General features: G+C 46.3%; 4 protein-coding genes across 5 annotated transcripts; 1 reads left to right on the top strand and 3 right to left on the bottom strand.

Moving 5' to 3' along the window:
* Positions 1-20,253: 20,253 nt before the first annotated feature.
* LOC115456753 (fibrinogen-like protein 1-like protein) lies at positions 20,254-31,590 on the bottom strand. Its single transcript, XM_030186026.1, has 5 exons — positions 31,518-31,590; positions 23,349-23,993; positions 20,637-20,688; positions 20,364-20,434; positions 20,254-20,258 (listed from the first exon to the last, which is right to left on the bottom strand). The coding sequence occupies exons 1-5, from the start codon at positions 31,552-31,554 to the stop codon at positions 20,254-20,256; spliced, it is 810 nt and encodes a 269-aa protein (XP_030041886.1). The 5' UTR covers positions 31,555-31,590.
* A 29,559-nt stretch (positions 31,591-61,149) lies between these two features.
* Positions 61,150-381,174, bottom strand: HIP1 (huntingtin interacting protein 1). 2 transcript variants are annotated; one of them, XM_030222554.1, is made up of 32 exons: positions 381,077-381,174; positions 321,182-321,245; positions 314,155-314,297; positions 293,065-293,121; positions 278,901-278,981; positions 276,942-277,018; positions 270,441-270,502; positions 226,042-226,182; positions 219,858-219,915; positions 202,836-202,911; positions 199,197-199,340; positions 195,255-195,352; positions 185,957-186,029; positions 176,382-176,565; positions 167,542-167,630; positions 163,678-163,794; positions 151,473-151,574; positions 150,533-150,727; positions 147,140-147,287; positions 142,932-143,018; positions 134,536-134,643; positions 125,561-125,697; positions 114,873-114,983; positions 112,484-112,542; positions 108,590-108,652; positions 90,296-90,389; positions 85,295-85,395; positions 83,957-84,062; positions 82,147-82,270; positions 77,406-77,467; positions 69,930-70,038; positions 61,150-62,826 (listed from the first exon to the last, which is right to left on the bottom strand). In XM_030222554.1, exons 1-32 carry the CDS (start codon positions 381,092-381,094, stop codon positions 62,816-62,818), a joined length of 3,099 nt encoding a protein of 1,032 aa, XP_030078414.1. In that variant the 5' UTR covers positions 381,095-381,174; the 3' UTR covers positions 61,150-62,815. The 2 variants fall into 2 exon arrangements, with proteins under 2 accessions (XP_030078414.1, XP_030078415.1); XM_030222555.1 differs by lacking the exon at positions 108,590-108,652.
* A 72,577-nt stretch (positions 381,175-453,751) lies between these two features.
* LOC115456478 (C-C motif chemokine 4-like) lies at positions 453,752-465,216 on the bottom strand. The gene is made up of 3 exons (XM_030185578.1): positions 464,953-465,216; positions 459,069-459,180; positions 453,752-454,278 (listed from the first exon to the last, which is right to left on the bottom strand). Exons 1-3 carry the CDS (start codon positions 465,023-465,025, stop codon positions 454,164-454,166), a joined length of 300 nt encoding a protein of 99 aa, XP_030041438.1. The 5' UTR covers positions 465,026-465,216; the 3' UTR covers positions 453,752-454,163.
* A 40,915-nt stretch (positions 465,217-506,131) lies between these two features.
* LOC115456577 (C-C motif chemokine 4-like) lies at positions 506,132-514,036 on the top strand. The gene is made up of 3 exons (XM_030185752.1): positions 506,132-506,254; positions 510,483-510,597; positions 513,474-514,036. The coding sequence occupies exons 1-3, from the start codon at positions 506,185-506,187 to the stop codon at positions 513,559-513,561; spliced, it is 273 nt and encodes a 90-aa protein (XP_030041612.1). The 5' UTR covers positions 506,132-506,184; the 3' UTR covers positions 513,562-514,036.
* The last annotated feature ends 32,393 nt before the right edge of the window (positions 514,037-546,429 follow it).

Below are 546,429 nucleotides of genomic sequence, written 5' to 3'. Positions count from 1 at the left end.
CTGTGTGCTGCGTTCCGGCGGTTTGAATAGTGAAGCCAGGTACCCGGGCCGGGTGGAAGGTGGGTGGCGGCGGCGACTCCGGGTGTGTGGGGGGAGCGGTAGCGGCAGCCCTGGGGTGGGGAGGGAGCGGTGGCGATGGCAGTTCCCTCACTCGCAGGTGCGCAGGTTCCCTCTCTGTCACGCCCCCGTCATCACATATTGACGCAGGGGCAGGACAGAGAGGGTCTCTACTGCGCATTTGCGAGTGAGTACGCCTCTTGCCATTTATATGTTTGATGTCTCATTTAGCAGCTCTTGAAGCTCAAAAACTAATAAGATTGGGTATAAGACTGCTTTTATTTCGCCAGCCAGAGGAAGAAAAACATGGTGTCATCATTTTATTATCTCTGTCCTTGCATTATTCTGTTGTCACGTTACTGAATCTGAAGGTTGTTGGTTTTAAAATATTGCTTGTCTATCTATGCACCTTATACAGCTGATCCAGACTTCTTCAATAGATTATCTAAGCAAATTGCATTGACTGCAGCTGAAGTTATTATAATGGGTGGGTGGAGGTATGGATCTGTCTCTTGACATAATCCTAGACACAAAATCATTATCCAAAGCTTGACCTTTAAAAGCTAATACAGCCCTACATCATATTTTCTCATCTTGGAATCTGTCTGACTCACCCTTCAAACTTGGATTTTACCTTCTATTCCACATCTCATCAGTCTCATTCTCGATTGGATTTTTTCTTTATTTCTAATTTGCTTATCTCTATTAGACTACTATTGAACCTATTCATAAATTGGAGATCATGCCCGTATAACTTTCTCTTGATATTCCCCCGTCTTCACCATCTCCTAGGAATTGGAGATTCAATTCTCAAACAGGAAAGACGGCAACCTTAGCACTCTCCTTTCATCCCACACCACACACTCCGATACCAACACATGCCACCTTATCCGAGAAAAAGAGTGGAATTTATTAAGGCCACAGCATTCTGCTATTTACATATGTAAAGACATTTATAGTATCATGTATTCCGTTTACAATATCAAACAAGTCAATACACGAATTGATCTAGAGCATTATTGGGGCAGGCACAGTGCCTAGCCTTTTGAGTCATACAGCACCAACTACTTCCGCCTTACTCGCGGAGCACATTTCCTGCTCTACCTGTAGAAATGCCGAAGCGCTACCATCACTTTCTTGAGCAAGGGTTGCCTTACAAGCATATCCCCTTACTTAACTATTGACTCTCTCTTTCAGCCTCCCCATTCCGTCCAAGTCTGAGGCAGGAACCGCATATTTTTCTGCTACTCTGGCACTGGCCCCGCCTCTGTACAAGAGGGGGACTGCCCCTCATATTGACATCACTTCTGGCCCTGTTAGCATGTGACGAAACACTTCACATTTCACTACTCTTGAACCTTAATTTGGTCTGCAACATACCGCTGTCTGCTCTATTAGGCTAGGATCCACCGCCACAGACCACGACAGTGACACCTTGCTTATTGCAGTCTCCCCATCTCCCTTACACCGAGGAAGCCCTAGTAGAGCATCATGCTTGCAAAGACCTAGGAGGCCATTGAATGGGGCCTTTCGTGCTTGGGCCGATGTCCAGGAGTGCATCGCTGAAGATACTTTCATGTCTGCAAAAACAACACTAAAGAAAAGATATTATTATAAGCATTGTAACTTGAAACTTATTTGGATCTTATATGTCAATATCATAGTAACATAGTAAGTGACAGCAGATAAAGACCTGAACGCTCTCTCCAGTCTGCCTAACATTTACACTCATTTTCAATTAATGATTAAATCAACCGTGAATGTGATATTGTATACATGATCATGGTCATGTATATTAATCATACTAGTAAAAAAAACCCCGTTTCTGACTTCCGGTGGAGCCGAGAGGGAAGATGGCCGCCGATTAGAGAGCTCCGCAACACCGCACGAGGGACTTCCATCTCCCCCCGCCTGCTGGGGCTCACCCGCGGTAAACAACGCTGCCTAAAGGCCCCGAGAACAAGAAGAAACACACGGGTCCTCGCCGACGTGCCCCACAGAGCCGTGGCCGAAGTTTAGTGCACCGCGTGCACCGCGATCCAAGATGGCGGCCGGAAGAATCCCGGAACGGGCAGAGGAATGGTCGGCAGCATGAATAAGCGGCAAGTGGCGGCATGGTAAGGAACTGGGCTCAGAAACAAGGAAGGGCGATAAAACAGGAGCGATTTAGCGATAGTTCCTCCCTGCTGCTCCCCCACCGCCTCGAAGAGGGTACTTGCCCGGTCTTTAATAATCCCCATAGCCGGGGGGAAAAACAAGTAAAACTCACTGTAGTAGAAAGGCAAGCGACGCAATGGTGACTCGTGTAACTTAAGAAGTCGGCTGCAGCAGTCCCTTGGAACTTCACAGATAAGATAACTGCAAATAAAGGAGAGGAATTGTGCCCAGATCGATATTATCATACATTCTGGACAAAGAAATGAATCAAGGAGAGCGTTGCCCTGCTCATAATAATTAAACTATCACAGAAAGCGAAGTAGCAGTGCACATTGGTTGTAGGATATTCTGTTCCTCCGACATTCTCAGATAAGGGTGCCAGCACCACTGCGTTGGTGCACAAAGCAAACGCAGGGCGATACACGGACTGTATGGAGCAATATTTGAGGCCTAAGTCTGCTGGTACAACTAGAAGCGGCACCAAATACGATAAGGGGAAGGGCACTCCTTCATCCACAGGGGCACAAATGGCGGAAGGCAAGCTTGAAAAGCTTGGGGACTTCTCTGAAAAGCAACTGGCTCAGATCACTATGGCAGTAAGTGCTGCACTCAACCCAAGATTTGACTTGCTAGAACGTCAAATGAGCAACATGGAAGCTAACATGGCAGATACAGTGAAGAGGCTGGGGGAAGCGGAAAGCAGAATCTCAGCTCTGGAGGACAACAGGGCACAGAACACCCAAGAGGTTACCCGGATGATGGAGCAACTCAAGGCACAACAAGATAAGCTCGAAGATATGGAGAACAGAGCAAGAAGATGCAACTTGAGAATTGTTGGCCTACCAGAGGCAATTCCAGAGAAATCCCTGGGACACGTGTTGGAGCAATGGCTTAAAAAAGAACTGGCTCTGTCTGATAGTTATGGAGAATTGTGCATAGAAAGGGCTCACAGGCTGGGCCGGTGGCAACAGGGACAGCAAAGACCCAGATTGGTGATAATTAAAGTCCACAACTACTTGCATAAAGAAGAAATTATGAGGGGCTTCCGTTTAAAAAGAGACACTCTGAGATATGACGGAACCCAGATAAAAATCTTCCAAGATTACTCAGCAGGAGTACAAGAACAAAGGCGCAGATTTCACCCGCTTTGCACAACACTGGTCAACAGAAAAACAAGATTCTTGCTGCTTTACCCAGCTGTTTTGAAGATCCAGCACGAAAATAGATGGCGCTCCTTCCAGTCAGTCCAAGAGGCCCAACAATTTATTGACGTTGAACTGCAGGCGCCAGACGCTGCACCAACCTGATTATAAGACCAGAGGACTCTTGTTGAAGGCTCATGCAACTTTTTCAAGCATATGAGAAAGAGACGATGGTGTGGCCTACTAAGGTTATGTAAGGCATTTGTTGGTGCAACATTGATAAAGTGATAATATGTTATATGTTTCATTGATAAGAATAATGGTGGAGGGAGTTTGCATATTTAAGGGTCATATTAGATCCGACCTGATCCAAAAGGGGGGGAGAGCTCCCGCTAGAGCCGGGGGGGAGAGCAGAGGAGGAGGGGGGAGAGGGGGAACCTCATAGCGGTAACATGTCACCTGGAAGGAGAGAAGTAATGGTTAGGGTTGGAAGGGAGGGGGGTCTAGGTAATGGGAAGGGTAAAGGGAGGGGAAGACGGAGACTTGGAAAGAATCAATGTCTCAGGGAGGGAGGGTGCTCCAGAGCTAAAAGAATAGGGTCTTACACACGGGCCAAGTATAAAGAAGGAACGCATTGGAATTGCATGCTCATGGTGGCGGGAACAGGACTACGTATACAGCTACTGGGGAAGGGCTGGGACCCAGGGGCTAAGTTCTCTGAGTTTATATACTGGAAGATAGCAAATCCACACTGTAAATTAGTCACTTGGAATGTGGGTGGCATCACGTCTCCCATTAAAAGGAAAAAGATACTGGCACATTTAAAACATCTCAATGTAGACATAGCGTGTTTGCAGGAAACAAAGCTGACGGCAGCAGAACATGAAAAACTAAAGCAGGGTGGGTAGGACAGGTGATACATGCATCCCCGGACGGGCGGAGGGGAGGAGTGGCAATATGTATTCATCGCCGATTGGCCTGTAAGGTAGAAACGATCCTCCATGATCCCAAAGGGTGATTCCTCTTGGTTAAATTATGGCTACAAGGGAGGGAATTATACTTGCTGAATATTTATGCGCCTACCCCTCCTGACAGCTCCTTCTTCCCAGGGTTGTTGAGACGGCTGCTACCATATGAAGACAAACATTTGATTGTAACAGGGGACATGAATATATCAATAGACCCCAAGATGGATTATTCAGGGGAGGGCGGCAGAGGAGTGGAGGGTCGGAGGGGGTCACAGATGCTAAGTGAGTTCGCCAACTCCCTCTCTGTAGTGGATGCATGGCGAAACTTACACCCTGATCAAAGAGATTATACACATCGGTCCAGGGCCCACGGGACATGGGGAAGATTAGACTACATATTTATTTCAGCGGCCTTGTTCCATTGTGTCCGGGACACGAAAATTGAGGAAGTTTTGATATCTGACCATAGCCCAGTCTGGTTGGAGCTGGAGGCCCCAGGTGGCTTCCAGCCGGCCAGACGGTGGAGGTTCCCTGGTCACCTGGTGAAGGATAAATCTTTTCAAAAATTCTTAGTAAAAAAGTGGGAAGAATATGAATTGTTTAATAAAGAACACAAATCGAACCCACAACTATTTTGGTGCGCTGGAAAGGCGGTATTGCGGGGGGATCTGATAGCATATGTAGCAAATAAACGGAAAAAGAATGCAGCTAGCCTTTTGCAGCTGAACAGACGGCTGCGGAATGCTCGACGTCAATATGTCGAGCGGCAGTCCGTGGCCGCCAGAGAGGCCTATCTGTCTATACAGGCCGCTGTAAATTCCCTATTGCATGAAAGAATACTACAGGATAGAACCTTTCAAAAATATAAGTTTCATCGCTTTGGAAACAGAGCAGGGGGTATGCTGGCCCGGCTAGTTCGGAAACGGGAAGGAAATAGAGCCATATCGGCCATGAAGGAAAAGACAGGCGGCCTTACTAATGACCCAGGTAGGATCCTTCAAATATTACAGGATCATTTCAGTTGCCTTTACAGGGCCAATCGGCCTGCCACGGTGGCCCACATGAGTGACTTTCTCGGTAGGGCGAAAATGCCAAAATTAGGAGAGTCAGAGATAGCACGCCTAGAGGCCCCTATTCAATTTAAGGAGCTATCTTAAGCAATAAAAGGACTAAAGTCTTTCTCAGCTCCCGGGGTGGATGGGTACAAATTGCTTCAGCCCCAGTTGCTATGCCCATTATTTGAATACCATCAGGCTGTAATACGGGAAGGGAGATTCCCACTGCATGAAAACACTGTTTGCATATCACTATTGTTGAAACCGGGGAAATGTGGGGAGGAGCCCGAATCCTATAGGCCTATCTCATTGATTAATGTCGATATTAAATTGCTAGCAAAGATCCTGGCCACTCGGCTCAACTCATGTTTGCCGAGTGTGATTGAGCCTACACAGGTGGGATTTATCCCCAAAAGGCACTCGGTATCACATATTCGGAGAGTCTTACTGACAATGGCAAAGTGCCGACATGAGGAAATCACTGGGATGTTGGTGAGCCTCGATGCCACAAAGGCTTTTGACAGGGTCGAGTGGACCTTCTTGTTTTACATGCTAGACTGGATAGGAATCCCTGCAGAAATGAGACAAGCAATTGGGGCTCTATATTCTGGTATGGAAGCTTATGTTACAGCAAATGGGGGGATCTCGGAAGGGTTTCAGATAGGCAGGGGAACGCGTCAAGGCTGCCCTTTATCCCCACTTTTGTTTGATCTTACACTAGAACCACTATTACGTCTCCTAAATTCACCCAAGCCCACCCTTGGCTACGCCACTGCCCCAATGCCAGACTCTGCATACAATGCAACACCACAGAAACAGAAACTGTCCCCTAGTACTGTGCAAAATATAAAAACAGCAGATGTAAATTTGAAAAAAACTAACAAGTACCAATCACCACTTTACAAATTAACAAATAGAAATAAAACAAATATAGAAAGTAAAATAATACCATTTTATTGGACTAATACATTTAGCTTTCAGAGGCCAAAACCTCCGTCCTCGGGTCAGTACAGTATAGTGCTGTTACAGTATCCTATCCTGACCTGAGGAAGGGGGTTTTGTTCTCCGAAAGTTAGTCAAAATGTATTAAAATTAGTCCAATAAAAAGATTACCTTGTTTACATGTTCTATTATAAACATTTATTAACACAGCTACAATACTACTTTATCCTAAAGCAAAAAACAAAAATATATATTTTATTTGCAGTTTGTTGTCTCTGGTTTCTGCTTTCCTCATCTTTTCACCATCTTCCTTCCATCCAGCATTTCCTCATCTTCTTTTCACCATCTTCCTTCCATCCAGCATCTGTCTTCGTTCTCTGCCATCCAGTGTCAGCCCTCTCTGCTGTCCCCTCCATCCAATGTCTGCCCTCTCACCCTGCTCCTTCCATCCACATCTGCCCTCTATCTCTGCCCCTTCCATTCACTGTCTGCCCTTTCCCTTCCATCCACTCCACTGTCTGCCCTTTCTCTCTGCCCCTTCAATCCACCATTTGCCCTCCCTCTCCCATCCATCCAGGGTCTGCCCTCCCTCTCGCTCCCCCTTCCATCTAGGATCTGTCCCCTCCCTAACTGCCCCTTTTTTCAGCCCCCAGTTCCAGTCCCCTTCCCCCACCCCAGTCCTCTTCTCCCCTCTGAACACCCCCACCCCAGTCACCTTCTCCCCTCCCCTTCTCCTGTCTGAGACCCCCACCCCAGTCCCCTTCTCCCCTCCCCCTCCCCTGTCTGAGACCCCCACCCCAGTCCCCTTCTCCCCTCCCCGTCTCCCATCTGAGATCCCCAACCCAGTCCCCTTCTCCCCTCCCCCTCCCCTGTCTGAGATCCCCACCCCAGTCCCCTTCGCCCTCCCCTTTGCCCCTCTGAACACCCCACCCCAGTCCCCTTCTCCCTCCCCTTCTCCTGTCTGAGACCACCACCCCAGTCCCTTTCTCCCCTCCCCTGTCTGACCCCCACCCCAGTCCCCTTCTCCCCTCCCCTTTTCCCCTCTGAACACCCCCACCCCAGTCCCCTTCTCCCCTCCCTTTCTCCTGTCTGAGACCCCCACCCCAGTCCCCTCCCCTCCCCCTCCCCTGTCTGAGACCCCCACCCCAGTCCTCTTCTCCCCTCCCCGTCTCCCATCTGGGATCCCCAACCCAGTCCCCTTCTCCCCTCCCCCTCCCCTGTCTGAGATCCCCACCCCAGTCCCCTTCTCCCCTCCCCGTCTCCCATCTGAGATCCCCAACCCAGTCCCCTTCTCCCCTCCCCCTCCCCTGTCTGAGATCCCCACCCCAGTCCCCTTCTCCCCTCCCCGTCTCCCATCTGAGATCCCCAACCCAGTCCCCTTCTCCCCTCCCCCTCCCCTGTCTGAGATCCCCACCCCAGTCCCCTTCTCCCCTCCCCTTTTCCCCTCTGAACACCCCCACCCCAGTCCCCTTCTCCCCTCCCCTTCTCCTGTCTGAGACCACCACCCCAGTCCCTTTCTTCCCTCCCCTGTCTGAGACCCCCACCCCAGTCCCCTTCTCCCCTCCCCTTTTCCCCTCTGAACACCCCCACCCCAGTCCCCTTCTCCCCTCCCCTTCCCTTCCGTCTGAGATCCCCACTCCAGTCCCCTTCTCCCCTCCCCTTCTCCTGTCTGTGACCCCCACCCCAGTCCTCTTCTCCCCTCTGAACATCCCCACCCCAGTCCCCTTCTCCCCTCCCCTTCTCCTGTCTGAGACCCTCATCCCAGTCCCCTTCTCCCCTCCCCCTCTCCTGTCTGAGACCACCACCCCAGTCCCCTTCTCCCCTCCCCTTTTCCTCTCTGAACACCCCCACCCCAGTCCCCTTCTCCCCTCCCCGTCTCCCATCTGAGATCCCCAACCCAGTCCCCTTCTCCCCTCCCCTGTCTGAGACCCCCACCCCAGTCCCCTTCTCCCCCCCTTTTCCCCTCTGAACACCCCCACCCCAGTCCCCTTCTCCCCTCCCCTTCCTTCTCCCATCTGAGATCCCCACTCCAGTCCCCTTCTCCCCTCCCCTGTCTGAGACCCCCACCCCAGTCCCCTTCTTCCCTCCCCGTCTCCCATCTGAGATCCCCAACCCAGTCCCCTTCTCCCCTCCCCCTGTCTGAGATCCCCACCCCAGTCTCCTTCTCCCCTCCCCTTTTCCCCTCTGAACACCCCCACCCCAGTCCCCTTCTCCCCTCCCCTTCCCTTCTCCCGTCTGAGACCCCCACCCCAGTCCCCTTCTCCCCTCCCCCTCCCCTGTCTGAGACCCCCACCCCAGTCCCCTTCTCCCCTCCCCTTTTCCCCTCTGAACACCCCCACCCTAGTCCCCTTCTCCCCTCCCCTTCTTCTGTCTGAGACCCCCACCCCAGTCCCCTTCTCCCCTCCCCCTCCCCTGTCTGAGACCCCCCCCCCCCAGTCCCCTTCTCCCCTCCCCCTCCCCTGTCTGAGATCCCACCCCAGTCCCCTTCTCCCCTCCCCTTTTCCCCTATGAACACCCCCACCCCAGTCCCCTTCTCCCCTCCCCTTCTCCCGTCTGAGACCACCACCCCAGTCCCCTTCTCCCCTCCCCTGTCTGAGACCCCCACCCCAGTCCCCTTCTCCCCTCCCCTTTTCCCCTCTGAACACCCCCACCCCAGTCCCCTTCTCCCCTCCCCTTCTTTCTCCCGTCTGAGATCCCCACTCCAGTCCCCTTCTCCCCTCCCCTGTCTGAGACCCCCACCCCAGTCCCCTTCTTCCCTCCCTGTCTCCCATCTGAGACCACCACCCCAGTCCCCTTCTCCCCTCCCCTGTCTGAGACCCCCACCCCAGTCCCCTTCTCCCCTCCCCTTTTCCCCTCTGAACACCCCACCCCAGTCCCCTTCTCCCCTCCCCTTCCTTCTCCCGTCTGAGATCCCCACTCCAGTCCCCTTCTCCCCTCCCCTGTCTGAGACCCCCACCCAGTCCCCTTCTCCCCTCCCCGTCTCCCATCTGAGATCCCCACCCCAGTCCCCTTCTCCCCTCCCCGTCTCCCATCTGAGATCCCCAACCCAGTCCTCTTCTCCCCTCCCGCTGTCTTAGATCCCCACCCCAGTCCCCTTCTCCCCTCCCCTTTTCCCCTCTGAACACCCCCACCCCAGTCCCCTTCTCCCCTCCCCTTCCCTTCTCCCGTCTGAGATCCCCACTCGTCCCCTTCTCCCCTCCCCTGTCTGAGATCCCCACCCCGTCCCCTTCTCCCCTCCCCTTTTCCCCTCTGAACACCCCCACCCCAGTCCCCTTCTCCCCTCCCCTTCCCTCCCGTCTGAGATCCCCACTCCAGTCCCCTTCTCCCCTCCCCTTCTCCTGTCTGTGACCCCCACCCCAGTCCTCTTCTCCCCTCTGAACACCCCCACCCATCCCCTTCTCCCCTCCCCTTCTCCCGTCTGAGACCACCACCCCAGTTCCCTTCTCCCCTCCCCATCTCCCATCTGAGATCCCCAACCCAGTCCCCTTCTCCCCTCCCCCTGTCTGAGATCCCCACCCCAGTCCCCTTCTCCCCTCCCCATCTGAACACCCCCACCCCAGTCCCCTTCTCCCCTCCCCTTCTCCCGAGACCCCCACCTGTCCCCTTCTCCCCTCCCCTTCTCCTGTCTGAGACCCCCACCCCAGTCCCCTTCTCCCCTCCCCCTCCCCTGTCTGAGACCCCCACCCCAGTCCCCTTCTCCCCGCTCCTTTTCCCCTCTGAACACCCTCACCCCAGTCCCCTTCTCCCCTCCCCATCTCCCATCTGAGATCCCCAACCCAGTCCCCTTCTCCCCTCCCCCTCCCCTGTCTGAGACCCCCACCCCAGTCCCCTTTGCCCCTCCCCGTCTCCCATCTGAGACCACCACCCCAGTCACCTTCTCCCCTCCCCTGTCTGAGACCCCCACCCCAGTCCCCTTCTCCCCTCCCCTTTTCCCCTCTGAACACCCCCACCCAGTCCCCTTCTCCCCTCCCCTTCCTTCTCCCGTCTGAGATCCCCACTCCAGTCCCCTTCTCCCCTCCCCTGTCTGAGACCCCCACCCCAGTCCCCTTCTCCCCTTCCCGTCTCCCATCTGAGATCCCCAACCCAGTCCCCTTCTCCCCTCCCCCTGTCTGAGATCCCCACCCCAGTCCCCTTCTCCCCTCCCCTTTTCCCCTCTGAACACCCCCACCCCAGTCCCTTTCGCCCCTCTCCTTCCCCACCTCAGTCCCGTTCTCACTACTGTCTGAATCGGTGAAGCAGCATCGCAGGCAGCGCCTTGTCTGCCCTGCTTGTAAAAATCAAATCTCCTTCTCCTTGACATCTTGACGTTGACTCGGGCCTTCCAATCAATCACTATGTCCCGCCCGCCCTCGCAGAATTTACCTTAGAGGAGGGCAGTACATAGTGATTGATTGGAAGGCCCGAGTCGACGTCTAGACGTCAAGACGAGGAGGAGGAGAGATTTGATTTTTTTCACAAGCAGGGCAGACTCGGGCCTTCCAATCAATCACTATGTCCCGCCCGCCCTCGCAGAATTTACCTTAGAGGAGGGCAGTACATAGTGATTGATTGGAAGGCCCGAGTCGACGTCTAGACGTCAAGACGAGGAGGAGGAGAGATTTGATTTTTTTCACAAGCAGGGCAGACGAGGCGCTGCCTGCGACGCTGCTTCACCGATTTTTGTTTAAAGGAGGCGGCGGGAGCGGAGCACCCCCCACCCACTGGCACCCAGGGCGGACCTCCCCCACCGCCCCCCCCCCCCCCCCCTTGGTACGCCACTGGTTTTTCATGGACAATGAAACAAGATAAAAATGTCCAGGGCAAAAATTGGGACATTTTATCTGGACCTGTTTCAATCACAACTAAGTCGCAAAAGGTGCCTTAACTGATCATTGGAGGGATTAAGGTAAGACCCCCCCTCCCCTTTAACTCCCCAGTTTTCACTGACCCCCCTCCCACCCCCCAGAGATGTGACAGCTTCAGATATTATAGCCATTCCTCTTAGAGCTGCAAACTCCATATCCCACTGTAACTAGTACACTTGTGGTGGAAGTTGTGAGCTTTCCAAAACCCACAAAATACCAACTGTACCTATTGATTGGAGACACCTGCAGATCTGAGCGATTTTGTAGTGGAGTACAGTAAGTTTTTTGGTGTTCCTGGAGGGCTCACAATACAAAATAAGAGTATTAAGATGGGATTTGTATCTGGGTCCCTTTATGTAAAGTCCACTGTACTGACCAATCAGCTGCCCCTCTGCTCTGCTGGGATGTCTGTGTTGCCAGTTTACCAGGAATGGTGCCACACAGCCATCCCTATGCCTTCTTTTAGTGCATTTTGTTCTATTGAAAATGGTACTTAAAGAAATACATACTGAGCACAAAAACATCTGGAAATTAGAGATTTTTCAAAACAAAAAAATAGATGTTTTTGCGATTCAAAAATTGTTATGTTCAGGTAGAGAATTTTAGATGTTTTCTCCAAAAATGTCTACAATTGGACTTGGACGTCATATCAAAAATGCCCTCTAAGTTGTCAGCTGAAAATTTATTTTAATTTCAGAGCTTAAAAGTTATGCTCATAAATTTAAGCCTGACAGTAATTTGACTAGCTTTTTGAGCCTAGTGCTGAAAAAGCGGCACTAAGCTTCTAACTTTTCCCCCACCTTAAATCTGCCCATTAGTACACCCAATTTTTACGCTCCTAAATTTAAGAGCTTAGTGAAATTTTGAGTGAAAATTTATGCCAGTCAGACTATTTCCAAGAAGCCAATTTATGACCATAATTGGGGCCCTTTTACAAAGTTGCGTAAGGGCCTATGTACATGCAGCATGCGTCAAATTGCCATTACCACCTGGCTAGCGTGAGCACCTGGTGATAATTCTGAGTTTGGCATGTGCCGAAAACCCATGGTTGAAAATAATTTTCTATCACGGGGCATTCCCGCCGGTAATCAGCAGTTGGTGTGAGCTGGATGGTTACTGCGTAACACGGGAGCCCTTTCTGCTGTCAATGGGTGGAGTTAAGGGCTCAGGCCATAAATAGACACGCGCTGGTTTTAATTTTGACGCACGTCTATTTCCTGTTCCAGACACGGTGGAGAAATGGTCCAGTGCATGTCCAAAACACGCATCCACACTACTGCAGGCCACTTTTTGGTGCGCCTTTATAAAGGGCTCCATCGTTACGAGCATAAGTCCTTTGAATATTGGGGCCATTAAGTTTAAAATGAATTATTTATTTATTTATTTTTATTTATTTGTAAAACTTGTATCCCACATTTTCCCACCTATTTGCAGGCTCAATGTGGCTTACATAGTACCGTAGAGGCGATCGCCAATATCGGTATGAAGAAATACAGAGTGAAGTTGTGGTAACGTTTGTGCGTGACAGACAGATTTAGGAATCATAAGGAGGAAGAAGTAATTGATGTCCAAACGAGTTTTGGTTTTGTTGTGTTGCTGAGTTGAGGCATTTAAGTTGGGTCGTTCGGGTATGCCTTTTTGAACAGGTAAGTTTTTAGTAGTTTCCGGAAGTTTAGGTGGTCATATGTTGTTTTCACGGCGTTTGGTGGTGCATTCCACAGTTGTGTGCTTATATAGGAGAAGCCGGATGCGTAGGTTGATTTGTATTTGAGTCCTTTGCAGCTTGGGTGGAGATTTAGGTATGATTGTGTTGATCTTGATGTGTTTCTGATTGGGAGGTCTATGAGGTCTGACATGTATCCCGGGGCTTCAGCGTTTATGATTTTGTAACAAGGGTGCAAATTTTGAACACAATACGTTCTTTGATTGGGAGCCAGTGGTTTTTCTCGTAAGGGTTTTGCGCTTTCAAATCTTGTTTTTCCATATATGAGTCTGGCTGCTGTGTTTTAGGCATTTTGGAGTTTCTTTATGATTTGTTCTTTGCATCCCGCATAAATTCCATTGCAGTAGTCTAGGTGGCTTAGTACCATTGATTGTACCAATTTGCAAAATATTTCCCTCGGGAAGAATGGTTTCACTCTTTTGAGTTTCCACATAGAGTGGAACATTTTCTTTGTTGTAGCTTTCGCTTGGCTCTCTAGTGTGAGATTTTGGTCGATTGTAACACTGAGTATTTTCAGGCTATCTGAGATAGGGAGGGTGTAGTCTGGGGTGGTTATGTTGGTGGGTTTAGACAGTGTGTTTTTTTCAGTGTTTAGTTTTAGTTGAAATGTGTTCGCCCATGTGTTCATGATGTTCAAGCTGAGTATGATTTCTTTGGTGATTTCTGTTAGGTCATGACTGTAAGGGATGTATAATGTGATATCGTCTGCGTATATGAAAGGGTTAAGGCCTTGATTGGATAAGGATTTGGCTAGTGGGATCATCATTAGGTTGAAAAGGAGCGGTGAAAGTGGTGATCCTTGAGGTACCCAAAAACCGCGAGGATTCTGAAGAAACATTGGACTAATTAATACACTGCCATGTTTTGAGAACATTAAATTGAGGCTAGCGTACAGTAGAAGTTTAAATCTGAAAGAGCATTTGTGTCCAGCAGTCTTACCTAGTTTGCCATCTACAAATATATCCTCTGATAATACGAATGGCCATTGGAAATGTGGTGACTGTAGTTTCTGTCCGATTATGGAGGAAACTCGTGTGTTCACTAATCCGTTTGATAATAAGGTATATATATTAGAACAGCACACCAACTGTAGATCAAGTGCTTTAGTTTACTGTCTATGATGTCCATGTAATAAGGTGAACGTGGGGCAAACTATGAGGATGTTAACAACAAGACTAAGGGAACATAAGAGCTCTATTCGTACTAATCGGATAGGGCTACCGCTAGCGACACACTATAATGTGCATCAACATTCTTTTGAAGAGTTGCGATGTGTGGTGCTTCAATCTATTCATCAAACCAAAAGAGGTGGAGATTATCAGAAGATCCTGTTACAATATGAGCAAAGATGGATGTTTAGATTACATTCTTTGCACCCGATAGGTTTGAATCACCGTGTTGAGTGGAGTCACTTTTTTTAGAGCTTGCCTATTGGTAGTTTGACCTGACAGCGTCTGATGTCATATTTTCTATAAAGCAGCCATATTGACCTGTCAGTGAGTCAATAGGAGAGCGTGACACATTGGGCTGACCTTTCTTCTAAGTAAGTGTGAGATTGTTTATGATATTATTGAGTTCCTGTGCTATCTTTGATGTTAATATTTTTTCTTCAGAGTGTGCGACAGAGGCCCTGAAGCAGCCTTGTGAAACGCTGGCCATCGTCGGCCCCGCACATGTACCTGAGAGAGAAGAATTCAGCAATATACACGATCCATGAAATGTGGTGTTTATTTAACATTGATAGTAACATTAGTAAAATAAAATCAATAAGTAAAACAATTGAAAACTAAGCAAAATAATTGAAATTAAAAACAGTCTAAGCAGCAGCGGTTTTTTGTGCCAATGATGAAAGCAGGGTCCTTTTGACCCGATATAGCGTCAACAGATCAATTCAAGACCTGGAAGCTCTTTGAGGCCTTTTCCGCTAGCGTGGCATACTATTTAGTTGTTCTTAGTCATTTTTTGACAGCAGTTCTTTTGTTTGTATATTAGTGAAGTCGATCTGCAACCGGACAAACATTTGGATATTAGTTGATCCTTGAGGTACTCCACAGTCTGTTTTCCATGGTGATGATATATTCGAGTTTGATTTCACTTGATATGTTCTAGTTGTTAGGAAACCCTTGATCCAGCTTAGTACACTTCCACCAATTCTGAAGTATTCTAGGATGCTTAGTAATATATCGTGGTTTACCATGTCGAACACACTAGACATGTTACATCAAAGACTGTTACATGAAGAAAGAAAAGTACAATAAAATGGAGAAAATAAGTCCAGGAAAAAAAAAAACTCTCATGAGGGTCAAGTCAGCCCATAGTTAAAGGGAGGCCCAATCCACAATTCACAGGAAAAATGCTCAAAAGAGAATAGGATAACTAGTGACTAAGGGGCCCTGTGGTAAAAGTGGTGGCAGCCATTTTTGTCAGGGTAAAAGCCCCCAAAAAGAAATGGCCATGCGATAAGTTCACACTTACCGTGTAGCCATTTCAGAGGGAGCACTTACGAAAGGGCTTCTGCACTAACCCAGTGGTAACCGTGCGGCATTTTTCAAATATTTACACTAGTGCCAGAAATGCCTCTTGCCCGGATTTCTGCGCAGCAACCCTTTAGTAAAAGGCCCCTAAATTATCTTCTTTCCAGTGGATACACTGAAAACCTCCCATCTCAACTCATAGGGCCCAATATTCAAAACAATTTCATTTAAATCACAGTCAGCTGGCCTCCCACCTACATCCAGCAGCTGCAGCACATAACTGAGCAGGGCCTCTAAATATCAGTTCTGACCAATCCAGCACAATCTGGGTAGTTCTGGACACTGTTCCCTGTGCAGAGCTCTCAACAGGGAACAGAGGGAACTCTGGGACTACAGCATACATAAGTATTGCCATAATGGGAAAGGACAAAGGCCCATCGAACCCAGCATCCTGTTTCCAACAGTGGCCAATCCAGGTCACAAAAATGTACAAAACATTTTATACTGCTTATCCCAGAAATAGTGGGGCAGGAGGGATTCTGGGGTATCAGCAAATTCCCAACATGAAACAGAAGATTCTGGTATAACATGGGCCACAGTGTACCTCTATAGCATGGGTTCTAGCATTTCATATAAAAGGTCATGTCTTATGCTATTTATAATACTGTAGCCGACTAACAGAGATTACGAGTCAAGCATCAACTGTTGGGGAAACTGTATTCGCCTTCCAGCAGAAAGAGAGAAAACCCTCCCTTAAAAAAAGAATCTTGGTAGGTTGGGATACTTCTATTGAACCAGAAAACAAGGGCCCAGTGTTCAAATGATTTATGCTTCTAACTTTGAGTTATGCCATTTTAGGTGGTATATGTGTTCTTGATCTCAGACGGTTGGCAGATTATTCATAATACTGCAGTAAATTTGGAACGTGTCACAAAAATCTGACCACATGTTTTCTTTGCTAAAGAATGAATATTGGTTGGCTACTAAAGCCAGGATTTGGTTCAAAATTGCCTTACTGTCTTTTTAAACTATTCAAACAAAACATCCCCTTTAAGTATTCTGCTTAATTGATTCACTATGCATCACAACATTCAGTTAGATCCTAAGGAGTCCTTTTACTAAGGCGCGCTGAAAAATGGGCTACGCATGGTTTGGGTGCGTGCAGGTCCATTTTTCAGCATGCCTGTAAAAATGGCCTTTTCAAAAATGTTCCCAAAAATGGAGGTGCGGGAAAATAAAAAATTGGTGCGCATCCATTTTGGGTCTGAGACCTTACCGCCACCCATTGACTTAGCAGTAAGGTAACCATGCGGTAATCGTCTCTGCACGCAGAATGAGGATTACCGCCCGGTTTCTGCCGCACGCAGAAAAATAAAAATTCTTTTCTGGTGCAAGTAAAAAATGAAATTACCACCCGGGCCACACGGTAGCCGGGCAGTAACTCTAAATTGACACACGTAGGATGCGTGAATGTGCCTAAGTAAAAGGGCCCTTAAATCTATTTATGGTGCCTTCTTTTAGACAGGTGTGTTTTGATACCATTAGGACTTTTTATTTTTTCTGTAACAACTGCAGGTTTCTGGAATATTCCCCTAGTAGTTATATCTTGAATCCTCATTGACTAAATTCAAGAAAAGTCTAAAGGAAATTCCTTTTTCAATCTGCTTTTGACTAAATAATGCTAATCAAACATATAAATGGCAAGAGGCGTACTCACTCGCAAATGCGCAGTAGAGACCCTCTCTGCCCCGCCCCCGCGTCAATACGTGATGACGGGGGCATGCCAGAGAGGGAACCTGCGCACCTGCGAGTGAGGGAACCGCCGTCGCCACCGCTCCCTCCCCAGGGTTGCCGCTACTGCTCCCCCCACCCACCCGGAGTCGCCACCGCCACCCACCCTCCACCCAGCCCGGGTACCTGGCTTCACTATTCAAACCGCCGGAACGCAGCACACAGCTCATCTGAGCTGCCGTTGGCCTTCCTTACCTGCCTGTGTCCCGCCCTCGCCGACGTTGCGTCCCACGAGGGCGGAACACACGCAGAGAAGAAGGAAGGCCGACGGCAGCTCAGATGAGCTGTGTGCTGCGTTCCGGCGGTTTGAAAAGTGAAGCCAGGTACCTGGCCCGGGTGGAGGGGTGGCGGAGGGGACTCGGGGGGGGGGGGGCGGCAGCGGCGACTCCAGGGGGGAGGGGCGGTGGCGACCCATCCAGGGGGGGCCTTTCAAACCCCCCTTCCTTTACTAGCCCGTTTTTACGGGCTCAACGGCTAGTATTCTATAAGCCATAAGCTGGAATGAAATAAAGGAAACACCAGCATTGTTTTAGTATTAACTTTTTTCTTTTTTTGTATTTTGTAACTCTTAAACATTGAGCCTGCAAATAGGTGGGGAAATGTGGGATATAAATGCAATAAATAATAATAATAATAAAAAGAAGAAAACCTATTTATTGTAAACCACTCAGATACAAAAGACGGGCAGTATATTAACTTCTTAATAAACTGTAAACTGTCTGAAATGTTCTAGGGCTGAGCGATTCAACTAATACTCAACATTTCACTAAACTAAATTTTGGAGCAGATTTACATAAGTACATAAGTAATGCCATACTGGGAAAAGACCAAGGGTCCATCAAGCCCAGCATCCTGTCCACGACAGCGGCCAATCCAGGCCAAGGGCACCTGGCAAGCTTCCCAAACGTACAAACATTCTATACATGTTATTCCTGGAATTTTGGAGTTTTCCAAGTCCGGTTAGTAGTGGTTTATGGACTTGTCCTTTAGGAATCCGTCCAACCCCTTTTTAAACTCTGCTAAGCTAACCGCCTTCACCACTTTGTCCGGCAACGAATTCCAGAGTTTAATTACACGTTGGGTGAAGAAAAATTTTCTCCGATTTGTTTTAAATTTACTACACTGTAGTTTCATCGCATGCCCCCTAGTCCTAGTATTTTTGGAAAGCGTGAACAGACGCTTCACATCCACCTGTTCCACTCCACTCGTTATTTTATATACCTCTATCATGTCTCCCCTCAGCCGTCTCTTCTCCAAGCTGAATAGCCCTAGCCTCCTTAGTCTTTCTTCATAGGGAAGTCGTCCCATCTCCGCTATCATTTTAGTCGCCCTTCGCTGCACCTTTTCCAGTTCTACTATATCTTTCTTGAGATGCGGCGACCAAAATTGAACACAATACTCAAGGTGCGGTCGCACCATGGAGCGATACAACGGCATTATAACATCCTCACACCTGTTTTCCATACCTTTCCTAATAATACCCAACATTCTATTCGCTTTCTTAGCCGCAGCAGCACACTGAGCAGAAGGTTTCAGTGTGTTATCGACGACGACACCCAGATCCCTTTCTTGGTCCGTAACTCCTAACGTGGAACCTTGCATGACGTAGCTATAATTCGGGTTCTTTTTTCCCACATGCATCACCTTGCACTTGCTCACATTAAACATCATCTGCCATTTAGCCGCCCAGTCTCCCAGTCTCGTAAGGTCCTCTTGTAATTTTTTAGGGCAGGGAAAAAGTTAGGCGCTTCACTGATTTTTAGCACTAGGCTCATAATTCTAAGCATATGAATGGCAGGTTTACATTTTGCAGGAGAGGCTCCTGTCTCCTTAAATTGCATTCAAGGGTCCTTTTACCAAGCTGTGGTAAAAAGGACCCTGCGCTAGCGGCAGGGACCCTTTTTGCCACGCGCTGTGGCCTTTTTCACCATAGCGTGTGTGAAGTCCCAAAAAAAATGGCATGGCCATGCAGTAAGATTTTTACTTACTGTGTGGCCATCCGTTGAAGTGGCATTAAGGGCTCCTGCGGTAACCAGGTAGTGCGCTTTGCTGCCTGATTACCGCAGGGTTAGCTCCGTGCTTCAATAATATCTAGCTGTTTTCTTTAGTGTGGCAAATAGCATGTGCCAGGGCTGCAGCTACTGCTGGTGCCTGCATTCAGTCGGTGGTAGTTCCAGGTTAGCGTGTGACGAGCACACGCTCTATAAAGGGGCTCCTCGCCTCAGTGGCATTAATGTACAGGAGGCGAGCCTTTTCCAAATGAAGGAAAACTCTGGAATAAGAGGACATAGGATGAAGGTAAGAGAAAATAGGCTTACATAAGAACAGAAGTTTTGCCATACTGGGACAGACCAAAGGTTCATCAAGCCCAGCATCCTGTTTCCAGCAGTGGCCAATCCAGGTCACAAGTACCTGGTAACAGTGGCATAGCTATATGGGGCTACAGGGGCCTGGGCCCCCCCAAAATTCACTCTGGCCGCTGGTTGGTTAAAAGACTTCAGCAGTGTTCTGCGGTGGCACCACGCATTGCCTGCCCTGCTTTCTTTTCCCCTCATGTCCAGCAAGCTCCTTTTTGTGAAATTGAACACAACGTCTTCAGCTGGCGAGGGTTGGGGACCCCCACCAGCCATGGTATTTGTGGCAGTGGTGCTTCAGTTGGTGGGGGTTGGGGACCCCCAACAGCCAAGATGTGCAGCGGGGCTGGGGGTGGGGAGTGGCAGGACAGCAGGGCAGTGACCAAAATGTGCCCCCCCCCACCTTGGGCTCAGGCCCCCTCCCACCTCAAGGTCTGGCTACTCCCCTGCCTGGCAAGATCCCAAAACAGTACAATACATTTTATGCTGCTTATCCTAGAACTAAGCAGTGGATTTTCCCCAAGTCCAGAAGCCGGATTTGAACCAGGCTTTCTTCCCATTGCTCTATTATGCTAGGCCATTCCTGTCAGACGCGAGCTTTCAAGGTCACGTCTGAGGAAGGGATCACTGTGATTCTGAAAGTTCAGGGACAAGCTAAACATGTTGGCGAGTTTTCAGCTTGAGAAGGGATATGATAAAAGTTTATAAAATTATGACTGGATTGCAATGGTAAAATAAATGGTTGTTTAATCTGTCAAGCAGTATCAAAACAAAAGGACACACTATGAAACTAATGACCGGCCGATTGAAAACAAATCGGAAATTTTTTTTTTAATCATGCAATGCATAATTTTACACTGTGGAATCTTACTGGAGAATGTGGTCAAGGTGACCAACATAGCGAAATTCAAAAGGGAATTGAAGTACCTTGAAGAAAAATCCATAAAGTTATTAGCCAGGCAGGGCCAGCTCAAGGGACTGTAGCACCCTAGGCCAATGCTTGGTTCAGCGCTCCCCCTCATTAGAGCACACCCCCATCTCTCAGGGCACCCTCCCCTCCCCTGTGTACCTTTAAAGGTGGTTTTCCCCTCCCAAGCACCGGCAGCATTTCACCTAATGCTACCCGTACCAGCCCGGCACCTTCCCTCTGCTGCATCCTACCCCCTTTGATGCAACTTCTGCTTCCACAGGGGCACAGCAGACAGAAGATGCCAGGGCTAGTACAGGGTCTCCATCATGTATCGTTTACCGTGGCTGAAAAGCTAAGTACTAATTTGGAGTTTAAAGACAACAATAAGTGTGGAAAAACTAAGATAAATGATATAACTGAATATTATAAAGAAACTGAACATTATAAAGAAAAAATAAATAAAAATCAAAAAATTTGGATTGATGAGGATTGCGTTACTGCCTCTTTAAATATGCTTGGCTCATAATAATCACTAGCCATTATAGAGGCAGGTACGCTGATCTGATGATCCTATTAAAGCCCTTTGATTATTTAGACTGTCGTGATATAACAAGGATGTGTTTCATGTGAAGCTGAGTATAGTGAGATTGAGGGCTAGTACAGGTAGCACTGGGTGAAACACTGTCAGTGCTTGGGAGGGGAAAACTGCCTTTCAAGGAAGACAGGGGAGGGGAGGGTGGCCTGAGAGAGAGACAGCTGCTGATGAACTTGGGAACGGAAAGAAATATACTGGAGGAGTGGGACACGCCGCCACTAGCCAGAGGAGCAGGCTTTGGCCACTGCAGGGGAGCAGATGAGGCAGGATTTTTGGCACGCTTGACGATTGACACCCTGTGCCTCACCTGGTCTATGCCTTGAGCTGGCTCTGTAGCCAAGTAGACTTGGGAGAGTCATTGCCTTTTCTTGAAATGATCTACGGGAACTGGATTGACTTTTGGGCATCCGCCGGGTACTTGTGATCAGACACAGGATGCCGGGCTCGATGGCCCATGGTCTGATTCAGCATGGCTTTTCTTCTGTTCTTATGGCAACATCTTTTTTTGTTGCTCCAATTCAAAGTATGACAACCAGCCAAGATTTCTGTTTTCTCCAGGAAAGTATGGCTACTGGGAATTTTCTCCAATGGACACCCAACTTCTAGCAGAAAGAGACTACATTCCTGGCTGGCATCAAGTAAACTTTATACCTACCCTCAAAAGAAGAGTGGTTGAATCCAGGATGCATCAAACATTATCTCTGGATCCTGGAATCAGGTTATGTTTGCACTCATAAAAGTCCTCACTGAAGAAATAATAATGTAATGGAGTGGTACGTAGACGAAAAATTAAAGGATTCAACTTCAGAGAGGCAAAAATAAGTCAGTGGTTACTTTTATTGCCATTTTTGCCTTTAGTACAATGTGTACAAAGCAGGGTTGACCCAACATCTTCCTCCCAATCGCTGTGAAATATCCCTTCTGTTAAACCACAAACAAGTATTATTATTCCACTTGATATATACTTGTAAAACACCATATATATTGCAAGCTGAATATTAAATGGTGTTGGGTAGAGCCTTGAAGAGGAGTATTGTGAGACTGATCAATTAGAAGAAAATTTTAAAAATATATATTTATTTTTGTTACATTTGTACCCTGTGCTTTCCCACTCATGGCAGGCTCAATGTGGCTTACATGGGGCAATGGAGGCTAGGGCTATACAGCTTGGAGAAGAGACGGCTGAGGGGAGACATGATAGAGGTATATAAAATAATGAGTGGAGTGGAACAGGTGGATGTGAAGCTTCTGTTCACGCTTTCCAAAAATACTAGGACTAGGGGGCATGCGATGAAACTACAGTGTAGTAAATTTAAAACAAATCGGAGAAAATTTTTCTTCACCCAACGTGTAATTAAACTCTGGAATTCGTTGCCGGAGAAAGTGGTGAAGGCGGTTAGCTTAGCAGAGTTTAAAAAGGGGTTGGACGGTTTCCTAAAGGACAAGTCCATAAACCGCTACTAAACGGACTTGGAAAGATCCAAGATTCCAGGAATAACATGTGTGGAATGTTTGTACGTTTGGGAAGCTTGCCAGGTGCCCTTGGCCTGGATTGGCCGCTGTCGTGGACAGGATGCTGGGCTCGATGGACCCTTGGTCTTTTCCCAGTGTGGCATTACTTATGTACTTATGTACTTATGCCCAGAATCACAAGGAGCTGCCTGTACCTGAGGTGGAAATTGAACTCAGTTCCTCAGGACCAAAGTCCACCACCCTAACAACTAGGCCACTCCTCCACTCCTAGCATTGAAAATTGCAACTAGATTGCAGTGTGATATAAAAGCTTACAGTATAAAGACATTGGTTAATTTGGAAGGTTTTTTATGACTTATGAAGTTGTACAAGAGAGCTATTATTATTCAATAGGCTCTCTATTTCCTGAGATCTTTTCCCTTTCATGTAGATTGACATAAGGACCACTGAAACTAGTAGTGCGTTTAGAATTCAATATAGATTAAGTGAAATAATATTTGTTTGTGGTTTAATTGTACAAAGCAGTTGAGGTTTCACTGTACTCCAGGGAACTGGAGGTGTGTTTGTGGTTTGGTTATTTGGTAGAAAATGAAAAACATGATTGATATAAAATGTTTATGGTGGACATGGAGTAGTATTCAAATCATCACTTCCTCCTCCTCCTCCTCCTCCTCCATCGCCTCCACCACCACCACCACCACCACCACTTCCTCCACCACCACCTCCTCCTCCATCACCTCCACCACCATCTCCTCCTCCTCCTCCTCCTCCATCGCCTCCACCACCACCACCACCACCTCCTCCACCTCCTCCTCCATCACCTCCACCACCATCTCCTCCGCCTCCTCCTCCTCCGTTATCACCTCCCCCATCTTCCTCACAGAAATTACTAGGTTTGATTAGGATCGCTGTGGACTTGCAGTTGCCAGGGCACAGACCTTGCCAATAAATTTCAGTCTTGGTGTTCAGATTAGCAAAACGGCAGTTGTCATACCACCAGCCCCCTCCAGCACGGGAAGCACAGTTCGCTATGGAACGGTCATTGTCCTTGTCATAGGTGGAGAATTTCATGTTATCATGCATGGCATGGCTCTCATCAGTGGTTAAAGCATCTCCAGCAGTACCACTGTATTGGCCAAGCCGCAGCCGAAAGCAACTTAACTCTCCCTCCAAACTGAATGAGTCATAGTCAGCAAATTTCTCTATACCAGATGCATCCTGTAGGACAAAACGAACCTTGTAATGTTTTTGACTGGTAAGGAGATGCACGGGTTGGTTACCCAGCCAATGGTCCTCCTGGGGGCTGCCAAAGCCTCGTTTGTAATTCTCCCAAGGGACATTCCAGTTGGTTCTGCTGTTGTAAGTGTTTCTCTGGATCACCGTCCAACCCCCACCTGATTTCTTCATGTCACAGTTTACCACCAGACGATGCCCCACTGCTGGCTGGATGATGTAGAGCCCACTTTGCTGACCCCAGGGAATTCCATCACAGTCTTCAGGATACACCACTATTGAGGAGAAAAACATCTTTTCAGACCCACTTCCTGATTGTAATCTCTCAGAAAATGCAGATGGCCACAGATGGGGATTCCTCTGAAGGTACAGCCAAATCCGAGGGATCACTAGATGGTTACTGCAAGAAACTGTGACTTATTGGGAAGGACATTAGAGAAGGTAAAGCCCTCAGATCAGATAGAATAACTTTCTCAGAGGGACGGATCAAAAATATTTCAACTCTAGAAAAGGTAGATCTTTCAGAAGGCTTGTGCTATGCTGACATTACGTATACAGGCACTTTCCCTGCCCCTAAGGGGCTCACAATCTATGTTTTTGCATCTGGGGCAATAGAGGGTTAAGTGACTTGCCCAAGGTCACAGCTGCAGTGGGAATCAAACCCAGGTTGCCAGGATCAAAGCCTGCTGCACTAACTATTAAGCTACTCCTCCACTCCTTTAGATGGGTATCTTCCACTCATAATGATGCAGATTACTCTGGAGGTATCATGCTTTCTTCTATCCTATATACCTGGATATCAGTGCCATCACTCTGATTAATGTAAAGAGATGATCAACACCTCAGAGAAGCTTTCATGACTGTGTGCAATTCTGGTCACCGCATCTCAAGAAAGATATAGTGGAATTAGAAAAGGTACAGAGAAGGGTGACGAAAATGGTAAAGGGGATGGGATTACTTCCTTATGAGGAAAGGCTAAAGTGGCTAGGGCTCTTCAGCTTGGAGAAAAGACGGCTGAGGGGAGATATGATAGAGGTCTATAAAATGATGAGAGGAGTGGAAAGAGTAGACATGAAGCGCCTGTTTACTTTTTCCAAAAATATTAGGACTAGGAGGCATGCAATGAAGCTACAAAGTAGTAAATTTAAAACAAATTGGAGAAAATATGTCTTTACTCAACGTGTAATTAAACTCTGGAATTCGTTGCCAGAGAATGTAATAAAAGCAGTTAGCTTAGCATGTTTAAAAAAAAAAGGTTTGGATAGCTTCCTAAAAGAAAAGTCCATAAGCCATTATTAAAATGGACTTGGGGAAAATCCACTATAAGCAGTATAAAATGTACTGTACTGGTTTGGGATCTTGCCAGGTACTTGTGACCTGGATTGGCCACTGTTGGAAACAAGATGCTGGGCTTGATGGACCATCGTTCTGTCCCAGTATGGCCACCCCCATGTGAATGGTTTTTCTGCTCTTTAGAGCCTTTTATCTGAGCCAGTCCATCCTTATGCCCTGCTTTTTTCTTGAGCAGTGTGTGTAGAAATCCATCTTTGTTTCCCTTGGATTACTGCCTTGAGTAATACAGTACACCTGAATTATAATTAGTGAAAATGCCTCAGCCCCTATTGATTTCGGATCTGTAGCTAAGCCAAGCTAAGCTGTGTTTGTTGAACAGAGGCTAGTGCTGGTAGGGTAGGGACATCTCTCCCATAAAAGGCGCAATCCCTTGGGTAACCCCTGCTACGCATACTGCATTCTCTGGCACTTAAAATAAAACAGGTATGTAATTCTTGAACTAAAGTAGTAAGGGTGGGATGAATGAAGTACTTGTGAAAACATTTTGCTAGAGGTGGAGTTTTAAGCTCATCAAACATATAAACGGCGAGTGACCGACTCACTCGCAAATGCGCAGTAGAGACTTCCCTCTCTGTCCCGCCCCTGCGTCAATACGTGATGACGAGGGCGGGACAGAGAGGGAAACTGTGCCGCGAGGTTGATACCGCTCCCCCCCCCACCCGCCCATCCGAGGTCGCCGCTACCGTTACCCCCGCCACACACACACACACACACACCCACACCCACACCCACACCCGGCCCGGGCCCTTTCTCTGCTACTAAACTTACACATCCATTCGCCGGAACGCAGCACGCACATCAGCTGAGCTGCCGTCGGCCTTCCTTCCCTGCCTGTGTCCCGCCCTCGCTGACGTTACGTCACAGGAGGGCGGGACACAGGCAGAGAAGGAAGAGCCGATGGCAGCTCAGCTGATGTGCGTGCTGCATTCCGGCGAATGGATGTGTAAGTTTAGTAGCGGAGAGAGAGAGAGAGGGCCCGGGCCGGGTGGAGGGATGGCGGCGGCGGCAACGACTCCGGGGGGGGGGGGGAACGGTAGCGGTGGCGACCTCAGGGGGGGGAGGGGGAAGGAAGGAAGGAAGGAAAACCCCAATACCAGCCCGTTTTTACGGCCTCAACAGCTAGTCTGATTATAAGACAGAAGCTTTAATGCTCAGCTGAGCCCCCATCATATCCTGCTTTAATGCATTCTGGCAGCTTTCTTTTGGGGGCAATGACTCAAAATACCGTGTTTCCCCGAAAATAAGACACTGTCTTATATTAATTTTTGCCCCCCAAAATGCGCTAGGTCTTATTTTCAGGGGCTGTCTTATTTTTCGGGGAAACATCGGGGTTGGCCCGCCTGCCCTCCGTCGCTCCCGGAACTAACCTTAAACGCCTCCTTTCACCTTTGCAGCAAGCAGCAGCAGGGCAGGCCACTCCTTCCTTCCGTGTCCCGCCCTCGCCTGACGTAACGTCCGCGAGGGCGGGGCACGTAAGGAAGGAGAGGCCTGCCCTGCTGCTGCTTGCTGCGAAGGTGAAAGGAGGCGTTTAAGGTTAGTTCCGGGAGCGACGGAGGGTGGGTGGAGGGGGGCCCGGTGACCTCGGGTGGGGGGGGGGGGGGGGAACGGCCCGGGGGCGGCCTTGTCCGGCTCTCAGCGGCCCTGCTTTCAAACAAAAATTTGCTAGGTCTTACTTTCGGGGGAGGCCTTATATCTACCAATTCAGGAAAACCTCTACTAGGTCTTATTTTCAGGGGATGTCTTACTTTCGGGGAAACAGGGTAGGTTAGTTTTGCACATACCATGAAAGTAATAAACCCCACTCCTAAGCCAGGGTATGTGGCTTCTTCTATATAAGAAACTAAATATACAAGTTCCAGAATTAAGGGCTGCCGTCTCATCCAGGCCAACCAGAACACGCGAATTCAGTTTTCCCCAGTGACTGCATAGAGATGTAGTTCAGCTTTTCATAGGATAAAGCAGTGTGGAAAAAAAGGTAATACCTCTTTATTGAATTAACTTATGTCCTGACCTGAGAAAGAAGGTCCTCTCCTGCCCAGTTAAATCACTTTGAATATCAGGCGGACCGATTTTAAATGCTCTACAGTTAGCCCATCTTTTACCACAAGTGAGATTAGAAGTAGCAATATAGTTGAGTTCCGGTCTCGTCCCCCCTCCCCCACCAGCACTCTATCCTCTGGCTCGACACCCTCAGCTCTTTATGCTCCTCTCTCCCTTCAGGTTATATTTTTCAAGAATTCACCAAATTTCCTATTTCTGTGTCTTCTGGCCACTACTCAAGTGGGATTTCCTGTTTTCATGAAATCTTTTACCTGATTTTGGTCGTTTCCTGGAAAGATTTTCAGAGAAAGGTGAATGGCCTAAGCTTCTTACAAAAATTTAGCAAAATAATGTTTTCATTCAGCACAACCTTAGAGGGGCTGACACAATGCTGGAATGATCTTTGCTGCACAAGACAGAGAATAGGTTACTTTTCTCCACAGAGGAAGTTTTGGGCTCGGCCATATCCTCCAATATCTCAGCCAGTAGAAGCTGCCACCTTGGTTACCATGTGGAGACAAGCAGAGGAGCAAACCTAGCACAGACAGATGCCTTCTGGACCAAAGGTCCAGTATGGTACCCAGTGGCGTAGCCAAGGGTGGGCTTGGGTGGACCCAGGCCCACCCACTTTGGGCTCAGGCCCACCCAGTACCAGCATAACTATAATGTGGCTAGCAGGGATCCCCAAGCCCCACCAGCCAAAAACTCCCAACAACTGACCCTCCTGCATACCTTGTAAATAGCAGATCTTTGCCTGCAGTGAGCAGTGACTGATGCATACTGCTCACACCGGCCCCATAGCCTTCGCTCTGATGTATTCTTGCCTAGGTGGAAACAGGAAGTTGCATCAGAGGGAAGGGTAGTTGCTGCCTGTTGCCTGTGAAAATCTGTTATTTAAAAGGTATGCGGGAGAGGGAGGATATTTGAGAGACGATATGGCATGCAGGTGAGAGGAGAGACCACATCATCTGTGGGATGAAGCGGGGTTCTTCTGCCCACCCATCTTGGGCCCAGGCCCACCCAAAATTGAGTGTCTGGCTACGCCCCTGATGGTACCAGCAAGGGAAGCCATGTCCTTTCTCCTTTTCCTCAAGCTAGTCTCTCCTTTGTTTGACTTCTGATAGTATATCTGAGTGTCCAGTAATATTTCTGGAATTCCCCTGTATAAATCTGGGAACAATGGAAGGTGGAAGAAATCACCAGTAGAAAGAGAACTCTGGATTAATGTTAAAATTCTCAGCATAGCTCCAGTAATTGATAGAAAAGTGTGAAAATTAGCTTGCAGAATTGAGAGAGCTCTGAAAACCTTAGCCTTGTGTTCCTCCCGCAAGTGACAAACAGACACCTAATCCCACCCTAGATTTTAATAATCAAGCCATCATCCCAGAACAATCCAGTACAAACACATAATTGGACGGAGTCAGCTACAAGTTAGAACCACAGTTGAAAGTATTGAATGTGATTCTGGATCATTCTGTCTTTTGAACCTCATCATGTACAAATGTCAACTAAGGTGTTCAGATTTCTTTGGAAACTGAGACGTATTAGATCACTAGGAAAAAATGCCCGTTTCTGAGCGGAATGAAACGGGCGCTAGCGAGGGGCCCCCTCCCTCCGTCCCTCGAAGCTACTTGCCTTGTTCGGTGTGGGCCGTTTCGGCCGTCGAGTGTCAATAGCTCCGCCCTCGACGTCATGACGTTTTGACGCGAGGGCGGTTCAGACACTCCAGGGCACACCGGATATCTCGGGCGCCTCAACTTCCGTGGAGGCTTCAGAACGTTGGGGTTGCCTTTTATATATATAGATGTTTTAAAACTGATGTATTTCGCCTGATTGCACAGACATTGCTGTTGGCACACCCAGGGCCGCCGAGAGACTGGGCCGGGCACCCCCTCCACAAGGTCACCGCCGCTCCCCCCCTCCATCCGCCACGGGCCAGGCCCCCTGTATTAAAATCACAGTACCTCTCACCTCCGTGTGAAAGCGCTGCAGGCAGCAGGGCGGCAGATTGCCTCCCTTCGGCCCTCCTTCCCTCCTTGTGTCCCGCCCTCGTGGAAGTTAAGTCAGATGAGGGCGGGACACAGGGAGGGAAGGAGGCCTGAAGGGAGATGATCTGCTGCCCTGCTGCCTGCAACGCTTTCACACAGAGGTGAGAGGTTTTGTGATTTCAATGCAGGGGGCCCGGCCCAGTGGCAGATGGTCGATGACGGAGGGCAGGTGGGACTGCGGCACCGGGCCCCCCCTGGAGGCCAAGGCCCGGGGAACCCTGTCCCCCCTGCCCCCCCTCTCGGCGGCTGTAGGTACACATAAACTATTGTAACATCATTTATGTGGGCAGCACCTGTAGCTATTTGGAGGCAACTGCAAATGTTACAAACTTTGGCAGCCCACCAGATTTATAAAGTCTCCAGATTTTAAAGTGCTTCAAAGCCTTCATTCCATTTTTAAACTATACTGTTTGGTTTTTAAATTCTCTATGGCTTGGCTCTGCAGTATCCTATATAATAATTCTCACCTCCAACAGGATGTGCTTGGGACCGTGCCTGCCGGAAGTGGTCTGCTAGGCAGGCATGCTCTGACCTCAGTGACATCAGTGACAGACAATTTGGCAAAGCAAAACAATCTGAGTGCTGGCCATTAGGACACAGGGTTGATAGGAGAGTTTTAAAAGACTGAAGGAACCGAAAGTGTTAAATGGGGGGAGGGGGGGGAGTTCTGAACCACTGAAAGACATGAACATTTGGGAACAATCTGAATGCTGGCCATTAGCACACAGGGTACATAGGAGAGTTTTAAAAGACTGAAGGAACCAAAAGTGTTCGGGGGGGGGGGGGGGGGGTCAAGTTCTGAATGAATGAAAGAAATGAAAATTTACGAGAGGAACACAATCTGAATGCCGGGCATTTGTACACAGGGTAGATAGGACACTTTTTTTAAAAAATGAAGGACGTGAAAGTATTACATCTTGGGGGAGGGGTGAGGAGGAAAGCGGTGGGGTATCCGGATACTGGGCGTTAGGGCCACGGGGGTACATAGACTTTTGAAAGCCTTAAGGAACCCAAAGTGTGGGAAGGAGGAGGAAAAGGAGGGGAGGGAACGGGGTGAGGGGCATTAGGAACAGGGGAGGGGGCCCTGTCACACACTCTCATTCTCACACACACACACTGTCACACAGACAGTCTCACTCTGTCACACACCCGCACATTCGCTCTGGCTCTCTCTCTCTCTCAAACATACACACTCCCAGGAAAACCTTGCTAGCGCCCGTTTCATTCGTTCCAGAAACGGGCCTTTTTTACTAGTATATAATATCTTTGCTTGTCTAACTTGACAGGAACTATGTAAACAGTAGGTCTAGAGACTGAAATTTCCTTCACCTCAAGGGGGTCATCTATATAACTGAGTTAGAAATAAACTTTTTCTAACAAGCAACTAAGTGGTGGAACAAGTTACTGATATGTATAAGTCACAAATTTAACTATCACGTGATGTTTTGGAAAATTTTAAAACCGTACCCCTCTGTTTACAAGGACAAGCGATATTGCCGACGCAGCCCATCCACAGTGAATGGGCTGTGTTGGCAGTACTGCACTGCCAGCCACTCGCATGGTTTTGTAAACAGAGGCCTTGGTTATTCTTAAATGTAGAACTTCTTATGGTACTTTATAAACTAGGTGTTATTATGCAGCATTGCTCTTCTGTATTGTTATAATTCTAGCATTATGTTGTACCTCTTTTCTGATTGTAAGCCACCTTGATCCATTTATTGGTGCATGAGGCAATATAAGTATTAAATATAATATAAATATTAAACTTTATTTTCTCTCTATATATGGATGATGAGGGCAAGGGTGGACCCCCCCCCCCCCACACACACATTTGACGTTAGGCCCATCTAGTCAGTGGAAGCAACACAGGCCAATGAGAGAAGAACTGAAGGTGTCCAGTGCCCACTTCAAGTTAACCTCTGGTACCAACCAAAAAAAAAAGTCCTGGCTCCTTGCTGTCCCACTGGATAAGGGCAATTTCCAAAATCTATTTAACCAGGTAAATCAACTGTTGGAATATTGTCCACCCTTTCTGCATCTATTGGCTTTCTTCTACTAGAGCCACTCATGGCCACTCCACCAGAAGCTAATACAGGAGTGGGCAACCTCAGTTGTCAAGGGCTACAACTCAGTCAGATTTCAGCATTTCCCCAACAAATATGCATGAGATCTGTTTGCTTTCACTGCCTCTGTTGTATGCAACTAGCTCTCGTGCATATTCATTGGCGAAATCCTGAAACCTCAACTGGGTTGCAGGTCTTGAGGACTGAGGTTGCCCACCCCTGATCTAATAGTTTGCCTCATGGCTAAGTTGGCCTTGGGTGGGGGAGGAATGGACTCTTTTCAAAGCACACTTACCACTGTCCAGGGGTGAATAGTTGAGAATCTCAGACATGGTAATCCCTCCAAGCACATGGCTGTTGTCAAACGTTTGCACTGTAGATCTCTTCAGCTTGACACTGTGTGCCATGCAGAGCCACATCCAAACTGTAATCAGTCCAAAGAGACTCCTCCTCACACGTAGAAGCCCTAAAAATAAGAAAGGTGTGAGAAAATAAAAGCAAAGAATAAAGAACCAGTTTCTAATCTCAGTCTTTTTGTTCTTCCTTCAGTTTCCTCATCCCTATTTCCATCTCCTTTGTCCCTCTGTCAGACCTCACTTTCCTTCACTTCCACGCTACAAAGTGCTACAAAGTGCTACAAAGTGCTACAAAGTGTATACAGTGCTTCACAGACTTGGAAGAGACGGTCCCTGCTCAGTTCAGTTTACAGTCTGGTCAACAAAGTGACACTAGGAATGGAGAAAGACTGATGACAAAGGGAGAGTAAGGAAGAAACATGGACCTCATTGTCAATGTGAGAGGCCAGTAGTTCTTTTCTCTCGTCTTCATTTTCTTGTCAATAACAGACAAACATCTCACTTTCTAAAGGTTTCTTTTATTCTACACAGTCATAGTAACAGCAGTAACACAGTAACATAGTAAATGACGGCAGATAAAACCTGTATGGTCTGTCCAGTCTGCCCAACAAGATAAACTCATTTTACATGATATGTGATATTTTATATGTATACCCAAGTTTGATTTGTCCTTGCCATTCTCAGGGCACAGATCGTAGAAGTTCTTGTACTAAAAGTTCTGAAGCTAATGTCGAAGCCTCTTAAAATTTACACTCCAGCCCATCCCTATCTATTCAGTCACCATCAGGGCGTAGACTGTAGAAGTCTGCCCAGCACCAGTTTTGCTTCACTATTCAGCACCCTTCTTACTGTAAAGTCAGAATTTGTCAATCTTATAAATAATGAACCTTTGTCTCATGCTTTTTAATTCCCTTATCTGTGTGTCTCTTCCTTTTTGCTCTATAAAGTTCACATCTCTTATTTTTAATTGCCCGACTGATTTGAATGAAAGAAGAGCTGCATGTCTTACCCATTCTGCTTCCCTCTGCGAGGGGTTCTGCTGTGTAGGAGGTCTCGGCCTCACTCCCTTTATGCCCTGGTTGCAGAGGGTGGACATGGCAGCTGGGCTCTACCTGCTCCCTGCAAACAGATGGCAAAGGGGATGTTCCCAGCCCAAGATAATGCATGTATGAGGAAGAGGTGTGGGACTTCATTCCTTGAATTTTATAGCTGGAACAGAGGACAGTAAAGACTGATAACCTGCTCCAGCTGAATGCTTCCAGCCCTGGTTTCTGTCTCTTCTGGCTGAGTCTGGCTCCAGCTCCACTTTACTTGGTTTGAATACAGTGTTGAAGTTTTTTCCGGAAGACCACATGTGCTTACCATATTGGCAAGGGAGGATCAGAACTGAGGATCCTGAACCATTTTCCAGCTTTTCCAGGAATTTCTCTTGTAATCTTTCCACTCTGTTCTGCATGCAGTGAGGGTAATGGCTGCAGACCCTTCCAGAGGGAGCTTACCATGCCATGCAGAGGCTGGCAGAAGGGTATTGTACACATTCATGGGGCAGGAGATGGCACATAGTAACATAGTAGATGACGGCAGAAAAAGACCTGCATGGTCCATCTAGTCTGCCCAAGATAAACTCATATCTTGAATTTCTACCTGTCTTTTTCAGGGCACAGACCGTATAAGTCTGCCCAGCAGTATTTCCCGCCTCCCAACCACCAGTCCCGCCTCCCATCACCGGCTCTGGTACAGACCGTATAAGCCTGCCCTCCCCTATCCTAGCCTCCCAACCACCAACCCCTCTTCCCCCCACCTGCTCCGCCACCCAATTTCAGCTAAGCTTCTGAGGATCCATTCCTTCTGCACAGGATTCCTTTATGCATATCCCACGCATGTTTGAATTCCGTTACCGTTTTCATCTCCACCACCTCCCGCGGGAGGGCATTCCAAGCGTCCACCACCCTCTCTGTGAAAAAATACTTCCTGACATCTTTCCTGAGTCTGCCCCCCTTCAATCTCATTTCATGTCCTCTCGTTCTACCGCCTTCCCATCTCCGGAAAAGATTCGTTTGTGGATTAATACCTTTCAAATATTTGAACGTCTGTATCATATTACCCCTGTTCCTCCTTTCCTCCAGGGTATACATGTTCAGGTCAGCAAGTCCCTCTTCATACGTCTTGGAACGCAAATCCCATACCATCCTCGTAGCTTTTCTTTGCACCGCTTCCATTTTTTTAACATCCTTCGCAAGGTACGGCTTCCAAAACTGAACACAATACTCTAGATGGGGCCTCACCAACGTCTTATACAGGGGCATTAAAACCTCCTTTCTTCTGCTGGTCACTCCTCTCTCTATACAGCCTAGCAATTTTCTAGCTACGGCCACCGCCTTGTCGAACTGTTTCGTCGCCTTCAGGTCCTCAGATACTATCACCCCAAGATCCCTCTCCCCGTCCGTGCCTATCAGACTCTCCCCGCCTAACACATACGTCTCCCTTGGATTTCTACTCCCTAAGTGCATCACTTTGCATTTCTTCGCATTGAATTTTAATTGCCAAACGTTAGACCATTCTTCTAGCTTCTTCAGATCTTTTTTCATGTTTTCCACTCCCTCCGGGGTGTCCACTCTGTTGCAAATCTTGGTGTCATCTGCAAAAAGGCAAACTTTACCTCGTAACCCTTCGGCAATGTCACTCACAAATATATTGAACAGAATCGGCCCCAGCACCGATCCCTGAGGCACTCCACTACTCACCTTTCCCTCCTCCGAGCGAACTCCATTCACCACCACCCTCTGGCGTCTGCCCGTCAACCAGTTCCTAATCCAGTTCACCACTTCGGGTCCTATCTTCAGCCCTTCTAGTTTATTCAAGAGCCTCCTGTGGGGAACCGTGTCAAAAGCTTTGCTGAAGTCTAAGTAGATGACGTCCATAGCACGTCCTTGATTTAATTCTCCTGTCACCCAGTCAAAGAATTCAATGAGATTGGCACGATTTCCCTTTGGTGAAACCATGTTGTCTTTTCATTTAATTTCTTTATTTTGTTTGCTTAAACTTACATGTTTCCAGGTGGCATACATCCAAAATATTAATCACAAACAAAATATTTAAAAAACAGTACAATAAAACTTATAATACCAGCTCAAACCATGCACATAGTAAAAACCTAATGTTAAGTCTTCTGTCACCAACCTAACTAAATAGCTGCATTTTGCAGTTTTCTGAAGATTTAATCATCTGTTATCAACTGCATTGCTTGATAATGGAATTTGTAGGGTGGAAAAGCCATTTTCCTTGTATCAGTGTGAGCACTGTTATTCATTGCATGGCCTCAGGCCAGTAGTGGCCCCTAGAGATCTCTGGGTGGCCCCCATCAACATTCTGTTGTGTCTTTACTACTCTCTGTCTCTCTTCCTAAGCTCAGACCAGCTTTGAATTTCTGGGTATAATACTGGCAGCCATCAGCAAAATACTGACTGCTGCCAGCTGAACATCGACCCCACGTTTTTCCCTAACGGGCAACCAATGAAGTTGTTTCCACAAAGGCCGTGTGCTTTCCTTCTTCTTTGTACCAGTGATAAGTCTTACAGCCATGTTTTGTACTATTTGCAACCTACTCAAATAGTTATCAGGGAGGCCAACATATAAAGCATTACAATAATCCTGGAATTCGTTCCCAGAGAATGTGGTAAAGGCGGTTAGCTTAGCGGAGTTAAAAAAAGGTTTGGACGGCTTCCTAAAGGAAAAGTCCATAGACCATTATTAAATTGGACTTGGGGAAAATCCACTATTTCTGGGATAAGCAGTATAAAATGTTTTGTACTTTTTTGGGGGTCTTGCCAGGTATTGTGACCTGGATTGGCCACTGTTGGAAACAGGATGCTGGGCTTGATGGACCTTTGGTCTTTCCCAGTATGGCAATACTTATGGACTTATGGCACTTATTACTAAAGCCTGAACCACTGTCTTCAATTCTTCATCCTGACCATAAGGATGTCATTTATTTACTAACCTTAACTTTCAATAAGCTTGCCTCAAAAACGTGTCCTATCTGCTTCTGTCCCGCATCCTCTTGTTCTAGTACCATGTCCAAACCTTTTTTAAACTCATCCTAAATAACACAGTTTAATTGTGTATTGGCTGAAAAGACGCTGCACAATGAGGACCAGGTACGCAGAGGCTGCAGTAGACAGGCTGTCTGATGTAGACCAGAGTTTCTTTTCAATATGTCATTGTGTTTAACACTTTAGAGCTGGGGTGGGATGAAGGATAAATAAAGGTTGACCCTCATCAGCTACTTCTGTAGCTTTTAGTTCAGAACTCGTTGAGTTATAAATTAGAATCTCTGGCCACTTGCAGCCTGTACTCCCGACTGACATATCTGAATAGGGTCCTTTATCTTATCAACCCTTGTGTATAAACACAGCTATGTGGCACAGGGCAGGTGCAGGGAGGGACATGCCTTTCTGTTTATGTTATCAGATTAGGGCTCCTAGTCTATTACTGGCACACTCAGCAGATGGTGTAGAAGTCACAGCATCTAAAAAAGCTCACAGACTCTTGCTACTTCTTGGCATTCTGTCAGATACTTGTGACCTGACTTAGAAGCAGGATACTGGACTAGATGGTACTACTACTACTACTAATCATTTCTATAGCACTACTAGACGTATGTAGTGCTGTACACCTGAACATGAAGAGACAGTCCCTGCTCGACAGAACTTACAATCTAACTAGGACAGACAAACAGGACAAATAAGGGATAAGGACAAAGAGTAGCAAGATTCCAGAATCCCAATGACTACTACTACTACTACTTATCATTTCTATAGCACTACTAGACGTATGTAGTGCTGTACACCTGAACATGAAGAGACAGTCCCTGCTCGACAGAGCTTACAATCTAATTAGGACAGACAAACAGGACAAACAAGAGATAAGGGAATATTAAAGTGAGGATGATAAAATAAGGGTTCTGAACAAGTGAATAAGGGTTAGGAGTTAAAAGCAGCATCAAAAAGGTGGGCTTTTAGCTTAGATTTGAAGACGGCCAGAGACGGAGCTTGACGTACCGGCTCAGGAAGTCTATTCCAGGCATATGGTGCAGCAAGATAAAAGGAACAGTACCCAGACCCTGCAAACACACAATACATTTTGTACCATCAGCCTGCCATAGAACCAGCAAAGTTATCGTCTACTGTGCTACTCTAGGATGACCCCCCCCCCCCCCAATGCCCAGCAAGAGAGCCCAACAACAGTCACAGAAAACCCAGCTTGTGCTATGCAGTTTATCATCTGGACCCTCCCATAGCCAATGCCAGCCATAGGGGCAACTCTGCTCTGATCCTATCAAGTTCAAATGTCACAACATTATGCTTCCTGCTCTTGTACCACAACCATCAGCCTGGGATCGATATTCCGCTGGCACCAATCAGCATTTTCCTGACTGCTGCCAGCATTAAACCAATTCCTGGCCACGTCTGGGCTTTGGCATGAATTTCTGGGTTTCCATAGCTGGTTAAATGCAATATCAAGCACTTAGTCAGCTATTGGTTACGGCATTTAGATAGGATTGAATTTATGCGGTTAACCTGGCCGGTTAAATGCTGAATATCATTTAACCAGCCGAGTGCTGACTCCACCCCTGGAACATCTCCAAAATAGCTGGGTTTCAGTTTGGCACTAACCGGTTATTTTCAGCAGTACTAATGGGGTTATGTGGTTAGCCTCAAACAAGCAATTTAACTAGTCAGGAGCTGTTTCTGGTCTGTTAAATCACTTTGACTATTAACCCATAGGAACTTGGCAATGATTTTCAGTGCTAGGTTCCATAGGCGGTCGGTGACTTGGATGTTTGGGAAGGCTAAAGTGGAGTGGTGCTGGGGTGTGGCTAGGGCATGGTCCAAGTGAAAATCCTTAGGGTGTGACACATAGGGTTACCATTTTGTGTCCTCTGAAAAAGAGGACACATGTCACGCCCCCTACCCCGCCCCCCCACGCCTCATGCCCCTGCCACGCCCCCTTCAGGTCCAGGTTCCGCCCCTATTCACTGCCCCGCCCCCCCGTCACATAGTCCCCTCCCCCCCATCACATACCCCTCCTCACTTACTATCTAGCCCTAGTAGCGTCTTCTCTTCGGGGCAGGAAAGAGCCCCCTCTTTCCTGCCCGGAGCGCTGCCTGCCCTTGCCTGCTCAATCCTCCTCGGTATGGCTGGGGATTCAAAATGGCCACCGAGAGTTGAAGCGGCCTCGCGAGAGTTCAACTCTCGGTGGCCATTTTGAATCCCCAGCCAGACCGAGAAGGATGATAGACAGGGGAGGCAGCGCTCCGGGCAGGAAAGAGGGGGCTCTTTCCTGCCCCGAAGACGTCACTAGACCACCAGGGAACATGGTAAGGAAGGGGAGGGGACGGGAGACCAGGTCACCAGACCCACGGCGCCGATCGCCCGCCCACACGCCCACCGCACGCACGCGCCTGCCCGCACCCGCGCCCACGTTTGTCCAGAAATCCGGACAAACGTGGGCGCGGGCAAAATCCGCTGGACGCCCCAGACATGCCCTCAAAAAGAGGACATGTCCGGAGAAATCCAGACGTATGGTAACCCTAGTGACACATTCATCCCTGTGTCAGCAGTAAAGGGACAGTGGGGGCACTTTTGAACACAGTTACCCCCCCCCCCCCCCACACACACAGTCAGAGCCGCTGAGAGACAGAGTCAGGCCTGGGGTAGGGCCACTGCCAGCGCCTCCGCCCCGCCACTTGGGCCTCTGCCACTCCCCGCTCCCCCCCCCTCACTTGGGCAGCTGCCACTCCCACCTCCTTACCTTCCTGCATCTTCTTTTCTCCTCCCTTGGTCTGTCACTCTCACTGCTCTTGTGTGCCAGGACCCAGGTTAGTGCAATCACCCGGGTCCCAATACACATGAGCAGGAGAGAGACAAACCCCAGCACTGAGCCCCCCTGGGAGGCTGGGCCTGGGGAATCTTGCCCCCCTGCCCCCCTCTCATTGGTCCTGCCTCCAGTAGCTCTGTTACTAATGGTATTAAGCACACTGAACACACTCTAGGGAGTTATGTGCCAAACAATGTCTAAGCAATGCACCAAAATAATACAACATAACAAAACAATATTTGCAGCATTCTGGATACCAGTGGCGTAGCCAGACTGCCAATTTTGGATGGGCCTGAACCCAAAGTGGGTGGGCACAAAATTTTCTCTCTACCCCCCTCCCCCAGCAAAATTTAGTCACGCTAATCAGATGCATTTGTCACACAGGGTAAAGTGCTGCTTTTCAGTGCATCAGATTTCAGAAAATGTATTTAATAGCCTAAAACCCTTTTCAATGAGCTTTCAGAGGCCAAAACCTCCTGCCTCAGGTCAGTATAATGCTGTTACGGTATCCTCTCCTGACCTAAGGAAGGAAGTATTGGTCTCTGAAACTTCATTAACACAGGTACCATATTACTTTATCCTAAATTAAAAATAAAATTATTTTCTTTACCTTTGTTGTATGGCCATTTACTTTTTCTCATTGTGTCGCTCCCAGTCTCTAGATTCTGCTTTCCTTCGTTTTCGCTTAACTCTTCTGCCACGGTTTCCTGGCCATTTCTCATTTTTCTCTCCTTTTTCTTTGCTTTCTTCAATATTTTTCTGCCTCTCTCTCTCTGTCCTGATTTAATTCATTCTTACTATCCATTCTTTAATTTCCTTCATCTACTTATGGCTTTTCATCTTTTTCTCACCCTTGTTCTCCCCATGCCCCTTCCTCTTATTCTCCAGTCTTTCACTACTCTCCTTTTCCATCCAGCAGCTCTCTTCTTTCTCTCCCCATCCTTCCAGTAGTCTCCCCTCTTTCTTTCTGCATCCTTCCGTCCAGTGTCACCTCTTTCTCCCTACCCTTCCATCCAGCGTCTTCCCTCTTTCTCTCCCCATCCTTCCATCCATCTATCCTCTCTCCTGATCCTTCCATCTAATGTCTCTCTCCCTCTTTCTAACCAGTGTCTCTGTATCACTCTACCCTTTTCTGTTCAGTGTCCCTTCTCTCTCCACATCCTTCCAGTCTCTCACCTTTCTCTCTGCATCCTTCCAGTCTCTCCCCTTTCTCTCCCCATCCTTCCATCCAGAGTCTCTCTCCCCATCCATCCATTTTCCCTCTTTCTCTCCCCATCCTTCCATCTGTTTTCTATCTTTTCTCCCCATCCTTCCATGTTTTCCCTCTTTCTCCCCATCCTTCCATGTTTTCCCTCATTCTCTGCCATCCTTCCATCTGTTTTCCCTCTTTTCTCCCCATCCTTCCATGTTTCCCTCCCCATCCTTCCATGTTTTCCCTCATTCTCTGCCATCCTTCCATCTGTTTTCCCTCTTTCTCCCCATCCTTCCATGTTTCCCTCTTTCTCCCCATCCTTCCATGTTTTCCCTCATTCTCTGCCATCCTTCCATCTGTTTTCCCTCTTTCTCCCCATCCTTCCATGTTTTCCCTCATTCTCTGCCATCCTTCCATCTGTTTTCCCTCTTTCTCCCCATCCTTCCATCTGCTTTCCCTCTTTTCTCCCCATCCTTCCATGTTTTCCCTCTTTTCTTCGACGAGGCCCGCCCTGCATGCCAGCGCCAGCCCCAGCTCCCATTGCCGGCCACTGCTGCTTTTCCTGTTGAGCAGCAGGGCCGGCGCTACAAAAAGAAGAAGCGCTAACGGCGCTAAGGACCGTAGGACGAGAAATGTTAAAAAAAAAAAAAAGCGCGGCACTGGCAGGCACTGTCTCGGCAGCCTTGAGGCATTGGCTGCTGAGGCATTGGCTGCGGGCTCGCAGGCTCCTCCCGCAGACGGGAGGAGCCTGCGAGCCAGCAGCCAATGCCTCAGCAGCCAATGCCTCAAGGCTGCCGAGACAGTGCCTGCCGGTGCCGCGCTTTTTTTTTTTTTTTTTTTAAACATTTCTCGTCCTTAGCGCCGTTAGCGCTTCTTCTTTTTGTAGCGCCGGCCCTGCTGCTCAACAGGAAAAGCAGCAGTGGCCGGCAATGGGTGCTGGGGCTGGCGCTGGGCAGGCCTGGGCTGAAATTGGGTGGGCCTGGGCCCACCCAGGCCCACCCGTAGCTACGCCCCTGCTGGATACACAAAGGAAATCCAATATGTTAGCATAAAGGAGACTATGATAAAATGAGAACGGTGAAAAACAAAACTTAAGAGGAGCAGCTGTGAAGATAAAAAATTTACATTAGGCGTGGATGCTTTTCAAAAATACCATCTTCAATGTCGCCTTCGGCACCTAACCACTATACCTCTATTCAGGAAATCTAGACTGCCCCAACTTGACATTTTGTCCTTTAGATTGTAAGCTCCTTTGAGCAGGGACTGTCCTTCTTTGTTAAACTGTACAGCGCTGCGTAATCCTAGTAGCGCTCTAGAAATGTTAAGTAGTAGTAGTAAAATAAGGCCATAGCGGAGAGATTAAATGAATTCTTTGCTTTGGTCTTCATCGAGGAAGATGTGGGAGAGATACCGGTGCCAGCAAAGGTATTCAATACTGACGAGTCAGAGAAACTGAATCAAATCTCTGTAAACCTGGACAAATTGAAGAGTAGCAAATCACCAGGACTGGATGGTATACATCCCAGAGTACTGATAAAATTGAAAAATTAACTTGCAGAACTATTGTTAGTAATATGTAATTTTTCTTTAAAATCAAGCAAGGTACCAGAAGATTGGAGGGTGGTGTGAGAGGGTAGGTGAAAGGGGATCCAGGAAGGCACGCAGAAGGGGGGTGCAGGCAGCCGGGGAACCCCAACAGGGCAGACTTCATGTGCACAACACCCACATTCAGAAAGCTGCGCTACCGGAGGCAGAGAGGTTGGCCGGGTTAAGGAAGAAGAGGAGGAACTACCTGTCCCAGAATCCCTCTCTTCCCCACCCGGCTGTGCAAGAATTAGGGGAGGAGATAGAAGATTGGGAAATGGTCTCTGAGGGAGGTGATGAGGGCCAGCTGGAGAGGTTGGGGGCGGGGGAAGTTGAAGAGGAGGATAAAATGGAGGTTACTGAAGGACTAGAGGAGGAACAGATGGAGATTGGAGCTCTGGCTCAAACCCGAAAAGCTGCCGTAAGAGGGTAGCTAGCTGTGCCTTGGAGAGACCGTGGAAGACCAGAGGAGAGAGACTGAGGCGCTGGGGGAGATCTCTACTAAAGAGGAAACAGGTGCAGCCCCTGGGAGAGAAAGAGGGCTGGGCACAATTGAAACCCCAGTCTGAACCAGGTGGGACCAAAGCTGTGTAGCTGTGCTGTAAGAAAGACTGTGTAAACTGTTTCATACTGGAAAGGTCTGGGCCTGCAACCTACCAAGCTATGGTGTTTTCTTGCTGATAATGTACTGTTCCCTAAAAGAAGTAATTTTGGCTAAAGTGAAGTTATATGGACTGTTTAAACCCTGAATGAGACTTTGGCAGCAAACCTTAACAACCTGGGAGTAAGGTGTTTTCCTTTTGTGTCTATGCTGAATGGAAGCAAGAAAATAAAGTTTTTTTTTTCTATAAACGTTTTGCCTTGATTGAGCCTCTGTGGAAACAATAGAGAGAGGAGGAAGTCCTGCAAGCTCTCAGGGGGTCTGGCGCTGAGTTCCCAGAGCAGGCCAAGGTGGTGTGGAGCGAGGCAACAGTCAGGTGAAGAAGGAAGCTAAGCAGGGTTGAGCCTGGCTTGGTCCTGGAAGGGAGACCTAGCTACAGTGGCCAATGTAACACCAATTTTTAAAAAAGGTTCCAGAGGTGATTCGAGAAATTACAGACTGGTGAGCCTCACCTTGTCAGTGCTGGGCAAAATGGTAGAGACTACTATAAAGAACAAAATTACAGAGTATATTCATAAGTATGGATTAATGAGACAAAACCAACATGGATTTAGTGAAGGGAAATCTTGCCTCACCAATCTAATACATTTCTTTGAAAGGGTGAACAAACATGTGGATAGAGGTGAGCCGGTTGATATTATGTATCTGGATTGACAAAGTATCTCATGAAAGACTCCAGAGGAAATTGGAAAGTCATGGGATAGGAGGTAGTATTCTATTGTGGATTAAAAACTGGTTAAAGGATAGAAAACAAAGAGTAGGGTTAAGTGTCTGAGTTCACCGGGTTTGAGATGGCCGGCATCGGTTTTCGGCCATAATGGAAAATAATGCCGGCCATCTCAAACCCGGCCAAATCCAAGGCATTTGGTCGTGGGAGGCGCCAGCATTTGTAGTGCACTGGCCCCCCTGACATGCCAGGACACCAACCGTGCACCCTAGGGGGCACTTCAAAACATTTAAAAAAATAGCTCCCAGGTGCATAGCTCCCTTACCTTGGGTGCTGAGCCCCCCAAATCCCCCTTAAAACCCACGCCCCACAACTCTACACCATTACCATAGCCCTTGGAGGGGGGCACCTACATGTGGGTACAGTGGGTTTTGGGGGGGTGGAGGGCTCCCATTTACCACCACAAGTGTAACAGGTAGGGGGGGATGGGCCTGGGTCCACCTGTCTGAAGTGCATTGCACCCACTAAAAACTGCTCCAGGGACCTGCGTACTGCTGTCATGGAGCTGGGTATGACATTTCAGGCTGGCATAGAGGCTGGCAAAAAATGTTTTTTAAATTTTTTTTGGGTGGAAGGGGGTTGGTGACCACTGGGGGAGTAAGGAGAAAACGAGAGACTAGTTGGAAAATCCCCCCCGGTCGCCCCATAGTATCGGGTATAGGATCTTTGTTTGAGCCCCTATCCCAATTTCTTGACCACCATTTGCATTTAGAGGGACATAAGACTCCCTCTTATGTGCGAGACTCCAGTGACTTATTGAAGTTTTTGAATACTGTTCAGATCCCCCCACACCAACGGATTGTTATGATGACACTTGATGTCACAGCGCTATATACGAGTATACCACAGAGGGATTGCTTTCAGATTCTTGGGCGGACGTTGCAAAGTTTAGATCTACCCTGCAGGAAAATTGATTTGTTGAAGCAGATGGCGAGCTTAGTTATTGAAAAGAACTATTTCTAATTTGAGGAACAATTTTATTTGCAGATTAGGGGGGGTCACCATGGGGGCTATGGTTGCCCCCACGGCGGCCTGCCTTTATATGGCAGATTTTGAAACTAAATTTGTGTATCCTTCCGCCTATGTGACGAGTAATCTCATAGCCTGGAAGAGATACATTGACGATGTGTTTGTTATATGGTCTGGGTCTGAACAAGAACTGCATAACTTTGTACGGTATCTAAATAACTGTGACGTCAACATTCAGTTCGTTGGGCAAACGGTGGGGTTAACGGTTCAATTTTTGGACATAGACATTGCTTATAGTGGTGATCGATTTGTCACTGGGGTCTATCGCAAACCCATTGATAGGAATACAGTTTTACACTTCGATAGTCATCATCCACAGAAATTGAAAGAGAGTATTCCTATGGGACAATTTTTAAGAATTAAGAGGTTAAGATCAGATCAAACTAGATACACACAACAAGCTCATTTATTAACAGGGAGATTTCAAGATCGGGGCTATCCCCGTTATGCCATTAAAGCTGCCTATAAGCTGTTATGATTGGGGTCAGAATCCCTCTCAAACTTGCCTCTTTCCTGGGGGTCAGCTTCTTAGCTGGCTTCTGTTTCTTTTGTCTGTCCTTTCTGAGCTGGCTCTGTGTCTCTGTGCTGGCAGCTTCCAGCAGCATGGCTCTAATTGTTTCACTATACTGCACCTGTGTGTGTGTTGCCTGAGTTGCTCTACCTCTCTTTGGGTGTACTGGCTTCAAGTGCTTCACGGTGTTGCATTGGTGTGGGTTGGGCCTCTGTGGGTCAGTGTGCTTTTGCCTAGGTCTAGGGAGTGTGACATCATCAGGGAGGGCCTTGATAAGGAAGTGGTGTTGTTTCCTTCAGGGCCTTTGCAACAGTGGTGTTTGCTTTAGGTACGTGGTGCAGTGTGCACTTCTGACTTTGTGTCTAGTTTCCCTGCTTGCTTTTGCTAAGGTCCAGGTTAGTGTTAGTGCAGTGTGCACTAGTGTCTGTGTGTTTAGCTTTCCTGCTTTTCCCTCTTGGTTTTGGAAGCATTGGTGTGTGTAGGGCTTTGGAAGCTCTGTTGTTGATAGAAGTACTTCAGGGTTTGGTGGTGTTAGGAACACTGCAGAGTTTGCTGTTAGAAGTACTTCTGGTGTTTGTGCTATTGGGAGCATTGCAGTCTTTGCTGTTGGTGTTTGGTGATTTAGAATCACTTTTGGCTTATGTGTTAGCTCCCCTGTCTTCCCTTTTAGTGCTAGGAGCTCTTCTGGTTGCTTGCCAGAGTAGTGCTTAGGAAGCACCTTGTTAGTTGTATCTAGCTTGCTAGAGCAGTGCTTAGGTAGCTTGGTAGTTTTGTGTTTAGCTTATTAGTGTAGAGCTCTGCTTGTAGCTTGGTGCTTAGTAGCACCTGTGTTACCTTTGTGTTTAGTTCCCTGCTCTGTTAGTTTAGGGCTTAGGAAGTCCCTTTCTTGAGCAGGGCTTAGGAGCTCCTGTTTAGTATAGGGCTTGGAAGTCCTTTTGTCAGTTTACTGTTAGGAACACTCCTGCTGGTTTAGGGCTTGGGAGCACGTAGATCAGTTTAGGTTTAGGAGCACTTCTGTTTCCAGTCCTGGTCCCTGTGTCATCCGGTATCCAGTAAGTCCTGCCGGCTACTCGAACCCAGGAGCTCAACTCCTGGGGGGCTTAGTAGCTAAGTGCAGGTGAAGCTGTGTGGACCAGTCCGGTGTTCCAGACCTGTGTCCTCCAGTCCGGGGGATTCCAGTCCAGTGTTCCAGTCCATGTGTTCCGGCTCACTGGGCGGTGCCTGCAGTCCCTGCCGGTGTCGGTGTGCTTGCCCAGCGTTGGTTGGTGGGTTTTGCCTGCTGCTGTCGCTCCTCGTCAGCAGCCCAAGGGCTCACGTTTGCTCGAGCCCAGCCCGCGGGCTCTGAACCTGAGAACCTGACATAAGCGGGCTAAATATGCACATCAATGTTGGCTGAATGAGACACAGAGGGTAGAACAGAATGTTGATGATGATCGTATTAACTGTGTACTACCGTTTTACAAGCAGACTAGCACTATCCAGCAGATCTTGTTGAGACATTGGTCAACGTTGTCTTTACACCCATCATTGTGCATGAAACCACGGTTCTCCTATACCCGAGACAGAAATATAGGGAGATTCTTTCGAGGAAGAGATTAACAATGCAAACGGGGTAGGGTGGACCATGGGGGCATGCACAGTGTGGGCCTTGTGTATATTGTAAATATGCTTTATGCACAGATAGAGTGTGGGTTCAGGCATTGGGGAAAGAGTTTCATTTGAGAGCTACATCTGATTGTAATACAGTTAATGTCGTATATGGGATACGGTGCCCGTGTTCTCTTTGGTACATCGGAGAAACGACCCAAAAAATTAAGATGCGTATTGCACAACATTTGAGTAATATCAGGTTGCAAAAAATTGATACGCCGTTGGTCTCCCATTGGGTACAATTAGGACATACTGTTGAGGACCTGCAGTTTGTGGTTCTGGTTTTTTGGAAAGGAGGGGGGAGGAATTGTGAGTGGGAGCTCATCAAGAGAAAACAAAGGATGATATATAATTGGGACACAGTGGAGCCCAACGGTTTAAATAAAGAAGTAGATTGGCCATTATTGATGACGTTATAAAAGGTCACTGTGAGGGAATGCGAATCGCCACATATTGAGGGAACTCTTGGTGTTCCAGGCAATTTTGAAAGGCTGTATAAGGTATGGTTAATATGGTTTCTGATATAATAAGATTATATGTACTAAGATATGATGTGTAATTGTTAATGTTTTGTGAAGGGTCTCCTGATGAAGAGAATGAAACATGGCCAGTGTTGAGACCGAATGAAAGTTTGAAGAATGTATGTGAAGACCACTTCTTGTCTGGTCAAGCCTTCAGTTACACAGTGGAAGTGGAGATCTGTTTAAGTATCAGTGTTCTTGTGAAGAGCAACGGATTAAGTATCAAGTGGATTGGATTACAATTGAGAAAAATAGAGAGTGTGGATTTTGGACACGTTGAAGATCAATGGTGAAGGAAGGTTATACCTAAAAGAAACTGTATGAAGTTGGGAATATTTTGTGGACTTTATTTCTTGTATAATGGATTATCTAACGGGACCTGATGTGAGAAGTGTGAGATTTAGTGGTGATGTGTGGTATCATTAATAAAAAGGACAAATAGTTTGACTTATATATAAGATTTGTAGTAGTCTAATTGAAGAAGGGACAATGAATATGTATGAGCGATTTGCATTCCAAGGAGGCAGTGTATGCAAATAGATCTCAATTAAAATTAATTGTGGATATTGGGGTTCCTCCAGGACAGGTTTGGGAATCATTGCCTTACACAGATGTTTTTTTTTTTTTTTTAACGTTTGTACCCCACACTTTCCCACTCATGGCAGGCTCAATGCGGCTTTCATGGGGCAATGGAGGGTTAAGTGACTTGCCCAGAGTCACAAGGAACTGCCTGTGCCTGAAGTGGGAATCGAACTCAGTTCCCCAGGACCAAAGTCCACCACCCTAACCACTAGGCCACTCCTCCACTGTTGCTACTATTGGAGATTCTACATGGAATGTTGCTATTCCACTAGCAACATTCCATGTAGAAGTCGGCCCTTGCAGATCACCAATGTGGCCGCGCAGGCTTCTGCTTCTGTGAGTCTGACGTCCTGTGCAGGACGTCAGACTCACAGAAACAGAAGCCTGCGCAGCCTTCTACATGGAATGTTGCTAGTGGAATAGCAACATTCCATGTAGAATCTCCAATAGTAGCAACATTCCATGTAGAATCTCCAATAGTATCTATTTTATTTTTGTTACATTTGTACCCTGCGCTTTCCCACTCATGGCAGGCTCAATGCGGCTTACATGGGGCAATGGAGGATTAAGTGACTTGCCCAGAGTCACAAGGAACTGCCTGTGCCTGAAGTGGGAATCGAACTCAGTTCCCCAGGACCAAAGTCCACCACTCTAACCACTAGGCCACTCCTCCACTCACAACAAGATTAGTTCCCCTTGACTAGTTTAAAGAAAGAAAATTGATACTTTATTAGACAGTGAATATGTTTTACTGTTAGTTATTACATTGTAACCACTGCCTCCCCCCCCTCAACAAAGTGATTACAAGGTGGCAAGTCCTTGGAAAAAAAACGTTGAATACAAAATAACAAAGCTAAGCTTATCTGTTTGCAGGCTTGAATGTTCTATTGTCTTTGCTGCAAAATATTGGAAAGAAAATAAGTCAGCTTGCTTTTTCATTTTAAAAATTATACAGAAGAATTAATTGTTACTTTTTGCCTTTCTGTGATAAGAACATAATATGGTTCTTGCAATCTGAACTCTATTTACTGTACCATTCCTCTCACCTCAGCCTGCAGAGCAGTAATTAGTACTATTGAAACTGAACCCAGTACAGAGGGAATGTAGTTAAAAATAAAGTCGTGCTCCTTTCTGAGGTGTGCATAAGTAAAGCTGGATTCATTTCCTTCACCATGACAGCAGAGGAAAATACTCACTTGCCGTTTCCAGGTATAGGGTTTCCCACATCTACTCCTGCCTTATAAGGAACCTATTGTTGACATTTCTCCACATTTTTCTGCTGGTCCTAAGCCGTCGTGGATTCGGGAATCAATGCTCCGCACTTAAAACACTCTGTTCTGTCACACCAACATTTGATCACATATGTCAGAACTTACAGGCCTCCTGTTTCTCAGACCCACATCCAAGGTGGTTATTGACTGGGGAAGCACTGGCCTAGGCTTTACCACTCCAGAAGAGAAAAAAACCCAGTTGTTGAATGTTATGATGGGTTTCTCCATGTCTTCGCGAGTTTTTAAAGATCTGGCCTGCCTAGTCTGTGCTCCTCTGGATAAAACAGGAGAACCATAGGGTTGGTCAGTACAAGATGGAGTTCACCCCATTTCTGGGCTTAAATAATGAGGCCAGAAGTGGCTTTTCGTTCCTCTGTGTTCATTATATTTGTGACCCACTGAGCAAACAGTTACCAAAACTATAAAAATTTGGAGGGGTACATTTGGGCAACTTTAATTTTTTTGAAAGTTGGGTGTGGTATAGGGTCAAAGTTGGATTAGACAGACATAGAAGATGTAAGTTTGCAATTTTTCAAATGCATTATTCCAAAAAACATATTTTTATTAATAAACATTTCTCATTTTGTAAAGATGTAATTAGTCCATTCCTGAGACTGAAATTGTGCAGGATTATGCACTTGATATCCCACTATCTTGTCACACAGGTCACATAACCCCCTTTTGATACTTTTTCTCTCAGCGGGTCGCATTCTACAACTAAGCAACAGGGAATGAGAGGGTTATATACGTCTGCCCACATTGACCCCCCCCCACGCTAGACCACAATGGAGACAGCTAGGCCTGGGGGAGGTCCTACATAACATTTGGGGGGAAGGGAAGGGTGTTGATGGTCATAACTGCCTTATGTGGGCTCAACTGAATATTGGCCAGGCTGCTCAAAATTATCCCGATATTCAGAGATGGTATCTTGACATGGCCTGGCACTGAATATCTGGGGATAATTTAGTCGGCGATGATCAGCACTTTCAGGGGGAGGGGACAGAGACATTCAGGGGGAGGGGACAGTTGATAGTCACAGGCTGGGAAAGGGGGGCAGGGAAGGAGGGGGCTTGAGGGACCACAGTTTGAAACACAAGAGTTATGAGAATGCTGGTCTGATATTCAGTGTCAACACCCATATCACTCAACGGCTTAATTTAGGACACTTCCTAAATTAAACCACCAATAGGCAGATGATCAGAAACCCCACGCTGTTCCAAACGGTGCTCTAGAAATAGCGCCAGAACAGCGTGGGGCTATACTGCCCCTATGCTCAGAGCTAATAGCTTGCAAATATAGGCGCACTTTTAGCTCTGATCATAGGGGAAAATCTTCCCACACTAGTTTAACAGGTTCGGGTTGTCAAAGGCCCGAATATGTCAAACGAGGAGATGGAGGTCTGTGGGAGCCCATACCTCTGCCATCCGCCACTCCATGCCCCCCCCCCCCACACACAGCGACACAGAGGGCAGGAGGGCCAGCAGACCTTCAGCCTCCCCGACACCCTCCTTCCCAACAACCCAAACATAATGGTGGAGGAGTGGCCTAGTGGTTAGAGCACCGGTCTTGCAATCCAGAGGTGGCCAGTTCAAATCCCACTGCTGTTCCTTGTGATCTTGGGCAAGTCACTTAACCCTCCATTGCCTCAGGTACAAACTTAGATTGTGAGCCCTCCTGGGACAGAGAAATATCCAGAGTACCTGAATGCAACTCATCTTGAGCTACTACTGAAAAAGATGTGAGCAAAATCTAAATAAATAAATAAATCCCCCCAACCCTGATTCTCCCTGGTGGCCTAGTGGAATGTTGCTACTATTTGAGATTCTACATGGAATGTTGCTATTCCACTAGGAACATTCCATGTAGAAGCCTGCCCTTGCAGATCAGCAATGGCCGTGCAGGCTTGTTTCTGTGAGTCTGACGTCCTGCATGTACGTGCAGGACATTAGACTCACAGAAGCCTGCGTGGGCGCATTGCTGATCTGCAAGGGCAGGCTTCTGCAAGAGTGGCCAATCCAGGTCACAAGTACCTGGCAGAATTCCAAACAGTAGCAACAATCCATTCTACCGACCTGCTTTTCCCCATGTCTATCTCAGTAGCACACTATAGACTTTTCCTCCAGGAACTTGCCCAACCTTTTTTAAATCCAGATATGCTAATTGCTGTAACCACATCCTTTTGTAATGAGTTCCAGAGCTTAACTTGTTGTTGAGTGAAAAAATATTTCCCTCCTATCTGTTTTAAAATTATTACTATGTAACTCCATTGTGTCCCATAGTCTTTGTACTTTTTGAAAAAGTAAAATATTGATACACTTTTACCCGTTCTACACCACTCTGGATTTTGTAGATCTCTATCATATCCACTTCAGTCATCTCTTTTCCAAGCGGAAGAGCCCTAACCTCTTTAGCCTTTCCTCACATGAGAGGCGTTCCATCCCTTTATCATTTTGGTCACCCTTCTTTGAACCTTTTCTAATTCCACTATATCTTTTTTGAGATATAGCAATCAGAATTGCACACAATACTGAAGGTGAAGTTGCAGCATGGAGTGATACAGAGGCATTATAATATTTTTTGTCTTAATTTCTATTCCTTTCCAAATAATTCTTAGCATTGTTTGATTTTTCAGGCTACCGCCACACACTGGGCAGATTTCAGTGTGTGGTGGCACCTAGATCTTTTCCTTGGATGACTCCTATTCGTGGAACCTAGCATCAAGTAACTATGATTTGGGTTATTTTTCCCAATGTGCATCACTTTGCATTTTTCCACATTAAATTTCATTAGCCATTTGGATACCCAGTTTTCCAATTTCCTAAGGTTTTCCTGAAATGTTTCACAGTCTGCATGTGTTTTAACAACTTTGGATAGTTTTGCGTCATCTACAAATGTAGTTCTGATTTCCAGACCATTTTTAACTTTGTTAAATAGCACTGGTCCCAGTACAGATCCCTGAGGCACTTCACTATTCACCCTCCTCAAATGAGAAAAATGGTCATTTAACCTTACCCTCTGTTTTCTATCCATTAACCAGTTCCTAATCCACAAGAGAGCATTGTCTCTTATCCCATGGCTTTTGAATTTTCTCAGGAGTCTCTCAAGAGGGATTTTGTCAAATGCTTTCTGAAAATCTAGATACACTACATCAATCGACTCGCCTTTATTCACACCTTCAAAGAAGTGAAGCAAACTGGTGAGGCAAGACTTCAGTTGGCTGAATCCATGTTGACTCTATCCCACTAACTCATGTTTGTCTTTGTGTTCAGTAATTTTAGTCTTTATAATAGTTTCCACTATACCGTATCCTATACCAAGGTCAGCCATTCCAGCCAGAATAAGGTTAGATCAACAAGGTCTAAGGATATTATTAGCGCTGACTCATTGGTTTCCAGATGGCAAATTCATTCATTAAACAAAGGAGGAGTGTCATAGTACCTCATAAACACAGTGCACTCAAATGTTTGTTTAGATGATGTCAAAAGTGACAGAACATATGTCATTGGTCCAATACACACATTTTTATGGATTTGTGTATATATCCTCTTAAAATCAGAAGAGGAATACCCTTGACTTTAAATGATCCATACTTTCTTTAAATATATCAGGAATGCCAATATGTCTAGTGGTGCCAGGCTGACCTAGTATGAACCAGAAACATACAATCCATGAACACCTATGGTGACATAGAAGGGTTGGATGGAATGCTGCATCTAGGCAAAAAGGAAAATGATGGCAGATGGAGTGGCCTAGTGGTTAGGGTGGTGGACTTTGGTCCTGGGGAATTGAGTTCAATTCCCACTTCAGGCACAGGCAGCTCCTTGTGACTCTGGGCAAGTCACTTAACCCTCCATTGCCCCATGTAAGCCGCATTGAGCCTGCCATGAGTGGGAAAGCGCAGGGTACAAATGTAACAAAAATAAAATAGATACTATTGGAGATTCTACATGGAATGTTGCTACTATTGGAGATTCTACTTGGAACGTTGCTACTATTGGAGATTCTACATGGAATGTTGCTATTCCACTAGCAACATTCCATGTAGAAGGCTGCGCAGGCTTCTGTTTCTGTGAGTCTGACGTCCTGCACGTACGTGCAGGACGTCAGACTCACAGAAGCAGAAGCCTGCGCGGCCACATTGGTGATCTGCAAGGGCCGACTTCTACATGGAATGTTGCTAGTGGAACTCTGGGCAAGTCACTTAACCCTCCATTGCCCCATGTAAGCCACATTGAGCCTACCATGAGTGGGAAAGCGCAGGGTACAAATGTAACAAAAATAAATAAAGATGATGTGGTCTATCCCATCCATATCAATTACTAAGTTCTACGACCCCTTCCTGTGAAACTCCACCAGTTTGAAGGGTGCTCAACTCTTGGGAAAGTTTTGCTGGTGTCAGTTTGCCTCACCAGGTAGCAATGTTTGTTCACACCATGGCTGCAGATTTCTGCGTCTTTCTGTCTGGACTCATATGTAAACTAGTCACTGTTTGGTTTCCTTGCCATTACTTGGTGTTTTCTTGTGCTTTGGCTGCCTGCTGAATATAATTGATCTTATTAGATGCTTCTTGATCCTGTTCCAGTGCCTGTTGAAGTACAGCCTTTCTGCTGTACTTTTCTTCTTTGGGATTCCTCCATTTTCAGGTCCCCTCTTTGGGTTTGGGGTTCAGGTAGCAAAGACCTGGTGACCCCCAGTACTGGATGATTCAACTCAAAGGGAAAGTGGTCAACATAGGCATGCCCTATCTTTCCCTGGACCCAGAGAGCATCCCTGTTGGGAACCTGGCCATTGGCCTATCCCACACCATTCCTGCCTCTCCTGTACTTTTGAGAACCGCCACAGTTCGTCGCCTTCAGAAATCCTTTCAGTTTGACCCATGTGCTCTTGACATTTGTTGTGGGCAGGTGCGGGGTGATGCATGTGGGAAGGGAGAACCCGAATTATAGCTACGTCATGCAAGGTTCCACGTTAGGAGTTACGGACCAAGAAAGGGATCTGGGTGTCTTCGTCGATAACACACTGAAACCTTCTGCTCAGTGTGCTGCTGCGGCTAGGAAAGCGAATAGAATGTTGGGTATTATTAGGAAAGGTATGGAAAACAGGTGTGAGGATGTTATAATGCCGTTGTATCGCTCCATGGTGCGACCGCACCTTGAGTATTGTGTTCAATTCTGGTCGCCGCATCTCAAGAAAGATATAGTAGAATTGGAAAAGGTGCAGCGAAGGGCGACTAAAATGATAGCGGGGATGAGACAACTTCCCTTTGAAGAAAGACTAAGGAGGCTAGGGCTATTCAGCTTGGAGAAGAGACGGCTGAGGGGAGACATGATAGAGGTATATAAAATAATGAGTGGAGTGGAACAGGTGGATCTGAAGCGTCTGTTCACGCTTTCCAAAAATACTAGGACTAGGGGGCATGCGATTAAACTACAGTGTAGTAAATTTAAAACAAATCGGAGAAAATTTTTCTTCACCCAACGTGTAATTACACTCTGGAATTCATTGCCGGAAAATGTGGTGAAGGCGGTTAGCTTAGCAGAGTTTAAAAAGGGGTTGGACGGTTTCCTAAAGGACAAGTCCATAAACCGCTACTAAACGGACTTGGAAAACTCCAAAATCCCAGGAATAACATGCATAGAATGTTTGTACGTTTGGGAAGCTTGCCAGGTGCCCTTGGCCTGGATTGGCCGCTGTCGTGGACAAGATGCTGGGCTCGATGGACCCTTGGTCTTTTCCCAGTATGGCATTACTTATGTACTTATGAATTCAGATTATTATCCTCATCTTAAACAATTCCATTGGGAATATTCATACATATCACCCTTTCTATCAAGCACTATATAAAGTTCTACTCTTTTCATCTTTAGGCTAAGATCCCTTTCCTTTCAATCGAAAGAGCCTAAGCATTTATACCATGCATATATTTAAATATATTTCTATCATATCTCTTCTGTTCCACCTTTCTTCCAAAGTATACGTATTTAGCTTTCCTTTGTTCATTTAATTTTCCAAATATATGATGTTTTTGTTTAGGCTCTGATACTTTCTTCTTGAAGTGGACTGGGACGCAATTTTGTTTGTATTAACTAAACGTTTTTGTGACTTTTGGTTTTTCCTGAGAATGTGATGTATTCTCAATGACTGAACCCCCCCCCCCCCATACATATTTAGATTTTTGTCCCCATATGTTTTAAGACCAAAACCAGTGGTGGCTTAATTACCATCTTCTGGCTTAACTCCATCCAGTTTATATTGTTTTGAAGGTCAGCTTCAAGAATTACACACAGCACTTAAAAAGAGATCTCACCAGAGACTTCTACAGAAACATTATCACCTCCGCTTCCTGCTGACCATTCCTCTCCCTAAGCATCCTTCTGGCTTTTGCTGTGCCTTATTACCCGTTTGGCCACCTTAAGATCTTCGGATACAATCACCCCTAGATTGTGCTGTTCTTCTATTAACAGAATAAATTCACTCCCTCTGCTATATTGCTAGAGGAGTGGCCTAACGGTTTGTGCAAGTGGCCTGTGGAGTTTGATTGCCACTGCAGCTCCTTGTGACTCTGGGTAAGTCACTTAACCCTCCATTGCCCCATGTAAGCCGCATTGAGCCTGCCATGAGTGGGAAAGCGTGGGGTACAAATGTAACAAAAAAAAATAGATACTATTGAAGATTCTACATGGAATGTTGCTACTATTGGAGATTCTACATGGAATGTTGATATTGGAGATTCTACACGCAAACTATTGGAGATTCTACGTGGAATGTTGCTACTACTGGAGATTCTACGTGGAATGTTGCTACTATTGGAGATTCTACATGGAATGTTGATATTGGAGATTCTACACGCAAACTATTGGAGATTCTACGTGGAATGTTGCTACTACTGGAGATTCTACGTGGAATGTTGCTACTATTGGAGATTCTACATGGAATGTTGCTATTCCACTAGCAACATTCCATGTAGAAGGCTGCGCAGGCTTCTGTTTCTGTGAGTCTGACGTCCTGTGAGTCTGACGTATGTGCAGGACGTCAGACTCACAGAAGCAGAAGCCTGCGCGGCCACATTGGTGATCTGCAAGGGCCGACTTCTACATGGAATGTTGCTAGTGGAATAGCAACATTCCATGTAGAATCTCCAATAGTAGCAACAGTGGAGGAGTGGCCTAGTGGTTAGGGTGGTGGACTTTGGTCCTGAGGAACTGAGTTCGATTCCCGGCACAGGCAGCTCCTTGTGACTCTGGGCAAGTCACTTAACCCTCCATTGCCCCATGTAAGCCGCATTGAGCCTGCCATGAGTGGGAAAGCGCAGGGTACAAATGTAACAAAAATAAAATAGATACTATTGGAGATGCTACATGGAATGTTGCTACTATTGGAGATTCTACATGGAATGTTGATATTGGAGATTCTACACGCAAACTATTGGAGATTCTACATGGAATGCTGCTACTATTGGAGATTCTACATGGAATGTTGCTAGTGGAATAGCAACATTCCATATACAATCTCAACTAGTAGCAACAGTGGAGGAGTGGCCTAGTGGTTAGTGCAGTGGACTTTGATCCTGAGGAACTGGGTTCAATTCCCACTGCAGCTCCTTGTGACTCTGGGTAAGTCACTTAACCCTCCATTGCCCCAGGTACAAATGAAATGCCTGTAAAGAAAATGTAACCACAGAATTGCAGTATATCAAATCCTTCCCCCTTTTCTTCTTTGGGATTTTGAAAATCAAAAGGCATGATCCTGCATGCATGAACCTAGCACATCGGCCAAAGCTTAGGTGGGAGGGCTGATTATTTGAGATGGCAACAAAAGATAAAGGAAGACTAATGCCCATATATAGTAGCAAAGCCATACACACACATTTTTGAATTATTGCCGAAGTAGAGGACTTTTATGAAATAGAAAAACTTAAATTGGTCAGCTAGATTTGCATTATCCAGTACATATGGAGGGGCATTTTCGATATGATGTCTGAGTCCAACTTTGGACGTGTTGCAAAAAAACATCCAAAATCTGAATCGCAAAAAAGGTCATTTAAAAAAAAAAGAAAAACGTCTATCTTGTTTTCGAAAATAGAAGGTTTTGTGATTTGGACGTTTTATTTTTTGGTCCACTGAAAAAAAAAAACCTTCCAAGTGCAAAACGCACAAAATCAAGCCATTGGGATGTAGGAGGAGCCAGCATTTTTAGTAGACTGGTCCCTCTGACATCCCAGGAAAGAAACAGGGCAGTGGACTTCATAAAATGCTCCCAGGTACACATCTGATCATTGCTCCCTTACCTTGTCTGCTGAGCCCTCCAAAACCCACTACCCTCAACTGTAAACCACTACCATAGCCCTTACGGGTGAAGGGGACACCTATATATGGGTACAGTGGGTTTCTGGTGAGTTTTGGAGAGCTCACAGTTTCCTCCACATGTGTAACAGCCTGGGTCCACCTGTCTGCAGTGCTCGGCACCCACCACTAGACTACTCCAGGGACCTGCATGATGTTCTAATGGACCTGACTGAGTAATACATCTGAGGCTGGAAAGTAATGTTTTTCATCACATTGTTGGGGGGGGGGGGGGGGGGGTGGGAGGTTAGTGACCACTGGGGGAATAAGGGGAGGTCATCCCTGATTCCCTCCAGTGCTCATTTGGTTATTTAGGGCACCTTTTTTGTGCCTTATTCGTTGTAAAAACAGGTCTAGCTCAAAACGTCTTAGTTTTAGTCCTGGATGGTTTTGTTTTCTTCCATTATGGCTGAAAAACGCCCAAGTCTCAGGAACCCCCAACTCCCGCCCTGCACACGCCCCTGATACGCTCCCTTGAGATTTGGATGCACTTGTGAGAAAAATGTCCAAATGCTGCTTTATGCCACTTTTTAGACATTTTTCTGTTTTGAAAATGAGGCCAGTGGCCTCTCTGTGTAACAAAAGAGCGGACTCACAGTTCCAGGGCTTACCAATGAGCCCAGGGCAAGGTATAGTACTGCCACTGAAGCTCTGGGGTACATCTTGAAATCTTCATGCTCTTTAGCATACCTGACTGAATTTGGGTAAAAAGAATACCATCCTCTTGTACTAGAGAATTTGCTGCTGGAAAGGCTGAATGCTTTTCAGGCGTGCAATGACTTTTAAAGCCCTTTATCACTTTAGTTGGATGGAAATGGCTGTACTCAAAAACCAGATTATTATTATTATTAATAATTTATTTCTCCTTCAGTGCGGTTAGGCAGAAGGCTTATAGTGTACAAAGCAATTGAAAGGCAGTGGTAGCCAAGTGATAGTTTCAGCTAAATTGGGATCCTCTAAAAGCATTTCAAAAGACAACTTGCCAAAAGGACAATCTCCCAGGTTCTCCACGGACACCAGCATAAGAAGACATAGCCAAGAGGCAGCCAGTGCAAGATCCTAGTATCATAGTAGACCTGCATGGTCCATCCAGTCTGCCCAACTCGATTTCTCCTTTTGCCTCATTGGTTTATTCAGTTAGCGCGCTGAATCACAAAGGCCTTTCTTCTATTCTGTATACGTGGATAAAAGGGGTTCATCTTCAAATGACTACCTGAGGTTGAGTAGCAAAATTTAGATATTGAAAAAGTGGGCAGCCCTGAAAACATTCCAGGGCTCAGAGGTGGGAAATTAGTTAATTACTGCTGATTTTCAGTTCTACATGACAAACGTGTAGCTTCCTTGAGTAGAAAGCGTTGATGGCTCTGCTTTAAGCGGTTAATCAAATAAATGCAACCTTGAACTTTAGAAGACTAAAGACCACCAAAAACAGATGTTAAGAACCTCCATTTAGGAACAAAAGTTTCATTGCTATGGCAAGTGTGGAGCCCTCAGAGTCCCCCTAAAGCCTTAAACCCCAAATAAGATATACCACAAGAAGCATCTTAGAAAGGGGGCTTCCTTTCAGGTGGATATATATCTTTTGCCTGCAGAAATTATTCACAGTGATCAACAGATGGCAGGAACCTGAACAGAAGCCACCTCACTCGGGTCAACCCAAAGAGGCTGTTCTAGTCCTGGGTTTGCCTCAGTGAATGCAAGGAGAAGCCAAAACTTGTGGAAATCATGCATGTAATGGGGAAAACCCAGAACTGTTATCAGTCTCTTTGACCCGATGTGGAAAATATGCTTGGAACCCATATGAGCAACTTCAGAGAGCAGCGATACTAATTCCATCAAATGAAAGGTAACTTGTTCAACGCAACAGATTCAAGCTTGTCCCCTTCCTATAGTCCACTGATCTGCTGCTAGTGCTCTAGGTTATCAATGTCCACAGTGTGATGAATAGAAGACACGGCCAGCTGCTGCAGGAATGAAGCCCATGCACTTGATGTGCTGTCTTATTGCAGGTGATAAAATATTTGCACAGCACAGGCAGGATGCTCTGGGGGATTAATATTAAAGATGTGTTATTTCCTAGGTAGTAAGCAATATCAGCATACAGACACCTCACATGCACTCTCAGCGGTTGGTGTACAAAGACCCTGAGTGCATTCCTTTACAGCTCATGATACATTGAGACCCAGGTGTGCATTCTGTCTCAGCTTCTGGTAGAAATAAAGTGTGTGCTATGCACCCACTGCAGCTGCTATATTGAAATCCTGTACCCATACCCTGTCAAAATCCTAAAGTCCACAAATCCTACATGCATGCACACCCACTCACTTACTCACTGAGAGGCTAAACACACATTTGCTCAATGGGGAGGGGGGGGGGGGGCATGGGTCTTCACCTTGACCCTCTGTCCGAAGCAGGTACTGTACTAATTCCATGGCCCCAGGATGATGCAAGAAGTGTGTCATTAGGGAGAAAATTCTAGTTTGGTGTTGGTGAACAAAATGGCATACCTCTCACCAAGGAGCTGGTACTCTGACATACACCCTAATAAATCAGCTGGAAATGATTTTCTTTCCGTTTTTCCAAAAATCACAGTGAACAGTTGGCCTCTCACCTATCCCTTCTGGTTGTAATGCTATTTCCATGCAGCTCCTGCCTCCTATCCACTTGCTGTAGCTTAAGGTATCAACAGAGGGGTCTACTGGGAAGATCAATTACTCTCCACAAACAAGAAAAAACAAATAAATATACATCTAAGAATGGACTGAATGGCAAGGCTGAATACTTGTTACTGCAAAAGATGCCCAAGTTTCATGCAAGCCACAATTTTCAGAATTTCTCAGTGAATGCTTACTTTGAAGTATAAACATGGCTGTTGTGTGTGCAGACCAATTAGAATATTAAAAAAAACCCTCACCATCATTGCATCACGAGATTTTACAGTGAAAGCAAATCTCATGGCATTTTCAGAAAAGGCCAAAAATACCCAGACTTACAAATATACAATCAACACAATCAGTTATTTTTGTACAGGACTTTGAGGTAGGAACTGGGACATCCAGGTCAGGACATCCACAATTCCCCAGAATTTTGCAAAAGGCTCTGCCCAGTGGGGAGCCTTTTATAAAACCGCTCTAAGGATGTCAGCCCATGCACATTGGGTGTGGCAGCAACTACATCGGGAGCATCAATTTCAAGAACCTTTACGTGCAGAAAAAGAGCGGCTCACTCGGAAACTTGGTGATTAGAGGTGGAAGTGCCAATTTTCACTACTCCTAGATATAAATTTATGAAATTAGACATATTGAGTTGTATTCTAGGCACTCAAATGAATAGCTGTCGCTAATTAAGCAGCAAGGCCCTGAAAAAAAGAGCAGCATGGGATTAAGCAGTTACCCCCTCAATCGCTCATTTCATGCTTTAGCCCAAACAAGAACTTTGCAGAACGTTTTGCATGCCCTGCAGAAGGTGCAAAAGGCAGTGGGGAAATGTTTGGAACGATGAGCCCAACAGTCAAAGGATTCATGCTCATGAATTGGCCTCTTGGAAATTTTACTAGGGCTGAGTGCATAAAGGTTTACTCAAGATGTCACTAAACTCTTAAATTTAGGAGCATAAAAAGCGGGTGGTAACAGGGGAGGATTTAGGGCATGGAAATGAAATTAGGAGCGTAGCGCTGATTTTCGGCTCTAGGCTCATAAGTCTAGGTAAATGAATGGAAGGCTTCAATTTATCAACATAACTTTTATGCTCCTAACTTTAGATGAATTTTCAGCTGAAAATCTAGGCTCCTAACTTTCAGCTGAAAATAGGGCACAGGTTTAGAAGCCTAACTTAGCAGCATACGTTTAGGAGCTCAGTTCTTTTTTGAATATCGGGCCCTATATGTACATCTCCCATTGCACAATGGGAAATACACATATCATTTTTTGGTCTGCTCAAACCTACCCCCTTTAAATTTGTGCACCTGGACCAGGCATTCTCAACCCTGTCCTTGGGACACCCCTAGCCAGTCAGGTTCTCAGGATACCCACAATGAATATGCATCAGAGAGATTTGCATACAATGGAAGTAGTGTATGGAAATTTATCTCATGTGTATTCATTGTGGGTTATCTTGAAAACCTTATTGGCTAGGTGTGTCCCAAGGACTTGGATTGAGAATAGAGAGCTGCACGGTGACAGATATTTCACTCATCCCTGCCCGTCCTTGCAAGTAATCTCCTCCAACCCCTGTGCTAAAATAATCTGACTTGTGGTAAAATAACTCAACAGTAGCCCATCTTGATAACTTCCACTCTAAGTGCTTATGGGGATTTCAATGCTATCAACTATATCCATTAAATCTTTAGTGCTATTATAATTGCCATGGCACTAGGAAAGGACAGATGGGCTGGCACTAGCCCTGTGAACCTGGAGGGGATCCTTGCGGGATTCCCACTGACCCTGTTCCCATGTAGCTCTCTAGTTGAGAACCCATGGTCTGCACCATCTTCACATGAAAATAGTGACATTCCAAACTCACCATTTGTGCGTGTATATATACCATTACATGCGTAAATAGATATGATGCACAAGGGCTTCTAAAATGAGCTCCCTTATTGGCCACCAACTTTCTATAAATGAACAATAATTTAGTTTCAATTAAAAGACTTGGTGACAAACGAATGGAAAAGGGAACTGACAGCTCAGTTTAGTGTGAATCTGCCAAGGCCTAATACTGGTTTCTTCATTTTTGTAAGCAAAGTTTAGGTGGCATCTGTGAGTATAGAACTGCAGCTAAACCTGTGCCCTGAATAATGGAAGGAAATTCAGCTTCTCCTGTTTATCAATAAATGGATGTTCTCACCCTGGCTGGAGTCCACAAAGAGGCTGCACAGATCCGCAACAGTGCGGACGTAAAAAAAAAGGAGATCCAAATCCAATAAATAAAATGGTGCCTTTATTTAAAAAATACCCGACATAGTCCATGTTTCGCCCGTGCAAGGGCTGCATCAGGGGTTACAATACACCAGTGGTTAGAGCAGAAACTGGTATGTGTCCTGCTGCAGCTGTGAAAGAAACAGCCTGTGCTTAGTTGTGTTTCAACTAAGCTGTTGTGCTGAGCACTTAACACATTTAGATTAGGAGTGTGCATCCCAGGCACGTCTCCCTGGTGCATTGTAACCCCTGATGCAACCCATGCACGGGTGAAACATGGACCACGTCGGGTATTTTTAAATAAAGGCATCGTTTTATATATTGGATTTGGATCTGCTCTCTTTTTGTGTCTATTCAGAAATTGGTTATCATATTGCAAATACATTTTTGGGTATATGCAGTATATTGTAATGTTGATCATGTCCACTAGGAAATGACAAGATCGTACTGTGGATGTGATCTCATTGTCTTCACCTGCCTTTCCATCGGCTCTCTTCTAAACTCAGTTAAGATGCTCCTAATTCCTTTGTAATAGCACTCAGCAGCAGTTGAAGGCACTCTGTTTCCCAATACACCCTCCCCCCACTGCAGCATAATTAGTGCATTCCCCCCCCCCCTCTCTTCCCCAATGCTGCTCAACTCAGCACCAAAGACGGCTTAAAAACACAGTGGAATGGGAAAGGCAAGAGGCAGGAGGGGCCTGCTCAGCACCAACAGACATCTTTCCTGAGCGGCTGTTGAGTACTGTAGCACACTGTGACTTGATGGAGCGCTCAAGGCGTCCTTTTCTTCGTTTGCTCTAAGAGGTTTCTGTTTCATCTGGGTTACATGGTGTACAAACCAAACAAACTCAGTATCCAAGTTCTTCAAGGTGAAGGCGGCTCTGTCCACTTTATCAGAACCAAAAACAACTGCCGACTCTGTTCTTCAGTCTCTAAACGGTTGTAGAGGACTATCCCAAGGGAAACTTCCAGCCTGGAGGAACGGCGAACACAAAACAATCGACACAGAGCTTGTGCAAAACAGTGAAGCGAAAGGATTTTAAAAATACAACATATATACCCCCAATTAAAAGATGACCAGCCGGCGTGTGAAGCTTGTATTTCTTGGCTGAAAGGTGCGGAGTTGTCATCACAGTTGCAGCGTAGCACCGAGAGTGGCCACCTAGACCTGCAGGTATATATGTACAGCCCATCCACTACCCCCTTTGCTTTGTGGGCTGGGAAGAGACTGTCCTGTCCAGTCTGTGAAGGTACAGTGCGTGTGCTTCGGTTAGAGGTTTGCACCAGGTTATCTTCGGAAAAAGAGGCAAAGGCTGGAAATCTGCTATTGTAAGCAGTAGTCATCCGTTTCTGCATTTCATGATGGGAAGTTAGTCTGCATCTGCAAAATTAAGAACAAAGAGGATGATGGTGAGCTGGGTGCTTTAAAACATCCTCTTCTTAATGAAAGAATGCACTTTCATCTGCAATGCTACAGTCCTGGGGAGGGCAATTTTAAGGCTGTGCTTTATTTACTTTAGTTTAATTTGTGCTCTTTGGCACAATCAGAGCGGTGTACAATAACTTAGTCAAAGCAAAGAGGAGAGAGCAAGTACAGTAGAATTACATCTTCCAGGGCAGACGGCAGCACAAACCCCTCCTTAGGGGCAGGGAAAGGAAGGGAATTCTTGGGTAAGCAGGTAGGCTTTTAAGAGGGACCTAAAGAGAGGGTAGGATTGCTCAGATTGAAGGTCTGTTTGGAGGGCATTTCATAGAGCAGGGGTGGCACAGAAGGAAGTTGAGTGGCAGGTCAATTCAAGGGGGGTGGGGGCTGTGCACTGGTGGTAGCACCAGTTGGGATGAGAGGGTTGATTGAAGGACTCTAGGTGGAGGAGTGACCTAGTGGTTAGAGCACCCACCTTGACATCCAGAGGTGGCTGGTTCAAATCCCACTGCTGGCTCCTTATGATCTTGGGCAAGTCAATTAACCCTCTATTGCCAGGGCCGTGCGGTAAGCGGGGTAAGCACCGCAGGAGGGCGCCGCCGCGGTGCTTACCCTCGCCCCGCGCCGCCGAGGCCTTTAAATCTTTTACTTGCAGTCGCAGCAGCGTCTGTGAAAGCGGAGCGCTGCCGACGTCTCCCTTCCCTTCGCGCTGTTGGTTCCCTCAGTGTCCCGCCTTCTTCTGACGTCAGAAGAAGGCGGGACACTGAGGGAACCAACAGCGCGAAGGGAAGGGAGACGTCGGCAGCGCTCCGCTTTCACAGACGCTGCTGCGACTGCAAGTAAAAGATTTAAAGGCCCCCAGGGCGCGCCGCGATCATCTTCACGGGGGGGGGGGGGGGCGCGCGCCAACTGTTCATCTGAGGGGGGGGGGGGCGCCAACTGTTCGTTTGCGGGGGGGCGGCACAGACCCTTGGCACAGGCCTGTCTATTGCCTCAGGTGCAATAGATTGTGAGGGAAATATCCAGAGTACCTGAATGTAACTCATCTTGAGCTACTACTGAAAAGGTGTGAGCAAAATCTAAATAAATAAACAGCTGGGGTATAGGGGGAGAGGAGGGCTGAAAGATACAAAGGAACACCTAAGTGTAGTCCTTTATGAGCTAGAGTGAGAATCTTGAATCTGGTAAGGAAGTCAGCACAGGAGTGACATGGTCCGATCTGTGCACACGTGAAAGTAAATAGATAGTGGTATTTTGTACTAGAGTTACGGCAAGATATTTAAGGGATTGTACTAGTTGAAGTGGGGTACCCTGTAGGATGATGGAATCTGTGGAGTTGTCCTGAAATGGTTTTCTGGCTTCTTAAGATCTAGGTCATATCACCCTGAAAGATGACAATCGACCTGTGATCCAAAGGGCGGTAGATTTAGAAGGGTTGAGAACTAGGCGGTCAACCATCGATCAATTTTATCTAGGCAGGACTGAAGAGGGGAGAGGTCAATGTTGAACGGATTCTGGGGGAAGACGAGTAAGATATCGTTGGTGTAAATGTAGAATTTTATAGCAGTAGATTGGATCAAGGTTGCTAAAGGGCTTAAGAAAATGTTGAAAAGGACAGGGAAAAAAAAAAGAGAGCCCTGGGGTACTCCACAACGCAGAGGCAAAACATGCCACTGGGCTGGTACTGCAAAGAATGCTTTTCTCCACAAATTTGAGACAAAAGCAGGCAAAAGAATTTTATAAACAAATTCTCACACATATGTCCAACGGTTTGGCTCATTTCCATCCTCAGTGCTGCCACTTTGTATCTCTGGGGAAAAGTATGCATGTTGGCTATAGGTCTATTTTTATGCAAGCTGGTTGTTGGCATTTCCAAATGGAGGGGAGCCTTCAGCACACAAACATTTACCCAATCCTTTTGAAAAATGCCCTCATTGATTCCTGCTGGGATGCAGGAGCTAAGATCCCATACTCTACGCCACAGTGACCCCTACTGGGAGACGCTGTTACTGCTGGACTATGAGCATACAATCAGCACTACTCCATTATTCCTTAAAAGATTCATGTGCTGTGAAAGAAGGAGCTGCAGGCTTCCTGTCAATCCATGCTCCTAAATCACTCTATAGTGACTGTCTCTAGAATCACAGAGAGTTCTCTCACAGTCAGCATTTGTTTTTAAATAGCGACATCTGTTAGCAAAAGCTGGAAATACCAGAGCAAGTACTAAGAGATTCTGTTTACTACTACTACTACTATTTAGCATTTCTATAGCGCTACAAGGCGTACGCAGCGCTGCACAAACATAGAAGAAAGACAGTCCCTGCTCAAAGAGCTTACAATCTAATAGACAAAAAATAAAGTAATCAAATCAATTAATGTGTACAGGAAGGAGGAGAGGAGGGTAGGTGGAGGCGAGTGGTTACAAGTGGTTACGAGTCAAAAGCAATGTTAAAGAGGTGGGCTTTCAGTCTAGATTTAAAGGTGGCCAAGGATGGGGCAAGACGTAGGGGCTCAGGAAGTTTATTCCAGGCGTAGGGTGCGAAGTCTGGAGTTGGCAGTAGTGGAGAAGGGAACAGATAAGAAGGATTTATCCATGGAGCGGAGTGCACGGGAAGGGGTGTAGGGAAGGACGAGTGTGGAGAGATACTGGGGAGCAGCAGAGTGAGTACATTTATAGGTTAGTAGAAGAAGTTTGAACAGGATGCGAAAACGGATAGGGAGCCAGTGAAGCGACTTGAGGAGAGGGGTAGTATGAGTAAAGCGACTCTGGCAGAAGACGAGACAGGCTGTTTATGGACTTATGGATTCAAATCTCACTGTGGGTCTCTCCCACTGCTGTAGGTATGAACTTAGATCATAAATCCTCCAGAATAGGAAAATACCTAGTGCACTGCTTCTCAACTCAGTCCTTGGGGTACACCCAGACAGTCAGATTTTCAGGATATCCACAATGAATATGCATGCTAGAGGTGGACCAAAGCTGCTTTTTTTTTCAGTTTCAGCTGAAACCGAAACTGCCACTGCTATCGTCTGAAAGCTTTCTGCTGAACCGAAACTGCAGCCGAAACTCTTTTTTCAAATGAAACCAAACAAAATAAAACATGAAAAAGAAAATAAGACGATACCTTTTTTATTGGACATAACTTAATATATTTCTTGATTAGCTTTCGAAGGTTGCCCTTCTTCGTCAGATCGGAAATAAGCAAATGTGCTAGCTGACAGTGTATATAAGTGAAAACATTCAAGCATTACTATGACAGTCTGACAGGGTGGGAGGATGGGGGTGGGTCGGAGGTATGCATGGGGACATCAAAGCATATCATTGATATTCTAACAGGATGGGTGTGGATAGGTGAGGGGTGGAGAGAAATACAGCTTTATGGTTTATAATGGGCTAGGAACCCCAGATCCTTGTTAAGTCCTTTCTGTTGGGTGTTAAAATATTCAATCATTCTGACTTCAAAGGTCTTACGTTCTTGTATGGTTTTAAAGTTACCTTTCAGGATTCTCACTGTGAAGTCACTGGTACAGTGTCCTGGTCCTGTAAAATGTTGACCAACAGGCGTGGGAACCCTGCTGGCACCAGTATTGTTCATATGATGTCTATGTAAATTGAATCTTGTCTTAAGCATCTGGCCTGTTTCTCCAATATAGCATCCTTCGTTACATTTTTTACACTGAATGATATATACCACATTGGAAGATGAGCAAGTGAAAGATCCCTTTATGTTGAATATCTTTCCTTTGTGGATGACTTTGGGGTCCTGTGAAATATTTTGGCATAGTTTGCAACTGCATACTTCCTACCCACCCCCCTCCTCCCACCCTGTCAGACTGTCATAGTAATGCTTGAATGTTTTCACTTATATACACTGTCAGCTAGCACATTTGCTTATTTCCGATCTGACGAAGAAGGGCAACCTTCGAAAGCTAATCAAGAAATGTATTAAGTTATGTCCAATAAAAAAGGTATCGTCTTATTTTCTTTTCCATGTTTTATTTGGTTTGATTTCTATAGATTCTACATGGAATGTTGCTATTCCTCTAGCAACATTCCATGTAGAAGTCGGCCCTTGCAGATCACCAATGTGGCCGCGCAGGCTTCTACATGGAATGTTGCTAGTGGAATAGCAACATTCCACGTAGAATCTCCAATAGTATCTATTTTACTGTCATAGTAATGCTTGAATGTTTTCACTTATATACACTGTCAGCTAGCACATTTGCTTATTTCCGATCTGACGAAGAAGGGCAACCTTCGAAAGCTAATCAAGAAATGTATTAAGTTATGTCCAATAAAAAAGGTATCATCTTATTTTCTTTTCCATGTTTTATTTTGTTTGATTTCTATTGATAATCTTAAGAGTGGACTAACACAGCTACCACACTCCTCTACTTCAAATGAAACCAAAGCCAAAAACTCAAGTTTGGTTGTGTGAATGTGAACCGGTCTGCATCCTTCTGTTAAACCTACAGTATCCAAGCCAGAATATAATAATTTTTTTAATTATTTATTAGTTTTAATCAAATTAAACATTTAAGCTGAAACTGAAAAAAGCAGTTTTGGTCCACCTCTTGCATGCATATTCATTGTGGATATCCTGAAAATCTGACTGTCTGGGTGTACCCCAAGGACTGAGTTGAGAAGCAGTGCACTTAACCCAGACTGAAGAAATGTGCTTTCAGAAGACTTCTAAAAGTTAGGTAATCATCTGTAAACTTGACTGATTCAGGAAGAGAATTCCAAATTTTGGTGACTTGATAGGAGAAATTAGCAGAGTGAATTGTCACATTCTTACAGATAGGGAAATATAAGACAAGATATTCTCTAGATGACGAAACAGCATTACAAGGGAGTAATTCAATAAGATTATTCATATATGATGGGGCTTGACCAAACAGAATTTGGAGAATGAAATTTGAAAGATATTCTCTCTCCTACTGGTAACCAATATAGCTCACGTAAAAGCCGAGTAGCTTTGGCGAAGCGAGGAGATCAGTTTGTAATTTTTTTGAGAAGACCACCCTTAAGTCCAGCATAGATGGAATTGAAATAGTCAAATTTGATGAGGAAAAGGGATTGAAACAAAGTACGAAAGACAGATTTAGAGAAAAATGGCCTCAATCTCTCTAGCTTCCAAAGTGAGTGAAAGACAAGTGAGGTCAACTTAGAGACTTGGTTTTCAAGGGTGAGGAAACAATCTATTGTGACTCCCAAGATTTTCATCGATGACTCAAGGGAATAGGTTTTGTTCTTAATAGTAAAGTTATTACGATTCACAGATGGTGAGGGTTAGTTATAATTAGAAACTTATAAACTGTGTTAAGTTTTAATTTGAAATTAGAAGCCCATGATTCGATAAGTTTTATCCCTAGACTGATCATGTGAGTTATGTAAAGTAATTCCTTAGAGAATGGGATATAAATGGTGACATCATCAGCATATATGTATGTCGAAAGACCATGATTTTCTAAAATTTGACCAAGAGGTATCATCGTAATGTTAAACAAGATGGGGGAAAGAGGGGAACCCTGAGGGACTCCACAGCCAGGAGACCAAGTGGAAGAAAGTACACCTGATTGATTTGATATGACCTAGATCTTAAGAAGCCAGAAAACTATTTCAGGACAGCTCCACAGATTCCATAATAGTCAAGAATATTATGATCAACAGTATCAAAGGCACTGGATAGATCAAACACTCTCCCACAAACACTACGGGAAGTTCAGTCTTTGGTATGCTTTAAGCCTTGTCACAGGCACGTTCAGAATGTGGCAAGGGTCCTTGTTTTTCAACATGAGTAAACCCAATCCCCCCGATGTTCAGCGTGGTTAGCTGCTGCTGCTGGTGGCTTCGACCCTGGATTTTCAATGCTGGGCTATTTCTGGTGACGGGCACTGAATATCCAGGTTTTTTTTTTTTTTTTTTTGCCGGCTCTAACTTAACTGGCTATTTAACTGTCCAGGAGCCTTTCCTTGCTGTGATTTTTGCAACTACATAGTATATACAGGTACTTATTTGTACCTGGGGTAACGGAGGGTTAAAGTGACTTGCCCAGAGTCACAAGGAGCTGCAGTGGGAACTGAACCCATTTCCCCAGGATCAAAGTCCAGTGCACTAACCACTAAAAACTTTTGTTCAGTATTGTGTATTTAGTTGTTTGACTTAAAATCATTTTCGTGAGAGTATACAGGTATTCAGAAAATGGTTTACAGTTCGGTCAATATTCACTCGGGGTGGTCAGTGTTTTCTTTTAAACACCAGCCGCCCTTGAGATGCTGTAGAGATTGATGTAATGGGGTAGTGTTGAATATATATTCTGGGGTTTATTTGGGGGGGAGGGGGGCACGTAATGGAAAATGTGAAGCGTTGTATCTGTTATTCCCTTTTGAGTAGGTAAGATTAAGTAGTTTTGGGTGGGGGGGGGGTGGTTAGGGAAGGGACACAAGGGGGAGAGGGAATGGGAGGAGGGGGGACAAGTTTTGTTGGGACATGTAGACTCATGATTACTCGTGAGTGTTCGGAGGTACATGCAGTGTTTATATTACTATTGGAATGTCACTTCGTTGGTTCCTTCAATAAAACGGTTACAAAAAATTTGATGACTGAATGGTTGCAGTTTTATTCTGTGTGTTTTGATATTGAATTTCTGTATATTCATATTGATGGATCTGTTTAATTCGAATTGTCATCAATAAAAATTGTTGAAACTAAACACCAGCCTCCGCAGCTGAACTAAATCCATGTATTTAGTGCTGGAGTCTAGATAATCTTGATTCGGCTCTAACTGTCAGCACTATCCGCATATCAGTGATATTCAGGCCAAAGTCTGGAGAGGCAGCTTTTTGGCCATTCTTACTTTATACAGAGAAAACTGACTATCACTGCTAATCAGATAACTTACAGACTGCCCCTGAGGCAGTGTGAATAATTTCCAGTGGCATTATCCACATAATTGTCCCTAAAAACCCAGGGATGGCCCCACTCAGCTCTACTTATTCAGCTAGCAGCATCTGGTACCTGGAAAAATAGCGTGTAGTTCCTTCCACAGAGAGCTTACCTTCATCCCACCCCTCAGCGACACCAGCCAGTTCATAATGCTTCTTCCGCAAGTCTCCAAGCTTCTGGCGTTCCTTCTGTAACTGGCTTTCCAGCTCTAACACTCTCACCTGCAGGGAAGAGACCACTGTCAATTCATTAACTGTACTGTAATATCATCACCAGTATATTACTATCACCTCCCATACGTCACACCACCACCTTATATTTCTCCTGTGTATTATCACCATCTCCCAAATCTCTCAGCACCTCAGCCATTCTCCTGTGAATCATAAAAGAGGTAAACAAGAGAAATGCAGATTCTGTAGCAGAGAACTGGGAATTGTTATATTATTGAGTGAGACATAAATACAGATAAGCATGATGAGCTTGACGTTCAGTGTTTTGCTGACTGCTGCCAACGTCATACCCAGAAATTGAATTCTGGGCCATGTCCGACCATCCACTCCGACATTTCCAGGTATACGGAGCTGGTGAAAACATAGCTGGTTAAGTACGCTACGAAGAACCGCATAACGGGTGCCTTTTACGAAGTGGCAGTAAGCCCAACACTGGCTTAACAACTTGCTAATCCAGAAGTACAGCCCGGCAGTAGTTCCCACCCCCAGCGTGTGCCACTTCCAGGGGTACAAAAATATTTTTATTTCTGTAGCGCCGGTGTTTTCCCGGAAGTAATTGGGCAGTGCCACGTGCTGGCCGGTTAGTGCAGGAGCCCTTACCACCACCTCAATGGGTGGCGAGAAGTGCTCCCCCCCCCCGAAATGGCCACTTGGCAAGTGATTCACTTGCCGCATAGCCATTTCTTAAAAAAAAAAAAGAGCATTTTACCCACTGCAGTAAAAGGGGGCCTCAGTGCGCTTCAAAAACAGCCCCCTTTTACCGTAGCTTGGAAAAAGGACCCCAAAGTTAGGACTGCATTTTATGTGGTTTTCCTTGCCAGTTAAGTGCTGAAAATTGGCATTTAATCGGCTAAGTGCCGACTCTGCCCCTGGAAGGTTCACAGAATAGCCAGTTTTGGCGCTAACCAGGCATTTTCAGTGTAAGTGGTGCTAAAACAAATGCCCAGAACGCACCAGACCAGGCGATTTCAATCACTTTGAATATCCAGCCCATGAAAAGAAAATCTTTCCGAAAGATGCGTAAGTAGTCCCAACCGTACTGAGCGCCACCGGCTCGATTTCAAAAGTGCTGCTTGTGGGAGCCTGTCTAATGCCTGTGAACTCCAGAATTGGGAGGACAACTATCAGCAAAACTGCGAGATTGCGATCCTGCTCAATATATCCTGGCTTACTAGTAAGGTTCATGTCTGCTATGGGATGCACAAAACTGACCCAATGGAGAAGTGAAATTGCACTGAGGTTTGAGAGCTGATGGTTATACAAAGGAGATGGGGTTAAAGGTGTGGGCTTTGAGAAGTGATTTAATACCTTGTCACTTCTCTATATAACTGCCACATCCCAAATCTACAACTACTACTACTACTACTACTACTACTTAACATTTCTAGAGCGCTACTAGGGTTACGCAGCGCTGTACAATTTAACAAAGAGAGACAGTCCCTGCTCAAAGAGCTTACAATCTAATAGACAAGTGAACGGTCGGTCCGATAGGGGCAGTCAAATTGGGGCAGTCTGGATTCACTGAACGGTAAGGGTTAGGTGCCGAACGCAGCATTGAAGAGGTGGGCTTTAAGCAAAGACTTGAAGACGGGCAGGGAGGGGGCTTGGCGTAAGGGTTCAGGAAGGTTGTTCCAAGCATAGGGTGAGGCAAGGCAGAATGAGCGGAGCCTGGAGTTGGCGGTGGTGGAGAAGGGTACTGAGAGGAGGGATTTATCCTGTGAACGGAGGTTACGGGCGGGAACGTAAGGGGAGATGAGGGTAGAGAGGTAGTGAGGGGCAGCAGACTGAGTGCATTTGTAGGTAAGAAGGAGAAGCTTGAATTGAATGCGGTATCTGATTGGAAGCCAGTGAAGTGACCTGAGGAGAGGGGTGATATGAGTATATCGGTTCTGGCGGAATATGAGACGTGCAGCAGAGTTCTGAACAGACTGAAGGGGGGATAGATGGCTAAGTGGGAGGCCGGTGAGGAGTAAGTTGCAGTAGTCCAGGCGAGAGGTAATGAGAGCGTGGACGAGAGTTCGGGTGGTGTGTTCAGAGAGGAAAGGGCGAATTTTGCTGATGTTAAAGAGGAAGAAGCGACAGGTCTTGGCTATCTGCTGGATATGCGCAGAGAAGGAGAGAGAGGAGTCAAAGATGACTCCGAGGTTGCGGGCAGATGAGACGGGGAGGATGAGGGTGTTATCAACTGAGATAGAAAGTGGAGGAAGAGGAGAAGTGGGTTTTGGTGGAAAGACGATAAGCTCGGTCTTGGACATGTTCAGTTTCAGGTGGCGGTTGGACATCCAGGCAGCAATGTCGGATAAGCAGGCCGATACCTTTGCCTGGGTCTCCGCGGTGATGTCTGGTGTGGAGAGATACAGTTGGGTGTCATCAGCATAGAGATGATACTGGAAACCATGAGATGAGATCAGGGAGCCCAGGGAAGAGGTGTAGATTGAGAAGAGAAGGGGTCCAAGGACCGATCCCTGGGGAACACCAACAGATAAGGGGATGGGGGTGGAGGAAGATCCATGAGAGTGAACTTTGAAGGTGCGGTGGGAGAGATAGGAGGAGAACCAGGAGAGGACAGAGCCCTGGAACCCAAATGAGGACAGTGTGGCAAGAAGTAAGTCATGATTGACAGTGTCAAAAGCGGCGGATAGATCCAGGAGGATGAGGATGGAGTAGTGGCCTCTGGATTTGGCAAGGAACAGGTCATTACAGACTTTAGAAAGTGCTGTTTCTGTCGAGTGAAGAGGGCGAAAACCGGATTGAAGCGGATCAAGGATGGCATGAGAGGAGAGAAAATCAAGGCAGCGGCTGTGGACTGCACGCTCAAGTGTCTTGGAGAGGAAGGGTAGGAGGGAGATGGGGCGGTAGTTGGAGGGACAGGTAGGGTCTAGTGATGGTTTTTTGAGTTCTCTGAATCATTCCCTCTATTCTCCATCACTTCCAAAACTTCACAGTTCTATCATTCCCTCTATCCCCCATCACTCAGCTCTGTTCCTCTGAATCATTCCCTCCATCACCTCTGAAACCTGACAGCTCTGCATCATTCTATCACTTCATTACATATTAATTTTAAGATGTTTAATTTTTAAATCAGTAGAAAATTGGGCTTTGTGAGAATTTGGAAATTAGGTTTTCCTTCTTTAAAAAATATTTGATTTAAGCTATTATTGAGAATTTCTTTCCTTTTGGGGGGACAAGATTATGGAATACTAGTAAAAAAAGGCCCGTTTCTGATGCAAATGAAACGGGGGCTAGCAATGTTTTCTTCTGTGTGCATGTGGGAGTGTGTGTGTCCCCTGCCCTCTCTCCCCTCCCCCCTCTGAGTCCTTCACTGTTACAGAGCCAGCGATTTGATTTCGTGCTCTGCTGTTTTCCTTCACTGACTGTGTTACAGAGAGGGCGGGGCAGACACTCATAGGGAAACCGGATATCTCGCCCCCTTCACACTTCCGGCTGGAGGCTTCATAGAACGTTGGTGTTGCTTTTTATATAGAGAGATAGTAAAAAAGCCCCGTTTCTGATGCAAATGAAACGGGGGCTAGCAATGTTTTCTTCTGTGTGCATGTGGGAGTGTGTGTGTCCCTGCCCTCTGGCCTCTCTCCCCCTCCCCCCTCTGAGTCCTTCACTGTTACAGAGCCAGCGATTTGATTTCGTGCTCTGCTGTTTTCCTTCACTGACTGTGTTACAGAGAGGGCGGGGCAGACACTCATAGGGAAACCGGATATCTCGCCCCCTTCACACTTCCGGCTGGAGGCTTCATAGAACGTTGGTGTTGCCTTTTATATAGAGAGATAGTAAAAAAGCCCCGTTTCTGATGCAAATGAAACGGGGGCTAGCAATGTTTTCTTCTGTGTGCATGTGGGAGTGTGTGTGTCCCTGCCCTCTGGCCTCTCTCCCCTCCCCCCTCTGAGTCCTTCACTGTTACAGAGCCAGCGATTTGATTTCGTGCTCTGCTGTTTTCCTTCACTGACTGTGTTACAGAGAGGGCGGGGCAGACACTCATAGGGAAACCGGATATCTCGCCCCCTTCACACTTCCGGCTGGAGGCTTCATAGAACGTTGGTGTTGCCTTTTATATAGAGAGATTGGTGTTGCCTTTTATATAGAGAGATAGTAAAAAAGCCCCGTTTCTGATGCAAATGAAACGGGGGCTAGCAATGTTTTCTTCTGTGTGCATGTGGGAGTGTGTGTGTCCTTGCCCTCTGGCCTCTCTCCCCTCCCCCCTCTGAGTCCTTCACTGTTACAGAGCCAGCGATTTGATTTCGTGCTCTGCTGTTTTCCTTCACTGACTGTGTTACAGAGAGGGCGGGGCAGACACTCATAGGGAAACCGGATATCTCGCCCCCTTCACACTTCCGGCTGGAGGCTTCATAGAACGTTGGTGTTGCCTTTTATATAGAGAGATGATACCATCAGTTTTAAGACAAATACCATCTTATTTTCTTAGGAAATGTTTAAAGAACTATCTTTTAGATCAATAACTGGAATATGATATTTGCTGTTTGTTTATTGTGAAGCTTTTTTCTGCGATGCTTTCTCTCTCTATTGTAAACTTCTCCTCAAATGTAAACCACTGTGAATCTTTTTTTTGGAAAACAAGTGGTATATAAGACTCCAATAGAATAGAATCACCTCCCAGCTAAGAATCACTTCCTCTATCACCCCCTCGCCTCCCAAACCTGACAGCTCTATTCCTCTGTATCATTTCCTCTCTCACATCATCACCTCCGAAACCTGACAGCAGTGGCATAGGAAGGGCGGGGCAGTGGGGGCGGTCCGCCCCGGGTGTCAGCGGGTGGTGGGGTGCTCCGGACAGCCCTCATCTCCTGCCCCCTTCATTTTTTTTTAAATCCATTGCAGCGACGCAGGCAGCGCTTCATGTCTGCCCTGCGTGTGCTGTGAAGATAAAAAATCACCTCGTTAGCGTCGGGCCTTCCCCCGTTGTGTCCCGCCCTCTTCTGAGGTAACTTCCTATTTCCTCGAGGGCGGGATACAACGGGGGGAAAGCCTGACGCTAACGAGGTGATTTTCTATCTTCATAGCACACGCAGGGCAGACGTGAAGCGCTGCCTGCGTCGCTGCAATGGATTAAAAAAAAAACGAAGGGTGATGGCAGGAGACAGGGCTCTGTCGGCTCTCCATGAGGGGGGACGGGGAGCTCAGAGAGGAGAAGGGGAGTGCTCAGATGGGAGAAGGGGTGGGGGAGCTCAGATGGGAGAAGGGGTGGGGGTGTTCAGAGGGGAGAAGGGGTGGGGGAGCCCAGAGGGGTGTTCAGAGGGGGGAAGGGGATTGGGAAGGGGTGGGGGAGCCCAGAGGGGTGCTCAGAGGGGAGAAGTTGATTGGGGAGGGTGGGGGAGTCCAGAGGAGAGCTCAGAGGGGAGAAGGGGAAGGTGGGGGAGCCCAGAGGGGAGAAGGGGATTGGGGAGGGAGGGTGGGTGAGCCCAGCGGGGTTCTCAGATGGGTTCTCAGATGGGTGCTCGGAGGGGAGAAGGGGATTGGGGAGGGTGGGGGAGCCCAGATGGGCGCTTGGAGGGGAGAAGGGGATTGGGGAGGGGTGGGGGTACTCAGAGGGGAGTGCTCAGATGGGAAGAAGGGGATTGGGGATTGGGTGGGGTGGGGGTGCTCAGAGGGGAGTGCTCAGATGGGAGAAGGGGTCTGAAGCTGGAACTGGGGTCTGACAAGGGGCAGGAGTGTAAATGGGTCCATGCCTGGGGCAGGTGGGAGAATGGTCTGGGGCTGAAAAAGGGGGATGAAAGGCATGTGGTGGATGAAGGGGGCTGGAACTGGGGGCTGAAAAGGGGACAGGGAGAAGTGGCTGGGGGCTGAAGCTCGGGACTAATGGAAGAAAAGGGCTGGGGACTGGTGGGATAGTGGGGCTGAAAAGGGGGGCAGGTGGGAGATGTGGGCTGGGGCTGGAACCAGGGGCAGGTGGAATAAGGGGGCTGGAACTGGGGGCTGAAAAGAGGAGGCAGAGAGAGAGGGGACATACCCTGGATGGAAGGGGGGAGTGTGAGGGAGGGCAGACCCTGGATGGATGGATGGGAGAGGGAGGGCAGACGGTTTGAAGGGGCAGAGAGAAAGGGCAGATGGTGGGTGGAAGGGGGAGAGAGAAAGAGGGCAGACGGGGGCAAATGGTGGATGGAAGGAAGAGAGAGAGGGCAGATGTTGATGGAAGGAGGAAGAGAGAGATGGCAGACTGGGGCAGATGGTGGATGGAAGGGGCAGAAATAGAGGGCAGACAGTGGATGGAAGGGAGAGAGAGAGCAGACACTGGAGGACAGAGAGAGAGAGAGCGAAGACAGATGCTGGATGGAAAGAAGACTGTGAAAAGAAGATGAGGAAAGCAGAAACCAGAGACAACAAACTGTAAATAAAATACATATTTTTATTTTTTTGCTTTAACATGTAAATAAGGTAATCTTTTTATTGGACTAATTTTGATACATTTTGACTTAACTTTCAGAGAACAAACCCCCCTTCCTCAGGTCAGGATAGGATACTGTAACAGCACTATACTGTATTCACCTGAGGAAGGAGATTTTGGCCTCTGGAAGCTAAATGTAGTAATCCAATAAAATGGTATTTTATTTTCTGTATTTGTTTTATTTCTACTTGTTAATTTGTAGTGGTGATTGGTATGTGTTAGTTTTTTTCAAATTTACATCTGCTGTCTTTATATTTTGCACAGTACTAGGGGACATTTTCTGTTTCTGTGGTGTTGCATTGTATGCAGAGTCTGGCATCGGGGGTTCAGTTTAATTTTTGTCTAAATAGAAAGTTTATTATTACTTAATCTATAGTGGATTAGGGTGTATCTGTGTTTGTGAAAAAGACGGCTTTCGGTTGGCATTGACTGTGCAGGATTGACGATCTGTACTATTCTGTCTGTTTTCGTTTTACAATAGGTGAATTGATGTTCTAGTGTTCACTGTAGTGTTTAAGATGCTTTCCTTTTCCTTGTGTGACTCGTACAAAATACTGCTTATGGTATGGTATAATTGCTCTATATATAGGTCCTGAGTGTTTTGTATTCTCGGTATACCTTGTACTGGATTTGGGGGGGGGGGGGTGTTAAAAAATGACCGGCCCCGGGTGTCAACTACCCTAGCTATGCCACTGCCTGACAGCTCTGTAAAAGTTCTCCTCTTTATCTAAAAACCTTATTGCCACCTTCTCTTCTACCTTCTCCAGACTCACATCAGCACGTTTCTTCCTACACATGTCCTCTGTGACTTTTTTGCCCCTTGTCAATGCTGCTCCATTAAAAAGATATAAATTCTTGCCAAGGGCATTTGTTACTCCTTAGGGTGACAGGAACAGAAAGACTAGAGACCAGATGAGAACAAACCTTAGCGTAGTGTCCCTACCTGAGAATCCATTTCTTGACGTTTGATCTGGGTTAGAGTGATAGTAGAGAAGTCCATAGTGTCTGTCGGATGAAATACAGAAATATACCTGTTACACATTCTTGTATATTTTTGATCAGACAAAATCAGCTACTACTACTACTTCTCATTTCTATAGCGCTACAAGACGTACGCAGCACTGTACGCTTGAACATGAACAGACAGTCCCTGCTCGAAGGAGCTTCCAATCTAATCAATACAGACAAACAGGACAATAAGGGACAAAGACAAAGAGTAGCAGGATTCCAGAATCCCAAAGACGACTACTACTAATCATTTCTATACTAATCATACTCCAGACATACGCAGCGCTGTACACTTAAAACATGAAGAGACAGTCCCTGCTCTACAGAGCTTCCAATCTAATTAGGACAAACAGGACAGCTCTGACAAGGAATCAGCGAATTGACAGGCCTTCCAGGTATACGTGTAATACATGTTTTAGAACTACAATATGCATAGACCTTGAAAGTTTTAACCATCAGCATTCACGCTTGCTCAAAGTGAGGAATAGTAACATAGATGACGGCAGAAAAAGACCTGCACGGTCCATCCAGTCTGCCCAACAAGACAAACTCATATGTGCTGCTTTTTGTGTATACCTTACCTTGATTTGTACCTGTCCTTTTCAGGGCACAGACCGTCTAAGTCTGCCCAGCACTATCCCCACCTCCCAACCACCAACCCCGCCTCCCAACCACCAGCTCTGGCACAGACCGTACAAGTCTGCCCAGCACTATCCCCACCTTCCAACCACCAACCCCGCCTCCCAACCACCAGCTCTGGCACAGACCGTACAAGTCTGCCCAGCACTATCCCCGCCTCCCACCACCGGCTCTGGCACAGACCGTATAAGTCTGCCCGGCACTATCCCCGCCTCCCAATCACCAGCCCCGCCTCCCACCACCGGCTCTGGCACAGACCGTCTAAGTCTGCCCAGCACTATCCCCGCCTCCCAACCACCAGCCCCGCTTCCCACCACCGGTTCTGGCACAGACCGTCTAAGTCTGCCCAGCACTATCCCCGCCTCCCAACCACCAGCTCTGGCACAGACCGTACAAGTCTGCCCAGCACTATCCCCGCTTCCCGCCACCAGCTCTGCCACCCAATCTCAGCTAAGCTCCTTAGGATCCATTCCTTAGCAGCTTAGCCGTTGAGAAATTTACATTGGTTGCTGATTTGTACACGAGTAGAACTTAAGGTTGCTTGTTTAGTATTTAAAATCCTGTATGGTTTTTGTCCCTATTTGCGTACTCAATTAATAACTTTTTTGGTTTTTCAGAGAAATTCTCATTTTCATTCTAAGTTGTTACTTGGATTTCCAACTATTAAGAAGGTTCAATATAGAAGAGTCTTAGACAGCTCATTCATGTATCAAATCTAGTAAAATTTGGCACTCTACTCCTGAACAAATTTGCACTCTTCAGAATATATCTCATTTCGTAAAGCTATGTATATGATCTGATAATTTACCAAAAGGTCTCATTGTAACCCACTTAGATTCCTTGTTGACGTAAGCAGCATATAGATCCAAGGAACAGAATAGAGTGTTTTACCCATCATAAATTTCTGGAATAAGAAAGCTTTCAACAATCTGCTAAATAATTGAAATTGAAAAATCTATCATAAATCCACAGGTAAATTCCATTTTGGAGGCTTGATAGGCAAAAGATACTGGCATCATAGACTTATAGACTATTTTCTTAGGGTTTGGAAAATGAAATTCAAGTACAGTCTAGACAGCCATGCTCTATTATGCTCCGGTAATAATTTTAAAAAATGTTATGTGTTTACTCAGGTTCCCTTTGTCTAATACAGTATAGGCGATAATAGGGGAAATCAAGAGGGGAGAAAAATCACTCACATCACTGTAAATCCCAGGAGCCAGATTTTGTCTGGAATGTGTGGGAGGACTTCTTCAGTAAGATACTGTTTATTATATCAATCAGAATGTCTACAGTGTGTTCTTGCTCTCTGCAGTAATTTCAGGCTAAGCCATTCCTACATTCATACCCTGCAAACGCCAACTCCATCCTCATCTTGTCCACGCAACAGTACAAAATCTTATTCATACAAAAAGCGAGCAATTGCCTTATCGAAAATGATGGAACTATTTTGGTGGAGTTTGAGTTTGCGGGGGCGGGGTCAGGACGGGACAAAATTTATCCCCATGTCATTCTCTATTGTGCACCACTCTGACTCCAGATGGTTTCTGAAGAGTGGTCAGCATTTCTAAGTGCACATTTACATGTACAAGTGATGATTCGTACATGCATATGTTACGATTTAATAAGCAGTAGTGATACATACATGTATACAGAATCGATAAGCATATGTTAACTATGACACGGACTGTGAACATTTCTACAATGGCACTTAAGAAGAAAGAAGTATTATTGGTTAATTGTTGAATCTGAAGTTTGCAGACATTTGGTTGCTGGTATGTAGGTGTCTGAGCTTATGAATTCCTTTATACCTCATGTATCAGTGAGGACGTAAGGGTCATTTTGCTGATAGTCTTGCCTTGTGTGTCATTGCTGTACTGCTCCCTGCCTTCTTTCTATCCCCATAGTTGAATCTGTATGCAATTTGTTGCCTCAAAGGGAACTAAGTTGGTCAGGTCCATAGTGGGTTTTATGACTGGTGTCCACCCATGACAGAACTGTGCTTATGTTGGTATCTTGTGCGTTGTGTGCCAAAGCTTCCATCAGGGCAGTGTTTTGGGAGGAGGTGACACTATGCTTGGCTGCAGGAGCAGTAATGGTGCTGCGGGCAGTGTTGGAAGCTGTGTGAATACTATTCCCCTGATATTCAAAACCATTTAACCGGCAGTGCTGCACTCAGGCTGTCTCTGGATGACCCACGGAGCCTTTCTTCTGCCAGATCCCGCCCTTGTGATGCAACTTCCTGTTTTTGGCAGGTGGGATCTGGCAGAGGGAAGACCCGCAGTGCAGGTCAGCCAGAGACAGCACGAGTGCAGCTCTGCCTGGTCCGAGTGGTGAGAGGACTCAAAAAGTGTGTATCAAGTCAAGGAGGTGTATCAGATACAGCTTATTTTTCAATTTGATGTCAAATTCAAGGGAGCAAAAGGATTGTTGGAAAAAGGGGAAGCAATGGAGATGAACCCTCCTGGATTAATTATAATAACTTTGTTACTATAGTTAATTAGTAGTTAAATGCTCATTTAATTACTGTAAAGCATTACTTGTAACGTGACATCGCACAACACTGTTATTTTCACTTTGAAAAATGGGGCAAATTTCATGGCTAGAATGTACCTGATTTTGCTGTAATGTGAGCAGTTACAAAATCCCCTCAGTCCCTATCAGGCTCATTTTCGAAAGAGAACGACGTCCATCTTACGACATAAATCGGAACATGGACGTCCATCTCCCGAGACGTCCAAATCGGTATAATCGAAACCCGATTTTGGACGTCTTCAACTGAAGTCCGTTGCAAGGACATCCAAATTTCAAAGGGGCGTGTCAGAGGCGTAGTGAAGGCAGGACTTGGGCATACCTAACACTTGGATGTCTTTGAGCCATAATGGAAAAAAGCAAGGACATCTGTGACGACCACGGACGTTTTCACCCGGATGTCTTTGAGCCATAATGGAAAAAAGCAAGGACATCTGTGACGACCACTTGGACGTTTTCACCCGGATGTGTTTTTTTCACAAATAAGGCACAAAAAGGTGCCCAAAATGACCAGATGACCACCGGAAGGAATCAGGGATGACCTCCTGTTACTCCCCAACTGGTCACTAACCCCTCCCACCCTCAAAAAACATCCTGAAAAATATTTCGTGCCAGCCTCAGATGTCATACTCAGGTCCATGACAGCGCTTTTAGTGGGTACTACAGTGCACTTCAGACAGGCGGACCCAGGCCCATAACCCCCTGTTACATTTATGGAGGAAACAGCGAGCTCTCCAAAACCCACCCAAACCCACTGTACCCACATATAGGTGCCCCCCTTCACCCATAATGGCTATGGTAGTGGTATACAGTTGTGGGTAGTGGGTTTTGGGGGGGTGTTGAGGGGCTTAGCACACAAGGTAAGGGAGCTATGTTCCTGTCCACTGCAGTGCCCCCTAGGGTGCCCGGTTGGTGTCCTGGCATGTTAGGGGGACCAGTGAACTAGAAATGCTGGCTCCTCCCATGTCCAAATGGCTTGCATTTGGACGTTTAGACTTGGACGTCTTTGGTTTCGAAAACTGCCGAAAGTCAAAGATGTCCAAATCCAAGGACGTCCAAATTTAAGGATGTCCTTGACGGTATTTTCGAAACAAAAGATGGACGTCCATCTTTTTTCGAAAACACGTTTTTCCCTGCCCCCGGATTTGGACATTTTACAAAGACGTCCAAATCGCAACTTGGACGTTTCTTTCGAAAATGCCCCTCTATGTGAGATACAGTGGATCGAACTGGATTGGTTCCTTTGAAAACTGATCTCCCTGATTCTTAGGGCGAGAAGCACCTTCGGTTTGGCAGTTCTATGACTTTTCTTTATTCTCACCAATACCAGTTTCTGAACATATTGGTATATTCACAAGAGAGCCCCTTGCACTACCTCTGCTCTTGTGCACCTGCGTCTACTTTGTAAATTGCACTGTATTCACCTTATATAAAAATAAAAAGAATATGTGGAAATGTCACAAACTGGGAAAGCTAAATCTATCTTTGAATGGCTGAGAACTCACCTTTCTCTTCAATCTGACACTTCCCTGATTTTGTGGAGGCCACGACGCTGGCCGTGGCTTGGTTAACAGTGCGTGAGGCCTGCTGCAGCTTTGTTAGGTTAGCACTGTCCTTATCGGCTTTCACCTAGAGAAAAGAGGGAAAGTCACCAAACAGAAATAAGGCCACAAAAAGGAAAGCAATTTTTAGAAAATGTACAATTTAAGATGGGTTCGGAAGGGGGGGGGAGGATAGCGTGCATACTTTACACTAGCCAGATAATCTCAGTTTCAAAATTTTGCACGTGTTGTGTGTGGTAAAAGTACCTGCAATATTTTAGGGCTGGTAGTAAGCAGCGTGAGATTTACTTAAGAATTAACTTGATCAGATATCCTATTCATCATAAATGAATTTCAACCAATATATCTGGTTAGGTTGAATATTCAGCCCTAAACTTCCCCAGATACAGTCGCTGGATAAATTAGCTGATTATACGGTTCTGCTTAACTGGATAATGTTAACCCATTAACTGAAGGTCCCTCCCCTTAGACTATTTCTTGTAAACTTAAGCAGACACATTTTAACCAGACAACGAGAACTTACCACTTGCTGGCCTCAACATTTCAGCCATTATGCAATACGTTCACCATCCGATCAATAAAAGCTTTGGCTGCATAGATGCTTTTGGACATTGACAACTAAGATCAATGAAGCAATTCACTGACCTGCCTTACTAAACTGTTAAAGGAATGAGTCAGGAGCGGATCCTGGGATCATACTGCAGTACAGAACATCTATGAGCCAACCCATAAGAGCCTGCTCTGTGGGTGCTTGAGTACTCCCGATATTGAGAAAATTCTTTTCATGCATCCAGGGAGGGGTTATTTCCATTGGGCTTAGCACCCCCAATAATGTTGAAAAGTTGGCTCCTATGGCTCCAACGGTCTTATAATCTCACGTATTCAAGGAACTCTGAAGACTCCAGATTCTTTGGTGGCTAAAGTTATCGTGCCCTCAGAACTTATCCTGAGCCAGAAGTTCCTGAGGTAATACTGGTCAGAGGTTACGTCAGCTAAGTGGGCCACAAATGGTTTCTTGCTAAGGAGTAAATTCAGGCTAAAGTTCACTCTGCTCTAAGGCACAGTCTGAAGAATAAACTGTAGGAGGTAGAGTCAAGCTCTGTATTACGGCTGTATAGGCAGTGGTCTAACCCCAACAGTCTTTGACCTATTGTTCATGCATCAAAGTTTCCTTCTGCAACTTCACAACTACGAACCTTGAATCCAGCCACCACCATCTTGAGCAATGACTCCCCCATCCTTCCCCCCCCCCCCAAGGGGACATGATTATTGCTTCCACAGCATATTCAGTTCCTGATGACCCAGGAAGCTGAAGACTCTCTTTAGAGACTAAAGTGGGGTGCTTGCGTAGCGCTGTCACTGAGCCAGGCCAACCATAAACTGCATACCATCCTGCCATATGTATAGCTATTAGGTACAAATGAATCCTCCTCTTACCTTGTTATTCAGTCATGGATTTATATTACAAAAATAAGTCACAATTGCTTCCTTCCCTTCCTTGAAACTCTGAGCTTCTAAAAGCATTGGCATTCCTTGGTCGGATGCCACCCGGGGCGGATCGCCGCTGCACCCCCCCCCCCCCCGCGTGCATTCTTCTTGCCTGCTGGGGTGCTGGGAGCAGGGAACCAGCTGAGCCGACAGCCACGCGGCTGCACCCTTCCTGCAGCGTGCACCCGTGGCGGACCGCCCCCCCCCCCCCTTGGTACGCCACTATCTAAAAGGGAAGTTGGCAGTCACAGTTAAAGGCACTTACCTTGGAAGCTGCTACCAGCTGAGCGGTACTTGCAGCAATTTCATGAGAACACACCATCAGCTCCTCAAACTTGCCTTTTCCTTGTACCACAAGATCAGCAGCATCCCTAAGAAAAGGAAGAAGCAAGCAGCAGACAGGAGAAAGAAATGCAAAAACAGAGAAAGCAAGAGAAACAGAAAGAGGGGAAGAAAGATAGAAAGATGTGAGAAGAAAAGAAAAAAGGCAGAGAGAGAAAGAGAAAGAATGAGAGAGAGAGAGAGAGAGAGAGAGAGAGAGAGACAGGAGGAAGGAGTGAGGGGGAGACAAAGGAAAAAGAAAGCCAGAAAGATAAAACAGAAGGTACAAGGAAAAGGGTGATATGACGTAGGAAAAGAACATTAGGAAAGGTGGTAGAGACATAAAGAGAAAGAGGAAGGAGGAAAAAGGAAAGCCGTAAGGAAAAAAAATAAGGCAGGCAGCAAAAAGACAAGAAGAAAATGTGAGGGAAAAATGAGGCGACAGGAAGGAGAAAAATACTACAACAAACATAATTATTGGTGTGCTTCATGATACAAACTACTGTTCTGAATAAGGGGCAATACTTGCAAAAAAACTTCAACATGAAAGCCAGGACCAGTGCTGGTTGACATGGATGTTACTCAAAGCCTTGGGTGATAAGGGGGGGGGGGGGGGGGTCCTCTCTACTGATGTAGCCAGTCTGGCTGCTCAGGTACACTCAGAGCAAAATGTGTAAATTAAATGAAGTTTGATTCTCCAGGCTCCCTCTCTCTTTCCCTCAGCCCATCTTGTCTCCCCCACTTCCTGTTTCCCCTACAACTCTCTTCCCCAATGCACACTGTCCCCCCCCCCAGCCATCAGTCTTCTCCCAGAATCCTCTCCTCCCAGTCAGCTGCCATCATCCCCTCCAAGCTCAATCTTCCCCTGGTTTGTTAATGCCTCCAACCGTCCCCAAGCCTTGCCACAAGCCCCGTCTCTAAGATAGCTGTTTTTTTTGTTTTCTCCCAGCATCATGTGGGTCTCAGCGGGCTCAATGCATGTGGTGTCCAAACTCTCACACGAATAGAGTGTGAGTTTGTACGTTGTAGAACTCAAGCTCACCAACAGCAGCACAAGTTTCATCAAGCCTCTGGACAGTGTGTGTGTGTGTGTGTGTGTGGGGGGGGGGGGGGGGGTAAGTACGTAGTGAGAGAAGAGAGTTAGGGAGTCACACCTGGGGTCAATTAGTGTCACCACTGGACCTTGCAATGAAGAACTGTAAAATATAAAAAGAGCTGCATGGTCCTAATTTCTCTCTACGCCCTTCATTACATGCAGGTAGACTTCTGAAAGCAGACTTACACCATGACTGTTGCACCCCAGCCCACAGCCTTGGCAGCAGAGATAAGGCCTTCTGTCCACCGGGAGTTCTTAGCATAGAACTCTTTGGGTGAGGCGGCTCCCTAGAAAGAAGGAAAGACCAGAGTTGCAAAGGAAATCCAGCTTGGACTCAACCTCATTTACCAGGTCACTGTTGAAACAAATTATACACACTGTCCTTGGAGTATTTCTATTTGACATGGTGTACAAATATAAAAGTCATTACAATATTAAATATAAAATAAAACAAGCCCAATGTACATAGTTAAAAGTGGTTAGGGTGCTGGACTTTGGTCCTGGGGAACTGAGGAACTGAGTTCAATTCCCACTTCAGGCACAGGCAGCTCCTTGTGACTCTGGGCAAGTCACTTAACCTTCCATTGCCCCATGTAAGCCGCATTGAGCCTGCCATGAGTGGGAAAGTGCGGGGTACAAATGTAACAAAAAACAAAACAAAACAAAAAAAATAAAAAGAAAAAGAAAGTTAAAAAAAAAATCAATAAACAATAACCAGGACAAATCTCTTAGAGGAGTAGCCTAGTGGTTAGTGCAGCGAACTTTGATTCTGGGGAACTGAGTTTGATTCCCACTGCAGCTCCTTGTGACTCTGGGCAAGTCACTTAACCCTACATTGCCCCAGGTAATAAATAAGTACCTGTATATACTATGTAAAACACTTTTGAATGTAGTTGCAAAAACCACAGAAAGATGGTATATCAAATCCCTTTCACAGTTATCTAGTATCTTTTGCCCCTGAGACAGTCATGGGAAGGGTGAAACTTGGCCAATTTGTTTTAACCCCTTCCTGTGTTGTTGCTATATTTGAATAAATTTTACTTTTGGACCATCGTGGATCCATTAGGTCAGTTTTGTACATCTCATGGCAGACGTGAACCTTACTAGTAAGCCAGGGTATATTGAGCAGGATCTCAATCTCTCAGTGAAAGAGTAGGTCTCACTTGGCCTGCACTCTACCACTCTCTGATTATGATGTATGGAGGAGAATATTCCCAGAACAATTATATTATAAGGACATTTTTCAAAGGGATCTAGTCACATAACAAGAATTTAACCAGCTAGATTCCCAGGGCTGAAAAATGCACCTTTAGAGCAACCAAATTTAGTGAGACTAGATAGCTAGATTTAACCACAGAAAGATGGCCGCAGAGATTGTTCAGGGGTGGGAAACTACAGGTATACAGTTGATTTTCAGATTTACACACATATGTATAAGTACATAATCCACCTGAAAGTTTGGATAACTTCCTAAAAGAAAAGTCCATAAGTCATTAGTAAGATGGACGGGGAAAATCCACTGCTTATTTCTAGGATAAGCAGCATAAAATGTATTCTACTGTTTTGGGATCTTGCCAAGTACTTGCGACCTGGGTTGGCCACTATTGGAAACAGGATGCTGGGCTTGATGGACATTCGGTCTGTCCCAGTATGGCAACGCTTCTGTTCTTATGAGGAAACAATAGGTGCAAGACCCTTTTGTATACTCGTATATTTTTCCCTTTGAGAATGAGTTCCAAGATACTTGAGTACGAAAGTGCCCCTTGCAGTAGCTCGTGTGGGTATTGCTGAAAGTTGCTTCTTGTGGGGTTGTATGGGATTAAAACAAGGGCATTCAATTTTCAGAAATCCAACATGCACAGACTTGCGTGAGAATTTTAGCTTGTTATAGCATATAGTTTATATCATAAATCTCTTCTGAAACTGTAATTTCACATCCACCAAATAACTGTAATGCTTCAAAATCACGTATACTACCTAATTAAATAAAAAAATTTGCTTGCTAAAATCCCAAGCAGTTGCAGCCCAAGGGACAGACGGAGCGCATTTCACCCAGGGCTTACAGGTTGGAAATGCCTGGATTAAAATGCTAGTCATTTTGGGGCAAGGAAATTGTGCCCGAGAGGAGTGTGGCTTGCCAAGGAGTGGGTGCAACTGGAAAGGAGTTTCAAAAGGCTAAGGTCCGCGTACTGTATTCCCCCAGCCCTTCCTCCGTTTATGAGTCTTGAGTCTGTATCTCCCACTAAGGAGGGTCCTGAGAAGGGAAATGCTGGGCCAGTTAATGATGCTTTTAAGTTTCCATCTGGTTCCCAAGAGGTGGTACTTCCTTCTGACTCTACGGTCTTCTCTACAATGCTAACTCCTCAGAATGTATCTTTAAAAGGTGTTTGGGAAGTCGTTAGTAGAACCGAAGATCTTTTATGGGGGACTGTGATCCAGTTGTGTTCTTTTGCTGGTAAAGTAGTGAAGTTTGCTGAACCTTCTGAAAATATCGATTCGCTAAATAAGTCTCTTTCCAATTGTAAGCTCGAACCTCCCTCTTTCCAGTCAATTGGCACCATTAAGGATTGCTTCAATTTGTACTATGAAAGAATAATTTCCATTTGTTACATTTTCCATGATCACTTCTACAAGAGACTTTACTTAGGAACTGTATCAAAGATGTTCTGCAGGTTTCACAATCCGAACAAATTATTGTTTTGACTCAGACCTTAGGTCTGAATACGGCTGAAGGGGGGAGGGGGGAGAATGGATGTTTAGCACCTACTAGGAAAGAGTGTTTAATTGTCTTCCTTGAAGATTCATTTGATAAAATAATGAGTGGAGTGGAACAGGTGGATGTGAAGCGTCTGTTCACGCTTTCCAAAAATACTAGGACTAGGGGGCATGCGATGAAACTACAGTGTAGTAAATTTAAAACAAATCGGAGAAAATTTTTCTTCACCCAACGTGTAATTAAACTCTGGAATTCGTTGCCGGAGAAAGTGGTGAAGGCGGTTAGCTTAGCAGAGTTTAAAAAGGGGTTGGACGGTTTCCTAAAGGACAAGTCCATAAACCGCTACTAAACGGACTTGGAAAAATCCACAGTTTCGGGAATAACATGTATAGAATGTTTGTACGTTTGGGAAGCTTGCCAGGTGCCCTTGGCCTGGATTGGCCGCTGTCGTGGACAGGATGCTGGGCTCGATGGACCCTTGGTCTTTTCCCAGTATGGCATTACTTATGTACTTATGATACTATTTCCTGTACAGCTACCCTCTTGGTCATTTTCTCTTCTGAGGCTGATAAAACATTGGTTTTGAAGCATTTACTTGAAAATTAAAGGATTTCCCCCTTCTGTAGGCAGAAGATCCAATTTTTCCTGATGTCTTCTGTAGTATGCAAGCATGTTGGAAGTAATTTCTATTACTATAATCTAAGTCGGGGGCTACATTTGTTTATATTTCCCTTGTAAATGTTTTATTTTCTTTAAGAATGAGAATTACACCTTTTTTGATCCAGCACATCTTGAGAAATGTATATAAGATATTTTATTTACTTTGGATTTTGCTCACACCCTTTTCAGTAGTAGCAGATCAAGGTGAGTTCCATTCAGGTACTCTGGATATTTCTCTGTCCCAGGAGGGCTCACAATCTAAGCTTGTAGCTGAGGCAATGGAGGGTTAAGTGACTTGCCCAAGATCACAAGGAGCAGCAGTGGGATTTGAACGGGCCACCTCTGGATATCAAGACCAGTGCTCTAACCACTAGGCCACTCCTATTCTTCTGTTTAACTGTAGTGTAGTAGGAGTCACTATTTAATCAAGGCCACTGTTATAATTAATGAAATATCATCATTATTTTTTCCTCCTAAATTGTTTTTCTTTGTGCTTTCTTTGCTCCTGAGATGTAGACTATAACCGATCGATATCCTGCCCGCAGCCATGAGCGTTTTGCTGACTGCTCAATGCTGGGCCCTGTCCGGGGCTGTGGAACTGAATATCCATTTTTTTTAAAGCCAGCTAACAGATAGCTGGTTATGTCAATATTCAGCCTCTCACTGCATAAGCAAACTCGCTTAAAGATAGGACTGCTACCTACGTGGCCCAATTTAAGTGGTTTACTTATGCGGTGAGGGGCCTCTGCCTCTGGAATGTCCCGAGTTAGCTGCTTTTAAATGCGGCGCTAAGATTTTCTATTTACCTAGTAGCCCCAGGGGGGAAGAAGGAGAAATAAGGGGCACAGAAAATGTGAACTTTGATGTGAATAATATATCTGCCATACTGGAACAATCTTTGGAAAATGTAACCGAGAGGGCTACTCTCTTAGTTTCCTTTATTTTTGAACAGGATCTTAATTCTGTCTTGAGACTTTACTTTAAGAACACCAATTCTCATTTTGGAGGTGGGAAAATATGGACATACCCTGACGTAACAAAGTTGACCCAGCAGAAGAGGAAAGCCTTCTTGGCTATGAAACCGAGGACGGTGGAAGTGGGGGGGGAATCCTTTTTTTTTTTTCGCCTACCCTTGTAAATGTATCGTTCGGTTGGGTCAGATGAAATATGTTTTCTTTTCTCCTGATCAACTGAAATCCTTTCTAGACTTAAAACGACTAAAATAACGTCTGTTTAAATTGTGCTGGAGGATTGCACGTAGCCTTAATTAAGTTATAATTATTTTTTCTTTGTAGTCTTCTCTAATTCATTAACACCCTCACTCAGAGTGTGGTCTAAGAAAGCGGAATAATTGTGGTTTAAAAGTGAACTAAAATTCTTTGATTTTTTTCTTTTCTACTCATCTTCATTTGACTTTTCTTGTATCTTAATATTACCTTGCTGTATTTCAGTTGACAAGTGTACTCTTGTTAAAAGAATTGAAACTCAATACAGTAAATATAAAATAAATTTGGCACTGAGAGAGTCAAGTGCCATTAAAAATGACTGGACAGCCACGAGCAAGCGATTTCAACTGGTTGGCGACGTTTCCGGCCATTAAATTGTTTTGAATATCCGCTGAAAAATGTTTTAGTTGATTTTATTTCTTTATTTATTTTTTCTTTTGCTTCTTGTTTAAGTATTTCTTCTTATGTTTGTTAAGAATGTATGTCATTTTTCAAAATCTTTGTAATACCAAACATATCAAGCTGCGTATAGAATCACTCTGTGCACTTTGCCATGTACCAGCATTCCCAGACCCCCATGCTTACCCTTCCACTCTCCACAATCTCCTTCTGCAGGTCTTTTGATGCCAGGACCAGCATTTGAATTGCCTGCATGAGACTTGTACAAGACCCCAAGATCCTGCAAAGGCATGAACAATTATTCTTTTTTACAATATTCTTTTCAGTGAAAAATAAACCGATTTGCTTTTTGTCAAGTGGCTTAGTTTCTAAAATGCCATGGAATTCTTTATAATCAATGAAGCACCAATATATTTATCTTGAAGGGAGCTCACCATATAACCAGAAAAAGGGTGCTCTACTTCAGTCCATTTCCAACATACCTTTATCATAGCTTACTGAGTTCAAAACCACAGTATTTATCTATATAGATATTTTTTATATAGATATTTTTGTAAATGGATCTCTCAGATCAGCGCACCTTCCCCTAATAAGGCTAAATGAGCCTAGCATATGTCTAGAAGGGGCGTAGCGCATTTATCTCTATTTTCAGTTAATGTATCCAAAAGTTTCACTAGGTTAAACAATATATTCAAGTACTTAGCTTATCCGATTTTCCCATATCCGGTATTCACTTATTTTTATTTTCAAAGACTGGAGACCAGATGTCACACCGACACAGATCCATGTTTCGCGTTATAAAATGCTGTTTCAAGGTAGTCTCCTATACAGGGGTGTATCTGGACTCCGGCGGTAGGGGGGGCCAGAGCCAGAGGGAGGGGGCACATTTTAGCCCCCCCCCCCGCCGCCACCGACCCCCCCCCGCCATTGTCAGAGCCCCCACCGCCACCAATGACTCTCTCCACCCCCCTCCCGCCGCCAACCCTCCCGCGCTGCTGTTGCTTACTTTTGCTGGCGGGGGACCCCAACCCCCGCCAGCCGAGGTCTGCTTCCACCTGCCGCTGCCTTAAAAACTTCTTCTTCAGCCGGCGGGGGACCCCAAACCCCCGCCAGCCGCCCCGAGGTGTTTAAAATTCATCTTCGGCCTCCGTGGCCGTGCTGCTGTTGATAGGCGCTGTTGAAATCCACTTCGGAGTCTGACGTCGTTGTACGTTGTACGTGCTGCGACGTCAGACTCCGAAGTGGATTCAACAGTGCCTATCAACAGCAGCACGGCCACGGAGGCCGAAGATGAATTTTAAACACCTCGGGGTGGCTGGCGGGGGTTTGGGGTCCCCCGCCAGCAAAAGTAAGCAACGGCAGCGGGGGAGGGTTGATGGCGGTAGGGGGGTCCAGGGCAAAATCTGCGGGGGCCCAGGCCCCTGAGGCCCCACGCAGATACGCCCCTGCTCCTATATATAAAGAAAATTTATAATCAATATATATATAGCACTATGTTTTGACCTGCAGTTAAGCTTTACTCACCACGCTATTGTCAAACTGTCTCCATCAGGGATGGCCGACATAAGCTTTCTACGGATTATATATCCGGTGACGTGGTGAGTAAAGCTTAACTGCAGGTCAAAACATAGTGCTATATATATATATTGATTATAAATTTTCTTTATATATAGGAGACTACCTTGAAACAGCGTTTTATAACGCGAAACATGGATCTGTGTCGGTGTGACATCTGGTCTCCAGTCTTTGAAAATAAAAATAAGTGAATACCGGATATGGGAAAATCAGATAAGCTAAGTACTTGAATATATTGCTTAACCTAGTGAAACTTTTGGATACATTAACTGAAAATAGAGAGAAATGCGCTACGCCCCTTCTAGACATATGCTAGGCTCATTTAGCCTTATTAGGGGAAGGTGCGCTGATCTGAGAGATCCATTTACAAAAATATCTATATAAAAAATATCTATATAGATAAATACTGTGGTTTTGAACTCAGTAAGCTATGATAAAGGTATGGAATTCTTTATGGCACTCCAACATAATAGCCCGGACAAAATAGCCCTATCCACTGAGAAAGCAGAACAAAAGGAATTGCTACAGATCCGTACACAGAAACTACAAACATGAAACAAGGAATCACAGACCAGTAATATAAAGGCAAAAAAAACTGAACTGGAAAATTGGAATCGGATTTAGAAGTCATATCAAAAATGCCCCTCCGCACTAACTCATATTATCATATACTCACACTCATTCCTACACTGGAATCAAACTCAACCCCAAATCTTGATAAAATTGTTATTTACCATAAATGTTCCTTCATTTCCTAGAGGCTTACACGGAATTGAGTGGCAGAGTGCTATTTTTAAAAAATGTCTTCCCCATTTTAGTAATAAATTCAACCTTCACAACACACTATACCACATTCAAAATATGTTATTTTACCCATATAATTCACAAATAAATTCAGGAGCAGAACAGGTAAAATATGCGGGGATAGGCCTTGTTTGTAAGAATACAATGTACAAACATTTACACAAACCGAAAATGTCCGGATAAGGTTATATATATGACAGAGTTACTCCCACTGTCTACGGATATGACTCAAACTGGTATCGTTCTGTACACCTCATGAATTTTCCACAAGGAAGAACCTAATGACAGAAGTGTAGCACCCAACCATTCTAACGAGAGAAGGTACTGTAACTTCCATTTCATATATACTTTTTACCTCCCTCCCCCTATTCCCAGTGAGTAAAGGTTTTCCCAAGAACGGAGCTTCGACTTAAACATATATCTTCAGATTTGTAAGCAAACAAATGTTCTCAAAAAATGTTGAGCGTGTTAAAAGTAGTTGTGAATGTGTACTGGTACTTTTGGTGGGATAATTTTCAAAGGAAAACTAAGCACATATTTCCCTTTGAAAATTGATCTGACTTACAGGCATTCTGGATGCACATATTAGGTGGACTGTTACAAATTACCCTCTATGGTAGACTTGTCCAACTTACGGCCTGCAGGTCAAACCCTGGCCCCAAGTGCTTTTTCTGGCCCTCAGAAACTTGACAATTCTTGTCCTGCTTCCCCACTGCAACTCAGCTCTCCGTAAGCAGGAGCTGCGTGGTGCCAGAAGTTTAGATTGATCTCACAATTTCAAGTATTGTGAAAGCCAAGTCGTGATGAGGAAGCAGGACTCCTACTGTTTATTCTGCAGCCAAAGCCAGATGAGGGAAAAGAAACTGTGAGAAAGCTGAGGGGGTTACACGAATGAGGGAGAGACTGAGTGAAAGTTTGGGAGGGGACAATGCACAATCATATTTTGCCATTATATACTGAAACATATGTATGTAGTGGGGTAATTTTATTAAACAATTTTTTTGGATGTAAAGGTAAAATTATGTATAATCATACCTGATAATTTTCTTTCCATTAATCATAGCTGATCAATCCATAGACTGGTGGGTTGTGTCCATCTACCAGCAGGTGGAGATAGAGAGCAAACTTTTGCCTCCCTATATGTGGTCATGTGCTGCCGGAAACTCCTCAGTATGTCGATATCAAAGCTCCATCCGCAGGACTCAGCACTTAGAGAATTACACCCACGAAGGGACACTCTGCCCAGCTCACCACCGCCGAAACAGGGGAGGGGAATTAACCCAGCTCATCCCCACACAAGTGGGGGAGGGGAATCCGTCCAGCTCATCCCCGCGGAGCGGGGGAGGGACACCACACCCGCCGATGCGGGGGGATCTGGCTTATCCTGCAACCGCAACCGCGGGAGGAGCTGACTGACCCTAACACCGCCGAAGCGGGAGGGGTACAAAGCTGCCCTACAGCCGCACGAAGCGGGAGGGAGTGCCGGCAGAATTTATGTCTCAATCCAGCCCCGTAAAACGGGGGGGAGAGGAATGCAGCAGCTCACTGTAACACAAACTCGTCTCAACTCTTGAAGAATCCAAGTGAAAGAAGAACTTGAACACGAAGTCCTCCTGAAGTAACTGAAGGCTAAACTTGAACCTAAAATTCAACCAGAATATAAACAGTACAGATATCTGGGAGGGGCTATGGATTGATCAGCTATGATTAATGGAAAGAAAATTATCAGGTATGATTATACATAATTTTACCTTCCATATCATCAAGCTGATCAATCCATAGACTGGTGGGATGTACCGAAGCAGTACTCACCCAGGGCGGGACATAGAAATCCCTGACCTCAACACTGAAGCTCCAAACCGGGCCTCCGCCCGTGCAGCCACAGTCAAACGGTAATGCTTGGAGAATGTATGAGCCGAAGCCCACGTTGCCGCCTTGCATATCTCTTCCAAGGAGACGGATCCGGCCTCTGCCATCGAGGCCGCCTGAGCTCTCGTGGAGTGAGCCTTCAGCTGGATAGGCGGCACCTTCCCCGCGGCCACATAAGCCGCTGCAATGGCTTCCTTGACCCATCTTGCCACTGTAGGCTTAGCAGCCTGCAGACCCTTACGAGGACCTGCAAACAGGACAAACAGATGATCCGATTTCCGGAAATCATTGGTCACTTCCAAGTATCTGATGATGACTCGTCTCACATCCAGATATTCAAGAGCGGAGTACTCCTCTGGGTAGTCCTCCCTACGAAAGGAAGGGAGACAGAGCTGCTGATTCACATGGAAGCGAGAACCAATCTTGGGCAGGAAGGAAGGCACTGTGCGAATAGTCACTCCTGCCTCAGTGAACTGCAGAAAAGGCTCTCGACATGAGAGCGCCTGGAGCTCGGAAACTCTTCTGGCTGAAGTGATAGCCACCAAAAAGACTGCTTTCAACGTCAGGTCTTTCAGAGATGCCCTCGACAAGGGTTCCAAAGGCGGCTTCTGCAATGCTCTTAGCACCAGGTTGAGATTCCACGCAGGCACCACTGAGTGCAGAGGAGGGCGCAGGTGATTAACTCCCTTGAGAAAGCGCACCACATCTGGCTGCGAAGCCAGGGAAGCACCCTTCAGGCGGCCCCTGAAGCAAGCCAGAGCCGCTACCTGGACTTTAAGGGAACTGAGCGACAGGCCTTTCTCCAGACCTTCTTGCAGGAACGCCAACACTGAAGAAATTGGAGCAGTGAAGGGAGAAAGTGAGCCTGCTTCACACCATGCTGCAAAGATACGCCAAACCCTGGCGTAAGCAGTAGAAGTAGAGCGCTTCCTCGCTCTCAGCATAGTGGCGATGACCTTGTCTGAGAAGCCCTTCTTCCTCAGACGCTGCCGCTCAATAGCCAGGCCGCAAGACCAAAGGGAGAGGGATCCTCCATCACCACGGGACCCTGATGTAACAGGCCCTGCTCCACTGACAGCCGCAGAGGATCGTCGACTGAGAGCCTGAACAAGTCCGCATACCAGGGACGTCTGGGCCAATCCGGACCCACCAGGATTACCCTGCCGGGATGCTTTGCCACCCGGTCTAGCACCCTGCCCAACATGGGCCAGGGCGGGAACACATAGAGGAGCTCTTGTGTCGGCCACTGTTGGAGAAGAGCATCTACTCCCAGGGATCGAGGGTCCCGTCCTCTGCTGAAAAAGCGCGGCACTTGGCCATTGGCCGATGACGCCATCAGATCTAGGCTCGGCTGGCCCCAGCGCTTCGTGATGTCCAAGAACGCCTGAGCAGATAGTTGCCACTCTCCGGGCTCCAAGGTATGGCGACTGAGAAAGTCCGCCTTGACATTCATGACTCCGGCAATGTGGGCCGCTAAAAGCTGCTCCAGGTTCGCTTCCGCCCACTGGCAAAGACTCATAGCCTCCTTGGCTAGAGGGGCGCTCTTGGTACCTCCCTGGCGGTTGATATAGGCCACAGCCGTGGCATTGTCCGACAGGACCCGTACAGGCTTCAACACCAGTACCGGGATGAACTCCAATAACACCAACCGAATGGCTCTGAGTTCCAGGAGGTTGATAGACCACTTGCCTCTGCAGGAGACTAGAGCCCCTGCGCTGTCCTTCCCAAGCAGTGGGCTCCCCAGCCCATCAAAGAGGCGTCTGTCGTGACGACAATCCACTCCGGGGTCACCAGAGGCAATCCTGCAGACAACTTGTCTGTCTGCGTCCACCAGCTCAGCGCCTTGCGCACTGCTGGGTCCACGGGAAGGCGCACAGCATAATCCTCCGACATCGGAGTCCAGCGCAGCAGCAGAGATAGCTGTAGTGGTCTCATATGAGCCCTGGCCCAGGGCACTACTTCCATCGTGGCCGTCATAGAGCCCAACAGCTGCACGTAGTCCCAAGCCCGAATAGGAGAGGCTACTAGGAACTAGTCCACCTGAGCCTGAAGCTTGACAATCCGATTGTCTGGCAGGAACACTCTGCCCACTTGGGTGTCGAATCGAACTCCCAGATACACCAGGGACTGAGTCGGGCGCAGCTGGCTCTTCTTCCAGTTGATGATCCATCCCAGGGAGCTCAAAAGAGCAACTACCCGGTCCATAGCTTTGCCGCACTCTGCATAAGAGGGGGCTCGGATCAACCAGTCGTCCAGATAAGGATGGACTTGTACTCCTTCCTTTAGCAGGAAGGCCGCTATGACCCCCATTACTTTGGAAAAGGTCCGCGGAGCAGTAGCCAACCCGAAAGGGAGGGCTCTGAACTGGAAGTGTCGTCTCAGGACTGTAAAACGCAGAAGGCGTTGGAGAGGAGGCCAGATGGGAATATGCAGGTACGCTTCCTTGATGTCCAAGGAAGCCAAGAACTCTCCTGCCTTCACTGCCGCTATAACAGAGCGGAGAGTCTCCATGCGAAAGTGCCTCACTTTCCAGGCCCGATTGACCCCTTTGAGGTCGAGGATAGGCCGGACAGAACCTCCTTTCTTTGGAACCACAAAGTAAATGGAGTAACGTCCCTTGCCAATCTGATTTTTTGGCACCGGAACGACCGCACCCAGGCGGATCAGGTTGTCCAAGGTCTGCTGCACTACCACAGCTTGACCGGAGACTTGCAGGGAGAGAGTACAAACCCGTCTCTTAAGGGTTGGCAGAACTCTAGCTTGTAGCCGTCTCTGATGACTTCCAGCACCCACGCGTCTGAAGTTATAGTGGTCCACTCGCTCAGAAACGAGGACAGCCGTCCTCCAATCTGCACTGGGGCGTGGACCAAGGCCCCGTCATTGGGTACGAGACCCTGGGGGAGGACCGGAGGGAGCACCTCCGGGACGGCGGTCTCTGCGAAAGGAATGCTGCTTGGGGGAGAAATTCCTCTTGAAGGAAGAGGGGGCAGAGGAACCCGACTTGCCCGGGCGGGTACCGAGGGGCTTCCTGCAACCGTCCTCTGGAGGTATCGGGACGAGTACTAACCCGAGCCCTGACCTCTGGTAATTTCTTGCCCTTAGACGTGCCGAGATCGGTCACGATTTTGTCCAGCTCGACCCCAAAGAGCAGCTTGCCTTTAAAAGGCAATCTAGCCAGGCGGGATTTAGAGGCGTGGTCAGCAGACCAATGTTTCAGCCAAAGCCACCGCCGCGCAGAGACTGTCTGAGCCATGCCTTTAGCTGAGGCTCTCCAGACATCATACAGCAAGTCTGCCAAATAGGCTAAGCCCGATTCCAGGGCCGGCCAATCAGCCCTCAAGGAATGATCCGAGGGGGAAGCCCGCTGCACCATAGTCCGGCACGCCCTGGCCACATAGGAGCCGCAAACTGAGGCCTGCAAACTTAAAGCAGCTGCCTCAAAGGACGACCTTAAGGCCGCCTCCAATCTTCTGTCTTGGGCGTCCTTTAGGGCCGTGCCACCTTCCACCGGCAACGCCGTTTTCTTAGTCACCGCAGTGATTAAAGAATCCACGGTAGGCCACAGATAGGCCTCACGTTCACTCACAGCCAAAGGATAGAGGCGGGACATAGCCCTAGCCACTTTAAGGCTCGTTTCCGGGACATCCCATTGAGCCGCAATTAAGGTGTGCATGGCATCATGCACGTGGAAGGTTCTAGGCGGGCGCTTCGTCCCCAGCATAATGGCAGAGCCAACAGGGGCTGAGGGAGAGACGTCCTCCGGAGAGGAAATCTTCAAAGTGTCCATGGCCTGTAACAACAGGTTGGGCAAATCCTCTGGGCTAAAAAGCCGCGCTGCAGAGGGGTCATCCGCTCCATCCGAGCGGGGATCTATCTCCTCCAAGGAATCCGCAAAGGATCGTTGGGAGACCTCAGACACGCTGCCCTCATCTACATCGGAGGAGACAAAAGTCCTCCAAGGCCTGGAAATCAACCCGAGGGCGTTTACCTCTGGGAACCTCAACCTCTTTATCAGAAGAGGGAGCAGGGGCAGCGTTTTGCATGAGGAAAGCCTGATGCAGCAGCAAAACAAACTCGGGGGAGAAACCCCCCAGACTGTGCACTTCCGCAGCCTGGGCAACAGCCCTAGACGCACTCTCAACCGGCGCTCGCAATAGCGGGGGAGAGACATGCTGCGCATCCAAAATGGCGTCCGGCGCGAAACTCCGTGAAGGAGCCGCGCGGGAAGAACGGCGCTTAACTTTAGCCGCTTTTGTGCCGTCGCCCAAATTAAGGGCGTTCATGGCATTAATGTCTCCAACCTCAAGGGCGGCCCACGAAGAAGCCGTCCGAGCCGCGTGGCCGGCCAAGATGGCGGAGGCGAGGAGCGGGGGATGGGCGTTTATGGCGGGAAAAAACCGCCACGCCGGAGGAACGACCGGGACATCATCGGTCACTAAACTATCACCCATCAAGGGCGAATCAGGTTGTAAAACCCCCGCATCCCCTCTAGAAGCGCTCCAGCGATCCGGGGAGCGACCCTATGCGCCCTCGCCCTCCGACGCCATTGCCACGAGGAGAAGAATCGGGGAACCCCCTGCCCGCTATAAAAAGGTAAAATTACCTGCTTGCCGCTCCGAGCTGTAACGAACTGGTGTCCCAGTGAGTAGCTGCAATGAACGTTTAAAGAAACGTCGAATTAAACGCCTTTAAAGACGTTTAAAAATTTTTTTTTTTTTTTTTTTTTTAAACGGAGCCAGCGGGAGGGGGGAGAAAAGGAGGGACCTGGCGCCACCAGGTTTGCACTTGCTCAAGAAGAGCCCTCAACCCCAGGCACTCAACAAAACCTAAAAATTAGGCTTGGAGGCCTAGCCAGAGCTGCTGCTGTGTGTGACCACCACCTGCTGAGATAGAGAACATACTGAGGAGTTTCCGGCAGCACATGACCACATATAGGGAGGCAAAAGTTTGCTCTCTATCTCCACCTGCTGGTAGATGGACACAACCCACCAGTCTATGGATTGATCAGCTTGATGATATGGAACCTTGTTTTATCCCAGAAGTTACCCATGTATTAAGCAGGCACATAGAACACTTCTGTCTACTTTTCCTCGACTCGTGTGTAGGCATTGTTTGGGTGAAGTTTGGGCACAGTTATGGAGTTCACATGCATTTTATAAAAACACACACATACACGTTTACTTCATGCACATAAATTTATACCAGTTCCTGAGCAGGTGTAAATGATTTAGAGATGGGAGTACCTAGTGAGATAATTAAATTTGACAACACAAAGTTATTCAAATTTGTTAAATCGCGAGAGGACTGTGAAAACTTAAAAGAGGACCTTACGAGACTGGTAGACTGGGCATCTAAATGGCAGATGACGTTAAATATGAGCAAGTGCAAACTGATGCATGTGGGAAAGAGGAACCCGAACTATCTCTCTATATAAAAGGCAAAACCAACGTTCTATGAAGCCTCCAGCCGGAAGTGTGAAGGGGGCGAGATATCCGGTTTCCCTATGAGTGTCTGCCCCGCCCTCTCTGTAACACAGTCAGTGAAGGAAAACAGCTGAGCACGAAATCAAATCGCTGGCTCTGTAACAGTGAAGGACTCAGAGGGGGGAGGGGAGAGAGGCCAGAGGGCAGGGACACACACACTCCCACATGCACACAGAAGAAAACATTGCTAGCCCCCGTTTCATTTGCATCAGAAACGGGGCTTTTTTACTATCTCTCTATATAAAAGGCAACACCAACGTTCTATGAAGCCTCCAGCCGGAAGTGTGAAGGGGGCGAGATATCCGGTTTCCCTATGAGTGTCTGCCCCGCCCTCTCTGTAACACAGTCAGTGAAGGAAAACAGCAGAGCACGAAATCAAATCGCTGGCTCTGTAACAGTGAAGGACTCAGAGGGGGGAGGGGAGAGAGGGGAGAGAGGCCAGAGGGCAGGGACACACACACTCCCACATGCACACAGAAGAAAACATTGCTAGCCCCCGTTTCATTTGCATCAGAAACGGGGCTTTTTTACTAGTAGCTACATAATGCAAGGTTCCACGTTAGGAGTCACCGACCAAGAAAGGGATCGCGGCATCATTGTTGATGATACGTGGAAATGCTCTGCTCAGTGTGCTGTGGCAGCTAAGAAAGCAAATAGAATGTTAGGTATTATTAGGAAAGGAATGGAAAACAAAAATGAGGACGTTATAATGCCTTTGTATCGGTCCATGGTGCGACCACATCTTGAATATTGTGTTCAATTCTGGTTGCCGCATCTCAAAAAAGATATAGTGGAATTAGAAAAGGTACAGAGAAGGGCGACGAAAATGATAAAGGGGATGGGACAACTTCCCTATGAGGAAAGGCTGAAGCGTCTAGGGCTCTTCAGCTTGGAGAAGAGACGGCTGAGGGGAGATATGATAGAGGTCTATAAAATAATGAGGGGAGTGGAAAGGATAGATGTGAAGCATCTTAATACTAATCAGAGGAAATGTTTCTTCACTCAACGTGTAATTAAACTCTGGAATTCGTTGCCAGAAAATGTGGTAAAGGCGGTTAGCTTAGTGGGGTTTAAAAAGGGTCTGGACGGCTTCCTAAAGGAAAAGTCCATAGACCATTATTAAATTGACTTGGGAAAACCCACTGCTTATTTCTGGGATAAGCATCATAAAATGTATTTAGCTTTTCAGTGATTTTGCCAGGTATTTGTGACCTGGATTGACCACTGTTGGAAACAGGATACTGGGCTTGATGGACCTTTGGTCTGCCCCAGTGTGGCAATACTAATGTACTTATGTAAGCTCTGTTGAGCAGGGAATGTCTCTTACACGTTCAGTGTACATTGCTACATGCGTCTAGTAGCACTATAGAAATGATTAGTAGTAGTACTAGTAATTGAATGGGACTTTTTGAGTCAAGTATTGAGGCAGTCTGGGATAAGGGATAAATCTGTTACCTACTTAAGGAAATTATATAGCAAACTGGAAGCATGCTTTAATGGAGGATACTCTAACTGCTTTGAACTGGGTAGGTTCCCTGTCTCTGCTGCTCTTTGCTCACTCCTAGGAACCTCTAGCTCAGACAGTCAGATGAAATCCAGATATTGTGGGCAATGCTAAAGGCTATAAAATAATGCTGTTCACAAAAGATATTTTGCTGACACTCACTAGACCCACAATTGTGTTACCTACACCAACAGAAGAGTTAAGCAGGATTTAAAGCAAAGAACAATTAAGTTCTGGAACTCATTGCCGGAGGATGTGGTAACGGTGGTTAGTGTATCTGGGTTTCAAAAAGGGTTGGACGAGTTCTTGGAGGAAAAGTCCATACCCTGTTATTGAGATGGACATGGGGGAAGGCACTGTTTGCTTTGGGATTGGTAGCATGGAATGTTGCTACTAATTGGGATTCCGGAATCTTGTTACTCTTTGGGATTCTGGAATGTTGCTACTCTTTGGGTTTCTGCCAGGTACTTGTGACCCTGATTGGCCACTGCTGGAAGCAGGATACTGGGCTGAATGGACCACTGATTTGACCCAGTATGGCTGTTCTTATGGATAAGACTGGAGCACACAGTACACCATTTTCCCTTCAGATGGGTACAAGATCAAATAAAGTATTTAGGAGTAAAGATCACTAAAGACCTGAAAAATTTAGCAGAAATGAACTATCAAACCCATGATGATAACACTTTTCAAAATCTAGGAGCACGGCAAGATGATTACCTGCCTTGGTGGAACTGCCTGTATTAACATGAGCTTCCTTCCAAAATTACTGTACCTGTTCCAAACTTCAATGGTGCCTGTCCCACACGTGTTAAAATTGCAAAGGTTATTTTCCACTTAATCTGGAAGACTAGACCTCTTAGGGTGGTGTATACTATGTAGAAGAAAAGAATGGGGTGGTTCAGCCGGCCCTAATTTGTGTCAATGCCATTTTGAAAACTTTGGGCCTCTTTTACTAAACCGCTCTACTACTACTACTATTTAGCATTTCTATAGCGCTACAAGGCATACGCAGCGCTGCACAAACATAGAAGAAAGACAGTCCCTGCTCAAAGAGCGTACAATCTAATAGACAAAAAATAAAGTAAGCAAATCAAATCAATTAATGTGAACGAGAAGGAAGAGAGGAGGGTAGGTGGAGGCGAGTGGTTACGAGTCAAAAGCAATGTTAAAGAGGTGGGCTTTCAGTCTAGATTTAAAGGTGGCCAAGGATGGGGCAAGACGTAGGGGCTCAGGAAGTTTATTCCAGGCGTAGGGTGCAGCGAGACAGAAGGCGCGAAGTCTGGAGTTGGCAGTAGTGGAGAAGGGTACAGATAAGAAGGATTTATCCATGGAGCGGAGTGCACGGGAAGGGGTGTAGGGAAGGACGAGTGTGGAGAGATACTGGGGAGCAGCAGAGTAGAAGAAGTTTGAACAGGATGCGAAAACGGATAGGGAGCCAGTGAAGGGTCTTGAGGAGAGGGGTAGTATGAGTAACGCTCTAGATATTCTTGGATGGCAAGCTGGGAATTGCTAGTGCGATTTAGTAAAAGAGGCTCTTTTGAGTGGAGGAATGGTTCCTAAGAAAAGAGATGGATAAAGCTGGAGCAATTCTATGTGATATACAACCCTCTAACATGTCTACCTTGGAATCCCAAAACAGGACAAGAGGAAAGACTTGAACAACCACTTTGTGACACATGTCTTGTAGGTATGGAAAACTGTACGGGGGTGGGGGGAGGACACACAATTCTTCATCTGTGATCCAATGGTTCTGATCTGTCAGGTACAATGTCCTCCATCCCGCCCAATTTGAGATATAGTTTGGACTGCCTAATTCTGATTTCTATGACTTTTACAGATGAGACATTTTATGAGGCAATCAAAGTCTGCAGCTACAGTGCAAAAGAATCTATAGTCATGGAAAAATGATTTCTATCACAAAGAGGGACAAAGGATACGATATCAAATCTCTATAGGATAATACGAGGACGTGCATATTTTGTGATGATAAATGTATGAAAGCCTTGGAGCAAGACTTGAAAGAGGAGTTAGAGAATACAATGTGGGAAGAATATTCTGTCAGGTGGAATACCTTTTATTTCTACCCTTAGTCAAAAAAAAAACAAAAACAAAAACACAGCAACAGGATATTATATAGATGGTACCTAATCCCTGGAGAGGCTAAAGAAAATATATCCAGGGTGCACAGAAACTGTGATGGACAAGGCTCCCTTTTGCCATATTTGGTGAGAAAGCCTAAAGATGGAGGGAAGTTCAGTGAGAGCTGCTTCTGTAAGTGAAAAGAGCTGTGGAGGAAAAGGAAGGAACTTTGGTAGGTCTTTTTCTCTCAACAGGTACTACAACTGAAGTATGATCAGGAAACCTTGGGTCACCTTAGCTTTAAGAGATAAATCATTAGATACTTGAAGGGATTCAGGAATAACACTTCCCTTGGTTCCGCGGAATCTTAGCGGAGATTGGGTGGCGATGCTGGTAATTGGGAAACAAAATGGGAGCTGGGCAGACTTCTACAGTCTATGCCCTGATTGTGACTGAATAGCTAGGGATGGGCTGGAATGTAAATTTTAAAGGGCTTCGACGTTAGCTCCAGAACTTAGTAGAAGAAGAGTTCTGGGCAGACTTCTACATTCTGTGCCCTGAGTATGACCAGGACAAATCAAACTCGGGTATAGAGTATCACATACCATGTAAAATGAGTTTATCTTGTTGGGCAGACTGGATGGACCGTATAGGTCTTTATCTGCCGTCATATACTGTTACTATGTAAAGCTGTTGTCCTTGTTACAGCTTCTACCTCTGTCTAAATGGAAAGTTGATCCAAAGCGAGGCATTGATTCCATGTGCAAAATATCTGCAGGTTAAATCCATCATGAAAGAAGAGGAAGAACTGATGAGATGCTTCAGCACAAAACACAGCTGCAAGACTAATATTCAGAAGAAATAGATTCGAAAGCGCAAAACAGTTGCTCCAAAACCTACACTGGCTACCCAATAAATCATGTATTTCCTTCAAGATATGCTCACTGGCCTACAGAATAATTTTCGGCCTAGCACTGGAATACATTCCAAACCTAATAGAATTACCTATACACAACGCACTCAAGGGAGCAAGAACCTACCTCACACTACACTTTCTCAAATGTCAAGGACATTAGGACAAAAGTTCTAAAGTGCAGGTAATTGGGTGTTTCGAGGGTTTTCAGAAATTTAAGTGTATAGTTATAGAATATGGCCCTGTGCGTATAAATCTACTCACCGGGATTTATGCCATGTTTTCGTGCTGCGTAGTTTTGGGCGCTGAGATATCAAATAAACGTATTCTATAATCGGTGCCTAAATCTAGGTGCTCAATATAGAATATGCTTAGTCGGCACTGATGTCAGCACCAATTTTTTAGGCATGATATATAGATTCTCCCCCTTAATCTGTACTTGCAGTTTGCTTAGTTCAAATTTAATGCCAAGAAGTCCAGAGTGAGGCACTTGGGGAGCAGAAACTCAAAGGAGATGTACCTTGGGAGAGATTGATAAAACTCAACTCAGGAGAGGGACCTTGGGGTGATTGTGCTGCCCCCATATTCATGGGGGCAGAGGGCATTATTGTGTATAATTAATAGGAATATTATTTGTCTAGACAGCACAGTTTACTGGGGTAGTCCCCCCCCCCCCCCGACCATCTACAGTTGCAGTGTCCTGTGATTGGCTCCTTGTGAACTTGTTTCTATTGGTTGTTAGCTCTGAGTTAAGGCCTGCCCTCTTTCCTTGCCCCCGCAGGCTAGGTGTGAGAGGCACAGTGTTGCCAGAGCTGCGGGTTTCTTACCCAATTGGGCTCCTTTCCGCAAGCTGCTATGGCTTTTTCACACCGCATGCGGGTTGCGGGATTTTGGGCGGCTTTTTTAAGCCCCGCTGGCGTTTTTTTCGCCCACTGTGGTTTTTTTCCCCGTGGCCGCTGGCTGGCTGGTTTTCCCGCAGCCAGTAGAAGCCCCACCAAGGCGGGCTTAATGATGTCATTTGTATGCAAATGGACTGATTAATATTTATTAATGATGTCAATCGTATGCAAATTGACTTTGTGCGGTTTTGGGCTGGCTTTGGGCGTGACAAACTTTTTCCATCTGGCAACACTGGGCTCAGTCTGTGCTTTGCACGTCACATGCTAGCAGCTTTCCTGAGAGCTGACCTTTCTTGGTTCCACTGTGGTTTCCTCAAGGTTTTTTTTTTACCTTCTCTTTCTCCTCACTCACTCTCTCTCTCTTAGGTTGCTGTAAAAGGCATTTTCCCTGTGCTTCTCCCTGTTTGAGTTTACAGCTTTGCCTCTCAGCAGTGCTGATATCTGGCCTCTCTTTGCCTCTGAGGTGGCAGGGTATGGACTCCATGTTGCAAAAGGCACAGTTCTTACAGGCAGCCGAGTTGTAGATGGGATTCTCTTTGTGTATTGGGAGAATTGCAATAAAGATTTGCCTAAGAACTGACAGTCTAGTGGTATAGATTTCTACTCGGGGAGGTGGAGGTTTAACTGACTGTGAGGTCATACTGGTCAGTAACACTGGACACTGAACTGGACAGTAACAGTGATGGTGTCTGAGGATCTCAAGGTGACGAAACAATGTGACAAGGCGGTGGCTGAGGCCAGAAAGATGCTAGAGAAGGGTATAACCATCAAAACAAAGGAGGTGTTGATGTCCCTGTACAAGTTGTTGGTGAGGCCCCATCTGGAGTATTGTGTTCAGTTTTGGAGGCCGTATCTTGTTAAGGATGTAAAAAGAATTGAAGCAGTTCAGAGAAAAGCAACAAAATTGGTATGGTGTTTGCGTCTCAAATCGTGCGAGGATAGACTTGATGACCTGAACATGCATACCTGGAGGAAAAGGAGAAACAGGGTTGATATGATACAGACCTTTCAAATATTTGAAAGGTATTAATCTACAAACACACCTTTTCCAGAGATGGGAAGACATGAATTGAGGTTGCAGGGGGACTGAACCAGGGATAATGTCAGGAAGTATTTTTTCACAGAGGGGGTGGTAGAAACCTGGAATGCCCTCTCGTGGGAGGTGGTGGAGATGAAAACGGTAACAGAATGCAAAAATGCGTGGGATAAACACAAATGAATCCTGTTTAGAAGGAATGGATCCACAGAAGCTTAGCGGTGATTAAGTGGCAACACCAGTAATTGGGAAGCAAAGCCAGTGCTGGGCAGACTTCTATGGTCTGGGCAGACTTCTATGGCTGGACAGATTTGGATGGGCTGGAGTGGGACTTCAACAACTTCAGAAGTTTTAGAACAAGGACAGTGCCAGGCAGACTTCTAGTCATACCTTATGCTATGAGTTTATCTTGTTGGGCAGACTGGATGGACCATACAGGTCTTTATTTGCCATCATCTACTATGTTACTATGCTAAACCATCTTGCCCCACATACTCTATTCCCTACAGCTTGGCCCCCCAAACCTCTCCCTCTCTACCCACTCATCTCCCCAACAAACCTTCTCCTCACCAACACTCTCTCTGCTCAGCCTTCCTCCCCACCCCTACTGTTTTTCAAGTAAGCTCTTCCCCCAGTCTGTTAAACCCCTTCTCTGGAGCCTTGCTGCTAGCTGTTCTGTTTTTTTCTCGCACCACGCAGCTCTCAGGAACTTTGAGCCATACAGTGCCTGAACTCCTGCACTGTCTTGAGAGAAGATTATTGGAACTGAGGCACCACATGGCTCAAACTCACTGAGGCCCAGATGCATCAACCATACGTAAAAAAATTACAAACGTTAAAGTCCGAACCGAATTTAAAAAAATGAACAATGCTCAAAAAAAACAATTTGCACAAGTTCGGTGCGGATTTAAAAAGTACAATGTATCAATGCTGTTCGGTAATCGGCCCTTAAATCATGCGCAGAGCAGCCAAGCGTTATGCTGGCTGCTCTGAGCAATGCCAGAACCGTCAGAACAACAACAACAAAACCCCCACAAACACGTGGCTCCCCGCTCCCCGCTGCATCCCTGAAAAATAAACATACCTTAAAAAAGGATCGGGAGATAGTTGGAAACATGTTAGTTGAAAGAGAAGTTCTAATCTCTGTACAAGGATATAGTGTGGCTACTGTTATGTTTCTAATGGACAATAATAAAACAAATTTGAGAAAAAAAAAAAAGGATCGGGAGGGGGCAAAGGTGCTCTTCAGAAGCGTCCTGTATGGACGGCCTTGCCCCCCCCCCCAGATCGCCGCTGTTCCACGCTTCCGCCCTTCACTAAATTAAAAACTGAAAATAAAAAGTTAAACTTTAGCAGCGCCGGGCCCCCCGCCCTTCCTGTGTTCATCTTCTTCTTTTCCCAACACTGCTCCACCTCCCGCCATCCTCCGCCCCCCCGAGTTCGTCGCCGCCGTTCCCCCCTCCAAAGGACCCCCCTCCGCCTTACCGGCCGTGCAGCGCCTCTCACCTTTGTGTGAAGGCGCTGCACGAGATGAAACAACGGATTGTCGCTCCCTTCTACCTCCACCGATGTCTCTCTCCTTCTTCCTGTGCACGCCCTCCTCTGACGTAGGAAACTTACGTCAGAGGAAGGCGTGCACATGAGAGCTTTAAGGTGATAGAACCAAATAGCTGTTCCAGAAGCAGCGAAAACAGCAGGTCTCTAAAGAAGGTGTGTGTATTCAGGCCCGTGCCAAGGGTCTATGCCGCCCCCCCGCAGACGAACTGTTGGCGCCCCCCCGCAGAAGAACAGCTGGCGCGCGTGCGCCCCTCTCCCCCCCCCCCCCGTGAAGATGATCGCTGCGCGCCCTGGGGGCCTTTAAATCTTTTACTTGCAGTCGCAGCATCGTCTGTGAAAGCGGAGCGCTGCCGACGTCTCCCTTCCCTTCGCGCTCTTGGTTCCCTCAGTGTCCGCCTTCTTCTGACGGGACGGGAGACGGGAGACGTCGGCAGCGCTCCGTTTTCACAGACGCTGCTGCGACTGCAAGTAAAAGATTTAAAGGCCTCGGCGGCGCGGGGCGAGGGTAAGCACTGCGGCGGCGCCCTCCAGAGGTGGGCGCCCTCCTGCGGTGCTTACCCCGCTTACCGCATCGGCACGGCCTTGTGTGTATGTGAGAAGTATTGGGGGAAAGAGTGTCAGGGAGCCACCCTTGTCCCTGAGCTTTCAATGAAGATAATCGCCTACGTCCCTGTCTCTCCAGAATTAGTGAGGGCACACTCCATGCAATCAAGAGCTTTCACGGCAGGTTGACGTACAGCACACACATCAGCACTTACTCTCTGACCACATGCTCGGAGGCTCCCGTGCTAAGGAGAATTCTCAGCTTTTCTAAATTCAGGCTGTGCCATTCACCCCACCCCACATGAGTGGAAGGGGAATAATGAAGAAGAGAAAAAAGGGTCAAGATCACGAGGCAACTGTTACCAGCTCTCTATGAACCAGTGGCGTAGTAAGGGGGGGGGGGGGGGGGGGGGGGGGGGGGGGCGGTCCGCTCCGGGTGTCAGCTCAGGGGGGGGGGTGCTCCCTGCCAGCTCCCCCCCCTCGGCGCATCGACACCCCCCGACCAGCTCCCGCACCCTACCTTTAAAAAGAATATTGGAATCCGAGGCGAGGCGCAGCGCCTCGCGCCTGCCCTGCACGTAAAGAAATGTGGACCGTCGGGCCTTCCCTCGCTCTATCTGTCCCGCCCTCCGCGGACGCAACTTCCTATTTCCGCAAGGGCGGGACAGACAGAGCGAGAGAAGGCCCGACGGTCCGCATTTCTTTTACGTGCAGGGCAGGCGCGAGGGGCTGCGCCTCGGATTCCAACATTCTTTTTAAAGGTAGGGTGCGGGAGCTGGTGGGGGGGGGGTGTCGATGCGCCGAGGGGGGGGGGGGATGTCATCGTGCTGCACCCGGGGGGGGGGGGGGGGTGCAACGGCGAACCGCCCCGGGTGGCAGCCCCCCTGCTACGCCACTGCTATGAACAGACATTTCATGAATCTGTAGTTCCGACAAGCAAACCTATAATAATCTCTATTTAAATATGTTCTTACATGCCCATGATTGTCCATAGCATCCAAAGGATGGATTCATATTTTACTTACGAGATATTTCACAAGTGGGGATTTTACGAATATCAGCACAGAAGTGACTTGTGAACTGGATGCTCTCACATAAATTCTCAAGTGAAAATGCCAACATAACTCTACAGAGTTCAATGCATAAGTTTAACAGATGAGCATTGCTGCTATCTACATAATCTTTTGCCCCACCCCCTGGTCCACCTATACATGTCCAAAATAAATCATACATATGTGGCCAGCACCTGCTGGAAATCTCATAAGAGCTTCTGAATTTTGCCTCTTCTGTAGCTAATTGCCAAAAACGTGTTGACTGAGCTGGAGGACCGAGGACACTAGATAAGATTTGTAAATATTTGGCAGTGGAATTATTTTGACTGGTGCTGCAGTCTTTGATTCTTAGCAAACTGGATTATTGCAACATTGTCTACTTGGGGTTGCCAAAATACTTGCTGAAGAAAATCCAGACTATCCAGAATGTTGCAGGTCATTTAATTTTCTCGCTTAAGAAATCAAATAAAATTATGGATTATTTATTAAGCTTCATTGGCTTAATGTAGAGGCGAGGATCATTTTCAAATTAGGATGTCTTTTGTGGAAGATAACCCAGGGTATAGTACCACAATATATGATTTCTCTGATGCATTAGTCTCTTACAGGGTAATATTATGATACTCAATGGCAGCTCTTATTTATTTTCCAAGTCTCCGAGGTAACACTTCCAAGAAACTTTTATCAGGTCTATTTGCATATCAGGCGGCTAAATTCTAGGAATTTTTACCTAGTTATGGCCTGCTTAAAAAGAACCTTAAAACTTTACTTTTTAATAGATATGTGATCAACAAATAATTTTAGACAGTTGGAAATTTTAAGAATGACTTGATCTTCTTTCTTTGCCAAATTGTGACATCCTAGGCGAATTGTGTCCTATAGTCTTGCTGTAACCCGCTGTGAACTATTTAATACTAGTAAAAAAGGCCCGTTTCTGACACAAATGAAACGGGCGCTAGCAAGGTTTTCCTCGGAGTGTGTATGTTTGGGAGAGTGTATGTGAGAGTGACTGTGTGAGAGACAGAGTGAAAGTGTGAGTGTGTGTGTGTGAGAGAGAGAGTGAGTCTGGGTGTGAGTGTGTTTGTGAGAGAGTGTGTCTGTGAGAATGAGAGTGTGTGCAAGTGTGTATGTGAGACACAGTGTGAGAGAGAGTGTGTGTGTGTGTGCGTGCGAGAGAGTGTGTGTGAGTGACTGTGTGGCACATAGAGAGTGAATGTGATACAGTGTGAGACAGAGTGTGTGAGAGTGAGAGTCAGAAAGACATTGTATATGAGAGAGAGTGTGAGCCCTGCCCTCCCAATCCATGCCCATCTGTCCCCTGCCCCCTCCATTCATCCTTTTCCAGCAATTCCCCTCTCTCCCTGAGCCCTGCCCTCCCAATCCATGCCCATCCATGCTCCTCTGTCACCTGCCCCCTCCATTCATCCCTATCCAGCAATTCCCCTCTCTCCCTGAGCCCTGTCCTGCAATCCATATCCATCCATGCCCATCTGTCCCCTCCATTCATCCCTATGCAGCAATTCCCCTCTCTCCCTGAGCCCTGCCCTCCTAATCCATGCCCATCCATGCTCCTCTGTCACCTGCCCCCTCAATTCATCCCTATCCAGCAATTTCCCTCTCTCCCTGAGCCCTGCCCTGCAATCCATATTCATCCATGCCCATCTGTCCCCTCCATTCATCCCTATCCAGCAATTCCCCTCTCTCCCTGAGCCCTGCCATCCCAATCCATGCCCATCCATGCTCCTCGGTCCCCTGCCCCCTCCATTCATCCCTATCCAGCAATTTCCCTCTCTCCCTGAGCCCTGCCGTGCAATCCATATCCATCCATGCCCATCTGTCCCCTCCATTCATCCCTATCCAGCAATTCCCCTCTCTCCCTGAGGCCTGCCCTCCCAATCCATGCCCATCCATGCTCCTCTGTCCCCTGCCCCCTCCATTCATCCCTTTCCAGCAATTCCCCTCTCTCCCTGAGCCCTGCCCTGCAATCCATATCCATCCATGCTCCTCTTTCCCCTGCCCCCTCCATTCATCCTTTTCCAGCAATTCCCCTCTCTCCCTTCCATGACCCCCCCTTGCATCCATGCTCCTCTCTCTCCCATGTCCCAGCCTGGCCCGCCCTCTTCCCCCCCCCCCCTTCGCATCCATGCCTCCCCCCTTCGCATCCATGCTGTGGTTTCTCCCCTGCCCTCCCGCTCCCATTGTTCAACTTTACTGCCCACCCTCTTCTCTCCCCCCAACATCCCTTTTTTTTTTTTTTTTTAAATTTACCTCCGTGGCGGTTCCGGCAGCGCAGCGTCAGGGAAGGAGGCGGCGCTCCCGACGTCTAGCCTTCCCCTTCGCTGTGTTCCGCCTTCTTCTGACGTCATCCTTGACGTCAGAAGAAGGCGGAACACAGCGAAGGGAAGGCTAGAAACGTCGGGAGCGCCGCCTCCTTCCCTGACGCTGCCGGAACCGCCACCACGTAGGTAAATCCGTTTGTTTGGTTTTTTTTTCCGCCCTCGACGTCATGACGTTTGACACGAGGGCGGGGCAGAGACGGCTGGGTGGCTTCACACCATGAATCCACAAACCCTTCAGGGAGTGTTTGAGTGACTTCAGAACGTTGTCTTCATCAGAACGTTCACGGTGCGTTTTATTATATTAGATGGTATTAGCAGGCTATAAGTGACTTAACTGTAAATGTAACTTTAAGAGTACTCTCCACACAAGCCTACCTCAGCTCCACTGTTCCCTCCCAGCTGAGCGGAAGTCCCCATCTATAGTCCTGCTGGGGTGGGGTGGGGGCAATGCTGTTTCACTATCACATTTTCAATAGCAAGCTCAGATTTCAGGGAACCTGTCTGTCCCTAGGGATTGAAAACACAATACTGAAGCACTGCCCCCTGCTGGCAGCAAGCATGTTGGAGGACTCTCACTCAGCTTGGAGAGAACAGCGCTTACCTCTCATTGAAATCTGAACCTGTACCAGAAATTGTATGATAACTGAGTCAGACAATGGATGAAATCTCAGGAACCAAAGATGCATCAATATAACAGGAAGCAAGTGCAGAAACTGACCTCTCGTTCACTTCCAGTTTGACCCCGGTATCACCAGCACGAGATTTGCTGAGCATTTCCTGTTCATGAGTAAAAGAAGTGAGAAAAGAGAGAGCATGAGAGAAACAAAGAAACAGAAGAAGAATTTGGAAGAACAAGTACAAAGACCAGGGGACACTCAATGAATAATTACATGGAAATAAAAGGAAATATGTTTTCACTCAAAGAATAGTTGAACTCTGGAACTTTTGTAATTCTGTTACCTGGTAATGGCAACCGCCATTACGGCAAATTAAGCCACATTGAAACTGCAAATTGGTGGGAAAATGTGGGATACAAATGCTACAAAAAAAAACAACAACTAGCAGCTGGAGGATTAACAGTGGTTAGCATATCTAGGTTTAAAAAAGGGTTGAATGCCCTGGAGTGAAGGCTTTCTGGGGGGGAGATTACTAAGTTCTTAACTCAAATGTTGGGGACCCCTGTGATAGGATCCTGGGACCACTTTGTGCTGAATACGCAAGGGGCATTTCGTAGGCAAACTAAGACAGCTCGACTCCTGGTGGCCCAGAAAAGCATCTTACAATACTGGACTGTACCGGAGGCGCCAGCCTACTGGCACTGGACAAATCAAATACATTTGCTGGCTACTTGGGAGGCTAGGGGGTCCCCGAAGTGTTTAGCGCGTTTTACACAGATTTGGGGCCCTTATTTACAGACATTGAGTCCAAAAGGGCGAAGCTTGCTTCTGAATAAGGGGTAGGATGACATGGTCAGGAGCCCCAGAGAGCGTCCATACGATAAATATGGCTCCACTAGGGGAGAGGGGGGGGGTGCCCTAGGACTATCAGAGTCCAAGCCCTAGGACATGCGAGGGAGGGGAGAGGGGCAAGGAGGGGGGGGGGGGTGAAAAGGTGAAAGCAAAAATTGATGACGGACTCACTCACTGGCTTTTTGTTATGTATGTTATGATGTTGCTATGTTATTTAGGCCAGATGTGGAATATATCTAATTTTGATTGTCATCAAGAAAAATGTTGAAAACTAAAAAAAGGGTTGAACGTGTTCCTGGAGAAAAAGTCTATGTTATTGAGATGGACATGGGGGAAGCCTCTGCTTGCCCCAGGATTGGTAGCATGGAATGCTGCTACTATTTTGGTTCTGCCGGGTACTTGTGACCTGGATTAGCCATTGTTGGAAGCAGGATACTGGGCTAGATGGACCACTGGTCAGACCCAGTATGGCTATTCTTATCTTCTTATGTGATGGTGGTTAAAACATTCAAGAACCATAATGCAGTTCTTTTCTTCCCACCTTCCCTCCCTGAATCCCGAAGATTATTCAGAAGCTGGTCGGCCATGTGGCCAGTGCTGGGGATATACTGTGAGGCCAGCTGCAGGGCGTAGATTACAGCAGTAAGCAGTAGTCATTCGAGCTGTGAGTTTATAATAATAGCACATGCTTACTCTCTCAAATCCCCTTCTGTGTGGCACAGGTTTGGTCTCTCAGGGATTGATATTCAGCCAGCGATGCTCAGTGTTTTGTTGACCGCTGCCAGCATTATGGCTGGAAATTCAATGCCAGACCATGTCTGCGCCCTGGCATTGAATTTCCAGGTTTACGGAGCAAACTAAACTATAGCTGGTTAAGTGCGATATTCAGCACTGACTTTTATCTGGTCACCTTGGCCAGTGTTAAGGGGCGCTTTTAGTAAGGCGCACAGGCAGCTACGCACGTCCAACACTCATCAAATTGGAACTACCACCTGGCCCTGGGCGGTAATTCCATTTTTGACGCATGCCCAAAACACATGGCAGAAAATTTTTTTCCATTTTCTACTGCGTGGCGCTTACCCGGCGGTAATCGGCAGTTTGCACACTTGATGATTACCGCCTGGTTAGCACGCGAGACCTTAGTGCTAACTCAACGCGCGCTGGTTTTAATTTTCCCACACGTCCATTTGCAGCCACAAAAAAAAAAAAGGCCTTTTTCCCAGGTTCGCTGAAAACTGGACCTGCATGCGTCCAAAACATGCGCCTACGCCAGCGCAGGCAATTGTTTTCAGCGCGTCTTACTAAAAGGGCCCCTAAGTGCTGAATATCGGCATGTAACTAGCCAAGTGCTGACTCCACCCCTAAAATAACCCGTTTTGACTTAGGCGCTAATTGGACATTTTCAGCTGCACTAACCGGTTAAGTGCCGCTGATAATGAGTGGTTAGCCCCAAACAAGTGATCTGACCCGCCAGGGGCCATTTCTGGCCGGTTAAAACCCTTTAGTGTCCAAGTTTCCCATCAATCTGTTCCCATACGGCTTATTACGGGAACATTGGACACTAAAGGGTTAAATCGCTTTGAAATATTGACCCCCTCAGTGTTAAACGTCAGACCCCTTTACAATCTTCCAAATTACCTCTATCCTCAGGGCAGCAGTTTCTACTGCTGCGGAGGTTGCTGCCATCTCCTTGTCCACCAATTCTCCCAGCTCGTCCTGTCTGATATCCAAACCTTTGGGTCGCAGTTCCTGTAGGAAGGTCAGAGCAGCGAGGGTGTTTAATATCTCTGTTTAGTTGCACTGCTTTCTGCTTTAAGTTAATCTATTAATTAAGGGGTTCATTTTCAAAGGCATTTATCTTGACAGAACTGACTCAGTATTGGGGGGGGGGGGGGGGAGGGGGAGGGTACTTCCAGTGGTTACTGTAAGCAAAGACAATCATGGGGAGATTCTATACATAGAACCTTAAAAGCAAAAAGATCGGCTCTGAAGTGCCGACTAACCGTATTCTATAATTGGTCCCTAGATTTAGGAACAGTATATAGAATACATTTAGTTGCTATATCAGTGCATAAATCTACGCTCATCTATTTACACCAATGAAAACTTGGCGTAAATCCCTGCTTGTAGATTTAGGTGCACTGGGCCGTATTCTATAACTAGCAGTGCAAATTTCAGAACGGATATTTCCCTGCACATAACCACGCCTCTTTTTGCCTGCATGCGTTAGAAGCTCGGCGTACTTCATTACAAAATACACTTAGTGATTTGTGATCCTAAATTCTAATCAGTGCCAATTAGTGCTCATTATTGGTTGTGCTGTTATCAGAACTCATTAGCTTGTTAAATGCAATCGGTAATAGCATCGGTTCATCCGGGGGAGCTTCTAACTTCACCGGATCTCAAGGAAGCATACTTTCACATTTCCATTTGGCCTTCTCACAGATGATTTCTGTGAATTGCAGTCCTTGGGGAACGTTATCAATTTGTGGTCATGAAGTTTGCCCTTTCCACAGCACTGAGTGCTGCTTTTTTGCATAAGGATAGAATTTAAGTTCATCCTTACTTGGATGATTGACTGAACCATGCCTCTTCCTTTCAAGAGAATTTACAGGTGTCATCCAACAGAGTTACTCTTCTTCAATCCTTAGAATAGGCAATCAATTTTTCCAAGAGTCAGTTGTATCCAGCACGAAAATTGGAGTATCTAGGGGTGACATTCAACACAAGTCTAGGGAAGTCCTTTCTTCCCATTGCTTGCCAGTTGAATATTCAGAATCAAATAAAAAAAATCTTCTCTTCCTATCAATTCCCAGAGTTTGGGATTATGTACAAGTATTAGGCACAATGGCCTCTACCTTGGATATGTTCCCTTGGGCCAGATTTCACATGAAACTGATTTAGCTGTCTCTTCTCAGTCATTGGTCTCCAACATCTCAGGACTACAATCTTCTCCTCCCTTGGACCCTCCAAGCAAAGCTCAGCTTGAACCAGTGCATTCATCCACCAAATCATCAGAGGGGCCTTCCTCTGGTGATACAGGATTGGTTTGTAGTTATAATGGATGCCAGCTTATTGGGTTGGGGAGCTGATGGTCTCCTTCAGTTAGCAACGCCGCTGGTCTCTGATCAAAGCCTCATGATCGATCAATCAACCACAGTTCAGAGCAATTCGAAAAGCTCTCCTTAACTTTGCTACCTATCTTCAAGGAAAGCCAGTGAGAATTTTCTCAGACAAAAAGACAGCAGTTTCTTATATCAACAGGCAAGGAAGAAAGCGAATGATACATACCTGTAGCCGGTGTTCTCCGAGGACAGCAGGTTGATTGTTCTCACGACTGGGTTGATGTCCACGGCAGCCCCCACCAACCGGAACAAAACTTCGCGGGCGGTCCCGCACACGGGGCACGCCCACCGCGCATGCGCGGCTGTCTTCCCGCCCATGTGCGACCGTTCCCGCTCAGTTGAATGACAAGCAAAGGAATGAGTAAAACGCAACTCCAAAGGGTAGGAGGGAGGGTAGGTGAGAACAATCAGCCTGCTGTCCTCGGAGAACACCTGCTACAGGTATGTATCATTCGCTTTCTCCGAGGACAAGCAGGCTGCTTGTTCTCACGACTGGGGTATCCCTAGCTCTCAGGCTCACTCAAAACAAGAACCCAGGTCAATTGAACCTCGCAACAGCGAGGGCATAACAGAAATTGACCTACGAAGAACAACTAACTGAGAGTGCAGCCTGAACAGAATAAAATTGGGTCCTGGAGGGTGGAGTTGGATTCAAACCCCAAACAGATTCTGCAGCACTGACTGCCCGAACCGACTGTCGCGTCGGGTATCCTGCTGGAGGCAGTAATGTGATGTGAATGTGTGGATCGAAGACCATGTCGCAGCCTTGCAAATCTCTTCAATAGTGGCTGACTTCAAGTGGGCCACTGACGCTGCCATGGCTCTAACACTATGAGCCGTGACATGACCCTCAAGAGTCAGCCCAGCCTGGGCGTAAGTGAAGAAAATGCAATCTGCTAGCCAATTGGAGATGGTGCGTTTCCCGACAATGACCCCCTTCCTATTGCGGTCGAAAGAAATAAACAATTGGGCGGACTATCTGTGGGGCTGTGTCCGCTCCAGATAGAAGGCCAAAGCTCGCTTGCAGTCCAATGTGTGCAACTGACGTTCAACAGGGCGGGTATGCGGTCTGGGAAAGAATGTTGGCAAGACGATTGACTGGTTAAGATGGAACTCCGACACCACCTTTGGCAGGAACTTAGGGTGAGTGCGGAGTACTACTCTGTTATGATGAAATTTAGTATAAGGAGCATGAGCTACCAGGGCTTGAAGCTCACTGACTCTACGAGCTGAAGTAACGGCCACCAAAAAAATGACCTTCCAGGTCAAGTACTTCAGATGGCAAGAATTCAGTGGCTCAAAAGGAGGCTTCATCAGCTGGGTGAGGACGACGTTGAGATCCCATGACACTGTAGGAGGCTTGACAGGGGGCCTTGACAAAAGCAAGCCTCTCATGAATCGAATGACTAAAGGCTCTCCAGAGATGGCTTTACCCTCTACACGATAATGGTAAGCACTAATCGCACTAAGGTGATTCCTTACTGAGTTGGTCTTGAGACCAGACTCTGATAAGTGCAGAAGGTATTCAAGCAGGTTCTGTGCAGGACAAGAACGAGGTTCTGGGGCCTTGCTCTCACACCAAACGACAAACCTCCTCCACTTGAAAAAGTAACTCTTCTTAGTGGAATCCTTTCTAGAGGCAAGCAAGACACGGGAGACACCCTCAGACAGACCCAACGAAGCAAAATCTACGCCCTCAACATCCAGGCCGTGAGAGCCACAGACTGAAGGTTGGGGTGCAGAAGGGCTCCGTCGTTCTGCGATATGAGAGTCGGAAAACACTCCAATCTCCACGGTTCTTCGGAGGACAACTCCAGAAGTAGAGGGAACCAGATCTGACGGGGCCAAAAAGGCGCTATCAAAATCATGGTGCCGTGGTCTTGCTTGAGCTTCAGCAAGGTCTTCCCCACCAAAGGTATGGGAGGATTAGCATACAGGAGGCCGTTCCCCCAATGGAGGAGAAAGGCATCCGACGCCAGTCTGCCGTGTGCCTGTAGTCTGGAACAGAACAGAGGCAGCTTGTGGTTGGTCTGAGAGGCGAAAAGGTCCACCGAGGGGGTGCCCCACTCTCGGATGACCTTGCGTACCACTCTGGAATGGAGCGACCATTCGTGCGGTTGCATGACTCTGCTCAGCCTGTCGGCCAGACTGTTGTTTACACCTGCCAGGTATGTGGCTTGGAGAAGCATGCCAAACTGGCAAGCCCACCGCCACATCCTGACGGCTTCCTGACACAGGGGGCGAGATCCGGTGCCCCCCTGCTTGTTGATGTAATACATTGCAACCTGATTGTCTGTCCGAATTTGGATGATTTGGTAGGACAGCCGATCCCTGAAGGCCTTCAGTGCATTCCAGACCGCTCGGAGCTCCAGGAGGTTGATCTGAAGATCTTGTTCCCTGGGGGGACCACACCCCCTGGGTGTGGAGCCCATCGACATGAGCTCCCCACTCCAGGCGAGATGCATCCGTCATCAGCACCTTCGTGGGCTGCGGAATTTGGAATGGACGCCCCAGGGTCAAATTGGTCTGAATTGTCCACCAGTGCAGCGAATTGCGGCAACTGACGGACAGGCGGATGACATCTTCTAGATTCCCGGTGGCTTGACACCACTGGGAAGCTAGGGTCCATTGAGCAGATCTCACGTGAAGACGAGCCATTGGAGTCACATGGACCGTAGAGGCCATATGGCCCAGGAGTCTCAACATCTGCTGAGCTGTGATCTGCTGAGACGCTCTGGTCTGGGAAGCGAGGGACAGGAGATTCAAGAAAGGCCTGAGCCGTCTGAGAATTCAGCAGAGCTCCTATGAATTCCAGAGATTGGACTGGCTGGAGATGGGACTTCGGGTAATTTATCACAAACCCTAGCAGCTCCAGAAGTTGAATAGTGCACTGCATGGACCGAAGAGCTCCTGCCTCTGAGGTGCTCTTCACCAGCCAATCGTCGAGATATGGGAACACGTGCACCCCCAGCTTGCGTAGGTACGCCGCAAACACCACGAGACACTTCGTGAACACCCGTGGTGCAGAGGCGAGCCCAAAGGGCAGCACACAATACTGAAAGTGACGTGTCCCCAGACGGAATCGGAGATAGTCTGTGGGCTGGCAATATCGGGATGTGAGTATAAGCATCCTTTAAATCCAGGGAACAAAGCCAATCGTCTTTCTGAATCATGGGGAGAAGGGTGCCCAAGGAAAGCATCCTGAACTTTTCTCGCACCAGATACCTGTTCAGGCCTCTCAGGTCTAGGATGGGGTGCATCCCCCCTGTTTTCTTTTCCACAAGGAAGTACCTGGAATAGAATCCCTGCCCTTCCTGCCCGGGTGGCACGGGCTCGACCGCATTGGCGCTGAGAAGGGCGGAGAGTTCCTCTGCAAGTACCTGCTTGTGATGGGAGCTGAAGGATTGGGCTCCCGGTGGGCAATTTGGTGGAGTGGAGACCAAATTCAGGCTGTATCCGCACCGCACTATTTGGAGAACCCACTGGTCGGAGGTTATAAGAGGCCACCTTTGGTGAAAAACTTTCAACCTCCCCCCGACCGGCAGGTCGTCCGGCACAGATACTTTGATGGTGGCTATGTTCCCATGGATCCAGTCAAAAGCCCGTCCCCTGCTTTTGCTGTGGAGGTGCAGGGGGCTACTTAGGCGCATGCTGTTGACGGGAACGAGCGCGCTGGGACTGTCCCTGTGCCTGAGGAGGCCTTCGGGCCGGCTGAGTGTACCTAAGCTTGCTGTAGGCGTAGGGTGCAGCCTGCCGGGCCCGGGAAAAACGTCCACCTGCAGAGGTGGATGCTGAAGGCGCCCGGTGGGAGAGCTTGTCGAGAGCGGTTTCCCGCTGGTGTAGTTGGTCCACCAACTGCTCGACCTTCTCGCCGAAAATGTTATCCCCCCGGCAAGGGACATCCGCCAGCCGCTGCTGGCTGCGGTTGTCCAGGTCAGAGGCACGCAGCCAGGAGAGTCTGCGCATCACTATACCTTGGGCCGCAGCTCGAGATGCCACATCACAGGTGTCATAGATACCCCTGGACAGGAACTTTCTGCATGCCTTTAGCTGCCTGACCACCTCCTAAAAAGGCCTGGACTGCTCCGGAGGGAGCTTGTCGACCAGGTCCGCCAGTTGCCGCACATTATTCCGCATGTGGATGCTCGTGTAGAGCTGGTATGATTGGATGCGGGTCATGAGCATGGAAGATTGGTAGGCCTTCCTCCCAAACGAGTCCAGAGTGCGAGACTCCCGCCCAGGGGGCGCCGAGGCGGTATCCCTCGAACTCTGTGCCCTCTTGAGAGCAGAGTCCACGACCGCCGAGTCATGAGGCAATTGAGGCTGCATCAACTCTGGGTCTGAGTGGATCCTGTATTGGGACTCCGCTTTCTTGGGGATGGTGGGATTAGATAGTGGCTTCAACCAGTTCCGAAGCAGTGTCTCCTTAAGGACATTGTGCAATGGCACCGTGGAAGACTCTCTAGGTGGGGATGGATAGTCGAGGACTTTGAGCATCTCTGCCCTCGGCTCATCCACAGTAACCACGGGGAAGGGAATGCTGATGGACATATCCCTGACAAAAGAGGCAAAGGAGAGGCTCTCAGGAGGCGAGAGCTTCCTCTCCGGTGAAGGAGTGGGGTCGGAGGGAAGGCCCACAGACTCCTCTGAGGAGAAATATCTGGGGTCCTCCTCCTCCCCCCCACGAGGCCTCCTCCTCGGTGTCGGACATGAGCTCTCTCAGCTCAGACCTCAACTGGGCCTGTCTCGACTGCGAGGAACCACGTCCTCGATGATGGCGTCGAGCGTTGGACTTCCGCGCCGGCGGGGACGAAGCTCCCTCCATCGACGTCGACTCCACCTGCGTGGCGGTCGACACTGGTGCCGCAAGCGGCGTCTGAGGCCTCAGCATCGGGCCAGAGCCCACCGGCGCCTCCATCAACGGCGCTGGGGGCGCAAGCACCCCTGGTGCCGGCAGAGCCTGGCGCATCAGCCCGATGGCTCGGAGGCACTCGTCAAGGCCCGCTGTCGGGAAAGGCAGGGGGGCCGGTGTGGGTGCCGGAAGCTGCTCGGGTCCAGGAGACGGTACCGAGATACCCGCGGACCCACGCAGCGACACCTCTTCGACCGAGGGGGAATGCTCCTCCCGGCACTGCCGCTTCCTGGGTGTCGAGTCGTCTCTTGATGTCCCAGAGCTGCCAGTCCCGTGCGCCGTGGGCGACCGATGACGGTGCTTCTTGGCTTTCTTGCGATGTCCGTCATCGGCGCTCCGCAGAAGAGACGAGGAGGAGGTGGAGCCCCCCCGGCCTCGAGGTATCGGATCAGACAGGGTTCGGTCCCGACGGCCCTGAGCAGCGGGAGTGGCCGGGGCAGGCCGGTGGGCCAAAGGTACCTGTGCTCCTGGGGTCGGTGCCGACGTCATCGACATCGGTACCGGCACCAAAGACCCGGCCGTCGACACCGATGCCGCCGAGGTCGACGTCGAAGGGCTGGCGCAAGTTCCAAAAAGACGATCCTGCAGAACTTGCCTCGCCACCTGTGTCCGCTTCCTTAAGCCGAGACACAAGGTGACGTCTTGGAATTATGCTCCGGGCCGAGGCACTGGAGGCACCAAGCGCGAGTATTGGTCTGTGAGATCTGCCGGCCGCACCGACCACACTTCTTGAATCCGCTCGGGACCTTCGAGGACATCGACGGAAAAATTGCATCGGCGAAGTCAAAATCGTCGACGGTGGCTGTGAAAAGCACACTCGAAAAAGAATCGACCGCGGCCGCGACGACGCGCCCTCGCGACTATGAACGACAAGGAAAACTCTTTTTCGCTTTTTTTTTTTTAAAGAAAAATAAACGCGAACGCGTACAGAACAAAGAAAAAAAACCGCGGGCTAGGCCGCAATCCGGTTTCCGGGGCTGACTAAGAGAGAGACGAGAACACGTCTCTCTCCAGCGCGGAACGGAAAAAAAACTGAGCGGGAATGGTCGTGCACGGGCGGGAAAACGGCCGCGCATGAGCGGTGGGCATGCCCTGCGTGCGGGACCGCCCGCGAAGTTTTCTTCCGGTTGGTGGGGGCTGCCGTGGACGTCAACCCAGTCTTGAGAACAAGCAGCCTGCTTGTCCTCGGAGAACAAAGAGGGCTCACCTTGCCAGAGAAGCAAAGATTCTTTTTGGCTGGGTAGAAAGCCACATTCCCTCTCATTTCTATGTCTCATAGAACGCTCAACACTCAGGAAGATTATCTCAGCAGAGGTTCTCTGAATCCGGGAGAGTGGAAAGTGTCAATGCCAGCCTTTTGTCTGATCACCTCACATTGTGGAATTCTGGACATAGATCTGATGGCATCCAGTAAGAATGTTCAAGTTCCCAGATTATCAGCCATTGGAAGGATCCCAATTGGGAGGGACTGGATGCTCTTCTTTAACAGTGACTTACACCCAAATTACTATATGTTTTCCCTCCTTGACCAATGATAGATAGAATCTTTTCCACATTGCTTGACATCCAAGGAAAGTGATCCTTCTGGCTCCAGACTGGTCAAGGCTTCCTTGGAATGCAGTTGTGATGCAACTACAGATTGCTCCTCCCTTGTGTCTGCCTCGATACAACGGCCTTCTGGTCCAGGGCCCAATTCCAATGGACAACTAATGCTCAGATACGGAGGAACCTTTGAATTCTGGTGTTCAGGTAGAAATCTTATCCAAAGCATCACTGCTGCACTTTCTAGCCTTCCTTCAAGAAGGACTTAACAAAGGTCTCTCTCTTAATTCACCTAAGGTTCAAGTACGGCTCCAGCTTGTTTTCATGGTTGTATTCAGCGAGCATCATTGGCAGAGCATCCAGATATGGAGAGTTTCTTAAAGAGTGTTAATCACCTTAGACCTCCATCAAGACCAGGGGTTCTCAACCCAATCCTCAGGACATACCAACCCAGTCTGGTTTTCAAGATACTTATAATGAATATGCATGAGATAAATTTGCATGCAGTGCCTCCATTGTATGCATATCTCTCTCATGCATATTCATTGTGAGTATCCCAAAAACCTGTCTGCGTGTGTGCCAAGGACTGAGTTCAGAATCCCTGAGCTAGACTAATCTGTCCTGAATGAAGCCTTAAACTCATTCTAAAGCAGCCCCTTCAAAAAGCAACTCTGAAAACTGTTTTCTTAGTGGATATGTCTTCGGCCAGAAAGATTTGGGAGCTTCAAGCTTTACCTTGCAGGATCCCTTTCTACATTTTACTGAGGCAGGGGTGACTATTCGTGTGTTGCCTTCCTTTCTACCTAAGGTAGTTTCTGCTTTTCAAGTTAAATCAATCCCTCCATTTGCCCTCTTTTTGTAAGGAGAATTGCGGCTCAGAAGTTTCTTAATTGTGTCTCCCTGATGTCAAAACTCCTGCTCTGATGCACAAAGCTCAAGTGGGGTTTGTGTAAGGGAGAACTGTAGCAAAAAAATGTGTAAGATCCTGATATCCTTGCCAAGAGAAGGGAGTTCCTTCTCTCTTGATAAACTTCAATGCTGAGAAAGCATTTCATTGAGTTCAAAGGGTATTTTATATGTGACTTTTGATATGGCTTTCATGGGCGCTTTGTTTCAGCAATTAGAGCCCTTTATTCCTCTCCTTGTGCTAAGATGTGTAGGTAATGGTTGGGATTCGGACATAGGCGTAGTTTGACTGTTTCATTTGGGGGGGGCAAAGAATGGGTGGAGCATATTAGCATATCATTTGCATATATACATATGCAAATGATTATGCTAATATGGAGGAAGGAATTGAAATTTACAGGCAAAATATCACAGATGCACATTTCAAAAGCTGACACATTTCAATTAATAAATTATGAATAAAATACTTTTATTTACCTTTGTTGTCTGATCATTTAGTTTTTCTATTCGCTTTGATCCCAGTGTCTTCTGTTTTATGCAGTGTCTTCTTTCCAGTAGGCTTCCCTCTGCTCCCCACCCTCCCAGTCCCATCCATCTCTTGCTCCTTCCCTCTGCTCCCCACCCCTCCCAGTCCCATCCATCTTCTGTTCCTTCCCTCTGCTCACCATCCCTCCATCCCATCCATCTTCTGCTCCTTCCCTCTGCTGTGCCTGACCTCTCCCAATCCCATCCATCTCCTGGTCCATCCCTCTGCTCCCCACCCTTCCCAGTCCCATCCATCTTCTGTTCCTTCCCTCTGCTCACCATCCCTCCGTCCCATCCATCTTCTGCTCCTTCCCTCTGCTGTGCCTGACCTCTCCCAATCCCATCCATCTCCTGGTCCATCCCTCTGCTCCCCACCCCTCCCAGTCCCATCCATCTCTTGCTCCTTCCCTCTGCTCCCCACCCCTCCCAGTACCATCCATCTTCCCTCTGCTCCCCACCCACCCCCCCGCGAGGTCCAAGATGGTGACTCCGTTTACCCCCTCTCTTCCTCCCTCCCTCCGGCGCAGGCAACAGTCTTCAGCTTTTTCAGCGTTTCTGGCAGCGGTAGCGATGTACACGCTGCCTTCGGTCTGCCCCGGAAGCCTTCTCTTCAAGTTCCTGTTCCCACCTATGCGGGAACAGGAACTTGAAGAGAAGGCTTTGGGGAAGAGCCGAAGGCAGCGTGTACATCGCTACCGCTGCCAGGAACGCTGAAAAAGACTGCTGCCTGCGCCGGAGGGAGGGAGGAAGAGAGAGGGGTAGACGGACACGCTCCTCTCCATCCGCTTGGCTTCCCTGCCCTCTCTGTCTGCGTCCCGCCTTCCTCTGGAAGGCGGGACGCAGACAGAGAGGGCAGGGAAGCCAAGCGGATGGAGAGGAGCGCGTGCCTGCATGTGTTTTTTTTTTTAAACTAATGGCGCGGCGGCGCCTCGTCGTCGTCTCGCCCCCCCCCCCCCCCCCCCAGTCTACGTCTATGGATTCGGATATCATACCAATTCACAGGGGTACGAGACAAGGCTGTTCTTTATGGCCTTTACCACCTCTGTAAGGCTGGAGATTTTGGGACAGTCCTGGATTTCTGTTCAGCCCATGCCAGTGCATTACGGGACTTGCAACACTGATTTCAATGGAAAGGATCAGACACTAAAAATCTCACACCGCTTTGGGACGCAAATTCAAAAACCAGACTGGCCAAACAGTCTTCAGCCTGAAACTGGGTAACTTGGCATCTTTGCTTATCTGAGAGGATTACATGTCATCCTACCCTGTTTAGCATAACAGCATCATATTTCCAGGTACGAGTTTTAGAATCTTACCTCTCCAATGGCTGCCATTCTGCTAAGACAGTCTCGAAGAGCCGTAAATTCTAATCTTACGAGGGATGCCTCAGTCTTCAGGAAGGAGAGGCAGGAGAGCGCTTCGGCCCCACACTGCTTACAGGTCTCGAACAACACTACGAAGCAAAAAACACAAAGTTAAAAACATATCAGCTTGTGCAGTACCAGCAGCGACATCACACCGTGTGTGGACTCAAATGCATGAGCTTCTTTCTTTGTCTCTAAAATAGACAATCTACGAACAGTTTCCCTCTGTTGTGAATACATCATATGGCACTTCTATTTCCAATCTACTGGGCTCTTGGCACTCTTTTGAACCCCCTGTTGTCCTCTTGATCCTATACCCTCGAACTGGTTAAAGATGCCTTCTTTGGGGCTGTTACCTTGTCTCTGTTCTCTAGTGGTAAACAGTCTTAAAGAGGGCATTGCTCCCATGGCCTTGAAGGAGGCCCTGATTAGACCAATCCTAAAGAAAAGCACACTTGATTCCTTCTTTAAAAAGAATTATCGTCCAGTCTCAAATCTCCCATTTAAGGCTAAGATAGTAGACACAATTGTATTTTCACAGTTTCAATCTTTTTCAGAATCCATTAATGCACTTTGTCCGTGACAGTCTGGTTTCAGGCAGGATTACAGTACAGGACCAGTTGTAACTGCTCTTCTCAGTGAACTACATTCATGATTAGAAACAGGGCAAGATTGCACTGGTCATTTCTCTAGACTTGTCCGCAGCGTTCGATCTAATTGACCACAATTTACTCTTACAGCGTTTGCACTCAATGGGTATTTCTGGAACGGTTCACAATTGGCTTTCTTCTTTCTTGGACGATCGTTCTTTTAGAGTATTACAATGTGGCTCCATTTCAAAATTTCACTCCACTTCATGTGGAGTTCCCAAAGGCTCAGTTCTATCACCTCTCTTGTTTAATTTATTTGTGAGTCCATTGGCACTACTTATTCAGTCACTTGGAATTAGCTCATATTCTTACCCTGATGATTTCCTGCTTATTCATTATACAGATCCGTCAGCCATTGACTTAAAACCGATTCAGAACTGTCTCCAAGAGGTAGCTAGTTGGCTCACTGAACATCACTTGGTACTAAATCCACATAAGACGACATACTCACGGATAACAGGTCACAGCCCAATTCCCTCACTAATTCCGATATTGTTCGACAGACAAGTTACTCCCGTACCTTTAAACATTTAGAGTTGACCGTCAAGTCTGCCCTTTCCTTTAGTAAACAGATCTCAGGTGTGGTGAAGAAATCATTCTGTTTTCTACGACAGTTTTCTTCGGTTAGAAACTCACTAGATCAAAACTCATTATGTACTTTATCATATGCATATGTCACTACATGTTACAATTACTGCAATATTACATAGTAACATAGTAGATGACGGCAGAAAAATATCTGCATGGTCCATCTAGTCTGCCCAAGATAAACTCATATCTTGAATTTGTACCTGTCTTTTTCAGGGCACAGACCGTATAAGTCTGCCCAGCAGTATTTCCCGCCTCCCAACCACCAGTCCTGTCTCCCATCACCGGCTCTGGTACAGACCGTATAAGTCTGCCCTCCCCTATCCTAGCCTCCCAACCACCAACCCCTCTTCCCCCCACCTGCTCCGCCACCCAATTTCAGCTAAGCTTCTGAGGATCCATTCCTGCTGCACAGGATTCCTTTATGCATATCCCACACATGTTTGAATTCCGTTACCGTTTTCATCTCCACCACCTCCCGCGGGAGGGCATTCCAAGCATCCACCACCCTCTCCGTGAAAAAATACTTCCTGACATCTTTTTTGAGTCTGCCCCCCTTCAATCTCATTTCATGTCCTCTCGTTCTACCACCTTCCCATCTCCGGAAAAGATTTTTTTGCGGATTAATACCTTTCAAGTATTTGAACGTCTGTATCATATCACCCCTGTTCCTCCTTTCCTCCAGGGTATACATGTTCAGGTCAGCAAGTCTTTGGTCATACGTCTTGGAACGCAAATCCCATACCATTCTCGTAGCTTTTCTTTGCACCGCTTCCATTTTTTTAACATCCTTCGCAAGGTACAGCCTCCAAAACTGAACACAATACTCCAGGTGGGGCCTCACCAACGACTTGTACAGGGGCATCAACACTTCCTTTCTTCTGCTGATCACACCTCTCTCTATACAGCCTAGCAACCTTCTCGCTACGGCCGTCGCCTTCAGATCCTCGGATACTATCACCCCAAGATCCCTCTCCCCCTCAGTACCTCTCAGACTCTCCCTGCCTAACACATACGTCTCTCGTGGGTTTCTACTCCCTAAATGCATCACTTTGCATTTCTTCACATTGAAAATTGCCAAACCTCAGACCATTCTTCTAGCTTCCTCAGATCCCTTTTCATGCTTTCCACTCCCCTCCCGGGCGTCCACTCTGTTGCAAATCGGCAAACTTTACCTTCTAACCCTTCGGCAATGTCACTCACAAATATATTGAACAGAATCGGCCCCAGCACCGATCCCTGAGGCACTCCGCTACTCACCTTTCCCTCCTCCGAGCGAACTCCATTTACCACCACCCTCTGTCGTCTGTCCGTCAACCAGTTCCTAATCCAGTTCACCATTTCGGGACCTATCTTCAGCCCATCTAATTTATTTAAGAGCCTCCTGTGAGGAACCGTGTCAAAAGCTTTGCTAAAATCTAAGTAGATTACGTCTATAGCGCGTCGATGATTCAATTCTCCAGTTGCCCAATCAAAGAATTCAATGAGATTATTTATGCTAGTATTACCAAATTCAATCTGAAAGGTTTACAAACTATTCAGAATACTGCACCCCGCGTCATACGTCAGGCTTCTAAATACAATAGGGCCTCCCCTCTTTTGGAATGGTTCAATGGAGTCCCATTGAATTTAGCATAAAATTTTAAATCCTTACACTAACCCATAAAGCACTTCATACTGCCACCCCATCCTATCTTGCAGCCTTGACCATCCCCTACACACCTGCTCATACTCTCCATTTATTAACCGATAATAGACTGGTTCTGCCCCCGCCTTCGAAGGCAAGGTGGAAATCCACTTGTTCATTAGCTTTCCATTGTTATCCCCAGCTTTACGGAATTTGCTGCCTCAGTCTATCAGACTGGAGAACTCATATTCTCGTTTTTGGGTAGCGCTTAAAACACACTACTACCAATCAATCTTCATCACTGGCTGAGCTTTGCTGACTGGACGACTACACAGGTCTCCAGAAGTTTTTTTTTTTTTGAATTGTTGGTCTTTGAAATTTGACTGCTGTTTAAGCGGATTGATTTTATCTTTTAGTGTGAAAGTTTTATCTGTTTTCTATCCTATTTTAGATGGAGTTGTAAAAAGTTTTAATGTATGTTTATTTTATTGTATTGCATGTTATGCGAACCGTTCTGATTTGCCACGCAATATCATTTCTACTGTACTGACGTTTATCATATTTCTGTTATATGATTGTTCTATAGTGCTGTTACACGTGTATATTTTCTGACAGTGTATCATGTTAGTTCTATTACTAGGTTTCAGTTTACCATTTCCAAATTTACCTCATTCATTGTATTTAGGTTTTTATTTGGTCATTTACAATTGTTATGCTGTTAACAAAACTGTACGTTTTACGTTACATTTAAATAGTAACATAGTAGATGACTGCAGAAAAAGACACGCATGGTCCATCCAGTCTGCCCAACAAGATAAACTCATATGTGCTACTTTTTGTGTATACCTTGATTTGTACCTGTCCTCTTCAGGGCACAGACCGTATAAGTCTGCCCAGCACTATCCCCTCCTCCCAACCACCAGCCCCGCCTCTGCCACCCAATCTCGGCTAAGCTCCTGAGGATCCATTCCTTCTGAACAGGATTCCGTTATGTTTATCCCACGCATGTTTGAATTCCGTTACCGTTTTCTTTTCCACCACCTCCCGCGGGAGGGCATGCCAAGCATCCACTACTCTCTCCGTGAAAAAAAATACTTCCCGACATTTTTCTTGAGTCTGCCCCCCTTCAATCTCATTTCATGTCCTCTCGTTCTACCGCCTTCCCATCTCCGGAAAAGGTTCGTTTGCAGATTAATGCCTTTCAAATATTTGAACGTCTGTATCATATCACCCCTGTTCCTCCTTTCCTCCAAGGTATACATGTTCAGATCAGCAAGTCTCTCCTCATACGTCTTGTAACACAAATCCCATACCATTCTCGTAGCTTTTCTTTGTACTGTTTCTCTTTATTGATGAAAGTGCAATCAACCAATTTATCACACATATATATATAAACTAACCAACAGCATCAGAAAAACAGCAGACATAAAATAACTTTGATCATTTTCAACACCTTCCTGGAAGTAGCAAGTAGTCTCCATCTTCCCCTCTGCAAATTTGATGTTAAACTGCTGTATATTGCCTTGGGTGAATCTCTTCATAAAGGCAGTTAATAAATCCCAATAAATAAATAAATAAATATGGTAATTGAGTGCTCTGCTGTGCCTATTCAAGTATATCATTTCTATTGTGCTTCCACTGGGAACAGCATTACCTGTGTTATACGAATGCACTTTCCATGCTGGTTTCATTTCTACTCTGAGAGAAGATCCACCAGCAAGCGGAAAACTCAAGCACCCCACGGTAAAAACAATAATGTGTAAAAAGTGGGAGTACGACCAAGGATACCAGAAACTGGAAGATGTTCTTAAATAAAAAACTTTATTAAAGGTTTGAAGATTCATTAAAGGTTTGAAGACTCGACACGTCGTGTTTCGGCCGTCAGGCCTGCATCAGGAGTCTGCTGTGCAGAGTGCTGCAGAGCAATGACGATGGAAATCCTCTGAAGATTTTACAGCAGTCTCTTGCACGGAGAATTGCTAAATGGTAATAAGGTTGATTCTTCAAAAATAACGTGGTAGTCTTTAGAAAGACTATTTAAAATGTCCGTGCAGACTCCTGATGCAGGCCTGACGGCCGAAACACGACGTGTCGAGTCTTCAAACCTTTAATGAATCTTCAAACCTTTAATAAAGTTTTTTATTTAAGAACATCTTCCAGTTTCTGGTATCCTTGGTCGTACTCCCACTTTTTACACATTTTCATTTCTACTCTGTCATTTATCATTTTTACTGTACGAGCGTTTTACTTTCTGATACTGTATCATGTTACTCCTATTTCTAGGATTCAATTTTACCATCTCCAAGTTTACCTCAGTAATTGTATTTATGTTCATGTTTGTCTGTTTATTTATCACTCGAGGCGGTGTTAACAAAATAAGCTGTTCCTGCTTTCACCTCCTTCATCGCTTTATAAAGGCAGTTAATAAATCCCTAGAAATCAGTAAACAAATAAACTAAAAACGTTACGAGTCTGCCTTGCTGTAGAGCAGTGATGGGCAACCTTTTGAGCTTGGTGTGTCAAAATTCGCCAAAAACCGAGCATAACTCGGGTGGTGTGTCACTTCGAGAAAAAAAACATACTTTCGCGATATTTATAGTTTAAATAACAAAAATGTATAATTGTAATATATAACTGTATTTAATAAACCAAAAACTAATTATTTAACTTACTACTACTACTATTACTACTATTTAGCATTTCTATAGCGCTACAAGGCATACGCAGCGCTGCACAAACATAGAAGAAAGACAGTCCCTGCTCAAAGAGCTTACAATCTAATAGACAAAAAATAAATAAAGTAAACAAATCAAATCAATTAATGTGGACGGGAAGGAAGAGAGGAGGGTAGGTGGAGGCGAGTGGTTACGAGTCAAAAGCAATGTTAAAGAGGTGGGCTTTCAGTCTAGATTTAAAGGTGGCCAAGGATGGGGCAAGACGTAGGGGCTCAGGAAGTTTATTCCAGGCGTAGGGTGCAGCGAGACAGAAGGCGCGAAGTCTGGAGTTGGCAGTAGTGGAGAAGGGAACAGATAAGAAGGATTTATCCATGGAGCGGAGTGCACGGGAAGGGGTGTAGGCCTGGAACAGAACAAAAAAAAAAAGTGTCTAGGGGGCTGCAGTTGGATTCTAAACCCTGAACTTACCTGCCGCTATTTCTAATGGCGGGAAATGGCACCCATAATTTATTTTCCCTTTTTGTTTTCCCTCTCTCATAACGAATTGCTACAAACAAGTAGTGAAAGGAGCATTATAAAAGCAATGACAAGTGATTTCTTAGCTGGACCGGTATTTTTAGGAACTTCCCAAACAAGTGTGGAGCAGGAGCAGCAGTCAGTGTCCAAGTACAGCTGAGCTAAGGCTGCAACAGGATCACCGAGAGAAAGAAAGCGGCTGACCCGACTTTATTTGTCTGAAGAGAGCAGCAGTTGCCTGGGTTACTCGCACTCAGCACTCAGGTTCAACATTTAATCACAATTGCCTCGAGCCTCAGGCAGTTTTTTTCACCTGGCTGAGCTACAACTGCAGTGAGCTGTGATTGGTTGTAGGGAGCCTGTCTGGCGCCTAAAAGGGCACTCCTAATTGGATGATTCTGACGAAGAGGACTGCTGGTTACCAAGGCTGCGAGGTGGGGCGGAGCAGGGGGGTTCCGACTCGGAGGGGGGTTCTGAAGCTGCGCGATAAGACCACCAACGCCCGTCGCCCCTGCCTAAGACCGGCCCTGGCAGTAAGAGCAGGCAGGCTGGGTTCTATTTGCTGCCTGCTTTCAACCCGCGTGTCATCCAAAATGGCTACGCGTGTCAATGCTGACACGCGTGTCATAGGTTCGCCATCATGGCTGTAGAGTGTTACGAGGGTGCTGTTATTTATTTATTAGGATTTATTTACCACCTTTTTGAAGGAATTCACTCAAGGCGGTGTACAGTAAGAATAGATCAAACATGAGCAGTAGGCAAGTACGGATACTTTTATTCTAATCTTGAAAGAGTATCACAAGTGTGCACACTTTCCATTTCTCATTTGTGCAGGTGGCTGGGAAGGGAAAAGAGTGCACATATATTTGCAAATGGAAGGTATACAAATGCATTGCTCCCCTCACATAAGCATGCTCACAAGGAATGCCTCTTTTTCCTATGGCTACAAGTCTATCCACTGTGGGAGTCCGCATATACTTTGAGCTGCTCACAGAAGAGCCGGATTATTGAAGTAAATTGCTATTTGCTCTGGTAAACAGCTGTGATATTTTTTTCTAGAGCTGCATGCTGTTTCCTGGTCACATCATGGGTACGTTGGTAGGCAGAAGACCCCATTGTTCTTCCCCCCAGGCTCTGAGTCTGTCACTCTGGGACAGTGACTGAACTCCCCACCCCCTCACAAGCCTGGCACTCAGTGTGCCCCCCCCCCAAAGTCTAGCACTTCCAGTGACACTGATCCCCTATGCATGTCACTCCCTGAGACATTCAAACTTCTCCTCTCAGCCTAGCAATCTCTCACACATTGATTTTCTGAGCATGTCACTGTCTTAAGATACTATATACTCCCACGTCCCACAAGGTGCTCACTTCCTGGACCACTGACCCCACCAAGTCCATCACTCTCAGAGCCAGTCACTCCCTTGAGACACACACTTCCTGAGCCAACTTCTCCTCTCAGCCTAGCAATCTCTCACACATTGATTTTCTGAGCATGTCACTGTCTTAAGATACTATATACTCCCACGTCCCACAAGGTGCTCACTTCCTGGACCACTGACCCCACCAAGTCCATCACTCTCAGAGCCAGTCACTCCCTTGAGACACACACTTCCCGAGCCAACTTCTCCTCTCAGCCTAGCAATCTCTCACACATTGATTTTCTGAGCATGTCACTGTCTTAAGATACTATATACTCCCACGTCCCACAAGGTGCTCACTTCCTGGACCACTGACCCCACCAAGTCCATCACTCTCAGAGCCAGTCACTCCCTTGAGACACACACTTCCTGAGCCAACTTCTCCTCTCAGCCTAGCAATCTCTCACACATTGATTTTCTGAGCATGTCACTGTCTTAAGATACTATATACTCCCACGTCCCACAAGGTGCTCACTTCCTGGACCACTGACCCCACCAAGTCCATCACTCTCAGAGCCAGTCACTCCCTTGAGACACACACATCCTGAGCCAACTTCTCCTCTCAGCCTAGCAATCTCTCACACATTGATTTTCTGAGCATGTCACTGTCTTAAGATACTATATGCTCCCACACCCAACAAGGTGCTCACTTCCTGCACTGACCCCACCAAGTCCATCACTCTCAGAGAAGGTGCTCACTTCCTGGACCACTGACCCCACCAAGTCCATCACTCTCAGAGATGCTGACCCCACCCTCCCAAGACAGTCACTCCCTTGAGACACACACTTCCTGAGCCCATTACTCCCAGACTCCTTCTCCCAATCCCTAAGAAGCCTACCTCTCCCCCTAGAGACACTACCCCCCTCCCACACCTTTCTTTTCTTGAGACACTGACGCCCTCCTCTGATTCCACTGCTTCCTAAGACACTAATATGGAGCCCGTCAGTCCCTCCTTGAGCCTGTCAGTTCCTGGGACCCTAGCTCCACCCCCCCTCCCCTGGATTTTTAGACACTGATACACTCTGATTTTGTCACTCCCTGGGACATTCACTCCACTCCGAGACTGTCATTCACTAAAATATTGACCCATCCTGAGCCCATCACACCCTGAGGCACTGACCATCCCCCCTCCCTGAGCCTGTTACTCCCTGAGATACTGATCTCGCCTCCTGACTCCATTACTTCTAAACAGGCTGACCCACCAACACCTCCCCCCAAATTATTCCTTGAGGCACTGACCTCCCTCTGATTCTGCTGCTCCCTGAGACAGTGTTTCCCCCATCATTCCTTGGAACAATGATTCCTACCACCCCAAAACCTTCTGTTACATATTTCCCACTGAACCTTTTCTTTTCATAAGACAGTGACTCGTCATTTCTTGAGTCACAAACTCCTCATGATGTGCAAAATGACTGCAGTGATGACATTTCAGCAATGGAAAAGAATACATACAGTCCGCTGACTCCATAGGGGCTGTGTGTGAGGTGGCACTGCCCTGAAGGATGATATCTCCCAACAGGTGGGCAAAGAGGGGGATGGCACCAAACAGCCCTCCAATATCTTCGAGAATTCAGGGAGGAAAGAAGATGATATATTCAGAATTTTATATACTAACAATAGACTTACAACTTCAAAGGAATATGCTACACAAAAGGACACATCATATCACTTATACTCTTAAATATACTACACTATGGAGGTCCTTTTACAAGAGTTAGGTGGCTTTTACGGTATGTGCCCATACATTTCAATAAAAATTGCTCTATCAGCATTTACACCTCATATGTGTGAACAGACCTAGGGTTTCGAAGTGTGAGTGAGGGGCAGCTATGCTTAACGCCGTAAACAGGGTATGCATGGCAGGGGGGTGCCAACATTCGAGGGGGTGCCAGAAACTGCTATGCTTACCCCTGCGCTATGCTCTACTGGCCACTGCCACCACATACTACAGCCCTCCCAAGACCTACCTTGATCCTTGAAGGCCACCCTGGTGGTGTGGTGGCTTCTGCAGCTACAGGGGCAGGAAAAAGACCCACTCTTTCCTACCTTCTGCTGCTACTCCATCTCCACTTTGCTCTTCTGTGCCATGGATGGCCCTGCCGTATTTTAAAAATGGCTGCCAAGACTGCAGCTGAAGTCTTGGCAGCCATTTTGGGAAAACACAATGGCGCCACCTGCAGCACGGAACAGCATAGCGGCGACGGAGTAGCAGCAGTGGGCAGGAAAGAGTGGGATTCTTTCCCTGCCCCTGCAGAGGCCACTACACCAGCAGGAAGGGCAGCAAGGTAGGACTGTAGTATGTGGGAGGGGTATGGCAGGGCAGGTTTTGGCACAGTATAAGTCATCACTAGGACAAAATATAAGAAAACCAATGGAATGCATTAGGGGCTTATAGCCCATTTAGTTATGTTAAAACAAATGAGAGATCTGCGTGAAAGAAAATATGCATTTTTATTATGTTGACTTATGAAAACCATTTGTCCCTGAAACATGCTCAAAACAGAATAGTCCATTTGAACAAGAGAGATGAGGTGAAGATGTGATTCTATGTGTTCCAATCAGGGCCGTGCCTAGGGTCTCCGGCGCCCCCCTGCAGTTGGCCCCGCCGGCGCGCCCCCCCCCCGAAAACGATCGCTACACTACCCGCCCTCTTCTCCCCAGATCCTTTTCCTTTTTGTTTAAATTTACCTCTCCGGCGCGCGGCAGCGTAGCGTTAGTGAGAAGGAGGCGGCGCTCCCCCGCCCCGACGCGCTCAGTGTCCCGCCTTCTTCTGACGTCATTTCTGACGTCAGAAGAAGGCGGAACCGAGCGAAGGGAAGAGACTGACACGTCGGGGCGGGGGAGCGCCGCCTCCTCACTAACGCTACGCTGCCACGCGCCGGAGAGGTAAATTTAAACAACAACAAAAAAAAGGACAAGGATCTGGGGAGAAGAGGGCGAGGTAAGCATGGTGCGGCGGGGCGCCCCCCAGAGGATGGCGCCCTCCTGCCATGCTTACCTCGCTTACCGTGTCGGCACGGCCCTGGTTCCAATGAAAGGCGAGTTTAATTTTATTTCTAATCTTTATAATACCAGGCTTCCCAAGGCAGATTACAGTTAAGATGAACCCATCACTAACAGGATATCCTCACTGAAATAGAAATTTGGCCATGTATTACTGTATTGTATAGAACAGAGTAGAAAAAGGAGCACAAAATGCTCTATCAGCGAGTGGCCTAGTGGTTAGGGTGGTGGACTTTGGTCCTGGGGAATTGAGTTCAATTCCCACTTCAGGCATAGGCAGCTCCTTGTGACTATTGATACTATTGGAGATTCTACATGGAATGTTGATATTGGAGATTCTACACGCAAACTATTGGAGATTCTACGTGGAATGTTGCTACTACTGGAGATTCTACACGCAAACTATTGGAGATTCTACGTGGAATGTTGCTACTACTGGAGATTCTACATGGAATGTTGCTATTCCACTAGCAACATTCCATGTAGAAGGCTGCGCAGGCTTCTGTTTCTGTGAGTCTGACGCCCTGCACGTACGTGCAGGACGTCAGACTCACAGAAGCAGAAGCCTGCGCGGCCACATTGGTGATCTGCAAGGGCCGACTTCTACATGGAATGTTGCTAGTGGAATAGCAACATTCCATGTAGAATCTCAAATAGTAGCAACAGTGGAGGAGTGGCCTAGTGGTTAGGGTGGTGGACTTTGGTCCTGGGGAACTGAGTTCGATTCCTACTTCAGGCACAGGCAGCTCCTTGTGACTCTGGGCAAGTCACTTAACCCTCCACTGCCTGCCGCATTGAGCCTGCCATGAGTGGGAAAGCGCGGGGTACAAATGTAACGAAAAAAAATGTAGCCTTTATAAGTGCTGCTTCCACCAGCTCCAATAATCTTTTAAGCAGTTTTAGTGATATTCAATTTTATTTCATGATATTTATATCTACATATGGAAAGCTTTAAAAAAAAAAACAAAAAGTAAAAAATAACCCCCCACCCCCACCTTTTGTTCTTCACCTTTTAAGGCACTGGGCTGAAAAAGTGTGCAGGGTGGAAGAAGGGGGGAGGGAGAAGAGAGAAAGGAGATGCTGAACCCTGGGGGGAGGGGGGGAGGAGGGGTGCCAACCAGTGTTGCCAGGTGGGCGGTTTTACCGCCCAATTGGGCGGTTTTCCGCGACCCGCCACGGGAAATTTTTGCCCGCGGCGGGTTGCGGTTTTTTGGGCTGCTTTTTGGGCTTCAGGGCGGTTTTTTGGGCGGCTTTTTCGGCCGCGGGGGGCGGGGTTAGTGACGTTTTTGGGCGGGGTTAGTGACGTTTTGGGCGGGGCCGATGACGTGGGAGGCGGGGCCGGTGACGGGGGTGATGGGGCCGGTGACGGCGGGGGCGGGGTTGATGACGGCGGGGGCGGGGGTGATGACGCGGGGGTGGGGGTGTCAGGGGCGGGGTTTGAGTTTGGGCGGGTTTTGGGCGGTTTTTATGCTGGATTGGGTGGGAAAAAAATTTTCCACCTGGCAACACTGGTGCCAACTGATAGTTTGCAGGAGGGCAAGAGAGACCCTAGCACCGGCTCTGCTGCTTATCCCTCAAGCCTTAAACTCCACCTCAAAAAGCCATAGTTGAGGTTCAGAACTTGTCTCCTTGATTGCCTCCTCTTAGACAGGATCCTTTTACAAAATTAGCTAGAAGCCGGTTAGCCAGCTAGAGTTTACAGTTTTTAATGAGTTATGTTTTCTCCCCTCCTCTCCATTTACTATTCGCGTTCTCCCTTTGCGTTACTCTCTGTGTATTTTCGCTCTTTCCTATCATTAATGGAGTTCCATTTCCCTTCCCACTCTTCAACCAGGCCTTTACTGGAAGAAGTAACTAACTGGTTAGTCTCACTCACACACACAGGGAGTACTCAGGTTGCATATACTGCAGCAGGACATGTTTACCTACTCCTACTCTAGCTAAGATAACATTTAACCATTTCTCTGACCTCATGTGCAACTTTCTTTAACCTTACTTTCTAACTCTTCCTACTTTCTTACCCTTCGATATGTTACATCTTTGCTTGACCCTTCGCTATCACCTATAATGTTCTATTACGTATTGTGTTGACATTGTAAATAGTATACAATGCTATATTTTGTATTGTTTTTGAATATTTTTACTGCTGTAATTGTCTATTGCTCATGGTTGATCTATTCTTACTGCATTCCGCCTCGAGTGAATTTTTTTTTTTTAATTTACATTTGTACCCTGCGCTTTCCCACTCATGGCAGGCTCAATGCGGCTTACATGGGGCAATGGAGGGTTAAGTGACTTGCCCAGAGTCACAAGGAGCTGCCTGTGCCTGAAGTGGGAATCGAACTCAGTTCCTCAGTTCCCCAGGACCAAAGTCCACCACCCTACCCACTAGGCCACTCCTCCACTGCTGCTACTATTTGAGATTCTACATGGAATGTTGCTATTCCACTAGCAACATTCCATGTAGAAGTTGGCCCTTGCAGATCACCAATGTGGCCGTGCAGGCTTCTGCTTCTGTGAGTCTGACGTCCTGCACGTACGTGCAGGACGTCAGACTCACAGAAACAGAAGCCTGCGCAGCCTTCTACATGGAATGTTGCTAGTGGAATAGCAACATGCCATATGGAATCTCCAATAGTAGCAACATTCCATGTAGAATCTCCAGTAGTAGCAACATTCCATGTAGAATCTCCAATAGTAGCAATATTCCATGTAGAAGTCGGCCCTTGCAGATCACCAATGTGGCCGCGCAGGCTTCTGCTTCTGAGAGTCTGACGTCCTGCATGTACGTGCAGGACGTCAGACTCACAGAAACAGAAGCCTGCGCAGCCTTCTACATGGAATGTTGCTAGTGGAATAGCTGAAACCACTAGAATCTCCGATCTCAAAATCTTTGGTAATTACAATCAAGCTTTTCACATATCCAAAGAAAAGAACTAAGTGTGTGCAAACAGCATATTTAACAAAAACTTTTTATTGTTTCTTTAATTGTTTTAATTGTTTTATATATATCTGTTTTTGTATATATGTATATAAATATGGAAGATAGTTTTAAACATAATTTTGAACCTAAATCATAGAGTTCCATTCCACAGACTCATTCAGTCCGTGAGGATTAACAGTATGTAACCTGTGTATCCACCACTGTTCTCTCCGTGTTAATACTGTTAATACTGTTAATCCTCACGGACTGAATGAGTCTGTGGAATGGAACTCTATGATTTAGGTTCAAAATTATGTTTAAAACTATCTTCCATTTGGTAGATTAAATATTACAGATTTTTCTTGTTTCTTTTTCTCCTTTTTTCTTCTTTTTGTTCTCAAATTATGCTAAGTTGGACGGGAGAAGTATTATAAGTATAATTAGTTCCCAGTAAATGTGTAATCATTAAAGGAGGTGTTTACACATCCTTTGATTTGGGGGTCTTTTTTGTAACAGATATTTAGGCGAGATTCTGATTAGTATTAGATTTTTTACCAACACGAAGATTCTTGTTCCTAAGTGATGCGCCAGCATCGTGCAGTCAATAAATAGCGCCGGTCAAGAATAACCCAGTGTACTGCGAGAGTCGGCGTGCATAGACTGTTGAGAATTCAAGACGGGCAAGATTAACCCGAGTCCCTGATGAAAACATTGAAACCCGCGGCGTCGGGCGCAATTTAGGGGAAGCCAAAGAGGACTTCAACAGCGAGAGACATGCAGTAACGTCTAAGATAAGTTTGAGTTTTTCATTATTATTATTCTTATTTAGAGCACGTACACTTTTGGGGCACTAGTGAAGTGTGTTTGCAACAGCACTTATAAATGGTTTAATAAGGGATTCCCCGATGAAGAGAGACCACGCCACTTGGCAATAAACAATGAAGTTGCCTTAAAGTGGTATTGTCCGAGGGTTCCCGAATAGTATATTTATATACATATATACAAAAACAGATATATATAAAACAATTAAAACAATTAAAGAAACAATAAAAAGTTTTTGTTAAATATGCTGTTTGCACACACTTAGTTCTTTTCTTTGGATATGTGAAAAGCTAGTGGAATAGCAACATTCCATGTAGAATCTCCAATAGTAGCAACATTCCATGTAGAATCTCCAATAGTATCTATTTTATTTTTGTTACATTTGTACCCCGCGCTTTCCCACTCATGGCAGGCTCAATGCGGCTTACATGGGGCAATGGAGGGTTAAGTGACTTGCCCAGAGTCACAAGGAGCTGCCTGTGCCTGAAGTGGGAATCGAACTCAGTTCCCCAGGACCAAAGTCCACCACCCTAACCACTAGGCCACTCTAATTCCTTCAAAAAGGCGGTATATAAATTCTAATAAATAAATAAATAAATGTGGTTTTGTATTAGCCTGTACACCGATCTGTTTTTCCTCGGCAGCTAGGACAGTCTAGTAAGCCCCAATAAACTATAATCCAGCACACGTAAGCACCTCCCGACTCGGCCAGGTATCCCAGGCAAAACTGGGACTTTTTACTTCTGGCCCATGCTTCACAAGGAGCACCAGAGTAACTGTGTGAACTATGGAGTATTCCAGATAAGCAGTTCTGGAGTGGCCGTTACCTACAGGAACATCTAGTTAAGACTGCATTGAATTAGAAAGTTGCATATGGACAGAAATCTAACCCGTCCCCGCTGGAATATTTATTTATTTATTGCATTTGTATCCCACATTTTCCCACCTTTTTGCGGGCTCAGTGTGGCTTACAATAGGATATGAATAACAGAGATACATTGGTTACAACTTGGTTATGGATTACATTGTGCAGAGTTGTGCGAGACATTCGAATATCAATTAGGAATATGACAATGGGACATCAACATAGAAGGAGACAATGGGAAGCTAAAGAGCAGTGTTAGACAAAGACATATGGTGTACATAGTTCCGTGGATAAGTGTATGATTGACTGGATTGCGGGATGAGGGATCAGAAGTGGATGTATGTTGCATTGATGAACAGTGAGTATGGACTCTATGTGTTTTGGCTCTTTCCGTAAGTTTGTTCAAACAGGTGAGTCTTCAGTAGTTTACGGAAGGAAGCTTGATCGTTAATCACTGTTAGGTTGCGCGGTAGTGTATTCCATCTCCGCCTGTACCTGCAAGTAATATCCTCCATCCCCGCCTGTCCCCTGTACTAAAATAACCCAACATAACAGTAGCCCATATTGATAAGGGGATTTAAAATGCTATCAACCATATCTACTAATTGCTAAGATAGCTCAGAAACACAAGGAAAGGATAGGTCGACTGGCCTGGAACTACACTTCCGTGGGAACCCCGCAGGACCTGGGTCCACCCCCATCACATCCCCGCAGACCTGGAGGGGATTCCTGTGGGAGACCAGTGGACCTAAAGGGGATCCGCATGGGATTTCCGCTAATCCTGTTCCCGTGCTGCACGCTGTACTGAATTCTCTGAGGTGCCACAGATCAGTTTCCCCGTGCTGCTCCGAACAGTGCCGTAAAATTACCGCCGGAACAGTGCAGGGAAAGAACGCCCTTATGATCAATGCTAATAACATGCAAACTTATGCACGTTATTAGTGTTGATCATAGGGGGACTTCTGCAGGAGAATTGAGCCTGGGCATGCGTGCAAGGCACAATCTTCCCATAGAAGAGGTTTGACATTTCCTCCTGGGCCTCCAGGCCCCCATGCCGCCAAACACAGGGGCCTGGAGGTCCCCCCACACGAATGCCCTGGTGGTCCAGTGGGACCCGGGACAGGGGGCCTGACGTGACCTAATCCCAACCCCCCTCGCCTCGTACCTAAGTTGGAGCAGGGACTACTTATTCCTTCCTTTTGTGCGGGTGCCACCTCAAAATGGCAGCGCCCTGCCCGGTGTATCCTGGGATGCACTGGGCGGGGCTTAACTTCTATATAAGGCATTTTATATGGAAGTGCTTTGGCCCTATGCATCCCAGGATGCACTGGGTAGTTCAGGGTGCCGCCATTTTGAGGTATCAGAGGAAGGGGTTGAAGGGAACCTCCTACTGCTAGACCACAAGGGCTAACATTTGGGGGAGTGGGTCACGTCAGGCCCCCTGTCGCAAGTTCCACTGGACCACCAGAGCATTTTTGTGTGTGTGTGTGTGTGTGTGTGTGGGGGGGGGGGGGGGGGGGGGGGGGTGAGGTGCCTGGGGGTCCAACGGATCCCCAGCCCCTTGTGATTGGTGGGAGTTTGGTGGGTCTGGAAGCATGCAAATGCATGCTGAACAGGGTCTCTTCATTTCTCCCCAATGCTCTGACAAGCCCCAGTGCCATCTCCGAGCTGCCCTAGGGTTTGCTGTGAGAGCAGTGCCCTTGTTTGCAGGGAATCTAATAGCCCTGTTTAGCATTCATTTGCATACTCATTGCATTCAGAGCCAGTGAGCTCGTTATTTCACGTGCTTGCTGGCTCTGAACATTTTGCGGCAGCAAATGCGGGTGGTAGTCTGGCGCTAATAGCCTCTACTGCCCACATTTGCTTCTGAGCATCAGGCCTGAGGAGAGAGCACCCAGCAAATTCTGTGGGTGTGAAACGCAGCACTGAGGCCTCATGTGCAATCCAGAACATCTGTGACAAGTGGAGAACTGCGTACTGTGCGAGTGCTAGACCCCAGCTGTGCCTGTACTTGTGCTCTGCGACAGCTACCATACTCTTTCTCCATTTGCTTGCTACAGAGTTCCCACAGATCCTGACAGTAACTCTCTGAGCTCCAGCTGTGTGCGTGTCTCAGCCCCATACTACCAGGGCCTCAACACTGTGCAAAAGCAGCAGTGGGCACCTGTTTATCTAAGAATCTGTTGTAGCATATTAGCAGGTTTCTATGACAGCCTGGCTGGATTAGTCTCTCACCTGATCTGTCCAGCTGGAATTTTCTGCAGGCGTCCTGGAGTCTGTCCGTAACATCCGATGCTTCTTGTGTTCTAGAGAGCAGATAATCTACGAGGAGTAGACAAGTGGAAAAAAAAAAGGCAAATTTCTGTTTGAATTCACAAGTTCCATCATAAAATTACGTTCTTCCAAGTCACAAACCCACTCTACTTGCTATAGTCTTGCTCTGCTTTTAAGATGACTCAGTACACAAAGACAAACTGTGGCCTGCTGGTCCACCGGTGGGCTTCCTAACCCACCTCTTCCTTTAAACTTATTTGGAAATGCTAGACCCTGTAGACTCTTTTTGCTACTTAGGCATTACTCTCGACTCCCAACTCACCTTTTTCCCACAGATTTCCAGGCTATGTAAGACTGACTTTTATATCCTTCGTCAGATGCACTCAGTCAGAAGATACTTTGAGCATGATAGCTTCCATTCTCTCATCCTCTCTCTACTTACTGCTACGTTGGACTATTGTAATATAGTTTATTTGGGCTGCTCCTAGTGAAATGTAAACAAACTGCAGTCCCTCCAGAAAACAGCTATGAATTTATTATATCATGCATGAAGATTTCTATCGTGTCTCCCTCTTGCTTCATAAACACCATTGGCTTCCAGTTGAAAACCAGATAATCTTAAAAACTCTTACCATCAGAGTTTGCAGGTTTAGCTGAAAGATGCTCTCTGCATTATACCCACGTGAATCTGAGGTACACTGGAGAGGGAGTTCAGAGACAGGGGCAAATGTTATAATGCCGTTGTATCGCTCCATGGTGCGACCGCACCTGGAGTATTGTGTTCAGTACTGGTCTCCGTATCTCAAAAAAGATATAGTAGAATTGGAAAAGGTACAGCGAAGGGCGACGAAAATGATAGTGGGGATGGGACGACTTTCCTACGAAGAGAGGCTGAGAAGGCTAGGGCTTTTCAGCTTGGAGAAGAGACGGCTGAGGGGAGATATGATAGAAGTGTATAAAATAATGAGTGGAATGGATCGGGTGGATGTGAAGCGACTGTTCACGCTATCCAAAAATACTAGGACTAGAGGGCATGAGTTGAAGCTACAGTGTGGTAAATTTAAAACGAATCGGAGAAAATTTTCTTCACCCAACGTGTAATTAGACTCTGGAATTCGTTGCCGGAGAACGTGGTACGGGCGGTTAGCTTGACGGAGTTTAAAAAGGGGTTAGATAGATTCCTAAAGGACAAGTCCATAGACCGCTATTAAATGGACTTGGAAAAATTCCGCATTTTTAGGTATAACTTGTCTGGAATGTTTTTACGTTTGGGGAGCGTGCCAGGTGCCCTTGACCTGGATTGGCCACTGTCGGTGACAGGATGCTGGGCTAGATGGACCTTTGGTCTTTCCCAGTATGGCACTACTTATGTACTTATGTAAATACCAGGCTGCTGGCGGGGGAGAGTGAGAGAGGGGAGCGTGGTGCTGGTGTTGGGTGGACCCACACCCACCCAAGCCCACATGTAGCTATCCTACTGGTCTGAAGTTGTCTAGTAACTCATCCTTCACTCTGGGATCCTACTGTGCCCCCAAGAGTCAGATAATACAATAGCAATGTCAAGAGGCAGCGATTCAAAGCTACATGGGCACAAGAAACTGGAAAAATACTTCCAGAAAATATTAGTTACTTAATGTATTCAGCAGCCTTGTTGAACAAACAGAAAGCTAAGAGCAGAGCTGTACCAATAGAATATTTTACTATTTGGCATTAAGCTTTAACATCAATATATATAAATGGCGAGTGTCGTACTCACTCGCAAATGCGCAGTAGAGACCCTCTCTGCCCCACCCCCGCGTCAATAAGTGATGAGGGCGGAACAGAGAGGGTCTCTACTGCGCATTTGCGAGGGACACCGCCGTCGCCAACGCTCCCCCCACCCGGAGTCACCGCCGCCACCCACCTTCCACCCGGTCGGGCCCTCGCTCCGCTATTGAAACAGCGAGGGCACGCAGCACACAGCTCTGCTGAACTGCCGTCGGCCTTCCTCCTTTTCTCTGCCTGTGTCCCGCCCTCGACGACGTTACGTCACACGAGGGCGGGACACAGGCAGAGAAGAAGGAAGGCCACGGCAGCTCAGCGGTAGAGCTGTGTGCTGCGTGCCCTCGCTGTTTCAATAGTGGAGCGAGGGCCCGACCGGGTGGAAGGTGGGTGGCGACGGCTCCGGGGGTGGGGGGGGGGGACGAACTCGGAGGGGGAGGGGGAGCGGCAGCGGCGAATTCGGTGGCGGGGTGGGGGGCTTTTCAACCCCCCCCCCTATACTAGCCCGTTTTTACGGGCTGAACGGCTAGTAACAAGTAATGAAAGAAGCAACGTGAAATCAGAGATCAAGTAGGATTTAGCACAGTAGAGCCCTAGATTATTTGTATTTGAATTTAAATCACTATACAGCCAAATACATATAATACAATTGGAGCAAAGTCAAATTGAGTACGAATACTCAGTACAACCCTAGCTAAAGGTCAATATTGAAAAGCTGACTGAACAGGCAAGATAAGTGGATTAACTTAGCCTGTTATTGTTATCCGATTTAAGACAGGTATGTGTGTGGCTCTAAATTCTATTTTTCTCAGCTAAATTTTAAAAGCCCAAATACCCTGACCCAGGCCCCATTTTCATCCTGTCAAGTTTTTGCAGATAGTTTTACCCATACCAATTTTATCAGATAAAAGGGAGGGGCAATTTAGCCACCTACATCTTACTCATGCTAACTGGGTAAATTGGGGGGGGGGGGGGGGAGTCGATATTGAGTTGGTGGCGCTCAGCATTTTGCAGACTGCCACCGGTGTTATGACTGGATATTCAATATTGGGCCATGTCCAGGGTCTGGCATTGAATTTCCTGGTTTATGGAGCCGGCTATACCACAGCCGGTTAAGTGCAATATTCAGCACTTAACCGGCTATGGTGAACACATAAAGACAGACTGACTTTCATGTGCTACTATTTATGTGGTTAACCTGGCTAGTTAAGTGATGAATATCATCACTTAACCAGCCAAAAGCTGACTCTGCCCCCAGAAAGTTTTGCATTAGGGGCTAACTGGACATTTTCAGCGGCACTACCCAGTAATATGCCTCTGAAAACGAGCGGTTAGCCCTGAACAAGTGACTTAACCAGCCGTTTCTAGTTGGTTACTGCAGGGGTGTAGCTATGTGGGGCCACGGGGGCCTGGGCCCCTGTAGATTTGGCCCTGGACCCCCTGCCGACGACCCTCTCGACCCCCCTTCCCGCCGCCAACGTGCAGGACGTCAGACTCAGAACAAAGGAAGAAGAGGATCTCGGCTGGCGGGGTTGGGGTCCCCTGCCACAAAGGTAGGCGACGGCAACGGCGGTGGGAGGGTTGGCGGTGGGAGGGGGGTCGAGAGGGTCGTCGTTGGGGGGGGGGGGGGGGCTAAAATGTGGCCCCTCACCTCGGGCTCTGGACCCCCCTCCCGCCAAAGTCTGGCTACGCCCCTGGGTTACTTTATATGCCGGGGATCTCGGTTTATATTTGAGTCTCTCTTCATCCGCCCCCCCCCCCCCCACAGTTTCCAGCATTTTGTCTTCTACGCCCCTCCCCCCCAAAGTTACCGACATTACTGCGGTTTCTACCTCCGGCTGACGCTAACAGAGAAAGCGGTGTGTTGGCCAGGGCAAGGCCTTCTGCTCGACTTGAGCACGAACAGATGCTCGAGGCCCTGCACATGGCTTTGTCTGTCAGTGTCAGCTGGAGGCAGGAACCATACCAATGCCAGCAGTTGTGAGGGGTGGAGGAAGAAATGCCAGCTACCGGGGGGGGGGGGGGGGGGGGGGGGGGGGGGTATGAAGAGGCTGCATACACTTGTACTGCTTGCCTGTTTGTTTTATAGCGAGCTGTAGAAAAAGGATGAACAAAGGGGGTTCTTGTATTCTCTTCTAAGTAGGGATGTGCACAGGTAAAACAATCTCAGTTCATTTTTGTCAGATTTTTTTTCATGTATTTGTGTTATTTGACAGGTTAAACAATTCTTATCTACCCGCCCCCCCATTTTATATTTGAGTTATCAGTTTCCTTCCCTTAAAAGGGGGAAAACTGCTATCTCAGTTTATACTCAAATAGGTTTATATTCGAGAATATATGGGAAACCACTTTGAATACTGACTTCTAAGCTAAGGCCACGGGTGCTGTCCTGGCAGAAGGGGCTTTACCTGCGGAGCTGGTACAGCTGATGTGCCCGGGATCTTCCAGTCTGCTTAGGGAGTCCTGCAGAATGCGCTCAGCCTCCTGGACGGTGCACTGCAGCAGTGCAAACTGCTCATCTCCTAGCCGCTGCTGCAAGGCCTGCACACTGCTCTCCTGCCGAAGGACACAGCCAGGTTACTGCCTGTCTCTGAAGTGACTGCAGACTCAGCTGCTGAGACCGGAAGGGGCTCATAATCCAGCTGAGGGTAACCATGTAAACAACACATCACAGAGAAAGAAAAAGGGCACTAAAGCAATGGGAAACGATCTGAGCTTTGGAAGGAAGGAGGTCTCAAAGGGTGGCAGACATTTCAGTCGCCTGCACCATTTCTTAAACCATCAGACTGGGACCCATTTAGACATCCAGTCCTATGTTCTGATGGACCTGTTACTTGTCTGAATTCTTATATAGGTAAAGAACGGGTAGATGTGAAGCGTCTGTTCACGCTTTCCAAAAACACTAGGACTAGGGGGCATGCGATGAAGCTACAATGTAGTAAATTTAAAACGAATCGGAGAATTTTTTTCTTCACTCAACGTGTAATTAAACTCTGGAATTCGTTGCCAGAGAATGTGGTAAAGGTGGTTAAGCTTAGCGGAGTTTAAAAAAGGTTTGGACGGCTTCCTAAAGGAAAAGTCCATAGACCGTTATTAAATGGACTTGGGGAAAACCCACTATTTCTGGGATAAGCAGTATAAAATGTTTTGTACTTTTATGGGGACTTGCCGGGTATTTGTGACCTGAATTGGCCACTGTTGGAAACAGGATGCTGGGCTCGATGGACCTTTGGTTTTTCCCAGTATGGCAATACTTATGTACTTATAACTACACATCTTTAAACATTTATTGTATGGCAATATTAATAGGGGTTGGGACAGGGAAACAGGTGCTATGAGACACAGAGAACAAGTGAGTGAGTGAATTAATGAGAAGAAGCAGGTAGTATAGTGAGCATTTCAGAACAGTTTTTGACAGAGTTCTGCCTTTGGTAAAACCACGCTGCCTTGAATTTTACAACTCATTTCATTCTAGAAAGTTCACTGTCCTTTCCATCTGGAGAACGTGGTGAAGGCGGTTAGCTTGGCAGAGTTTAAAAAGGGGTTAGACAGTTTCCTAAAGGACAAGTCCATAAACCACTACTAAACGGACTTGGGATTGACCACTGTCGTGGACAGGATGCTGGGCTCGATGGACCCTTGGTCTTTTCCCAGTGTGGATTACTTATGTACTTATCTTTCCCTCAACCGAGATAAGGCCTGTAGTCGCCCACCTCTTCCCTGTTATCACTTTTATAAAGAGGGCCCACATCAGCCCTTTTCCAATCCCGTGGGACCTCTCCTGTTTCCAAGGATCTATTAACATACATCGTTTAGAGAATCCACCAGACCTTTTGGAGGTCTCTTACTATCCTAGGATGCACCTAATCTGGTCCGTGGCATGGTCCACTTAGTTTTGCAAGTTGTTCATGAATGGTGTAGTATCTACTCCATCCCCACACGTGTTTGTGTGTCTGTCAATCATTTGGAGTCCTTCTCCGGAATTTTCTTCTATGAACACCAAAGAGAAGTAATTGCTTAGCACTTCCACATCACTCTGAACATATCATTCCTCAGAATTTTTGGAGTCTTGCAGTTCCACATTTGGCCTCCTTCTTCTATTCAATATACCTGATAAAATCTTTGTCACCTCACTTCACATATTTAGCCATCTTTTCTTCTATGCTTTGGTATCCTGATTTCTTTGTCTCTTTTAGTTCTGTACGCTATTCTTTTCCGAGCTCTTTTTGGGATGTTCTGTCTTTCGTGACTATTATCTGTTTTGCCTTATTTTTGCAGCTATTTCTTTGGAGAACTATATCAGTTTCCTTTTACTCTTACTTCTATTTACTTTCCTTACACAAAAATATGTTGCTCCATCTCTGGCCGTCTTCAAATCTAAGCTAAAAGCCCACTTTTTTTGATGCTGCTTTTAACTCCTAACCCTTATTCACTTGTTCTGAACCCTTATTTTATCATCCTCACTTTAATATTCCCTTATCTCTTGTTTGTCTGTCCTAATTAGATTGTAAGCTCTGTCGAGCAGGGACTGTCTCTTCATGTTCAAGTGTACAGCGCTGCGTATGTCTAGTAGCGCTATAGAAATGATAAGTAGTAATAGTAGTTTTTAAAGGCCTTTTCAGTTTAGTCCACAGGTTTTCCACTTCCTCTCACCCTGCCAACTCCTCTTCTTGGGTACTTCTCCATTTTGCTGAAGTCAGCGTGTTTGAAATCCAGAACTTTAACTGGATACCATCAATCTGTAGCATTGTTTGGATAAGTCTGGTCAGGATGAAAACCCCCCCTGCTGTCCTAAAGTTAGTCAGATAATTTATTTGAATAAGCTGCCTGAAGATCCTAGGGGCACACAATAAAGCTACAAAGTAGTAAATTTAAAATAAATCAGAGAAAATATTTCTTCACTCAACATTTAATTAAACTCTGGAATTCGATGCCAGAGAATGTGGTAAAAGCAGTTAGCTTAGCAGGGTTTAAAAAAGGTTTGGATACCTTCCTAAAAGAAAAGTCTATAAGCCATTATTAAAATGTACTTCGGAAAATCCACTGCTTATTTCTAGGATAAGCAGTATAAAATGTATTGCACTGTTTTCGGATCTTGCAGGTCCTTGTGACCTAGATTGACCACTGCTGGAAACAGGATACTGGGCTTGATGGACCTTCGGTCTATCCCAGTATGGCAATACTTCTGTTCTTATGTTGCTTAGTTAACTTTGACTTGAACATATCCTGCTCAAAATCTTTCCTCTTATATTCCACTGGATTTTAGAAGAAGTTTAAAAAAAAAAAAATTAAGAGTCCCCTTTTAGTTTTTCGTTTTTAACTGATAAATCATTTAGGAACAAACACCACAATCTTGTACTGATCCCTCTGCGTATCACCTTTATATCTAACCATCCTGATGTTGCTTCTACAACAGACAGCAGATGGGGTGCAGGGTGCTATAATGAGAATCTGGCTATAAGGAGATAAGGTGCAGGACGCTATTGAGTTTAGAGTGTGAGGGATAGAAACTGGCTGCTATAATAGTACGATAAGAGGCAGGATCAGGGATACAGGATGAGGAATAATTGCAGAATGCTATAGGCTAAGACAGCGTTTCCCAAGTCAGTCCTGGAGTACCCCCTTGCCATCTACAATAAATATGCATGAAAGACATTTGCCTACAATGGAGGCAGTGTATGCAAATCAATCTCATGCATATTCATTGTGGATATCCTGAAAACCTGACTGGACTGCTGAGACAGGTGGGGAAAAGCTGTGTGTATGTATGTGTGGGGGTGGGGGGGGGGGGAGGGAGGTACCTTCTCACTGAGCTGGCTCTGCAGAGTCTGGAGAGTTGTGCTGCTGTTCTCTTTCTCGGTGGCCAGGCAGCTCGTCACATGCTGTAGCTCTCCCTGTAATGTTGCCACCTGCTTTTCAAGTTGTGTTACTGCCTCCACCAGGCTGTCCTTCTCCTGCTGCAGACTGGCAACTCTGTCATTTAGTCCCAAACCAGACTGCGGGGACAAAACGTAAATATTGAAGGTATTCAGCTGCTTGTCAGATATAAAAGCAGTCAGCCTTGTTCAGATGAGCAAGTGTGCAAGTTTTGTATGTAGTATCTGGTAAAGAAAGCAGTGAAGTCAGGGAACCCCTGGCAAGGGAAAAGGGAGAGGGTACTGGCCAGACCTTGCGGTGGGAGGGGCCCAGAGCTCGAGGTGAGGGGCACATTTTAGTCTGCCGTCCCGCTACTGCCCCGTCCCCGCCGCCTCGCCCTTCCCCTCCCCCGCCGCCCTGCTGCTCCCCACCCACTGCTGCAGCAAAGTACCTTGGCTGGCGGGGGTCTCCAACCCCTGCCAGCTGAAGCTTTGTCCAGTGCTGGTCTCCGGCGTTGCCTGCCCTGGTCTCTCTTCCTCCTCACGTCCTAAACGTTCCTTTAAGTGAAACTGAGCATGCTTCAGTTTCACTAAAAGCAGTGTGCAGCACGTGAGGGGGAAGAGAGAGCAGGGCAGGCAACTCGGTAGCACCAGAGACCGGGCTGGACAAGGCTTCACTGGCGGATGTTGGGGATCCCCACCAACAATACCAGGGGCCCGGAGGTAATTTTGGGGGAAGGGGGCCCAGGCCTCCATGGCCCCACCTAGCTACGCCACTGTTCTGGAACCTGGCACGACAGACTGTGTGTTGGGGGGAGGGGGAAGGCGAGAATCTGTACCTGGAAGCAAGGACTGGGGGTTGTGGGATTACCTAGATGCGGCTCACCTGCTCAGAAACTTCTAGACTGCTCCTCAGTGCCTGTAGCTCCTGCTTGCTGGTGGTGAGTTCTTTCTGTAGAGTCTCCATAATTTCCATCTGCTCCTGAGACTGCAGAAAAGTCACAGTTGGGGTAAAGTTAGCAATGCAATGGCAACACACTAAGGGCTCACTGAAAACTTCAGCTCATTCTGTACGGTCCACACAAGTGCAGCTTCCATTCGTCTGGCAACTGTAGATGTAAATGCACAGGACCAGTACTTTGCCTTCAAACGTTTCAAGAACTGGCATAACATTTGCATTCTCACGCGCTGTTGCAGCAAAACCATTCTGCTGCCTCTGAGTTTGAATTATGCAGGCACAATCTCCAGTTGATTCTGTCCTGCCAGTAGAAAAATCCAAAATGGTGCCAGCTGACTCAACGTTATGGTGTTACGGCAATGTTATGGTGTTCCCCTATGACATGGTGTTACGGCAGCTTAGTAAATAAGAACCAAAATCTAGGAAAATGATTTGCAGGCCTGTGTGTACAATTTGGGGGGGGGGGGGGGGGGGGGGTCAATATTCAAAGTGATTGAACTAGCCAGAAATGGCGCCTGGCCAGTTAAATCACTTATTTGGGGCTAACTAGTCATATTCAATAGCACTTAACTGGTTAGTGCCACTAAAAATGTCTGGTAAGTGCCCAATGCAAAACTGGCCACATTGGGGCATTCCAGAGGCAGAGTCAACACTTGGCTGGTTAAGTGCCAATTATCACAAAATGCCTAGCGCCCACCTGGGGCTAACCCTACGGCCACCTAAAGTGTCTGTCCCAGACCTGCTCAGGCCTGCCTGCACCTGTGCACATTCTCTACACTGGCATACCCTCCACCCACTGCGCTGGATTCCGCTTGCCTCTGGGCATATCTCCCAGCTGCAACTTATTTCCCCGGTGGTTTCTAAGGACACTGGGACCACAATCCCAGGAGTCCCATAATTCCTAGAAAACACCCACAGACCGAGAACACAAACCGCCAGGATTCTTAGTTAGTCCAGGATAACAGAGCTAATAATCTAGTAAGTTTATTATCAGAAAAGTAGAACAGTGAACGGTGAAAAAAGGTGTAAACAGCAAACAATAACAGGTAAATTAGCAGGTATCAACATTAAACTAACTAGACACTTTCTTACTACCTGAGTAGTACCTGGGGAGTTCAGGAAAATAACTGCTCACAGGTTTTGAACAGGGTCTCAGTGTACTCTCCACACTCCCTCTCTGAGACTGGGGGAATCCAGCACATTCTGGCTGGATTTTATACTTTAGGGCCAATCAGAGCCCAGAGCATTAACACTGAGGGGTATTTGACCAATAGCAGTGCAGGTTACTTTCCCTCAGGGCTTAAGCTGAAAGGAAAACAGTCACCTCTGCTGGCCAAACAAGAGAAATACATGTTTTTTTTTTTTTTTTTTTATATTTATTTTTATTAACACAGTACAGCAGTGCTCACTCAGACATATCCAAAACTTCCAGTTATGTATGTACAGTAACACATAAAGACTCCATTTTGAAACTTACAAAACATCTAACCATAAATCATTGGCCTGGTTCGCACTACACACTGCATTTTCTGTTTTATTCCCCTTCCCCAATCATACTACACACTCAGCACTTTATCCCACTCCAGAACTCAACAGCTATCCCAAACGCTCCCCTCATACCCTCCCATTCCCTCCCCCCCCCCCCCCCCCCCCCCCCCTCCCTCATTGCCCTGTAAAGGTAGCACTTTTAAACAGGCTGTCCACAGGCCACGATATTGCCTGATAGCAAGCTTTGCTGAGGTGGCATAGATACGGCACTCGTTCTCGCCCACCATTCTCATTTTATTGTACCACACTTCTACCGGGGGGTGGTCTGGTTGTATCCAAAATTGTAGAATGGTCTTTTTGATCAATAAGAGGGATGTATATATAAATCTCCTATGTGACTTAGGAAGGCCCTGGGCAATCAGAAGGTCTTGGTCTCCCAACAGTAAGGTTGCATAATCCCACTCTATTTGTCTATTTGTGACTTGTTTAATCACCTGAAATGCCTGATTCCACAGTGAAAGAGACGGGCATTCTAAAAAGGAATGAATAAAAGTCCCCCACCCTGTCTGGCATTTGGTGCATTGACCCTCTCCCCAGAGTCCCATGACTGCCCCCTTAGCCTTTGTAATGTATGCTCGGTGCAATATCCTGTATTGGGTTTCTTGCAGGTTTGCTACTTTAACCATATCATAGATATTGGAAAAAAGCTTACTAAATTCTTTTATCGTGTAGTTTCTATTCAACTCTCTGTTCCACTGGTCCATCAATCTTTCCATCCCTCCCAGAGGCCTATGCATCTGCAATATTTTATACCATGTGGATAGGCTGTTCGCCTTGTACGGTATGCTCAATAAAATCTTGTCCATTGGCCCCCACAGCCATCGATCTCCGTGTATCTGTTGTAAAGAAGTGTAATAATGCCGTGCTTGAAGATATTGTAGTAAATGCTTATTGGGGAAATCCCACCTCTCCTTCAGCTGATCAAAGGATTCTAACTGTTCCTGCCCTTGTGCCATGAGATGGATCAGCATCACACATCCCTTCTCCTTCCACTTGTCAAATATAGAATATCCTAGGCCTGCCGGGAAATCTGCATTGCCCACCAACCCCAAGAAGGGAGATGCCTCTGGTGCTCGATTCTGATGCCCTCTCCACCATGCCCACGCCCTCCGCAGAGGTTGCAAAAAGGTCAATCTCCCTGCTGTGTCATATATATTACTAGGCCTCATATGTATAAGATTTATGAATGACCATGGGGCACTCCAATCCTCCAGTCCTCCGCTCGGCAAAAACCGATAAGTACCCGTCATTCCCTCAAAAATAATTCGCATAAGTGCCGCCACGTTATATAGGCGTAGTTCAGGCAGTGCCAGGCCTCCCTCGTTCTTACTCAGAGAGAGCTTCTGGTGCCCTATCCGCGCTCCCCTCCCCTGCCAAATGAAGGAACGTATGATAGATCGGTATAAACGTTCGTCTCTCCTTAACAGCCATATGGGAGCCGCTTGTAATGGGTATAAGATCTTTGGCAGCAAAACCATTTTAACTAGGGCTATTCTGCCCATCAGGGAAAGCGGCAAGTGCTTCCATCTGTCACACAGCTTCCTGATATTTTCTATTATATCGACCACATTCTTTTTGTAGAATATCAATGTATTAACACTAAGAAAGATTCCCAGATATCTCATAGCTCCTCGTGCTAGGGGTATTGGCAATCCCGACCAGCCCGGGTCTGTAGTGCTTCCTGATAACGGGAGCACCTCTGATTTTAAACAGTTGACCCGCAGCCCCGATATATCCCCGAAATCACCTATTATTGCCAGCACCCGGGGGAGATCCCTAGGCCCATTAGCCAGGTATACTAAGATGTCATCTGCAAATAGATTTACTCTAAATTCCCTTCTGCCCACCCTGATCCCCCTCATGGCCCTTGTTTCCCTGATTGTTATTGCTAACGGTTCTATAGCTAGCAAGAAAAGAAGCGGTGACAAGGGGCATCCCTGCCGGGTTCCCCGTTGTAAGGGGAAACTCTCTGTAAGTGTGCCATTGAGCAGCAACCTGGCCACAGGGAGGGTGTAAAGCGCTTTAATCCAAGATATGTATGCCCCTGATATGCCATAACGGCTCAGGACCCAAAACAAATACTGCCACGAAATGCTGTCGAACGCTTTTTCCATATCCAACCCCACAATCCCTTCCAGGCCCCCTCTGCCCCTACATTCCTGTATAGCCAGGAGGGCTCTCATAATATTCATCGAGGCATGCCTTCCCGGGACAAATCCCACCTGGTCCTCATGAACCAAGGAAGAGATCACCCCGTTCATTCGCCGAGCCATTATGGCAGCCAGGATTTTAATATCCTGATTGAGCAGCGAAATGGGTCGGTATGAGCCCACCTGATTTAAGTCTTTGCCCGGCTTTGGTATTAGTACTATATGGGCCATATTGTTTTGTATAGGTAAGTTGTTCTCCACAATCCCATTGAACCAATCTCCCAGGGGGCCCGCCACCAAGTCCACCATTATTCGATAATATTCTGGGCCATAGCCATCTGGTCCTGGCGCCTTGGTCAGCTTTAAAGACTTGATGGCTTGTCTGATCTCTTGTTCCACTATAGGACCATTAAGGGTTTGTAATTGGTCATGTGTAAGTGTAGGTATGCAAATATCTTGAAAGAACCCCTCGCATGCTTCGGAGTCAAACCCTCTTGCCCCGTATAAGGAGCTGTAATAGGTGACGAATTGTTGTGTAATATGTTTATCTGTGGTGTGTTCTATCCCTGCCTCATCCCTGATAGCTGTAATGGTTTGCCTTTTACGATATGGCCTGACCAGTGTTGCCAGTAGTTTCCCAGCTTTATTCCCCCATTTGAATAGTTTAAAACGTTGGAAGTATATATCCCGTTGCGCCCTCTGATTCAAGATGTCATCTATCTGGTGTCTAACCTCTAATAAGCGTGAGCGATCTCTTGCATTCATAGTACCTATATGTGTTCTTCTCAATTGATGGTATTCACTAGACAGTCTCAGCAGGTCTGCCTCTCTTTCCTTCTTTTTCCCCGCGGTGTAAGCTATTATGTGACCCCTCATCACCGCTTTCGATGCTTCCCAATACATGCCGACATCTACATCCGTTGTTTGATTATATGTTTGATAATCTATCCACTTAGTTCGTATGTATTCCCTGAATTCTTTGTCATGATACAGTGAAGGATGAAACTTCCACACCCTCTCTTCCCTTCCCCCTGCAAAAGATATTGTCATAGTAACTGCTGAGTGATCACTAAGGGCGCAATCCACTATGTGAACCCCAGAGGACCTAGAAAGCAGAGATGGTGTGGTAAGCAGATAATCAATCCGGGAGTAGGTGTTATGCGGGTGGGAATAGAAGGTAAATTCGCTATCGTGTGGGTGCAAAAGTCTCCATATATCCACCAGCCCTAGCTGGGATGATAAAAAATTTACCCCTCTGCTCCCCCAATTCCCCCCCCTTAGCTTCCTGGGTTTACAATCCACCGTCTGGTCCGCTACACAGTTAAAGTCTCCCCCCATCACTATGTGACAGTCCGGGAAGGGCACCACTTTAGCCACTAACTCTGAGAAGAATCTATGGGAGTAAATGTTGGGTCCATAAATGTTACACAGTAAGATACTCTGTCCCCAGAGGTCTCCCAGTACCAGCACATATCGACCCTCCTTATCCGCAATCACTTTCTGTGTTTTAAAGGGCAGTTGCTTATGTATCAAAATAGCCACCCCCCTTTGCCTAGAGTTGTATGAAGCATATTCTACCTCTCCTACCCAACTCCTCCGGAGTTTTTGGTGTTCTGTTATGTTCAAGTGTGTCTCCTGGAGGAAAGCTATGTCGGATCTCTCCCTTTTCAGCCAGGAGAGCACTTTCGTTCTCTTAACCGGAGAATGAAGCCCGTCTACATTAAGAGTGACCACTTTCAGATTAACCATTGGCACCATAGTTGGGATTCCTTGTTATCATTATGTTAGTATTCCATTCACTGGCCTCCCAGCTAAGCCAGTGAATTCCCTCTCGCCGCCCCTTCAGAGACCTTCCATTTCTCTCCCACACTCCTCTCCGTCCCCCTCCTCCTTGGATCAGAGCCTGGATCTTAGTTCCATTTTGTGTTCCCTTTACTCCCCCCCTGCCCACCCCTCTTCCACTCACTTCCACACACCAATCACACACACACTCATTCCTCTCCCCACCCTCCTCCCTCCCTCGCTCCCTCCTACCCCCCATCTCCTGTCTATCCCTCCCTCCCAAAATACTTCCCCACATCCTTCACCTACCCACAACAGCTTAAAGAAAGGACATCCAACCCCTCCCCCCACCCTAACTAGTTTAATTCAAAACAATACCAAACCATACTTTTTTTTTTTTTTTTTTTTTTTTTTTTTTTGTTTCTGCTTCCCCCTTTTCTAAAACTGTGACTGTCTCATAACTGCCCAACAAACCCCAAAAGGGAAAAACAGAAACATATTCACAGAGATGATCAGATAAGCATTTTCTCTCAGGTACTGCGCTGGTCCCCACTCCGTTTCTTCCCGGGATCTTGAGTATAGGTTGTGTTCTGGCTTCCTGCTATATCAGTAGACATTGTTCACTTCTTAGCCTCTCGAAGCCAGGCAAAATGTCCGCAGTCCCCTTGTCAGCATGGCGCTAACACTCTCTGCATCATGCCTCACCGTCCCTGTCCACAGCTCTCTGCTATTCCGGCTCTGGGTGTTCTGCAGCCTTCTCCTGGTTACATTTTTCCAAAAAAACCTTCGCTCCAGCCACATCGTTTATCAGCTGATTCTTCCCATCCACCCAGACCCTCAGCTTGGCCGGATAAAGCAGCGCGAATCTGACCCCCTTTTTGTAAAGAGCAGTACATATAGGCGCCATTGCCTTCCTCATTAGGGCCACGCGCATGGAGTAATCATTAAATAGCATCAAGCGATGTCCCTCGTAGAGGAGCGCTTCCTTCATTCTTGCCGCTTTTAAAATCCTCTCCTTCGCCTGCCAGTTTATGAAATGGGCTATTGCCGTCCGGGGTCTTGTGTTCCCCTCGCCTCGTGTTCCAATACGGTGTGCTCTGTCACAGCAGAAATAGCCCTCCTGTTCCGCCAGGCCTAAGTGGTTTGGTAGCCATTTTACAAAGAAGTCATACAGGCCTTTGTCGGACACGGTTTCAGGCAGCCCGATCACCCGCAGATTATTTCGTCGCGCCCGATTTTCATGCTCTTCTACCTTCTCTTGCAACTCCGTGATATTCTTTTGAAGAGTGGCGACTTGCGCTGCAACGGCCTGCGCCTCCTCTTCTCTGGCGGAGATCCGGTGTTCCACCTCCGCGATGCGGGTCGTATGTGAGTCAAACTTCTCATTTATTTCGTCTACAGCGGACTGCAATTTGTTTAATTTGTCCTCCAGTGCTGCCGATACAGACCGGGAGATCTCCTGCGCCCAGTCTGTTGTTGGAATCACCAGTGTTGCCTGCTTAGGTGATTCCCCCGCCATTTTGTCCATGCGGTTACTCGTTGCTTTAGACAACTTTTTGGGGGCTCTGGTGGGCATACCTCGCGGGGGACTCCCTCAATCGACTGCCAAGGTGAGTCCTCTTCTCTAGCCACGACTCTCCCCCAAATCGCAGCCTGTTAGTCTGGTACTATTAGCTGATATAGATGGGAGGATTGCGGAGCCTCTCTTCTTTGCTGCCTTCTAGGTAGCAGGCATCACGTGACCCCCGAGAAATACATGTTATAAAAATAGTAATACAAATCACAGGCATGAAAATCCCCCGTTTCTCTGTTACTTTTCATTGTACACTGCCGTAATCTACGAGTTTTGGAAAGATAATATGTCAAATTTTAATAAACTATAAAACTGAACTATCATGTTATGCAATCCTACTTGTCTGGTTCATTTTCTAAGTCCTTTCACTGATTATCTGTGGCAACTTCTGGGTCTGCCTTGATTCCACTTCCGGACTACCCCAAAAGAAGATATTCAGCAGCATTTTGGTTATATGCCGCTGAATATCTGCTTCTAAGACAGCATGAATTAATGGGGCAGGAGCCTCTAGTACCCACCTTCTGAACAGCCATCAATCTCTCCCTACTTCTCAACCTGCTCCCCCCCCCCCACCCCATCCATACCATTTCCGCTTGAGATTGTCTTTGGAATGCTTTTATGTTTTCATTTATATATGCTGATATTGTCACATTTTGCTCATACTGTACTGACCTGAGGGAAAAGGCTCTGGCCTTGGAAAGCTAGTCAAAAATGTATTGTTAGGCCACTAAAAAAAAAAAAAGTACCATTTATTTATTTATTTTTCTTTGTTTGTTTTATTTTTATTTATTAACCTAATGAAAAAAGGGCCTCTCCTCTCCTAACCACCATGATAGCTGAACAAATGTTCTCCGTGTGGAACTAAGGAATCCTCAGGCAACTGTTCACACTTTTTTCAGATCTAGGATGGGAGAAAGGGATCCAGCCTTTCTCAGTGATCTCTACTTTTCTCATCTCTTGGGATGAAAACTACTAAAAGTAGTATTCTTTCCACAGTAACTTCTACAGCCCTTCTCTTCACCCCAGCTGCACGGGGTATTCTATGAAGGCATCTTAAACAGGAGATGTGAATTCCAGTTCATAGCCATGCCAGATTATATTAAAATCCACTGGATGGACTTGATCAGAGTCCACTCTGGATAGAATCCAAGTGGTCACCTATCAGGAGCTTTCTGGAAGGGATGCACCATCCTTCATTGGGAAGCAGAGATTCCACAAGAAGCCTTGGACTGTCCATTCTTAAACCTTTGAGAATTCTGAGAGGACTGAAACTGCCCTTGACTGAGAGGTGGCTTGTTTGCCTAGCCAATTATCTCCAGGTCTCCTTGAAACAATGCCAACCAGCACTTCCCCTGTTTGAAGTGCAGGGCTTGTCTTTTGGCGAGCTCTTCAGCTTTGATTCACCATCTTACTAACTGACTCACATATGACTACCTCATGGTTTGAGAGTTTATTCCCTATGGAAGCTAGTCTTGCTTCAATTTCCGACTGTCGAAAATGTGAAACTTTTTAAACATCATCCTTGGATTATGAAGTGCCATCAAATTTGGAACATCTACGTCCAGACATTAGGATGATTAGTGATTACATGATATTTAGGAAAAGCATTGAAAACATATTTATTTAAAAAGTTTGTATTAGAGAATTTTTAATTGATGTTATTGGAATTTTACTAGGAATGCTCTAAGGTTTTTGTGATCTGCAGTGAACTCTGTAGGTAAATGTAGAATATAAGTGTTTTAATGTATTGTAGTGTCCTCCTTGAAGAGGAGTTTCCTGTTATAAAGGGATACTTGCCAACTTAAGTCTTGAAAATTGTATCTGCAGGCCAATGAGAAAGAGCCAAAGCAGCCATCAAGCTGAGACCACTGTGACCAGAGCCCTAGGCGAGCTCCCAACATGGTCACACAAAGTGTCAACCAGCAAGGCTGTTCCAAACTTTAGCTGACTTGCTTCCAGACTTCTCTGTAGTTGTTGTATCCAATGTAATAAAGGCCCCCAAATATAGGCTCTGAAGAAATACACAGATTCTGCAGATCTGCTTGTACCATCAGACCAGATGATTTGAAGGCCTGTTTTGGCAACCTATAGTTCCTCCTGTCCTAAGGGTCCAGGAGAGCCAAACTACCTTCAATAGGGATTGTAGTCCTCCTGGTGACCACAGTAACCAGAGTACTGATTTTTAGAGCTCGTAGAAGGATGCCTGCAATTTGGTGCCCTTGAAACCCTAATCTTTTTAATGAACTTGAGAATGAAGGACCCAGAGGGTTTACTGAGTCCTTCTAAAACTGGGTCTTCTTCTGATTCCTCCATTGGCTTGCACTCCATGATTCAAAGGGACACCATCATTTGGACAATCAAAGAGGGAAATTCATCCCAAGAGGTAATACACAGAAATGAAATAAAATACATTTTTTTCATTGGACTAACAATACATTTTTATGATGAGCTTTCGAAGGTAACCCATCTTCTTCAGATTAGAAATTCAGAAATAAGCAAATGATGACATATATCAGAATATATCTGTGAAACATAAAAGCATTCCAATGACAGTCTCATGGGGAAGGTAGGGGTGGGTAGGGAGGAGGGTTGAGAAACAGGGAGAGATGGATGGGTGATTAAAGGGTTACAAAACAGTATAATTTTATGGTTTATATTGATAGGAAACCCAGATCTTTGTTATATCCTGTCTGGTGGGTGCCAAAATATTTACTATGTCATCATTTTAACGTCAAAGGATGGTTTTCGAAATTTCCTTTCAGAATTCTCACCATAAAGTCATTAGTGCAGTACTCTGGTCTGGCAAAAAGCTGTTCTACAGAGATGTTACCCTGGTTAGCACTATAGTTTCCGATGTGGTACCTGTGTAGATTCAATCTCGTCTTAAGCATTTGGCCTGTCTCTCCAACATAGCATCCTTTTTCACGTTTTTTGCATTGGATGATATCTACTACATTTGAAGAACAGCATGTGTAAGATCCCCGTAAGCTGAATGCTTTTCCCATGTGAGTGACTGACTGTGGGGTCCTGTGATCTGGCCTGGCATTGAATATCCTGGTTTGATGCTGGCAGAGGACACCAAATGCACTGCCCGTTGCTGGCTGAATCACTTTGGGAACCAATTCAGCCTGCGAGTCAGCTGCTTTTAAAATGCTAGCCACCATGGGTAAAACGCTACTGGATATTCAGCACCAGTATCAAGATACTGGCTACTGGATAGTGCCGGGCATCTAGGAATCAGCACCGACTGGCAGTGCTACCCGATTAATGATGATATTCAAACTGGATAAGGTTAGGATACTGCTTCTGCTGTTCTAACTATCCAGTTAGCTATATGGCCTGAATATTGCCACTAACTAGATAACCTCACATTCTAGTCAAGCTCCGTTCATGAAACTCCCTAGCTCTGTGCAGATAGTGCTGAGGTGGACTGAAGGGATATCCTGTTAGTGCTGCTAAATATCCTGTTTGCTGTCAATTATCCGGTTAGGAGCACTTGTTGACAGGATAACTGCTTTTAAATATCGGTAAATTTTAGACTATAAGAACCAAGGTCTCCTGGATTGCTGTGAGGGGAGAAAGGGGGGTTGTTTTGTTGGTGGAAAGTTGGGAGGGGTATTTGTTGTGGGAATAAACTAAAAAGTTTGACGATTCTTTATGTAATTTGTTCATAATTGTATTAATGATTGATTTCTCTTTATATTCTTGGATATGATTGCACCATTTTTATAGTATTTCTTGTATCACCAACTAAAGTGTTTTCAAAGTAAACACCGGTAGATTTCTTTTCCTGTTGCTTATGCTTCTCCCTGTAAATTCCAATATCCCTCTGGTTCTACCTAATCTATCTTAAGGTCATCAGACACTATCACCTGAAATCTCTTTCTCGGTCACTGCACATCAGTCTGTTCACTGCAGGGGCGTAGCCACGGGCGGGCCCATCCAAGTTCGGGTCAGGCCCGCCCAGCAGCAAAGTTCCTGAGTGATGGCGATTCCAGTCGCAGCGATTCCCACACGCTGCCTGCCAGTGCCGGCTGCCGCTCAATCTCCTCGCGCTACTAAGCGCTAACCCGGAAGTCTCTCCTCTGCAGGAGAGACTTCCGGGTTAGCGCTTAGTAGCGAGAGGAGATTGTTGAGCGGCAGCCGGCAGGCAGCGTGTGGGAATCGCTGCGACTGGAATCGCCGTCAGGAACTTTGCTGCTGGGCGGGCCTGCAAGGAGGGTGAGATGCTGCAGCTGCACGAGGGGGGGGGGGGGGGAAGATGTCACATGGGGGAGGGAAGACGGGGGGACACAGCAGCTGCACAGGGGGAAGGGAAGATGGAAAGAAAGATGCTGCACAGGGGGGAGGGAAGATGGAAAGATGAGGCTTGGTTGGTGGGTGAGGGAGATGCAGCAAAGGGGTGGAGGGGTGAGGAAGGGAGAAGTCTTGGCTGTGTATGAGGTGGAGGGGAGGGACACATGCTGCATTCAGAGGGGATAGGTGGGGAGGGGGAGAAATGGTAGGCATAGGAGTGGAGAGGAGGGAGAAATGGTGGGTATAGTGGAGGGAGGGAGGGCGGAGCAGAGAAAATTTTGTGCCCACCCACTTTGGGCTCAGGCCCACCCAAAACTGGCTGTCTGGCTATGCCACTGGTTCACTGTCCTGTTCCCTCTCCTGGTTCAGTAGCGACTATCACCTGCAACCTTTTGCATTCCACCCCCAAGGCAGCAGTGACTGTCACCTTTGGTCAACTATCTTGCTTCCTTTCCTGGTGAAGCAGTGCTCATCACTTCTAGCTACTTGCTCTCAATGTTCCCTCTATGCTGTGCGACAGTCCTCTAACTACATTCTTGCCAGTGGGAGGTGCTGTTTCACTATCCCATTTTCAATCGCGAGAGACAGGCAAGCTCTGCAGGACTCCATTAAACCTGCCTGCCCCTAGTGATTGTAAACATGATATTGAAACACCACCCTCTACTGGCACGAATGCAGTTGGAAGACTCCCCAGAGCTTAGAGGGAACATTGCTTCCTTTCCTATTCTCCTCTCTCTTCTGGTGCAGTCGTGAATATCACCCAGACTCGCTGCTCCTTGCTCACCTTTCTTTGCATGTGTTCGTTCACCCGCTGGTAGGTGTCCTCCAAATCTTTCTTTGCTCGCTCCACATCCCCCTGGGCTTGCCTTGCGGTAGTCACTTGTTTGGTCACCTCAGCATTCTGGGGAACAACAGTTACATGACAGCCATCATCACTATCGGAAGCAAAGTTGGGGCATAACCTCACACTGGTTGTGGGAAGCATCACAGGATTGTACATTCCTGGCTTACTCTTGATATGTTCACTTTTGGGGTGACAATACAGCAGCCAAAAAAGACACAGAGAACCAGCACCAGGATGAGTGGGGAATGTTTCCTACAAGTTTGTGCAGATAGAGCAATTCTGCAGCTGTTTCAAATACCAACTGGACACTCTGGGCTAGATTCTATATATGGTGCAAAAAAAGTGCTATTCTATAAGCCGCACTTAACGTTAGGCACGGTTTATAGAATAGAGCTTAAGCCCAGGAATCGCACCTAACTTTAGAGATGGCCATTTGCACCAACTGAAACGTGCTACAAACGTACATCCCCGTTATTCTATAACGATGTGTGTTAATTTTAGGAACACCCCCGTTATGCTTATGCCCCTCCCATTTCTGCTCCCCCTTTTTCTGATTACGCATAAATTATAGGCGTGGACCCCATGCGTAAATGCCAATTAAATCTAATTGGTGCCAATAATTGCTTGTTAAAAAGCCAATTATTGGTGCTAACCACCTCACTACTCAATTAAAGTGCACGCATAAGTTTTAGCAACTTTTATAGAATTAGGGGGTCTACACAAAATTACTACCTCTGATGGTATTAATACATCCTAAGAGATTTTCTGCAGCAAATCCCATGACAAGATGTGCAGAAGATCCTTATTTGTTACTGTGGAGGATTCTGGAGTTCTCCCTGATCCATGTACATACAATAATACTCCGGTGACATTACCCCATGGATTCTATATATGGTGATTAAAACTGCGTGCTCAGATTTGGGCGCACATTTTAAATGAGTAACGAGCTGATAACTAGCAATAACTGGGCACCAGGGGTGGCCCAAGGCAATCTGCTGCCCAAGGCAGGGATGAGATGCTGCCCAGACCCGGTCTGGCATCTCCCCCTTCCCTCCTCAACCCTCTTCCCCGTGTTTATCTTATGTTTTTCTTTTCCAAATGGCCTCTTCACTGTACTGCGTCCCGCCTCTGAGGAAACAGGAAGTTCCATCAAGAGGCGGGCTGCAGCAGGGAGATGAGGCCGGTGCCAGAGGCAGGGCAGCCTATGGGAATCGCTCCCCGCATTTTGGAAATGAAAAAAAAAATAAGGTAAAGGTTGGAAGGGAAGAGGAGAGTGCCGCCTGAGACCCCCGCCTCAGTTGGCCTAATGGTAGGGCCGCCACTGCTGGGCGCTAACAACCAATTATTGCAGTTAATTGTCTCCAATTAGGATTTGTGCGCACATTTTGCTAAGCTCTGTTCTGTAAAGATCTGCACACAAATCTTTCAGCACGCAACTGAAAGGGGGCGTGGCCATGTGAAGGGCATGGGCGGGTAAGAGGCGTTCATTAACGATGCACTTAGTCTTACAGAATGCTGGAGATCTGCTATAAATTCATGAGCCCAAAGTTAAATGCAGATCCCGCCACTACATTGCTATTCTATAAAGGCTGCCCATCCAGAATACCGTTCCGTGCCGATTGTTTTTTTCCAGCATCAAATTTTGAGCACCATTTAGCGAATCTAGTCCTGTGTGTTTCCACAGAATTTTATCAGATGAGAAGGGACCGAAGCAGAAATCCCAGACGATATTATGTTTCGGACATGACTCATGTCCAGAATGTGTGGGTCAGTACCCAAAATATTATTCCTAGCTTGCTGCTGGCACTGCCCTGGAACAGCGTGAACCTCTTGGCTCTCAGTGTGTTTCAGCCACTTGGTCCCCAAACTCCTGCACTCTTCTCATGAAATTATGAAACTGTGAGAATTTAAGAGTTCAGACACAGATAGCTCAAACTTGAAGGCGGGACATGACTGCTGGGGTCTGGAAACTGGGAGTTGGATACACAAAACTCTGAAATTCCTGATTTACGTGTGTAGTACTCTCACTTTGAGCTACTGAGAAAAGGCAGGAGAGCTCAATCCAAATCCCTAAACCCCTTTACATTAGAATCTCAATTCCAAATGCTTACTATATAATAATTTCTGGCTGTGGAGTAGCCTAGTCGTTAAAACATCAAACTGAAAATCAGGTAAACCATTCAAATCTCACTGCTGCTCCTTGTAATCTTGGACAGGTCACTTAACCCTCTATTGCTTCATATACTAAACTTAGATTATAAGCATAATGGATGCACCTGAATGTAATTTACCTCAAACTATTGACAAAGATGTGAGTTAACGTTAAAAGAAATAATAATCTCTCTATATAAAAGGCACCACCAACGTTCTAATTGAAGCCTCCAGCTGGAAACTTGAGGCGCCAGAGATATCCGGTTTGCCACAGACTGTCAGCCCCGCCCTCGCGTCAACATCATGACGTCGAGGGCAGGTAAGGACAAAACCAAAGAAAACCTCCACGCTGGCTGCACGGTGCACCCCCCCCGCCCTCCTCCCCGACACGGCGCTCCAGCTGCCTTGCTGCACCCCCCGTCCGCCCTCCCTCCCTCACCTGGACACACAGTCGCTGCTGTCCTCTCCCTCCCCCCTCCCGAATCGCCGCTGGACACCAGTCCCTCCGCCCACAGTCACCCTCACCCACCCTCCTCTCCGATGGACACTCGCACCAGCCGCTCGCTCGCCGTCCCGCCGCCCTCCCTCTCCTCTCCAAGTCCACGTTACGAATCTCGGACAGGACGAAGAGGGAGGGTGGCGGGACGGCAACCGACTGGCTGGTGCGAGTGTCCATCGGGGAGGAGGGTCGCTGACGGTGACTGAGCCCGGAGACAGCACGGGGTCCACCGGCAACTCGCCAGGGGGGATGGACGGTCAGAGCACCGGTCCCACTCCAGCGCGCCCAGGGGTGTGCTGGTAAATTGTTAACAGGGGGCTCTCTCTCGCCAGCAAAGTAAAAGAGAATTCAGGAGGGGCCCAAGCCCACATTTTGGGATCCATTTGTTAAAGTAGCCATGGAGAACCGGCTCCCAAAATTCTTAAAAACTTAACAAACGGCTCTCGAGAGCCTGTGAAAGCCTGCTCCAGCACACCACTGAGCGCGCCCCTCATCCCCCTTCACTCAACCCAAACCAAGCAAATCTAACACATCCTACTCCAGGATCAATGCGCCAATCACGTCCACTGTAAGTAACGAAGCCCATTCCTTAATCTCTGTTTCCACTCAACCACGCTGCCGTCATTCTCATACACTCATAACCACAGAAACCTAACAGCTGCTGCTCCACATTCGCCTTTTTAAATTCTTGCTCTATCACAAACAACTCTACAGCTATTGTAACTGGGTGGGAAGGTGGCCCTCGAACTGGGAGGGTGGGGACACCCTTGGACTCGGACACACCCTGGTACTGGGACGACCCTGCAACTGGGAGGGAAGGGAGGGGATGCCCTTGCAACTCGGAGGCAGGGACAGGGCACCCTGGAACTGCGAGGGAGGGAGGGAGGGAGGGAGGGAGAGAGGGGCCCCTGCCACACACTCTGATTCTCATACATACACTGTCACTCGCACCCACTCACACTCTCTCTGTCACACACACACACACACACACACTCTCACACATTCGCTCACTCTCACACATACACTCTCCAAGGAAAACCTTGCTAGCGCCCGTTTCATTTCTCAGAAACGGGCCTTTTTTACTAGTAGTAAAATAAGAGGCAGTGTGACAAGAAAACCTAATTTTTATCCACTTTCCGTAAACTTGTAGGCACCTTGCGCAGCAGGTCAGCGTGGCTTTGGACAAGCTCTGCATACTTTTCCTTTATCTTGGTATAGCGCTGTTCGTTTGCCTGGGCCTTCCCTGCAAATAAAGAACAGGCCATGGATCAGGTTCACCGAAGATATGGTCACAGAAACTGCTGGTGTTTGGCAAGGATTGCTTTCAGTAACCCCCCTTTTCTTTTAGGCTCACATTTTCACCGTCTGTACCTTCCCCCCACACCCAACTCAAAAGGGAAGTGTGATGTCCCTCCCTCTGCTCAGTGCCCAGGGAGGTCGCTCTTCTTGCCCGTCCCTTGTGATAGCCCTGTTTACTGCTCTCCTCAGAAAACTACAGTATCATTCATGGTTTCAAATTTAAAGATAAAACTAAAGATAAAAACTTAATAAAGATAAAACTTTCAAAGTGGAGCGAATTTCATTATATCATTAGAATCTCAAGTCAATGCAGTACTGTGTACAGTTTTTTCAGGCTTCGGCAGGTTTGTAATATACGATCTTTATTTGCCAAAAAGCATTTTTCTATTTTGGTCCAGGCATAGGAGCCAGCTCTGTGGGTGCTTGAGCACCCCCAATATTGAGAAAATTCCTTGTATATGTCCGGGGGTGGTTATTTCCACTGGGCTTAGAAGCCCCTATAAAAGTTGGCTCCCATGGGTCCAGGCACTGATCCCGTCCCATTTAGTCTACTGTAATGGATTATACTATTTGTGTTCAGTTGATTTAACATTGCTGCTAAAATGATTTTTTGCCTTAAAAGTTTTGATAGGGCAGCTCCCTTGCTAATAAATCTGCATTGGTTACCTTTTCAGGAGCACATTTACTTTTAAGTTAGCTTGTTTGATATTTAAACTATTTGATGGTACTTGTCCAGAATATTTAATCGGTTTGTTCCTCATTTCCTCTTCACTCTAACATTTCGCAAGTAGGGTCGTCTAGGTTATTTTTCTTTCCTTCTTTTTCTAGAATACAGAAATCCTTCATTTATCAGGCAGTTCAGATCTAGTGAGCTCTTCCGTCTACATTAAAAAAAAGTTACCATCTTATTTGACCTTTTGAAAGGAGTTAAAAACATATTTATTTAGGAAACATCTATTAGGATAAACCTCTGTTCTTTTTCTTTTGTATTGTACTGTAGTACATCTCTGCATGCTAGACTGAGAGCTCAGCTGTTTCCTGCTTCGGGGCATGTGAACAAGCTCCGCCTATTCGTCCTGACATCAGACACTGTCGAGTCTTAAATCCCTCCAGTCTAAGCTCCTTTACCATCCCCTGCACGGTAGACGAAGCGCAGCTGTTTCCTGCTTCAGGGAGTGGGAGCAAGCTCCTCCCATTCATTCTGACGTTAGATGCGGTCGAGATTTCATCTCCGTGCACAACGGTGTGCCACCGCTCGGCACATCGCCTAAGGTGCACCTCTTAGTGTGCTTCTTTGCACACTGACTGGCGCAGCGACTTTATTTCCAGGGTAGATTCTGTTATCGTTTTAGAAAACGAAGTCTCTCCTGGTCTTAAGTCTTAGGACTTTTAAGGCCCTGTTTACTAAGGTGCGATTGCGTTTTTAGCGCATGAACAAAATTTGCACGCTCTGTGTAGGCATCCACATGAATATTATTAGCATGCGCTAAAAACGTTAAGGCGCCTCTATAGTGCGGCTTAGTAAACAGGGCCCTTAATTTTTAGTGGTGCTTTGTGGGCAGAATGGATAGATGGGCAGCTTGGGAACAGTACTCCTGTATATATTATTCAGTAACAAGAGGGAATTCAGGGAGATTAGCTGGCAGTCCTAATTTCATAGATTGTTCAACACAGGGGCGTGTCTGCGTGGGGCCACAGGGGCCTGGGCCCCCGCAGATTTCGCCCTGGACCCCCCTACTGCCGCCGTGGGTACCTTTGCTGGCGGGGGACCCCAACCCCCACCAGCTTCCTCCTGCCGCTGCGAGGTTTTTTTTAAGTTCATCGGGATTCGTCCTCCGTCACTCTGTGCTGCTGTTCAAAGAAGCTGCTAGCTGAATGCAGTTTTCGGATTGAGTCTGACGTCGCTGCTGCACGTTGTACATGAGTCTGACGTCCTGCACGTACAACGTGCAGCAGCGACGTCAGACTCAGTCCGAAACTGCATTCAGCTAGCAGCTTCTTTGAACAGCAGCACAGAGTGACGGAGGACGAATCCCGATGAAGAACTTAAAAAACCTCGCAGCGGCAGGAGGAAGCGGACCTCGGCTGGTGGGGGTTGGGGTCCCCCACCAGCAAAGGTACCCACGGCGGCGGGGGGGGGGGGGGGGGGGTCGGAAATGGCGGGGGGGGGGGGGGGGGGCTATAATGTGCCCCCTCACTCTGGCTTCGGCCCCCGCTACCGCCGACTTTCAGATACGCCCCTGGTTCAACACCTTTGCCAACAGGAAATTACTTCTAATATTGGAAGGAGAAAGAAAAGGGGGACTAAAACCTTAAACTTTACAATTTGAACTAATTTGAAGAGAGTGTCTCTATGAACTTATGATTCTGATTTACTCCCATTCCATGTTTTTATACAAATATAAGATCAGTACTCAACAAAATAGAGATAGTTAAAGATTTGCTAAGTGAACATCAGATAGGACTATTATTTATAACAGAATCCTGGTTGACTGTAAGGGGTGATCCCAGGTTAAATGAATTATGTCCTTTGGGTTATAAATTAGCTAATGCACCAATCTCCCTGAGTTGGAAATCTTGGCTTGTGCAGTTAAGGATGAAGCTTTTAAAGATACATTTTGCTGAATACTAACTTATTGCCCACCAGGAAAATGGCCAGCAAGCGAGAGATATTTTTATTGACTATATATATTTTAGGAATGTGGTTAATTATAGCTCAGTTTTAGTATTAGGAGACATTAATTTGCATTTGGATCAGATAGATGATGCTAAGATGTTAAGACTTTTTTAATATCCTGGATTGACTGGGTTTAACATTTTCGGCCGGGGAAATCACATGAGAAAGGGCACTTTTTGGATTTTTTGTAAGCCAGTACGTTGGTGAGATCATTACTTGGTTGAATTTATCATTAGATGGAGGGAGATTGAGAAAAAGAGAATAAACAAGTCAAATATGCAGTTGAAAATGACAAGGGGCAAGATCGATCAAGTTAAATTTTGGAATAAAATGGATGATTTGACTTTTTCAGGTATTTTGAAGGAAGATAAACTTTTCTGTGAATTGAATGTGAAGAGTGAGTTAGTATTGACTATTTCCCCACTGACAACTAGAAGAGTTAGAAGGACAGAATCAGGTAAGTGGTTTGATGAGGAGTTGAAGTTACAGAAATGGGCTTTGCAGGAAAAATCCTACAGAGGAGATGGAGGCAAGAGAGTCATAAATATAAACACACTATTTCATCTAAAAGGAAATAATTTTATTCAAAGATCATAGGGAGGGAAAAACTAGATACTAAAAATATTTTTGGCATAGTTAGCAAATTGTTTGAAGTAACATAGTAACATAGTAGATGACGGCAGAAAAAGACCTGCACGGTCCATCCAGTCTGCCCAACAAGATAACTCATATTTGCTGCTTTTTGTGTATACCCTACTTTGATTTGTACCTGTGCTCTTCAGGGCACAGACCGTATAAGTCTGCCCCGCACTATCCCTGCCTCCCAACCACCAGCCCCACCTCCCAACCACCGGCTCTGGCACAGGCACAGACCGTATAAGTCTGCCCAGCGCTATCCCCGCCTCCCAACCACCGGCTCTGGCACAGAGTGTATAAGTCTGCCCAGCACTATCCTCACCTCCCCACCACCAGTCCCGCTTCCCACCACCGGCTCTGGCACAGACCGTACAAGTCTGTCCAGCACTATCCCCGCCTCCCAACCACCAGTCCCGCTTCCCACCACCGGCTCTGGCACAGACCGTACAAGTCTGTCCAGCCCTATCCCCGCCTCCCAACCACCAGCCCCGCCTCCCGATCTTGACTAAGCTCCTGAGGATCCATTCCTTCGGCACAGGATTCCTTTATGCTTATCCCACGCATGTTTGAATTCCGTTACCGTTTTCATTTCCACCACCTCCCGCGGGAGGGCATTCCAAGCATCCACTACTCTCTCCGTGAAAGATCATTTAACTAGATCTAATAATTTTTCTTATCCGTTGCCCAATTCAATTTTTTTCAAGGATAAAGTATTATCTTTAAGAAGACAAGTTAATGTACTGGATATTCCTGAATCAGTCACAGACTGTGAAGTTGCACTGGATAGAAGTTGGAGCAGTTTTGAAAATATAGATTGTAGTACGACTAAACGTTTGATGAAACGGTGTATACACTGAATTTCAATAATGAGAACAGTTGCATCTCAAAAGATGTAGGAAAGTTATAAAAAAAACACTCCAACCCCTTAGAAAGCTGGGCTAGTTTAGCTAAATTACGGGTCCTTTTACTAAGGTGAGCTGAAAAGTTCCCTGCGCTGGTGTAGACACGTGTAATGGACGCATGCAGGTCCATTTTTCAGCGCACCTGCAAAAAAGGCCTTCTCAGTGCACAGAGCCCTCAGCCTAAGCCATAGGCCATTGTGCTGCTGCTCTTTACTTGGTTCCTTTATTTTGTTTGTTTGCTATGTTTCACTAAACAAAGCAGAGTTGAACCACCTACACCAACATCCTGCAGCCCCAAATGCGAAGCCGAGAAACAAAACCATAAAATCTTGAAAATGTCAGAAAGAATACACCTGAGATGGGTGGGCTCTGTGCCAGTCTGGAGGGACTAAAGGAAAGTAAATTAGCGTGTAAGACCTCATTTCTCCTTCCATACAATCCCTCCAGACTGGCATTGACAGAGGGGAAGTACCAAAGCAGTGACCATTAAGGATGGGACCCCCAAGCTCTGCCTCAAAGACTCGAGCCCTGAAAACTGCATCCCACCGAGCCTGCACATCCACCTGATAGTGATGCGCAAAGGTATGCAAAGAGGACCACACCGCTGCTCTACAAATCTCAAGAGGTAGCACCAGGGAAGCATTCCGCCTAAGAAGCCGCTTGACCTCTAGTGGAATGGGCTTTAACATGGTAACAGAAAATGATGGCAGATAAAAACTTGTACGGTCCATTCAGAAATGGTGGAATCAACTTTCCTTTGAGAAGATAAGCCAATGAGACAGACTTCTTAATGCACCTGTCAATAGTGGCTTTGTTTGGCAGCTGCCTCTCCTTTCCTATCCCTACGGACATCGAGCCAGTGTAATTGCTGCTGCTCCAACGATCCATTATGCTCTCACAACACTGGCAGAAGCACTGACTGACATGAAAATCTGACACCACTTTGGGGAAAAAGGAAGGCACAGGCCACAGAACTACCTTCTTAGAAAACAACAGAAAGTGCTTCCTACACGAGAGAGCCTGCACCCCGAGATCTGTCATGCTGAAGTGATAGTCACCAAGAACACTGTTCTCAAAGTAAGGTCCTTAAGTGTAGTCTTCCAGAGGTTCAAAAAGAGCCAACACCAAGACTAACAACACGAGGTTAAGATCCCAAAGAGGGTGAAGCGGACGGTGAAGTAGCAGCCCTGAGAAAATGGACCAAATCCTGCTGGGAAGCTAAAGGTTTGCCCTTGATCATACTATGGGAACACGCCAAAGTCGCTACCTGCACTTTAAGGGAAATCAAGGCGACAGCCTTGTCCAAGCCATCCTGCAAGAAATCCAGAAGATTTCAACATTGCAAACTGGTGTTTGTGACACCAATCTTTGAAGATATGCCACAGCTAGGGAGGTAGATCGCTTTCTAGAATACAAGAGAGTTGAGATCACCCTACCTGAATACCCTCCCTTCCTCAAGCACGCTCTCTCAAGAGCCAAGCCATAAGACAGAATGAAGAAGGGTCCGACATCTTCAACAGATCCTCCGAGACCGGAAGCTGGAACGCTTTGTCCACCATCAGCCGCACCAAATCTCCATATCAGGGCCAGAGCCACCAAAACCACTGGTTCACTGTGGAGTTCGATTCTCTGGATGACTCTGCCCAGGAGAAGCTGGAGGGAGGTGGAGGAGACATATAGATGAGCCCCAAGAGGGCTACTTCTGCATCAGGGCACCTAAACCTTCTGATAGGCAGTCCTTGCATCTGCTGAAGAATCAGGGAACTTTGGCATTGAGGCTAGCCACCATCAAGTCAATGACCAGAAGGCTCCACTTGCTCACAATGAGTTCAAAGGGTTGCAACTCAGGCTCCATTCTCTGGGATCCAGAACATTCCTGCTGAGAAAATCTACTTGGACAACATGAACGGCAGACAGATCCACTTGATGATGTTCTGCCCAGGCCATGAGAAGGGCCACCTCCTCTGTCAACAGATGGCTTTTTGGTGCCCTCTTCACAATTCACATTGGCCATCACTGTAGCGTTGTCTGACTGGACCCGTTGGTCTTGAAAGGACTGCAGCACCAGATGGACCGCTCTGGTATCCAGTCTGTTGAACAGTCGAGCCACCTGGCCTAGATCATGGGCTCCCCAACCCTTGAGGCTGGTGTCTGTCATCATAACTGTCTACTGGGGGTAATCTAGAGTCATGTTTCCTGACAGAATGTAACGTAGATGGTGGCAGATAAAGACCAGTACAGTCCATCCAGTCTGCCAAACAACATAAACTCATTGCATATGGTATGAAGTGATACGTCATATGTATACCTGATCTTCATTTATCCTTGCTTTTTTTGGGGCATAGACCGTAGAAGTCTGCCCGGCACTGGCCTTGTTCTGAAATTTCTGAAGTTGTTGTCAAAGCCCCCGAAAAGCTCCACTCCTGCCCATCCAAATCTAATTCAGCCTTCATCAAGGCACAGACCATAGAAGTTTGCTCAGCAATGGCTTTCCTACCTAATCTCCCCCTAAGCTTCTTTGGATCCGATCCTTCTAAACAGGATTCCTTTGTGTTTGTTCCACGCACTTTTGAATTCCTTTACAGTTTTCATCTCTGCCACTTCCTGTAGGAGGGCATTTCAGGTACCTACCACCCTCTCAGTGAAAAAAATACTTCCTGACATTATTCCTTAGTCGGCTCCCTTTCAACTTCAATTCATGCCCTCTAGTTCTACCACCTTCCTGTCTCTGGAAAAGGTCTTGCTACGTAAGCCCCCTACCATTTTCGTCACTTTTCTCTGAACCACTTCAAGTCTTTTCACATCCTTAGCAAGATAAGGCCTCCAAAACTGAACATAATACTCCAAGTGGGGCCTCACCAGCGACTTATACAGGGGAATCAACACCTTCTTTCTTCTGCTGGTTATACCCCTCTCTATGCAGCCTAATATCCTTCTGGCTGTGGCCCCTCCGTGGTCCACACAAAATTTGTATACCCTGCCAGGTCTAGACTGCTTCACTGACAGAATGCGCACCTTTTCAGCCTGTCCACGCTCATCGCAGTCACACAAATGCTGCACTCTCTGCTAACAGAAACCCTTTCCAAAGATGCCCAGACCTCCTGCCACTGAAAACTGACTAGAAGGAGGGAGGCCTGGTGCTGCAAAGAGAAGGCTGATAAGTTTTTCTTTCTTTCTTTCTTAAGGCAGACCCCCACAGGCTCTCAAGGATGCCTGTCCGCCACTAGGTAGAGAAGACCAGTCAAGGCACAAACAGGCACTTTAGGCAGGGGGAGGGGGGACGAGACCCGCCAACCAGGTGTGTCACCCCCAGGAAAAAGGAGACCCCCTGTGGGCCTCCATCCCAGTCCAGCCATGAGCGGAAAAAGAAAAGGAATCTCTTTTCTTTCTTTCTTTTTTTTCCCTAAACTCTCAGAGAACTCTAGGCATAACTACCAGACTGGGACTGCACAGGGTTATCACATCCACCATCTGCTGGAGACTGAGAAAGACTGTCTTTAGACGGACTGCACAGCCTATTTCTAGACTTAGAAGCCAGTGGTTCTCAGTCTCCATCTGATGGAGGGAATACATAACCCATGGAATATCATTTTTATGCATTTATGCATTTAGTTCCCCCCCACCCCCCGCCCAGTGTCCTTTATGGCTCTCTTAAATTCTATGCCCAACTTCATCCCCATTACCTCTGCAAACACAGCTACCTACCAACTTTTCAATTCCCATGCTCATCTATTCTCCAGCCCTCATACTGCTTCTTTTCTCACTCCTTGTCTTTCCCTCATTTCTATCCTCTATATCCCACTCCCCAGCCCACATTTACTTTCCTCTATCATGTCTTCACCAGCCCTGGCTCTTTCTCTGTCACTCGCCCCCTCCCCTGTCTTCATTTCTCCTTTAGCTCCTCTTCACAGCCTCTAATCTCCTCCCCAGCCCTCCAAGTTCATTTATGCCATCTCTCCATCTCACCTCCCCAGCCCAATCTCTCATTCTCTTCTCAAACCTTCCAACCAGCTATGGTTGTCCCAGTCTCAGCAATTCCCAAGTTCCTGCTCTCTCTACCCAATCTGGATATTTTTCTAAAAGAAAGGACTAACTTTGAGTGCCTCTTAGTCTTTATACTTTTTGAAACAGTAAAAAATCAATTTCAATTTTACCCGTTCTACACCCCTCAGGATTTTGTAGAACTCAATCATATACCCCCTCAGCCTTCTCTTTTCCAAGCTTCAAGAGCCCTAACCTTGTACACCTTTCCTCATCACAGATATGCACAGGTATAGAATACTCTTAGGCGGCATATTGTCATATCTGTGTGTATATATCCTCATATATTTGCACATACTAGTATTCTAAACATTTACACACTTAAGAGGCTTGTAAATATTAGCACCTACTTTACAGAATTACCCCCTTGGTGCTTGTTTTGTAGCGCTGAGATAATTCTCACTGCAGGAAGCCATGAGATAAGAGGCCTTGTCCTTACTCTCAATCTCCGAGAGACTCTTCTGGGCTTTTTCTGTGTCTTCCCGCCTCTTCTTCAGCTCATCCAGCTCTGTGCGTAAGAATTCGTTCTCGTCCAGTGCCTGCTGTTTCAAATGCTGCTGCTCTGCTAACTCAGCCTCCAGCTCACTGATACGTCCCTTCAGCTGGATCACTGCCCGGCGGCTCTGCAACCACAGGGACAAAACACACCATAAGCACTTGTTTTTTATTTTATATATATACTTTATTCATTATTTGATATACTACCCATAGAAATCTAGGTGGTTTGTAATATTTTAAAAATAGTGGGCCCAATATTCAAAAAGGTTTAACCAAGGTTTAACTATGTTGAGCAGGCCAGCTGCTGATATTCAGAGGGGAGCAGCAGTCTGGGGACAGAGTCGAGGAGAAGCTGGAATGACCCATATTCAGTGCTGGTGTGTGCTTGCATTGATAAGTGGTCCAGGTAGGACCACACAAAGGCTGTCCTGTATTTGGTCACTTATCTATATGGGTTCCAGAACTGAACATCAGCCAGAACCTACATAATTCTGGGACACATCTATGGGTTTGCTGATCTGATCTCCCCCAATCTTCCCAATCCTCTCGATTCCCCCAATCTCCCCCCCTTTCTAATGCAACAACATATCCCATTCCAACCTTTCTCCAACTCAAGACCCCCTGATTCAATCCCCAGCCAACTCAGCAACTCTGAATCATAGTCCCCCAATCTTCACCTAACTCCAATCTCCTAATCTCCTCTGGTCCTCCACCCCAGCTCAACACCTCCTTGTTCCAATCCACATCCAGCTGTATACCCCTCTGATATATGATTCCACCAAATCAGCAGCCTCCCAGTTCATATTCCCCAACTTAACTCCCCCCAATCTTTCCAATATCACAACCCCCCCCCCCCCGATTTTGATCCTCTTCCCAACTCAGCACCTCCCAATCCAATCCTCTCAAATCAGTCTGCCCATTCCAACTCACCCTCAACAGCAACCCTCCCATTCCAGTTCCCCTCAATCTTTCCCTCTGGTTCTAATCCTCCCAATTTAGCACTCCCTTGGTTCCAATCCCCCCAACTCAGCCCCCCAAATGGTCTTCCCTGTGACCTCACCCCCCATAACTTTTCTGGGGTCCATACTTGGTGGTCTAGCAGGAAGCAGCAAGAGTATTCTCCTTCTGCTCCTACCCTGTCTGGCTCTGGATGCAAAATGGCAGCCACTGACCTTGGGGGTTCTCGGGGGGGGGGGGGGCAATGTGGGTGGAAGGAACATTAGGGGTGTGCTAAGTTGGGGAGGGGATAGGTTCTGGGGGCCTGAGTTTGGGTGGGGAGGATGAAACTGGGACTAGACAGGTCCCCTTGTGTGGGTCCTAGCTGAATAATGGTTGGGTCTCATATTAGCGCCAGGAGCCAGCACCTGTCCAGTCATATTTGGATCTTCAATGCTGGTTCCCGAACATGGCCTTGTTAAATATCCTGGTCTAACTTCGCCGGCGGACAAAAACATCAACTGCGGCTGACTGAATATTGACCTGTTGAATTTTTTTCAGAAGATTGCTCTATTTGATGAGTATAAAATTAAAGAGTACAGAAGTTTAAGGAAAATACATTACAGTTTCCCTGCTGTATATTCCTGAAATGGGCTCTGCATGCCCACAGTTACTGAGAGATTTGGGGGGTACTTTTATACGTTACTTGAGCACGGGGAAGTGTTTTGTAAGTTTAAGTAGGTATTTATAGAATGCCTGAGGTATATACACATAAAAGCAGGCACTAAAGAACACAGGGCCTACTTTATGCAATTCAACCATACGTCTTCCCAAGCCTGGAGAATGGGCAGAGCAGAGGTTTAACCAGCACTGATGGATATACAGTATTATATATGCATATAGGTGTCGATTCCTACTAGTCCCATTTTAAACAGGTATGACCTGAGGAGGAGGACTTGAGAAATGCAGTCTCAAGTTTCACCAGCATTTTACAACATAATCTGCTGACAGAGCCTGTTCTGAAATACAGGAGAAATGGATGTTTATTATTTATTTATGACATTTATACCCCACATTTTCCCCACACAATTTCGAGTTCAATGTGGCTAACAAGATGAAAAGAAATCATTACAAAATATGAAACAAAATACATAAACCCACACTTATCAATAAGGAAAGAATTGTAAATATATAAAGAATTAAATCAAAACGCATAATAGGGAGAATGGAAGGGGGGAGATTAGGCACCAGGATCAATTGACAGAACTTTTTTGAAAAGGAAAGATTTCCTAAACTTACGAAAAACCAAGTAATCATGTTGGGATCTTGGAATTCCACCATTTAGTACCTTGGTATGAAATGTAGCTGAATATAGATTTATAAACGACTTTCTTACAGGCAGGAAAATGAAAACGTAGGTCATCTCTTGCACCAAAGATTGAATTGCGAGAAGGCAAAATAACAAGGGGCAACATAGAGTCAGAGGCAATACCATACAAAATCGGAAATATGAGAGCACAGAGACTGAATACGATCTTGGCCCTAATGGGAAGCCAATGCAAATGTATCAGCAAAGGATTAACCCTCTCAAAGCGTGGTATATGCATGACAAGTCTAGCCGCAGTATTTTGGACAGTTTGCAGTTTCCTTAAGATATATTCTTTACACCCTGCGTAGATGGAATTGTAATAATCAAATTGGGTCAAAACAAGAGATTGGACAAGTAATCTGAAAATATCAATTGAAAAAAAACGGCCCAATGAGCTTCAGCTTCCAAAGTAATTTAAAAGATTTAGTAACCACTGAGGACACCTGAGATTCAAAGGTTAAGTGCTGATCATCAACAACCCCTAAAAGTTTTAGTCCTCTCTCGATTTAATTTTAGCCTGAATTCAGAGGCCCAGGATCCCATTAAAGCAAGGCCAGTTTCAATCCTATGTAGAATTCCCTGGATGTCACCTCGAAAAGGGATATAAATGGTGACATCATCCACGTAGATAAAAGGATGGAATCCCATTGATTCAAGTCTTCCCCCCTAGCGGAGCCATCATGACATTTAATAAAGCCATGAATAAACAAATTTTCCAACCAGTCCAGATTCAGTTACGCTATTATATTCAAAACCCCATTCTTCTCAGTACTTTAGTACAATGCAGTAACTTTCAATATATCGCTATAGCTTTCCCATAAACCTCAGTGATGTGCGATCATCAGAAATTTTAAACACTGAAGATCCTCACACATATCCACCTCTTCATCGGTTTAGTTAGATAATTTTAATTTCTTTCAAATGGTTAAAGCCCATAATTTAAAGTGAACTTATCTTTTCTTTCTGTTATTAGTCAGACCCAGGGGTTAGGCTGCCCGGCATGCACGTTTCGCTCCGAAATGAGCTGTCTCAAGGACATCCCCTACAATATATAAAGTATTTTATTAATATCTACACCCCGTACACCAGCAGTCAACCCATGTCTAGAGCGTATATATATTTAGTTTAAACAAACCAAAGAAACTTACCCCATGATCTTAATAGCGCCAGCTCAGCAAAAGTAATTCAGAAGCCAAGATGGCGCCAGCGTTTTTTCAAATCAATTAAATATCAGCTGATCTCTGACGTATCAATCTTGAGAACCCCGCCTCCCCTGGCGTTCCACCGGCAGCTTTCCTCCCTACATTGCTACCGGTGGTAAGTTGGAAAAGACTAAATAAGTGTAGCCCATTCAATTTCTGCATTTAGACCCATCGGGGTTACCGTCTGTAGCATAAAGATGTTAAATTGTTCTCTAAAGTTTAAGAGTTTCTTTATAGACCCTCCCTCCTCCCGAGCATCTAAACACTCAATAATCCGCCATCTAATATCTTCAGTTCTATGCTGCTTTTGCAGCCAATGGTTCACCAAAAGAGCCTGCATGTTCTGAGTTTGAATTCTCGATTTGTGCTCGTTCAAACGAATCTTAATAGGGCGAGCACTCCTGCCAATATATATCAAATCGCAGGGACATATAATTGCATAAACCACATTACAACTATTGCAGTTAGTCATAGATGTACTTCTTATTATTTTCCCTTTCTGAGGTACTTGCCAACTCTCTCCTATAATGGTCAAAGCACACCATTGGCAGTGACCACATCTAGTATGACCCCCCTGAACAACATTTCTAGCTCTATAGTCCAAAAATTTGTTCTTAAACGTTCTCCCAATGTTTTGCCCTTAGTAAAAGACATCAGGGGAGGCTCTGCAAAACAGGTATAGAGTTGAAGCACATGCCAGTGATCTTTAATCACTTGGGATATCCGTTTACTGATATCTGTATAGGGTAGAATACAGGTCAATCGGTCTTCTTCTACCTGCTCAGTTTCTTTCAATAGGAGTTGTCTCTGAGCAAACCTAGCTCTAATATATGCTTTCTTTATAGCTGATCTAGGATATCCTCTCCTCAAAAATCTATTTTTTAGGTCAGCAGCTTGTTTTTTAAACTCCACCAATGTAGAGCAGACTCTCCTGGCTCATAAAAATTGACTTACTGGGAGGTTGTATTTTAGATGAAAAGGGTGAAAACTGTCAAAATGAAGAAGTGTATTTCTACTCATTGGTTTACGATATAAAGATGTATGCAATCTATTCCCTACCCTATATATAGACAGATCCAAAAATTCTATAGAGGTACTTTGGACAGTCACAGTATAGGTAATGTTAACATCAATTGTGTTCAGCCAGCTCACAAACTCCAACAAAGCTGGCTTCGAGCCTGTCCATAGAAAAAATATATCATCCAGAAAGCGTCTCCATAATCTGACATATTGAAAATAAGGAGACAGATAAATAGATCTTGATTCCATTTGGGCGATGTACAGAGTAGCTACAGAAGGAGCTAAAGTAGCTCCCATCGCTACCCCTTTAGTCTGGAGATAAAACTGCTTATCAAACCAGAAATAGTTTTTACATATAACCAGGTTCGCCAATGTCAAAATAAACTCTGTAGGTATTCTCTGCACTCCTGGACGTGCCACTAAAACATCTTCAATCACTTTCAGTGCTCCAGTTTGAGGAATATTCGTATATAAAGATACGATATCGAGCGTAACCAGCCATGATGATGTTGGCACATTATCTAATTCCTCTAATTGTCTCAGAAAATGAGAAGAGTCTTTTATATAGGAAGCTATCTTCTGAACTTCCACCTTCAAGAACTGATCAATAAAGATAGATAATGGTTCAAGTATTGATGATGATGTAGATACTATCGGTCGTCCAGGGGGAGAGATCAATCGCTTATGGATTTTTGGTAAGAAATAGATCTTGGGAGTTTGAGGATTTTCTTCAAGTAAATATCGACCTTCTTTAGTTGTCAAAATATTTCTTTTTACAGCTTCAGAAATTATTTCCTTGATCTGTTTCTGTAAAGCATCCATAGGATCCTCAAATAGTAGTTTATACGCATCCTGATCATCTAACTGATTTTTTGCTTCTTGCATATATTGTCTTTTATCCCAGATCACAGTCGCACCACCTTTATCTGCTCTGATGACAATAATAGATGGTTCATTTACTAGATCTTCTAAAGCCTTCCATTGCTTAAATGTCATGTTACTTTTCTTATTTTGGTAACACACATTCTTTTCAATTTTATCCAAATCACGAAACACTAGATCTCTAAAGGTTGACACTACCGAATTTATCGGTCCTGGAGGATACCATCTAGAAACTGGCTTGACTACAGATATATCCACTGAGGTTGGATGATCCATAAAGAACACTCTACATTGTAGTTTGCGAACAAATTTTTGTAATGCTATACGAAGGCGAAAAGGATCATGTCGAGTAGTTGGAACGAATCCCAGACCAAAATTCAACAACTCTATATGGTCTTCCGTAAGTTCAAATGATGAAATATTCACTACTGTTTCCGAGTTCTCCGTCCCCTGGAGTCCCCCGATCGATCTTGGTCTCTATACTGAATTTGCTGTCTTTGTTGAAGCGATTTGGTTCGTGTTCTCATACCACCCTGCATTCTTTGCTCTTCAATCATATTCTCCTGATCTCGATCACTTCCAGTACTCAGCTCACCACTTTCTTCTGACGACCCCTCAAATACCACCTTTTTCTTACCAGATGTCATTCCAAATTCCTTTTTCTGCCAATTATATACTCTTCCATATTGATAGTCTTTCTCATCTCGTTTCAATTTTTTAATCTTCACTTGTTTAATAGATTCTTTCATAGCTTTCATCGTTTTTTTCAACTCTTCCATCCGACTATCAAAGTCGGTCAGTTCATAAGTACCTTTCAAGCTCTCTTCCATCGTAGTGATCTCCACTTTCAAATCCAATTCCACCTGAGTGGAACTCAGAACATGCAGGCTCCTTTGGTGAACCATTGGCTGCAAAAGCAGCATAGAACTGAAGATATTAGATGGCGGATTATTGAGTGTTTAGATGCTCGGGAGGAGGGAGGGTCTATAAAGAAACTCTTAAACTTTAGAGAACAATTTAACATCTTTATGCTACAGACGGTAACCCCGATGGGTCTAAATGCAGAAATTGAATGGGCTACACTTATTTAGTCTTTTCCAACTTACCACCGGTAGCAATGTAGGGAGGAAAGCTGCCAGTGGAACGCCAGGGGAGGCGGGGTTCTCAAGATTGATACGTCAGAGATCAGCTGATATTTAATTGATTTGAAAAAACGCTGGCGCCATCTTGGCTTCTGAATTACTTTTGCTGAGCTGGCGCTATTAAGATCATGGGGTAAGTTTCTTTGGTTTGTTTAAACTAAATATATATACGCTCTAGACATGGGTTGACTGCTGGTGTACGGGGTGTAGATATTAATAAAATACTTTATATATTGTAGGGGATGTCCTTGAGACAGCTCATTTCGGAGCGAAACGTGCATGTCGGGCAGCCTAACCCCTGGGTCTGACTAATAACAGAAAGAAAAGATAAGTTCACTTTAAATTATGGGCTTTAACCATTTGAAAGAAATTAAAATTATCTAACTAAACCGATGAAGAGGTGGATATGTGTGAGGATCTTCAGTGTTTAAAATTTCTGATGATCGCACATCACTGAGGTTTATGGGAAAGCTATAGCGATATATTGAAAGTTACTGCATTGTACTAAAGTACTGAGAAGAATGGGGTTTTGAATATAATAGCGTAACTGAATCTGGACTGGTTGGAAAATTTGTTTATTCATGTTATTTGTACCTGGTCCTATTGAAGATTAGTTGTGCCTGGTTAATGAGTAGAAGATTTAATAAAGCCAGGCATATGAGCTTCTTCCAATGACATTGCACGCGTTGATGGTCTTCGTAGAGCCGATGTGCGGGACCTCTCTCCTGTGACCGTCTCTCCAATGTATCCACAGGCTAGACTGAGGGTAGCGCAAGCACCCTGCAAGTCTGTATAGACTGCAACTGCAGTAGCCCTGAAAGTTCTTTCTTGTGCATAGCCTGGATTTCCTTATGAAGGGTAGGCGCCAGTACCGGCTGAGAAAGTAGTGTGGATGCAGCCTCAGAGATAGCCGTGCAAGTGTAGGAGATTTGGAAGACCTTGAAGGCTCTCGATGTGATATGAGCTGGAGAGAGGTCACCGCGGCACGGACGCTTCCCGTGCATCAAGGACATCAATGCAGGGGAGGTATGGGTTGAGTGTCTGGAGGAAGAATGATGGCGATGCTTCTTAGGATTTTTGTGCTGCAGGTAACTTGAAGTCACTATGTGCTGCGTATCTGTTTGGTGGTTGGGTAGTATAGGGGGAATTCTATAACTGGGCATCACCACTTAGGTGCCCCGAGGCTGCGAGGTGTCTATTCTGTAATGGAACCTAGGATCCGTTATAAAATATTAGGATAACCCAGTGTTAGTATGCTTAAATGTGGTACGGACATGTGTAACATCAGGGGCATAGCCCAGCACCCAATTTTGGGCGGGACTGAGCCCAATCTTTATGGGCACAAGAACCCTGTCCCCTACCTCGCATCTTTCCTGCCCCTCCCTCCCCAGGCAACCAGGGCTCTCTTACCTCCACTTCCCCAACACCCTCATCCCCAGTACCTTTTAAGTCCTTTAGTTCTTTGCCAGCAGTGAGCAGTGACTCTACCTGCTGCTGGTGTCGGCCCTGAGCCTTCCCTCTGACACAACTTCCTGGTCCTGTGAACAAGAAGTTGTGTTAGAAGGAAGGCTCACGGCCAGCGTGAGCAGTGGGTATGAGTCTCTGCTTGCTGCCACTGATGAACTAAAGGACTTAAAAGGTACTGGAGAATTGGGGGAGAGGAGGTAAGAGATCCTCGATCGTCTTGGGGATCCTTCCCAGCCACATCACAGCACGTACAGAAAGTGAGGGCACTGGTAGCTCAGGGGGAGGGGAACACATCTTGACTGGTAAGCTGAATACTTGGGGATGATATATGGTTATAATCAAGACTCCAAACATGTTTAGCTGCCTATATAGTGGGGTGACTAAGGTCGCAGTGGTGGGTTCAGTTCTGGCCGCCTTGTTGGGCAGACTTGATGGACAGTGCGGATCTTTATCTGCCGTCATTTACTGTGTCACTGTGTGTTACTTGAAGTTATGTATGTAAGTGGAATCTCTGCCTTTTTCCAGCCGATGCTCCGCCCATCAGTATGCCCTCCTAGCACTTCAGTGGCATACCAATATATACACGCATATATGTTAGTGTTCTACAGTTTCATGTGTAATGAGTGCATAAACGTTAGCAACCAGTTTACAGAACGGCCCTTTGATTCATGACACCAAACAACTTGCACTATTATCACACGAGCTGTGTGTGCTCCATGATTGGGCAGTGTATCTTGGGTGCAGGTCTACATATGTAGGTGTGAAGAAAAGTGCATGAGGGTAACCTACATTAGGTCTGTTCTGTAGGGAAACTGTGGATTTTAATTTTCAGTGTTGCCAATCCAGTACTTTATAACCGCCACATTCACTCAAAATAAAGAGAAAAACTCCTGCTATAAAAATCGCAAAGCCCAGGCACCAGTGAACATCCTTTTCTTGGGTTTGGAATGGTTTTCGGGGGCCAGTTGAGGCTGGCCGTTTCTATTATGGGACGTTCTGGTGACACTGCAGAGGCTAATAGCCTTTGAAGGTCACACATCCTTCTACTTAGAGCTCATACGAGGTGTATAATAAACCATCCAACTTCAACAGATTTGCCGATACTCAAGCAATGGGAAATAGTCTTGATGATCATCAACAATAACCATGGGCTCAGCGCCCATTAATGTCTGATGCCTTCTTGACTATTTCCTTCTGTTGATTTCTGTCTTGTGTAGTGTGGCTTAAAGGGTTACTCTTCACCATTCAACAATGTCATCTACCCATTCTCTGTGAGGTCATCCACGTCTACTGGGGCCATCCATCATGCCAAATACCATTGTTTTAATCTTCCTACCGCTGTTCATTCATCAGATGTGTCCAAATCTGTCTTGATGGCTATAACAAAATTTCCAGTGTGGAGGGAAGACGTCACCATGTGACATTCAAAAAAAGAGGACAAACTCTGACTTTGTACTGGACACAAGAACAGAAATAAAAGGGTTGGGAATGTCCTCACCTCAGCTTTGAAGTTCTCCAGCTCCTCCTTCAGAGTACTGATCTCTCTGTACAGCTGCTCAATCAATCTGTCCCTGTGAGACAGCCAGAAGAAAGAGTCAGAGAAAGATGGATAGCAGGGGGTTGCAAAACAGACAGCAAGAGAATTACAGATAGATGAAGAATCGAAGGGAAGGGGTGCAAGAGAGAACAGGGATGTGAGAGACAGGATCAGGGCAGTCAGCTGAAAACAAACAGAAGTTGGAGATGGAAAAGAGAGTCAGAGAGAGAGAGAGAGAAAGCAGAAACTGTTTTAGCAGGAATGTAACTCTAGCCAAGAGGATCCTGTAGCACATATAAGAAGTTGTTTAAAAGTAACCCACTGATCATAAAATAAATGCAGCTTCCTTGATCATGTTGAAAAATCCCTCATGTTATTCTTTAGCTCAGTGCTTCTCGGCCTTTATTATTTTGTGGTCCATTTTTGAATTTGTTCAGATTTTGCATTATCCTTACCACTCCCTCCAACTCTGAAGGACAGCAGCACTTTTTACCTGTGTGTACCACATCTTGCCGTCTTCAATCTGGCATCTGAACATGCGAAGCCAGAAGGTTACGCGAGATGACAGGACTGTATGCATTCAGATAGCAGACTGAACTCAGCAAAGGAGGCACACAGGTAGAAGTGCTGTTGTGTCCTACCACTGGGAGAGAACGAAGGGGGGGGGGGGGGGGGGGGGGACTGAAGCTATCAGATGTCTGGTGGCTGATCTGGGACACTCATTTCCTGTACAGTTAGTGGTGAGCAATCAGTTCAGTTTGGTAGGGAGGATATGGGAGTCAAGTGAGCTCTCTCTATGAAAAATTGTAGTAATCTACTCTCAAACTATATCTAAAAGAAAGCTGGTTGATTTTCAGCCTCTGGTGGGCTAAATTAGGTTTGGGTATTCAGTGCTGGTATTTACATGTGTACCAGCACTGAATTTCGGGGTCTTCAGCAGTGCCTAGAAATTATCAGATTACTAACCGGGCATAGTTAGAGACTGGTTAGTGATTAGAGTACTACTTCCAGGTCTGCCCTGACTCTACCCCTGGACTCTCTGGAACTAATAGTGCCATGGCACTGTGCCAAGATTTACAGCGGCACTATCTGGGTAAGTACCACTGAAAATCTGGGTATGACCTGGTCAGTAGGCCTTAGCTGGAGGAACCTTTCCTAGTCAGACAAGTCTCCCAGAATATTGGCTTCAACTTCTTTCAATTTCGGTACCATAAAATATTTTTGGGCTAAATACAAAAGCCTTATGGTTGGTGGGTGTGCCCTGCCTACGAGACAATTATGCATCCGAGAAAATTCAAATTAGCCAATATAATTAACTATTCCCAACAAGTAAATTCTGTGTGGGAAAGCAGAAGCGTAGCCAGGTTTTGATGTCAGAGAAGCAGACCTTTTGTAAAATAGGTGTCAGTGTGAAGCTGAAGGGCTGATCTGGAATAGGCGGCCATTTTATTCAAAATCCATTTGGGGAAGTGGCCACTTCCCTTGCACCCCACCTAGCTATGCCTCTGGAAACAGGTTCAAGTCAGAGGTTTCACACTGAGCAAGCATCAAGCTTGAATCAAGGCTATGACTGCTTTTAGTGTCTCCATGCAAAAGCGGGAAACTTGGAGGCAGCGGTTTAGACCTTTGAGATCTAAGACTGGTGAAAGATACCTTCCTTCTTTGGGACAATGAAGTAGACAGAGTATCTGATTGTTCCTCTTTGGCCCGGGGAACTGGAACAATGGCCTGGAGTACGAACAAGGAATCTACGGTGGCCTGAATCTCGACTGCCTTGGTTCCTTTCGACAAGGAGACTGAAAGAGAGGAGCTGCCGACAAAGCAAAGAAAATTTTTCTCCATCTAACTCATGAAGAAGGCCGCCTCTACCGCTATAGGACGACTGCAAGTCCCTACTTGCTGACGGATATAGCCATTGCATTGTCCAAAGAAACTCAAACTGGGGATCCTGCCAGAAAGGCAGTGAAATTGTGTAAGGCATTCCGCACTGCCCTGAGCTCCAAGTGATTTATAGACCACGGACTCCTGTTCCATCCATGTACCCTGTGCTAGATGGAACTTGTATGAGCTCCCCAACCTGACTTGCTGGTATCCGTTGTCACCACCTCCCTCCGCTGCAACTCTCTTGAACCCAGCATCCAAGGAAGATGAAGGTCGCTTCAGAGACATTGAAGACCAGCGGCTGAAAAGAGATTCCTATAATAGCCGCATATAAGCCCTTGCCCATGAACCCACTTCTATCACTGGTGTCATTGACCCCAGAACCTGCATGTAATCCCAGCTCTGTACCTGCCTTTATTAAGGAGAAGATGAATCTGTTGAACCAGCTTCAACCTCCTGCGCTCCGTTAGGACGATCCTCTTCCATGCTGTGTCAAACAGAACACCCAGATACTCCAGAATCTGCAATGGAGTTAGTCTGCTCTTCTCAAAATTGATCACCCAACCCAAAGACTGAGGAAGATAGACACCGTTATCTATCACCACCATGCTGTGTGAATAGGACACACGAATGAGCCAGTCGTCGAGATATGGGTGTGAACTCTGATTCACTGGCACAGAAGGAAGGATAGCACCACAACTTCACGGAGAGAGCAGTGGATGCTTGGAATGCCCTCCCGCGGGAGGTGGTGGAAATGAAAACGGTAACAGAATTCAAGCACGCGTGGGATAAACATAAAGGAATCCTGTTCAGAAGGAATGGATCCTAAGGAGCTTAGCCGAGATTGGGTAGCAGAGCTGGTGGCGGGAGGCGGGGATAGTGCTGGGCAGACTTACACGGTCTGTGCCCTGAAAAGCACAGGTACAAATCAAGGTAAGGTATACACAAAAAGTAGCACATATGAGTTTATCTTGTTGGGCAGACCGGATGGACCATGCAGGTCTTTTTCTGCCGTCATCTACAACGTTACTATGTTACAACTTTGGTAAACGTTTGCCATGGAGAGACCAAAGGGCAAAGGCCTGAACTGGAAGTGATGGCCCAGCACCGCAAAACAAAGAAACCTCTGATGCGGCAGGCATACGAGTATACGCAGGTACACCTCCTTCAGATCAAGGGTGGTGAGAAAATCTCCTGCTTGAATTGAGGCTATAATTGCTTTTAGTGTCTCCACGTAATCAATAGAAATAAAATAAAACAGAGAAAAGAAAATAAGATGATACTTTTTTTATTGGACTAACTTAATACATTTTTTGATTAGCTTTCGAAGGTAGCCCTTCTTCATCAGATCAGAAATAAGCAAATGTTGGTAAATAACAGAATATATAAATGAAACATCAAAGCATTTCAGTGACAGTCTCGCAGGATGAGGGTGGGGTAGGGTGTCTCCATGTAAAAGCGGGTCTAGATGAAAGGTGCCTTCCTTTTTTTGTACAATGAAATAGATAGAGTATCTGCCTTGTCTCTGTTTGGCCTGGGGAACTGAAACAATGGCCCAGAGCACTAGCAAGGAATCTACGGTGGCCTGAATCTCAACTACCTTGGGTTTCTTTCAATAAGGAGATGGTAAGAAGAGAGGAGCGACCGGGCGGGAGAACTCCACAACTTGTAACCTTCTGTAAGAATATCCAGAACCCACTGGTCTGACGTAATTTTGGCACACTCCTCATGAAAACATCTTCCCACTGAAGGAAGAGAAGAGTGGGCCAGCCTCACATCATTGCAAAGCTCTGGAGGCACTGGGCACTTTAGCTGACTGAGAGAATGACTTCCTGTCTGCATAAAAGCGGGACTTTTGAACATATTGAAATCAAAATTAAGAGCCCCATGAAGACAGACAACTAGAGGCTTTTGGCTTATCCTCCAGCAAATGCTGTGGTTAAATTTCCCCCAGTTCCCACAAGTTACTGAGATCTTCTCCAAATAGCCACTTGACTCGAAAGGGCAGTTTAACTAGACATGACTTTGAGACTGCATCCGTTGCCCAATGCCTCAACCAGAGTTGCCAATGTGCTGTGACAACCAAAGACCGTAACCTGTAACATGTCAGAAATAGCATCCACCAAGTATACCAACCCCGCTTCTAGCTGGGTGTTATGGTGCCTGTCTTGTGTTGCTGACTGCTGATGCCACTTTAGGCATGCCCTTGCCATGAATGAGCTGCACACTGTCGCTTGAAGGTCCAAAGAGGACACTTCAAAGGCTTGTTTCAGCGAGCCTTCTAGTTTCCTATCCTGTAGGTCTTTTAGGGCAATGTCCCCTTCCACCATTGTAACCAGGGAATCCACCCTTGGAAGCTACAATTTATCTTTCTCCTCCAGAACTAACGGGTAGAGGCGAGCCATGGCTCTTCCTCTTCTCAGCCCTATGTCCAGTGAGACCCATTCTGCTGTAATCAAATCCTGAAAGTCTGGATGCATCAGAAAGGCCTTAGAAGGGCCTCTAAGCCCCCTCATGGTTGGCGAAGATGAATTCCTGAAGCCAAAGCAGAAGGCTCTTCAATGGAAAGCATTGCCAGTGCCTCAGAAATAAGTACATAAGTATTGCCATACTGGGACAGACCAAAGGTCCATCAAGCCCAGCATCCTGTTCTAACAGTGGCCAATCCAGGTCACAAATACCTGGCAAGATCTCCAAAAAGTACAAAACATTTTATGCTGCTTATCCCAGAAATAAGCAGTGGATTTTCCTCAAGTCCATTTTAATAATGGTCTATGGACTTTTCTTTTAGGAAGCCATCCAAACCTTTTTTTAAATCCCGCTAAGCTAATCGCTTTTACCACATTCTCTGGCAACGATTTCCAGAGTTTAATTGAGTTGAATGAAGACAAATTTTCTCTTGTTTTAAATTTACTACTTTGTAGCTTCATCGAATGCACCCTAGTCCTGGTATTTTTGGCAAGAATAAACAGACGCTTCATGTCTACCCTTTCCACTCCACTCATTATTTTATAGATTTCTATCATATCTCCCCTCAGCAGTCTTTTCTCCAAGCTGAGCAGCCCTAGCCGCTTTAGCCTTTCCTCATAGGGAAGTCATCCCATCCCCTTTATCATTTTCATTGCCCTTCTATGCACCTTTTCTAATTCCACTATATCTTTTTTGAGATGCGGCGACCAGTATTGAACACAATATTCGAGGTGCGGTCGCACCATGGAGAGATACAAGGGTATTATAACGGCCTCATTTTTGTTTTTCATTCCTTTCCTAATAATACTTGTTGGAGCAATAATTTGCCACCAGAGTCGATGGGAAGCCAATGCGGGTAATATGTTCAGTACGAGAAAGGCCATAAATCATGCTGCTGAATTCTGAACAACTTGGAGAACCTTCAACATATAATTAGGTGCTCCAAGATAAAAAAAAAACATTACAATAATCAAGTAAGGGTAGAATAAGCACCTGAAGGACAGTCCAAATATTAGTCTCAGACCACATTGAGCCTGCAAAGAAGTGGGAAAATGTGGGGTACAAATGCAATAAATAAAATAAAATCCCTTGGGTAAAAAAATTATGTCTTCTGTTTTTTTTTGTGTGTGTTTATTTAAATGTAGGCAAAGATTCTATATCGTGGATATAAGCAAGATGCTGGTCCTGGCACTTAGTGGCATAGATACTTCTACTCATGAGTGGAACTTGAAGAGAGAAAGACACTTCTCAGCTGAGGTTAACTCCTTAGAGGTCTATACTTGGAGATCCATGCAGGTAAAATCTTCTTAAAACCTGACCCTTTACATATCTCCCCTCTTTATCTGGGTAATTAAAATTATCTAGACAGAAAGGGCAGGCCAAAGGTATGGTGAAGGCAGGCTGAAATATTTAACCCGGTAGCACTACGGTGAACACTATCCAACCTTGTCTCTGGAAATGTGTCAGCTTACACAAATAGTTGTCCTAAATCTAGCCAAATCTTGATAATATTAATCAGATATTCAACAGAAAAGGTATTTGGATAAGTTACCCACTTTCTGCCTTTTTGAATATTGGTCTGTTAGTTACTTGGCTAAAATTGTTTGAAAATTGTCCTCCACATGAATAAGCACATAAGTAATGCCACACTGGGAAAAGACCAAGGGTCCATCGAGCCCAGCATCCTGTCCACGACAGCGGCCAATCCAGGCCAAGAGCACCTGGTGAGCTTCCCAAACGTACAAACATTCTATACATGTTATTCCCGGAATTGTGGATTTTTCCAAGTCCGTTTAGTAGCAGTTTATGGTGCTTGCACACAAGAAAAGGAACAGACAGTGATGGACAGTGCACTGCAATCGGAAAAGCAAACAAAATGTTAGGAATTATCCTCTGGATTCCATATATGGCGCTGAAATATCGTCTCTGAAATTCTGATGCAGATCCAAGATGTGTGCGCAACTAATGGCCTCTTTTACATAACCATTCTGGCGCAGCAAATGAGAGTAAACCCATAGGAACTGAATGGGCTTCCTCTCATTTGTAAAACAGGCCCTAAATTAGTTAATGAGCTCTCAAGTATGAAATCAACCATCAACAATTACACTTAATTAGGACTAATTTGGATTTGTGCGTGCATCGGCTTGCGTGCTGTTCTACAACCCCAAATGCCTAAATCACTTAGCATGCAACTCACAAAGGGATGCAGTTAGGGGAGGGGCATAGAATAGCACCATTTATACGCTGAAATGCCATGAGTTCAGCGCTGGCATTCACACCAGGTTTCAGCTGACGTAAATACTGACACTCAGCTTTAGACAAGACAAGAGCACTTATCTTGGAGTTCCCTTTAAAGAATAGTGCTTGGTGCTGATTCCCCCCCATTTCAGGCATTCCCAAAGTTTTTCGTTTCGCAGCAACCCCCCCCCCCCCCCCCGGGGACACATGGGTCTCCGCATCTCCCTATATGGGTATCCTTTTCTCTGCAGCCCCCAGCACACCTCTATCTGCCTGCAGCCCCCTCCTCTCAGACAAGCACACCTCTGCCTTCCCTAAATCCAACATCGCTCGCTACTTTCCTTCTCCTTCCCCTGTCACCGATGCAGTGCTTGCAGCTTACATTTCACACAGGCACTCCTGGGCCTTCTCAGTCTTCTGCATCCGACCATCTCTGATGCGACTTCCTGTTGCGAGGGGCAGATGTGGCAGAGGGAAGTCCCCGCAGTGCCTGTGTGAATTGAGGACGGCCCGAAAATGTAAGCTGCAAGCACTGCAGTGGCAGCGGGGAAAGAAGCAGGAAGTGGCAGATGTCGGACCTGCGGTAGGAGAAAGTTGGGAGCGATGCGCCGCGGCACCCCTGAGAGTTCACTACGGTGCACCAGGGTGCCGCGGAGCACAGTTTGGGAACCGCTGCCCTATTTGTAAAGAAATGGAGAATAAAACAGGAAGTATCATTATCGCCTCTGTATGACCACATCTAAACTCTTCTTGCTCTGGTCCTCTTCAAGGTCAGCGCTTTGGTTGCTGATGGACCCGACAGGATTTGGGGAAGCAGAAGAGTTTTTGAATCACCACCTTGAGAGTGAGCAACAGGGAATGGACATTCCCAATAATATCTTTTGGGTATTTCTAAGTGACCCAGATTAGGCAATGTCAGGGAAAGGATGACGGGCTCAGTGGAGCACTTCTTATGTTCTTACTTGAGCTATTCTGAATGAGGCCAGGGAAGCTGCAGGTTTGGGACAGAAGGGAAATGCCCCACATAGTTTCATTTTAAAAACAGGAATACAGGGAACAGCAAGAATGGAATGGAAATGGGACTTGATATACCGCCTTTCTGAGGTATTTTGCAACTACATTCAAAGCGGTTTACATATATACAGGTACTTATTTTGTACCTGGGGCAATGGAGGGTTAAGTGACTTGCCCAGAGTCACAGGGAGCTGCAGTGGGAATTGAACTCAGTTCCCCAGGATCAAAGTCCACTGCACTAACCACTAGGCTACTCCTCCACTAGCAACATTTCATGTAGAAGCCTGCCCGTGCAGATCAGCAACGCAGCCGTGCAGGCTTCTGTTTCTGTGAGTCTACAGATTCTAAAGCAACACTGAGACAGTGTAGTTTTCAAACTGGAAATGTAATGTTTTTAATCTAACCCTCTCTAGATCCCCGTGGGATCCTTCCACACGGAGGTGTACAGAGGGCTTGTTCTTTCAAGATTTTGTGGACCGCCTCCCTGAATTTCAATGACACCCCTTCCCATGGGTATCGGCGCTGGGGAGGCATCAGAAGGCGCAGTTCAAATCTAATTCCCATGACCACAGCTTTCTGTCTATTTGGATCTAAGTGAACCTTTGGCCATTTGTGTTCCCACATAAAATCTATGAAAAGTCTATAAAACTGTTTCAGTGAGAAATCTTACTTGTGTGGGGGGGTGTGTGTTAGTTTGCAAAACAGGTGAAAGATAGAGAATAAATTGACACAAAGACAGAAATAGTTTAGTTAAAGAAATAGTCTTTTTAATCTTACCCAAATCAGGCTTTAATCAGGTACATTCAGCCAGAGCCCTGCTCCCTCAGATGCGTTGGGGAAAAATGTTCCAACGAGGGCTTGCATGCACCCTGCTTTTATACAATTTGGTCCCCATACAAGTCTATGGAGAGGGATTTTTTTTTTCTAATGTTGCTTAATCAGTGAATCATACTCTACCACCGGTCAGGTGCCCACCTCTCCTTTCCGTTTTGCTATTGCAAATTATTGTGTAATTTCCTTTTTTGTCAACAACTCCTCATATGAAGATATCCCAATATGCACAAATCAGTCTCATATCATCTTGTAATCTGGGTGCCATCCTATAAGGACAGACTCCATCTTATGAACCAAACTTTTTAGGATTTTAGCCATCAATTCCTTGATCTTGGCTTTTGCACTGCTTTTGAATGTCACACTAAATTCTAATAAGGCTTATCAAGCAGCCCTGCTTCTGCAGGTGCTTAGCAACAAGGCCATCATCAGATTTTTAGGCCTAGTCAGTGCCTTTTAGCAGTTTAAGCTGTTTAAGGTATGTAAATTGACCCACCACTATTCCAGTGGATGGATCCCAAGCTGGGACACATATTAACTTGCAGGAAAAGCAAGTCCTTGCTCAGCCAGTCATAGATTTTTAAACCTAGCTGGTATTTTTACAGCCTGAGTCTTAAAATCTGGCCTTCCACCCTTCCGGTGGGCATCCAGTGAGAGCCTCTTGCTGTACTATAATTATACAGTAATCATACCACTGATAATTGTTTATGAAATTATGGCCAGGTCACTAACTGTTCTCAAGGAACCACAGATCAGGACATTTTTCTGTCAGATGATCCTAGAATAAAACTTCCCAGGCCCTCTAGCCCTCTTTCCTGTTACTTACTTGTCATCCTTGTTTCTCCCGTTTTGACTGTTGAAGTTGAAGGGAGTGTTGCCGAATGAAGCACCGAAGATATCATCAAACTTATTGTCAAATAAACTCTGAGAAAGGAAATAGAAACGATTACGGATACAGTATGAAAGAATATCATGCTAAGAAGTGCACAGCAAGTGTGAGCCAGTGGCGTAGCCAGACAGCCAATTTTGGGTGGGCCTGAGCCCAAATTGGATGGGCACAACATTTTTTTCTGCCCCTGTCCCACTCCCACATGTCACCCTCTCTCCTACTTCTATGTCCAACATTTTTTTCTCTCTCTCTCTCTTCTTCTGCATCTCTCCCTCCCATCCCACGTCCAACTTTCTCCCTCACTCCTTACCCCACTGTGCAGCAACTCACGAAGAACGTCTGCCTGAAATTCTTCTCCCCGCTGCTGGTGTGCTATCACAGTATAGGTCCTCATCTTAAAAGAAGTTCTTGCAGTGTGACACTTTTGTGACTTCCCGACATAAATGAGCTCAGTTTCCTTTCCTATCCTGCGCCTCCAGTTTGCTATTTCTAAAAGTCTCAGCTCATTGAAATCCTCAGAATGACAGGTTTGGATCTGTGCCGCAGGTATCAGATCGCTTTTCAATTTTCTGGAACATTTACAGTGCCCTGATTTTATTTGACTTATTTTGAAGGGAGAAGCAAGGTGATTTCAGGCGTCTTTACGCTTATTAAACTGGAAGAAGCAATGAGGATGCTGTGTTAGTCCAGCTGCATGCACAGAAGTGAAGGACAACAACAAAAACGTATTAGATAGTGAAACCTTCAAATTAATACATTTCTTGACTGGCTTTTGGGAGCTACTGGCTATTCAGAATGATTCCAAGCAAACAAAGAGGTCTACCTGTTACACTTGTGGTCTTTTCCCGGTCCCTGCATATTCTTTTTTTCGCCCGTCGCCTGCAGCGCTACGATTCACAGAGGCCGCTCCGCTCCCCACTGCAGCGTCCATCCGGCTCTCTCTGATGCACTTCCTGTTTTCGTAGGGCCGAATGGACGCTGCAGCGGGGAGAAGAATTTCAGGCAGGCAACACTCCCGGCAGCGATGTTGTTGGGTTGGGGCGGGCCTAGAGCAAAAATGGGTGGGCCTGGGCCCGTCCAGGCCAGCTACGCCCCTGGTGTGAGCAGACACGGACACGCGCTGCCAAGTGGAAGAACTAAGGAAGACTCATGGTACTATGGCACAGTGATTGGCACTGGGAGAGACGCTCAGTTCCGCCAGCAGCACATCGAACACACTTGTGAAAGGGTTAACAGTGCGAATATCTTTTTAAGGTGTAGTTAATGTGTAATGACATCCCACAAGCATCACGAAATATGTGCAACTGTGTGTCTTTCAGGAAAATTTCAGTATGTGATTTTAGCGTTTACATTATTATATCTGGGATGAGTAACTTAGTTATGTGTAATCTGGTTTAGACCATATTAGACTAAATTGTTTATGTTTTAATTTTTTTCCATAGATAACTGTTTTAATAACGTGCTGTGCAAGGTGCTTTGTAAAGTAAATAAAATTAAATCTCTAATGCTTAAACATTAACTTTACAACCCTGAAACGCAACATTTATGCAGACTGACAAACTCATTTCACTTCAGAACAATGCAGGCAGTCGGCATCCTTGCCAGCTGGTTCTTGGGCAAAAGGTGTTCATATTTTACTCGGGCACATTTACCTACTTAGAGGGTCTGCACATACAGAAGTGTTACCTTAAAACAGACAATTAGCCATTTAAATATAGGACTGCATGCTCTGCGATGCTGCCTAACCCTATGGGGTGAATTCTACAAATAGCATCTAAAAACTGGCACGGAAAGAAAAACGCTTTTGCGCTATTCTATAACCTGCACCTGCGCATGCAATTATAGGAGAAGGAGGCTGCACGCATAAATTTAGGCACATCCATTTGCAACAATGAAAACACGGTGCAAACGCCCCGCCTAAATTTACGCATGGAACCCCCTTACTCCATAACTGTATGTGTAACTTGAACCCACACCCATGCTCCGCCCCCAAATGCTCAAGACCCTCCCATTTCTGCGCCCCCTTGTCCAGGACGCCTGTAAAATTTAAGAGCAGATCATGCACCTACATTTACACGAGTGCATATTAATTGATTTCAATTAGCGCCAATTATTGGCTCGTTATTTAATTACATTACACGCACAAATTGGCCACGCAGCCAAATTTATGTGCACAATTTTGGGCGACTTTTATAGAGTTAGGGGGATAGAGCTATTAAGCAATGGGCACATAGAAGCTAAATCAGCTGCTTATTTTCATACAGTGGGCTACGGGTCTGAACATTGCTCTCATGGTTAATTTATTCTGTAAACTGTATCTGTTTGCAACCTTACAAAAAAAACAAAAAGGCACACAACTGCTTACAAAACAGTAGATAAAAAACAACAAAGCAGTGGAATCAAATGCATTTATTGGAACAATACCCGACGTGGCCACGTTTCGCCCTCAGGCTGCGTCAGGGGTATAAACTATCAAAAGTGTATGTAAATATATCATACACACTAGTAGTTCCAAAAATCTAGTTCCATTTATCTGCTACTTCCAACTGAACTGATATGCATATCAGTTCAGCTCTTTATACCCCTGACGCAGCCTGAGGGCGAAACGTGGCCACGTCGGGTATTGTTCCAATAAATGCATCTGTTTGCAACCTTTAAGAACTTAAGAGTATCCATACTGGGTCAGACCAGTGGTCCATCTAGCCCAGTATCTTGCTTCCAACAGTGGCCAATCCAGGTCACAAATACCTGACAGAAACCCAATTAGTAGAAACATTCCATGCTACCAATCCCAGGACAAGGTCTGACTCAATAGCAGACTATGGACTTTTTCTACAGGAACTTGTACGCTAACCGCTGCTACTACATCCTCCAGCAGAAAGTTCCAGAACTTGACTATTCGTTGAGTGAAAAAATATTTCCTCCTATATGTTTTAAGAGTATTTCCATGTAATTTCCTCGAGTGTCCCCTAGTCTTTGTACTTTTGGAACTCTCTCATTCTACACCACTCGGGATTTTGTAGACCTCAATCACATCTCCCCTCATCCATCTCTTTTCCAAGCTGAAGAGCCCTAACCTCTTTAGCCTTTCCTCATACGAGAGGAGTTCCATCCCCTTTATCATTTTGGTCACTCTTGTTTGAACCAGATATGGGAGCCCTTGATAAATACTAGTTTAAATGTCTCTGAATCAGATGAAGTGCGTTCATTAGAGGGTGAGAAGGAGAAGTGTGTTGCACTCTTTCCCGGAGGTGAAACTAGGCTGCACTAGTTAGCAGCCACCAGGGGCGTATCTGCGTGGGGCCACAGGAGCCTGGGCCCCCGCAGATTTGGCCCTGGACCCCCCTACCACCGACCCTCTCCACCTCCCCCTCCCTCCCGCCCGCCATCAACCCGTCGCCGATCTTTGCTGGCGGGGGACCCCAAGCCCCCGCCAGCCGAAGTCCTCTCTTCCATGCAGGCTGCAAGTTGCAACGCTTCCTGTTCTTCTGAGTCTGACGTCCTGTCCTGTCAGACTCAGAATTTGGAACTCAGTCTGACGTCCTGCGCGCTGTACGTGCAGGACGTCAGACTCAGAAGAACAGGAAGCATTGCAACTTGCAGCCTGCATGGAAGAGAGGACCTCGGCTGGCGGGGGGTTGGGGTCCCCCGCCAGCAAAGGTAAGTGACAGCAGCGGGGGAGCGTTGGCGGGAGGGGGTGGAGAGTGTCATTGGTGGCGAGGGGGGGGGGGGTCCGGAAATGGCGGGGGGGGGGGGGGGGGGAAGAACTCTGTGTGATGAGAGGAAGTTACACATGGAACAAAAAACTCACCAGCAAAGTGAACAGGAAGTTGGTGTTTCATACTGGTTTTGACCTTTTACCATTAAGCTGTCACTTACTTGCTGTGAAGTGCTGTCCATGTCCACTAGGTCGTCTGTCTCCACGATGGGCTCACTGTCTGGTGATGAGGATTCAGCTGGAATAACCACCACTGGGCTGATATGTTCTGATAAGGCTGAGGCCCGTAGAAAGTTAGGAGGGTTCTGCAGAGAGCAGAAACAATTTATAAAACTACCACACAAGGAACCCACCCCAGCCCATCACTCGAGCATTCTTATTCATCACATACTTGCATCACTGGACACAGCAAAATCTTCAACACTAGAAAAACGTTTTCCAAAAGCCATTTAGCCAGGTAAAAGTTATTTGCTAGGAAATTGCTTTTTGTCTATATTTTTAAGTTACTCTACTTATTTAGCAAAGGCTGTTTAAGGAATAGGATTTTGTTTGTATGAATTTAAAGTCTCTATTACAGTTTCATAGGCTGCAGTTAAGGAGCGATTCTAGAGTTTACCTCAGCAACAGTGTAGAGCAGAGCTGTCAGTCACAGGAAACCCCAAATGTTTTATTTAAAAATTTTCAAAGTATACAAACATCAACTGCAAAAATTACAGCACTCAAAAAATTGGACACTTATGAAAGCATTTGACATACATAAGTACATAAGTAATGCCATACTGGGAAAAGACCAAGGGTCCATCGAGCCCAGCATCCTGTCCACGACAGCGGCCAATCCAGGCCAAGGGCACCTGGCAAGCTTCCCAAACGTACAAACATTCTATACATGTTATTCATGGGATTTTGGAGTTTTCCAAGTCCGTTTAGTAGCGGTTTATGGACTTGTCCTTTAGGAATCCGTCCAACCCCTTTTTAAACTCTGCTAAGCTAACCGCCTTCACCACTTTCTCCGGCAACGAATTCCAGAGTTTAATTACACGTTGGGTGAAGAAACATTTTCTCCGATTTGTTTTAAATTTATTACTTTGTAGATTCATCGCATGCCCCCTAGTCCTAGTATTTTTGGAAAGCATAAGCAGATGCTTCACATCTACCCGTTCAACTCCACTCATTATTTTATAGATCTCTTTCATATCTCCCCTCAGCCGCCTTTTCTCTAAGCTGAAGAGCCTTAGCCGCTTTAGCCTTTCCTCAGGGGGAGCCTTTTCCGAAAGATTGGACTCCACCTTAACTGGGATGGAACCAGGCTGCTGGTGCTAACATTTAAAAAGGAGAAAGAGCAGCTTTTAAACCAAAATGTTTGAAGGGGAGCCGACAATTGCGTAGGAGTGCATGGTTCGGTGTGGAGTATCCTTGAAGGATATTATTGAAACAGGATCTTTAGGGAATCCCAATAGAGAGGTTTCAATAATGGTGAAAGAAAGCCAGGAGTGTTTAATGGGAGAACAGAGTAAAGAATGCAAATTATCCCTGTCAACTCAAAGCAGCTTGTAGATGCAAGGATTAAATGCCCTGGGGCAGAACAGATCAAGGAGCACCCCCCCCCCCACCCGAAAGAAGGAATCCTCCCAGGGTGTTGCCATTGGCTGCATACCTGGAGAGAACCAGGGGGGGTGGGGTGGGGGGAAGAGGAGTGGCTTCCAGCAGATATTGACACCCTGTGCGTTTGCCAGAATCAGAGGCTTCATTCAGTAAGGAAGGAGACAGGGCCGTGCCAACACAGTAAGCGCGGTAAGCACCGCAGGGGGGCGCCTGCCTTCAAGGGCGCCGCGCCGTCGAGCTGTATTTTAAAAAAAAAAAACCTTACTCCTCTGCTCCATCCCCGATTCCCCGGCACTTTAAATTTACCTCGCTCCGCTTCCGACGTCTGCACAGCATCAGTGAAAGCGCTGCCTGTCTGTCGTCTCTCCACCAGCCTTCCCTTTGCTCGTTTGTTCCCTCTGTGTCCCGCCTTCAAGGAAATGACATCAGAAGAAGGCGGGACACAGAGGGAATGAACAAACGAAGGGAAGTCTGGTGGAGAGATGTCAGACAGGCAGCGCTTTCACTGACGCTGCGCAGACGTTGGAGCCGGAGAGAGGTAAATTTAAAGCGCCGGGGAATCGGATGGAGTGGAGGAGGCTCAGGCCAAACCAGGGGCGTATCTGAACTGCGGCGGTAGGGGGGGCCAGGGCCAGAGAGGGGGGGCACATTATAGCCCCCCCCCCCCGCCGCCATTGCCGATCCCCCTCCCCCCAGCCGCTGCCATTGCTAACCCTCCCCCTCCGTTGCTCGCCTACCTTCGCTGGCGGGGGACCCCAACCCCCGCCAGCCGAGGTCCGCGTCCTCCTGCCGCTGCCGGCTGCCTTTGGTCCTTTCATTTTTTCACTGAAGCTGGCGCCGACGAAAAAGTTTCTTTTGAATCTGACGTCGCTGCACGTTGCACGTTGTACGTGCAGGACGTCAGACTCAGAAACAATTTCTGAGTCTGACGTCCTGCACGTACAACGTGCAGCGACGTCAGACTCAAAAGAAACTTTCGTCGGCGCCAGCTTCAATGGAAGAATTAAAGGACCAAAGGCAGCCGGCAGCGGCAGGAGGACGCGGACCTCGGCTGGCGGGGGTTGGGGTCCCCCGCCAGCGAAGGTAGGCGAGCAACGGAGGGGGAGGGTTGGCAGCGGTAGGGGGGTCCAGGGCGAAATCTGCGGGGGCCCAGGCCCCTGAGGCCCCACGCAGATACGCCCCTGGGCCAAACCCAGCCATTTTCTCCATCACGCCCCAGACGGCAGCTTGGGGGAGCAGCGCTCGGCTCTTTGGCACCGCCCAGCTCTTCACGTGCCTTGGAGCCAGGCAGGTCCGGGGGGGGGGCGCGCACACTGATAGTCTGCAGGGGGGCGCCAGAGACCCTAGGCACGGCCCTGGAAGGAGAAGTTTCCTTATAATCTTAAATTGAGAAGAGCGAGTGCTGATTAGACTATAGGAGTCTTGGAGTTAAGAAACTTGACTGTGTATTGTATCTGTAGAAGCCATGTCCGGAACAGGCTGCAGAGATCCTAAGCAGCATACACTTGTCAGGGAGCAACTGATTGTTCGCTTGAAGTATCTAGCCTGTGGAGAGAGCAGGAATAAATCCTGGCTTTGCACTTAGTAAAGCTGCTGTGTTACTTACAACCCTTGTGGTGCGGCTGTATTTCTGAGAGTTTCAAACCTGGCCACAGATTCAGGCTACCACACCCTTCCTCTGGTTTAACAACTCCAGTCCACTGGCAGGAAGCGGTGTGGGGGAACCTAGGAGTGAAGCTTCCCTCTGTTACAAACATTTGTTCTCCCTAAGTAGTGTTTTATGAAAACACTAGTAAAAAAAGCCCCGTTTCTGATGCAAATGAAACGGGGGCTAGCAATGTTTTCTTCTGTGTGCATGTGGGAGTGTGTGTGTCCCTGCCCTCTGGCCTCTCTCCCCTCCCCCCTCTGAGTCCTTCACTGTTACAGAGCCAGCGATTTGATTTCGTGCTCTGCTGTTTTCCTTCACTGACTGTGTTACAGAGAGGGCGGGGCAGACACTCATAGGGAAACCGGATATCTCGCCCCCTTCACACTTCCGGCTGGAGGCTTCATAGAACGTTGGAGTTGCCTTTTATATAGAGAGATTTTCTAAGTTCTTCTTGGAGTTCTGCCAACCGGATCTTTGGTTTTGTGGCCTTAACACTGCCAGGGCCCTCTTACCACACAGCTTCAGTTTCCTATGCACCCTACCATCTCACCTCCGGAAGCTGGGGGATTTGAATTAGCCGTTTGAAATATTGCAGGTTACTGGAGCGATACAAGTACTCCTTCAACCTGGAAGAAAGCAGAAAACAAAGAAAAAGCATTGGTACAAGCTGCTCCAGTCCCCAAACCCTAGATCATCAATACTGACCTGCTAGAAACCAGGCATATATAATCAGAAACCTTAAATTCACCATCTACTTCATCTGTATGGCTCAAAACATAGCCCAATATTTAGATTTTGCTCACACCTTTTCAGTAGTAGCTCAGGATGAGTTACATTCAGGTACACTGGGTGTTTCTATGTGTCTGGAGGGCTCACAATCTAAGTTTTTAGCTGAGGCAATGGATGGCTAAATGATTTGCCCAGGATCACAAAGAGCAGCAGTGGGATTTGAACCGGCCACCTCTGGATGTCACAGTGCTCTAACCACTAGGCCACTCTTCCACATCTGACTCACTCCTCTAACCTTAGACTTATTAAAAAAAAAAAAAAAAACCCACACGAAACACTGCTTCTATAGAACAGAATGGAGAAAATTCCTTTTTGAATAAGGCCCTCAGGATCACTATAGCTGTGATTTCTGCACAATTTGGGCTACTATTTTATAAAGACACAGGGACACCTATGAGTCTTTATAAACAGGCACCTACTTGACCTGTCCACCTAGGAAACGTTTTTTTTCTTTGAATTCCCTCTAACTCACTATCTCTTACTACTTCCTGCTGAAACGGTTGTGAAGTTACCACACGACAATTAATACCAAAACTAACACACAATAACTACAAAACCCACGTGTATATTGGGAGGATTCCCTTGATCAGCCCACCACTCATGCACCTTGGTCAAGACAGCTGAGAGGTAGAAGAACGTGACTGGTAAGTATGACCAGCTTGATTGGTTCACTCTTGACTTTTGTGACCCGCTTAGAACTAATAATGGTGTTAGCGGGATATAAGTCCACTGTGAAGTAAAGTTCTGAGCCCAGAAAACTCTGGACTGAGGAGGCTTACGTTGAAGTTAAGAGGAAATAGGCTTAGGAGGAATCAAAGAAAATACTCTTTCACGGAAAGGGTGGTGGATGCATGGAACGGCCTCCTGATGGAGGTCATGGAGACGAGCACTGTGTGGGACAGGTACGTGGGACCCTTAGGAAAAGGAAGAGTTAGTGGTTACTGAGGATGGGCAGACTGGATAGGCCATTTGGTCCTTATCTGCAGTCATGTTTCTAGATGAATGAGCATTCTGCTGGCACGCTGCAAACAGATACACAGAGATCTTCTTTAAATTACCATATGGATGTTGTTGTTATTTGAATATTTTTACTGCTGTAAGTGTCTTAACGCTTATTTGCTGTACACACAGCAAAGTAGACTAAGTCGATTCACCAAATGTATCAGAAAAATGGAGGAAAAGATCTCAGATGTCACACAGACCACTTACATGTCCCAAACTGCAACGGGTTAACTGGTTACCATGTTTTGACAAGTTCAATCACTGGTCAAAAACCTCCACGCATCATAATTTATATGTGTACTATTTAACACTCTAATGATATCAACGTGGCAAAAATAACTCAAAAACAGTCTCTATATTCAACAGCACACTGTTTACGAGTTAATTTTGTCATGATGATATAATTGGAGTGTTAAATAGTACACATATAAATTATGATGGAGGTTTTTGACCAGTGACTTAACTTGTCAAAACATGGAAAACAGTTATCTCGTTGCATTTTGGGACATAGGTGTGACATCTGAGGTCTTTTCCTCTATTATTTTGATACAATTGGTGAATCGACTCACTCCACTGTGTTGTTGGGTTTCTAGTTTAGGCTTTAGTGGACGGTTATCTGTGCAATATTTGCAATATTTGTTCTTGCTGTACACTATCTGTGGCAAAAGAGGCCCTACGCTGGTGTCAGCGTGTGTGTTTGATGCGTGCCAAGGCCCCCTTTTCTTGCAGCAGGTAAAAGGGTAGGTCTTGCTTCTCTGCAGGAAATGGCCATGCAGAACTTGCTACCCAGCCATTTCTGGGGGGAGTCCTTAGGGTGGCGGTAAGTGCTCCTGTACTAACTTGGTGGTAACTGGGCTGGATATGATGACGTGCTGGGGGTAGGAAGTACCACTGGGCTGATGTGGTAGCCCAGCGGTACTTCCTTTTTAGCGAGTGGTAAGCCCAACACACCGCTTTGTAAAAGGGGCCCTTAGAAAGGCAGTAAATCAATGCAAATAAAAATAAACATCTAACCTGTTTCTAAAATTTCCATTACACCCCCCCCCCCCCCCCGATGTGCTATCTGCTGTGCACTGTCTGATCAGTGGAGGATTCAAAGAGGAGACAAGCCTTGCAGTAAATTTGAGACCGGGATTATATTCCACATACCCTGGCATAGGAGTGAAATTCACTACTGTCACAGCGGACTAGATTCAGTAAATGAAAAATCCGCTCGGACTGCTAGTCTGTAAATGGTGCTCCAAGCTGCGTGCTGTCTATAGAATAGCGCTTAAGAGTCGATTTCTGCGCACAAACTTTGGGCGCGAGGATTTTCATCAACTGAAACCTGCTGTAAATCCTGGCGCATAAGTTAGACGTGGATCCCCGGTATTCAGTAATAATGTGCGCATCTTTAGTGAACGCCCCTGACCTAGCTTTGCCCCTTCCATGACCACGCGCACTTCTAAGTTGCACACAAAAAGATTTGCACGCAGATCAGCAAGACGCACGCAAATCCAAACTGTTTCCAGTTCACGCCGATAATTCTTAGCCAATTTCATTGTACATGCATCTCCGATTAGCATGCAATTTTGCAGGTGTAAATTCAGGCACCATTTACAGAATCTGTTGGGAGTATGTGCAAAACTAACCCAGGTGAAGACACTGACCTTGAGAGACAAATGTCATGTAGGACTTATTATCACCGTTTTGTAAGCAACCAACTCCAACATTTCTTAAAGCATAAACATACCTACCATCAAAAATCTTATATTTAGCATATTTCACAGGATTCTACGCGGGTTATAAAAGAATAAACCTCAAAACAAAGGCAAATTCCAAAACAGAATAAAGAACAAACATTAATATCATCTAGAGTAAAGATATGTTTTAAGAAATTTCCGAAACAAAAGATAGGTACGTAATTCTCTAAGGGGTCCTTTTACAAAGCCGGAGTAAAAAGTGGCCTGCGGTAGCGTCGGCACGTCTTTTTGGTGCGCACTGGGCCACTTATGGTCCCATTCTCTCTTTCTCTAGCCCCCGGATTCTGAGTAGGTCACTCAAACTTGGGCGCAAATTCCAGATACGTGCTGATACTTTCATCTGTTAGGCGCTAACAATCAGTTATTGGTGTTAACAAGCACAGTACGCCCTATTCTATAGCACGCGTGCCTAAATTTCATAGGTGCAATTCCAAAGGGGGTGTGGCTATGGGAGGGGCTTGGGAGGGTCAGGGGCTTTCCCAGAAATGAGGCGCAATGTTCTAGAATACCTGCATTTGTCACCTGACTACCATCAGTTGAGCGCAAACATTTACACTAGCTCAGTGGTTCCTGGAGGCAGCCCAGCCAATCAGGTTTTCCGGATACCCACAATGAATATTCATGATTAGATTGTAAGCTCTGTCGAGCAGGGACTGTCTCTTCATGTTCAACTGTACAGCGTTGCGTACGTCAAGTAGCGCTATAGAAATGATAAGTAGTAGTAGTAGTTTTACTGCGGCTAGGAAAAAGGTCATTTTTTAACGGGCCGGGAAATAGCACGCACCTATTTACGGCCTGAGCCCTTACTGCCAGCAATTGACCTAGCGGTAAGGGCTCACCCGCTACCCACTTGGTAACCATGCACGTGCACCAACCTGTCCGCGCTGCCAATTATCACCAGGAATGTCCCTGCGGTAGAAAAGAGAAAAATATTTTCTACTGCGACATTTGGCGCACACCAAACTCAGAATTACCGTAGGGCACACGTGCTACCTCAGTGGTAGTGGATTTAGTGCTTGCTACCTTCGCTTTAGCCCTCCCGCAGCTTTGTAAAAGGGCCCCTAAGTTGTCTTGGGAAACTATTTCACAACCTGGAACCCTAAAAGGGGAAAGAAGTCGACCTGCTTCTTATATTTAACGCCTTTCATAGAAGGAAACTTATGTGCAAGTAACTGATTATTAGGAAAGCACAGAGTTTTGGTAATCTCCTCAGAGTTAAGCCCATGAAATGATTTAAAAATCAGGCAACCCTTTTTAAAAATTATGAAACACACTGACTTGAAGCCAGTGTAATGAATCCAATAGGGGGGTGAAGCTCTTTCAAATCTACCCAAACTAAAAATGAACCTAGCAGCCGTGTTTTGCAAAAACTGCAACTTAACTCTGCAATTTTGATGTCGTGGAGGGGCATAATCGAAAGGGGCGCCCAAGTTTTCCTGAGGACGTCCTCGCAGGACGTCCTGGTGAAGGGGCGGGGAAACCCATATTATCGAAACAAGATGGGCGCGCATCTTTCGTTTCGATAACATGGTCGGGGACGCCCAAATCATGAAATTTAGGTCGACCTTAGAGATGGTCATCCTTACAGATGGTCGTCCCCGATTTTCGGCGATAATGGAAACCGAGGACGCCCATCTCAGAAACGACCAAATGCAAGCCATTTGGTCGTGGGAGGAGCCAGCAGTCGTAGTGCACTGGTCCCCCTGACATGCCAAGACACCAACCGGGCACCCTAGGGGGCACTGCAGTGGACTTCAGAAATTGCTCCCAGGTGCATAGCTCCCTTACCTTATGTGCTGAGATCCCCCCCCAACCCACTCCCCACAACTGTACACCACTACCATAGCCCTTATGGGTGAAGGGGGGCACCTAGATGTGGGTACAGTGAACAGTGGTGGGTTTTGAAGGGCTCACATTTACCACCACAATTGTAACAGGTAGGGGGGGATGGGCCTGGGTCCACCTGCCTGAAGTGCACTGCACCTACTAAAACTGCTCCAGGGACCTGCATACTGCTGTCATGGAGCTGGGTATGACATTTGAGCCTGGCAAAAAATATTTTTAAAAGGTTTTTTTGAGGGTGGGAGCAGGGCTGTGCCGACACGGTAAGCGAGGTAAGCAACGCAGGGGGGTGCGGACCTCTAGAGGGCGCCACTCACTTGCAAAATCTTTTACCTGAAATTGTGATTCTCCTCCCCTGCCCTTCCCACATCAGGAAGTGAAGGTAGCCCAGCAGTGCTGAGACAGACACGCTGCTCTGCTAAAGCTGTTTCAAAGAGTACAACCAGCAGCTATTTATGGCCTTGGTGTGTGAACAACTTTCATTCAGGGTGAGCTGGAACAACATTCAAATTAAAGAGAACAGGTTTGGAGGCAGGTGTGCAAGTGAGACTGGGGAGAAATAAAAAATAAATAGTGTAATTGTTATCTGTAAGTGGTTCAAAGTTTTTGTTTTTTGAGCATGTACACTGAGAGGAGGGCATGACTGCAATGATGTGTATATAATTATCATAGCTACAGCTAAAATCCATTTAATTGGCTGAGGTTCAAAGAGGAAGTTTAGCTGACGTATAGTGTAGAATAACTGGTAAGTAAAAATCTGATTGCTTTTTTTGTGTGTTTGTTTTTATATAAAACATTCTGCTTGGATAGGGAGAGTTTGTGATATTTGAAAATACATTTTGCTTTAATGAAATTGCTAAACTTTAGAGTCAGAGACTTATCAATGAGGGATACATACAGTGGAAAGGAAGCCCTGGAAACAGAGTTAAGAGGACAGATACCAGAACCAGAATCAGATACTGGGCCAGCATGATCAGAAAAAGAAAGTCACCAGCCAACAAAGGTAGAAAAAATCATTTTATTTTCATTTTAGTGTTTGGAATATGTCCACTTTGAAAATTTACATCTATCATCTTATTTTGCAATGTATAGCAGTCTCCAAGAGACTGGGCTCCCAGTGAGCCAGGGAGGTCAGACTGTGTAAATGAGATGAAGAGACCCCCCCCACCACTGTAACAAAGACAGGAACATGTTTAATCAAAGCTTAGGTCAATGCAGTTACAAGGGCTGGCCATTCCTAATTATGCTAATAGTTTTTAATAGGCTAAGTCCCACTGAAAAGCCTCTTTATAAAGGCAGTGCTTTCTCTGGAGAGCAGTGTTAAGAAACAGCAGGAATTGTGTTTATTTTTTTAAACTGCTTTCCTGTGTAAGCTAATTTACAGTTTTCTAGTATATGCTTGACATTGAAGGGTGTGGTAGACCCTTTTGTCAGGTCTGGCTGGGCCTGTAGTTTTCAGTCTAAAGGAAAGACAGGTAGCAAAGGAGAAACATCTAATGAAGAAGAGAGACGGGGGGGGGGGGGGGGCACCAACTGATAGTCTGCAGGGGGGCACCAGAGACCCTTGGCATGGCCCTGGGTGGGAGGGGGTTAGTGACTACTAGGGGAGGTCTTCCCTAATTCCCTCCGGTGGTCATCTGGTCAGTTTGGGCACCTTTTTGAGGCTTGGTCGTAACAAAAAAAGGACCAAGTAAAGTCGTCCAAGTGCTCGTCAGGGACGCCCTTCTTTTTTCCATTATCGGTCGAGGACGCCCATGTGTTAGGCACTCTCCAGTCCTGCCTTCGCTGTGCTTCTGACACGCCCCCGTGAACTCTGGTCGTCCCCGTGACGGAAAGTAGTTGAGGACGCCCAAAATCAGCTTTCGATTATGCCGATTTGGGCGACCCTGGGAGAGAGACGCCCATCTCCCGATTTGTGTCGAAAGAAGGGCGCCCTTCTCTTTCGAAAATAAGCCTGATAGTGTAATACAAAGACTTGAAGTAATCTAGCCATAGGAGAAGTATGGACTGTGTAATAATTTTAAAGCTTTCTTTTCTCAAGCCTGACCTAATAGATCTGGGCTGATGCAGTTTAAAGAAGAACATTTTTGTAAAATGACTGATCTCTGATTCAAAGGTCAGATTGGAATCAAAAAATAACTCCCAGAACTCTTGCTTCTTTTTCAGATTTTAATATTTCACCTGCGGCCATGGCTCTGACATGACCTTCCCAAGTCAGCCCAGCCTAGGCACAAGCAAAGGAGATGTAATCTGTTCGCCAACCGGATCACATCCAGCAGATAGCCAAGACCTGTCGCTTCTTCCTCTATAACATTAGCAAAATCCGCCCTTTCCTCTCTGAGCACACCACCCGAACTCTCATCCACTCCCTCGTTACCTCTCGCCTTGACTACTGCAACCTGCTCCTCACTGGTCTCCCACTTAGCCACCTATCCCCCCTTCAGTCCGTTCAGAACTCTGCCGCACGTCTTATCTTCCGCCTGAACCGATACACTCATACCACCCCTCTCCTCAAGTCACTTCATTGGCTTCCGATCAGGTACCGCATTCAATTCAAGCTTCTGCTACTAACCTACAAATGTACTCGATCTACAGCCCCTCCTTACCTCTCAACCCTCATCTCCCCTTACGTTCCTACCCGTACCCTCCGCTCTCAAAACAAATCCCTCCTTTCAGTACCCTTCTCCACCACCGCCAACTCCAGACTCCGCCCTTTTTGCCTCGCCTCACCCCACGCGTGGAACAAACTCCCCGAGCCCATACGCCAGGCCCCCTCCCTGCCCATCTTCAAATCACAGCTTAAAGCCCACCTCTTCAATGTCGCCTTCGGCACCTAACCTCTACACCTCTGCCCAGGAAACCTAGACTGCCCAACTTGACATTTCATTCCTTAGATTGTAAGCTCCTTTGAGCAGGGACCGTCCTTCTTTGTTTATTTTGTACAGCGCTGCGTAACCCTAGTAGCGCTCTAGAAATGTTAAGTAGTAGTAGTAGTGGCTGACTGAAGAAGGGTTACCTTTGAAAGCTAATCAAAAAATGTATTAAGTTGGTCCAGTAAAAAAGGTATCATCTTATATGATTTGTTTTATTTCTATAAAGTAGAATAGAAACAATTACACAGGTAACTTTTTCATTCAAAGTACTTTGCAGCTAATTTTCAGCAGCAGCTAAACTAACTCTCTACTTATGGGGTCATTTACTAAGCCATGGCAGCATTTTTAGCTCGCGGTAGAAATTAGCTGGCAGTAAACACTGAGACGCCCGTAGGAATATAATGGGTGTCTCGGCGTTTACCGCCAGCTGATTTGTACTGCAAGCCAAAAACACTACCGTAACGTAATAAAGGGCCCTGTTCATGAGACGGAATTCTTTCGAGAGTGAAAAACAGTGTCTGCTCTCCCTGCCTAGCGGGTCAGTGGCCGTGCAACCCCGCCGGTTCCGGAAGTCCTGTTGGCCGCCTGCACCTGGGGGCTCAACTCTCAGGGAATGGCGGTCGCTTCCCAGGTGAAGCTAGGGGTTGTCTGGCTGCCTGACCGAGTGCGGTGTCACTCCATCTTCGCCGTGCTCAGTCGGGGCACAAGGGCTCACATTCCCAGACATAACACTACCCATATTGGGGGTAATTTTATATGTGACTTGAGTGTGTAGAATAGAATTTTACACAGGGCTCAGTTTGTGTAACTAAGCATGTGGATGAAGGGGAACTAGTTGATATATCGTATTTGAATATTCAGAAGGCATTTAATAGAGCCCCACATGAGAGGCTCCTTAGGAAACTAAAAGGTCATAGGACAGGAGGCGTTTAAATACTTGAAAGATATTAATATGCAAACAAATTGTTTCCAGAGAAGGGTAAGTGGCAGAACTAGCGGACTTTAATTTAGGTTACAGGGAGGGAGAAGTAATGTTAGAAAGTACTTTTTTCACAGAAAGGGTGATGGATGCCTGTAATGCCCTCCCGAGGCTGGTGGTGGAGACAAAAACAGTAACGGAATTCAAGAATGTGTGGGATAAGCACAAAGTATTCTTATATGGAAAGAGAATGGTCAAAACAACTTAGCTGTGCTTAAGTGCAAACCCAGAAGTTGGGAAGTAAGGCAGACTTCTATGGTCTATCTCCCAACTGTTTATTATTACATTTATGGATATGTAGATCTGATTGGGCTGCAGCGGGCTTCGACTGCAACTCCTACAGAATGTGCCTTGGAAATGGCAAGAACAGCTCAAGACTAAGTCTGCATATGTTTGGGCAGACTGGATGGATCATGCAGGTCTTTATGTGCCGTTATCTACTATGTTGTTTTACTATGGATTGGTAATTGGCTAAAAGAATGTAAATAGTAGGACTGGGGGAGGGGGGGGAAGTTATCAATGCGGGTTACCATTAAGTTGGGTTATTCTACCACATTGTGCTTTTTTAGTACAGGGTCTCGTGGTAATATAATCCATATTAACGGTAGCCCACGTTGATAACTTCCCCCCTTAATGGTCAGTTTTCCCAATGAACAGATGTGTCAATTTACATCACTCTAAATCTTGTCATTCATTTATAAAAGTTCTGCTAAACAAAAAACATTTAAAACTAAAAAAAAATAGCTATTTGTGCTAGTTAATTGGAAGGAAAAAGCCTCAGAGCTACCCAAGCTAATCATTGCAGGCTTGTCACTTCCTCAATATATCATATTTTTAATTCAATTTAATTCTACAATCCGCTTAACCATCAAGTTAGCCGGGCTAATGCCCGCGGTCTGAATATCGGGCTCTTACTGTGACCGAAAAATTATACACGTGTACAATCAAAATCATAGAAACAAGACATCTGTCAGCTATAGTGAAGTACTTAACTTTGCAAATATTCAGTTCAGTTCAAAGGTACAACGCCAACAGATGCCAGCATTTCATAGAAACACAACTGCTTCAGAGAGCCAGGACCGATATATCTCGATCAACAGGTTCTCTTCCTCAATGTTCATTCATACATAGTGTTTTAAAATTAGCAAGATCTGTGTTAGCTGAGAAAGAACATGTCCATGTTCCCTGAACGGGGGTAAATGGAGGACCTCTGGGATCTGTGCTGGGACCCATGTTATCTAATGTATTTATTAATTAACATCTGGAAAAAGGAATGACAAGTGAACTGATTAAATCTGCAGAGGACGCATAAATATTCAAAATAGTTTAAACACAGACAGACTGAGGAATTGCAGAAGGACTATGCCAAACTAGAGACGTGAGCATCAAAATGAAAGATAAAATTTAATATGGACAAGGGACAAAGTGATGCACATGGGTAAAAAATTCTAACTAGACTTACTCAATGTGAGGTTCTGTATTAGGAGATACCACCCAAGAAAAGCATCTTGGCATCACCGTGGACAATACCTTTTAATCCTCAATTCTGTGTGTAGCAGCAGTCAAAAAAGCAAATAGGATGCTAGGAATCGTTGTAAAGGAATGCAGAATAGAACTGAGATTTTTATAATGCGCCTGTAAAGCTTCAGTGTGAGCATTGTACAGTTTGGCTGCCTCATCTAAAAAAAGATATAGCAGAATTGGCAAAGGTACAGAGAAGAGTAACAAAAATGAGAAAGGGGATGAAACAGCTCCTGTATGAAAAAAGCCTGAACAAATTAGGGCTCTTCAGCTTGGAGAAGATATGAGCGAAAGGAGAGATGACTGAAGTTAATAAAATCAGTGGAACAAGGAATTAGGGAACAGTTCCACTGTTCTCCTGATTTTATCATCTTCAGTCATTTCCCCTCTCGCTCATATCTTCTCCAAGCTGAAGAGCCCTAATTTGTTCAGCCTTTTTTCGTACAAGAGTCGTTTCATCCCCTTTCTCATTTTTGTTACTCTTCTCTGTACCTTTGCTAGCACAGAAAACAGTTATTTCCATTATGTCACAAGGGTCGTCCAGACAAATGGGTTGTGACCATCCACCAGCAGGTGGAGACAGAGAACAATAATGAGTTGTGCCTTATAAGGTCCTGTGCATAGCAACTCAGCCAGTATTCTCTATCTTCAGCAGGTGGGACAGTAGTTCCTGTGCAGTGTGGTGACTTCTGTGTGGCCTCCTGTCCTGCGGTCAGGTTCAGTAGAGTTTGGAGTTGAGGATATCCTGTGCTTCAGGTGTAAACCTAGTGGTCTGTCCCGCCATGCTCCCCCATCACCACTTTCTGGCTCTCTCTCTTTCTGTCTTCCCTTCTTTTTTTCTCATCTGAGTCCCCCTCTATGCAATATTTGTTCTCAGTGAAGTGTTCAGGTGGTTAAGTCCCTTCAGTCGGTCCCCTTTAAACCTCTTCATTCAGCAACTATCAAAGGTCCCTTTCTCCATTTTTCAGACTCTCAGGTTTTGATACGGACAGCTCCGTCCTTTTTGCCGAAGATTGTATCTCCTTTTCATATCAACCAAACTGAGTTTCTTCCTTCTTTTTCCAGGTAGGTCTATTCTGCTTCCCTGTGGTTATTATAAATGATTTCAGGTGTTCTGATTATCTTTTTGTCCTCTTTTCAGGTCTTAAAAAGGGTCTGCCAGCCTCCAAAGGTACAGTGGCCCAATGACTTAAGGAGGCTCTTTATTCTGCTTACATTCTGATGGGTAAATCTGCTCCCATTCATGTTAAGGCTCACTCTTCCAGGTCTGCTGCACGACTCATTTTCCGCCAGAGTCGCTATGTTCACATTAGCTCTCTCCTAGTCACTTCACTGGCTCCCTATCCGTTTCCGCATTTAATTCTCTTACTGACCTATAAGTGCATTCACTCTACTGCTCCCCAGTACCTCTCCACTTGTCTCTCCCTACGCCCCACCTCGGGTACTCCGTTCTGTGGATACATCTCTCTTGTCTGTCCCCTTCTCTTCTACTGCTAATTCCAGACTACGTTCCTTTTATCTCGCTGCACCTCACGCCTGGAATAGACTTCCCGAGCCTGTACGTCTAGCCCCGTCTTTGGCTGTTTTCAAATCCAGGCTAAAAGCCCACCTCTTTAACGCTGCTTTTGACTCCTAACCACTACTCACTTGCCCTGTACCCTTTTATCCCCACCTCTTTAATTCCCTTACCTCTTAGTTGTTCTGTCTGTGTGTCTGTCCTATTTAGATTGTGAGCTCTTTGAGCAGGGACTGTCTTTTTATGTAAGGTGTACAGCGCTGCGTATGCCTTGTAGCGCTATAGAAGTGATAAGTAGTAGTAGTAGTAGAGTCTAGAGCGATTTTGTTGGCAGAGATCTGTAGATCAGTGATGTGGTTTTCTTCTCATTCATTTGTTAAGCATTACCATCTGGATGTGTCTGCTTGGGAGGATATTTCTTTCGGGGCCACAGTTCTGTCTGCAGGGATATCACAGTCCCTCTCCTCTGAAGGATTGCTTTTGTACATTTCATTTGTCTGGACTGATCCTTGGGACATAATGGAAGGAAAAATTTGTGAATTACCTGGGCTGAGAAGAGGTTTGATCAAATTCCTAGAGAAGAAGTCCATGAACAAATGATTAGCCAAGTCCTCAGAAAGCTACCTCTCATCCCTGAGTGGGAGCAGCAAGAAAGGGATCTGCCAGATGTTTCTTAGTGACTCAGATCAGCCTCTGTCAGAGACAGGATGCTGGGCTTGATGGACGTCTGAAATAGAGCTTTAAAAAGGACATCCAACTCTGAGAAAATAAAGGCTAAAGAGTTGGCGTTCCAGAAATACAAAAAAACTCAAGAAAAGGGACACAAGGAGGAATACCGGATGAAACTGAAAGAAGCCAAGAGAGAAATACGTCTGGCGAAAGCGCAAACGGAAGAACAAATGGCTAGAAATGTAAGGAGGGGCGGCAAAATTTTCTTCAGGTACATTAGTGAAAGGAGAATGACTAAAAAGGGAATTGTGAGACTAAAAGATACTGCGAACCGCTATGTGGAAAATGATGAAGAAAAAGCAAATTTGCTAAATAGATACTTCTGTTCTGTTTTCACAGAAGAAAATCCTGGAGAAGGACCGCGATGGACTGCAAAAAGTACACCTGAGATTGAAGTGGATAGAGCACCGTTCACGGAAGAGAGTGTGTATGAACAACTTGAAAAGCTAAAGGTGGACAAAGCCATGGATCGGATGGGATCCACCCTAGGATATTGAAGGAGCTCAGAGAGGTTCTGGCGGGTCCTCTTAAAGATTTGTTTAATAAATCCTTGGAGACGGGAGAGGTTCCGAGGGATTGGAGATCGGCGGATGTGGTCCCTCTTCACAAAAGTGGTGATAGGGAAGAAGCTGGAAACTACAGGCCGGTAAGCCTCACTTCGGTTATTGGAAAAGTAATGGAAGCGATGCTGAAGGAAAGGATAGTGAATTTCCTGGAAGCCAATAAGTTGCAAGATCCGAGACAACATGGATTTACCAAAGGGAAATCGTGCCAAACGAACTTCATTGAATTCTTTGATTGGGTGACAGGAGAATTGAATCAGGGACGAGCTATGGACGTAATCTACTTAGATTTCAGCAAAGCTTTTGACACGGTTCCCCACAGGAGGGTCTTAAATAAACTGGATGGGCTGAAAATAGGACCCGAAGTGGTGAACTGGATTAGGAACTGGTTGACGGACAGGCGCCAGAGGGTGGTGGTGAATGGAATTCGCTCGGAGGAGCGAAAGGTAAGTAGTGGAGTGCCTCAAGGATCAGTGCTGCGGCCGATTCTGTTCAATATATTTGTGAGTGACATTGCCGAAGGGTTAGAAGGTAAAGTTTGCCTATTTGCGGATGATACTAAGATCTGTAACAGAGTGGACACCCCGGAGGGAGTGGAAAACATGAAAAAGGACCTACGGAAGCTAGAAGAATGGTCTAAGGTTTGGCAATTAAAATTCAATGCGAAGAAATGCAAAGTGATGCACTTAGGAAGTAGAAATCCACGGGAGACGTATGTGTTAGGCGGGGAGAGTCTGATAGGTACGGGCGGAGAGAGGGATCTTGGGGTGATAGTATCTGAGGATTTGAAGGCGACAAAACAGTGTGACAAGGCGGTGGCCGTAGCTAGAAGGTTGTTAGGCTGTATAAAGAGAGGTGTGACCAGCAGAAGAAAGGGGGTGTTGATGCCCCTGTATAAGTCGTTGGTGAGGCCCCACCTGGAGTATTGTGTTCAGTTTTGGAGGCCGTATCTTGTTAAGGATGTAAAAAGAATTGAAGCGGTGCAAAGAAAAGCTACGAGAATGGTATGGGATTTGCGTTACAAGACGTATGAGGAGAGATTTGCTGAACTAAACATGTATACTCTGGAGGAAAGGAGAAACAGGGGTGATATGATACAGACGTTCAAATATTTGAAAGGTATTAATCCGCAAATGAACCTTTTCCGGAGATGGGAAGGTGGTAGAACGAGAGGACATGAAATGAGATTGAAGGGGGGCAGACTCAAGAAAAATGTCAGGAAGTATTTTTTCACGGAGAGAGTAGTGGATGCTTGGAATGCCCTCCCGCGGGAGGTGGTGGAAATGAAAACGGTAACGGAATTCAAACATGCGTGGGATAAGCATAAAGGAATCCTGTGCCGAAGGAATGGATCCTCAGGAGCTTAGTCAAGATCGGGAGACGGGGCTGGTGGTTGGGAGGCGGGGATAGGGCTGGGCAGACTTATACGGTCTGTGCCAGAGCCGGTGGTGGGAGGCGGGGCTGGCGGTTCAGAGGCGGGGATAGTGCTGGGCAGACTTATACGGTCTGTGTCCTGAAGAGGACAGGTACAAATCAAAGTAGGGTATACACAAAAAGCAGCAAATATGAGTTATCTTGTTGGGCAGACTGGATGGACCGTGCAGGTCTTTTTCTGCCGTCATCTACTATGTTACTATGTAGAAAAGGACGTCCAGCTCAGTATGTCACTGCTGGTGCTTAGTAGTTTAGGATCTACCAATACAGCCTGTTCTAAAACACATGAGAAGTGGAAGTCCATGTGTGGATTACATCCAGCATGAACATTCATTTTACAAGCTGAAACATCCAAATTATGAATGCAGCAAAACAAGAGACATGGACATTATTATAGCAGTGTAAGAAGTCCATGTTATGAAAAATATACCACCTGCAAGCCCAAAGGATATTGAAACGGTGTATATTCAGATACAATTCAGAACAGTAGAGAAAAATCACAAAGAACTGAAGTGGGAATTGAAACAGAGCCAGGGTCCCCTGGTTCTTAGCTCCCTGCTCTAACCATCAGGTTACTCTTCCACTCCACATGGGGGTCTATTACGAAGTTAATTTAAAAAACAAATGGTATTTACTACCATGCCAATATATCTAAGCCCAGTTGTTCATAGTGGGCTTTGACGTATTGGTTTGGAGAATTTCGACACTACAAGTCCTTTAGCCTTTAACAGTGTGAGTTTGATACTTACTACCATGAACATCCATACTTTCTGAAGCTGTCACACAGCCTGGTATCCCTTGCCAGTTTCATACCTGGGAGAGGGACAGCAACCACTAGGGGATTAAGGAAGTGACTTGCTTTAATCCCTCCAGTGGAGAGCTGCTCAATCAGAGCAGTTTTCTGTAACTTGGCAGTGCTGAGCACCAAGTCTAATTGACACCATCCATGGTTTTTGACATACACATCCCTTCTCCTTCTGAAATCAGAGCTGACCATCCATATTTTGTCCCCTCCATAGTCCTGTTCAAAACACACCCAGACCACGCCCCTTTGCCATATGAATGTACCGTAGTTTTAGCGGTCCATATCTTGGCTTTATAAAATCAGGATTTGGATGTCCATGCAATATGGATGACTAAATAGCAGCTTTCCGAGCTTCTGAAGTACGGGCCTTGGTCTGTTATAAAAATATGCCACGCTGGAGTTTCAGACCTGTTTTTCTTTTTGTAGACATAATTATTTTGACAAATAATTTTCTGTAGGAAATTTCTCCAGGCAGTGGCACTTAAGATCAAGGTTACTGCTTGGGTGTGCACCTATGTGTTTCTATAAAACACCAGCACAAATCCTGCAGAAATCGCACACAGGCCACAATGATCAATTTCCCCACACTGTTCCAAACACTGCTGTAAAATTAGCACCAGAACAGTGTGGGGAAATAAAGCCCTGATAATCAGAGCTAACAGCATACAAATTTAGGTGCGCTATTAGCTCTGATCATTGGGGTACTTCTGCAGGAGGATTGTGCCTGCTCCTGCAGAAGTTGTTTGACAGGTCTGGGCTGTCAAAAAAAAAAAAAAAAAAAAGCCCGGACCTTTCAAATATACCAATGCAAGGGGCTGGAGGTCTGGTGGAGTTCCAGCCACACTATCCCCCCCCCCCCCCCCCCCCAACACACACACACACAAGACAAGTTGTCCTGGTGGCCTTCTCCCAACCTCCTGACACTGGGTGCTGGAGGTCCAGTGGATCTCTAGCCCCCCCCCCCATAACCCCCCTGAAAACAAAAAAGCTGTCCATGGTGGCCCAGTGGGCACCTCCACCCACCCTAGTGGTCTAGCACCCCTCCGAACCTCCCAGTACTTTGAAATGACGGAGGAGGGAGTAGCACTCCCTCCTCCTTCCAGCACCACCTCCAAAATGGTGGCGCACTGGGTGGGCTTCCCTACTATCTCCCTTATATGGTAGGGAAGCCCTTCCCAGCATGCACTGGGTAAGGTGCAGCCATTTTGGAGACAGCGATGGAAGGAAGAGGAAGTACTACTCCCTCCTCCATCATTACAAGGTACAGAGGGGAGGGGTGCAACACTACCAGGGGCACATGGGGGTGGGGATGCCCACTGGTCCACCAGGGACAGCTTTTTTGGTGTCAGGAAGGTTAGAGGGCTAGAGATCCAACGGACTTCCAACCTCCTGTGCCCATGTGTTGGAGGGAAAAGGCCACTGGGCAACCAGGGAAACTTGTCATGAAAATCATGAATAAGCAATAACTGAGGTCTCTGTTCCCGCCCTTTTTTTTTCTTCTCCCTGCTTTTCTTCTGTGACTCTATTCTTCTTTCATTTTTACTTTTTTTTACTCACTCCTTTTCTTCTCAAATACATTTATGCTTTCCTACCCCGCCCTTTATGCTCTCATCCAGTAAGGCTGAAGCTTGAGCAGTTGAAGTAAAGATGTCATGAGGCAAAATTAACAGTCAATAAATGAGTTTTTTGAGCACATATTGAGCATCATCTTATCATTCATCCATCACCCGACTCATCTGCAGCCCTCTTGCCCGCCTTATTCATCCGTTTTTCTTACTTTCTGAACTGTTCCTGGAATCGGTCTCTGTGGCCTTGTAGGGTGTCAGCTGGGAGACCTGAGAAAAACCAAGTTGAAGTAACTATCACAGAGCAGAACAACAACAAGAAGGAGTTGGCAAGGGTTTACAAAAGGGGGGGGGGGGGGGGGAGGGGGGGGTGAGAGTACAGAAGTAAAACTACACAAAGCAAGAACGTTAAAAGTAAATGGGTAAATAAATTGATAACCCACAAGACAATAAATTGAAAAATACAATTTTAAAAAAATCCATAAACAATCTTAATAAATGACCTTAATTAAAATCCAATATGGCCGTATTTTCACCCTGAGGCTGAAAGAAAAAAAAAAAATAATTCTACATCAGGGGCGTAGCTACGGGTGGGCCTGGACGGGCCCAGGCCCACCCACTTTTGCTCTAGGCCCGCCCCAACCCAACAACATCGCTGCCGGGAGTGTTGCCTGCCTGAAATTCTTCTCCCCGCAGCTGCCTCGGTCCCTGCAGTATTCTTTTTTTTCGCCCGTGACCAGCAGCGCTACGATTCACAGAGGCCGCTCCGCTCCCCACTGCAGCGTCCATTCGGCCCTACGAAAACAGGAAGTGCATCATAGAGGGCCGGATGGACGCTGCAGTGGGGAGCGGAGCGGCCTCTGTGAATCGTAGCGAAAAAAAAGAATACTGCAGGGACCGAGGCAGCAGTGGGGAGAAGAATTTCAGGCAGAAGTTCTTCGAGAGTTGCTGCACAGGGGGGTAAGGAGTGAGGGAGAAAGTTGGACATGGGATGGGAGGGAGAGATGCAGAAGAAGAGAGAGAGAAAAAATGTTGGACATAGAAGTAAGAGAGAGGGTGACATGTGGGAGTAGGACAGGGGCAGAAAAAAATGTTGTGCCCATCCAATTTGGGCTCAGGCCCACCCAAAATTGGCTGTCTGGCTACGCCACTGTTCTACATGATAAACTCAAGAGAGATGAATGTCATGGAAGCTTACACGAATGGGTCAATAAACCCTGGGAGCAAAGAAAGCAAAAGAACCTTAACAATAAATCAAAAGAAAAAGGTCACCTTTAGAAATGGGGAACTGGTGTTCAGACTATGGCGATAAGCGATTTTAAGGCCTCATCCGAGCACTGGCACTGAACATCTGATTGCCGGACGATATTCAGACTGGTACCCGGATAACTACCCAGGACAGCCTGTTTGTTGTCCTAACTCTATGTGGGCATTTACATGATTAGTGGACGGAATATTGCCAGGCTCCGCTCATTCTGCCTGGCCTCACCCTATGCTTGGAACAACCTTCCTGAACCCTTACGCCAAGCCCCCTCCCTGCCCGTCTTCAAGTCTTTGCTTAAAGCCCACCTCTTCAATGCTGCGTTCGGCACCTAACCCTTACCGTTCAGTGAATCCAGACTGCCTCAATTTGACTGCCCCTATCGGACCAACCGTTCACTTGTCTATTAGATTGTAAGCTCTTTGAGCAGGGACTGTCTCTCTTTGTTAAATTGTACAGCGCTGCGTAACCCTAGTAGCGATCTAGAAATGTTTAGTAGTAGTAGTAAATCTCAGTTCCACCCAGGCTCCACAGAAATATTCAGTTTTGTGCTGCTGAAAATCTGGGAATTTCCCCACTGAATATCGGCCCCATGGCTGCTAGTGATGATTGGACAGAAATGATCACACAAAAAAGGAGGAAGATGAAAAGTAAGTCCCACTGATTTGGAAGAACCTTATGACCAATGCTCTCTACAAGCTGTGCAAGAGTCCTCCACCTATATTTCTGCCAGTGGGGGGCTGCTGTTTCACTATCACATTTTCAATAGTGAGGGACGGGCAATTTTTGCAGGACTCCAGAGGACCTGCCTGTCCCTACAGATTGAAAACACCATATTAAATCACTCCCATTAACTGCAATGCAGTTGGAGGACTCTCACACAGTTTACAGGGAACACTGCCTATGACCCATCCTTTGTTTATATGACAAGAAAAGAAAGGGTTTCTTAGAAACAGATATTAGAAAGCAAGAGGGCAGACTTTCTTTAAATTAGTCACCTTACTTGCTATTCTTAGTCTCTTATCTATCTACCGTGTTTCCCCGAAAATAAGACACTGTCTTATATTAATTTTTGCCCCCCAAAATGTGCTAGGTCTTATTTTCAGGGGCTTTCTTATTTTTCGGGGAAACATCGGGGTTGGACCTTTGCAGCAAGCAGCAGCAGGGCAGGCCACTCCTTCCTTCCGTGTCCCACCCTCGCCTGACGTAACGTCCGCGAGGGCGGGGCACAGAAGGAAGGAGAGGTCTGCCCTGCTGCTGCTTGCTGCGAAGCTGAAAGGACTGGGAGGCATTTAAGGTTAGTTCCGGGAGCGACGGAGGGTGAGTGAAGGGGGGTGGCCCGGCGACCTCGGGTGGGGGTGGGGGGGGGGCGGCCTTGTCTGGCTCTCGGCGGCCCTGCTTTCAAACAAAAATTTGCTAGGTCTTACTTTCGGGGGAGGCCTTATATCTACCAATTCAGGAAAACCTCTACTAGGTCTTATTTTCGGGGGATGTCTTACTTTCGGGGAAACAGGGTATATGTTCTACTACTACTACTTAACATTTCTAGAGCGCTACTAGGGTTACACAGCGCTGTACAGTTTAACAAAGAAGGGCAGTCCCTACTCGAAGGAGCTTACTTGCTAACTATTCTTACTCCCTTATCTATCTATATGTTCTATCTTTGCTTATACCCTATGCTATTACGTATTGGGTTGACATTGTAAGTAGTATACTATCAGGCTTATTTTCAAAAGAGAAGGGCGCCCATCTTTCGACACAAATCGGGAGATGGGCGTCCTTCTCTCAGGGTCGCCCAAATCGGCATAATCGAAAGCCAATTTTGGGCGTCCCCAACTGCTTCCCGTCGCGGGGACGACCAAAGTTCCCGGGGGCGTGTCAGAGGTGTAGTGAAGGCGGGACTGGGGTGTGCCTAACAGATGGGTGTCCTCGAGCGATAATGGAAAAAAGAAGGGTGTCCCTGACGAGCACTTGGGTGACTTTACTTGATCCATTTTTTCTTACGACCAAGCCTCAAAAAGGTGCCCGAACTGACCAGATGACCACCGGAGGGAATCGGGGATGACCTCCCCTGACTCCCCCAGTGGTGACTAACCCCCTCCCACCCTGAAAAAAACAACTTTAAAAACTTTTTTTTGCCAGCCTCAAATATCATACTCAGGTCCATCGCAGCAGTATGCAGGTCCCTGGGGGGGAGGTGTGTGTTTGTCAGTGGAGGCATAGCAAAGGCGTGGATGTCCTTCTTTCAAATATTTTGGACATCCTGAACTGCCCCCCCCCCCCCCCCCCCCCCCAGTTATCTGGATATGGGCAGTGGTTAGAATAGTGCTCAGTCTGTATCTGGACATTCAACACTGATATCTAGGTATTAGCCAGTGCTGACCACTGTGTTTAAATATCAGAGACTTAATCTACAAGTGGTAACCAGTACTCTGAATGGAGGAAGCTGTTAAAGTTTTAACTTTAACAAGTTGGAAACACAAGCAGAGATGACAGTCTCCAAGAGAAAAACTACGAGAAAAACTACATTGGCCTCCATTAATAGAGCGCATTGCTTTCAAAGTTTGCACCATTGTTCATAAGATCATACACGGTGAAGACCTTATCGACCTACCAACCAGGAACTCTAACAGCTCATCTTGTACGTTCCTGAATCTCCACTATCCCAACTGTAAGGGACTGAAATATAAACTAACATACACATCTAGCTTTTCCTACATATGCATGCAAATCTGGATCACAAGTAGCAGCAGTGGGATTTGAACTGGCCACCTCTGGATTGCAAGACCAGTGCTCTAACCACTAAGCCACTCCTCCACTTCCTTGAAATTTGGCCATCCCTGTTGGTTATTGGCGCTGAGTATCAGCAATAACCAGACATCATCTGGTTCCCTCGGCTCCACTCCCAAACTACACTAGCGTTAGCCAGATAGGACCAGGTCAGTCCAAAATTTGGATGTGGCTTAAGTGGACCCAACCTGCCCTTTCAACTATCGTCCCATTTTCCTCCTCCTTTTCTTATCCAAACTACTTAAATGTGCTGTTCACTGCAGTTGTCTTGACTTTCTTTCATCTCAAGCTATTTTTGAATCACTACAATCCGGATTTTGCCCTCTACATTCAACAGAAACAGCCCTTGCTAAATCTCCATCAACTTGTTCGTGGCCAGATCCAAGGGCCTCTATCCTATCCTCATTCTTCTCGATCTATCTGCTGCTTTTGACACTGTTGATCACCACCTACTCCTTGATACGCTGTCCTCACTTGGATTTTGAGGCTCTGTTCTGTCTTATGTGATGGAAGAAAATTTTTAAGTGTATGCTCTGTGGATCCTCCTCCACTTCTATCCCACTATCAGTCAGTGTACCTCAGTGCTCTGTCTTGGGACCTCTTCCTTTCTCTATCTATACTTATTCCCTTGGTGCTCTGATCTCCTCCCAAAGTTTTCAGCATCACCTTTATGCTGACGACTCCCAAATCTACATCTCCTCATCAGAGATTTCAGCAGGAACCCAGGCCCAAATCTCAGCTTGCCTATCTGACAATGTTCCCTGGATGTCTCATCTGAAACTGAGCATGGCCAAGACTGAGCTTCTTATCTTTCCCTCTAAACCCACCTCTCCTTTCCCTCATTCTCTATTTCTGTGGATAACATTCTCATCCTCCCTGTCTCATCAGCTTGTAACCTTGTGGTCATCTTTGACTTCTCTCTCCCTTTCTCTGCACGTATCCAACAGACTGCTCAAACCTGTCATTTGTTTCTCTATAACACCATCAAAATGTGTCCCTTCCTTTCTGAGCACACTACCAAAACCCTTATCCACACTCTTATCACCTCTCGCTTAAGGCTATTGCAACTTGCTTCTCACAGGTCTCCAACTAAACCATCTGTCTCCCCACCCTTAAATCTATTCAAAACTCGGCTGCCAACTCCAGGCTCCGCCCTTTCTGCCTCGCCTCACCCTATGCTTGGAATAAACTTCCTGAGCCCTTGCACCAAGCTCCCCCCTACCCATCTTCAAATCCTTGCTCAAAGCCCACCTCTTCAATGTTGCCTTCGGCACCTAACCTTTATACCTATTCATGAAATCTAGACTGCCCCTATTTGACTGACTGTACATTTGTCCTTTAGATTGTAAGCTCCTTGAGCAGGGACTGTCCTTCTATGTTAAACTGTACAGCGCTGCGTAACCCTAGTAGCGCTTTAGAAATGTTAAGTAGTAATAGTAGTAGTAGTAATTGAAAGGTATGAGGTTAATTTCATTCGTAAAAAATTAACTTGAACAATTAGGAACATTAAACCTACAAATCAAGATACTTTAGCAAAAAAACAATTAAGGCTTAATGAATACATTTGCATAGATACAATTGTTAATTGGCATTTAGGATGGACAATTATTGTATGCTTTCTTAAATAGGTTTTCAATAATTTACGGAAATTCACTAAGTTGTGGGTTATTTTTATGGATTTTGATTATTTATTCCAGATTTGCATGCATATGTAGGAAAAGCTAGATGCGAATGTTAGTTTATATTTCAGTCCCTTACAGTTGGGATAGTGGAGATTCAGGAATGTACGAGATGAGCTGTTACAGTTCCTGGTTGGTAGGTCGATAAGGTCTTCACCGTGTATGATCTTATGAACAATGGTGCAAACTTTGAAAGCAATGCGCTCTCTTAATGGAGCAAACACCCACAGAAGGTGAGCTCTCCACAGGAAAACCAATAGGGTAAAACAAACAGTGGATCCAACAAAAAGTCCTCTCACAATGAGTGTCTTCCTGAACAAGGTCTTTATTCACAATGGCACAACTGACCCGACACGTGACGTGTTTCGGCCGTAAGGCCTGCGTCAGGGGTCTAGTGTTGTCTGAAGTCAAATAGCCTTGTGGATTAGGTGAAAAACCAACACTAAAACTGCTAAAAAAGGTATTTTACACAGACACACCATACGTTTTTTCTTTCCCAGACCAATGTAGTTTTTCTCGTAGGGGACTGGCGTTTTCATATTTCATTTGGTCAAATATGAGTCTGGCTGCCGTATTTCGTGCTGTCTGGAGTTTGAATTGAACAGTTGAATTGGCATGCAGCTCTAGAGGAGCCGGCAGAACAGCACCTTGTGAAGTTGTACTTACAGGAGTGCAATTTGAAGAGAAGCTTCACCGTGTAGTCATATAGGTGGCTGCAGTCGAGGATGACCTGAATGAGGGGTGCCAGGCGGCACTGGCCAGCTGCAGTGACTGACACAGAACGAGACATGTCCAAGGACTTAAACACTGAAAACATGATCAAAAAAGAGAAACTGTGTTAGAGACCAGGACTTCACGATTCAACTTTAGTTTATCTACTACTCTTTATCTTTCTTTTTCACCTCTTTTAACATGGCACTTTATCAGGATGTTATCGGACACTGCTGCTCGTCCTGAATGTTCTGATAGAGCTCATATCATGGACCATCACACACAGCCTATATTTTCTTATGCCTTCTCATAGTGGAGTGGAGGAGTGGCCTAGTGGTTAGGGTGGTGGACTTTGGTCCTGGGGAACTGAGGAACTGAGTTCGATTCCCGGCACAGGCAGCTCCTTGTGACTCTGGGCAAGTCACTTAACCCTCCATTGCCCCATGTAAGCCGCATTGAGCCTGCCATGAGTGGGAAAGCGCAGGGTACAAATGTAACAAAAATAAAATAGATACTATTGGAGATTCTACATGGAATGTTGCTACTATTGGAGATTCTACATGGAATGTTGATATTGGAGATTCTACACGCAAACTATTGGAGATTCTACATGGAATGTTGCTACTATTGGAAATTCTACATGGAATGTTGCTATTCCACTAGCAACATTCCATGTAGAAGGCTGCGCAGGCTTCTGTTTCTGTGAGTCTGACGTCCTGCACGTATGTGCAGGATGTCAGACTCATAGAAGCAGAAGCCTGCGCGGCCACATTGGTGATCTGCAAGGGCTGACTTCTACATGGAATGTTGCTAGTGGAATAGCAACATTCCATGTAGAATCTCAAATAGTAGCAACAGTGGAGGAGTGGCCTAGTGGTTAGGGTGGTGGACTTTGGTCCTGGGGAACTGAGTTCGATTCCCGGCACAGGCAGCTCCTTGTGACTCTGGGCAAGTCACTTAACCCTCCATTGCCCCATGTAAGCCGCATTGAGCCTGCCATGAGTGGGATAGCGTGGGGTACAAATGTTAACAAAAATAAATAAATAAAATGTGTTTCTTATACGGGAGCTATGTACAGCATCTCTCTTCTTACCCCTCCTCCCTCCACCCTCCAACAGACATAGGATATCATTTTCTCCACTGATCTTTAGTCAGTCACCAAGAAAAACTATGAACTACAACTATACCCTGCAGTAAAAACAGATACAGACACAGTATATTTCGTCACTAACACTCATCTGCACCTCCTGTAGTATTGTATTGTAACATTTATACCAGGGGCGTAGGCAGATGGCCAATTGTGGGTGGGCCTGAGCCTAAGGTGAGTGGGCATGGAATTCATCCCCCCCCCCCCCCACCATTTGCTCCTCTCTCCACCCCTCCCTGCCCAAAAACCCCAAATATTAAGTACTTGAGCTGGCGGGGATTCCCAAACCTTGGCAACTGAAGATTTCCTCCTCCTCAAGCAGCCAACACTCTTCCAAATGTCAGCCAGCAGCACTTGCTTCAAATTGATGCTGTTGCTGGCAGGCCGTGCATGCTCAGTGCTTTTGCTTGTGCGAAAACTGAGCGTGTGCAGAAGGGCCAGTCTCAGCCTCAGTTCAAGGCAAGCGCTGCTCACCGACATTTGGAAGAGTGGGGACTGCCCAAGGACAGAAAATCTTCAGCTGGCAAGGTTTGGGAATCCCCACCAGCTACAGCAAGAGTGTCACAATTTTGGGTGGGCCCGAGTCCAAAATGGGTGGGCCCCGGCCCACCTGTGGCTAGGCCACTGATTTATACCCCGCGCTTTCCCACTTGTTAGCAGGCTCAATGCGGCTTACATAATATAACAGGTTTACAAGATAACATAAAATGGATAAAACAGCTAAATATAGCATATAAAGAGGTGGACAATAAAAAAGGATAAGGGAGGAAGGTGGTAGATGTAGGGAGCGGGAAGAGGGTGTAAATTGGGATAATGTGTTGTAATTAAGGAATAGTGTATAATGATGGTCAGAAGAGGGATGAATTCAAAAAGGATAAATGAGTAAACATATTTCAAATAGTCAGATCCGGGTGTCGCAGATGGATTCCTAATTTAAGTCAAGTCATATGTGTAGGCTTGCTTGAAAAGGTGAGTTTTGAGCAGCTTCCGGAAGGGTAAATGGTTATTGACTATTCAAATCGATCTTGGTAAGGCGTTCCAGAGCTTGCTGCCTATAATGGAGAACTTGGATGCATAATATGTTTTGTACTTGATTCCTTTACAGTTGGGAAGATGTAAGTTTAGATACGTTCGAGAAGATCTAGAGCGATTCCTGGCTGGAAAGTCAATCAGGTTGTACATGTAGGCTGGGGATTCTTCGTAGATAATCTTATGAATCATCGTGTGGACTTTGACATTTATTTGTTCCATAACAGGGAGCCAATGAAGTTTTAAACGGAGAGATGCTGCGCTCTCAAACCGCGACTTATCAAAAATAAGTCGGGCTGCCGTGTTTTGGGCAGTTTGGATTTTTTTCAGGACTTGGGCCTTGCATCCAATAAAAATACTATTGCAGTAGTCAACGTGGGTAAGTTCAGTGGATTGGACCAAATTGCAGAAGGTTTTAGGGGAAGATAGGGTTTCACACGCTTCAACATCCATATCCCTGCAAACACCTGATGCATTCCCTGCAGTGGACTACTGCTACCTGGCTACATTCCTTGCAGTACATCCCTGTGCTGCTGCCTGATAACATTCCTTGAAGTATATCTCTGCATTGCTACCTGGTTGCATTTCCTGTAGTATATTCCTATACCGATGCATGGTTGCATTCCTTGCATTATATCCCTGCACTGCTGCTTTCCCTGCAGTATATCCCTGCATCAATGCCTTGTAGCCCCTCCTTGCAGTATATCCCTGCACTGCTGCCTAGTTGCAGACCTTGCTTTATATCCCTGTACTGAAGCCTGGTTCCATTTCCCGCAGTATATCCCTATACTGCTGCCTGCTTGCATTCCCCACAGCATATCCCAGTCCTGCACGCCTGGTTGCATTCCCTGCAGTATAATCCCTGTACTGATGCCTGACTGCATTCTCTGCAGTATATCCCTGTACTGCTGCCTGGTTGTATTCCTTGCAGTGTATCCCAGCCCTGCATGCCTGGTTGCATTCCCTGCAGTATATCCCTATACGGATGCACGGTTGCATTCCTCGACACATATCCCTATACGGATGCACGGTTGCATTCCTCGACACATATCCCTATACGGATGCACGGTTGCATTCCTCGACACATATCCCTATACGGATGCATGGTTGCATTCCTCGACACATATCCCTATACTGATGTCTGGTTGCATTCCTTGCAGCACACCCAATCGCTAACATCCAGTGTCATTCTTTGTAGTGGACCATAGTGCTGAACCCTGAACATATTCCCTGCAGTGTTACAATATCCATATTAGGTGCAAATTTGAAGTCATTTATTCCCTATTTCAGAAGGGGATCAAAGTTCGGAGGTACACCTGCTACTAAACATTTAGGATTTGGGAAACAGCTGCTTGAGCAGCACCTTCACTACAGGGTTTAGGGAGGGATTATCCCCTTAATCTCCCAGTGGTTTTTGCTTCTTTCCCCCAAATGCGAAACTAGCAAGGGAAACTGGTCGCTCAGCATCAGGATAACAACTTCTGATAGGGCTGCAGTCTGATTAAAAATTTTAATCATGATCAATAGCATGATTAAATGACCCCAGGTCCAGGGTCAACTCAAGGCATAGCCTAGGTGAGCAATGGCTCAGGGCACCAAGCGTCAGAGGCAGGGGCGTATCTGGACTCGGGCGGTAGGGGGGGCCAGAGCCAGAGGGAGGGGGCACATTTTAGGCCCCTCCCCCCAGCGCCACCGATCCCCCCCCCGCCATTTCCGGACCCCCCCCCTCGCCACCAATGACACCCTCCCCCGCTGCTGTCACTTACCTTTGCTGGCGGGGGACCCCAACCCCCCGCCAGCCGAGGTCCTCTCTTCCATGCAGGCTGCGCCGCTGCAAGTTTCAACGCTTCCTGTTCTTCTGAGTCTGACGTCCTGCACGTACAACGCGCAGGACGTCAGACTGAATTCCAAATTCTGAGTCTGACGTTCTGCACGTTGTACGTGCAGGACGTCAGACTCAGAAGAACAGGAAGCGTTGAAACTTGCATCCTGCACGGAAGAGAGGACTTCGGCTGGCGGGGGCTTGGGGTCCCCCGCCAGCAAAGATCGGCGACGGGTTGGTGGCGGGCGGGAGGGGGAGGTGGAGAGGGTCTGTGGTAGGGGGGTCCAGGGTGAAATCTGCGGGGGCCCAGGCCCCTGTGGCCCCACACAGATACGCCCCTGGTCAGAGGTGCCAAAAGCCTGCCTCACTCATGTCCCTTCAGTGGCCATCTCTTGGCTAGCAGCAACGTCTCCATCCCCTTACCACAGCTACAGCTTGCATCTCTCTCCCACCAATACTTCTGGGGCCATCTCCACCCTTCCCCCCTGCCTCCCCCCCCGCTGCTTCCAGGGCTACCTCCACCCCTCCCCCCATACTGCCTCAGGGGCTGTCTCTGCCTCCCCTACCTACCTCTTCCAGCATTTGCTGCTTCACTTCACACAAGAAAAAGAAAACATAAGCTTGGCGCCTCTGACTCCAGCACGCTTCTAACACCCGGCTAGTCCCACCCCCTCTGAAAGGGTCACGTGAGAGGGATCCGGATTGGCCAGGTGTTAGAAGTGCTATGGAATCCGAGAGGCTCTGCGCTTACATTTTAATATGTGGAGAGCAGCAGTAGACTTGGGAAGATAAGGGAAGGAGGGGTTTGTAGCTTCAGAAGCAGCAAGATGGGGGGTTGTTGATGGCCCCAGAAGCTTCGGAGGGGGGCTGTTGACGGTCCTGAACATGGTGGGGGTGGGGGCTCTGTGGAGGTGGTAGTGGCGGTTTTGACAGCCCTGGAAGCAGGGGGGGGGATCAAGGGCAGATGCTAAATATTCAAAGAGGGAGTAACGTGATCTCTGGACAAGGGAGAGATGGGTAGACGGTGCTGAAGCAGGACATAGAGAGAAATGGGAAGAAAGTGCAGCTGTCCAAAATGGGAAGAGATGGAGAGAGGGTGCAGATGCTGGACATGAAGAGAGGTAGGGAAAAAGTACTGATGCTGGACAAGGGGAAAGAGAGCAGATACTGGAAATGAAGAGAGATGGGAAGAGGATGCAGATGCCGGTCATGGGGAGAAATGGGTAAAAGGTATGGATGCCAGTTATGGGATAAGATGGTCAGAGTGCAGATGCAGGACATGAAGAGAGATGGGGAGAGGCTGTAGATACTGGACATGAAGAGAGGTAGGGAAAAAGTACTGATGCTGGACAAGGGGAAAGAGAGCAGATACTGGAAATGAAGAGAGATGGGAAGAGGATGCAGATGCCGGTCATGGGGAGAAATGGGTAAAAGGTATGGATGCCAGTTATGGGATAAGATGGTCAGAGTGCAGATGCAGGACATGAAGAGAGATGGGGAGAGGGTGCAGATGCTGGACATGAAGAGAGGTAGGGAAAAAGTACTGATGCTGGACAAGGGGAAAGAGAGCAGATACTGGAAATGAAGAGAGATGGGAAGAGGATGCAGATGCCGGTCATGGGGAGAAATGGGTAAAAGGTATGGATGCCAGTTATGGGATAAGATGGTCAGAGTGCAGATGCAGGACATGAAGAGAGATGGGGAGAGGCTGTAGATACTGGACATGAAGAGAGGTAGGGAAAAAGTACTGATGCTGGACAAGGGGAAAGAGAGCAGATACTGGAAATGAAGAGAGATGGGAAGAGGATGCAGATGCCGGTCATGGGGAGAAATGGGTAAAGGTATGGATGCCAGTTATGGGATAAGATGGTCAGAGTGCAGATGCAGGACATGAAGAGAGATGGGGAGAGGCTGTAGATACTGGACATGAAGAGAGGTAGGGAAAAAGTACTGATGCTGGACAAGGGGAAAGAGAGCAGATACTGGAAATGAAGAGAGATGGGAAGAGGATGCAGATGCCGGTCATGGGGAGAAATGGGTAAAAGGTATGGATGCCAGTTATGGGATAAGATGGTCAGAGTGCAGATGCAGGACATGAAGAGAGATGGGGAGAGGGTGCAGATGCTGGACATGAAGAGAGGTAGGGAAAAAGTACTGATGCTGGACAAGGGGAAAGAGAGCAGATACTGGAAATGAAGAGAGATGGGAAGAGGATGCAGATGCCGGTCATGGGGAGAAATGGGTAAAAGGTATGGATGCCAGTTATGGGATAAGATGGTCAGAGTGCAGATGCAGGACATGAAGAGAGATGGGGAGAGGCTGTAGATACTGGACATGAAGAGAGGTAGGGAAAAAGTACTGATGCTGGACAAGGGGAAAGAGAGCAGATACTGGAAATGAAGAGAGATGGGAAGAGGATGCAGATGCCGGTCATGGGGAGAAATGGGTAAAAGGTATGGATGCCAGTTATGGGATAAGATGGTCAGAGTGCAGATGCAGGACATGAAGAGAGATGGGGAGAGGGTGCAGATGCTGGACATGAAGAGAGGTAGGGAAAAAGTACTGATGCTGGACAAGGGGAAAGAGAGCAGATACTGGAAATGAAGAGAGATGGGAAGAGGATGCAGATGCCGGTCATGGGGAGAAATGGGTAAAAGGTATGGATGCCAGTTATGGGATAAGATGGTCAGAGTGCAGATGCAGGACATGAAGAGAGATGGGGAGAGGGTGCAGATGCTGGACATGAAGAGAGGTAGGGAAAAAGTACTGATGCTGGACAAGGGGAAAGAGAGCAGATACTGGAAATGAAGAGAGATGGGAAGAGGATGCAGATGCCGGTCATGGGGAGAAATGGGTAAAAGGTATGGATGCCAGTTATGGGATAAGATGGTCAGAGTGCAGATGCAGGACATGAAGAGAGATGGGGAGAGGGTGCAGATGCTGGACATGAAGAGAGGTAGGGAAAAAGTACTGATGCTGGACAAGGGGAAAGAGAGCAGATACTGGAAATGAAGAGAGATGGGAAGAGGATGCAGATGCCGGTCATGGGGAGAAATGGGTAAAAGGTATGGATGCCAGTTATGGGATAAGATGGTCAGAGTGCAGATGCAGGACATGAAGAGAGATGGGGAGAGGGTGCAGATGCTGGACATGAAGAGAGGTAGGGAAAAAGTACTGATGCTGGACAAGGGGAAAGAGAGCAGATACTGGAAATGAAGAGAGATGGGAAGAGGATGCAGATGCCGGTCATGGGGAGAAATGGGTAAAAGGTATGGATGCCAGTTATGGGATAAGATGGTCAGAGTGCAGATGCAGGACATGAAGAGAGATGGGGAGAGGCTGTAGATACTGGACATGAAGAGAGGTAGGGAAAAAGTACTGATGCTGGACAAGGGGAAAGAGAGCAGATACTGGAAATGAAGAGAGATGGGAAGAGGATGCAGATGCCGGTCATGGGGAGAAATGGGTAAAAGGTATGGATGCCAGATATGGGATAAGATGGTCAGAGTGCAGATGCAGGACATGAAGAGAGATGGGGAGAGGGTGCAGATGCTGGACATGAAGAGAGGTAGGGAAAAAGTACTGATGCTGGACAAGGGGAAAGAGAGCAGATACTGGAAATGAAGAGAGATGGGAAGAGGATGCAGATGCCGGTCATGGGGAGAAATGGGTAAAAGGTATGGATGCCAGTTATGGGATAAGATGGTCAGAGTGCAGATGTAGGACATGAAGAGAGATGGGGAGAGGCTGTAGATACTGGACATGAAGAGAGGTAGGGAAAAAGTACTGATGCTGGACAAGGGGAAAGAGAGCAGATACTGGAAATGAAGAGAGATGGGAAGAGGATGCAGATGCCGGTCATGGAGAGAAATGGGTAAAAGGTATGGATGCCAGTTATGGGATAAGATGGTCAGAGTGCAGATGCAGGACATGAAGAGAGATGGGGAGAGGCTGTAGATACTGGACATGAAGAGAGGTAGGGAAAAAGTACTGATGCTGGACAAGGGGAAAGAGAGCAGATACTGGAAATGAAGAGAGATGGGAAGAGGATGCAGATGCCGGTCATGGGGAGAAATGGGTAAAAGGTATGGATGCCAGTTATGGGATAAGATGGTCAGAGTGCAGATGCAGGACATGAAGAGAGATGGAGAGAGGGTGCAGATGCTGGACATGAAGAGAGGTAGGGAAAAAGTACTGATGCTGGACAAGGGGAAAGAGAGCAGATACTGGAAATGAAGAGAGATGGGAAGAGGATGCAGATGCCGGTCATGGGGAGAAATGGGTAAAAGGTATGGATGCCAGTTATGGGATAAGATGGTCAGAGTGCAGATGCAGGACATGAAGAGAGGTAGGAAAAAAGTACTGATGCTGGACAAGGGGAAAGAGAGCAGATACTGGAAATGAAGAGAGATGGGGAGAGGCTGCAGATACTGGTCACGGGGATAGATGGGGAGTGTGTACAAATACTGGATATGAGGAAAGATCGTGAGAGGGAGTGCAAATGGTGGAAACATGGGAGGTAGAAATCGGCAGATGGAGAGGAGATTCTGGACATGGGAATACATGGGGAGATGGAGGGGAGATGTTGAACACAGGGGGAAAAGGAGAAATGGTACCTAGGGAGATGGAAGGGAGATACTGCACACTGGAAAGCATAGGGAAAAGGAGATATGCTGGACATGGAGGGAAATATAGAGACACAAGTGGAAATTTTGGACATGGGGCATAGGAAAATAGAAAATGCTGGACATGAGAAGAGATAGGGAAAGAGTACAGATACTGGACACAGGAAGTGGGAATTGAGAGACAGAGGAGATGCTGGATTGGGGGCATAGAGAGATGGAACGCAGATCCTGGACACAGGGTGAGAAAATGGATACAGGGAGAGATAGGAAGATGCTGGACGGAAGTTGTGGGAAGAGAGAGAGATTTTGAACAGATAGAGATGCTGGGTACAGGGAGGTTAGGGAGATAGAGAGACACACACTGCGTAAGACAAGGAAGATGCTGGATAGAGGAGAGTATGTGGGGAGATTCTAGAGAGAGGGGGAGAGATCCTGGATATGAGGGAGGGGGAAGCTACTGGAAGGCTAGGGAAGAAGACAAAGGTAGGGAATGTAGAGCTGGGGTAAGGGAAAGATGAAAAGCTGTAGGTAGATGTGGTAAAAAGAGGGAGATTAAGATTTCACTCCTACTCTTTAACATCCACTCAGTGTATGTGTATATGACAGTTCATCCATTATCTAAGACAACAGATTGCCTTGAGTTGCCACTGAGTCTTGATATCTGCATAGCTCATTGGCCTCAAGATTGGGGGGGGGGGGGGCACCAAAGTAAAAGCTGGCTCAGGGCACTACAACCTCTTGAGTCAGCCCTGCCAAGGTCTAATATCTCTCCCCTTCCTCTTTCCCACCCTCCCCTCCACTCTAGGTCTATCTCTCCCTCTTCCTTCTCTCCTATCCTCCCCCGAGGTCCAATACCTCTCATTCTTTCTCCCCCCTTCACCCCCAGGTCCATTATCTCCATATTTCTTCACTTCCTCCCTCCACCAATCTGAATCCAACATCTCTCCCTCTCTCTTCCTTCCCTCCCTCCAGTTGTTCAGCATCTCTCTCTCCTCACCACCCCCAGGGCCATTCTCTCTCTCCTCCCCCCCTCCCCATATGCAGTATATCTCTCTCCCTCCAGGTCCATTTCTCTTCATCCTTCTCTTCTTCCAATTCGCCAGCCATCTCTCCCTCCCTGCCTTGCATGCAGTTCAATAGCTCCCCCTTTTTCAATTCCCTCTCTCTGTCCCTCCTCCCCTGGGTGTACCTTAAATCACATCTTCTCTGTCCCGGCAGTACTAGTGATACTCACTCGCTGCCTGCAGCCTGTTCTGGAGCTTTCCCTCTGGCCTGTCCTGTCCCTTCTGATGCAACTTCCTGCTTGCCATGTCACACTGAGGCTGATCCCAGGCTCTCAAGTTTTCTGTTAGTGCTGATCTTAATATCTGCATTGTACCAAAAAGAGCTTCCTTCTCGAGTTCAAAGGATGCAATATATATAGGAAACTTATCAAAGTGCATTTGGAAATTCTTTTTGATGAAGCCATTGGCACCCAAAACAACTGGAAATCTCTCTCTCTCTCTGCCACATTCTCTTAGTCTCTGTTTAAATTTCTCAATACTTGAAAATCTTCCGTCTCCCCATGCATTGTATAGAATAGCTGCTCGGTATGTCAGTAATCTGAAAAAGCCTAAGAAGGAATGTAGAACCCTGGAGAGAAGCTGGAAATAGAAATCCAGCTTTAGAAAAGCAGACAAATATGGCAAGCTAGATTTAAATTTCATAAAAAAGACATAGCTGGCCAAGAAATATTATGCAGATCAGAATCCTAAAGGAAAAGGGGACCAAACCTTTCTCCATATTCAATAAGTTGTTAAAAGCTTCAGACATCAAAATGGACACATCCCATTTAACTTCAAATTCCGATCAATTGGTCCAGTATTTCTTTACTTTTTTTTTTTTTTTAAGATCTGAAAACTGGGAAGGAAAAGTGTTGCTGTGTTGTACATTCAAAAGGGGCTGAGGCAGGGAGTTGTCATTTTTTGGAAGTCTGATCTGATGAAAAGAGAATGAGGAAAATTTAAGGAAGTTATTCCACTGGGAGGTTCACCAAATGACTGGTAAAGGGGCAGATCCAATTTAAAGCCTTGGCCTCTTGGAGGTGTATTTTCAAAGAACTTTGACTTACAATGTTACGTAGAGGGGCATTTTTGATATGACATCCAAGTCGGACTTTGGAATTTGGCGCTAAACATCTCAAATCCGAATAGAAAACACGGCCATTTTTGAAAACGCAAAATGTCTATATTTTTATTTTATGTTTTTGAAAAATACCGTTTTTAACAAGTTTTATCATTTCAGGCTATTTTTGAAAATAATATGTATAAATGAAAAACGTAGAAAATCAAGCCATTGGGATGTAGGAGGTGCCAGCACTTTTAGTAGACTGGTCCACCAGACATCCTAGGAGAGCAACGGGGCACCCTACGGGGCACTGCTGTGGACTTCATATAAATGCTCCCAGGTACACATCTCACCGTTACCCCCTTATCTTGTCTGCTGAGCTCTCCAAAACCCATCCAAAACCCACTACCCCCAACTGTATACCACTACAAAAGCCCTTATGGGTAAAGGGAGGCACCTATTTGTGGGTACAGTGGGTTTCTGGTGAGTTTGGGAGGGCTCACAGTTTCCACCACAAGTATAAAATAGGTAGGGGGAGATATGAGCTAGGGGTCCACCGGTCTACAGTGCACTACATTGACTACTACAGTACTGCAGGGACCTACATGCTGCTCTAATAGACCTGGCTATAACATCTGAGGCCGGCATAGAGGCTGGTACTATTTTTATTCACATTTTTGGGGGTGAGGGGGGGTCTTCCCTGATTCCCTCCAGTGGTCTTCTGGTCATTTAGGGCACCTTTTTGTGCCTTATTCATTCTAAAAACAGGTCTAGACCAAAATGTTGAAGTTTCAGCCCTAGACGTTTTCGTTTTGTTCCATTATGGCTGTAAAACATTCAAGTGTTAAGAACGCTCTAAGCCTGCCCTAATCCCACTCCCGAAATGCCCCTGACAACCCCCTTGTAATTTGGATGCACTGCAGATGAACTGCATAGATAAACGTCTGCAAAATAGGTTTCAGAAATACCGATTTGGAGGTTTTGAGAAGAAATGTGTCCAAATGCTGCTTTATGACACTTTTTGAACATTTTTCTCGGTCAAAAATGAGCCTCAGAATAACCTATGGAACTTTGTAAGTAAGTGCTTTCAAGACGAGCCCCTTGATCTATGAGTTATGCCATTCAAATTAGCATAATGACTTACCAAAATTGATAAACTGTATCCCCCTTAAGGAGATTACCCAGATTCCCTGGTGAACAGGTGATTTTGGTCCCCATGTTTAAAAACCTGCTTTGGGAGCCGATTTACTGTGTACAGAACCCAATCTTCCCTTAATTACAGGCATTTCTGGATGTCTATGATTTATCAGACTTTGGACAGTCAGATAGAGAGAGTACTCGAACCCTTCTGATCACATTTTTAGAAGAATTATGAACAACCTTGAACAACAGCAGTGTGGGCTTTTTAATCTAGCTGATCTGATGATCAATGACTTTTGATCTCTTCAAGTTGGAAATATTTATAGAAAAGGGGTCTCTCTGTACAACTGTCTGGGAGAAAAATAATATTGTAAAAATTAAATAGAACAAAATGAAACTTGTTGTCCGGTCTGGGTAGAGGTGAGCCCTTAGGTTCTCTGAGGCCCGTAGGACCTCAGAGGACTGCCGCGCACCCTGGATCTTCACCCGCGGCGACCGCCGTTCACCGAGGGTTGAGCCCCCAGCTGCAGGCGGCCAGCGGGACTGCTGGAACCGCGGGGTGACGGCCGGCCTGGACGCCAGCAACACAGTCTCGACAGAGCCGCTAGCAAGGACGGCTAGCGCTGCCAAAGCACAGTCTCTGAAGGCGGCTAGCAAGGGCGGCTAGCTGAAGAGAACACAATCACTGAAGGTGGCTAGCAAGGACGGCTAGCTGAAGGAACACCGTCTCTGGAGGTGGCTAGCAAGACGGCTAGCTGAAGGGAACACAATCACTGAAGGTGGCTAGCAAGGACGGCTAGCTGAAAGTAACACAGTCTCTGGAGGTGGCTAGCAAGGACGGCTAGCTGAAAGGAACACAGTCTCTGGAGGTGGCTAGCAAGGACGGCTAGCTGAAAGGAACACAGTCTCTGGAGGTGGCTAGCAAGGACGGCTAGCTGAAAGGAACACAATCTCTGGAGGTGGCTAGCAAGGACGGCTAGCTGAAAGGAACACAGTCTCTGGAGGTGGCTAGCAAGGACGGCTGGCTGAAAAGAACACAGTCTCTGGAGGTGGCTAGCAAGGACGGCTAGCTGAAAGGAACACAGTCTCTGGAGGTGGCTAGCAAGGACGGCTAGCTGAAAGGAACACAGTCTCTGGAGGTGGCTAGCAGGACGGCTAGCTGAAAGGAACACAGTCTCTGGAGGTGGCTAGCAGGACGGCTAGCTGAAAGGAACACAGTCTCTGGAGGTGGCTAGCAAGGACGGCTGGCTGAAAAGAACACAGTCTCTGGAGGTGGCTAGCAAGGACGGCTAGCTGAAAGGAACACAGTCTCTGGAGGTGGCTAGCAAGGACGGCTAGCTGAAAGGAACACAGTCTCTGGAGGTGGCTAGCAGGACGGCTAGCTGAAAGGAACACAGTCTCTGGAGGTGGCTAGCAGGACGGCTAGCTGAAAGGAACACAGTCTCTGGAGGTGGCTAGCAAGGACGGCTAGCTGAAGGGACACAGTCTCTGCACTCCACGGCGTCGGCTTCTGACAATCGAAACGGAAGCCCTGGGCCCTTCTTGCTTCGGGGTTTAAATCCCCCGCCCATCTCTTCTCTTCCTGGAAGGGAGCCAATCCTGCCGGCCCTGATAGGCAAGGAGCACCCGGATTGGTGGTCCTGCCTACCAGGCGGAGACTCCCCTACCACGCACCAATCCGGCGTGAGTGGGCGGGACTTGCCTGCTGCTGCTCTGGCCGGGGAGACGACGACACCGGCACCGCCATCTTGGCCGGCGTCTCCCCTTCCCCGAAGCCGGCGTTTGCTCCCGCCGGTCGCCAGCCTCAGAGCGACCCGCGGTGATGATGGCCCCGTCGGCGGCTTGTCCCTGCCGCCCTGGAGCCCGCGCCCCCCGGCGATCATCGCTCCCCGCCGCGGGAGCACCGGTAAGGACCCGGGACGGGACACTTGTCATGCAGAAAAAAATAGTAAAAAAAAAAACACACACACACAAGAAGTTTGAAAATGGGTCAGCTCAGACTGGGGATTCCAGAGAAATAAGGCCCCCTCAAAAAATGGCCCAGTGTGTATCTATGGAAGAAGTTGTTCCAGCTTCTGAAGCACAGAAACTTACATATAGTGTAACATAGGAATTAAGGAATTCATCCTTTCAAACTTCCTCTCCCCTATTCTCAACCCTTCCAATCCCCAAAACTATCCCTGGCTGTAACTTCTCCCACCCTCCTAAAATATTCCTGCAATTGCCCCTACCCATAAATACCCATTCCTCAGAACTACCCCAAACTGGCTCCACCCCTCCAAAACTAAGTACATAAGTAATGCCACACTGGGAAAAGACCAAGGGTCCATCGAGCCCAGCATCCTGTCCACGACAGCGGCCAATCCAGGCCAAGGGCACCTGGCAAGCTTCCCAAACGTACAAACATTCTATACATGTTATTCCTGGAACTGTGGATCTTTCCCAAGTCCATTTAGTAGCGGTTTATGGACTTGTCCTTTAGGAAACCGTCCAACCCCTTTTTAAACTCTGCCAAGCTAACCGCCTTCACCACGTTCCCCAGCAACGAATTCCAGAGTTTAATTACGCATTGGGTGAAGAAACATTTTCTCCGATTTGTTTTAAATTTACTACACTGTAGTTTCATCGTATGCCCCCTAGTCCTAGTATTTTTGGAAAGCGTGAACAGACGCTTCACATCCACCTGTTCCACTCCATTCATTATTTTATATACCTCTATCATGTCTCCCCTCAGCCATCTCTTCTCCAAGCTGAATAGCCCTAGCCTCCTTCGTCTTTCTTCATAGGGAAGTTGTCCCATCCCCGCTATCATTTTAGTCACCCTTCGCTGCACCTTTTCCAATTCCACTATATCTTTCTTGAGATGCGGCGACCAGAATTGAACACAATACTCAAGGTGCGGTCGCACCATGGAGCGATATAACGGCATTATCACATCCTCACACCTGTTTTCCATACCTTTCCTAATAATACCCAACATTCTATTCGCTTTCCGAGCCGCAGCAGCACACTGAACAGAAGGTTTCAGTGTATTATCGACGACGATACCCAGATCCCTTTCTTGGTCTGTAACTCCTAATGTGGAACCTTGCATGACGTAGCTATAATTCGGGTTCTTTTTTCCCACATGTATCACCTTGCACTTGCTCACATTAAACGTCATCTGCCATATACAGTGCACTCCATTTAAGTGCACGTCGGATAAACGCATGCTCTAACTGCATGCCGTACTTCAGTCCCATTTTTGGTGACATCAATTTCTATGGGGACAAACTTCGGTTTAGCGCACCACTGATAAGTGCAAGATTCGCTTACATGCATAGTTTAAGACCGCTTCTCTGCAGGGAAGACTCCGCATAAGTGTGCACACGGAATATGGAAGCCGATTTGCGCGTGACAACCAACAAAATTTCAAATTTACCGTCCCTTTAACTGCCACAGGAAGAATAAGTGAAAGAATGTTGTTAAGAGTGTACACTGGGGTCGTCGTTGCGGCGGAACTGTAAGACTTTAACACTGGCTGAACGAATAGAAGTTCTTAAAAAATTAGAAAACAAAGTCAAGCATCTATTGCTAAAGAATATGGTGTCAATCCCAGTCAAATTTCACGTGTCTTGAAGCAGAAAGACCAGCTTCTGGAAGACTGGCAAAACAATACAAATCTACAACAGAAACGAAAACGGGCGGGAAAAGCTGAGGAGGTAGAAGATGCTCTTCTTCTGTGGTTTTTTCGAGTCAGGAGCAGACAGTTTCCTGTCAGTGGTCCACTGCTTATGGAGAAAGCTAATCAGCTAGCTGAAAGTCTTGGACTAACTGAATTCAAAGTCACTGTTGGATGGTTGGAAAGATGGAAGGAGAGGAACATAAAATTCAAGAAAGAGCATGGTGAGAAACAAGACGCTGATGACTTTGGTGCTGAAAATTGGGTTGTTTCAGTTCTTCCTACCATCTTGAACGAGTTTGCACCTCGTGACATTTTCAATGCTGACGAAAACAGTCTCTACTGGCGAGCGATTCCTGATGGAACACTTGAATTCAAACATGCTGAAACTACTGGAGGTAAAACGTCGAAGGACCGACTGACGATCCTCCTTTGCTGCAATATGGATGAGAGTGAGAAGTTGGAACCCCTCATCATTGGAAAGAGCAAACAGCCCCATTGCGTCAAGAAAGTTAAGTGACTTCCTGTGTCATACGAGGCTAACGCAAATTCATGGATGACTGGGGAAATTTGGAAGCAGTGGCTAAAGAAGTTAGACACTAGAATGCGGACACAAATGTGTCAGATTTTGTTGCTTTGTGATAATTGTGCTGCACACAGGGATGATGTCAGGCTGTCTAACATCAAGGTGGTCTTCCTGCCACCAAACACTACCTCTCTGATCCAACCTCTGGATCAGGGTATAATAGCCAATTTCAAACAACATTATCGGGCTCTTGTGCTATGTCGTCTGATGAGCGTTATGGATGACCAGACTAGCAAGGATAAACGTGCTGTTGAACTGGCTCGTAATCTAACACTGTTGGATTCCCTACATATGCAGAAAGAAGCCTGGAATCATGTTACAGAGGCAACCACTGCCAACTGCTACAAGCGGGCACGGTTTGTTAAGGATGTGGAAAGGGATGAAACAGATGCAGCTGTTGCAAATGTGTCAGATGAACAGGTTATTGACATCCCAGCCGGTGTTACTGAAGAGGAGTTTCATCGTTACGTAGCTGTTGATTACGATCTACAAACAGCTGACGACAGCACTGATGTGGAGATATGCGCCTACACGCAGGTAACAACAGCTGATGATGAAACAGAGGATGAAATGATCAGTGAGGCACATGCTGACAAAATTCAACAACCTCCACCTGTCACTTTTGCAAGAGCGCTGGAGAGTCTCAACACCGTGCGGTCCTATCTGGAGGTCACTGGATATCAGTGCTATGACAGTTTTTACCGTCTGGCAGACGTAGTCTATGGAACTCACAGACCCATTAGTGTACGGAGGACTACAACTGATTACTTCAAGTAAGCATAATGTCAGTTAACGGAGACTGTATACTGTACGTATGTTTATCAGATGTCAAGCTTCTTTGGCTCACAACGGTTAAGTGAACGCTCCAGTTAACTGCATGCATTTCTTTGGTCCCAGACCCTTGCACTTAAGCGGATTGCACTGTATTCACAAACTCACAAACAACACACATATACAAAAACTCATAATCACACATATACCCCATAATCACCAATCAACATCCATATGAAGGGCAAGTCACTACATTGGTCTCTCAGTCTTGGCACTCAAATGCTGGGTGCTCAGCACTAATACTATAACTGCCAAGATTTCATTACAGAACACTAGGGTAAGGTTGGCACTGGCACACCCATCTGTACGCATGTCAATGGAAGCAAGTTCAACAGGAAAAATATTCCTAGCAGCATAGAAACTTAAACACTATCATTTATATACCCACAGTGACCAGTCATTAAAACTTCATAGCTTTTAAAAAGTATTTTTGTGGACCATCAGAGACGGCATTTCTCCAACTGCAGATCATAACTGGTAGTCAAATGCCTCAGATTGTCATTGGTCCATTTTTAAAGTCGAAATTTTAAGAATTCCAAATTAAATTTTAATAGTAGTAGTTAGCTTCAACAGAAGGACTTGCTGCCAACATGGCCAGGTTTCGAAGCTTCTTCAGGGAAGCGGTCATTTCAAGTACATAGCATATTCATTTTTAAGAGTTTAGTTTGTACGGCAAGACAGCTGAGGACGAATTCATTTTGATTTTTTTTAACATAACGGTGAACTATTTGGTCAACATCTACTCATTTTGGTAGATTGTAATTGAGCTGGACTATGTGAAGTGATTATCTTTCTCAGTGTTGAGCCAATCATCAGCATGGTAGTGTTGATAAAGTGGAAATCATTACAAGATTGCTCTGATAGGGGGGCATTTACAAGGCGATTATATTTGTCGGGTTTTGTGAAACTTTATATTGCATGGATTTTCAACAAGGTTGTTTGTGTGTAGGTATGGAAGTATGATGTATAGTTGTGTATGTTTTTAAAAAAATAAATCTTTATTAATATTTCTTTAAATGATTAGAGCATATAGTTAACTGCATTTTAGAATGCCATGAAGTTAAAAGTTGGTTTAAGAGGAGGGAGGGAGGTAGGGGTGGGAGGGAGGGGAAATAGTTTTGAAAAAGGTAAGATACTATGTAAATTGAAGGGTTACATGCCATAATAGCTTGGAAAAGTTTTGATTGAAGAAAAACATTCAGCAGTCTCGTCGGTAAACATTGTTGAGACTTAAATGAGGTAATAAAATACAGAGCAATCACGAGACACAATTATTGGAGTTTAATATGGAAGTTTATGGGTTAAGATAGAATTATCTGTTATCAAACTTTTATTGTATAACAAAGAATTGCAAATAATGCATCTTCATTCATAACAATAGTTAAAACATAAAAAGTAAATATTGAATAGGGTCTGGGGGGAGGGAGGGATAAATGTTGTATTTCAAAATGGGATGGCTGTACGCAATGTTGCATGGTTGAAGTGCTGTTCCACTGAGTTTTGTATAATTATTTTGAGAATGTTATGTTTAGGTGGATTGGTACTTTTGGAGATGTCTTCAATAAAAACGGTTGTAAATGACAAGTAGAGGGGAAAGAGGGAGGGTTAGGGGGGTTGGGAGAAACTGTCAAAAAGATTGATGATGGACTTTATCATTGTATTTCTATTTTGAAAGTTTGCTGGTGGCATTTAAGTTTCTGCCAGATATTGGATGTAGTTATCTTTGTCATCAATAAAAATGTTGAAATATAACTGCATTTTAGAATTATACCATAAAGATATATGAGTAGAGTGATTCACAGGATTAGTAACTATATTATCAAAGTCTAGTAAACATTTTCTAGTGGTATCTAGTATCATATTAAGGGGCCCTTTTACTAAGCCGTGTAGGCGCGTCAATTTTGAACTACCGCCCGGCTACCGCGAGGCCTGGGCAGTAATTTCATTTTTTATATGCGTCCACTAGGTGTGCCGGAAAATTTCCGGCACACAGCACTAACCAGGCGGTAATCAGCATTGTACATAGGTAGACCATTACTGCCTGGTTAACGCGTGAGGCTTTACTGCTAGGTCAATGGGTGGTGGTAAGGTCTCAGGCCCAAAGTGGACGCGCGCCAATTTAAATTTTGCTGCACGTCCATTTTTGACCAAAGAAAAAAAGGCTTTTTTTGCAGGCACACTGAAAAATGGACTTGTGTGTGTCCAATACACGTGTCTACACCAACGCAGGCCATTTATCGGCACACCTTAGCAAAAGGACCCCTAAGTTTCTGTTTACGTGTAGATAGGCCAAAAAGTATAAAGACAGGTGTAAAAAAAAGAAATTTCAAATTTGAGCCATTGTGGGAAATACATAGGGTTATATTCAAACCAAACTAGTCCTGGACTTATAATATAAAAGGAAATCTGGAAGGAGTACTCCATATTTATCTTTAGGTGCTTTCAGTTTATGAATGGAAATTCTAAGTGGTTTTGATTTGTAGAAGAGAAAGGATAATCATTTGTTGATTTGAACATAGAATGATTTGTGAAAAGGAACTGGTGTCATACTTAAAATGTAGTTAATTTTAGGGGAAATCATCATTTTGATGGTTTCTAGCCTGCCCCATCATGAAATGTGAAGTGGATGCCAAGTGGAAAAAGCAATTTAAGTGCGAGACTGGGAGAATGGGCGTGCAAGTGGCAGATGAAGTTCAATGTTGACAAGTGCAAAGTGATGCATGTGGGTAAGAGGAACCCGAATTATAGCTACGTCTTGCAAGGTTCCGCGTTAGGAGTTACGGATCAAGAAAGGGATCTGGGTGTCGTCGTCGATGATACGCTGAAACCTTCTGCTCAGTGTGCTGCTGCGGCTAGGAAAGCGAATAGAATGTTGGGTGTTATTAGGAAGGGTATGGAGTCCAGGTGTGCGGATGTTATAATGCCGTTGTATCGCTCCATGGTGCGACCGCACCTGGAGTATTGTGTTCAGTACTGGTCTCCGTATCTCAAAAAAGATATAGTAGAATTGGAAAAGGTACAGCGAAGGGCGACGAAAATGATAGTGGGGATGGGACGACTTTCCTATGAAGAGAGGCTGAGAAGGCTAGGGCTTTTCAGCTTGGAGAAGAGACGGCTGAGGGGAGATATGATAGAAGTGTATAAAATAATGAGTGGAATGGATCGGGTGGATGTGAAGCGACTGTTCACGCTATCCAAAATACTAGGACTAGAGGGCATGAGTTGAAGCTACAGTGTGGTAAATTGAAAACGAATCGGAGAAAATTTTTCTTCACCCAACGTGTAATTAGACTCTGGAATTCGTTGCCGGAGAACGTGGTACGGGCGGTTAGCTTGACGGAGTTTAAAAAGGGGTTAGATAGATTCCTAAAGGACAAGTCCATAGACCGCTATTAAATGGACTTGGAAAATTCCGCATTTTTAGGTATAACTTGTCTGGAATGTTTTTACGTTTGGGGAGCGTGCCAGGTGCCCTTGACCTGGATTGGCCACTGTCGGTGACAGGATGCTGGGCTAGATGGACCTTTGGTCTTTCCCAGTATGGCACTACTTATGTACTTATGTACTTATGAATGGATAATTTTATCTCCATTGTGTTTAACAGTATCTGATAATGCCGTATAAAGATTAATGCCAAGTTTAGATCACATTAGATTATATGCGCCTACAATATTAGAAGTGGTATGTGCATTAAGGGGGAGAACCTCAGTCTTTGATTGATTGATTTTATAACCTGAAAAGGAAGAAAATTTGGTTACTGTGGAAAAGAGGTGAGTAAGAGATATAGAGGGGTTTGAGATACAGAGAAGAATGTCATCTGCATAATTTCCAGATGTGACATAATAGCAGTATGAATGGTTCCAGCGCTAACTTAAAGGTATAGGGGGATAATGGACAGCCTTGTCTGGTGCTTCTATGTAGGTGTACAACATCTGATAAATGATGATTTGTGAAAATATGAGCAGTTGGGTCTGTATACAGGATTTTAATTTGAAAAAAGAGGGTAGGGTTAAATGGCCATCTCTCAATGGAGGAGGGTAAACAGTGGAGTGCTGCAGGGTTCTGTACTGGAACCAGTGCTATTTAACATATTTATAAATGATATGGAAATCGGATCGATGAGCGAGGTAATTACATTTGCAGCAGACACAAAACTATTCAAGATAGTTCAAACACATGCGGACTGTGAAAAACTGCAGGAAGACCTTAGGAAATTGGAAGACTGTGCAACCGATGGATTTGGTAAATGAAAATGCATAAGTTGAAAGATATTCTCTCTCTTATTGGTAACCAATATAGCTCATATATAAAAGAGGAATAGCTTTGGTGATGCGAGGAGATCTACATATAAGACAAGCAACAGTATTTTGAGCAGTTTATAATTTTTTGAGAAGACCACCTTTAAGTCCAGCATAGATGGAATTACAACAGTCGAATTTGATGAGGACAAGAGATTGAACCAAAGTACAAAAGACAGATTTAGAGAAAAATGGCCTCAATCTCTTTAGCTTCCAAAGTAAGTGAAAGACACTCGAGGTCAACTTACAGACTTGGGTTTTCAAGGGTGAGGAAATGAACTATTGTGACTCCCAAGATTTTCATTGATGACTCAAGGGAATAGGTTTTGTTCTTAATAGTAAAGTTATTAAGATTCACAGATGGTGAGGGTTAGTTATAATGTATTAAGTTTTAGTTTGAAAATAGAAGCCCATGATTCCATAAGTTTTAGTCCTAGACTAAACATGTGAGTTATGTAAACTAATTTGGTGATATCATCAGCATATATGTATGTTGAAAGACCATGTTTTTCTAAAAGATGACCAAGAGGTATCATCATAACATTAAACAAGATGGAGGAAAGAGGGAAACCCTAAGGGACCCCACAGCCAGGAGACCAAGTGGAAGAAAGTACACCTGATTGCTTGACGTGATACAACCTAGATTTTAAGAAGCAAGAAAACCATTTCAGGACAACAGATTCCGTAATAGTCAAGAATATATAAAAGAATATTATGATCAACAGTATCAAAGGCACTGGATTGATCAAATTGAAGTATCAATCTTTTGTTGGAGGAGTGGCCTAGTGGTTAGAGCACCAATCCAGAGGTGGCCAGTTCAAATCCCACTGCTGCTCCTTGTGATCTTGGGCAAGTCACTTAACCCTCCATTGCCTCAGGTACAAACTTAGATTGTGAGCCCCCCTGGGACAGAGAAATATCCAGTGTACCTGAATGTAACTCACCTTGAGCTACTACTGAAAAAAGTGTGAGCAAAATCCAAATAAATAAATATAATAAATAAAACTTAATTCTCTCCTAAAGTTAGCTAAGAGGGTGGTAAGCACAGTTTCTGTACTGTCAGAGAGCCTAAAACCAGAATGTGAACTATGCAAAATGGCATGAAGCTAGAGATACTCCATAAGTTGGTGCATGACAAGTCCTTCCATTACTTTAACAAGAAGAGGAATTGAGGCTACTGGTCTACAGTTGATCAATAGAAATAAAACAAAATAAAACATGGAAAAGAAAATAAGATGATACCTTTTTTTTTTGGACATAATACATTTCTTGATTAGCTTTCGAACGTTGCCCTTCTTCGTCATATCGGAAATAAGCAAATGTTGGTAGATGACAGTATATATAAGTGAAACATCGAAGCATTTCAGTGACAGTCTAACAGGATGGGGTGGATAGGTGAAAGACAGGAAGAGTCGGGTGGATGAGGGACAGGGAGATATGCATGGAGATAGGAGGGTGACAAAGCAGTACAATTTTATGGTTTATAATGGGCTAGAAAACCCAGATCTTTGTTAAGTCCTGTCTGGTGGGTGTCAAAATATTTAATCATTCTGACTTCAAAGGTCTTGCGTTCCTGTATTGTTTTAAAGTTCCCTTTCAGGATTCTTAGCATGAAATCACAATGGTACTTTGCTTGTCTAAATGCTTCGAAAATGAGCCCCTTGGTAACCTACAAGAACACTTGAATATGGAGAAGAAAATATGTTCCCCACAAGGCCAACAGAAAACAGCCTTAAATGGTTAAAGCAGATCACATACATTCTAGTGTGGGTAACTTGCAGAGAAGCAGGAATCAATAAAGCAAGTCAAAACAGAACACTAGACAAAACAATGTCGCTCAAGATGTTACACAGGAATCCAGGCGAATAATGGGTCTTATCGACCCAGGTTATTTAGTACAAGTTTTGCAATATTAATGATAATTTGTAAAAGGCTAATTAAAAGCCATAGATACTATTTTCCATTCAAATCAACCAGAATTTATACCACAGCAGGAAAGCACAATAAATATTAAAAGATTGTTCACTTAATGTAATAGAATTAGCTCAATTAAATGAAGAGGCATTAGCAACAGTCTTACAGAATGCTGTAAAGGCTTTGAAACCAGACTTGTGTGCAAGGGTTGTTTCTCAGACTGAAGATAGGCCTCTGACAGGGCTCATATACCAGTACTGCCAGACAGTATCCACCTCAGAAGCAGCTCACAACGTAGCCTAGCCTGGAATGGAGGAGTAGCCTAGTGGTTAGTGCAGTGGACTTTGATCCTGGGGAACTGAGTTCAGTTCCCACTGCAGCTCCTTATGACTCTGGGCAAGATACTTAACCCTCCATTGCCCCTGGTACAAAATAAGTACCTGAATATATGTAAACCGCTTTGAATGTAGTTGCAAAAACCTCAGAAAGGCGGTATATCAAGTCTCAATTCCCTTTCCCTAATGTTCTCTAACTTCTGGCAGCTGTGAAAAGTCCAGTCCAGTATAAAAAGACTAATAGAGATAATTGTAGAGCAAACAGAAAGAAGAAAATGTCTGCCCATGTCAAGTAAAAAAAGAAAAAAAATATACAAAAAGAATGAAATATCTTCGGTGGAAAAATATTCACTTGTTAACCATATAACAAACTCTTTCAGTTCTTAAACTCTCAGTACTAAATCAGGGACCATATCACAGAAACAGAGAAAAATGTAGGCAGATAAAAGAGGCCTATCTAGTCTGCCCATCAATGTCATTTACTCTCCCTAGCACTCCCTTAGAGATCCAATGTACTTGTACCAAACTCTCTTAAATTCAGACACTGTTTTCGCCTCCACAACTTCCACCGGGAGGCCATTACATGAATTCACCATGTTTTCCGTGAAGACATGCTTCTTCTTTCACCTTCATCCTATGCCTCCTCGTTCCAGAGACTCGCCTCCTGTGTATTTATGCCACGTAGGAATTCAAATGTCTCTGCCATATCTCCCCTCTTCCACCTTTCTTCCAAAGTGTACATATTGAGGGGCATAATCGAACGCGAACGCCCATTTGTAAAAACGTCCATCTCTGAGAACGGGTCCGTGAAGGGGCGGGCCAAACTGTATTTTCGAAAAAAAATGGACGTCCATCTTTTTTTTCGAAAATACATTGGATTAGGGCGTTTTTTGAGCTGGGCGTTTTTGTTTTTTAGCGATAATCGAAACCGAAGCGTCCCAGCTCAAAAACGACCAAATCCAAGGCATTTGGTCGTGGGAGGGGCCAGCATTCGTAGTGCACTGGTCCCCCTGAGATGCCTCTATGCCAGCCTCAAATATCATACCTAGCTCCATGACAGTAGTATGCAGGTCCCCAGAGCAATTTTACTTTAGTTGGTGCTGCGCGGGAACCATGCAGAGAGGAAAAATCGGAAGAAAAAAAAAACAAGCAAGCAAGTGCAGTCAGGGACGTCCAAATTAAAAGATAGTAAAAGGGGGAATTGAACCAGCAACCTTTTGATTACAAGCTCAGTGCTCTAGCCAGTGCACCACTGATTAGACGTCCTTCCCGTTCCATTAAGTCCCTCCAAGTTTCTGTCAGCCAATCACAGCTCATTTAGCTGACATCTGTGTCAGCTAAACAGCGGTGATTGGCTGACAGAAACTTGGAGGGACTTAATGGAAAGGGAAGGACATCTAAGCACCTGAATAATGTGGTTCACTGGCTAGAGCACTGAGCTTGTAATCAGAAAGTTGATGGTTCAATTCCCCCTTTTACTATCCTGGTAATTTAGACGTCCCTGACTGCACTTGCTTGTTTTTTTTTTTTTTTCTTCCGATTTTTCCTCTCTGCATGGGTCCCGCACAGCACCAACTAAACTAAAATTACTTCGGGGACCTGCATACTGCTGTCATGGAGCTGGGGATGACATTTGAGGCTGGCTTACAAGTTGGGAAAAAAGTGTTTAACATTCGTTTTTTTTTGGTGGGAGGGGGTTACTGACCACTGGGGGAGTCAGGGGAGGTCATCCCCGGTTCCCTCTGGTGGTCATCTGGTCATTTAGGGCACTTTTTTGGGACCTGTTCGTGAAAAAAACGGGTCCAACAAAAGTGACCTAAATTCTCTCTGAAAACGCCTTTCTTTTTTCCATTATCGGCCGAGCACGCACATCTCTGCTCAGCCGATAACCACGCCTCAGTCCCGCCTTCACCACGCCTCCGACACGCCCCCCGTCAACTTTATGCGTTCCCGCGACGGAGTGCAGTTGGAAACGCCCCAAATCGGCTTTCGATTATACCGATTTGGGCACCCACAAGAGAAAGACGTCCATCTCCCGATTTAGGTCGGAATTTGGGCGTTTTTCTCTTTAGAAAATAAGCTGGATTGAGATCTAAGTCTGTCCCCATACACTTTATGACAAAGACCATTGACCAGTTTAGTAGACGCCCTCTGGACTGACACCATCCTGTTTATATCTTTTTGAAGGTGCCATCTCCAGAATTGTACACAATATTCTACATTAAATCTTTTTACTGAAAATGTAATCAACATTCAAGTAAAGAATACAATATTTCATTTTAACTTGAAACACAATTCCAATTCCTAACTTATCCCTTTCCCAACTCTATCTCAGAACCCCCTTTAGCAAGATACTGTATGTCATTAATTGTAACAAATACCAAGAAGCACAACCAACACAAAGACCACACAATTTATGAAGAGAACAAATTCACAGGCGACAATAGGACTAAGTAGAATTTGCAGTGACAAATTTCCTGTGTCATTAAACCCAAGAGTACTGATATAACTTTTGCAATGACTGGCATTGTACCTGATCCCTTGACATATGTGCTCTACTGTTCAGTTTTATATTTGGAGTCATGTTAAATATGATTATTAAAAAAGTCAATAAAAAAAGTCAGTAAGCAAAACAATGTTTCCTTAAACATATTCACTTCCAAACTCTTCCCAATACCTTCCCTCCCATAAACAACGATCCCCCCTTACCCCACATAACCATCCCTTACCCCACCCCTGAAGTAAAGAACCATACACCATCAAGAGAAAGAAACAAAATAATAAGCTTATAACCTTTCTTTCCGTGGATGGCCAAGACATCAAGCGTTTTGAGTTTATTTATTTATTGCATTTGTATCCCACATTTTCCCACCTATTTGTGGGCTCAGTGTGGCTTACAATACATTGTGATTGATGGAAGTACAATTAGTTACAATACGATTATGGGTTACATTGTGAAGAGATAAGGGAAGACAAAGTCAATTCAGAATATCATTTGGGGGATATAACAATGGAATGTAACAATGGGGGATGATAGGACGATAGAACAATAGCCAGAGAACGTTAGGATGTAACAGTATTATCTGTGGGTAGAGTTTTAAGTGTGGTGAAAGTATGGGGAAGAGAGTTCAAAAGAAGTGTATTGGTGCATTTCTATTAGTGTGTATAGACTTCATGTGTTTTGATCCTTGCAGTAAATTTTCTCAAAGAGATGAGTCTTCAATAGTTTGCGGAAGTTGGTTAATTCGCAGATCGTTTTCAGGTTGCGTGGTAGTGTATTCCAGAGTTGCGTGCTCATATAAGAGAAGGTTGATGCATGCAGTACTTTGTATTTTATGCCTTTGCACTTAGGGAAGTGGAGATTGAGGAAAGTTCGGGATGATCTTTTAGCGTTTCTGGGTGGCAGGTCTATTAAGTCAGACATGTATGCAGGGGATTCACCGTGAATGATTTTGTGAACTAATGTACATACTTTAAAGGTGATACGTTCCTTGAGTGGATTAATGGAGATGAGTAATATCGTACAATTCCCGTACTTAATGTGTGTTGATTGATTGTAGTGATATTTACATTATGCAAACACCATTTTTGTGCTTCATTAATAAAAACTGTTGAAACTTTAAGCGTTTTAGAGATGAGGTCCTCTGACAGTAATTCGAATTCAGTCCAGATCCTGTCTGCTGGATATATTCCGTCTTCTGGGTCTAGACAATTTAGGAGTGTGGAGTGTGGTGCCCTTGACCTGGATTGGCCACTGTCGGTGACAGGATGCTGGGCTAGATGGACCTTTGGTCTTTCCCAGTATGGCACTACTTATGTACTTATGAGTATTCAATAGGGCTGGTGGGTATTTTAAGTCGTAATTGTATAATTTTCTCCTTGAAGTATTTCACGAGGTCGTCGACCCCTGGTGTATCTTTGTTGTTGTTTGTAACTGGTGAGGTGTCTAGTAGTTTATTTACAAGGTTGAAGAGTTTGTGTGTGTCTTTATAGTTTGGTCCAATCATTGTTTTGTAGTGTAGTCTTTTAGTCTGTTTTATGGTATATTTGTATTTGCTCCGATGTGATTTCCAGGCATTCAGTGTGTGTTCATCTTTCTTTTTGTTCCATGCGCGTTCTAGTTTTCTGACTTGTGTTTTGAGTTCTTTCAGCTCTTCGGTGAACCATGAGTTTGATTTTTTCCTATGTGATGTTCTGGTTTGGATTGGGGCGATTGTGTCTAATGTAGTCTTACATATGTCATCCCATTCTTGGAGGAATTGAATGGTGTCTGTGTTTATTGACCATCTCTTTGGTAGACCTGTTGCCAGAATGTTGTGGGGTCTATTTTTCCTCTCGTGGTGTAAGTTGTTCGTTCATGTTTGTTGACTGTGTTTCTGTGTATTTTTTGCCAATGGAGGGAGACGTATGCTTTGTGGTGGTCTGTCCATGGTGTGGGTGTCCATCTTGTATCTGTAAGTAGGAGAGTTGAGTCTGGGTCGAATTTGTGTGTAATGATGTCTAGTGTGTGTCCTTTTTCATGTGTTGTGAGTTATGACCTGGCCAGGATAATACCAGATCTCCGGCTAAGATAAAAGGGAAAGGGCCTGTACTCTTATGACCCTCACCCCAAGTGATAGTGACCATGTCTGCCCCAGAAGTAACTTGTCATTAAGTGGGGGGGGGGGGGGGGGGGAAGCCCACTCATACACACTGTACTGGAGCCCTCGGAGCAAGTCACACCAACATCTTGCAGAACCTAGAGAGAGTTCAGAACAAAACTCCAGGCTCTGGGAGATAGAGGAGAAATTGGGTTCCCATATAGACCAAATGTTTTTCTTTCTTTAGGGATTTGCCCATATGAAGCTTTTCCAGGAGCATATGATGATGGAGCATACTATCAGGCTTATTTTCAAAAGAGAAGGACGCCCATCTTTCGACATAAATCACAAGATGGGTGTGCTCTCACAGGGTCGCCCAAATCCGTATAATGGAAAGCCGATTTTGGGCGTCGCCAACTGCTTTCTGTTGCGGGGACGACCAAAGTTCCCAGGGGCATGTCGGAGGCGTAGTGAAGGTGGGACTTGGGCATGCCTAACACATGGGCATCCTCGACCCATAATGGAAAAAAAAAGGGTGTCCATGACTAACACTTGGACGACTTTACCTGGTCCTTTTTTTCTTATGACCAAGAAACGAAAAGGTGCCCGAACTGACCAGATGACCACTGGAGGGAATTGGGGATGACCTCCCATTACTTCCACAGTTGTCACTAAGCCCCTCCCACACTAAAAAAAATGTTTTTAAATATATTTTGCCAGCCTCAAATATCGTACCCAGCTCCATGACAGCAGTATGCAGGTCCCTGGAGCAGTTTTAGTGGGTGCAGTGCACTTCAGGCAGGCGGACCCAGCCCTCCCCCCCACCTGTTACACTTGTGGTGGTAAATGTGAGCCCTTCAAAACGCACCAGAAACCCACTGTACCCACATCTAGGTGCCCCCCTTCACCCATAAAGGCTATGGTAGTGGTGTACAGTTGTGGGGAGTGGTTTTTTTTTTTTGGGGGGGGCTCAGCACACAAGGTAAGGGAGCTGTATACCTGGGAGTTTTTTCTGGTCCACTGCAGTGCCCCCTAGGGTGCCCGGTTGGTGTCCTGGCATTTCAGGGGGACCAGTGCACTATGAATGCTGGCTCCTCCCAGCTTGGAGAAAAGGCGGCTGAGGGGAGATATGATAGAGGCCTACAAAATAATGAGTGGAATGGAACGGGTCGATGTGGAGCGTCTGTTTACGATTAACCAAATTACTAGGACTAGGGGGCATGCACTGAAGCTACAATGTAGTAAATTTAAAACAAATGGAGAAAAAGTTTCTTCACTCAATGTGTAATTAAACTCTGGAATTCGTTGCCAGAGAATGTGGTAAAGGCAGTTAGCTTAGTGGAGTTTAAAAAAGGTTTGGACGGCTTCCTAAAGGAAAAGTCCATAGACCGTTATTAAACGGACTTGGGGAAAATCCACTATTTCTGGGATAAGCAGTATAAAATGTTTTGTACTTTTTTGGGATCTTGCCAGGTATTTGTGACCTGGATTGGCCGCTGTTGGAAACAGGATGCTGGGCTTGATGGACCTTTGGTCTTTCCCAGTATGGCAATACTTATGCCTCCCCCCATCCCAAAGGCTAGCTCCGATGCTCTAGCGGCCCAAACCCCTCCTACCTTGACAAAGGAGAAGGGACTAGGACTTCCTCTCTCTTCCTGCAGACGTCTCCTGAAAATGGCAGCACCCTGCCCTGCCCTCTCCTATTCCCATACCATTAATTTCCAGTAGATAATGACAGACAAAAAGCAAAAACGGCCCATCCAGTCTGCCCAGAAAGGTATTTTGGGTTTTAACTGCTCATCTTTGTAGGAGTTTATAGCAAAGCAGCCACATGACATATAAGAAAAACGGTTATCAGTAGGTGCCAAATATAAAGAAAACAACCAAGAGAGGTTTCCTCCCTTCGCAGTCTTTGTGAAGTTCATCAGGGATCTGGCAAAGAGGAAAAATGATCCCAGTTTCAAGTTTGATGTATTTGAAGCAATCAAGTCAGGCTACTTCTCGAGTGAAAGGCCGGAACAAAAGTATGGCAATACAAGGAAATCTATAGCTCTACACATGACTGATATGTCATCCACAGCTACACCACCAACTGATTGAACTCCTACCACAGAAAAAGTAGAGGATCCTGACAGACAGTGTCCTCTACATAAGAAACCTCATCCACTCAAGAAATGTGGAGGGTTTAGAAAGAAACCCTTGAGGGAACGTAAAGAGCTGAAGAGGTACAGAATCTATTGTAAATGTTAGTCTTCATCCAAGCATATGGCTAGACATTGTAAAGTAGCCATCAAGTATACGGAGTGCAATAGTGACCAGCATGTCAGCGCCTTGCACCCTGACAAGAGTAATCCTATTACTACAGGAGCCCCATCTTCTGAGTCAAGGAACGGCAGGGAGCAGGAAGTAGAGCAGGCGTCATCACCAACTGTTACTCCAAACTGTACAGAAGTGTGCGGAGGAGGCTATCATGCACCAAGATATGTGTAGCTAAAGTATACCCAAAAGAGCAATCAGACAACACACTGAAGATGTACATTATCATTAGGGCAGTCCATCGATTAAAAGTTGTAATCGTGATTAAAATTTTTAATTGCACAATTAAATCGCATAAAGCCGCCCCCTCCCATTTCCTCCTGTACAGTACAATATATAGATAGCAGATGTAAATTCTCAAAACTGATATATTTCAATTACTGAACTATAAAATAAAATCAGTTATCTTACTGTTGTTGTTTGGTGATTTTATCTTTCCAATCATCTTGTTCCCTGTCTCTGGTTCTGCTTCCCTGTACTCTGAACTCTGCTTCCAGGGCTTCCAGTCTAGTATTCACTATTTCTTTTTTACTCCTCTTTCTCATCCTGCCTTATAGCCATCTTTCACATTCAACTTTCATCCATTTTTAACTCCTTTTCAGTTCTGTAGTTTCCATCTCTTCCCTTCCCTTCATGGGCACCATCTCCTCCATTCTCAATTCCCTTTCCTTCCCTGGGAACCATCTCCTCCTGTCTCTCTTCTCTTCTCTCCCCTTCCCCTCCATTGGCACAGTTTCCTCCTATCTCTCTTCTCTTCTGTTCCTCTCCATGGGCACTGTCTCCTGTCTCTCTTCCCTCCCCTTTCCTTCCACAGGCACCGTCTCCTGTCTCTCTTCCCTCCCCTTTCCTTCCACAGGCACCGTCTCTTCTCTTCCCTTCCCTGGACACCATCCCTTCCTTCCCCTCTGCGGGCACCTTCCCTTCCCCTCTACGGGCACCGTCTCTTCTGTCCCCTTCCCTTTCCCTTCATGGGCATCATCTCTTCCCTCCATCCACTCCACGGGCACTGTCTCTTCCCTCCACTCCACAATCACCATCTCCCTTGTTTTTTTTTTCCATCACCTGACTTATTTCCAGCATCTGTCCCTCTCAAACACATCACTTTCTCTCTCTCTCTCTCCCAGGAAATCTTCCTGTGCTTCTGAACCCTCTCCCTCATGATCCCCATTCTCTCTCTCTCTCCTTCTTTCTCCCAACAACTCTTCCTTTGCTTCTGAACCCTCCTCCCCCCCCCCCCCCCCAGTCTCTATTCTCCCTCTTTGTCTCAACTCTTCTTCTTGTGCTTCTGAATCCTCCCCCTTCATGGACTCTCCCCCCCCCCCTCCAAGGTCCCCATTCTCTCTCTCTTTCTCCCCCGTGGTCCGCATTCTGCCTTCTCTCTTTCCTTATACCTGCTCCTCTCGGCCCTCCAACTTGTCTTCAGCACTGCAGGCATACTGCTTCTTTTAATCGCCCAAAGCCTCTGTAGGGTCCTGCTTCCTCTGACAGAACTTCCTGTTTCCCAGCAGGACGCTACATAGAGAGGCTTCATGCGGCTGAAAGAAGCAGCATGCCTTCATTGCACCTCTTCTGGGCCCCAGCAGTGCTGCTGCTTAGAACCCCTCCAACCTTGCCCTGGACCCAAAGTGCCACGGACTCATACCTCCGCAGTTACTTCCAGGTCACGGGTGTAGCTCCACCTTCCCCACATCGCTTGGGAACAGCACAATAGCAGAGCCGACCGGGACCCAGCAGCTGGTCTCTGCAGCCCAGGTATGCCCACAAAGGGAGCAATGGATGAGGCAGCCAGACCTGGCATTAACGTGTATTAAAATTTTTAATGAATGTTAAACATGTGAGTTAATCACGTTATTAAAGTGCTAGATGTGCAGCCCTAGTTATCATACATCAGAAAAGTAATCAGTCCCTGGCAAGGACATTGACCTATTTGACATCCAAGGAGCTCACTATCCCTGCACAGGGATGAGAAAGAGGGCAGAGAGAAGAGCAAGTGGATACGTGATAGAGGCAATCGATGGTAGCATCAAGACCCATCTACTGACTCTCATTGAATGCAATCAAATAACCAATAATAGGGAGGAAATTTCCACACTAGAGGCTGCACAACACCATTGTCATGTCCAGCCTATAGGCGGAGTATCTGCAGCCTTTGGACCCAAATGCCTAGATCTTTCTCTTGTAGGGAAGAGATGTACTACCACTGACCAGAGTACGTGAGGTATGTGAAGGATCACCTGGCGCTCCATATGCCTACCGACTCACCCTGAGGTGGGTGATAGTAGCCGATGTCTGCCTCAACAGACTGAGAAGACCAAGTGTAGATGTCTACAAAACATGCATCTTAGAAAATGGGCATCACCTTGTTTAAACCTTGTCAAAACCATCTGTACATGAAAGAGGTTTACAACTGGAAAGAACCTGAACCTATCACAACCAGTTGTCAGGACACCTCTCCGCCAGATTTAGGAGAACATCTGGGGAAATTGGTGTTCCAAGTCACCAAGGATGATGATAAACCAACTCTCTCAATAGAGGATGGAGAGGTCTTGATAGTTCTGGATAAAGAATTCTACAAGGATGAGTCCAACAGCTGGGTGGCTCTGTTGCCATTCAGGACACCCAGAAAATGACCAGAACAGATCCTGGCTCTGATGCGGAGATCAGTCCAGAGATAAATGTTCTTGCTACTAATGTATCTGAAAGCAACTTAGGAGCTTGGTGTTTCTCTCGTTTCTTGACATGACGAATGCTATTGTACATCTTATTCACATGGCATCTTCATTTCATCAGTTGAAAAAGAACTCAGCACCTGTCACTGCTGGCACATCTGTTCAAAGCCTCTCCCCATCATGCGTTGCGTACAACGAGAAGTATACAACGAAGAAATAAAATACATCAAAAAAGGCATGAACCTTCAAAGGGGTAGCCCATTTCTAAAATTGAACCCCTTTATTGACAAGGAAGGTCATCTGAGAGTCGGCGGCTGCCTCGCCCAAGCAGAACTAGAGAAGGGTGAGTAAATGAGATTATCGGAATGGAGAGTACCATCATGCATTGCGTACAACATGAAGTATACGACAAAGAAATAAAATACATCAAAAAAGGAATGAACCTTCGAAGGGGTAGCCCATTTCTAAAACTGAACCCCTTCATTGACAAGGAAGGTCATCTGAGAGTCGTCAGCCGCCTCGCCCAAGCAGAAGGGTGAGAAGAACCCCTTGATTAACCCAGGTCGGCACCATGTATCAATCTTGCTTGTGCGTCATTATCATGAGCAAGTTAAACATCAAGGACAACAGTTCATAGAGGTGGTTATCAGAGCCACAGGATTATGGATTGTGGATAGCATACTCATAGGCTGCCTCTGGCCTATACTGGGACTTCCTCTCTAAACTGCCCCACTTTTCACAAAGCAGGAAGTTATGTCAGAAGAGGCAGGACAAGTCAGAGAGGAAGTCCTTGTGCACAGTGTTGCCAGGTGGGCGGTTTTACCGCCCAATTGGGCGGTTTTCCGCGACCCGCCGAGGGAAATTTTTGCCTGCGGCGGGTTGCGGTTTTTTGGGCGTTTTTTTCGGCCGCGGGGGGCGGGGTTAGTGACGTTCTGGGCGGGGCCGATGACGGGGGAGGCGGGGCCGATGACGGCGGGGGTGGGGGTGTCAGGGGCGGGGTTTGAGTTTGGGCAGGTTTTGGGTGGGAAAAAAATTTTCCACCTGGCAACCCTGCTTGTGCAGGCAACTTATGAGTGCCACTGCCACTGCCTGGGTGAAGACTGCAGCTAAGATAATTTTAAGGTATGGGCGGGGGAAGGGTCTGACAGGGAGTGCATACGCAACACACACACCTAGTATAAATGCGCCACTGTGCACAGGGGTATTATCATCACTCTTTTTTCTGCTAGCTATTCCTCTCTATACCTCCCAGTGCACTGGCTTTGGCCTTCACCTTATCCCATAATTTCACTACCTTGAGATTACCAGACATTATCATCCTGAGATCTCTTTTTTAGTAAAAGCAACATCTGGTAAGGCATGGGGGACAGGGGTCTGCAGGTCATCTAATGGCACAGTCAAGGCAGGACTGATCCCCAGTCACTCCTGCCCATGCTGACTCCACTGTCAAAATGGCTCCCACTACCAGCAACAGTCTTGCTACTGTTGGTGAACACAATAACAATTGTGTGTTGGTAGTGCATCCACTGCATGAAATTTAACAGCTATTTGACCATTTTGTGTCATCCTCATTGCATTCAAAATTGATTGAGCACCTTAAAAAAACAAAAAAAAACCCCAAGGCTATACAAAGTGGTGTGCTAGAGCCGGCTCACACCGGCTCACAAGAGCCGGTTGTTAAATTTTTAAAGCTCTTGCGAGTCGGTGGTTGCGGCAGGCGAGCCAGCTCCCAGGGGCGGCGCAACCCGGCGGTAAGTGAGGTAAGCATGGCAGGAGGGCGCCACAAGCCATGCTTACCTCATCTCCCGCCGCTCCAGGGGATTTAAATTGTTGATTTACCTCCGTTTCAGCGACGCAGTCAAACCCTGTCTCTAGCCTTCACTTCGTTCCTGTCAGTGTCCCACCTTTTTCTGACGTCATTTTCTCTTTCCGCGAGGGCGGGACATTGACAGGAACGAAGTGAAGGCTAGAGACAGAGTTTGACTGTGGCTGCTGCGATGCAGGCAGGGGAGCTGAGAGAATCGCTAGGTGGGTATGGATGGCTGAAGGAGGGGCAGGGGAGCGGAGAGAATCGCTGGGTGGGTATGGATGGCTGAAGGAGGGGCAGGGGAGCGGAGAGAATCGCTGGGTGGGTATGGATGGCTGGAGGAGGGGCAGGGGAGTGGAGAGAATCGCTGGGTTGGTATGGATGGCTGGAGGGGGGGGCAGGGCAGCGGAGAGAATCGCTGGGTGGGTATGGATGGCTGGAGGAGGGGCAGGGGAGCGGAGAGAATCGCTGGGTTATGGATGGCTGGAGGGGGAGCAGGGCAGCGGAGAGAATCGCTGAGTGTGTATGGATGGCTGGAGGGGGGCAGGGCAGCGGAGAGAATCGCTGGGTAGGTATGGATGGCTGGAGGGGGGCATGGCAGCGGAGAGAATCACTGGGTGGGTATGGATGGCTGGAGGGGGGGCAGGGGAGAGGAGAGTTGCTGGGCATGGATGGAGCAGAGGGAAGGGAGAGAGAAGAAATGCTGGACATGGATGGAGGGATGGTAAGAGTGAGGAAGGAGATGAGATGAGGGGAAAGGAAGAGAGGAGAAGAACTGCACATGGATGAAGAAAATAGGCAGAAGCTGGATCCACTGGACAGTCAAGTCTGCGGAGGACCAGAAATGAAGAAGAAAGGAGGAAAGGAAAGAAATAAATGGAAAGGAAGCCCTGGAAACGGAGTTAAGAGGACAGATAGCAGCAGAATCGGATACTGGGCTAGCATGATCAGAAAAACAAAGTCACCAGACAACAAAGGTAGAAAAAATCATTTTATTTTCATTATAGTGTTTGGAATATGTCCACTTTGAGAATCAGGTGCTCAACATTAAAAGTTTATATTTATTTACTTATTTATGGCATTTTATCCCACATTAAACATGAATCAGATTGGAACCTGGGATCATAAAATATTTTTTTCCTGGAGTAATGCATTGCCCCCCCCCCCCAGGCTCTCTCCCCAGCTATAGCCAGCTCTGCAATTTAGGGGGGTGCAGAGGTGGACGGGGGGGGGGGGGGGGGGGGGGCGCAGAGGTGGACCGGGGAGAGAGCCTGTTGTTAAACATTTACCAGCACACCACTGGCTATACATCAGTTCTTCCCACCTCTTAGTATCTGTGCCAGAAGTGCATGTCGGAAACACCAAATTATCAGCTCTTAGCAAGCTTTGTTATCTCAGCAGCTTCTACTCCAGCTCTGTCAACACTGGCATTGATGTCCGTGCCAGAGAGTGCCTTGCATGTAATGCTAGAGACAGCGCCTGAGGAATGAGCTTCTGTGCTCACACGCCCAGAATATCCCAGACACAACATGGCCACAGCTATGCATTCTCTCAACGGTGCAGGTGATAAAGAGCTGATGTATTAAGCACTGGCAAAAGAAGGGAGCAAAAGCACTGAGAAGTGCTAGGAAGGAGAGAGGCTGAGGGTGTTGTTTTTTTTTTTTGGGGGGGGGGGGGCTGGGGTTTCTTCAGGCTTGCTGCAGTTGAGCTCTAGAAGTTCATTAAGCAACACCACCATAATGCTCGTGCCTAACCACTTAATGTTTGTCCCCAATTTTTATCTGTCCTACAACTAGTCTCCACCATTGAGGGAGCACAATTCTGGTCGCCACATCTCAAAAAAGATATAGTGTAATTAGAAAAGGTGCAGAGAAGGGTGACAAAAATGATAAAGGGGATGAGATGACTTCCCTATGAGGAAATGCTAAAGCGGCTAGGGCTCTTCAGCTTGGAGAAAAAGGCGGCTGAGGGGAGATATGATAGAGGTCTATAAAATAATGAGTGGAGTTGAATGGGTAGATGTGAAGCGTCTGCTCACGCTTTCCAAAAATACTAGGACTAGGGAGCATGCAATGAAGCTACAATGTAGTAAATTTAAAACGAATCGGATAAAATATTTCTTCACTCAACGTGTAACTAAACTCTGGAATTCGTTGCCAGGGAATGTGGTAAAGGCGGTTAGCTTAGCGGAGTTTAAAAAAGGTTTGGATGGTTTCCTAAAGGAAAAGTCCATAGACCATTATTAAATGGACTTCGGGAAAATCCGCTATTTCTGGGATAAGCAGTATAAAATATTTTGTACATTTTTGGGATCTTGCTGGGTATCTGTGACCTGGATTGGCCACTGTTGGAAACAGGATGCTGGGCTTGATGGACCTTTGGTCTTTCCCAGTATGGCAATACTTATGTACTTATGATTTATCATCGGGGGAGGCCCGATATTCAGCCTGTAGCAGTATGCAGTGTTGGAGCCACTCACAGCTGTGGACTCAACTGACCCTGGATATTCAATGCCAGGGCATGTACGGTTCCCGGCATTGACTATCAGAGTATCAACAATCACCTGGAAGTTATCTGGGCACAGTTGATATTTATAATGGTGCTCGGTTAACTTTAGTGCATAGAGTTAGAGCAGACTTTCTGCTGTCCTAAGTTTATGCGGTTACTTAGCCGGTTAGCGAACTGAAAACAGTCGTTAATCCCCTAAACAGGTGCTCTCTCCACCCATGCTCTGCCCCTCATCTGCTCCTTACCTAACCAGTTAGGAGGTGGCCTGTTAGTGGCAAAATTCACTGTTACTAAGTGGTTATGTGCCACTCAATATCAGGTGCCAGGTTGCTCAGTGGGGTTTATGTTTATTGAGATTTGATAAAACCGTCCTAGTTGCAACACAAATCAAGGCCATGAACAATACAAATGACTGCAACTAAATTCAGAAAAGAACTCCATCAAAATATAGGCCAGACATCGACAGTCACTTAACAGTACCATCCAAACGGTTATAAAAGAACCTGTCAACCATGCTGGCCGATTGGAAAAAAAAACTGTATAAAATCTGAAAAATCAATCAAAGGCTAATGAAAAAAAGATGAGTTTTAAAAGCTTTTTAAGGTTATCAATAGAAATCAAACAAAATAAAACATGGAAAAGAAAATAAGATGATACCTTTTTTATCGGACATAACTTAATACATTTCTTGATTAGCTTTCGAAGGTTGCCCTTCTTCGTCAGATCGGAAATAAGCAAATGTGCTAGCTGACAGTGTAAATAAGTGAAAACATTCAAGCATTACTATGACAGTCTGACAGGGTGGGAGGATGGAGGTGGGTCGGAGGTATGCATGGGCACATCAAAGCATATCATTGATATTCTAACAGGATGGGTGTGGATAGGTGACAGTTCTGATCTTAATGAGTGTGGTAAACTGTTCCTGCCAGTTAAACCCTTTTGAGTATTGGGTGGAGGGTTTCCGTCTTATGAAACGGATTACTTTGTTACTGAGATCTCAGTTTTCATATCCCACTGTCACCGTTTTCTGAATAACTAGATTTAGGATGAAGCCTATGGAATCAGCAGTAATCCCCACCTACAGTCTGAGCCTAGGGCACAGGGTTTTGTTTTTATTTACTGACAGGTGGCAACCCTGGTATGAGGTAAGAGAGATATTGAACACACAAAGAGGAGCAGATGGACGAAAACTGAAGAGCAGAGATCAGGAGGGAGGATAAACAGACAAAGGTGTGAAGCACAGAAAAGGAGGGAGGAAGGAAGGAAGTCGAAGTCAGGGAGGAGAGATGCCAATTCCTGGCAGGGAGCGGTGCTAAGCACTGCTTCCTCTGAAATGGAGTCAGACTTTTGCTCTAAGAATAGCCAGCACAGAATGGAAAACAGGCGACACGATGCTCCGCCTCCACTTCCCACGGTGGGGTTCTTGATTTTATGACTGTGCCTTTCTATATTTATCATAAAGGAAAAGTCTTGGCGACGCCCTCCTTTTGAATTGCAATACCCACGTTAGAAAGCAGCCGCCCTCTCCTTTGTACTTTTCCCCTCTAATTTCCTAGCAGTTGGAACATGGAACGACTCACACACACTTATAAATACATGCAAATAAATACGCACACATTAATAAATACAGGCAAATACACAAATCGGGGGCAGCAAAACACCTTTGCATTTGGTGTGGCAAACAAAACTACCTCCATCCCTGACTCCCAGAGCTCCCTAGTTTCTGTCTAAAGCAAAAGGTTTGGTAGGCCATGACCCCAGGGGACTATTGTATTGGCCTGTCTATGACAAGAATACAGACACACACATACAAATACACATGCATGAAGATACTTATCAACGTCAATTTAAATACATAGAGATTTTTTTTGACACACCATGCGAACACTTTGTTCCATTATAGTAATAGTGTGGCGCAAATCGTCACTGATCCACTTGTTTTATTTTGGTTTTTTTTTAATACTTTCTGTGTAGTTAACCTTCATCCTCAAAAACCATACACAAAGTTAAAGTATAAGCGTATTGCATCACTTAATTGGCAGCGATTTTTCACCAGAGGAGAACCTCCGCCAGCGTGGCCTGGAACAGACTTCCTGAGCCCATACGCCATGCGCCCTCCCTGCCCATTTTCAAGTCCTTACTCAAGGCCCATCTCTTCTCCCTTGCTTTTGGTGCCTAACCACCTTTCCATTCCTGATACCTACACTGACTACATAGTTTTTACCTTTAGATTGTAAGCTCTCTGGAGCAGGGACTGTCCTTCCCCATGTTTAAACTTGTACAGCGCTGCGTAACCCTGGCAGCGCTATAGAAATGCTAAGTAGTAGTAGTAGTGGCCAGGTTTCGGTTTCTTCTTCAGGGAATTGGTGGGTGGGAACTGTCCGGGTGGTAACTAGCCTGCTAGAATGTGACTAGCTAGTTAATTGCTTTAGCCAGAATAGTCAGGATATAATAAACCTAATAGTTTTATCATTTCTTTTGTACCGCATTTTTCGGACTATAAGACGCACCGGACCATAAGACGCACCTAGGTTTTAGAGGAGGGAAATAGGAAAAAAAAAAAATTTTCCTTTTTCCCTCCTCTAAAACCTAGGTGCTCCGGTGCGTCTTGTCAGAGTTCGGGATCGCCCTCCCCTACTCACGTCACGCGATGTTCCCTGGTGGGCCATTTTGAATCTCGCCGAGACCGTCAGGCAGCATACAGGAGGGCGGAGAGCAGCGTGCTGGGCAGGAAAGAGGGGGCTCTTTCCTGCCCCGACGTCACTAGACCACCAGGGAACATCGCGTGACGTAAGTAGGGGAGGGTGATCCCGAACTCGGGGGGAGGGCGATCCCGAAATCGGACCTCGCTACCTTCGGACTATAAGACGCACCCCCCATTTTCCTCCCAAATTTTGGGGGAAAAAAGTGCGTCTTATAGTCCGAAAAATACGGTAATTTATTTGAGAGCACCCTCAGATATTCCCACTATAGAAAACACAACAAATATCTGTAGCTTAGTGGTGAAGCACTTCTTTCATCGGGTTACTCATTTTTTCACGGTGAATCACCGAATAAGTGCTAACAGACTGGTATAATTCTTCAAATGATATAACAACAATGTCCTACCAGCCTTATGTGCAATTCAAAGAAGTGTAACCTGCACCAATGCTCATCAATATCAGTGATATCTTAAGGCGATTAATATTAAAATATTTAATGAACACTTATCTGAGTCCTGCTGTATCCGCGTTACTTTTATGCTGTGTCCAATATCTCCTTGTGTCTGAAAATAGGTTTATTATACCCTGGTTATAGTAGTTTGTCACCTTTGATTTACCTACCAGAGGTTAGAGGATACCTAGTTTTGGTTCGATTCTGTTAGCCAGAATATTGGCATTTAAGTATGCACTGATGCCCTCCAAGAGTGGAATGCAGAAGTGAATCATAAAAGCGTTCTAATGATGGGCTGAAGGGGAAAGCACGGGGAAGGAGAGGGGACAAAACAGAGAGACAGATGGGTAACCAGAAGGTGACAAGGCAGTAGATTTTTATGGTTTATAATGTGACTAGTAAAAAAGCCCCGTTTCTGATGCAAATGAAACGGGGGCTAGCAAGGTTTTCTTCTGTGTGCATGTGGGAGTGTGTGTGTCCCTGCCCTCTGGCCTCTCTCCCCTCCCCCCTCTGAGTCCTTCACTGTTACAGAGCCAGCGATTTGATTTCGTGCTCTGCTGTTTTCCTTCACTGACTGTGTTACAGAGAGGGCGGGGCAGACACTCATAGGGAAACCGGATATCTCGCCCCCTTCACACTTCCGGCTGGAGGCTTCAGGTGTTGCCTTTTATATAGAGAGATAATGTGAATTGATTTTTGTTAAGTCCTTTCTTGTCAACTTTCGAACAACCTGATCTTTTAAACACAAAGCTCTTATGTTCCTGAACTGTGCGGGATTCATGTGTGGTAAAGGCCATTAGAAATCTTCAATAATCACTGGAGGAAATCTGCATTTGCCTCTGGGTGTGGCCCTATCATCAATTCTATAATTACAGTGAATGGCTCATCTTTAGAAAATATTTAAACAGTAAATATACCCAAGGAGAAGGGGCAGGGCACCGGTTCATCAACCAAGCTGACAACCTTTCATCCCACTTTTCACAGTAATAATAGAGACAAATTGCTTAACTGGAACAGATGTTGTCCACGGACAGCAGGCTGATCAGGCATATAAGTGGGTGTTGTCATCTGATAGTACCAACAAAGAGCATTTCCACAGGTGTTTGGAAAAGCCTAGGGGCTTTTCTGGGAATGTACAGGACTGTCTGTGCAGCTGCATGGTCTTCTCAGTGTTATATATAGATTAATACAAGCCAAGTCCAGAAGGAGGAGGAAGAGCATGGCCGACTATGCTGCTTGTGGAGAGCGCTCGTTACTGAAAGACATGACGTGGACTTCTTAGAACTGTGCTTCCCAAGCTTTTTGTGGCTGTAACCCCATGATTACGGCCAAATAACATTGGGTGACCTCTTGGAGGTACAGAATAATGATAATGGAAAGCCAAAAGGCAGGTTTTATGATACCATTTGGGGTCCTGGCCCACTGTTTGGGAAGCTCTGCCTTAGAGGGATAAGCAGAATGATGGGCCTGTAAGCTGGATTTCTTAGCTAAGTATTACCTATCAAAAAAGCCACCAACAGACAGTAAAAATTAGAGAATGACACGGGGATAAAATTTGTCCCCATCCCCGTAGGTTCTGTCTCCATCGCCACCCCATCCCCGCAGGCCCTGTCTCCATCCCCGTCCAGTCCCTGCAGGCCCATCTCCATCCCCGCAGGTTCTGTCCCCGCCCCGTCTCCGTGGGCTTTGTTCTCATCTGCAGAAGACTTGAACACTTACGATTTTATGTACAAAAAGGAAAAATATGCTGTGCAACTTTTGTGCGTAAATTACAAATAGAAAACAATAATAACAATGAGCAACTATAATAAACCCTCCTACCACCACCACCACCACCCTCTACCCTTTCAACCCCAACAATAGCTGACTTCTACTATCCCAAGGAATCCTAATCCACCTTTTTAAAATGTCCAGGAGTGCAAAATACAACCCGTTCTGTATGCCCTAGAGGGGAGAAATATGCCCTTTGAAGTCTTCTTAGATGACGTGCTGGTAGCAGGATGTACAGGATTCCCCCATGCAAATTTTGCTAGCTGTGGCCAAAATGTTTGCTTGTTTTTCCCAAAAATAAAAATATTGTTGTCTGCATCAATCAAACATAAATAACAGTCCAGTTCATTAACAGGCTTCAAAGTAGAAAGTGACAAAGGGACAAAGTTTGTCCCCGCCCCGTCCCCATTCCCGCAGTTACCGCGGATCCCCGTCCTCTTGTCATTCTCTAGTAAAAATGTTTTGTGAAGGACTATCATATATTGTGCCTTTTTTATAAGGAAAATAATCTGTAATAATGAAAATGCATACTAGGGTGAACGGAATTGGATTCTACCCCTCAAGGAGATCCTGGAAAGCAGACTAATGAAATCTAATTCTGCCTCAAGCATTGGTGTCAATGAGATACGAATGTGTGGACAAAAGGCCACATCACAGCCTGCACATCTCAGCAGTGGAAGCTGAACTAAAGGTGGACAACTACTGTTTTCATAGCTTTGATGTGCCCTTCAGGAGTCAGGTTTGCTTGAGCCAGGGGCGTAGCCAGACAACAGATTTTGGGTGGGCCTAGGCAAGAAGTGGGTGGGAACCAAGTGTTCTCCCCCCCCCCCCCCCCCCCCCAACCACCAAAAATATATCTCAGCTGGCAGGAAAATGCTTCTTTCCAACTTGGCAGTCTGAAGTAGGCATGCGCTGAAAACTGAGCATGCACAGGTGCCAGTACCATTGAGAGCAGCATTTTCGTTACCATTAGGGGGAAGTCTTCAGCTGGCAGAGCTTGAGATCCCCACCAGCTACCGTTAAACGTGTGCTACTGTTGGGTGGGCCTGAGCTCTAAGTGGGTGGGCCCTGGCCCACCCCAGCCCACCTGTGGCTACGCCACTGGCTTGAGCATAACAAAAGGAGAAGTAATTTGCTATTCAATTAGACAGACTCTGCTTAGTTGGGCCAAAAGAAACAGAAAAGGTAGAACTTCCTTGGACAATTTTCAAAAGCCATTTACCCATGTCTAAGACTGAAAATTGGCATCTCTCACAGGCCACTTTATGTAAAAGCATCTTCAAAAAGGAATGTTTTAAGATCTATCTTAAACTTTGCCAACAAAGTTTGTGACCTAAGATGGAGTGGTATTTTTGTGTCGTGGAGGGCTCAGAATCAAGGGGTTCCTTTTACAAAGGCGCGCTGAAAAATGGCCTGCGGTAGTGTAGATGTGTGTTTTGGGCGCGCGCAGAATCACTTAAGCGCACCTGTAAAAAATGCCTTTTAAAAATTTTTGCCAAAAATGGACGTGCGGCAAAATGAACATTGCCACGCGTCCATTTGGGGTCTGAGGCCTTACCGCCAGCCATTGACCTAGTGGTAAAGACTCAAGCAGTAACCGGGTGGTAATGACCTATGTGTGTCAAATGCCACTTGGCGCGCATCTGATACGCACGTCCAAAAATAACAGATATTTTTCGGATGTGCGCAAAAAATGAAATTACCACAAGAGCCAGGTGGTAGCTGGGCAGTAACTCCATTTTGGCATGCGTTGGGCGTGCGTAGATGCTTACGCGGCTTAGTAAAAGGGCCTCTTGGTTAGTACTGGAAGTACTGGAGACTTAAGTGACTTGTCCAAGATCATAAGGAGCTGCAGTGGGATTTGAGGCCTGGCTTCCCTGGTTCTCAGCGCACTGTTCTAACCATTAGGCTACTCCTCCACTTCACTTGCGTGCTTGATCATCCTGCTTGCCCCTTGGAAAAAAAAGTAATATCTGACCTCTCCTGATCCCCTAACTCCCTAGAGAAGAGAAAAATATTTATCAAGAAAAAACGACAGAGAATAAAATTCTCCTTACCAGTCTGGAAAAGGTTCAGTTCACATTCCAAATAATCAAACATCTCCACAGTTAACTGGAAACTACAAGAAAAATTAAAATAAAGGAAGAGCAATTAGTCAACCACTAAAAACTAAGGGCCCTGCATTGTAGGCGCGTTAGCGTTTTTAATGTGCGTTAACCATGCAGGCACCTACAATATCTCTAAAGGCGCTTACACAGGGTGCACGTTAATTGATGTGTTAAAAACACTAACACACCTTAGTAAGCAGGGCCCTAAGGGTATAAAGAAAAGCCATTTACATTTATTTTAGTTGTTTGCAATACCTCTTATTCCGAAAAAGAGATCTAAGTAGTTTACAAGGTACAATACTTAATAGAAAAGTAAGAAAGAAAAGAACACCAATAAAGGATAGGGTAGAACATAAATTGCACAAAATTAAACCAAAAATTAAATAATAAAAGAGAAATAAATGCTTTGCTTAATATAAATATACTAGTAAAAAAGGCCCGTTTCTGACACAAATGAAACGGGCGCTAGCAAGGTTTTCCTCGGAGTGTGTATGTTTGAGAGAGTGTATGTGAGAGTGACTGTGTGTGTGAGAGAGAGTGACTGTGCGAGTGTGTGCAAGTGCGTATGTGAGACACAGTGTGAGTGAGAGAGAGAGAGAGAGAGTGTGTGTTTCACACAGAGTGTGTGTGAGACAGACTCTCTGTGAGATTCAGTGTATGAGACCAAGAGAGTGTGTGAGTGACTGTGTGACACATAGAGTGAATGTGATACAGTGTGAGACATAGAGTGTGTGAGAGACAGTGTGTGAGAGTGAGAGAGAGAGAGAAAGACATTGACTGTGAGAGAGACAGTGTGTATGTGACAGAGATACCTCCCCCCCCCTCTGGTGTCAGGCCCCCCTCCCTCCCTCTCTCTGGTGTCAGCCCCCCCTCTCTCTCTGGTGTCTGAGCATTACTGTGCAGGACGCTGAGCTCTGGCTGTGCTTCAAGGAACTGACCAATCCTATTTAATAGAATGCACCTCCAACATTCTGAAGCCGAGAAACCTTGTGTGGTTGGTCACTTCTGCTTGTGATGAACCCGGAAGTACGTGATGTCAATTCAGGAGATGGATACAGAGAGCAGGAATGCCTCAGCCATGCAGTCAGCGTCAGAACGTTGGAGGTGCCTTTTATTATATAGGAAAGGAACTGACCAATCCTATTTAATAGAATGCACCTCCAACATTCTGAAGCCGAGAAACCTCGTGTGGTTGGTCACTTCTGCTTGTGATGAACCCGGAAGTACGTGATGTCAATTCAGGAGATGGATACAGAGAGCAGGAATGCCTCAGCCATGCAGTCAGCGTCAGAATGTTGGAGGTGCCTTTTATTATATAGGAAAGGAACTGACCAATCCTATTTAATAGAATGCACCTCCAACATTCTGAAGCCGAGAAACCTCGTGTGGTTGGTCACTTCTGCTTGTGATGAACCCGGAAGTACGTGATGTCAATTCAGGAGATGGATACAGAGAGCAGGAATGCCTCAGCCATGCAGTCAGCTTCAGAATGTTGGAGGTGCGTTTTATTATATAGGATATTTGGAGACTATTTCCTCATGCAGGTAATCTGAAGGTAGCATTGGATGGAGGAATCCCAAATGCCATCTGGAAAAAATAGGTTTTCAGCAGTATTTTAAATCTAGAAAAAGAAAGTTCAAATCTAATGAATGCAGGAAGATTGTTCCACAGTTCTGGAGCTATGAAATAAAAAGCAGAGTTCCTTGTGGATGCAACACAAGCTTTTCTTGGCAGAAGGAGGACCAGAAGATGAGAGGCAAATTCAGGGGTTCTTTACAAAGGCGCGCTAGCGTTTTTATCACACACTAAAAATAAGAATGCGCTAAACGTTAGAGATTTCCATATATTCCTATGTGATAAATCAAACGTTAAATAGTCCGATGAACAGTGGAGGTATATCCAACATGTATAAATCACCCTTGCACTGTGTTTATTTATAAAACAGGTGAGTAGTCCGATTTTGAAAATTTTTATTGAAACTTCTTCACCTAATCTTTAGAAAATCTTAAAACATCTTCACTCATATAATCTTCATTAAATTTCAACATATATCAGACCTCTGTCTGTGCAAGGGTGATTTATAGATATATTCCTATGGGCATCTCTAGCGTTTAGCGCGCACTAACAACGCTATAACGCCTTTGTAAAGGACCACTTTAGTGTGGAGTCCATGGCCTGCAGAGTTTCTGTAGGGAACTTATTAAATTAAGCCTTTACTGGCTCAATATTCAGAAGCATTCACAAAATCTGCAGAGTGGTACCTGCTATATGAATAAAAGGCATATTTTCAAAGCACTTAGACTTACAAAGTTCTATAGTAACCTATGAAAGTTTGTTCTAAGGGGCAGGGGTGTAGACAGACCTCATAGTGGGAGGGAGCCAGAGCCCGAGGCTGGGGACACATTTTGAGTGCCGCCCCTCCCACACCATGTCTCGCCTCCCCACCGCCTCGCCCCCTCACAAATACCTTTGCTGGCAGAGGTCCCCAACCCCCACCAACCGAAGCCTTTTTCAGCGCGGTCTCCGGCGCAGCCAAGTTCGTTGCCTGCCCCCTGCTCTTCTTTCTTCTTGCTCCTCCTGTGCATGCTGACGCTGAGCCGAAGACTGCACTGAAGAAGGCTTCGGACCAGGGGCCCAGATGAAATTTGCGGGGACCTAGGTCCCCGTGGCCCCCCGTAGCTACGCCCCTGCTAAGGGGTCCTTTTACTGCACTAGTGTAGGCGCGTGTTTTGGGCGCGCGCAGATCCATTTTTCAGCGCGCCTGTAAAAAAGGCCTTATTTAAACTTTTTGCTGAAAATGGATGTGCGGCATAATAAAAGTAGGCGCGCGTCCATTTTGGGACTGAGGCCTTGCCGCCAGCCATTGATTTAGTGGTAAGGTCTCACGCGGTAATTGTCTACGCGCATAGAATGATAATTAACACCTGGTTTCTGCCGCAAGCCAGAAAATAAAAATGATTTTCCAGCACGCGTAGCGGACGCACGTCAAAAATGAAATTACCGCAAGGGCCACGCGGTAGCCGGGCGGTAACTCCAAATTGACGTGTGTTGGCCGCGTGTAGGCACCTACGCGGCTTAGTGTTTTGAAAATCCTATCCTAAGTATCCTATCTGTTAATTGTCAAAGGTACTAGCTAAAGGGTGCCATAACAAACAGCTTCGTCATTATCTTGATAATTTCAGGAGGTAACAAGAGCGCTACCCCCTCCCCCAACTCTATGGCTAGTCAGCGATATACGTAAGAAGAAATCCACCAGAAGATGTAGAACTTAAACCGCCCCACGGTAGATACAACAGTACAACAAAAAAAGTGGGAGAGCGACTAAGGATACCAAAGACAGGAAGATGTACGTTAAAAGAGAAAGTTTATTTGAAGTATGAAGACTCGACACAACGTCGTGTTTCGGCCGTTAGGCCTGCATCAGGAGTCTATAAAATTATATATATACGATAAAAACAAGTCAAATATTAAATAATAAACAAGTAGCATACACACATATAGGCATAAATGTAAAAATAAACCATAACTCTAATTTAGTATAAATGACAATTATTATATTTATGAATTAAAATGCATATAAACAAAATTTATATTTAGGGCATTGTGTCTATATTGGAGAATAATGAATATTTATATATGCAATAAATATTAAAAACAAATCAAATTCAATATATCTAATATAATAAAACGCACCGTGAACGTTCTGAAGACAACGTTCTGAAGTCACTCAAACACTCCCTGGCTGTAGGGTTCGTGGATTCATGGTGTGAAGCCAGCCAGCCGTCTCTGCCCCGCCCTCGCGTCAAACGTCATGACGTCAAGGGCGAAAAAAAAAAAAACCAAACGGATCGCACCCACGCACGGTGCGTTTTATTATATTACATTTACCTCCGTGGTGGCGGTTCCGGCAGCGCAGCATCAGGGAAGGAGGCGGCGCTCCCGACGTCTCTAGCCTTCCCTTCGCTGTGTTCCGCCTTCTTCCTTGACGTCAGAAGAAGGCGGAACACAGCGAAGGGAAGGCTAGACGTCGGGAGCGCCGCCTCCTTCCCTGACGCTACGCTGCCGGAACCGCCACGGAGGTAAATTTAAAAAGATAAAAAAAACAAAAAGGGATGTTGGGGGGAGAGAAGAGGGTGGGCAGTAAAGTTGAACAATGGGAGCGGGAGGGCAAGGGAAAAACGACAGCATGGATGCGAAGGGGGGGGGGAGAAGAGGGCGGGCCAGGCTGGGACATAGGAGAGAGAGGAGCATGGATGCGAGGGGGGTCATGGAAGGGAGAGAGGGGAATTGCTGGAAAAGGATGAATGGAGGGGGCAGGGGACAGAGGAGCATGGATGGGCATGGATTGGGAGGGCAGGGCTCAGGGAGAGGGGAATTGCTTGAAAGGGATGAATGGAGGGGGCAGGGGACAGAGGAGCATGGATGGGCATGGATTGGGAGGGCAGGGCTCAGGGAGAGAGGGGAATTGCTGGAAAGGGATGAATGGAGGGGACAGAGGAGCATGGATGGGCATGGATTGGGAGGGCAGGGCTCAGGGAGAGAGGGGAATTGCTGGAAAGGGATGAATGGAGGGGGCAGGGGACAGAGGAGCATGGATGGGCATGGATTGGGAGGGCAGGGCTCAGGGAGAGAGGGGAATTTCTGGATAGGGATGAATGGAGGGGACGGATGGGCATGGATGGATATGGATTGCAGGGCAGGGCTCAGGGAGAGAGGGGAATTGCTGGATAGGGATGAATGGAGGGGGCAGGTGACAGAGGAGCATGGATGGGCATGGATTGGGAGGGCAGGGCTCAGGGAGAGAGGGGAATTGCTGGATAGGGATGAATGGAGGGGGCAGGGGACAGAGGAGCATGGATGGGCATGGATTGGGAGGGCAGGGCTCAGGGAGAGAGGGGAATTGCTGGATAGGGATGAATGGAGGGGACAGATGGGCATGGATGGATATGGATTGCAGGGCAGGGCTCAGGGAGAGAGGGGAATTGCTTGATAGGGATGAATGGAGGGGGCAGGTGACAGAGGAGCATGGATGGGCATGGATTGGGAGGGCAGGGCTCAGGGAGAGAGGGAAATTGCTGGAAAAGGATGAATGGAGGGGGCAGGGGACAGATGGGCATGGATTGGGAGGGCAGGGCTCACACTCTCTCTCTCATATACAATGTCTTTCTGACTCACACTCTCACACACTCTGTCTCACACTGTATCACATTCACTCTCTATGTGCCACACAGTCACTCACACACTCGCTTGGTCTCATACACTCACTCTCACAGAGAATCTGTGTCTCACACACACTCTCTCTCTCGCACACACACACACACACACACTCTCTCTCACACTGTGTCTCACATACACACTTGCACACACTCTCATTCTCACACACACACTCTCTCACAAACACACTCACACCCAGACTCACTCTCTCTCTCACACACTCACACTTTCACTCTGTCTCTCACACAGTCACTCTCACATACACTCTCCCAAACATACACACTCCGAGGAAAACCTTGCTAGCGCCCGTTTCATTTGTGTCAGAAACGGGCCTTTTTTACTAGTATATAGATAAAACACATACATATATGAAATTATGAAAACAATGATAAAATAATGATAAAAATGTATGTGAATATATATAGTGATAAGACATGACTGTATGTAAATCTGCTTATACTGAATATACTGGAAATAACCATCAATATAAAACACAATTTATGTTATAAGCAGAACAAATGATTAAAGTCTACTAGTCAACGATCTACAACTGCTATTTGTATAGCTAAGCAGATTAATTTTGGCTGCCCATATATATCCGATAGCAGCGCTGGCTATGCAGAATCAATTTAAATGCTACAGCATTTAAACTCTGACCTCTGTAAGTTTTGTTGCAGGTTAGGCTATGGGAGAAATGTTGCCACATGTGAACGTACCGGACAGCAATACACCAGGGCGGTGGCGCTCGAATGCCCTTTTTCTGCACGTTACATCTGTACAACTCATCCCCAACGCACTTACCCTCGGATTGTAAATATGGTGCCCATTTGCGCATGATCCAGAGATGCGTGAGCAACTTGATTGGCCGACAAGCAATAACTGCCCGCTAACAACCAATTATCAATGTTAACTGGCACCATTTAGGATTTGCCCCCGCATCTGGCCACACGTTATTCTACAACGCATGGTGCCCAAGTCCCATCGCTCGCAATTCAAAAGGGGGCATGTCAGGGGCATTCCAAAAAGATGCGCACATTCTTGCAGAATGCTGGGTCTCTGCGCCCAGCTTGGGTGCCCATATTTACACCCGGTTTCAGCAGGCACGGAAATTGGCGCAAAGCGTTATTCTGTAAAGGCTGCGTGCCCTTTACAGAATCGCAATTATCTCTTCCGTCGCCCATTTTTCAGCACGATTTATAAAATCTGGCCCTTACATTTCACCAACTTAATACTTACAAGTTATTGACGTCATTTTCTCCTGTTTCATCCAGCTGTCGGTCACTCATCTGCAAATTGCCAGGAAACCTCGGGTTCTACAAGGAGAAGAGACAGGAGATAAGGAAGGTAAAGCAACTGGTTTCTGTCTAATCTTTGGCTCAGACAATAAATGCATCTTTACAACAGGCTGCAATAAGAACAACCCACATGTGTATAGAAATGACACAGAAGAGGGGAAGAGGAAAGAAGTCGGCGTGGAGGAATGCTATCTCACTGGTGTACAGGAAGGGCAATTTCTAAATTGATTCCCGCATGTAAAAAGCATTTTATTTGTGTAAATCGGCTGTTTGCAAACTGGGGCACTCTCGGTGTGGAGGGAGGTCAGGATCTTCCGCAGCACCCCTGAGAGTTTGCTGTGGTGCACCAGGCTGCCACGACACACAGTTTGGGAACCGCTGAACTAGTCACTTATCTAGAAACTGACAATATTTTGGTCATCTGGAAGTATTAATTCAAGCTATTATGTTGTCTACCTTAAACTAGTGTTTCCCGAGTTCGGTCCTGGAGTACCCCTTGCCAGTCAGGCTTTCAAGAGATCCACAATGAATATGCATAAAAGAGATTTGAATATAACGGAGGCAATGTATGCAGATCAACTTCATGCATATTCATTTGTGGATATCCTGAAAACCTGACTGGCAAAGGGGTACTCCAGGACCGGACTTGGGAAACACTGCCTTAGACAACTGCAGCCTTCTGTATGTTGGTTGCACTTACAAATTTGTCAAAATGCTACAACTAGACTGCTTTTTCAAGTTAAATGCTCAAAAAGGTAACCAAATCTTCATTGGTTACCTGTTCATGCTCGTTTTTATAAACATTGCACAGTGGTTTATAGCATGGTCTTGCACCTAGTTATATGCAATAGGATTCTGGGACCAGAACTAGAAAAGTTGCTGCCTGGCATCGTGTGGTGATATGGGGAACCACTGCACCCCATTAAAACCCAGGTAAAGGAGAGCGAGAGTTGGAACCGTGCATACCACCTGTGCCTCCTGAAAGGGACTGGTTACATCTTAGGCAGAGGGGGGCATTAGTTACATTTTCCAGCAAACCATATGCAGGTTGCAAAGTATTTAAACCTGACTGAAGTGAGCTGTCATCAAGCTGGCTGCTACTATTCCATCAAGATACTGATACTAGAACTTTAACATCTGTTATCTGGGAACGGTAAGGTACATCGCTGGAGAGAGGAAGCAGAGAGACTGTTGTAAATAAGTTGACCAGGACAGTTGTGTCTTGACTTGGAAGCTAAAGTAAAGTTTTGTTTTGGTTCAAATTGACAACTGGTGTGGACTAAGGTTATTCATAGAGCAATAAGCCTGGTGCTGTGCTTGACTGGCCTGCCAGGACTGGTCCTGAACAAACACAAGGAGCGCTGTCTCTCATTCAAGATATGCGCGTCTCTCTCACCTGGTTACGTACAGTGCTAAAGGGAGACCACGATGGTGATAATGGCCTGGTTCTGAGGAGTGCTAGCAAGAAACGTTCTGTGTAGTGTGCTAACACTTCTAGTGAGGGTTGGGGCCTCCTCCCACACTGCTACCTGCTTCCGTGCAGTGCGGCTGCCATTCCTGTTTCTAAAGCCCAGCACTGCAGCAGCTGCTCTCTAAGTGTATCCTCCGTACAGCTGTGTGGGAGCAAGAACAATATATGTACACAGAGAACAGGAGGGAGGAAGGAGACATGGGGGGGGGAGGGAAGAGAAGAGCCTGAGGCAGAACGAAGCAGTACGAACAAATTGAGAACTACTGGAAATGTGCCTAAAAAGATAGGAAAGGAGGATAGAGAGGAAAGAGAAGAAAAATAGAAAAGAAAAGAAATAAAGGGTGAGAATTAAGGAAGAGAAGGTGATGTAGCAAAGGGACAGGAGGGAGTGATGTGGAATGGGACAAAACAGAAAAATAAACCTCTTACTTTTGTGTGAAATTCCATTTTGGTTCTTAGCAGCTTGAGGTAGATGCTGCACAGCTGCCCGTACCCCTCACTCAGATGACCCTGTCAGACAGGAACAGCGAATAAAAGACCACCATCAAAACCCCCACAGAGGTGAGCGTAGCCCTGAGGCTCCCAGAGGGGCAAGGGGGGCCACACTCACTCTTTTAAAGGCAAAACTGAGGCACTGGAAGCTGACCTCCTTTCAGGAAGGAGAGCAACACCTTGCATGCTGACCGCAAGGGAGGGTGGCACCTCGTACCACATGAAGGGCTGGGGTGAAAACACAGCAGGGAAATAAGGGCGGCTTGTGTGCCTCAACCAAGTCATCAGAAAAATAATCCTCGAAAATAACGGGGGAATTCTGTAAACATCACCCAAGTTAGGTGCCCAAATGATCTGCGCTAATCTAATAATCTGTAAAGTGTGCTCTGGAAAGAGCCTGCTCTGTAGAATACTAGCTTAGCGTGCGTTTTGGGCCTAACGTTGGTTGTGAGCATTTATGCCTGCCACAGGCTAGTGCAGTGGGTCCCAAACCCGGTCCTGGAGGCACCCCAGCAAGTAAGGTTTTCAGTATATCCACAAGGAATATTCACGAGATATATTTGCATTAGGTGGAGGCACTGCATGCAAATCTCTCTCATACTGCTACTACTTATCATTTCTATAGCACTACTTGACGTATGCAATGCTGTACACTTGAACATGAAGAGACAGTCCCTGCTCGACAGAGCTTACAATCTAATCATGAATATTCATTGTGGGTATCCTGAAAACCTGATTGGCTGGGGTGCCTCCAGGAACCACTGAGCTAGTGTAAATGTTTGCGCTCAACTGGTGGCAGTCAGGTGGCAAATGCAGGTAGTCTAGAACATTGCGCCTCATTTCTGGGAAAGCCCCTGACCCTCCCAAGCCCCTCCCATAGCCACACCCCCTTTGGAATTGCACACATGCTACAGAATAGTGTGTACTGTGCTTGTTAACACCAATGACTGATCGTTAGCGCCTAACTGATGAAAGTATCAGCACGTATCTGGAATTTGCGCCCAAGTTTGAGTGACCTACTCAGAATCCGGGGGCTAGAGAAAGAGAGAATGGGTACAGAGCCTGTACGAATCTACAGTGAAGCACCAAACCATATTTCTCAAGACAGCAAAACAAACCCCAAAAGCTTCTCTCTGGAATAATCTCCCATCTCATTTTCAACTTGAAACCTGGAATAGTCCTTTAAAAAATTTAAGACTGGACTCGAGACTTATTTTTTATCCCCTCACATCCTATTTAGTCCTAGTTTATAAAGTGTTTTTTAAACTTTCCATAATCTGTGCTTGCAGCAGGGGAAGCTGGAGACATGGTCACATTACTGGTTTTACGTAAATTTGAACCGATATGGTCATCAAGCTCGGTGGGAACAGATTGAGCGCTGGAATATCGGATGAACAATAGATTTCTGAAAACCCAACTGGGTTGTGGACCTTGAGGACAGACACTGAATACACCCTGCTCTATTGTATCTTAACTCTCCGGTTTCACAGAGGAGAAAGCTTGAGAAAATAATAGGTTTTTAGGATGGCACTAAATTTCATAAAGGAGAGATCTGAACAGAGATCTGGGGGGCGAGCGAGTTTCACAGTGTAGGGCCAACACTGAAGCAGGAGGATCTGGAAGGAAGTGAGGTCATCTGTAGGTGGGTAGGGATAACGGTTGGCCAGGAACACCTGCCAACTCTGGACTTGTACAAGATCCAGCAAGTTGACAACCTAGTTTTGATCTTCCACAACAATTGTGGTTGCAGATAAATCGATTTCAGTCGGGCTGTGGATAGTGTGCATTTGATGAATGTCATTGGGGCTTCAAAGGTGATCCATGCTGCCCTTGTGGGGATAAGCAAACAATGGGCCAAATTATAAACACGTCCACTCAAACTTTACCTGCCTTGAAGCTTTGTACACCACATCTAACTCCACTATCGACTGGTTTAGTCGAGCGACAAAACATGCTACAAAATAGGTACAGAATCCAACTGCCTTTTTCAGCTGGCTGATGCCACTTCTTTACACAGACAACCAGTGGCTATCAGAATCCTGCCACTTGCTGACCGGGATTTTACAGGAAGAATTAACAACTCCAGGCAAACAAGCGCAATAATACATGAAAAACCTTGTTTCACCACACCAACCAGCTCTGGTTCTTTTCTACTCCCTTCTTCTGCGTAAGGAAGCACATTCCATGCCTGTGCATCTTGATATTAAAAAGACAAAATAAGACGAGACAACTTAAAACAAATTTAATCTTATTAGCAGTCGGAAAACTTAAATTTTACCTGATTTCGCAACCCTTAACAGCGGTCGGAAAAGGTCAAACAAATACTGAGTAGTTACCCCATGTAAAACTTTAAATACCATCATGAATATTTAAAATTTGATCCTTGCCACAAATCTTGAACATCCTGCATTGCTGTAAGCTAACATACCCCCCCCCCTATTTACAAAGCCGCGCTAGTGTCTGTTGGGGCGGTAATGCCAACACTGCCTATTCACTTTGAATGGGCTGTGTTGGCGTTGCTGCACAGCTTTGTAAACGGGGGGGGGGGGGGGGGGGGGGGGGGGGGGGTTAGACAGAAATAATGCTTGAACTATCAGGGTAAATTTCGGCAAGTCAAAATATTTCCTAACCCTTCTCAATTTTTTTTAATAAGAGAAAAGATAGCAGCTGGATACAGATCTAAGCCCATAAAATTCTCTCCTTGACTCCACCTTAAACTTAAATGAGGAATCGGTATATAGCACTGGAAATGGAAGAGGTGAAAATACTTCAGAATAAGGAGGAGCCACAACTTAGAAACTTCAAAGCTGTAAGATCAGCCACCACTGTACCCGCGAAGTGAAGGGTACATGTAGTAGAAAGGCATCCATCTGCCCATTAGACAGGAGTGCTTGTCTGTATGGTGCAGAGATCCAAGGCATTAAACAGAAAGATTGCGGAGACTGGTTAAGCGTACCAAATATTATCTGATGCTCCCTCATCCATGCTGGTACAAATGACATCACTAGGTATCCCAGTAAACACATCAGAAGTGACCGGGAAAGAGAAAAGCAGATCGGTGCACAGGTGGTGGTCTCCACAATCCTACCAGTCAAAGGTAAAGGGCAAAGCATTGAAGTTCATATTGTGCAGGTAGATAGTGTAGATGGGAGTATTTCAGCCTCTTGAACCATGGAATGACTTTCCAAGGACTGCTGAGCAGATATGCCATCTACCTATCAAAGAAGGGGTGAAATGCCTTCTGCAGCAGACCAGCTATTCTATTGAAAAGGTCTTCAAACTAGGGTCGTTGGGGATAGGTGGACAAATGCCCCAAGTAAGTAAAACATTTAACAGTTGTATAGAGATGGGAAAAAAGAGCAACAAACACTGCAAAAGCTATGTATACTGATGCCTCCCGGTGTGGGAAACAGCTCTAGATCCTGGAGGTTGTAATGGAAGAGGCTGACTTGGATTTAGTGGCAGTCACGGAGATATGCAGGAGAATTTTCAAAAGAGAAGGGCACCATCTTCCAACACAAATCGGGAGATGGGTGTCCTTCTCTCAGGGTCGCCCAAATTGGTATAATCAAAAGCCGATTTTGGGTGCCCTCAACTGCTTTCCGTCGCAGGGATGACCAAAGATCACAGGGGCGTGTCGGCAACGTACCGAAGGTGGGACTGGGGCGTGATTAAGAGATGGGCGTCCTCGGCCAATAATGGAAAAAAGAAGGGCGTCCCTGACGAGCATTTGGCCGACTTTACTTGGTCCATTTTTTTTCACGACCAAGCCTCGAAAAGGTGCCTGAACTGACCAGATGACCACTGGAGGGAATCAGGGATGACCTCCCCTTACTCCCGCAGTGGTCACCAACCCCCTCCCACCCTCAAAAAATTTTTTTTTAAAACATTGTCTGCCAGCCTCTATGCCAGCCTCAAATGTCATACCCAGCTCCATCACAGCAGTATGCAGGTCCCTGGAGCAGTTTTTAGTGGGTGCAGTGCACTTCAGGCAGGCGGACCCAGGCCCATCCCCCCCCCACCTGTTACACTTGTGGTGGTAAATGTGAGCCCTTCAAAACCTACTACTACTATTTAGCATTTCTATAGCGCTACGAGGCGTACGCAGCGCTGCACAAACATAGAAGAAAGACAGTCCCTGCTCAAAGAGCTTACAATCTAATACAACCCACCAGAAACCCACTGTACCCACATGTAGGTGCCCCCCTTCACCCCTTAGGGCTATGGTAGTGGTGTGCAGTTGTGGGGAGTGGGTTTTGGGGGGGGTTGGGGGGGGGGTCAGCACACAAGGTAAGGGAGCTATGCACCTGGGAGCAATTTGTGAAGTCCACAGCAGTGCCCCCTAGGGTGTCCGGCTGGTGTCCTGGCACGTGAGGGGGACCAGTGCACTACAAATGCTGGCTCCTCCCATGACCAAAGGGCTTGGATTTGGTCATTTTTGAGATGGGCGTCCTCGGTTTCCATTATGGTCGAAAATCGGGGACGACCATCTCTAAGGTCGACCTAAATGTTGAGATTTGGACATCCCCGACCGTATTATCGAAACGAAAGATGGACACCCATCTTGTTTCGATAATACGAGTTTCCCCGCCCCTTCGCCAGGACATCCTTAGAGATGGTCATCTCTGTTCGAAAATGCCCTTCATGGTATTGTAATTTAACCAGAAGGACAGGATAGGAAGAAAGGGAGGAGAAATGGCACTCTATATTAAAAAAAATATATACAGTATATATATTAAAGCAACAGAATTACAGGGCTTTAGGAGATAAGGCACTGGCACTATGGGTTAATCTGGAAAGAGGGAAGAGAACTTATATTTATATCAGTGTGATATACAGAATGCCCTCAAAAGGCAGAACAAACAATGGCTAACAGAACCCATCTGGGAAGAGGCAATACTAGACCCAGTGCTTATGAATGGGGAGAGTGTTTCTAATTGTCACAGCGGGTCATGTGACCCTTCCTTAGTGAACAACAGAAATATTTGTTAAGCAATTCTGCTTTTTTGTCAATCGTTCCTACATATTCCTTCTCTTCACCCTTCAGTCTGACAATAGCATTTTTGCACTTCCTATCACTAACATATCTTTAAGGTAAAATTATGTATAATCATACCTGATAATTTTCTTTCCATTAATCATAGCTGATCAATCCATAGACTGGTGGGTTGTGTCCATCTACCAGCAGGTGGAGATAGAGAGCAAACTTTTGCCTCCCTATATGTGGTCATGTGCTGCCGGAAACTCCTCAGTATGTCGATATCAAAGCTCCATCCGCAGGACTCAGCACTTAGAGAATTACACCCACGAAGGGACACTCTGCCCAGCTCACCACCGCCGAAACGGGGGAGGGGAATCCGTCCAGCTCATCCCCGCGGAGCGGGGGAGGGACACCACACCCGCCGATGCGGGGGGATCTGGCTTATCCTGCAACCGCAACCGCGGGAGGAGCTGACTGACCCTAACACCGCCGAAGCGGGAGGGGTACAAAACTGCCCTACAGCCGCACGAAGCGGGAGGGAGTGCCGGCAGAATTTTAAGTCTCAATCCAGCCCCGTAAAACGGAGGGGAGAGGAATGCAGCAGCTCACTGTAACACAAACTCGTCTTAACTCTTGAAGAATCCAAGTGAAAAAACTTGAACACGAAGTCTTTCTGAAGTAACTGAAGACTAAACTTGAACCTGAAATACAACCAGAATAAAAACAATACAGATATCTGGGAGGGGCTATGGATTGATCAGCTATGATTAATGGAAAGAAAATTATCAGGTATGATTATACATAATTTTACCTTCCATATCATCAAGCTGATCAATCCATAGACTGGTGGGATGTACCGAAGCAGTACTCACCCAGGGCGGGACATAGAAATCCCTGACCGCAACACTGAAGCTCCAAACCGGGCCTCCGCCCGAGCAGCCACAGTCAAGCGGTAATGCTTGGAGAATGTATGGGCCGAAGCCCAAGTTGCCGCCTTGCATATCTCTTCCAAGGAGACGGAACCGGCCTCTGCCATCGAGGCCGCCTGAGCTCTTGTAGAGTGAGCCTTCAGCTGGATAGGCGGCACCTTCCCCGCGGCCACATAAGCCGCTGCAATGGCTTCCTTGACCCATCTTGCCACTGTAGGCTTAGCAGCCTGCAGACCCCTACGAGGACCTGTATACAGGACAAACAGATGATCCGATTTCCGGAAATCATTGGTCACTTCCAAGTATCTGATGATGACTCGTCTCACATCCAGATATTTAAGAGCAGAGTACTCCTCTGGGTAGTCCTCCCTACGAAAGGAAGGGAGACATAGCTGCTGATTCACATGGAAGCGAGAAACAATCTTGGGCAGGAAGGAAGGCACTGTGCGAATAGTCACTCCTGCCTCAGTGAACTGTAGAAAAGGCTCTCGACACGAGAGCGCCTGGAGCTCGGAAACTCTTCTGGCTGAAGTGATAGCCACCAAAAAGACTGCTTTCAACGTCAGGTCTTTCAGAGATGCCCTTGACAAGGGTTCAAACGGCGGCTTCTGCAATGCTCTTAGCACCAGGTTGAGATTCCACGCAGGCACCACTGAGTGCAGAGGAGGGCGCAGGTGATTAACCCCCTTGAGAAAGCGCACCACATCTGGCTGCGAAGCCAGGGAAGCACCCTTCAGGCGGCCCCTGAAGCAAGCCAGAGCCGCTACCTGGACCTTAAGGGAACTGAGCGACAGGCCTTTGTCCAGACCTTCTTGCAGGAACGTCAACACTGAAGAAATTGGAGCAGTGAAAGGAGAAAGAGAGCCTGCTTCACACCACGCTGCAAAGATACGCCAAACCCTGGCGTAAGCAGTAGAAGTAGAGCGTTTCCTCGCTCTCAGCATAGTGGCGATGACCTTGTCTGAGAAGCCCTTCTTCCTCAGACGCTGCCGCTCAATAGCCAGGCCGTAAGACCAAAGGGGGAGGGATCCTCCATCACCACGGGACCCTGATGTAACAGGCCCTGCTCCACTGGCAACCGCAGAGGATCGTCGACTGAGAGCCTGATCAAGTCCGCATACCAGGGACGCCTGGGCCAATCCGGACCCACCAGGATTATCCTGCCGGGATGCTTTGCCACCCGGTCTAGTACCCTGCCCAACATGGGCCAGGGCGGGAACACATAGAGAAGCTCTTGTGTCGGCCATTGTTGGAGAAGAGCATCTACTCCCAGGGATCGAGGGTCCCGTCCTCTGCTGAAGAAGCGCGGCACTTGGCAATTGGCCGATGACGCCATCAGATCTAGGCTCGGCTGGCCCCAGCGCTTCGTGATGTCCAAGAACGCCTGAGCAGATAGCTGCCACTCTCCGGGCTCCAAGGTATGGCGACTGAGAAAGTCCGCCTTGACATTCATGACTCCGGCAATGTGGGCCGCTGACAGCTGTTCCAGGTTCGCTTCCGCCCACTGGCATAGACTCATAGCTTCCTTGGCTAGAGGGGCGCTCTTGGTACCTCCCTGGCGGTTGACATAGGCCACAGCCGTGGCATTGTCCGACAGGACCCGTACAGGCTTGAACACCAGTACCGGGATGAACTCCAAAAGCGCCAACCGAATGGCTCTGAGTTCCAGGAGGTTGATAGACCACTTTGCCTCTGCAGGAGACCAGAGCCCCTGCGCTGTCCTTCCCAAGCAGTGGGCTCCCCAGCCCGATAACGAGGCGTCCGTCGTGACGACAATCCACTCTGGGGACACCAGAGGCATTCCCGCAGACAACTTGTCTGTCTGCATCCACCAGCTCAGCGCCTTGCGCACTGCTGGATCCAAGGGAAGACGCACAGCATAATCCTCCGACATCGGAGTCCAGCGCTGCAGCAGAGAGTGTTGTAGTGGTCTCATATGAGCCCTGGCCCAGGGCACTACTTCCATCGTGGCCGTCATAGAGCCCAACAGCTGCACATAGTCCCAAGCCCGAAGAGGAGAGGCTACTAGGAACTGGTCCACCTGAGCCTGAAGCTTGACAATCCGATTGTCTGGCAGGAACACCCTGCCCACTTGGGTGTCGAATCGAACTCCCAGATACTCCAGGGACTGAGTCGGGCGCAGCTGGCTCTTCTCCCAGTTGATGATCCATCCCAGGGAGCTCAAAAGATCAACTACCCGGTCCACAGCTTTGCCGCACTCTGCATAAGAGGGGGCTCGGATCAACCAGTCGTCCAGATAAGGATGGACTTGTACTCCTTCCTTTCGCAGGAAGGCCGCTATGACCACCATTACCTTGGAAAAGGTCCGCGGAGCAGTAGCCAACCCGAACGGGAGGGCTCTGAACTGGAAGTGTCGGCCCAGGACTGCAAAACGCAGAAAGCGTTGATGAGGAGGCCAGATGGGAATATGCAGGTACGCTTCCTTGATGTCCAAGGATGCCAGGTACTCCCCTGCCTTCACTGCCGCTATAACAGAGCGGAGAGTCTCCATGCGAAAGTGCCGCACTTTCAAGGCCCGATTGACCCCTTTGAGGTCGAGGATAGGCCGGACCGAACCTCCTTTCTTTGGTACCACAAAGTAAATGGAGTAACGCCCCTTGCCAAGCTGACTTTCTGGCACCGGAACGACCGCACCCAGGCGGATCAGATTGTCCAAAGTCTGCTGCACTGCCACAGCTTTGACCGGAGACTTGCAGGGAGAGAGTACAAACCCGTCTCTTAAGGGTCGGCAGAACTCCAGCTTGTAGCCGTCTCTGATGACTTCCAGCACCCAAGCGTCTGAAGTTATTGTGGTCCACTCGCCCAGAAACGAGGACAGCCGTCCTCCAATCTGCACTGGGGCGTGGACCAATACCCCGTCATTGGGTACGAGACCCTGGGGGAGGACCGGAGGGAGCACCTCCGGGACGGCGGTCTCTGCGAAAGGAATGCTGCTTGGGGGAGAAATTCCTCTTAAAGGAAGTGGGGGCAGAAGCACCCGACCTGCCCGGGCGGTACCGACGGGCTTCCTGAAACCGTCCTCTGGAGGTACCGGGACGAGCACTCGCCCGAGCCCTGACCTCCGGCAACTTCTTGCCCTTAGACGTGCCGAGATCAGTCACGATTTTGTCCAGCTCGACCCCAAAGAGCAGCTTGCCTTTAAAAGGCAATCTAGCCAGGCGGGATTTTGAGGCGTGGTCAGCAGACCAATGTTTCAGCCAAAGCCACCGCCGCGCAGAGACAGTCTGAGCCATGCCTTTAGCTGAGGCTCTCAAGACATCATACAGCAAGTCTGCCAAATAGGCTAAGCCCGATTCCAGGGCTGGCCAATCATTCCTCAAGAAATGATCCGAGGGGGAAGCCCGCTGCACCATAGTCAGGCACGCCCTGGCCACATAGGAGCCGCAAACTGAGGCCTGCAAACTTAAAGCAGCCGCCTCAAAGGACGACCTTAAAGCCGCCTCCAATCTCCTGTCTTGGGCGTCCTTTAGGGCCGTGCCACCTTCCACCGGCAATGCCGTTTTCTTAGTCACCGCAGTGATTAAAGAATCCACGGTAGGCCACAGATAGGCCTCACGTTCACTCACAGCCAAAGGATAGAGGCGGGACATAGCCCTAGCCACTTTAAGGCTCGCTTCTGGGACATCCCATTGAGCCGAAATTAAGGTGTGCATGGCATCATGCACGTGGAAGGTTCTAGGCGGGCGCTTAGTCCCCAGCATAATGGCAGAGCCAACAGGGGCTGAGGGAGAGACGTCCTCCGGAGAGGATATCTTCAAAGTGTCCATGGCCTGTAACAACAGGTCGGGCAAATCCTCCGGGCGAAAAAGCCGCGCTGCAGAGGGGTCATCCGCTCCATCCGAGCGGGGATCCGTCTCCACCAAGGAATCCGCAAAGGACCGTTGGGAGACCTCAGACACGCTGCCCTCATCTACATCGGAGGAGACAAATTCCTCCAAGGCCTGGGAATCAACCCGAGGGCGTTTACCTCTGGGAACCTCAACCTCTTTACCAGAGGAGGGAGCGGGGGCAGCGTTGTGCATGAGGAAGGCCCGATGCAGCAGCAAAACAAACTCGGGGGAGAAACCCCCCAGACCGTGCACCTCCGCAGCCTGGGCAACAGCCCTAGGCGCGCTCTCAACCGGCGCTCGCAATAGCGGGGGAGAGACATGCTGCGCATCCAAAATGGCGTCCGGCGCGAAACTCCGCGAAGGAGCCGCGCGGGAAGAACGGCTCTTAACTTTAGCCGCTTCTGTGCCGTCGCCCAAATTAAGGGCGTTCATGGCATTAATGTCTCCAACCTCAAGGGCGGCCCAAGAAGAAGCCGTCCGAGCCGCGTGGCCGGCCAAGATGGCGGAGGCGAGGGGCGGGGGATGGGCGTTTATGGCGGGAAAAACCGCCACGCCGGAGGAAGGACCGGGACATGCATCGGTCGCGAAACTGTCACCCACCAAGGGCGAATCCGGCTTGAAGACCCCCGCATCCCCTCTAGAAGCGCTCGAGCGACCCGGGGAGCGACCCTTTGCGCCCTCGCCCTCCGACGCCATGAGCCACGAGGAGAAGAATCGGGGAACCCCCGCCCGCTATAAAAAGGTAAAATTACCTGCTGTCCGCTCCGAGTTGTAACGACCTGGTGTCTCAGTGAGTAGCTGCAATAGACGCTTAAATAAACGTCGAAATAAACGCCTTTAAGGCCGTTCAAAATTTTTTTTTTTTTTTTTTTTTTTTTAACGGAGCCAGCGGGAGGGGGGAGAAAAGGAGGGACCTGGCACCACCAGGTTTGCACTTGCTCAAAAGAGCCCTCAACCCCAGGCACTCAACAAAACCTAAAAATTAGGCTTGGAGGCCTAGCCAGAGCTGCTGCTGTGTGTGACCACCACCTGCTGAGATAGAGAACATACTGAGGAGTTTCCGGCAGCACATGACCACATATAGGGAGGCAAAAGTTTGCTCTCTATCTCCACCTGCTGGTAGATGGACACAACCCACCAGTCTATGGATTGATCAGCTTGATGATATGGAAAACGCCTTGCCCCTACCCCCCCCCCCCCCCCCCCCCCCATTTTACTGTACAGGGACATGCATCTTTTCTCTTACTTTTTCCTGATCTCTCTGTCTTCCTCTTTCTGTGATCTATTGTAGTTTATGAATGTTAACCTTTTTTTCTCACATCTTTTTAGCTACTTCTTTCAAAATCATAGCAGTCTCATTTTCCTCTTACACCTAACTATGTTGCCCTTACAATAAATTCATTCAGTTTTACCCACTGCATTTCCTCTTCCCCGAGATGCTCCCATCCAGCTAACGACTCCTCGAGGTTTTCCCCATTTTGACAAACTTAGTTTCCCTGAAGAACTTTTGAATGACCCGTCACTACCTGCTCCCTGATACTGAACCACACTATCTGATGATCAACAGATTCTAGATGATCACACACTGTGATCTTAGAAACAGAGTCCCCACTCCCCAGATCTAGTTTTGACCTTTCTCACGGTGGGGGGGGGGGGGGGGGTTCTGTTTCCTCTTGCCAGAAGAGTTATCCCTAAATCCAGGATCTCCTTGCTACTAGATTTCATACTTCACTTCTATTTGATATACTGCAACATCAAGAGCACATCTAAACAGTAGAAAATTTCAGGAAGAGAGAGTGAAAAAAGGAGAAGGAACTGGTAAGAGGCCTAGGTTACAACATCAGTTTAAAGTATATAACGTTAAAATGGACATCTACCAAGCTATCGTTAAGAGACAAGAGGTGGGGAGGGGAAGGAAACTAAATACCACCAAGACAGCAGACACACGAGAGAGGAAAGGACTAACTGTAAGCAAACCTCAATGTGGAACATCTTCCAAGCCATTAGTGAAAGGGAAACGCTTGAGCAAGATCAAAAGTCTTCAAGGCAGTCTTGAATTCCACGAAGGCCACTTCCAGACAAATATTGAGTGGTGAGTGAGAGTAGGCACTATGACACAAACAAGATTGTCTACTGTGATCTAGTCTGATATAATAGTGCCTACTAACTCCTGAATTCTACGTGGTATTTAGAATTTGGGAGTTAGTGTGCACTATTATATCAGACTAGATCACAGTAGACAATCTTGTTTGTGTCATAGTGCCTACTCTCACTCACCACTCAATATTTGTCTGGAAGTGGCCTTCGTGGAATTCAAGACTGCCTTGAAGACTTTTGATCTTGCTCAAGCGTTTCCCTTTCACTAATGGCCTGGAAGATGTTCCACATTGGGGTTTGCTTACAGTTAGTCCTTTCCTCTCTCGTGTGTCTGCTGTCTTGGTGGTATTGTAGTAACTCCCAAATTCTAAATACCATGCCATAATTTCCACACAGAAATTGAAGCATATTCTACAATGCGCGTAACTTAATTGGTTAACCAGCTAATCAGCACTTTCAGTTGGATGTTACCAAGCAATCAGCACTAATTGGCATTAATTAAAATGTACAAGCGCAACTCGCTAAGTGTATTCTGTAACATGGTGCGCGTAAATTCCAAATCACATCGTTGGAAAGGGGGCGTGGTTATGGACACAGAATGTAGAAAGACCCACAAGCCGCCCAATCTATGCACATTATTTTAGAACCCACTCGCTCTGTGCCTAATTTATTTATTTACTAGACTTTGAGCCCGTAAAAACGGGCTATTATAGGAAGGGGGGGTTGAAAGGCCCGCCCCACGGCCGAGTTCGCCGCTGCCCCTCCCCCTCCGAGTTCGCGCCCCCACCACCGAGCCGTCACCACCCACCTTCCACCCGGCCGGGCCCTCGCTCCGCTATTGAAACAGCGAGGGTCCGGGAACGCAGCACTGAGCTCTGCTGAGCTGCCGACGTCGGCCTTCGTTCTTCTTCTCTGCCTGCAGCTGCCTGTCCCGCCCTCGTGTGACGTAACGTCGTCGAGGGCGGGACAGAGGCAGAGAAGAAGAAGGAAGGGCGATGTTGGCAGCTCAGCAGAGCTCAGTGCTGCGTTCCCGGACCCTCGCTGTTTCAATAGTGGAGCGAGGGCCCGACCGGGTAGAAGGTGGGTGGCGGCGGCGACTCGGGTGGGGGGAGCGTTAGACGGCGGTGTCCCTCCCTCAGCAATGCGCAGTACAGACCCTCTGTGTTCCGCCCCCCGTCATCACGTATTGACGTGGGGGCGGGGCAGAGAAGGTCTCTACTGCGCATTTGCGAGTGAGTACGGTCACTCGCCGTTTATATGTTTGATTTACTGCATTTGTATCCCACATTTACCCACCTCTCTGCAGGCTTTGCAGGAGTGAGAAATACCCGTCAAATTTAGGAATCGGATCTACGCCAAGTAAAAAATGGTCTAAATGGACGTGACCGAATTTGGTCACGTGGAGAGGTGCTCGGTGTATTCTATATCCCATGTGGAAATTTAAGCCTATTCTACAAAATTTAGGCATACTTCACAGAATACGCCTAGGCGTATTTTTTACTGTGTGCATTTTTCAGGTGCCCTATATAGAATCTAGCCCTAAATGACACCGCAGTTGGGCTATCCAATCAACATTCTGCAGATGGAAGTCTTCTAGCAATAGTACTACCCATTTCACAGCAATTTTTTAAAATATCTGTACTCAGCCACAGTGGTGTAGCCAGACCTCGATGGGGTGGAGGGTACATTTTGGCCCGCTTCCCCGGTGCCACCGCATTATTATACCTTGGCTGTCAGGGGTCCCCAACACCTGCTAGTTAAAAGTGTTTGTCCCCCGCTGGTCTCGCATTGCCTGCCCTACTCTTCTCAGTCGCGCCATACGTGCTCGTTTTAATGAAACTAAGCACGTGCGAAATGTCGCGCATGCTCAGTTTCACTAAAACGAGCGTGCATGGTGCAACTGAGGGCAGGCAATGCAGCAAACCAATGTGGGACAAACACTTCAGCTGGCGGGGTGGGGGACCCTCACCAGCCAAACCAGAGGCCCCAGAGCCAATTTGGGGGGGTCCAGGCCCCCCATAGCTACGCCACTGCTCAGCCATGTACAGCAGATGAGCAGACACATTCTCCCACATCGTGTGAACACACTACTTCTCCTTTCATATGTCTTTTACCACAATGTTTTGTAATAATCTAAATAGCTACCAATGAATTTTGTATCATTGATTCTTAACTTGCATTCTATAAGGCACTCTATAGAGGACATGATATAAATGCTGTAAAAAGTGATATTAACAACTCACCCACATCCGACTCATATCACCCAGTTCATTCTTATAGCGTAGGGAATCTTTTAGCACCTGCCAACAGCAACCAGAGAGACCATCAGAGACTGGAAGAGAGAGAAGACCATCAGAAGAGGAAGGAGATTACGAGAACCCATACCCAAAGAGAGAGGGGAAAGCATCAGTACTAGATCAGGTTAGATTTATTACAGTAAAAAACATTCATAAAACATACAATACACAAAAATACAAAAGCAGCAAGACCAAGATGTATCAAAAATCCATCACTTAAATAGGACAAGAAAAAGCCTTAAACAAAAGAAGGTCTCTTAGGTGCTTCCGAAATGTTGGCTTGCAGGTCTTAAGTTCGAGCCACAATGGCAGGCTGTTCCGTTCAATAGGGCCACGAATGGAAACAGTACCCATCCTTGTGAGTTCCAGGTGCAAATGTTGCAAGGCCGGAGTCACCAGCATATGCCGATGCGCTGATCGAAAACATTGTGATGGCGTAACGCCACTGTTCCACAGTTTTCAGGTAAGAAGCTGAATCTTGGTAAACAGTCAACAACTTGTACAGTATCTTCCACTGCACTGGTAACCGTGTCAAGCGTTTCAGACTAGAAGAAATATATTCAGAACGGGAAAGAATTTCACAGCTGAATTCATTGCTGTCTGAAGCGCTTGAAGGGAATACTTTAGCAATCCAAGGTAAACACACGAAAAGGTTAAATGTAGAGATACAGGGAATTAGACAGCTATGGATTTAGCTACTTTTATTCTGCCGATCAGTTCTAAACAGTTCACAATACACAAACAATGTTACACAAGCATAAAAGTACTATATAAAATCAATATCAAGTTTCACGTTTATTAAGAACTTGCTTTCCCGGCTATCGGCAATTTACAGACAGACTATACAGTAATAGAGAAGGAAAAAAAATCTCTTATTAATCAATGAATAATCAATTGTAACATCATCACTAACTCCTAACCCCTAACCCATACATTATAATCTTCTTGAAATAATACCCTTAGTGATTCGCCTGCAAAGACAGTACCTCCCACCACTACACTGGCTGCTCGGACAGCAACTCCACCCTGCAGCGACTGCTCCCCAAAACCACCCTGCAGAGTCAACACTGGAAGGATGTTTCTAGCAACTGAGGAGCAGCTCCCCTGTCCTACTGCTGAAGCTCTGACGAAGCAAGCGTCTCGCATGGCTCTTCTTATCATTGTGAGTAGTATTCTACTGTCCTGCGCTCAAGCACTTTACTTCAGAGCTGTCTGGGACTGTGCAGATTGGAGATGAATGTTCAGCTGGCCCCACCTCAGTACATGACATCATCAGCGGGGATGCTGAAGACCTGAGGAATTACACCTCAAGTGTTACATTGGAGAGGCATGCCCCTCTGTGTGACCTCAGCGGGACTTTATCAAACACCGATGAGAGTTGCTGTATGTCAGTTTTGCTGCGTTTTGTGTGGTTCTCTTTATTGAAGATGGTGAGGTGGGGTGGATTATGGGTGTTAGGGAGGAGTTTGAGGATGGGTCTGGTGAGGAGAATGGGGGATGCCTGTATTTTTAGGAAATGGTTGGTGTGAAGGCAGGGTTTGTCAGAGGTGGGGGGGGGGGGGTGAAGAGAGGTTATATGGATATGAAGAACTTAATTTACGTTCCTAGGAATGGGGTGGGGGGGGGGGGTGCAGAAGGTGGGTGATCTGAAGTGTGCATATATAAATAGAAGTTCCATAGTTCAATAGGGACTAATGATTGAGAATTTGGTGAGTGACTTTGCTTTGGATGTGTTATTGCTAACTGAACCATGGTTACCTGATGCTCATGTGCCTGTGTTTTCGGAGGTCTGCCTGGTGCAGCCTACCATCCTACATCAGGTATGAGTACGAAAGAAAGGAGGGGAGGTGGCAGTAATATTTAAGATAAACCTGCATGCGCCCAAAGTATCTTCTATGTTGTCTTTTGGAGGAAAAGGTATGTCATAACAACATAAGAGTAGCCATGCTGGGTCAGACCAATGGTCCATCTAGCCCAGTATCCTGTTTTCCAAACAGTGGCCAAGCCAGGTCACAAGTACCTGGCAGAAACCCAAATCATGGCAACACTCCATATTACAAATCCCAAGGCAAGCAGTTGCTTCCCATGTCTGTCTCAATAGCAGACTATGAGCTTTTTCTCCAGGAATTTGTTCAAACCTTTCTTAAACCAAGATACGTTAACCTCTGTTACCACATCCTCTGGCAAAGAATTCCAGAGCTTAACTATTCGTTGAGTGAAAAAATATTTCCTCCTATTTGCTTGAAAAGTATTTCCAATGTAACTTCCTCGAGTGTCCCCTAGTCTTTGTACTTTTGGAACGAGTAAAAAATCGATTTACTTCTACTCGTTCTACACCGCTTAGGATTTTGTAGACCTCAATCATATCTCCCCTCATCCGTTTCTTTTCCAAGCTGAAGAACCCTAACCTCTTTAGCCTTTCCTTATACGAGAGGAGTTTCCATCCCTTTATCATTTTGTCGATTTGGATACTGAACATGAATAAGTTAACTGCTCTATTGGTATATTTTCCATCCAGGGATTAGAAATTAGCAGGGAGAAATTGTTTGACTACGTGTGTGTGTGTGTGTGTGTGTGTGTTGGGGGGGGGGGGGGGGGAACAGCAACATGAAAAATGTTAGGCAGTTTCCGGCATCTTGTGTTCTATTTTATCTAATTATTTTTTAAGGGTAAGGACGGGATGGGAAGTTGGGTGAGAAGGTTGTGATGGGTTACACATGCAACCTACTCTGTACAGACAGGCTATAGGTCAGTGTATTAAATTAAAATTAAATTTCCCTGCAGCATCAGCACTGGAAGGACAGCAGCTCCTCTTCAGTACTACCCTGAAGTGTCAGCATTGGAAAGACTGCGGTCCCAGCTCTGTCCTCCTCCAATAACTGCCTTGCAATCTTGTCACTAGCAGTACAGCACCTCAGGCAGGGAAGGCCACCTCCCATTACCCTGTAATATGATTCCAGTATCAACACTGGCAAACACAAGCCCTTGTTTTAATACTGAATTCAAGAAAATCTGGTGGGGGGGGGGGGGGGAGAACATAAGGTAAAACGGCTGTGTAGTCAGAAACCCGCTTCCCTTGTTTGCAGAGGAGGAGATTAGAAGTCTAGCTAAAGGCATCTGAAAATAAGAAAGTCTTAAGATCCAACTGGAAGAGATCAAGTGAGATTTGCATTCTTAGATGTTCGGGCCAGCTTATTTTAGAGCTTGGGGCCTTGGATAGAAAATATTTGATTTCCCTATATGTTTGGTTGGATGACCTAAGCACTCTGGAAGAGAGATAAGGTATCAAAGATAACATGGTTCACCAGAACTATGGATTTTAAAGACCAGCAGGAATAATTTGTAGGTTACCCTACGAGTCAGTGGAAGCCAATGAGCAGGCTTCAAGAGCGGAGTTACATGATCATATCTTTTTGCTCTCATTCATTTTTATGGTGGTGTTTTGAACTGTTAACGATGTAGATCTTTCCCTTACATAGTGAGTTACAATAGTCCAGTTAACTAATAACCAGGGAACGTATCAATATATTGAGCACTAAGGGGTGAAGTAAGGACCAAACAGAGCAAACTAATTGAAGTTTATAGAAAGAATGTTGTACTACTTGAGACACTTGCAATCCAAACCTGACTGCACTATCTAAAGTTATTCCAAGAATCCTAATAGTATGAACTAATGGGACTGGGGTATTGCAAAGGGATAGGAGGTAGTGTCTTATTGTGGATTAAAAACTGGTTAAAAGATAGAAAACAGAGAGTAGGGTTAAATGGTCAGTATTCTCAATAGAGAAGGGTAGATAATGGGGTTCCCTAGGGGCCTGTGTTAGGACCACTGCTTTTTAACGTGTTTATAAATGATCTAGAGATGGGAGTAACTAGTGAGGTAATTAAATTTGCTGATGACACAAAGTTGTTCAAAGTTGTTAAATCTTGAGAGGATTGTGAAAAATTACAAGAGGACCTTACGAGACTGGGGGACTGGGCATCCAAACAGCAGATGACGTTTAATGTGAGCAAGTGCAAAGTGATGCATGTGGGAAAGAGGAACCCGAACTATAACTACGTGATGCAAGGTCCACATTAAGAGTCACCATCCAAGGATCTAGGTGTCATCGTTGATGATATGTTGAAACCCTTTGCTCAGTGTGTGGTGGCGGCGGCTAAGAAAGCAAATAGAATGTTAGGTACTATTAGGAAAGGAATGGAAAACAAAAATAAGGACGTTATAACGCTTTTGTATCACTCCATGGTGCGACTGCACCTCAAACACTGTGTGCAATTCTGGTCATTGAATCTCAAAAAAGATATAGGGGAATTAGAAAAGGTACAGAGAAGGGCGACAAAAATGATAAAGGGGATGGGACGACTTCCTTATGAGGAAACGATAAAGGGGTTAGAGCTCTTCAAACTGGAGAAAAGACAGCTGAGGGGAGATACGATAGGAGTCTATAAAATAATGAGTGGAGTGGAACGGGTAGACGTGAATCACTTGTTTACTCTTTCCAAAAATACTAGGACTAGGGGGCATGCAATGAAGCTACAAAGTAGTACATTTAAAACAAATCAGAGAAAATATTTCTTCACTCAACCTTTTATCTTGCTGCACCAATAGACTTCCTGAGCCAGTACGTCAAGCTCCATCTCTTGCCGTCTTCAAATGTAAGCTAAAAGCCCACCTTTTTGATGCTGCTTTTAACTCCTAACCCTTATTCACTTGTTCAGAACCCTTATTTTATCATCCTCACTTTAATATTCCCTTATCTCTTGTTTGTCTGTCCTAATTAGATTGTAAGCTCTGTCGAGCAGGGACTGTCTCTTCATGTTCAAGTGTACAGCGCTGCGTACATCTAGTAGTGCTTTAGAAATGATAAGTAATAAGTAGTAGTAATTAAACTCTGGAATTCGTTGCCAGAGAATGTAGTAAAAGCAGTTAGCTTAAGCAGGTTTTAAAAAAGGTTTGGAATAACTTCCTAAAGGAAAAGTCCATTCACCATTATTAAAATGGACTTGTGGAAAATCCACTGCTTATTTCTAGAATAAGCAGCACAAAATGAATTGTACCATTTTGGGATCTTGCCAGGTACTTGGACCTGGATTGGCCACTGTTGGAAACAAGATGCTGGGCTTGATGGACCTTCGGTCTGTCCCAGTATGGCAATACTTATGTACTTATAAATAGGTGTTACAAAAGTTCTCTTATCCTGCCCAGCAAAAAGATTTTGATGTACTGGAGTTCAGAATGAGTTTATTTTCCTTCAGCCAATCAGTAATGTGTGTGTTAATAATGGTTTGAATCTCTACTTGGTCTGATATTCCCTCCCAACCTTCTCCTTCCTCTGCTGGTCCCATGCCTGCCACTGGAGCACCCCAAGACCTATTGCAGCTATAAGACCAGAAGGCAGTATGGTAAAATTATGTATCATACCTGATAATTTTCTTTCCATTAATCATAGCTGATCAATCCATAGACTGGTGGGTTGTGTCCATCTACCAGCAGGTGGAGATAGAGAGCAATCCTTTTGCCTCCCTATATGTGGTCATGTGCTGCCGGAAACTCCTCAGTATGTCGATATCAAAGCTCCATCCGCAGGACTCAGCACTTTGAGAATTACACCCACAAAGGATACTCTGCCCAGCTCACCACCGCCGAAACGGGGGAGGGGAATCAACCCAGCTCATCCCCACACAAGTGGGGGAGGGAAATCCGTCCAGCTCATCCCCGCGGAGCGGGGGAGGGACACCACACCCGCCGATGCGGGGGGATCTGGCTTGTGCTTTCGGAACTTGAAGATTGGGGTTTAAAGGAGGAACTGTAAGTTAGTGATAGGCTGATATCCTTAATACTTTAGCAAGTTTTAAATTACGGAAAAACTCAAAAAACACTAAGATGGAGTCAGCAGTCCAGCAGCGAGAGGGGTGCTATCCAGTCTTTTGCATTGAGTGTCACATGTATGATTATCTCCCAATTGGTGAGGTGTCATATGTGTGTGCCCGATGCAAAGAGCTCCTAGCTCTCAGAGAACGTGTCCGTTCTCTTGAGGCTAGAGTAGCAGACTTGATGGAGCTGAGGGAGACAGAGAGGTACATAGAGGAGACCTACAGGGATGTTGTAGAGAAGTCCCACCTCCAGTCAGGTAGCCCCTGTGCTACCTTGGAGGAGGAAGGTCTCCTAGAAGGAGAGCATCACCCTGGTGAAGTAGGAAGTACTCCTGTAGCCAGGACCTGCCCACCAGGGGATGTACTATCCTTTCGCACCGAGGATATATCTCCAAATATTGCCCGGGAGGGAAAGGTTAGGACAGCTGTTGTACTTGGTGATTCGATCATTAGGCATATAGATAGCTGGGTGGCTGGTGGACGTGAGGATCGCCTGGTGACTTGCCTGCCTGGTGCGAAGGTGGCGGACCTCACGCGTCACCTAGATAGGATTTTATATAGTGCTGGGGAGGAGACGGCTGTCTTGGTACATGTGGGTACTAATGACATAGGAAAATGTGGGAGAGAGGTTCTGGAAGCAAAATTTAGGCTCTTAGGTAGAAAGCTGAAATCCAGATCCTCCAGGGTAGCATTTTCTGAAATGCTACCTGTGCCACGCGCAGGGCCCAAGAGACAGGCAGAGCTCCAGAGTCTCAATGCGTGGATGAGACGATGGTGCAGGGAGGAGGGCTTTAGATTTGTTAGGAACTGGGCAACATTCTGGGGAAGGGGGAGCCTATTCCGAAAGGATGGGCTCCATCTTAACCAGAGTGGGACCAGGCTGCTGGCATCGGCGTTTAAGAAGGAGATAGAGCAGCTTTTAAACTAGAAATGGGGGGAAGGCCGACAGTCGCTCAAAAGAGCATGGTTCGGGATAAGGTATCTTTCAAAGATATCACCATAACAGGGAAGATAGAGTATCCTGATAGTGAGGTTGCAAAAGAGATTGTAGTAGATCGGGTATCCTTAAATAACAATAAAAATCAGACAAAAGATTGCCAATTAATACTGTCAAGTACTAAGCATGATGTACTTAGGAACAACAAACATAGTTTGAAATGTCTATATGCGAATGCCAGGAGCCTAAGAAATAAGATGGGGGAGTTAGAATATATTGCACTAAATGAAAAATTAGATATAATAGGCATCTCTGAGACCTGGTGGAAGGAGGATAACCAGTGGGACACTGTCATACCGGGGTACAAATTATATCGTAGTGATAGGGTGAATCGGATTGGTGGAGGGGTAGCATTGTATATTAACGAGAGCCTTGAATCAAATAGATTGAAAATTCTGCAGGAAACAAAACACTCCTTGGAATCACTGTGGATTGAAATTCCATGTGCAAAGGGGAAAAGGATAGTGATAGGAGTGTACTACCGTCCGCCTGGCCAGGACGAACAGACGGATGCGGAAATGTTAAAGGAAATCAGGGACGCAAACAAACTGGGCAACACAATAATAATGGGGGATTTCAATTACCCGCATATAGACTGGGTTAATGTAACATCTGTACACGCAAGGGACATAAGATTTCTTGATGAAATCAAGGACAGCTTCATGGAACAGCTAGTTCAGGAGCCGACAAGAGAAGGAAAAATACTAGACTTAGTCCTTAGTGGTGCTCATGATCTAGTGCAGGGGGTAACGGTACGAGGGCCGCTTGACAACAGTGATCATAATATGATCGGTTTTGATATTGGCATTGAAGGAAGTGAAACTAGGAAATCAAGTACGCTAGCGTTTAACTATAGAAAAGGTGATTACGACAAAATGAGAAAAATGGTGAAAAAAAGACTGAAAGGAGCAGCTCGCAGAGTAAAAAACTTGCGTCAGGCGTGGATGCTGTTTAAAAACACCATCCTGGAGGTTCAGGACAAATATATTCCACGTATTAGAAAAAAGGGAAAAAAGACTAAACGTCAGCCGGCGTGGCTAAACAGTAAGATAAAGGAAGTCATTAGAGCCAAAAAACAATCCTTCAGAAAGTGGAGAAGAGAACCAACTGAAAGTAACAGGATAGATCATAAGGAATGCCAAGCCAAATGCAAAGCGGAGATAAGGAGGGCAAAAAAAGACTTTGAGAAGAAATTAGCGTTGGAAGCAAAAATACATAGTAAAAATTTTTTTAGATACATTAAAAGCAGGAAACCGGCCAAAGAGTCGGTTGGGCCACTGGACGAAAATGGTGTTAAAGGGGCGATCAGGGAGGACAAAGCCGTAGCGGAGAAATTAAATGAATTCTTTGCTTCGGTCTTCACCGAGGAGGATTTGGGGGGGACACCGGTGCCGGAAAGAATATTTGAAGCGGGGGAGTCGGAGAAACTAAACGAATTCTCTGTAACCTTGGAGGATGTAATGGGTCAGTTCAGCAAGCTGAAGAGTACTAAATCACCGGGACCTGATGGTATTCATCCCAGAGTATTAATAGAACTAAAAAATGAACTTGCGGAGCTACTGTTAGAAATATGCAATCTGTCCCTAAAATCGAGTGTAGTACCGGAAGACTGGAGGGTAGCCAATGTTACTCCGATTTTTAAGAAGGGTTCCAGAGGAGATCCGGGAAATTATAGACCGGTGAGTCTGACGTCGGTGCCGGGCAAGATGGTGGAGGCTATTATTAAGAATAAAATTGCAGAGCATATACAAAAACATGGACTGATGAGACAAAGTCAGCACGGATTTAGTGAAGGGAAGTCTTGCCTCACCAATCTAATGCATTTTTTTGAGGGGGTAAGCAAACATGTGGACAATGGGGAGCCGGTTGATATTGTATATCTGGATTTTCAGAAGGCGTTTGACAAAGTGCCGCACGAAAGACTCCTGAAGAAATTGCAGAGTCATGGAATCGGAGGTAGGGTATTATTATGGATTAAGAACTGGTTGAAAGATAGGAAGCAGAGAGTAGGATTGCGTGGACAGTATTCTCAGTGGAGGAGGGTAGTTAGTGGGGTCCCGCAGGGGTCTGTGCTGGGTCCGTTGCTTTTTAATGTATTTATAAATGACCTAGAGATGGGAATAACTAGTGAGGTAATTAAATTCGCCGATGACACAAAATTATTCAGGGTCGTCAAGTCGCAGGAGGAATGTGAACGATTACAGGAGGACCTTGCGAGACTGGGAGATTGGGCGTGCAAGTGGCAGATGAAGTTCAATGTTGACAAGTGCAAAGTGATGCATGTGGGTAAGAGGAACCCGAATTATAGCTACGTCTTGCAAGGTTCCGCATTAGGAGTTACGGATCAAGAAAGGGATCTGGGTGTCGTCGTCGATGATACGCTGAAACCTTCTGCTCAGTGTGCTGCTGCGGCTAGGAAAGCGAATAGAATGTTGGGTGTTATTAGGAAGGGTATGGAGTCCAGGTGTGCGGATGTTAAAATGCCGTTGTATCGCTCCATGGTGCGACCGCACCTGGAGTATTGTGTTCAGTACTGGTCTCCGTATCTCAAAAAAGATATAGTAGAATTGGAAAAGGTACAGCGAAGGGCGACGAAAATGATAGTGGGGATGGGACGACTTTCCTATGAAGAGAGGCTGAGAAGGCTAGGGCTTTTTAGCTTGGAGAAGAGACGGCTGAGGGGAGATATGATAGAAGTGTATAAAATAATGAGTGGAATGGATCGGGTGGATGTGAAGCGACTGTTCACGCTATCCAAAAATACTAGGACTAGAGGGCATGAGTTGAAGCTACAGTGTGGTAAATTTAAAACGAATCGGAGAAAATTTTTCTTCACCCAACGTGTAATTAGACTCTGGAATTCGTTGCCGGAGAACGTGGTACGGGCGGTTAGCTTGACGGAGTTTAAAAAGGGGTTAGATAGATTCCTAAAGGACAAGTCCATAGACCGCTATTAAATGGACTTGGAAAAATTCCGCATTTTTAGGTATAACTTGTCTGGAATGTTTTTACGTTTGGGGAGCGTGCCAGGTGCCCTTGACCTGGATTGGCCACTGTCGGTGACAGGATGCTGGGCTAGATGGACCTTTGGTCTTTCCCAGTATGGCACTACTTATGTACTTATGTACTTATGTACTTATCCTGCAACCGCGGGAGGAGCTGACTGACTCTAACATCGCCGAAGCGGGAGGGGTACAAAGCTGCCCTACAGCCGCACGAAGCGGGAGGGAGCGCCGGCAGAATTTAGGTCTCAATCCAGCCCCGTAAAATGGAGGGGAGAGGAATGCAGCAGCTCACTGTAACACAAAATCGTCTCAACTCCTGAAGAATCCAATTGAAAAAACTTGAACACGAAGTCCTCCTGAACAGGAACTGAAGACTAAACTTGAACCTGAAATGTAACCAGAATATAAACAGTACAGATATCTGGGAGGGGCTATGGATTGATCAGCTACGATTAATGGAAAGAAAATTATCAGGTATGATACATAATTTTACCTTCCATATCATCATGCTGATCAATCCATAGACTGGTGGGATGTACCGAAGCAGTACTCACCCAGGGCGGGACATAGAAATCCCTGACCGCAACACTGAAGCTCCAAACCGGGCCTCCGCCCGAGCAGCCACAGTCAAGCGGTAATGTCTTGAGAAGGTATGAGCCGATGCCCAAGTTGCCACCCTACAAATCTCTTCCAAGGAGACGGACCCGGCCTCTGCCATCGAGGCCGCCTGTGCTCTAGTGGAGTGAGCCTTCAGCTGGATAGGCGGCACCTTCCCCGCGGCCACATAAGCTGCTGCAATGGTTTCCTTGACCCATCGTGCTACTGTAGGCTTGGCAGCCTGCAGACCCTTATGAGGACCTGCGAACAGCACAAACAGATGATCCGACTTCCGGAAATCATTGGTCACTTCCAAGTATCTGATGATGACTCGTCTCACATCTAGATATTTGAGAGCAGAGTACTCCTCTGGGTAGTCCTCCCTACAAAAGGAGGGTAGACAGAGCTGCTGATTCACATGAAAGCGAGAAACAATCTTGGGCAGGAAGGAAGGCACTGTGCGAATAGAAACTCCTGCCTCAGTGAACTGCAGAAAGGGCTCTTGACATGATAGCGCCTGGAGCTCGGAAACTCTTCTGGCTGAAGTGATAGCCACCAAAAAGACTGCTTTCAACGTCAGGTCTTTCAGAGATGCCCTCGACAAGGGTTCAAAAGGCGGCTTCTGCAAGGCTCTTAGCACCAGATTGAGATTCCACGCAGGTACCACTGAGTGCAGAGGAGGGCGCAGGTGATTAACTCCCTTGAGAAAGCGCACCACATCTGGCTGCGAGGCCACGGAAGCACCCTTCAGGCGACCCCTGAAGCAAGCCAGAGCCGCTACCTGGACTTTAAGGGAACTGAGCGACAGGCCTTTCTCCAGACCTTCTTGCAGGAACGCCAACACTGAAGAAATTGGAGCAGTGAAGGGAGAAAGAGAGCCTGCTTCACACCACAATGCAAAGGTACGCCAAACCCTGGCGTAAGCAGTAGAAGTAGAGCGCTTCCTCGCTCTCAGCATAGTGGCGATGACCTTGTCTGAGAAGCCGTTCTTCCTCAGACGCTGCCGCTCAATAGCCAGGCCGTAAGACCAAAGGGGGAGGGATCCTCCATCACCACGGGACCCTGATGCAACAGGTCCTGCTCCGCTGGCAGCCGCAGAGGGCCATCCACTGAGAGCCTGATCAAGTCCGCATACCAGGGACGTCTAGGCCAGTCCGGACCCACCAGGATTATCCGGCCCGGATGCTTTGCCACCCGGTCTAGCACCCTGCCCAACATGGGCCAGGGCGGGAACACATAGAGAAGTTCCTGTGTCGGCCACTGTTGGAGAAGAGCATCTACTCCCAGAGATCGAGGGTCCCGTCCTCTGCTGAAAAAGCGCGGCACTTGGCAATTGGCCGATGACGCCATCAGATCTAGGCTCGGCTGGCCCCAGCGCTTCGTGATGTCCAAAAACGCCTGAGCAGATAGCTGCCACTCTTTGGGATCCAAGGTATGGCGACTGAGAAAGTCCGCCTTGACATTCATGACTCCTGCAATGTGGGCCGCCGACAGCTGTTCCAGGTTCGCTTCTGCCCACTGGCATAGCTTCATGGCCTCCTTGGCTAGAGGGGCGCTCTTGGTACCTCCCTGGCGATTGACATAGGCCACAGCCGTGGCATTGTCCGACAGGACCCGTACTGGCTTCAACATCAGTACCGGGAGAAACTCCAAAAGCGCCAACCGAATGGCTCTGAGTTCCAGGAGGTTGATAGACCACTTTGCCTCTGCAGGAGACCAGAGCCCCTGCGCTGTCCTTCCCAAGCAGTGGGCTCCCCAGCCCATCAAAGAGTCGTCCGTCGTGACGACAACCCACTCCGGGGTCAAAAGAGGCATTCCTGCGGACAGCTTGTCTGGCCTCAGCCACCAGCTCAGCGCCTTGCGCACTGCTGGATCCAAGGGAAGGCGCACAGCGTAATCCTCCGACACTGGAGTCCATCGCTGCAGCAGAGAGTGCTGTAGAGGTCTCATATGGGCCCTGGCCCTGGGCACTACTTCCATCGTGGCCGTCATAGAGCCCAACAGCTGCACATAGTCCCAAGCCCGAAGAGGAGAGGCTACTAGGAACTGGTCCACCTGAGCCTGAAGCTTGACAATCCGATTGTCTGGCAGGAACACTCTGCCCACTTGGGTGTCGAAACGAACTCCCGGATACTCCAGGGACTGAGTCGGGCGCAGCTGGCTTTTCTCCCAGATAATGATCCACCCCAGGGAGCTCAAAAGAGCAATCACCCAGTCTGAAGCTCTGCCGCACTCTGCATAAGAGGGGGCTCAGATCAACCAGTCGTCCAGATAAGGATGGACTTGTACTCCTTCCTTGCGTAGGAAGGCCGCGATGACCACCATTACTTTGGAGAAGGTCTGCGGAGCAGTAGCCAACCCGAACGGGAGGGCTCTGAACTGGAAGTGTCGGCCCAGGACTGCAAAAAGCGTTGATGAGGAGGCCAGATGGGAATATGCAAGTAAGCTTCCTTGATGTCCAAGGATGCCAGGAACTCCCCTGCCTTCACTGCCGCTATAACAGAGCAGAGTCTCCATTCGGAAGTGTCGAACTTTCAAGGCCCGATTGACCCCTTTGAGGTCGAGGATAGGCCGCACAGAACCTCCTTTCTTTGGTACCACAAAGTAAATGGAGTAACGTCCCTTGCCAAGCTGATCTTCTGGCACCGGAACGACCACACCCAGGCGGATCAGATTGTCCAAAGTCTGCTGCACTGCCACAGCTTTGAGCGGAGACTTGCAGGGAGAGTGCACAAACCTGTCTCTTAAGGGTCGGCAGAACTCTAGCTTGTAGCCATCTCTGATGACTTCCAGCACCCAAGCGTCTGAAGTTACCCTGGTCCACTCGCCCAGAAACGAGGATAGGCGTCCTCCAATCTGCTCTGGACCATGGACCAGCGCCCCGTCATTGGGTACGAGACCCTGGGGGAGGACCGGAGGAGGCACCTCCGGGACGGCGGTCTCTGCGAAAGGAATGCTGCTTGGGGGAGAAGTTCCTTTTGAAGGAAGAGGGGGCAGAGGAGCCCGACTTGCCCGGGCGATACCGACGGGCTTCCTGAAACCGTCCTTTGGAGGAACCAGGGCAGGCACCACTGGCCCGAGCCCTGACCTCCGGTAACCTCTTGCCCTTAGACGTGCCGAGATCGGTCACAATCTTGTCCAGCTCGACCCCAAAGAGCAGCTTGCCTTTAAAAGGCAACTTAGCCAGGCGAGACTTAGAGGCGTGGTCAGCAGACCAATGCTTCAGCCAAAGCCAGCGCCGTGTAGAGACTGTCTGAGCCATACCTTTAGCCGAGGCTCTCAAGACATCATACAGCAAGTCTGCCAAGTAGGCCAAGCCCGATTCCATGGCCGGCCAATCAGCCCTCAAGGAAGGATCTGAGGGGGAAGCCCGCTGCACAATCATCAGGCACGCCCTGGCCACACAGGAGCCGCAAACTGAGACCTGCAAACTTAAAGCCGCCGCCTCGAAGGACGAATTTAAAGTCGCCTCCAATCTTCTGTCTTGGGCGTCCTTTAGGGCCGTGCCACCTTCCACCGGCAACGCCGTTTTCTTAGTCACCGCAGTGATTAAAGAATCCACGGTAGGCCAAAGAAAGGCCTCCCGTTCACCTTCAGGCAGAGGATAGAGGCGGGACATAGCCCTAGCCACTTTAAGGCTCGCTTCTGGGAAATCCCATTGAGCCGAAATTAAGGTGTGCATGGCATCATGCACGTGGAAGGTTCTAGGCGGGCGCTTCGTCCCCAGCATAATGGCAGAGCCAGCAGAGGCTGAGGGAGAGACGTCCTCTGGAGAGGAAATCTTCAAAATGCTCATGGCCTGCACTAACAGGTTGGGCAAATCCTCTGAGCGAAAGATCCGCGCTGCAGAGGGGTCATCCGCTCCATCCGAGCGGGAATCCGTCTCCTCCAAGGAGTCCCCAAAGGACCGTTGGGAGAACTCAGATACGCTCCCCTCATCTACATCAGAGGACTCTAGGGCCTGGAAATCCACCCGAGGGCGTTTGCTTCCGGAGGCCTCAACCCCTTTATCAGACAGGGGAGTAGGGGCAGCGTTTTGCATAAGAAAAGCCTGATGCAGCAGCAAAATGAACTCAGGGGAGAAACCCCCCAAACTGTGCACTTCTGCAGCCTGGGCCACAGCCCTAGACACACCCTCAACCAGCGCTCGCAAGAGCGGTGGAGAAACATGCTGCGCATCCAAAATGGCGTCCGGTGCGAAACTCCGAGAAGGAGCCGCGCGGGAAGAACGGCGTTTAACTTTTGCTGCTTTCTTGCCATCGCCCGAATCAAGGGTGACCATAGCATTAACGTCTCCCACCTCGAGGGCGGCCCAAGAAGAAGCTGTCCGAGCAGAGTGGCCGGCCAAAATGGAGGGGGCGAGCAGCAGGGGATGGGCGCTTATGGCGGGAAAAACCGCCGCACCGGAGGAAGAACCGGGACACTGACCGGACTCCAAACTGACACCCAAAAAAGGCGATTCAGGCTTTGAAACCCCCGCATTCCCGCTAGACGCGCCCACACGGTCCGGGGAGCGATTCTTCGCGCCCTCGCCCTCCGACGCCATAAGCCACGTGGAGACCGATCGGGGAACCCCCTGCCCGCTACAAAAGGTAAAAATTACCTGCTGTTCGCTCCGAGCTGTAACGAACTGGTGTCCCAGTGAGCAGCTGCAATAAACGTTGAAATAAACGTTGAAATAAATGCCCTTAAAGGACGTTCAAAATTTTTTTTTTTTTTTTAACGGAGCCAGCGGGAGGGGGGAAGAAAAGGAGGGACCTGGCACCACCAGGTTTGCACTTGCTCAAGAAGAGCCCTCAACCCCAGGTACTCAACAAAACCTAAGAATTAGGCTTGGAGACCTAGCCAGAGCTGCTGCTATGTGTGACCACCACCTGCTGAGATAGAGAACATACAGAGGAGTTTCCGGCAGCACATGACCACATATAGGGAGGCAAAAGGATTGCTCTCTATCTCCACCTGCTGGTAGATGGACACAACCCACCAGTTTATGGATTGATCAGCATGATGATATGGAAAGTACCTTTTATCTGTAGACACACACTGATGGCTCTGCGGCATCCCACCTGCACAGAAACAGGTAGTCTGTGTCCTAGAGGGCAGAATAGACAGAAGGTCACGTACTGTCTTCTGATCTTAGTATCACCGCTGCAGTTCTCAAGAGTGGTCCAGTGACAGATATGGGCCATGGGGAAGGGAGGGACAGGGAGGTTTGGAGGAGAGATGTTGTGGCTGTGTGGGCAAAAAAGCACACAGAGGGAAATGACAGAAATGGGAAAACAGAGACTCAGAAGGCAGATGGACACAGGGGAGGAGGGCCTACAGGAACTCAGTTTTACTTAGGTTCAGGCAAAGTTTGTTGTTTTTAGCCCATTGGTGGTAGTCAATTCATTCAGGGCTGTAGATCGTCTGGGTAGAAACAGAGCCGAGTATCCATCGATCAAATCAGCTCGGCTAATGGCTTGAGGTAGATAATAAATGAAAAGGTGATATCCTTGTGGTACCCCGCAGGTCAGGGTCCTTGGTGGCGACGAGGTGCTGCCAAACTACATGGACTGTTGCCTATTTGATAGATTGGATCTAAACCAGGCACTGTGCCACCGATACCTGATTCTGTCAGTCATGCTAACATGATATTGTGCTCCACTGTGTGAAAAGCTACTGAGAAATCCAGCAATGCTAACACCGAGGCAAATCCCGTCTCAGTTTCTGTGAAAATCATCTAGCAGAGATACAAGGGCTGTTTCTGTTCCATATCTGGGTCCGAGTCCAGACTAGCATCGCTCTAGCTAGTTTCTCTTTTCTAACCAAATCATTGAGCTGAACACAGACTGTTCTACAAAGTTTCCTCGAAATGGGATGTTAGATACTGATGGTAACTTTCAACTTGTCCTGGGCAAGGCCATTCTTTAGGAGAGGCTGAACCACTGCTCTTTTTAATGGGGGGGGGGAAAGGTTTGGTATTGACGTTCTAGGCCCCACTGCGATATTTATGGTGCTGCCTTTTTCCCAGGTTGGGTCCTTGTTGTGTGAGTTTTGGAAGTTAGAATGTAGAGCAGATCTACCATTTGAGTACTAAGAGGCATATTTTCAAAGCACTTAGCCTCCCAAAGTTCCATAGAAACCTATGGAACTTAGCCTCCCAAAGTGCTTTGAAAATATGCCTCTAAGTGAATTTTTGATGATTTTTGAATTACTTTACAATATGCCCAGCTGTTACCGAGATTACGTTAGAACAGAATTTGTTTTTGTATGGCAAGTTTTATGGGGAAACGTCCTAGACTTTTTCTGCACCCCTTGTTGGGAAAGGGGCCAAGGGGTTCTGTGGATGCAGAATATATGATTGAATTTAATACTGTACGGGGGGAGCATACGTATGTTGATGGACTGAGAAGAGGCCGGTGGCTCAATGGGGCCAGTGGCGTATCAAGGGCAGTCCGCCCCGAGTACAAATAAAAAACGGGTGCTCCGCTCCCACTGCTCCATTCCCTCTTATTCAGGCCGCCGCTATTCAGTGTTGCCAGGTGGGCGGTTTTACCGCCCAATTGGGCGGTTTTCCGTGACCCGCCGCGGGAAATTTTTGCCTGCAGCGGGTCGCGGTTTTTTGGGCTTCTTTTTTTTCTTTTCGGCGGTTTTCAGTCGTTTTTTTTGGCCACAGGGGGCGGGGTTAGTGACGTTTTGGGCGGGGTTAGTGATATTCTGGGCGGGGTCGATGACGGGGGAGGCGGGGCCGGTGACGACGGGGGCGGGGTGATGACGCGGGGGCGGGGGTCAGGGCGGGGTTTGAGTTTGGGCGGGTTTTGGGCTGTTTTTAGGCTGGATTGGGTGGGAAAAAATTTTTCCACCTGGCAACCCTGCCGCTATTGACTCTCCTCCAGTCCCCAGTCTCTACCTGCCCATCCTCATAGCCCTCAACAGCCCCCTTCTCGTTTCTGATGCCCAGCGCCCTGCATTTTTAAAATCTAATCTTTGAATTAGCAGCACAGCATCTGTGAAAGAAGCAGGCTGCCTTGGACCTTCGCTCATTGTCCTGCCCTTGCAGAAACAGGAAGTTACATCACGGGAGGGCGGGACACAGTAAGGGAAGGCCCAAGGCAGCCTGCTTCTTTCACAGACGCTGCATGCTGGCGCTGCACTGCTGATTCAAAGATTTTTAAAATGCAGGGCGCCGGGTGGCAGAAACGAGAAGGGGGCTGTCAAGAGAACTGAGGGTGGGGACTGGGGACTGTGGCTGGAACTAACAGATAAAATAGGGGTTAGGGCTGGAACTCGGGGGGGGGGGGCTGAAAAAGGGGGCTCAGATGGGAGAAGGGGGCTCAGATGAGAGAAGGGAGCTGGAACTGGGGGTTGAGTGCTATGGCTGGAGCAGGGGCAGAATGTTTCTGGGGCTGAAAGGGGGGCAGATTGGAGAATGGTGACGGGGCTGAAAAGGGGGGGCTGTAATGCAGGGCTGGTGAATGAAGGGGGGGGCTGAAAAGGGAGAGAGGTGGGAGAAGTGGGCTGTGGCTGGAACTAGGGGCAGGTGGGACAATGGGAATGGAACTGGGGGGCTAACAAGAGGGGGCAAAGAGAGAGAGAAAGAGACAGAAAGGACAGACCCTGGATGGAAGGGAGAGAAAGAGCAGACAGTGGTTGGAAGGGAAAGAGAGAAAGCAGAAGATGAGGAAAGCAGAAACCAGAGACAACAAACTGTGAATATTTTTTTTTCTTTATAATAAAGTAGTATTGTATCTGTTGTTTATAAACAGAAATAAGGTAATCTTTTTATTGGACTAATTTTAATACATTTTGACTAACCTTTGGAGACCAAAACCCCCTTCCTCAGGTCAGGACAGGATACTGTAACAGCAGTATACTGTACTGACCTGAGGAAGGAGGTTTTGTCTAACCTCTAACCCTCGTCGTCTCTTCGCCACCCTTAACGCCCTCCTCAAAGTGCCCTCCGCTCCCCCCCCCCCCCACTCTCTCCTCAATCACTGGCTGACTACTTCCACGACAAGGTGCAGAAGATCAACCTCGAATTCACCACCAAACCGTCTCCTCCTCCGAAATGCACCACTTGTTCCTCTGACCCCATCCCCACCAACTTACTTAACACCATCTCTCCTACTGTCACCCCCCCATCTGTGATATCCTCAACCTCTCTCTCTCCACTGCAACTGTCCCCGACACCTTCAAGCATGCTGTTGTCACACCACTCCTCAAAAAACCATCACTTGACCCTACCTGTCCCTCCAACTACCGCCCCATTTCCCTCCTACCCTTCCTTTCCAAGATTTCTCTCCTCTCATGCCATCCTCGATCCGCTTCAATCTGGCTTTCACCCCTTACACTTGACAGAAACGGCACTATCTAAAGTCTGCAATGACCTGTTCCTTGCCAGATCCAAAGGTCACTACTCCATCCTCATCCTCCTTGACCTATCCGCCGCTTTTGACACTGTCAATCACAATTTACTTCTTGCCACACTGTCCTCATTTGGGTTCCAGGGCTCTGTCCTCTCCTGGTTCTCCTCTTATCTCTCCCACCGTACCTTCAGAGTACACTCTCATGGTTCTTCCTCCACCCCATCCCGCTCTCTGTTGGAGTTCTTCAGGGATCTACACCTCTTCTCTGGGCTCCCTGATCTCATCTCATGGCTTCCAATATCATCTTTATGCTGACGACACCCAGCTTTATCTCTCCACACCAGACATCACTGCGGAAACCCAGGCCAAAGTGTCGGCCTGCTTATCCAACATTGCTGCCTGGATGTCCAACCGCCACCTGAAACTGAACATGGCCAAGACCGAGCTTATTGTCTTCCCACCCAAACCCACTTCTCCTCTCCCTCCACTCTCTGCCTCAGTTGATGGCACCCTCATTGTTCCAGTCTCATCTGCCCGCAACCTCGGAGTCATCTTCAACTCCTCCCTCTCCTTCTCTGTGCATATCCAGCAGATAACCAAGACCTGTCGCTTCTTCCTCTATAACATTAGCAAAATTTGCCCTTTCCTCTCTGACCACACCACCCGAACTCTCATCCACTCTCTCATTACCTCTCGCCTTTACTACTGCAACCTACTCCTCACTGGCCTCACACTTAGCAATCTATCCCCCTTTCAGTCCGTTCAGAACTCTGCTGCACGTCTTATCTTCTGCCTGGACCGATATACTCATATCACCCCTCTCCTCAAGTCACTTCACTGGCTCCCGATCAAGTACCGCATACAGTTCAAGCTTCTCCTACTAACCTACAAATGCACTCGATCTGCAGCCCCTCCTTACCTCTCTACCCTCATCTCCCCTTACGTTCCTACCCGTAACCTCCACCCTCAAGACAAATCCCTCCTTTCAGTACCCTTCTCCACCACTGCCAACTCCAGGCTCCGCCCATTCTGCCTCGCCTCACCCCATGCCTGGAATAAACTCCCTGAGCCCATACGCCAGGCCCCCTCCCTGCCCATTTTCAAATCCTTGCTCAAAGCCCACCTCTTCAATGTCGCCTTCGGCACCTAACCACTATACCTCTATTCAGGAAATCTTGACTGCCCCAACTTGACATTTCGTCCTTTAGATTGTAAGCTCCTTTGAGCAGGGACTGTCCCTCTTTGTTAAACTGTACAGCGCTGCGTAACCCTAGTAGCGCTCTAGAAATGTTAAGTAGTAGTAGTTGTCCTCTGAAAGCTAAATGTATTAGTCCAATAATGGTATTATCTTATTTTCTATATTTGTTTTATTTCTATTTGTTAATTTGTAAAGTAGCGATTGGTATGTTTTTTTCAAATTTACATCTGCTATCTTCATAATTTGCACAGTAATAGGGGACATACATCACTATCACTGTTTCTATGGTGTTGCATTGTACGCAAAGTCTGGCTTCTTGGGGGTTCGGTTTCATTTTTGTCTAAATATTTCTATTTTTAGTTTGTGGTTACTTATTCTATAGTGGAATAGGGAGTATCTGTGACTGTGAAAAAGACATGGATTTCTGTTGGCATTGACTGTGCAGGATCGACAATCTGTACTATTCTGACTGGTTTCGTTTTACAGTAGGTGAATTGATGTTCTAGTGCTCACTGCAATGTTTAAGATGCTGCCTTTTCCTAGGTACACCCTTGTGTGACTCGTAAAAGTTACTGCTTATGGTATGGTAGAATTGCTCTGTAGGTCCTGAGCGTTTTGTATTCTCAGTATGCCTGGTACTGGATTTTGGAGGGGGGCTGTTAAAAAATGATCGGGCCCGGGTGTCAAATACCCTAGGTACACCACTGATGGAGGCTGAAGAGTGCAACCTATATTACTTTCTCTCTTAAGCCCTCAATGTAGCCTTCAGGCACTGAAGCCTGCACTGCTGCCCTCCCTGAAATTATTTGTTGGGGTTGAGGCAGAGGATGGGTTTTGATCTTTCAAAAAGTTGGCAAAAAAATACAAGCCAACAAACCAGGGGCACAGTTTATCAAAGGCTCTATATCTGTGGCACTGGACAAACATTGGGAGTCAGAACCTACTTACACTCGTCAGACAGGAACCCACAAACTGGCACAGGACACACATAGAGGGAGTATAAGAGGCTGTACTTACGCTGGGGTGTCCATCACGAAGCAGCTTATGGAAGACATGGCAGAATTTCCAGCACAGAACTGCATTGCTGGACAGCGGAAGCCGATTCACGACAGACCAGAAGGTCTGAGCACCTTTCTCATGGTGAGTTCCCAGGATGCAGGGTGAGGCCAAGGTCAAGGAAAAGGAAAAAAAAAGAGAGGTGCCCTACAGAGACCAGATACCCACCACTCCTAATGTATTCCACTTTAACAGCTGCAGCTTCCCTTCTGGACAGTCACTAACAAGGAACAGCAACAACATTTAAGAAATACACTTTTGCATCAATATTCAAAGCAACTTCAACTTCTCTGAGGCTAACCATGGATATCCAGGGGTACTTAACCGGTTTCTGCCACTGAATATCTGTGGCTAGCACCAACGCCAAAACCAGCTAATTTGTCGGCACCTAATACATTACATTAAGGTCTTATATCCCACTAATACCTTTTCAGTTCTAAGCGGTTTACAAGGTTTTTGTGGTTATCAGAACATTCCTCTGAGAATTACAATAGTGGCTGTGGAGATAAGCAGAAGTCTAACTACAATACATATTTCTTAAATAGGAAAGTTTTAAAGATCTGATGAAGAAGGGTTACCTTCGAAAACTAATCAAAAAATGTATTTAGTCCAATAAAAAAGGGTATCATCTTATTTTCCTTTCTCTGTTTTATTTTCTTTTATTTCTATTAACTTTTTTCAGAACATGAGATAAGCTAGTGTAGGGGAGTACATTCTGTCAATGTCTTTCCAAAGTCTGGCAGCTTGAATGGCAAGAGATTTGTCGAAGAGCACTAGTCTCTTCTGATACGGGGAAAGTGAAGAGATTGGTGGCTTCTTGTCTCCTTGATCTTGTTGAGGTTGCAAAGCAAAAGTGCGCTAGAAGGTAGCTGGGGGATCATCCTTGCAGTGTTTTAAAGAGGAAGCATGCCAGTTTGAAGAGCACTCTCGCCTCAATGGGGAGCCAGTGTAGTTTGATGTAGGAAAACGAGATACTGTCGTATTTTGATAGCCTGGAGATTAGTCTGATTGCTGTATTTTGAATGGTTTGAAATCTTTTGAGCAGGGTTTTTGTGCAGCCCAGGTACATTAGGTTGCAGTAATCAAGAGATGATAATACCAGCATGTATACCAGCCGTTCATATTGGCTGATTTCAAAGTACTTCCAAATGGTACGGAGCTTTCTCATTAGGTGGAACCTTTTTCTAACCAGGGTGTTCACTTGTGCTTCCAGAGACTTGGCCACCTAGGAGTTTAACGGAAGGAAAGAGATTGAAGTTCACTTGGTTGATGGTGATTGATTTAGGGATTTGATCTGGTTGTGTGTTGAAGCAAATATATTTGTTTTTTTTCAGTACTGAGTTTTAGCCTGTGAACACACATTCATTTTTCTAGTAGGTTGATGCATTCTTGGACCCTAGATACGTCTATCTTGAGAATTGATTGTATGGGGATTAGTACCAAGATATCATCGGCGTAAATGTAGTGGAGAAAGCCATTTTTATCTAGGATCAGAGAAAAACATTGATCAGTATTGGAGATAGGGGGGAGCCTTGAGGGACCCCACATCTGTTGCTCCAGTTTAGGGATAAGTCTGCATTTATTTTGTCCCTATATGATCTACTTTCCAAGAAGCCTCTGAACCATTTTAGAACATTACTTGTGATTCTCATTTCTTCGAGGTTCCTAGTATAGTCTATTAGGTCAAACACTGAGGACAGATCAAATTGAAGTAATAGTGCACTTTTTCCTTCACTTAACAGAAGTCAAGCATGGAGCTCAGAACTGTTTCTGTGCTAAAGAGTGCACAGAATCTTGATTGAGATGGTGGAAGGATATCATGCAGGTCCAAGTAGTGAGTGAGCTGTAGGGTTACCATTTCCTCCATTAATTTAGTAAAGAATAGAACTGGTCTCTGTAGTTGGAGACCAGTTCACTCGGTTGGTTGGGTTCTTTTGGTATTGGTGTGATGATGATTTTAGCCAAACTTTGGGGAAATAATCCTAGTGACAGTTGCTGATCGATCCATGAGAGGTCACTGGCACAGAATATTGGTGGGGCGGGGGTTATTAATTGAGGAGGGTAGATGTCTAGTATGCAGCAAGAGGGTGCATACTTTGGTAAAGACAGACCATTGGGTGTTGTCAAATTCCTTCCAGATTCTGTTTGCAGGGGTGTTTTCTTTGAGGGACAGGGACGCTAGTGAGTCAAAATCTTTGTCGGTGGTGGAGGGGAGTCCAGTTCTAAGGTTATTCACCTTCTCTTGGAAATATGTTACTAGTTGGTTTGCTCTTCAGATCTGGAAGGTGTAGTAAGTGAGTTGATAATGGAGAACTGTTGTTTCATGTTATATCCCCCTTTTTGGATCAGCTCAGAGTAATATTTTCTTTTCTGGCTAAAGTTGTAGCTTTTTTGTAAGTATGGACTGCTGTTCACCAGTTGGCCTTGGATTGATTGGATTTCTCTTTAGTCCATTTGCGTTCAAGTTCTATGTATTCACATTTTAGTTTCAGGAGGTCTGGAGCGAACTATCTATCACTCTTCCTTATCAATTTAGTTTTGCAGCGAAGAGGTGCTATTTGATCCAGGATCTCGGTGCCAATTTTTGGCCAGTTGATTTCTAAATCAACTATTCTCCCTTCAGGCAGTTTTGGCTGTACAGCATCCCAGAAGTTGTTGGGTTCTAGTCTCCCTCTGGATGTAATGTGATGTCGTTGTAGGTTGGAGTTTTTCTTGAAGTGGTTCCAGTTGATTGTAAAAGTGTATCTGTAGTAGTACAACAACCATAGTGATTATTCCCAGCAAACATCTGATAGACTAATGGTTGGATTTGTATATCCATTGTCACTGAAGGAGACTAGGTCTAATTGGTGACCCTTATTGTGTGTTGGTGGGGGGTGGTATCACATAGTTTCTTCTATGTTTGTGCAGCGCTGCGTACGCCTTGTAGCGCTATAGAAATGCTAAATAGTAGTAGTAGTTTAGAGAGGACAGAAAAGCCCAGAGATCAGTTCTGCTGGTGTCTGACAGGTTTCTAAATGGACATAAATATCTCCCAGTAGTAGATTACAGGAGATTTCAATTGAGTTTTTTTGAGACAAACTTGCAGAATTGAGGGTAGGCTTTAGGCCATTTATTAGGGGGACTGTAATATAGTATGCATGTTAGATAGTCTTTTCATGAGGAGTCTTTAACATGGCATGTGAGGATCTCTAGGTCTGATGTTAGGTACGAGTCCGTAAGCAAAACATCAAATATGTTTTTATATATAAGGGCAATGCTCCCTCCATTATTCCTATTCCAGGATAGTGTGATAATTTTGTATCCTGTGGAAGTTAGTTCTTTGATTCGTGGGTCTTCTTCTGAAGCTAGGTAAGGCACACCCTGGCTGCATAAGAGCTACAAATAGAAGCCTGCAATGCCAGTGCCAACACCTCAAACGAGCGCTTCAAGGAAGCTTCCGGATGTAGGTCTTGCTTATCTTTCAATGCCACACCTCCCTCTAACGGAAGAGTGATCTTCTTGGTGACCGCCGTCACCACAGCATCCTGCTTATGGAGAGAAAAACTGTCAACATGAGCAGTGCCTACCGGGTACATAAGTATTGCCATACTGGGAAAGACCAAAGGTCCATCAAGCCCAACATCCTGTTTCCAACAGTGGCCAATCCAGATCACAAGTACCTGGCAAGATCCCAAAAAGTACAAAACATTTTATACTGCTTATCCCAGAAATAGTGGATTTTCCCCAAGTCCATTTAATAACGATCTATGGATTTTTCCTTTAGGAAGCCGTCCAAACCTTTTTTAAATGAGGCAGGCCATCGCTCTCTCCACCTTTAGGCCGCCATCCGGATCAGACCACTAGGCTGTAATCAACTACTGTATAGCCTCGTGCACTGGGAAGGCCTTAAATGGCTTCCTAGTGATTGCCTCTGGGTCCAAAATATTCAGTTCCTTCAAGGCACCCAAAATGAGGGCCAACAGCTCATCCCAATAAAAAATACGGATGGCCGTAGGGTCATCCTGTTCGTAACGAGCTCACCCTCCTCCTCCTCTAACCTAGGTGGTCTAGAGGACTCCCCTGAGCTCGCTAAAAGCAAAAGAGGGGGATAATGGAGTCCCCAATGATCCCACTTCAGACATGGAGGCCATCCTCCAGTGCTTCTGCACGGGGTCCTCCAAAAGGGTCAGAGAAATCAGATCATCAGCTCCAGAATTCGAATCCCGGATGCAGCAGTGGGTGGGCCTGCTTCAACAAATAGGCCTGATGGACGAGCAGAACAAAATCAGGGGGAAAAAATCCCCAGCCAGCTCTGCTCCTGCACTCATGCTCACAACAGCACCTGATGCAGCCCCTGTGTCGCCCAATGGGCCAGAAAGACGCACAAGTTCTCCCGACATCAGGAGCGAGAGATCCAAAGTCGCATCAATCACGGCTGCCAAGATGGTGTGAGCGCCAGAAACCCCACCATCAAAAAGCCCCATCGTGCCATCAGTCCCCAAGCTCTAAGAGCAACTAGCACTGCATACACCCACTGTGGAACATCTCTTCCCGCAGTGGGAACACCTTTTAACAGTTTCTGCTGCCATGTTGCCTCCCACGAAGCCCTGACAAAAACAAAACCAAAGCACTCACCACAGAAGATCAAACAGTCCCCCAAACATAGTGGCATCTCCCAGGAGGAGTTCAAACGGCACACCACGTTCCCCAATGCAAGGCACGTTCAGACACAGGGTTTCCTTGTTTCTATATTTGTTTTGTTTTTACTAGCTGAAAAACTGCAGAGGTTTTTGGGGTTTTTTTGGTGAGGAAGGCTATGGCAGCACAGCCAGGAAACCCTATGGGAGAACACTGGGAGTAGGGGAAATGCGGGGTAAGGCAGGGACCTGGCACCCAAGTATGACCTCAAAGTTGGATCCTTCAGCCACATACCCCCTGGCTCAACTGGCCAAACCAGCTCAGGAGCCCACACAAAGCAGAATCCAGGAGCTGGAGGGAGTTTGTCCACAACCTGCTGGAGATCGAGATATACTGAAGGGCTGAGGAGCTGGATGGATGTCCAGGATCACTGCCTTCATTTCAGTGTTCTCTATCGCCAGCTGCAGATAGGTGGATACAACCCACCGGTTTCTGGATTCATCTGCTGCAGAGGCTAAGGAATTATGGATGCTAAACAGCACAGATCCCAGTACAGATCCTTCGGGCACTCCACTGCTACCCTTTTCCATGTGAATAATTGCAACACAAAAAAAAGGAGGGGGAAAAATGTACAAGCAAATACTAATACAAAAAGAAGTAGGGGAGGACCAGCAGGCTTGTATTGAAGGAATCCAAATGTATAAATTACACCAGAGCATAGTAGAAACCAGCCAATGCTTATTGTCAAAAACAAGGAATGGACCTACAAGGAATTTAGGGTTCACATAAAGCAAATGCTCAGAGCAGGACTCGACATGAGCTGTGTTCCGGCAAAATCGCCTGCATCAGGAGTCACAATTAGCTAATAAATTTTGAGCATATCTGTGAGCAACAACAGGTCAATCCAAAATGGCATCATCTATACCAGCGTTTCTCAAGGCGGTCCTGGAGTACTCCCTTGCCCGTCAGGTTTTCAGGATATCCACAATGAATATGACTGAAAAAGATTTACATATAGTGAAGGCAAAATATGCAAATCAATCTCATGCATATTCATTGTGGATATCCTGAAAACCTGACGGGCAAGGAGGTACTCCAGGACCGACTTGGGAAACTGATACAATGGAGGCAGTGCGTGCAAACAGATTTCATACATATTCATTGGAGAAATCCTGAAAACGCAACTGGATTGTGGCCCTCTAAGACCAAGGTTGGCCAACCCTGATCTATAAATTTGGATTTCTTCAATACAAGCCGGCTGGTCCTCCCTTACTTCTTTTTCTACCATGAGGGTAATTGACCATTTAGTCCAACTCTCATGAGGAATTTTGTCAAACGCTTTCTGAAAAGTGGAGTGGAGGAGTGGCCTAGTGGTTAGGGTGGTGGACTTTGGTCCTGGGGAACTGAGTTGGATTCCCACTTCAGGCACAGGCAGCTCCTTGTGACTCTGGGCAAGTCACTTAACCCTCCATTGCCCCATGTAAGCCGCATTGAGCCTGCCATGAGTGGGAAAGCGCAGGGTACAAATGTAACAAAAATAAAATAGATACTATTGGAGATTCTACATGGAATGTTGCTACTATTGGACATTCTACATGGAATGTTGCTACTATTGGAGATTCTACATGGAATGTTGGAGATTCTACATGGAATATTGGAGATTCTACATGGAATGTTGCTAGTGGAACTCTGGGCAAGTCACTTAACCCTCCATTGCCCCATGTAAGCTGCATTGAGCCTGCCATGAGTGGGAAAGCGCAGGGTACAAATGTAACAAAAATAAAATAGATACTATTGGAGATTCTACATGGAATATTGGAGATTCTACATGGAATATTGGAGATTCTACATGGAATGTTGCTAGTGGAACTCTGCCCAGTTGAGAACTGTTGTTGCAGAAAGTGGGTCCAAGCAATTTGAAAGAGGACAAACTTGGGAGTGTGAGTGTGTGTGTGAGTGACTGTATGTGTGAGTGTGTTGGGGGGGGGGGGGGGTGTTGAATCCTTACATAATAGTAAATGAAAACTCCTAATGCTACATGCCAGCCCCAGTTCAGACTGACTGTGAAGCCTCTTCAAAAATGCAAGCCAGCTGATGTTCCCAAATGCTGCAAACCCAGGAAAACAGTAGGGTCAGAGCAATGAGGACAGTCCTGCAGGGCCAATGCCTGGACGGCCATTTAGCAAAGGCCACAAGGACAGTATGACAGAGCAGCATCACAGAAGGGGATTCGGTGCTCTCATTCCCTGTACCGACTACACTGAGCTACGTATATCTTCTTCTCTTTCCACATCCACCGGCCTCGCTCCGATTGTGTTGTCCCGCTGACCAGTCTTCCTGCCCACTTCCAGCACCCTTTAAAGGATATTCCTGGCATGTTTCTCCTTCACTGCCACTTCCTGAGTATTAATGGCTTTATTGATGCTCACAGTCTGAAAGAGAAGAAGAGAGATCAATGGCTAAGATAAAAGTTAGAAAAAAAGGGAAAAAATAGCAATGCCATGGGGGGGGGGGGGGGGGGGTTCCTTCCTTCCTGGCACAGAGTGGGTATTCACATACTCAGACTGCAGGCACCTGCCCTTTCCTCTGAGCACCTGTGGAAAGTTGGCAGCAATCCAACACTTCCTCTTCCAAGCAATTCAGCTTTGGAAAACACAGTCAACAAAAGACATCAGGTCCTAAGGATGTGAATACCCAGCTGGCACCCCTCTCTCCCCCGCCCTCCCAAAAAAGGGACAAAATTATAAATGGTTGCTACCTTTGCTAAAGAAATATTTATTCATAGTAAATATGTAAATGGCTTTTAATGAAATTAACTACAAAATAATTAAAGGTTATCAAAAGATTTACAATTATATATCCTCAGAAAATTTTTTTTAAACACAATATGATCAGGGGGGGATTTCACTCACAAAAATATAACAACATTTATTTTAAATTCACAAAATTATTGTGAAGAACTATTATAATATCACATAGTAAATGACGGCAGATAAAAGACCTGTACGGTCCATCCAGTCTGCCCAACAAAATAAACTCATTTTACATGGTAAATGCAATCGCGTTAAATAAATGTAATAATGTGCTCAGATTTGCGAAGTGTCACCACTGAACAACATGAGCAGGTGACTTCAAGGTCCATCGCTCCGCAAGTTCAAATCTGTATAAGCATTCATTTGATATGATTGTATTTATAATTATTATAATAATTCTTCACAATAATTTTTTGAATTTAAAATAAATTGTATTATATTTTTCCGAGTGGTATCCCCCTTCATCATACTGTGTTTTAGTTAATGAACACATGTCAAACATGACTGACTTCCAGTAGAGCAGTAGACAAGCTACGTTTCAAAACCTTCCAGATTTGAGTTTGTCCGAGCCCAAGCGTACTTATCAGAAGAGTGAATATCCCTCAACAATTTTTGCTGGCCTTTGAGGTACGTGTGAACATCTTTGCATGACATATGCTTAAAGTTATGCTGCATGAACATAGTAACATAGTAGATGACGGCAGAAAAAGACCTGCACGGTCCATCTAGTCTGCCCACGATAAACTCATACGTTTATACCTTACCTTGATTTGTACCTGTCTTTTTCAGGGCTCAGACCGTATAAGTCTGTGCAGCAGTATTTCCCGCCTCCCAACCACCAGTCCCGCCTCCCATCACCGGCTCCGGCACAGACCCCGTATAAGTCTGCCCTCCCCCATCCTAGCCTCTCAACCACCAACCCCTCTTCCCCCGCCACCCAATTTCAGCTACGCTTCTGTGGATCCATTCCTTCTGCACAGGATTCCTTTATGCCTGTCCCACGCATGCTTGAATTCCGTTACCGTTTTCATCACCACCTCCCGCGGGAGGGCATTCCAAGCGTTCACCACCCTCTCCGTGAAGAAATACTTCCTGACATCTTTCCTGAGTCTACCCCCCTTCAATCTCATTTCATGTCCTCTCGTTCTACCGCCTTCCCATCTCCGGAAAAGATTCGTTTGCAGATTAATACCTTTCAAATATTTGAACGTCTGTATCATATCACCCCTGTTCCTCCTTTCCTCCCTTTGACAGATTGAACCAACGGGGGGGGGGGGGGGAACAGAGCAAATCAGCAATGCCTTTCTCTCTCGTTAGCACCCCCATGTGTCCAGACTGACTAACAGACCACAGATGGTTTCTCTCATTACATGGGTAGGTGTGTTGGTCATAGGGGAGCTCCCCTCACTCTCACTGGACCAAAACCTTGGAACCCATTGCCCCCTGATTTACACTCTACAAAGAACTTTGAATCCTTTAAGACGATGTTGAAGATATACCTGATTAAACAGGTATTTGAATGAGACACACAGCCACAATACAATCACCGATGAAACTGAACATCTAGGACTACCAATCCAATCTCAGCAATTGCCTTGATATACCAAACTTATTTCAGGTGCCACAACTTGATTTCATACCAACACTGCATTGTTAAGCTATAAATTGTCTGACCTATTTTATCTGACCCGTTTTGCTGTCTGTGCATCAAACCTTCAATTTGCTTGTTGTAAACTGCTGAGAACAGCTTATAATTTTTTTTTTGTTACATTTGTACCCCGCGCTTTCCCACTCATGGCAGGCTCAATGCGGCTTACATGGGGCAATGGAGGGTTAAGTGACTTGCCCAGAGTCACAAGGAGCTGCCTGTGCCTGAAGTGGGAATCGAACTCAGTTCTCCAGGACCAAAGTCCACCACGCTAACCACTAGGCCACTCATCCACTGTTGCTACTATTTGAGATTCTACATGGAATGTTGCTATTCCACTAGCAACATTCCATGTAGAAGTTGGCCCTTGCAGATCACCAATGTGGACGCGCAGGCTTCTGCTTCTGTGAGTCTGACGTCCTGCACGTACGTGCAGGACGTCAGAGTCACAGAAACAGAAGCCTGCGCAGTCTTCTACATGGAATGTTGCTAGTGGAATAGCAACATTCCATGTAGAATCTCCAATAGTAGCAACATTCCATGTAGAATCTCCAATAGTATCTATTTTATTTTTGTTACATTTGTACCCCGCGCTTTCCCACTCATGGCAGGCTCAATGCGGCTTACATGGGGCAATGGAGGGTTAAGTGACTTGCCCAGAGTCACAAGGAGCTGCCTGTGCCTGAAGTGGGAATCGAACTCAGTTCCTCAGTTCCCCAGGACCAAAGTCCACCACCCTAACCACTAGGCCACTCCTCCAATTTCCATTTTGGGAGGTGACCCTTTCTGTGATATTTGCTTGGGAGCTTGGAATTTGAACTTACAGCATACGATCATCTGTGGTTTGCAGTAGATACGACTTGGAACTCATGCCAAAATCTGGCAGGCCCATCGCTCTGTATGGCCGATTTTGGCCTGTATGCAGCAGAGATCCTCAGGGTTGTATAAGCCTGAAGGCTCAGAGCGAAGGCCAAGAGGCAGCAGACATTAGCAGATACATTTTTCATTCTAAATAATGGGATTAGTGATTTATGGATTTTTTTTCTGAAAGATGTGATGTCAGGTCTAATAAAATAATCCTGACAGTTAGATCGGTGATATCACCAAGGCCCCATAAACCTAAAAGTCCAGGATGCGTGGAAAACAAGGTTCACACTGACAACGGATGGGGAGAAGTTCTGAATTAGCATTGAGGATTTGCTGAGCACTGCATCAGTGCGGCTGTACTGTTGATGAAGTGAATTACATTTCCTAGTCAATGGCAGTCTTGTTATGTAGTCTGGTGCCTGTGATAAGCAAGACCCTGAAGGGGGGGGGGGGGGGAGGGAAGAGGACACAGGACCTTCATTACCCTTATTTGTCTCCGAACAGCAAGGAGTTCAAGTGTTATGTTTGGGCACTGCTCTTTCCTGGAACGGTGAAGTACTGACAGAGCTCAGCATTCTTACAATTAGTGCTTCCTGGACTAAGCCCTTACAGTGCCAAGCTGAAAGGGCCACATTGTACCGGGCTTCTTGCTAGGGAACTATGATCGAAGCCAACTCCAAAGCGGCAATAGTCAGCTGCAGACACAGGTCCCTCTATCTTCCCTTACGCCACATCACAACTGAAAAGAAAATGTGAAGCTATGTCACAATTTAACCAATACCCGCACTTTTATATACCGTCCTGTCATTGAGTGCTTGACAGACACATATAGAACGATTAGGCTCATGGAAGATTAGAGCCTGCATAATGTATTTTAGAACTTCTGACAGTGAGGCACTGGTGGGATTAAAACAAATTCTTGGAAGCCAAGTCAATCAGAAGTTATGAAATACAATAATCAAATGATTTTAAAAAAAAAAAAAAGAGTGAAAATTACTTTCTTCTAATATTTCATCTATGATGTCCCACAAATCAGAGGAATATCTAGAACACTCTAGAAACAAAATAATGACGTACAGCAGGAAACCCACATGACACTGGATCAACCGCACCTTAAGTATTGTGTTCAATTCTGGTCGCCGCATCTCAAGAAAGATATAGTAGAATTGGAAAAGGTGCAGCGAAGGGCAACTAAAATGATAGTGGGGATGGGACGACTTCCCTATGAAGAAAGACTAAGGAGGTTAGGGCTATTCAGCTTGGATAAGAGACGGCTGAGGGGAGATATGATAGAGATATATAAAATAATGAGTGGAGTGGAACAGGTGGATGTGAAGCGTCTGTTCACGCTTTCCAAAAATACTAGGACTAGGGGGCATGCGATGAAACTACAGTGTAGTAAATTTAAAACAAATCGGAGAAAATTTTTCTTCACCCAACGTGTAATTAAACTCTGGAATTCGTTGCCGGAGAAAGTGGTGAAGGCGGTTAGCTTAGCAGAGTTTAAAAAGGGGTTGGACGGTTTCCTAAAGGACAAGTCCATAAACCGCTACTAAACGGACTTGGAAAAATCCAAAATTCCAGGAATAACATGTATAGAATGTTTGTACGTTTGGGAAGCTTGCCAGGTGCCCTTGGCCTGGATTGGCCGCTGTCGTGGACAGGATGCTGGGCTCGATGGACCCTTGGTCTTTTCCCAGTATGGCATTACTTATGTACTTATGTAATTATGCCTTACCTGATAATTGTCATTCCTTAAATCCTTCCAGACCGATCAGTCCAGACCAGTGGATTTTATTCCCTCCTTCTAGCAGGTGAAAAGAGAGACAAATTGTTTGGCCCCTGTATAAAGCCTGACACAGCCAGCAAGTCAATCAATATTCTTATGCCAGAGCTAAGGACTTTTTGCCTCTAGTCTTCCAGGTGATGTTTTCCATGAGGGGCTCAACCTCACTGGGTGACAGCCTCTAGGGGAAACAATTGTTCTCATATGGATTATTAATACATCTAAGATGAACTGCCTTAGCTCCCTACTGTCCAGCAACTTCTGGAGGTCATGGCAGTTTAGGATGGGAACGTAGACTGGTCTGGCAGGACTCAAGAATGGCAATTATCAGATAAGGCATTTTCCGCCAAAGTCGCTATGCTCACATTAGCCCTCTCCTTAAGTCACTTCACTGGCTCCCTATCCGTTTCCGCATTCAATTCAAACTTCTCTTATTGACCTACAAGTGCATTCACTCTGCCGCTCCCCAGTACCTCTCCACTCTTGTCTCTCCCTACGCCCCCCCCCCCCGGGTACTCCGTTCCGTAGATAAATCTCTCTTATCTGTCCCCTTCTCCTCTACTGATAATTCCAGACTCTGTTCCTTTTATGTTGCTGCACCTCACGCCTGGAATAAACTTCCCGAGCCTGTACATCTAGCCCCCTCTTTGGCCGTTTTCAAGTCCAAACTTAAAGCCCACCTCTTTACCACTGCTTTTGACTCCTAACCTCTACTCACTTGCCCTGTCCTTTATCCTCACCTCTTTATTCCCCTACCCTTAATTGTTCTGTCTGTCTCCTGTCTTATCTAGATTGTAAGCTCTTTGAGCAGGGACTGTCTTTGTATGGTGTACAGCACTGCGTATGCCTTGTAGTGCTATAGAAATGATAAGTAGTTAGTAACAGTATTTTCCTCCACCTTAACAGACCAATCCAAACTAATGGAATTCAACAAAACCTCCTTATGCCAAGTGGTAGAAGGCAATAGTGACATTTTATAGTTCTGTGCCCAGACCACAACCTTGAATCCTAGGTGCCACAATGAACCAATGACCACCCTATTGGAAACTTCTAGTATGATGCCTCTCCTAACATCTGAACTGCCATTGTCTCTGCTCAACGGTCTCTTATTGCTTGTTGACTTTTGGTGATGCAGGTATAACAACTAGTTATCCTAACGATTGTGGATATGAAAATCTTAGACACCATCTCTCCCTTCTGGAGTACCCAGACCAATAAGGGGCATCAACCTAGCCAACTGAGGGGAGAAGAGCCATCTCCATGACTGGCCTTCAGCCAAAGTTCCTGTTCCTCTATTTTGATCCCTACACCTTCTCATCCAAGAGGAAAACTAGCTGTTCAATGAGGCATGAAACCTGTTTATTTATTTAAGTATTTATATACTGCCTAGACCTAAGTGGTCTACAATTTTCTTTTTTCAAGTACTGGTACTGCCCCTAATGGGAGACTATAATAAAATGAGGAAAATGGTTAAAAAGAAGCTAAAAGGATCAGCTGCAAACGTTAGGACACTAAATCAGGCAGAGACGTTGTTCAAAAATACCATCTTGGAAGCGCTGACCAGATGCATTCAACGTTATTTACAAAGGTGGAAAGAAGAGAAAACAACAGCCAGCATGGTTAATAGGTGAAGTGAAAGAGACTATTTCAGCCGAAAGAATGTCCTTCAAAGAATGAAAAAAGGACCCAAATGAAGAAAATAACAAGCAACATAAGCACTGGCAAGTCAGATGCAAAGCATTAATAAAGAAGGCTGAATATGAAGAGAAACTTGCCACAGAGGCTACAACTCACAGTAACAACTTTTTCAGGTACATCAGAAGCAGAAAGCCTGCGAGGGAGTCTGTGGGACCGCTGGACCATGAAGGAACAACAGGAGCACTCAGAGAGGACACAGCCACAGCAGAGAAACTGAATGAATTCTTTGCTCCGGTCTTTATGGAAGCAGATGTAAGAGATCTATCTGTACTGGAAATGGTTTTCAAGGGTGATGATGGGGACGAACTGATAGAAATCTTGGAAGACGTACTCAGACAAATCAACAAATTAAACAGTAGTAAATCACCTGGACTGGACGGCATACATCCAAGGGTACTGAAAGAACTCAAGCATGAAACTGCTGATCTACTGTTAGTAATACATAATCTGTCATTAAAATCATCCGTAGTACCTGAAGATTGGAGGGTGGCCAATGTAACACCGTTTTATAAAAAGGGTTCCAGGGGTGATCCGAGAAATTACACTGTTAAGCCTCACATCAGTGATGGGTAAAATAGTAGAAATTATTATAAAGAATAAAATTACAGAACACATTAACAAACATGTTTTAAAGGGACAGAGTCAGCATGGGTTCAGCCAAGGGAAGACTTGCTTCACCAATTTGCTTCATTTTATTGAAGGCGTGAATAAACATGTGGATAAAGGTGAGCCAGTTGATTTTCAGAAGGCTTTTGACAAAGTTCCTCATGAGAGACTCCTGAGAATATTAAAGAGTCATGGGATAGGAGGCCATGTTCTGTTGTGGATTAGGAATTGATTATTGGACAGAAAACAGAAGGTAGAGTTCAATGGTCGTTTCTCTCAATAAAGGAGGGTGAATAGTGGAGTGCCGCCGGGATCAGTATTGGGACCAGTGCTATTTAACATATCTATAAATGATCTGGAAAACGGAGCGACAAGTGAAGTGATTAAATTTGCAGATCACAAAACTATTCAAGGTTGTTAAAACACATGAGGACTGTGAAAAATTGCATGAAGTCCTTAGCAAACTACTACTACTACTATTTAGCATTTCTATAGCGCTACAAGGCATATGCAGCGCTGCACAAACATAGAAGAAAGACAATCCCTGCTCAAAGAGCTTACAATCTAATAGACAAAAAATAAATAAAGTAAGGAAATCAAATCAATTAATGTGGACGGGAAGGAAGAGAGGAGGGTAGGTGGAGGCGAGTGGTTACAAGTGGTTACGGGTCAAAAGCAATGTTAAAGAGGTGGGCTTTCAGTCTAGATTTAAAGGTGGCCAAGGAATGGGCAAGACGTAGGGGCTCAGGAAGTTTATTCCAGGCGTAGGGTGCAGCGAGACAGAAGGCGCAAAGTCTACTACTATTGGAGATTCTAGATGGAATGTTGCTACTATTGAGATTCTGAGATTCTACATGGAATGTTGCTACTACTACTACTACTATTTAGCATTTCTATAGCGCTACAAGGCCTACGCAGCGCTGCACAAACATAGAAGAAAGACAGTCCCTGCTCAAAGAGCTTACAATCTAATAGACAAAAAATAAATAAAGTAAGCAAATCAAATCAATTAATGTGAACGGGAGTGAACGGGAGTGTAGTACCGGAAGACTGGAGGGTAGCCAATGTTACTCCGATTTTTAAGAAGGGTTCCAGAGGAGATCCGGGAAATTATAGACCGGTGAGTCTGTCGTCGGTGCCGGGCAAGATGGTGGAGGCTATTATTAAGAATAAAATTGCAGAGCATATACAAAAACATGGACTGATGAGACAAAGTCAGCACGGATTTAGTGAAGGGAAGTCTTGCCTCACCAATCTAATGCATTTTTTTGAGGGGGTAAGCAAACATGTGGACAATGGGGAGCCGGTTGATATTGTATATCTGGATTTTCAGAAGGCGTTTGACAAAGTGCCGCACGAAAGACTCCTGAAGAAATTGCAGAGTCATGGAATCGGAGGTAGGGTATTATTATGGATTAAGAACTGGTTGAAAGATAGGAAGCAGAGAGTAGGATTGCGTGGCCAGTATTCTCAGTGGAGGAGGGTAGTTAGTGGGGTCCCGCAGGGGTCTGTGCTGGGTCCGTTGCTTTTTAATGTATTTATAAATGACCTAGAGATGGGAATAACTAGTGAGGTAATTAAATTCGCCGATGACACAAAATTATTCAGGGTCGTCAAGTCGCAGGAGGAATGTGAACGATTACAGGAGGACCTTGCGAGACTGGGAGAATGGGCGTGCAAGTGGCAGATGAAGTTCAATGTTGACAAGTGCAAAGTGATGCATGTGGGTAAGAGGAACCCGAATTATAGCTACGTCTTGCAAGGTTCCGCGTTAGGAGTTACGGATCAAGAAAGGGATCTGGGTGTCGTCGTCGATGATACGCTGAAACCTTCTGCTCAGTGTGCTGCTGCGGCTAGGAAAGCGAATAGAATGTTGGGTGTTATTAGGAAGGGTATGGAGTCCAGGTGTGCGGATGTTATAATGCCGTTGTATCGCTCCATGGTGCGACCGCACCTGGAGTATTGTGTTCAGTACTGGTCTCCGTATCTCAAAAAAGATATAGTAGAATTAGAAAAGGTACAGCGAAGGGCGACGAAAATGATAGTGGGGATGGGACGACTTTCCTACGAAGAGAGGCTGAGAAGGCTAGGGCTTTTCAGCTTGGAGAAGAGACGGCTGAGGGGAGATATGATAGAAGTGTATAAAATAATGAGTGGAATGGATCGGGTGGATGTGAAGCGACTGTTCACGCTATCCAAAAATACTAGGACTAGAGGGCATGAGTTGAAGCTACAGTGTGGTAAATTTAAAACGAATCGGAGAAAATTTTTTCTTCACCCAACGTGTAATTAGACTCTGGAATTCGTTGCCGGAGAACGTGGTACGGGCGGTTAGCTTGACGGAGTTTAAAAAGGGGTTAGATAGATTCCTAAAGGACAAGTCCATAGACCGCTATTAAATGGACTTGGAAAAATTCCGCATTTTTAGGTATAACTTGTCTGGAATGTTTTTACGTTTGGGGAGCGTGCCAGGTGCCCTTGACCTGGATTGGCCACTGTCGGTGACAGGATGCTGGGCTAGATGGACCTTTGGTCTTTCCCAGTATGGCACTACTTATGTACTTATGTAGGTGGAGGCGAGTGGTTACAAGTGGTTACAAATGGCAGATGAAATGTAATGTGGGCAAATGCAAAGTGATGCACATTGGAAAGAATAATCCAAACCATAGTTACCTGATGCTAGGGTCCACCTTGGGGGTCAGCACTTAAGAAAAAGATTTAGGTGTCGATGTAGATAATACGCTGAAATCGTCTGCTCACTGTGTGGCGGTGGCCAAAAAAGCAAACATGATGCTAGGCATTAATATTAGGAAAGGGATGGTGAATAAGACCGAAAATACTAAAATGCCTTTGTATCGCTCCATGGTGCGACCTCACCTTGATTACTGCGTTCAATTCTGGCCACCGTGTCTCAAAAAAGATAGAGGAATCAGAAAAGGTTCAAAGAAAAGTGACCAAAATGGTAAAGGGGATGAACTCTTCTCATATGAGGAAAGGCTAAAGAGGTTAGGGCTCTTCAGCTTGGAAAAGAAACAGATCTGGGGAGATATGATTGAGGTCTACAAAATCCTGCATGGTACAAAGACTAGGGGTCACTCTAGAAGTTACATGGAAATACTTCTAAAACAAATAGGAGGAAATATTTTTTTCACACAACGAATAGTTATTCTTTGCTGGAGGATGTGGTAACAGCAGTTAGCATATCTGGGTTTAAAAAAAGATTTGGACAAGTTCCTGGAAGAAAAGTCTATAGTTTGTTACTGAGACACACATGGGGAAGCTACTGCTTGCCCTGGGATTTGTAGTATGGAGTGTTGCCATTATTTGGGTTTCTACCAGGTACTTGTGACCTGGCTTGGCCACTGTTGGAAATAGAATACTGGGCTATATGGACCATTGGTCTGACCCAATATGACTATTCTTATGCTTTCTAATATTATATTGTACCTGGGGCAACAGAGGTCTAAGTGACTTGCCCAGGGTCACACGGAGCTGCAGAGGGAATTGAACCTGGTTCCCCAGGTCCGCAAACTTGAAAGAAACTGAATGTGGTCTGTGGAAGGCTTCTTCCTCAGATTGCGATTTATTTACATTTGTTGAGATCCTCCTTCTCACATGACTATTTCAGGATTATTGTGCAACTAACTATTTTATCATTATTGGACTATGGGAATTCTCTTTCCTTGAGTCTGTCTTCCAAGCAACTCTCTAGAATCGCGATGATTCAGAATTCAGCTGCTTGGTTGATATTCCCGAAAACTCATTGAGATCACATAGCTCCCTTGTTGGATGCCCTTCTGTGGTTGCCTCTGCAGGTTCAGGTTATCTTTAAAGTACTTGCCCAGAAGACAGTTCCCAGTTGGTGAATCTGTTATAATTTAGGACAACTTTTAGGAGTTGTAATTATTTATTGTTAGCTCTTCCTTCTGCTAAGGGTGTTCAGTTTAAAGATTTTTTTTGCTGCAGTTCAGTATTGGAATAATCTTCCTTCTGAACTTTGCTCTTTGAATAATTGCTTTTTATTTCGAAAAGCCCAGAAAACATATTTGTTCACTAGACCATGTGGGTTAAAAACATTATTTTTAAGCTTCAATTTGTTTTTTCATTTGTAATTCCTGATAGTTATCAATCTCTTGGAGAAGTTGAAACTCATCTTTCTTGAATTTTATTTAAGAGAGCTGGTGAGAGATAAAATCTCTGTTCACATTTATTTTATTGCATTTGTATCCCACATTTTCCCACCTATTTGCAGGCTCAATGTGGCTTACATAGTTTAGTTATGATATTGTCATTCCAGGAAATCAGATACAATTAGTAATATGTAGAGATTAAGTAAGGGGAAGAAGGAAGTAACTGGGTGAGTAAGTTTAGAAGGTGGACTTTCATAACTGGATGGGTTGGTGAGGTGGATTGTTGGGGCTATGGGTTCTCTTTGTAGGCTTTGTTGAAGAGATATGTTTTCAGAGATTTGCGAAAGTTAATTATTTCCTCAATTGTTTTTAGGTCTGTGGGTAATGCATTCCATAGCTGCGTGCTCATGTAGGAGAAGGTAGTTGCATTCCCTACATAACATTCCCTACATGGTTCTTTACTAGAACAAGCCTGTTGCTCAAAAATGGCCTTGATCAAGTTTATAGCCATGATGAAGAAACCTAGCAAGGAGCTCATATGCTGATATTTCTCAGGCTCACAGTGGGCTCTTCCTTGCCTTGACCAATAAGGGCTTGAATCACTAAGGACCCTGTTTACTAAGGCGCATTAGCGTCTTGTAACACACCTACAATTAGTATGCGCACTGTGTAGGCGCCTATAGGATTATAAGCGCGTACACAGTTACCACGCCTACATGGTTAACGCGCGTTAAAGACGCTACTGTGCGTATAACGAAGTTTAGTAAACAGGACACTAAGGTTTTTCTCCCATTCCGTCTCTATTGGAAAAAAAACGTTTAAAGGACAAGAAACAAAGATGAGCTTGTTATGAATAAAGCAACAGGCAAAATCCAAACCAGGCCGCAGGTGATCCAGGTGATGCATGGGACCCCCGTTATGCAGAGTCGAGGCTTTATTCTCAAAACCCACATGCAACAGTCCTACGATCCATGTGAATGCTTCCACCGACACTACCTGCAACTTACTGCTTCCAGAAGGTGTCAATATACACAGCTTTAGAAGGCGATTTACTTTTGGATAATGTCTTTTTCTCCATTTTGTTTGAGCACAGTGTAGTTAAGCAGCTTGTTCAGAATCCTCTTCAACAGGGGAACTGAACTGGAGGGATGCCAACATAATATATTAAATGGATTTTCAGAGCCTAAAAAAACCCCACAATGTTTACAGAACAAAAATGCGAAAACTTGGGAAGGTAAGCAAATGATCCAACCGCTGTAACAAACATGCGAATTATAGAACCGTGAACCAAAACCACTTCAGCCTAGCCAACTTTTGAGATGCTTCCCCAAAGACATACAAGCAATTAAATTGAATGAAAAGTGTCTTTGTGCTTCCCCATGTCAGAGAGAGACAGCTGTCTGAAGCTCACAGATTACTCTATATACTCATATATACTGGAGAAACTTTGACTCTGGAATGCTTTAAAACAATCCAGGGCCATTTTATTTTATCTATCCCCACAGCAGCTAAAAAAAAATTAGTTACCCCCAGCCCCATCTTCGAATATTGTGTTCAATTCTGGTCACCGCATCTCAAAAAAGATATAGTGGAATTAGAAAAGGTGCAGAGAAGGGCGACAAAAATGATAAAGGGGATGGGTCAACTTCCCTATGAGGAAAGGCTGAAGCAGCTAGGGGCTCTTCAGCTTGGAGAAAAGACGGCTGAGGGGAGATATGATAGAGGTCTATAAAATAATAAGTGGAGTGGAACAGATAAATGTGAATGTTGTTTACTCTTTCCAAAAATACAAGGACTAGGGGGGCACACAATGAAGCTACAAAATAGTAAATTTAAAACGAATCAAAGAACAATTTTCTGCACTCAACATGTAATTAATCTTTGGAACTCATTGCCAGAGAATGTAGTAAAAGCAGTTAGTTTAGCAGGGTTTAAAAAAGGTTTGGCTGGCTTCCTAAAGGAAAAGTCCATACACCATTATTAAAATGGACTTGGGGGAAAAATCCACTGCTTATTTCTTGGATAATCAAAAATGTAACAAAAAATGGCACCCCAAAAACATACACAACAAAACTACTGGTGGAGCAGCTCAAGCTAATTAGTTATTTGTGAAGGGGATGTCTCATACCGTCACATAGGCACTTCTTTTTTGTGCTTCTTTGAAGCCTCAGCTTTTGGTGACTATTATAATCATCGACTACCCCCAACCACCGATAGTGCTGTCTACCACCTAAATATAAAAGTGTCCTATAATAAATTATTAAGTGCTTCAACAGTGCTTGTACAGCAAAACTTTCCTCTTTAGTCTATATCAATTTTTATGAATTATTGTGCACTATCGTTTGTAGCTTATATATAGAGCTTAAACTCGTGCAGAAACAATGGTTGAACTTATCTTCATCTAGCTGAAAACCACATGCTGCTTTATCGTCTCTAGCTCAAGCTGTGGGCTCAGTCGTCCTTCATTGCTTGGATCTCAATTTGTCAGCATTCAACTGAACAGCCGGTAGATGTCTTGTCCCGACAGGAGCCTGTTTCGCATTGCCTCGCTTTATCAAGGGAACTTGCATATACTTCACCAGTGACCCGTGCAGATGCGGGAGGGGGTTGAATGATTGACATGATGGATGACAGAATAAGAGGGGGGAGAAGAGAAGGAAAGAGATGCTGAAGGGGAGAGGAGAGGGGAAGGGAAGGGAGAGATGCTGAAGACCATGGGGGGAGGGGGTTGAGGAGGAGGAAAGGAGAGAGATGCTGGAGACCATGGGGGGTGATGGTATGTTGAACACCACAGGAGGGTTGAATAATGGACACCAAAGGCAGAGGGGGGAGGGAAAGGAGGCAGATGCTGAAGAGAGGAGGGGAGGGCGGGGGAGGGGAGAGATGCTGGAGACCTTGGAGGGTGGTGGAAATCTAAACACCACAGGTGGGGGGGAGGGGATCAGGGAAAGAGAGGTGCTGGAGACTACAGGGGTAGAATTTGAACATCATTTGGGGAGGGAGAATTGAAGAAGAGAAATGTTGAAGATAGGAGGAGAGTAGAGAGATCCTTGAGACTATGGAGTGTTGAGTGGGAAGGAAGGAGAGATACGCTGGAGACCATGGGAGGGATGAGAGGAAGGGAAGGAGCTGGAGACCACAGACAGGGAAGAAGAGAGAGGCTGAAGGGGGAGGGAAAGAGGGGCATCATGAGAGAAAGATGTTAGAGACCATGGTGGGGGCTAGAGATGCTGTAGAACATGGTGAGGGGGGTAGAGATGCTTTAGAACATGGTGAGGGGGGTTGAGATGGAGGGAAAGAGAGATACTGGCGACCCTGAGGGGGTGGAATGCTGGACACTACAGGCAGGGGTGGGAGATGGGAAGGAGACCATGGGGGAAGGAGTGAGATGCTGTAGACTATGAGGGCTTGAGAGGGAGGGCAGGAGAGATATGCTGGCTAAGATGGGGGGAAGGGAGTAGGGAAGGAGAGAAATGCTTGACACCATGGTGGGGGGGGGGGGGGGGGGGGAGAGACAGAGGGAAGGAGAGATATGTCAAATGCCATAAGAAGGGGACTAAGATAGTATGGATTGGTTGTGCCCCTGATTAATTTTATTTGAACACAAATGCCCAAGATTTCTTTGCTGCGCAAGGATCACAATGCGGGTCCAGAGAGAAGGGGTACAGCCCTCTTTCTAATTCTGCTATATCTTTTCTGAGATATAGCGACCAGAATTGAACGTAGTACTCAAGGTGAGGTCACACCATGGAGCAATACAGAGGCATTATAATATTCTTGGTCTTATTTGCATCCCTTTCCTAATAACTCCTAGCACCCTGTTTGCTTTTTTGGCCAGCACCGCACACTGGGCAGAAGACTGTCTACAATGACAACTAGATATTTTTCTTCCCAATGTGCATCACTTTGTATTTGTCCACATTAATTTCATCTGCCATTTGGATGCTCAGTCTTCCAGTTTCCTAAGGTCTTCCTACAATTTTTCATAATCCGCTTGTGTTTTGACAACTTTGAATAGAGTGTCATCTGCAAATTTAATCACTTCACTCGTCGTTCCATTTTCCAGATCATTTATAAATATGTTAAATAGAACCAGTCCCAGTACAGATCCCTGTGGCACTCCACTATTCACCCTCCTCCATTGAGAAATGGCCTCTGTTTTCTGTCCAAAAGCCAATTCCTGGTCCACTGAAGGACATTGCCTCCTTCTACCATGACTCTTTCATTTTCTCAGGAGTCTCTCATGAGGAACTTTGTCAAAAGCTTTCTGAAAATCTAGATATACTACATCAACCGGCTCATCTTTATCCACAAGCAAATTGGTGAGGCAAGACTTCCTTTGGCTGAACCCTGCTGACTCTGTCCTATTGAACCATGTTTGTCTTACGTGTTCCATAATTTTATTCTTTATAATAGTTTGAAAAGGCACACGAATTTGATCAAGTCACACCTCTTCTGATCTCAGAACACTGACTACCAGTATCAGCACATACTCAATTCAAATTACACTCCCTTGTACACAAAGTTTCGAAGCCCTCTTCCCCCATTCCCTTCTGTTCCCTTTGCTCATCAAAACAGCCCTTTCTACATTTATCATCACCTACCTGCATAAAACTAGACGAAACATATGAAACTGCCGTTATGTATGCTGCCTCCAAACTTTGGAACACCCTCCTACTGGAGTTCAAAACGGAACCCACTCATGCTATCTTACCTTACCCGCTAGTAATACCTAAGCCTTCCCTTTTTTACCACCTTCTCTCCTATCCTCTCTCTCTCAGGGGATCATAAGACCATAAGCACTGCCATACTGGAACAGACCAAAGGTCCATCAAGCCCAGTATCCTGATTCCAACAGTGGCCAATTCAGATGACACGTACCTGGCAAGATCTCAAAAGAATAAAACAGATTTTATGCTGCTTATCCTAGAAATAAGCAGTGGATTTTCCCAAGTCTATCTTAATAACGGCTTATGGACTTTTCTTTTAGCAAATTATCCAAACCTTTTTAAACCCCGAGAAGCTAACTGCTTTTACCATGTTCTCTGGCAACAAATTCAGGGTTTAATTGCACATCGAGTGAAGAAATATTTTCTCCGGTTTGTTCTAAATTTGCTATTTAGTAGCTTCATTGCGTGCCCCCTAGTCTTAATATTTTTAGAAAGGTCTCTACAATAGAACTAGTCGGGCGGTCTGAGTCTCTCAACCATTTCATTATAAACTGCTCTGCTGCACATTTAATGTGAACAGCAGTATACCAAGGTTTGTTAAATAAATATTTACTAATAATTTAGATCCAGGACAAAGATTTGTGTATAAAATGATACATTTTCCATATCTCTCTATATAAAAGGCACCACCAACGTTCTATGAAGCCTCCAGCCGGAAGTGTGAAGGGGGAGAGATATCCGGTTTTCCCATGAGTGTCTGCCCCGCCCTCTCTGTAACACAGTCAGTGAAGGAAAACAGCAGAGCACGAAATCAAATCGCTGGCTCTGTCACAGTGAAGGACTCAGAGGGGGGAGGGGAGAGAGGCCAGAGGGCAGGGACACACACACTCCCACATGCACACAGAAGAAAACCTTGTTAGCCCCCGTTTCATCTGCATCAGAAACGGGGCTTTTTTACTGAAGGACTCAGAGGGGGGAGGGGAGAGAGGGCAGAGGGCAGGGACACACACACTCCCACATGCACACAGAAGAAAACCTTGCTAGCCCCCGTTTCATTTGCATCAGGAACAGGGCTTTTTTACTGAAGGACTCAGAGAGGGGAGGGGAGAGAGGGCAGGGACACACACACTCCCACATGCACACAGAAGAAAACATTGCTAGCCCCCGTTTCATTTGCATCAGAAACGGGGCTTTTTTACTAGTATTATAATGTTGCAAGTTTTTATTTTGAAGCTGAAGTCAGCACATTTTTACAGAATCCAACTCCTCCCAAAATGGCTTCTGACTTGACTCCACAGCCCTGGTTCTGACCTATACTTTAGGAGCCACTGATGTAGGCTGCTGCCTTGGAGGCAAAGGGCTGGACCAGTGATTCCTAAACCTGACCTGGGGGAACCCCAGCCAGTCAGGTTTCCAGGATATCCACAACGAATAGATCAATTTGCATGCATATGTAAATTTCTCATGCATATTTATTGTGGATATCCTGAAAACCTGACTGACTGGGGTTCCCCCAGGACAGGTTTGGGAATCACTGGACTAGAAAGAACTATTCTCTGCAAAACATGGACTGTGGTATGATCAGGCACAATACAGAACAGCACCAGAGTCTACTATTGTCCATACTACATAGTAACATAGTACACGTACGGTCCATCCAGTCTGCCCTGTACCCTGTAACCAGGGGTGTGCTGGTAAATTTTTAACAACAGGCTCTTTCTCCAGACGTAGCCAGCTCTGCAGTTGGAAGGGCCAGGGGTAGCCGGGGTGGGGGAGGAGGAGCAACACTTGCCTCTCTCTCCTCCCTCCCTCCGTGGGGGCACGCTAGGCATACCTTTGCTGGCAGCCAATAAATGGACTGCCACCACTCCCAACGTCTTGCTCTGAGCAGCATGCTGGAACTTCTCACACATGCTGGAGAAGTCCCAGCCTGCTGCTCAGAGCTGGAAACAAGGAGCGGGGAGCAGCAGCAGTCTATTTACTTGGCTGGCAGGGCTCAGCATCCCCACCAGCAAAGTAAAAGAGAATTCAGCACATACTCAATTCAAATTACACTCCCTTGTACACAAAGGTTCGAAGCCCTCTTCCCCCATTCCCTCCTGTTCCCGTTGCTCATCAAAACAGCCCCTTCTACATTTATCATCACCTACCTGCATAAAACTAGACGAAACATATGAAACTGCCGTTATGTATGCTGCCTCCAAACTTTGGAACACCCTCCTACTGGAGTTCAAAACGGAACCCACTCATGCTATCTTACCTTACCCGCTAGTAATACCTAAGCCTTCCCGTTTTTTCCCACCTTATCTCCTATCCTCTCTCTCTCAGGGGATCATAAGACCATAAGCACTGCCATACTGGAACAGACCGAAGGTCCATCAAGCCCAGTATCCTGATTCCAACAGTGGCCAATTCAGATGACACGTACCTGGCAAGATCTCAGAAGAGTAAAACAGATTTTATGCTGCTTATCCTAGAAATAAGTAGTGGATTTTCCCAAGTCTATCTTAATAATGGCTTATGGACTTTTCTTTTAGCAAATTATCCAAACCTTTTTAAACCCCGAGAAGCTAACTGCTTTTACCATGTTCTCTGGCAACAAATTCAGGGTTTAATTGCACATCGAGTGAAGAAATATTTTCTCCGGTTTGTTCTAAATTTGCTATTTAGTAGCTTCATTGGGTGCCCCCTAGTCTTAATATTTTTGGGAAGGTCTCTACAATAGAACTAGTCGGGCAGTCTGAATCTCTCAACCATTTCATTGTAAAGTGCTCTGCTGCACATTTAATGTGAACAGCAGTATACCAAGTTTGTTAAATAAATATTTACTAATAATTTAGATCCAGGACAAAGATTTGTGTATAAAATGATACATTTTCCATATATTATAATGTTGCAAATTTTTATTTTGAAGCTGAAGTCAGCACATTTTTACAGAACCCAACTCCTCCCAAAATGGCTTCTGACTTGACTCCACAGCCCTGGTTCTGACCTATACTTTAGGAGCCACTGATGTAGGCTGCTGCCTTGGAGGCAAAGGGCTGGACCAGTGATTCCTAAACCTGACCTGGAGGAACCCCAGCCAGTCAGGTTTCCAGGATATCCACAACGAATAGATCAATTTGCATGCATATGTAAATTTCTCATGCATATTTATTGTGGATATCCTGAAAACCTGACTGACTGGGGTTCCCCCAGGACAGGTTTGGGAATCACTGGACTAGAAAGAACTATTCTCTGCAAAACATGGACTGTGGTATGATCAGGCACAATACAGAACAGCACCAGAGTCTACTATTGTCCATACTACATAGTAACATAGTACACGTACGGTCCATCCAGTCTGCCCTGTACCCTGTAACCAGGGGTGTGCTGGTAAATTTTTAACAACAGGCTCTTTCTCCAGACGTAGCCAGCTCTGCAGTTGGAAGGGCCAGGGGTAGCCGGGGTGGGGGAGGAGGAGCAACACTTGCCTCACTCTCCTCCCTCCCTCCGTGGGGGCACGCTAGGCATACCTTTGCTGGCAGCCAATAAATGGACTGCCACCACTCCCAACGTCTTGCTCTGAGCAGCATGCTGGAACTTCTCACACATGCTGGAGAAGTCCCAGCCTGCTGCTCAGAGCTGGAAACAAGGAGCGGGGAGCAGCAGCAGTCTATTTACTTGGCTGGCAGGGCTCAGCATCCCCACCAGCAAAGTAAAAGAGAATTCAGCAGGGGGCCCAAGCCCACATTTTGGGAGCCAGTTGTTAAAGTAGCCATGGAGGGCCCTACTTTAGCAACCGGCTCCCAAAATTCTTAAAAACTTAACAACCGGCTCTTGCGAGCCTGTGAGAGCCTGCTCCAGCACACCACTGCCTGTAACCATAGCTACTATGATTAGCACTATTAAGTACTTTTAGGCTTATTTTGCCCAAGCGATAATGCCTATTGGGAAGTCACGACCCATCTGTCTGTCTATATGACCAGACATAAAGACAGCAGACCAACCCTATTGTGGTCTGTTAATTCACTCATTGACTAGAACAGGGACAGGATTAAAATCAGTGTTCTACACCTGTTGTAGTCAGTAAATGAATTCATTAACAGATCCATATCATCTGGGCTGCTATCTTTACCTCCACTTTGGTGTTCGGAGACTGTTCACCTTCTTGCTTCCTCGGGTTTTTCATAGGCACAAAGACCTACATATCTCAGACAGTCCATCACCCTGACGAGAAATACATTACCAGGTCTCATTTCACACCCAGTCCCTGAACAGACATATGTGAGTTTGAAGAAGGGAGAAAAGTGCCATTTTGTCACACTTTAAGTGTATACTTTCCAACTTTTCCCCTCCCCCCCTTTTAACCAATTTGGGCCAGTTTTACCAAATTATGCTAGGCTCAGGATGTGCTAATACCATTAATTAATATTATTTACCACAGGTACCAACTGATAAATTACCTAATTATCACATGTGGAAAAAGTGAACCTAATATCCAGCCCCCCCCCCCCCCCCCCCCCACGATTAGCAGACAATACTAACTGATAAATTACCTCAGGGTTCTGTTCTTGGTCCCCTCCTCTTTTCTATCTACACTTCTTCCCTTGGTTCATTAATCTCATCCCATGGCTTTTCCTACCATCTCTATGCTGATGACTCCCAAATCTACCTTTCTACCCCTGATATCTCACCTTTCATCCAAACCAAAGTTTCAGCGTGCTTGTCTGACATTGCCGTCTGGATGTCTCAACACCACCTGAAATTAAATATGACCAAAACCGAGCTTCTCATTTTCCCCCCCAAACCCACCTCCCCGCTCCCCCCGTTTTCTATTTCTGTTGATGGCTCTCTCATTCTCCCTGTCTCCTCAGCTCGAAACCTTGGGGTCATCTTTGACTCTTCTCTCTCCTTCTCTGCTCATATCCAGCAGATTGCCAAGACCTGTCGTTTCTTTCTTTACAACATCCGTAAAATCCGCCCCTTTCTTTCCGAGCACTCTACCAAAACCCTCATCCACACCCTTGTCACCTCTCATTTAGACTACTGCAATCTGCTTCTTGCTGGCCTCCCACTTAGTCACCTCTCCCCTCTCCAGTCAGTTCAAAACTCTGCTGCCCGTCTCGTCTTCCGCCAGGGTCGCTTTACTCATACTACCCCTCTCCTCAAGACCCTTCACTGGCTCCCTATCCGTTTTCGCATCCTGTTCAAACTTCTTCTACTAACCTATAAATGTACTCACTCTGCTGCTCCCCAGTATCTCTCCACACTTGTCCTTCCCTACACCCCTTCCCGTGCACTCCGCTCCATGGATAAATCCTTCTTATCTGTTCCCTTCTCCACTACTGCCAACTCCAGACTTCGCGCCTTCTGTCTCGCTGCACCCTACGCCTGGAATAAACTTCCTGAGCCCCTACGTCTTGCCCCATCCTTGGCCACCTTTAAATCTAGACTGAAAGCCCACCTCTTTAACATTGCTTTTGACTTGTAACCACTCGCCTCCACCTACCCTCCTCTCTTCCTTCCCGTTCACATTAATTGATTTGATTTGCTTACTTTATTTATTTTTTGTCTATTAGATTGTAAGCTCTTTGAGCAGGGACTGTCTTTCTTCTATGTTTGTGCAGCGCTGCGTACGCCTTGTAGCGCTATAGAAATGCTAAATAGTAGTAGTAGTACAGTTCAATATTTAACAGCCACAGTGACAAAAAGTCACTCAAGAAGAAATGGCCTGGATTACAAAAACACTGAAATTATCAAAACAGAACAGTAGATTTTTCCACAATGCCAGCATTTATTAAGCTAAGTGAAATGGAGGAGGGGTGAACTAAAAAGAACTATAGCAAAAGTAACTAATCTTTATGTTAAGAAAGTTACTAGAAGTAAGAAAGAGGATAAAGCTACCAATTTTGTAAATGAGAAGCAATAGGATCATTTTCAAAGCACTTGGACTTGCAAAGTTCTATAGGTTACTACGTAACTTTGTAAGTCTAAGTGCTTTGAAAATACACCTTAATGTTCCCTCTAAGAACCGAGTTGAAATGAGTAAAACGTTTCTCTTACGTTACCCAGTGAGCACTTCTTACAGATACACACCAGCAGCGTAGCCAGACCTGCCATTTTGGACGGGCCCCGCATTAACCTGGGTGGGCTGTTCCCAACCCCACCCCTACACAGTAATTTTAAAATATTCCCCCCCCCCCCCCCCGGCATTTTCTTCTGTCTCCCTCGGCCTACCTTGGCAGCGCTTTCTCCCTTCGCCATCCCCTCCCTCTCTTCTGATGGCTCTCCCCGTCCGCGTGGTCTGTTTATTTTTAGTCCTTTAAGCGCCGTTCTCCCTCCAGCACCGCACCGGCGATTCCGATAGCCTTTTGCCAGCGTGCGTCGTCGGGGACGGGGCCTCTCAGGCGCGTCCTGAGGTGGGATGCGCCTAAGGAGAAGCCCCGCCCCCGAGGATGCACGCTGGCAGAAGGCTATCGGAATCGCCGGTGCGGTCCTGGAGGGAGAACGGCGCTTCAAGGACTAAAATTAAACAGACCACGCGGATGGGGAGAGCCAGCAGAAGAGGCAGGAAAAGATGGCGTGGGTTGGGGCTTGTTAGGGTGGGCGCTGGGCCCGTCCAGGCCCACCCGTGGCTACGCCCCTGATACACACACCACATACACACACTTGCAGGGAGGTTGGAAAGAATTCCATGAGCCATGCTCTGCATACTTTCCTTACTTGTTTGCCTGTATTTTTACTCAGCTACTGGATGATCAGCCCAGTTTAACGGCCTGTAAGAGCATCACTCCATTAAAAAAAGGGAACATAGTAGATGACGGCAGAAAAAGACCTGCACGGTCCATCCAGTCTGCCCAACAAGACAACTCATGTGTGCTACTTTTGTGTATACCCTAGTTTGATTTGTACCAGTGCTCTTCAGGGCACAGACCGTATAAGTCTGCCCCGCACTATCCCTGCCTCCCACCACTGGCTCTGGCACAAACCGTATAAGTCTGCCCAGCACTATCCCCGCCTCCCACCACCGGCTCTGGCACAGACCGTATAAGTCTGCCCAGCGCTATCCCTGCCTCCCAACCTCCAGTCCCGCCTCCCACCACCGGCTCTGGCACAGACCGTATAAGTCTGCCCAGCACTATCCCCGCCTCCCACCACCGGCTCTGGCACAGACCGTATAAGTCTGCCCAGTGCTATCCCCGCCTCCCAACCTCCAGTCCCGCCTCCCACCACTGGCTCTGGCACAGACCGTATAAGTCTGCCCAGCACTATCCCCGCCTCCCACCACCGGCTCTGGCACAGACCGTATAAGTCTGCCCAGTGCTATCCCCGCCTCCCAACCTCCAGTCCCGCCTCCCACCACTGGCTCTGGCACAGACCGTATAAGTCTGCCCAGCACTATCCCCGCCTCCCACCACCGGCTCTGGCACAGACCGTATAAGTCTGCCCCGCACTATCCCTGCCTCCCACCACCGGCTCTGGCACAGACCGTATAAGTCTGCCCCGCACTATCCCCGCCTCCCACCACCGGCTCTGGCACAGACCGTATAAGTCTGCCCCGCACTATCCCCGCCTCCCAACCTCCAGCCCCGCCTCCCACTACCGGCTCTGCTATCCAATCTCGGTTAAGGAACAGTAGGGGCACTTTTGAATACAGCAGGGAAGGACCCCTTCACTGCATACCAGCTGCCTCCCCCAGTACCTCTGTTACTAATGGTATTCTGCACACAGTAAACACTCCAGGGAATTCATAATTTAAAAACAAATCTAAATAATGCACAGCAAAATAATACAACTTATTAAACAGTATTTGCAGTAATCTGGGAATATTTGCAGGTACTTTAACATTTTCCTACTGGCCATGTTAACAGTGATGTTCAGCAGTACTAACAGAAATCCTGAGGTTACTGGTGACCAGAAAGCAATTTACTTATCAATGTTTTTGATAGGTTGCCAAATGGCCACCAGGTTTCAGCTCTGCTAGCCTTTAGTTTGCAGTTGAGTTACCAAACATTAGGTATTGTGTGTATTAGCTGTACCTAATGGTTAGAGCAGCAAACTTTTTAGGGCCGTGCCACCTTCCATCGGCAACGCCGTTTTCTTAGTCACCGCCGTGATTAAAGAATCCATGGTAGGCCAAAGAAAGGCCTCACGTTCACTTTCAGGCAAAGAATAGAGGCGGGACATAGCCCTAGCCACTTTGAGGCTCGCTTCCGGGACATCCCATTGAGCCGAAATTAAGGTGTGCATGGCATCATGCATGTGGAAGGTTCTCGGCGGGCGCTTCGTCCCCAGCATAATGGCGGAGCCAACAGGGGCTGAGGGAGAGACGTCCTCCGGAGAGGAAATCTTCAAAATGCTCATGGCCTGCACTAACAGGTTGGGCAAATCCTCTGAGCGAAAGATCCGCCCTGCAGAGGGGTCATCCGCTCCATCCGAGCGGGAATCCCCAAAGGACCGTTGGGAGAACTCAGATACGCTGCCCTCATCTACATCAGAGGAGACAAAGTCCTCTAAGGCCTGGGAACCCACCCGAGGGCGTTTACTTCCGGGGGCCTCAACCCCTTTATCGGACAAGGGAGCCGGGGCAGCGTTTTGCATAAGGAAGGCCTGATGCAGCAGCAAAATAAACTCGGGGGAGAAACCCCCCAGACTGTGCACTTCAGCAGCCTGGGCCACAGCCCTAGACGCACCCTCAACCGGCGCTCGCAAGAGCGGGGGAGAAACATGCTGCGCATCCAAGATGGCGTCCGGCGCGACACTCCGCGAAGGAGCCGTGCGGGAAGAACGGCGCTTAACTTTAGCCGCTTTTTTGCCGTCGCCCAAATCAAGGGCGGCCATGGCATTAACGTCTCCCAGCTCAAGGGCAGCCCAAGAAGAAGCCGTCCGAGCAGAGTGGCCGGCCAAGATGGCGGAGGCGAGCAGCGGGGGATGGGCGTTTATGGCGGGAAAAACCGCCGCACCAGAGGAAGAACCGGGACACTGACCGGCCTCCAAACTGACACCCAACAAGGGCGAATCAGACTTTAAGACCCCCGCATCCCCGCTAGAAGCGCACACGCGGTCCGGGGAGCGATTCTTCGTGCCTTCGCCCTCCGACGCCATAGGCCACGTGGAGATCGATTGGGGAACCCCCTGCCCGCTACAAAAAGGTAAAAATTACCTGCTTCTCGCTCCGAGCTGTAACGACCTGGTGTCCCAGTGAGTAGCTGCAATAAACGTTTAAATAAACGTCGAAATAAACGCCCTTAAGGACGTCCAAAATTTTTTTTTTTTTTTTTAACGGAGCCAGCGGGAGGGGGGAGAAAAGGAGGGACCTGGCGCCACCAGGTTTGCACTTGCTCAAGAAGAGCCCTCAACCCCAGGCACTCAACAAAACCTAAAAATTAGGCTTGGAGGCCTAGCCAGAGCTGCTGCTGTGTGTGACCACCAGCTGCTGAGATAGAGAACATACTGAGGAGTTTCTGGCAGCACATGACCACATATAGGGAGGCAAAAGGATTGCTCTCTATCTCCACCTGCTGGTAGATGGACACAACCCACCAGTCTATGGATTGATCAGCATGATGATATGGAAACAGGGAGTTCAGGGTTCAAATCCCATCGCTGCTCCTTGAGATCATGGACAAGTCGCATAACCCTCCACTACAAATATCACTCAGGACCTACAGAGCACATCTACCATACCATAATACCAGTAATTTCCAAGAATCACACAAGGACCTACCTAGGAAAAGACAGCACCACAAATGGTCACTAGAACATTAATAAATCTATTGGAAAACTAAACAAGCCAGATTAGCACAGATCAATCCTGCACAATTAACGCCAGTGGAGGAGTGGCCTAGTGGTTAGAGCACCGGTCTTGCAATCCAGAGGTCGCCAGTTCAAATCCCACTGCTGCTCCTTGTGATCTTGGGCAAGTCACTTAACCCTCCATTGCCTCAGGTACAAACTTAGATTGTGAGCCCTCCTGGGACAGAGAAATATCCAGAGTACCTGAATGGAACTCACCTTGAGCTACTACTGAAAAAGGTATGAGCAAAATCTAAATAAATATTTGAGATTCTAGATGGAATGTTGCTACTATTGAGATTCTGTTGCTACTATTTGAGATTCTACATGGAATGTTGCTATTCCACGAGCAACATTCCATGTAGAAGCCTACCCTTGCAGATCAGCAACGCGGCTGCGCAGGCTTCTCTTTCTGTGAGTCTGACGTCCTGCACATACGTGCAGGACGTCAGACTCACAGAAACAGAAGCCTGCGCAGCCGCATTGCTGATCTGCAAGGGCAGGCTTCTACATGGAATGTTGCTAGTGGAGGAGTAGCCAAGTTGAGTTTGATTCCCACTGCAGCTCCTTGTGACTCTGGGCAAGTCACTTAACCCTCCATTGCCTCAGGTACAAACTTAGATTGTGAGTCCTCCTGGGCCAGAGAAATATCCAGTGTACCTGAATGGAACTCACCTTGAGCTACCACTGAAAAAGGTATGAGCAAAATCTAAATAAATATTTGAGATTCTAGATGGAATGTTGCTATTCCACGAGCAACATTCCATGTAGAAGCCTACCCTCTTTTTCATGCTTTCACTGCTACCGTACATCACCTTGACCTTATTCATTCATTTATTATCTTCTTAGGATTTATTTACCACCTTTTTTGAAGAAAACCATTCAGTGCATTGGGCATGAATGAGCCAAATATAGGCAATAGAGAATTAGTCTGCATATTCAAACAATACATATTATAGCATAATTTGCTTACAATCTCATTACCATACACATTAAAGCATCTCAGTGGACAGCATAGGGTGTAAGTGGAGCTGGAACAGATAGACAAATAAGATAAGAGTAACAGAAGGGTGATTAACTTAAGGAAAACATAGTAACATAGTAGATGACGGCAGAAAAAGATCTGCACGGTCCATCCAGTCTGCCCAAGATAAACTCATGTGTATACCTTACCTTGATTTGTACCTGTCTTTCTCAGGGCACAGACCGTATAAGTCTGCCCAGCAGTTTTTCCTGCCTCCCAACCACCTGTCCCGCCTTCCATCACCGGCTCTGGCACAGACCGTATAAAAGTCTGCCCTCCCCTATCCTCGCCTCTCAACCACCAACCCCTCTTCCCCCCCGTCACCCAATTTCAGCTAAGCTTCTGTGGATCCATTCCTTCTGCATAGGATTCCTTTATGCACATCCCACGCATGTTTGAATTCCGTTACCGTTGTCATCGCCGCCACCACCTCCCGCGGGAGGGCATTCCAAGCCTCCACCACCCTCTCCGTGAAAAATTGCACAGGAATTCAGAAAAGATGTGATGTACAAATTTACATAAATAAAAATGACAGTCTTTTAAGTCTGGTTCTTAGATCCTGAGAAAATTAGGCAAAGCCTGATATAGTTATTGTAGTAGGTATTTGGTGGATTCTGAAAGAGGCTTTGAAAAATTGGTGAAACACCAAACTAAAAACCTTTCCAAGTATTTGGATAGTTGGAAAGTAAGGCCAGTGCCGGGCACACTTCTACAGTCTGTCCCAAATATGGCAAATGCACAGCCAATGCCAAAAACCTAACCATTAAACTTAACTAAAACAATTACATGTTTTAGTGTCACGTCTGTGGCCGTGACCACCCTAGTTCTTACCCTCTTTCTGGGAGTCAGTGGCTGTGCTGGCTTCTGCTTGTCTCTTTGTTTGTCTCTTAGTTTCTCTCTGGCTCTGTGTGCTGATTGCCCTACTGAACCTCACCTGTGTGGGCTATGCCTCTTCCAAGATGGCTTCCGCCTCCTCCTCTATGCCAGTATCCAAGATGGCTCCCGTTGTTCCTTCCTGTGGGCTGACTTCTCTGTGTGTCAAGCCTCTGTTTGGATGCAAGGTGATTGCTGCAGCTGTGCCTCTGGTGTTGAGGGGCTTTATTAATCACTTAGAGACTACAGCCTTTGCATTTCGTCTAAGGGCCCTGGTATGTGGAGTGCTCTGTTCACTGCTACATTGTTTGCTCTGTGTGAGTTTCTATGTTTGTCTAGCTAGCTTGGGCACAGTTTTGCTTGTTAGTCTGTGTACAGCTTTGCTAGTTCTCTATGTATGTTCCTAGTGTATGACTTGTTAGCTTGGGCACAGCTTTGGTTGTTAGCTGATGTATAGCTTTACTAAGTCTCCTGAGTTTGCTCTGTGTATGTTTCCAGTGTATGACTTGTTAGCTTGGGCACAGCTTTGTTTCTTAGCTGGTGTATAGCTTACTAGTTCTCCTGAGTTTGCTCTGTGTATGTTTCTTGTGTATGACTGGTTTGCTTGGGCATAGCTTTCCTATTAGCTTGGGTACAGTTTACTAGTCTTATTGTGTTTAGCCTGCTGGTTATCCGTGTGTGTTTCTTTTGCTTCTGGAGCTTCAGCCCTTGTTCAGTCTGTTGCCAGTACTCCTTGATACTGAAGCTCCAGCCTTAGTCTTGTTCCTTGACCTGACCATTACTTTAGACCTGCCTACTGCCGGAACCCGGACATTCTCTGCCTGTCTGCCTTGCCTTCGCCTAGGTGCCGGGCGGCACTCCTGGATCCTCATTCCTGCTGTTCCTGCGTGCAAGTTCCAGTTTTTCCTGTAAGTCCTGCCGGCCGCCCGAACCTGAGGGCTCAACCCTCGGGGAAAGGTGGCTAAGCGTAGGTGAAGCCTAGGTCCAGTGTGTTCCAGTCCAGCGGGTTCCGGTCCCGTGGGTTCCGCTCCAGTGTGTTTCCAGTCCAGCGGGTTTCACTCCTGTATGTTCCAGTCCAGTGGGGCCACTCCAGTGTGTTCCAGTCCAGCGGGCTCCACTCCAGTGCGCACCCGTCCGGTGCGTCCAGTTCCGTGTATTCCTGTGTAGAACTCCAGTCCGGGGTTCCGATCCAGTCTTGTCTCATCTCTACCTTGAAGGTGATCTTGCCTGCCACTGCCGCTCCACGGTAGTGGCCCAAGGACTCACGAAACCAGTGCTCCCGGGGAAAAAGCCTGACAGTATGCCAAGGTCCTCGAGAACGCGACATTTAGTTAAGTTTAATGGTTAGGTTTCTAGCATTGGCTGTGCATTTGTAATTACCAAAGAAACCTGTTACGCCAATCCCCAGTGTTTTGTTGATTCCAAATATGGCAAAGACAGGTCAGGCATGGTGACAAATTGCTGACCGCCCTGGACCACCCCAAGCAAAACTCTTCGTTTATAGTCAATTATTCTAATTAGGACAAGAGGAGAATTTCATTAGAGTTTTAATTACATTTAATTAGTTTCAAATTACACCATATAATCTTAAGGCTCTTTATATTCATCCGATATCCCTAGTACCTTAAGAAGTTTTAATTAAAAAACTCTATAATACTAAGATGCAGACAGCAGTCCAACAGCAAGAGGGGTGCTATCCGGTCTTTTGCATTGAGTGTCACATGTATGTTTATCTCCCAGTTGGTGAGAGGTTATATGTGTGTGCTCAATGCAAAGAGCTCCTAGCTTTCAGAGAATGAGTCAGTTCTCTCAAAGCTACAGTAGCAGACTTGGGGGAGCTGAGGGAGACAGAGAGATACATAGAGGAGGCCTACAGGGACGTTGTAGAGAAGTCCCACCTCCAATCTGGCAGCCACTGTGCTGCCTTAGAGGAGGGAGGTCTTCTAAAAGAAGAGCATCACCCTGGGTGCAGCTGGAAGTAATCCTGTAGCCAGGACCAGCACACCAGGGGATTCAATATCCTCTTGCACCGAGGATGTGTCTCCAGGAGCAACTGCCCAGGGAGGAAGGATTAGTACGTCTGTTATAGTTGGTGATTCCATTATTAGGCATATAAATAGCTGGGTGGCTGGTGGACGTGAGGATTGCCTGGCCACTTTCCTGCCTAGAGTGAAGGTGGTGGACCTCACACATCACCTAGATAGGATTTTAGATAGTGCTGAGGAAGAGCCGGATTTCTTGGTACATGTGGGTAACAACAACATAGGAAAATGTGGGAGAAAAGTTCTGGAAGCCAAATTTAGGCTCTTAGGTAGAAAGCTCAAATCCAGAACCTCTAGGATAGCATTTTCTGAAGTGCTCCCCGTTCCACATGCAGGTCCCAAGAGACAGGCAGAGCTCCGGAGTCTTAAAGCATGAATGAGGCGATGGTGCAAGGAGGAGGGTTTCAGATTTGTAAGGAATTGGGCAACACTCTGGGGAAGGGGGAGCCTATTATTATTATTAGCATTTGTATAGCGCTACCAGACGCATGCAGCGCTGAACACCCAAAGAGACAGTCCCTGCTCAAAAGTGCTTACAATCTAAATAATACAGACAGACAAGACAGTTACAGGTGAGGGAAGTAATGGGTGAGAAGGAAGGAAGGGACAAGGAGTGGGCAATTGAGTAGTGGCTAGGAGCTAAAAAGCAGCACTATTCCGAAATGATGGGCTCCACCTTAACCAGGATGGGACTAGGCTGTTGGCATCAGCAATTAAAAAGAAGATAGAGCAGCTTTTAAACTAGAACCTGGGAGAAGGCTGACAGTCGTTCAAAAACGAATTGTTCAGAACAAGGTATCTTTCAAAGATATCACCAGAACAGGGAAGATAGGGTATCCCGATAGTGAGGTTGCAACAGAGACTATAGTAGCCCAGATGTCTTTAAATAAAAAGCAGACAAAAAATTGCAAATTAACACTGTCAACTAGTGAGCAAGATGTAAATAGGAACAACAAATATAGTTTGAAATGTCTATATGCGAATGCCAGAAGCCTAAGGAATAAGATGGGAGAGTTAGAATATATTGCACTACATGAAAAATTAGATATAATAGGCATCTCTGAGACCTGGTGGAAGAAGGATAATCAGTGGGACACTGTCATACCGGGGTACAAATTATATCGTAGTGACAGGGTGGATCGAATTGGTGGAAGGGTAGCATTGTATATTAAGGAGGGCCTTGAATCAAATATATTGAAAATTCTGCAGGAAACAAAACACATCTTGGAATTCTTATGGATTGAAATTCCATGTGTAAAGGGGAAAAGGATAGTGATAGGAGTGTACTACCATCCACCTGGCCAGAATGAACAGACAGATGTAGAAATGTTATCAGAAATTAGGGAGCCTAAAAAAATGGGCAACACAATAATAAGGGGGGATTTCAATTACCCTGATACTGACTGGGTAAATGTAGCACCACGGCATGCTAGGGAGGTAAAATTCCTTGATGAAATGGAGCAGCTGGTACAGGAGATGATAAGAGGAGGAACTTTTCTAGACCTAGTCCCCCCCTCAAACCCACCTCCCCGCTCCCCCCGTTTTCTATTTCTGTTGATGGCTCTCTCATTCTCCCTGTCTCCTCAGCTCGAAACCTTGGGGTCATCTTTGACTCTTCTCTCTCCTTCTCTGCTCATATCCAGCAGATTGCCAAGACCTGTCGTTTCTTTCTTTACAACATCCGTAAAATCCGCCCCTTCCTTTCCGAGCACTCTACCAAAACCCTCATCCACACCCTTGTCACCTCTCGTTTAGACTACTGCAATCTGCTTCTTGCTGGCCTCCCACTTAGTCACCTCTCCCCTCTCCAGTCAGTTCAAAACTCTGCTGCCCGTCTCATCTTCCGCCAGGGTCGCTTTACTCATACTACCCCTCTCCTCAAGACCCTTCACTGGCTCCCTATCCATTTTCGCATCCTGTTCAAACTTCTTCTACTAACCTATAAATGTACCCACTCTGCTGCTCCCCAGTATCTCTCCACACTCGTCCTTCCCTACACCCCTTCCCGTGCACTCCGCTCCATGGATAAATCCTTATCTGTTCCCTTCTCCACTACTGCCAACTCCAGACTTCGCGCCTTCTGTCTCGCTGCACCCTACGCCTGGAATAAACTTCCTGAGCCCCTACGTCTTGCCCCATCCTTGGCCACCTTTAAATCTAGACTGAAAGCCCACCTCTTTAACATTGCTTTTGACTCGTAACCACTTGTAACCACTCGCCTCCACCTACCCTCCTCTCTTCCTTCCCGTTCACATTAATTGATTTGATTTGCTTACTTTATTTATTTTTTTGTCTATTAGATTGTAAGCTCTTTGAGCAGGGACTGTCTTACTTCTATGTTTGTGCAGCGCTGCGTACGCCTTGTAGCGCTATAGAAATGCTAAATAGTAGTAGTAGTGGAGAGCATGATCTGGTGCAGGAGGTAATGGTGCTGGGGCCGCCTGATAATAGTGATCATAATATGATCAGATCTGATATCGGCTTTTGAGTTAAGTACACACAGGAAATCCAATACATTAGCATTTAACTTTCAAAAAGGAGACTATGATAAAATGAGAACGGTGAAAAAAAAAAAAAAAACTTAGAGGAGCAGTTGTGAAGGTCAAAAATTTACATCAGGCGTGGATGCTGTTCAAAAATACTACCCTAGAAGCCGAGGTCAAATATATTCTGTGTATTCAAAAAAGGAGGAAGGAAGACCAAACAACAGCCGGCATGGTTAAAAAGTGAGGTGAAGGAAGCTATTAGATCTACAAGAAAATCCTTCAGAAAAAGAAAGAAGGAACCAACTGAAAATAATAAGAAACAGCATAAGGAATGGCAAGTCAAATGCAAAGGCTGATAAGGAAGGCAGAAGACAGTCAAGAACGCAGAAAAGAGAAACCGAGACCAACATGTTTAGAAAAACAACAAAGGTAGAAAAAAAGTGTTTTACTTTGGAATATGTTTGCTTTGGGAAATGTGCATCACGGATGTCTTTGTATTTTGTTCAGTCCAAGAGAAAATAGATTTCTATTTTTATTTCTCCAATGTTGTAGTACCAGTCTAGATTAACCTCTTTGGGGCTCCCAGTTCAATTTTTTTCTTTATATTTCCGTTTCTAATTTTAGACCCCTTGTTTTGTATTTGGTGAGGGTTTGTCTGTGTTTTGCATGTGACCGAGGTGTGGTATTTTGTTTGCATGTCGTTTCTGTGTAGAACTCTCTAACAGTCTCACTTGTTCTGTCTTACAAGTAGATGGTGTACTGGTGTTCTAGGATCCCATACAATATTTGTAGTGCTGTGAAATGGCTGTGAAACGCATTGATGTGCTTGAATTGCAGAATAGCAAGTGTGATAATAAACAAACGAACCCCCAGATTTTAAATATGGTGCCCAAATTTGCACATCGATCAAAGATCCACGTGCAAATTAGTTAGATAACTAGCAATAAACTGTCATCAATTATTGCAGTTAATTGGCAGTAATTAGATTTTGTATGTGCATCTTCCATGCAACATTCTATTACCCTGAGTACCTGAATCCCCTAGCATGCAACTAAAAAAGGGGCGTGGCCACGGCATGATGGGGCATTCCAAAAACAATTGCGCACAGAGTTATAGAATACTGCTATTTCCATGATCAAATGCCAAGAGTTGGATGCTGGCATTTACACCAGGCTTCATCTGGTGTAAATACCGGAGCCCAAATTTGGGCGTAAGCGCTGTTCTATACAGAGCGTTCAACTCAGCACTCTGCGCCAATTTTTACTGAATCCAGCCCAAAATGGGTTCCACATCCCTCTGCCTCCAAAAGACTAGTTGACAATTCAGACCATTGGGGGATAGACTAGAGGAAAACCCATGTAGACTTTGAAGGATGGTATGAATATATTGCACCATGTACACTGATAAAGATATATCATTTTTGCAGATAAAATTGCTCCCTGGAATGGTCTCATCCCAAGTGGTTTAACAGCCTGGGATCTGTTTGAAAAATGTATCTATTTCTTGGCTTTTTTCATTCAACTATCACAACATATGAGTATGTCTTGCAGTTGGTTTTAATTTATTTATTTATAAAATTTCTACCTCCCATCATCCCAAACAAGTTTGGGTTCAATGTGGTTCACATCAAACTTTATATTTCCAATCCAACTTTTTTAGAAATGGGCTGACTGCTGACTGGAGTTTGCCACATACAAAGCTGTTGGTCATGCAAAAAGTCACACAGGACTTTGGCACTTTCATGAACTTTTAAATATCCAAAAACATCAGTCCTAGGCTCTGTCTCCTCTTGTAAAGGAAGAAGAAACCTCCCACAACATACACTAAGCAAACCTCAGTTAAGAAATGTCTTCATAAAAAGATTCATTTCAAGCAGGAGAAACATTAGAGGGGAGTCCTCAGACCTTGGAAAAGTAGGAGATAAAGAATATCTTCTCCGCAGTTCAGAATCCAAAGTGGAAATAAATAAATAAAAAGAGAAGAGGTAACTTTTGGATTCTGAGAGGAATGAGTCCCTCCATGCAGAAGTAATTTCAGTAGAGTGAGGGCTGAGCTGCAACTTGATCCTGTCATATCACCCCTGGAAAATCCTTGCAGAAGCCCTGGACAAAGCCACTGAACATCTTTTGCAAGAATGAATGTGGCTGTTTCAGCAGAGGTAGAGGGGGGGGAGGATTCATCACCAAAGGTTGAATGGAAGGTAAGTCACTACACATTGAAAGGAGCAGCACCGCGTTGAACTCCAACGGATGTGCCTCCCACCTTCCGCACTGATGGTGAAGAATCCACATTGACACTGTAGGCCTACTGAGGCTTTGTGTTTGGGGTGAGTGGTACAGGAGTGATTGGTGTCCAACTGCACTTAACCATATTGCCCCAGTAATCATCTGCATCGATAGGACAATAGTGCTATTTAGGAGTTTCTCTATGGTCAGACCTATGCAACTATGTTGAACATGTATGCACTTTGGTAAAGAAGTTTCAGTTGAGATGTGTCTCAAGGTAGTGGGTCCATGCAACTGACCCTTCACGACTGGGCTTTTGAAGGCACTGGAGAAGACAACAGAGACTGTCATCTGCACAGGAAGATCTACTAGAATGTATCAAGTCAGCTGATCTCTGTGTAGAAGGATTCTTTGCTTTTCTTTTACCGCAAGCCTCACAAAGGTTACGCAGGTGATTGAGGTGATTCTTTCAGGCTCATAGAGATACTCTTCCATAGTGCTCGTATGCAGCTTACATGTGGATCTGAGTCCTAAACGATCAAGTCACTTAGAATGAGTGTCAAAGTTCTGGATCTTCCTTCCACACTGAGGTCATGGGTGAAACTCTCAACTTGGTCTGAGCCATGGTCCAGAGGAAGAAGAAATAAAATACCATTCTTCTATTTTGAAGTCAATGAAAAGTCAAGACGAAAGACTCAAAAACAGAGAAAAGCATGAAAAAATTAGGGGAGAGCTTTTCTCATGTCTATCTGGCAGAGCAGAACAAACAAAACTGAGGGCACTGAGGAGATTGTTGAATGCAGGAAGGATATAGTCTAATGCTTACCACGTGGGCTGAGAACCAGGGAAGTTCAAATCCCACTGTGGCTCCTTGTACAAGTTACTTAACCCTGCATTGCCTCAGGTACAAACCTAGATTGGTAAGCCCTCCAGGAACAGGAAATTATCTACCACACCCGAATACAACTTGCCTTCAGCTACAACTGAAAAAGGCATGAGCTAAACCACTGATTCCCAAACCTGGTCCTGGAGGAACCCCATCCAGTCAGGTTTTCAGGTTATCCACAATAAATATTCAAGAGTGAGATCTGCATGTACTGCTTCCACGGCAAGCAAATCTCTCTCATGAATATTCATTGTGAATATTCTGAAAACCTGACTGGCAGGGGTGCATCCAGGACCAGGTTTGGGAACCACTGAGCTAAACTCAAATCCCCGTCCCTTCATATAATACTAGTTATGAGCACTGGGAGAATTATTCTACCATATGATGAGAACATTCACTTGTGAGCTCAATTATATCCTGCTGGCCAACAGAAACTATCTGGCAGCCATGTTGCTGCACGAGAGGATTCTCCTTTAGTCATGAAAATCGGCTGCATGGCAATCAAGTCAGCGAAACCAACGCCATACCAAGGGCTGTGCAAGCAGTGCATCCACACAGGGTGCAAATATGAACAGGTGCAAGAATTGCCTCCAGCCCACCATCTCCTCTCATTGGTGGTGGTAAAGCGGGTGAGTCGCACAGGGCCAGATTTAGCAAATGGTAGCCAAAGTTAGGTGCCGTTAAAATCCACGGCAAGTACCAATTCTATAAAGATCACTGAGCAACCTTTATAAATTTGGGCGCCTACCAAACGTTGGTGTAAATTTTCGCACCCAACTGATAGCAGTAGGCACAATGCGAAATGCCTAGTCTCTGGGTACGACCCTGACCCACCCATGCCCCTCTCATGGCCATGCCCCCTTCTGAGTTGCACACAAGACAATTTAGGTGCCCAGTGTTACAGAATAGCACATGGGCAGATCCGTGTGTTAAGTCCTAATTAGTGTCAGTCAATAATCGATCGTTAACGGCTCATCAACTAGTTTGTGCGTAGTCCAGAGATCCACATCCAAGTGGGGGCCATCTTTATAGAATCCAGGGGACAGAGGGCAACAGTAACTTGATACTGTCTGCTGGCAATTATGAAAGCAAGGTCTGCTTCCCTGGGCACTGGGCAGTTAGCCAGCAGACTTCCATTTCTGGGTAGTAAAGAGGGAGGCAGCCAGGCTTCAACAAGCAGATTACTGGTAGGGTCACCAGATGTCTGAGTCCATAAGTAAGGCTGTCACATGGCTCAGTTCATCCCAGATAGAACAAGCCTGTCCTGTTGCTGATCCACTACAAGCCCAGACATGCAATTTCAATTTCTTGTGAAAAACAGAACGATTAAACCCTTGGATTGAATCAGCCTGTAATTCTAACATTACCTGGAAATTCTGACTGGCTGGGCACCCGTCAACATCACTTGATGCCAGACCTCAAAAACTGGGTCCTTGGCCAGAAAGAAGGCCAACGCTTTGCTCCTTGAGTTGACAGGAGGATATAATGGACACCATTTTCTTGTTGCAAAGCTTTCTGCTCAGACGTCCCTACATTGCCGAACTGCTGCTGAAGCTTACTTCTGCCTGCGATTTTCAAGTATCACGTGGTATTCAAGCTGCAGTCTAATCAAAATAACTTCACCCTTAAAGTCAAAGTCTGGTTAAAAGCCAAGAAGTTGTTCCCAGCAACCAGATGGCTACCCACAGGGCTTGATCTTTTCTTATAGATACAGAATGGGTGAAAAGCCCTTGGTAGCAACTCATCTGCAGGTGATAAGCCACTCAAATATAAAATGAAAAGTTAATATGACAAATCATTAGCTTGCAAAAGCTACTTATTAATGCTTGAGGTATCTCAATATAAAGCCATTATTAGATCATTAAATCTCCAGGCTTTACGGCATTCTTATTTTAGAAAATAGGTCATTATAACTGCACGCAGATTACAGACCATGAAAATTTGGCTCTCTGGGAAGTATGGGGGCAGGCTCTGTCCATCCATTGTTCTGCACCATATCTAAATAAAGATTTTCTATACACACACAGAAAGAATTTCTGATTAAGTTGCTTTATGTTAACGCCTTATGGGGCACTCTGAGCTCACTGAGACAAAGGGAAATTTTGAATAAAATGATTTGGATTGTCACTGCTTCCGCCACGCATTATTTGCGGTCCTGTCATGAGACTATAACGTGCTTAGCTGTCGCAATGTCCTTGTAGACTCCATGCCACTGGGAGCCCCCTCTGTCACATGACCAGATTAAAGGGCCGGTCCCACGTTCCAGGATAACTCTCCATTTACTAAATGAAAGCAAGGGCAGAACACCGTCACACAAGGCCTTAGCATAGTTTAGTTGAGAAACTCTGGCTTTTAATAGATTTTTAAAAAAAGCAAAACAAAACTGGAGGAGTGATGAGGTTTATGTGGTCACATCAAAATACAGCTCTGAACTGACTTAAGACTGATAAATATGTACTGTAGAAGAGAGACTTTGTTTAAAACTGCTGGGTACAGAAAAGCAATCAAAATAACTAGAAGCAGGTCTTAGCAGCATCAAGTTGGCTTTGTCAGTTGACCACACAAGTCAGGACCATAGTCAGCTGTGGTGCAGGAGATCTTGGGTTCAGATCATCTGTTGATCAGGGCCAGCTGAACACTGCATGTCATGCAGTAGCCTCAATGGTTAGTGCAACGGCCCGAAAACCAGGGGGACTGGATACGATTCCCACTACAACTACTTGTGACTCTGGGCAAGTCACTTTACCCTCCATTGCCCCAGGTACAAAATAAGCATCTGTATATAGTGTGTAACCCGCTTTGATTGTAACCACAGAAAGGTGGTATGTCAAATCTCATCTCCTTTCCCCCTTTCCATATTAAGGTGCATACCCTGCAGCCTTAGGACTGATAATGAGCTTCTGTATGAGCTGGGGAAGATCAACTATGAGGAGCTAGAATGGAAGACACTGCTGAGGACAGACGGGAACAATCAATCAAATCAATTTTAAAAAGACGCCTTCATTGTAACATAGTAGATAATGGCAGAAAAAGACCAAATGCCCCTTATTAGATCCAGGAAAATGAAAAATGAGGAAAAACCTTATGCAAGCGTGAACAAGTCAAAAAAGTGAGGCAAACTCGAAGAGGATATCAAAATGTCAGAGTTTTAATGGTAAAAAGTCATAAAACGACTAACCACACCCTCTCCAAAGGAAATCATATGATGTGATACACACAAGTGAGTCTTCTCCGGAGTAGACCCTACGCTCTGGAATGCACTCCCTGAAAGAAAGACTGGCTTAACACAAGACTATCTCTACATCAGGAAGCAGGTGAAAGCTTGGCTCTTCAACCAGGCCTTTTATGGAAGAAGTAAACGACACCGGCTGCACATATTACAGTAGGACGTGTATCCACTCGTGCCTAGCCAAGTTAATGTCCAGGCACTTTTCTGACCTCATTTGCAGCTTTCTTTCAATTAGTCCCTTATTTTCTTACTCCCGTTACTCTATCTTATCTATTTATATGTTCCATCTTTGCTTACACCCTATGTTGTCTATTAAAATGTTTCATTGTGCGTTGTGTTGACATTGTTAGCAGTACACTATGCCATACTTTGTATTGTTGTTTGAATATTTTTACTGCTTTAATTCTCTATTGCTTATGTTTGACTTATTCTTGCTCTACACTGCCTTGAATGAATTTCTTCAAAAAGGTGGTAAATGAGGTAGACAGCGTAAGTGGCTACTTCTCCACTCCATGGGGGAGTAGAGAAATAGCCTATGGTTAGAGCACCGATCTTGACATCTAGAGGTGGCTGGTTCAAATCAGGGGTGTAGCCAGACTTCGGCGGGAGGGGGGTCCAGAGCCCAAGGTGAGGGGGCACATTTTAGGCCCCCCCCCGGCGCCGACGAACCCCCCCCCCCGCCATTGCCGACCCGCCAACTTTGACCCCCCCCCCTCGCCGCCGACCCTCTCGACCCCCACCTCCCGCTGCCAACCCTCCCCCGCCGCTGCCGCGCTTTGCGCCGGAAGAAGACCTCGGCTGGTGGGGATTGGGGTCCCCCGCCAGCAAAGGTAGCCCATGGCAGCGGCGGGGGAGGGTTGGCGGCGGGAGGTGGGGGTCGATAGGGTCGTCGGCAGGGGGGTCCAGGGCCAAATCTACGGGGGCCCAGGCCCCCGTGGCCCCACGTAGCTACGCCACTGGTTCAAATCCCACTACTGCTCCTTGTGATCTTGGGCAAGTCACTTAACTCTCCATTGCCTCAGGTACAAACTTAGATTGTGAGCCCTCCTGGGACAGAGAAATATCCAGAGTACCTGAATGAAACTCACCTTGAGCTACTACTGAAAAAGGCAAGATTCTAGAATCCTAAAGAGTAACAAGATTCCATGCAGAATCTCAGAGTAGCAACATTCCATGTAGAACCCCAAAGAATAAGAGTGGAGGAGTGGCCTAGTGGTTAGCGCACCGGTCTTGCAATCCAGAGGTGACCAGTTCAAATCCCACTGCTGCTCCTTGTGATCTTGGGCAAGTCACTTAACCCTCCATTGCCTCAGGTACAAACTTAGATTGTGAGCCCTCCTGGGTGAGAGAAATATCCAGAGTACCTGAATGAAACTCACCTTGAGCTACTACTGAAAAAGGTATGAGCAAAATCTAAATAAATATTTGAGATTCTGGATGGAATGTTGCTACTATTTGAGATTCTACATGGAATGTTGCTATTCCACGAGCAACATTCCATGTAGAAGCCTACCCTTGCAGATCAGCAACGCGGCTGCGCAGGCTTCTCTTTCTGTGAGTCTGACGTCCTGCACATACGTGCAGGACGTCAGACTCACAGAAACAGAAGCCTGCGCAGCCGCATTGCTGATCTGCAAGGGCAGGCTTCTACATGGAACGTTGTTAGTGGAGGAGTAGCCAAGTTGAGTTTGATTCCCACTGAAGCTCCTTGTGACTCTGGGCAAGTCACTTAACCCTCCATTGCCTCAGGTACAAACTTAGATTGTGAGCCCTCCTGGGACAGAGAAATATCCAGAGTACCTGAATGAAACTCACCTTGAGCTACTACTGAAAAAGGTATGAGCAAAATCTAAATAAAGATTCTAGAATTCGAAAGAATAACAAGATTCCATGCAGAATTTCAAAGTGTAGCAACATTCCATGTGGAACCCCAAAGAATAGGAGTGGCCTAGTGGTTAGAGCACCCCTCTTGCAATCCAGAGGTGGCAGGTTCAAATCCCACTGCTGTGCCTTGTGATCTTGGGCATTACCTCAGGTACAAATTTAGAGTGTGAGCCCTCCTGGGACAGAGAAATATCCAGAGTACCTGAAAGTAACTCACCTTGAGCTACTACTGAAAAAGGTGTGAGCAAAAATCCAAATAAACAACACCACAATAATCAAGACGGGTGGTAAAAAAAGAAAAAAAAAAAAAAAAAAGAGAGGCTTAGTGCATGGATTTGTGAAGCATCGAAGAGGGACGAATTGCACGTAGCTGGCAGAAAATTAGTTTTAGTCAAGTGGGAGATCTGTGGCCAAAAAGAAAGTGAGGTATTGAAAAAACCACCTAAATAACTAAAGGTAGGTACTGGTGTAATCGATGTGCCAAATAGAGTGATGGGGGGGGGGGGGGGGGGGGAGGAAAGATTGAAGGATTGTATAAGCGCAGTCAGGGGACTCAAGAAGAGAGAGTATAGACCCTTGTACAGCCTGCCAGATGGAAACAGCTGGGTGAGCACCTGGTTTTCCTCTAGAGCAGTGCTTCTGAACCCAGTCCTCAGGACATACCCAGCCAGTCAGGTTTTCCGGATATCCACAATGACTATGCATGAGAGAGATTTGCATACAAAGGAAGCAATGCGTGCAAATCTCATGATTATTCACTGTGGATATCCCGAAAACCCAACTGGCCGGGTGTGCCCCAAGGTAGAGAGACACTAGAGCAAGGTTTTCAACCTAGTCCTCGGGACACACCCAGCCAGTCAGGTTTTCCGGATATCCACAATGACTATGCATGAGAGAGATTTGCATACAAAGGAAGCAATGCGTACAAATCTCATGATTATTCACTGTGGATATCCCGAAAACCCAACTGGCCGGGTGTGCCCCAAGGTAGAGAGACACTAGAGCAAGGTTTTCAACCTAGTCCTCGGGACACACCCAGCCAGTCAGGTTTTCCGGATATCCACAATGACTATGCATGAGAGAGATTTGCATACAAAGGAAGCAATGCGTGCAAATCTCATGATTATTCACTGTGGATATCCCGAAAACCCAACTGGCCGGGTGTGCCCCAAGGTAGAGAGACACTAGAGCAAGGTTTTCAACCTAGTCCTCGGGACACACCCAGCCAGTCAGGTTTTCCGGATATCCACAATGACTATGCATGAGAGAGATTTGCATACAAAGGAAGCAATGCGTGCAAATCTCATGATTATTCACTGTGGATATCCCGAAAACCCAACTGGCCGGGTGTGCCCCAAGGTAGAGAGACACTAGAGCAAGGTTTTCAACCTAGTCCTCGGGACACACCCCCCCCAGTCGGGGGTTTCAGGATATTCCCATTGAATTCAATAGGGAAATCCTGAAAACCCTGACTGGCTGGGTCTGCCCCGAGGACCGAGTTGAAAACCTCTGAACTAGAGCTTTCTCGCTCCTTGAGGACTGCCACCAGGTCAGGTTTTCAGGATCTTCCTAATATGCATAAGAGAAATTTGCATGCCTATAACCTCCACTGTATGCAAATTTCTTATGCATATCCATTTGGGGATATCCTGAAAACCTGACCTCTTAGTTTCCACCGAGGACTGGGAGTGAAGATCAAGGTTCTAGAGCAGGAGTTCTCAATCCAGTCTTTTGGGACTATCCCCAATGAATATGCAATAGTTATACATAGATATGAGAGGCCAGGAAAATTTTTAAAAAGAAGAAAAACGCACACACAAAAAATGAAAAACAACAAAACAAGACACAATGGCCCCCCCCCCCCCCCCCCCCAGAATATAAACAAAACAAAAAAAAAGACCAAAAATAAACAAGCAGATGTCAGACACTTTCCACTCCCCATTTACAATGGCCTATTCTGGAGATAAGGGGTTTACAATATGTTCCAACAAAGTTAAGCAGTATATCAAATTTGTAATAAACATGTCAAAGAGCATCCTCTTCCTTTGTGTACCATATTGAAGAACTGCAAGTGAAGTTCCATTCAAAGAATACTGTCCATAAAAAGTATTCCTACATTTTAATACTGCCAGAAAGAAATCACCTCCATCTGTCCTGTAACACTTCTCTATAGCACTCGCACTAGAAGAACAGCGCCCCCTGCTGTGCGGCTCCTCACTAGCCCTCTCCTGCACCATTCAGCATCTCTGGCAGTGCTCTTCCGCTTAAACAGAGACTGACCTCTGACCACCACCACCACACCAACTGCTCCAAAACAGACAATGAAGTTACGTACCTGTAACGGCAGTTCTCCACGGACAGCAGGATAAATCAGCCACATATAGGAAGGCGTGGCCGATAGAGAATGACACAGGGACAGACCCAAACTTTGTCCCCATGTCATTTTCTACTTTGAAACCTGTTAATGAACTGGACTGGCCTGGCCGGTTCAAATCCCACTGCTGCTCCTTGTGATCTTGGACAAGTCACTTAACCCTCCATTGCCTCAGGTACAAACGTAGATTGTGAGCCCTCCTGGGACAGAGAAATGTCCAGAGTACCTGAATGTAACTCACCTTGAGGTACTACTGAAAAAGGTGTGAGCAAAATCTAAATAAATAAACAATATACATTTATATTTGAGTGATGCAGACATCTAGCAAAATTTGCATGGGGGAATCCTGTACATCCTGCTACCAGCACGTCATCTAAGAAGACTTCATAGGGCATATTTCACCCCTCTAGGGCATACAGAACGGGTTGTATTTTGCACCCCTGGACATTTTAACAGGGTGGATTAGGATTACTTAGCTATTGTTGGGGTTGGAAGGGCAGAGGGTGGTGGTGAGGAGGGTTATTATAGCTGCTTGCTGTTATTATTGTAATTTATACACAACAGTTGCACATTGTACTTTAATAAAAACATTTAAATATAAAATCATAATTGTTGGAGGCTTCTGCAGAACAGGACTGAGCGGGGATGGAGACAGGGCCAGAAGGGACGGGGCAGAGACAGACACAGAACTTGCGGGGACGGGGTGGGGATCGAGATAGAACCTACAGGGACGGGACGGGGACAAACTATTTCCCCCCGTGTCATTCTCTAATGGCCAACACATCCTGCTTGTCCTAAGAGAACAGCACAGCCACAAACATGCGTGGGACAGGCATAAAGGAATCCTGTGCAGAAGGAATGGATCCACAGAAGCTTAGCTGAAATTGGGTGGCGGGGGGAAGAGGGGGTGGTGGTTGAGAGGCTAGGATGGGGGAGGGCAGACTTATACGGGGTCTGTGCCGGAGCCAGTGATGGGAGGCGGGACTGGTGGTTGGGAGGCGGGAAATACTGCTGGACAGACTTATACAGTCTGTGTCCTGAAAAAGACAGGTACAAATCAAGGTAAGGTATACACATACGAGTTTATCGTGGGCAGACTAGATGGACCCTGCAGGTCTTTTTCTGCCGTCATCTACTATGTTACTATGTTACTTATCACAGTTGAAGCAAGCAATGACTTGCCAGGTCACCAATTGGTTTATCACTCGCCCCAGACAAAACAATGCAATAGGAAAGTGCCCTAGATGAAGGACAAAGCTTTTAAGCACAGCATTAAACAGAACAGAGATGACAGATGGCTATCAATGCAATGTCCTGACAGGTAATCTTCAGATGACTCATCCCATTACTTTCACATTCTTTCAGTGCCCAAAGGCTGAAATTGCACAGACAATACAGGCAGAAATGCATCAAGGGGGACCCTATTTCCAAGACAGCTCTGCCACATGACATAAACGGAAAAACTCAGGGGACAAGGTCAAGGCAGGATTTGTTCTCTAAATATGGGGAAGTGTAACTAAATGCCATGGACTTAGAGAACCAAAAAAAAAGTTATCAAAACGGTTGCTTAGAGGTCCAAAGTAGCCCCCGACTGCAAAGCCTCACAAGTACAATGCAACCACGCACAACGCCGATTCAAAAAAATGCAAAGAGAGACCTGCATGCAGAGCTACAGCAAGTTAGTCTCTAATTTACAGCACTTTTTCAACAGTATTGACACTTTATGGCACACTGATGTGCTGTACGCACGATGAAGCTCGATGCCCAATGAACGCGCGCGGAGTGTGTTGTTCTGGGTTTGGATCAGCATGCAAAAGAAGTGCTTTGCATATTGATTAGCACAGTTTGGGTGGTGGGGGGGGGGGTTAGTGTCGTTACAACGCGCATATATTTGACTATTGTTAGCTTTGAGTATTGACGCACTGTTGGTCTGCGCAAGTCCAGCACGTTTCTCTGTAGCGTGGCAGTTGAGAGCATCGGGGCCTGAGAAGCCAATGGAGAAAGCACCGTGGGCTTAGCCACAGGATTCCCGTGGGCTGAACGCTGGTTGTATGTGCCGAAGGATGCAAAGAGGAATTGTGGACGGGTATTAGCTCACGTGGGAAGACACAGTGCAGGTTGTATTATAATTGCATTCTAACAAGTTAATCAAGGTATTCTGTGCAATGCAGAGAGTAAGCCACCCATTTTTTGCAAGTGCACAACACGAAAACTTTTCCACGAGGGTTCAGGATGATGTAGAGAGGATTTCTTGTTAATCTTTCACGCTTAAATCACTGGCATAGCTATGTGGGGCCATGGGGGCCTGGGTCCCCCCAAAAAAATTTGCTTTGGGCCCATGGTTTGGCTACCAGGGGTCCCCAACTCCCGCCAGCTGAAGCTTTCATCCAGCGCCGCCGGACTGCCTGTCCTGCTCTCTCTTCCCCTCATGTCCGGCATGCTCCTTTTAGTGAAATTGAGCAGTTTCACTAAAAGGAGTGTGTTGGACACGAGGGGTAGAGAGCGCAGGGCAGCCAATGCGACGGTGCCACAGACCAGCGCTGGACGAAGGCTTCAGCTGGTGGGGGGTGCGGACCTCTGCCAGCCAAGGTGTACAGCGGATGCAGTAGGTGGGGAGCAGCAGGGTAGCGAGACGGTGGGGGTGGACCAAAATGTGTGTGTCCCACCTTGGGCTCTGGCCCCCTCCTACCTTGAGGTCTGGCTACGCCCCTGAAAGTGCTGGTTTGTCTTGTTATGCAAGTGGGAAGAAGTCTGAAGGTAAAAATCACGTGAAAAACATGCGTGCATGTCCAAACAAAACCACGTTGCCGGAGAATGTAGTGAGAGCAGTTGGCCTTACGGAGTTTAAAGGGGGTTTGGACAGATTCCTGAGGGAAAAGTTCATTGAACATTATTAATTTTTTTTTTTTTTTTTTTGGGGGGGGGGGGGGGGGGGTTGCCGGGTTCTTGAAGCCTGGATTGACCGCTGTCGGAGACAGGATGCTGGGCTTGATGGACCATTGGTCTTTTCCCAGTATGGCAGTGCTTATGTTCTTATAAAGCACACATCAGTGCCTGATCTGCTACATCTAAAGCCTCTCAAAAATTTGTGCAAGGCTTATACTTAGGCACAGAAAAAAAACCAGCGCTGATGTGTGCCGACAATTTTGTTTTTGGTTTGGACATACGCACAAGAAGCCCCGCTTACCACGAAACCTTGGGCACACGCGTCCGGCGTACTTTCCCCAGATTTGCCGCGCACAAAATTCGCATGCAATTAGCTTCTTGCATGGTGCGGCATTACGCTTACGGTAAAAGCCATGTGGCTCTACCGTGAGCCTTTCTGCGTCAACACCCGAGAGCCGTGCTCAAATGAGATGTGCCTCAAACCTGACTGCAGTTCCTTTAGTAGACAGGTACGTTCGAACCAGGGATGGAACAGGAGCTGTGAGTGAAGAGACAGGAATGAACAGCCCCCAGTCATTATTACTACTACTACTACATCATTTCTATAGCGCTACCAGACTTACGCAGCGCTTCACAGTTGAACATAAAGAAAAGACGGTCCCTGCTCAAAAGAGCTTACAATCTAAATCAGGACAAAACAGACAGGACAAATAAGGGAAAAAGGGTATAGGATACATGGAGGGGCATAATTGAACAAAAACGTCTATCTCCATGGGCGTTTATCTCCGAGAACGGGTCCGTGAAGGGGCGGACCGAACCGTATTTTCGAAAAAAATAGACGTCCATGTTTTATTCGACAATTTGTGAGCTGGGCGTTTTTGTTTTTCAGCGATAATGGAAAATGAAAGCGCCCAGCTCAAAAACGAATAAATCCAAGGCATTTGTTCGTGGGAGGGGCCAGGAGTCGTAGTGCACTGGTCCCCCTCACATGCCAGGACACCAACCGGGCACCCTAGGGGGCACTTTTACAAAAACAAAAAAAAAAGGTAAAAGAGCTCCCAGGTGCATAGCACCCTTCCCTTGGGTGTTGAGCCCCCCAAATCCCCCTCAAAACCCACCGCCCACAAGTCTACACCATTACTATAGCCCTAAGGGGTGAAGGGGGGCACCTACATGTGGGTACAGTGGGTTTGGGGGGCGGTGTGGAGGGCTCCCATTTACCAGCACAAGTGTAACAGGTGGAGGGGGGATGGGCCTGGGTCCACCTGCCTGAAGTCCACTGCACCCCCTAATAACTGCTCCAGTGACCTGCATACTGCTGCCAGGGAGATGGGTATGACATTTGAGGGTGAACATAAAAAGTTGTGAAACGGCATATTTTTGTGGTGGGAGGGGGTTTGTGACCACTGGGGGAGTCAGGGGAGGTCATCCCCAACTCCCTCCAGTGGTCATCTGGTCATTTAGGGCACTTTTTGGGGGCTTATTCGTGGAAAAACAGGGTCCAGGAAAAGTGCCCTAAATTCTCGCTAAAAACGCATATTTTTCTTCCATTATCGGCGAAAGGCGCCCATCTCTGATCGCCCGAAAACCACGCCCCAGGTCCGCCTTCACCACGCCTTCGACACGCCCCCATCAACTTTGTCCGCATCCGCGACGGAGTGCAGTTGAAAACGTCCAAATTCGGCTTTCGATTATACCGCTTTATTCGTTTTTGTGAGATAAACGTCTATCTCCCGATTTGGGTCGCAATATAGGCGTTTTTCTTTTTCAATTATAAGCTGGATAGGATACAAAATGTAGTAACATGGTAAACTCTCAAACTTCCAGTGTAGCAGCAATAAAGTGCCCCTTACCCACCTTTCCAGTGGGTAACTGGTGTCTCATGGGATGATTCTAGCTGGTACAAGGCATTTAACTGCCTTAATTTTGACCAATTTCCCTACGCACTAAGGGGTCAGACAGCCTCTCTCTAGGTTGTAATATCACTGAATCTTCTCCCCTCCTGCCCAACTACCAGTTCCCTGATGATCCCGGTCCAGCTGGTCCAAAGACCAAGCCCTACCCTGCCCAAATCTGAGATACCAGGGCTAAGCTGACTTTCCTCTTCTGAAGGATGCCAGACTTCTTTTTTTAGAACTGTTTTGACAAATGCGCTTTTCTTTCAGTTACAAGAGGGTCTAAGCCAAAAGTTTCTTTTGTAAGGGTAATAAATTTTCAGGTTAGGAAAAACAGTTAAGGCACTAAGGCAAAACAATGTAAAAGTGAAAAAAGAGGTCGAAGAGTCGGATGGTTAGATAGAGGTGATGAAGGGAACACAGAAAAGCTAAACCGATGCTTCTGGGCAGTGTTCACGTTAGTAGCTGGCTGGTGGACAGACGGCAGAGGACAGATGTCCGCACTGTTCACAGAAGAGGGAGCCCAGCAAAAACAGAAGCAAGGCGATGGAGCTGACTGGGATATATTCTACAAACCTTAGAGGGCTCAAGGAAGCTCTGATTCAGTAGCTCGCCTACAATCTGGATCACTCTTTGGAGAAAGGAGCGATTCCATAGGAAGGGAGGCAGACAGACACTATGTGGTAAAGGTGGTTAGCTTAGCAGAGTTTTAAAAAGGTTTGGACGGCTTCCTAAAGGAAAAGTCCATACCATTATTAAATGGACTTGGGAAAAATCCACTATTTCTGGGATAAGCAGTATAAAACGTTTTGTACATTTTTGGGATCTTGCCGGGTATTTGTGACCTGGATTGGCCACTGTTGGAAACAGGATGCTGGCCTCGATGGACCTTTGGTCTTTCCCAGTATGGCAATACTTATGTACTAAAGATTAGATTAGTCCTTCCTGGACCCAAACAAGAGCACCTCAAGTCAACGAGGCACTGCGCTTTTTACTTTACCACCCCTGCCTCATGGAACAACTTCCCACGGGATACTAAGGATATTACTTTCATCAGAGACTTTAAAAGAACCCTAAAAACTTGGTTATGTGAGCATAGTTTCTGAATCATGAGCACTTTTGACTCGTAACCACTTGTAACCACTTTTGACTCGTAACCACTTGTAACCACTCGCCTCCACCTACCCTCCTCTCTTCCTTCCCGTTCACATTAATTGATTTGATTGGCTTACTTTATTTACTTTTTTGTCTATTAGATTGTAAGCTCTTTGAGCAGGGACTGTCTTTCTTCTATGTTTGTGCAGCGCTGCGTACGCCTTGTAGCGCTATAGAAATGCTAAATAGTAGTAGTAGTAGTAGTAGTAGCACTTTGGTGACAGCACTTCTCTCTTTCTTGGTTGTTTATCCCCTGGAAATATATTTTCATTTCTAAACCCTTTTTTCCTTGTAGTTATTAGTTCCTTTCTTCTGGTTTCTAGTAAACCAATCTTTTTGTTAATTTAGAGATTGTTCACTGTAAGGGCAGTAGAGAAAGTCTTAATAAACTGTAAACAGAAGGAATCTGATAAATGAGTGCATCCGATCTCAGCAGTAGAACATAGTTGCACTATAAAGGGAAGGGATATTGAAGTACCTTGAATCCAATAATTTAATCAAACAGATCCAATCAGGTTGATATTCAAAGCGATTTAACCAGGCAGAAACAGCTCCTGACCGGTTAAATTGCTTGCTCGAAACTAACTGGTCATATTTAACAGCAGTTAAGCAGATAACACCGCTGAAAATGTCCAGTTATTGCCGAACTTGCAACTGGCTATTCTGGAGGTGTTCTGGGCAGTGGCCAGCACTTAACTGACCAAAATAACCGCGTAAACAGGACCACATAAACGTCAGTCCTATCTTTACGTGGTTCACCTTAGCCAGTTCAGTGCTGAATATTTTTTCGCCAGCTCCCTAAACAGGGAAATTAAATGCCGGAACCCAGATACAGCCCAGCGTTGAATTTCCAGGCGTATCGGCGACGGTGCCGATTGTCACTGGCTGAACATCAGGCCCGATATATTTTTCTGACTGCGTGAACAAAAATTCAAACAGGGAAGAGGGCTGGCATGGGGGGGGGGGGGGGGGGGGGGGGAAACACACCACAGCTACTGTCTCCAGGCCACAGGAGGTGCCAAAGCCTGCCCAAACCTGAAGAAAGCACCGCCTGCAGTGAGTTTTGCGCCCCCTCCCAAATATCTGTGCTGGCCACCAGAATGTCTAAATCTGGCCCTGTCAGGGAGAACATTAGATTTAGTATATATTTAGATTTCAGTAAAATTGGCACAGTAATACACAGGATGTCTGTAAATAAACTGAGCAGCCTCAGGGTGGGGCCCACACTGGATGACTGGATTTCAAACCACTTGCATCCATTACAGAGAGCAGAGGAGTTCTCCCTAGAAAATCTCAGGCATCTCCCTCTGGAGCCAGTTCTGTTCAATATTTTCAAGGCCGGCACGGTAGCTCAAATGGTAAATGCTGCCCACTGACCTGGGTTCAGTTTTTGGCAGGAGTGGAGGAGTGGCCTAGTGGTTAGGGTGGTGGACTCTGGTCCTGGGGAACTGAGTTCGATTCCCACTTCAGGCACAGGCAGCTCCTTGTGACTCTGGGCAAGTCACGTAACCCTCCATTGCCCCAGGTACAAATAAGTACCTGTATACGTAAGCCGCATTGAGCCTGTCATGAGTGGGAAAGCGCGGGATACAAATGTAACAAAACAAAAAAAAAACAAAAAACCACGACAACACAGACTGGTTCCACGTGAGCTGGAAGCCCAAAGGGGCAGGAAGAAACCACTGAGTCAAAAGAAAAATGATATTAGAAAGGCATCAGCTAGATCTGCATTACAGTGAACAGAATCCTGTGCCGAAGGAATGGATCCTCAGGAGCTTAGTCAAGATCGGGAGGCGGGGCTGGTGATTGGGAGGCGGGGATAGTGCTGGGCAGACTTACACAGTCTGTGCCAGAGCTGGTGGTTGGGAGGCAGGGCTGGTGGTTGGGAGGCGAGGATAGTGCTGGGTAGCAGGGTTGCCAGGTGGAAAATTTTTTTCCAGCCCGATCGAGCCCAAAAAACAGCCCAAAACCCGCCCAAACACAAACCCCGCCCCTGACACCCCCACCCCCGCGTCATCACGCCCGCCCCCGCCGTCATCAACCCCGCCCCTGCCGTCACTGGCCCCGCCTCCCCGTCATCGGCCCCGCCTCCCACGTCATCGGCCCCGCCTCCCACGTCATCGGCCCCGCCTCCCACGTCATCGGCCCTGCCTCCCCGTCATCGGCCCCGCCTCCTACGTCATCGGCCCCGCCTCCCACGTCACTAACCCCGCCCAAAACGTCATTAACCCCACCCAAAAACGTCACTAACCCCGCCCCCCCGCGGCCGAAAAAAACCGCACTGAAGGCCAAAAACAGCCCAAAAAACCGCAACCCGCCGCGGGCAAAAATTTCCCGCGGCGGGTCGCGGAAAACCGCCCAATTGGGCGGTAAAACCGCCCACCTGGCAACACTGCTGGGTAGACTTATACGGTCTGTGCCAGAGCCGGTGGTTGGGAGGAGGGGCTGGTGGTTGGGAGGCGGGGATAGTGCTGGGCAGACTTATACGGTCTGTGCCCTGAAGAGCACAGGTACAAATCAAGGTAAGGTATACACAAAAAGTAGCAAATATGAGTTATCTTGTTGGGCAGACTGGATGGACCATGCAGGTCTTTTTCTGCCGTCATCTACTATGTTACTATGTTATGTAAGTACCGTGCAATATTATAAAATATTATATTACGTTAGCTGGATGGTCGGAACAAATGGTCCTGGGGAGAACTTAACTAACTACTTATCACCACTGTATAGCAGTAAATGCGTCCTGTAGCAGCATAAAATGGAAAGTGGCAGGTGCTATATAAGAAATTGAAATAAAATTAATATAAGGCCCTTATATAGAAGTTAAGCCCTGCCCAGTGCGGCACCGCCATTTTGAGGAAAAGAGGAGGGAAGGAGTCCTAGTCCTTCCTCCTTCGTCAAGATAGGAGGGGGTTTGGGGGCTACACTAGACCACCAGGGTTAGCCTTCAGGTTGGAGACTGAGACCCACTGGACCACCAGGATTTTAATCTTCTATCAAGAGTTACATTTTGGGGAGTCTGAGGGTCCACCAGATCTCCAGGCCCTTACATGTTTGGGGGTTGGGGGGGGGGTCCACCAGATAACCAGGGTTTAGGTTTGACATGTCTGGGCTTTTCTCCTGTGGAAGAAAAGCCTGGACCTGTCAAATCTCTTCTGTGGGAGGACTGGGCCTCAGTTCTTCAGCACACGCCCAGGCACAATTTTCCCACAGAACTGGATACAGTGCCTTAATGCTCAGTACTGACATCGCTGCTAAATGTGAATCAGCGCTGAACATTAGGAAGCTGTTTCGCAGCACTGATCGGGTGATATTTCTCCTGTGCTGTTCAGAACTGAACCAGAATTTTGAGCATCTTGGCATGATTGTCTATGCACATTACATCTTATGAGCTCCAGAAAGAAGCTGTCTTTGGCTCTGGCGAGCGTTAGCAGTAAATTTGAGGGACCGAGATCATACTCCACATACCCAGGCTTAGGAGCGAGGGTCACTCCTGTCGTGGTATGTGCAAAACTAACCCACTTGGAGAAATTTTCCCCGAGTGAAAGATTTTGTGGAACAGAACTGGAAACAGTTACTTGTACCCTAGCTGTTCCCCAAAGACACTGGCACACTGATAAGATTGCCACAATCACCTGCAATATTCCCAACACCAACCAATAAAAAAAAAACAAAACCTCAAAGCAAAAAAACAGAACGGAAGCATTCCTACTAGAAATACTAGTACAGAGAGGGGAAGATCCTCCAAAGACCAAGAAAAGAAATAGTCTGAACAGCATTAGGTGCCATCAGCTTGATTACAAAAAAATCTTAGTTCATCTTTTAAGAACAGCCATACTGGGGCTGACCAATATCCCATCTGGCCCACTATCCCATTTCCAGCAGTGGCCAATCCAGGTCACAAGTACCCAAATAGCAGCAATATTCCATGTTATCGATCCAGGTGACAGAAGTGGCTTCCTCCATGTCTATCTCAACAGCAGACTACAGACTTTTTCTCCAGGAACTTGCCCAAGCCTTTTTTTAAACCTAGATGCACTGGTCGCTGTTACCACATCCTCCAGCAATGAGTTCCAGCAGGTGTGCATATGAGAGATTAAGACTATACTCAACATACCCTGGTTTTAAAGAAAAGTTTGGATAGCTTCCTAAAAGAAAAGTCCGTAAACCATTATTAAAATGACTTGGGCAAAATCTACTGATTATTTCTGGGATAAGCAGCATAAAACGTATCGTCCTGTTTTGGGATATTTCCAGGTACTTGTCACCTGGATTGGCCACTGTTGGAAACAGGATTCTGGGCTTGATGGACCTTTGGTCTGTCCCAGTCTGGCAAATGCTTATATTCTTAAAAACAGTTCTGAAGTCAGTGCAGAAGAGGGCTACCAAAAAGAGAGTCTGCACCATCACACCATCATCCCAATGAAATAAGGCTTAACCAGTATAGGGAGGCCTTAGCAGAGACACAAGTACTGCGGAAAAAACACAGTGCAGGATGCACAGAGCAGCCTCGTAATGGTGGTGGGGAGGGCAACTAGAGAAGGACTCGTATTCTTCCCCCCCCCCCAACTTCAGGTAGGGGAGGGCAACTAGAGAAGGACTCGTATTCTTCCCCCCCCCAACTTCAGGTAGGGGAGGGCAACTAGAGAAGGACTCATATTCTTACCCCCCCCAACGTCAGGTTGGGGAGGGCAACTAGAGAAGGACTCGTATTCTTCCCCCCCCCCCAACTTCAGGTAGGGGAGGGCAACTAGAGAGGGACTCGTATTCTTCCCCCCCCCAACTTCAGATAGGGGAGGGCAACTAGAGAAGGACTCGTATTCTCCCCCCCCCCCAACTTCAGGTAGGGGAGGGCAACTAGAGAAGGACTCGTATTCTCCCCCCCCCCAACTTCAGGTAGGGGAGGGCAACTAGAGAGGGACTCGTATTCTTCCCCCCCCCAACTTCAGATAGGGGAGGGCAACTACAGAAGGACTCGTATTCTCCCCCCCCCCAACTTCAGGTAGGGGAGGGCAACTAGAGAAGGACTCGTATTCTTCCCCCCCCCCCAACTTCAGGTAGGGGAGGGCAACTAGAGAAGGACTCGTATTCTCCCCCCCCCCCAACTTCAGGTAGGGGAGGGCAACTAGAGAAGGACTCGTATTCTTCCCCCCCCCCAACTTCAGGTAGGGGAGGGCAACTAGAGAGGGACTCGTACTCTTCCCCCCCCCAACTTCAGATAGGGGAGGGCAACTACAGAAGGACTCGTAGTCTCCCCCCCCCCCAACTTCAGGTAGGGGAGGACAACTAGAGAAGGACTCGTATTCTTCCCCCCCCCCCAACTTCAGGTAGGGGAGGGCAACTAGAGAAGGACTCATATTCTTCCCCCCCCCAACGTCAGGTTGGGGAGGGCAACTAGAGAAGGACTCGTATTCTCCCCCCCCCCCCAACTTCAGGTAGGGGAGGGCAACTAGAGAAGGACTCATATTCTTCCCCCCCCCCAACGTCAGGTTGGGGAGGGCAACTAGAGAAGGACTCGTATTCTCCCCCCCCCCAACTTCAGGTAGGGGAGGGCAACTAGAGAAGGACTCATATTCTTCCCCCCCCCCCAACGTCAGGTTGGGGAGGGCAACTAGAGAAGGACTCGTATTCTCCCCCCCCCCCCAACTTCAGGTAGGGGAGGGCAACTAGAGAAGGACTCGTATTCTCCCCCCCCCCCCAACGTCAGGTAGGGGAGGGCAACTAGAGAAGAACTCGTATTCTCCCCCCCCCCCCAAACTTCAGGTTACTTTCGTCTTATTCCCGTCTTCATGTGGGGAAACGGGATTTGATAGACTGCCTTTCTGCGGTTACAGTCAAAGCGGTTTGCAAGTTATACACACAGGTGCTTAGTTTGTACCCGAGGCAATGCACGGTTGGGTGATTTGCTCAGGGTCACTAGGAGGTGCAGTGGGAATTGAGCCCAGTTCCCCTCGTTCTTGGGTCACCGGACTAATATTGAGCTACTCCTCCCCACCCGTCAAAGGCTGAAGAGAGGGTAAGAGAGAAAATATTTTGCTATTGGATTATTGCCCTTTTTTAAGTTAAGGTAAGTTCAATCTATTTTCTTGTACAAGTATTGGACTGCTGGTATTATAAGAAGCAGAAACACAGAAAACAGAAAGAAAACAAATTCAGAATCAGAGCTAAGCAAAGATCCTAAGTTGGGAAGAAGTAAAGTAAAGCCACAGACTGACTCTCGATAAGTACATAAGTGTTGCCATACTGGGACAGACCAAAGGTCCATCAAGCCCAGCATCCTGTTTCCAACAGTGGCCAATCCAGGTCACAAATACCTGGCAAGATCCCAAAGAAGTACAAAACATTTTATGGTGCTTATCCTAGAAATAAGCAGTGAAGTTTTCCGAAGTCCATTTTAATAATGGTCTATAGACTTTTCCTTTAGGAAGCCATCCAAACCTTTTTAAATCCCGCTAAGCTAACTGCTTTTACTACATTCTCCGGCAATCAATTCCAGAGTTTAATTACACGTTGAGTGAAGAAAATGTTTCCTCTGATTTGTTTTAAATTTACTACTTTGTAGCTTCATCGTGTGCCCCTTAGTCCTAGTATTTTTGGAAAGAGTAAACAAGTGATTCATATCTACCTGTTCCACTCCACTCATTATTTTATAGACCTCTATCATATTACCCCTCAGCTGTCTTTTCTCCAAGCTGAACAGCTCTAGCTGCTTTAGCCTTTCCTCATAGGGAAATCTTCCCATCCCCTTTATCATTTTCGTCACCCTTCTCTGTACCTTTTCTAATTCCGCTATATCTTTTTTGAGTTGCGGCGACCATGGACCGATACAAAGGCATTACAATATCCTCATTTTTGTTTTCCATTCCTTTCCTAATAATACCTAACAATCTATTTGCTTTCTTAGCCGCCGCTGCACACTGAGCAGAGGGGTTCAACGTATCATCAATGACGACGCCTAGATCCCTTTCCTGGTCGGTGACTCCTAACGTGGAACTTTGCATTATGTAACGTGGAACCTTCCTCGAAAAGGAATAAAACTTGGCAGAAGAGAGGGTTCCTGTAGCGTTTGGCTGCTAAGAGCAGAGGGAAGCAATTTTGTGCATTTTATCCAGTTCTGATTTTCAATGTCTCAATATTCCTTGGGCTGAAAAGAAAGCAGTTAGTGTTTCAGTTCACAGGACAAGAACTGGGACATAAACACACACAAAGCCAAACCTGATAAAAAGCAGCAACAGCCAACCGCAGGACCCCATGAAAACTCCAGCAGAATTCCTTTCACTTCCTTCCTAGGAGGGATTTTCCTGGCTGAGATTCATCTGTCTACCTGCTACTTTCCAAACCACAATCTACACTACAGCACGAAAAACACACAAACAGTCTCGCTACCAGCTAGGACTGGCATAGCACGTTCACCTACGGACACAGGGCAGGCACCAGGGAAGAGGCAATATTCAGCCAGCATCACTCAGCGTTTTCCTGAGCACCACCAGCGCTAAACCTGGAAATTCAATGCCGGGACCATGTCTGGCCTTCGATACTGAAATTTCTGAGCTTGCGGAGCTGGCTATAAGCACAGGTGTGATATTCAGCTCTGGCAACGGATAATCACATAAAGACAGGACTATTTATTTTACGACATTTATAATCCCGCATTATGCCAAACAAGTCCAAGTTCAATGTGGGTCAGATTGGAACAGAAAAACTGATAACCAGTCTTAGAACCTGTAGTATCAGATCCAGATAACATCAATCAAAGGTTGTGAAAAACACTGTGATAACCAGAATAGTATGTGATGGAGTCAAGATTCTTGGATTGGTTGCTTCTTTCATTGATAAAACGATCTTATCAGGTGTGTTTTTAGCAATTTGTGAAACATGAAATATTCACAAACTAGGAAAAAATGCCCATTTCTGAGCGGAATGAAACGGGCGCTAGCAAGGGGCCCCCTCCCTCCGTCCGTCGAAGCTACTTGCCTTGTTCGCCCTCCCTCCGTCCCTGGAAGCTACTTGCTGCCTTGTTCGCTGTGGGCCGTTTCGGCCCTCGAGTGTCAATAGCTCCGCCCTCGACGGCATGACGTTTTGACGCGAGGGCGGTGCAGACACTCCAGGGCACACCGGATATCTCGGGCGCCTCAACTTCCGTGGAGGCTTCAGAACGTTGGGGTTGCCTTTTATATATATAGAAGATAGAAGATGTGACGTAATTGCTTAGGCAAGAAATTCCATCTTTTAGTACATCGATAGGAGAATCCAGCACTGTGATTTGTTTAATGTTTAATTTTGTTGCAGTATGGGGCATGCAAGACAAGGAAGTCTCTGGAGAATTTCTTAGCGTTATGACTATGTTTTATGGGGTCCTATTTATGTGGTTAACCACTGAATATAGGTATGTAACCTCACGCCTGGAATAGACTTCCAGAGCCTGTGTGTCTAGCCCCGTTTTTGGCCGTTTTCAAGTCCAAACTTAAGGCCCGCCTCTTTGCCCTTGCTTTTGACTCCTAACCTCTACTCACTTGCCATACTACTACTATTTAGCATTTCTATAGCGCTACAAGGCGTACGCAGCGCTGCACAAACATAGAAGAAAGACAGTCCCTGCTCAAAGAGCTTACAATCTAATAGACAAAAAATAAATAAAGTAATCAAATCAATTAATGTGAACGGGAAGGAAGAGAGGAGGGTAGGTGGAGGCGAGTGGTTACAAGTGGTTACGAGTCAAAAGCAATGTTAAAGAGGTGGGCTTTCAGTCTAGATTTAAAGGTGGCTAAGGATGGGGCAAGACGTAGGGGCTCAGGAAGTTTATTCCAGGCGTAGGGTGCAGCGAGACAGAAGGTGCGAAGTCTGGAGTTGGCAGTAGTGGAGAAGGGAACAGATAAGAAGGATTTATCCATGGAGCGGAGTGCACGGGAAGGGGTGTAGGGAAGGACGAGTGTGGAGAGATACTGGGGAGCAGCAGAGTGAGTACATTTATAGGTTAGTAGAAGAAGTTTGAACAGGATGCGAAAACGGATAGGGAGCCAGTGAGGGGTCTTGAGGAGAGGGGTAGTATGAGTATAGCGACCCTGGCGGAAGACGAGACGGGCAGCAGAGTTCTGAACCGACTGGAGAGGGGAGAGGTGACTAAGTGGGAGGCCTATTTATTCCCTTACCCTTAATTGTTCTGTTTACCTGTCTTATCTAGATTATTATTATTATTATTGTAAGCTCTTTGAGCAGGGACTGTCTTTTTGTGTATGGTGTACAGCGCTGCCTATGCCTTGTAGTGCTATAGAAATGTTAAATAGTAGTAGTATGTAACCTGCCAAGTGTTGACTCCCCCCCCCCCCCCCCCCCCGGGAACACCCCCAAAATAGCCAGTTTTCAGTTTGGCGCCAACAGGTTATTATGAGCAGTGATACCGGTTAAGAGCCGCTGAAAATGACCAGTTAGCACCGAACAGGTGATTTAATCGGCCAGGGGCTGTTTCTAGCTGGTTAAATCGCACTGAATATTGATTCTGGAGGAACTAGGTTGGAAGAAAATATCTTTCTGTCCTGGAGTCGAGCTGCTCGAGTGCCTGCAATTACTCAGCATTAAGGATACTTCCTCCTCACAGGCAGAAGTGGGCCAGAGAATGGCGAAACCTTATTTTTGCATCACCACATTTCCTTCTGAGACGTACCACCCACATCCCCCATAGCTTGGGTATTTTCCTTTCTTCACACATAAATCTGTAAACGATTTGGGGGAAGGGGCCTTGTTTACCTACTGTATCCATATGGCTCAATGAGATCGTGTACAATTAATGTCATGTAGCACAGGAGAAAGACACTTTGCATCACAAGTGGATTTTCAGCTGGTTTGGCATTACATTATGAATGTGATAACCTGCTGGACCACATCCGTAACGTAAGAAATGAGGGCCAAACATATTTCGCTACTCAGAATCTTATTCCCAACTAGCTCAGAGAAGCTAGAGAAGAGATTTCTGCTATTAGAGCTTCCTGCCTTTTGGAAATATTGTGTGTAATCTCAGAACTACCCTGGCTGCAGCCCAGCAGAAGCTGCCTAAGTGTTGTGAAATCTCAACTACCCAGTCCTGAGCCATTGATCTGTCCGCCCTCCCCCCCTTTGTACTGAGCAGTGTTCATGCACCTCAGTCCTGACTCACAGCACCCCCTCCTCTGTATGGCACCTCAGTCCTGACCTGCATCACCCCCCCCCCACCCTTGTACTGAGCAGTGTTCATGCACCTCAGTCCTGACTCACAGCACCCCCTCCTCTGTATGGCACCTCAGTCCTGACCTGCATCACCCCCCTCCCACCCTTGTACTGAGCAGTGTTCATGCACCTCAGTCCTGACTCACAGCACCCCCTCCTCTGTATGGCACCTCAGTCCTGACCTGCATCACCCCCCTCCCACCCTTTGTACTGAGCAGTGTTCATGCACCTCAGTCCTGACTTACAGCACCCCCTCCTCTGTATGGCACCTCAGTCCTGACCTGCATCACCCCCCTCCCACCCTTTGTACTGAGCAGTGTTCATGCACCTCAGTCCTGACTCACAGCACCCCCTCCTCTGTGTGGCACCTCAGTCCTGACCTGCATCACCCCCCTCCCACCCTTTGCCCTGAGCAGTGTTCATGCACCTCAGTCCTGACTCGCAGCACCCCGTCTTTTGTATGACACCTCAGTCCTGATCAGCATCACCCCCCCCCCCACCCTTGTACTGAGCAGTGTTCATGCACCTCAGTCCTGACTCACAGCACCCCCTCCTCTGTATGGCACCTCAATCCTGACCTGCATCACCCCCCTCCCACCCTTTGTACTGAGCAGTGTTCATGCACCTCAGTCCTGACTCACAGCACCCCCTCCTCTGTATGGCACCTCAGTCCTGACCTGCATCACCCCCCTCCCACCCTTGTACTGAGCAGTGTTCATGCACCTCAGTCCTGACTCACAGCACCCCCTCCTCTGTATGGCACCTCAGTCCTGACCTGCATCACCTCCCACCCTTTCTGCTCACGCACCCCGGTTTCCATCGGAGGCGATTTTCCTTACTGCAGCAGCCGATCAGTCGCTTCCGAGGACACCGAGAGCAGATCGGGACTTGAGGCTGCTGACGATCGCCGCCCCCTCCGCGATCGGCTTCGATATGGACAAAGCGCTGAACCAGGCGCGGACACACATGCAATATGATGCTCGGATGCACCCCCGACCCCCAGCTCCCTAGCAAATGACCATGCTTCCCCCCCCCCCCTTTGTGTCCATGCCCCGGAGAGGTCCACTGTCCCCCTCCCCCAAAGTCCCTGCAAAGTTAGAGCCTCTTACCATCTTGGCTCCATCCATGGCTGCCGGTGTGGGATCGGGAGAGGGAGGCTCGGCCTGGGATAACGGATCGGCAGGAGCCGGGAAGAGGCAGGACGGGAGCCCAGTCGCTTCCGCTGCGGGGGGAGGGGCGGCTCTCCAGCCTTACAAGGCAGCAAGTGGAGGATCAGAAAGCCAAGCCGGCTTCCTAGTGGCCCCTTGGCAAAAGAAGCGCCTCCCACAGCTGTTTAACTAAGCGACGCTTTAGACCTAACAACTCGCCTAAACTAACTTCTCACCCACATCCCATTAACAATAAGAGAGAGCTTTTCAGGATAGCCACAAGGAATATATTCATTACAGATCTGCATGCAAATCTCTCTCATGAATATTCATTGTGGATATCTTGAAATCCTGACTGGATTGGGGGGGGGGGACCGCAGACTTAACCCATATTACATTTCTTAAGTACTCTGACACCCATTTAAGCAATCCTCACCATCTTAAGGGCCCCTTTTACAAAGCAGCGGTTAAGCCCGTGTTGCTAAAAAGGAAGTACTGCCGGGCTACCGCGGTCCGCAGCAGTAATTCACCCCCCCCCCCCCCAGTGCACCGTCATATCTGGCGCTACAAAAAGAGATTTATTTTTGTAGCACTGGCATGTACCCAGCGGTAATCACTGCCCGCTTACTGCTGAGTTAGCGCGGGAGTCCTTACTGCCATCTCCCCCCTCCCCCGAAATGGCCACGTACCAAGTGCTTCACTTGCTGAACAGCCATTTCCTGAAAAAAAGAAAGACCTACCTTTTACCCACTGTGGTAAAGGCAGGCCTTGGCGCACAGGCCCCCTTTAGTTGCAGCATTGTAACAGGGGCCTAAGTAACTTATGGCCTTTTCTGTAGTGCAACCAAAGGGTAGTTCATTAGGTACTTTCTCTGTCCTACTTTTACTAAGCAGTGCATAACCGCCGAGGGGGGAGGCAGGGGGGCAAAATTTCCCGGGCCTCTTTCTCTCTCTCCTGCATCCCGACAGGAACAGGAGAGAGAAAACTCCGCTGCCGGGGCCCCCCCCCCCCCTTGAATGGCCTGCCTAGCAGCTGGGCCCTCACTTTTGTGAGAAAGCATGTGCAACCTGAGGAAAGCAGCCAGAGGGGAAGGCAATGCTGAGCAGAGGAAGGAGCCGTACTGCCTGCTTCTGGCAGGGCCAGCCTAGGTACTTCGAGTGGGTGGGCCGCAGTGGCCATGACGATTCTGCCCCTGGCCCGGCTCATGGCACTGAAGCAGTTTGGAATTACTGCCAGGCTACCACAGCAGCCCAGCGATAGTTCCTACCCCTAGTGCAAGCCATTTCTACCGCTGCAAAAATATGTACAAAAATGTAGTGCCAAAACTTAACTGGCGGTAATCAGGCAGCGCCACGCTCTGCACGGTTACCGCCATCTCAATGAGTGGCGGTAAGGGCTCCCCACCGAAATGGCTGTGCTGTAAGTGATTCTGCAGTTCTGCGCAGGGGTGGGCTGAGCGCTCAGGCAACCGGGCAGTGCCCGAGAGCCCAGAGGCTTTCCTCCCAGCCACCACCACCACTGCTGCAGACAACAGCCCCCGAGCCTCAGTGGGCCCTCTCCGGTCCCCCCTTGAAGGGCCCTGGTGGTCTCTGTGGGGGCAAGAAAGAACCCTACTCTTTCCTGCCCACTACCACTGTTCTGCCTGGCACCCATCATGTTTTCAAAATGGCTGCCGAGACCCCCTGCGGCAGTCTCGCAAGACTGTCGAGATCCGCGGGACCACCACGGCAACTCTCAGCACCCATTTTGAAAACACAGTAGCGCCAGGCAGAATAGCGGTAGTGGGCAGGAAAGAGTAGGGTTCTTTCCTGCCCCAGAAGAAGCCACTAGCCCACCCGGGCCCTTCAAGGTGGGACCAGAAAGGGCCCACTGTGGCTCAGTGGACTGTAGTGTGCGGGAGGGGGCTATGCTATGTGGGAGGGGGCCCAATGACCTTTACTGCCCGATGGCCCTGATCACTGTCAGTCTGCCGCTGGTTCTGTGGACCTTGCTTCAAGAGCCTCACATGGGATGCTTTTCTCTGCACAGGTCTCTCCTACTACTACTACTACTACTATTTAGCATTTCTATAGCGCTACAAAGCATACGCAGCGCTGCACAAACATAGAAGAAAGACAGTCCCTGCTCAAAGAGCTTACAATTTAATAGACAAAAATAAAGCAAACAAATCAATTAATGTGTACAGGAAGGAGGAGAGGAGGGTAGGTGGAGGCGAGTGGTTACAAGTGGTTACGAGTCAAAAGCAATGTTAAAGAGGTGGGCTTTCAGTTTAGATTTAAAGGTGGCCAAGGATGGGGCAAGACATAGGGGCTCAGGAAGTTTATTCCAGGCGTAGGATGCAGTGAGACAGAAGGCGCGAAGTCTGGAGTTGGCAGTAGTGGAGAAGGGAACAGATAAGAAGGATTTATCCATGGAGCGGAGTGCACGAGAAGGGGTGTAGGGAAGGACGAGTGTGGAGAGATACTGGGGAGCAGCAGAGTGAGTACATTTATAGGTTAGTAGAAGAGGGATAGGGAGCCAGTGAAGGGTCTTGAGAGGGGTAGTATGAGTAAAGCGACCCTGGCGGAAGACAAGACGGGCAGCAGAGTTTTGAACCGACTGGAGAGGGGAGAGGTGACTAAGTGGGAGGCCAGCAAGAAGCAGATTGCAGTAGTCTAAACGAGAGGTGACAAGGGTGTGGATGAGGGTTTTGGTAGAGTGCTCGGAAAGAAAGGGGCGGATTTTACGGATGTTGTAAAGAAAGAAACGACAGGTCTTGGCAATCTGCTGGATATGAGCAGAGAAGGAGAGAGAAGAGTCAAAGATGACCCCAAGGTTTCGAGCTTTTGCCGTCCCTGCCTCAGGAATGCAGGGTCTGTTTTCTGTTTAGTGTGATGGTGCTCAGCAATAGGAAGTGGAATTGTTTTCCTGGCCAGGAATGTGGCACTGTTCACGTGTATATTCTGTCTGTGAAACGCACCAGCTGCTGTTGTCTTTCACCCAAAGCAACTTCAGTCTTTGGTGTATGTTAAATGTCCGGTGCAGGCCGGCAGCAATCTTAGCCAGAACCAGGAGGGTGACTGAAAGATGGCCAGGCTCCATTTACTTTGTTTTCATTTTATTGTAACTATATCTGAGTTTTCTGCTCTCTCTATTATTGGGGGCTAAGGGATTTATTTTCCTAGTTCCTAGATCCTGTTTCTCATTTTTTGATAATTACCTGTTTTCCCTTTTTTTCTATTCAAGTGGAAAGCATGTTTTTTACTTGAATGTTATTTGGAAATTCAATAAATGTGAATTTTTAATTTTTTTTATTTCTTTAAAGCACCCTTTCTTTAAAGGAACCAAAGTAGGATAACGGACAAAGGAAGTGTGTGTTAGGTACCCAGCCCAGCCTGACTATTCCGGCCCTTATTAACCACCAGGGGATACCCAAATCTTGGCTCAGTGTTCTAATGAGCTTTATTTGGTATCCTATATAATAATTCTCACCTCCAACAGGATGTGCTTGGGACCGTGCCTGCCGGAAGTGGTCTGCTAGGCAGGCACGCACTGACCTCAGTGACAGACAATTTGGCAAAGCAAAACAATCTGATTGCTGGCCATTAGGACACAGGGTTGATAGGAGAGTTTTAAAAGACTGAAGGAACCAAAAGTGTTAAATGGGGGGAGGGGGGAGTTCTGAACGACTGAAAGACATGAACATTTGGGAAAGGAAAACGATCTGAATGCTGGCCATTAGGACACAGGGTAGAAAGGAGAGTTTTAAAAGACTGAAGGAAAGGAAAGTGTTAAACTGGAGAAGGGGGGGGGGGAGTTGTGAATGACTGAAAGACATGCAAATTTGGGACAGGAAAACAATCTCAATGCTGGCCATTAGCACACAGGGTACATAGGAGAGTTTTAAAAGACTGAAGGAACCGAAAGTGTTCGGGGGGGGGGGGGGGGGGGGGGGTCAAGTTCTGAATGAATGAAAGAAATGAAAATTTACCAGAGGAACACAATCTGAATGCCGGGCATTTGTACACAGGGTAGATAGGACACTTTTTTTTTAAAAATGAAGGACGTGAAAGTATTACATCTTGGGGGAGGGGTGAGGAGGAAAGCGGTGGGGTATCCGGATACTGGGCGTTAGGGCCACGGGGGTACATAGACTTTTGAAAGCCTTAAGGAACCCAAAGTGTGGGAAGGAGGAGGAAAAGGAGGGGAGGGAACGGGGTGAGGGGCATTAGGAACAGGGGAGGGGGCCCTGTCACACACTCTCATTCTCACACACACACACTGTCACACAGACAGTCTCACTCTGTCACACACCCGCACATTCGCTCTGGCTCTCTCTCTCAAACATACACACTCCCAGGAAAACCTTGCTAGCACCCGTTTCATTCGTTCCAGAAACGGGCCTTTTTTACTAGTGTAATACTATTTCATGCTAAGGAAACACTCCTGGCCCACAAAAAAAGGTTCTGAATCTAACCCCGATAGCCCACAGCTGCTGGAATTAACTTAATTTCTTCTCTCAGGCATATAAAATGGTCGCAGCAGTATTTAACCTTTTGGAGTAACCAGATGGGGAAAAAACAAGGATCAATGATGGGAGGCAGCAGCAAAGATGAATCCCTGATGAGAAATGAATGGGAAGCCATGAGGGACAGACACCGTTATGATTTCCTGATGAGAGACAGTAAAGCAGAGACCTGCATGAGGGCTGCAGATTAGAAAGGAGTAAAGAGGCGATGACTCCCTGATGAGAAACACATGGGGAAGCATACTTAATGCCTCACTGTACCAAGGATCGTGCGAGTTGTGCAGTAGAGAATGACATGGGAATGGGGACAGAGCCTGAGGGGCCAGGACGGAGATAGGGCAGGAATGGGGACGAACGTTTTCCCCATGTCATTCTCTACTTTGAAGCCTGTTAATGAACTGGACTGTTATTTATGTATGAGTGATGCAGACAACGATATTTTAATTTTTTTTTGGAAAAACATGCTGACCACAGCTAGCTAAATTTGCATGGCGGATCCTGTACGTCCTGGTACGAGCACATCTTCTAAGAACTCAACTTCTACTCCAGGAAGGACTGTGGGAGAGCTAGACTGAATCCTGAGATTGTTGATGACTTCTTATTCATCTACAGATTAAAAAATCGTAACAGTCCTTCATGGGGCATATGTCTTCCCCGCTAGGGCTTACAAAACAGGTTGCATTTTGTACCCTGAACATTTTAAAAGGGTGGATTTGAAGTCCTTGGAGTAGTAGAGGTCAGCTATTGTTGGGGTTGGAAGGGTAGAGGGTGGTGGTGGTGGTGGGCTTATTATAGTTACTTGTTGTTGTTATTATTGTTGTTTTCTATTTGTGATTTATAAACAACATTTGCAAAGCATATTGCACTTTTTTATCTATATAAATAAAATCCCCCTCAGACGTTCTGAAGCTCACCTCTCCAATTGTGGCTCCTGACCTAGGCTATTCGGACTCCCGCACTCAGCCACGCCCATCTGCGCCCTAGGCCACGCCCCATCTGGACATAAAAAGCACTCTCAACGTTCCATTGACCATTGACGTCAATGAAGCCAGTTCGTTTGTTCGAAGCTCTGTAGCAGCAGATGTGGGCCCCGCCCTCGCGTCAAACGTTATGACGTTGAGGGCGGACCACATTCAAGGAGCCAATCAGTAGCCGAAAGCAGGAGAGAGGCCAGGTTCACACTCTCGCACAGGACGAAGAGGGAGGGCGGCAACACGGCGAGCAAATGGCTGCGGCGAGTGTCCAATGTGGAGGAGGCGGGTGAGGGCTCGGGGTCGAGGACCACTGGCGACTCGGAAGCGGGGGGGGGGGGGGGGGGGGAGGAAACAGCACTGGCTACGACTCCAGCGCAGCCGTCATCCCATTCACTGAAAACAAAAGAAGCAAACCTATGACATGCTTCAGGACGTTTAATACACAGGAGTGGAAGTGACCCAAGCAAGTGTACGGTAAGGAAGGAAGCCCATTGGTTAATCTCTGTTTCAACTCCCCCACGCAGCCGTCATTGCTATACACTCACAAACAAGCAAACCTAGGAGCTGCTGCTTCACATTGTCGTTTTTAAATTGAGGACAAAAGGAGAGGGGACACAGACAGACCCTGCAACTGGGAGGGGGGACCCTGCAACTGGGAGAAAGGGACGGGGGGAAACCCCCTGGAACTGGGAGGGAGGGGGGAATCCCCCCTGCAACTGCAACTGGGAGATAGACCGGGGTGGGGGGGGGGGGAGACCCTGGCACATACTCTCATTCTCACACACACACTCGCACCCAGTCTCACTCTCCCTCTGTCACACACACGCGCGCACATTCACTCTCTCAAACATACACACTCCGAGGAAAACTTTGCTAGCGCCCGTTTCATTTCTGTACGAAACGGGCCTTTTCTACTAGTACTTTAATAAAAAGATTTAAATATAAAATGGCTTCTGCAGATGAGGACAGAGCCCGCAGGGATGGGGACAAACTTTGTCCCCATGACATTCTCTATTGTGCAGCTGCACAGGGTACAGACATTGGTGGTGAAATGAGCAGGATGGGGGAGGGTCTAGTGGGCGAGTCACGCAGGAGGTAACCATAGCTGGGTAAGTATAAGATTAGTTCTCTTGTGACGTCAGCTTTCAGATTTTCCATTTTGCTAATTGCTTTTTAGCTTAATTTTCTTTGTGTTAGTTTGAATGTGTCTTGTTTTTATCCTGAACGAACGCTCTCCCCAAGCTGAAGGTTTGCTAGCTCACCTCATTTTATCTTTGCAGCTCTCTAGTTCCTTTCTCTGTTAGATCCCTTTCTGTTCTTTCCTTTGTCCTCACTCTCAAGACCTCACATCTTTGTCCCTCCTTTCTCATCTCAATGCCTTTCATCTGTCTTTGTCCATTATTTTTCTCCTCCCCTAGAGTCTTCCAGTAATATCTTTCTGAGATTCATAATTCCCTCTATCAGCTTCTCTGTTCTTTCAGTCAATTCAGTCCACTGATGTATGCTCCATTATTTATGTTTGAATGTTGCAGACAATGATATTTTGATTTTGTTTGGAAAAACAAGCAAACATACTGGCCACAACTGGCAAAAGTTTCATGGGCGACCCTGTACATTCCTGCTAGCATTCCAACTAAAACTTAACGCAGAAAAAACACAATCCTGCTTATAATCGAAAGAGAAAAACGCCTATATTGCGACCCAAATTGGGAGATAGACGTTTATCTCCCAAAAACGAATAAATCGGTATAAGCGAAAGCCGATTTTGGACGTTTTCAACTGCACTCCGTCGCGGATGCGGACAAAGTTGATGGGGGCATGTCAGAGGTGTGGCAAAGGCGGAACTGGGGCGTGGTTATCGGCCGAGGAGAGATGGGCGCCTTTCGCCGATAATGGAAAAAAAGTATGCGTTTGTAGCTAGAATTTAGGGCACTTTTCCTGGACCCTGTTTTTTCACGAATAAGGCTCCAAAAAGTGCCCTAAATGACCAGATGACCACCGGAAGGAATCGGGGATGACCTCCCCTGACTCCCCCAGTGGTCACTAACCCCCTCCCACCACAAAAAATGATATTTCACAACTTTTTATTTTCACCCTCAAATGTCATACCCACCTCCCTGGCAGCAGTATGCAGGTCCCTGGAGCAGTTGTTAGGGGGTGCAGTGGACTTCAGGCAGGTGGACCCAGGCCCATCCCCCCTCCACCTGTTACACTTGTGCTGGTAAATGGGAGCCCTCCAAACCGCCCCCCAAACCCACTGTACCCACTTGTAGGTGCCCCCCTTCACCCCTTAGGGCTATAGTAATGGTGTAGACTTGTGGGCAGTGGGTTTTGAGGGGGATTTGGGGGGCTCAACACACAAGGGAAGGGTGCTATGCACCTGGGAGCTCTTTTACCTTTTTTTTGTGTTTTTGTAAAAGTGCCCCCTAGGGTGCCCGGTTGGTGTCCTGGCATGTGAGGGGGACCAGTGCACTATGAATCCTGGCCCCTCCCACGAACAAATGCCTTGGATTTATTCGTTTTTGAGCCGGGCGCTTTCATTTTCGCTTAAAAACAAAACCGCCCAGCTCACACATTGTCGAATAAAACATGGACGTCTATTTTTTTGCGAAAATACGGTTCGGTCCGCCCCTTCACGGACCCGTTCTCGGAGATAAACGCCCATGGAGATAGACGTTTTCGTTCGATTATGCCCCTCAAAGTCTTTTACTCACCTCACAACATAACACAAAAAACTTCAACGCCATAAATACACCGTACTGTTCTCTTCCGGTCTCACAAAACTTCAACATTCTCAGAGTCACCATTGACCGAAACCTCACTCTTGATAGCCACGTGAAAAACACGACGAAAAAGATGTTCTACACCATGTGGAAACTTAAAAGAGTCAAACCTTTCTTCCTTCCGTACCCTGGTACAGTCAATGGTAATAAGCCATCTGGACTACTGCAATGCACTATACGCCGGGTGCAAAGAACAAACAATCAAAAAACTCCAAACGGCCCAGAATACAGCCGCCAGATTCATATTTGGAAAAACCAAATATGAAAGCGCAAAACCCCTAAGAGAGAAACTTCACTGGCTTCCACTTAAGGAACGCATTGCGTTCAAGATCTGCACGATTGTACACAAAATCATTCATGCAGACGCCCCAACCTACATGCAAAACCTCGTGGACCTACCTCCCAGAAACGCCACAAGATCATCCCGCAAATTTCTCAACCTGCACTACCCCAGCTGCAAAGGACTTAAATACAAGCTGATGCACGCCACTACCTTCTCTTACAAGAGCACGCAGATATGGAATGCATTACCTACAGACCTGAAAGCAATCAAAGAAACATCTATCTTTCGAAAATCTCTGAAAACATTCTTCTTCAACAAGGCCTACAACGAGAACCTATAACCTCTCTAAGTCCACTCAACTATGAACACACACCTTCCATAACTACCCTAACAACTCTCTTCCTTCTTCCCTCTCCCCTTCCTTAATCGCTACACATTACTAACTGTATCCGATATCCTGCTATGACAATGTTTTCAAATCTATGTAAGCCACATTGAGCCTGCAAATAGGTGGGGGAATGTGGGATACAAATGCAATAAAATAAATAAATCTGAGAAGACATCTTCTATTGCAGGAAGGACTGTGGAAGACCGTCTCTTCCTTTTTTATACCTTCACTATGACCGGTGAGGATACCCAAGTCCTGCCAGCTATAGACATCCACAGCTGAAGGAAGTGTTCCCAAGCTATTGCTACTGGACCCCATGCATGCTCAGTTGCATGTGTGAAAGCTGAGCATGCAGAGGGGAGTGGGGCAGTGGCAGTGGCTCAGGGACACTGCGACCAGCTGCCCAGCTTGGAAGAGTTCTAGCTGGGAGGAGGTCTTCAGCTGGTGGGACCTGGGGATCTCTGCCAGTTCAGTTATTTATATTTTGAGTTGGGGGTGTTGCTGGTGAGGGGGGGTGAGGAGGGTAGAGCAGGTGATAGGAAATTTTGTGCCCACCCACTTGGGGCTCAACCCACCCTAACTTAGCTGTCTGGCTACGCCACTGTACCTTCATATAATATGTTTTGTTAATCTTTCTAATGAAACAGAATGTTGTAAAAGAAATTAAAAATAATGAGTGGAGTGGAACAGGTAGACATGAATCGTTTGTTTACTCTTTCCAAAAGTACTAGGACTAGGGGGCACGCGATGAAGCTACAAAGTAGTAAATTTAATACGAATCGGAGAAAAATTTTCTTCACTCAATGTGTAATTAAACTCTGGAATTCGCTGACAGAGAATGTGGTAAAGGCGGTTAGCGGGGTTTAAAAAAGGTCTGGACGGCTTCCTAAAGGAAAAGTCCATAGACCATTATTAAATTGACTTGGGGAAAATCCACTGTTATTTCTGGGATAAGCAGCATAAAATATATGGAACTTTTTCGGGATCTTGCCAGGTATTTGTGATCTGGATTGGCCACTGTTGGAAACAGGATGCCGGGCTTGATGGACCTTTGGTCTGTCCCAGTGTGGCAATACTTATGTACTTAGGTTGAAGATGTCTGCCCATCTGTCCAGGGGCAAAATATCTCTGAAAACCTAACAGAATAAGACCAAATTTGTCACAGAGGGAAAAAAGTCATTCGGTTTGCAAATGAGCCAGTCGGTCATTCCCTAAAAATGGTACAATGCATCTTATGGAAGAGGGAATTCAGTACAGACGGGCTGCCATTTGTGAGAACATGTCATTTGCTGATAATAGTTTGCACTAGGTGCAAAGACACTGTTTGCTGACACTGTGCACATATACCATGGTTTTCACACGCACACTTTTTAATAAGTGTTTGCTGTTTGAGAAAATAAAGAAGTGTCAGAGGCTGTTTTGATCCAGACAAATTTAGGTTGATAATCCAGTCCTTAGTATTACCGCAGATTGATTATTGTAACGTATTATACGTGAGTTGTGGTACTAACACTCATAAAAAGTTACAAACACTCCAAAATACGGCAGCCACCAGATTGCTGTTTTTTGGTTTCTGGATTTGACATGGTTACACCGCTGTTAGTTAAGTTTCATTGGCTCCCACTGGAGGCCAGGGCAATTTTTAAATGATGTACCTTGATTTTCCTTATTGTGTATGCTAAGTGTATTCTGTAATGTGGTGCGTTTGAATTCTAAGTCATATGGGCGGGATGTGGGCATTTCTAAAATCTATGTGCTTTGTTATAGAATACACCCGCTCTGTACCTAATTTAGGCGTCGGGATTTATGCCAAGTAAAACCTGGGCTAAATGGCTATGACTTGGTCACATGACGAGGCGCTCGGCGTATTCTATATACCATATGGAAATTTAAGCCCATTCTATAAAATATAGGCGTACTTTCGAGAATTCCATGTGGAATTTTCAGGTGCCATATTTAGGGGCCCTTTTACTAGGCCACATAAGTGTCTATGCGCACCCAACATGCGCCAAAATGGGGGAATACCTGAAGAAGGAGCTGTTGGCGTCAGGGGCCCGCTGCTGTCACTTACCTTTGCTGGCGGGGGACCCCAACCCCCCGCCAGCCGAGGTCCTCTCTTCCATGCAGGCTGCGCCGCTGCAAGTTGCAACGCTTCCTGTTCTTCTGAGTCTGACGTCCTGCACGTACAACGCGCAGGACGTCAGACTGAATTCCAAATTCTGAGTCTGACGTTCTGCACGTTGTACGTGCAGGACGTCAGACTCAGAAGAACAGGAAGCGTTGAAACTTGCATCCTGCACGGAAGAGAGGACTTTGGCTGGCGGGGGCTTGGGGTCCCCCGCCAGCAAAGATCGGCGACGGGTTGGTGGCGGGCGGGTGGGCGGGCGGGAGGGAGGGGGAGGTGGAGAGGGTCTGTGGTAGGGGGGTCCAGAGCGAAATCTGCGGGGGCCCAGGCCCCTATGGCCCCACGCAGATACGCCCCTGGTTGGCGTGGGAAGGCGTAGGAGAAGTGGAAAGTCAGTGGTGAAAACTAAAGACTGCTATAAATATGGCAACTGATCTTTATGCAAGAAAAGTAAACAAAAACAAGAGAAGCAGGAAGCCTATATGAGAGCAAAAGAGGCTTTGTTCAAGAAATACAAAAGAACGAATTTGCTCCCATGACCCCGATCACCCTGTCTGAAGATAAGTAGTGCGTCCATTTTTTTGCTTTTGAGATATACATTGAATGCTAGAATTACCGATTTTTAATAATAGCACACTAAGAGAGGGAGGTTGGAGTGCCATGATGTTATACTGGGCAATTTAAAACAGTCTAAACTGTGAATTAGTCCTGCAGGACAAGCCCTATCACTGAGCACTGTTGCATATAAAAAAAAAAAGACACATAGCACTATCACATCACTTTATGTTAATAATTTATGGTTTCCAAAAGCAATAATAATTACAATTTAATGCCAAAAAGTGTAGAGTGATGCACTTGGGGTGCGGAAACCCAAAAGAGAGATACCAGATAGGAGGGGAGAGATTAGTAAGCTCGACTCAGGAGAGAGACCTTGGGGTGTTGGTGTCAGAGGATCTGAAGGTGAAGAAACAATGCAATAAGGCGACGGCCGTAGCCAGAAGGATGCTAGGCTGCATAGAGAGGGGCATAACCAGTAGAAGAAAGGAGGTGTTGATTCCCCTCTACAAGTCATTGGTGAGGCCCCACTTGGAGTACTGTGTTCAGTTTTGGAGGCCGTATCTTGCTATAGATGTAAAAAGACTGGAAGCGGTGCAAAGAAAAGCTACGAAAATGGTATGGGATTTGCGTTGCAAACTGTACGAGGAGAGACTTGCTGACCTGAACATGTATACCTTGGAGGAAAGGAGAAACAGGGGCGATGTGATACAGACATTCAAATATTTGAAAGGTATTAATTCGCAAACGAACCTTTTCCGGAGACGGGAAGGCGGTAGAACTAGAGGACATGAATTGAGGTTGAAGGGGGGCAGACTCAGGACTAATGTCAGGAAGTATTTTTTCATGGAGAGGGTGGTGGATATGTGGAATGCCCTTCTGCGGGAGGTGGTGGAGATGAAAACGGTAATGGAATTCAAACATGCGTGGGATAAACACAAAGGAATCCTGTTTAGAAGGAATGGTTCCATGGAATCTTAGCGGAGAATGGGTAGCGATGCCGGTAATTGGAAACAAAACTGGAGCTGGGCAGACTTCTGCGGTCTATGCCCTGATCATGACTGAATAGATAAGGGATGGGCTGGAGTGTAAATTTAAGGGGCTTTGATGTTAGCTTCAGAACTTAGTACAAGAACAGTACTGGGCAGACTTCTACGGTCTGTGCCCTGAGAAAGGCAAGGACAAATCAAACTCGGGTATACATATAAAGTATCGCATACCATGTAAAATGAGTTTATCTTGTTGAGCAGACTGGACGGTCCATACTGGTCTTTATCTGCCGTCATTTGCTATGCTACTATGTTACACGCGTCCAACACATGCCAAAATGGAGTTACCGCTTGACTACCACGTGGCTGTTGCAGTAATTTCATTGTTGGCGCACGTCCGATACGCGCGTCTGGAAAACATTTGTTCTTTTTGGGTGCGCGTAATGGACGCGCGCCAAGTGGCATTTGGCGCTTGTAGGTCATTACCACCTGGTCACTGCATGAGTCTTTACCGTTAGGTCAATGGCTGGCGGTAAGGTTTCAGACCCAAAATGAATGCGCGGCAATTTCCATTTTGCTGCATGTTCATTTTCGGCAAAAATTTTTTAAAAAGCCTTTTTTTTACAGGCGCGCTAAAAAAAGGAATCGGTGCACACCCAAAACCCGCGCCTACACTACCGCAAGCCATTTTTCAGCGTGCCTTTGTAAAAGGACCCCTGTATAAGGTATGAATGCTGTCTTGAGAGCATAGACTAACTGCTTTTCATACCTTAAAAAAAGGCCAAGACCGAAAGAATGGTTAAAGTGAAAGAAGCCATGAAAGCTAAGAGGATTACTTAAAAAAAAAACAAAAAAAACGTAAAGTGAATCCAATGATGAAAATGGAAAAGAGCACAAGCTAAGCAAGTGAAGAAAACTTGAAAGGGAACTTGCCAGAGAAATAAGAACTCATTATACAATATTTTCCAAGTACATTCAATGCAGGAGCCCCGTGATGTTACTGGACCATTAATTAACAGAGAGGATAAAGCTAGAGCAGAAAAACTAAATAAATTGTTTGATTCTGTTTTTTATTTTTATAGAACAGGATTTGGGGTAGATACCCTTGCCAAAAAGAGTCTTTGATGGTGGTAATTTGGAGCAACTAAAGAAGACGGTCTTAGATACATAGGAAGATGGGGTGAGTGGAGGAGTGGCCTAGTGGTTAGGGTGGTGGACTTTGGTCCTGGGGAACTGAGGAACTGAGTTTGATTCCCACTTCAGGCACAGGCAGCTCCTTGTGACTCTGGGCAAGTCACTTAACCCTCCATTGCCCCATGTAAGCCGCATTGAGCCTGCCATGAGTGGGAAAGCGCGGGGTACAAATATAACAAAAATAAAATAGATACTATTGGAGATTCTACATGGAATGTTGCTACTATTGGAGATTCTACATGGAATGTTGATATTGGAGATTCTACACGCAAACTATTGGAGATTCTACACGCAAACTATTGGAGATTCTACATGGAATGTTGCTACTATTGGAGATTCTACATGGAATGTTGCTATTCCACTAGCAACATTCCATGTAGAAAGCTGCGCAGGCTTCTGTTTCTGTGAGTCTGACGTCCTGCACGTACTCACAGAAGCCTGCGCGGCCACATTGGTGACCTGCAAGGGCCGACTTCTACATGGAATGTTGCTAGTGGAATAGCAACATTCCATGTAGAATCTCCAATAGTAGCAACAGTGGAGGAGTGGCCTAGTGGTTAGGGTGGTGGACTTTGGTCCTGGGGAACTGAGGAACTGAGTTTGATTCCCACTTCAGGCACAGGCAGCTCCTTGTGACTCTGGGCAAGTCACTTAACCCTCCATTGCCCCATGTAAGCCGCATTGAGCCTGCCATGAGTGGGAAAGCGCGGGGTACAAATGTAACACACACATGGAAAAATAATAGGCTGTACTGTAATGATAGGCTACATCTTTCTGTGACAGGAAAAAGGATCCTTGGGGACATATTCAGAGGGTATGCTTCTAGACATTTAAACTAGAGGATGGGGAAGGCAAAAGGAAACAAGGGAATTCAGAAAGTCACCTCCAGCATAGGAGCTGACTCTGTGGGTGCTTCAGCACCCCCAATATTGAGAAAATTCCTTGTATGTGTCCAGGGAGGGGTTATTTCCACTGGGCTTAGCACCCCCAATAATTGTGAAAGGTTAGCTCCTATGACCCCCCCAGAATAAACTTGATGGAAGAGAAAGGACATCTAAATATATAAACCCACCCAAACTCACTTAGCACATGGAACGCAATGAGCACAAATGCTTGTAGTCTAAGTAAAAAGGTTCAAGATTTGCAAACACTGATCTTTGAAGAAAGCATGCTTATTGTTACTATTACAGACATGTGATTCAATGATTCCCATGAATGGGATGTGACCATATGGGCTATAATCATTTTAGGAAGGATAGGGAAGGCCGAAGAGGTGGAGGATTGGAGCTGTATGTGAGAAACAACATCAGAGCAGCTGAAATGCGGGCAAACCAGGGGAAAGAGAAGATGGGCCTGGTCACCAGGTGGCGAGGTTTTACGCTCTGCTACACTTCTCCAGAATGGGTCGGTTTCTGTTTCCTAACCCGGCAGCCGTCATCCGGCTTGGAGCAAGAGCAGCAACCATCTTGGCTAGCTCAGGAGGGGGCAGCCATCTTGTCTAAATGAGAACAGGAAGGAACTCCATATCTGGTCGTGGGAGGATCTCCTATGGGGGCTGCCATGTTGGATGCACCTGAGTTTGGTTTGCTCTGATTGCTTCACTGTTTAAAGCACTGCCTCCAGGCCTTCTTTGCTTCGGCTTCAATTGTTCTGAGGAGTTGCTGTCGGAGTGCTGTTCGCCGGCTATCTCCTGTTCCTGTACTGGACCTTAGCTAATTCTTGGATTTCGCTTGTTTGCTGCCTGCCTTGACCCTGGACTGCTTTTTGACTATTCTTGCCTATTTGGAGTTCTGGTGCTGGACTGTGTCTGTTTCCTGCCATCCTGGTCAGCGGCTGTGCAACCCCGCCGGTTCCAGAAGTCCTGGTGGCCACCTGCAGCTGAGGGCTCAACTCTCGGTGAACGGTGGTCGCTTCCCAGGTGAAGCTAGGGATTGTCTGGCTGCCTGACCGAGTACGGCATCTCTCCATCTTCGCCGTGCTTGGTCGGGGCACAAGGGCTCACACATCTCCAGTCATAACACGAGGTGAGTGTAGGCATGGAATACAGTCACAACCGTGACAGTACCTCCCCCTCAAGGCTCCCCTGGTCCCTATGGGAGGTCTGGGCTTCCAGGGATATCTTTGGTGGAACCTGCTGGTGAGTTTAGGTGGATGAACAGGAACCACAGAACTGGCAATTGATAGCAAGTCTATAGGTTGAAGACAAGGCTGGATCTTGTAACTGGGTCCCGGGCTGGAATCAGGAGCTTGACTGTAACTGTATCTCAGACTGTAATCAGCATCTTGACAGGAACTGGAATCAGGAACCGGACCGGACCCGGACTGGAATCAGGAGCCGAACCGGGACTGGGACCCGGACTGGAATCAGGAGCTGAACCGGGGCTGGGACCCAGACTGAAAACTGGAATCAGGAGCCGAACTGGGACCCGGACTGGAATCAGGAGCTTGACTATAATGGAACTCAGACTGTAATTAGCATCTTGACAGGACCTGGAACTGGACCTGGGACCCAGGCTGGAATCGGGAGCCGAACCGGGACTCGGACTGGGACCCGGGCTGGAACTGCAACTGAGACAGAAATCAAGAGCGGGACCAGGCTCTAAAAAGACTGCAGGAGAGCCCTGACATGAGGACTTCTAAGATGCCTTCTTTCAGCATCGGCTTCAGGAGTATCCCGCAGGGCTGGATCCGAGATAAGTTTGTAGCAGTAATCGAAGAGCTTGGTAGAAGAGTCAATAGCAGAAACTGGGTTTACAACGCACCCAAGCCCCCTGACACGCTTTCTCTCATCTGCAGCTTCAGGAGTATTCTCCAGGGCTGGGTCAGACAAAAGTTTAACATGGTAATTATGGAGCGTCATTAAAAAATCAAAAGCAAAAACTGAGTTGGAACCGAAATCTGAACTGGAACTAGGAGCTGGCTGGGACCCGGATTGTCAACAGGGGAAAAAGTCATGGGCAGGAAGCCCAGCTGGAAGGGTGATTTTGCCGAGCTCATGGCCTTTGCAATTTGTCACAACTGTCAGGAAGTCTGGAGTAGTGAGCCCTTGGGCCACTGCCGGGGACCGGCATCAGCAGGTGAACCACCCAAACAGGAAACGATACTGAACACAGTTAGTACAAGCAGGACCGGAGCTAGCAAGATTGGAACTGAAGCTGTTGGTAGGCAGGGCTGGAATAAGCAGGACTGGAACAGGATTCAGGATTCTCGAACAGGCTTGGCTGGAACCGGATGCTGGAACAGACTTGGCTTGGCTGGAACCGGATTCAGGATTCTCAAACAGGGTTCAGGATTCTCAAAGAAACAGGATTCAGGATTCTCACACAAGCTTGGCTGGAACAGGATTTAGGATTCTCAAAGAAACAGGATTCAGGATTCTCACACAAGTTTGGCTGGAACAGGATTCAGGATTCTCAAACAAACAGGATTCAGGATTCTCACACAAGCTTGGCTAGAACAGGATTCAGGATTCTCAAACAGGATTCAGGATTCTCAAACAGGGCGGACACAAGCAGGGTCAGAACCAAAGATGAAGACTTGCAGGGCAGAGACAAGCAGGATGGGAACTGAAGCTAAAGACAAACAGGGCAGACACAAGCAGGATGGGAACTGACGCTGTAGACAAACAGGGCAGCCACAAGCAAGATAGAACTGAAGCAGAAGGCTTGCACGACAAGAACTAGCAGGGCTGGAGCTGCAACAAACATACACAGATGAAAGCTCCTCGGAAGACCTCTGTTGCAAAGGCAAGTCTGAAAGTTCCCAGGTGCTTAATAAAGGCAATTACAGATGAGGTCATAGGTGAGGCTTGGCAGCAGGAACACCCGGGGCAAGTCTGGAGTGCTGGAACATCAGGACTGGAATGAACTCTGGAACGTGTTTGGGAAACAGGAAGAAGACAGTCCACAGCAGCCATAGGGCCTGGTCACCAGGAGGCGAGGTGAGTATAGGCATGGGATACAGGCACAACCGTGACAGAGTAGAAACCATGGGAAGGGATATCCAAGCATTAGAAGAATGGTCAAGGGTCTGGCAGTTAAAATTTAATCTAAACAAACAGGGTTCCAATTTTTCTATCTGGTATCTTATAAACTTGATAATTTCTCAAATATCATACCAGTCTAACATATTTCATAATATTTCAAACATTTAAATAATTATTTTACATTTTTATGGTGCTCAGTATAATTGAAGTGCCAAACCACCGCTCATCATGATACCGGCATATAACACTCCAACCTTACACCACCGGATCCCTCTCTCCCTGCCCTGTATATATCTTCGTATTGTGATGGTCAATCACATGTTCCCAGTTGATATATCAAATGACTTTCCAAATCTACAGTCTATTTTAATGTTTCATCCCTAATTTAAGGAGAGACCTCAAATTGCTTATACTAGATCTAGAACTATGGGGGACATAAATGTTGCCAAAAATGTGTATATTGCAGGCATGTTTCGGAAACTCAATTTGTAAATAACCCCAGAACTGGGAAGAGATTTGATTGTTGCTCACATACAGATTGCAACTCAGCCCAGGTGGTTTATGCAATACAATGTCCCTGTTCTAAGTGGTACATTGGACAAACTAGATGAAAAATAAAACAACGGATAGCAAAACATCTGAGTAACTTAAGAACATTTAAACGAGAGGCACCATCGGTTGATCTTTGGGCCACATAAACATACAGAAGCAGATTTAAAGTATGTAGTTCTGTTACAAATCCATTTAGAACGGGGCGGGGATGTATCATCTCTTCTCATTCAGAAGGAACGGTGATTTATATATGATTGGGGACAGTTGCCCCCAAGGGATTAAATAAAAATTGTTTCAGCAGTGGGTAATCAATAGAAATCAAACAAAATAAAACATGGAAAAGAAAATAAGACGATACCTTTTTTATTGGACATAACTTAATACATTTCTTGATTAGCTTTCGAAGGTTGCCCTTCTTCCTCAGATCGGAAATAAGCAAATGTGCTAGCTGACAGTGTATATAAGTGAAAACATTCAAGCATTACTATGACAGTCTGACAGGGTGGGAATCTTTCAAACAGAAGGGCTACAACCCCCAAATAATCTCCAAGAATATTGCCTCCTCCCTCAAAACACCCAGGGAGAATCTGCTACAGTACAAAAAGAAAAAATCCACAGACAGAATCCCGCTTGTAGTGACATACAATCCAGAGCTGGAAAAACTGAGGAAAATCATAAGAGATCTACAACCTATACTCCAGGAGGATGAATTACTGAAAGAGATATTCCCATCCCCACCAGTACTGGCCTTCCGACAGCCACCCAACTTAAAACACAAGCTAATCAGAAGTAAACTTCCATCACAGACTGAAAAGGAACAGAAGGGCACACTTCCCTGTAATTTATCCAGTTGCAAACTATGCCAAAATATTTCACAGGACCCCAAAGTCATCCACAAAGGAAAGATATTCAACATAAAGGGATCTTTCACTTGCTCATCTTCCAATGTGGTATATATCATTCAGTGTAAAAAATGTAACAAAGGATGCTATATTGGAGAAACAGGCCAGATGCTTAAGACAAGATTCAATTTACATAGACATCATATGAACAACACTGGTGCCAGCAGGGTTCCCACGCCTGTTGGGCAACATTTTACAGGACCAGGACACTGTACCAGTGACTTCACAGTGAGAATCCTGAAAGGTAACTTTAAAACCATACAAGAACGTAAGACCTTTGAAGTCAGAATGATTGAATATTTTAACACCCAACAGAAAGGACTTAACAAGGATCTGGGGTTCCTAGCCCATTATAAACCATAAAGCTGTATGTCTCTGTTGATCACCCTCCCCTCACCTATCCACACCCATCCTGTTAGAATATCAATGATATGCTTTGATGTCCCCATGCATACCTCCTACCCACCCCCATCCTCCCACCCTGTCAGACTGTCATAGTAATGCTTGAATGTTTTCACTTATATACACTGAGGCTCATTTTCAAAGCACTTAGCCTCCCAAAGTTCCATAGAAACCTATGGAACTTAGCCTCCCAAAGTGCTTTGAAAATATGCCTCACTGTCAGCTAGCACATTTGCTTATTTCTGATCTGAGGAAGAAGGGCAACCTTCGAAAGCTAATCAAGAAATGTATTAAGTTATGTCCAATAAAAAAGGTATCATCTTATTTTCTTTTCCATGTTTTATTTTGTTTGATTTCTATTGATAACCTTAAGAGTGGACTAACACGGCTACCACACTCCTCTACTTAAGCAGTGGGTAATGGAACCGACGCAGGATGGAGCTATTCTGGACCTGGTGCTTGCGAATGGAGAGACCATTTGGCATCTAGTGATCATCGAACGGTGTGGTTAAATATTAAAACAGGGGAGAGGGATCATTCGAGATTGAAGGTCCTGGATTTCAAAAGAACTAACGTTGCCGAGATGGGGGAACTTCTCAAGGAACAGTTAGTAGGATGGGAACAGCTGAAGGATGTAGAACAGCAATGGACAAGACTGAAAGGAGCTATATTAAAGGCAACTAACCTTTATGTTAGAAAACTACATAAAAGTAAGAGGAAAAGAAGATCGCTCTGGTACTCGAACATAGTAGCTGAAAAGATAAGGGAAAGGAGGTTAGCCTTCACATGTTATAAGATGACTCAGAAAGATGAAGACAGGCGAGAATACCCGGATAAACGAAGAGAAGCTGGAAAAGCTGTCAGGAAAGCAAAGCGGCAAATGGAAGAAAAGATAACTAATACGGTAAAATTAGGGGATAAGACCTTTTTCAGATATGTAAGTAACAGGAGGAAGTGCCATAATAGCATTGTGAGGCTCAAAGCTGAGGGAGAGAAATATGTGGAAGATAAGTATAAAGCTGAACTGCTTAACAATTATTTCTGCTCTGTGTTCACGAATGAAAGGCCGGGGGTAGGGCTGCAGAAAACAAAAGCTAAAGGGGATGGATGTATGGTAGACCAAGACCCGTTTACGGAGGACTGTGTTCGTGAGGAGCTAGCTAAACTAAAAGTAGACAGAGCGAGGGTGCTCAAGGAGCTTGGAGAAGTTCTGTCGGCTCCGCTGATGGACCTCTTCAATGCTTCCTTAGAAACTGGAGTGGTCCCGGTGGACTGGAGAAGGGCGGATGTGGTTCCTTTGCACAAGAGTGGAAGTAAGGAAGAGGTTGGGAATTACAGACCTGTCAGTCTGACCTCGGTGGTGAGTAAGCTAATGGAAATGCTACTAAATTGGAGGATTGTGAGATTTCTCAAACTAAATGGAATGCAGGACCCGAGGCAGCATGGCTTCACTAGTGGCAGGTCATGTCAGACGAATCTGACTGACTTCTTCGACTGGGTGAGCAAACAGTTGGATATGGGAGGGGTGCTTGATGTGGTATACTTGGATTTCAGCAAAACCTTTGACACGGGTCCACACAGGCGACTGATAAATAAATTCAGTGCCCTCGGTATGGGACCTAGAGTAACTGAATGGGTTAAAAATTGGTTGAATGGAAGGAGACAGAGGGTAGTGGTAAATGGAGCTTGCTCTGAAGAAAGGGATGTTATCAATGGTGGACCGCAGGGATCGGTCCTTGGGCCAGCTCTTTTTAATGTCTTTGTGAGCAATATTGCAGAAGGCCTGCCTGGTAAGGTTTGTCTCTTTGCAGATGATACTAAACTCTGCAACAGGGTGGACACCCTGGAGAGTGTGAATAACATGAGGAAGGACCTAGCGAAGCTGGAGGAATGGACCAATATTTGGCAACTAAGATTTAATGCTAAAATATACTGGGTCATGCACTTGGATCGCAAAAATCCGAGGGAACGGTACAGTATGGGGGGGGGGGGGGGGTGAAGTGCTTCAGTGTACGAAGGAAGAGTGGGACTTGGGGGAGATTATGTCTGCTGACCTTAAAGCTCCCAAACAGGTAGAAAAAGTGATGGTCAAAGCCAGAAGGATTCTTGGGTGGCTAAAAAGAGGGATGACCAGCAGGAAAAAGGAGGTGATAATCCCATTGTATAAGTCTCTGGTGAGGCCTCATTTAGAGTACTGTGTGCAGCTCTGGAGACCGCACCTATGGAAAGATATAAACAGGATGGAGTTGGTCCAGAGGGCAGCTACAAAATTAATAAGCGGTCTTAAAACCAACAAATATAGGGACAGGCTTATGAACCTCAACATGTATACACTGGAAGAGAGGAGGGAGAGAGAAGATATGATAGAGACAGTGCTTTTTTTGTGCCGGTACGCAACGGTACGGCGTACCGGCACCTTTTTTAGCCCGCCCCCGCCCCCCCGCGACACTCCGGGCGAGTCCTGCACTTAGTTTTTTTTTTAAAGACTCAGAACGCGCGAACGATGCAGCCGGCAGCGATTGAAAGAGGCTGTCTGGGCTGGCGTCTGCGTCGGAGTTTCCCTCACCCTCTGCGAGTCCCGCGAAACAGGAAGTTGTAATAACGAAGGCGGGACTCGCAGAGGATGAGGGAAGCTCCGACGTAGACGCCAGCCCAGACAGCCTCTTTCAATCGCTGCCGGCTGCATCGTTCGCACGTTCTGAGTCTTAAAAAAAAAAAAAAAAAACTAAGTACAGGACTCGCCCGGAGTGTCGCGGGGGGGGGGGGGGGGGTGGAAGGATTGGGGAGAGAAAGAGGGAAACCAACAGAGGGAAGGATTGGGGAGAGAGGGAAAGAGGGAACCAACAGAGGGAAGGATTGGGGAGAGAGGGAAACCAACAGAGGGAAGGATTGGGGAGAGAGAGGGAAACCAACAGAGGGAAGGATGGGGAGAGAGAGGGAAAAACAGATGGACGGATTGGGGAGAGAGGGGAAAAACAGATGGAAGGATGGGGAGAGAGGGGAAAAACAGATGGAAGGATGGGGAGAGAGAGGGAAAACACAGATGGAAGGATTGGGGAGAGAGGGAAAAAACAGATGGAAGGATGGGGAGAGAGAGGGGGAAAAACAGATGGAAGGATGGGGAGATAGAGTGGGAAAAACAGATGGAAGGATGGGGAGAGAGAGGGGGAAAAACAGATGGAAGGATGGGGAGAGAGAGGGGGAAAACAGATGGAAGGATGGGGAGAGAGAGAGGGAAAACGGAAGGATAGGGAGAGAAAGAGGGAAGACGCTGGATGGAAGAATGCAGAAAGAAATAGGGGAGACACTGGAAGGATGGGGAGAGAAGCAGAGCTGCTGGATGGAAAAGGGGAATAGAGAAAGACTGGAGAATAAGAGGAAGGGGCATGGGAGAAAAAGGGGGAGGAAAAGATGAAAAGCCACAGGTAGATGAAGGAAATTAAAGAATGGATAGTAAGAATGAATTAAATCTGGACAGAGAGAGAGCCTGAAAAATATTGAAGAAAGCAAAGAAAAAGGAGACAAAAATGACAAATGGCACAGAAGAGTTAAGCGAAAACAAAGGAAAGCAGAATCACAGACTGGGACCAATATGGAAAGAAAAACAGTCACCAGACAACAAAGGTAGAAAAAAATCATTTTATTTTCATTTTAGTGTTTGTAATATGTCCAATTTGAGAATTTACATTGGCTGTCTTATTTTGCACTGGGTATACTGGAGCTGTAAGAGCTTACATTGATTATTTATAATGAAAAAAATCACGATATTTTTTTTCTCCTATAGTACTGTAATATTTTCAATGATGTCTGTTTATATGCGCCATGGCTGGTGTAGGGGGTGTGGTTAATATGGGTGTGGCTATCATAGGGGTGGAGCCATATGTGGTGACCCCGCCCATAATGAGTACCGGCACCTTTTTTTCTACAAAAAAAGCACTGGATAGAGATGTTTAAATATCTCAAGGGCATTAATGTACAGGAAGTGAGCCTTTTTCAACTGAAGAAAAGCTGTGGAATGAGGGGGCATACGACAAAGTTAAGAGGGAATAGGCTTAGGAGTAATCTAAGAAAGTATTATTTTACAGAAAGGGTGGTGGAGGCGTGGAATGGCTTCCCGGTGGAGGTTGTGGAGTCGAGGACTGTGTCAGAATTGAAAAAGGCATGGGATAAGCATGTGGGATCGCTTAGGAACAGGAAGAGTTAAGGGTTACAGAGGATGGACAGACTGGATGGGTCATATGGCCTTTATCTGCCGTCATGTTTCTCTGCTTGTATTTCTATTGGATAGCCTGACAAGACTGACTGTGTGATGGACCAAGCAGCACCGCTTGTTTTTAACGGAGGACATTTAAATATAGTGCTATGGAGCATGCACCAGTGTTCTGGCTACAGTGAGGAATTGGACATTTGAGCCAAATAGAAGATTTACTGATTGTTAAAGTTATAAGAAGTGAGATTTGTAGTTTGTAGATAATGAACAATTGTGAAGTTAAAGAAGAGCTATTAGCATAATGTTTTTTTGCTTTGTAGCTTGTTCCCCTGACTTGCTGATCTGAACATGGATACCCTGCAGGAAAGGAGAAACAGGGGTGATATGATACAGATGCTCAAATATTTGAAAAGTACTAATCCACAAACAAACCTTTTCAAGAGACGGGAAGGCAGTTGAATTGAGGTTGAATGGGGGCGGACTCAGGAATAATGTCAGGAAGTATTTTTTCACGGAGAGGGTGGTAGATACTTGGAATGCCCTTCTGCGGGAGGCGGTTGAGATGAGAACGGTAACGGAATTCAATACTGCGTGGGATAAGCACAAAGGAATCCTGTTTAGACGGACTGAATGCAAAAAGCTTAGCAGAGATTAGGTGGCAACACCGGTAATTGGGAAGCAAAGCCAGTGCTGGGCAGACTCTAACCCTTTAACTTCACTTCATTTGTCTCCACTGATGCTTGTTACCTGCACGGGAACGGGGTTTGTGGGAATCCTGACGGAAACAATTCCTGCGGGGTTCCTATGGAAGTGTAAGCTGCACCTGTGCCAGCCTCTCATCTACCGAGTACCAAGTTCTTTGAGTGCTGTCTCCTCCTCTTTGCTTTAACAGCACAAACGCGGAAAGTCTTCCATTAAGGAGATGGTAGACACACAAATGATGACGGAATTCAACAAGGCATGGGATGAATACAGAGGATCTCTAATTAGAAAATCAAAGTTATAAAAAACCTAAAAAATGGCTGCATGTGTGTGGATGTGTCGAGTGACGCTTAGATGGCGACTCTGGCTGTGATTAACTAGGGCTGATACCAGGCAGACTTGTATGGTCTGTGTCTCATATATGGTTTAGGATGGGCTGGAAAGGGCTTAGACAGCAACTTCAGTGGCTGGAATATGAGGACAGTGTAGGACAGACATTTACAGTCTGTGTCCCACAAATAAGACAAATAGACTGGAGTGGGCTTCGACAGCAACTCCAGCAGTTGGAACATAAGGATAGGGCTGGATAGACTTCTATGGTCTATGTCCTAGAAACACCAAAGAAAGACCATAATCAAACATATAATGTCACACTCGTTGATTTAATCATGAATTGATACACAACGCAACAATGATTTTGCTACTGAGAGAAAAACATGTGATTTATACTAAACTAGCCGTTGAGCCCATAAAAACGGGCTGGTATTGGAGTTTTCCTTCCCCCCCCCCCCCCCGCGAGGTCGCCACCGCTCCCCCCTCGGAGTCGCCGCTGCCACCCCTCCACCCGGCCCGGGCCCTCTCTTCGCTTCTGAACTTACACATCCATTTGCCGAACACAGCAAGGCACATCAGCTGAGCTGCCGTGGGCCCTTCCTTCTCTGCCTGTGGCCCCGCCCTCCTGTGACGTAACGTCAGCAAGGGCGGGACACAGGCAGAGAAGGAAGGGGCAGCTCAGCTGATGTGCGTTGCTGCGTTCGGCGAATGGATGTGTAAGTTCAGAAGGGAAGAAAGGGCCCGGGCCGGGTGGAGGGGTGGCGGAGGCGGCGACTCCGAGTGGGGGGGGGAGGGGTAGCAACCTCGGCGGCGCAGTTTCCCTCTCTGTCCCGCCCCTCCCATCATCACGTATTGACGCGGGGGCGGGACAGACAGGGAAGTCTCTACTGCGCATTTGCGAGTGACTCGCCGTTTATATGTTTGATTTAACCCGCCAATTCCAAATATGAACTCCAAATTTGCCTGACACGTCTAGATTTTAAGTTATACATGCAAAGCCTATTCACTTATAATGTTAATGCTTGGGATGCATTTGCGCTAGTAGTGCAGAACTTCCTTGGGAACAGACGAGCTGAAAACTACGCTGAACTAGTAGACAACATGCTTAAAGCATATGAAGAACTTGGCTGCCGAATGTCATTGAAAATGCATTTCTTACATTCCCATCTTGACTTTTTCCCACCCAATTTGGGACACGTAAGTGACGAACATGGAGAGAGGTTCCATAAAGACATTTCTACAATGGAGAACAGATCCATGATGGGGGACTACTGCTGGTTTTTGCAACGGGAAAATATGACCGGTCGCAAACGCAAAAGCAGATGCCTGAAGCACTTTTAACAGTACTGGGCCTTGCTGAAGTAAGACTTTTAAACTGGAATACGAGACTTTTTTGAAATGTTGTTATTCCATTACATTTTCATATACTGTTTACTATGAAAACTTTGATGTAGATCAGGTAATTGTTGGAGTAAAACTCGTTCTGTAAAAAATTATTCAATGCTTTCCAAGTGCTTAATTCATTTGGGCAAACTTATGCATAACAAAATTTCCTGACGTGTTACAACAATTCTGACTTCGGATTTGGAATACGCACACTGAATTTAGGACAAATGGTTTTTGCCCAGTAGCACACGAAAAAATTTTTTTGTTGTGCTGTGAGGAGTGTGACTATTGGGCAGACTGGATGGACCATTCAGGTTTTTATTTGCCATCACTTACTGTGTTACTATCAATCCTCTTTGCTCCCGGGTTGATACGCAGACCTCAGCTCTGACACAGGCATGAGCATCAGATGTCACCTGACCTACTGGCGCGTGCATGTGGCGACCTCTCAGCACACAGTGACAGTGAATCAGAGACAAATCTTACATGTGTGCGCCAGAGTGTTCCAACTTCCGTTCCTTCCTTGCCTTCCAGTGCTGAGACTCAAATCCAGAGAGATACTGAGGGAGCTCACCATTAAATTCTTGCAGGGATGGGTGGGGGGATGGGTAAGTTTCTAGCAGGAATGGGCGGGGACGGGTAAGATTTCTGTCCCAGTGCAACTCTCTAGTTTAAAAGTCTGTATTATCTATTTATTTGATTATTTAAACGTATGAATCGCCTTTATCTATCTACTCAAAGCAATGTACAGATACAGCAAATAAATAAAGTTTTCCATTTACAACGACGGAGCTTCTCAGAGAACTCTTTCCAGCCATGCAAGGCTGCCCCTTCCCTCCTCTAGGATATAGATATTTAGAACTTCTAGGGGTCCCTTTACAAAGATGCGCTAGTGTTTTTAGTATGATCTAATGACTAGTGTGCGCTAAACGCTAGAGAAACCCGTAGGAATATATGGGTGTCTCTAGAATTTCACGCACACGTATTTAACGCACAAGCTAAAAATGCTAGCACACCTTTGTAAAAGGACCCCCTAGTCTCCTCTCATATGTCATCTGATGGACACCTCTTAACTGTTTTAGGGGGTCCTTTTACTAATCCATGGTAGTGTTTTAGCTCACGGTAAACATTCAGCTGCCCGTAAACGCCGAGACTACTACTAAACATTTCTAGAGCGCTACTAGGGTTACGCAGCGCTGTACAAATTAATAACTAAGGACGGTCCCTGCTCAGAAGAGCTTACAATCTAAAGGACGAAATGTCAAGTTGGGGTAGTCTAGATTTCCTGAGTAGAGGTGTTGTGATTAGGTGCCGAAAGCGACATTGAAGAGGTGGGCTTTGAGCAAGGATTTGAAGATGAGTAGGGAGGGGGCTTGGCGTATGGGCTCAGGGAGTTTGTTCCAAGCATGGGGTGAGGTGAGGCAGAAAGGGCGGAGCCTAGAGTTGGCGGTGGTGGAGAAGGGTACTGAAAGGAGGGATTACGCCCATTATATTCCTACAGGCATCTCAGCGTTTACTGCCAGCTGATTTCTACCTCGAGCTAAAAATGCTACCGCAGCTTGGTAACATACCCCTTAGAGGGGCATAATCGAAAGGGGCTGGCCATCTAAAAGGGCAGCCATGTATAATGATGGGCCCGTAAAGCGGCGCACCCGACTGTATTATCGAAACAAGATGGCTGGCCATCTTTCATTTCGATAATACGGTCAGGGCCGGCCAAATCTCAACATTTGGGCCGCCCTTAGAGATCGCCGGCGATAGAGATGGCCGCCATTGGTTTTTGCCGATAATGGAAACTAATGGCGGCCATCTCAAACCCGGCCAAATCCAAGCCATTTGGTCGTGGGAGGAGCCAGCATTTGTAGTGCACCGGTCCCCCTCACGTGCCAGGACACCAACCAGGCACCCTAGGGGGCACTGCAGTGGACTTCACAAATTGCTCCCAGGTGCATAGCTCCCTTACCTTGTGTGCTGAGACCCCAACCCCCGTCCCCCCCCCCAAAAAAAACCCAGTCCCCACAACTGTACACCACTACCATAGCCCTAAAGGGTGAAGGGGGGCACTTACATGTGGGTACAGTGGGTTTTGGGGGGTTTGGAGGGCTCAACATTTACCACCACAAGTGTAACTACTACTGCCAACTCCAGACTTCGTGCCTTCTGTCTCGCTGCACCCTACGCCTGGAATAAACTTCCTGAGCCCCTACGTCTTGCCCCATCCTTAGCCACTTTTAAGTCTAGACTGAAAGCCCACCTCTTTAACATTGCTTTTGACTTGTAACCACTCGCCTCCACCTACCCTCCTCTCCTCCTTCCTGTACACATTAATTGATTTGATTTGCTTACTTTATTTTTTGTCTATTAGATTGTAAGCTCTTTGAGCAGGGACTGTCTTTCTTTTATGTTTGTGCAGCGCTGCGTATGCTTTGTAACGCTATAGAAATTCTAAATAGTAGTAGTAACAGGTAGGGGGGGATGGGCCTGGGTCCACCTGCCTGAAGTGCACTGCACCCACTAAAAACTGCTCCAGGGACCTGCATACTGCTGTGATGGAGCTGGGTATGACATTTGAGGCTGGCAAAAAAATGTGTTTACATTTTCTTTTTGGGTGGGAGGGGGTTGGTGACCACTGGGGGAGTAAGGAAAGGTCATCCCTGATTCCCTCCGGTGGTCATCTGGTCAGTTCGGGCACCTTTTCATGGCTTGGTCGTGAACAAAAATGGACCAAGTAAAGTCGGCCAAATGCTCGTCGGGGCCGGCCTTCTTTTTTCCATTATCGGCCAAGGCCGGCCATCACTTAACCATGCCCCCGTCCTGCCTTCGGTACACTGCCGACACGCCCCCTTGAACTTTGGCTGACCCTGCAACGGAAAGCAGTTTAAGCCAGTCAAAAATCGGCTTTCGATTATACCAATTTGGCCGGCATTAGGCGAAGGCCGGCCATCTCCCGATTTGTGTCGGAAGATGGCTGCCCTTCTCCTTCGAAAATAAGCAGGTTAGTCACTTTCCTCTGGACTTCATCTGCTCTCTTTATATCTTTAGTGAGATACAGCCTCCAAAACTGAACACAGTATTCCAAGTGAGGCCTTACCAATGATCTGTACAGAGGCATTATAACTTCCAGCTTCCTGCTTCTTATTCCCCCTTTCTATGCAAAACAGAGAAAACGATGTCAGATAAAAACCATATGGCCTATCCAGTCTGCCCATCCATTCTATTTATAATCCCTTCCCTTCCTTTCCCTTAGAGATCCTGTGTGCTTGTTCCATGCTTTCGAGTTCAGATAAAAGTGTTTTTCTCCGCCACCTCCACCAGGAGGCCGTTTCATGCATCCATAAAGAAGAAGTTCCTTAGATGATTCCTGTCTCTCTATTCACCTTCATCCTATGCCTCCTCATTCCAGACCTTCCTTTCGACTCCTGTACCTTTTTGCCACAGAGGTGTTTAAAAGTCTCTATCATATCTCATTTTGAGATATTTAAGTCTGGCAGACCTCCACACAAAGCAGATTAAATCAGATCCACAAACGCTTGTGGACTACACAATGCTAACTCCGGATCTGTGGCATATAGTTACATTGAATTAAATGACCGAATAAAAGGAGGAAAAAGACCCCAGAAACCATCTAAGCTAGACACTAAAAGGTCTATGCTAAATCGATTCCAATATCATTATTTGTGTGCTCTAACTAACTATAATTTCGCTGTCAGCCCGAGCACTTAAGCAAACACAACAGAGGTCACTGTTTTACCAATTTATGGCTTCCTCAGGAGTTGAAGTCATAGTTCAGACACTGCTTTCAGAAACGCTCATGCCGCAGCTTCAAAATGGTGCTGGAAGCTGCAATCTGGGTGTTTCTAAAAGCAGCCTCTGTGAACCATGACACAGAGCTGTTTCCAAAGTCTTAAACTGTTTGAAGCACTTCAGCTCTTGAGGAAGCTATAAATTGGTGAAACAGTGTCTTCCATTGGGGTTGCTTAAGGTATGTGCTTGGGTTGACAATATTTTGTGTTTTAAATGAAAACACATATAAAAAGTTTAAATTATAATTTGTTTGGGCATGCAAATATTAATTTTGGCACATAATTGAATTATTTAAAGGTTTGAAGGAGGTGGTTTTTTTTTAATGACCTATCAATGATATTGGAAATGATTCAGTATAGACCTTTTAGTGTCTAGCTTTGATGATTTCTGGGGTCTTTTTTCCTTCTTTTATTGGCCATTTATTCAAATTAACTAAGTCATAGATCCAGAGTTAGCACTGAATATTTAAGTCTTCCCCCATACGCTTTGATGAAGACCATCGGCCATTTTAGAAGCTGTTCTCTGCACCTTTTCCATCCTATTTATGTCTTTTTGAGGGTGAAGTTTCCAGTATTGTTCACTGTACTCTAAGGAGTCCTTTTACTAAGCTGCGTTAAGCACTAAAGTGCTTAGGAAAGATGGATCCATGGAATCTTAGCGGAGATTGGGTGGCAACTCCGGTAATTGGGAAGCAAAAGCAGCGTCGGACAGACTTCTACAATCTATACCCTGATCATAACTGAATAGATATGGATGGGTTGGAGTGTAAATTTTAAGGGGTTTTGATGCTACCTTCAGAACATTTAGTACAAGAACTGTGCTGGGTAGACTTCTACGGTCTGTGCCCTGAGAAAGACAAGGACAAGTCAAACTAAGTATCACATACCATGTAAAATGAGTTTATCTTGTTGGGCAGACTGGATGGACCATACAGGTCATTATCTGCCATCATTTACTATGTTACTATGTTAATGCAGCCAAAATAGCCTAATGGGGACCCGCTAAAGTGTTCCAGATTAGTTTTGGCTAGCTGCGTGGTCATTTTTTTAGTAATTTCATTTTTAAAGGGGGCTTCTCAAGGGTAGAAAGTGGGCTTTCCAGCATGCAGTAATGTAGATGTGCTAACTGGCTAGCAAACAGTTAACTCGGGAGCCCATACTACCACCTAAATAGGTTCAGCAACTTGCGATCCATCTATTAGGCCAAATCAATCAGATGAGTTTAGCATGCTCTGTCTCTGGTAAAACCATGTTGCCTTGTACCTAGCAACCCACTGGATAGTAGCTAGTTCACTATCCTTTCCTTCACTAGCATCTCCATTCCTTTTCCCATCTTTGAGTTGAGGCTTACTGTCCAGTAGTTTCCCACGTCTTCTTTGTTACCATTTTTGAGAAGGACCACATCTGCCCTTCTCCAACCCTGTGGAACTTGTCTGGTCTCCAGGGATCTATTAAACATATTCAATGTTCTTGCCAGAACCTCTCTGAGCTCCCTCAGTATCCCAAGACGTATGTCATCCAGTCCCATGGCCTTTTCCACTTTCATCCTGGCAAGCTTTTCACAAATGCTCTCTTCCATGAATGATATGGTATCTACTCCATCCTCAACTGAACTTTTCCTAGTTATCCATCTCCTTGGCTTTCCTCTGTGAACACTGTCTGCCTTTTCCTAGTCACTCTACATACCAGTCTACAGTACCTTTCAGTCTTAAAATTGTACCCTCTGGCCTTTCTCCTTTCCTTGACATATGTGAAGAAAGTCTGTCACCTCGTTTAACAACTTTGACCATCTTTTCTTCTGCCATGCTTTTGCCACCTTGATTTCTCTGCTTATTTCTCTCGGCTTTACTGGATATTCTTTCCTGTGTTTCTTCTTCTGTAATCCTTTTGCTCTTATTTTATCAGCGATTACCTAGGAAAACCACTGTCATTCCACTTTCCTTAATTTCCTCCCACTCAGCCAAACTCCTCCTTCAGAAACTTCCCCTTTTTGCTAAAGTCAGAGGGGCCGCTATTCAGACCGCGTGAGGGAGCCCGGCTAACACTCGTGGTCAGCCCAGATTTTCAATGCTGGACCATTTCTGGTGACCAGAAATGAATATCCAGTTTATTTTTAGCTGATTTATAGTTAACTGGCTGATATTCGAAGATAGCCAGTTACCTTTAAACCAGCTAAAGATATATACCAGCTATTTAAGCAGTCCAATGTGGCTGCTTACAATAACCAGATAAGTAGAGGAGTGTGGTAGCCGTGTTAGTCCACTCCCCTCCCCTCCCCTCACCTATCCACACCCATCCTGTTAGAATATCAATGATATGCTTTGATGTCCCCATGCATACCTCCTACCCACCCCCCTCCTCCCACCCTGTCAGACTGTCATAGTAATGCTTGAATGTTTTCACTTATATACACTGTCAGCTAGCACATTTGCTTATTTCCGATCTGAGGAAGAAGGGCAACCTTCGAAAGCTAATCAAGAAATGTATTAAGTTATGTCCAATAAAAAAGGTATCATCTTATTTTCTTTTCCATGTTTTATTTTGTTTGATTTCTATTGATAACCTTAAGAGTGGACTAACACGGCTACCACACCTCTCTACATGTAGAACCCCAAAGAATAGCAAGATTCTGGAACCCTAAAGAGTAACAAGATTCCAGGCAGAATCTCAAAGAGTAGCAACGTTCCATGTAGAACCCGATCTGAGGAAGAAGGGCAACCTTCGAAAGCTAATCAAGAAATGTATTAAGTTATGTCCAATAAAAAAGGTATCATCTTATTTTCTTTTCCATGTTTTATTTTGTTTGATTTCTATTGATAACCTTAAGAGTGGACTAACATGGCTACCACACCTCTCTACATGTAGAACCCCAAAGAATAGCAAGATTCTGGAACCCTAAAGAGTAACAAGATTCCAGGCAGAATCTCAAAGAGTAGCAACGTTCCATGTAGAACCCGATCTGAGGAAGAAGGGCAACCTTCGAAAGCTAATCAAGAAATGTATTAAGTTATGTCCAATAAAAAAGGTATCATCTTATTTTCTTTTCCATGTTTTATTTTGTTTGATTTCTATTAATAACCAGATATAAATTGAATATTTGGGGATAACCAACTGTATCACGCAATATAGCTGGTTATCTCCTAGGCACTAACCGGGACTATGCAGCGGGGGTTAACCGGCTATCCCCTGCAGAATATTGCCAGATAGTTGGTTAAGTGACATTTAACTGGCTAAGTGCCATTCCCGGTCGGTTAAATGGTTTTGAATATCAGGGGGGGGGGGGGGGTGTTTGAAGTCTAGAACTTTCAGTTTATTGTGTCTCGATTCCAGTTTAGCTTTCAAATGAAACCAGACCATGTGTGGGCCACTATTCTGACATTAAGCAGACCAAGTCCAATATTTTAAGAGCAAATATTTGGAGTACTGCGTGCAGTTCTGGAGACCACACCTACGGAAAGATATAAACAGGATGGAGTCGGTCCAGAGGGTGGCTACAAAATTGGTAAGCGGTCTGTGTCATAAAACATATAAGGACAGGCTTATGAACCTCAACATGTATACGCTGGAAGAGAGGCAGGAGAGAGGGGATATAATAGAAATGTTTAAATACCTCAGAGGTGTTAATGTACAGGAAGTGAGCCTTTTTCAAATGAAGGAAACCTCTGGAATGAGGGGGCATATGATCAAGTTAAGAGGAAATAGACTTAGGAGGAATCTAAGAAAATACTCTTTAACAAAAAGGGTGGTGGACGTGTGGAATGGCCTCCCAGTGGAGGTCGTGGAGACAAGGACTGTGTCATAATTTAAGAAAGCGTGGGACAAGCATGTAGGATCCCTTAGCAAAGGAAGAGTTAGTGGTTACGGAGGATGGGCAGACTGGATGGGCCATTTAGCCCTTATCTGCCATCCGTTTCTATGTTTCTGTGTTTCTATATGGGCTATTGTAGTGGTGTACAGTTGTGGGTAGTAGGTTTTTGGTGAGTTTTTTTTGGGAGGGGGGGGGGGCTCAGCAGACAAGATAAGGAAGCAATGGTGAGATATGTACCTGGGAGAATTTATATGAATTCCACAGCAGTGCCCCATAGGGTGCCCCATTGCTCTCCTGGGATGTCTAGGGGACTGTCGGCTAAAAATGCTGGCCCCTTCGACATCCCAATGGCTTGATTTTGTATGTTTTTAATTTGTGTGGGTTTTTTTTTCTGAAAATGACCTAAAAAGATAAATGCACACAGGACAAAACCTTGTTCAAAACAGTATTTAAAAAAAAAAAAAAAAAGAGATGTTTTCTTTCTTTGAAAATTAGTATATTTTCTATTCGGATTTAGTATGTTTACCAGCTTATAATTGAAAAAGAAAAACGCCTATATTGCGACCCAAATCGGGAGATAGACGTTTATCTCACAAAAACGAATAAAGCGGTATAATCGAAAGCCGAATTTAGACGTTTTCAACTGCACTCCGTCGCGGATGCGGACAAAGTTGATGGGGGCGTGTCGAAGGCATGGTGAAGGCGGAACTGGGGCGTGGTTATCGGGCGATCAGAGATGGGCACCTTTCGCCGATAATGGAAGAAAAATATGCGTTTTTAGCGAGAATTTAGGGCACTTTTCCTGGACCCTGTTTTTCCACGAATAAGGCCCCAAAAAGTGCCCTAAATGACCAGATGACCACTGGAGGGAATCGGGGATGACCTCCCCTGACTCCCCCAGTGGTCACTAACTCCCTCCCACCACAAAATATGCCGTTTCACAACTTTTTATTTTCACCCTCAAATGTCATACCCACCTCCCTCAACAGAAAACGAATTCACAATATCAATGTCTCTGGTAACATTCAACAGCTTGTATACACAAACCAGGACTCATAGCCACCAACTTCAAGAAAGTGCCACCTCCCTGGCAGCAGTATGCAGGTCCCTGAAGCAGTTGTTAGGGGGTGCAGTGGACTTCAGGCAGGTGGACCCAGGCCCATCCCCCCCCTACCTGTTACAATTGTGCTGCTTAATGCTTAGTCGTCCAACCCCTCCAAACCCACTGTACCCACATGTAGGTGCCCCCCTTCACCCCTTAGGGCTATAGTAATGGTGTAGACTTGTGGGCAGTGGGTTTTGAGGGGGATTTGGGGGGCTCAACACACAAGGGAAGGGTGCTATGCACCTGGGAGCTCTTTTACCTTTTTTTTTGTTTTTGTAAAAGTGCCCCCTAGGGTGCCCGGTTGGTGTCCCGGCATGTGAGGGGGACCAGTGCACTATGCATCCTGGCCCCTCCCACGAACAAATGCCTTGGATTTATTCATTTTTGAGCTGGGCGCTTTCATTTTCCATTATCACTGAAAAACAAAAACGCCCAGCTCACAAATTGTCGAATAAAACATGGACATCTATTTTTTTCGAAAATACGGTTCGGTCCGCCCCTTCACGGACCCGTTCTCGGAGATAAACGCCCATGGAGATAGACGTTTTTGTTCAATTATGCCCCTCTTAGTGTAACATGTCCAAAGTCTGACTTAGATGCACTATCGAAAATGCCCCTCCAAAGGTGTTACTGTATATAGGTTTCTAGATGTTGCACTTTTCCCAATTTTTCTGCAGATGCTAAATGTTTACTTATCTGAGGGAGACAAGGACACAGAACAGAAAAACAACTAAGTGCCCATTACAAAAGGTATAAAAAATAAATGAGTCCCATAGGAAATTCAATATTTGTAACGTAAATGTTTTATAACGGAGAACAAGGCTCTTCTAAAGCAATAGAGCAATTTGTAACAGAACAGAAACTGCTAAAAAACAAAAGACAGCAATTTTCACTGAAAAAGACAGACTAGCTGATCAGTCATGGTACTGATGATAAGCCTAAAAGAGCCATTGATATTGTGCGAATGGATGAAATAGCCAAAGCTTAGCTAAAGACAACAGATCCTGGCAACGGTATCGAGGAAGTGGCTCAAACACACCCAGTCATTGCCAAATCCTCCTAACCACTGAAAATACAAAAGCAACTTGCAGTCAGAGAAGCTATGCCTGAAGGTCCCAGGCTTCCTTTGCTGTTTTGGAATTTGGAAAAAACTTTCAATTGGCTTTGTCTCTCAGATGCCTATTAATGACTGGCATCTTGCTTTTAGAGGGCGAAAGTCGGCAGGATGGTCGGATGCTATAGACCAGGTAGAAAAAAAGCCATATCAGTGCAGGTTGGTAGATATGTTTGAAGTTCTAGGGGTTTGAGATACTTATACCCTTTTTCCTTTTGCAGGGGTCTTCCTTGATAAAGCTACGTGGAGGGGCATAATTGAACAAAAACGTCTATCTCCATGGGCGTTTATCTCCGAGAACGGGTCCGTGAAGGGGCGGACCGAACCGTATTTTCGAAAAAAATGGACGTCCATGTTTTATTCGACAATTTGTGAGCTGGGCGTTTTTGTTTTTCAGTGATAATGGAAAATGAAAGCGCCCAGCTCAAAAACGAATAAATCCAAGGCATTTGTTCGTGGGAGGGGCCAGGAGTCGTAGTGCACTGGTCCCCCTCACATGCCAGGACACCAACCGGGCACCCTAGGGGGCACTTTTACAAAAACAAAAAAAAAGGTAAAAGAGCTCCCAGGTGCATAGCACCCTTCCCTTGGGTGTTGAGCCCCCCAAATCCCCCTCAAAACCCACCGCCCACAAGTCTACACCATTACTATAGCCCTAAGGGGTGAAGGGGGGCACCTACATGTGGGTACAGTGGGTTTGGGGGGCGGTTTGGAGGGCTCCCATTTACCAGCACAAGTGTAACAGGTGGGGGGGGGGGATGGGCCTGGGTCCACCTGCCTGAAGTCCACTGCACCCCCTAATAACTGCTCCAGTGACCTGCATACTGCTGCCAGGGAGGTGGGTATGACATTTGAGGGTGAAAATAAAAAGTTGTGAAATGGCATATTTTGTGGTGGGAGGGGGTTTGTGACCACTGGGGGAGTCAGGGGAGGTCATCCCCGATTCCCTCCAGTGGTCATCTGGTCATTTAGGGCACTTTTTTGGGCCTTATTCGTGGAAAAACAGGGTCCAGGAAAAGTGCCCTAAATTCTCGCTAAAAACGCATATTTTTCTTCCATTATCGGCGAAAGGCGCCCATCTCTGATCGCCCGATAACCACGCCCCAGTTCCGCCTTCACCACGCCTTCGACACGCCCCCATCAACTTTGTCCGCATCCGTGACGGAGTGCAGTTGAAAACGTCCAAATTCGGCTTTCGATTATACCGCTTTATTCGTTTTTGTGAGATAAACGTCTATCTCCCGATTTGGGTCGCAATATAGGCGTTTTTCTTTTTCAATTATAAGCTGGATAATTTCTCAACTTTTCCTTCAAAATAAGAGCATCCGTTTCGGGGATACACTGATCAACAGTACTTATAATGACTGAGAACATAAAATATTTTCATTTTGTCTAAAACTTCTGAGCCCATTAATTCTGCATAATATTCCCTTTTTCTCTGTATTATGTGAGACTTATATACATTAGTAGCCTCCCTCTAGTTTAGTTTGACTACAATTTAAGGCAGTTCAGAAAGCCAAATTTTGTTTCAAAGGCCTTGTGCGCAGTTCTGAGGATCTTTCACTTCTACAAACATTTTTAAAGTATGGTTATACCACATAGAGCCTTCAGAAAATACATTTGGCATTCCAGATATGCACATCTAATATGCATCATAATGCATGGGCATGCAATGTTCCTACAGGTCCTCGTGCAATCTCTGTGCGAAATACTAATTGTGCTGCTAACACTTGCCTGAGACGTTGAAATGTACGTACTTCCATGGCGATCGACATGCTCTCCTGTGTTTGCACACATTTTTGTTTTTTTATTTATTTATTTAGATTTTGCTCACACCTTTGCACACTAATTTAATTTAATTTGGCATTTATAACCCGCTTTACCGACAAGTTGTAAGTGGTTTACATTTAACAGTATGTTATCAAAAGATTAGCTGACATTAGTTAGAAATAACTTACAGTGGAACAGTTCAGTGTACAGTAAACAATATTCTATTAGACTTTATTAACTAGCTAGACACGGTTGAGCATGAGATCATATTTAATATGAAACTTGATGGTCTTTGGAACTCATAGTCTATAATGTAGACCCTTCGCCATTTTTTCCGGGACAAGTTTAGATTCCATGTGAGTGTTCTGCTAGGTTTAGCAGGTATTTTCATGTTCATCTTCCGTGCCTTGTGGGGCTAGTTTTCCTGAGGTTGAGTCAAAGTGTTTCTGGAATAACCAAGTTTTAACTGTCTGAAATGCAGATAGTCTGTTATTAATCTTATGTCTCAGCAGTAAGTTCCACAGTTCCGCTCATTTGCCTGTAATTGTCATGTTGTCAGTTTTCTTTCTTCGCCATTCTTGTGAAGTTGATATAACCAGTTTGATTTCCTTTAAGGATCTTGGGGTTCTTTTGGGTTGATGTAGCTGGACAATGTGCCGAATGTAGGGTGCTGTCAGGCCATAGAGACTTTTAAAGATCATTGTTAGCAGCTTGAATTCTGTTCTTGCTTTAATGGGTAGCCAGTGTAGTTTGATGAGAAACGGTGTCAAATGATCAGACCAACGACCCCCTCCTATCAATTTAGCTGCTGCATGTTGAACTATTTGCAGACGTTTCAGTGATTTGTCTGGTAATTCTAAATAGACTATATTGCAATAGTTAAGTCCTGTAAGAACCATTGCCTGTACTCTAATGCGGAAATGGGTTTGGTCAAGTAGACGTTTCATGTGCCGTAGACGTTTTAATTTGAAGAAACTTCCGTATCAGATTGTTTATTTGCTTAATTATTTGCATATAGTTTGTTTTCTGCTTGGGGTTAAACATTTTTTTGAGTGCTGGACTACAGCGCATAGCTCTAGCATCAGCCCCAAAATAAAAAAAAGAGGAAATCAATCTGCTGTTTCGCTGGTGAACAGAAATACCTCCATTGATGGTTTGGGATCATCTAAAGACCTCTACTGATAAGCCGCCAGCTGTGTTCAACCTTTCTGTCATTATCCCAGTGGAATTCAGGAAGTTAAGCTCTTTAGTGGCTGAGGAAAATCTAGAAGTGAAACAGAACAGGAATGCCCAACCTATGCCTCAGTTCATGACAAGGAAGTGCAATGATCTTAAAGATCAAGGGCAAGAGTCAGACAGTGGCTTTATATCTGATTTAGAGCATCTGCTCTCTGAGAGCACGGACACGGAAGAGAAGGAGGAACACAATATTACTACTACTACTACTTAACATTTCTAGAGCGCTACTAGGGTTACGCAGCGCTGTACAATTTAACAAAGAGAGACAGTCCCTGCTCAAAGAGCTTACAATCTAATAGACAAGTGAACGGTCGGTCCGATAGGGTTTAAAGTAAACTTAGACCATCAGACTACAGCTGGAGTCATCAGAAAATGTGAGAAGGGAGGAGATAGTCTAAGGGTTTGTGTTTGTGGGCTGTGTTGGAGGTGTGCAGGGAAAACTACAGGGGCAGTGTGTGTCTTTGGGAGGGGGGAGGGTTGAAGTGCTCTGCTGTTTTTATACTCCCAAGCACTCCCCCATCTGCAATTTCTCTTTTCGTTTCCATCATCACCCTCATCCCCCATTCACCCACCTTTTTCCAATTGCTCTCCCTCATCCCCCTCTCTCTAACAGTGCAGTTGGCAGTCTGACCCCCTTGGGGTACTTTCCAATATATTGATAGGGGTCAAGAGAGATGGTGAGGAGGGGGGAGGATTTATTTGTATTTATTTCCATGTATTAGCTGCCTGTATTCAATGAAGCTGTTGGCAATATAAATAAAATATTTTTGTTTTTTTTTATATTCAGTTCAGTTATTCACATTGAGCCTGCCAGTGGTGGGAAATTGTGGGGTATAAATGATATAAATAAATAAAATATACAGGCGTATTTTCAAAGCACTTAGACCGGAGTTGTCCAACCTCTGTCCTCGAGGGCCACAATCCAGTCATGAATATGCATGAGATCTATCTGCATGCACTGCCTCCATTATATGCAAAGAGACCTCATGTATATTCATTGGGGAAATCCTGAAAACCCAACCTGGCGGGGGCCGAAGTTAGACACCCCTGACTTCAGGGCCCTTTTACTAAGCCGCGTAAGCATCTACGCACACTCACCACATGCCAAAATGGAGTTACTGCCCGACTACCGCATGGCTCTTGCAGCTTCTGAACAATGTTTTTATTTGCGGGCGCGCGTAATGGACGCCCACCAAGTGGCATTTGGCCCGCATTGGTCATTACCTCCTGGATTCTTTACTGCTAGGTCAATGGCTGGCGGTAAGGTCTCAAACCCAAAATGGACACGCGGCAATTTTCATTTTGCCACACGTCCATTTTCAGCAAAAAAAAAGAGGCCTTTTTTTACAGGCGAGCTGAAAAATGGATCGGCGCGTGCCCAAAACCCGTGCCTACACCTACTGCAAGTCATTTTTCAGCGCGCCTTAGTAAAAGGACCCCTTACAGTTGCAAAGTTACATAGAAACCTATGGAATTTTGTAAGTCTAAGTGCTTTGAAAACGAGGCTCATGGTAAACAGTGCTGAATAGATATGACTGCCAAGTTATACACATAGCTCCGTCTTCTGTATAGCTCACCCATTTTGGACATGGATCCCAGGTCTTCACATAAACTAATTAGCCAATTGGTGTTAACAAGCAGTAATTAGGACTTACACATGAATCTGCCTTATTCTATACTAGTAAAAAAGGCCCGTTTCGTACAGAAATGAAACGGGCGCTAGCAAAGTTTTCCTTGGAGTGTGTATGTTTGAGAGAGTGAGTGTGTGACAGAGAGTGAATGTGCGCGCGCGTGTGTGTGTGTGACAGAGGAAGAGTGAGACTGGGTGCGAGTGTGTGTGTGAGAATGAGAGTATGTGCCAGGGTCTCCCCCCCCCGGTCTGTCTCCCAGTTGCAGTTGCAGGGGGGATTCCCCCCTCCCTGCCAGTTCCAGGGGGGTTCCCCCCGTCCCTTTTTCCCAGTTGCAGGGTCCCCCCTCCCAGTTGCAGGGTCTGTCTGTGTCCCCTCTCCTTTTGTCCTCAATTTAAAAACGACAATGTGAAGCAGCAGCTCCTAGGTTTGCTTGTCTGTGAGTGTATAGCAATGACGGCTGCGTGGGGGAGTTGAAACAGAGATTAACCAATGGGCTTCCTTCCTTACCGTACACTTGCTTGGGTCACTTCCACTCCTGTGTATTAAACGTCCTGAAGCATGTCATAGGTTTGCTTCTTTTGTTTTCAGTGAATGGGATGACGGCTGTGCTGGAGTCGTAGCCAGTGGTGTTTCCTCCCCCCCCCCCCCCCCCCCGCCCGGCCGCCCGCCCGCTTCCGAGTCGCCAGTGGTCCTCGACCCCGAGCCCTCACCCGCCTCCTCCACATTGGACACTCGCCGCAGCCATTTGCTCGCCGTGTTGCCGCCCTCCCTCTTCGTCCTGTGCGAGAGTGTGAACCTGGCCTCTCTCCTGCTTTCGGCTACTGATTGGGTCCTTGAATGTGCTCCGCCCTCAACGTCATTACGTTTGACGCGAGGGCGGGGCCCACATCTGCTGCTACAGAGCTTCGAACAAACGAACTGGCTTCATTGACGTCAGTGGTCAATGGAACGTTGAGAGTGCTTTTTATGTGCAGATGGGGCGTGGCCTAGGACGCAGATGGGCGTGGCTGAGTGCGGGAGTCCGAATAGCCTAGGTCAGGAGCCACAGTTGGAGAGAGGTGAGCTTCAGAACGTCTGAGGGGGATTTTATTTATATAGATGATGTGTGCCTAAATTTCATCAAGCTGAACTCCAAAGGGGGTGTGGCAGGGTTATGAGTGGGTCAAGAACATTGATATCCACAAATAGTTTTGTAAAAACAATAAGCTGATGAAAAACTTTAAAATATGAAGGATAAAGGATCTCAGGGGCCCTTTTAGGCGTGTACGCACGTTCTATGTGTGCCAATTTGGAGTTACCGCCTGGCTACCACATGGCCCAGATGGTCATTTTGTTTTTTTACATGCGTCCGCTACGTGTACAGGAAAATAATTTTTATTTTCCTGCTTGCGGTGGAAACGAGCGGTAATCGTCATTCTACATGCGCAGATGATTACCGCACAGCAGGGGCGTATCTGCGTGGGGTCACAGGGGCCTGGGCCCCCGCAGATTTCGCCCTGGACCCCCCTACAACAGACCCTCTCCACCTCCCCCTCCCGCCCGCCACCAACCCGTCGCCGATCTTTGCTGGCGGGGGACCCCAAGCCCCCGCCAGCCGAAGTCCTATCTTCCGTGCAGGATGCAAGTTTCAACGCTTCCTGTTCTTCTGAGTCTGACGTCCTGCACGTACAACGTGCAGAACGTCAGACTCAGAATTTGGAATTCAGTCTGACGTCCTGCGCGTTGTACGTGCAGGACGTCAGACTCAGAAGAACAGGAAGCGTTGAAACTTGCAGCGGCGCAGCCTGCATGGAAGAGAGGACCTCGGCTGGCGGGGGGTTGGGGTCCCCCGCCAGCAAAGGTAAGTGACAGCAGCGGGGGAGGGTGTCATTGGTGGCGAGGGGGGGGGTCCGGAAATGGCGGGGGGGGGGGGCTAAAATGTGCCCCCTCCCTCTGGCTCTGGCCCCCCCTACCGCCCGAGTCCAGATACGCCCCTGCCGCACAGTTACTGCGTGAAACCTTACCGCTAAGTCAATGGGTGGCAGTGAGGTCTCAGACCCAAAATGGATGCGCGCCAATTTTTATTTTGCCGCATGTCCATTTTTGGCAAAAATGTTTAAAAGGCCTTTTTTACAGGCGTGCTGAAAAATGGATCTGCATGCACCCAAAACACGCACCTACACTAGCGCAGCCCGTTTTTCAGCGCACTTTAGTAAAAGGAACCCTCAGTCACCCAAGTGACACATATATTATGTCGTTGAACAAGTCAACTTTGTTGTCGGGTGCCAATATCATTCATTGACCTGTTAAAAAACCCCTCCATTTTCTTATGACATTATTTCCCCCCAAAATACAGTGGCATAGCCAGAAGGCAATTTTTGGGTGGCCCAACAGGTTGGATGGATGGGCATTAGAGAAACACCTGCCACCTGATATGCCCTGCCCACGCCCCTACTCCTACCGCACACCTACCCCACTCCCAATAACTTCAATGGGAATAGCAGTGTTGGCCTCAGTGTCTGCAGGCCACATTGAGAGCTAGGGGAAATATAAGAGGGTGCACTCCATCCTCCACTAAGCCACGTTCTGCCAACACACATACGCTTCCCCCAAATACGCCCTAAATATTACAGTGGGGCCCTAAAATATGAATACATCAAGAAAACTGAACAAGCCAAAGTACTATAGAATACTACATAGAAAATTGATGCTAACACACAGAACACAAATGCCAAATACAGAATAAGTGACCACAAACCATAAACAAATTATATCAAAATCCCAAGAGGCCAGACCTTGCATTTAGCACAGCACAGAGAAATACAAAGAGATGAATTTTCTCCTATACTGTGCAAAATATGATAGCACATGCAACAGACCGTGTTAGGGGAGGTACAACTAGGTCAACTGTGTTTGGCCCCCTAGCCAGAGAGAACCCCAGGCCAGCTGGAAGCTGAAGAAGGTGCAGCCTGTTAGTAAGCTTTGGGGTCCCCTCTGGCAGGATGTACATTTCAAATCTGACATATTCTAGTCATAGGCGGTCGGTGGCCCAACTGTTTGGGGAGGCTAAAGGGGGCGGGGTTATGGGTGGTGCCGGGGGTGGGGCTTACATCCATAATTGTCTGTCAACACACAGGAAAAATAAATAAATAAAAGTAAAATAGTCACAATTAATACCTTTAACAATTCAACATCAGATCCTCCAAAATATTATAAAACCACACAATCTTTCCACTGCAAAACACTATACACAAACTTGTGCAAAAACCCACTCATAACCTTACCAAACCATAACAGCACTAATTCCAAGGACAGGACGAGCTACAACCTTATGCATGGAAAGGCAGCACTGTAATTACACCGGGCTCTAAAACACCAGTACACAACCTAGTGAAACAACAAAAAAGGCTGCAAATACTACATGCTAGCAGAATACTGCACCTTGATCACACATGAAAAACACATGGCACAACAGATATGACACAAGGAACTAGAAATCAAAAGATATGAAGGCAAAATATTGAACTGGAAAATTACCTCAAGAAGTCAGACTCGGCATGCAGCAATACTAGAGAAATTGAAACTTACATGCAAAATATCACAGATGCACATTTCCAAAAGCTGACATATTCCAAATAATACATTCTGAATAAAATACTTTTTTCTACCTTTGTTGTCTGATCTATTTGCTTTGGTTCCAGTGTCTTCTGTTTTATGCAGTGTCTTCTTTTCATTTGATATTCTTTCACTCACCATGTCCACCATCCTCCTGTGTCCTTATGCGTTCTGTCTAGCATCTGTGGCACCCTGTCCCTATCCTTCCTCCAGTTGCAGCATCTGCCCTCAAAGCGTTCCGATCCAGTCCTTAAATTCAGCAACTCTCCTCCCTCCCCTGCCCTCCATCCATATCTAGCAAATCTCCTCTCTCCCCTGGTCCTTCCATCCATCCATCTAGCAAATCTCCTCTCTCCCCTGATCCCTCTATCCTTCCATATCTAGCAATTCTCCTCTCTCCTCCCCTACATGTCCAGTGATTTCTCTTCTCTCCCCTGTCCCGTCTACCCCCTCTCTCCTCATCCTTCCATCCGTTTTCCCTCTTTATCTCCCCATCCTTCTGTTTTCCTCTTCTCTCTTTCTCTCCATATCCTTCCATTCGTCTACCCCCTCTCCCGATCCTGCCATCCGTCTACCCCCCTCTCTCCCGATCCATCCAGTATCTCTCTCTCTATCCCCTTCCTTCCATCCAGTGTCTCTCTCTCTATCCCCTTCCTTCCATCCAGTGTCTCTCTCTCTCTACCCTTTTCCATTCATCATGCCCCCTCTCTCTCCCCATCCTTCAATGTTTCTCCTGCTGTTAGTTTCTCTCCCTACCCTTCCTTCCAGCGTCTTCCCTCTTTCACCTCCTCCCCCCTTCTCCTCATTTTCAGCAGCTTTTCCCTTTCTCCAGGACTCCAGCCCTTCTCCATGTCCCCTCCTTCTCTCCCCATCATACCTGCCTGGTGCCTCCCGATCACCCTTCCACCAGGTATTAAATTGTTGGCCACTGCTGCTTCTCCTCTGCAGCAGCAGCGCCCCGACAAAAAAAAAAAGTAACACGCGTTACTTACATGCCCCTAAAGCAGGAATCCGCTGGGAGACACCACGCAGCTGCAACCGCATTGGAGGAGCGTTGGGCAGGAACTGCACCGGAGAGGGGCCGGCCCGCACACGAGAACTGCAAACAGTAGTAGCTTTCCTTCAAGCATGGGCTGCTGGCACTGCAACCACTCCTCTCCGTCCCCGGAGCAGAGCAGGAAGTCGATGTCAACTTCCTGCTCCTCCAGGGGCAGAGAGAGGAGCGGCTGCAGCGCAGAAAGCCCATGCTTGAAGGCTACTACGGCCCCGCTCTTGCCGCTTTACATTTTTTGTTTTGTGGTGCGACTCGCGCCGAAGAGGAGAAGCGGAGACTTTCCCGCTTTGGCGGGAGTGCGGGAGTCTCCCGACTTCGCAGGTCTGGGTTTGTGTTGGGTGGAGGGAAAGTGGCAATGTTTCGGGGGGGGGGGGGAGGGGGCAATGCCCATGGGCGGGGAAGTTCACACAGCTGGGCTGGGGAGGCTTAGCCTCCCCAAGCCTCTTATACGGGGCGCCTATAGTCACAAAATAGAAAAATAAAATTCTTTTTTCTACCTTTTGTTGTCTGCTCATTTTATTTTTCCAAGTCATGTTGGTCTGGTTTCTACATTCTTCTGTCATCTCTTGACTCACTCACCAAGGTCTCATGTCCATTTGATATTTCTACTCTCTCTCCATGTCCACTATCCATCTTCTTCCATCTATGTACCTCTATCTTCCTCCATGTTTAGTATCTCCTTTATGTAAGGAGAGTAAATAAAAGCAAGAGGAAAAGGAAACCGATATGGTTCTCCAAGCAAGTGGCTTAGAAAATAAAGGCTAAAGTTGGCGTTCCTGAAATACAGAAAGACTCAAGAAGAGGAACAAGGGGAGGAATACTGGATGAAACTGAAAGAAGCCAAGAGAGAGGTACGTCTGGCGAAGGCGCAAGCGGAAGAACAAATGGCTAGAAATGTAAGAAGGGGAGACAAAAACTTCTTCAGGTATATTAGTGAAAGGAGAAAGACTAAAAACGGAATTGTGAGACTAAAAGATACAGCGAAACGCTATGTAGAAAATGATGAAGAAAAAGCCAATTTGCTTAATAGATACTTTTGTTCTGTTTTCACTGAAGAAAATCCTGGAGAAGGACCGAGAGGGACTGGCAAAAGTACACCTGAGAATGAGGTGGATAGAGCGCCGTTCACAGAAGAGAGTGTGTATCAACAACTTGGAAAGCTAAAGGTGGACAAAGCCATGGGGCCGGACGGGATCCACCCCAGAATACTGAGGGAGCTCAGAGAGGTTCTGGCAGGTCCTCTTAAAGACTTGTTTAATAAATCCTTGGAGACGGGAGAGGTTCCGAGGGATTGGAGAACGGCGGAGGTGGTCCCTCTTCACAAAAGTGGGGATAGGGAAGAAGCTGGAAACTACAGGCCGGTAAGCCTCACTTCGGTTATTGGAAAAGTAATGGAAGCCATGCTGAAGGAAAGGATAGTGAATTTCCTAGAAGCCAATAAGTTGCAAGATCCGAGACAACATGGTTTCACCAAAGGGAAATCGTGCCAAACGAATCTCATTGAATTCTTTGACTGGGTGACAGGAGAATTAAATCAAGGACGTGCTATGGACGTAATCTATTTAGATTTCAGCAAAGCTTTTGACACGGTTCCCCACAGGAGGCTCTTGAATAAACTGAATGGGCTGAAGATAGGACCCGAAGTGGTGAACTGGATTAGGAACTGGTTGACGGGCAGATGCCAGAGGGTGGTGGTGAATGGAGTTCGCTTGGAGGAGGGACAGGTGAGTAGTGGAGTGCCTCAGGGATCGGTGCTGGGGCCGATTCTGTTCAATATATTTGTGAGTGACATTGCCGAAGGGTTACAAGGTAAAGTTTGCCTTTTTGCGGATGACACCAAGATTTGCAACAGAGTGGACACCCCGGAGGGAGTGGAAAACATGAAAAAAGATCTGAAGAAACTAGAAGAATGGTCTAACGTTTGGCAATTAAAATTCAATGCGAAGAAATGCAAAGTGATGCACTTAGGGAGTAGAAATCCAAGGGAGACATATGTGTTAGGCGGGGAGAGTCTGATTGGCACGGACGAGGAGAGGGATCTTGAGGTGATAGTATCTGAGGACCTGAAGGCGACGAAACAGTGCGACAAGGCAGTGGCCGTAGCGAGAAGATTGCTAGGCTGTATAGGGAGAGGTGTGACCAGCAGAAGAAAGGAGGTTTTAATGCCCCTGTATAAGACGTTGGTGAGGCCCCACCTGGAGTATTGTGTTCAGTTTTGGAGGCCGTACCTTGCGAAGGATGTCAAAAAAATGGAAGTGGTGCAAAGAAAAGCTACGAGAATGGTATGGGATTTGCGTTCCAAGACGTATGAAGAGAGACTTGCTGACCTGAACATGTATACCCTTGGAGGAAAGGAGGAACAGGGGTGATATGATACAGACGTTTAAATATTTGATAGGTATTAATCCGCAAACGAATCTTTTCCGGAGATGGGAAGGTGGTAGAACGAGAGGACATGAAATGAGATTGAAGGGGGGCAGACTCAGGAAAGATGTCAGGAAGTATTTTTTCACAGAGAGGGTGGTGGACGCTTGGAATGCCCTCCCGCGGGAGGTGGTGGAGATGAAAACAGTAACGGAATTCAAACATGCGTGGGATATGCATAAAGGAATCCTGTGCAGAAGAAATGGATCCTCAGAAGCTTAGCTAAAATTGGGTGGCGGAGCAGGTGGGGGAAAGAGGGGTTGGTGGTTCGGAGGCGAGAATAGGGGAGGGCAGACTTGTATGGTCTGTGCCAGAGCTGGTGATGGGAGGCGGGACAGGTGGTTGGGAGGCGGGAAAAACTGCTGGGCAGACTTGTACGGTCTGTGCCCTGGGAGAGACAGGTGCAAATCAAGGTAAGGTATACACATGAGTTTGTCTTGGGCAGACTGGATGGACCGTGCAGGTCTTTCTCTGCCGTCATCTACTATGTATGCTACTATCTCCCTTTCTCTGTGTCCCTATATTTCTCTGTCCAGCTTCTCCTCTCTCTTTGTCCCCAGTGCCATTATATCTCTACCCTCTCTGACCCTACCCCATCCAGCTTCTCTCCCTCTCACTCCCTCCCCTTTCCAGCATCTGGTTTGGTTGCTTGATTCCCTGCCTGCCCGCCCTCCCTCACGCTGTAGGTTTAGTATTTGTTCCCTTTTTCTTCATCTCCTTGGTCTGGTATCTCTGTTTCCCTTCCTTCCCTCCTTGTGCTGTACCAGCAGTATTCTCCCTTCCCTCCAGTTCTCCTCCCCCCTCTTCCTCCCACATCCAGCAGCTCTTTCTCTCCAGCCCCCTCCTCCTCCCACTCCCACATCCAGCAGCTCTCTCCCTTCCACCCAGATCCCCTCCTTCTCTTCCTCCAACAGCTCTCTCCCTTCCATCCCCTCCTCCTCTTCCTCCCATGTCCAGCAGCTTACTCCCTTCCCTCCAGTCCCTTCTTCCTCTTCCTCCCATGTCCAGCAGCTCTCTCCCTCCAGTCCCGTCTTCCTCTTCCTCCCTTATCCAGCAGCTCTCCAGCCCCTTCCTCCTCTTCCTCCCATGTCCAGCAGTTCTCTCCTTTCCCTCCAATCCCCTTCCTCCCACAAGTCCAACTCCAGCAAAACTATCTATTCCCTCCAGCCCCCCCCCCATCCTCCCCCCCCATCCTCCCCCCATCCTCCCCCCCAAAGGTCCAGCACTTACTTTAGTTCTGCCCTCCAGGCCTGCCCATCCAACATCCTTTGCTTGCTGTTGCTGCCTTTTCTCCCGCGGCTCCGGGTACGGCCGTCCGGGAGGCAGCGTTCAGCGTTGCCTGCCTGCCCTGAAATAATTCTTCTCCCCAGGCTCCGCTGCATCGGTCCCTGCATTCTCTTTATCTCCCGTCATGCAGCACTGCTATTCACACAGGCAGCTCCGCTCCCCCCTGCTGCGTCCATCTGGCCCTACGTAAACAGGAAGTGCATCAGAGAGGGCCGGATGGATGCGGCAAAGGGGAGTGGAGCTGCCTGTGTGAATAGCAGTGCTGCGTGACGGGCGAAAAAGAGAATGCATGGACCGATGCAGCAGAGCCTGGGGAGAAGAATTATTTCAGGGCAGGCAGGCAACGCTGAACGCTGCCTCCCGGACGGCCGTACCCGGAGCCGCGGGAGAAAATGCAGCTACAGCGAGCGAAGGATGTTGGATGGGCCAGCCTGGAGGGAAAGTGGCTGGGCCTGGGCCCGTCCAGGCCCGCCTGTGGCTACGCCCCTGACATCAGTACATCAGTACATCTTGTATTCACTCTGCTGCTCCCCAGTATCTCTCCACACTCGTCCTTCCCTACACCCCTTCCCGTGCACTCCACTCCATGGATAAATCCTTCTTATCTGTTCCCTTCTCCACTACTGCCAACTCCAGACTTCGCGCCTTCTGTCTCGCTGCACCCTACGCCTGGAATAAACTTCCTGAGCCCCTACGTCTTGCCCCATCCTTGGCCACCTTTAAGTCTAGACTGAAAGCCCACCTCTTTAACATTGCTTTTGACTCGTAACCACTTGCCTCCACCTACCCTCCTCTCTTCCTTCCCGTTCACATTAATTGATTTGATTTGCTTACTTTATTTATTTTTTGTCTATTAGATTGTAAGCTTTTTGAGCAGGGACTGTCTTTCTTCTATGTTTGTGCAGCGCTGCGTACGCCTTGTAGCGCTATAGAAATGCTAAATAGTAGTAGTAGTAGTAGTAATCTTGGTGTTTATAATACCAATGCAAACAAACACTCCACGAACACTTGTTTTTTGCTGAACCCGAAGGGGACCTGTTTCAACAATTACGGTTTCATCAAGGGTCTAATGAAAGTGCTCAAAAATCACGCGATGAATCATTTTACTGCATCGCATTACTCCTGATTACCTTCAGCAATGGCAGGAGTAGCACGATGCAGAAAAATGATTCATCACATGAACAGAGGGTTTTTTTTAAAGGGTGAATGATATTGGCACCCAAAAACAAAGTTGACACTTTCAGTGACATAGGTGTCATTTGGGTGACCGAGATCCTTTTTCCTCCATATTTTAAAGCTACATTTAGTTCATTTATAGCCCACCACTTCCCATAAATATAGTTCACAGCGAGATTCTAGAGCACAATAGTCTAGGAAGTTACATAATGCAAATACAAAATATTACTTAAACCGTAACATAGTAACATAGTAGATGACGGCAGAAAAAGACCTGCACGGTCCATCCAGTCTGCCTAACAAGATAAACTCGTATGTGCTACTTATTGTGTATACCCTACTTTGATTTGTACCTGTCCTCTTCAGGGCACAGACCGTATAAGTCTGCCCAGCACTATCCCCGCCTCCCAACCACCAGCCCCGCCTCCCACCACCGGCTCTGGCACAGACCATATAAGTCTGCCCAGCACTATCCCTGCCTCCCAACCACCAGCACCGCCTCCCACCACCGGCTCTGGCACAGACCGTATAATTCTGCCCAGCACTATCCCTGCCTCCCAACCACCAGCCCCGCCTCCCACCACCGGCTCTGGCACAGACCATATAAGTCTGCCCAGCACTATCCCAACCTCCCAACCACCAGCACCGCCTCCCACCACCAACTCTGGCACAGACCATATAATTCTGCCCAGCACTATCCCCGCCTCCCAACCACCAGCACCGCCTCCCACCACCGGCTCTGGCACAGACCGTATAATTCTGCCCAGCACTATCCCTGCCTCCCAACCACCAGCACCGCCTCCCACCACCGGCTCTGGCACAGACCGTATAATTCTGCCCAGCACTATCCCCGCCTCCCAACCACCAGCCCCGCCTCCCACCACCAGCTCTGGCACAGACCATATAAGTCTGCCCAGCACTATCCCCGCCTCCCAACCACCAGTCCCGCCTCCCACCACCGGCTCTGGCACAGACCATATAAGTCTGCCCAGCACTATCCCAGCCTCCCAACCACCAGCACCGCCTCCCACCACCGACTCTGGCACAGACCGTATAATTCTGCCCAGCACTATCCCCGCCTCCCAACCACCAGCACCGCCTCCCACCACCGGCTCTGGCACAGACCGTATAATTCTGCCCAGCACTATCCCCGCCTCCCAACCACCAGCACCGCCTCCCACCACCGGCTCTGGCACAGACCGTATAATTCTGCCCAGCACTATCCCTGCCTCCCAACCACCAGCACCGCCTCCCACCACCGGCTCTGGCACAGACCGTATAATTCTGCCCAGCACTATCCCCGCCTCCCAACCACCAGTCCCGCCTCCCACCACCGGCTCTGGCACAGACCATATAAGTCTGCCCAGCACTATCCCCGCCTCCCAACCACCAGCCCCGCCTCCCAACCACCAGCCCCGCCTCCCACCACCGGCTCTGCCACCCAATCTCCACTAAGCTCCTGAGAATCCATTCCTTCTGAACAGTATCACATAATAATAGTAATGATAAAACATAAGAGTAAATATAATTATATTATTTCTTTGTCACATAAATCTGAAACAGTAACATTTTTAGACCTTTCTTAAGCATAGTATAGTTAGTAATATTTCTAAGATTATCTGGTAAAAATTGCCAAAGGTTTGCAGCTTGAAAAGCAAAACAATTAAAAAGCTTCTTTGAGGTAATACCTTTAGGACTCGGGAGATCAAATAATGATGATTTCCGGAAGTCATATAAATTACTTGCCAATGTATAATGCACAAGAGTGATCATATATAATGGAATTTGTCCAAATGTAATTTTCCATAACAATCAGCCCAACTTAAAAAATATCCTCGCCTCAACAGCAGGTCTGCTCCTCAGATGGAATGTCAACAGAGTAGCCTTTGCCTCAGATAAGAGCCCCTTTTTATACAGAAATCATGGGCTGCAACTGTGCTAATGACGTCATTATGGCTTTGTTGGTGACTCACACATAACGTTGTTATCCCCATTGTTGTCTAACTGGCACCTCACTGATTGTCACGGTCTCAGGCTCTAAACAAACTGACACGGGCTCAGGGACAACGTGAGCTCTTGGGCTGCTGTTGACGAGCGGCAGCAGCAGGCAAAACCCTCCAACCAGGACTGGACTAAACAAGCAGGACTGGAGCAGACTAGAAGTGCAATAAGCACACAGGCTGCACTAAGACACAACCCAGGACTGGACTAGGCAGGGAACACAAGGACAGAACTAAGTAAAGACAGAAGAGAAAGCACTCAATCGGGCCACAAGGCCAACCTGGAACTGATGCACACAGAGCCCTCTCATGCGGGCCGCAAGGCCAATCAGGAACCCAAACACAAAAGCAGAAGGAAGAGGGAACTAGGCAGAGCACTAGGCGAGGCAGATTAGGGTGAGCTCTAGGCAAGGCAGATTAGGGTGAGCTCTAGGCAAGGCAAGGCAGGCTAAGCTGAGCTCAAGGCAGGGCCACACGGCCACACAAACAAACAACAAACAAACAGGTAAACCGAGACAGAAGTGCTAACACTAGCAAACAGACAAGCAGAAGAACGCAGGCAAAGTGCTAACACTAGCACACGGACAAACAAAAGAACTCAGGCCAAAAGGACTAACCCTAGCACACAGACAAACAGAAGAACTAAAACATATGCTTTGACCCTAGCACACAGACAAACAGAAGAACTAAAGCAGAAGTGCCACACTGGCACACTAACTAGGAAACAGGACAGAAGTGCTATACAAGCACACCAACTGGGAAACAGGGCAGAAGTGCTAACAAGCATACCAACAAACCTAGAGACATTTGGCTTTGCAAAGGCCCTGAATGAATGTCCTCAACTTCCTTATAAAGGCCCTCACTGATGCTGTCATAACTACAGGACAGAAGCAGGAAACACACTGAACACCAGAGTGAGGCTTGGAACACACAGGAAGTGGCAGTACTACAGGAAAGAGGTTTGTAACACACTGAACACCAAAGTGAAGCTTGGAACACACAGGAAGTGGCAGCAGAGGCAACAATGCAAAGAAAAGAATGGACTGGAGCCACCTCTGAAGCTGACCACTGGAAGACAAGGTGAGACTGAAAAGTGGAGTCACGACCACAATCGTGAGACTGATGGGGTCACCTTGACAAGGAGCTGGGGTTTCATAAATAATGTGCAATTTTGCCAGCCACAGCATCTCTCCAGCTGCATGGAAAACACCAAGAGTCCTTGGCTGGCGCGGCCATAACATCAGTGCTGATGTCAACGTTGTTATTCAGATACACTGGTGTCCTTGACAGCATTCTTTCATTTGTATGCAATGCCAAGACTCATTAAACAAGTCCTTATCCATTCAAGGCCTTAACCCATTCATATATGCTGATGACATCACAATATATATCCCCTACAAACATGATCTGGCAGAAATCACCAACGAAATCAAGCTTAGCCTAAACATCATGAACTCATGGGCAAACGCATTCCAATTAAAACTCAACACACAAAAAACACATTGTCTCATCATCTCATCCCAATACAACACATACAAGCCCACAGACATAAACATCCCAGGTTATACCCTTCCTATTGCTGACAGCCTGAAAATTCTCGGAGTAATATTCGACCGGAACCTCTCAATAGAGACCCAAGCGAAATCTACCATAAAGAAAATGTTTCACTCCATTTGGAAACTCAAACTTGTGAAACCATTCTTTCCGAGGGAAATATTCCGCAACTTGATACAATCAATGGTACTGAGCCATGTAGACTACTGCAACGGAATCTAAGTGGGCTGCAAAGAACAAATTATAAAGAAACTTCAGACCGCTCAAAACACAGCAGCCAGGCTTATATTTGGAAAATCACATTTTGAAAGCGCCAAACTCCTCCGAGAAAAACTACACTGGCTCCCAATCAAAGAACGTATCGCTTTTAAAATCTGCACCCTGGTTCATAAAATGATCTACGACGCAACCCCGGGATACATGACAGACCTCATAGACCTGCCAACCAGAAGCGCAACAAGATCAGCACGAACATACCTAAATTTTCACTACCCAAGCAGCAAAGGCCTCAAATACTAATCAACGTATGCATCCAGCTTTTCCTATTTAAGCGCATAACTATGGAACGCACTGCCAAAAATAGTCAAAACAACGTACGACCACCTACATTTCCGGAAAGAACTAAAAGCAACTCTGTTCAAAAAGACATATCCCACCGACCCACCATAAAAGCCTGAGCACCTGCAACACAACAAAACCAAAAATCGTAATGGACACTCCCAACTTCCCTCTTCCTTCCTAAGTTCCCCTAATATACCTACCTTACAATAACACCTGTATTTGTTTATTCTGGAACTGGCGAACGCCACTACGGTACTATGTAAGCCACACTGAGCCTGCAAATAGGTGGGAAAATGCGGGATACAAATGTAACAAATAATAATAATAACAGGCTTTGCAGTGAAAGAATAAGCTCGAGTCTGCATTTTTGAACTCAGGTTATAATGCTGGATAGTGCCATGTATTATAATCCTATAGAAACACATACAGTACTGTATATAGTGCTTTGGAAAGTGTGTGCCTAACTCATGTGTAAGCACCCAAAAGGTGTTTAAACATAGGCTTCCCGTTATAGAATGAGGGGGATACTGCAATATGCAGCTGCTGTATGCATAGCTAAGGGCAGAACAGGGACTAGGGAGGGTGAAGAGGGTGGCTGCCCGAGGTGGCAGATGGGGGGGGGGGGGAATGTGTATCTCTTAATAAAATTTCATAGTTCAACTCAATTCCATGCATACTTGTACAGTGACTGAACACAAAGGCATGAAACTGAATTATGAAATGTTATTAGAAGACTGTCCTTTCCTGATGCCTCACCCCCTCTCACTCCCAGTGTCCTGTGTGTCAATACTGAAATAGAGAACTGACCATCTTGGAGGCATGTCGCTCCCCACCGGGGGCAGGCTAGAGCAGCAGGTCTCCACATGCTGTGTGTGCAGTGTTGCCAGGTGGGCGGTTTTCCGCGACCCGCCGCGGGAAATTTTTGCCCGCGGCGGGTTGCGGTTTTTTGGGCTTCTTTTTTGTTTTTTGGGCGGTTTTTTCGGCCGCGGGAGGCGGGGTTAGTGACGTTTTGGGCGGGGCCGATGACGTTCTGGGCGGGGCCGATGACGGGGGAGGCGGGGCCAATGACGGGGGAGGCGGGGCCGATGACGGCGTGGGCGATGACGCAGGGGTGGGGGTGTCAGGGGCGGGGTTTGAGCTTGGGCGGGTTTTGGGCTGGATTTAGGCTGGTTTGGGTGGGAAAAAAATTTTCCACCTGGCAACATTGTGTGTGTGGGCACTGTTGATGTCATGTGGCGTGATGGCGGAGGAAGAATTGCACCAGACTGAAGGAAGCCGGAAAAAGCTGCTGCCTCGCTGAATCAATGCCAGTGGTATCATGGAGCGAAACGGAAGCAGAGCTGGAGAGAATCACCCAAGTCACCATCAATGCTGTTTTGGGCTGCTTCTGGCCAGTAACTCCCATGCAGGATCAACTCACTTATTAATTCCTTGCTTCCTTCCTCTCTTTTGTCTCGCCGGCTCATCCAGTCACTGTGGGCCTCAGTCACGAGCTTGGATTTAGCTCATCCTTTATTCAGTTACAGCTCAAGGTGAGTTCCATTTAGGTTCATTTGGTATTTTCCTGTCCGTAGAAGATTAGGATTAAATTCTATAAAACGAGTGTTAAATCACTATTCTTTAAACAGTGCTCAAAGCTAGGTGCCGTTTATAGTCACCTCTCCCCTCTCCAGTCAGTTCAAAACTCTGCTGCCCGTCTCATCTTCCGCCAGGGTCGCTTTACTCATACTACCCCTCTCCTCAAGACCCTTCACTGGCTCCCTATCCGTTTTCGCATCCTGTTCAAACTTCTTCTACTAACCTATAAATGTACTCACTCTGCTGCTCCCCAGTATCTCTCCACACTCGTCCTTCCCTACACCCCTTCCCGTGCACTCCGCTCCATGGATAAATCCTTCTTATCTGTTCCCTTCTCCACTACTGCCAACTCCAGACTTCGCGCCTTCTGTCTCGCTGCACCCTACGCCTGGAATAAACTTCCTGAGCCCCTACGTCTTGCCCCATCCTTGGCCACCTTTAAATCTAGACTGAAAACCCACCTCTTTAACATTGCTTTTGACTCGTAACCACTTGTAACCACTCGCCTCCACCTACCCTCCTCTCTTCCTTCCCGTTCACATTAATTGATTTGATTTGCTTACTTTATTTATTTTTTGTCTATTAGATTGTAAGCTCTTTGAGCAGGGACTGTCTTTCTTCTATGTTTGTACAGCGCTGCGTATGCCTTGTAGCGCTATAGAAATGCTAAATAGTAGTAGTAGTAGTAGTAGGATCTGTGGCGTGAGGGGTTTCCATCAACTGAAACCTGGTGTACAGCCTTGCGCCTAAATTAGGTGCAGACCTGAATATATGTAAACCGCATTGAATGTAGTTGCAAAAAAACTCAGAAAGGCGGTATATCAAGCCCCATTTCCCTTTCCCTATTGGAGATTCTACATGGAATGTTGCTACTATTGGAGATTCTAGATGGAATGTTGCTATTCCACTAGCAACATTCCATGGAGAAGCCTGTCCTTGCAGATTAGCAACGCGGCTGCGCAGACTCACAGAAACAGAAGCCTGCGCGGGTGCATTGTTGATCTGCAAGGGCAGGCTTCTACATGGAATGTTGCTAGTGGAGGAGTAGCCTAGTGGTTAGTGCATTGGACTTTGATCCTGGGGGACCGAGTTTGATTCCCACTGCAGCTCCTTGTGACTCTGGGCAAGTCACTTAACCCTCCATTGCCCCTGGTACAAAATAAATACCTGAATATATGTAAACCACTTTGAATGTAGTTGCAAAAACCTCAGAAAGGCGGTATGTTAAGTCCCAGTTCCCTTTCCCTATTTGAGATTCTACATGGAATGTTGCTAGTGGAATAGCATGTAGAATCTCAAATAGTAGCAACATTCCATGTAGAAGCCTGCCCTTGCAGATCAGCAACGCGGCTGCACAGGCTTCTGTTTCTGTGAGTCTGATGTCCTGCACATAAGCAGTCATTTCTACGAGTCACACAAGGAAAAGGAAAGCATCTTAAACACTACAGTGAGCACTAGAACATCAATTCACCTATTGTAAAAACGAAACCAGACAGAATAGTACAGATCGTCGATCCTGCACAGTCAATGCCAACCGAAAGCCTTGTCTTTTTCACAAACACAGATACACCCTAATCCACTATAGAATAAGTAATCATAAACTTTCTATTTAGACAAGAATTAAACTGAACCCCCGATGCCAGACTCTGCATACAATGCAACACCACAGAAACAGAAACTGTCCCCTAGTACTGTGCAAAATATAAAGACAGCAGATGTAAATTTGAAAAAACTAACAAATACCAATCACCACTTTACAAATTATCAAATAGAAATAAAACAAATACAGAAAATAAAATACCATTTTATTGGATTACTACATTTAGCTTCCAGAGGCCAAAATCTCCTTCCTCAGGTCAGTACAGTATAGTGCTGTTACAGTATCTTATCCTGACCTGAGGAAGGGGGTTTTGTTCTCCGAAAGTTAGTCAAAATGTATTAAAATTAGTCCAATAAAAAGATTACCTTGTTTACATGTTCTATTATAAACATTTATTAACACAGCTACAATACTACTTTATCCTAAAGCAAAAAACAAAAATATATATTTTATTTACAGTTTGTTGTCTCTGGTTTCTGCTTTCCTCATCTTCTTTTCACTGTCTTCCTTCCATCCAGCATCTGTCTTCGCTCTCTCTGCAATCCAGTGTCTGCCCTCTCTAATGTCCCTTCCACCCACTGTCTGCCCTCTCTCTCTGCCCCTTCCATCCACTGTCTGCCCTCTCTCTCCCTTCCATCCACCATCTGCCCCAGTCTGCCATCTCTCTCCCCTTTCCATCAACATCTGCCCTCTCTCTCTCTCTCTCCCTCCCTTCCATCCACATCTGCCCTCTATCTCTGCCCCTTCCATCCACCATTTGCCCCAGTCTGCCCTCTTTCTCTCTCTCCCTTCCACCCACCATCTGCCCTTTCTCTCTGCCCCTTCAATCCATCTGCCCTCCCTCTCCCATCCATCTAGGGTCTGCCCTCCCTCACGCACCCCTCTTCCATCCAGGGTCTGTCCCCACCCTCCCCAATCCCCTTCTCCCCTCTGAGCACCCATCTGGGCTCCCCCACCCTCCCCAATCCCCTTCGGGCACCCATCTAGGCTCCCCCACCCTCCCCAATCCCCTTCTCCCCTCTGGGCACCCATCTGGGCTCCCCCACCCTCCCCAATCCCCTTCGGGCACCCATCTGGGCTCCTCAATCCCCTTCTTCCCTCTGGGCACCCCCACCCTCCCCAATCCCCTTCGGGCACCCATCTGGGCTCCTCAATCCCCTTCTTCCCTCTGGGCACCCCCACCCTCCCCAATCCCCTTCGGGCACCCATCTGGGCTCCCCCACCCTCCCCAATCCCCTTCTCCCCTCTGGGCACCCATCTGGGCTCCCCCACCCTCCCCAATCCCCTTCGGGCACCCATCTAGGCTCCCCCACCCTCCCTAATCCCCTTCTCCCCTCTGGGCACCCATCTGGGCACCCCCACCCTCCCCAATCCCCTTCGGGCACCCATCTAGGCTCCCCCACCCTCCCCAATCCCCTTCTCTCCTCTGGGCACCCATCTGGGCTCCCCCACCCTCCCCAATCCCCTTCGGGCACCCATCTGGGCTCTCCCACCCTCCCCAATCCCCTTCTTCCCTCTGGGCACCCATCTGGGCTCCCTCCCCCACCCTCCCCAATCCCCTTCTCCCCTTTGAGCACCCCTTTGAGTCCCCCCTCCCACCCGACCCAACGCACCTACCAGCTCTGTTCTCCTGCTCCCACCCTGTCCTGCCTTAAAAAAATTTTTTTCGAAGCGCTGGAGTGGCAGGCAGCGCCGGCGTCTGCCCTGCTAGTAAAAAGCTCCTCGACGTCGAGGAGCTTTTTACTAGCAGGGCAGACGCGAGGCACTGCCTGCCACTCCGGCGCTTCGAAAAAACTTTTTTTAAGGCAGGAAAGGGTGGGAGCAGCGGGAGCGGAGCACCCCCCCACCCGCTGACACCCGGGGCGGACCGCCCGCCCTTGCTACGCCACTGACTAGTTGAGATTCTACATGGAATGTTGCTATTCCACGAGCAACATTCCATGTAGAAGCCTACCCTTGCAGATCAGCAACGTGGCTGCGCAGGCTTCTCTTTCTGTGAGTCTGTGCAGGACGTCAGACTCACAGAAACAGAAGCCTGCGCAGCCGCATTGCTGATCTGCAAGGGCAGGCTTCTACATGGAATGTTGCTAGTGGAGGAGTAGCCAAGTTGAGTTTGATTCCCACTGCAGCTCCTTGTGACTCTGGGCAAGTCACTTAACCCTCCATTACCTCTGGTACAAAATAAGTACCTGAATATATGTAAACCGCTTTGTAGTTGCAAAAAAACTCAGAAAGGCAGTATATCAAGTCATATTTCCCTTTCCCTTATTCTATAAGACCATGCCCAAATTCTAGGAGCACCCAGCCATACATAGGTGCATGCTAGTTTTAATGCGCAGGCCCATTAAAAAAAATTGCCTTTTCCCCAGCCGCGATAAAAATGGCCCAGGACACACCTAAAAGACACACCCACACTTTTTACTGTGGCTTTGTAAAAGGACCCCTGGGTTAGGTGGATGACAGTATCAGTGAAAACAATATGAAGTGGAAGGACACTATTGCACCTCAGTTCTGCTTCTGTTCACTAGTGTGATAACTGGATCCAAGCATTTCTGTTGATCTCTCTGTGAATAGTAAAAATAAAAAACAAGGCAAAACCTAGAATCCAAAAAGAGGGATTCATCTCCAGTCAGTTCAAAACTCTGCTGCCCGTCTCATCTTCCGCCAGGGTCGCTTTACTCATACTACTCCTCTCCTCAAGACCCTTCACTGGCTCCCTATCCGTTTTCGCATCCTGTTCAAACTTCTTCTACTAACCTATAAATGTACTCACTCTGCTGCTCCCCAGTATCTCTCCACACTCGTCCTTCCCTACACCCCTTCCCGTGCACTCCGCTCCATGGATAAATCCTTCTTATCTGTTCCCTTCTCCACTACTGCCAACTCCAGACTTCGCGCCTTCTGTCTCGCTGCACCCTACGCCTGGAATAAACTTCCTGAGCCCCTACGTCTTGCCCCATCCTTGGCCACCTTTAAATCTAGACTGAAAGCCCACCTCTTTAACATTGCTTTTGACTCGTAACCACTTGTAACCACTCGCCTCCACCTACCCTCCTCTCTTCCTTCCCGTTCACATTAATTGATTTGATTTGCTTACTTTATTTATTTTTTGTCTATTAGATTGTAAGCTCTTTGAGCAGGGACTGTCTTTCTTCTATGTTTGTGCAGCGCTGCGTATGCCTTGTAGCGCTATAGAAATGCTAAATAGTAGTAGTAGTAGTAGTAGTGTGAACTGGTAACTCTCAAAGAAACAACAGTGACTCAGTTAGAAGTAAGTGCTATACAGCAGGAATGAGGTACATTGGTAAAACTTCCTATGTGTGTATATACGTGCAGCTCTCAGCACTGGAATGGCAGATGCTGTTGCTGACTAAAATTGAAGTTCCCAGGGGTCTCAGCCGAGTCCCTCATTTCTGTCTATCTTTTTTCTCATTCTGCTCCCAAAATGACATTAGTGTAACCTTTGCTCTCCTAGATACCTACTCAGGGAGCACAAAGTGCTTTTAATGGGTTTTAATTTATCCACAGCTGTGCTTTAAGAGAGTTTATGAATAAGTTAACAGGCAAAGAGATGAAATCTCTGGAGATGGCCTGGAAGCAGATTCAGAGAGAGGCTAAATGAAATTACGGTTTCAGACTGGCTCTGAGATCTATTCCCAGTACTGAGGCGTTGCATGTCCTGGGAGTAAATATACTTTACCTAGTCTCTTAGAAATAAAAAGCAGCCCTGGGTTAATCAAAGAGAGCTGCTGCCACCTGCTGGTGCCTTTCAGGTACTGCAGGCTGTTTGCTTCCCAGCATAAATTGCCTGAATATATAAGGCGATGAATTACACGTATGAGGAGGTCTACAGGATGTTAAATTGGGAAGGATGTAGGATTGTAGATGCCTTCCTGCCCCAGTCGCATACAATGACATTTACATAGGGCAATGTTTCCTAAAAACTGCGCAGTCACACACCTTGAATTAAACTACCTCACAGCAGGGGCACTGGGACCTTCCCCACCTCTCTCCCACCACCACCACCCCAATCACTGCTGCTTCCAGAAACCAGCAGCAGCAAACTAGGTGGAGCCATCGCATGGCCACATTCTGTATAGGCAGTTGCCAGTCTCACCCTTTCAATGTCATTTCATGTTTCAGGGCTTGAGCCAGCAGTTGCACCTATACAGACTGTGGCACCAGGATGGCTGTACCTGCTGGTCTGGAGACAGAGCAATGAGAGACTAGGCTGGCCCCGTGGCAAGGCCACCCTGCCTCCGCCCCCCCCCCCCCCACCCGCTGCTGCAGTCCGCTGTCTCATCTGCATGCCTCCATGGCTCGGGGCCCCCTGCATTCAAGGCGGCAGTCGCAGATCACATGGCCTTCCCTCCCTGTGGCCCGCCCTCGCTGATGTAACTTCCGGTTTCCGCGAGGGTGGAACACAGGGAGGGAAAGCCCGAAGGGAGGCGATCTGTGACTGCCACTTCGAATGCAGGGGGTCCAGAGCCGAGGAGGCAGACAGGTGAGACCGGGAACTGCAGTGCCCGGCGGCCTGACCCCGGTGCCGGGCCCCCCTTGAAGGCCTGGGGAATTTTGTCCCCCCCTTCCCCCACCTCTCGGCGGCCCTGTCTGGAGAAGCAGCAATGACAATGGCAGTGGGGGTGTCAGGGGGGAGACAGAATACTAAATGGAAGAGTGGAAAGGGCAAATGCTGAATGGAAGGGGGAGACAAAGGGGGCAAACACTAGATGGAAGGGGAGAGAAAAAGAGGGCAGATGTTTGATAGGAGAGTAAGAAGGCAGATGCTGGATGGAAAGAGGGAGAGGAAGAGGGCAGATGCTGGATGGAGGGAAAGGAAGAAAGAGAATAGAGTTAGTGAGAGACTGGAGAATAGGAAGCGGAATAGGAGAGCTGGGGTGAGGGAAAGAGATGGAAAACTCTAGGTAAACAACCAAATTTTTATGTGGTAGTAACTCTGGAGTGGACGTACCTTCATCCCTTAATCTCTTCCATTTAAAGTTTTTTTTTCCTGTAGAATCAGAATCAAAAGTTTTGGGTGTATTTATTATTTGATTCTTCTTTGTCTTATGATCTGTATGTGAACCAAATATGGTGGAAGACTCTTTTTAAATTACAGCAGTTATGTCTAGTTAGATCTTTTTTTAATCAGCAGACTTTTGCATTGATGGTTCAAATGTTGATCTTACCTCAACTAGACTACTGTAAAAAATTTTTTTTTTTTTGGGGGGGGTGTATTTTCTAAGCATGCTAAGAAGTTACAACTTATTCAGAACACGGCAGTAAGATTAATATTTTCCATTTTCTGCCGCATGGTGCTTACCCGGCAGTAATCGGCAGTTGACTCGCATTGAACACTTACCGCACAGTTAGCGTGTGAGACCTTACCACTAAGTCAGTGGGATACTGGTTTAAATTTTGCCTCACATCCATTTTCAGGCACAAAAAAATGACCTTTGTTTCCAGACACGCTGAGGAAACGGACCAGCTTGTGTCCAAAACACGCACAGGCCATTTTAGGTGTGCCATAGTAAAAGGGCCCCATTGTAGAGTCTCTGAATTTATTCGTAAATTGCTTTAGTTTCCCATCAATGAAACAATTATATTTAAACACTGATACTCAAACACTGTACTGTACTGGTTGCCGGTTGACTCAGGTTGAGGCGCCATTGTCTATCTTTTCCCAACGTGGACCCTGAAGCAGCTAATAGCTTACAAGAAGCACAGCGAAACCCTGGCCATCGTTGGTCAGGGGAAACGAAGCTGTGGCAACCGTGGATATCGGCAGACCGTCTAATAGAAGCTAAGTTTCAACTTTTGTTAGAATCATGCAAATGAAGATGTTGTCTGACATTTAAGCAGCAAATTTTCAGGAGGAATAGAATCAATGAGGAAGTTTCCCCGATGACAATATCTCTGGTGCTGTTGATTAGTTACTCTGGGGAGGTTTTTGCCCTTGATGAGGAGTGGATCCCTTTAATGACCGAGCGATTGATCAAAAGGATCAGCATGTTGCCAATGGGAACGTTTTGACCCTGGCACTTTGAGGCTTTTTTTTCCTCCCTCAGGGTACTACCGACACAACATCTGCGAATACTATAACTACTACTACTTAACATTTCTAGAGCGCTACCAGGGTTACGCAGCGCTGTACAAATTAATAACTAAGGACAGTCCCTGCTCAGAAGCGCTTACAATCTAAAGGACGAAATGTCAAGTTGGGTAGTCTAGATTTCCTGAGTAGAGGTGTGTGAATACTATAAGTGGACACATCGGTCCCCCTTTTTACAGTACAGTGGGAGTTCTGTGTTTGAGTATCAGGGTTTGAAGAGTTACTCCCACCACCAGGGGTTAGATGGTTTCCTAAAGGACAAGTCCATAAACCACTACTAATTGGACTTCTCTGCTATGGTTACCATATGTCCAGATTTACCCAGACATGTCTTCTTTTTGAGAGTTTAGCTTGCCACTTGTCTCATCTGGGATACACACCTCCACCATACATTTGCCTCCAGTAGGGAGAGAGAGAGAGAGAGAGAGAGAGAGAGACTGACCCCGGAGTGCCCTCCAACATGACAACATAATATCTTCATGCTTATGAGGAGATTTATTGGTGTCCCAAAACACAAAATTTTGCAAATATTCAATAGCTTCAATATAAAGAATTGCACCACTCCCTCCTGAGGAGGTTTATCTTCAGGTGAGTTCAAAATTCAAACCTTCAGTCCTTCACAGTTTCAACATGACATCAGTTCCCACATTCCCTTATTGCCTCTCTCCACGTCCTGCTCTGAGCTGTCCCCACATGCTCTTTCAAGGGCCTTTGAGTTGGGAAAACAAGGCAGCTGCCACAGCTTGCAATTTACCTCCTCTTACATATAAGTACATAAGTACATAAGTAGTGCCATACTGGGAAAGACCAAAGGTCCATCTAGCCCAGCATCCTGTCACCGACAGTGGCCAATCCAGGTCAAGGGCACCTGGCACGCTCCCCAAACGTAAAAACATTCCAGACAAGTTATACCTAAAAATGCGGAATTTTTCCAAGTCCATTTAATAGCGGTCTATGGACTTGTCCTTTAGGAATCTATCTAACCCCTTTTTAAACTCCGTCAAGCTAACCGCCCGTACCACGTTCTCCGGCAACGAATTCCAGAGTCTAATTAAACGTTGGGTGAAGAAACATTTTCTCCGATTCGTTTTAAATTTACCACACTGTAGCTTCAACTCATGCCCTCTAGTCCTAGTATTTTTGGATAGCGTGAACAGTCGCTTCACATCCACCCGATCCATTCCACTCATTATTTTATACACTTCTATCATATCTCCCCTCAGCCGTCTCTTCTCCAAGCTAAAAAGCCCTAGCCTTCTCAGCCTCTCTTCATAGGAAAGTCGTCCCATCCCCACTATCATTTTCGTCGCCCTTCGCTGTACCTTTTCCAATTCTACTATATCTTTTTTGAGATACGGAGACCAGTACTGAACACAATACTCCAGGTGCGGTCGCACCATGGAGCGATACAACGGCATTATAACATCCGCACACCTGGACTTCATACCCTTCCTAATAACACCCAACATTCTATTCGCTTTCCTAGCCGCAGCAGCACACTGAGCAGAAGGTTTCAGCGTATCATCGACGACGACACCCAGATCCCTTTCTTGATCCGTAACTCCTAACGCGGAACCTTGCAAGACGTAGCTATAATTCGGGTTCCTCTTACCCACATGCATCACTTTGCACTTGTCAACATTGAACTTCATCTGCCACTTGCACGCCCAATCTCCCAGTCTCGCAAGGTCCTCCTGTAATCGTTCACATTCCTCCTGCGACTTGACGACCCTGAATAATTTTGTGTCATCGGCGAATTTAATTACCTCACTAGTTGTTCCCATCTCTAGGTCATTTATAAATACATTAAAAAGCAACGGACCCAGCACAGACCCCTGCGGGACCCCACTAACTACCCTCCTCCACTGAGAATACTGGCCACGCAATCCTACTCTCTGCTTCCTATCTTTCAACCAGTTCTTAATCCATAATAATACCCTACCTCCGATTCCATGACTCTGCAATTTCTTCAGGAGTCTTTCGTGCGGCACTTTGTCAAACGCCTTCTGAAAATCCAGATATACAATATCAACCGGCTCCCCATTGTCCACATGTTTGCTTACCCCCTCAAAAAAATGCATTAGATTGGTGAGGCAAGACTTCCCTTGGCGTTCAGGCTAGAGCTGAAGTGTCCATAAGTTCCCCACCGCTCTCTCCTCCCCTACTGAATCCAGTGGTGGCCCCAGTAGGACATGAGAGAGAGAACCAAGGGAAGAAGTGTAGATAGAAAAGAGGAGGGGACCAAGAACAGAACCCTGAGGTACGCCGACAGGCAGAGGGATAGAAGTAGAAGAGGATCCACCAGAGTGAACACTAAAGGTGCGGAGGGAGAGGTAGGAAGAGAACCAGGAAAGGACAGAGCCCTGGAATCCATGTGAGGACAGGGTATCAAGAAGTATGCTGTGATCGACAGTGTCAAAAGCAGCGGAAAGATCAAGCAGAATGAGGATGGAATATTGACCTCTGGATTTAGCCAGTAATAGGTCATTGGAGACTTTAGTAAGCGCAGTTTCGGTTGAGTGGAGAGGGCGAAAACCAGATTGTAGTGGGTCAAGAATAGCATGTGAGGAGAGAAAATCAAGGCAGCGGCGGTGAACAGCACGCTCAAGTAATTTGGAGAGAAAAGGAAGGAGGGAGATGGGTCGGTAATTAGAGGGACAAGTAGGGTCGAGTGAAGGCTTCTTAAGGAGAGGTGTGACCGCAGCATGTTTAAAGGCAGCAGGGATAGTCGCAGTGGAAAGTGAGAGGTTGAGAATGTGACAGATAAAAGGAATAAGAGCAGGAGAGATGGCATTAAGAATGGTCATGACCCCTCTCAGGCTTACCTTATTTCTGGCAGTCAGCTTCTAAGCTGGCTTCTGTCTGGTCTTTCTGAGTTAGTTCTGTCTCTGTGTGCTGGCTGCTTCCAGCATGGCTCTGATTATTCTACCATACTGCACCTGTGTGTGTTAAGCCTCTCTGTGCTTCAGTATGCTTTCTGCCTGTGTGTTGGTTTGTGTTCCTCTTGCCCTCTGGTGGCCAGACCTGGGGGCTGTATTGGATTATCTGTGTGCTGTTTCCCGTTCCAGACCTCAGCCCAGTCCGGATCTTCTGGCCTGCCAGACTTGTCTTGTTTGAGCCTGCACAGCACCCGTAGCTGCCTGGTAATTGCTGCAGCTGAGTCTCAGCTGCTGCTGGGCTTATTAGCCATTTGGAAACTCTCTGCTTTGCCTTTGCATCGCCTAAGGCCCTGGTTTGTTGGTGCTTGCTGCACTTCTGCCTAGTCCAGTTTATAGTCTGTATTCTTGCCTGATTCTAGTTTAGTCTTTGTGTAGCTTCTTGTACTGTATTGCTTGTTTCCCAGTCTTGTTTCTTGTTTGTATGTCTTTGTCTAGTTCTAGGTTGTCTGTGTTTCTTGTTCAGTGGCTGCCTGGCACTTTCAGTTCTGTCTCCTGTCTATCAGTGTTTGTTCCCTGTTTCAGTGGCTGCTTGCAGCTTTCAGTTCTGTCTCTTGTCTGTCTGAGAGTCCTAGTCTAGTATTCTGCCTAGCCTCCCCGTGTATTCTAGTCCCTGTGTGTATCCTGCTGGTATCCAGTTTCGGCCCTGTCCGGTAAGTCCTGCCGGCCACCTGCACTCAGGGGCTCAACTCCTGAGGAACTGTGGTCAAGCGCAGGTGAAGTCTCTGCCTGTCCCAGCTTGTTTGCCTCTGCTGCAACTCCAGTCCGGGGTTCCAGTCCTGTTCTGCCTAGTCTCCGGTTTGGGGTGGTTTTGCCTGCCACTGCTGCTCCTTGGCAGTGGCCCAAGGGCTCACAAACCTAGTTCCTGCGTTTTGGAAAGCGTGACAGCTTGCCAGGTGCCCTTGGCTTGGATTGGCCGCTGTCATGGACATTGTTGTAACTAGCTTTCGGAGACCAAAACCTAATTCTCCAGGTCAGGACAGTATACTGCTGTAATAGTATGCTCGTACTGACTTAAAGGAGGAGTTTTTGGCCTCTGAAAACTAGCCAAAAATGTTATGTTAGTTGAATAAGAAGATACCACCTTATTTTTTGGTTTTGTTGTATTTTTAATTTTTAATGTAGCAATTGAAATATGTTAGTTTTTTTTTTTTAAATTTACATCTGCTCTCTCGATTTTCCGCGGTACAAAGGGATGTGTCACTGTTTCTGTTTCTTTGGTTTTGCATTGTTTGCAGAGTATGGCTTCTTGGGGTTCAGTTTAAGTTTTGTCTCCGTATTTCTATTTTTAGTTTGTGGTTACTTATTCTATACTTGATGTGGGTCTACTTGTGATCATGTGTGAAAAAGGCTGAGTATTCTGTTAGCACTGAGTGTCTGTGTAGGACTGATCTGTACTAACCCAGCTTGTTTAGCTTTCCAATAGGTATATATATGTTCTGCCCACTGCAGTTTACAAGGTTGATTTTTCTAGGAAGGGCCTTGTGTGACTCCTGAAGGTTAGTATTATGGCAGAATGCCTGGTACTGGATTTGGGATTTGGATTAGTTCATGCCTTTTTCAATTGTAGCTCAGTGAGAGTTATATTAAGAAGCAGCAGGTGTTTTCCTATCTCTGGGGGACTTACAAATCTGTGCTAAATACTTGTATATATTTCCAGAATAGTGCAAATATTGGCCTGTTTAATATGTTGTATTCTTTTGGTTCACTATATTCATATTTTTTGGCACATCATTCCTGGAATGTATTCAGTGGGCATATTACAGAGGTACTGGGGAGACAGCTGATACAGCTGCTCCAGAAACACACAGGGAAGGATTCGTTCTTAGCCCCGCCCTATAACTGCATCTAGCCCCACCCACTTTAGTCTCCCCAAACAGCTGAGTCACCGACTGCCTATGATCACTGTTTCCCAGCAGACCCAACTCCGTTATGTATCGTCCCATGCCCTGCATTCCACTAAGGACTAGATCTAAAATAGTTCCCCCTCTTGTTTGTTTTTGGACCAATTTCTCCAAGAGGCAGCTATTTATTGCATCCAAGAATTTTACCTCCCTAGTGCTCCCTGATGTAACATTTAGCCAGTCAAAATTGGGGTAATTGAAATCACCCATTATTATACTGTTGCCCAATTTGCCAGCTTTCCTAATTTCTGTAAACATTTCTTCATCTGTCTGTTCATTCTATCCTGGCTGATGGTAGTGCAGCCCTACCAGTATACTCCTTCCCTTCACACATAGAATTTCTATCCACAAGGATTCCATGCTGCTCTCTATTTCCTGTAGAATGTTTATTTTATTTGACTCAATTCCTCTTTGACATATAGCGTAACCTCCTTTCCAATTTGATCCATTCTATCATTGCGATATTATTTGTACCCTAATATGACAGTGTCCCATTGACTGTCCTCCTTCCACCAGGTCTCTGAGATGCCTATCACATCTGCTTCTTTTAGTGCTATTTACTGTTCTTTTTTAGGATTCTAGTATTTGTATATAGACACTTCAAAATGTGTGTGTTTTTTCCCCCTTGCATCTACAAGCTGCTTAGAAAAGCTGACTGGGATAATTTACACCCTTTACTCTGTTCTCCCATTAAGCACTCCTGGCTTTCTTTCACCATTATTGAAACCTTTCTATTGGAATTCCCTAAAGATTCTGTTTCAATAGTATCCTTCACGGATACTCCACACTAAACCATGCTCTTCTGGGCAACTGTCAGCTTTCACCTTCCATTTTAGTTTAAAAGTTGCTGTATCTACTTTTTAAATGTTAGCACTAGCAGCCTGGTTCCATCCTGCTTAGGATGGAGTCCATCTTTCGTAACCAGCTCCCCCTTTCCCAAAATGTTGCCCAGTTCCTAAAAATCTAAATTCCTCATCCCTGCACCATCCTCTCAACCATGATTGAGACACTGGAGCTCTGCCTGCCTTTTGGGTCCTGCATGTGGAACAGGAAGCATTTCTGAAAATGCTACCCTGGAGAATCTGGATTTCAACTTTCTACCTAAAAGCCTATATTTGGCTTCCAGAGCCTCTCTCTCATATTTTTCTATGTCACTGGTGTCCATATATACCAAGACAGCCGGCTCCTTCCCAGCCCTATCTGAAATCCTATCTAAGTGATGCATGAGGTCTGCTACCTTTGCACCAAGCAGGCAAGTGACCAGGCGATCCTCATGTCCACCAGCCACCCAGCTATCTACATGCCTAATGATAGAATCACCTACTAAAACAGCTGTCCTTCCCTCCTGGCCTGAAGTTCCTAGAGACACATCCTCAGTTTGAGAGGATATTGCCCACCAGGGGATCCTGGTGGGCAAGTCCTAGCTATAGGATTACTTCTGGCTTCACTAGGGTGATGGTCTCCTTTTATTGACCTTATTCATATTTATATCAACCTTATTATATATTTTGGGGGGCTACTTCTGGCCACAAATTGGGCTGGAAAAGTTTTCACCATCTGAGAACTCTGCTGGGGTGTCTGTGTGGCCAGTCTACTAAGAATGCTGGCCCTTCCTACACCCCAATGGCTTGATTTTGTGCGTTTTTCACTTGGAATTAAAAAGATAAATGCACAGAGCAGAAAAACATCTAGCATGTGGCCATTTTCAGGGGGAAAAAAAAGGACATTTTGGTGTTTCAAAAATCGGTATATTCGCCCCTCAGATTCTGGATGTTTTGAGCAAAACGTCCAAAATTGGACTTAGACATCATATTAAAAATGTCCCTCTAAGTACCTTAGCCTTTTGTGCAGATTTTAAAAACTTTGGGGTTCATGATTTGAATTTTAGGCTATTTTGGATTGAATTCAGCTTTTAGGGGAAAGTTTGTCTTTTAGGTATGTGTTCTTTTTGGTGTTCCCCATAGACTATTTGGTTCACTATTTTGCACTTATTATTGCTGCCTTGCTCTTGGCTGACATAATGGTAGTTACAATTATTTCAATCTCTGCTACCTATTCATTTGTACATATTTTAATGTTCATCTCTATGCTTGCTTTTTTAAGCACATCATGATTTTAATTGCGTGATATATTTATAATTTTTAATCCATGTTATTAGTGCTACTTTTATGTTTTATATGATTTGCGTTTTTTGAAATTTATATTATTGGCTCTAACCCTTGACGCAGCCTTAGGGTGAAAACGTGGCCTCATCAGGTGCTTGACTTAATAAATCACATACTCCTGCACTGGTTGGTCTACTTTGTATTGTGCTGCTTTGCCTTTTCCAGATCATTGACTCTTGTGAAGAAATTGCAGAGTCATGGAATCGGAGGTAGGGTATTATTATGGATTAAGAACTGGTTGAAAGATAGGAAGCAGAGAGTAGGATTGCATGGCCAGTATTCTCAGTGGAGGAGGGTAGTTATTGGGGTCCCGCAGGGGTCTGTGCTGGGTCCGTTGCTTTTTAATGTATTTATAAATGACCTAGAGATGGGAATAACTAGTGAGGTAATTAAATTCGCCGATGACACAAAATTATTCAGGGTCGTCAAGTCGCAGGAGGAATGTGAACGATTACAGGAGGACCTTGCGAGACTGGGAGAATGGGCGTGCAAGTGGCAGATGAAGTTCAATGTTGACAAGTGCAAAGTGATGCATGTGGGTAAGAGGAACCCGAATTATAGCTACGTCTTGCAAGGTTCCGCGTTAGGAGTTACGGATCAAGAAAGGGATCTGGGTGTCGTCGTCGATGATACGCTGAAACCTTCTGCTCAGTGTGCTGCTGCGGCTAGGAAAGCGAATAGAATGTTGGGTGTTATTAGGAAGGGTATGGAGTCCAGGTGTGCGGATGTTATAATGCCGTTGTATCGCTCCATGGTGCGACCGCACCTGGAGTATTGTGTTCAGTACTGGTCTCCGTATCTCAAAAAAGATATAGTAGAATTGGAAAAGGTACAGCGAAGGGCGACGAAAATGATAGTGGGGATGGGACGACTTTCCTACGAAGAGAGGCTGAGAAGGCTAGGGCTTTTCAGCTTGGAGAAGAGACGGCTGAGGGGAGATATGATAGAAGTGTATAAAATAATGAGTGGAATGGATCGGGTGGATGTGAAGCGACTGTTCACGCTATCCAAAAATACTAGGACTAGAGGGCATGAGTTGAAGCTACAGTGTGGTAAATTTAAAACGAATCGGAGAAAATTTTTCTTCACCCAACGTGTAATTAGACTCTGGAATTCGTTGCCGGAGAACGTGGTACGGGCGGTTAGCTTGACGGAGTTTAAAAAGGGGTTAGATAGATTCCTAAAAGACAAGTCCATAGACCGCTATTAAATGGACTTGGAAAAATTCCGCATTTTTAGGTATAACTTGTCTGGAATGTTTTTACGTTTGGGGAGCGTGCCAGGTGCCCTTGACCTGGATTGGCCACTGTCGGTGACAGGATGCTGGGCTAGATGGACCTTTGGTCTTTCCCAGTATGGCACTACTTATGTACTTATTATGTACTTATCCTGTTCCACCCCGTCCAACGCAGGACTTCCTCTTGGAGTGGGTGGAGTAGGCAGCAGTACCTGAATGCAGGCCTGAGCTTCAAAGACCTGTAGGTGCTGAATCCTTTGACATTGGGATAGGGAGGGTGGCGGGGACAGCAGGTCCCAGAAGGTTGAATGGAAAAGCAGGATATGCTGGAAGATGGATATTGGGGTGGGCGGGGGGGGGGTGGAGGAGAGATAGAATGCTGGAGGGGGAGGAGAGGGGTGATAGGTAGAAGGTGCCATTCTGGAATAGAGGAGAGTAAGAAAGGAAAAGGGAGATTCTAAATGGTTGGGTGGGAGGAAAAGGGAGATGGGAAACTGTTGGGGGCAAGGGATGGGGAGATGCTGGACTAAGGGAGGGGGGGGGGGGAGGGGAGCTGCCCCTGGGCTGATGCAGGCATGCATGGCTGAAGGTTCACCTAGAGCGTTGGATACCCTTGAGTTGGCCGTCCTACTGCAGCTCATTATATTGGTCCCTGGGACCAGGATCCAAAGAAGATTATGAAAGGAAGCAATGAATAGAACAAAACCATTTTTATTGCAGATATAAAGAATCTCAAGGCCTTCTATTTCAGGCTCCTGGGTGGAGAGGTGTGCTGGCCAGCCAGCTCCAGAAATAGATATGAATTTACATAAAATGCATGTTACAAATATAAAAATAAACAAAATGTTTCCAAAAATAAATAATCAGAATCTGGAATTAACTGACCTTCTCTTCAACGTAAGTGATGTCACTGCATGATAGAAGTCATACAATTTGTGACATCGTGTCTCACATTCACTGTTAAGAATAAGCAAGTCATATACAAATTTAATTGCACCAAAATAATGTCTTTCTTTTACACAAGAAGAAATAAAACATTCATCTTTAGGATCAGCTGTCCTTCAGCCTGAATCATGGGCGTTAAGTGATGGGGAATTCCCTGTACTGAATCCCCAAACGTAAGGTGTTAAATGTTGCTGGGTTTCAACTGCTTTGAATTCATTTCTAGATAGTTCACGTGATCCTGGACCCATTTTGTTTCTGGATTGGCACAGATTTCTCGGTTCCTCCAAGTGACAAAACTGTAGAGAAAATGGCAGCCATGTTAATGGGAAATCCAGCAATATACATTCCCCAGTTATGCCCCTGTTCGTATGTCCCCATCCTCTTTTAGTCATGAAGATGCTGTTTTTAATGCTATAAAAGTCTTAGGGAAAAAACCCCAACACTGACTATATTGACTGCACCCAGATTCACTTCAATACATCGTCAAGTGGGTCTCAGATCTTAACATACTGGCCCTTAAATCTATATCGTATGCAGGTCAGATAATTTCTCTCAGCCATGACCTGTAGCTGCCCGCGTTCTTTCACTACACAACCCCATACATAAAGGAGGTCTGCCTATATACCAGGGGCGTAGCCAGACACCCAATTTTGGGTGGGCCTGGGCCCAAGATGGGTGGACAGAAGAACCCCGCTTCATCCCACAGATGATGTGGTCTGTCCTCTCACCTGCATGCCATATGGTCTCTCAAATATCCTCCCTCTCCCGCATACCTTTTAAATAACAGATTTTCACCAGCAACGGGCACTGCTGATGTTGGCTCCATACCCTTCCCTCTGATGCAACTTCCTGTTTCCGCCTAGGCAAGAATACATCAGAGCGAAGGCTATGGGGCCGGTGCGAGCAGTATGCATCAATCACAGCTCACTGCATGCGAAGATCTGCTATTTACAAGGTATGCAGGAGGGTCAGTTGTTGGGAGTTTTCGGCTGGTGGGGCTTGGGGATCCCTGCTAGCCACATTATAGTTATGCTGGTACTGGGTGGGCCTGAGCCCAAAGTGGGTGGGCCTGGGCCCACCCAAGCCCACCCTTGGCTATGCCACTGCTATATACCTCAGTCCTGACATGCAACACCCTTTAGTACCCTAGTCATGGGACAGACTGAAGGTCCAGCAAGCCCAGTATCCTGTTTCCAACAGGTCACAAGTACTTGACAAGATCCCAAAAGAGTAAAACAGATTTTATGCAGCTTATCCCAGGAATAGAAACAAGTAATATCCCAATGTTATCCACTCATCTTATAATCAAATTAACCAACAGTTCATATAACGACACGTTGTCCAAAGGCTATCAAACAATCAATTTTCAGAAACCTCAGCTGGTGATTCATTTCACATGAGGAGACACAGCCTTATGTCTCATCAAAATCGTCACTGCTTTCACTTGCAAATTTTATTAGAAACATCTGTTTCTGATTTTTAAACATTTTTACCATATATTTTTAATAAAATTTGCAAGCGAAACCAATGACGATTTTTGTGAGACATAGGGCTGTGTCTCTTCATGTGAAATGAATCACCAGCTGAGGTTTCTGAAGATTGCTTTTGACACTGTGTCGTTTATATGAACTGTAGGTTAATTGATTATAAGATGAGTGAATAGCATTGGAATATTACTTTGTTTCTATACAGTTACCCCTGCTACTAAAGTTGGACTTGGGTAACTGTGCTTATCATAGGAATAAGCAGTGAATTTTCCCAAGTCATATTAATAATGACTTATGGCATTTCCTTTTAGGAACTTGCCCAAACCTTTTTTTAAACCCTACAGTGCTAATAACTTTTACCACATTCTCTGGCAGGAAATTACTACTACTAATCATTCCTATAGCACTACAAGGCATACGCAGCGCTGTACACCATACACAAAAAGAAAGTCCCTGCTCAAAGAGCTTACAATCTAGATAAGACAGGCAGACAGACAGAACAATTAAGGGTAAGGGCTGTGGCGTTCCTAGGGGTGCTGACACCCGGGGCAGATCGCCCATGCGCCCCCCCCCCCAGAACAGTGCAACCCCCCCGGCAAAATAACCCCCCCCGGGTGCAGCTCGAAGGACCACCCCCGGGTGCACGCCGCTGGGGGGGGGGGGTGCTGCGCGCCTGTCGGCTCTTCGTTTCCATGCTCCCTCTGCCCCGGAACAGGAAGTAACCTGTTCCGGGGCAGAGGGAGCATGAAAACGAAGAGCCGACAGGTGCGCGGCACCCCCCCAGCGGCGTGCACCCGGGGCGGACTGCCCCCACCGCCCCCCCCTTGGTACGCCACTGGGTAAGGGAATAAAGAGGTGAGGATAAAGGACAGGGCAACTGAGCAGTGGTTAGGAGTCAAAAGCAGTGGTAATGAGGTGGGCTTTAAGTTTGGACTTGAAAACAGCCAAAGGGGGGGCTAGACGTACAGGCTCGGGAAGTTTATTCCAGGCATAAGGTGCAGCAACATAAAAGGAATGGAGTCTGGAATTAGCAGTAGAGGAGAAGGGGACAGATAAGAGAGATTTATCAACAGAACGGAGTACCCGAGGGGGGGCGTAGGGAGAGACAAGAGTGGAGAGGTACTGGGGAGCGGCAGAGTGAATGCACTTGTAGGTCAATAAGAGAAGTTTGAATTGAATGTGGAAACGGATAGGGAGCCAGTGAAGTGACTTAAGGAGAGGGCTAATGTGAGCATAGCGACTTTGGTGGTAAATGAGTCGCGCAGCAAAGTTTTAGACTGATTGAAGAGGAGAGAGATGGCTAAGAGGGAGGCCGGTGAGAAGCAGGTTACAATAATCAAGACGAGAGGTGATAAGAGTGTGGATAAGGGTTCTGGTAGAGTGCTCAGAGATGAATGTATAATTATTCATTGACTCCCCAGATTCTGTATATGCCCAAGTTTGTACACATGCCCGAGATCATGCACAAATTAACTGCTTAACAAGCTTGATGACATCAATAATTGAGTGCTAACAAGAAATTAATGTTAATTGGCACTCATTAATATTTGCACATACATTTGCCTGTGCATTATTCTATAAGGCATTGTGCCTAATTCCCATAGCGCGTAGCTCAAAAGGGGGTGTGGCCATGGGAGGAGCATGGGCCCGTCGGGCATGCCAAAAAATTTGCACGTGTAGTTATAGAATACTGGGTCAGTGTGTGTCTAACTTTGGGTGCCAGCAGTTACACCAGGTTTCAGCAGGCCTAAGCCTGGCACCTAAAGTTAGACAAGAGATCCACGCTTAAGGGCTTTTCTGTAAAAGGCGCACATCCTTTACACAATAGTGCTTAGCACCAAGTTTTTCCAGTGTTTAATTTTGTGCGCCATTTATAAAATCCAGCCCTGTGTGAAGAAATATTTTCTCCAGTTTGTTTTAAAGATACTACTTAGTAGCTTCATTGCATGCCCCCTAGTCCTAGTATTTTTGGAAAGAGTAAACAAGTAAACTGAGTTTGTCTTGCCAATTTGTGGAATACTCTGTGATGTGGACTTTTCACATGTAACTAAGGGGTCCTTGTACCAAGCTGTAGGAAAAAGGGCCCTCTGCTATACAGTGGGGACCGTTTTTCCTGCGCACCAGGGCTGTTTTTATCACACAGCCGGTAAAAGCCCCCCAAAAAATGGCCACGCGGTGAGATAACTCTTACTGTGTGGCCATGCAGCTGGGAGCCCTTACCGCTACCCTTTTAGGGGTGTAGCCAGACTTCAGCGGGAGGGGGGTCCAGACCCTGAGGTAAAGGGGTACATTTTAGCCCCTCCCGCCACCACCACCACGAACAACTTTGACCCCCCCCCCTCCCGCTGCCAACCCTCCCCCACCGTCACCGCCACCTACCTTTGCTGGCAGGGGACCCCGCCAGCTGAGGTCCTCTTCTTCCTTTATTCTGTTTCTGAGTCTGACGTCCTGCACGCACAACGTGCAGGACGTCAGACTCATAGAAACAGAACGAAGCCTTGCAGATCAGCCAGCGGCATTGCTGGCTGATCTGCAAGGCTTCGTTCTATTTCTGTGAGTCTGACGTCCTGCACGTACAACGTGCAGGATGTCAGACTCACAGAAACAGAACGAAGCCTTGCGCCGTAAGAAGAGGACCTCGCTGGCTGATCTGCAAGGCTTCGTTCTGTTTCTGTGAGTCTGACATTGGACGTCAGACTCACAGAAACAAAATGAAGCCTTGCGCTGGAAGAAGAGAACCTCGCTGGCTGATCTGCAAGGCTTCGTTCTGTTTCTGTGAGTCTGACGTCCTGCACGTACAACGTGCAGGATGTCAGACTCACAGAAACAGAACGAAGCCTTGCGCCGTAAGAAGAGGACCTCGCTGGCTGATCTGCAAGGCTTCGTTCTGTTCTGTGAGTCTGACATTGGACATCAGACTCACAGAAACAAAACGAAGCCTTGCGCCGGAAGAAGAGGACCTCGCTGGCTGATCTGCAAGGCTTCGTTCTGTTTCTGTGAGTCTGACATTGGACGTCAGACTCACAGAAACAAAACGAAGCCTTGCGCCGGAAGAAGAGAACCTCGCTGGCTGATCTGCAAGGCTTCGTTCTGTTTCTGTGAGTCTGACGTCCTGCACGTACAACGTGCAGGAGGTCAGACTCAGAAACAGAACGAAGGAAGAAGAGGACCTCGGCTGGCGTGGGTTGGGGTCCCCCGCCGGCAAAGGTAGGCGAAGGCGGGTTGACGGCGGGAGGGGGGGTTGAGAAGGTCGTCGGCAAGGGGGGTCCAGGGCCAAATCTACGGGGGCCCTGGCCCCTCGTAGCTACGCCCCTGCCCAGCGGTAAACGGGCAGCATGCAGTGAATCCCGATTACTGCCGGGTTAGTGCCGTGCAAGCCATTTCCAGGGTTTTTCTTTTTCTCCTGGAAATGATGCACACTTGAAGTGAGAATACCACCATAGGCTGCGTTGGGCCTGTGGTAGTCCCGGAAGAACGAGCCCCTCAGTCTGAGCAGTGAAAGGGCTGCAGGCACTATGTACTTCACAAATGAACTCCTTTTGTAGAATTTATGCTTTAAACATTTGTGGGAAAGAGGTTTTCTTTGAATGCTGACTTACATTACGGCTGGTTGAGTACACCTGCTGCTGGTGTAGTAATACTCTCGGACATGCTTTCGGGGTATCTGCCGTGATGCATAACTAAAGCAGCAGGAGGTTGGGTCGGATCCCGCTGAAAAGAAGAAAAGAAGAAAACCATCAGTGCAAGTGAAAAAGTCCCTCAGTTGTGCAACTCTGAGCTTCTGTTTCCAGAGGTTTAATACACGAGATAAACTGGTGGAAAAGATTCACAGAAATGATGAAGCGACTCTCGTATGTGTTTTGTAAGCCTCCTTATACTGGGACTGACCAAAGGTCCGTCAAACCCAGTATCCTCTTTCCAGTAGTGACCAAGCCAGGTCACAAGTACCTGGCAAGATCCTAAACGAGTAATGCAGATTTTATGCTGCTTATCCTAGAAGTAAGCAGTGGAGTTTCCCAAGTCCATCTTAATAATGGCTTATGGACTTTTCTTTTAGGAACTTGTCCCAACCATTTTTAAACCCTGCTAAGCTAACCGATTTGACCACATTCTCTGGCAACAAATTCCAGAGTTTAATTACATGGTGAGCGAGAAAATATTTTCTTTTATTTGTTTTAAATTGACTACTTTGTAACTTCATTGTGTGCCCCCTAGTCCTTGCATTTATTGGAGAGTAAACAAATGATTTACATCTGCCCGTTCCACTCCACTCAGTATTTTATAGATTTCTATCATATCTCCCCTCAGCTGTCTCTTCTTCGAGCTAAATAGCCCTTAGCCTCTAGCCTTCCCTCATAGGGAATCAGTTTCTAGTACTTTAACACTGTGGTAGTTAAAGGTTTGGGCCTGGCCCTAGCTGGCTCTCGAAAAACTTTACAGAATAGAGGGAATTGGCTCAGTATAGGGGCATCCTTCCTTCTGAACCATTGTTCCATCCTCATGTTAACAAGCACTGGGTCACTGAAGATGCTGTCTGAAGGGTGCGTACTAAACCGAGTTACAGGAAAATCGTTGGGTAATAAATCAAGGGAACCTTTTACTAGTTCACTGATGGTAACCAAGTGGAAATTAGTTATACTAAGAGCTGTGCTCCACTTCACCAACATCATTAAACTTGTGACACTCAGGAGGACCCTTCAGCAGAGGGCAACCTGCTGGCATAATGTCAGTTTAAGAATGACAAATGGCATGTGGACACGATGGACAGTGCAATTCCCTTGATAAAGCCGGAGGGCGAAACGGGGTCCCCGTCGGGAGTGCTGGAATGAAGTTAAGTGCCTGATGTTGAGTACCAGGCTTTTTGAACAGTTTGATATTCTAAATGCAAAATTGAAAATGATATACAAAAATACAAGTATGAAACTGGGGCGTAGCCAGACTTTGGCGGAAGAGGGGGTCCAGAGCCCGAGGTGAGGGAGCACATTTTAGCCCCCCCCCCCCAGCACCGCCGACCCCCCCCCCCCCCCGCCATTGCTGAACCCCCACCGCAGCCACCACCACCACCACCAACAACAACAACTTTGACCCCCCCCCCGCCGACGACCCTCTCATCCCCCCTCCTGCCGTCGCCTATCTTTGCTGGCTGAGGCCCTCTTCTTCCGGTGCAAGGCTTCGTTCTGTTTCTGAGTCTGTACGTGCAGGACGTCAGACTCAGAAACAGAATGAAGCCTTGCGCTGGAAGAAGAGGACCTTGGCTGACGGGGGCTGGGGTCCCCGCCAGCAAAGGTAGGTGACAGCGGGTTGGCAGTGGGAGGGGGGGGTCAAGAGGGTCGTTGGTAGGGGGTCCAGGGCCAAATCTATGGGGGCCTAGGCCCCTGTGGCCCCACGTAGCTAGGCCACTGGTATGAAAAATGAAAAGGTTATAAACAACATGAAGGTTTTTCTGGCCTGTGATTAAGCAGGTGGCCCACTGAGTGCTAAACTGTCTGTGCTGTGGCACTGAGCACCAGGGGTTCTGAGGTCTTTTCCTCATAGGTTTTAAAATTATCATTAAAGTACCACATAAGTACTAGAACAAGATTAGCACAGGCTTTTGTTGGCGATATTCATTTATCGCTGTGCAACCGTTTATGTATGAACTACTATATAAAGTCCAAACAAAAAAAACAGCACCACGGGCCTTTAAAAATGGAACACAGTTCTTTAATGAATGAGCCTTGACAAAAAAGACCCGACACGGGCCGTGTTTCGGTGACTAGCACCTGCGTCAGGGGTCACAGTGATGACGTGGAAAACTTGGGGAATAACTCGAATATATTCCTCTACAATATATTATTCCTTACCCCACGTCTCATGTAGTAAAAGCTACAAAGCACCAAGGCACTTTCACTTTCTGTTTCCATTTGGATACAGAAAGTGAAAGTGCCTTGGTGCTTTGTAGCTTTTACTACATGAGACGTGGGGTAAGGAATAATATATTGTAGAGGAATATATTCGAGTTATTCCCCAAGTTTTCCACGTCATCACTGTGACCCCTGACGCAGGTGCTAGTCACCGAAACACGGCCCGTGTCGGGTCTTTTTTGTCAAGGCTCATTCATTAAAGAACTGTGTTCCATTTTTAAAGGCCCGTGGTGCTGTTTTTTTGTTTGGACTTTAGTTTGTACTTTGTTCCCTCTCTTTTGTTATATCCTACTATATAAAGTCAACATAGAGGGGCATAATTGAACAAAAACGTCTATCTCCATGGGCGTTTATCTCCGAGAACGGGTCCATGAAGGGGCAGACCGAACCGTATTTTCGAAAAAAATAGACGTCCATGTTTTATTCGACAATTTGTGAGCTGGGCGTTTTTGTTTTTCAGTGATAATGGAAAATGAAAGCGCCCAGCTCAAAAACGAATAAATCCAAGGCATTTGTTCGTGGGAGGGGCCAGGAGTCCCCCTCACATGCCAGGACACCAACCGGGCACCCTAGGGGGCACTTTTACAAAAACAAAAAAAAAGGTAAAAGAGCTCCCAGGTGCATAGCACCCTTCCCTTGGGTGTTGAGCCCCCCAAATCCCCCTCAAAACCCACCGCCCACAAGTCTACACCATTACTATAGCCCTAAGGGGTGAAGGGGGGCACCTACATGTGGGTACAGTGGGTTTGGGGGGCGGTTTGGAGGGCTCCCATTTACCAGCACAAGTGTAACAGGTGGGGGGGGGATGGGCCTGGGTCCACCTGCCTGAAGTCCACTGCACCCCCTAATAACTGCTCCAATGACCTGCATACTGCTGCCAGGGAGGTGAGTATGACATTTGAGGGTGAAAATAAAAAGTTGTGAAACGGCATAGTTTGTGGTGGGAGGGGGTTTGTGACCACTGGGGGAGTCAGGGGAGGTCATCCCCGATTTCCTCCAGTGGTCATCTGGTCATTTAGGGCACTTTTTGGGGCCTTATTCGTGGAAAAACAGGGTCCAGGAAAAGTGCCCTAAATTCTCGCTAAAAACGCATATTTTTCTTCCATTATCGGTGAAAGGCGCCCATCTCTGATCGCCTGATAACCACGCCCCAGTTCCGCCTTCACCACGCCTTTGACACGCCCCCATCAACTTTGTCCGCATCCGCGACGGAGTGCAGTTGAAAACGTCCAATTCGGCTTTCGATTATACCGCTTTTATTCGTTTTTGTGAGATAAACGTCTATCTCCCGATTTGGGTCGCAATATAGGCGTTTTTCTTTTTCAATTATAAGCTGGATAAGGACCTATATATCTTTATAAAACAGATTTCTACAATGACACTGTTCTGACACCTCCCCATTCTCCCTGTACTCATCCCAACCTTTTCTTCTCCATCTCTCCTTTACTCTATCCCTCCTTACCCCATTTCCCCCAACCTATACTATCCTATCCTGTTTACCCTCCCTTATCCTAATCATTCATTATCAAGCTTCAACTTTATCATGTTTCATTACAGTTTGAAATTTTTCTCTCCTTATAAGACTTTGTATTTCGAATTACTATGTAAGCCGCATTGAACCTGCAATGTGTGGGAAAGCGCGGGGTACAAATGTAATAATAAATTAATGAAATAAGTCAATGACTTCCACTACTGCATAGTAATCTTGCACAATTATTTGCATGCATTCTATGCTGAGTCTCCATGTACTTCAGAGCTGTGCCTCAGCTCTGTCCCAATGCTGTCCCAGGAATGCCAATGCACGGAGGGCCCCTTTTACCAAGCTGCGGCGAAAGGGGGCCTGGGCTGGTGTCAGCATGTGTTTTCGATGTGCGTCAAGGCCCCCTTTTACTGCAGTGGGTAAAAGGTAGGTCTTTCTTTTCATTAGGAAACGGCAAGTGCGGCCACGTGGCCATTTCGGAGGGGAGACCTTACCGCTAACCCGGTGGTATTTCCTTTACAGTAAGCAGTAAGCCCGTGTTGGGCTTATAGCCACTTAGTAAAAGGGCACCAGAGCATGTAAAAATGTACTTGCTTTTCTTGTCTGACGGCATACACATATTCACATGGCCAATTTATATGCATTCCTTACTTGATTAACAAGCCAATCAGGCAATAACAACCAGTTATTATCACTAATTGGCAATTGGAATTTAAGTGCGCTTCTTTTTAAGCGTATTCTAAAAAGAGGCACATGTAAATCCTGACATGCATAGCTGAAAAGGGGGCTCAGCCATGGGAGGAGTGTGGGCACGTCAGAGGCATTAATCAAATTTACGCCTGCTTTTCTAGAATTCAGGAGAACGCGTCTACATTTAGCCGCGGGTATTTTCACCAGGTTTTCAGTGGCCTAAATGGAGTTGCGTTCCCTGGCCCCCTGCGCGATTCTATACACCACGCCTTGCTTTTTTCAGACGTATCTAAATTTTAGATACCATTTAAAGAATCTGGTCCAAAATGTATAAGATTATCCATACAAAGCTATCCGGATATGCAGCCAGCTTATATGTTTAAGTCAGCCAGTTAATTTATCTGTATAGCCTTTCATGAATACATTTCTCTGCACAGTTCTTGCATTCAGACAGAGATGCATAAGTTATATGGATAGTGGCTGAATTTTTTGCTGCTTGCCATGTAACTTTAAGCACCCCCGTCCCCTCCCCAGAACACCCTTATCCCTCCTCCGCTGATATGCATAACTTCTGGCTGTAGTGATCTTAATGGCCAGAATGTATCTATTCGGCCGTCTAATGCATTTAAAACACCACATTTGTGTGTTTGAACATTGGCCTCCTTTGGTCCAATATTTAAATGACATTCAAGCTCATTTTCAAAGCACTTAGCCTCCCAAAGTTCCATAGAAACCTATGGAACTTAGCCTCCCAAAGTGCTTTGAAAATATGCCTCGTGATCTATCTCTTTTGGTCTGAAGTTGTACTGTCTGGAATCTGCTTCATGGCCCAAGATATGGTCTTTTTTTCTTCCTTCAGCCAACTAAAGCATTTCTCTGTTGCATATAGCAAGACCCAACACCACAGAGAAAAAGGTCAGGATGACCACTCAGAAACAGGTGACAAGGAATTCAATTTCTTTGCAGTTAATATTTCAAAGAATGTGCACGGTAAAGTGATTAAACCATATCTCTTAGTCCAGGCTGAACACTATCTATGTGTCAGAGTGACACAAGGGTATAATGTATTGTACCTGAATACAATACACCACTGTACAACACAGAAATGCTCTAAAACTAAGCGTTATTATGATGATTTGTAGAATATCAAATCAATTCTTGCATACTGCTAATATCCCTCTTCCAGGGTTCACTGTGGTTTACATTCTAAGTGAGACAAAAGCCGATAATATTAGTATGAGGTATGAGATCAATTAGAGACCATTGGTGTAATGCATGAGACCAAAAACATTATATGAAAGGATAATGGATGATACTAGGAGTTAGAAGTCAATGGATTGTTATTAAGCAGTCTTTGAGAAGAGAGAGGTTTTTAGCCTCTTCCTGAAGCTAAGGAGAAACAGGACTCACCAGGCGCAGACAGAACTTGGGAGCAGAAGGCAGCGAGAAGGGTGACACAGAGAACAGTCAGACAGAGTTTCATGTTGTTGTCGGTGAGATTCTGATATCCAGGGACAGAACTCGTTCAGTCTCTTCCTTTTTCTCCTTGCCGACTGACCTCCCAGTCTCTGTTAGCCTCTATTTATCCAAGATTGGAGGACATTCAGGGGCAACAAAATGGAATTTCCATGAGCAGAGTGCTGATATCATGGAGCAAATTCAGCAGTACAAAGAAAACCAGAATTGCTTTAATAGGAAGTGAGGAGAGGGAGGTGTGAAACTGGTGGTCAGTACAGGGCTGAGAAGTTCTGTTTTAGTAACTGCTGGATGAGCTGCTGAGTGATGTGGTGCACAGAAGACAGGATGTGACAAGAACGAAATTATTTTGAACAGTCGGTTGTTAAAAAGCCATTAGAATGATTGAATTGAAATATAAATATAAATGGCTGGAGGAAACTTTATTTCCAAACTTCAGAATGTCAGATTCTACCTCCATGCAATCTACTGTCTCCTCTAATGCATGACCTAACATAGATTGATGGAATGGCCTGGATAGAGGCAGTTCAGAGGCAGGTGACAAAATATATATGAGAAAAGATTTCAAGACTTCAAATAGAGTGGAGGAGTGGTCCAGTGGTTAGAACACCAGTCTTGATATCCAGGGGTTCCCAGTTCAAATCCCACTGCTGCTCCTTGTGATCTTGGGCAAGTCACTTAACCCTCCATTGTCTCAGGTACAAACTTAGATTGTGAGCCCTCCTGGGATAGAGAAATATCCAGTATACCTGAATGCAACTCACCTTGAGCTACTACTGAAAAAGGTGTGAACAAAATGCAAATACTACTACTACTTAACATTTCTAGAGCGCTACTAGGGTTACGCAGCGCTGTACAATTTAACAAAGAGAGACAGTCCCTGCTCAAAGAGCTTACAATCTAATAGACAAGTGAACGGTCGGTCCGATAGGGGCAGTCAAATTGGGGCAGTCTGGATTCACTGAACGGTAAGGGTTAGGAACGCAGCATTGAAGAGGTGGGCTTTAAGCAAAGACTTGAAGACGGGCAGGGAGGGGGCTTGGCGTAAGGGCTCAGGAAGGTTGTTCCAAGCATAGGGTGAGGCGAGACAGAATGAGCGGAGCCTGGAGTTGGCGGTGGTGGAGAAGGGTACTGAGAGGAGGGACTTATCCTGTGAACGGAGGTTACGGGCAGGAACATAAGGGGAGATGAGGGTAGAAAGATAGTGAGGGGCAGCAGACTGAGTGCATTTGTAGGTAAGAAGGCGAAGCTTGAATTGAATGCGGTATCTGATCGGAAGCCAGTGAACTGACCTGAGGAGAGGGGTGATATGAGTATATCGGTTCTGGCGGAATATGAGACGTGCAGCAGAGTTCTGAACAGATTGAAGGGGGGATAGATGGCTAAGTGGGAGGCCGGTGAGGAGTAAGTTGCAGTAGTCCAGGCGAGAGGTAATGAGAGCGTGGACGAGAGTTCGGGTGGTGTGTTCAGAGAGGAAAGGGTGAATTTTGCTGATGTTAAAGAGGAAGAAGCGACAGGTCTTGGCTATCTGCTGGATATGCGCAGAGAAGGAGAGAGAGGAGTCAAAGATGACTCCGATGTTGCGGGCAGATGAGACGGGGAGGATGAGGGTGTTATCAACTGAGATAGAAAGTGGAGGAAGAGGAGAAGTGGGTTTTGGTGGAAAGACGATAAGCTCGGTCTTGGACATGTTCAGTTTCAGGTGGTGGTTGGACATCCAGGCAGCAATGTCGGATAAGCAGGCCGATACCTTTGCCTGGGTCTCCGCGGTGATGTCTGGTGTGGAGAGATACAGTTGGGTGTCATCAGCATAGAGATGATACTGGAAACCATGAGATGAGATCAGGGAGCCCAGGGAAGAGGTGTAGATTGAGAAGAGAAGGGGTCCAAGGACAGATCCCTGGGGAACACCAACAGATAAGGGGATGGGGGTAGAGGAAGATCCATGAGAGTGAACTTTGAAGGTGCAGTGGGAGAGACAGGAGGAGAACCAGGAGAGGACAGAGCCCTGGAACCCAAATGAGGACAGTGTGGCAAGAAGTAAGTCATGATTGACAGTGTCAAAAGCGGCGGATAGATCGAGGAGGATGAGGATGGATATACCCCAGAGGGATGGGGGGGGGGGGGGGGGGGATACAGATACTTAAAAGGTATTAATATGCAAATGAATCTTTTTCAGAGACAGGGCAGCGGAAGACCTAATCCACAATCTTCACGGAAAGGTGGAGAATTTGTGGAACAGCCTCGCAGTGGAGGTGGTGGAGACAAAAACCGTATCTGACCCGGGTGAGACATAGGCGGCACCCAAAGACAGATGCTTTTCTATAATAACTTAACAAAATGAAAATGCCTAGAGCCAAAATGAAAACATTTTTTGGCTAGATCTGTTGCAGTCATGACTAAGTGACCAAAAGGTGCCCTAAATGACCACTGGTGGGATGTGTACCTGGGACCTTTTATGTGAAGTTCACTGCAGTGGCCAGTCTGCTGAGAATGATGCCCCCCCCCCCCCCCCCCCCCCCCCCAGACATCCCAAAGGCTGTTTTTTTATGCATTTTTCTCTTGGACGTTTTCTTTTCCAAAATGGCCCCCAAAAGAAAAATGCACCGAGCACAAAATGTTTAGAAAAAGTGATTTTTGAACCAAAACATTGTTCAGGTTTGAAAATGGCTATAGTAACATAGTAACCTACCAAGAGGAGTTTGATTAATATATATGAAGATAGTATGGAGGTGTCCCTTCAAATTGGTGAAAAACAAATTTTATCACCCCTTATATCACTTAAGTCTTAACAAATAGAACCTCAAACCTCCTAGCAAGGAACAATACCAAAGTATTACCAATCCTTTGCATAAACAGGAGTAGGTTAATATCATAGGTTCTGTTTAAGGGAGAAAAAAGAGAAAAAAACCCCAACGCAAAAACTCATGCTGCATGAGAAAACCGTATGGGATAAAAAAACTCTCTTCCCCTCTTAAAGACTATATGTAAATTGTAAATTTAAACGGACACCAAAAAACCCAAACTACCCCCAAACTGACCCCAGCCAGTAAAGGACTACCTACAAAAGCCCCCTAGGAGGAAGAAAACCTGAAGTTCAATTAGAGATAGCATAAAGCCTCAAGGAGATATACAAAGAAACCTTCTCTATCCTGCCGTAATATGTAATGAATAAGGTTTACTTAACTTAATCCAGGCATGACAACTTCAGGAGAACTTTCAATCAAAAAATCCCCCCTAAAGGGACTCCGGAGCCCTATAAAATTTCTGCAGCGGCGAAAAAAACCGCCAACCCTTCAACAAGAGCGCCTTGTTTCGCCAACCTCGTGGCTGCTTCAGGAAGGGCGCTTTACATCCATCTGGAAAAACAAAGCCAAATTTACACTGAGAACTAAAGCGTCAGTCGTATGGATCCCAAAGATGGTGCAGGAGCAGTATCTACATAGTAACATAGTAGATGACGGCAGAAAAAGACCTGCATGGTCCATCCAGTCTGCCCATGACAAACTCATATGTGTATACCTTACCTTGAATTTGTACCTGTCCTTTTCAGGGCACAGACCATGTAAGTCTGCCCAGCAGTATTTCCCGCCTCCCGACCACCAGTCCCGCCTCCCATCACCGGCTCTGTTACAGACCGTATAAGTCTGCCCTCCCCTATCCTCGCCTCCCAACCACCACCCCCTCTTCCCCCCCACCTGCTCCGCCACCCAATTTCAGCTAATTCACCACTCAGTTTTTAAACATTTTTAGTAAAATGTCCAAAATCGGACTTAGACGTTTTATCAAACATTCCCCTCCACAAGTCCCAAGAGGATAAAACAAATCCTGCCAGCTAGTTTCTACCACCCAGAAAAACAACCATTGTAAAAAATAGCATTATTTCACAAATTCTTCTATATAGCAGTCACAGCTGGATTCCATAAAAGACAGACTAGAAACCAGATGTGCCCAGTGACCTAGTTCCAGAAAGGAAACTTTTTAGCCAGTCTTGGTTTTGAACTTACACCCCAAAACAGCATGGAAGATATAGTCCCTGATTCTACCCACTGAAATCCATGCTGCGAGTCCCATAATTCATCAGTACAAGGTTGTCAGAAGCCAGAAACGGTCTAAAATCTCCCTGTTGGAACTGGGTAACTTGGTAGCTCTGAGAATCTCAGTAAAAATCCTGAACCTCCAGTTTTGTAACACACATCACAGTTCCCTACAATGGACCAAGTTTTTTTTTTTTTTGTTTCTTACATTTGTACCCCGCGCTTTCCCACTCATGGCAGGCTCAATGGCTTACATGGGGCAATGGAGGGTTAAGTGACTTGCCCAGAGTTCCACTAGCAACATTCCATGTAGAAGTCGGCCCTTGCAGATCACCAATGTGGCCGCGCAGGCTTCTGCTTCTGTGAGTCTGACGTCCTGCACGTACGTGCACGTACGTGCAGGACGTCAGACTCACAGAAACAGAAGCCTGTGCAGCTTTCTACATGGAATGTGGCTAGTGGAATAGCAACATTCCATGTAGAATCTCCAATAGTAGCAACATTCCATGTAGAATCTCAAAGAGTAGCAACAGAACCTCAAATAGTAGCAACATTCCATGTAGAAGTTGGCCCTTGCAGATCACCAATGTGGCCGCGCAGGCTTCTGCTTCTGTGAGTCTGACGTCCTGCACGTACATGCAGGACGTCAGACTCACAGAAACAGAAGCGTGCGCAGCCTTCTACGTGGAATGTTGCTAGTGGAATAGCAACATTCGATGTAGAATCTCCAGTAGTAGCAACATTCCATGTAGAATCCCCAATAGTTTGCGTGTAGAATCTCCAATATCAACATTCCATGTAGAATCTCCAATAGTAGCAACAGAACCTCAAATAGTAGCAACATTCCATGTAGAATCTCAAAGAGTAGCAACAGAACCTCAAATAGTAGCAACATTCCATGTAGAATCTCAAAGAGTAGCAACAGAACCTCATATAGTAGCAACATTCCATGTAGAAACTCCAATAGTAGCAACATTCCATGTAGAAGTCGGCCCTTGCAGATCACCAATGTGGCCGCGCAGGCTTCTGCATCTGTGAGTCTGACGTCCTGCACGTACATGCAGGACGTCAGACTCACAGAAACAGAAGCCTGCGCAGCCTTCTACATGGAATGTTGCTAGTGGAATAGCAACATTCCATGTAGGATCTCCAATAGTAGCAACATTCCATGTAGAATCTCAAATAGTATCTATTTTATTTTTGTTACATTTGTACCCTGCGCTTTCCCACTCATGGCAGGCTCAATGCGGCTTACATGGGGCAATGGAGGGTTAAGTGACTTGTCCAGAGTTCCACTAGCAACATTCCATGTAGAAGTCGGCCCTTGCAGATCACCAATGTGGCCGCGCAGGCTTCTGCTTCTGTGAGTCTGACGTCCTGCACGTACGTGCAGGACGTCAGACTCACAGAAACAGAAGCCTGTGCAGCTTTCTACATGGAATGTGGCTAGTGGAATAGCAACATTCCATGTAGAATCTCCAATAGTAGCAACATTCCATGTAGAATCTCAAAGAGTAGCAACAGAACCTCAAATAGTAGCAACATTCCATGTAGAATCTCCAATAGCAGCAACATTCCATGTAGAAGTTGGCCCTTGCAGATCACCAATGTGGCCGCGCAGGCTTCTGCTTCTGTGAGTCTGACGTCCTGCACGTACATGCAGGACGTCAGACTCACAGAAACAGAAGCGTGCGCAGCCTTCTACGTGGAATGTTGCTAGTGGAATAGCAACATTCCATGTAGAATCTCCAGTAGTAGCAACATTCCATGTAGAATCCCCAATAGTTTGCGTGTAGAATCTCCAATATCAACATTCCATGTAGAATCTCCAATAGTAGCAACAGAACCTCAAATAGTAGCAACATTCCATGTAGAATCTCAAAGAGTAGCAACAGAACCTCAAATAGTAGCAACATTCCATGTAGAATCTCAAAGAGTAGCAACAGAACCTCATATAGTAGCAACATTCCATGTAGAAACTCCAATAGTAGCAACATTCCATGTAGAAGTCGGCCCTTGCAGATCACCAATGTGGCCGCGCAGGCTTCTGCATCTGTGAGTCTGACGTCCTGCACGTACATGCAGGACGTCAGACTCACAGAAACAGAAGCCTGCGCAGCCTTCTACATGGAATGTTGCTAGTGGAATAGCAACATTCCATGTAGGATCTCCAATAGTAGCAACATTCCATGTAGAATCTCAAATAGTATCTATTTTATTTTTGTTACATTTGTACCCTGCGCTTTCCCACTCATGGCAGGCTCAATGCGGCTTACATGGGGCAATGGAGGGTTAAGTGACTTGTCCAGAGTTCCACTAGCAACATTCCATGTAGAAGTCGGCCCTTGCAGATCACCAATGTGGCCGCGCAGGCTTCTGCTTCTGTGAGTCTGACGTCCTGCACGTACGTGCAGGACGTCAGACTCACAGAAACAGAAGCCTGTGCAGCTTTCTACATGGAATGTGGCTAGTGGAATAGCAACATTCCATGTAGAATCTCCAATAGTAGCAACATTCCATGTAGAATCTCAAAGAGTAGCAACAGAACCTCAAATAGTAGCAACATTCCATGTAGAATCTCCAATAGCAGCAACATTCCATGTAGAAGTTGGCCCTTGCAGATCACCAATGTGGCCGCGCAGGCTTCTGCTTCTGTGAGTCTGACGTCCTGCACGTACATGCAGGACGTCAGACTCACAGAAACAGAAGCGTGCGCAGCCTTCTACGTGGAATGTTGCTAGTGGAATAGCAACATTCCATGTAGAATCTCCAGTAGTAGCAACATTCCATGTAGAATCCCCAATAGTTTGCGTGTAGAATCTCCAATATCAACATTCCATGTAGAATCTCCAATAGTAGCAACAGAACCTCAAATAGTAGCAACATTCCATGTAGAATCTCAAAGAGTAGCAACAGAACCTCATATAGTAGCAACATTCCATGTAGAAACTCCAATAGTAGCAACATTCCATGTAGAAGTCGGCCCTTGCAGATCACCAATGTGGCCGCGCAGGCTTCTGCTTCTGTGAGTCTGACGTCCTGCACGTACATGCAGGACGTCAGACTCACAGAAACAGAAGCGTGTGCAGCCTTCTACATGGAATGTTGCTAGTGGAATAGCAACATTCCATGTAGGATCTCCAATAGTAGCAACATTCCATGTAGAATCTCAAATAGTATCTATTTTATTTTTGTTACATTTGTACCCTGCGCTTTCCCACTCATGGCAGGCTCAATGCGGCTTACATGGGGCAATGGAGGGTTAAGTGACTTGTCCAGAGTTCCACTAGCAACATTCCATGTAGAAGTCGGCCCTTGCAGATCACCAATGTGGCCGCGCAGGCTTCTGCTTCTGTGAGTCTGACGTCCTGCACGTACATGCAGGACGTCAGACTCACAGAAACAGAAGCCTGCGCAGCCTTCTACATGGAATGTTGCTAGTGGAATAGCAACATTCCATGTAGGATCTCCAATAGTAGCAACATTCCATGTAGAATCTCAAATAGTATCTATTTTATTTTTGTTACATTTGTACCCTGCGCTTTCCCACTCATGACAGGCTCAATGCGGCTTACATGGGGCAATGGAGGGTTAAGTGACTTGTCCAGAGTTCCACTAGCAACATTCCATGTAGAAGTCGGCCCTTGCAGATCACCAATGTGGCCGCGCAGGCTTCTGCTTCTGTGAGTCTGACGTCCTGACTCACAGAAACAGAAGCCTGTGCAGCTTTCTACATGGAATGGGGCTAGTGGAATAGCAACATTCCATGTAGAATCTCCAATAGTAGCAACATTCCATGTAGAATCTCAAAGAGTAGCAACAGAACCTCAAATAGTAGCAACATTCCATGTAGAATCTCCAATAGTAGCAACATTCCATGTAGAAGTTGGCCCTTGCAGATCACCAATGTGGCCGCACAGGCTTCTGCTTCTGTGAGTCTGACGTCCTGCACGTACATGCAGGACGTCAGACTCACAGAAACAGAAGCGTGTGCAGCCTTCTACATGGAATGTTGCTAGTGGAATAGCAACATTCCATGTAGAATCTCCAATAGTAGCAACATTCCATGTAGAAGTCGGCCCTTGCAGATCACCAATGTGGCCACGCAGGCTTCTGCTTCTGTGAGTCTGACGTCCTGCACGTACATGCAGGACGTCAGACTCACAGAAACAGAAGTGTGCGCAGCCTTCTACATGGAATGTTGCTAGTGGAATAGCAACATTCCATGTAGAATCTCCAATAGTAGCAACATTCCATGTAGAATCTCCAATAGTTTGCGTGTAGAATCTCCAATATCAACATTCCATGTAGGATCTCCAATAGTTTGCGTGTAGAATCTCCAATATCAACATTCCATGTAGAATCTCCAACAGTAGCAACATTCCATGTAGAATCTCCAATAGTAGCAACATTCCATGTAGAATCTCAAAGAGTAGCAACAGAACCTCAAATAATAGCAACATTCCATGTAGAATCTCCAATAGTAGCAACATTCCATGTAGAAGTTGGCCCTTGCAGATCACCAATGTGGCCGCACAGGCTTCTGCTTCTGTGAGTCTGACGTCCTGCACGTACATGCAGGACGTCAGACTCACAGAAACAGAAGTGTGCGCAGCCTTCTACATGGAATGTTGCTAGTGGAATAGCAACATTCCATGTAGAATCTCCAATAGTAGCAACATTCCATGTAGAATCTCCAATAGTTTGCGTGTAGAATCTCCAATATCAACATTCCATGTAGAATCTCCAATAGTATCTATTTTGTTTTTGTTACATTTGTACCCTGCGCTTTCCCACTCATGGCAGGCTCAATGCGGCTTACATGGGGCAATGGAGGGTTAAGTGACTTGCCCAGAGTCACAAGGAGCTGCCTGTGCTGGGAATTGAACTCAGTTCCTCAGGACCAAAGTCCACCACCCTAACCACTAGGCCACTCCTCCATTACCACTAGGCCACTCGTCCACTGTTGCTACTATTGGAGATTCTACATGGAATGTTGCTATTCCACTAGCAACATTCCGTGTAGAAGTTGGCCCTTGCAGATCACCAATGTGGCCGCGCAGGCTTCTACATGGAATGTTGCTAGTGGAATAGCAACATTCCATGTAGAATCTCCAATAGTAGCAACATTCCATGTAGAATCTCCAATAGTAGCAACATTCCATGTAGAATCTCCAATAGTTTGCGTGTAGAATCTCCAATATCAACATTCCATGTAGAATCTCCAACAGTAGCAACATTCCATGTAGAATCTCCAATAGTAGCAACATTCCATGTAGAATCTCAAAGAGTAGCAACAGAACCTCAAATAGTAGCAACATTCCATGTAGAATCTCCAATAGTAGCAACATTCCATGTAGAAGTTGGCCCTTGCAGATCACCAATGTGGCCGCACAGGCTTCTGCTTCTGTGAGTCTGACGTCCTGCACGTACATGCAGGACGTCAGACTCACAGAAACAGAAGTGTGCGCAGCCTTCTACATGGAATGTTGCTAGTGGAATAGCAACATTCCATGTAGAATCTCCAATAGTAGCAACATTCCATGTAGAATCTCCAATAGTTTGCGTGTAGAATCTCCAATATCAACATTCCATGTAGAATCTCCAATAGTATCTATATTATTTTTGTTACATTTGTACCCTGTGCTTTCCCACTCATGGCAGGCTCGATGCGGCTTACATGGGGCAATGGAGGGTTAAGTGACTTGCCCAGAGTCACAAGGAGCTGCCTGTGCCTGAAGTGGGAATCAAACTCAGTTCCTCAGGACCAAAGTCCACCACCCTAACCACTAGGCCACTCCTCCTCATTCCACTCACCATCCAAAACTAGTGTTCAAATTGCAAAACATAAAGAAAGTAGATGTACATTTGTACTGTAAACTGATAGTTTCCATTTGCTAAATTAAAACATGAAATGCATTATTCTACCTTTGTTGTCTAACCATTTTATTCATATTGGCCATAGTCTGCTTTCCTCTGTCTTAACACTCTTTCAATGGTTTCCAGTCCATCTGCCACTTCTTCCCTCCCTTTCTGTTTTCTTCACTTCCTGTCCTACATTTTGATTTTTTTCCTTTCAGTTTTTTCCATTTATTTTTCCGCCTATCTGCTCAGATTTCATTCATTCAGTCTTCAATTTTCTTCTTTTTACTCCATCTCCCTCACCCTAGCCCTCCTGTTCTTCATCCTATGATTCCTCCATTTCTATGCTAACACTTCCCTGTCTCTCCTCTCCTCCCCGTTTCTCCTCCCCTCTATCTTTCTTTCCCTTTGAACAGGGCCCCCTCTCTCTTTCCAGGAACTCCTCCCTCCCCCTTCCATCCTTTTTTGTGCTCCTTCATACTTATTTCAAAGGACTTTGGAGGATTTGAGATCTTTGGGTTTGATGTAAACTATCTAAGGTTATTCGTTCAGATTCAGTAATTATTTTCACTCCTTTCTGGAAGTAGATGTAGTTTCCAGTAAGATGGATTTTTTTTTTCTATTCCTGTTGTTATAGGTCAAAGGAGAAACGGATCGTTGCCAGTTCCTCACAAACAAAATTGAGTAACTAGAGTTACTTGAAGTCTACATGATCCTGAGTGGTGTAAAACAAGTAGAAGTGAATCAGTTTTTTTACTTGTTCCAAAAGTACAAAGACAAGGGGACACTCAAGGAAGTTACATGGTACTACTTGCCTGACCAATTTACTTCAATTCTTTGAAGTACAAACATGTGGACAAAGGGGAACCGGTTGATATTGTGTATCTGGATTTCCAAAAGGCATTTGACAAGGTACCTCATGAAAGGCTACAGAGGAAATTGGAGGGTCATGGGATAGGAGGAAATGTCCTATTGTGGATTAAAAACTGGTTGAAGGATAGGAAACAGAGAGTGGGGTTAAATGGGCAGTATTCACAATGGAGAAGGGTAGTTAGTGGGGTTCCTCAGGGGTCTGTGCTAGGACCGCTGCTTTTTAATATCTTTATAAATGATTTAGAGATGGGAGTAACTAGCGAGGTAATTAAATTTGCTGATGACACAAAGTTATTCAAAGTTGTTAAATCGCGACAGGATTGTGAAAAATTACAAGAGGACCTTACGAGACTGGGAGACTGGGCGGCTAAATGGCAGATGACGTTTAATGTGAGCAAGTGCAAGGTGATGCATGTGGGAAAAAAGAACCTGAATTATAGCTACGTCATGCAAGGTTCCACGTTAGGAGTTACGGACCAAGAAAGGGATCTGGGTGTCGTCGTCGATAACACACTGAAACCTTCTGCTCAGTGTGCTGCTGCGGCTAAGAAAGCGAATAGAATGTTGGGTATTATTAGGAAAGGTATGGAAAACAGGTGTGAGGATGTTATAATGCCGTTGTATCGCTCCATGGTGCGACCACACCTTGAGTATTGTGTTCAATTCTGGTCGCCGCATCTCAAGAAAGATATAGTAGAATTGGAAAAGGTGCAGCGAAGGGCGACTAAAATGATAGCGGGGATGGGACGACTTCCCTATGAAGAAAGACTAAGGAGGCTAGGGCTATACAGCTTGGAGAAGAGACGGCTGAGGGGAGACATGATAGAGGTATATAAAATAATGAGTGGAGTGGAACAGGTGGATGTGAAGCGTCTGTTCACGCTTTCCAAAAATACTAGGACTAGGGGGCATGTGATGAAACTACAGTGTAGTAAATTTAAAACAAATCAGAGAAAAGTTTTCTTCACCCAACGTGTAATTAAACTCTGGAATTCGTTGCCGGAGAAAGTGGTGAAGGCGGTTAGCTTAGCAGAGTTTAAAAAGGGGTTGGACGGTTTCCTAAAGGACAAGTCCATAAACCGCTACTAAACGGACTTGGAAAAATCCAAAATTCCAGGAATAACATGTATAGAATGTTTGTACATTTGGGAAGCTTGCCAGGTGCCCTTGGCCTGGATTGGCCGCTGTCGTGGACAGGATGCTGGGCTCGATGGACCCTTGGTCTTTTCCCAGTATGGCATTACTTATGTACTTATGTACTTTTAAAACTAACGGGAGGAAATATTTTCACTCAACAAATAGTTAAGCTCTGGAATTCTTTACCAGAGGATCTGGTGGCAGTGGTTAGTGTATCTGGGTTTAAAAAAGGTTTGAACAAATTCCTGGAGAAAAAGTCCATGTGGAGGGGCATAATCGAACGTCGCCGGCGATCTATTTTGGCGGCGGCGCAACAGCTGGCCAGAACCATATTATCGAAAAAGATGGCCGGCCATCTTTTTTTTTGATAATACGGTTTAGCCCGGCCAAATGCCAGAGTTTGCCGGGCTTGAGATGGCCGGTTTTGTTTTTCAGCGATAATGGAAAAAATGCCGGCGATCTCAAACCCGGAGAAATCCAAGGCATTTGGTCGTGGGAGGAGCCAGCATTTGTAGTGCACTGGTCCCCCTCACATGCCAGGACAGCAACCGGGCACCCTAGGGGGCACTTCTAAAAATGAAAAAAATATATACAAATACCTCCCAGGTGCATAGCTCCCTTACCTTGGGTGCTGAGCCCCCCCCAAATCCCCCCCCAAACCCACTCCCCACAACTCTACACCACTACCATAGTCCTTATGGGTGAAGGGAGGCACCTACATGTGGCTACAGTGGGTTTGGGGGGGGGGGGTTGGAGGGCTCAACACTTACCACCACAAGTGTAGCAGGTAGGGGGGGGGATGGGCCTGGGTCTGCCTGCCTGAAGTGCACTGCACCCATTAAAAATTGCTCCAGGGACTTGCATACTGCTGTCAGGGAGCTGGGTATGACATTTGAGGCTGGCATACAGGCTGGCAAAAAAGATTTTTATTTTTATTTTTTTAGTGTGGGAGGGGGTTGGTGACCACTGGGGGAGTATGGGGAGGTTATTCCCCATTCCCTTCGGTGGTCATCTGGTGAGTTGGGGCACCTTTTTGAGGCTTGGTCGTGAAAATAAAAGGAGCAAGTAAACCCGGCGAAATACTGATTAACGCCGCTTTTTTTCCCATTATCCGCAAAAGCAGGCCATCTGGTAGCCACGCCCATGCCTGTCCAGGTCCTGCCTTCACTGCGCCGCCAACATGCCCCCTTGACATTTCGCTGGCTCGGCGACAGGAAAGCGACGATGCTGTAAAAAAAGCAGCTTTCGATTATACGGATTTCGCCGCTTTTGAGAGATCGCCGGCCATCTCCCGATTTATGTCAGAAGATGCCTGGCGATCACTTTCGAAAATAAGCCTGATAGTCTGCTATTGAGACAGACATGGGAAGCAACTGCTTGCCTTGGGGTTTGTAGTATGGAGTGTTACTCTTTGAGATTCTGCATGGAATCTTGTCACTCTTTAGGATTCCAGAATCTTGCTGTTCTTTGGGGTTCTACATGGAATGTTGCTACTCTCTGAGATTCTGCATGGAATCTTAGGATTCCAGAATCTTGCTATTCTTTGGAGTTCTACATGGATTGTTGCTTCTCTCTGAGATTCTGCATGGAATCTTGTCACTCTTTAGGATTCCAGAATCTTGCTATTCTTTGGGGTTCTACGTGGAATGTTGCTACTCTCTGAGATTCTGCATGGAATCTTGTCACTCTTAGGATTCCAGAATCTTGCTATTCTTTGGGGTTCTACGTGGAATGTTGCTACTCTCTGAGATTCTGCTTGGAATCTTGTCACTCTTTAGGATTCCACAATCTTGCTATGCTTTGAGGTTCTACGTGGAATGTTGCCACGATTTGGGTTTCTGCCAGGTACTTGTGACCTGGCTTGGCCACTGTTTGGAAAACAGGATACTGGGCTAGATGGACCATTGGTCTGACCCAGTATGCCTACTCTTATGTTCTCTTATGTAAAAGGTTTACTGCTTACTTAACATTGATTTCAAACTTAAAATAGGAAGGTTGAATTAGTTTTCATTAATGCTCATTCTGTTAAAAGTAAATATTTAATGATTTAGTATCTGATACTACAACAGATTTAGCGTGTATAAGAGAATCATAGCTCTCCAATTCTGACTCTGTTATTCCAAACCAAATTTGTCCATCTGGTTACACAGCAGTTTCTAAGCCTCAAACAGGAAAAACAGGAAGGAAATCAGCTCTCAAGCAAAAACCATTTATCTTAGAAAATGACTGCAATTCGCTATAGGTTACTTCATCTATTTGCAATGTTAATTTGCTTTTATTATATTGCCCATCAGGTTCATTATATGTGGGTTGTTCTTCATTAGTTGAGACCATTAGTTGAGTGGAGGAGTGGCCTAGTGGTTAGGGTGGTGGACTTTGGTCCTGGGGAACTGAGGAACTGAGTTCGATTCCCGGCACAGGCAGCACCTTGTGACTCTGGGCAAGTCACTTAACCCTCCATTGCCCACCGCATTGAGCCTGCCATGAGTGGGAAAGAGTGGGGTACAAATGTAACAAAAAGAAGATAGATACTATTGGAGATTCTACGTGGAATGTTGCTACTGTTGGAGATTCTACATGGAATGTTGCTACTATTGGAGATTCTACATGGAATGTTGCTATTCCACTAGCAACATTCCATGTAGAAGGCTGCGCAGGCTTCTGTTTCTGTGAGTCTGATGTCCTGCACGTACGTGCAGGATGTCAGACTCACAGAAGCAGAAGCCTGTGCGGCCACATTGGTGATCTGCAAGGGCCGACTTCTACATGGAATGTTGCTAGTGGAATAGCAGCAACATTCCATGTAGAATCTCAAAAAGTAGCAACAGTGGAGGAGTGGCCTAGTGGTTAGGGTGGTGGACTTTGGTCCTGAGGAACTGAGTTCGATTCCCGGCACAGGCAGCTCCTTGTGACTCTGGGCAAGTCACTTAACCCTCCATTGCCCACCGCATTGAGCCTGCCATGAGTGGGAAAGCGCAGGGTACAAATGTAACAAAACAAACCATTGTAGCTCAAGGAGCTATCTCGAAGAAAAGTATGAGCCAGATTCAGTAAATGGTGCTCAAATGTAGGTTCCAGGAAAAATCTGCCTTAAATGTTATTCTATAAAGGCTGCTCCGAGCTGTGAGCCCGTTTTAGAAGATTGTGCTAATCCCATGCCCATTTTTGGATGCAAGAACTTACTCCTGCTGAAACCTGGCATTTAAGTAGAGCACATAACCCCAGTATTCTATAACACTGTGCAGAAATTTCTGGAATGCCCCGACCATGCCCCTCCCATGGCCATGCCCCCTTTTGAGTTGTACACAAGACATTTTGGGTGCACAGTGTTGTCGAATAGCGCAAACACAGATCCATAAGAACATAAGAGTAGCCATGCTAGGTCAGACCAATAGTCCCATCTAGCCCAGTATCCTGTTTTCCAAACAGTGGCCAAGCCAGGTCACAAGTACCTGGCAGAAACCCAAATCGTGGCAACACTCCATACTACAAATCCAAAATTAGGGCCAAGTTACATCAATAATTGATTATTGATTGCTTGTACATTAATTAGTTTGCATGCGGATCTCGGAATCACACCCAAATTTGGCCAATCTTTATAGAATCCAGGGGTATATTACTAGGTGATTTTAATTTACGTATGAATCTTGCAGGATAACTTACTGTAGTGACTGATTTTATTCAGCTTTTACATCTTTGGGTTGGCAGCAACATGCTTATGGCCTGACCCATGAGCTAGGACATACTTTAGATATGATCTTTGTCACAAACCAGGAGTGTAACATGCGGAGCCAGACATAAGTGCCCACGACGTTCCTGACACAGACTCTACGCATGTAGATTCCTTTTCTCCTGGGCGCCTACATTCCAGCGCGTCTACAGTCTGGGCCCCTACATCGGGTGTGCCTACAGTCTGGGCGCGTACCTGCGGGGGCTTGCTCCTCTGACGTCAGACGCCTTCAGCTTTAAAACCAGGAATCCTTCACTGCTTCTTTGCCTCGGCTACAACCTTGTTGGATTGTGTTGGTGCGTTTCTTCTTGCTGACGTATCCTGAATTGACTTCTGCCTGAACCTGACTTTGCCTCCTGGATTGCTGCCTGTCCTGACCTCTACCCGAACCTGACTTGTTTCCTGGATCGCCATCTGCCTCGATCTCTGCCTGAATCGGACCCTGCCTGGACTGCGGCCTGCCTTCACTACTGGTTGACCAGGATCCCCTTTGTCTCCTCACAGACAAGACAGATACTTCCCGGGTAGTCTCTTCCAGCCCATTTTCCACCGAAGTCCTGCTGGCTGCCTGAACCTAGGAGCTCAACCTCTGGGGAATGGCGGTCACCGCAGGTGAAGCCTTGGGCCTATCTGACTGCCTGTTCAAGGACTGACTTCTCGCTTCCGGGTCTGGTTCTCTGCCCTGGGATCGGCCTAAGGGCTCACTTCATGGGTCTGAGTCCGATATTCAAGTGACCAACCGAGACAGACTGTGACAATCTTTATAATGAGACAGCATATACTATAGCAGGACATGTTTATCCACCCCAACCCTAGCGACAATAATATCCAAGCACCTTTCTGATCCCATTTGCAACTTTCTTTAAATTAGTCCCTTATTTTCTTACTCCTGTTGCTCTGTCTTATCTACCTATGAGGTCCTTTTACAAAGCGGCCCAACATGGCTGTTGGCAGTAGCCCCACACTGAGTGCACGTGCCATTTCCAGGAGAAAAAGAAATCCCACGGAAATGGCTTGAGCGATGATAACCCAGCAGTAATCGGGCATAGTCACACACTGCCTGGTTAGTGCGGGAGCCCTTATCCCCACCTCAGTGGGTGGCAGTAAGGGCTTCCCATTGCATGGCATACAAAAAAGAAGTCCAAATCTCCCGTGAAGACAAAACAAAACACAAAAAAAGGCGGAAGACAAACCAAAACAGACCAAAAACAAGGGAGTTAGAGCGCCAGAAAAGTTTAATAGGACCCTACACAGTCCGTGTTTCGGCCAGCAGGCCTTCCTCAGGGGTCCTGAATCTGACGTTTACAGGTGTACCTCCAAGATATTCATGAAACAAAAACCGAAAAAATACGCTGTATGCTGTCTAATGGCGAGCCAGTACATACGCTCACGCTCGCCATTAGACAGCATACAGCGTATTTTTTGGTTTTTGTTTCATGAATATCTTGGAGGTGCACCTGTAAACGTCAGATTCAGGACACCTGAGGAAGGCCGGCTGGCCGAAACACGGACCGTGTAGGGTCCTATTAAACTTCCCATTGCATGGCCACGTGGTAAGATGGATGACAAAGCAGTAGAATTTTATGGTTTATAATGGGCTAGAAAACCCAAACAGGAATTTAAAAAGATCTGGGTTTTCTAGCCCATTATAAACCACAGTTGGGTAGGTGAAGAAGTGGGCAGCCTCTGGTTTCTGGGCCTGTATTTCTAGGGGATAGTTCAATCAGATATAGCATATATTCAGGAGACATTCCAAATAGTATTTTGAAAATGAGAGTGCTAGTTTTGAAGAATTGCCTTGCCTTGATTGGCAGCCAGTGTAATATTTCAAGCAGTGGAGTTGCTCTCTTTCATATTTTTACGTTTTAAATATCAGTCCTGCTGCTGTGTTTTGGACAGTTTGCAACAATTTTAGTGTTTTCTTTACATCCTACATAAGCTGCATTACAGTAGTCTAGTTTTGACAGTTTCATCAATTGCACTGTTATCCAGAATGCTTGTCTAGGAAAATAGTTTCTGATCCTTCTCAGTTTCCGTTAGTGTTCTGAAGCATTTTCCTGTGACTGCTGATACTTGACTGACCAGAGACAGATGTTTATCAAGAATTAGACTTTTTAAAATCGTGTCTCATATTTCTATGATGCTATGGTTAAAAGGTATGTATATGGTAACATCATGTAGACCTATAAAGAATATTTAGGGTGTGGCAATATATAATCGTTAGATACTACCAAATCACAATAAATTTCCACTAAATGAAAATGTTAAAGTATCCAATAGTAATACCGTTGTGTGTATCTGAAGGAAAAAAGGCCTCACAGAGCTCCTAGATAATGACAATCTATCGGAGCTTAAACGGGTCTATACAGATCCTCTGTTCATCATTGGCCAAAAACCTTCTGTAGTGTGTGGTGTTTAAAGTATACTTCACACAATTTAAACATGATACTCAATTTTAGATTTGACTCAAGTTAAGTCACACTGTATCAAAATCACTCTACACGGTAAACAGTGAATATATAATGTTTGAAAGAACACTTACCTTTTAAACTGCCAGCACGAGACTTCCGGTGGAGACGAGCAGCGAGATGGACGTCGCGTTGTGAGCTCCGTTCCGCCCAAATGAAGCCCCGATTTTTCAATCATCGGACCCGCTCCCAAAAGACCCAGTGAGCAAGGAGGACACCCGGGGCACAGACGAACACGGAAGCGGCACTGCTGGCGCTATCTCCAACACAAACGAAAAACAACTTTGAAATGAACTCAAGCGGATCCAAGATGGCGGCGGCAGAGAAAGCCCGGAGCCTTTAAAGAATATACTAGGCGGCTAACAGGAGAGACGGGAGTCCCGACGGAAGGGGGAAGGCCGGATCCTGTCGCAGGAACAGAGACAGTGAGTACCTGCTCTTGGGATCGGGGCAAGGAGCCGACAGGCCAGCTCTAGCAAAAGTTGCAGAAAAGGGCATCTCAGGAGCTGGAGGAGTGGAGGAACATCAGCTAACGGGCAAGCTCTTTCGGCGGCTGTACTCGCGCCATTGGCAGATACATTCCCGGGTTAGAGGGAAGAAATTCTAGCAGAGTGGACTTATTGTACTGCTTTTATGCGCCTGAATTTGCCCGCTAATTAAAGTGACAACCCTGCGTATGCAGATACGATAACGCGAGGTGGTGGGTTGAAGGCCCAGTATAACTATTCCACGGCACCTGAGGCCCCGAATATAAACGAGGCCTGGGCAGAGGTCACTTGTTAAATAGCAATCGAGCTGTTCGCCGAAGCGCTGGGAGAGTGTCCGAGAGCAGTGCTGCTGAATGTATGGAGCAATATTTGAAACCCAGGCCCTCTGGAATCACCCGTAGAGGCACAAAATTTGATAAAGAAAGACCCTCACCTCCTAAGCCCAGCCAGAAAATGGCAGACTTGAAAGGTACAGCTGAGGGAGAATTCACTGATAAACAACTGGCACAAATAACAGCAGCGGTGAGCGCAGCTCTCAACCCAAGATTCGACTTGTTGGCCGGACAATTAAAGAACTTAGAATCCTCAGGGGCCGAAACGGAGAAGAGAGTAGGAGAGGCGGAGACTCGGATAGCAGCAGTGGAGGACTCCAGCTCCCAGAACATACAGGAGATTGCCAGGCTCAGGACTCAACTTAAGTTGCAACAAGAAAAAATGGAAGACATGGAAAACCGTGCCAGGAGATGTAACTTGAGAATTATGGGCATCCCTGAAAAGGTCCCAGAAAGGCTACTTGGACAGTCACTAGAACAGTGATTAAAAAAAGAGTTGGCCCCCCTTAAACTGCCAGCACTAGGGAATTCCACGATTCTAACTCGTTCGTTCTCTCCCTCGCCCCAAGCGATGTATATGGTAACATCATCTGCATATATGAATGGGTTGAAGCCCATTAATTCCAGTTTTTTGCCAAGTAGCGCCACCATAAGATTGAACAGAATGGGTGATATAGGAGAGCCCCGTAGTACCCCACACTCAGAGATCCAAGAGGCTGATAGCTGGTTGGCCATCTTTACAATTTAGGATCTAGTCTTGAAACCCTTGAACCATGCTGCTACTGTACTGCCGATTCCCATATTGTCGAGCAGGGCCATTAGTACTGTGGGGTCTACTAGGTAGAATGCACTTGACATATCGAATTGTAGTAATACGATTTTCCGACCTTGGCGTATTAAACTTCTGAACTTTGTTATCAGAGTGGTTATGACTGTCTCAGTGCTGTGTTGTAGTCTGAAACCTGATTGAGAGTTATGAAGGACTGAAAATTGTGTCAGGTATCCCATTAGTTGTTGTGCTATCAGTCCGTCCATCGTTTTGGTCAGTAGTAGTATTGAGGTCACTGGTCTGTAGTTTGTGATATTGTTGATATTGTTAGTGGTTAGTGGATGGAGCACACGTGAAAACCACATGCTAAAACTACTGCTGGCCACGTTTTATCATGGCTTAGTAAAAGGACCCCTTAGTTCAGTACAAATATTCCCTGTTTCCCTGCAGGCACCAAATTTTTACAAATGCCCAGCTATTCCAAGGTCTTCTGCCACAGAAATACAATATGTGAAACTTCCCAGTGAAGCAGGATGAAAGATTGCTTTATGAATAAATAGTATAGTTTTGATGTCTGACTGGAGGCTTAGAATTTGGCATGTGATGAACAATTCCAATTTGTGAGACTCAGGGAATTTCCCTGGCCAGACTCCCAAACCACAGAGCAGGAATACAGTCAGAGAACAAGGTTGGGAGGCCAAGAATCAGGAAAGCCCATCTTCGGCTTCGTAGGAAAATAAAAGGGACAGAGACAAGGGGGCTATAGGGGTGGGCAGAAGAGCATTCTGAGACAGGCTGGGTGAAATCTAATCTAATCTATATATTTATTACATGCCTTTTCCCGTACTAGTTCAAGGTGGCTTACATGTTAAGAAACCAGCATAGATTACTGGAAAATTACAACAATAATTCTGCCAACTTTAGCAGGGCTAAAGTAAATTATAATCAAAATTTAAATTAACCCACATTATTTTGTCCTATCAAATATTTAAAAAATAAGATTTCAGACGCCTATGCAAAGAACGCTATTAAAATTGCACCGGCCAATATTTTGCCAGTGGTGATTAGCGTTTTTTAAATGCTGACCATCACTGGCTAAATTAATCCCAGATATTTAATGCTGGAACATGTCTGGACACCAGCACTGAATATTCAGGCCTCACTGGATGTCTCATGGCTGCCAGACCTTATGCAGGTCCCAGCCAGTACTTTCATAAGTATTGTCCACAGTTCCTCTCTCCTGCCCCCCCCCCCAAACATAGTCTGATTCCCCCTCCCTCCTGTCCCCCCCCAAGCAAAGTCTGATCTCTCCTCCCTCCCACTCCCCCCAAAGTCTAATCCCTCCTTGCCCTCCCCTCAAGTCACAGCAGGCCCCTCTTGGGCCTTCTTTAATAGGCCTAGTGGTCCAGTTGTGGTTGGGGCAGGAGTGAACCCCATTTGTTCCCGCCCATGACTCCTGTTGAAAATGGCTGTGCGACCTCTAGCATGGTCTTGTAGTACTGCCTCTAAAGGCTAGAATAATGTGAGATTACTGATAGAGGTCGCAGCAGCCATTTTCAAAAGGAACTGGGAGGGGCAGAAGCGGAGTGAGATTCGCTCCTGTCCCGACCACCACTAGACCACTAGACTTAATTGGAAGGAAGATGGAGGAGTGATTAGACTTTGCTAGGAGGTAGTTATCTGGATGGGGGAGGGGGGGGCAGACTATGCTTACAGTACTGCAACAATGCATTTCTGGTCCGCACATCACAGTGGCCTCTATCGGACACACATCAGACATGAGCAAGATGGCTGGATGACCTACCAAGATATGATGCTGCATGAGTCACCATGGCCACATCTCTAACACCTGATAGGCCACAGCACAGGAATGGCACATAGGAAAATACCAGTGTGAATGACCATGATACCCAGCCTTCACCCTGTCCCACATAAATGTCAGTGACAGGGAACAGAGCAAGGAACCTGTAAGGGTCCTTGTCCCAGGATTGATACATCTTAATCAGTGGTCTAGGATGATCGTCTGTCATGTATATTGTCCTTTCCCTGTGGGATTGTTAATGGTTCACCACAGGGTGGAGCTGGAACCCAAGAAGAGAAGGCCCTATTCTCAGCAGGTAGTGACTAGAAGGAGGCAGCAGTGTATCCCTTTAAAGGAAGGGGGAGAGGGGAGTTCTAAGGTAGAGACCCTAGCTGCAGTAGTTCCTTGCTTTAACTTCCCGAAACTCCTTGGGGCGGGGGTAATAACTAAACAAAATAGATACACGACACCCTAATCTAGTTTCTTTGTTTTGATCATGTCTCTCTGTCTCCCAAGTGTCCGGTACACTGTTTATGAGGACTTGGCTCTGCCCCCATGAAGAGTTGGCTCCTGATTCTGTGTTTGATTCATTTGCTCTTTCACTAGGAGAAAGGGAACGAGATGGGGATTTCCCTGTAATCAGAGTTTAAAGCACATGTGACTAACTCTGCTTTATCGAAAGCAGCCTTAGTTCTTGTGACTTTAGTAGTTTACATGTACTAAAACTGAAATAATATTACCTAATCTATCTCCATATGAGAGGCAGAGACACAATGTACATACAGGGGTTAATGAAATGTAATGTCTCCATCTCTATAACTGTTGTTTAAGTGAAGCTATTGTGTTAGACTGTGAGAGCCATCTTCGCAGTTGTCTCTGTGGTGTGTCGTGTTGTGTGAGGCATAGCATTGTCGCGGTGAAACAAAATTCCTTCTTGTGCTTCCAAACGCTTAATATATAAGTACATAAGTACATAAGTAATGCCACACTGGGAAAAGACCAAGGGTCCGTCGAGCCCAGCATCCTGTCCACGACAGCGGCCAATCCAGGCCAAGGGCACCTGGCAAGCTTCCCAAACGTACAAACATTCTATACATGTTATTCCTGGGATTTTGGATTTTTCCAAGTCCGTTTAGTAGCGGTTTATGGACTTGTCCTTTAGGAAACCGTCCAACCCCTTTTTAAACTCTGCTAAGCTAACCGCCTTCACCACTTTCTCAATCATTCTTTCAACATTTTCAGGATTACAATGATTGTCCTTTATGAGTTCATCAAATTTTCTTGTGTGAGACTTGTCTGCTGCTGTCACGGTTCATCCACTTTGTTTTGATCATACATATCAGCCCTTCCCAGTCCATATTATTTGTATTTTTGGCTCAGTGATGCACAGTATTCACATCAACAAAATCTCCACCATAAACATGTGGTGGTGAATTTCAATTGGAGGGACATCAACAGTCAGAACTTCGACCCTGGTACCTTGTTTAAATCACACCAAGGAGTGCTCATTGCATGCTTCCATTTCACAAGCACCAGCAACATAGCTGCTTCACACACACACACGTCTTGCCAACTGAGGCAAAAAAACCTTAAAAAGTTTTTCAAAAATCTCTATTGGGAGGTTTTTGGGGTCTGTGATTACGTTTTCACTGTGGGCGGCTAAGGAATGTTTGTTACAGTTGCCACAGTAGGATGAGATCCCTTTCCTCCCTCAAGAAAGAGTTGCGTTTAATCTTCACGTGTTTGCTGTGAAAGAAAAAGGGGAGACTGTAGATGGAAGGATGCAGAGAGAAAGAGGGGATATACGGGGATAGAAAGAAGGGAGCACTAGATAGGAGGGAGAGAAAGAGGAGAGACACTGGAAGAGATAGGAGGGAGAGAAAGAGGAGAGACACTGGAAGAATGGGAAGAGAAAGGAAAGACACTGGATGGAAGGGCAGGGAGAGAAAGAGGGGAGACATTGGATGGAAGGAGGGAGAGTAAGAGGAGAGACCCTGGAAGGATGGGGAAATAAAGAGGAGAGATGCTGGATGGAAGGGTAGAAAGAGAAAGTGGGAAGATGCAGATTGGAAGGGTAGAGAGAGGAAAAGAGGAGACGCTGAATGGAAGGATGCAGAAAGGGGAGATACTGGAAGGATAGGGAGAGAAAGAGGGGAGACACTGGATGGAAAGTGGGAAGCACTGGATGTAAGGGTAGGGGAGAAAGAGGGGAGATGCTAGATGAAAGGATGGGGAAAGAAAAGATGCTGGATGGAAGGATGGGGATAGGGAGGGGGCATGGTGAGCAGTGGAGTTCCTCAGGGGTCGGTGCTGGGGCCTATTCTGTTTAATATATTTGTGGGAGATATTGCTGAAGGGTTGGAAGGAAAGGTGTGCCTTTTTGCGGATGACTCGAAAATAACCAATAGAGTGGATACCCTGGAGGGAGTAGAAACGATGAGAAGGGATCTCTGAATGTTAGAAGAATGGTCAAGGGTCTTGCAGTTAAAATGTAATATATTACCCGTTGGGGTAACAGGATCCGTTCGGCTTCTACCTGTTAATCCTTAAAGTTATACAAAGAAACCAGTTTTCATACAATGCTTAAACGGTGCAAGTGTCAAATATTTTTTTGCTTTTTTTAATTGCTAACAGTGCTCAGTAGGAGGGGTTGTGTTCACAGAACTCACATGCAGTTTACTACTGCTGACACCGTTAACACATCACTGCACTCCTTCCTCCCTACCACTTCACCACATCACTTCTCCTTTTGTAGGTGACAGAAAATGAACTTGGATTCAAGTTGTACTGAGCTTGTTCGGAGTGCAGGGGGGTCACTGCTGTATCAGGCGTTCTGTGGGGATCCCCATCCGTACTCGTGACTAAAATTATATTGGTAGCCTGCGCTACTCCCTAAAGTCTGGATTAAAATCTAGACTTCTCAGCTCCCACCACCCGTCAAGACAGTGCATCTTCTTGACGGGTGGTGGCAGCTGAGAAGTCTCATCGCAGGTCAGCTGTTACATTGTAACATTTAAATCAAATTTAGTAAAAAGACTGAGTAGCATGGTACATACACTTTGACTAATATCTGAATGATGATAGCTCGTGTGATTGTGTTTCATGGACTGTTTTTATCCATTGTAGATAATGTTCCCCTGAAGACGCTACTATAGCGAAACACGCCAGCGTGTTGGGAACCAACAATAAATAACATCTTGGAAGCTGGATTTTAATCCCAACTTTAGGGAGTAGCGCAGGCTACCGATATAATTTTAGTCACGAGTAGGGATGGGGATCCCCACAGAATGCCTGATACAGCAGTGACCCCCTGCACTCCGAAACAAGCTAAGTACAACTTGAATCCAAGTTCATTTTTTGTCACCTACAAAAGGAGAAGTGACGTGGTGAAGTGGTAGGGAGGAAGGAGTGCCCATCTTCAAGTCCTTACTCAAAGCCCATCTCTTCTCCATTGCTTTTGGCGCCTAACCACCTTCCCCATTCATGATACCTACACTGACTATATAGCTTGTTACCTTTAGATTGTAAGCTCTCTTGAGCAGGGACTGTCCTTCCCCATGTTTTAACTTGTACAGCGCTGCGTAACCCTTGTAGTGCTATAGAAATGCTAAGTAGTAGTAGATTAGTAAGCTCGACTCAGGAGAGATACCTTGGGGTGTTGGTATCTGAGGATCTGAAGGTGAAGAAACAATGCGACAAGGCGACAGCTGTGGCCAGGAGGATTCTAGTCTGCATAGAGAGGGGCATATCCAGCAGATGAAAGGAGGTGTTGATGCCCCTCTACAAGTCATTGGTGAGGCCCCACTTGGAGTATTGTGTTCAGTTTTGGAGGCCGTATCTTGCTAAAGGTGTAAAAAGACTGGAAGAGGTGCAAAGAAAAGCTACAAAAATGGTATGGGATTTGCATTGCAAAACGTACGAGGAGAGACTTACTGACCTGAACATTTATACCTTAGAGGAAAGGAGAAACAGGGGTGACATTGTCGCGCCTCACGCGCTCGCCGCGCTCTCGAGGACCTTGGCATACCTTCAGGCTTCTTCCCCGGGAGCGCGGGGTTTGTGAGTCCTTAAGGCAAAATCACCTTCCAGGTAGAAAAGAGAAAAGACTGGACCGGAACTCCGGACTGGAGTTGTACACCGGAACCCTCGGAACTGGAACGCACCGGACGGGTGCGCACTGGAGTGGGGCCCACTGGCCTGGACACGCTGGAGTGGCCCCACTGGACTGGAACATACAAGAGTGAAACCCGCTGGGCTGGAACACACACTGGAGCGGAACACACAGAACTGGAACCCCCTGGACCTAGTCTTCACCTACACTTGACTGCCTACCCCCTCGGGTTGGGCCTTCAGGTTCTGGCAGCCGGTGGGACTTACAGGAGCAGCAGGAATGAAGATCCAGGGGTGCCCCCGGGCACCTAGGCGAAGGCAAGGCAGCCAAGCAGGAACTAGCCGGGTTCTGGCAGTCAGCAGGAATCAACACAATGACTAGTAAGCTGGACCCAGGCTCATAGGGACCCTGTACCCGGGCAACCCAGTCATACACAGGAACATACACAGAGCAAACTCAGGAGACTTGGAAGGCTATACACCAGCTAACAGCTAAGCTGTGCCCCAGCTAACAAGTCATGCCCTGGACCCAAACGCAGAAGACTAGCAAGGCTTGACACAGGCTACAAGCCAGCAGGGCCTAAGCTGGCTAGTCTACACTAAGAACAAACACAGTCTTGGAATCGTGGCTAGCAAGGGCGGCTAGGCTCACTCTAGGAACAAACACAATCTTGGAATAGTGGCTAGCAAGGCGGCTAGTCTAACACTAGAAACAAACACAGACTTGGAAAGGGCTAGCAGGACGGCTAGCTGACACGAGGAACAAACATGGTCTTGGAAATAGCTTAGCAGGACGGCTAGCTGACACGAGGAACAAACATAGTCTTGGAAATAGCTAACCGGACAGCTAGCTGGCATGGGGAACAATCACGGGGAACTAGCAGAGCTATGCACAGGCAACAAGCCAGACGGTGCCTAAGCTAACTAGTCAAACCTTGGAAACAAACATAGAGAACTAGTGGAGCTAAGCACAGGCAACCAGCCAGACGGTGCCTAAGCTAACTAGTCCTACCTTGGAAACAAACATAGAGAACTAGTAGAGCTATGCACAGGCAACAAGCCAGACGGTGCCTTAGCTAACTAGTCATACCTTGGAAACAAACACAGAGAACTAGAAGAGCTAGGCACAGGCAACAAGCCAGACGGTGCCTAAGCTATCTAGTCAAACAAACATAAAACACTAGCAAAGCTATACACAGGCTATAAGCTACACGGTGCCTAAGCTAGCTAGTCAAACAAACATAGAACACTAGCAAAGCTATACACAGGCTATAAGCTACACGGTGCCTAAGCTAGCTAGTCAAACAAACATAGAACACTAGCAAAGCTATACACAGGCTATAAGCTACACGGTGCCTAAGCTAGCTAGTCAAACAAACATAGAACACTAGCAAAGCTATACACAGGCTATAAGCTACACGGTGCCTAAGCTAGCTAGTCAAACAAACATAGAACACTAGCAAAGCTATACACAGGCTATAAGCTACACGGTGCCTAAGCTAGCTAGTCAAACAAACATAGAACACTCACACAGAGCAAACACTGACACCGGGTACAGCACTCTATACTCCAGGACCTTTGCATGAGATTAGATGAGGTGAGTAGAGGTTAGATACAAAGGCCAAGGCTCTAGTCTTCAGGTGACTAATAAAGCCCATCAACACCAGAGCCACAGGTGCAGCAATCACCTTGCAACCAAACAGAGGCTTGACACTCAGAGCAGGCATCCCATAGAAAGTAACAGCGGGAGCCATCTTGGATACTGACAGAGACGAAGAGGCGGCAGCCATCTTGGAAGAGGCAAAGCCCACACAGGTGAGGTTCAGTAGGGCAATCAGCACACAGAGCCAGAGAGAACCTAAGACAGACACAGACACAGAGACAAGCAGGAGCCAGCACAGACACTGACTCCCAGAAACAGGGTAAGTCTGAAGGGTGGCACGGCCACCAACGGGACAGACATGATACATACGTTCAAATATTTGAAAGGTATTAATCTGCAAATGAACCTTTTCCGGAGATGGGAAGGCGGTAGAACTAGAGGATATGAATTGAGGTTGAAGAGGGGCAGACTCAGGACTAATATCAGGAAGTATTTTTTCATGGAGAGGGTGGTGGATATGTGGAATGCCCTCCCGCCGGAGGTGGTGGAGATGAAAACGGTAATGGAATTCAAACATGCGTGGGATAAACACAAAGGAATCCTGTTTAGAAAGCATGGTTCCACGGAATCTTAGCGGAGATTGGGTGGTGACGCCGGTAATTGGGAAACACAACGGGAGTTGGGCAGACTTCTAAGGTCTACGCCCTGATCGTGACTGAATAGATAGGGATGGGCTGGAGTGTAAATTTTAAGGGGCTTTGACGTTAGCTTGAGAACTTAGTACAAGAACAATACTGGGCAGACTTCTACGGTCTGTGCCCTGAGAAAGGCAAGGACAAATCAAACTCGGGTATACATATAAAGTATCACATACCATGTAAAATGAGTTTATATCATGTCCCCTACCTCAACGCAAGCGGCGTCCTCGGGCTGTGCAGGGTCCCGTCGACACGCACACTTGACTGGCACAGCCCTGAGCCATGTGTGTGTAGTTCTTCTCTGACTGTAGGCGCCTTGATTGCTTTGCTTCCATGCACCTGAGTCTGCTCTCTCTCTGCCTGGCTTCCCTTACTTCTCTCCTATTGGTCTTCTGGTTCCTCCTTCCCTGCTCTTGTCCTATGGCTGTGCTCCTTCTCCCTGCTGGTCTCTGCTAATGTCAGACGCCAGCACTTTATCAGCTGAGCTCTTCCTGGACTCCATGCTTCGGCTTCTACTTTGGTAGGTGTTACTTGCTCAGTAGTGTGCTTCTTCGCTACTTTGTCCCTCGTTGTTGACTTTGCCTGTACCTGGATTACTCTCTTGACCTGCTTCCTGCCTACTGACTTTGCCTGTACCTGGATTACTCTCTTGCCTGCTTCCTGCCTACTGACGTTGCCTATACCTGGATTACTCTCTTCACCTGCTGCCTGCCTACTGACTTACCTGTGCCTGGATTACTCTCTTGCCTGTTGTTTGCCTATTGACATTGCCTATCAGGGCCGCCGAGAGACTAGGCCGGGACAAGGGCGCCCCCCTTCGCTCCCCTTGCCGCTGCTGCCTCCGTCGCTCCCCCTGCCACTGCTGCCCCCTGTCGCTCCCCACACCGCTGCCACCCTCTGTCACTCCCCCTGCTGCTGCAGTCCCCGGTCTCACCTGCCTGCCTCCACAGCTCCGGGCCCCCTGCATTCGAAGCAGCAGTCGCAGATCTCCTCTCTTCTGGCCTTCCCTCCCTGTGTCCCACCCTTGTCTGATGTAACTTCCGGTTTCCGCGAGGGCGGGACACAGGGGGGGGGGGAGGGAAGGCTGCCGCTTCGAATGCAGGGGGCCCTGTTGCCTATACCTGGATTACTGCCCTGCCTGCTGCCTGCCTGTTATCATTGCCTGTTCCTGGATTACTCCCTTGCCTGCTGCCTGCCTATTGACTTTGCCTGTACCTGGATCACTCTCTTGCCTGCTGCTTGTCTGGTTGTTATGTTCACCACCCCGCTTCTTGCTCCGTCTCAACTTGAATGCTACTAACTGAGCACAAGCCTTTGTTTGCAGCCATGCAAATGTGTCTCTTGCTGCTTCCTTTACTGCGGTTAACCAACCTTTTCCGAGCCAGGTTTTTACAAGTCTCTATATGGTTTTAAAGACAACAGTGTACTGTTTTTTAATTTCTCTTTTTGATCTTGACCATCCAGCTCAAGCGTTCCACAGTGAGGAAACTGCTCCCTCAACCACTGTGGATTATGCAAATAGCCTCTCCTTTATGAATCTCAGCATTTTTCACATTAGTCCTTAGCAGTAAGGAAACTGTCCTTTCAGCCACCACTGCCAGTTTAGAAAAGAAAAACCCACAAAATAGCCTCTTCTCCAAGCCTTTTCCCTGCTGATGTTCAGCCTTGGGGACATTGGCTTCCACAGCACTCCACCCTCACCTGAAGCAGCAAACTTCACACATGTCACAACCACTCACACTGTGCGATCAGAGCAACCAAAAAAGAAAAAGAAAAAAACTCTCCAAGAAACTTGGCAGTTAAGAGGCTCCTTAGCTTGTTAAATCAGCTCCATTGAACAGGATCCAGAGCAGTAGGACTAGGGCCCTCTGTATCTATTTCCATATCCCACAAAAGTTCTTCTGTCTCTCTTTCTTCTCAGGGCAGGTCCTTGGCTACGGGGCACACCCCTCCCCGGTGGGACTCTAGCAGGGCTGGCTCCAGCAAGTATGTTATGCATCAGCCCACTCTCCCTCTAAGGTGTTCCCTGGCTGCCCTTCCCCATCCTTACCCCTCCACAGTGACACTGGCATGTCAGTAAACTTGACAACACAACACTTGTTGTGCCTGGTGTGGGGTTTTGAGCATCTTATACATGCTCAGAGCCCGACTGTCCCAACCCTACTACTACTATTTAGCATTTCTATAGTGCTACAAGGCATACGCAGCGCTGCACAAACATAGAAGACAGACAGTCCCTGCTCAAAGAGCTTACCTTGCCCCAGTTCTGGTGCAAAGTTTCCAGATTTTTTCCTTAATGACTACAGAATTGTTAATGATCTAATTACCATACATTTTAATGCAGTGTGCAGTTATGGTTTCCGCATCAGTTAAACCCATGCTGAAACCTACTACTACTACTACTATTTAGCATTTCTATAGCGCTACAAGGCGTACGCAGCGCTGCACAAACATAGAAGAAAGACAGTCCCTGCTCAAAGAGCTTACAATCTAATAGACAAAAAATAAAGTAAGCAAATCAAATTAATTAATGTGTACAGGAAGGAGGAGAGGAGGTTACAAGTGGTTACGAGTCAAAAGCAATGTTAAAGAGGTGGGCTTTCAGTCTAGATTTAAAGGTGGCCAAGGATGGGGCAAGACGTAGGGGCTCAGGAAGTTTATTCCAGGCGTAGGGTGCAGCGAGACAGAAGGCGCAAAGTCTACTACTATTGGAGATTCTAGATGGAATGTTGCTACTATTGAGATTCTGAGATTCTACATGGAATGTTGCTACTACTACTACTACTATTTAGCATTTCTATAGCGCTACAAGGCGTACGCAGCGCTGCACAAACATAGAAGAAAGACAGTCCCTGCTCAAAGAGCTTACCATGCTGAACACCATGGGAATAGGGAAGCAAAGGTAGGGGAGATTCGTCACATGTCAGAGAGAAGGGGAGATACTAGGTAGGAGAGGGCTTTAAGCTGTCCTGGGTCAAGGGGGAAGCAACAACTGAAAGTTCGCCTAGGGCAGTGTTCTTCATTGTAAGGCCCAGGGGCCAATAGTAGCCCCCATTGCCTTTCTTTATTTTCTTAAAATCTGCTACTTTTCCTCTATATCCAGGTTCAGGAAAGAAAAGAGAAAGTGGATAGGGAAAGAGCCGCATACTTGAAGACGTTTCTCAATAGAGAAAAGAGAATGCATTTGGAAATGCTCACAACTTTGAGGACACCCCCCCAATGAAGTTTCAAGGTGGGCTGGCTGGTGGGGATGGATGTCATTGGCACACGCTGGTCTGCAGTGTCATGGCCCTTCATGGGAAGATATTTGGTACCTGTCCTTCAGTTATTAGAGTCCAAAGTGGCCCCAGCTTAAAAATTAATGACGACCACTGACTTAGGGTGTTCTATATCCTTGGGCCAGCCCTGGGTACTCAAATCATAAGAACAGAAAATGAAAAAGGAGAGAAGTTGTAACTGACCATTTTTTCATGTTATTTAGTCTGGCCGTTGCAGTGAGAATCCTATTCTAGTGCTTCTTCCAGGCCTCTGCATTCCAACTTCTAGGTGTCACTTTTATGTGATGTCCTCAATGCCCTCCCCTTCTCCTTTCCAAGCTTTGGGTATGCTGCCTCCGTAACATCCCCAGCTGACTCAGAGAATGGAAAACCACACTTCTGGTCAGAACTGAGGACCTTCCACATGGTAGTCTGTGGCATAATCACTGAACAAGTGATTAATTATAGAATGGAGTATATAGATGAATGTGTACTATGGAAACTAACAGAAAGAGGCAAGTAACTTTTGCAGATATGCAAAGGCTAGGAGCATGATTATTTACCGTGTAGGGCAGAAAACATTGTATGCCATGTTTGCTTTTATACTGTACATTGCACATGTCAATGCAGGTGTGATGTATGAAACGGAGCAGCTTACAGTCACTCTATAGCAGGTGATTAGAGAGAGAGATCATCCTATGTGACCAGCCCAGTTACTGCCCTAACCTCAACCCTAGAAACATTCAAGATGGATCCTACCAATCCAGTGGCGTAGCCAGAAGGCAATTTTTGGGTGGGCCAACAGGTTGGATGGGTGGGCACTAGAGTTGCCAACTTTTTTGAAAGAGAAAAAACAGCAACCTGATGCACCCATGCTCTGTCCCTACCCCACTCCCCATAACTTCAATGAGGGTTTCAGTGCAGGCTTCAGTGGCTGCAGGCCAATTGAGAGCTAAGGGAAGTACATAACTAAAAAGATGTTTCACTCAATGTGGAAACTAAAAAGAATCAAACCATACTTTCCAAGGACTGTTTTCCGCAATCTGGTACAATCACTAGGACTCAGTCATCTGGACTACTGTAATTCACTTGCTGGTTGCAAAGAACAAATACGTAAAAAACTCCAGACTGCCCAGAACACGGCAGCCAGACTAATATTCGGCAAACCAAAATACGAAAGCGCAAAACCTTTACGTGAAAAACTACACTGGCTCCCACTTAAAGAACGGATCACATTCAAGCTCTGCACCCTAGTCCATAAAATCATCCATGGCGACGCCCCAGCTTACATGTCGGACCTAATAGACCTACCACCCAGGAACGCAAAGAAATCTTCTCGTACATTCCTCAATCTTCATCCCCCTAAGTGCAAAGGCCTGAAATACAAACTAATGCACTCATCTACCTTCTCCTACATGAGTACGCAGTTCTGGAACGCGTTGCCACGTCACCTGAAAACGGTCTATGAATTGACCAACTTCCGTAAAGCATTAAAAACTTCTCTCTTTGACAAGATATATCACAATCAGCAACACATGTAACTGTACAACCCTTAATACATCCAGCATTATCTTATAATGCCTTTTGCTCTTACACTATCATGTATTTCATCTTCATGTAACCCAAAACACTCTGTAAAGCCAAATGTATACTCGCTTCTATTTCAGTATCCATGACGAATTGTAAGCCACATTGAGCCTGCAAAGAAGTGGGATAATGTGGGATACAAATGTAACAAAATATATAAATAGACTGCACTATTCAGCCCCACTGAGCCATGGTCCTCCAACACATATATGGTATTGAAGCCAAACACATTTTGCATCCAGAGAACCTCCTGGCCCTCCACCAACAATGGTTACAGAGCACAGCAAGGACAATTCTCCATAAAACTCATCATACAAAGACATTTTGGTTTCTAGTGTAATCTCAATTACAGACATATTATAAATTAACTTTAAACAAATCTATAAAGCAAAAGTCACTCAGAACCTAGAGCAAACCTACCATGCCAAGACTAACTTCCAAAAACAAAGATCCTACCTATGAAAAAGAAGTGCCTTAAATATTATAGTAGGGCCCTAAAATACAAATACATTTATCAGGAAAGCTGAACAAGCCAAATTACTACAGAATGCTACATGGAAACTTCATGCTAACAGAATACCTCAGTCACACACACAAGACACAAATGCCAAATACAGAATAAGTGACCACAAACTCTAGAAATAGAAATTAAACGGAAACCCCAAGAAACTAGACCTTGCATGTAGTACAACACCAGAGAAACAAGAAAGAAAGGCATTTGCTCCTGTGCAAAATATAAAGATGGCACATGCCAGGGATGGTGTTAGGGGTTGGTTCCTTGGCCAGAGAAAGCCTGCATGCTGGAAGCTGAAGGCGCAGCCTGGTAATGGACTTTGGGGTCCTTTCCTAGATTTCTGTCCTGGACCCCAGCCATGTTTAACATCAACTTTGGCAAGATGTACATTCCAAATCCAACATATTATATTCACAACATTGAAAATAAAATAATTTTTATACCTTTTTGTTGTCTGGTCATTTTATTTCTCAAATCATATTGGTCCCAGTCTCTGGTTTCTGCTTCCCTCTGTCTTCTCTTAACTCACTTGCCAGGGTCTCCTATTTGACATTTCTTCTTTCTTCATGTCCATCATCCATCTCCCATCTCTGTTTTCCTATATTTCCTTGTCCAGTATCTCCCCTGTGTTCATATCCCCTCATCCATCATTATTCCTCTGTGCACCTATGCACCCCATGCCCAGCATATCCCTTCTGTGTTCCTATTCTCCCCCTTGACTGGTATCTCCCCCCCCCCCCCCCCGTGTCCATATACCCCCCTCTCCAGTGTCCAGCATTTTATCTCTATTCCATATCCCCGTCCCCCCCCTTGTCAGGCCCCTCTGTGCCCATGTGCCATCCCCATACAGCATCTCACATTTGTGTCCCTGTCCCCATGCTCTCACCTAATGCCCATCATCTCCCTTCTGTATCTGTATACTTCCCTATGTCCCCTTTCTCCCTCCTCCACACCAATGTGTCCCTCTCCTCTCTGATCCCACCCCAACCAGTTTCTTTTCCTCTCTTTCCTTCCCCTTATGCATCTGGCTCTTTCTCCCTGCACCTCTCCCCTTCCCTCCAATCGCCCCTCTGCAAATCCCAAACCTCTCCCCTTCCATCCAACCTCCCCTCTGCAAATCCCAAACCTCTCCCCTTCCCTCCAACCTCCCCTCTGCAAATCCAAAACCTCTCCCCTTCCTTCCAACCTCCCCTCTGCAAATCCTAAACCTCTCCCCTTCCCTCCAACCTCCCCTCTGCAAATCCAAAACCTCTCCCCTTCCTTCCAACCTCCCCTCTGCAAATCCAAAACCTCTCCCCTTCCCTTCAACCTCCCCTCTGCAAATCCAAAGCCTCTATCCCTTCCCTCCAACCCTCTGCCCCTGGCAAGTCCAGCACCCTTCTGTTCCCTTCAGGCCCCTCCCCTCCCAGCCTCCCCTTACTGGGCCAGCACCCCACTGACTTCCTCCTCACCCTCTCCCACCCCTGCCGCAGTGCTTCTTTTAATGCTGTCGGCGCTGCTGTTGCACCTCACAGTCTTCCACCCCCGCGGCGGTGCTTACACTTTGCTATGGCGCTGCCTGACATCAACGCTACAGATATGGCACCGACGTCAGACGTCCTGCTCCGGGACCTTCCGCGTCCCGCCTCCGTAAACAGGAAGTTACATCAGCGCGGCAGAGGGAAGGCCCTGGAGCAGGACGTCGGACGTCGGTGCCGCATCTGTAGCATTGCTGTCAGGCAGCGCCATTAGCAAAGTGTAAGCGCCACCGTGGGGGTGGGAGACTGTGCAACAGCAGCGCTGACAGCATTAAATGAAGCGCTGCGCCAGGGGTGGGAGAGGGTAAGGATCTGCTTCTGGGTGGGCGGGCCTGAGGCTAAACTGGGTGGGCCTGGGCCCACCCAGGCCCACCCGTAGCTACGCCCCTAATCTAAACCACACTTCAAGATGTCAGTACATAAACTGTGAGAGAAGGAGAGGAAAGGATGGGAATGCCACCTAAGTGGATGGAAGCTGACTATGTAGATGTTCAACATTTTATACTTGCTGCCCTGTGGCTCAGGTATTGCTTTGGAAAAAAAAGCTGGATGCATCTTGCCGTGTACAGCGTGCTTAAGAAGAGGAATGTCTTTGTGTAAGTTGGTCCTTAGTCCATTCCTTTAATCTGCACAATTCTCTCTCAGATAGCAAGTACTAATGGAGTTTGCAGACCCCTGGGTACTGCAAGCTGATTTTCAAAGGGCCTCTTCACTTCACAAGCGCTAAGTATGTGAGTTAAACAATGCATTAAAACTGAACCTGCCAACTGCCCTGCTAAACACTCAGGGCCCGATATTCGCATTTTGCTGATCGCCTCCAGTATTAAACCCGGAAATTCAATGCCGGGCTGTGTCTGAGCACTGGCATTGAATTTCCAGGTTTTTTTTAGAGCTGGCTAACATGTAGCCGGTTAAGTGATAGGAGACTTAAGTGGTCTTATTTATGCAGTTAGCCTGGCCAGTTAAGTGCTGAACATCGGCACTTAACTGGTCAAGTGTCGACTCCACCCCTGGAACACTCCCAAAATAGTCTGTTTGAGTTGGTCGCTAGCCGGTTATTTTCAACTGTGCTAACCGGTTAAATACCGCTGAAAATGACCAGTTAACCCTGAACAGGAGGTTTAATTGGCCAGGAGCTGTTTCTGGCAGTGTAAATCACATTGAATATTGACCCCCTAATGTAGCAATTCCTATTAGGGGTACATAAGTACATAAGTAATGCCATACTGGGAAAAGACCAAGGGTCCATCGAGCCCAGCATCCTGTCCACGACAGCGGCCAATCCAGGCCAAGGGCACCTGGCAAGCTTCCCAAACGTACAAACATTCTATACATGTTATTCCTGGAATTGTGGATTTTTCCGAAGTCCATTTAGTAGCGGTTTATGGACTTGTCCTTTAGGAAACCGTCCAACCCCTTTTTAAACTTTGCTAAGCTAACCGCCTTCACTACTTTCTCCGGCAACGAATTCCAGAGTTTAATTATACGTTGGGTGAAGAAAAAAATTCTCCGATTTGTTTTAAATTTACTACACTGTAGTTTCATCGCATGCCCCCTAGTCCTAGCATTTTTGGAAAGCGTGAACAGACGCTTCACATCCACCTGTTCCACTCCACTCATTATTTTATATACCTCTATCATGTCTCCCCTTAGCCGTCTCTTCTCCAAGCTGAATAGCCCTAACCTCCTTAATCTTTCTTCATAGGGAAGTCGTCCCATCCCCGCTATCATTTTAGTCACCCTTCACTGCACCTTTTCCAATTCTACTATATCTTTCTTGAGATGCGGCGACCAGAATTGAACACAATACTCAAGGTGCGGTCGCACCATGGAGCGATACAACGGCATTATAACATCCTCACACCTGTTTTCCATACCTTTCCTAATAATACCCAACATTCTATTCGCTTTCCTAGCCGCAGCAGCACACTGAGCTGAAGGTTTCAGTGTATTATCGATGATGACACCCAGATCCCTTTCTTGGTCCGTAACTTCTAATGTGGAACCTTGCATGACGTAGCTATAATTCGGGTTCTTTTTCCCCACATGCATCACCTTGCACTTGCTCACATTAAACGTCATCTGCCATTTAGCTGCCCAGTCTCCCAGTCTCGTAAGGTCCTCTTGTAATTTTTCACAATCCTGTCGCGAGTTAACGACTTTGAATAACTTTGTGTCATCAGCAAATTTAATTACCTCGCTAGTTACTCCCATCTCTAAAATCATTTATAAATATATTAAAAAGCAGCGGTCCTAGCACAGACCCCTGAGGAACCCCACTAACTACCCTTCTCCATTGTGAATACTGCCCATTTAACCCCACTCTCTGTTTCCTATCCTTCAACCAGTTTTTAATCCACAATAGGACATTTCCTCCTATCCCATGACCCTCCAATTTCCTCTGTAGTCTTTCATGAGGTACCTTGTCAAACGCCTTTTGAAAATCCAGATACACAATTTCAACTGGTTCCCCTTTGTCCACATGTTTGTTTACTCCTTCAAAGAATTGAAGTAAATTGGTAATGGAATAGGTGAGGGATGGGTGTGACTCATTCTTGCACTTAAATGCAGAACTAGGAACTGGGCATCATTGGGTAATGTAACAGATAACAAGAATACTGTTATCTACATCTCCAGAAGTATAGATAAGATAACTGCATTGTGCATAGATTGGCCATTAATGGGCTGTAGCAATCACTACCCTATATTAACTGCACAGCTGCCTTACCCAACATGTTTGCAATGGTCCCAAAGGTTAATGCAGAGGTTTTGCACCTAACATGCCTTAATTTTGGCATCAATACACACAGGGCCAGCCCAAGGCAAGATGCCGCCTGAGGCGGAGCTAGGATGTCGCCGCTGCCTGAGATGGAGCTAGGATGCCCCCCCCCCCCCCCCCCAGATGAGATGCCACCTCCCCGGGCCAAGATGCTGTTCCCCTTCCTACCTGCCGTGCCACCGGCATCTGGCATCTCCCCTTCGCGGTGTTACCCGGCAGCGATTCTCATAGCTGCCCTGCCACCAGCACCCGCCTCTTCCTTTTTCTGCGGCTGCCTGAGCCTCTGAGAAAACAGGAAGTTACATCAGAGAGGCCTTCAAATTACTTCCCATGTGAAGCTGCAACATTGTTGATCAGTGTGTGTCAATGGCATCCATTCCTTTCAGCCCGCTCTTCAAACTTTTCATTAGGGGGTTTCCTCAAGGAGGAAGGCATTTCCAAATTCATTCTCTTCTTCTATTGAGAAATGCCTTGCCCTTCAAGCATACAGCTCCACTTCTCCCTTGCTATCAGGGTTGCCAGGTGGAAAAATTTTTTCCCACCCAAACGAGCCCAAATCCAGCCCAAAACCCGCCCAAAGTCAAACCCCGCCCCTGACACCCCCACCCCGCGTCATCACCCCCGCCGTCATCAACCCCGCCCCCGCCGTCATCGGCCCTGCCTCCCCGTCATCGGCCCCGCCCAAAACGTCACTAACCACGCCCCCCGCAGCCGAAAAAACCGCTTTAAAAACTGCCCAAAAGACCCAAAAGAAGCCCAAAAAACCGCAACCCGCCGCGGGCAAAAATTTCCCGCGGCGGGTTGCGGAAAACCGCCCACCTGGCAACACTGCTTGCTATCACAAGCTTGGGTAGAGAGGCTAAGAGTAGAAAAAATAAAACCCCCAATAATCAGCCAGAATGATGCTGGCGGCTGCCCCCGAGATCTCCAGGGCTGCCATTGGCTCCCAGGCCTTGCATTGAAGAACACTGCATTAAGGAATCCACTGTGCTTATTCCACCTTTACAATTGATTCATAACTCGATAAACTGCCAAATAATAAATACAGTAGGATAGAAAAGAAAGCAGATTGAAAATAAGAGAAATAACAGGATGCACTGGGTAGGGCAGGCCCAGAGGCAGGAAGGAGAAGACATTCCGCCTTCCTCATACAAAAGGTATGTGGAGAGCTGGGGGGGGGGGGGGGGAGGGGAATTCCACTAGACCACCAGGGCCAGTGGCGACCAGGGGGTCGAGTTGGTAACCCGCTGGACCACCAGCAAGTTTTAAGGTTAGGGGTGGGAGGGGTCCACTGGCCCACCAGAGATTTTTTTAAGTTGGGGAGGGGTTGACTGGACCACAGGGGATATTTTTAGGGTTTTGGGGGAGGAAAGTAAGAAGGTATCCACCGGATCACTGGGGTTTTTTGTTTTTTTTTTATATTGGGGGAGGCTCGGGGGGTCCACTGGACCATCAGGGATTTTTTTTAGGTTGGGAGAAGCTTGGGCAAGGGTTTGGTAGTAAGGGGTTGCGGTGTGCAGCCGCAATGACTTTCCTGTCAGTGCCTGAGCCAATTAGTGCTCAGACACTGACAGGAAAGTTAGCACAGGATCCTATCAACAGCTCAGAGCTGTCGGTAATTTCTAGCTGTTAGGGCAGGGAGCTTTTGTGAGCTGGTTTTCTGAGCACTGGAGGGAATTAATAATGAGCTTGTTTTAATACTAGCGAGTTCATTAGCATAGGACTTTTGGTCACTGCTTCCATGCATGCTAAAGCAGTGGCCAAAAGCCTCTGGGCATTTCCCACAAAATAATGTTTAATTTAGACTGGCTAAAAGCAGTCTAAATGAAACATTGCAAGCCTTGCTTTGAGCGTCAGACCCTGCTACTAAGAGAAGAAAAAAAAAATAAAAGCAACAGATTTCCCAGTAATATAAAATTAGAATTTTAAATAAACCCTTTCTGACTGTAGTGCCACCATCTTCTAAAATGGTACAGCCTGACCTCTAGTGGTGCATTGGAAGAATTGCCTTATTTGGTAGATTGACGCCTAGTGGTCAGTGGAGGAGTAGCCTGATGGTTAATGCCACTGCAGGGCTGAGGACCAAGGGAACAAAATTTGATTCCTTCTGCAGCTCCTTGTGACCCTGTGAACGTCATTTAATCTTTTAGTGCCCCAGGTACAAAACAACAACAACAACAAAACTTAGATTGTGAGCCCACTAGGGACAAAGTACTGTAAACTGCTTTGTTTATACCAGAGAAGGCAGTATATTAAATGTATGACCCATACTACCGTTTTTCAATATGGCGGCAGTGAGAGAGGGAAGCTGTTGGATGCCTCCCTGGACCAGGTAAGTATAAATATTGTGTTGTTTTAGACTATTTTTATTCTCTGCTTGCCAATATTTCCCCAGCAGTAATTTTTTTTGTTTTTACAAATAAATATTGCTTTGCTTTTTAACACGATAATTTCTTTATGTATATTTCCCTCAGCATAGTACATAAGTACATATAGGGCAGCCGAGAGAGGGGGTGGGGGGGGGGGGGGAACAAAATTCCCCAGGCCTGGCCTCCAGGGAGGAGCCCATCACCCGCAAGCTTCTTTCAGGTCTGTCTCTCTCCTGCTCCTGCATGCCAGCTGGGACCCAGATGATTGCATTAACGTGATAACCTGGCTGAAATTTTCCCTCCCGTACGCATAGGACATAATTTTAGACTCTGCCCTTAACTATTAGATTGTAAGCTCTTTGAGCAGGGACTGTCTTTCTTCTATGTTTGTGCAGCGCTGCGTATGCCTTGTAGCGCTATAGAAATGCTAAATAGTAGTAGTAGTAGTAGTAACTGACACTAAACATCCTAGGATCGAAATTCAAAGTGATTTAATTGGCCAGAAACGGCTCCTGACCGGTTAAATCACTTGTTCGGTGATAGGCACTACCTGGGCATTTTCAGTGGCACTATCTTAAAACCAGCTATTTTGATATTCAGCACATCATCAGTCCGATCTTTATGCGGTGCCCCATAGCTGGTTAAATACTGAATATCACACTGCCGGGAGGCAGCTGCGCAAAACCCGGAAATTCACACACCCCCGGTCCCCTGCATTGATTCCTCTATACCACTAAAGACACGAAAAGGAACTTATTTTGCGAGTACAACTAAGAATTAAGGGAAAGAAGTTGCTTTCTTTATTGAACAGAACCCTTGTCATTAATCAAAAGCTTGGAATTCTCCCTTCAGCCAAGTACAGGAAAACGAAACCAAGTCTGTAGAGAAAAAAACCGGATTGCACAAAAGCCTGGCCAGTGGGCTGTTTTTTTTTACTGAGATTGTCAGGCGGCAGGCCTCCAGCTGTTCTGCCTTGCCTTGCCTCCCACCCCTCCCCTTCTGCAGTAAGTCCATTTCCCCTGTTTCAGCAAAAAAAAAACCAAAAAAACTTCTGACATCAGCACCAAACTACTTTGGGAAATTCTGTCTCCTTTCCCTGGAATTTCCCCATCATCACTCCCAGCTTAGGATAAATTGAGGAGGGAAGGAATGGGAGATCAGTCAGGAAGGAGACGGAAAAAGAGTTTGAACAACTCCTGACTTGACTTCTGCTCCAGAAGTTCATCCCGAACAACATGAAGCTCTGTCAGATTGCTTGCTGCGTTCTTCTCCTCACTTCCTTCTCTCAGGTTCTCTCAGCTCCTGGTGAGTTCTGGTACCTTCTTTCTGCAAGCTGAAACGTGGGACAAATGGGAGGCAGCCCGGGTTTTACTTTCAATGGAAGTAATTGAGCCAGCCGGGTTTTACTTCCATTGCTTTCAAAGCAATGGAAGTAAAACCCGGCTGGCTCAATCCGTCCTCCTTTTTCTGGAGCCATATGGTAACCCATCAGGCAGGGATCTGAGATGCTTTGGCCAAGAAGCAGACCACCAAATACACACGAAGCAATGGTAGAAGCGGACCCTTTAATGCACAACATGGCCCTTTTTGCCTATAAGGCTGCATCAGCAGGGTTGCCAGGTGGAAAATTTTTTTCCCACCCAATCCAGCCTAAAAACAGCCCAAAACCCGCCCAAACTCAAACCCCGCCCCTGACACCCCCACCCACGCGTCATCACCCCCGCCCCTGCCGTCATCGGCCCCGCCTCCCCCGTCACCGGCCCCGCCTCCCCCGTCATCAGCCCCGCCTAGAACGTCACTAACCCCGCCCCCCGCGGCCGAAAAAACTGCCCAAAAGAAAAAAAAGAAGCCCAAAAAACCACAACCCGCCGCGGGCAAAACTTTCCTGCGGCGGGTCGCGGAAAACCTCCCAATTGGGCGGTAAAACCGCCCACCTGGCAACACTGTGCATCAGGGGCAGTTGGAGGGGGGGGGGGGGGGGAGGAAAAATATGTGTTTTCTTCTAGCAAAACATGAAAAGGCAAAGAGCCTGTAGTTGTGCACAAGGATTCTCCCGACAGAGCACCCACTTTTACCATTGGTGCTCTGCTGCTGTCGTTCCTAACTAAATGTTGGGGACAGGGATGCAGATCTCCACCGCCCCCCCCCCCCCCCCCCCCAACTAGCCCTGCATTTCTGGAAATGAAAAACCAGTGATGCATAGAAAGGAGTGACATTGTTCCCAAGCCGAGAGGCAAACTGAATTGTGTCACTAAAAACCTGGTCTACAATATTGGCACAGAAATCCTGCTTTCTTATCGCCCACCTGCGTATTCTGTTTACCTTACAATCACGTTAATCTCATACCGGTGGATCCTGAATGAAATATTTTCTTAATTAAAATGGTATTTTGTTTGCTATATGTTAAATTCAGAATTCCTTGTGCAGATCCGTCCTCATCGGCTTGAAGGCATGGAAATAAAGATTAACAGGGTGGCACAAGTGGAAGGCAATTTTATACCAGGCTGGCTCAGTGGGGAAAGGGGATGGAATTTGATATTCCGCTTTTCTGTGGTTACAAATAAAGTGGTTTAGATATTATATACAGGTACTTATTTTGTACCTGGGGCATTAGAGGGTTAAGTGATTTGCCCAGGGCCACAAGGAGCTGAAGTGGGAATTGAACCTGGTTCTCAGGCCACTGCACTAACCATTAGGCCACTCCTCCACTCTAGGGATCTATTGTAAACCTATTCTATAGAGAAACTTTTTCTGTCTTCATATAATACCTGCAGAAAAGCTGCTGAAATCAGAGTTTAAAAAAAACCAGCCACCTATAAACTCAGGAAAAATGTCAGGAAGTATTTTTTCACGGAGAGGGTGGTGGATAGTTGGAATGCCCTCCTGCAGGAGGTGGTGGAGATGAAAACGGTAACGGGATTCAAAAATGCGTGGGATAAACACAAAGGAATCCTGTTCAGAAGGAATGGATCCACAGAAGCTTAGCGGAGATTGGGTGGGTGGTAACTCCGGTAATTGGGAAGCCAAGCCAGTGCTGGGCAGACTTCTACGGTCTAAGCCCTAAAAATGGCAAGGACAAATCAAGGTCGGGTATATATATTATCACATATAACGAGTTTATCTTGTTGGGCAGACTGGATGGACCGTACAGGTCTTTATCTGCTGTCATCTACTATGTTAACCATATAAGATAAAACCACATAAATTGAGCTGCATAAAAAGCAGTCCTATCTTATGTGGTTAAGGACTGAATATTGCACTTAACCACATACATTTTAGTGGCCAGTCTATAACTGGATATTTATTGCTGGTGCCTGAACATGGCTCAGCGTTGAATTTCTGGGAATACAGCCGGTGGCAAACATAAAAGTGCTGCCCACTGCTGGCTGAATATTGGCCCGAGTGTGTACTTGTATCCATGGGGTAATTTTATGAAGAGAAACCCCCTTTATAAAATGACACCCCGTCTTCTTTCAGCTCTGTCATCGACAGCAAAAGCTATTGAAGATAGGAGTGGTGAGGCAGCCGCGTTAATCCACTTTTAAAAGGTAATAAATAAAACATAGAAAAGAAAATTATACCTTTATTGGACTAACTTAATACATCTTTTGATTAGCTTTTGAAGGTAAACCTTCTTCAGATCAGAAATAAAGCAAATGTTGGTAAATATCAATATATATAAGTGAAAGACAAAAGAATTCCAATGACAGTCTCACAGGAAGAGGGTGGGGTGGGTTAGGTGAGAAATATGGAAGCTGGGTGGATGAGAGACAGGGAGAAATGGATGGTAAATAAGATGGTGACAAAGCAGTAGAATTTATAGTTTACTAGTAAAAAACGCCCGTTTCGTAAACAAATGAAACGGGCACTAGCAAGGCTATAGAGAGAGAGTGTGTATATGTATGTGTGTCTGTGTGTGTGTGACACAGAGAAAGTGTGTGTGTGTGACTCTGTGTGAAAGAGAGTGTGCACAGGTAGGGTGTAAATGAAGAGACAGCAGTGAAATTTTACATAGGACAGCTGCACCATTTGAGGCGTGTTTGTGTGTCTGTGTGAGAGAGTGTGTACATGTGTGTGGGTGCGTGTGTGTGTGAGATAGAGACAGAGTAAGTGTGTGTGTGTGCGTCTGTGTGAAAGAGAGTGTGAAAGGGTAGGATCAAAATGAAGAGACAGCATTATAATTGTACATAGCACAGCACAAACATTTAAGGCAGTTCTTGCCTTATCTCCCCTGCCGCCCCCTCCATACCCAACGATTCGTTCCTTGTCTTCCATCCCCTCTGTGTCCCGTGTGTATGTGTGTGTGTGAGAGAGAGAGAGGTGCTAGCAGTCCCTGTGATAGTGGCAGGTCAGTTGCTCATTATAGCCAGTTAAGAGTGAGAGTGTGTGTGTATGTGCTGGTTTTTTTCCTTCCCTCCTATGCCCTCCGTGTCCGTTGTTTGTGTGGAGAGCAGAGACCTATATGGTCCTTTTAGCTTTGCTGTTGACGTCGCGTAGCAACTGTGTGCTGCTGGTTTTCATTGTTCCGCGATGTGTCTTATGTCACGTTCCGTTGCTTAGTAACGGGTTCGCGATGCGATTGGTTGAGTGTCATTGGTCCGCCCTCGACGTCATGACGTTTGATGCGGGGGCGGGGCCAACACTCACGGGCAAATTCCTGGTTTCACCACCATGCATTTAGAACGTTGGGACTTGTGGAGGCTTCAGAACGTTGGAGGTGCGTTTTATATAGAGAGATAATGGGCTACAAAACCCAGGTCTTTGTTAAGCTCTGTCTGAGTTTTCTAGACCATTATAAACCATGAAATTCTACTGCTTTGTCACCCTCTTATCACCATCCATCTCTCCCTGTCTCTCACCCCCTGTTTCTCACCTAACCCACCCCACCCTCTTCCTGTGAGACTGTCATTGGAATGCTTTGTCTTTCACTTATATATACTGTTATTTATCAACATTTGCTTATTTCCGATCTGATGAAGAAGGGTTACCTTCAAAAGCTAATAAAAAAAAATATATTAAGTTAGTCCAATAAAAAAGGTGTCATCTTATTTTCTTTTCTATGTTTTGGTTTATTTCTGTTGATTACCTTGAAGATAGAAGGAATCCACCTTCCCTCAGCTGTGCTTCATAAAACCAATGAGCCATTCAGAGGTTGATTCAATAAAGGGGCTCCAATGTTTAGATCTGTATCTGCAGCCTATTCTCTAAAGAAAAGTAGATGTAGGTGTCTAGTTTCCTTTATAAAATGCTAATGTAACTATGAATGAAGTTTAGGCGTGAGCACTTTACACCAGCCAAGAGCTAGACTAAATATACATGTGTGATTATGTGCCCTGCTCATGCTTTGCCCCAACTCTGCCCAAGTTTAAGGTCACCTGCAAAATACAGCACTCAGAGACTGGCGTGTAGCCGGATTATGGTCATTTATGCAGGTTTACATCAACATATGAGGTGTGTGTGACTTGAATACCAACAGCTACCCAACTTCCCTTAGAATTAACCCTTCAGTGTCTATCTTTTTAATCTCTTCCAGTGGGAGCCGACATCCCCGCATCCTGCTGCTTCAGTTATACCTCACGACGGATCCCACAAAGCCACGTTAAGGCTTATTTCTCCACAAACAGCTTGTGCTCCCAGGCAGCCATCATGTAAGTTCACAAATGTTTACTTCTAGAACACTAGCGGATGTATACGTGACTGTTCACATATACATAAGCAACACTCACTACCCCACGGAACTTATAGTTTAGTCAAGCTAGCCAAGAAAAATAACTTTCAGTAAATTTGGTACATTTTAGTACAGTAGGTAAGGTTAAAATCTGAAAGTCAATAAGTAATACGTTAGAAGTCTGGATAGCACTTGAATGGTTGGGGGTGAGGTTGTGCACATGGAAGAGCATCTTTTTGTGTTTCTACTGCCCGATATTCAAGAGGGTTTGACCAGACAGAAGAGGCTCCTGCCCGGTTAAACCCCACTGACTAGAGTTACCATATTTTGTCCCCCCAAAAGGAGGGCACATGCCCCACCCCCTTTCACACCCTCGCTCCGCCCCTGTCACATTTTCTCCTCCCCCCTGTCACACACCCCGTCACCCCCTCCCCTTACCTTACTACTGCCCTGGTGGTCTAGTGACCTCTTTGGGGCAGGAAAGAGCCCGATTCAAAATGGCCGCCGAAAGTTGAAGTCTCGCGAGGTCACTTCAACTCTCGGCGGCCATTTTGAATCGTCGCCGAGATCAGCAACAGGAAGGATGCATGCAGGGCAGCGCTCCGGGAAGGAAAGAGGGGGCTCTTTCCTGCCCTGAAGGCGGAAGAGGTCACTAGACCACCAGGGCACTAGTAAGGGAAGGGGAGGCTAGCAATCTGCCCATTTGTCCGGATTTCTGGACAAACGGGCAGATTGGCAAAACCCGCCCAGTTGCCAGGACATGTCCTCAAAAAGAGGACATGTCCGGGATATGGTAACCCTACCACTGACAGACCCAGCATACAATGTTCTGCAGTACTTAACTGGTTAGTATCACAGAATATCACCACTAATTGGCCATCTCCTAATTGGTTAGATTAGGGGCAGGCTAGGGGCAGAGTATGGGCAGAATGCCTACCTAGCCGATAGAAGCCATTTTCACTCTGCTAACCGGCTAAGTAACTGTATAAAGTTAGGACAGCACAAAGGCTAAAGTTAACCGAGCACCAGTCTGAATATTGCCTGATGCCCGGTTTACATCAATATTCAATGCCAGGAGCTGAGCATGCTTCAACATTTAATATGTGGGGTCAATAAGAGACTCATATGCTGCTTACAACTGCGGGCTGAATATCAGGGGGCTAGTTTATACTTTAAGCCACTTAAATCTTGCTGTGCAGGCCGGCTGCCAATATTCTGCAGCACTTAACTGGGCAGTATGCTAAATATCGGCTCTGACCGGCCATTTTGGAAGTAGGCCGGAGAGGGGCATTCTGGAGGAAGAGTTGGGGAGCAGTCGGCAGTTATGTAGCTGCTTGATTATTAATGGTTTCCAGGACTGGCAATTTCTGGTGAAGAGTTCCCAATTAGGTCAATTTCATGGAGGATAGATTGCATTTAAGTTTCATCCCTAAAGATAATCTTGTGGTACTACTGCTGGGGCCATGCACAAGATTATTGCTACAGGTTGTGGCAGGACCTTTAGAGCAGGAGGAGGTGGGGATCACTCCAGCTCCCATTAGGCACCAGGACCCTAAATAAGATCAGGGATGGGGATTGGGGGGCGGGTGATGTAAGAGGGATGGTTCTTTGTTGCTGGGGTCATCTTCTTTTCATGGGTGGGGATGGGGGTGGGTTTAAGAATGAGCCTGGAGGATCAGGTGCATTCAGGGGGGAAGTCAGAATGCTAGCAAGAGCTAGGGGGCAATCAGTGCCATAGGAGGGCCAGACTTAGTTTCATATCTGCTTCTTACAGCAGGCACTTATGCATTCCTGAGGCCATGTAAAGGTCAACGTCTAGTCTTTTTGGATCTACATGGATTGCCTGTGTGAGATGGGGAATCTATGTAGATGTGTAAGGCTTGTCCAAACCATTCCCTCTCCCTGCCCATACCATTCTTCTAGGTGAGACTCACCATGTGTAAATAGCCCTCTTTGTAAAATGGCTGTTATATGTACATACTGATTTACACATCTAAAGGCTGCTATTTTTACATGTGGGGATGCTTCTAAACTAAGGGCCTTAACAACTCACTACTTGCAGTAGTCAGAGTATTTATATATATATATATTTAATAATCTTTGGAAGTACTTTGAGAGCATTGCTAAAGGTTGTGGCAGCCATTTTGAGAGGCAAGCCACGTCGGTCAAAAGTGAATGGGCATCCCTCCTGCCTGTTTCCCACTAGACCACTAGGAATTGGGCAGGTAGGCTTGCCATGATCCTGGGGGAGGGGGGGGGGGGTCTTAATGTTTGGGAGGAGGAAGGGAGGGAGGACTGGAGGTGGGATTCAGGAGATCTTGGAATTGGGAGGGGGAATTGGCACGCTTCATACCAGGATCCAAAAGTTATGCTGGTGCTGGCTGATATTCACTGCCAGCACCCGCATAGCTAGATGACCAGAGTTAGGGCTGCTATTAATGTCGTCCTGTTTGGTTGTTTAGCTAGGCTAGCACCAGCACTGAATATTGCCAGCACCCACATAGCTGCCGGCTGCTCTCCAATTCTGCCTCCAGAATGCCCCTCTACGGCCTACATCCAAAATGGCCGGTCAGAGCCGATATTTAGCATACTGCCCAGTTAAGTGCTGAAGAATATTGGCAGCCAGCTTGAACAGCAAGATTTAAGCGGCTAAAGTGGTATTAAATATTGAGTGGTCACATGTCTGGATTGACGCTCATGGTGAGTCAAATATTCAGATATATTTGCTATGTCTCTTCTCACAAAAGCTTCCAAAGTTGTACTTGAGGTAACAAAGAGTGAAGCAATTTGCTCAAGTTCAGAAGGGGAATTTGTGGGAGAAGGCTCACGGCATCTATTCGTGTTGTTATTTCACAGATTTGTTACCAGAAAAGGCCGTGAAGTCTGCGCCAATCCTGAGGAGACCTGGGTTCAAAGTTACATAAACGGCTTGAAACCAAAATGAAGGAGCTATTGAAAGACTGTTAGAATCGGATTTGCACAGAATTCAGCATGTCACGTCCGGTAATAATGTTATGTGACATCACTCTCTGCATAAGCAAGAGACACAATTGCATTATTTATCGAATTTTCTACTGCTCCCATTAATTTTGTCTTGTAAAGGATCTTAGTACAGATGTATGCTGTACTAATGATGATATTTGAAGGGGCCAAAAAGACATCTATTTGATTAAGGTGACGTGACTTATGTGCCTTTACAAAAATAAGCTCGTACAATGACTCCAACTAGTGCACAAATTTGCACAAGCTCCCAAGCAGGAATAAATGAGTGTGTGTGCTCTGCGTGTGGAGACATTGCACCCCAGTTCCACCCAAACTATGGAACACCTCCGCACAGATCGCATGAAAGAGGCACCATCTTGCAATGCGCTTCTTTTTACATATGTAACCCATGCACAAATCTCTATCAGCTGTTTTCTGTATGTAAAATATGCTTTACAAACAGAAAATGCTTTACAAAATTACTACCATAATGTCTGCTCAGGGGCGTAGCCAGATGGCCAATTGTGGGTGGGCCTGAGCCTAAGGTGGGTGGGCATGGAATTCATCCCCCCCCCCCCCCCCCCCCCGCCCAAAAACCCCAAATATTAAATACTTGAGCTGGCGGGGATTCCCAAACTTTGGCAACTGAAGATTTCCTCCTCCTCAAGCAGCCAACACTCTTCCAAATGTCAGCCAGCAGCACTTGCTTCAAATTGATGCCTGCTGCTGGCAGGCCGTGAATGCTCAGTGCTTTTGCTTGTGCGAAAACTGAGCGTGTGCAGAAGGGCCAGTCTCAGCCTCAGTTCAAGGCAAGCGCTGCTCACCGACATTTGGAAGAGGGGACTGCCCAAGGACAGAAAATCTTCAGCGGGCAAGGTTTGGGGATCCCCACCAGCCACAGCAAGAGTGTCACAATTTTGGGTGGGCCCGAGTCCAAAATGGGTGGGCCCTGGCCCACCTGTGGCTAGGCCACTGTGTCTGCTATTGGTCAGTGGACAGAAATAGAATATTTTATTTTTCATCAGAGACTAATATAGAAAAATGTTTCCTAACTGGATACTCTGCTTCTCCATTTCACTCCTGGCACTCCCCGTCTCGTCAGCCCGCAATCTCGGAGTCATTTTCGACTCCTCCCTCTCCTTCTCTGCCCATATCCAGCAGACAGCTAAGACCTGTCGCTTCTTCCTCTATAATATTAGCAAAATCCGCCCATTCCTCTCTGAACAGACCACCCGAACCCTCGTCCACTCACTCGTTACCTCTCGTCTTGACTATTGCAACCTTCTCCTTGCTGGTCTCCCGCTTAGCCACCTATCCCCCCTTCAATCTGTCCAAAATTCCGCTGCACGTCTTATCTACCGTGTGAACCGATACTCTCATATCACCCCTCTCCTCAAGTCGCTTCACTGGCTCCTGATTCGCTACCGTATTCAGTTCAAGCTTCTCCTAATGACCTTCAAATGCACTCAATCTGCAGCCCCCCATTACCTCTCTACCCTCCTCTCCCCCTATGTCCCTACCCGTAACCTCCGCTCTCAGGACAAATCACTCCTATCTGTACCCTTCTCCACCACCGCTAACTCCAGACTCCGTCCCTTCTGCCTCGCATCACCTTATGCCTGGAACAGACTCCCCGAGCCCATACGCCATGCGCCCTCCCTGCCCATCTTCAAGTCCTTACTCAAAACCCATCTCTTCTCCCTTGCTTTTGGCGCCTAACCACCTTCCCCATTCATGATACACTGACTACACTGACTACATAGTTTGTTACCTTTAGATTGTAAGCTCTCTTGAGCAGGGACTGTCCTTCCCCATGTTTTAACTTGTACAGCGCTGCGTAACCCTAGTAGCGCTATAGAAATGCTAAGTAGTAGTAGTAGTACTTTAAGGTGTATTCCACAAGGGAGACCCTGTTATGGGTGGGGAGGGCGGGGAGACAACTGACATTGCATTCATTTCTTCAGATGTCTAGGTCAAAGAGGATGTAGTGCTCATATCTTGTGATAACCTTAGTCATTGACCAAGTGCTATGCTCAGCGTTTCCTGCTGCTCTTAGGTCTTCAGGGTCCCCTCCTCTCACAGGATGAGAGGAAACCCTTTGCAACACTCCAAGCCTTAGCATACCATGGGCACATCCTTACTGAAACCGTACTTGCAAATGCACTTAATAACGTGCATATAACATTTTTATCATACGTAAAATGCAGATGAATTCAATATTATTAGCACATATAGCAATAAAAACACTGTCTACCTCAGAAGGATTAAAGTCTGAGTCATATGCAGGGATTTGAACCCGAGACCCTTGCTATGTCACAGTATTACAGACCTACAAGTAATCCTTCTACCTAAATATATTTTGTAATATAAATTTATATTATTTGGGGATGTACTGTTTTGATCTGTACTATGTTTTTACTGTTGTTATAATAAACATGAAATTAAATTAAATTAAACACTTTTGAAGAATTTGTGCTACAGAATAAATAGTTTATATGAATAATACTTTCTTGGTATTGTGAAATTTTTTGGAAGTATGACTGGATACAAGTGGATATGGACAGGGCCGGACCTAGGGTCTCTGGCGCCCCCCTGCAGACTATGAGTTGGCGCGCACGCACGGCGGCCCCCCCCCGCATCTCTCTTCTCCCACCCTGCCCCTGTCCAGCGATTCTCCTTCGCCCCATCTCCCTCCCAGCAGCCGCGTCATTTGAAAGCCCTGTCCCGTCTCTAGCTCCCCCTCCCTTCGTGAGTTCGTTCCCTCAGAGTCCCGCCCTGGAGGAAATGACGTCAGAAGGCGGGACTTTGTGGAACGAACTCACGAAGGGAGGGAAGGCTAGAGACGGGGCAGGGCTTTCAAATGACGTGGCTGCTGGGATGGAGGTAAATTAAAGATTTAAAGCCCCAAGGGCAGTGCGGTATGGCGGCACAGTGCCGCAGCGGCGCCCTTGAAGGCAGGCGCCCCCCTGCGGTGCTTACCCCGCTTACCGGGTTCGACCGGCCCTGGATATGGAAACAGAAAAGAAACAAGGGAAAAAAGAAATTACAGATTGAGAGAAAAGATAGATAGATAATGGAGCCTGAATAGAAAAAAAAAACTTGGCAAGAAAAACTGGAAATGAGACTGGGCCAAATCCACTTAATTCCCCACAAGTAGAAAGTTTCAATTTAGGAGTGAGTTGATTGGTGGGCAAGATGGCAGCTGGAAGGTAGCACTGAGAAGTTGTTTGACTTTTCAGTCTTCCTTCCCTAATATTTCTTCAGCATTATCCTTTTGTCTATATATCCTTTGTCTTGATGGTGAAGAGAAAAGGTAAAATGAACATCTATTCTGTGGTGGCATCTGTTCCTTTGGCTGCCAGACCAATGGACTGTTTTGTTACTAGCAGTGGTCGAGTCTGGAGTCGGTTCCATATTGTAGGGAAGCTCAGGGGAAGGAGAGAGTCGATTGCCCTGCCTGTAGCCAACATCTGAGCCTGGAGGAGCAGAGAGATCCTGAGGATTCAGTCACACTCACCAGTAGCGATAACCCAACCTAAGTGCTACAAACTACCGGAATGGCAGAGGGAAGGTCTACATGAGCTGGTTCTGCGGTAATGAAGCAATAGGAGAACTTGTACCAAAGTAAGCTTAAGGTGATAGGAGTCACCTGGCCAGATTTGTGATAAAAACTGCTTTGTTATTCTAGATTCTGTTTGGGAGGCATTTGCTAAATTTGAACCTTCTCAGATCTTACAAAATTCAAATGTCAAGCATCAGAGTTTGGATAAGAGGATTCACCTTATTCTCAAAAGAAGTTCTAAAGAGTCTCTAGTCTTCCCCTCAGATCATTGAGTGTAATATTACCTTCTAAACAATCCAACTAATCTGGTCATTACAACAATAAAATTTCATAACCACACCACCATTATACAGTCAGCCAGGAACAGAACCATTAAGCAGCAACACACCAGAATGATCAAAAGCCCCGCACTGTTCCAAACAGCGCTCTAAAACAGTGCGGGGCTTTACCAGACCTATGATCAGAGATAATTGCATGGAAATTTAAGCACGCAATTCTTTCTGATCATGGGGTAGAAGTGCACACTTGACAATCCTCCCGCACTTGTTTGACAGGTCTGGGCTGTCAAACAAAGGGGCTGGAGGTCCATGGGACCACCAGACCCCAACTACCCCTGCCTGAGCCAAGCAAAATGGGGGCTGGAGGTCCTATGGACCTCCGGTCCTCCCGACCCCACCCCTGACACAGGTTCAGTGGGTCTGGAGATCTAGTGGGTCTCCAGCCCCCCCCAAAACCCCCCAGTATCCCTCCAATGTCCCTGGTGGCCCAGTGGGTTGCAGGTAAGTAAGGAACCCCGACCCCCCCCCCTCCCATCAGCAACAGGGGGCTGGAGGTCTGGTGGACCTCCGGTCCCCCTTACCCCACTGACACAGGTTCAGGGGGGCTGGAGATCCAGTGAGTCTCCAGCCCCCCTAACACCTCCCCCCCAGTATCCTTCTTATGTCACTGGTGGCCCAGTGGGCTGCAGGTAAATCCCCCCCACCTGGTGGTCTAACGGCCCTTCCCCACCCCCTACCCGCAGTTGGAGGAGGGAGGTGGCCTCCCTCCTCTTCCGTCGGTGCTGCCTGCAAAATGGTGGCGCCCTGCCCAGTGCATCCTGGGATGCGCTGGGTGGGGCTTCACACCATATAAGGCAGTTTCTCTGTAGGATCAAAGGTAGGAGCTTGTTTAGAGTTCTAGCTTACCCGTAAAATCTAGTACCCAGGTCCTAGGCTACACATTTACTGCACATAGAGCAAAGAGACTTCTGTGAGATCTTGACAGAGAATTATTCAGCTTAACAACTGAAGGGGAAGCCCACGTGCTGCCAGTTTAGACCCAGTTCAAAAAACAAGTGTGACACATTTTAAAGGTAAGGGACATTTTTACCCCTGGGTCCAAATGAAAAATGGATATAAAAAGATAAGTTAACTATCTAAAGGCTTTATTAAAATTTTGAGAAAGTGTAGTAGTCATTATAGTTGACCTATGAAGACGCTATGATGTTGACAACGTTGCCATAAAAAACAATTGTTTGTTGGCAACGAACATCGCTGAGGTCACTTAAAAGAAAAAGAAAATGAAAATGTGATGTGATTTGATGAATAACAAAATCTTTTTGGGCTAGAAAAGTATTGTATTTAAGCAAGTGATATGAGTTTATCTTGATTGGATACCTCTGAATTGTGTTAGATTGTAGTACTACGGTATCCTAAGTTTTTTCAAATTGGCCATTTTTTTGAGTATTGAACATTTTAAAGTGTGTCAGGTTGTATGAAGAAAGGGAAAAGTAAAACATATAGAGAGGCATTTTCGAAAGAAACGTCTAAGTCAGAATTTGGACGTTTTACAAAGACATCCAAATTCCGAGCGGGGAGAAAGTCATTTTCGAAAAAGATGGATGTCCATCTTTCGTGTTTGAAAATACCATGGATGTTCTTGGATTTGGACGTCTTTGATTTTTGGCCATTTTCGAAAAAAAAATGTCCAAGTCTAAAATGTCCAAATTCAAGCCATTTGGACCTGGGAGAGGCCAGCATTTTTAGTAGTCTTGTCCCCCTGACATGCCAGGACAGCAATCAGGCACCCTAGGGGGCACTGCAGTGGACTTCGTAAAATGCTCCCAGGTACACATCTCCCTTACCTTGTGTGCTGAGCCCCCCAAAACCCACTACCCTTCAACTGTACACCACTACCATAGCCCTTACGGGTGAAGGGGGCAGTGGGTTTCTGGTGGGTTTTGGAGGGCTCACAGTTTCCTGCACAAGTGTAACAGGTAGTGGGGGTATGGGCCTGGGTCCACCTGTCTGACGTCCACTAAACTACTCCAGGGACCTGCCAGTGTCGTAGCCAGACCTGACATTTTGGGTGGGGCCAGAGCTAACATGGGTGGGCACTTTGGGCTTGATATTCAAAATTATTTAACCAGCCAGGAACAGCTCCTGGCCAGTTAAATAGCATTTTAGCACATAACCATGGATATTCGGCAGGAGATAACCTGTCGTCTCCTGCTGAATATCCACGTTTAGCGGCTAGTCACTAACTGTCTATATCATGCAACATAGCTGGCTAGGCACGGGTATTCAGTGCCAAACCAAGTATGTTTAGCGGTTAAATTAGGCCACATAAATAGCAGGCCTATCTTTAATCGCTAAGCACTTAATGGGTTAGCACTGAATACTGACTTAACTGGTTAAGTTGCCACAGTCAAAAATGAAATTGGATATTCTATACCAGACGCTGGAATTGAATATCTGGGTTTAACACTGAATATCAGGGGGTCTGTATATAGGTATATTTCTTGGGATAGTACTAAATAATGCCTTAGAGTACACTTGATGATGGATTTCTAAATAAATAATCTGCCCAACAACTGTCCTGCATCAACATAAACCACATACATACTTAATGGAAACACTGACATTTTAAAATATAGTTACAATATCCCATAACTTTAAACTTGACCAGTCTACTATAATGAAAGCGTCAGGTATTAGAAATATAATATTCAAATATTGGCTTGTATTGATTGTATTGGCCGCAATTGATTTCTAAACCTAAACTTGCATGTACCAGGGGTAATAATCTAGCAGAAAGATTATCTAGGTATAAAAATGAACAAAGTAATGGACCATAGTAACATAGTAGATGACGGCAGAAAAAGACCTGTACGGTCCATCCAGTCTGCCCAACAAGATAACTCATATTTGCTGCTTTTTGTGTATACCCTACTTTGATTTGTACCTGTGCTCTTCAGGGCACAGACTGTATAAGTCTGCCCCGCACTATCCCCGCCTCCCAACCACCAGCCCCACCTCCCAACCACCGGCTCTGGCACAGGCAAAGACCGTATAAGTCTGCCCAGCACTATCCTCACCTCCCCACCACCAGCCCTGCCTCCCAACCACCGGCTCTGGCACAGACCGTACAAGTCTGTCCAGCACTATCCCCGCCTCCCAACCACCAGTCCCGCTTCCCACCACCGGCTCTGGCACAGACCGTATAAGTCTGCCCAGCCCTATCCCCGCCTCCCAACCACCAGCCCCGCTTCCCACCACCGGCTCTGGCACAGACCGTATAAGTCTGCCCAGCACTATCCTCACCTCCCAACCACCGGCTCTGGCACAGACCGTATAAGTCTGCCCAGCCCTAGCCCCGCCTCCCAACCACCAGCCCCGCCTCCCGATCTTGACTAAGCTCCTGAGGATCCATTCCTTCGGCACAGGATTCCTTTATGCTTATCCCACGCATGTTTGAATTCCGTTACCGTTTTCATTTCCACCACCTCCCGCGGGAGGGCATTCCAAGCATCCACTACTCTCTCCGTGAAAAAATACTTCCTGACATTTTTCTTGAGTCTGCCCCCCCTTCAATCTCATTTCATGTCCTCTCGTTCTACCACCTTCCCAACTCCGGAAAAGGTTCGTTTGCGGATTAATACCTTTCAAATATTTGAGCGTCTGTATCATATCACCCCTGTTTCTCCTTTCCTCCAGGGTATACATGTTCAGGTCAGCAAGTCTCTCCTCATACGTCTTGTAACGCAAATCCCATACCATTCTCGTAGCTTTTCTTTGCACCGCTTCAATTCTTTTTACATCCTTAGCAAGATACGGCCAAGGGTCATTTTACATTTGCCAATTGCTCATACTGTAAATATGCTCTAGTAGTTGACTCTGTTATTCAACCTCGTTTATTTAAGTTGTTACATCACACAGACTGCAACTCAAGTGGAGTGATTTACGCGATTCGATGCCCATGTAACCTGTGGTACATAGGGCAAACTAAGAGGAAACTGAAGTTCAGAATAGCAGAGCATTTACGTCATATTCGCAATCAACATTCGCAAGCCCCTCTGGTCAAACATTGGATGGAAGCCAGTCATACCTTAGAAGAATTAAAATTTCTAGTCCTGTTAAAGGTGAAAAACACGGAGAAAGATATATCAAAAGAGCTTCTGTTAAAAGAACAAAAAATGATATATAACTGGCAAACAGTCGTTCCTACTGGCCTCAATACATAGTAACATAGTAGATGATGGCAGAGAAAGACATGTACGGTCCATCCAGTCTGCCCAACAAGATAAACTCATATGTGCTACTTTTTGTGTATACCTGACCTTGATTTGTATCTGCCATTTTCAGGGCACAGACCGTATAAGTCTGCCCAGCACTATCCCTGCCTCCCAACCACCGGCTCTGGCACAGACCGTATAAGTCTGCCCAGCACTATCCCCGCCTCCCAACCACCAGCCCCGCCTCCCACCACCGGCTCTGCCACCCAATCTCCGCTAAGCTTCTGAGGATCCATTCCTTCTGAACAGGATTCCCTTATGTTTATCCCACACATTTTTGAATTCCATTACCATTTTCATCTCCACCACCTCCCGCGGTAGGATACTTCTAAATAAATTCTCTTCAAGCAGAGTCCCAGTTTCAGTAGCCTGTCCCTGACATGGCTCCACACTTCAGTAAGCTTCTCAAGCATAATCACAAAGAAATAGAATGGTAAAATATATAATAGAGTGGTGTCATTGGATTTTACATCATAGTAGGTGGGGCCTGCGGGGATTTAAACGGTGCATGTGTGGGCGTCTTTTCATTCAGGTTTACTTCAAGTGGGAGGTTCCTCCTAGTCTGTGTGAAAAACAATTCTCAAAACAATTTCGAACTTATACTCACGGTGGGTGATAATATAGTGATACTTTAAGAATATTTCAAGAATGTTAAAGAAATACTCAGTAAGCACATAAGTACATAAGCATCACCATGCTGGGACACACCAAGGGTCCATCGAGCCCAGCACCCTGTCACCGACAGCGGCCAAAAGAACAGGCAATTTGTCCCGGCCATCCTAGAAATACTGCATTATTCCCTCGTCCATTCAATAACATTCTATGTTTTTTTCCTCCAGGAAGCCGTCCAACCCTTTTTTGAAGTCCGCTAAGTTAACCGCCTTAACCACCTTTTCCGGCAGCGAATTCAAGAGTTTAATTACGCGTTGAGTGAAGAAAAATTTCCTCCGATTCGTTTTAAATTTACCACACTGCAGCTTCATCACATGCCCCCTTGTCTTTGTATTTTTGGAAAGCGTAAACAGACGCTCCACATCGACCCGTTCCATTCCACTCTTATAGACCTCTATCATATCTCCCCTCAGCCGCCTTTTCTCCAAGCTGAAGAGCCCCAGCCTCTTCAGCCTATCCTGATAGGGAAGTCGTCCCATCCCCTGTATCATCTTTGTTGCCCTTCTCTGCACCTTTTCCAATTCCGCTATGTCTTTTTTGAGGTGCGGCGACCAGCATTGAACACAATACTCGAGGTGCGGTCACACCATGGAGCGATACATGATACCCAACATTCTAGTTGCTTTCCTAGCCGCAGCAGCACATTGAGCAGAAGTTTTCAATGTATCAACAACGACGACACCTAGATCCCTTTCTTGGTCCGTGACTCACAACGCTGAACCTTGCATGACATAGTTATAGTTTGGGTTCCTCTTTCCCACACTTGCACTTACTCACATTAAACGTCATCTGCCATTTAGACGCCCAGTCTCCCAGTCTCGTAAGGTCCTCTTGTAGTTTTTCACAATCTTCCCGCGATTTGACTACTTTGAATAACTTTGTGTCATTGGCAAATTTGATTACCTCACTAGTTACCTCCATCTCCAGGTCATTTATGAATGTTAAAAATCAGAGGTCCCAGCACCGATCCCTGAGGAACCCCGCTAACTACCCTTCTCCATTGCGAATATTGACCTTTTAATCCTACTCTCTGTTTCCTATCTTTCAACCAGTTTTTAATCCACAGTAAGACACTACCTCCGATCCCATGTCCCTCTAATTTCCTCTGTAGTCTTTCATGAGGGACCTTATCTCAATAATTACAGTGTTGACTATAGATTTATTATTTTGTAGATTCGCATAAAGGTAACAATCTGATCTCCTGAAGACGCACTTATGCGAAACACTGGACCGTGTAGAGATCAGGACACTTAAGTTTGGAATAGAGATCGGAACATCTGACATTGGAATAGTGAATAGATTTGAGAAGAGACTGAGAGCGGACACGTGGAAAAGCATTAAGAAGATATGTAAAAGATTCTGGAAGTCTTATTTTGATTATTCATGGATATCTAGTTACTATGTAAGCCGCATTGAACCTGCTATGTGTGGGAAAGCGCGGGGTACAAATGTAATGTAATAATAATAATAATAATCTACCTGTGAATTTAACAGTAGTTTTTTTTTTAGAAGAACATTAATTCAATTTTAGAGTGGATATTCGTCGGTGGATTAAACAGAGGATTTTCTGGACATTGTATTATTGGATACCACGTTCACGCATCAGTCTACCTAATTTTTTTTAAAAGGTGGTGGAAGATTTGTGGTTATTGACACAATTAAGTTCCGGTGGTCACTTCATCAGCTGTAAACTCCAACAGACAAGCTTTTGAAAATGCACCTCTCTGGTGTTTTGCATGTCAGTTTCTATTTTTCTATTGTTGTTGGGTGCAGAGTCTAAGTTCTTGTGGTTTACAGTTCTTTTTGGTTTCACTTCTCTATTACTGATATGTGGTCCCTTGTTTCATATTTGTTGTGGGTCTATCTTGGTTTTGTGTGTGTGACTAAGCCAGTGATTCCCAAACTTTTTACCATGGTGGAACCCCTAAATATTTTTTCATACACCAAGGAACCCTCAATTTATGTAAACATACAAACAGAATGGCCTACCCTATCACTTTAAGCAGATTCTACAATCTAATTTCTTTTTATTTTATTTTTATCACATTTACAATATGTTTCAAGTACAACTCTTGAAACAGAAAAGATGACTATTAGTCATTGCAATATACAGAAAAATTTGTTACTTCATACATAATTAAATCAAAATCATCACACGATCTTATGCTCATCTTTAGTCCACAAAGTTGGGGGCAAATCAAACTATATATCAGGAAAACTATATTGCTAGTTAAATAAGAAAAGGTGGCAGAGAAGGGTTATAAGTGCCTTTTGACTTCTAAGGCATAGAAGTTGTTACAGGTCCTGGTTGTAGCACAGGTAAACCAGTTAACTTGGATTCCAGAAAGGAGCTCAATTGCTTAGGATCAAAAAATATATTTTTAACTGAATTTAATTTTATAACACATTTGCAAGGAAAGTTTAACCAATATAGTGCACCCAATTGCACTGCTTTCGGGCGAAGTTTAAGAAATTCTTGTCTTTTCTTCTGTGTGACCTTAGAGACATCCGGATACATCCTTACTTTATGACCAAGGAAATTCTGTTCTCGATAAAGAAAATATTGCTTGAGTATCCAGTCTCTATCAGGTTGAAGAATGAATGTAACTTTAAGAGTGGTCGTTGTCAATCCCACCATATTATCTTCTATCATTTGTGTTAAATTTATATCTGAGGTCTCTGCTAGTGTCTTTGATCTCACGCCTTGATCAAATTTTTTCTTCAGGAAAGGTGTTAGATAGAATATCTTTGATATCGGAGGGTATGATTGTTCAGGAATTTTCAATACCTCTGTTAGATATTTTTAAAATGTGATCAAAGGTGAGATTGAAAGCTGCCTTGGAAAGTTTATGAGTCTAAGAGTATTTGAACGTTGGTAATTTTCCAGCATTTCTACCTTAGTTTGAAGATAAAGATTCTCTTTAATCAAGTTAATTTGAATCTGCTGAGAATTTTGTATAGCCTTAGAGTTGTTTTCAGTATCTTTAGCCAATGTTACAATCTTTTGATCTAGTAATGGAATTTTCTCCGATAAAGAATTTGTCTGTTGGTTAACAAATGTGAGTTTCATAAAAAGGGAAGCTTCTAGACAAACTAGGGCTTCCCATATAGATTCTAAAGTTATTACCTTAGGTTTCTGACGCAATGAAGACTTAGTTAATAAGCCAAGTTCAGAAGGATTCTTCGGAAGCTGGGCTGCCTGTGTTATCTGTTCTTCCCCAAAGACACTCTCCCCTGTTTCTCCCGCTTCTTCCAATGCGGGAGTAGTCGGCATCTCCATTCCCGTAGCAGCGCCCGCGCCAAGAAACCCCGTCGACGATCGAGCGTCCAGCGTTCCCTGGGCTGCTTCCGGGGTTATCGCTGGCATCAGGGGAGGATTTCGCTCTTCGGGACTCAAAGATGTTTCAGCTTCAAGCCGTGAGTGTAGGAGACCCGTCTCCAAACTCTACAGCAGCGAAGAAAGAGTTCCCGCCATGGCACCTGATACTATGAAGCGGTCCAGAGTTCCTAACGATAGCAGGGGTGGCACCGCAGGGCTAGTGCGTTGCCTGCCTCTTCTCTTAGGCATCAGGAAAACAGTTATTTTCAATCCAAGTAGAGGTAAATCGAGAGCTGCTTCAAACACACCTCACTCGGCCGCCATCTTGTCCCCCTACAATCTAATTTCTTGAAGAACCCCTGGAGAGAGTTTGAGGATCCCTAGGGTTCCGTAGAACCCAGGTTGGGAATCACTGGAATAAGGTGTAGTATTCTGCTAGCATGTAGTGCCTGTGTAGGTTATGGTTTAGTATTGCGGTGCTGCCTTTTTGTGCATAAGGTAATTGCTCTTCGAGTCTTGGGAGTTAGTGCAGGTAAGGTTCTGAGTGCGTTTTTGTGCAAGTTTGTGTATAGTGTTTTGTAGTGGATGGCCTTACTGAAGTGGCATCAAAACGGTTATCTAATTTTAGTTTGTCATACTACTACTTATCATTTCTAAAGCGCCACTAGACATACGCAGCACTGTACACTTGAACAGTCCCTGCTCGACAGAGCTTACAAATTAATTAGGCCAGACAAACAGGACAAACAAGAGATAAGGGAATATTAAAGTGAGGATGATAAAATAAGGGTTCTGAACAAGTGAATAAGGGTTAGGAGCTAAAAGCAGCATCAAAAAGGTGGGCTTTTAGCCTAGATTTGAAGATGGCCATAGATGGAGCTTGACGTACCGGCTCAGGAAGTCTATTCCAGGCATATGGTGCAGCAAGATAAAAGGAACGGAGTCTGGAGTTCGCAGTGGAGGAGAAGGGTGCAGATAAGAAAGATTTACCCAGTGAACGGAGTTCCCGGGGAGGAATGTAGGGAGAGATGAGAGTGGAGAGGTACTGAGGAGCTGCAGACTGAATGCACTCAAAGAACGCATCACGTTCAAAATATGTACCCTAGTTCACAAAATCATTCATGGAGATGCTCCAGCCTACATGTCAGACCTGATAGACTTACCAACCAGGAACGCTAAAAAAACATCCCGCACATTCCTTAATCTTCACTTCCCCAACTGCAAAGGTCTAAAATATAAACTAACGCATCCATCAACCTTTTCCTACTTGAGCACACAATTCTGGAACGCGCTGTCACGTAAGTTAAAAATGATCTATGAACTAACTAACTTCTGCAAACTATTGAAGACCCATCTCTTTAACAAGGTATACCACAAAGATCAGCAAATGTGAACTCCTACACATTTATCCAGAACTGCCTTACGACATTTGCTGTTATACTATCATCATGCTTTATCATTATCATGTTTACCCAAGATCTTTTTGCAATACTAAATGTCTATTTTCTTATATACTTCCACTACTCATGATATATTGTAAGCCACATTGAGCCTGCAAAGAGGTGGGAAAATGTGGGATACAAATGCAATAAAAAAATAAATAAGAGGAGCTTGAACTGTATGCGGAAACGGATAGGAAGCCAGTGAAGTGACTCGAAGAGAGGGCTAATATGAGCATAACGACCCTGGCGGAATATTAGTCGTACAGCAGAATTTTGAACAGATTGAAGAGGAGAGAGATGGCTAACTGGGAGACCTGTAAGAAGCAAGTTGCAATAGTCTAAGCGAGAGGTGATAAGAGTGTGGATGAGGGTTCTGGTAGTGTGCTCAGAAAAGAAAGGGCAAATTTTGCTGCTAATATAGAGAAAGAAACGACATGTTTTAGCAGTCTGCTGAATATGTGCAGAGAAGGAGAGGGAGGAGTCAAAGATGACCCCAAGGTCATAACATCAGACAGGGTTTTAGAAAATTTTTGCAGAATCTTTTGTACGTTGAGGTGGTTCTCTTTATAGCAGACGTGTGCTCAGGTTTTAATTATGAGCTACTGCCAGATGAGGGATCTTTAAATACAGTTGAATTGTTTCCATAGATTTTTATGTGGTTTATATAAAAAAAAAAATCAAATAAATAAAGCAATCTTTAAAAACAGGTGCTTGAAATAATTGAGTTTAAAATATGTAACATGTCATCCATGAAGACACATGAAGGCATTACTTGTCAATGAAAGTACCAGCAGCCCTTCCTTGGGCTTCAGACCCTTCACCACCATTTCAAATTTATACATTTAATGCTCTGTGAGAAAAAAACTTCATTCATTTGTGGGGACTAATCACAATTGCCATGCCTCGTTAGAGAGCAGGCAAAGAGAGGGAAGTACAAAAAAAGACAAATAATGGTAATTTAACACTCTGAGATTAGATCACACACGTCCCATTTACACAATCCAAATTCAGTGCAGTCTAAATACTAAAAAAAACACCTAGAAGAAAGGACACAAGGCTCAGATATTATAGGAAAAATAGACAAATTGTTTAGGTATATTGGCCGCAAAGGAAAGCAATGTAGATCAGAGACAATGCACTTATGAAGAATTACCCCAAATGATTGTAGAACACTGAATTCATGTACCTATCAAGGTAGGGTAATGATAACACATACTAGCCCCTAATCCTAAATGTGTAGGATGTCTGACCCCCAAGGCACTAAGGAAAAAGCAGTTCAACCTGATAGATGACAACACTCACTCAATCATGAACACTATATCCTGAGGCAGTCAGGGAGGTGTTGAAGACGGAGGCACCACAGCTGGGATGACAGATGTTCTTTCCTTCGAAAGACAGCAGCAGAGACCCCAGGCTGGTCAGCAGGTGGTAGCTCTCCCCAGGCAGGTGAGCATGCAGGCAAGGGACACTTCTTTAATGAGCCATTGTCCTGTGGCCAACTCGGCTGGCTGGAGCAGCTCTCACTCAAGCTCTATCAGATAACTGCCAGACTAGCACCCCTTTGTTTACATTTGGAGATTTTTTATACCATTTCATCAGGAGTTGAAGAGTCTAAATCTAGGGGTTTCCAATGTTGAGTGTCTGGGGTCCAAGGACCCAGCTTTTGATGCCATAGCTGTTTTTCTCTTGTCAACGAAGGTCCCCAGCTCAGTAAACAATAATTGTTAGGAAAAGTTATTTTTGCCTCTGTTAACCTTGGTGTGTCAGCAATGTGCTTGAGGCCTACTACAGAAACAAGCCTCTGCATGAAAACGGACATGGCCTAAGTCAGTAAGAAGCCAGGTTCACAATATGAAATAGTGCCTTTCTATAGGGTCACTTTTTGTCCCCACACATTGATCTTCACTTTCACTTATTGGGGTGGTACATGTCACTCTTCTAGATGTGCCTCCTTTGGCATCTCTGCATGCTGGTCTAGCATATTCCTTCCCTCCATTACCCTCATTTCTAGCTATTTCCTTACCCCCTTAACCAATGCCTTCCAACTGCACTGTGCAGACTGGCTACAGGCCTCTACAGAGGTGAAGGCATCATCTATTGATACTTCTTAAAACTTCTTTAATTCAGTTGCCTAAGAGAACTGTATATATTTACAGTCTTTCCATTTCTCTTATATCCTCCCATTCCAGCATTTTTCTTCATTTTACTAAGTCAGCATGTTTGAAATCCAGGACTTTGGATTTTGTGTGTCTGAGCTCTGTTTTAGCTCTTATATCAAACTGAGAGTAGACAAAGCGATGGGACTGGATGAGACCCATCCAAGGATATTGGAGCAGTTCTGGCAAGTACTCTTGCAGATTTGTTTAATAAATCCTGGGAGATGTTATGTGGGAATGGAGAAGAAGCAATGTGGTCTGGTCCCTCTTCACAAAAGTGGGAACAAAAAAAGTCAGAAACTACAGGCCAATAAGCCAATGAGCTCTGTTTTAGCTCTTATATCAAACTGAGAGTAGACAAAGCGATGGGACTGGATGAGACCCATCCAAGGATATTGGAGCAGTTCTGGCAAGTACTCTTGCAGATTTGTTTAATAAATCCTGGGAGATGGGAGATGTTATGTGGGAATGGAGAAGAAGCAATGTGGTCTGGTCCCTCTTCACAAAAGTGGGAACAAACAAAGTCAGAAACTACAGGCCAATAAGCCTTATTTCAGTGACTGGAAAAATAAGAGTCTCTCTTGAAGGAAATATAGTGAACTTCTGGAATCCAGTGGGTTACAAGATCCAAGACAACATGGTTTTAGCTAAGGAAAATCATGCCAGACGTATATGATTGATTTCTTTGACTGGGCGAGTGAAGATATGTGCTAGATGTGGTCTACCTGGATTTCAGCAAAGCCTTTGACACAGTTCCTTATAGGAGGCTCATTAATAAACTTAGCAGACTGAAGTTAGGACCCAAAGTGGTGAACAGTATTAGAAACTGGTTGATTCACTGATGACAAGAGGATGGTGGTAAATGGAGTTCACTCAGAAGGGAAAAAAAGGCGAGCAGTGGAGAGCCTCATGGATCAGTACTGGGGTCTCAGCTCCAAAAATGGCAAGGACAGATCAGGATCAAGTATGCATATTTTATACCACATTCAAATTGTATGCTGTGAGTGTGGGTGCTGTGTATCTTAGTGAGGGAGGGGAAGACATATTAAAGTGGAAGTTAGTGAATAAAATGTTAGTGATACTATGGAACTGTTGATTCAGTCATGTATGGATAATGAATGACTATCTAGCATACTGGATGGACCATTTGGGTCTTTATCTGCCAATGAGACTCATTTTCAAAGCACTTAGAGTTACAAAGTTCCATAGGTTATTATGGAGTTTTGTAAGTCTAAGTGTTTTGAAAATACTCCTCTTTGTTACTATCATGGTTTGTTGATGTCTTCCAATGCTCATTAGACATACAGTGGGGGAAATAAGTATTTGATCCCTTGCTGATTTTGTAAGTTTGCCCACTGACAAAGACATGAGCAGCCCATAATTGAAGGGTAGGTTATTGGTAACAGTGAGAGATAGCACATCACAAATTAAATCCGGAAAATCACATTGTGGAAAGTATATGAATTTATTTGCATTCTGCAGAGGGAAATAAGTATTTGATCCCCCACCAACCAGTAAGAGATCTGGCCCCTACAGACCAGGTAGATGCTCCAAATCAACTCATTACCTGCATGACAGACAGCTGTCGGCAATGGTCACCTGTATGAAAGACACCTGTCCACAGACTCAGTGAATCAGTCAGACTCTAACCTCTACAAAATGGCCAAGAGCAAGGAGCTGTCTAAGGATGTCAGGGACAAGATCATACACCTGCACAAGGCTGGAATGGGCTACAATACCATCAGTAAGACGCTGGGCGAGAAGGAGACAACTGTTGGTGCCATAGTAAGAAAATGGAAGAAGTACAAAATGACTGTCAATCGACAAAGATCTGGGGCTCCACGCAAAATCTCACCTCGTGGGGTATCCTTGATCATGAGGAAGGTTAGAAATCAGCCTACAACTACAAGGGGGGAACTTGTCAATGATCTCAAGGCAGCTGGGACCACTGTCACCACGAAAACCATTGGTAACACATTACGACATAACGGATTGCAATCCTGCAGTGCCCGCAAGGTCCCCCTGCTCCGGAAGGCACATGTGACGGCCCGTCTGAAGTTTGCCAGTGAACACCTGGATGATGCCGAGAGTGATTGGGAGAAGGTGCTGTGGTCAGATGAGACAAAAATTGAGCTCTTTGGCATGAACTCAACTCGCCGTGTTTGGAGGAAGAGAAATGCTGCCTATGACCCAAAGAACACCGTCCCCACTGTCAAGCATGGAGGTGGAAATGTTATGTTTTGGGGGTGTTTCTCTGCTAAGGGCACAGGACTACTTCACCGCATCAATGGGAGAATGGATGGGGCCATGTACCGTACAATTCTGAGTGACAACCTCCTTCCCTCCGCCAGGGCCTTAAAAATGGGTCGTGGCTGGGTCTTCCAGCACGACAATGACCCAAAACATACAGCCAAGGCAACAAAGGAGTGGCTCAGGAAGAAGCACATTAGGGTCATGGAGTGGCCTAGCCAGTCACCAGACCTTAATCCCATTGAAAACTTATGGAGGGAGCTGAAGCTGCGAGTTGCCAAGTGACAGCCCAGAACTCTTAATGATTTAGAGATGATCTGCAAAGAGGAGTGGACCAAAATTCCTCCTGACATGTGTGCAAACCTCATCATCAACTACAGAAGACGTCTGACCGCTGTGCTTGCCAACAAGGGTTTTGCCACCAAGTATTAGGTCTTGTTTGCCAGAGGGATCAAATACTTATTTCCCTCTGCAGAATGCAAATAAATTCATATACTTTCCACAATGTGATTTTCCGGATTTAATTTGTGATGTGCTATCTCTCACTGTTACCAATAACCTACCCTTCAATTATGGGCTGCTCATGTCTTTGTCAGTGGGCAAACTTACAAAATCAGCAAGGGATCAAATACTTATTTCCCCCACTGTAAGTACATAAGTGTTGCCATAAAGCCCAGCATCCAACAGTGGCCAATCCAGATCACAAGTACCTGGCAAGATCCCAAAACAGTACAATACATTTTATGCTGCTTATCCTAGAAATAAGCAGTTGATTTTCATAAGTCCATTTTAATAATGGTTTATGGACTTTTCTTTTATGAAGCTATCCAAACCTTTTTAAACCCCGCTAAGCTAACTGCTTTTACTACATTCTTTGGCAACAAAGTCCAGAGTTTAATTACACATTGTGTGAAGAAATATTTTATCCACTTCGTTTTAAATTTACTACTTTGTAGCTTCATTGCATGTCCCCTAGTCCTAGTATTTTCGAAAGAGTGAACAAGTGATTGTGTCTACCTGTTCCACTCCACTCATTATTTTATAGACCTCTATCATAAACTCCCTTCAGCCACCTTTTCTCCAAGCTGAAGAGCCCTAGCCACTTCAGCCATTCCTTATAGGGACGTCATCACATCCCCTTTATCATTTTCATCGCCCTTCTCTATACCTTTTCTAATTCCATTATATCTTTTATGAGATACAGTGGCCAGAATTGCACACAGTATTCAAGTTGCAATCGCACCATGGAGTGATACAAAGGTATTTTGACACCCTCATTTTTGTTTTCCATTCCTTTCCTAATAATACCTAACATTCCATTTACTTTCTTAGCCGCTACAGCACACTGAGCAGAGGGTTTCAACGTATCATCAACACACATTAGGGGTCATCCTGGTCGGTGACTCCTAATGTGGAACCTTGCATGACATAGCTATAGTTCGGGTCCCTCTTTCCCACATGCATCACTATGCATTTGCTCACGTTAAACATCATCTGCCATTTAGATGCCCAGTCTCGTAAGGTCCTCTTGTAATTTTTTTCACAATCCTCTTGCGATTTAACAACTTTGAATAACTTGGTGTCTTCGGCAAATTTAATGACCTCACTAGTTACTCCCATTTCTAGATCAGTTTTTATGGCTGAGCTGGAAGAGACATTTCTGCATACACACCAGACCAAACCTCTAAAATACTACCGGTACATCGATGACATTTTTATGATTTGGACGGAGGGTGAAGAAACTCTGAAACAATTTTATTCTGCATTCAATACATACCATCCTACAATCAGATTCAAAATTGACTACTCCCCAGAAAAAGTCAATTTTTTGGACACCACGGTCTCAATCAGTGATGGCTGTATACAAACATCTATATACAAGAAACCCACAGACAGATGTAGCTACCTCCATAACTCCAGCTTCCATCCTTCACATACAAAAAGATCCATCATTTACAGCCAAGCCACAAGATACCACCGTATCTGCTCTGACCCAGGGGACAGAGACAGACACCTTAAAACCCTGACTGAATCCTTCAAACAAAAGGGCTACAACCCCAAAATAATCTCCAAGAATATTGCCTCCTCCCTCAAAAAACCCAGGGAGAATCTGCTACAGTACAAAAAGAAAAAATCCACAGACAGAATCCCGCTTGTAGTGACATACAATCCAGAGCTGGAAAAACTGAGGAAAATCATAAGAGATCTACATCCTATACTCCAGGAGGATGAATTACTGAAAGAGATATTCCCATCCCCACCAGTACTGGCCTTCCGACAGCCACCCAACTTAAAACACAAGCTAATCAGAAGTAAATTTCCTTCACAGACTGAAAAGGAACAGAAGGGCGCACTTCCCTGTAATTTATCCAGTTGCAAACTATGCCAAAATATTTCACAGGACCCCAAAGTCATCCACAAAGGAAAGATATTCAACATAAAGGGATCTTTCACTTCCTCATCTTCCAACGTGGTATATATCATTCAGTGTAAAAAATGTAACGAAGGATGCTATATTGGAGAAACAGGCCAGATGCTTAAGACAAGATTCAATTTACATAGACATCATATGAACAATACTGGTGCCAGCAGGGTTCCCACGCCTGTTGGTCAACATTTTACAGGACCAGGACACTGTACCAGTGATTTCACAGTGAGAATCCTCAAAGGTAACTTTAAAATCATACAAGAACATAAGACCTTTGAAGTCAGAATGACTGAATATTTTAACACCCAACAGAAAGGACTTAACAAGGATCTGGGGTTCCTAGCCCATTATAAACCATAAAGCTGTATTTCTCTCCACCCCTCACCTATCCACACCCATCCTGTTAGAATATCAATGATATGCTTTGATGTCCCCATGCATACCTCCTACCCACCCCCATCCTCCCACCCTGTCAGACTGTCATAGTAATGCTTGAATGTTTTCACTTATATACACTGTCAGCTAGCACATTTGCTTATTTCCGATCTGACAAAGAAGGGCAACCTTCGAAAGCTAATCAAGAAATGTATTAAGTTATGTCCAATAAAAAAGGTATCATCTTATTTTCTTTTCCATGTTTTATTTTGTTTGATTTCTATTGATAGATCAGTTATAAATGTTAAAAAGCAGTGGTGCTAGCACAGTCCCCTGGGAAACCCCTGGTTGAAAAATCACAGAATCCATTCTATGTTTACCTTGTTCAAAACTAGTGAGGTGAAATGTCATTGTACTTCATGGTCTATGGAACCCTAAATATCACTTTAGTTCTCTCTCCCTGAAATGTCTCTGATAAACAGAAAAGAGATAATAGGCAAAGTGTTCAATGATGAACTTACATAATGGCTGGCTGGGAGCACATGTGGCTAGTGGTGAAATAATCTTCAGCATGACCTTGTGGGATTCTTTAAGAAGTGTGACTGAAGCAAGAAGGGGTTGAGACATCATCTCCAGCTGTAAGAGATAGAAAGAATAGATGCTGAGTCAGTGAAAGTTTCAAATAAAAAAATAAAACCTCTTGGTTAAAGAATCTGCATTTGACAGGCACTCTTATTTTTTTTCTCAGTTAAAGCATGGTTGGGGAAGTGGTTACGAAAGAGATGGCGTAATGCTACCACAGTTGGGTGAAGCGAAGTCATGGTATTGAGATCTTGGGCAAGTCACTTAACCCTTCATTGCCTCAGATACGAACTCGGGAAAATTACTGAATCTGAACGTACACCGCTTTGATAGCTTTCAGGCTTTGTAGGCGGTATAGAAATAACAATAATAATCAATGCATTGCATGGATTTGAATATAAACATGGTTTAATGGAAAAAAGTCAACATGGATTCAACCAAAGGAAATCTTACCTCAATTTGCTACTTTTGTTTTTTAAACCAACTGTCAAAAAAAGGGTTCCCAGATTACCTCTGGTAAAAAATCTCGATAATTAATTATATAAACCAGGGTATAATATAATGGCGACGATACCTGTGAGAGGATTGACCCAAGAGTATTCTGAAATATAGTGCTCTATATAAATGTAAATATATTAAGGAAGTTCTCAGAGTATAAACTCACCCAAGCGAGGCTACACCGAAGTGATTTACGTCTCTAAGGGTGGACAAGCTTCTCGATCATAGAACGTCTCTTCGAATCTTTTTTCAATTTTATGCATGCAAATGCAAACCCGTGCTATTATTTGATTTTAGATAATAAAATAAATTGACTCACTAGTTTCTTAAGTTTTGAGGAAGGTGTATATGCTATCACTTGCTCCAACAACCTCATGTACACAAAATAATAATAAATTGTAAGTGTGCTATAATAAAACACTCTTAGTAGCTTATGTACTTTCTCTCTTTTCACTGTTGTCTATAATGTACATATAATAAATCAAGGCACTTAGCGTTGTATAATTAGGAATGCCACTTCCCAACTGGATTCAGTCCATATCCACATATAATTGCTAACTCTGTCACACGGTTTTGTCAGCTGCTCTCCGATGTTTGTTAACTCGCAGTTGGACGTTTCCTGTTGGAACTGAAGATGATAGTTCAACTTTGCCGCTCTTGTTGAATGTAACTTTCAAGGTGAAATCATGAAGAGTCCGACTCTGCAGGGTTTCGAAAAACTTCTTCAGGAACTCTACATATGATAAATTTCCACTGTTAAAATCTCCACTGTCAAAAGAAATAAGATAAGTCCCCCTACTCTGTTGGTACTCTACCGCTATCGGGCTGAAGTTTTTAAATGGTCCTAGGCAGGAAATGATGTCATCACATATCTCCTAAATTAGTTCATTTCAATTAAGTTAGATCACTGATGGAAATATAATCAAGCTAATGCCAGGGAGGCTTTGTTACAAATTGGCAATGTAATTATCGAAGTTTAAATAACAGTATTCCATTCAATGAAATCGTTGAGTCCATTAGGGATAATCGTGTCGAGTTCAAAAATCCAAAATTGTTCTTTCCTGTTAAGAACTTGTTGGAGCAAGTGATAGCATTGACTCACTAGTTTCCTAAGTTTTGAGGAAGGTGTATATTTATTTTATTATCTAAAATCAAATAATAGCAAGGGTTTGCATTTGCATGTATAAAATTGAAAAAACATTCTAAGAGAAGTTCTATGATCGAGAAGCTTGTCCACCCTTAGAGACGTAAATCACTTCGGTGTAGCCTCGCTTGGGTGAGTTTATACTCTGAGAACTTCCTTATTATATTTACATTTATATATAGCACTATATTTCAGAATACTCTTGGGTCAATCCTCTCACAGGTATCGTCTCCATTATATTATACCCTGGTTTGTATAATTAACATTTTTTTTTAAAGGCATGAATAAACTTGTAGATAAAGATGAGCCAGTTGATGCAGTGTACCTACTGTAGATTTTCAGAAAGCTTTTGACAAAGTCTCTCATGAGAGGCTCCTGAAAAACTTATAAAGCCATTGGATGGGAGGCAATGTTCTGCTGTGGATTGGGAACTGGTTAAAAGACAGAAAACAGAGAGTAGGTTTAATGGTCAGTTCTCTCAATGGAGAGAGGTGGATTGCAAACAAACTGAAGTAGAGGTTGACCAACAGACACTCCAATGCAAAAAGTAGTACTTATAAGACGCTTTATTTGCTGCCTCAGGGGTCATAATAATGTTCTAAAAAACATACACATGTATATACATACATCAACAAAATATATATTGTAAACAATGCATACTACATTTAATACACATCTCTTCAATAAAGCTTACAAATAAAACCCTTCAGGATCTAAATCATTCCCTACACAAATACATCAAAAACACCTCCCATATGACACTAACTTACACATCTCCACCCAAATCACCTCATACCTCAGCTTGTTAGTGACAGTATATAAGATCATGTAATGTACATAAGAACATGTAATGACTGATTCATAACACCACTCTGTAAGCCACATTGAGCCTGCAAAAAGGTGGGAGAATGTGGGGTACAAATACAATAAATAATAATAATAAAATAATAATAAGAAATACATAAATTGAAACAATAAAATATTAAAAACAAAAATATAAAGGGTTAAAATACATGACACGTTATAAGTAATGATAAATAACAAAAAGACTTAAAAGATAAAAATGCAATCGAACAAATTAAAAGAAAATAAGATACATTGGACGGAAATCACAATGGACCACAGTACTCATGTAAACCATATATTTATAGAGCAACTCTAATCAAGGACATATTGAGCCTTAGTAATTGCCATAATTAGAAAAATGGCACATAGAGTTAAGACCAGACTGCAAAAAATATATGTTAAATAGTGTCATGTCTCCTACCTCAATGCAAGCAGTGTCCTTGGGCTGCGCGGGGTCCCGTTGACACACACACTTGACTGGCACTGCCTGAGCCATGTGTGTGTAGTCCTCTCTGGGTTTGTTCAGAGAGCGGTGGTTGCAGGCTCCTTAATTGCTTTGCTTCCATGCACCTGTTTCTGCTCTCTGTCTGGCTTCCAGGCTCCTTGATTGCTTTGCTTCCACCCACCTGGGTCTGCTCTTCCTCTGCCTGGCTTCCCTTGCTTCTCTCCTATTGGTCTTCCAGTTCCTCCTTCCCCTGCTCTTGTCCTATGGCTGTGCCCCTTCTCCCTACTGATGTCAGCCCTTTATCAGCTGAGCTCTCCCTGGACTCCATGCTTCGGCTTCTACTTTGGTAGGTGTTTCTAACTCTGTAGTCTGCTTCTTATCTACTGGTCCCTAGTTGCTGACTTTGCCTGTACCTGGATTACCCTTCTGCCTGCCGCCTGCCTACTGACTTTTGCCTGCATCTGGATTACTCTCTTGCCTGCTGCCTGCCTGTTGACTTTCGCCTGTACCTGGATTACTCTCTGGCCTGCCTACTGACTGCCGCAGTCATCACCCCGCTTCCAGCTCCGTCCCATAAGTCCTGCAGGCCGCCTGCACCTAGGGGCTCAACCTCTGGGGAACGGTGGTCAGCGCAGGTGAAACCCGGGGTTGTCCAGCCGCCAAGCAGAACCTGGTCCGAGTTCCAGGCTCAGCAGCGCTCTACTTGGTACAAGAACTCAGAAGTCTGACAAATAGCCATGCAGATGTACAAATAAAAGACAATGTGTATGGACTAAAAAAACAAGTGAAATGATGAGACCAGGAAGAGAACACTATGAAGTTGACATACATAAAAGAGACACTAAAAACCAAATACATAAAAAAAAAGGCAGTGAGAGAAAACTAATGAAACAATTTGAAAAAAGTAATAAATCAAGTAGAAAAAAAATGGATGGAAGTACCACGAAGATAACTGTAGCTGCAAGACACAATATATATAGAAAAAAGTGCCAACGTGAGACAACATAAGAGCAGGACCAGCAGCACTTACCGAGAGGAAATCAAGCAGCCCAAGAGGTTCCATACTGGAAAATACTGGGACCAGTGCTTTTTAATATATCTATAAACGATCTGGAAATGAGAACAATGAGTGAGGTGATCAAATTTTCAGATGACACAACACTGTTTAAAGTTGTTAAATCACACCCGGACAGAGAAAAGTTGCAGGAGGACCTTAAAAGACCGGAAGACTGGGCATCCAAATAGCAGATAAAATTTACGCTTGTTGTAGCTGGGTCCCCCTTCCAGGCCCCAGCTGGGCTCAACCCTGCTTAGCTTCCTTCTTCACCCGTTGCCTCGCTCCACACCACCTTGGCCTGTTCTGGGAACTCAGCGCCAGACCCCCTGAGAGCTTGCAGGACTTCCTCCTCTCTCTATTGTTTCCACAGAGGCTCAATCAAGGCAGAACGTTTATAGAAAAAAAACCCTTTATTTTCTTGCTTCCATTCAGCATAGACACAAAAGGAAAACACCTTACTCCCAGGTTGTTAAGGTTTGCTGCCAAAGTCTCATTCAGGGTTTAAACAGTCCATATAACTTCACTTTAGCCAAAATTACTTCTTTTAGGGAACAGTACATTATCAGAAAGAAAACACCATAGCTTGGTAGGTTGCAGGCCCAGACCTTTCCAGTATGAAACAGTTTACACAGTCTTTCTTACAGCACAGCTACACAGCTTTGGTCCCACCTGGTTCAGACTGGGGTTTCAATTGTGCCCAGCCCTCTTTCTCTCCCAGGGGCTGCACCTGTTTCCTCTTTAGTAGAGATCTCCCCCAGCGCCTCAGTCTCTCTCCTCTGGTCTTCCACCAGTCTCTCCAAGGCACAGCTAGCCACCCTCTTACGGCAGCTTTTCGGGTTTGAGCCAGAGCTCCAATCTCCATCTGTTCCTCCTCTAGTCCTTCAGTAACCTCCATTTTATCCTCCTCTTCAACTTCCCCTGCCCCCAACCTCTCCAGCTGGCCCTCATCACCTCCCTCAGAGACCATTTCCCAATCTTCTATCTCCTCCCCTAATTCTTGCACAGCCGGGTGGGGAAGAGAGGGATTCTGGGACTGGTAGTTCCTCCTCTTCTTCCTTAACCCGGCCAACCTCTCTGCCTCCGGTAGCACAGCTTTCTGAATGTGGGTGTTGTGCACATGAAATCTGCCCCATTGGGGTTCCCCGGCTGCCTGCACCCCCCTTCTGCGTGCCTTCCTGGATCCCCTTTCACCTACCCTCTCACACTGTGTTTACAAAAGTATGCCATAGGCCCGTTAGCATTTTTAATGCACATTAAACGCTAATGTGCCTATAGGAATGTATTGGCGTGTGAGCGTTTAACACGCCTTAACTTTATAGGCTCGTTAAAAACGCTAACGCGCCTTAGTAAACATACCCCTTAGTGTAGAGAAATGTAAAGTAATGCACATTTGGAAGTATAATGCAAATTATAGCTATGTAATGATAGGTTCCACACTAGGAGTTAACAGCCAAGAAACAGATCTATGTGTTATTATGGAGAAGACATTGAAATCTTCTGCTCAGTGTGTGGTGGTGGCCAAGGAAAGCAAACAGAACATAGGAATGAAAAGGAAAGGAATAGAAAATAAAACAAAGAATATTATATTACCTCTGTATCACTCCCTGCCGTGACCTCACTTTGAGTGTGTGCACTTCTGGTCAAAAAAAAAAAGTATCGGAATTAGAAAAGGTTCAAAGAATGGCAACCAAAATGATTAAGGGGATGGAACTCCTCTCATATGAGGAAAGGCTAAAGAGGTTAGGGCTCTTCAAGCGGTCAGCTTCTCCAAGCTGGATAGATAAGGGGGGATATGAGAAAGGTCTATAAAATCCTGAATAGAGTGAAATGGATAAATGCAAATCGATTGTTTACTCTTTCAAAAAGTACAAAATCTAGGGGACACACTATTGTGGAAAAAATTCTAATTTAGATATATACTTTTAAAGTATTAATATTAGGCTAGAATCTAGTATATATATGACCACTTTCTGGATGTGTATTACCTCACTGTTTAACTATGAAGAGAAGGGTAAGCTGTTAGGTGACCCAGCGACCTTTTGGCAAGGAAAAACATTGTAATAGGGAAGAAGCTGGAAACTACAGGTCGGTAAGCCTCACTTCGGTTATTGGAAAAGTAATGGAAGCGATGCTGAAGGAAAGGATAGTGAATTTCCTGGAAGAAAATGAGTTGCAAGATCCGAGTCAACATGGTTTTACCAAAGGTAAATCGTGCCAAACGAATCTCATTGAATTCTTTGACTGGGTGACCGGAGAATTGAATCAGGGACGTGCTATAGACGTAATCTACTTAGATTTCAGCAAAGCTTTTGACACGGTTCCCCACAGGAGGCTCTTGAATAAATTTGACAGGCTGAAGATAGGACCCGGTGGTGGGAGGCGGGGCTGGTGGTTGGGAGGCGGTGCTAGTGCTGGGCAGACTTCTATGGTCTGTGCCCTGAAAATGGCAGATACAAATCAAGGTAAGGTATACACAAAAAGTAGTACATATGAGTTTATCTTGTTGGGCAGACTGGATGGACCGTGCAGGTCTTTTTCTGCCGTCATCTACTATGTTACTATCGTTACTATGTAAGTCATTTATATCTTAACTTGGGAGCAATTTATGACTCCAATATATTATGGATAATCCCACATTTATCCAGAAATGTTAATAATGCCTTCTGTTACATTACTACCATGTATTCCATTACCATGGAACCCAAAATCCTTCTGTAACAACAAATGTCTTTTCTCTTCTCTTTTCCATTATCCATGATGTATTGTAAGCCACATTGAGCCTGCAAAGAGGTGGGAAATTGTGGGATGCAAATGCAATTAAATAATGGTCAAGAGGTGAAGGAGACTATAACGGAGGAAGATAAATCACATATATGCAGTCATTAGTAAACTAACCTATACTCCTGTAATAATGAATCTTTTAATGTATTCTTTTTTTTTTTTTGTTACATTTGTACCCCGCGCTTTCCCACTCATGGCAGGCTCAATGCGGCTTACATGGGGCAATGGAGGGTTAAGTGACTTGCCCAAAGTCACAAGGAGCTACCTGTGCCTGAAGTGGGAATCGAACTCAGTTCCTCAGTTCCCAACGTCCACCACCCTAACCACTAGGCCACTCCTCCACTGTTGCTACTATTGGAGATTCTACATGGAATGTTGCTATTCCAACATTCCATGTAGAAGTCGGCCCTTGCAGATCACCAATGTGGCCGCGCAGGCTTCTGCTTCTGTGAGTCTGACGTCCTGCACGTACGTGCAGGACGTCAGACTCACAGAAACAGAAGCCTGCGCAGCCTTCTACATGGAATGTTGCTAGTGGAATAGCAACATTCCATGTAGAATCTCCAATATTCAATGTAGAATCTCCAATAGTAGCAACATTCCATGTAGAATCTCCAATAGTTTGCGTGTAGAATCTCCAATAGTAGCAACGTTCCAAGTAGAATCTCCAATAGTAGCAACATTCCATGTAGAATCTCCAATAGTTTGCGTGTAGAATCTCCAATAGTAGCAACGTTCCAAGTAGAATCTCCAATAGTAGCAACATTCCATGTAGAATCTCCAATAGTTTGCGTGTAGAATCTCCAATAGTAGCAACGTTCCAAGTAGAATCTCCAATAGTAGCAACATTCCATGTAGAATCTCCAATAGTAGCAACATTCCATGTAGAAGTCGACCCTTGCAGATCACCAATGTGGCCGCGCAGGCTTCTGTGAGTCTGACGTCCTGCACGTACGTGCAGGACATCAGACTCACAGAAACAGAAGCCTGCGCAGCCTTCTACATGGAATGTTGCTAGTGGAATAGCAACATTCCATGTAGAATCTCCAATAGTAGCAACATTCCATGTAGAATCTCCAATAGTATCTATTTTATTTTTGTTACATTTGTACCCTGCGCTTTCCCACTCATGGCAGGCTCAATGCGGCTTACATGGGGCAATGGAGGGTTAAGTGACTTGCCCAAAGTCACAAGGAGCTACCTGTGCCTGAAGTGGGAATCGAACTCAGTTCCCCAGGACCAAGGTCCACCACCCTAACCACTAGGCCACTCCTCCACTGTTGCTACTATTTGAGATTCTACATGGAATGTTGCTATTCCACTAGCAACATTCCATGTAGAAGTCGACCCTTGCAGATCACCAATGTGGCCGCGCAGGCTTCTGTGAGTCTGACGTCCTGCACGTACGTGCAGGACATCAGACTCACAGAAACAGAAGCCTGCGCAGCCTTCTACATGGAATGTTGCTAGTGGAATAGCAACATTCCATGTAGAATCTCCAATATTCAATGTAGAATCTCCAATAGTAGCAACATTCCATGTAGAATCTCCAATAGTTTGCGTGTAGAATCTCCAATAGTAGCAACGTTCCAAGTAGAATCTCCAATAGTAGCAACATTCCATGTAGAATCTCCAATAGTTTGCGTGTAGAATCTCCAATAGTAGCAACATTCCATGTAGAATCTCCAATAGTAGCAACATTCCATGTAGAAGTCGGCCCTTGCAGATCACCAATGTGGCCGCGCAGGCTTCTGTGAGTCTGACGTCCTGCACGTACGTGCAGGACGTCAGACTCACAGAAACAGAAGCCTGCGCAGCCTTCTACATGGAATGTTGCTAGTGGAATAGCAACATTCCATGTAGAATCTCCAATAGTAGCAACATTCCATGTAGAATCTTCAATAGTAGCAACATTCCATGTAGAATCTCCAATAGTATCTATTTTATTTTTTATACATTTGTACCCTGCGCTTTCCCACTCGTGGCAGGCTCAATGCGGCTTACATGGGGCAATGGAGGGTTAAGTGACTTGCCCAGAGTCACAAGGAGCTGCCTGTGCCTGAAGTGGGAATCGAACTCAGTTCCTCAGTTCCCCAGGACCAAAGTCCACCACCCTAACCACTAGGCCACTCCTCTTTTGATCATTTTGTGTTCAAGATGCCAAATTCCCTATATAAGGAACAGAATTTAGAGCATACCTGGTCTGCCATTAAGACTTGTAGGTTCGCATATATCGATATCTCAATAATCAGTTGTTAAATTGAGCACAGGCTGGTGTTTTAATTAGTTACAGTTCTACACCATGAAGTTACATAACAATACTTTTTAAAAGAATATTTTTTTTCACTCATCACATAGTTTAACTCAGACTTGGAAGCAATATCATGGCGTGGCATTTTAGAAAGGACGTCCAACTCAGAATTTGGAGGTCAGAGACAGAATATCACAAATGGACAACCATCTCACATGTATTTTAGAACAGAATATAGCCTGTGAGATGGATGTCCATGTACTGGAAATGTCCAGCAGGAACATCCATTTTACAAACTGAAATGTACAAATTATGAGTGGGGGAAAACAAACATGGAAGTCTGTGGCAGTGCAGGAACATTCATCTTATAAAACAGGCACACAGACATCTGTGTAGAGCAGAGGGGTGAGAATCAGGTGGGACCAAGTTTAAGTCCTGATTCAGCGGTTTGTGAGCCCTCCAGGGACAGAAAAATACCTACTGTACCTGAATGTACATCCCTCCAATAGCCTTCAGGCTTGCAGGTGCAGATATTTTTCTGTCCCTGGAGGGTTCACAATTTAAAAAGAAAAAAAAGATCTGAAATGGGATTTCAGTCCACTGCACTAACCATTCGGCTACTCATCAGATCTACATGCCGTTCTGTTCAGAATGTCCATAATACCTGAAGCTGTCATACAGCCTGGTATCCCTTGCTGGTTTCACACTCACAGGAGAGGAAGGGGGACTAAGGAGGTGCCATGCCTTAATCCCTCCAGTGGACGGTTGATCAACCACAGCAAGGCCGCTGAGAGACTGGGCCGGGGCAAGGCCGCCCCTGGGGCCCCACCCCCGCCGCCACCCCCGAGGTCAGCTCTGCTGCTGCCCCTCCACCACCCCCCCCGAGGTCGCCGCTGCTCTCCCCCCCCCCCCCCTCCACCACTGGGCCGGGCCCCCTGCATTGAAATCACAGCGCCTCTCACCTCTGTGTGAAAGCGCTGCAGGCAGCAGGGCAGCAGATCGCCTCCCTTCAGCCCTCCTTCCCTCCTTGTGTCCCGCCCTCGCGGAAGTTATGTCAGACGAGGGCGGGACACAGGGAGGGAATGAGGCCCGAAGGGAGGCATCTGCTGCCTGCAGCGCTTTCACACGGAGGTGAGAGGCGCTGTGATTTCAATGCAGGGGGCCCGGCCCGGTGGCAGACGGTCAACGATGGAGGGTGGGTGGGACTGCGGCGCTGGGCCCCCCTTGGAGGGACCTACCCCACAACACTGAGGGACCCACCCCACAACAGCCAGGCACAGAAACTATGACAAGGCCGAATTGGTGTGTAGAGCCTGAGCTCTTTCATTAAAACTTGGGGTCCGTGGGTCAATTTTAGCAGACAACGGGAAAGGTGCCGGTACTCAGTACCCCCAAGTACCCCCTCAAAAAAAGCCCTGGCTATGCCACTGTTTCCATAGGCTTCTTCACATTCAGCATGTTGTTAATGGTAGCTCAGCTTTATAAAAGGAGCCCTGAGGATCCTCTGTGCTCATCCCATACCTATTTGAATTCTGTCAGTGTTTTTTGTTTCTATCACCTCCCATGGGAGAGCATTCCAGGCACTGACCACCCTCTCTGTGAATAAAGAACTTCCTGATGTTATTCCAATCCTAGGCCTAGCACCCTGCAACCTCAATTCATGTCCTCAAGTTTACCATTTCCCTCCTTTGCTATATTTGAAGGATACCCAAATAATTCTAGCAGCTAGAGCATTTGGAGAAATGATGAAGTTAGATTAGAGTGGCAATTTAATATTGTGCATATTGAAGTCCTGCCGAAACAGGTAAAACCCCCATGTTTAGCAGCCTAGGAAATAAGAGAGGGAGGTGTGAAACACTTAGCAAGTTCTTGGAAGGGAAACATGACTTGAATGCAAAGGGAAACTGCCAGAAATAGCCGAGATGAATCATCACATCCTTTCTTCATTGGGTCATTTCTTTAGTGACCCCCCCCCCCCCCCCCCCCGGCATCAGTGATCTTTTTGTGATTGAATTTACAGATATTTAATGATATCCTGGGGTCTAGGAAAGTTATTTCACAGTCTAAAAGATTTAGGGGTCAATTTTCAAAAGGTTTTACCAGTTATCGTCGGTAAAAGCAGTTAGGTCTCAACAGGGCCGCTGAGAGAGTGAGCCGGGCCCAGGCCAGGGCTGCCTCCTCCCCCCGCAGGATCACCACCACCGCCCCCCCTCCCCCCCCCAAAAAAAAATCATCATCGCCTCTGCCCACCCGAAGTACCTTGGCTAGCCCCGCCAGCTGCAGTCAGCATTGCCTGCCCCTGCGGATGCTTTCCTCAGGTCTCACATGCTCGGTCTCAAAAGTGAGCATGCGCGGCATGAGGGCCCAGCAGCTGCTAAACAGGCAATGCAAGGGGGGACCCAGCGCCATAGTTCTCTCTCCTGCTTCTGTCAGGACGTGATCACCTGGATCCTGTCAGGAGCAGGAGAGA

This window comes from Microcaecilia unicolor, chromosome 13, assembly GCF_901765095.1.
Source record: "Microcaecilia unicolor chromosome 13, aMicUni1.1, whole genome shotgun sequence".
NCBI lineage: Eukaryota > Metazoa > Chordata > Amphibia > Gymnophiona > Siphonopidae > Microcaecilia > Microcaecilia unicolor.
The sequence above is the reverse complement of the archived record's forward strand: the minus strand, read 5'-3'. Positions and strand labels throughout refer to the sequence as shown.

Bases quoted from the DNA above. Each gene is read 5' to 3' on its own strand.
- LOC115456753 (XM_030186026.1), bottom strand. From the start codon at position 31,554: ATGTCTGAGATTCTCAACTATTCACCCCTGGACAGTG. The intron at 20,689-23,348 runs GTGATAACGGAG...CCCCTGTGGAAG, and splicing joins CTGTGAGGAAGATGGGGGAG to CAGAAGTTGCATCAAAGGGG. The intron at 20,435-20,636 runs GTACGGGTAGCA...TTTTTCTTCAAG, and splicing joins AGAGGGAAGGTGCCGGGCTG to GTACTTCAATTCCCTTTTGA.
- HIP1 (XM_030222554.1), bottom strand. The intron at 163,795-167,541 runs GTGCCTACAAGT...GTTGTTCCCCAG, and splicing joins ACGCTGACCTGCTGCGCAAG to AATGCTGAGGTGACCAAACA. The intron at 143,019-147,139 runs GTAAAGCCCCTT...TACTCCTCGTAG, and splicing joins CAGCTGTACCAGCTCCGCAG to ATTATCTGCTCTCTAGAACA.
- LOC115456478 (XM_030185578.1), bottom strand. From the start codon at position 465,025: ATGAAACTCTGTCTGACTGTTCTCTGTGTCACCCTTCTCGCTGCCTTC. The intron at 459,181-464,952 runs GTGAGTCCTGTT...TCTTCTTTTCAG, and splicing joins CCAAGTTCTGTCTGCGCCTG to CGGGATCCGACCCAACCTCC. The intron at 454,279-459,068 runs GTAAGTCAGCAT...TTTTCTCTACAG, and splicing joins TGTACTCAACCAGCCGTAAT to TTTTGTCACTTGGAGGAACC.
- LOC115456577 (XM_030185752.1), top strand. From the start codon at position 506,185: ATGAAGCTCTGTCAGATTGCTTGCTGCGTTCTTCTCCTCACTTCCTTC. The intron at 506,255-510,482 runs GTGAGTTCTGGT...AATCTCTTCCAG, and splicing joins TCAGGTTCTCTCAGCTCCTG to TGGGAGCCGACATCCCCGCA. The intron at 510,598-513,473 runs GTAAGTTCACAA...GTTATTTCACAG, and splicing joins TGCTCCCAGGCAGCCATCAT to ATTTGTTACCAGAAAAGGCC.